Source organism: Atractosteus spatula, chromosome 6 (genome assembly GCF_055471065.1).
Source record: "Atractosteus spatula isolate fAtrSpa1 chromosome 6, fAtrSpa1.hap1, whole genome shotgun sequence".
Classification (NCBI taxonomy): Eukaryota; Metazoa; Chordata; class Actinopteri; order Semionotiformes; family Lepisosteidae; genus Atractosteus; species Atractosteus spatula.
The window spans coordinates 56,505,271-57,081,986 of record NC_142711.1 but is presented as its reverse complement, the minus strand read 5'-3'; the positions used below and the strand labels follow the sequence as shown (position 1 = coordinate 57,081,986).

Genomic DNA, 576,716 nt, shown 5'->3' with positions numbered 1-576,716 from the left:
CAGAAACAGATGCCTTATTGAATGACAAGTTCAGTAATAGGCATCTATGATGCACTTCCTATGAGGTAATGATTGATTTGATTTCTTTATAATGCAGTTTGTATTTATTATTTCAACAATTCCCCAAAATAACTGACCTCTTTGCCATATTTGATATAAGACATGAATGATTTCTCAATATAAGTTTCACAAATTTTGCGTCAAAAATAATGCTCATACTGTAAGTTCTGTATAGTCAAAATGTTCAGTTTTTCAGTTTCATCTGACCACAAGATACTGTATGTTCCAACTCCAAATATCATTCAGATATAGTTTGGGTATACAGTATTTGAGCTGTCTTTTTTGCTAAATTCTTATATGCAATGTTGAATGGATGTTAATGGTTGATACTTTGTATATTCTGCTATAGATCTTCAACTGCTGTCTTTAGATTAATGCATGCCTCCCAATTGACTTATTTCACAGCCTGTGGTAGCAAGATACACTTGTGTCTTCTACCTGGCAGTATCATCACTTTAACAGTAGACTTAACTTTCCTAATAATGGACACTAAGTGGCAGATTCTGCTTTATATGGATTCATGCATAACAATCCACCACCTTAATGGATGGCCACTGTTTCCCTGAAATATTCAGAGAACTTCATAACAATGATGGTGTATGCTATCATTGAATGTCTTTCATAAGTTAACTCCTTTTAAACCCATTTCATACCCCAGAGAAACAGAAGAAATCCTGAAGGCTTTGGTTTCACTTCCAAAGAGCAGAATGTTATTGTAGATTTGTTTTGTTGTATTTTTATGTATCAAATCATTCATTTGGACCTCCATTAGTATTTTTTGTTACAATTCCAAGTAAAATTAAATTACCAGAATATCTGCTAATATGGATATATGGCTGAGTGGCCATGTGAGTATATACATTTTAAATAAATAGTAGAATTGGATCACAGATGCCTTAAGCTAGTACCCTGCTGTGTCTATAGTGAAATATCTAGGAAAAAAACAACATGATATCTCTGGGTCCAGGCCACATAGGAGTGTAAAATAATTCTGATGTGAATCTCCTAAATTATATGAACTAAATTACAAACTTTAACATGGCTTAAATACACCATATTGCTAAAAATTATATGGCAAGAAAATACTGACAAAAAATAATCATGAAAAAGTCTTGAAAGGGACTTGGGAATGCTATGTGATGATAAGTTTGAGCTGTGGAAGTTTTTTTCTCAGAAGAATTCACTTTACAGTATAAAGTACAGTATATCTTGATTTTCATTATAATGGTATTTCTGAGGTTTTCCCCCAGAACTTACTAAATATATTTTATTTCTGTAGCGTTGCTTTTGCTGGTATACACATTTTTCCCCTATACTGAGCATCAAGATAGTATTAAAAACACTACTCCCTTTGTTATATTTGCAACTGTGAATTGGGACATAAAATATGTGTGAAATATTTAAAATAAACTACCAGTACTTAAATTGATTTTCCATCAATTTTTGTTTACTTTTGGTGGCAAGAATGTTTGTTACCATACAAAAGTTAGTTAGTTTACATTATTGTCATTCTGCACTTATATAAATGTACAACAGAAAACAAAATATAGTTTCTCTTGGGCCGAGGTGCACAATACACTAGAACAGCCAGCATCATGTTGCAGTACAACACAAAAGAACACACATGAAGGGGGGACCGAGTATCATTAGCAGCTATTGAGGTAGTATTGGTTTATAAGTAAAAATAAAACAATATATTGAGTAGATAAATAGATAAATGAATAAATTCCATGTAGAAATTCAAGTTAAAAATTAATACTTAAAAAATCAATTTTAAACTTCTTGAAATGTAAGATAAAAAGTAATTTACTGGGATAAATTGAAAACCTGGACTGTGGACCCCCTGATTTACACCCTGTTCCTTTGGTGATTTTAGCTGGCTCACGCCCATATCAGAGGTAAGAAGGAAATCCTGAAAAGCTGGAGCTGTGTGATTCAGAACCAGAGACATCTTAAGAATGTACCTTTAATCGTTCCAACAATGCAGCCTCCATTCATTTTGGACAAATCTTATGTCTTACGTATGAATGATTTAGCCAACCCTTACCTCTGGTAATGGTAGTTGATTTATTTAGAAAAAGGAATGCTGAGGAAAAACATCCCTAAAATGTGATTTTGCTATCACCACACTTGACTTGAAGGGATGGTGTTCATTAGGAAATATGTTGTGTTGGATCTGCACCAAATGTAACTCTTGGCATTTAGAGCAAAACTTGGTCTTATCTGACCACAACACCTTTTGCCACATTTATGCAGCATTACTCAGGTGTTTTGTTGCAAAATTCATTTGGGCTTTGAGATTACTTATTTTTAGTGTTCATCCTTCTGACATTTCTGTCATACAGGCTAGTTTTGTGAAGTACTCTGACTATAGTTGACTGATGCACACTTGATCCCATTACAGGATTTGAACTTTTTTGTTCTTTTACAAAATTGTCATTGGTCTCATACATAATATCTCTAATTGATTTCCTTCTTACCCAGCTTTTCAGTTTGGAGGGACAGCCTTATCTTATTGTTTGAGTGGTAGTATACACATACCACTTCCTAATAATCAACATAACCATACTTTGACACATACTTATACATAATCAATTATAATGTTCTCCTTGTGTGTGTGCCTTTACAACTTTATGCCTGAATTTTATTGAAAAGCTCCTTAGTCTTCATGCTTGAATCCTTGCTTGAAGTTTACCACCTGACATAGGAAACTTCATTTTATTAAATCAGGTGAACCATAATTATTGCAATTATGTGAAGAATCTAGACTAAATGCTTTTAAAAATTTATCTCCTAAAGGTCAAGCTGCATATTCTTTGTCTGCCAGCAGGAAACGCATAGCAACTGCTGTCCATTCATGATTTCACATGACGTCTATGCGGAACTTGTAACATCCTGTTTTGTTCTGGCAAAGTGACATATAAGGAGGTTTTTTCTGTTAGACCAGCATAAGAACGGAAAGGACTGAGTCGACAGTTAGCAAGTCATATGATGTATGTGCTAATACTTTGTTTGTTAAACTGTATAAAAAGACCAACTTTATAACCATTCGGAGAGACTGGCTTTGGTAAGCTACTCTCCCGCTTGCAAGCATAATAAACAGCTCTTCTTTCACCAACACCCGGACTCTGACATTTTAATGTTTCTACATATGTGATTTGTAAAAATAACGATCTGCACCTTAACTGGTTTAGGTTTGCCATATGGAAGCAAGTAAATAATTAAGCAATCAACATATTTTAGTTTTTCATTTTTCTTTACAGTTTTGATGCTACTGTATTTAATGTCTTTCACACATACTGTACAATAATTAAATTACATGATTTAACCTTCTTAACCTTCAGTAAAATTTTAAAATATCCAATATGAACAGTGTCAAAAAATTGTACCACAATGTAGACTCAAGCTGATTAAATTTCAGGCAATACAAACATTAGATATATTTATTTTTGATATTCTATAGTGGAAATGCAGTTTTGCACCATTATAGTTTCTGCTAAGGTAATAATAAAGTAAATGAGATCTTTTTCAATTTACATGTGTCTCTATACATCATAATACACATTACTTAGTGTATATTTCCACCACAAAAATTGTTTTGAGAGGAAAGCCCTTTCACCGATAGCTTCATTACATTGCTGTAAACAGTTAATAACTACAAATGTATTCTGGAAGCTAACATTTATTTTATTGTGTTGCTAACAATGCAATGATATAGCTAATGAGATTTTGGTAATGGACCATATTATCCCACAGGTATTGCTCTAAAATGCATGAGACACATATTTTGTACAGGAAATTGTTTAGCTTTAGGCCCTTGAGAGTAATGAACTTTGATTCCTTACAAAAATACTGAGGACATGAAAAAGTCCCCTGCCATTTACATTGGAGTTAAAATCAAACTTACACATAGCTACAAGGTACAGTACATTGGAGTAAACTTGGTTGTCCTCACTTTTGAGTCTAGTTTAATGTGAACAACTAATTATTTGAAGAGATCACTTTACTGCAGTGCAGATGTCAGCAAAAAGATGCCCAGTAAAAAAGATCTGATTGAGAAGGCCTGGAGCTTGCTGACCTGTTATGCTTTTGGATTGAACACAGGACCTATACCATGGGGTACACCATGAAGAGGTTTAAAAACACTGAGATAAGGAATGAAGTAGGGACTGTGATGTATAATTAATCAATTATGGTAGATTTCAGATGGCATGTGTGTGCTTTGCAGGGTGCAGAGCACACTCAGGAGTCCCAGATCAGTTTGGATTTCCAGCTCGTTAGCCAAGTGTATACTGCAACTAGAATATCCATGCAACGGTCCTCTTTGCCAAAACCAGGAGATTCATGCATCTTTGAACCTATATACAATATAAAAAACTGCTTGCTATGCTAAGAGCTTGATCAATATGGTATTGAGTGTGTCATTAATATAGTGCTGCATAATTCAGATTTGAATGATTAACAAGTCTTACTAGTATTAATGATGCTAGTATTATGATTGATACTGTTAAGTGCATAAAATGTATAATCACTTAAAGCAGAATTAATGAAAAATATTGGGGAATATCAGGGAAAGTGGTCTTTAACACAAAAAGGAAATAACTATAAATTCTGAAATTTTAGAAGTATATTGAACATGTTTTTATTGTAACAGATCCAAAGTAGGTCTCTTAAATCACATTCAGAGCTACATTTGTAGTCATTATTCAAAAGCTTCATATTCCAAAACTAAGACCTTCTTCTATGCATGCCATGTGTTAAAAGTTATATTTTAATTTTATGTCACTTTAAGTCTACCTTTTCGTGAAATTTATATGCAATAAAATCTATAAATCTATAATTGAAAACAATATTACAATGACATACTATTTTATGAAGTAAAATTTATTTTTTACTAATTTAATGATTTAGTCAGTGATGTATGTGTCCACTTGCTCTCTGAATTACACAAAACACTTGTTCATAATTTATACACTAGCTAGGATACACTGTGTGGATTACACAACTTTTGCTTTGAACAGGAGAAAATTGTTGCGATGAAGTACTTTAGTAAGAGTAATTTCCCATTACAAAGCAAAGTGAACATAACTTATTTAAATTAGTGCAATACCAGGACATAGTCTTAGAGACCAAATATCAGAGGATGATGTATGACCTTATTGATCCTGGTCTGTATACTATTTTCTGTATATTTAAGTGATGGTCCATGACATAGTGCTACGAAGAATCCTAAAGAAAGAGCTGCTCTGGTACTGTACATGTGCTTGATAACGCTCTGTAACATTTGCCACTTATAATGACTAAGCTTCCAGACATTAGTACATGTATATTTGTGGGTTGCAAAAGGACTTGGAGAATATGGTAATAATGGAAAACGTCTGTTTGAAACATCAAGTGCACCATCATTCATGCATACTGTATTTTGGCAAAATACAACCTTCGTCCAGGGGCATGGAGACTAAGATGATTGAATGTCTCATTCTTTTATCATTTTTGCCTGCTAGAAAAACCGTTGAAATTTTCCAGGTAGTACTGTACATCTTCTTTTACCTTTTCTGCCAATAAGGACTTGGTTGCCAGAGTCCTGTTTTCTGAGTATGGAGGATACAGGTACTGTATCTTACCAGGTCTTCATGGTAGCTGATGTAACTTTGGGGCTGAAGGAGATATTATTCTATAATTCAGTGCTGAATTATCCATTGCCCAGATTCCACTCTGAGGATGAGAGATTTAGATTAGTAAATGTATTGCAACAAAAATGGAGGTTGTATTAAAATCAACTCTATTATATGGATATTTCAAATTCTGTCAGTTATAAAGCCCTACTTGCTGCACATAAAATGCAACATTATTCCCTAATAATCTAAGTACAAAACACCTTATCAAGCCAAGAGGGATTCTTTATCATATTAAACAAAAGGATCCTGCACAGGATCAAATTTCCATTTCTAAACAAATGCTCAACAAGGAATGGAAGCTAATTTCCCTGTTGTATTCCAAACCATCTATCACTAACCAAGGATAGACATTTTTAGCTTGGGGATTCCACAACACAGGAAATCAAACTTTCAAGACAACAAACACTATTTTGTGTAGTGTGTGGTTCTCGTCCAGTACTCAAATTATCTGGACAGAACCTGGGCTGAAATCTAATGAAATAGGAAAACGTCAATCTTCTCCTCTACCTCTGATGATAATGATGATGATGTCTGTCCTTGCGATCGGTTGTTCCTGTCCTCTCTACCTTGTGCTTACAGTGTTGCTGTATTTATTCTTTGTCCTATGACCTGCTCTCTTGAAGGCTGCCATGAGGTCCTTGTTTGGATTGGTCCAGTCTCTATAATAGTTTTATGTTCTTATACAGCTGACCTGGAGATTTAACACTGTATTGGTTTAATATTAATGACTATTAGTTATCATTTTTTCATCAATATCTTCTGCTATGATTAATTGCCTTCAAGGTACAAACACATCAATGTAAAGATGTCTCAATTAATACCTAGAAAGAAGTATTTGCTTCCTTCCAACAATGTCCCAATTTATTGAATTACAAATGATGTGGAGGAAAATCAAAAACAAAAATATTTTGATTGAATAAGGATTCGCTCCTTTTGTCAATACTTGTTGCAGTTTTTACAGTATGGATTAGAAATTTAAGGATTTTCATATTTTCTGCTGCCTACAATATGTTCATTTATAAAATGTAAATAACACTAAAACAACAAATCGCGATTTTTCACCATTTTTTTAATCAGCACCCAAATTAATATGTTTTGTAGTCGAATAGCATAAAATTATCTTGGTATTTCTGATCACCACTTGAACATGTCTAAGGCCTGGATTAAATTAAAATGAAACTCATCAGTCAAACACATCAAGCATGTGAAGGTCACCCTTTTCAAGCATCTTTTCAGAACCTGTATTACTATAATTTATAATTTTATATTTTATCCTAACTAATATATGTATTAAAGATGAGAGAATACATATAACTATCCAATCAATATTGTACTTCTAATGTATTTTATTGTTGTTATTCTTTACATTAAAAGTTGGTGTAATGCTATCATTTTGGACCTCCAAAGCATATTACTTGTTATATACTGTACATAGTTTCACAAACAGAACATCATAAAAGAAGATAAAAGTAATAGAAATTGAATCATTCTAATCTTTTAATGCACTTTGTTATCACATGCCTTCCATTAAATATGCTGTAGAATACTTAACTAATACCCTGGATTAAGAACTTAACATTGCTCATCGAAAATATTATTTGTGCTTGTGGTGTTATTGTCTATCATTATCTTAAAATAAGAAATATCATGAGAAATCTAATTAGACAACTTTTGTTCAGCTTAATTTAAAACTGTTACTTTGACTTCTATTTAATATGAATTCCATTAAGATTTAAAATGCATCTAAGGAGTCTCATTAACAGAATGAATCAGTATACTGGATTTGTGCATTTAACAAAGGGAATTTATTAATTTGTTGAATTGCTAGTAGCTTTTTACTTAATAACTTAAATGCATTCATCATGCATGACAATTCCTTAAAAATCTTTATTTTCATTCAGATGAAGGGCAATACTTAGGTACTTAGGCATTCTATGTTATTACATCATGTCCTGCCAACATTTTGTTCAACTGATAGGAAATCTATTTTGGTATACAGATGCAGCCATTCAAAGTGCGCGGCACAGACACCGCGGTACAGATACCGCAGGTATGATGACACGGGATACCGCGGTGCGTGATTGGTTGACCGACAGGGGCACTCGTGGTCCGTTGGTCTGTCGTAGAAAGACTTACTGTAAACATCTTTACTGTGCCCGTTGTAGATATTGAATTTTACCACTGAAGGGAAATCTTAGTAGCTGAGCATAAAAAGAATAGGAGCATACTGTAACGCGTGTGAAGGCCATAAACGATATTAATTTTGGAACGTAAACATACAGTATATAGCTGGTCTTGGTACTTTAAAGAAAAAAATACACACCGGTATTCCATTTCTCCCTAAACATTGTAAGCTTCGAAGTCTTTAACTAACGTGATACCGGAGTCAACAAGCATACTTTTAGAATTTGATTAAAAGGGAATATAATATGGAATCGCGTATCTAAAGAATTTAATAGCGGTATGATTATATCCGTGTACTGCGGCAGGGCTGTGTAGGGCTGTTTCGCCTGCCTGATCATGCGAGCTCTCTTGTAGCCTACTGGTCTAGGTGCGTGACTACCAACTGGCAGGTTGTGTGTTCGAATCCAGCTGGTGCTGAACTTTTATTTTAACAAACATTTCTTCGAAAAAATAGGTAAGCGATATTATGGACAATCAGTTGACTTTTATATTTCAAAATATCGCAACATGATCGATATTTGCGATATTTTGAACATATCTTCCCTTCTGACAGCGGTTCCAGATTCTATTGTGTGTGTGTGTGCAACAGTAAATTTTTATAGAGAAATGGAGGCTGGACAGTATGCGTTACAATATAAACATTTATATTGATTTAAATCGTGTTCTGATTTAAATCGCAAACGCGTGTTTAATTATGTTTTTTTAATCATAATCAGGCTAATGCATTTCTACAGTTTCTGTATGAACCAGCTTAGAGGTTCATACAGAAAGACAGCTTGTGTTTAAATTGAGTGTAAGGTAATTTATGCTTCTAAAGTCATGGTCAGTATTATTGTACTGTGCTGTACTGTGTCACATTATTTTATAGCGTTTTTATTGCGTTATTAAATCCGGTGGCGCTGTGTTAGTTTCCTGACTCACATTATTTAAACTACCACATTGATCATTCATCTCTAAATAAACTTTATTTTATATAGCGTTTTAAGCGATTAGGTAATTAGATTGCTCATAAACCTAATCGCTTTTTCTACATAAACACAGCGTGATAGCTCTCTGAAAATGCTTTTCCTTTATTTTTAAAGTAGGCTCAGATTTCAACTATAGATCGTATTATTATAAACTTTCTTGGAAAAATGTATTTTATGTAAACCATGTTTGCTATTAATTCATTTAGGGCTAAAATACGTTCATTGTCTTCCAATCGAGTCGAGTTGACATTGGAAGCCTGCCACACCCGGACTGTTAAACCAACGCATTAGCACGTCAAAGCCCATTGAGCCAGTATTGGCTTTAGTATCCCCCCCTTCTCCCCTCAATTCAATTCAATTCAAGGTGTTTTATTTGCATGACAGATGGGTACAAGCAGTGTTGGGTATGTATATTGTAACGCTTATGGCAGACAGGCACTGTGTAAGAGCCGGCGCACCAGAGCAGCGCACCGAGGGAGCGTCTGCATTTCTAACTTAGTTTTTAAAATTAGTCAAGCAATATGAAGCATCTCCTTTTACTTAGTGCCTGAGCATAAAAAGAATAGGAGCATACTGCAACGCGTGTGAAGGCCATAAACGATATTAATTTTGGAACATAAACATACAGTATATGGCTGGTCTTGGTACTTTAAAGAAAAAAATACACACCAGTATTCCATTTCTCCCTAAACATTTTAAGCATCGAAGTCTTTAACTAACACGATACCGGAGTCAACAAGCATACTTTTAGAATTTGATTAAAAGGGAATATAATATGGAATCGTGTATCTCAAGAAATTAATAACGATATAATTATATTCATGTTGCAAAAGAACTGCAACGGACATAAAAACTCCCTTGCTTTTAACAGAGCGTTCCATAATTTCTAACTACGAAAATGCCAGGTGAAAGGATTTGTAAACATATTTTGTTAAAGCAAGTCAGTTTTTTCCACAACACATAAAAGACATTTTTCCAAGAAAGTTTAGCCTTTGTCACTAATGAAACCACTAAATAAAGACATAAATATAGAAATCTTAAGATTTGTTCTATTTAATGTTGGTAGCAGGATGAACTGTCAGAATGTATATTTTGTCGCAGAGTTGCTGCAAGATGTTAACAGTGAAAAAGGTATTTAGAAATGAGTTATTTCAAGATGAAAATTTTCAGAATAATTGCAAATCTAGCAGGATAGAGAAAGCACAGAAAACTGGCAGTTAGATTGATCAGATTAGTATGAAAAGTCATTTAGCAAAGGGAATTAGAAGAGTGACAAACTAGTATACTTTAGATCTTTTTTTCTGAACCAGGGACAATCTGATCATGTTTCCCTATAACAATAATAAAAAACTTTATTTGATATATCACCATTAAAGGTGGCATCTCAAAGCAATACAGTAGATGTAAAAACAGATAAAAGGACCACAGATTACAAAGTAAATGCATATAAGAAAGACAAGCAGTTAGAGGTGCTACCAAAATTAGAAAATGAAGCAGATACAGACACTAAGTCTTCTGAAAAGAAAGGTTCTGAGGTTAGATTTAAACTGGCCTTGGTGTGTGTGTGTTTGTGTCTGTCTGTCCTGTGATGGACTGGCGCTATGTCCAGGGAGTTACATTTTCTCTGTTCTGACCTGGAGTTACAGAGAAATTTAAATTCTAATAAGAGATTTGTAATGAGGAAAGTCATACCAATCACTCATACAGTACCAGGATTTGCAATTACAATACAAATACTTTCTTTCTGAATGTGTTTATTTTGCAGTTTGAGTCTATGGCATTCCTTTGGGGGTCTATACTCCAAGGCATGACTTTTTTATGTATAAACATCAGTATTTACTGCTATTAATTACTGTACGATTTATAGTTGAAATCTGAGCCTAGATATAAAGTTAGATATAAAGTTAAAATCTCGACAAAGCAATGTAGGAAATACAGAGAAAATAAATCCTTTCTGACATCTAAAATCAGTTTCGATCAAGGTCTCTAAAACGAACAAGAAAAAGAAGATTTTCGGAGGGCAATTACGCTGTGTTTATATAGAATAAGTGATTTATGAGCAATCTAATTTCTTGTTCGTTTAAAACAGTGAAATGTCAGCTGTAAAAGATCGCACCAGAAACAGCATTCTCTCTGCCTGTCATAGACGTTCAGGAAAGGCTGAATGAAGTCATGTCAAGTACAATAATTCGGAGATCAATAATAACAGTTGTAGGACAGTATATAAGGAGGATAAGGATTTTGAAGTTGACTCGAAATCTGATAGGTAACCAGTGCAAGGACTTGAAAACAGGTGTAATGCATCCCTGATAGGATTCTTGCTGTCATATTCTGAACATATTGAAGATTGCTCAGTGTGGATTTAATTTCCTCAGTGAACAGGATGTGCATTTATTAATTCTAGAAAAAAACTAGATTTCTCTAGTTCTTAGTTTCTCTAGTTCCCTTTAAAATAAACTATTATTCCACAATGCAGAGTATTACATGGCCAGTATTTACACATGATATTTGTGATTTAAAGAAATTAACACAAGCAGCTTTTGGAGATTTAAGTGTTGGCTGAGTTATTGCAGGATAAAAGACTAGAGATGTTGGCAAGAAGAAGATAGTTTGGGGAAAGCTGAGGAATACACTTATAACAAGAACACTTCCTAATGGGGTTAGGCATACTTTTGATGAAGATGATGAAGTTAACAGACTATATGTTTACATAGATACTGAAATAAGGATTGTATTTTAGATTATGTGTAGTTGCTGGCATTGAACTGTGTGTTGGATGCACATGAATTGAAGGAATGGGCAAACATAGCTGATGCGGATCCACAGAGCCAGCATATTAAGATGTTTATAATTAGAGGCAAGTTGTTTAAATAACTAGGTATGGATACTGATGTGCAAGAGAGGTGGAAAGGCTGTTTCCTTAAGCCAGCAGTATAAAATATTTTATTCTCAGTGAGATGCTGCCATTTCATAGTGGGTTTCTAACACTGTGTATAGTTCCATCCACACAGTGCCTTTACTTCCATTTCTAATCTCTTTATCCAGTACAGAGGATTTGGAGCCTATCCCCGTAAGCAACGGACACAAGGCAGAATACACCCTGGACATAGCGCCAGTCCATCACAGGACAGACAGACACAAACACACACACACCAGGGCCAGTTTTCCCATAAACCAATTAACTTACCAGTATGTTTTGGAGTGCGAGAGGGAGTCATATCACACATATGGAGAAAAACCATGTAACCCAGAGAGAACATGTAAACCCCACACACACAGGATGGCAGGAATTGAACCTAGGACCCCAGTGCTGCAAGATAGCAATGCTAACCACTTTGCCACCATTATAAATGGATGGATATCTTAGTTATCTTTCTAGTTCACAGGTTTGCATGCATAATTTAATTTTGAAAGCCACTGAGACATCAGGTACTACTGTTGTATTTATGAAAAAGAAACAAAACAAAAAACATACTAACAACTGTGCCATCCTACTCCTTAGCTAATACATTTTATTATTCATAAACAGTTAACATTGTTAGCAAAATATTTTGAATTATATTTAACCCTATTTTTTCTTTAGTTTTGTATTTAACTTATTATATGATAGTCAGACTTAATGTATATTTGAACAATGAAAATATATTTTTACAAGATTTTACATTAAGCACTTAAAATTAATATGGTTAATAATAGTAAACTGTAACATGCTGTAACAAGATCGGTTAAACTGCGAAGAAAATGCTTTCAGAGAAAATGTTTCAGGTGTGAAGAACATAGATCTCCAATGCAATTTCAACCAAACCTGTTCCCACACACCCTGCCCCCACTACCATTAGAATATACACAAAGCACTCAAATCTTTCGAGCTAATGATCAGGTGACCCGAGAGAGAGCGAGAGAAACACCAAGGGGTGCGGAACCAGGGAACTATTTACATGGAAAACGGGCGATCTCCCCAGACTGTCCGCCCGTTTCACTGTTACCTGGATACCTCTTTATTTAGAACTCACAAACACTGATTTTTAGTTTAGAAGGATTCAAGTAGGGTTTTAGATGAAAGGCAGCGACCTTAATCAAGCCCAAATCACAATTGAACCCATTCAGAGCCTACATTACATTTTAGCGTTTCATTCTGAGCAGAAGACCCTCACACCTGAAGAAGGGGGAGGTGTTTTTCGCTGGAAATCTCGCCTGCTTCTACTTTACAACCGGAGTGCTGGCTGTGACGAGTTAAACCGGTTTTACAAGTTTCAATCACAGACCATGTGACATGGGAGTCAGGAAACTCCACCGGATTTGATAACGCTATAAAAACGCTATAAAATAATGTGACTTGGCACAGAACAAGTTTACAGCACAGTACAATAATAAATGCTGACCATGACTTTAGAAGCATAAATTGCCTTACACTCAATTTAAACACAAGCTGTCTTTAGCCCTCTAAGCTGGTTCATACAGAAATGTAGAGATCCAGGCTCAGAACACACAGCTTCATTAGCGAATACATATGCAGGACAACTAGAGAAGATGTTTTACAGAGGATGGATTTTTAGAAACATCCCATCAGTGACATCACTGAAGTCAACTCCTAGGTACTGTAACTGTCGTGTGGATAGTTTCACAAGAATCAGACAAAGGTTTAAGCATCGCTTGTTCTAGATAAAACTGCAAAAAAAAAACAACAACCCATAATGTACTTCTTTGCGGCTCTGTTTGCCCAAATCATATATTCACAACGTGAAATCTAGAAAATAATATTACGTAACCAAAATCCGCAATATGGAAACAGAACCTGTGTAATTGTTGATAGATGATGTACTCGTAACATTTTTTCAAGACGAACTACAACATTTAAAAAATGACTTGTATGTACTTGATATCTCTAATCAATCCACGGGTCCCAGCACAAAACGAAAGTAAAACACATACCGTTTCGCGCTTCTTATTAGTTACTCAAAAGTAATTTGACCGTATGAAATGCATAATATAAACCTAGAAACATATACGTGAGCAGTACTTAAGCACTGTAGTATCGGTGTTAAGACATACCTCTCAAATACTGTAAATCAAGTTAAAAATATCTCAAGACCGATTCTGGTCATAATGAAACCATGTTTCGTGTATGTTTTCTTTAAAGTACCGAGACCAGCCATATACTGTATGTTTATGTTCCAAAATTAATATCGTTTATGGCCTTCACACGCGTTGCAGTATGCTCCTATTCTTTTTATGCTCAGCTACTAAGATTTCCCTTCAGTGGTAAAATTAGATATGAATATTCAATACTTAAACGGGCACAGTTAAGACATTAAATATACATATACATACTGTATACAGTACAGTTTGCATACGGTAATATGTTTATGTTCCTAAATCAATCTCTTTTATGAGCATGTGAAAGGCATGGTGAATCACTGTACTTTGCATGATTGGAAACAAATGTGTGATTGCGAAATGCTGTGGTGTTACTTTTACAAAGACGGTCAATGAAAAAAAGAATGTTGACCAGGGCAATACCTTGAGTTTACACTTACAGCTTGTCCAAGGTCATTCATTATTAATACTATTAGTAATATCTTCGTTAAAGACTTTGATGGCCACAGCTCAAACATGAGAGGTTGAGCTTTATTAGCTCTACCTTGCGGAAATTCCGGATACTATTATTTTGCTTGTCGTATTATAGGAGAATTTACGGTAACTCGCGGTATTTACCGGTAGCTTGCGGTAGACTGCGTACAGCGTACCGCAAAATAATGCGGTATCGCCCGCGCATTTTGAATGTCTGCATCTGTATTTGCTGCATATCCTCAGTATCCTGTGAAGAAGTTAAATCATGCAAATGATGTCATCACTAGGATGTATTCTTTACTGTATATTTTCCTGAAACTGTTTTTTTTCTTTCCAAATGCTCTTTTCATACAATACCTTTATCATCCTCAATTTTGAGCAGTACTGTAAGTCTTTTTAAGATATACCTTTTTAAAGTGCAATTTTATGAAATTTGACTCACATTTATATTGTTCACATTCCTATGTCTTTTGAAATTCCCACAAAGATTGGTGGGTTTGGAATATATTTTAGTCTCATGGAGACATATGTTATATGAAATATTCATGCTGTCACCCTTCATACTAACTTGTACAATAATACTATAATACTCTATAAAGAGTGTGTTCCTGTTAAAGCAAAACATGAAATAATACATGCGTTTTTTCCTTGGCCCAGGAAACATAAATGTCATTGTAAGCAATTAATATATGATGTAAATTGTGCATTTCTGTGCCACACAGGTGCTAGGAAGAGTGGTAATTGGAGTTTGAACATGTCCCTCATGAAAATGCTAGAAGCAATTAGCAGTGCTTTCTCATGTGAGGGTAATAAGTGGTATCCAATAAATAAAACTCTTTGAGTGCTTAGTGGAGTGTCATGACAGAGAACAAGACATAAGAAAGACAGCTGGAGCATCATCCCCTTCCTCTAAATATAAAACTAGATCTTTAATACTCTTCAAAAGCAAGCACTTGCACTGTAGCTTTATTGACATGGCTCTCCGTCCAATACCAGTACTTTCAATTTATGTAATGTTCTATATCATTATGATGTGATGTCCATTGCAATTACACCTAAACAGAAGAAGGTTTCACAATTGTGTTTGCTAGGTGAAAAACAATCCAATAACCTCATTCATTCATTTGACTTTTATTTGTTGAACAGAACTGTATTTTCTGAGATATCTGTCTGCTAGGACATTTGTTCTGCAGTCACTTTAGTGCTGGGTCCCCATGGACCAGTGCCTTCCCAGTTGCTATCACATTCTAACAGTTCTTGGCACTCTCTGAATTCTTTTCTCTCTTCCTCAAGCCACTGCTCTGCTGCTGTTGAAACCCTCTGGGACAGCAGTACATTCAACTGATGCAAGAAATCCAGCCTAGGCTTACTGCTTCTTAGAAATTAAGGTTCAGCCTCAAAGGCATACACTTATCCAATTTTCTTTTTTGTGGTTGGTAATATTTGGTGATAAAAACACTAAACATATTAAACTATTGACTAAAATGTTTCTAACATTTCAAGTATTTTAACCTTAAACAGCATTATGGTCAAGACTAAGTAAACACAAATCTGAATGAATGCATATTAGAAAACTATTTAAGGACCATTAGTTTAAATGATAAAACTGTTATAAATGTTTCTCTGGGGTCACTGAGCTTGGACATACACATTAACCAGGCAGGGTAAATAAATAAGGCAAAAAATGATCCCAACAATAATCTTTTCAACAAATATATAATACAACACCCCACTAGTTTGGAAATGCAAGGTATATTTATGTAGCTTCTTTGTTCCATGCAAAACATAGTGTCATGGTAAAAGGACAGCCTTCATAAGACACAGTCATCTACATGTTTACTAAACTAATAAAAAATACACACTATTACTCAAAAATACAATAACTGTTGCTACCTGGGCCCAGAATTTACAGAACTAAGAGTTAGCCACTTGTTTTTCTTATTTACAGATTCCAGCACTATCTGATTTACTTAATATAGACAAAGGGCAAAGTAGTCCTTATGCTACTGTATAAACTAAAAGGCCGTTTTCCAGTCAAAACAGCTCTATAAAATAATTCTAAAGTTTACTTTTTTATTAAAGTGACAAAGGGAAGAAAACGTTCTCAAAACAAAATATAAGACTGCTTCCTGGGTGCCAAGATACTGATAAGATCCGACAGAATCCTAAAGCCCTTTAATCGAAAATCACAAATGTAGCATTTAAAACTAGATACAGTCAAACAACAGTAATCTTCAGGATGCTGTAAAGTTGTCAACTGAATTTTTGCCCACATGCCTCATCCAAATGAATCTAATTTTAATCACCAATGGTTAATCAAACAACAGATGGGGAAACAATCAGCAGTTAATTAACAGAGTATAGTTTCCAGGAATCACAAAGCACAAGCATTACAGAAACAGATTAAGGTGTTTTTCTTTCTCTATTCAAGTTACTTGAAAATTAGAAAAGAACAGTGCTCACATTCTTTGGCATCACAAAGCTACTGTGATTCAAAATCAACCCATATCACACAGGATGAGGAGTAATTAATAAAGTAATTAAACTATCAATGACAAAAAAGAATATATCACAGCAATTGGTGCAGATCATTTTGTCACTTGTGACAATATTACAGCCTCAGTCTGAACATATAATGCAGGGCTTTTGTATAGTGTATGACTCATTGCACAAAATTAATGACCAATAGCAATAGCTGGTGAAATGCCATTGTGGCCAGTAGATTTACAATTTTAGTCTTACTGTTACATTATATCTTGCTTAAATTAAATAAATTCCTTCAACTTAAAACCTTCATTTGAGGGTAAGACATGGTAAAAAGCTACTATTTATCAAGAATAATTTATGTGATTGAGTAGTGGAACAGATGAGGTCTAGAACACATTTTGAGATACAAAATGCCTTTTTTTTTATTCTGATGGATAATCAAAAAGATGAGAATATTATTGATAGATAATTTTCATTTTTGCTGGGCAGAGCAGAAAGCTGTGCTGTCTAATTTTGAATATACTTTTATGTACTGAATCATAAAGATTTGCAGCATTGTCTTGTGAAAGCTGAATAATAAGAATAAAAAACATATTCCTTCCTGTTGCAGTGTGATAGTCATTTTTTCTGTGCTTGAAGTTTTTTTTGTCTTTGCATCAGTGAGTTTAAAAATGAAAGTGTGGATTTTGTTCTTTTGTGGATTGGGGCCATCTTAAATCCTGTGGGCTTTTCCTTTCTCAATAGGCAGAGCAGAGACAAGAGAAGGCAACCATTTCAGTGGGGATTCCTGGATAAATTTTGTGACATAAACAACTTCAACCCCTTCAGGCAAGCCAATTGGATCAATCAAAGAATGGATCTCTGAATGTGTGTTGTCATTCATATTCATTCATTTTCTTCCTTTTGAAACAGGAGATAGCTAAAAGACATAATCATATCTTGCAGAATTTGAAGACTAAAGTGTAATAACCGTTAAAATAGCACAAACAGTTTTAACCTAGGCAAATAAAAAAATATAAATATATATATAATTAATAAAAAAAATTGAATTTTTTCAATGAGGAGAGCTACAGTATGCCCAAAGCAGAGTCTCTAATGTTTCTGTAATGTCCCGGCTGAATACAGCTGTATGGGTGGTGATTTGTCAGATCTAAGCACAAGAGACTGGAGAGTAATAAGTGAAAGGTGAAAAAAAATAATTGATTACTGGCCGGCAGGGCTTAATCAGCCCAGGCCAGTCAGTAATGGGAGAAACGACAATCCCAGGAGTAGCGAGTCTAACTGCATCCCTGGTGAAAAGAGGCCTGTTGGTCGGAAAAAGGGAGTCTCAGGTACGGAAAGAAACTGAATAGTGAGACCTCTGAAAAGGGAACTGAAGGGCAGTCCTCGGGAGAACAAGTCGTGCAGGTCGGCAAACCTGAGCGTCGACGCGGTGACCAGTGAAAAGAATAGGTGCGGAAAGGAGTGCGGGCTTAAATCTGAGGCTGTTGCATCAGGCAATGTGGAGAGCAGGCTAGGAGCTAAGGCTGGTGCATCAGGGGACACTGAAAGCTGTTTTGGAGTTGAAGCTGCTGCACTCGGCGACACTGAGAGCTGAAGCTGTTACAGAGAGCAAAGCAATGTCTTGAGGCTGACATCGCTGCCAAAAAACAGTCTGTTGGTCAGAAACAGAGAGCATCGTGTTCAGGAGAAGATGAATGGTGGGCCTCTTGGGAAAGGAGTAGGATGGATTTGAGGGGCAGGCGTGAGGCAGAAAAACGCAGCACATTCTGTGGGTCGGGAAAAAAACGGGACCCTCGTGTACAGGAGAAATCGAATAGTGAGTCTGCAGTTTTCACATTTGGCTGCTTAAAGCTAACAGTCATGACATTTTGAAGTAAATTAATATTTGCTATATACACAACATACTCCATACTTTCAAACTAAAAACAGAAATCTAAGTAAATAGGTAATTCATATAAAAGGCAAATGAAAAAATCATGATTACATAACTATTGAAACTCTTTGCTGAGGCAAATGTAAATTAATTAAGGTGCACAAAATAATGTTAATGAGTCACACAAGTAATTGGGTGGCCTTCATCTGTGTGCAATAATAATTGTCCAAATGATTTGAATATAAATGTACCTATCTCACAAAGGTCCCCCAGTCATAAATGAACTTTTAAGAAAAGATTCAATTATGAAGGCCAAGGAGTTTTCTCAAAGAGTCGGAGATAAAAACACAAAAATAAAAGGATAAAAACATTTCAAAGACCCTTAATATCTCTTTGAGCATGGTGAAGTAGATAATTAAGAAGATTAAAACATCCAAACACTGCCCAGATCAAGCTGTTCCTCCAAAATAAGCAGTCAGTAAGTATTAAACTGGTTCACTGTATGAAAGTATGAAACAGGTCCACTGTCCTGGAACCTTTGCCAGGTCTGGATCAATGTTACTATACCAGCTAAATTTCAGTAAGGACCATCACATTAGCTCAGTGTTCAAAACATTCAAAATTCAAAACATTGGGCCACCTGTTTTAATTGTGTGGGCATTTAAGTTTCTTATTTTGAGCCTTAAATCACTTACACAATCTGTTCTGTAATGGATTGGTGACTTAGATTTGATGTTCATCATTATTGTTTGCCAAGGCAATATTGACAGATGATATTAAATAATGGGAGTTGTAGGTCTTCTCAAACTAAAACCTGCGTTCTCTGAATTCCTAAAAGCCTCTGTGCTAGGACAGTTATCATCTTTTGATATTAATCTTTAAGCAAATGAAGTGCTTCACACTGAAGGTTGTTGGTTGGAAAGCAACAGAAAATAACAGAAAATTATTATAAGAATCGTGTCTTTTGTTTTTTGAAGTTACTGTGAAGTTAAGTGTTACATCTGATCACCCAGTCAACTCCATCCTTACTGTCATTCAGGTCATGGCAGCATTAATTATAATGTTGTTTCTCATCAGCAGGGACTGGGAAGCTTGACAGGACTGATGGACACACAAGTGGAGCAAAGTGCTGTCAAATATTCACCTTTGAGGAGGACAGTGAACCAAAGCAAAAAGCTAACTAAAACAACAAAAGAATATGAAAAGTAATGTTCTTGAGATGGCTAGTCTAAAGTTCTGACTTGAATCAAACTTAGAATCTGTGACAACACTTGTAATCACTTGTCCATAAACAATCCCTAAGTTCCATGAGAGAGCTTGAGCACATCCATCAAAATAGAACAGACAAATATTACAAGCTAGTTATGCTAATTATGCAAAGTTAGTAGAGATTTATCCTTAAAGATTAGAGGCAGTTATTGCTGCTAAATGTTTTACACCAAATGTTGAGTTCGCAGATCTGAATACCTATGCGATCAACACATTTCAGTTTTTCCTCCATTTTTTCTGTCACTTATTGTAACATCTTATTCTTAGAAGTCTTCAGTTTGCACATTCATGTTTTGAATAAGAGATTAAATATATGTATAAATGAGATCACAGAAAAGGCTTAAATACTTTTGCAAGGTACTGTAAGTCATAAACACACTGCGACTTGGAAATTGACCTATTTAAATAAATAATAATTGAGACCATTTTCTTCAGTGTAATCCATATTTAGTCCACCGGGGTTCCAAGATTGCAATAGCAGGGTTGAAAGTGTATTGTGAAATGCACGATTGAAAACACGCATCAGTCAAGGATTGACTCCACAAGTGAACCTAATGCAATCTAATGTTTGCAATGTACCCTTAATCAAGTCCTAAAATGAGAATCGGTTAAAACAGATTTTGTTAGTAAAAGTCTCTAACAGGGACCAATAAAAACAAACATGCACTCTATATATTACAGATCTTGCCAACAGTAAAATAGAAATATTTACATTTCCCCAAAGATTCACTATGAGAGAAGGTTCAAGAGAGTCAATGTTTTGCATAATGGACAGAGGTATTTGTTTCAATTTTCATCAGAAACAGAAAATCTGCAATTTTGCAAACAAACATAGATAATACAGAATGAAAAATGAAAAGACCAAAAGTCAGAAGTCCTGGGTTCCATAATCAGTGCTCAACCGACTATTTGATTCATTAACCCATCAGGCCTTAACATATCAAAACAAACAGAAAGAGGGCTCTGAAAAGATGCTGATAAGACATAGAAATGTCATACATCTGTCAAAAAGCAAAGCATAAGCCTGTTAAGAACACATCAAATAATTTTCATGAAAACAGATGACTATATATTCATGCTGTCAAGAGGAGAACACATGAGAATGAACTGTGACAATGTGGCAGAGAAAATCAGTGTTTGGAATTGGTACACTGGCTTCCCCCTTCGCCTGTCCATAAAGTTATTGAATTGTCTAAAGAGAAGTTTAACACGTGGTCAAAATCTAAAATTGCAACATTACCAACATGCTTTGGGAAATTATTGGCATTGAACAGATATGCATAAATGGAATATATATTTCAAAAAGATGTTTACTTTGTAGTAAAATGTCAGTAAAACATATGCTTCATTCACTCCATTTTTTAAAAGTTTCATTTTTAATATAACTTTTCATGTAAATCCTTTTATATTTGCTTTAAAGTAAGATTTCCAAGTGTCTCTTACTATACTGTATATGTTAGTCACAAGTAAGAAACAATAACATTATGCGAAGCACACAAATAACTAAAGATTATCTGACAAAAGAGTGTACAGTATAGTCCGTTCTTTTAAGTTTAATAAACCGTAAAATGCTGATAAATCCCAAATCAACTAATTTTAACCATGAAGAAATCTATAAAACAAAATGTATGAACAGTAACCTAATAATACTTTTGAATTTCATTTCGTTTTGTATTTATTTTTGAAACAGGAATTAACATAGTGTTAGACTATGGGAAATAATTGTATTTATTTGTGCAATCAGCAATGACCAATGACCGGTGATTTTTTTTTGTGCAAGTTTCATGTCACTGTCTAAAATGGTTTTGCAGATGATTAGTTTTTGTTCCATTTCTTTGCTATAAATTTTATAAACATTTCTAGAAAATTTGAAAGAAAAAATAGTCTTAATAATAACAGGATGGCTTGTATCATAATTTCCAGGCCACCCGATAAACAATAGAGAGAATTGTATGCATGAGACTTAATAAGCTTCATCGTAACTCATCCTGTACTTTAAATATAGTAATTCAGCTAAGTTTTGATTTGTCAATACTTGACTACACACTTGTTGGTTAAGAAATAGACTCCTGTCTCCATTTGCAGTTGTTTTGCATTTTTTACGTCTCATATAATGTCCTTGTAGGTGATTGTGAAGCCAAGTGCTGCATTTCAGACTTGGAAACATTCAATTGTGCAAAAATTCTACTGCTCTGGTGTATTCCACTTGCTCTCTAACACAGGGGTTTTCACCTGTGGGGCGCAAGACATTTAGGAGCAAACATGCAAGTAAAATGAAAAAGAATCAAACAACTGCAGCGAACATGCTGTTTCAGTCGTTAATAGCAATTCATTATTCATCCACTAGAGGGGGGTGTTGCAATCTGACTCATGTCCCTGGCTAAGCAGGCTACCTGCCGTCTATTCTCGTCATCGAAGGCTACAGCTGAATTGAGACTTCGCATTATACCACGATTACAAACTTAAAGATGGACCGGTGGCTTACTGCTAAAGTTAACAACAGTGGTGAACACAAAACTGTTAAAGCAAATTAATGAAAGGTGCTGAAATGCATGTATGTATACATAATGTATATTATATTGTGTGAGTGAGTGTGAAGATGGTGTTTGCATTGTTTTCTCAATGGGTTTTGGGCAAAAGTTCTAACTTAGACTAACAGGAAGGGCGCATGTCAAAAAAGTTGAAAACCCCTGTTCTAACATACTGTAAATGCATGTATGACTCTATGCCCACATTGCACGTATTTAACTTGTTTATTTAACAAATAATTTTACAACTAAATTAACAAATAATTATTTATTTTTTCCACTCATTTTTTATATTACTTATGTGCATATTCTGTGTCTATTTTCACTGCATATCTGCTTCAGTTATATCAATGTCATTTTGAAACTGCTTTATAATCAAATTCTCTACATTTTTTAACAGTAGATAAATTTTTTAGGAGGAGGTTGAACTACAGTGTACAAATACTGTACATAACGGAAAAGTAAAAGAGATTTTGTGCTCTATATAAGATCTAAATTATTGAAATACTTTTTCTCAGAATGTTTCAGACAAAAGTTCTTATTTGCTTCTTTTTACATAAATGTAACAACAACACAGAACATTGTCTAGGTTTTACTAGACAAACAATAGATTATATATAAGTAAGCCCAGAAGTGGCAGAATAATGTACAGTATACTAGCAAAATCTATGATTAGGTCTTTGCCATAATTGTCATCTTTAATGTCTGCAAATTGACAATGCTGCGCCATATATTATAAAATACCCAAAAGCAAAAAGATGTCAGCATGGAATAGATTGAACTAGCTGTAAATTATATTGTGTCTTACTCATCTGAAGTTCTCTAGCCCTATAGGTTTGAAAGATTGCCTTCTAATGAGATACCATATCTCTAGGCAAGGTGAAAAGAAAGTATAGTGTGAGAGTGTTTGTATATATATTACACACAATGATTAACTAATATTCCCTTCCAAAGTAATAAAATAGAAAACACCTTTCTATTTTAATTGTTTCTATGTGAAATACAGCTGTATTCACAGTGTAATTATGAAAGTAGCATTGAATAGTGATGCCAGAGAGTTATATCTAAAATTATTTGTATAGAAAAGAAACAGTCTATATAAATAATCTGATATTTTGCCCTGTTGGGATAGGCTAGAGCCTTAAAACAATGCTAATGCCATTTGGCCCATCTTGCCCATTTGGTAGTCTACCAAATTTATATATAATTTTATACCATTATATATATAATTATATACCTGATTTACATGTTAGAAATACAGGGAAAATGTGACAGTGGAAGGAACAAATCAGAGGTGTCATAGTTATAGTATCTGAAATTACTACATGGTAGTAGTGATCATTTACACTGATCTTACAGTTGTACTTTCAATAGATAAGAGTGTTCATTTTATTTAAAAATGTTTATTAAATCTTTTTGCAACATGTAGTCGGTTCTAATCAGTAGTTGCTTCTAAATTTTAAAAACTGAGTAAGGTGTATAACAATCTAACAAACAAAAACTTTATTATATATATTGTAGGAAATATATACATAGTCTTCTATACTATACTACAAAGCTAATATATTATAATGGAAAAATAACCATCTCATTTGATACTGATTAATCATGCCTTGTATACATTCATTAAACATTTCAACATAAATTACTGTGTCAGTTGTGATGTCTTTAAGTAGCTGGAGCTTTTTCCCTGGCCATAAAGTAACATGGACTACAGTGTACCTTTTTGAAGCTGGTGGCACATTTGTAGTGACTGCATCTCACACAGGTTGTTGTAGAAGATAGAATATGTTCTAAAAAGCAAACACAGAAATATTGTATATAAATATTCACAGTCTGCAGTTTTTAAAGGGTGTTTTGGTTCCAGTTCCACCTTTTGGAAAGCTTCAGTTTAGGCTACGAATAATTTTATTTTACATGATTATTCAGTTCACATTTGAAAATAAATACTATGGTTAACTTGATATGAGGTAAAATACCTTACAATCTCCCATTGCTCAGTGAAATTAAATGCTTTAATTTGGTTGTGCATGCAAAATGTAGTATAAGATCAAATTGCCATACACTTTATATCTGTATTGAGTCTCATTCTGAAGATTTGCAGATAGATATTGTGGCAACTAGCAGAAGTAAATTTTCTATAGAAATCATACAGAAATGCAAAATCCCATCCCATTTTAACATTACAGAAAACTCATCCACAAAACGCCATCCCATTATGTAAACTAACAACAGTGAGGAACTTAGAAATATCATATAAGGTTAAAAAATGCAAGAAACAGGTGATTGTTTCTAAACTGAATCCAGATATGAACAAATCACTATGATAATTTTTCTTTTTTATAGAGAAAACCAAACTCTGCCTCTGTAGTCTCAATAGCAAAAGACCACTGCTATTAAACCAATATTTCTTTATCCTTTCAGGACTCATAAGTGGTTAAACTGGTAAAGGTGCTTTCCTGAGTAGATCTTAAACCAGGTGACATAAGTTTGAACCTAGTGAATGTCACAGTTCACAGAGCACCACAGAGAGTAGGCTGGGATTAGTTAGAAAGGGCTCTCCCAGAGACACATTGAGTCCTGGTGATTCTTTAGCTTTTGCTTATACAGTCTTTCGGTGCTGTAAGTGAGGAACTCTCCTTTGCTCCAAAAGCCACTGAACACTTTAACTTTCTCATATATTTCAAGAATTCAATAACCTATATAAGCAAAGAGTTTTAAAGGTGATTCTTATTTACTTTCTCTTTAAAATTCACATCTCACATTTTAGGTATTTCTTTTTTAAAATATGATTTTATTTTATTGTACTGTAGGTTCTTTATTTGTATCTACAGCTTTTTTTAACTGTTAACTTAAAATGATAAAATTGATATCTTCTTTAAATTAAATATTTACAAAAGGTATTTCATTGCTTAGTCTTGGTATCCTCACAAAGAGGAATGGAAAGGAAATGTCATCCGTAAACATCCCATTGAATAAACAGGATTTAGGTAATTAATAAGTATTTGTATTACTTGACATTCCATTAAATGTAATATTAGATATTTTGTCAAAAATACTTTTTGTATATGTGACCGTCGTGGTTCTGCGTGGGCTCGTGCCCTCGCCGCTCCGCCCTGTCGGTTCGTCCCATACTATCTGGGCACGAACCCGGGTCTTCAGCGTCACACAACAGAGAACCAGCCAGCTGAGCTAAAGAAGACCTTCCCCAGTCCGGCCGGCTGAGTTCCCTCTTATGCGCAGGGAGAGGGGCGACGTCACCATGCTGCAACCTGATCCGCTACATATATATTACAAAAAATCCACATAAACAATAGTCACATCAAACCAGAAAACATCTAACATTGAGAACAAAAAGAATAAAACAACTACAACTTGCAAAGTTTACTTTCTTTTCAAGGCAGTCAGTGCTTTGGCAGTGAATCTTACAAATTTCAAATAAATGTGTCTGTTCGTTGTGTGCTGTTTTTGTGGTATTTCCTTCATAGCACTTTTTTATATTTAAGAATTTCTGCAGGTATTTCAACACAAATATGAGCAGATTCTTCATTAGCGTCCTATGTAATGTTGAAGAGCAGCTGTGGGATTGATTTTATATTTTTTATTCTGTTTACCATTATTATTTTTTTAAACCAATTCAGTCTAACATCAACAAACATCTCAGTTGCTATAAGGAATGCTTTTCATTGTTATTTGCTTTTCTGCTGTATTGAAAATGATTTCTCTGGAACCTGTAAAAGACATTGAACAGACAAAATCAAGTGACATTTCTCTTGCTATGAGAATGCTAACAATGTTAATACATTTTCTTATTTCTAAATGTATGCAGAGCATTATAAATAATTATTTCTTATACTGTAGCTGCAACAAATTCACAAAGTTATTAGAAAATGCCTTTTTTGTATCATAACTTTTGTAACAAGGTTATATGAACAGGTTTTGTAACATGGTTATATGAACAAGTGTTTTGTTCACAGACTAGTAGCATGTGTAGCTCTTGCTGAAAATAACACAAGTTATGAAAAGTATCTGCAACACATGCTTTATATCATTCTTTGTCTAGAACCTGGACATGTCATCATAGCCAACCACACCCACATATGTTTAAAGAGGGCCTACGTCTGGAGACTATGGATATGCATACTGTATTATAATTGTCACATTCTAATTCTGTCACATTCAAGAAAGCAACTCTTACACAAGCAGTATGAGAACATGATGACATTCCGGAAGCTGGAATGTTGTCACATCTGCAGGCTTCTGATGCTCAGTTTGCTGTTTTCCTTACCTGAGACCCAGTACTTCTACATAAGACACAGAGATAATGGATGAAAGTGATTAAGTATATTCTTTCTTATTAAAAATATATCTTTAACAATATCTTATTACTATTTCATAACTAGATTTTCTACAGTAAGTTAAATCTTCTTTTTTGTCTTGCATGAAGCTATCATGCATTACATTCAAAACTAAGTGCAATATTTAACAAATTTAAATGGAAAATGTAATTCTTTAAGTTACAAAATACAATTTCATAACCACTTCTTACTAGAGTAGAGGATTCAACTTCAGTTTCTAGATTCTCATTTATATATCTGGTCTAAGTATTTAATGAAATGTTGTAATACAGTACTTCCCAGAGTCTGAAGTGAAATTTCACATTTTGCTACGGGGATTTATGGTACTGCAATCAAAGGCGAATAAATAAATAAACCAATTAGCAAGTTCTTAAAATGTTTTTGATGGTATTGAGCTGCATTTTCTTCACTATGAAAGGGTAAAGTGAAATTTTCTCTATCTAAGGCAGAGGCTATTATTTTTGACAGACAGCTATGCATGGGGATTTCTGCTGCTCAGTGTCAGATGTTTGTGGTATTTGCAAATGAATGAAAGCACGTTTATTTAATACATATTTTACTGTCAAGATCAGGAGTACAAAGTAAAGCAATGGATTGGATTAAACACTTCTGGCACACTATGGTTACCATCCATCACCCATGTGGGTGCTGCATTTCAGTGGTAAATGAAGTGGATTCCGTATTATGTGTAAAGGGATTTGGGACCCTTTGGGATAAATACTGTAGCACTATGGTATATAAATGTAATGAATTATTATTAATATGTACAGAATGGCAATTTGGAATGGATTGCAATGGCTTGGGAGATACGAGCAGGGCTGATGTTGGGGGTAGACAAAATAGGAATTTGATTAGAATGTAAGATAGCAGGGAATATTTTTCTCACTTCATTATATGCAGTGCCCTGACAAAATAAAATGGGTCCCATTGACATACGGTCTATACAGCACCTTGGCAGAATTAAATGATCATCTTTGTTTTATATATTAAATTTGGACTGTACATGCAAGTAGGATATGGCTGGCTAATTAGACACTGTGTCTGATAAAGGGAGAGACATTTAGATATTTAATGATAAAGTCATTCCAAGGGCACAAATTGGATGATAAATATATTGTTCCACCTACTTCACCTATGAGAGAAACCATTTACAACATTCATTTCCCCACCCCCAGAATAATGGCAGAATGTACGACTTCATACATACAGTACGAATAAGCCTTTATCCATAATTATCACTGTGTTGTGTAGGAAAGTGGGAACATGCCTAAGGTCCATGAGCTTCTCTTGTGCAGAATGTTGTTTACAGAACTAGCAGACCCCCTTTAGTCTTTTGGAAAATTCTAGTTTATTTATATTTATTTAAATGTGTCATGAGATAAAAATACAGTATTCTACATTGACATCTTGCTTTAGTTGACACAATTGTATAATACATCTGATGCTTAGAAGTATAGACTGATCTAGCATGCAATTGCCCACTGATCCTAAGAAGTATTTTCCATATGTTTCAAACAGACAAAATATTGGAAATAAGGGCATAACATGTTTGAAATACAAGTAAATTGAAGGAAAATCGGAAACTCACTTATTAGAATAGTTTAAATTAGCATGTTGAAAAATGTTCATTCATACAATAGAATTAAAGGAGAGAATGAGCAGTTTAAAATAGCTCCAAACCTTTATTGTTGTTTTTTAAAATAATTCCACTGATGCTCGACGTTGTCCAGTTCCTTAATTAGATTTGGTATTTTTTGGTTACTCATTTGGTGGTATTCTGATCTCTTTTTTTAATTAAATATGTCTTAGATTTATACATCAGTGGGGACAAATAGGGATCCAAAATAATACTGATCTCTGTGTGTAATTAAAGTGAGGTGTACAGAAGATATGCAACAGTGATTTTAGCATTTAAAGGAAAATATCATTTTATCAGTAAAGATCAGTTCATTTTACAAGAAAGTGATGTCTAAAAAGTGTTTGCCAAGCAAAATTGTAAGATAAAACAAAAAAAACACTGGTGCTCAGAGTTCTTTCAACTGTGTCATCTGCATAGATTTAATTCAATTACTGAGCTTTTAAGAGATTCTTTAAAAATATGTATAATTTGTGAAAAATGTGAAATTTGAAACATCCACGTTTGTACTGTATCTACTACAATGAAACACTTTTTTCTACCTCACTATTTCTAAATGTATCAATTATGAATCACAATTTCCTATTGCTCTGTATTGCTCTACAGCACCAGATGTAGCTATTCAATATCATTATGATTCACTTGTTAATAATGTAATGCACATTTATAATAAAGCAAACACAATTAAAAGTATGAACCAAAATACCCCTGTGGTTGTGAAAATCAGCATTGAGTGAATGTTCAGTTCAGTTTTGTAAATATGGAGCTGAATGGATTCCCATTCCAATATCTTTCATGCTGCGTCTGTCCTACAAAATCTTTAATTAAGTATTATTTTATTATTTTCCATCCAAATTTTACAATACACTTCTCACATTAACACAATGAATTAGAAGCAAATTAACATCCTGGGTTTTTTCACTTTATCTTTTCCTTGTTGCACTGTAACTTTGAAATATTTCAAATTGATTAAGTTTTTTGTATCTGCAGGGCTGTGTGTAAGGTGTAGTAAAATAAAACACAATTCCTAAGGTTCAGTTATTTTTTGTTTGCTTATGTTCCTGTGAAATTGGTTAATTGGGCTTAATGCAAGGGCTAACCTAACATCATTTTTTTAAGCTAAAATGAATCACATGAAATGGATAATACATTAAAACATTGATTGAAGATGCAATTTCCTTTTAAATCTTTTTTCAGTACATTATCTTTTTAACCCTATTGTGTGAATGTGTCCTATTATCTGAGCATCATACCTTTATTGTAAATTTAGTTACATTTTATGGATTGTATAGGATACATGTATTTGAAGAACTCAGATAATGTGATTTGGCCATTCAAGACAAAAAGTAACTCAGATTCTAGATTCAATGATGGAAGGAGTTCTGTGACTATACAGTGGAAGAAAGCAGGCAGCTGAACACTTTGACTGTCCCCTACACTGCCTCTTACATCTGGCATGAAGGTGGCGTATGTCACTTCAGGTGGACAAAGATGGGAAATCGAGATGCAGGATTCTCAAAAGACGGCAGGTGCCCTGTGGTCCAGGGAACTTCTCTCCTGCCCAGTGTGTGGCCAAAGCCTGTTGTATGGACCTTGATACATCATCCTGCTATTATCACCTGGAGGAGCGCACTGCATGTAAATACTTTGCCTTTGCCATCTATCGGACTGTTACAACCCCAGGTGTCTAGGTGTAAAGGGATGTAACATTCAGGATGGGTTTGGATGCAGGTGGGTTTCTGGTGAGGGACTTAAGAAACGTGACAACAAAATTTTGGGGCAAAAGTGATTTATTTACAAAGTAAAAAAGTGAATAAGTGACTGGTACATATTACAGGACACAAAGGACACACAGGAAAAATGAATTTGAGCGGTGCCAAAGAAAAGAAAAATAACAAAACATCCCTAGCTAATACAGTGACGGTGAGATCTGACCTAACTAACCAAAACCAAAACACGAAACAAAGGGTCTTCTGCATCTTCAAGCACCCTAACTTCCCTACACTGACTAACCAGAACCAGAAAAATACAAAGGTGGCACTCGCCCCTAACCTAGTGTGACTAGACAAAAACAAACCTACTTGTGCACAATGTAACTCGACCACCTTACCTATAACTTTTCCCCTGGTGTACAACAAGTTCACAGTTAACAATAACACGACACAAGTGAACCAATTGCACGATTATGGGAAAATGGGTAATACCGAAGAAAATACACGAGCAAGGAATATGGTGACAAATGAGCACAAAAGAAGGTAAAAAGGAAAGTAACAAGTGCGGGCAAGGTAATAACAAAACACAGGTAATCAAAACCAACCAACAAACAAACGAAGCCGAAGCTGACATCGAACAAACACGAACACTAGCGAGCAAATGTAAACACAAGCTGAAGCTAACCGAAGTTGAGCCGAAAGCTCTCAAGGTCGGAACTTCTTAGGTATTTGAACTTGAGGTCTGGTCGCTGATTGGCTGGGAGTTGATTAATGATGATGTCACAACCACAGTGATGGTGTAGTGATGGACCAATGGCAATGGGGGGGTGAGGGGGGGAGTACCACAATACAGGAAGTGGAAAAAACAAAACAAAAACACAGACACGGACGGGGAAGTAATACGGACCTTCACTGTATCCCTTTGAACCTATGGACCTATGGATAGCCTGGTGGTTAAAAAAGTCCTACACCAGTTATCCATGTCTCAGATTCTGCCATTGTCAAGTTTCAATTTCCCCATGACTATCTGTAATACCCATGCTTTTATGATAGGGGAGACCTCAGTCTGCTAAGTGGAGACCCTGGTCAGACACAGCAGCCTCAATTATGGAGTCATCACTAGGGATACTTCATTCGGACAGCTATTTGGATGCTGTTCTTTGAGTGCCGCCCTAATCTTCTGGACCAAGCTACACTTTCACTCTGCACATCCACTCCCAAGTGCCTTAGACCAAGCACCACCATTGTTTCTACATTGTTGCTCCTCCCAGAAACACCTGGACGAGGAGATCTACTGCATGTACATCACGGAGGTATGCCATTGTACGCCGGTCCTCTGAGATGCACTGTGTGGTGTGTTGCTTCTTAGACTGCAAGGTTCTAGTGACTGAGAACCTGAAAGCAACAGGATAATTTGCCTAGGAAAGGTGATCTGTCTTGCCCCATAAAGGGAGGGGACTGTCTCCAGCCATAGGCCCTCAGAATTGAGAGGCTGATGGGAAAGGAAAATTGTCTTCAGGTTGCAGTGGTTCTGTGGGGATTCAGGGTCAGAAACAAACTCCATTTAGTTTTTTTTTTTGAACTGTGGATCCTGTAGGGAGAAGACCGCAAAGCATGTTTTAATGGGATATAGTGTGACTATTTGAGATTTGTTTTAAATGCTCATGTTTGGGAATTGTCTGTGTGAAAGACGGTTGTATGTTGTTTCTATACATACAGTAGCAGTAAAAAAGTTATTCAGGATGTGCAGGCTATACTCTACTGTTGGCTCCATCAGTGAGGGCTGCCGTAAAGCTATTTCTTGTCACTGTCTCAGAAATGTTTAAAAGTACAAGAATATTTTTCTAAACAGAACTGAATTGCCAGGTTGTTGCTGTTCAATATCAAAATTTAATTTGTCAAAGTAAAAAACACAGAGATTTTTGTATCTTGTAGTTTACTTAACCCATCCACAAACCATGTTAAAAAACTGCTGTTATAACCCTGTATTTTACCAGCACAGCAAATGGTTCCAAAATGCCACTTGCTTGATTATGAATTAGACTACAAGAAATTTCCTGAAAATGGAAAAACAACACACACATTCAAGGAACACATCACAACACCCAAAGATACTTTGGATCAAATAGTTTAAGCATAAATGTAAACAAAATAACAGAGCATATGAATAGAAATACATTGTAAAATGTTGTGGCTACCAAATACTGAGCTCCTGTTCTCACATTTTGTTATTCTATGGAACAATACAGCTGAACAATCAAAAGACCTACTGTATCTTCTCATCATTGATAATGTTATTTATGTGTCCAATTAATGTAAAATTTAAACTTTTGCATTTTTAATGTGTACCAGGAAATGGTCTCATATTGTGTTTTTTTATTTTAAATGAAAATATAAGAGCATGTTTTATCCAGAAGAGGAAAACAAGAAAAAAATTGTAAATGCTTGGAACAAACACTGGTCAAAACAGCAGGTGCGAAAAAAGTAATCAGCTGCACTACATCTTTTTTCACTAATTCGGTCCACCCCCCAAGGAGCTAACAGGTATTATCAACTTGCATTTGACCTTAGTACTGCCTGCTAACAAAAGATCAACAAAAGGCACTTATATCTAGAGTTCGTTGTCAGATCTGAATCTGCTGCTAGAATGAAATATCACTCTGACATTGCATCTATAGCTGTATTTTACTTACACAAAAATCTTAGAATAATGTCAGAAATTTTACCCTCTTTGAGAAAATGAATGCAACTTGTTAAAAGGCAGCTGGTTTCAAACACTGTGAAGGCTAAAACAATTTTTTTCAAAATTTTATCATGAAGGAATTGTTAAAGAAAGCATTAAAATGTAAATGAGAGACTGTGTATAATAACAAAAAATGTCAGATATTTTAAAGACTTGTTTCTTAGAAATCCTTGCTAGTTAGAATATCATTACTGTGCCAGTAATCATAAAAGGAGATGAAATACAGTAACTGTCAGATGTGGCAAACTGGTGTCTTACATTGATAGATTGAAAGAATCATCTCTAAATACAATGGAACTGTCCATTATGCAAACTATCATGAATGTAAAGGATATAAATGGAAAACTGTGAGTTTTAAAAAAATATTATTTGTCTAAATAGAAGAAGTTAGAATATGAATGAAAGAAAGAATGATATACACGGAAAAATCTGATCTTTAAAATAGACCATGCACATGGTGTCCTTTACCAGAGGTTATGTACTAGATTACTTTAAATAGGGTAATATTGAGAGAGACATTGCATGAACTCTTGACCTGCCAGATGGATGTATGCACACCATAATTATTCAGTTTTATGGCAATAGCATTCCAGCTGCCAAGCATCCCCCTGGACCCTTGTTGAGTATTATACCAATCAACAAAAGGGCATTGATTAAATAAGTTTAAAAAGATTGTTGTCAGAGGGTGCACTGAAGAATTTAATTCTAATTTATTTTAAAAATTCAAAAGATACCAAGCAGATGTATAGTTAACCTGCTCTTTATCTGAAACTTGATACTTCATGCAACAACACATAACCAATGGTATCTGCAGATTCAATGGTTACAATGAACACCATCATAACTCGCACAGAGATTCAGGTAAGCAGATTTGCTGGTTCATACACAGTATGTAACTGTTCATGGAATCCTAAACAAGCTTGCCTAGGAAAGGCATGTATTAGAAGAACATTTTAACTTACTACCACCAGTAAAATGTAGATTTTCCTGGGCTACCTATTACCATTACTACCTTAAGGTTGAAATATTATGATACACAGGAAATACAAGCAGAGAGTTTTAAATTATTATTGTATTTTTTAGTGTTACCATTGCCTGGAAATTTCAAGCTTCTACTCACATTTTCTTTAAATGCTCCAGTATATACCCAATCTTCTACAAAAAAAACAGGATACATACAGTATTCTGTACAGTGGTTTAGGATCAATTCACATTTATTATTCACTTTATATTTCAATTCCTTACATTCAGAGGACATTTTAAAGATAACATTTTGTTGTTGGCATTTAAAATATTTTAAGAGTTATAACTACATGGCTTTGAAATATATGTATTACCAAGATCAGTCAAGTGTCCTGCTATGAAGCAAAGAAAAGAAATAAAATGATAAATGGAAATACAGTAAAGATGGAAACCTACTGTACACAAAAAGGAGAAAGTAAAATCTATCATTTAGATCCTTATCTCTGATAGTTCTCGGTGGGAGATGCAAGGGAACAGTGAGATAAAACAGCAGGGGAAAATACATGAAAATGACAGAACTCTGGCATTATTCACAGATCCCGACATTAAACCCACAGAAATCTGTAATTTTCCCTAGCATCGGATGCATGTGATTACCAGAAAAGAAAGATATTCCTACCATGCTTGTTATATTTTATGTTTTCAATACTGACTGCATTTTTAAAGTGAAATTAATTAAAGGTTAGCTAACTTTAATTTAAAGCAATGTATTGCTTGGAGAATGTACAGAACTACATTAGTTTCTGCTGATAATGTGAATGTAAGACTCAAAACTCTTACCTGAAAAAACATCAATTCCTTATAATTTGAAAAACCAGCCTCTCCATTTCTTCCCAGTGAGACAAAGCATACTGTACTTCTGCATTAAATTGGAATAATGGGAAAATAATAATAAAAAAAACAACGGTAGTGCCCATGGAATTAAAGATCCCATAAAAATTAACCATCTAAAAACCATTTGATGAACCATATATTCCCATGCAAAGTAATGCAATATGTCAATTGGTTTATTTTGGTTTAATTGGTTTAATTTGGTTTAATTGGTTTATTTTTGTGTTTTTTGTCTAAAACAAAAAGATATTTAGCAAATAGAGGAGGGGATTTCTTTTCTCTTTAAGACCTGCAGGCAGTGACTGTGCTTGTGTTTTTTTTTTGTTTATATCCCTGAAGCTACTTTATATAAGGGTGTGTCTATCAATCTTTAGCATTTTTATCATTGGGTCCAAATTTATCCAAACAGAGAGACATCAGCCAAATAACTAGTGAAACAATCGTAATTTCCCAAATAAAAAAAAATCATCAATAGATGTAGCTAACATGATAAATATGGCGGAATATAGTACAGGTGAGAGATCCATGTTAACATTTTCTCATTCAACAGGATACAATGGGGATTGCAGCTCCCTCTGCACACTTCCTGAGAATGCTGCTCCTCTACCTTCAGCTGAATTGTGTGTGGCTTGATGGAATTACCTACCTATATTTTCAAATATAGGCACAGTTACTGTATGCTTGCAGACCAGATGTTACCAAGACTTCTCAAGCAGCAGGTGGATGGGTGTTTTGGGGTTGGTCAATTCACACTTGGTCTGCCACTCTACTTCACTGCAGCTTGCCAATTGTCTGAGCTTGCTGTTGTAGAAGTTGGATCGGTCAAGTCTCTGATGTCTTAGATATGCCATTGGTGCTGGGAGACTAGCTGTGTGATTAAGAAACAGATGGCTAGAGAGTGTTCATTTTGTTTTATTGAGAACTCTATTTCTAATCTGGATTTGTTTCAGATGATGATCTTTGTTGATAAAATGAATCATGTAATGCATAAAATAGTTCCATCCCCCATCCACCAAAGGAATAAGGATATCTTACTGTCCTCTTTGTAACATGGTACAAAAGGAAAAAAATTAAATACAATGGATAATAATAGGAATCTTTAAAATATTTGAAATATCATGTTTTTTAAATTTATATGAATTTTTATGTGCTTATGTTTTATGTACTGTTCTTATATTAAAGACTAATTAAGATAAAAGGAAAACTTTTCTTTTCTTTGGAAATTATGTTAAAGAAAAATTAATTTGATTTCTTTTTTTAGGAAACATTGTTTTCCATTTTTAAATTTAATTTGTTGGATTAAAATTTAAGAACCCAGTTCTGATTTCTCAGAAGAGCACATTTTTCCACATCTGAAAGGGCAAGATTCTTAAACTTCTAGTTTTATATTGTGGCGCCCTCGCCTGGCGTTGCGATAGAAGAGCGCCCGGGACGGGACGGGAGTAGTACTGACCAGAGTGGGGACTAGTGGAGCCGCTGCCCAGTACAGCTGACCAAATGTGGAATGGGTATACAAAATTGTAAGATCACCCTGGTTCATGTAAATAGTTTCCCCTGTTTTTGCACCCCCTTTTATACCTGTACCCACTTACCACAGTATACCTACATACAGTATGTGTACCCCAAATGACCCTAGTATGTTGTAGCCTGCTTCCTTTGCGTTTTTTCCATTCTTGCTGCTGCTGTGCTGTTATACGTGTGTCACAAAATAAAAGCGCTTGCGCTGTTTATTAAAAGAGCCTGAATTCCTGTTGTTCATCCTCACCGAACCCGCCACACTACAATATTATGTGCAATTAGTCAAAACTGACTACTTTCTGTTGAACAGCAGCTGGCATCATATTTGCAAGGAAAAAAGGGGAAATGTAAATTGATAAATGCTGGAAAGGGAAGGAAGGAAAATAAAATTAAATCTCTATACGAATTGCAGTTACAATATTTTTAATGTATTAGATCGTTGTATAATAATCTCATGGTCTTAATTGTAATCTGAAATCACACTGTCAATATCAAAGACTGTTCTTCTCAGTACAGTCTACTAAACCAGAAAAAGATGTAATCTGCTTGTGCAAGAAGAGATACTTGTATTCTTGTATTCTGACAAATCATTATTCATCCTTGCATCCATGGGCAATTTAAAACTGTGGGAAAACAACCTAGGCAGCAAGTATATATATGTACTGGATACACCTATACAGTACAAATATGTGCTCCAAACATTGCATCAAATGTGGTCCAGGATTGTGCAGGGCTGTGTCCTGGGTCATCTAGCATGGCAGCAATATTAGACTCTTTTGGCTATTTAAAACTTAAAATTGATCACATTAAGCTATTTTAAAATCCTAATTGGACAGGCAAATTGTGCTGAATGAGAAATTCAGTTCAGTCTGTACGGTATGTGGATTAAAAATATATATTTGATTGTATTTACAGTACATTGATCAGTCAAGGTAGCACAAGAATAAGCAGGGTATGTTTAACTAGATATGCCAGATGATAAATGCAATTCTTTTTGCAGGGCTTTCACTGTTATAACATTTTAATTATATTTAGGAAGCACTAATGTTTTAATATGCTCTGATTTACTCTTACATGAGAGAAGACAAAAAGTCCAGAGAAAACATAAAACATACTACTTCTATCACCTGACATATAAATAGGATTCCCTTTATTACTAGTGGATTTTATATAAGGAGCTAAAATCAGATTATGATGTTTTTCATTTTGAAACACCAGTTTCTGGGCATTGATCAGATTTGAAAGAAAAATAAATAGAACAACATCTCTGTAGAAGAAGCATTGCAGGCCTGAGCTATGCAGCTTCCTCTAACAACTTGCCTATCTGGTCTTGTATTGACCCTGTACAGTTGTATGACTGATCACATGTACAAAGACAATAGGAAAGGAATAACTGCAGAGAACCATGAGAAATGATACCTTTCTATGAGTATGTGTTCAATAAAGTGGACACACACTGAAATACATAGGGTGCAAGTTCTTCACCTTTACACATACTTTCCTTAAAAAAGGTGTATGTTCATGTCCTCATTTATTTAAAACTTTCAGTATTTTGACTGGTGTTTCTGTCTCATGTAAACATGTAACCAGTTGAAGTGTGGTTCTGTCCTTATTGTAGAGGTATGTGTAGTGCCTAAATAAAAAAAATACTATTAAATATTAACTCTGTATTTCACAGTTGTAGAACCTCTTATATTGTCTGCATTTAGTTTTTACAAAGAAATAAAAAAAATCTAATTATCTGTCATATCCTAAATTAAAAGAAATCAGTAGGGGGAAATAAAGTGATTTTTAATCAGCATATGTCATTATCTGCAGTGGTAAGAACTCTTCTGCATTTTATCAAAACACTTACTTCACAAGGGAACCCAATTAGAGTTCATAAAGGAGCTATACTGGCTGTGGGAGGTAATCCAAGAATAATTGCAGACATTTAATGAAATCCAAGGGAATACCACAATGGCGCACAATTCCTTGATAATGTCTAAGCTTGGCATATACTTGAAAGCGGTGAGTTGATATAATTTACCCTTATATCTGATAAGGAAGTGTTTCGAGAAAAAAAACAGTACTTATTTTGAATAATTTAAGACTGCAAGTTCAGACAAGGACTCAGTTTTATTAACAATGTATCATATAGTTCCAAACCTGTAGAGCAATATATCAATATTCTTTCCAGATAAGAGCTGCATTACATGTGAGAAATTTATTTTCAGCTCTTGTCAGGAACCCATTGGAGGATGTTCCTTTTTTTTCGTTTCTTCATTGCAAGGGACATGTCAAGCAGCAGAGAAAGAAACTGAATGGCTCAGCAGTTTTCCATATCATCTTGCTTGCACACCAGACTCTCAAAGTATCAGTAAGCATTTCCACTTCAATACTTACAGGACATGAAGAGATAGCAAATCAATAGATAGTGTGACACCTAATGAAAACATCAATGCTTTAATCATTATGTGTGTCATACACAATGCTTAAATAAGAACAGCATCATTTATACTTGACAAACAAGATGTTTGCATTTTGTAATAAATATTGGATGGTGACTATGATCAAACATGAAGGATAAACAAAATCTTTTCACAAAATAAACAATTTATTGTGAAAACAAATTCATTGAAGGATTACAGTGCACAAGTCCAAATGTTTGCATTTCAGTTGAAAAAGAAAGTCCTTTTATGCTCTTTTTCCTTCCTACCCCTAAAGCACTTTGTCCCAAGCTATATGCTTGTGATTGTGAATGTTGAGGAGTTCATATATGGCTTTTAGTTTCCTTACATTTTTAAACCAACTCACGTACAGTACATGGATCATGGTCGGAGTGAGATTGACAGGGTTTCTCTTCCATTTACACAACAAACTTTCCATATGTATAAAAATATTAGAGATTATTTCGCATAATATCGGTCTTGACAAGGCTTTCCAAACCAGAGTTGCAGTATGGTGACAGATGACGCTGTGCTGTAGACAATTCCATCCTTTGGATGATATGTTAAAGCAAGGTCCTAATTACTAGGTCAATAAAAGCCCTATGGTACTGTTTCTAAGAACAAGGTTATTAAAATCAGTGCTTTGACTAAAGTCCAATGTGAAATTGCACAATCTGGTCTACCAAAAAATTAAATTAATCCATTTGATGTAGCCTCTCTACTTGATTTGTTATGCATCCATGCTACTGGCATGTAATGACCACACGTTACACAGGTGGGGGCTGCATCTCCATGGTGGATATGGTAAGACCCCTCCTACATGTAAAAAGCTGTGGCACATTAAAGGGGCAAAGTGCTATATAAATCCAATAAATCCTTAAAAGGTCAATTAAAAAATATATTTCTTAATTACAGGGGCAGTAAACATACATTTGTGTACAGTAACAGAGGAGCTGTTCTACATACTGTATAACAGTTTTGCAGCATTGTCTGGAAAAGGCTAAGTATGTAAAATTGCCTCTAAAACTAAAAAAACAACAACTGCAAAAACAATTATTATTAGCTAGTAACAATCAATAAGCCCCTCACAACATTACTATATACTGTCAATCGCGGTATGAACCAGGATTGAGATTATGATTCCTTCCAATCTGAAGCCACATGTTGGACCATATACAGTATTTTAACATACTGTAACTCTTAAACTCAAAATTTTTGTTTCCTGCTCTATACACTTTTTTACTTATATCAAGGGAACCACTGTACTGTTTTCTTTTGTACTGATTTGACACAATAATGGAATTGCAATGTTTTGAAATGTACTGTTCAAAGAATGAAGTCACTGCTGCACAGATACTGTAGGTCTACAGATGTACAATACAGCATATCATTCCATGGTCTCTCATCATTATAATTTCTAACTCAATTCATTATTTAGTATGCCGTGCTGAGATGTCTGATTGTATTCTCCTTCTAAAGAATTTTCACCACTAGGGCTTGCTCAGACATTCTCACATTCATCATTCATTGTGCTGTGATGAGACATCTTGTTCCTTGGATGTAAGAAGGCTTTTGGTACTGGGATCAGACATTTTCTCAGTAAATCAACAGTCAAAATGTTGTGCTGAGGGCACAATTCAAACATTCTTTCAGTGAATTATTTCTTTGTTGATACAAGCAGAGGTGTCATCATATACAATACTTATATCATTATATAATTCTGAATGATAATGTTCATACTTTGGACTAGAGTCCAATAACAGATTCCCGTTGAAAATAATATAGTGCTCATCCTATCTTTCTGTAAAATTAGCCAGATAATTAACATGATCATTAGAAACTTCATAGATTTCTAAGTTTAGAACTTAATATTTACCACTAGCAGGTTAAACATATTGTATATAATAAAGCAATCTAATAGAGTAACATCAGGCATTAAAATACTCAAATCAATTGGCATGGTTGGACACGATATAAAACTTATTTTGATGAGTAGCAGTGATTCCCAATAAAACATGATTTCTTCAGCTAAAAAACAGTTATACACTTGTTTGTTCCTGGATGTGTTTTTCATACTTTCTAGTTCTTTATCTTTTCCATCTTGGATGATAAAAGCCCAACTGAATATGAAGTTACTCTTTTCGTTTGAACCCTACATTCAGTGGTAACAATGTAGACACCCATTCCTTTCCTGAATTCTGGCGGCGGAGTTGCACACTGTTGTCACTTGACCACTGACTAAATGCAATTTGGTTTGAATTCAATAGACTCAGTATAGATCTCATTCTCTGTAAAACAGACTTCATTTTATCTCTCAATCATCTCTGTCACAAGGTGGTTATCTCTTCCAAATAAGAGGTGAGAAGACATGTATACAGATTATCCTGGGATTATTTAGAAGTCTATTATTTAGGAGACTTTTAACCCAGTATTTTTTTTTAACTTAATTTTCAGTGACCATTCAAATTTCCCTTAAAATTGCTGCTGGCATGGCAGCTGACAATGAATAATTGTAATGCTACATTTGGAACATTTCTGTACCATAACTTTGAATTCTATTGATTCTTCACATTGAATGACCTTTCAGACTGTGCACGTCTTAGATAATGAAGATTTGTTTCCCAAGAAAAAAACAGCATAGAATAAGTGCCACTTTCTGGGCGAGAGGTAGGTCCACTCTGGACCTGTAGCAGGCTCCTTGAGCTGAGTAACCACACACATAGACAGACATGGAGCTGGGACTAGCTATTGAACCAGGGAGCTCAGTCTGCAGTGAGGGCCAATCCGAGAGAAATAGTTGAGTGCTGCAACACAGTTACCTCTCCATGCAGAGCAGCAGCCTGGGCGAGCATGACACATGCAACATATTACTCTATTTACAAAAAAGGGGTTTCGAAGGCCTATATTCTGACCAACCAGAAATACCCTAGATTGCTACCAAGTATTCAAATCATAACAGCTACACAAGCCAACAAGAGAAATAAATCTTCCTTCTCAAATGAACGGAATATGATCCACAATCAAATCACTCTATATACAGTACTGTATATACATATATCTGAATGCTACAAAGTGGAAGGGAAACCTATTTCTCTATTCTGAAAAATCATTCTCGACCAGGAGATACATTTTTAACCTTGGGATATTCTGTACAGGGAATCAGATTTTCCTCAAACAACAGAATGGCAAGTTCTCTTAAAAATGTTCAAATACTTACATTGAATCTAGTTTTAAGGTCTGATTGGAACAGGGACCTCCCATTTGGCATTGTCTCTTCCACTCTCTCTTTGTGTTTTGCTGTCCTTTCTCCCGTGGTCCTTCTCTTTCTGTCTGTTCCTGCCTTTTTTTATATCATGTTCCTCCACCGCTGATAACCCTTAATCATTTACCCAACACCTAATTAACCAAGTTAAACCAAACAATTCATTTGGTAAATGTGTCTCATACTCATTTCAACTCAATAAACACCTCAGTTTGTTCCTTCCTTTGAAGTTCAAGAGCTTTAAATGATAACATTAACCCGGTGTTAACCATTGTCTCTAGATTCTTAAGACTCCTCAACAGCCTCTTCCAATAACCATAACAATAGCTTATGTTTTGCTACCTGCATCCAAAACCATACACTTGTCTACATTAAATGCCATCTACTAAGTCTTCTTCCACTCAAAAATGTTATATAAATATTTACAGATTTCATTTTCTCCTTCAAAGTGTTTGCTAATCCTGCTAATTTAGTATCATTTGCAATCATGACTAGTTTACTAAGTATACTAGAACCTAGATCTTTGATATAAATCAAGAAGAGCAATAGTCCTAGTAGTGACACCTGTGGTACTCCACTAATTACATTACCCCCAATTTAAACACCTCAAGAATATGGATATGTATACATTTTTTTAAAGTTCATTCTATGGTCAAGAATACTATAAGATCCATCTTAAGGTTAAAGGTAAAGTTCTATTTAAGCTTTTATATGCAGCCAGCAGTCCTTGCTGGATTCCGAATATTGGTATGTTAAAAATAGGACTTGAAATAAGGTAAGAAAAAGAGCAAAACAAATCTCTTTACTAGTGAACCTTAAAAAATAACTCATTCGATTGGCATTTATTGTATATGACACCTGTCTGTTGATGTATTCCTTACTCAGCAGGCAATAAAATTACTTCTGGGGCTCTGTGGGAACCTTATCATGAAAGGCACTTCTCAGGCAGCAGAATATTCTTTCAAATGTCTAAAGATTGAAACAGTAAACTTTTTCAGTTAACAGCACAGCATTTAATTGTTCTCAACACACTTCTGTCTCGCATTTGATGTAGTAGCAGCAGGTAGCTGCCGGTTTTAAGAACGAAGTATCAAGCCTAACCAAGCTGTTGATCTCACCAATAACATTATTCACAGCATATCTAATTACTCCTTCTGAGTGCAGGTGTTTTTTTTCAGCTATAAATATTAAAGTTCATATAGAATATCTGCAAAACATAGTACAAGGAGGAGCAACAATATGATTAAAATAAGATCAGGTAAACATTGCAAGGAAAAGACAGAAATATATTAACCCCAGGATGTTGGAAATAATGAGTACTGAACTTGTGTGTGAGTCCTTCAGGGGTTAGGAGATTGTGACAGCAGAGAGCTGTTTGGAAGGTTTTTTCACGTACATCTGCTCACACTTAACAATGAGGTTTGACAGAGATGCAATTTGAAAATGATCTTGTTGATGTTAAAGTTACATTGTATGGAGTAAAATCTGTTGGTCATAGGAAGTTGGAAAGTCAGTGCACCAAACAATAATGTTTTGATTCAGTATCACAAATTAATTAATTCGAGTACATGGTCAATATTTCAATGGAATTAAGATCAGGGAGCTGAAGACTAAATTCTTAAATCAGTGTCATTGCAGGTTGTTTTTCTTTCTGATTGTGTTAATATATTTCTGATATTTTTCTACATGAGCATGTAAAGTGACATTGAAAAATTGAACAATATTTTTCCTTTACAAACATCCTTTATATGTTTATTTTATTCCCTGACTGTGCCCCATCAAAATGATACCAAACCTCTACCTACCACATCCTTGTTTTAAGGTAAGAATTGTCCAACTTTTTTACAGCTTGTCTTATTTTTATTGCTTTCACTTGGAACTGAACATTTCAAACATTTACACAATCCTTTAAGCACTCCCTTTTGCATTTCCTCCTAGGAGGCTCTTTTTTGCCAGTATTTCTAGGTTACTGCCTATACAAGGCATTTTTGACAGTTTTCTTATCTGTGCAATAGATTTTGATCTAAAAATCTACTCATAAACCCAACTTTTCAAAGACATCACTTTACTATTTTTTATGATATAAAGAGATCTGTTGTGTAATTGAAATCAGGAACAAGATGAGGTTAAAAACTGAGGCAACACTTTATTTTAAGCACCGACTATTAAGCAATTACCCATTTACTTGTAAGTAATGAGATCCTAACAAATGATTTATAAGCAATAAATAAGACTCTAAGATAAGTCATACACTTAATTCCATGCATAATAACTTAACTAATTGGATATTAATAATAGATCAGCATCCCCTGTTCTGAAATGAAGATTATTCATGTCCAGTTTAAGAATTATTGTTTTATTGTTAATCATAAATGATTTAGAAATATTCATTTTATTGGAGGTTTTCTAGTGAGATGTTCTTTCTGCATTAAATTTAGCATCAGTTACATTTTTTACAAGACTATGTGAAAGTACAAACCTTTCAAAAAATGAACAGTAATTGGCCATGTCATAAACAGAGATCTGACAAAGCAAATAGCTGGTTGTATTGCCCAATTGAATCAGGAGAAGTCAACTGTAGCCTCAATTACCGTAATATTTAGTATCAGTAAGTCAAGCATAAAACTGGAGTTATACATCCCGCTTACAGAAATTGCTGAAAGAATTAAAGTAGTATTGATGGGAAATTAGAAGGTGTCTAAGTTGAAAAGGTTCAGACACAGAATTGCATTTGTCTAGAGGATACCCAGCACAATACTATTGCAGATAAAGACATGCCTTAAAAGGTTAATTACATCAACACAACCACAAAAGGATTCATTTGGAAAAGGAACCAAGTAAACTAAATATCCTAGAAAAGTGGATTCTGATGCAAGCATTGTCTGTAAAAAGATTCTGTATGCTAATGATGAAGGTTTCAATCTGGCTGAAAATTGGTGCCATGGGTTCTATTTTACAGGACACTGTACGACAGTCAATGTTTAAGGACAGCATAAAAAGAAAGTAATCATCTGTGTTACCACATCATAAAAATGCAGCTGTGGCACAAAGCCTTGTTCTATTTTCCAGATGTGCTGCACAATCAGCCTCCATATAAAATGTTTTATGGTGCATAACATTATACAAACAAATATTAATTATACCTTTTTCTGTATATCTAAAGCAATGTTTAAGTTTGAATAATATTTTGATGATGTCATTCTTTTTTCACAGCCATTAAGAATAATTGCAAAAAAGATGGATGTTACTTGAATGAAACTGCTAAGTCTTGTTTTCAAATATTTGCACTAAGATATACAGATGCAGCCATTCAAAATGCATGGTACAAACCCGCGGTACGGTAAACTACCCACAAGCCACCGCAGGGCACCGCGGTAAGTGATTGGCTGGCCAAAATGACCGACAGGGGCACTCGTGGTGCATTGGTTGGTAGTGAAAAGATTTAATCATTTAATCTCTTTACTGTGCACATTTTAATCCTCTTAGTATTGAATATTTATATGGAATTTTACCACTAAAGAGAAATTTTAGTAGCTGAGCATAAAAAGAAGAGGAGCATAACGCATCTGAAGGTCATAAACAATATTAATTTAGGAACATAAACATTACTGTATGTACGTAAACTGTACTGTGTATGGCTGGTCTTGGTAGTTTAAAGAAAAAATACACACCAGTCTTCCATTTCTCCCTAAACATTTTAAGCATGAAAGTTTTATGAAACAGTACCCAAATATGTGATTGCTGTATAGAATGAATTTTAATTTAAAATTATTTAAAAACTATTTAACATGAAAATTAAGCTGTTTACATCTTCCGCCTGAGAACAGTCATCCGTTGCTACCCAACGCAGAAACACAGGCACTAACTAGCAAAGAGAGGACATTAGCTAGCCAATATGATAAAGAAATAAATGATTATTTTGTTTATTTCTTTTGCTCATTTATTTGAATATTTCCATCGATTGTACAGGCACTTGAAAACTGTCCAATCCCTAGTTCATCAGGCATTTTCTTTTACGCTGCGGGCATTCTCCCGGTCTGGTGCCGGTCTGTGTCTTCTAGGATATAATGCCAGCGATTTTTTGTTAAATTTGGGTTTCCAATAACGCCGCAGCAAACTCTTGTTTTTATGTCCACTATAACAGACAATCTCCTTTGCTTTTAACTGAGCGTTTAATAATTTCCTAAAATGAAAATGATTTACTTTATTTCCCTCACGGGATCAATAAAAGTATCTACAGTATCATCTATCTAAACTATGGGACAGAATTTAGGGGTCTCCCTATACCAGAGATTACGGTAGAGCTTCAGAATGGTGATTGGCTGACACCATCTGACACCCCTCTGATTGGAGAAAAAAGACGTGCTGGTTTGCTATACATACTGTACCAGGAAGAGAATTTCTTTCAATCGAAACGTGTATTTTAAAAGTTTAATTAAGAAGTAAAAACCTTACAGCGTACACAGATTTCTAAACTGATCAGGAGGAAGAAAAATCACCCGTGTTTCGTGCATAAAAAGTGGTTATTAACTATCGAAACCTGTTTTATTTATTTTATTTTTATTTAGATTAAGAGTTCCCGTCACCCCCATTCCCATTTAAATCACAAACCCGTGTTTAATTAAATGTCTTTTAACATAAATCTTTATCTTTGTCTTATGCATAATATGTTCACCACTCTGTCCAGCAAATTAATAATAAACTTTATTTTATATAGCGTTTTAAACGAATAAGTAATTTGATTGCTCATAAACCTAATCACTTATTCTACATAAACACAGCGTAATTGCTCTCTGAAAATGCTTTTTCTTTTTATTTAGGCTCAGATTTCAACTATAGATCGTATTATTAATAACCATAATAACGACCAACCAACAAAAACAACCATATAAACATAATAGCAACCAAAAACATAGATAACAACCACACTACAAAATCAAATATATCAAACCATTAAACTCTCTCAAATTCCTCCAATTATCATAATCCCACCCCTTATGCAAAACCAAACCCTCCTCCCATCCCAGTTTATCCTCTTTATCATAAACAAAATCCACCTCAATTTTCAACATAAAGCATTACACAAAATCAATACCTCAACACTCCATACTCAACAACGATAATTCACAAACAGCCAGAACATGTAACTCCACATTCCCAAACAGACCTCATTTCCATAGCCCCGCCCCTTATGCAAAACCAACATCCCTCCCCTGTTCTCTCTCTCCCCTGGCGTTTGTAATCGTTTTTATTTTCAAATAAATTTTAGCAAAGTCATGTATTTTAAAAATCTTAAGATTTCTATATTTATGTCTTTATTTAGTGGTTTCATTAGTGACAAAGGCTAAACTTTCTTGGAAAAATGTCTTTTATGTAAACCATGTTTGCTATTAATTAATTCAGGGCTAAAATATGTTCATTGTCTTCCAATGAAAGAAGGGTTCCTTTCGCTGTAGTCGGGTTGACATTAGAAGCTTGCCACGCCCGGACTGTTACACCAACGCATTAGCATGTTAAAGCGATTTCATTGAGGAGCTTAGCTTTCTTAACTGTACTTACTGGGTTTTTGAGGGGGGGAGGTGTCTTTCGCTGGAAATCTCGCCCCCTTCTACTTTGAAAATACCTGTGAAACCGGTTTAATTCGTCACAGCCAGCACTCCCGCAGAGAGGGGGGTTGTACTTGCAGTGTATCGGTATACAGTAGATGGGAAAGCCAGAGCCGACCGCTACGCCGCCCACGTGTTATGCTCTTCGTTAATGTCTAAGCCGGAACACATCATTATATCTCATTTTGTATTTCTTAAAAAAAAATCGTTTGCCCAGCCAAACAGTATTGTTGTTATTGTTTTTAACCTGTAAAGCGCTTTGAGGAGCCACCTTTAAAGGCGCTATATACAATAAAGTTCATTATTATTACTATTGTTAATTTGCTGGACAGAGAGGTGAACATTATTACACAGAAGACAAAGATAGCGATTTACGTTGCATTGTGCATTGTGCTGCTGTAATACAGTTTTAAATAATTAAAAGTCTAAACTGTATCAGCTTTATTTATGGGTTTTAAATAAAGGCGATTTAAACGCAATTTAAATCAATATAAATGTTTATATTGTAACGCATAGGTGACTATTCATTGTTATTAAAATGACTTAAATTCGATCATGTTGTGATATTTAGAAATATACATTTGTTTGGTGCGAGTGAAGTTTTATTTAATCTCTGAGCCATACTGATTCTTATGGAAGCCAGTTTCCGCCAGGGAGTAAAAAAAAACACACTATGGTATTCTCTCCGATGCAGTGCAGTTAAAAACATATCTCTGATGCTGTTCCTAAATGAATATCGTTTATGACCATCAGACGCTTTATGCTCCTTTTCTTTTTTCCAGTGGATTGAACAGGGAGAGGCATTTCATGATGTACTTTTCACTGATGAAACAACAGTGGCTCTGGAACAGTTTTCAACCATGTCGTTTTATAAAAAGGGGAGATATGTGAACAAGCAAAACCCAAAACAAACATGTATGCCATACGGCGTACGCGTTACTGAAGCTAAAAGTTTAGCCTTTGTCACTAATGTAACCACTAAATAAAGACATATAGAAATCCCTACATTACAGACTGTATATGGCTGGTATTGGTAGTTTAAAGAAAAAATACACACCAGTATTTCACTTTCTCCCTAAACATTTTAAGCATCAGAGTCTTACATGTGGTTATTTCGGAAACGTTTGTACGTGCTCCTTCTGACCATGTTACTGTTTACTGTTACTGACCATATTAAGTTTAAGTGCCTGTGGGCACTTTTCCTGTCCTTGGGGGGGGGTGGACCGTCTTTCATTAGAAGGTTAGTCTGTTCTACTCTGAGAATGTAGAGGGGGTGGAAAGTGCCCGCGGTCATTTAATTAGTATTAAAATTCGCACTGATTCCCTTGCGAAGATACGGACATAGGAATATTCGTGCGTGGTCAAAAAAATGGCATAAAAACAACAAAGTGAAGGCTGTGAAAACATTCATAATGTACTTTATACACAAAGCAAGTGTTCTCACAACTCTAGGAGGTTTCGTGAAAATACTACAGGCGTGCCAAAATCGTTTTTTTAAATTCAAGGTGACTTTACCGCGGTTTTCTTTTTCAGATTGTGAATCAAAAAAGGCATTTAATTAAACACGCGATTGCGATTTTAATCAATTACTGTATTGATTGAAACACACATTCTGTACAGATACAGTACAGTCACATTCTCCTGTCGTCCAGTGGTGTAAAAGGAATCAGCAGGTGATTGAGATAACAATGCACCGCCCACTGAGTGGAATGTTCTCATTTGTTCTCAAGTGTAAAAAGAGGTGATAATTCTTAATAATTCAGTGTCGCATTAACTAACCTCTTCAGTTTATTCCGCCAGACAGTACATGAATATAATTATATCGTTATTAATTTGTTTAGATACACAATTCCATATTATATTCCCTGTTAATCAAATTCTAAAAGTATGCATTTGTTAGATAACAAGCGAATTCACAGAAAAGGTTAAAAGACTATCACTTTTCACAAAGTATATAATCCTAATATGGTCAGAAGGAGCACTTAAAAACGTTTCCCAAATAACAACATGTAAGACTTTGACGCTTAAAATATTTAGGGAGAAATGGAATACTGGTGTGTATTTTTTCTTTAAACTACCAAGACCAGCAATATACAGTACAGTTTACATACAGTAATATGTTTATGTTCCTAAATTAATATCTTTTATGAGCATGTGAAAGGCATGGTGAATCGGAGATTCTCAAGAATTGCTTTGTATGATTGGAAACGAATGCGTGATCGGATCAACTAAATGCTGTGGTGTTACTTTTTGTCAATTAAAAAATAAACTCTTTTTGTTTACAAAGACGGTTACAAAGAATGTGGACCAGGGTAATACTTTGAGCTTACAGCTTGTCCAAGGTCATTCATTATTAATACTATTAGTAATATCTTCGGTAAAGACTTTGATGCATAAAATATTCCTGCATAATTAAAATATTTATGATAAAGGTGGTAGGTTGTGTACTTTTGTCCAACAGAACAATCTTGCTTTTATAAAATATACCGCCTTTTTAATGTTTAATGATTAACATGCTGTAATACACTGTTTAAATTTAAAAGTCTAAAGAGTATACAACTAAAATTCTTAATTGAATAAAGATTGTCCCTCAGCAGTGATCGGGATTCGAAACCGACGTTTTCTGGTGACAGCTCAAATGCTGTACAGGAGAGGTTAACCTTTATTAGCTCCACCTGGCGGTTTTACAAGGTGATTCCGGATACTATTAACATAATCTAATTTGCATACAGTATGATGCGGTATACTGTGACACGCCCATCGTGTTATACCGCAGCATACCCCACTTGTTTTGAATGGCTGCATCTGTATGTTGATTTAAATTAATAATTAAAATGTAAGTGTTGAACTATTTGATGTTTGGGTGCTATTCTTATTGTTATTATTTAAAGTAAGATTGTGATGTCCTAACACGTGCAGCTGTAGTGGCTATGGACTACGCCTCCTCTCCCTTGCCTGGCCTGCACCTGTTGCTGAGGAGACAATATACTCGTAGCTTGTGACAGCAATGAGAAATCGGTATGCATCATTCTTTGTCCTGCACTCCACTTATGGACCACCAGTCAGCAGAGTCAGCAGATTCGCAGCAGTTTTCCCTGCTTTTCTTCCATTCCCAGTCTGCCTGTGTGCCCTCTGTTTCCTGTTTTCTCCTGTTCTGCACCTGCCTGGTCTTTTTCTGTTGCCTTCTTGTATTCTGACCCACCCAGACTCTGCCTGGGGAGCCTGTCCTTTGCTGTGCTCTTTCCCACTGCTCAAGCCTGCTGTGTACCATGGGCAGCCAGCTCTTTGACTGTTAGCAGCGCTCACATTGCACTGGAATTGTTCCACAGTGGGAATGAAGTGAAGTGCTTCTGTTTCCCTGGTGCCACCATTGCACTGCATTTTCCCTGCAGTAGGTGTGGCACTTCCTACCCTTTGTGTGTGAGCTAGTTAGGTTTGCTGCTGCACCAGACTCACAATCCTTATGGGGGCATTGTGGCCGGCCAGGGGCCTGGCAGTTCAGCCCAGCGTCTGGGAGCTCTGCAAAGCAGCCAGCTCTGGTCGTACTCTCCTTCCTGCACTCCAGCCTGGACTTCAGCTCTCACTCCAGCCCTGTCTCCAGTCCTAACTCCAGACCTACATGTAATAGCCTTCCTGTCTGTCCTGTCCTGCCTCCTGGCACACTGCACCATACGTGGACTTAAGAATGTGCATTGTTCAGCTTGGTCCCTGGTATGCCTCCCCAGTCCGCTCTGACAGCACACACTTGGCCTGGTCTCTGGAAGAGATCCCCCTAAAGAGTGTGCACTCTGATCAGCCTGATACCTGGTGGAATGCCCTGAGGTCTTGCGTCCAGGGCTCCAGGTGCAAACCAACCAGCCCTGCCCTGTCCTTGGTTTTCCTTCCTGCCCTTGCCATAGTGAAGCAGAGTCCCTTGTGGAGCACGTTGGCCACCACCTGTGATACTATTGCTCTTGGGTCTAAAACACCTCCTGACCCACCCCTGCCAACCTGCTTGGCTGTTGTTAAGGCGTGTTTACCAACAAAGTTAAGGCAAAATTGACCTTAGTTCTAGCACAATGTCCAACTGCAAGAATCATTCTCTGTTTTTCTGAAGGATATTTTACCACGAGAGATTCTATTTCTCGATACCTGTCTTTTAGGAAATTTAATTTACTTTGTTTTTAGTCAAAAGCCAATTGAAAAACATCAATCATGAAGTGAACACATCTTTATACTAATTATTACTTCCACTAATAAATATAAAGAAATTGTGAATTACATTCATTCAATAGATAGACAGTAGAAAAAAACAAAAATGTCCACTACTTCATTTGTGGACTTTTAAGTCACTTGTGTGATTCTAAGGTGCAAGCAAACTTAATTATTTTAGTTTTTATTGCACTGATGAGTTTGTAACCTTCAGAAAGAAGGAAAATACAACAAGAAATAGGTATCTCAAGGTTGTATTATTGTTTACAGTTCTTTACTACCTCAGCTATGATAATTGCTTTGGGAAATCAAAGGCTTATCTAGTTGTATTTCGTTAAATTGAAAACACATTAAGTGGGTAAGAAGAATACAAAGTGTGAAGTGGCAGACCCAGCAGGCAAGATGATTTCTAACTTATAAAGCATTCCACTTTCTGAAAAAAATCTTTGCCCACAGTGAGTAATATAGTTTTGAACAAACATTTCAACAAACTAACTAATTCTTGCTGAGATGTTGAGTTCTTTCTTTGATATAAAATCAATTTAAACTCCACAGCTAGCTTGATAAAATTCTATAGTAGCCCACAGATAAAGGAAATTCATTGTGAGGTTGGCTTTCTCAGGTTAGTTGGGGTTGTGACCTCCATCAGGCACAAGAAACAGAAATCTGTGTTTATATTCTTATGTATACTAGGCTAAATTTGAATTAGTATTCTATTTATGAATTTATTACAGTGCCTGAAAAAGATATTCTTCTTTCTTCCCTTCTAATGGCGTTCCATTTAATGAAATTGCAAAATGATTTTTTAAACCTGGTATTTTATTCAAAATATGAACTGTTAAACTGAATACATCTAAGGATAAGATAAGTTACAGTAAATGTCTGCAAAAAACAGAGAGAACAAATTAAAATATGTTGATTGCACAGGTACTAAGACCTGTGAATTCATTTATGGAAGTAGTTACAGCCACAAGTATTTTTGAGAGAGGCTCTCCAATAGTTTTGTTCAAGCTCTCCCCAAGTTGCTTGGGGATAGCTTCAAGTCAGTTTCTCAGTAGGACTCAAGATGGGACTTTGACTGTGCCACTCAAGGACATTCACTTTCTTATTGAGACTCACCAATGTAGCTTTGTCCTTGTGCTATGAAGCTTTGCGCTACCTGGGAAAGGTGACATTTTGTCCCAGTTTTAGATCTGAAGCTGCATTTCCAGAACTTTGATCCATTTATTTTCCTTTTTGTTTTGACAAGCTTCCCAGTCCCTGCTGATGAGAGTGGACTATAAAACAATGTTGCCACCACTATTCTTAACAAAAGGGAAAATAGTGACTGAGCGAGGCACTGAGTGTTGGGTTTTCTTCATATGCTATGCATTAAAGACCAAAAATGTATATTTATTTGTGTCTAACTACAAACACTTTTGTGACATGTTTGCAGTATCGTAAGGAAGCTTGGTTGCAACCCCCTTGTGGGTTTTTACAATTTTTTTTTAGGTATATACAAACCTCTTTTGTAGAGTTACTGGGATATAGCTGACCCCATGGAGATTTTCTCACAACTCAGGCACTGAACTCTGCAGTTTTTTCAAAGTAATTTTAGTCTCTGTTTGGCATCCCTAAGCAGTTTTCTCCATGCTTGACTATTCAGTTTGGAGGGACAGCCTATCTAGGCTAGTCATGGCACTCTAAATAGTGTCTGGGTGCTGTCTGTATCTTCATGATTGACTTTGCCTTCACTGTGCTCATAGAGATATTAAGCATCACTATCAAGGTTCAGCACATTTCTCAATATCTCATAGCTTCATGGGAGGAAAATTAGAACAACTAAGCTTTGTGTTAACTGGAAAACAGAAAATTACTGCATATGATGTAGACGTAGCTTAGGTGACTATCATCCAATCAAGCTTCACTCAGAGAGATTTCTACCAAGTATACTGCATTTAACTTTTACAACATGATGGAGCAACCAAAGACCCAGAGGTACAGAATACAAGTTTCTGTGGCTTATAAAAATAAATTATTTACCGGAATTAATATTGCATTAAAGCTATTTTTCTTTATGTAGGTAAGGGAATGAGACCCATATCTAGTAATCTTTCAGCTTTTCTGACTTTTTAGTCAATGTTTTGACAGCCAGGAGTGCTTTTTTCTGCCATCTGTTAGGGTCTCATGTTACTGTTTCATTCTTTCTGTACAAGTCATACTTTTGTACCTTTCTTCTTTTCTTCTTCTTCTTCGCATTTTCCCACTTATGTGGGGTCTGCTTGTTTGCACCGATTTTTCCACTTCATACGGTCTGCGGCGTCTCAGCAGGTGACTTTTGCGAGGCGCATGTCGGCTTTCAGTCGATCCAGCCAGCGCGTAAATGGTCGTCCTCGGGGCCGGCGGCCTTCCACATTCAATTCAAGGGCGGTCTTTGCCATTGATGTGTCATTGCTGCGGAGCACGTGTCCATACCATCGCAGGCGCGATTCCTTCATTTTCTCAGTGATTGGGGCGACTTTGAGTGTTTTTCGCACCTCTTCATTCATGGCGTGGTCTAGTCTTGTCAAGTCATACGTTTGTACCACACCGTTCTAATTAAACTACTGCCTTCTGCATTATCTCAATTTTTATTTACATAGCTTACAAGACATAGCAAACAATCCAGGAGCAACTTCCGAGATCCTGTGTACCAACTTGTTCTTTCTCCATATCAAGTCCATCTCCAAATCAAAAAAGATTTTCCTTATATGTACATTAATGTTTGCAAAGTGTTTCTTTTGTCTATTTGTGTAAAAGTACCTTCTAAATCATGTCATTGTTATTTGTCCTTGCATTCCTCTACAGTACAGCCAACAAGAAAACTTAAAGCCTGTATGTACAGTATCCCGCACAATAATATTTCAGTAATAATCAATAATATATTGTGATGGACACTCTCATACCACCTGTAAACATGTTCTTTAAGCAGGTCTATGTTTTAAGAAAGAAACAACAAATAACTACCAAATATATTTAACTGTGTCCAGCAGCAGTAAACCGAAGGAAGGAGAAAGAAAACAAGACTTGCACATACCTGCAGTTCAATGTACTACAAAGTCAGGACAAAATGTAAACCTTAAGAAACAATAACTGGAAGTACACTGGCCCCATTAAATTGAATTAGATTGCCATACACTTTCCTGAATACCTTGATTGTATAATTCATTAACTATCACAGAGATTTTATATATATTTCTGCATAATCATATTTTTTCAAAATATATTAGATGTACATAAATTAAGAAACTACAGTATGTAACTGTGTGTTGTGTGGGCAAAATAATTAGGCAGGTACAGTTTTATTGTAATTATTTAACAACTTTTTATGACACCTGTTGTATAGAAGGCAAATTCCTTAATGTGTTGAAGTCTCTCGTAGAGCAGTGAGACAATAAATGTTGTTATAATGTTCTGTATGTAAATTATTGATAGGTTTGCAGTTTTTGTTGTTTTTACCACAGTTTTAAAAATAACTTATTGGGCAATTATTTGACTTAGAAAATAGTTGTTTTTATATTTTTCTGCCAATTACAAACCATGTCTATGGGTATTTGTCTTTGTAAATACCAGGCCCTACAATGAACATTTGAAAAAATGGGGCATGTGACACATTCCCACTCAGAAGTACTTCACTCAAGCTGATTAATAGTTTAATAGCATAGTCACCAAGATTGAACCACAGTGATTAAACTGATTATAACTATCTGTAGTAATTACTGAATATGTTGAATAAACATGAATTTAATCTATTCTGGGACAATGAAATGATTTGTGAAGTTTTGAAGACTGTCATTATTTATGAAAATAAAGATTGATTGAAATATGAAAATATATTATGATCAAGTATGGGTAGTTATTTCCCATTCATCTATGCTCATGCATTCTAACCATAATAAAGTGAATGGACTCCAATTTGATACAATTTTTATTTAAAATTGCTCCACTTTATTCTGCTTAAGTTGCCCTTGACCTTTATAATGTTAAATTAGTATGCTCTTACTCAAAGTCATGAGTTTGGTGGTTTTTAATATGTTCTACCTGTATATATCATTGTTTCAGACTTATATGCACTTTCCATGTAAAATAGATCTCACTATGCAATTTTACTAATCATAGTAGTTTTAAGAATATTCATTCAGGTCTCTATATAACAGTTTCAATCTTGGCTCTCAGGTTTGGAGTTCAATACTTCTATTTTGCTTATCAGGTACATTTCAGCTTAAGTCAGCAAGTCATTCTACCCCCAAAGGGAAAGACTTATTGTAATTATTTTGCAATACTTCAGTAAATCCAGACTAGTATTAACTACATCACCTGTTTCCCTGTTTTCAGTTGTATATTTTACCTTAGCTCAGCATCATTAAAGGTGATTTTAACTACTAAACCTCTCTTGATGGTCTACTGAACCATTATTTTTTCAGTTATACAATGCACTGTATCTGTGCAGTTTTTTTCTGCTGTACATGTTTATCAGGGATCTGTTTGCCAAGTTGGACTGATTCTTTAGTATGATAAAGAACAACCTATGTTTTTTTTCTAAAATCATAGTGGTAAAAGTTGTTTCTGTACTGTTCTGCATTTCTGCAAAGCACTGTGTGGCATATTGAACTTAGCCAATATCTTCTGACCTCCAGCTGAAAGCACCACTCACAGCTTTAATGCAGTGGTCTGTGCAGATGTGTGCAATCGTGATGTTTTTCAATGTATTATGTGAAAGTTTTTCTTTCACAGCCTTTATTGTTATATCAAGGTACTTTCTTTATTGAAAGCTAGTAAAACACTCTGAATCAAAGACCAATTGAAATCTGTTTCAATCACAGAAATGTGCCTTGATGTTAAGGTCTTGTAGTGTAGATTCAGCTGTGATAAAAGATTCATGCTGGAACTGTAGTTGTTTATTAAAAGATTGGCAACAGGGAATGGTGGTAAAGACGATTCTCCCTGAGCTGAAAATGCAAGAGCAAAATAAAAATCCCATTTAGATTGACCAATGGTATCATATAACATTATCCCAGTTGGAGGATTATACACAGATACCAGCACCTGCTTTTTTTAAAAAAAGTGTCTGTGGTCAGAGGTAGAGGACAATGTAAACTCAGGTTGCAGACAGATTCCTAACACTGAGCGATGATTTGGAGTGGAGGGTTTAAATAGTGAAGGAAGGAGTGTGGAATGGAAATTGGATAATGAGGGTTAATTGACGCCAGCTGCATCCGTAACAAAATTGAAGTTAAAGAAACAGTCTGATTTTGGAATGGTAGTCTAAAATTAATCCTTATTATATAGAATTAAATCATGGGACTTTTTTAGTTTAAAAGCCAGACAGAAAAAGAAAAATCCTAATATTTTTATATCGATATCTAATTGGAGAAGTTAATTGGAAGTTATGCCAAGGACAGCATAATACATTTAATAAAATAGTTGAAATTTATGAGAAAGTCAGAATCTAAAATGAACAGGAAGAGCAGAGCTATTTCTTCAACTCAGAAGAAAATGCTCATAGTTCTGTGTTGAAGGAGTCTGACAGACTACTGTATGACAAAGACACAGTAGTGGAAGAGCTCTTTACAGTCATCAAAAGATTTAAATATGTAAAGTCAGCAGGTTCTGAAAGCCTGTCAGTTGAGTTTAATTTTTTCTCATTTAGAACTATCACCATTTCATGAAAACTATGTAATTTAGTTACAAAAATTCTTTATATCCAATCACCAAACAAGGAAAGACTATTTTGTTACTCACTTATGTCCTGGATGACTGGCACTCAATTAGACTTTTAAATTGTGACTCTGACATTGTTTGTTTAGTTTTAGCAAGGAGACTATGGATTAATTGCCATTATTATTAATGGATTAATCTGCTACATAAAGCTCGATTAGTTTCTGGTAGACCTATCAGTGACATAACTTTTTATAAATTAATTTCTAAATTATAAAATAACTTAATTTGATTAAGTAAAATTATTAATATTTCAATTGGCTTTTCTACATTACGGACTGTAGATTCAATTTTGAAAAAGAAATTCAGCAGGAATACTCTTATCTTCTTTAATTTTCTTCTCTGCTGCAGTGACACTGTTATTTCTTTTAGACAAGAGATCCTGCAATGTAACTGAGATTGGAGAAAGTGAATACATTATGCCTCAACTGGCTGATGACACCACACTCTGTCTAGAAGATAAAAGAAAAGTGTTGAAAGCTGTATATATTGTACTGTATATTGAGATTTGTGAATTGGTCTGTTCTTTGGTTTAAATATAAATATGACATTTTATTCAATTTGAATTAAAGCATTGCTTCTGTTGATAATATCACATAACAAAGTGTTTAGTGAAAATGTGAAATATTTAATTTAAGGGTATGTAAAAATGTAAATTGTGGAATTTTTAAGGATTTATTTCAAAAAGAGTAAAAAAATCATAATATCAACATGTGGCTTTAAAGAGACATCACTATAGCAACTAAGATTCTCCTTCATACAACTGAAAGGATATCTAGATACAGATGCAACCATCGAGAATATATATCAAAACTCATGTTAGCAGAAAGCACACTGCATAATGCTACAGTTCTATCCAGCACACTGCTTTCAGCCCTTCACAGCTCAAAACAAATCACTAGGTAGAACTTGTGTTGCTTGTTGCATTAGATGTTACAGAAACAGCAGCTTCATTTAATTTTAAAATGTAATGTGGCTATGCAGTATCTTTTTCTGAAAAGGTGATTACAGGCCATGAATGTAGCCTGGATTGACCATAGACCAGGTTATTTTTAGCCTGTGATCTGTGATCTATTTTAATGTGATCTGTTACTACAGTCATGTCCAGCATACTGCTTTAAGCCCTGATTGGTGTCACCAATCTTGCATTAGATCTTAGGGTTTTATTAAAAATATAACATTTTCATATAAAACCTTGTACCACCCACTGTGAGGAGACAATGCAACCACCAAAGCACAAGACACACCAGAAGAGGTATGCTGAAGTTAGACCAAACTATAATCATATCAACTATCAAGAAGAAAAAGGGAAGCTACAGAAAAAAAATCACATCATGTGAGCTAGATAAATGGAGTACTGACCTATCATTAAATAAACTTGATGATTTTTGGTACAAAATCTGTTTTCTACCAGATCATGTTTTACATTGAGTACACTCAGAGGATCATGTTTCTAATGGGCTATACAGAATCTGAAATATATCTACAATGTGGTTAGCCAGCAACAGATACTTATTTACATGCATTCTAGAACTGCAGACCTGTCTACGAATTCTGGAACAAAGTACCAATACCATTTCTATTGTAATGGGTTACAGCATTCCATCAGATCTGGTACTCTGCCTTGTTTGGGATCTTTCTCAAAGTCTCTAAACAAACTTCTTATTTAATACTTCTTTCGTTGCCAATAGCCAAGAATGTAGTTCTCCTCAATTGGAAGAATAAGGAAGGAAATGTCCACAGTGCAATGACTGCAATTATAATAGTTGCCCATTATAAATTTGAAAAAAATAAAACATTTGAGAGTAAGGATAAAAGAAAAGAGTTGTATTAAATCTGGATCCCCTTTATCAATTATTTTAATCTTGAAGCTATAGAGGAATTTTGACATTCCATGCAGCTTTTGTCCTCTTAAGGGTGCTCTGGCCCTTTTGTATTTTAGTTGATTATGTGGCCTCTGTTTGTCCCTCCTTATTTAAGCCTGGTGCTCTCGCTACACCTGGCTCTGCACTGGAAGATGGACGCCCAGAGGCCCGCATAGCATCAAGTCGCCCTACATTTGGGCACAGGCATAGGCCTCTTATTATCCTGATCCAGCTGAGTCCGGGGCTCAGAGCGCCTGACCTCGTAAGTCTATTTTTAACTTCCTTGTTCCTGGTTCCTTGTCCCCGTTCCTTGTTTTTATTCTTGTCTTCGTCTTGGATGGACCTCCCAGGGTTTGGATATTGGACTGTGCCATCTTTTCCCTATTCGGACAGTTTTGGACTCGTTCACCTGCACCAGGCCCCCTGAGTACCAGATCCCCATCATCACGCCCCTCCTGTCTGACAACCCCTCCTGATCCTTATCGTCTCCTCCCTGTTGTCCTTCTCCACTTACTTCTGGATCATACCGTCTGCATAGGTTCCTAAACAACGCTTCATGGGAGCCTAGACCAGCTCTTGTTACAGCTTTATATTGTAATCAAAATTTAGGAAAGGTTAGGTTACTAATTTTCTTTCCAGTTATTGTGAATTTCATATCTCCAATAAAAGAGGGGATGGTTGGGGAGTGGGGCTAGACAAGGCAAAGGAAAAAAAATCTCTGTACACTTATGATTGACTATTATTAATGTTGTTATTACGTTATACATTATCTCTTCTTATTTTCCCCTTTGACCAGTTATTTTCCCTGTTACTTCTTTATGGTGTAGTTTTTGTTTTTGACAATATCTTGTATTATGTATAAATAAGAAGGGAGAAAATAATACTGCTTTTGTTTTTGTTTTTGGAGATATTAGGACTTCAGAAATTCATAATCAATCAAAACATAAAATGTAAGCTGAGAAGAGGCTTCATGTAGAAGTTCATTCCATATACATTAATCTTTCTTTCAAATTTATATTTGGAGAATCTTAGTTGCTATAGTGAGGTCTCTTTAAAGCCACATGTTGATATTATGAGTATTTTTTTTTTACTCTACTTGAAATGATTCCTTCAAAATTCCACAATTTACATTTTAACATACCCCTTATCAAACTACAACCCAAAGCAAGTTGCATATTTCTTATGGTTGTCTCTCATTTGTCTCAGGAAAAAGGAATCCTACAATGAAACATTATTAGATTAGATAGAACAGGAACTGAAAATAGCTTGATTGAAAGGTCAAGAAATAACAAAAATCATGTTGGGTTTTGACAAGGACAGAACCAGACAGCATAGAAAAGAACCTTGCTCAAATCTTTTCCAAATGTATTATATCTCATTCCATTAGTTGGCTAGTTCTGTTAAATTCATTTTTTCTTTTTATAGGGTAATTGCTTTTTCAGTCAGAAACAACCATTGTCAGGTACAACTATAAATGAAAGTCCTTTTAATATGTTACTTTTAGGCATACTATAACAAACAATAAAACCTAAACCTTTCTTTTGTTCAGTATTTGAAGTATTTATATAAAACATAAAACAACTGAACAAAAATAACAAAATCATTTGGAGAAAATCCTTTATCCATTGACTGTATTGTATTCCCTTAGGTCTATTTTTTCATCATGCTTGGTTGATAGCATTCTTTGACTGAGCAAATGCTTAACTAGAGGTGGACTTCCTTTTACGAAAGTCATGTGCTTTGAACCATGTCTGTTCTCTTATTTAATGAATTAGTTATGTGAGATTTCAAGTGAAACTGAAGGATTGGAACAATAAAATTGTTACATGAAAGTAAAACCTTTAACAAGTAAATATAGACCTATTTTTTTATTATGGGAGTATACCGTGACATACAATATCAGACAAAGTTAAATGTTTGTTATATACAAATTTCTAAGTTCAAATGTAATAGTTCCTAATCTATAAAATATGGCTTGTGGTCATGCAGTAATGTAGGAAATATAAAAAAATAAAAGTTTTGTTTTCTGCCCTTTAAGTAGAAAATGTGCAAAATCTGTTTTCCTAGACATGTATGAATTGTAGTTTCAGTACGCACCATGGCTTCCTACCTAGTCAACACATATCATATACAATATGTAGAACAATTTGTAAAAGGCTGTTGATCAGTAGGAAACCTGATAATTTAATTTGCTTTAATTTCAAATACTGTAACATCCTAGTCCATATTACAGTTACATCTATTATTAATACTTCTATTCTAAATATAATGTGCCTGAATTTAACCATGTAACACATAAAGAATTTGGAAATATAGTATGCATTAGTCAAATTGAACAATGACATGATAATATTTGATAGAATCACTAAATCAGTAGTAAATTTATGAGTACATTAGTATAATATGACATTGCATTTGTATATAGAAACAGGTCCTCAAAATCTTTTAGGTTGGCATACTTAGTTATATGGCTGTTGTTTATATTCTGTAAAGCATCATTAGTGCTTAAGTTGCTATCCAAACGTCTCACAGAAATACGTGTTGACACAATACGTAATAATTTCAATATGGACTCAGATCATATAGACAGAATTTGACAAAATTACTGTCAAATAGAATATACATTTGCATAGTAAATAGTAAATATATATTTAAATAAAAGTAAATTATTTTTTAAAATATTTACAGTAAAATATTTTCAAATGTTAATTTTGCAGTTTGGAACATACATGTAGTTAAATGTTTGAAGGTCCCAAGAAAAGCACCCCAACCTGTTCTAAAAGGAGGTCTATATGTTATACCGTATCATTCTGTCTAAGATGATCAAATCAGCCTTCTTAGAGAAGGGCTTCAAGTCAGAATAAAAAGGACAATGCAGAAGAAAGTAGGGATCATATCAGAGGATACAGAGATCAGAGGAGAGAGAAAAGAAGAAGTCTGTGTTGCCTGTAATTTGTTTACATAGCAAGCAGGTGACAGGGTCTGATTTTTATATTGATATGATGTCCCTTATTGTATATTTTTTCACACAAACCCATATTTGTTACAATATCCCAAAATAGTAAAATAGTAGGGCTCCAACTTTTTCCCCATATTTAATGAATGATGTTTTCAGAACAGTGGGATCTCTTGCTCAGCATGTGGTGTGAGTTTACACTTAAAAACTGTTCTGCATGTTCTGAAGTCTTTTTAACCACACATAAATCATTTAGGGAAATACTTAATTTGAATATTCAAGATTTGACAGAAGATGTAGTTATACCTTATGCTTATTAAAGAGATGTAGGATAGATTTATGACAAGCTGATGCAATTTTCAAATATCTTTTTTTTTTCTATTTTATATACTTTAAGAGGTGAAGATTTTTGTCAAAGTCTGAAAAAATAAGAAATGTCCAAATAAAATAAATGTCATTGGTTTAATGGCAGCACCAAAAGGAAATTTCAAACCTTCAGTGTCTGTAATGGAAAATGACAACTTACTCTGCAACATTTGGAGTCCAAATTATCATATAAAACAATTTTGTCAGTTAATAATGGACATCTGTTATTTCATACAGAAAATATTAATTCAAATGTCTATTATGGTAAACTTTTCAATCAATCAATTAAATTAATTGTGCTTGCTTAAATAATGATATGAAATGTTCTTCTCAAGCAGGAACACCTCATAATTATTGACAAGCGAAAAATGTGATGGATGGAACTAGGTCAATGTCTAATTTGTGGATGCAGTCAGATTAATATAGCAAAACTAAAATTATGTTTACAAAACAGAAGCCTTAAGCAGTTCTAAGAAAATTCTGTTTTGTATTGCACATCATATATGCCAATTATGATAGCAGCTCAGAGAGAAGCTAATCTTTTTAAGTACATTTCCTATACAAAATAAAATAATAATTTCCCTGCCAAAGTCATGTCTCACGTCTCAAGACAGGCAATGGAGAGGGCAAAGGCAATAGACAGAGTTATACAAATGGGACTGAAAGATTATGAATAATTGTCAAATTACGATTTCAAGTCCACTGAAGAGAACTTTCATGAGAATTCATTGTATCCTTTGCAAAAGTTGTTGCATGATTGGCCATTCCAAGGGAAATGGTATCTTGGACACAGTCTGTAACATGTCCTTGCCTAGCTTCAGGGAAGATGGAAGACATACTGTAAAGTAGCCCAGAAAACAAAGGAAAGTACTGTATATTGCTTTTGATCTCCCTGACTCTCTTGGAGGGATATTTTGTTTTGTTTTTTTGTTTCAATACTGCTACTCCATGTGTTTATTTTAATTCTGATCCATCTTCTCAGAGTTTATGTGACTAGGAGTATGGATAATTTCATACAAGCTTTAAGTAATAGTAATTATACAGACTATAAATCTTTATACTTCCAACAAAAAGCCTATGTTAACTTTGTAAATAAACAGTTAATAAAAATTAGCTTCCTATTTGCTTCCAATCACTTTTTTTATTTTCTTGTATGCTATTTAAAATCCAACAATGCACAAAACAATTTCTATTAAAAATGCAGAGTGAAAACAGTTTTATCAGTTTTTCCATATTTGGTTACATTTGACTTCATTTAAATAATACATTTTCTTCAAAAATCACCCTTGGCAGACACAGTTATAGGTTTGTGGAATAAGTGATCAGATTACTCATTTGAGACCACTATTCTGATATGGGTTTTTGAAATTTGAAATGCTTAGTCATGATATAGATCTTTAACTATTATTTGTGAATTTCTTAGATTATTTGTATAGCATGTATGTATATCAGGAACCCGTAAATCAAAAAGGATGGGAAAATGCAATATATTCCTTAGACTTACATTATATTTTACAATCACATTTGACTCCTGCCATAGTAATGTTTAAACTGTGAGAAGGCAAAAGTACAATCTAACATTTCCTGCAGGAAATAATGACATATGAAAAATTAGTTTAAGTGACTCATATCACTGTACAGAGATAAAGATAGTTGCTTTGTAACTTATATATTATAGCATTAACCATAGCAACACTACCACTGTTAAAGTAGTAAAAGGGTTAATTTAATTTTAATCGTGTGTAATGTCTTGAGTTGGATGCTTTTTAACTGAGAAAGAAATGCAGCTGAGAAAAACCTTGCTCAAACTAATACATAAATACCACACTCAATTAACACCCTTAACACCGCACACAGCTTGATTTTCTTTCAATTGACTGGAAACACTTAACACACCACACAATGCGATTTTGTTTCAGTTGACTACACTCTTTTAAATTACTTTTTTCAGTTTTAGTGTGACCTCTGAATGCTGACAGTAATGAACTTTTTGATCATGGCTCTGTTTTCATAAATACTGTATACTGAGATCAGAATATTAAAAAACATCAGCAATCATAAAAGGTGCACAAGTACAAAATGGTGCATAAATATAAAAAGATAGGATGCAGACATTTTGGTCAAATCAACCGGTAGGAAACATTTTTATGATAATAGAACTTATAAATTAATGTACTCAGAATTTTTCAAATATTTGTAATTCCAGTTTCTGCTTTTCTACTACTGATGGGCTTTCATGTGAATAATTGGAACTACAAACAATCCAGACATGGATAAATAGGTTAATGAAGCAGAAAGACACTAAAGTCACTACAGTAAAATGAAAGTGTTGTGGTTAGATTTGTACTGCAATTTTGCCAGCTAATTTCATCATATCTCAGAAGTTAAGCAATACTGGGTCTATTCAATCCTGGATGTCAGAGTTCTGGGGTCAGTCCATTCTTCAGAGTCTAGGGCAAAATCTGGAAAAACAGGTTACTGCTGTAAGTTGTATAGGTAGACCTGTAGGTGTAAATCTTCTCTTTTGATCAGAATTGACAAACAAATACCATAGTAACTGGGGACAGTGTTGTATGAGGTTGAACTTTGTGTTCTACTGTATATGGATGAAAAGTGCTGTATGGGAATTATCGTGTGATGGACGGCTTATTGATCTGTTCCAAATGAACAGAAGTAATTGGAAAACTTGGAATCCAAAAGTATATATAAGAATACAAAATATTTGATTATATAATCAAAATACTCCCCTAATTAACACCGTTCTTAGGAGAATAGTACACTGTGTAATATGTGAAATTGGAGAATATATGATGTCAGATATTGTAAGAAAATATTTGTGTTTTTGTCATATTTGCTTTAGTTTAATAAAATGTTTTATCATATTAAATTTAATTTGCTATTAGAAAATGCGCATTTTAGGGGATTACATATTGAAATTATAATTCACTCACTGATAAATGCTGCTTTTGTATAGGGACACCTGCTAATTTGATTAATTAGCAGGTGTCTTTGTTTTTAAAAGAAATTAAAAACAAATAATGATTTCTATGATTTGATCTGCCTGTCCATCAGTGGTCCCCAACCACACTAAAACTGTAAACTGTACAAAGTTCTTAGAGATCTACATCAGTTTACAGTTTTTAGTGTGTTTCTGTAGTTTTTCTGATGTATGAGTTCGGAAAACCGTCTTTGAGAACACAGACAGAGAGATTAGAGTGGTCATGCCCATCAGAGGTGAAATGAGAAACAATGGACTTGGAGAGATCTTTAATCTTCACAGCCCTAACTGTCACAGACGTCCAAAGGGACTAACCGTGGAGAGCAGGAGAGCGGAAAAAGACCCATATGCGTAGCGGCGGAATGGGAAAAAGGCCCTGCCTCGATAGTGCAAAGAGTTCAGGAGTGCCGTATAGAAACCTATGCCCTCAGGTAGCGGACGTGGGGCGACCTGGTGCTAGGCGGGTCTCAGGACATCCGAATGTCAATGCTGAGCAAGGGCAGAGTGCAAGACCCGGAAATATATAGCCCAAGGGAAAGAGAGGGACCGGAAGGACAGCAGGCAGGAAACTAGGGACAGGACAGAGTAGGAGCGCCCTCTGGCTGCAGAGGGCGTGACACTAACATGTTCTCTGAAGTGGTCTCTGAGTCTCCTTCCTGTTTCTCCAATGTAGATGGCTGGGCATTTACTGCAAGAGATACAGTAAATAAGGTTGCTGGAGGTACAAGATGCCATCTGGGTGATCCAGAATTGTCCTGAGGGGCCTTGAGTGAGTGTGGTGTTAGATGTGTACTTGCAGGTGATACAGCAAGCTCTGTTGCAAGAGAAAATGCTTGGTGTGGATGGTGGATCCTGTAGGATGGAAAAGTTGTCTTTAATAGTCCTGGGGATAGGAAGTGTGTTGGGGTAGTAGGGAAGCACCAAAGGAATGCAGTTGTTACAGCGGGAGTTTCTGATTGAGTTTATGGTCCGAGGGGTGTTTTTGGCTCGGGCAAGGGCACTGTCAGTAACACTGCTGGGGTATCCTCTGTTGATGAAAAAGGAGTACATTTTGAGGGCTTGGTTCTGGAAGTTGATGTCATCGCTGCATAATCGTCGTAGCCGAAGGAACTGTGAAAAAGAGTTAACAGTAAACGTATTACTTGTTCCTTTGCAGCCTTCGCATGCTGACACAGCTACCCACCTGAATAATATATTGATTGAAATTCCTGATACGGTGATGTTTTATTCTTAAAAATACTGTATCTGTCTTAACCAGCTGACCCTGTATATTTTACCAACTAAAAGCAGTTTAGAATTAAGTGTTACCACAATTCATACAACTGTATGTTTTGTTTTATATTTTTTCACTGCAGTACCTGCTTTGCATTCAGTATATATGAAGCTAACTTTGAAGCTAAGAGTAAAACATTGTTTAGCCATTTTGATTGCTGTTTAAGTTAGAAACCTTCAGTTCAAATGTATGTTACCACTTCAGCTACCCAATTTACCGCCCAATTTATGGTGATGGGGGAGCCAAAGCATATCCCAGCATGCAATGGGTGCAAGGCGTGATACAACCTGGATGGCATACCAGTCCATCACAGGGCAGGCACACACTGACACCCGAGCCAGTTTTCCCAGAAGCCAATTAACTTACCAGTATGTGTTTGGACTGTGGGAGAAATAATAGATAGGCCAAGAAAGAGACTGAAAAATATTGCAATTATTGGTAAAATAAACAATAGAAAATTAAGACTGTTTGAGCTAAAAGAGCAGTGTTATGTAGCCAAAAAACTGCTGTGCTGTCTGCAGCAAACTTAGCACAGTTTTAAAAATGCATTGAAGAAATTTTTAGCAAAGAAATTCAATTAACCCAATTTTCAAAATCGTACCAATAAAAAAGATAAGTTATTACACAAAATACATTTTTATTTTGGCTGTATCCTTAGGGGTTTTCTGGTTAAATAACAGCAGATCCCACAAAACATATAAGAGAAGAACATTTTGAGAAACATATTCATAAATAATAAAATTCATGCAATGAAAAATAGAATCAATGAATGTTCACCTTCTGTAAAGAAGGCTCATCACTCAAGTCAAGAAAGAAATTTATGATATTCAGAGTTTCTTGTATAATTTATCCTCCCACACAGTGGGGTGTTTGATAAATTACAATTGAAAATTTGCAAGTTGTGTTCTGGACTTATTTCCCTTGTGTTAGTTGACCCCAGAGGTAAAACATATATGAGAAAATGTTAATACCAAGGCAAAAATATACTTTTCAAAAGATTTAGAAGTGGCTTCAGACTGAGACAAGCTAAAAAGCAGTAAAAAAAAATACCTCTTAACACACAAAACACAAACCTATCATCAATCCCTGACTGAATTGTACTCAAAGAAGAATATGTGGTAACAACAGTATAAAAAATCTACACTGCAAGTCCCCAGCATGCTATTGGATATGCAGTTTAAACAAACAGTACTGTTGCAGAAAACATAGAGCTTCTTCCAACTATCCTGTCAATCTATTTTATTTCAGACAAATTACTCAATATTTTATAATGCCTGACTTTAACCACAAAATACAAGACATGAATTAGCCAAAAGTTAAAATAACTATAGTATTTTCACACATCTACTGTTGTCATACCATTGCTTTGCTTTGGTTTCTGTTAGTTTCACTATCAGATTACTATGACTTAATACACTGAACTATGAACACAGGATGTAATACAAAAATAAATATTCTTTCAAATCATTTATTCTTCCTTAGAACTAATTATTCAAACTTTGAATGAATTGAATGAATCATGCTATCCACCTGACAGGATAAATATTGTGCTTGTGTGAGAGCATCTGAAATGCACTAAGTAGTCTTTTGAACATTTCAAACCTAGGATCAGGCAGTCCTTTTTCGGTATCAAGAAGGATATTAAGTGGCATTAACCTGCCATAGTGCAGATGTGGGGGCATAATCTAAAGGAAAGCATGCTATATGATAAGAATTGCTTCTACCACTGAGGCAAGGGTGAGCAACAAGAAAGGAATCCGTTTTGACCCTTGTTAATAGCAACCAAAGAACAAGCTAGTAGAAGTCCTATGCCTTTGTTAGAATGACAATGAATGAAGATGAATAAAGGGAAGGGATAAAAACCAAGGTATCACAATTGCATGTGCAGACAATCACTTATCTGCCATAAGAAAGTAAAGAGCGTGTGTGTAAGACGTGGACTGCAGTTTTTCAGCAAAATTACCACATGATTTCCCTGAGCTAATTACACAGGAAATCCATTTCTATCTCCCTTTAAAACAAACACCACACATGCCCTACCAACCACTAATCTTTAACAACTCTTGATCCATAACAAATACACGTCTCTAGTCTTAGGGTTATGGTTTTAGGATAAAGAGAATCTTTTTGCATACTAACATATAATAATTACATAGGAATCATTCAGATTTTATTGTCCTGGTAGGAAAAACCTTGGTACCATTTTACAATAAGTATGATGTATTCAATGGAATACCCTGTATTCCTTTTGGAGTGGGTAGAGAGTTAAAGCTTTACACTACTTATTGGCCTGTCATTGGCATTGGTATAAATGCTCAGTCCTCCTCCCCTCAGGTGGTGATATGTCATCGCATGCTAGCTACTCTTAGAAGAGAAAGAGAAATATAAACACAAAAAATCTAAACTTACTGATGCTCATATATTCATTTTCTCTGCTGTGATTAACTTAAAAATTTCCTTCATTTTAAATTTATATAGGACAAGAAATGTATTTTTAATCCTTTAGTATGTGCTCCCCTCCTTATGAACAGCTCAGTGAACAGATATATGTAATTAAAAAAAATCTAAAAAATACAGGTGAAATCTGTTCTTTTTTTCTTTGTTGCAAGTGCCAATTACAGTGGTAAGTCATGTAGTGAACAAAGAAAAGCCCTAGAGCATTCTTTGCTGTTAAGGTAAAGACATTGGATGGGAAAGCTGCAAAGAAAGTGATTAAACATTTGATCAATACATCAATAACAAATTACTGTCAAATTACAGGGTGTCTAGACATTATTGTGCTTTACCGAAGTAATAAATAATGAAACAATACTTATAACATTAGTCTGCATTCACAAAGCATGCTGTTTTGCAATAAAATGAACATTTTGTTCCAAGAGAAAGAGTTAAAACAGCCAACCGCAGAGCAAAGTAATATCAAATACTAGATAAAGCTAAATTATTCTGCCACATACAATTTACAATAGATTAAGACTTTAATTAAAAAATATTTTATACATTTTGTTCGGCAAAATAATTCAACATGAGCACATCATTAACACGTCACCAGTGTCAAAAGCTTGAGGTAAGAATAGATAAAAAAAAACTTGTATCATCTTTTTATTGAGAGAATATGATACAATTAACTATGTTGCTGCAAAAATTTAAGAAAATACGAAATCAGAACCACCATGTAGAAATGTCATCATTGATGACTATACACCTGCAATGCATTGCAAAAGTAAACAGACCCTTGCATAGTTTGTACATTAAATTTTACAGTCTTGACACATTGAATAGCATTTAATATTTGTTAAACTATATATACAATCTGCAATAATAGTGGTTCACATGATTTCTGAATAAATGCACCTATCTTTATAAGGTTTCTCAGTCAGGTGGTAAATTTCAAGTAAAGATTCAATCAATTCAATGAGACTATGGAGAGTCTGAAAGAAGCTGATGTCCTGGCTTCATTTGAGAAACTGCTAATAATATCATTACATCAATTAACTACTAGCTACCAAGTAGGCTAGGCTGAATGATCTCCACTCATTTTTTATGTTATGCTTGTTATGAAGCCCAAAGAGCTTTCAAAACAACTCAGGAATGAAGTTGTATAAAGGCACAGATCAGGAGAAATGTAAAAAAAATTCAAAATCCCTAAATACTCTTTGAGCATAATTGAGTTAATTATTAAGAAGTGGAAGGCACCTAGACACTGCCTAGATCAGGCTATCACTACAAACTGAACTGCCGCACCAGTAGGAAAGTGGTTAGACATGCCATTGTAAGATCAACGGATACTTTGAGTTACAGAGCTGGGAGAAAATGTCCATGAGCCAACAATATCCTGTTCACTCAACAAAGGGGAGTTGCATGGAACTGAAAAAATAACATCTCAAATCTCTCATGGGGCTTGAAACAACACAGCTAAGTGATCCTACAAAGATGTGGCAAAAGGTTTTGTGGTCAAACTAGACACAACTGGAACTTTTTGGTCTAAATGCAAAATATTGCATCTGACACCCATCATGGTGCATCCTTCGGTGAACACTATACATACAGTCAAGTAAGGTGGCAGCAGCATTACATTAATTCCACTTCTTATCAGCAGAGAAACTTGCCAAGTCCGATGGGAAAATAGATGGATAAAAGTAATAGCAAATCTTAGAGGAAAGCCTACTTTAGTCCTAAAACTGGGACAAAAATACACCTTTTAGCAGGAAAATGATCGAAAGCATTGGTTTTAGACCAGGAGACCTAACCTGATCACAGCATAAGGCAAACGTTGCAGTAGAGTGGCTTAAAAATAAGAAAGTGAAAGTCTCTGAGTAGTCCAGTCAATTTCCTGAAAAGCCTGTGGAAAGAAAATTGCAGTCCATATCTGACCTCCATGTTAAAACTAATTGTCTGCATCATTTTGTAATTTCACAAAATGAGACATTACAGGAATGATCTGAATACTTTTGCAAGCCACTGTATAAGGCTTGGTGTGATTACTCTTAAAATAAAGGGTCTAAAAGTAGACACTGGACAGGATACAAGAACACTTTTATGTAAACTGATAGTGGCACATTGTAGGCAATGAATCAGAATTAGACAAAACAGACAGATCACAGCTTTTTAAGCTGTGTTTAATGAAACTGCACTTTAAATTTCACAAGTACATTGCAGATATATTTTGATTACAGACTGATGACTAAAAGCGGCCCTTTATGGCACAGTAATATCTTATAATTACACATTTCAATTAGCATAGTACTGTGGCTGAATAGATTGCTTGACAGACTAGAGGAAAAAGACAATGTCAAATTAATCAAGTTAATAATAACTGGTTTTCTTAGCTTTATGCAGACCATCATAGAAAATAAGCAGAACATACAATGCTAAGGTTGTTTCATTTTGGTACATTTTATATAGAATATAAATACTTTAATTTTATATAGCCTGATCACCTAGTCAGTCAGGTGGGATTTTCTTGTGTTAACCTCAGTCCCAGGTTAACATGTGACATCTTATCTTTGGCTACAGATAAAGAACTCAGCTTGAAGGTAAGAGAAAATAAAGGTTCTAATTTATTATGATTATATTTTTAGTTACATTCACATTTAGGAAGTGATATGATATCAACACCAGAGTATTTTAAAAATGTGATGAAATAAATAAAACTACGGAAGATCAGTCTCCCTGGGAAAGCATATGCCAGGATGCTGAACAGGAGACTCTTTCAGATAGTCGAGTTTCAGATACAGGAGGAATAATCAAATTACTTTCTGATCAACTCTTTGTCTTCACATGTATATTTGAGGAGGCACGGGAGTTTTCCACCCTTGTTTCTACATTTTGTGGACTTGGAGAAAGCTAACCTTGAACCTCAAGGTATTTTGTGAGATGTGCTGCCTGAGTATGGGGGGCAGTGACTGCCAACGCTAGTGTGTGCCATCTGTATTTGCAGAGTGAGAGTTGTGTCCACAGTCTTTGTGTTAAGTCATGCCTGTTCATCATGAGTGTTGGACTCTGCCAAGGGTGCAAGGGTCTTGTCTTCTCTCCTCTACATGATTTTCATGGCTATCACAGGTGTAATAGGTGTATCCAGTTTGGAGACCTGAGGGTCAACACCTCCAAATCTCTCCCAGAAAAGACTGCCTTGCTCTCTCCAGGTGAGAGGAAAAGAGCTGCCACAAGAGAAAGAGTTTATGTATGTTGGGTCTTGTTAATAAGTGAGGGTAGAGAGGATTGTGAGATTGATCAATGAATTGGTGCAATGGCTGCAAGGATGTGAACGCTGTATTGAACTGTAGTGGTGAAGTGAGAGTTGAGATTTCAGTTTTACATCCCTATTCTTACCTATGGTCACAAACTTTAGGTACTGACCAAAAGAATGAGGTTACAAATACAAGCAGCTTGAAATGAGGTATGCTGTATTAGCAGAGGTAACTGTGTGGACTGGAAGCATCAGAGTGGAACAATGTTTAGGGCTATACGCTTCCTGAAAAGATGTGGGTTCAGATGCTGCTGTTGTACCATTCAGCAAGGTTCTATACTCAAATTACTTGCTGTATAAATGTGTGCTCTTTCAGTCATCATTGTATGTGAGGATTTATTCTATACTGATATATGTAATTAAATGAAGACTTATTATTATCAGTATTCTATAATAGAAAATAATGGTTCCTTCCTTAAAACATTCTCTGACCTATATTTCAGAGCATGTTGCCTTAGTTACAGTATGAAAAGCTTAACACAAACTACAGTACTTAAAATGGTGGAATTTTCACAATGCATGATAAACCACTCAGTATTTAATACTGACACTGATATATGTACTGAGTTAGGCAAAATATGTAATGAAAAAATGACGACATTAACTTTTTTAAATGAATTGAAATATTGAAGATTCTCATGGGCAAGTAAGATTCCTGCATTTCTCATCAAAAGAGTTCATGCTTATTACATGCTCAGAAAATCATTCAAGCACACTTTTTCTCAAGGGATAGGGACATTATTGAAATTGACCTTAGAATAAAAGAGGAATGTAGATTGCATTTTCTGCAGCAGTTTTTAACCCAGTCTTATTTCACCTTATGTCAGAAACTAACTAGGGTTTATGTTGACCAGCAATACAACCAAAAGAAAATTAAAATAAAGCAATCAAAAAGAGAAATATAACTTATTGAATGCAAGATGCAAGAATCAAAAAGACAAAAAAATGATGTAGTTCAAACCCACTAAGCTGGTCTGCAACAGAAGAATCAATGAAATTATAGGTTTGTGATAAAAGTAAATAAATTTACTGTGTATAATAAAAAGTAACATTTCCTAATTTGTGCATTTCACATTTATGAATGCATGAATGTGTTCATGCTTTATTTTTTTTTGCTTCTTTAAATTTTGCATATTCAATTTTAATATTGAAAAGCCACGAGTTATTAAGTGTTACAATTGCAACACATGAATACATAACATTTTCCATTGCAAATTATTTGATCAGTTCTAAATAAAAAGCTTTATTCAAAGTGGAGTCTCTATTTATACTTAGTCACTTAGTTTTACATACCATGATAAAATACAAGATGGTCAACATAAATCTTCCAAGGATTTCAACAATTAATTTAACATGTAGGTGATCGAAGTAAAATCACATTCATGTTTTAAACAATGTACAATCCCCATGTAGCAACAATTAATATGATAGTGCAGTTGATGAAATCAATAACCTATTTATGTTCTCTGAAAAGGGATTAACAACTGGATACCATGATCACTTACCATCTACCAACTGAGAATACCTTCAATTAAGTGTCCTGTAAAGCATACCAAGCTATTAAATCCCAACTGAAGTGATCCCAACATGCCGAGATAGTTAATTTCAAACACTGAAATATTAACATCAAACACCACCACATATAATTATTAATTGAAGCCACAGACTGGTATGGAATATTTTGCAATTAGAATTTGGCCATCAACAGGTGCACTCCCATTCTCTACCTTCACCCTCATTAGGCACCATTGATCTGAGCACTAGCTCAACAATTCATCTAGAGTGCTCTATTAAAAAAAAAAGGCATCATTGAATCCTGTTGTATCTTGTGAGGATAGGGGATGAAAAGGTTCCCAAAATGGTGTCAAGATCATTTTAGTTCTGGTGAGGCCAGCCACAATGCTGTTGAATGAGGCCTATATGCCAAATTATTATGCTGTAATATCTCTATATCACAATTTAACCTTCCAAAGGGCCAAGAGCTCTGTATAAAATATAAATTGATTAAAATGTTTGTAAGATAAAGCCAGGATTTCCCAAATATGTTCCCATGAATTTCTTCATCTAACATTCAAATGAAATTACTAACCATGCTCGTGAGAGTACAAGCCATTTTATAATGTGAACAATATATTCATACCTTATGTCAATGTATACAAAATTTCCGAAGAGACCATCGCAAGGCAGACACACAGATACAAACACAGACATGTGCAAACTCACACCTAGGGCCAATTTACTTACCAGCATGTTCTTGGATTGTGGGAGGAAACCTGCAAAAACACAGGGAGAACATACAAACTCTATGTACTGTAGATAGCACCTTAGCTCTGGAACTGAACCCATGGATTTCGGGAAGGCAGCAATGCTAATCACTGTCACATCGTTGTATCCAAGAACACATGTAAAGGAATATATGATTTTTTCTATTGGATAAACCAATTTTCCACACATACACTGAAAAATGAATATTTAACAACAGATGTTAAAATGACAGAAATGTTTAATGCTTAGTTTATAACTCAGTTTGTCAGAACCTTGTTTTAGAACAGTCAAGACAGAGTGAGGAAAACAGAGGTGAGAGAAACCTTAGTGAACTAGGATCAAAATACAGTTTGCTTTAAAATATGCTGACATAAAATATAACAAGTTGGGTTTAGTAACTGTCTGATATCATGTCCACATTCTGTTTCCCACCTGAGAAGTTCCACAAGCTTCTTTACCTTTAGATTGTTTACTGTCTCAAGATCCCAAGAATTGCTTGACTTGGCCAATAAGCATGTGCACGTGTATTTTGTAACCTGCATCTCTTCTTAGATATATCATCTCTATACATTTATTTGTGAAGAGCTATTCAATTCATTTATACAGTATACCATATAATAATTAAGAAATCATTTAATTACAGGAACATGTATGTTGGTCAAGAATGAATCAAATTGTTAAAGATTCCATAAAACAAGTTTCACCATTGAACAATTTGCTGTTTGCCATTGACATGAACAGTCATACTACAAACTTCATACTCAAATGTTTTTGTTCTGTATGTATCCTTTCCTCATTTGGAATTTGATGAGGTATCTGTTTCTCCATGTTTCTGATAGTTTTCTAAAATACTTAAGATGAGAAATGATTGCCTTCAGTTTGTGTGTCAAGAAATGTTGAAAAGGATTGCACCTGTGATGCCTTTTTGTGATCTGTTTTGTGAAATAAATTAATCCACTATTAATTTTAGGGCACACTGTCAGATTAAAGCATCACTTAGAATATCAATTTGAAATCTACAGTTTTGAAAATATGAGTGAATAGAGTACAGTGTATACCAAAGTTTGGTATACAAGTTTGGTTTGCCAATGCAAACAGAAAGGGGTGTATGTTTGAAGATAACTGAGAATATGGGATTAGTTGGAGCAAAGTGAAGACTATCAGCAGATTTTCAAAATGATAAAGGAGCCTGGATGCAGCTTGCAAAACCTTAAAGTCCTTTTTTTACTTCAACAGTTGTCTTTGTCTTCATCATGTCAAATCATTTTTATTATCCAATACTGCCTGTGCTGATAAAATAATTGACAATCACTATAAAACTGTCAGGACTACATATTAGCAATGACACATCTACTGTATGTCAGGAAACGAACTGGAATCCTTTACTTTTCCTGTAAAATATTACCTTCTATTTAGGACAGGGTGTCACCTACATTTTGTTCAGTGGAAAATGGAACTTTCAAAACAACAAAATATATTTCTTCATAAAACTTTAAATTCCCTGTCAGATTATCGCTTTGACTTCTCCAAGTTGTATTTTTTTATATTTTTTTAACATCTAATTATTTTAATGGTTTTTAAAGGAACAAGTGTTTAGGCAAAGGGATGTACAGTACATTAAATCAATTTAAATGCTTAGGAAATGCCATACTCTAAACCAAATTGCAATGCAGACTTTAATCTACACAAGCTGATCAGCCAGAAGCAACCAAAGAATGGTATGAGAGAAAGAGATGGGGGCAGGGGAGGTGGTTCTGGTTGTGTGAATGACTTGCATGAAAGACTGACAAAACCTCAGGCAGTGCAGAGATATATTGCAATGACAGCTAACAGGTTTCACTAGTGAGTCTGAACTGACCTGCACCTTGGGTCACTGGATGTGATTAAAAAAAACGACCAGCTGGTGGCTAGAAGAGCTCTTATCAGGCTTACCAAAAGGAGATAATTCAGGTCATATCTGCTAGGTAGATTTTATTAAAGCAGCAAAGCACAGACTGGGAGCCAGAGTAGTCAGTAGGAATAAATAATACAGCACTCAATGATCCCAAATTTGACATTCAATTCAGCACTTGGCACTGCTGTTCACATCCTTCATATTCACTCTTAAGACTTGTGTCCCCTTGTTTGTAGTAACAAATCGCATAATGTTTGCAATATACAGATTGCTGGAAGCTGAAAAGATTTTAAAAATCTGACAAGTAATTTTCCCATCTAGACAATTACAAAGCACCAAAAAAGTACTAAAGACAAAACAGAAATGTGCAGACTACTGCAGATCTAAGATGACTATACATAATTTGATTCTGATAATTTGGTCTGTCTTGCAGAGCTTTAGATACTTCAACCAACATTTACTATAGCCTTCTCACAATCTTAGAAAACATAACCTTGAGTGGCACAACATATATATTGATGGAAGACATGGTGTGCAGATATCACAGTAATCAAGGAAGGCATAATCTGTTCTGTTTACCAGTATTTATATTAAACCATTTATGTTGTAAACATGCACATTTTCATGTAAAAATTAAGATATACATGCTGTACTCTATTCATCCATTTTTATATTTACAAAAAATATGGCATTAGTATGGTGCAGTGGTTAGCATTGCTGCCTCATAGCACTAGTGCTCTGCGTTCAATTCTGGACATGGGGTTCTAACTGTATGGAGTTTGTGTGCTCTCTCCATGTTTGTGTTGGGTTCCTCTGGGTGCTCTTGTTTCCTACTACAGTCCAAAGGCATACTGACAGATTCATTAGCTAATTGGCTTCTGGGAAAATAGGCCTTGGAGTGAGTGTGTGCCCTATGATGGACTGGTATCCATGGTGTATCCTACCTTGCACCTGTTACTTCCTAGGATAGGCTTCAGCTCCCTGTGAACCTGTATTAGATAAAGTGGTTAGAAAATCGAATGGATGCTAATCAGAATATGTGAGTATTTTGACATGTATTTATATATAATTTAACATGTTGTGTTATAAATAAAAAAATCACAATGTCCTGAATCTAAGACTTTCCATTTTATATATATATATGGCTTACCAGTAAAGTTATCCAATCATTATTAAAGCCTCTGGTATTTCCAGATACATTTAATAGTAATGCAACAGTAATACATTTCTAATATAAAATGTAATGCCTTTCAAATCCTGATGGAATTTTTACTCAATACTTGATAAAGATTGTCATCCTTTTTGTGTTACAGCTGAAGGGTTCTGTGTAAATTTCAACTCTTGTTGAGTTAAGTTTGAGTTGTAAAGTAGGTATGTAATATGTAATCGTTTAACAGTTCCAATTTAATGGTTTAATGCTAGCACTAAATGAGCTAGTGTGAACCATCTTCTTTTAAGGAAACAGTTATATTAAAATTATAAATAACAAAGCTGAAATATTAAGATTACACAATTAAAATGAGATCTGAAACAGATGATTGACTGGCACTGTTCAGTTGTATGTTTTTTATAATTTTTTCAGTTAAGCACATTTTTTATTTCACATTTTTCAAATGGATGTTAAGTTTAGAGTATTATGTTATAACAGCCAAACTAAAATTTTAGTTTTCAGAACTGTTTGAGTGTTTTAAGTAAGAGTGCAACCCCTAGACCTGTCCTCACCAACTAAATTGCAGAAAGCACAGTTAGTTTTGTTTTAACCCAGGCCCGGCATTTCTAAATATAATTCACAAATGTTTTCTTCATTTCTTAAAAAAGTAATTACATTACATTACATTAGTTTAAATAAAATTAAAATGTAGCCTTAATTAAATTACAAGAAATTATAATTGTGATTAACAAAAATTGGTTTTATATCATACATGCATGAAAAACGATTGCTGTATTTAAAAAGTTGCTCTAGAGCAGTGGTTCTCAAACTGTTCCACCCGTAGGGGTTCCATGAATGATTGCTGTATTTAAAAAGTTGCTCTAGAGCAGTGGTTCTCAAACTGTTCCACCCGTAGGGGTTCCATGAATGATTGCTGTATTTAAAAAGTTGCTCTAGAGCAGTGGTTCTCAAACTGTGTTCTACCCGTAGGGGTTCCATGAGCTCTCACATAGGCTACAAGAAGCATAAAATTGCTATAATAAAAAAAATGGGAGTTATGATGGCTTTGCATGGCTCCAGTAAGTCAGGAAAATTAGGCATACAGTATCTTCTGAAACGTCATCTTCAAATTTCTGTACATTCGCTGCTAGAGCCAGAAGGTACCTCAAAGCTGTCGGATGAAATTTCCTCTTCCATGTGCTCTTCTACCTTGTTTGGAGATAAAAAATGTTTGCCATTTCGCCATCCGGCAAATCTTAAAAACTCTCGCAATGAGAAAAAATAGCATGTTACTAGGTAGAAATATCGCTTAGAAATGACTGCAACCACGAAAGAAAAAAAGAAGAAAAAGAAAAAATGTGAAAAACAATTAAAAAACTTCGAGACTTCACGTGATATGGCTGCTAGCCTCATGTGATTAATAAATGACTGAAATAAACTCAATGGGTTCATACAATGCTTACAATTAAAACAAAAGCAATCGATAATCTCTTCCTTAATAATTGGCTAAACTGCCTCTGAATAGCAGTCCTAGAATGCTTTTTTCAGGACACCGCCATAGCTAATCCTGAAAAGTAGGAAAAAAAGGTTGCTGGGGATCCACGACATTAGCTTTGACAGAAAAGGGTTCCGTCATCGAAAAAGTTTGAGAACCACTGCTCTGGAGCTTTGGATCTCAACCCTGATCCTAAAGGACCTCAGTATCTGCTGGATAAATCTTCTGGCTAAAATATATTATTTTCCAACAGGACACAGAACTTTATGTAGTCCCACCACAACATGCTGATTAAGAATGTACTCCTGAGTTTTAAATTTTAATCTTTAATGAGCACATAATAAGGTCCCACTGATTAATGTCTCATCTGAAGGATGTCACCTGCAGTGCAGTGTTACCAGTCATTGTACCAGTGATTGTTGTGTTTTGAAATTCTGGTCCAGAGGGAAGAGTTCACCAACACCACTCACAGCAGCAAACATGCTTTCTTTGGAGGTCTCAATACTGTCTGGGCTCAGCCTTTCTTAGTTTATGAGATCTGACAAGATCAGGTTAGAAGGTGATATCACAGTTGTCTGTATGACTATTTGGACAAAATGCACTGAAACAACAGAGGTGGCAGATTCTTTATAAAAATCTTACTTCAGGATAACAACTGTAAGGTTTATATTAGTGCCTCTAGAGTTGTTTAGACTATCCCTTATAGTTCTTTTGTTGTTATTTCTGGCTAAAATGACACAGTTTCTCTTTAAACTGCAAGGTCTATTGAACACATTTAACTTGCAAGACTATAGTCTTTCTCAGCCCTGTGTTTATATTATATTTTAAAAAAAATTGAATTGCCAAATGTTTTTTATGCCCAACTGATTTGTAATTCTCTCTTTTTGTCTTGGCTTACAGAGGTGAAACCTGCATCCACACAGAGAGAATTAGGAAATGTCGTTAAATGTTACCCACCAACCCATCAATTAGTCACTTACATGTGGTTCAGTGCCAAGCAGAGGGAAGATGCATGCTTCATCGCAAGCCTGCACACACCTAGAAAGGAACAAAGTCACTGAAAGCTCTTGCTGGTCAATTCTCATCCTACCCTGGTGTGACTAAGGCAGTTGTGTACCCCTGGTTAAGGAATTCCTGTCACAGTCAGCTGGTGACATGATGCAAACTCAGACTTGTGAAGTCTGGATCACAGAGCTCAGCTTATGCTTGGAGCAAGGGCCTTTCATTTCAAGTCAAGTGCACAGACGTTCACCTATTTCTGTTTTAAACAAGTTTCAAGTTGACTTTTGTTTTCAGTTTTATTTAAATTATAATTTATTAATTCATTTTACTTAAAACCATAATGTATTTTAGCATAATCAAGCCTCGTTTGACCTAGTTCAAGTAGGTAGCTGCGTCAGCATGTGTAGGCTGCAAAGGAACAAGTAAAAGTTTATTCCATGCTGAAAAGAGAAGAAAAGAGTTTCAGCTGTGGAGCCTTCTTTAGGAGCCTTCTTTTTCACCCAAAGAAGGCTCCACAGCCAAAAGGTTGTGTTTATTTTCTTCTCTTTTCAGCATGGAAAAAATCTTTCTTTTTCCTTGTTTGACCTATTCAGCTAAAGCATCTCCAACCATATAAACCCCTCCAGCCAAAGCAATATACTGTATGTACACTTCTGAGAGAAAACCCTCTACTGTATGTAACAGTAAGCAACATCACTCAATTCAGTACTAACTACCAAATAAGCTAGATGGGTTGAATAACCTCCACTCATTTGCAATCTTTCTTATAACCTATAGCTCTTACACTGAGGTTTTGATTATATTTTCAGAGACTCTCTCCAAAACAGGACAACTGCATAAGAAATACGCTGCCAGCCCTCACTGATTTCATTCCTAACTTATCAGTAAAATGGTTGGGTTCTCCCTCACTTGCCAGTCCACATCTATCATTTGGGGTGCCTTAAAAAAAGCGTGAAAACTGATATTAAAACTGCACAATTCCTAGGCATGTTAGAAATGTGAGACAGGTAAAATCCCCAAATTACCCCAAGAAACTAAAATTACATTTTACTTTTAAGGGACTTTAAGTCTCTAATAAAAAAATTATAAAAAGGCATACCCTCAATCTCTATAAAAAACAACTGTCTGTAACAGTCTAGTCACACTATTTTGCAAAACCAAGCGTATGGAACATGTTTCCAAAAGACAAGGCTCAGGGCATTTAAATGGCCTCTAGAGAGATTTAAATCTAAAAGGCATCACCCTACTGTAGACATCCACTGTCTTAAACTCACATTCTTCCTTTACAGAGAAAGACAGCATTCTCAACTTAATCTAATTAAAATATTCCAAAACAATGCAATGTTCTCTGCATATTTTTCAAAAGTAACATTTAGGCTCCACACACCTAAAACTATGCCATAGGCTTGACGGTGCCACATTATTGATAACTATTCTTATCCTAAATGATATTATGTATGTGACCTAACACATTCTTTGGGAATGAAGTAATATTTTGCCTTGTCCACCTTTCTCCCCCCCCAAAAAATTAAAATATTTTCTAGTTGTTTTGTTTTAAGATGGCAGAATAGTGACTGAGCCATTGCAGAAGGAATAACTATGTCTGCAGATACAATCCTATCATCTGAGAAGCCTGTAGGGTAAATATTTGGATGAAAAAATAGTTCAATTGATGTTTGAAAATGAAAAATGTCATGCCTTACCAGCAAAAAACTCCCTTTAGCCTATGTGTACTGTCTGTCATTCTTATGTACAGATCTTCACACATCCATAGGCATTTAACACTGAAACCGTCTCACTGACTGGCCTGGGGCTGGGCTTTAAGCTGTCACTGTCTATCAAATAATTTTCAGGACAGTTAAAATCTCCCCTTAAAGGATGCCACCAAACTCTCATTGGTCTAAAACATCATATAAATATGTCTCTTTCTCCTCATAATGATCAAATATGTTAATAAAATTAATATTGTTGTTCCAAATAAGTGTAAATAAAGCTATCAGGTTTGACGTTCAGAGCAAATAAAATACCATATTTGCTCTAATATTTGTGTTATAAAATAACCTCCTTCGTTACATTCAGTAAACCAATTTGTACTATCACCTTCTATCTCTTGCAAAAGCTGGAAACTTTCTTCTGCAATAAGTAATCATTTATAAAGAACAGCTGCTCTTTATACCACAATTGTTGTTACCATTTAATGTACAGGGTTTTATCATGGATAGTGTTAGTGAAAAGTATCTTTGGTAATTTATCATGAGTGGCTCTAAGGGATGCCAATAATTTTAGACAGCAGAGTTTTAAGACTAATTTTAATATGTTCATTTTCTTTATTGAATTCTCCATTTGAAACAAAGCATCTATTCACATTAATATTTATGTGAGGACATTTTGTAATAACGCACATATGATTTTATGATTGAAGAATTGCCATCTTATGTCACATACTGGCATACTCCTGTGCTGCATTATATACTCAATTTCTAAATATAACTTAAAATTACTGTATATATGCTTATGTTTTAAGTTAGACAGTCACTTTCATTCTTAATAGATGCAAAATGTATTTTTACCAATTATAGAAAAATCCAAGTTGTATTGGGAAAATCAAGCAAGATGTTCTTGGTTTTGTTTGGTTCAGTGATCTAAATGTTGGGGTGTTTTGAGCCACTCTAATAGCATGTAAAGACCATGCCAGGTGCACAGAGCAAAGCCATGATGAAAACAACATTATTTTTCATTTCTATCCCCCAGAGGGCATCCATTCACCTCATAATCAAAATATTAATTTCTCCTGCCAAATCCTTATTCTATCAGACTTGAGTTAGAGACTAGCATTTTAAATCATGGCTTTCATTATCATTAGCTTTTTAGTTTGGGTTTAGTTTATTGAGGGGAAAACAGGTCTCTGGTCAAGCTTTGACACTGTAGGATGTTACTAATGATCAGGTCTCTCTAAAGGAGAAAATTAATAAATTATGCATACCACATTATCCATAAATCCACAACAACACTGCAACAAACAAAATAACTGTTACTACTATAAATGATTAGTAAATTATGTATATAAAATTATGTATATCTACATTAGTAAATAGGTTTTGGGAGGTACCCAAAATTAGCTCTGCTCTCAAATTAGCATGCCTTTGCTTCACTATTGCTAATGTGGGGGTATTGGTTACTTCTTGTTCATTGTATATTTAGTATGTATCTTTGTCTACAATATCTAATACAATATGCTGTATATGAGATACAAAAGGCAAAATGCTACTGGATTATGTCACATTCCTTGTAAGGGAAAAAGGTTAAATATAAAACATCTACATTGAAACAAAATGCAAACTTTTTTTACGGTTTGCCTTACAATGACAACTTGGAGGACACAAATAATATCTAAAAGAGGCTTAAATTCAAGTGATGTCACCTTCAGCTCCCAATGGTGAAGTTGTACACAGTCATTCCCCAATTTCCAAAGTGGGGAAATCTTTAGATTTCACCAAGCTAATTATGGAGCTCTTTCTAATCTCACGTTTCTTCATAAGATACTGTACATTTTCATTTCCAAAAGCTTCTTTTGTATAATTTTTTCAGATGTATTGTGTTATGTTTTATTACAAAACCAACTGAAGAAAGTTTATCTTGCTTGTAGTTTCATATGAAATGTGTACTATAAATGTGATAATTTCTTATACTATTACCACCATTACAACAGACAACATGACTAAAAAAGCAGGTGATGGGGAAAATACAGAATACAGCAAGAAATAATTGTGCACATTTGTGATTGTTCTTGATTGTTCCTTGTCAGAATGCTTGTCAGAAATCAGCACTTATTTGAAGAACAAGCATTATTTCTAGGTGACATGTTTTATGACTGCTATATAGAGTAACCTTTTGACTATTTACACACAACTGTCCTTGTCCTTCAAATAAGTAGGCAGAAAGGATAAAGCCATATTTTTCTCTAGGGGAAAGGATCAGTTATAAGGTGCTTTAGGGCAAAAGAAAAAAAAAACAAGCTTAACAGATATTAAAAACTAAATATTTTTTTCTCTGCTACTAAAAATACATTTAATTGCTTTGGGTTAATGTAACAGTCATATCTGTGTAATTTCACATTGTTCCGGCAATTAGGAAATACAGAAAGGTTTTACTTTAAACTTTCATTGCAGATAATCCCATCCACTATTTACAAAGCATTGTAATTTCCCTTATTGAAATATTGCATTTTCCCATATTTTCCCATCAAAAAGTCATTATGTCATTTAACAATTATGGTAATATTATTTCTAAAAATGCTGAATTAGCAGAATATTTTCCAAACCAGTTCGAATTGCCATATATGTTCAGATATTAAAGAGAATATAAAAATAGATGGATATAATAATTGATTGTTTCAGTATCAATAAATATTGCATAATAATTGATTATTTGCACACAGTGATTGAGATAGGGAGTGAAATATGTCATTGTAATAAACTTTTTTACTAGTGGATTAATTCAATAATAACCCCATTGACACATTCACAAAGCATTTCCAAATCACTTGCTCCTGAAACAGTGATTGCTTCATTACATTTTGATCATGCTTTCCACAAAGCCCAGAATATGCATCCCAAATCTATATTTTATAAGGCTCTCTTTGTAGGAATGTCTGTAACAAACTGATAGCATTTTCATGAGCCACTCTCCAATGGCAATTGATAAAAAAATGCAGGCTGAATTTTTTACTGGAGCAAAATTTAATAAATTGATGCCTAGACACCATTTCCCATATCCATTAGAATTCTTTATTATAATTAAACTGTTAGTGGCCATGACTTTTCTCTTGATGGGTCGAGCTGTGAGTATGCACTCAGACAGCCACATGTGCTTTCCTATCCTGTTTTAATCAGACCTCAATTTAGCTCTGCAATTCAAAGTAATCAATGTATTGTAGAGCAGAAACACATGAAATAAATGAGATGCTGCCTGGACTGACTGATTAAAAACATGACTTCAAGGTGACTTATCAGTGACTATGCAAGGTGTCAGAATTACTAAATACTTTACTTAATTTAGCAGAACTATTGTACAAAAATTTTACTCTGGGATAAGTATCTGCAAAGCAGAGTAGAGTAGAGAGAGATAGGTATACTTCAATACATAAAATTTTAAAGAATCATTTCATCAGTCATGCAGGCAAAGCAATAGCTTGGCTAAGCCATCTTAGTTGGCATGCAGTAATAAGAAGCCAGCATGCTAATTGCATTTCGATCTGTAAGCTCAGTTTGGTATTAGTCTTGTTTAGTATCACCTGTATGCAAAACTACTGTGTAATGAGAATCGCCTTTACATCAAAAGCAGCAAAAGATATGAATACAGCCCTTATACTCAATATGAGTTTTTTAATGAGCATATTGTTATTCTGAACACTAAAGAATGGAAGGATAGATTATTCCAGTAATGATACTGTTAGAGGAAAAATATGTACTTAGTTGTTAATGAAGTCTAACACTCTCCTCAAAGGTAAATGACTCACTGTATGCTTTACACATAATAAAATGAAATTCTTATTTCTGCACCCTAGCTTTGGTCTGAATTACTGTCTAGAACATTGGTTTGCAAGACCAATACTTAAAACAATGTTTAATCGTAATTCTAAAAATGAACTCAGTAATAACACACACACTCAAAGGAATGTGGTCTTAAATGAGAGCAGCCTGAATCATTTTCTTCGACAGTGAACTTAAACTACGTCTGTTGTTAGTTGTCTGACCTGTCTATTAATAATGCGGGTCATCTTTCATTGCAGTGATACACATAACTTCTTGTTAATTCGACATGAATATTGCAGTGAAAAAAATATTATTATTTTACATCTTATGTTTAACCTTCAAATTGCCAATAAATTCTAGGGAAACTGATATTTTTAGATTAAGGCGATATAAAAAGTGATATGTGTTATATTATGTCTCTAATTACATATTTTTTCATGCAGAAGATATTAATAGTGCATTCATTATAAGAAACCTCTGTAAAAAATGCTTGTTCACAATGGATACTGAGTTATTTGTTGTCAAGTAGACAGTGTGACCGATTTCTATTTGTTAAAAAGGAAAAACACAGAAAATGTTCAAGCAGTCATATACCGTACTCCGAGCCCTAGTACAATTTCCTTTATAGTTCAGACTCAGTCCTAGACATAAAATGATATATGAATATATGATGAGATATACATTTAATATAGCAAGATGCATTGTTTACACTAATTTGTAAAAGTATTTCTTGTCACAAATAACACATTTTATTGTATTAGAGAAAATCATTTCAGATAATATTTTTTTCTGATTCTTTGCAGTTGTCCAGATTGGTATTTGGAGACTTCAAACAGGAGAATGGTTGTTTAATCTCTCTTCCCAGACACTATCATAAAACTTGATTAGCCTCAGGTGGCTCTGAAACCTTGACTTTTGTCAATAGGCTACTATGCTTTTTATCAGTTGAATAGGTAAAGACAGGATAGACACAGGAACCTGGATGAATTTTAGAATCCTTTCATTAAAAAAAAAACATCTAAACTTAAACTTTGCAACCGCTGGATTTGAGCAATACATGGGGGCATGTGCAGTTGAACTGGGGATTCTAAAATGAGTTGCAGTGGCCAGACATAGCATGCACATAGCATGCCGTCTATAAACCTATTATTGTTGATTTACCCCAAAAACAGAACATATATGTAAGGCATAATTATATAACTGGTTCATCCAATTCAGGGTGAGAGGAAGCGGACCCTAACCTGACAAGCAACAGACACAAGGCAGGGCATATCCTGTCACAGGAGCCGGTCCTGACTCCCGTGAGGTGCGTTGTTTAGGACCCTATGCGAAAGGTATAATCCGGATGTGACTGGAGAAGGATATCAAGGAAAACATGGTGAGGAATGGACGGGATGACGAATAGGGGGCGGTGCAGGCTGTGATCCGGTGCATGGGGTAAAACGTAGGCAAACAAGTCCAAGGGGAGTCCACTTGGGAAAAAACAGGGCGCAGTCCAAAATCCAATACCCGGAGATCCAAAGCCAAAGACAAACACAGGGAATAGGGAACCAGGAACACAGAAGATAAAACCATAATGTAGCCAGGCGCTCCGAGCCCCAGACTCAGATGGTCAGGATGCTGTTCTGAAGCCTGAAGCCATAGGGTCTCTCCTGGACCCGCTGGTAGGCGGGCTTCAGGGCGTCCATCTTCCAGATGCTGAGCACTGAGCTTCGGAGCATCTCATTTATTTTTAAATAATAAAAGGGAAACCAGGGACAGGTGTACGTAATAACGAAACTAAAATACAAAAGGGTCAGAGCGCCCTCTAGAGGAGGGTTGACGATCGTGACAATCCTGGACAGGACGTCAAACCATCGCAGGGCACAATGTCACAAACACACTCACACTGGGGCAAGTTGGGCAAAACCAGTTAACCTACCAGCATGCCTTTGGACACCTGAGGGAGACTCATGCGAGCACAGGGAGCACATTCAAGCTCTTCAAACTCCACACAGATAGCACCCCAGGTTCGGAATTGAAGCCAAGGCCCCAGCACTTTGAGGCAGTCGCTGCTGCCCCTGAAAGGATTCTGTGAATATATAAATGTACATATTTTGGAGCAATTAAATTTAAATTAAAAAATTCAGGGGTGCAGGATTTTAATTTTATTGAGGTTAAATGGTTTATAGCACTGTTTTACAGCAAGAAGTCATGACAGGATAGGATAAAACTCAGTGTACCTTTATATTGTTATGAATTAAGCGTGATATTGTATTTTGGTGTGTCCCAAGAAATAAAAAATATAGTTAGGAATAAAAACTAACCATGTGAGTTTTTTTTTCCATACAGGTACAGTGAAATTAAAGATCAACGAAGATGTAAAAACTTAAAAACTATGCAATTAACGTACAAATTAGTATTTGAAAATTAGTTTCAAAGAATCCCTGTGTCCAGGCCTTCTATTGTCCATTGTCCATTATTAGGCTAAGAAGATTATGATTTCCGTACAACTATTTTAATGAGGTTTTTGGAATTATGTTGCCTCTTACATGTCAATCTGTGATAAATAACTCAATCTGTGCCAGCAGCACAGCATTCAGCTTGGGTTTCCCATTTCCTAAGTATGAGAATTCATCTTCTTATGTCTTAGAAACCTTGAAAGAAATTTTGTAAACCTACTGCAGTGTTATTTTTTTCTTCTTGCACAAAGCAGATCATTTATATTTTTTTTACTTATTTAAAGTTATAGATTGACTTGAAAAAAACTCCCATTAATCTGTCGTCCACAGGAAAATGAAATGCCCCTGAAGGAATCAAAATGACTGATAGAACCACACATTGTGTTTTATTAATTAAAAAAAGCAAAACCAAATAATTATTTGAAAGGTTAGATTTACATATATTATCTTATTATTTCTTCTGCAGTTTTGTTTTATGTATGCTTTTTTTATTAATGTTCTTTTAGGCAATGAATATTCCACTTGCTTCCAAAGAATTGAATATAGCATTATACTTAGAAGCAATTGCAAATATCCATGGTCATCAATTGGAGGCATATTAGCAGCCATGAAACATTTTGGCAGGTAATTTAGAGAGGCCTAGAGTCTATACATTTTTCATATGATTTATTTATGCCTGTAGCAGCATGATGTCTTAGAAAAACAAATAGCACTCTACCAAGGAAACTTTTGCATTCTGTACTACTTTAAGAGTGTGAATACATTTTTAGGCATCTAAACTCTCAAGTTTATTATGGACTAAGCATTGCTTTGACTTATGTATAAAACTGCTGAATGAAACACATTTAATAAGCAGATTCCAGGTGTTCTGTACAATATATTCCAATTCATTATCCATAATTCTACAGCTTTTTATAGTGTCATCAGCAACTCTGTTTTCTAAACATATGAGTTTATCAGTTTATTATTATTTTGCATTTCCTGAGGCAAAGATATTTCATACACATTTAAGATATAGGATTTTAATTGCCACAACAAAATCAATTGAAGGTGCTGGATATTTAAATACCTCAAATCCAATATGGATGCATTTCATAATAAATGAATTTACGCAAGTATTCCTTTTGTGAATACATAAAATAAGTGCATTTCGAATTTGTAATTGTCTTGAGAAAATTACAATATTGGGGGCAATAAAAGGGCATACAATAGAGGGTTTATTCAATCAATATTAAAATTAGATTCCGACACCAGCTGGCTACATATGCAATAAAATTAATAATTTCAGAATTATTTTCCAGTAATTTATAAACGCAACAAAACACCTTAACAGTCCCAAGAGAAAAAACATGTATCCTAATATAAATGGATCTTACTGGGGACTTAATCTCCCTTTTGGATACCCAAAAGAAAATGAGAACCAATTTCCCTTTTCAAACAATACATCACTGAATAGGAGAAGTGTTAACCTGAGAAATACACAATACTAGAATTTTGAATTCCAAATAAATAAGTGAAGTCTCACCTATAATAAAGCTCAGTCATCTATAATAAAGCTCAGTTCACCATTCAAATTACCTAGGCAGAATCTGGTTCCAAGTTTGAAAAGAGGAGCTTTCCCATGGCACAGCTTAGGAGCAAAAAATCATAATAATAAATACACCTGTGTACATTTAATACAATTTCTTTTGAACATCAGTATCTCACTCCACTTTTACAGTACTTGTCTCTTAGCCCAGGGGCAGCTAAATAAATACCACCAAAAATATCCATTGTTCCAAAACTTCTGAATAAGGTAAGTTGGAACCCCAGTGAGAACAATAATTTTGAATACATTATTTTCTCTAGCAACATCCAGGTAAAAAGTTGAGCTGGATTGTGTGGATGAGGCATACTGTACCTAAGTACATTCTTATCTACACTAAAAAACATTTTTTTTCCAATACATATAGCTACACTATAAAATTATAATGGATAATTCTTCTATGCACGTACTGTACCTATACTGACATTTTTACGTTTGCCATATACTGTATTTAAATCCATAGAAACGTATGACTTATATGTATGAAAACACAAAAATTATATTTCCATGCATGATGCTAAAATATACACCCTAGTTCATGATGAGTAATGACACCCATGGAGAAAATGTGTCATGAATGTTTATTGAAAAAGTAGGCAAGATTGGCTTCACATGCTTAGCAAAGAGCTAGTCAGGGATGAAGTCAGAAGTATGCAGATTGAAATTAACAGAGGGGTAGCAGTGAAGGTGGAGATGGGGTTGAGGAGGAATGCAAAAGAACTTATTGTGATTTTTAACACCTTTTTCAAAAGTGACATTATGGATAAAAGTAAGTGCAGAAGAAATGGTAATTTGGTCTTCATTGTTCCTCCTGAACTTTTGTTACAAACCCTATTATATATTGTAAGAAAAATATTTTAAAAGTAACGAATTTCTTTTCCTTTTCCTATTATTTTTATGATTAGAAAGTTAAAGTGTGGAGCTCTGTTGGTGTGCAAGCTGCAAATAAATAAATAATTTCTAGAAACATTCATCTCTTGCTGAAAAGTAAAAAGGTAGAATAAAAAAAACACAACACTTCATCTGTGGAGCCTTCGTCAGATGTGTGGGACATCAGGAAAATTAGATTAAGGAGAACAAAAGAAAGACAATGTGTGAGTAGCTGAGTGGAGGTGAGAAAAGGTGTCCAAAACTCTGTAAATCTGAGAGATGAATTCCAGAGGAAGGCAGATATCTGTATATTCATTTATTAATTTATACTAAATTTATTATAATGAACTAAGTTCATTAGAACTGTGAAAAAAAGTGTGAAATACAGTATGTTAAAAATAATTTTTGCCTCTGTTATCTTTCTGAATTAGATACCTTTGAAACTATGTGAAAGGGAGAAGCAGCAAAGTCAATGTAATCATAAACAGGGAAGTGCTGTATTTGCTTGTTTAGAACCCTGATCCCTACTGCTCTGACATTTTTCCTGGAACAGCCAAACAGTCTTCTTCCTGTTTTACCAATGTAAATAGCAGGGTCTTTTCTACAAGAAATGCAGTAAATGGATATAAAGGGATAAATATGATGCCCTCTGGGTGACAGCCACACCATCATGGCACCATCTTTTATTAAATCCTGCAAGGGAAAAGAAGAAATAATACTAAGAGTAAATCTGAAGCACAAATTAAATATTGACTGCAACATTTTTGAAACTGAAAAATGTTTTGAATCTACAGTAGGCTAAGCAAGAATGAGTGAAATACATCAGTAGATTTGAATGTTTTTACTGTATATTTGTATGTCCATAAATTAAAAGAAAATCTACACTTACACACTTTTCATATCACGATAGTAATTCTACAATCGATTGTATCGATCGTATTCTAAAAAACAATTTAGCTTTTTAACATATATAAGAAACTAGAATACATTAATATTCATGAATGTATAGCCACCTAAACGATGAAGAAATTAACAGATTCTTTTTATAAAGCTTTAAAACCAACAATGACTTTTATTTCCTTGGAAAAAACAACTGTTTGCCAGTTAAAATTAGCAAAAATATAGACTTCAGAGACTGGGGTATCTGGGGTATCTAGGATCTAAAGTGAAAGTCTGTTCTTTGATGGCTTTCTCCATTTCTTTCTTTAATTTGTTGACTTGCTGTAAGCTAAAGTACACCCTCCATTGTCCCCTACATTTGTCTCTACTCTTTATTTTTTTATTAGTCTGCTTTTTTACATTTTACTTTATTACTACATTTTGAAATAATAATGCATTTACATTTATATACATTTTCTGTAGATTGTTTATTTTTTCATGTAATTGAAAAATAGAAGCATATCAATGTACTGCTGAAATTCAGAGTAGCTAAGAAATGTACAGTAACTGGGATGAAGATAATCCAGGAATATTGAAATTGTATTTAAATTCTGGAGATGGAATATACTCATAGAGGCTGGAAATAGAATTTGTAATAGTTAATAAAATACATCGAAAAGCATAGTAGTTAGCAGAAAAACTAAAAGCATTTTATTTTTAAAAAACATGTACTCAGGAGATAGTTATTGTTATTTAGAGCCAATCTTTCCTTCTAAATTGATATGTAATTTATATGTATTATATATATATAAAGACATGGTGCATGTCAGAGGTTTGGGAAACATAGCACACACACACATGATCAATACCACAGCCCTGAAAGGATGCTGATGTGACGTGTAGAATTAATATTGCAGGTAGAACTGTTACATTTAATTTGATTAAAATATTACTGGGTAGCTGAAACTGAAGTCTGGCGCACATCAGGAAATGATGTTTAACAACAGGAAACACCATTCGACACCATTTCCAGTAATGCAAACCACAGCAGTACCTGTCCCTGACAGCAGGCAGGTCAAAAAGTGGGAGATGAATTCAATAGCAGACAGAGAGGCAATCCAGCATGGAAAACAGGGGAGCTGGCAGGATTGTGAGGCAGAACAGAAAACGTAAAGGGTTGGGTGACCAATAAGCACACAGACATACATGAAATCAGCAGAGATGCAAAGCACCACAACAAGCCAGCAATACATAGACTGCTGAAACAATCCATTAGACAAGTCAGTGGCAGGCTGCTGGCCATAGTTGAAGGTTTCCAAATTAAAAACACCATAACCAGCCTGTAACACAGCAGAACAGGATTTTACAGCACTAGCCAGGCAGGCAGTCAGGAGGGCAAAGCATAGATCTCAGTGGGAGCTACAGTAGCCATCTGCAGCAGTTTGCACAAAGCAGCTGAAATGTAGCAGTGAACCACTGTCATAAGGCAGAGAGTCAAGCAGGCAGGGCAGGGAGCCCAGAACAGGGACTCACTGTTGCAAACTGGCAACAAATAAATTCTCAATCACTAAGCAGTAAAAAGTAGCAGCCACACTACTATTTTCCCGCAAATGACTATCAGATTGAGATGTTAAAAGATAAAATCATCAGCCCTTCAAAATAATTAAATGTAAAATAGAAAACCCTTGAAAATTAGAGAGAAAATACAGTATATGCCAATATTAATTCACATTAACCATAACCAGAAATACAGAAACTCTGCCCTGTGTGCGCTTGATACTGTTTTGATACTAAAAACTTCATTTTTTTTGTTTTACTTTTGTACAGAACTTGTACTTGTGTAGAAGTGTTGCTCTTTTTGGTCAGAAAGGTATCATTGTGCTTACCTTAACTGAAATGTTATTTAATTTTCTTACATACTACTTGATTGCAATCATATTTTGTATATTGTATAATTATTCAATATTTTTTCATAAACTCTGTTTTGAGTACTTTTCATTGATTTAAAATGTAATTTAACATTTGATATTTTTTCATTATAAAAGTAATGCTACAGTACAAATTAAAATATTCTTGTATCAATTAATATTGATATTGAGAGCCAAATAAATTAAATTTCATGCATATGTTTTATGTTAAAACAAAAAATACCTTGTGCACCTTTACAATCAGTAGTTTCAAGAAAACATAGGTATTGGCACATATTCAATTTTGCAAAGTATTGATGCACTTAGAATTCTTGACTGCTCTTGGAATGTTCTGACTTCAGTTTTTTCTTCAGTATTTAAAATGCATTGTTAATTAGATTTATATCACAATAGTATTCTAAGTTGCATTGGTCGTCAGGTTCTAATCATTGTCATGATGCACAGAGAACCACCACCCAATATGTATAGTAACATTTTCTTCTAGATAACCAGACAAAATATTCTTCAGATTTCATTCTACTGCAGCCATCATTAATCACACCATCAATAAAGAGACGTAAGCCAGTTCCAGAGTTCACCATGCATGCCCAGTAAGCCAGTTCCAGAGTTGGCACGCAGTTCCTCAAATTTGTTCCATAATTTACTAATAAATACAATGGTATACCAGGTGAACACAATTTGTGGACAAATGAGAATGAGACAAATATTTACCAAAGTGATGAAAACATAAAAGTGTGAAGAAAGAAAGGAACTCAGATGCCTGAAGAGCACCACCTCATCTGTGAAGCCTGATGGAGCTTATGTTATGGCCAGGGGTACACATGACTACCTATGGAACTGGATTCAGTTGCAAGTGAGTTGCCTTGTGCGTTGTGTACAGTGACTTCTAACACTTTTTGGATGGGACTGGATAACTAGTTGCAATATATCTCACATTCTGCTGAACTAAACAGTAAACCACTGACTTAGGGAAATGTTAATAGTTAATGAAAGGCAAAACTACAGTATATTAAGAATGTAGGTTTCAGAGCAACTTACATTCTGGAGGAATACTGTATCATGTCATAATAAATTAACAAAATCAGAAAACATACATTTTAGATTTGTATTACAATAAACATAAATGGCAGTAACCTTAACCAAATTTCACATTATTGTTATAATCCTTTCCTGCAAAATAATGGTTTTCTAAAACCCTTAAAAGATTACAAATAGCCCATTCTATTTATTAATGAAATTATCAATAAAACACAGCATCTCTTCTGAGGAAAACTCTACACACACTATCAAACATTGCAGCAGATGGAACTGTAGGATACAAATTAACTTTGAACTAGCAAATGTACATCCAGGGTTTCCACTCACCACTTAATGATCAGGTTACAGCTATCCCTAGGCTAACAATATGTTAAGTTTAGTTTGGTGTCAATTTATAGATATAGAAGATGGTCTTGGGCAAGTAAATGTGGGTCAAGGCTAGGTACCTGTTTAATACTTGATAATTTCTAAAGTAGATTCATTTTATACATACAGTATGTCTAGTTATCACAAACTTCAATTAAAATAGCCATTAATTCCTAAATAAAATGAATTTATTAACACACTTTCTGAGTTTTCAACACAATGATGGAGTGTGTTAATGATGAAGTATATATAAACATATAAAATATGAAAACATAAATGACAAGCGGTGAGACCAATTAACAGAGACAGGGCCAAAACCATCTGCAGTCTAAGCTAGTTTGATCGCTAAAGGTAAAGAGAAACCAAAGGATACAGATCCTTGCAAAAGTATTGAATTGTTGTTGTTTTTTTTAACGAAATGAGACATTGTTGAAAGGGGTTGAACACATTTCCATGGTTCTGTAGAAGTTATACCCCACAGACTAAGCTAATTCACAAGGTTAAACACAGGATATAAACCAAGGATAGGAGCTATGGACAAATGACTGAATGTGGAGAGAAAAGAAATCCTTGAACACACCTATTTATTAGGAAATTTCATCAACTAAACAAGGAAGTCAGAAAAGAGAGTCAGTTTTGGAGCACAGCAGTAAACTGATGACAGCAACAATAGAACCAGAGAATTAAGGATTGTATTTGTTTATTTGTTTGCTCAGTTCTGTAAACTAAATCTTATTCAGTTTTAAAAATCAAAGGTTGATAAGACTCATTAACACTTTGTCTAACTAAACTGATGTAAACTATGAAGACCTCTTATACAACAGCTAGAGGGCAGAGTTTCTGCATACATTCTGCATAAGGTTTTCTGATAATAGAAGTTCACCTCTAATGTATTTCAACAGACTGTGAAACAGTCTGGGCCATGGTAGTGGCTGGCAGAAAATGAATATGTAAATGAGAGTAGACAACTTATATGATCTTGCCACTATGACATCCCATGTGGATGTGGAGTATCACTTCTGAGTGTTCAACCTTTTTTTATAAAAGGTTAATTACTCTGTAATTATATACCAAGATGAAGGCACTTTAAAGAATGCCTACAGATTTCTATTAGTACCTTTTCACATTTGTAGGACACAGTCAGTACCTAAGCTCAAGAAATGGATGCATTAGTTAAGTTAGGCTACAACACAAAAATCTGAAAGTAGTGGAGAACACAATAATGAAGAACGCAAAACAGGCCAGACATTAGGTTTTTTTTCTACATGTGCCCAAATATGACAATTATTCTCCAAGTAGTTCTGAACACAAGTTATATTTGTTTCTCGTGCATTTTGATTTATGATGCAATACTTTTGCAGATTCGTGGTACTTCACCATTCCGAGTGAATTTTGAAATAATATATAAAGTATTTCAAAAAGTAACTGAAAATAAAATATGAATAAAGTGCAATTGTAAATAAAAATTAAGGCAATTTATTAATTATTTTTGAGTTGATAAGTTCAAAGACAACTGTACGAGATCAAAGAAGAGATTCTTTTAATGTATTTAAAGGGGTAAAATTGTATTTTAAAGTCTTTATAGTTATGTGTGACACATTTCTAGGTAATTGAAAGTAGTGCTAACTAATATAAAAGGAAGGGCATCAGAATTATTATGTATCCTGTTCAAGTCAAAATATCAATAATCAATGGTAAGGTAGAGATAGGATAGGACACGTAGGTAAGAAGTCCATTTGTGGATAAAATTAAACTGTGTTCTAGCCCTCCATGTGTCAGACCCAAAATAATCGATTACAATGAAGGGTGATAGAGAGCAATTGCATAACAAACAGAAAAAAAGCTCAGTTGGTACGGCACAGTGGAAAGTAATCAATGTGACCTTTATTACTGTATACTGAAGCCATGGGGAAGAGTATAATAATTAATCTATGATACAAAATTGGGCTAAATCCATGTTTTTCTAAATCTGTAAAAAAGTAGTTTTATTCCACCCAGTAAATCGACTTTTTCCCTTCACAAAGAAAGAAGGATTTTAGGAAGAGAAAAAGAATGGGACAAGCAGAAATGAGAAAATTTAAAAAGTGAATATTTATTTTTAATAAAGCATGTCTGATCAAGCATGGATGTACAGTATGAAGCTTTTATAAGCAGTACTGTTTCTATGTGATATCAAAACTCTACCAACATAACTGCCTTTTGAAATTAAGTGGGGTCTAATAGCTATTTCAGGGTATATTAAGACATATCAAAGAAGAGATCCTTCACCCTCACCAATTGAGCATAGTTATTTAAGATCGATCCACTGTCCTTAAACCAGATTGTGTGGGTATTTCAATGATCTGGTGAGAAGCAGTAGATTGGTGGAATTGGAAAGCCACTTTTTTTATTTGGGTTTCTCCCATATTCATATATGAAATGATAAGATTTCAGTGAAGCTGGTAGACAGCAGGTTAAGTCATTGGGTACCACAAATCACTTTGCAGAATAAGATCAGTCAGCTGAGAAAGCCTTCTCTCCAAGTTGACATTGTTCTCTCTCAGGCTTGGGGATTACTTTCAGATAACTTAGTTTCAGATGCGGATAAGACAACAGTGGCCACACATAGCGTAATTTTTTTTTGCTGTCCTTTTGCTAGACATTTAGAAAATGAATCCCAATTGCTGTACATTATCTTAACTCAAATCAGCATGAGTGGTGATTGGTCATTATGTTATCAGCAGGTTAAAATTAATAATTTCTTACACTTATATAGCGCTTTTCTGGACACTCCACTCAAAGTGCTTTACAGATAATGGGGACTCCCCTCCACCACCACCAATGTGCAGCCCCACCTGATTGATGTGACGGCAACCATAGTGCACCAGAACACTCACCACACATCAGCTATCAGTGGGGAAGAGAACAGAGTGAGGAAGCAAACTCATAGATGGGGATTATTAGGAGGTCATGATTGGTAAAAGTCAGTAGGAAATTTGCACAGGACACTTGGACAGGTTTCTCTTTTTTTGAGAAATGCCCTGGGACTTTTAATGACCACAAAGAGTCAGGACCTCTGTTTTACGTCTCATCCGAAGGATGGTGCCCTTTTACAGTATAGTGTCCCCGTCACTATACTGGGGCATTAGGACCCACACAGAGCAGACGGTGAGTGCCCCCTGTTGGCTCCACTAACACCTCTTCCAGTAGCAACCTTAGTTTTTCCCCAAGAGGTCCCATCCAGGTACTGACCAGGTTCACACCTGCTTAGCTTCAGGTTAGTCATTGGTAGATTATCCCAACCTTTTCAGTAGTTACCTTCATTTAGGGTTTCAGTCCAGATGTGACTACCTACTAAACCCATAGAGAAGCGCTGGACACTGGTGTTGTCGTGGTGGACCCAATTTATGATGTCCTGGTTTGCGTTTGAAATCCTGTCCATTCTTTGTTATCAGGAAGCAGTCTTACCAGCATTCTAAATAAAGCATCTCACAGAAAATAAGCTGTATTAGATTCAATTTCAGATCAACACAAGAGAAAAATATTTATACTCTTTCTGGACAAATTAAATGTACTGCATGGCAACCTTGTGCTACTTTGTGTAAGTTAAATATTTCCTACAAAGTGGTAAAACCTAGTCTTGAGTAGTATTTAATTCAAGAAAGATGTTGATTTATGAAGTATTTGTGTTTTATGATGATTTATGTAGTAGTTGATTATGGTATTCAAAAAACATGTGCATCAGATAACAAAAGTGATTTGAAAAGCCAAGTATGTTGAAGTACTGGCATGCAAATAAGAGCTCCATTACAGGAGTGTGATTGTAAATTACAATGTTGTGATTTAATTTAGTGCTGGAGAGAGAAGTAGTCCTCTGTCTAAGGGAAAATAATCAGTGAATATAAGTTATCCTAGTTAGTTGAATAAAGATTATCCTGAAACATTGATTTCTCCAATAGTTTATCCTTATGGTATAATGGCTATAAGCTTCAGAAGGAGTAAAGGATACATTATTGTACAAATTAATTCCCATGTCTCTTGCATTATAGTAGAAAAAAATGTAATACCTATCCCACCTTGGCACCTTGTCTCTCAACAAAGAAATAAAAAAGAATAGAAAAACATAAACTTACCAGCACAGAACCATAGTCACTCACCTTCCTGTTTATAAGCCATTCCCTCTGAGTAATGGAAGCTGAATAATAGAAGCCATTACTAGCAAGATTAGCAAAAGCTGCGGTCTGCCACAGACAAGAACCACAGTAAACCACTATATCCCCTCAGCTCTTTATCAAGTTAAAGAAATAAATAAAAGTAAATGAAGAACTAGTAAAACAGTAATACAAAATCAGTTATTGCAGAGGTGATTGCAAAAATAAGTTGTATAGATTATTGTACTATTTGTACTATACTGATTCTAACAAAGGCTGAGATTACTTTGCTTTACAATTCTATTGAACTCAATCTCTGCATCATGACACCTAGTAGGTTAATTAAGTTCAGAAATTAATAATATGGATACTTCCACCATACAGAAAACAAAAACAATAAAAGTTAACCTCGTGTAGTTGGCGGTAATACCCATTCAGTCACATATTCAGATGAACCATTAGACTTTTCAAATAAAGGATTGCAATATTCACCCTGCAACTCACAACTGAGAACCCACTGAAGCTAAGCAGGTGTGAGCCTGGTCAGTAACTGGATGGGAGACCTCCTGGGAGAAACTAAGGTTGCTGCTGGAATAGGTGTTAGTGGGGCTAGCAGGGCTCACCCTGCAGTCTATGTGGGTCCTAATGCCCTAGTATAGTGATGAGGACACTATACTGTAAAAACGGTGCCGTCCTTCAGATGAAATATAAAACTGAGGTCCTGACTCTCTGTGGTCATTAAAAATCCCAGGGTGTTTCCTGAAAAGAGTAGGGGGGTAACCCCAGCTTCCTGGCCAAATTTCCCATTGGCCCATACAAAACCTGGCCTCCTAATAATCCCCATCTTAAATTGGCTTCATTACTCCGTTCTCCTCCTCACTAATAGCTAATGTGTGGTGAGCCGTCTGACGCACTATAGCTGCCATCGCATCATCCAGGTGCATGCTGCACATTGGTAGGGGAGTGGAGTCCCTATTACCTGTAAAGTGATTTGAGTGGTAGTATACAGAAAAGCGCTATATAAGTGTAAGCAATTATTATTATTAATATTACTTATTATTCATTATTACTATAACAGCTAAACCATACAAATGTGTTTATTTGCAATAAACTAGAAAAAAAACATAAGTTCAGCCCTGTCATCTTCTCTTCCATCAATTAAACCACTACTTAACATTTTAAAGGTTGTGGCTGTTAGTTTTTCCTGTGGTTAAGTATTTTAAATCTGTTGAACTTCCCTTCTGTCAGGAATTCTGTGGGATATAAAAGGCAGTCAAGTAAGAGATTATTCTAATTAAAAAAGAATCGGGAAAAATTAATACTTTAAGGCCCCCTTATGTTCGACCTCTCTTCATGCAAGCTGTTCATAGAATCTTCTCTTTGACACTGAAATAGTGAACTCTGGCAATAAATGGCAGGGCTTCTGGCCCTCCATCTGTCTGGGCTGCAAACTGTGGTGTGCTTAATCATGAAATGGTGGTTCCTTCAGCTCTAAAATATCCTTAAAAACACTGACAATGAATTCAGACAGTCCCTTGAATCCGTCACAGTTTTCTTAGTTTACTTAGTTTTCTTTTCAAAAGGGATAGTACTGTTGTGCCAAAAAAAGGCCTTCAGCTGAGAGTTTGTGTGTTGAAAGTCATCTTTATTTCATATGCACATGGAAGTCTTGCGTTGTGTGGCACAAGACTTAAAAACCAACATTTACAGTGCTCCTTTATATAGTGAAACAAACAATACAAGATAAACTCCCACATGACTCTGTTTGCCTTATGGTTATTTATGGTCATTCTAAAGAGTTGACCATTACATATATATTCTTTATTGCCAGCTTGCGTGACAAGCAGCCCCTTCTGCTGAATAGACCATTTGTTCCACGAGATGTCATTCAGTCATTTTCCTGAGAACTAAGTCAGCTGTGCATAAAGACATCATGTGGCTATGTTATCTTTTGGGACCAGATATCCTGAGACGGATTTAGTAAAATAGAAGTAAAAAGATACATAGTTAGCAAGATATAATACAAACTTTTAGTAAAAAAACTTGTAGTTAATTCCCTCAGTACGCACATGCTTATGGATATGAATTATTAACCAATTAAAATAAGTGTAAACATGTTGCACCTGCCATTCTGAACTTTTGCAAGCTTGTTTAGAAGCAATTTTTACTCTGACTAACAGATCATGAAACACTGATTTAGATCCACGCAGTGAGAGTAGCTTTTTTTTTAAAGACATTTCTTACTTTTCTCCACATTTGGTCCCTGCTTTGAAAGAAATTTATTTTGGACTCATTTTACCACAGGCTTTTCTTGAACTTTATTTATATGTTTTTGGGACTAAAAGTGACTGTTGGGGAGTGTTGAAAGCTTTTTGCTCCAGTACAGAATGTGCTCATAATTTTCTGAATGGTATTATATAAAAAATTAAATATCAAGAAACAGGCAATATAGGGCTAAGATGTGTTTTCAAAAGAAATAGTTGGATTTAAAGTACTGTCATGGCAGTATTTTTACAAATACAGTACATCACTAAATGAGTTAGAAAGATAAAGAATATACTAGGGAGATTTCCATTACAGATTATGATAAAAATAGGTTTTAATAATATTTTGACAACAGGTGTTTCAGATAAATGGGAATTTATGGAATAAGACTAAGATGTTTTACTTTAGTGGTGGTGCATTACAACCATTTGGTTACAACACTTTGGTTACAAGGGCAACAAATGTGAGTGGACAGCAATACTCAGTTCATCCATCCATTTTTTAAGAACTTTATCCAATATTTGCCAGAGCCTATCATCGTAAGCAACAGGCACAAGTCCGTTAAACCAAATTGTGCATCGTCTACGTCTTTGTTAAATTAAATTTTCGGTGTCACATAGACAAACAACTGAGCATTTGAATTCACTTTAAAGAAATATACTGTACATTCAAATGCAATGCATAAAGACTGAGTGTAGTATTAGTTTTTCTCTCAATGTGAATTTAGGTTGCCAGGACTCATAACTCTTGGCACTGTGTTCAGTGCAAGCCAGATTTTAAAGATTTGCTGTATAAACATCCTGAAGCAATCATGTAAATTATGTTGATATTAAAACAGATGTGAATAATAGTTGGGCTGATTGCAAAGAATAACACAAATAATGTAGGTAGATGCTTTGAAAACAGCTCTCAGAGTTAAGAAATGCAGTTTAAGTCATACTAGATTTTTTAAACAATTTTGTGTGATCAAGAAAATAAATGATGGGTCTATTCAATCACCTTTTCTTGAATTTTATTTCACCTTTTCTTTTTGATACTTGTTGCTCTATGTCTGTAAACTATAGCTGATATTTTTGTTCTTTGAGTGTATGTAAGAACATAGGAATGATAACAAACAAAGTTAGAGAATTTGGCCCATCTTGGCTCATTTGACTGGCAGCAGATTTATTGCATGCACGGTGGTTTGATCTGTGTAATTTATTTGGATATTGTAGGTGTATTATCGACTACTGAGCTGAGTTAAGAAAATTTATATGGAAGATATTGCCACACCGTTCTTCAAAAGTTCTGTTTATACTGATCTTCAAAACTGTGTTCCACAGTTCACGAATGTATATGATGTAATGGTGTGGGAAACCAGACCTAGTAACTTTAGGACTGCTTCTTATACTTTATGGTAATCTCTTACTACATGGGATTACTTAGGCAATATTTTGAGGAATGCTATACGTGTTACCTTAAAACCAAAGTTAATCAATAACTTGCAACATGATAATTCCTGTCTCCACATACTAAAAGTGACTTTGTGCTTCAGGCTGGGAACAATATCATGTGATATCTATCACTAGTTCTTAACCTACTTGAATACTTCTGTTATGTTCAATATCGTCCTCCAAAAAAATACCATCACTGCTCTATCAGTAGCAATACATCTTAAATGGAGGAATACAGATGCAGCCATTCAAAATAGGTGGGGTATTTCGCGGTATACCCCGGTGGGCGTGTCGCATGATAACGCAGTATCACGCGGTGTATTGCGTCATTTGACGTCATGCCGGAAAGTATCCGGAATCACCTTGTAAAACCGCCAGGAGGAGCCAATAAAGCTTAACCTCTCATGTACAGCATTTGAGCTTTTAAATTTAAACTGTGTTAATCATCAGTCATTAAAAAGTTGGTATATTTTATGAAAGCAAGATTGCTCAGTTGGACAAAAGTACACAACCTACCTTTATCAGAAATATTTATGCATCAAAGCCTTTACCGAAGATATTACTAATAGTATTAATAATGAATGACTTTGGACAAGCTGTAAACTCAAAGTATTATGCTGGTCCACATTCTTTCTAACCGTCATTTTAAACGAAAATACTTTTAGTTTTTTCTTTGACAAACACCACAGCATGTCGTTGATCTAACTTACGAGGACAGGACATTAGCTAGCCAATACGATAAAGGAATGACTTTTTTTTGCTAATTTCTTTAGCACATTTGTACAAGCACTTGGAATCTGTCCAAGCCCTACTTTGTCAGGCATTTTCTTTTACTGCAACGGACATAAAAACTCGCTTGCTTTTAACAGAGCGTTTCATAATTTCTAACTATGAAAATTATTTAAACTGCGACACTTATCATTCAACCAGAGCTCAAAATATCACAAGGATCCTCAAGAGCACATCAAAGACTGTATTAAAAGATACTTGTATCATACACATGAGAATCCAGGCTTTTTTATCAACGCTTTCTTTTCCGTATACCAGATATTATGGAACCACTTCAGAACGGTGTCAGCCAGTCAGATTCCAGGAATCGGTACTTTAAAGAAAAAATACACACCAGTATTCCATTTCTTCCTAAACATTTTAAGCATCGACGTCTTTAACTAACATGTGAAATAGCATGTAAAAAAGTGATAGTTTTAAGCTTTTCTGCTAATATAAAATGGAACTGCGTATCTAAAGAAATTAATAACGATATGATTATATTTGTGTACTGCGACAGGGCTGTGTAGGGCTGTTTCGCCCACTGGTCTATGTGCCTGATTACTAACTTACAGATTGTGTGTTCAAATCCAGCCAGCGCTGTGACTTTTCTTTTAACAAACATTTCTTTGAAAAAATAGAATAGCAATATTATGGACAATTAATTGACTTTTATATTTCTAAATATCACAACATGATCGAATTTAAGTCATTTTTGATAACAATGAATAGTCACCTTCTTCCCTTCTGACAACGGTCCCTGCTTCTGCTTCCTGCTTCTATTGTGTGTGTGTGTGGGGGGATCCCTTTAGATCTCCCTTCAGATTTATTAATCATATCTTCGGTGTCGCATCTTACCAGTGCAGCTGATCTTTTGCTGCCTGGGTCAACTATCACAAAGCTTTAAAGAACTTAACATTTCTATAATCAACAAATTGTAAATACGACGTTTACATTGGCATTATTAATTTTTCACATGGGTGTATGGAGGATTGTCAGCTGTCACTGACAATAGACCCCCCCTCTTAGGCTGCGCACATGATCTCTTAAATTTTTATAGAGAAATGGAGGCTGTACATTATGCGTTACAATATAAACATTTATATTGATTTAAATCGCGTTTTGATTTAAATCGCAAACGCGTGTTTAATTATATGTGTTTTTTTTAATAATAATCAGACAAATGCAACATAAATTGATACAGTATCTTTGTCTTCTAAGTATCTTAATAAACTTTCAGCATAGCTTTCTCCCCGTTTAGATTTATTTTTCTTGGGATTTTGGGATCAAACGTGGAAAGATGAGATTGTAATCGTTTTTATTTTTTAAATACGTTTTAGAAAAGTGTAATCTATACTAAAAAGCTGTACACCACCTGCTATATAGATACATATTGTAATACTTTCGGGTTTGGATAGAACAGACACAAGAACTCAGACTTGCGGAGTTAAAGGAACTGAAAGCCTTTATTTTTCTTCTCCGTCACCACCTGCTATCCCGGCTCTCCCGCGCCCCCGCCCGCCAACAGCACGAGCCAACACACCGCCCGCGCGCCCGAGAGAGAGAGAAAAGAGAGAGAGACTATCTCTCTCTCTTTTAGTATCCTAAACAGACAATACACACTAGCTGAATATTTGACCAAGATAAGAAACAAGAAACAGAAACAGACCCTGACGAAGTACAGGCTCATTGACCACAGCCTAGCCATAGAAACTGGGTGACACAGGCAGACCTGGCTGCCCAGAGAGGACAGGCTGTGCTACCACTGCCAGCGGGGAGAAATAGAGACAGAGGTGCACTTCCTACTGCACTGTGACAGATACTCTGGGATTAGAGAAACATTCTTCCCTAAATTCAGAAATCTAGTCCCAGAGTTCCCACACCTGCCAGAATCACAACGAGTCCCAATCCTACTGGGAGAGGGAGGAGGGAACTCAGTTGAACTGGCAGCCCACTATGTGATCTCCTGTCACAGCCTGAGGAACAGTGAGTCTATCTCCCAGTAATGCTCCAGCCGCCTACAGTATATGTCAATATTTTATAATATGTCTTTGTTGTAAATGTCTGTAATATGTCTGTAGATTTTATTTTACTTTTATTTTTTGTTTTGTTTAATGTAAATATCATTACTTTCATTTGCTTTGGCAACACTGATTGTACCCATCGGTCATGCTAATAAAGCACCTTGAATTGAATTGAATTGAGTAAGACCCAGGGGTGCAGAAGCAGGGAACTATTTACAAGGAAAACGGATTCCTCCCCAGACTGTACGCCCACTTCACTGTGGGACAGCCGCACTGGTCAGTGGCCTTCCTAAACCCCGCCCTGACCACTTTCACTCCTGTCCTGCTCTTCCCCGCGCACCCCAGCCGGGCGCTCTTCGGCCTCTGCCCGGGGCAAATGTATATTTTGATATTTAGATGAATGGAAAGGGGCACTTTAATGTTCTGTACGGCTAATATTAAAGCCAATACTTTAATATTCTTTTCTGTATGTTTAACAATAGTGGGTACTGGCCTAATTCGGCCCTGCACCCGTTGTTAGGTGTTAAGATGTTGTTGTTAAGTGTGAATTTGTACCTGTTTCCCTGAGGTCTGGCTTTTTTTCTGGAAAACCATAACTCTGGTCTTGTCCAGATTGACTGTCAGCGCCCAGTGCTGCTCCAGCAGTGCCATGTTCTGCCGCAGCCTCTGTTCTGATGGCAACAGCAGGACCAGGTGGTCTGCAAAGAGAAGGAACTCGATTTCTGTAATTAATGCAGATCAGTAAATCAAGGAACAAAACAATTATTGCGCCCGGCTCCTCGATGGGCTTTGACGTGCTAATGCGTTGGTTTCACAGTCCGGGTGTGGCAAGCCTCTAATGTCTCCCGACTTCGAAGAGAGAGGTGAAACAGCCCTACACAGCCCTGTCGCAGTACACGAATATAATTATATATTATTAATTTCTTTAGATACATGATTCTTTTAATACAGTCTTTGCTGTGCTCTTGAGGATCCTTGTGATATTTTGAACTCTGGTTGAATGATAAGTGTCGCAGTTTAAATAATTTTCGTAGTTAGAAATTATGAAACGCTCTGTTAAAAGCAAGCGAGTTTTTATGTCCGTTACAGTAGAAGAAAATGCCTGACAAAGTAGGGCTTGGACAGATTCTAAGTGCATTTTTGCAATTTACGTTGCATTGTGCATTGTGCTGCTGTAATACAGTTTAAAATAATTAAAAGTCTAAACAGTATCAGCTTTATTTATGGGTTGCAATTTAAAAAAAGTCAAAAACCGCACTCAAAATGCAATTTAGAGCTTTCTGGCAAGAGGAGACACCCAAATTAATAATGTAACATGCCACTGTTTGTGCATGAATAAGGTTATACTGCTATTTCATTTTCATTTTCATTTTATACTGCTATTTATTTAAAAAAAAAAAAAATTTGAATCCCCGGCAGAACCGGGCATCCATAAGAATCAAGTAATAGGTTTATTCCATGCTGAAAAAAAGAAGAAAGAAGGTGGGCGAGCGAGAGAGAGAGTTTTTTGCCCTCTGTCAAAAAAACCCAAATCACACCTTGCTAATACATTTGCGGTCTTTTCAAAGTATGTGCTGTCCCTTGACAAAACAAGGCTCGCCAGATAATGTGAATCGAAACCTGTTTTTCTTGCTTTTAAAGTCGTGCAATGTGTAAGCAGGAACACATCATTATATCTTACATATGAAAAATACATAATATAGCTCCCAAACAAACGCAAACGTGTTTTTAATAAAATGCTTTTATTCACTCATAATCTGACAATTTCAGGAAGACTAAGGAAAGACTAAGGAAATTGTCATCTGTTGTTGAAGCTCTGTGAGCTCGGTGACTTTGAGACCACTTGTTATCCCAAGTTGTTTGAATCGCCACAATACAAATAGAGAAAAAAGAGCTGACTGACAAGATTTAAGATGTGGCTGTCAATGTTGGATTAAAAAAAACACGTTGCCCGACGTTAGTTGCATCGCTTGAAAAATAATTTTATTTCGAGAGACTGGATAAGTAATTCAAGTGTTTTTTTTTTAACTTCCTGAAAAACAAGTAATAATTTAACAATATGTGCAAAAGTTTTATGATATGTCGCTGTTGTGAATGTCTGTGGAGTGTATCTTATTTGCCTGTCCTGGCTGTTCTCTCTCGCTCGCCCTCCCCCCCCCCTCTCTCAATTCAATTCAATTCAATTCAATTCAAGGTGCTTTATTAGCATGACAGATGGGTACAATCAGTGTTGGGTATTTACTTTGTAATCTGTGGTCCTTTTAACTGTTTTTACATCTACTGTATTGCTTTGAGATGCCACTTTTAAAGGTGATATATAAAATCAAGGCTTTAACTTGCTTTAATTCCGCAAGTCTGAGTTCTTGTGTCTGTCCTATCCGAACCCCGAAGTATTACAATATGTATCTTTATAGCAGGTGGTGTACAGCTTTTTAGTATAGATTACACTTTTCTAAATTGTATTTAAAAAATAAAAACGATTACAATCTAATCTTTCCACGTTTGATCCCAAAATCCCAAGAAAAATAAATCTAAACGGGGAGAAAGCTATGCTGAAAGTTTATTAAGATACTTAGAAGACAAAGATATCAATTTATGTTGCATTTGTCTGATTGTGAATCAAAAAACACATATATTTAAACACGTTTAAAAAGTTTTATTTTTTCAAAGAAATGTTTGTTAAAAAAAAAAGTCATGGCTCCGGCTAGATTCAAACACCCAACGTGTGATGTGTGAGTCAGGAAGCTAACCCACAGCGCCACTGGCAAGGTCATATGTGGAGTGTTGAAAAAGCCCTTCAGAAACATTATCAACAGACAATGTACAGCGTGTACTATTCTTACTATTCGTACTATGCGCGAGGCCGTAGCCAATTACCTCCGGTACATGTCTGTGCTGCGCACTTTGAATGGCTGCATCTGTATGTTTCTAATCTCTGCAAGTGGAAATATGAAGATCAGTAGCTTCAGTATTGGTGGTACATGGATTATACTTCATTGTAACTAAAAACTGCTTTAAAAATCTGAATTACTTTGATCACTTCATGCACAGATTGATATTTAATAATATACACAGCAAGCAAAGGAACAGCAATTAAATCCCCTAAGATGTCTTGCTACAATGTTAATACTAATTAAACATTATCCTGACCACCTAAGTAGGCCCCTCACTTTCGCAAAGTGGTGTGATCAGCAGCATTATCCCACAAAGCTGATAACTTTGTTGATAATCTGGTGAAATAATATAGAGCTTTATCATAATGATTGAAACTTCCATGGTATGAAAAACATTATATAAATGTATAAAAAATGCCTGCACAGCTGTGATTTTTATTGAGAGACTTTGTAATGTCATTAAGAGCTTTAAAAGCTGCTGTCTAAATGCATGCCCAGAACAAGAACAAGACTGCATAACAGATAAAATATAGTTGCTATCTAAAATGCTTAAATGCTTGATGATATTTTTTTCCATTATCTTAGAATAGAAATACAAATGGATTTTATTATATAGCAGTTAGGGTCTGACGTATCCATCTAATTTTATAAAAAGAGGAACTGAAATTCAAGTCTGATAGGATTTTAGCAGTTTTAAAAGAGAGGTTGAATAAGTGGTTCAATAGAGTGAATATTAGATGAGTATCAAATTTTAGTAAAAAATGTCTCAGTATGATTATAACCTGCAGATGTATTGAAATCACATGTGCAAAGCTCAGCTAGTATGATTCAATATGTGAAAAGAGTCAGTTCAACACTATTGTGAAGTATTAATCTATCATCTCTCTGGAATATTATTTTATTGAATGATAACCATTTGTTTTTTGTCTGTGACATTAGGAGTCTGAAATGGGGGTTGCATTTTTTAAAATATGCTCACCACATCTCTGAGTAGGAAATAAAAACCTGAAGTCCAAATATTATTTATTTTACTCTTGTAAATTAATACTCTTGTATTATTTTACTGCAAATAATATAAATTTTAAATAAAAAACAAAACTTTCTGTCCCACTATTTTCATTATTCAATTTACAGAGAAACCTACATGTCTTTTAATTAGCTAATATCAATTTCTCTACCAGACAAATAACTAGCAGCCAAAAAAGCTGAGAATAGATACTAATAGACAATCTTAGGCTACTGGGAATTTTCTGTCAATTTTTGTCAATCAATACAATATATATTTACATATAGTTCAAATACAAACCACACCAGTTAATCTGGAAATAGTATCAAGTGTGGTTATTAATTCAGTTTTGTTTGTCTATCCATCTTATACTCTGTATTTAAACTGTACTGAAACAACCACAGTAAGTGCTCAGTGGATTAGCACACATCTTATGTTGTCAGCATTATTGGTGACCCCAACATAAAGCTACTGTACCAACTGTGTGCTTACTTGTATTAAGCAAAAGCAGATAAAACAACATTTTCACATGCTCGTGAAAAAGACCATTGATAAATATGATGAGTTCTCAACCTTCTTTCCTTTACATTCTTGAGCATTGTTTGGTGACCAGCATTCCCCAAGTGATGACACTGAACTTCACTGAGGATGAACTGGCTGAGCTTCAATGAGAATAATGTGGAATTAGCTGGCTGGGACTATTTTGACTCTCAGTGAACCCATAGGCACTTGCAGTCATCCAGTGGGCATGTTGGAGACATCTGCTTATACTTTTTAATTTTTTCATGTGTGTGATCATTCTGGTTCATAGCTGTGAGCTGAAATATAAATAACACACAATTGACTATCGTAAATTGGGTGGGTTAAACAAAAATACATGTAGATGGTAATTGCAACTGCTCAGTGAGACTAGGAGCAGATCTTGAGTCGTAAGCTTTACCCATTTGCTGGACGAAAGGCAGATGAGATCTGGTGAAACTGCCTGCAGTGCACTGACAGGCAAGCAGACAAGAGCTGCAGCAAACTAGGTACTCAGGGAAGCAGCACTGTTCAAGTTTGTGATCAAGGAGGCAGGAGTCAAAGTGAATAAAAAAATACAGGGGAGAAAATACGATGAATGTTGTCAGGACAAAGTGTGGGTCAGATCCAGGGAAGGCGCAGTAGCAAAGCACAAAGGGGAAGTCCGGGATACAAGGTTGAAGCTATCCATTGTCCAAGCTGAGATAAACACTGTAGAGAAACGAACTTGAGGTAAGAACAAAGCAGAAGTCAGGATTCCAACATAGCATGGAAAGGAAGCAAAACTAAAGACTTGGGGAATACCGCGCTCAAGATGCTCAGAGACTAATCTCTGTAACAGAACCCTGAGCAGAATCAGAGCAGCCCTTTAATATCCTTGAACCACCTGACATGAGCGAGATTGTCAGGAGTGACAGGTGGATGGAACAGTGGCAGGCTGCCATGTCATTGCTGATTCACCTCACAGACCAGCAGAGGTTGAGAATGACAGTGATTCTAAATAAAAAAAACAGATGTTTTATCTATGATGCTTCTGCAACACAAATGCATATAATTTTGTTCAGAGGTGCTTTTTAAATTAAACAGGGAAAACAATCAGTTCAGTAAGCTCAATTTCATTTGATGGAATTAAAAAAAATAAAGCAATGATTAAAGAAGTTTTGTTTTACTACTGCTGCATCACAGACATTTTAAATGTATCTTTTTAAGACAGCTGCATATTTTCACCTGCTGTATTGTTTAACATTGAAACTTTGTTTCTGAAACCAACAATTCCTCAGTACTTATTACTGAGAAAAATATTTGCTCAATAGCAGCAGATTTGTTCAGTATTCTTAAAGAAGAAAGTGAATAATTAATGAGGCCATGACCTTGTTGTATATATATCACTACTGCAAGATGGATATTCTGATTATTGAATTAAACATCCCTTGGCAGCCGTATTACATTCTTGAAACATAAACATAGCTTATTGTGCTTCTGGCAGGAAAATTGGCAAATGCAAAAGAAGCAAATAAACTTAATTATCTAGATAACGTGATAGCTAAAAACATTTATAGGGAAGCACAATAGTGATATATAGAAAATACTGAAGAAAAACTAATATTTTCAAGTGTTGCATGTAATTTCTATAACTATTCATTATTAATAATTATTTATTAAATTGTTAGTTCATTTTTAAAAGATTGTGTAATGATTTAGACACTCAGTTTAGATGATTAGCGCTCCATAAAATAAAATAATTTGATTGTAATGCTATATGTTTTATTGCCTAAAGGTAGATTATTATTAGTGTTAAGTTTAATATCTCATGTATATTTAGGCTTCCAAGGAGGGTAGTTTATAGTGAAAGTAAGGATTATTTTCTTGCCTAGTTTTGAAGCTGCATGGGTGCAAAACAAGGCAGCCATGTAACCTCACACTAGACAGTTTCAGTGAAATAAATAATGTGTGAAAAAATGGGTCCTGGATCAATCATGATAGTATCTTCACTCACATCCTTTCATTGCATTGATTGAACTGAAACTTGGTAGGTTTTCATAAAAAAAACAAAGTTTTCTTTTCAAATTTCCACATGACAAGGTACTATGATAAATTTTGCATTTGTAACTATTGCCAACGGCATGAATTTTCAGTATGTGATGATTGGGGATCATGCAGAATCCAAGTTGGCTGCCTTTTACAGTTTAAATACTAATTATCTCCAAACATGGTAAGTATTATTCTAATGGGCTTACCATTCATATTCAACATACTATTGTTCCTGCATGTTCCATGATGGCTGCGTGATGGCATGCACAGCTCTCAAGACCCATTGCTCTAATTACAGCAAAATATTATGGATTTCAAGAACAACAAAAGCTATATCTGATTTGCAACTAACAAGTTCTTGTGATAATTTTCTCACCAACAGTGGATCATTAAATTGGTAATACACCTTCTTCTACACAACCTGCTCCTGTACAAAAACTGATAACTATCTTCATTTATCACTGATGATCAACTGCCCTTTGTTCTGCTGTCAATTTACACCTTGTACTGCAAAATGCAACTATTCAAACCTTGTTGCTGCCACTTTGCTTTACTATTTAATAAATAGTATTTGATGACACTGGATTTATTGTTTGTAAGCCATTAGAACTGTTTTCAATTTGTTATCTTTTATACTGTTTACATACTGTATTATGAAATGGAATTACTATGTAGTGTGCTCTCACGAGGCACCAGTTCTGTAGGATTTGGGCATTTACTGGGACAATTATTAATTGTAGCAGTAAATCACAAAATGATTCTTTTAATGGCCTTAGAATCCAACCATGCGATATAACTCAAACAACGCACACACACAGATACTAATACACAAGGATACATTTATTAATACATAGAATATGCATATAAATCTAACAGATCTTATCGAGAGGGTTATCAGAATACAAAAGGTATATATTCAATCAGTTACAAAGAGTTACATACATCAAGAGGACATACGTTCGGTATATCATTCATTTAGACCGTTTCGTAAATGAACTTGGTTATAACTTCTACATTGGATACTCAAAACAAGTACATAAGTCATAGGAATTAAATTGATATCAACTGGTTGGGATAACAATTGAATTCTCGAGCTGTAATGCATTGAAGTTGAATACTCATCCAATCTCTGGGGATTCAGATCTCCTGCGGGCTCTCTGGCTCCGTGCCAGGCTGTGCTGTGCTGCTTGCGACGGTGCGCTGCAGATGCTCACTGACCGGCTAGTTAGTGTTGGCTTTAACTAGCACAGTTTATGCACAGGAGAAAAGATGACTGTGGGTCCCAGCAGGTCAGGAAGAGGACCGGTTCGTTCCTGATGAAGCGCTAGTTCTGAATAGTGATTCAGCTGTCCACAGTTCCGACCTGCTCACGAGGCTTGCTGCTGGTGCTAACCTCGGGTGGATCCTCTGGTTACTCTCTGGCAACCTCCGCTCTTGACTCTTAGAACAAAGGAAAGTTCTGGCACTCGGACACACTGGCCGTTCCGTGGTTGTCCGGGCTGAGTCTCAGGATGGTCAGGAGGCGCGCTGCGAGAATGTCCTGCCTTTGGGAGCCTTCTGCTCCTGGGCTGTCCTGCCCTGGAATTCTCCTTTGAATTCCCTTTAGAATTGTCCGAAAAAGTTCACAGAATTCACTTGGAGATCTGTGTTGCCTGTTTTTACCTGGAGGAACTTCAGCTCATTCATTGGCTGAAAGTTCCATGGGCATCAGAGTCCCACGTGGGTTACTCGGCCCTACCAGTCCCTGATTGGTTGATCAAGGTGAGATATGAGTCACTTACTCCTGACACCTAGGAATGCAGTCCAGATGTCCATCTGGCACTTCCTAGACAGATAGGTGCAATGGATGACCATTGATCATGATAGCCAGGCTTAGCTAAGTGCATCCCCATTTGGGAGCTGTCCCTTATCAAAAGAAAACATCTTTAAATCAGCCTGCATGAATAGTTTCTCTGTGGCTGCACCACAGAGATGAACAGAGAGATGGGGCCTCATTTGGGAAAGCACCGCAACACTTAATTCTGTCTTATTAACAAGCATTGCCGCTACAACTATATAAACAAAAATGGCTCTCTCACCTCTGTTAGTTTCAAAATCACTTTGTCTTTACCATAGAGTGAAATAGTGTTCTTTCATGCATTAACCAGGATGGGCAATTATTTTCAATTTTGGTACATAACAAAAATAGCATTTTAGTGACAATACAATTAAAATGGCAAAAAGGGGTTCTCCAATGGCAGCCTAACCAGCATTTTGGAGCACAATATTCAAATTATCATTGTCTTTGGGAACTGCTATGCCTGTCTAGAAAGTTGACAGGTTTCACCTCACCTAGACCATCTTCAGAATTGCACTTCTCAGATGGCAGTGGCAGTTTTAACCACCCACAACTACTGTATTTCCATAAATGTGAGCCTCTAACTTAGTTTTAATAGTTTCCATAGTTTTACATGTAGTAGAAGTCAGAGCTCCTAATTACTTGGTTCAGTTTTGTCTCCCCATTGTGATAGTGTCAGTAGTGTTAGGAGGCTGCCTGTGCACTGGCAGAGTGCGTGTTGTCTTCCGTGCGGTGTGCTGGTGTGTAGTCGTCTGCAGGGGTTTTGGTTCTCTGGTACAGGAGAGAAATGTTTCTCCGATCTGAGAAATTAGTTTGTGTTTCTGGTGAGGGGAACACATTCGGTTCTGCCTTGAACGCCATCTGCGGGCGTGTGGGGATCTTAAAGCGCAGCCCTGATTAGCGTCAGGTGTGGAAGCTGCACATTCCCACGCGCCACGGAGTGGGGAGTGCTGTGGGAGGTGTGTTCCACTGTCACACCATGAATTAACATTCTAGTCCAGCCTTCAGTCCATGGGTACTACACTTGTTTTCGGCAGCTGTTGAGAGAGCTGCAACTAAGTTTTATGTTAAAACTAATACAGAACTTTGTCCTTCAGCTGCTTAAGGCATGTTTTTTACTTTTTCCTTTGTGAACGATTGAAAGAAATATTCATTAAGCACATCTTCAATTTCCCTTTCATTGTTTAGATATTACCCATTATTCTCCCAGATATATTTTACTTCACTCTTAACAGTTATTTTGTTGTTGTACTACTAAAAGAACCTTTTTTTATGTTAACCTCCACTGCAACACATTCTTTTCAATTTCAATGGGTAATCAAAAACAATGGAATTTAACTGAATTTAACTTTCTCTAGAGAGACAGCAGAGATAGGAGAAAAGGAGGTGCAGCACGATACATAGTATAAAAGTCAGTACTCATTCTCAGGAACCAAAGCTAGAGGAAGAATGTTGAAATCTATATGAATCAAACTCATTAAAATAATTGAAAATGTATAGTGTTAGGAGTATACTTTAGACCACCAAATGCAGATGTTCATTATAATTCAGAACTGTATTTTGAAATTAAGATTTTATGTGAAAAAGAATAAATAGCTTTTTATCTCGCAGAGAGTCATAGGGGCTATTAAGAGCACTATGACTGAGTCGCTTGGGGTGTCACACTACACAACTGACGGTAACAGGTCCGCACTGTGACACTCTACAACTCGCTGTGATTTTCTAATGATTATTTAAAAGAAGGCTATGACTGAAAATCCTAGGAAAAGTCGTATAGTGTGACACCAGCATTACAGGAGGAATAAAAGAAGCTGTCTCTCCCCTTCCCATGAGCCACTCAACACAATACAGACAGTGAAAGGGAAGTCATGTCCTGCAAGACCACGGAGGAGAGGAACTTTTGGTCCAGGAACCTCAGACCAAGAGAGACACTGGCAGCAGATTGGCAGTACTGTGTGGAGACTTTTACTTCCTGGAGGCAAGAAACAAAGAAACCAGCTTTGTTAACCAGTACTGTACTTTGTGCTGATTTTGGGAGACAAACATCCTGTGGTAAAATACAGGGGTCTAGCACCCCATTTGTATTTGCTTAGTGGCATAGTCATACATGAGGTGGGAATAAGTCTTGTTTGAGGGGTCACCTCAATGTGAAACTTGTATAAATATTGTCTGTTTAAAAAAATCAAAACAGAATGAGGCAAAACTGGTAGGCTTTAAAGTTTATTTTAAAATTGTACAGCTTGAATCCAAGGCAAAAGTATACAATTTTCCAAAAGCAGACTGAAGGAACTAGCCCATGCTGCTGCAAGGCCAATTGCAGATACGAGATTCCAAGGGGGTGTCAATCCATGGATCCAACATCCAACTCTGTCATCTTAAACTTCAAACTTTCACTTAGAAAAAGAAAGGGGAAGAAGAGATCTAGAATGAGAATGAGAATGAGAAAAAACACAAATCTGATTATTTGTAAGTATTAAGCAGGAGATCAAGCTGAGCATAAAAATTTGTCAGGGCAGTTGTGATTCAAGAAAGGCAATGAGGTCTTGGGAATGTGGCAGAATTGTATAGGACATGTATATTATACATATTCAGTGAAGAAGAATTACAATTACAAAAGCACTTCCTCCAATACACAACCTGCCCTCGTTCTCTGGTCAAGAACTAACCGGAGTGAAAAAACAGAGACCCAAAGGGAATCAAAATAGCTGCCATAGTTAGAATGTGAAATATACAGTATATCAAATTACATTAAGCAGGGTTTTAGTGTAGAAAGGAATTATTTCAATTTAGGGATGTTGGCTCATTAGACCATTCTTTTGATCTATGTTTTTGCATTGAAAATGTCCCCAGATAGCACTATATTAAATGTAGTACAAAATTTAAATTCAAGAGCAGTGACGTTATATTCAAGGTAAACTAGCAGCAGGGTTTCATACAACCTAACAGCATCCTTGACAATTTATTGTCTTTTAGAATAATTTAAATATTTAATATATTAATAAATAAGATACAAATGAAAACAATAAAGTTGGTGTGATGTACTGATATACTGAGGTGACAATTGGAAATGATATATCCAACTAAATTTAGTTACTTTAAAATGTTTACTAACATTTTTCAAAATCACTTAGGAGATACAGATGCAGCCATTCAAAATGCGCGGACGATACCGCATTATTTTTCGGTGCGCTGTACGCAGTCTACCGCGAGTTACCGGTAAATACCGCTAGTTACCGTAAATTCTCCTATAATACCGCAAGCAAAATAATAGTATCCGGAATTTCCGCAAGGTGGAGCTAATTAAGCTCAACCTCTCATGTTTGAGCTGTCGCCATCAAAGTCTTTAACGAAGATATTACTAATAGTATTAATAATGAATGACCTTGGACAAGCTGTAAGTGTAAACTCAAAGTATTGCCCTGGTCCACATTCTTTTTTTCATTGACCGTCTTTGTAAAAGTAACACCACAGCATTTCGCAATCACGCATTTGTTTCCAATCATGCAAAGTACAGTAATTTTTGAGAATCGATTCACCATGCCTTTCACATGCTCATAAAAGAGATTGATTTAGGAACATAAACATATTACCGTATGCAAACTGTACTGTATACAGTATGTATATGTATATTTAATGTCTTAACTGTGCCCGTTTAAGTATTGAATATTTATATGGAATTTTACCACTGAAGGGAAATCTTAGTGCCTGAGCATAAAAAGAATAGGAGCATACTGCAACGCGTGTGAAGGCCATAAACGATATTAATTTTGGAACTTAAACATACAGTATATGGCTGGTCTCGGTACTTTAAAGAAAACATACACACCAGTATTCCATTTCTCCCTAAACATTTTAAGCATCGAAGTCTTTAACTAACGTGATACCGGAGTCAACAAGCATACTTTTAGAATTTGATTAAAAGGGAATATAATATGGAATCGCGTATCTAAATAAATTAATAATGATATAATTATATTCATGTTGCAAAAAAACTGCAACGGACATAAAAACTCCCTTGCTTTTAACAGAGTGTTCCATAATTTCTAACTACGAAAATTATTTAAACTGCGACACTTATCATTCAACCAGAGCTCGAAATATCAAAAGGATCCTCTAGAGCACAGCAAAGACTGTATTAAAAGAATCGCGTATCTAAAGAAATTAATAAGATATAATTATATTTGTGTACTGCGACAGGGCTGTGTAGGGCTGTTTCACCTCTCTCTTCATGTGACTCTATTCAAAAGCCATTTAGCAAAGAGGGGATGAGAAGAGTGACAAACTAGTATACAGTACAGTACTTTAGATCTTTTTTTCTGAACCGGGGAAAATTTGATCATGTTTCTCTATAACAATAATAAAAAACATTGCCACACCCGGACTGTTAAACCAACGCATTAGCACGTCAAAGCCCATTGAGAAGCCGGGCGCTCTGCATTAATTACAGAAATCGAGTTCCTGCTCTTTGCAGACGACCTGGTCCTGCTGTCACCCACAGAACAGAGGCTGTGGCAGAACCTGGCGCTGCTGGAGCAGCACTGTCAGACCTGAGCGCTGACAGTCAATCTGGACAAGACCAGAGTTATGGTTTTCCAGAAAAAAAGCCAGACCCCCATTAGTCTTCCTGAGATCGTCGGATTATGAACGAATAAAAGCATCTTAAAGACACGTTTGCGTTTGTTTGGGAGCTATATTATGTATTTTTCATATGTAAGATATAATGATGTGTTCCCGCTTACACATCGCACGACTTTAAAAGCTAGAAAAACAGGTTTCGATTCACATTATCTGGTGAGCCTTGTTTTGTCAAAGGACAGCACAAAAAAAAACAGACATTGTGTGGTACAGAACGGAGCTCAGTCAATTCAAACAAGTTCAGTTTAAAAAAAACTGCAACGGACATAAAAACTCCCTTGCTTTTAACAGAGCGTTTCATAATTGCCAACTACGAAATTTATTTAAACTGCGACACTTATCATTCAACTTTAAATAAACTTTATTTTATATAGCGTTTTAAACGAATAAGTAATTAGATTGCTCATAAACCTAATCGCTTTTTCTACATAAACACAGCGTGAGTGCTCTCTGAAAATGTTTTTTCTTTTTATTTAGGCTCAGATTTCAACTATAGATCGTATTATTATAAACTTTCTTGGAAAAATGTCTTTTATGTAAACCATGTTTGCTATTAATTCATTTAGCGCTAGAATATGTTCATTGTCTTCCAATCGAGTCGAGTTGACATTAGAAGCTTGCCACGCCCGGACTGTTACACCAACGCATTAGCATGTTAAAGCGATTTCATTGAGGAGCCTAGCTTTTTTAACTAGTAAGTACTGTACTTCCTACTTTGAAAATACCTGTGAAACCGGTTTAATTTGTCACAGCCAACACTCCCGCAGAGAGGGGGGTTGTACTCGTTAATGTCTTAGCACAAAGCAGAAACTTCTTGTATTTTCCGATGACATACAAGTGGAAAGATTACAGATTTTAATCGTCTTTTTTCTGAACCAGGGAAAATCTGATCATGTTTCTCTATAACAATAATAAAAAACTTTATTTTACATATCACCTTTAAAAGTGGCATCTCAAAACAATAAAGTAGATGTAAACCACAGATTACAAAGTAAATACCCAGACAAACGCGTTTTTAATAAAATGCTTTTATTCATTCAGCAGAGAGAGAGCGTAAAACCTTGGCGTAACAGCTGTTCCTTTTTCTGATCACTCGCTCTCTGGATAAACGTCTCGCCTGTCCTGTTCTTTGTTTTCCTAATTTGCCGATTATGCCTGCTGCGATCCACTCCTACCCTCACACCTAAAGAAGACTATTTTAAATTTCTTAGCCCGGTCCATTGTGCAATTAACCCTTGTATGTGCTGTCCTTAAGGTGATATCACATAAAGGTGATATGTAAAATAATGTTTTTATTATTGTTATAGAGAAACATGATCAGATTTTCCCCGGTTCAGAACAAAAGATCTAAAGTACTGTACTGTATACTAGTTTGTCACTCTTCTCATCCCCTCTTTGCTAAATGGCTTTTGAATAGAGTCACATGAAGAGAGAGGTGAAACAGCCCTACACAGCCCTGTCGCAGTACACGAATATAATTATATCTTATTAATTTCTTTAGATACGCGATTCTTTTAATACAGTCTTTGCTGTGCTCTAGAGGATCCTTGTGATATTTCGAGCTCTGGTTGAATGATAAGTGTCGCAGTTTAAATAATTTTCGTAGTTAGAAATTATGGAATGCTCTGTTAAAAGCAAGGGAGTTTTTATGTCCGTTGCAGTTTTTTTGCAACATGAATATAATTATATCGTTATTAATTTCTTTAGATACGCGATACCATATTATATTCCCTTTTAATCAAATTCTAAAAGTATGCTTGTTGACTCCGGTATCACGTTAGTTAAAGACTTCGATGCTTAAAATGTTTAGGGAGAAATGGAATACTGGTGTGTATGTTTTCTTTAAAGTACCGAGACCAGCCATATACTGTATGTTTAAGTTCCAAAATTAATATCGTTTATGGCCTTGCAGTTGCAGTATGCTCCTATTTTTTTTATGCTCAGGTACTAAGATTTCCCTTCAGTGGTAAAATTCCATATAAATATTCAATACTACAACGGGCACAGTAAAGACGTTTACTGTAAATCTTTCTACGACAGACCAACGGACCACGAGTGCCCCTGTCGGTCAACCAATCACGTACCGCGGTACCGCGCGTCATCGTGCGTCACAATGCGCGACACCGTAGCCAATTACCTCCGGTACGTGTCTGTACCGCTCACTTTGAATGGCTGCATCTGTAAGACACATGGTTTTAATGTATTATTGTCCATTTGTAAAACTGTATGTCAATGAAAACATTTAGCATTTCTTGAGGAATTTTCATAACAACATATGCTAAATATGTTCATGACTTCTTATGCACATATTATGTCATTGACACATGTTTCTGTGAAGTATTATAATGCTGTATGTGGCAGTTATGAAGGGATTATGAAGCCATTATGAAGCAACATTCAAATAAAGCGTTACCAATGAAACATTGTAAAACATACCCGATTTTTATAAAATGTATCCTATATATAGTATTTATACATATTTGTAAAATCCTAATATGCAGAGCTCACTTCCAAATAACTTATGAAGTCCAACTGGAATTATGTTGCACTATTAAAATTATGTGCCTCTCAGTATTGATTGTATCATGATAAACTGCAAAAAATGTAATTTTATTAAAACAATGTTTAACTTGTCCTAATGGATAAGAGATCTTTTCACATATACAAATTCTGTTTTTATTCTTCATTCCCTCTTTTAATTTGCATGTACATTTATATTCTTCTAATGGGTTGATTTAGCTTTGCTTCCCCCGCTTATCATTTTTGTGATTGAATTATCTATTGTCTTACCCTGATAATAGTAGCTTAAAATCATTTCTAGCTATTTCATTAACATTTCTTATCCTTTATCATTTTTCTTTCTTCAAAACAAATCACAGTAACTTGCTCTCAAACCCATTTTCCCATCCTTATCAGTTAGTGATTTGCAGCTAAGTGTGACTCATTTATCATCATTTACTTGCTTGCAAGGAGTACAAATAACCTCTTGATAATTGCTCCCTTTCTTTTCAATGCACATCAAGAATGTCATTCAAACTGGGACTTGACAAACTGCTGATAGGCTTATTCAACTTTAAGGAGGAAGTAGCAAAATTTTGAAAACTACAGTGTTATATACGATCACAACTGCCAGTGATTGAAATTGTTAATTGTATTGATAAAAGACAGCAGCCTCAAGGACAGTCCCCTTCCCTGAAAGCATGCTGAAATCTTCAATTTGGGTGCATTAGGATTATGACTAAGCAATCAAACAACTGTGGGTATGTTAAACGGTAATAACAACATGAAGTGGTTAACTATATTTTTAACTACATTGCTAACTCTTTAAGAGAACTGATTTCTTAACTAAATTGCACTTGTAATTTACTTTCATAAAGAAGAACTGCTTATTCACTGAAATGTGCTGTACTAGCATAGTAAATATATTTCAGTAATGTAAGTGATTATAAAATATAATGTACACTTGCTTTCAGCACTGATTCTAAAAATATCTACTGACCTGCCAGGTAGGTACTGTATGTTATGTGCATAGCATTCACCTTAAATAAGTATTGCAAACAAACAGTGAAACAGTTTTTTACTAAGTCCGCTCATTATAATGACATTTCAACAACATAATATATAGTTGACCTGGAAGGAGGGACTTTGGGAAAATAATTCTACACACTTTTCAGATTCCATTCCTCAACAGCTCTCTAAATATTTATTCTACAAAAAATTACTAGGTTTAGACTATTTTTCTACATAATTGTTATAGTTTGAAAGTGGCAGATGTTGTCTTCAAAGTCATTTTATATTAATGCATTAAGTAGCTTTAGGCTATCCGTTTTTTTATTTTGCTGGATGGATGGTTTACAATTTTAAAGTTTTTAATTGATCCACATAGTGTAACAAGAAAAAATATTTTGTCTTGAAATAAACAATCATTAAGTATAAAAATATTTAGAACAATTTTGTCTGTTCTGTCCATATTATGTATAAGTTCCATTGTTCTCAGTCTTTATAGTACATGGGAAAATGTAAATGGGTTTATTTGTTCAAATAATGGTTTAAGGACAAATAACTTGGCAGACATTGAAGTATGTATTTACTGTACATACCTGCAGCATATTTAAAAGAAAACATATTAAAAATTACAGTATATTATAAAGAAAAGGAGCAATGTTTCTTTGGGAAGGAGGTTCCACAGCCGAAATTTGTTTTCTAGCTGAAGGATGCCGTCATGACAGAAAGTTGAGATTTTATTCAATTTATGAAAATGAAACCCAACAAGTTTAATATTGTGTATGGCCTTTCTGTGAATTAACACATGCCTGGCAGTCTATAGGCCATATGATGTTCTGCTAAACTTCCTGTCCATTCATGGTTGTCTCCTGTTGTAATACCATAGTTACTCCCACAGATGTTCTATTAGATTCAAGTTAACAGGAAACAGAAGCCACCATTGCTTAATTAAAGATATTCCATTGCACTCTTAGTACTGTGAGGTCTTCAACACTACATAACTTGCAAGGCAGTAGTGACATCAGAAGTGGTTTTAGTAATTGCTGGTGAGCTGGTGTCCTATGCACAGTCAAAACAAAGAGAATATACTTATATGTATGTTAAAATTCTCTCTATATACAGTATGTATATTCACATTACAGCAATGCTGTCTTTAGACATTTACATCCTGGGGTAACATTTTGTTTTCTCTGTTACATTTCATGTTTAATGTGTATTGTTAAAACATATTTGTTAGGTTTAGGACTTTAAAATAGTCAGGTGACACGTAACTGTGTTTCTTTGTTTTTTGGTCACTAACATGATAGATTATTTCCTGAATCTATGTACTTGATTGTTTAGAGAATCTTATAATTTGCGGTTGGACTTTTGTTTCAAAACCACAGCTAATGATTGAACTTCCTGCCTAAGCTCTTCAAGGAAATTGTTGCTAAATATATTAACCTGTTTTTACACTTGACATTGTAGAGCCTTGTTGGTCATTGAAGGAAGGGCACTACCTGGCCAGTCTCGGCAGCCCAGACTGAATACGTCACAGGACAATGTCAACTTCAGTTGGTTAGGTTTAGCTTTATTGACTTGAATTTTCATTATTTTGAAGATTTTGTAGCTGGAGAAAGTTTTGTGAATTTCCCTTTTCCCTAAATCAAAAGAAATTCTTAAATGTATTAATGGATATCTGGATAAATAAAACTATTAGACAATATCTTTAGATTATTTGCGGGAAAGGTCAAATTTGTGGAGATTTGGAAGTAATGGATGAGGTACATTCTGAGATGTGTTATAAATCAATTAAAAAAATGTTGCAAATACTTCATGTGTGTAAAGCATAGCTCTATAAAGCTTGTTAATTGACACCTGCTTTTGATTATCAGTGGAGCTGACAGCGTGTTTTGCCAATAAACACCTGGGCTCTTTAATGCCAAAAATTAAAAATAGAATGCAGCGAAAGAGCTTCTTGGTAATGTGCCATGCCAGATGTCCTTGAACAGCAGAAGAACCAAGTAAATTATGTGTTTGTTGGTTGCTTTTACCATATTTGTTTTTGTTATTTTAGATAAATATGACACAACTATACTCACTTCTAAGGATTATATATATATTATATAATTAGTGTTTGATGGATATTTCTTATGTAAAATACAAGTATGAATTGTGCTCCATCTACATTGCATACACTCCATTTACATTGCATACACTTTGTACAAAGAATTCTTGATAAATATAATTTGCATGCCAATATAACAAAATCTGAAGCATGTCTGGGATTCCTGTATTTCATCTGTGTGTGCAGTACAGTAATTTCATTTTAACATTGAGTTACAGTCTTGAGTTTTGGAGTATATCCCTTTGGGAATGTTCTGCCTGTGTCCATGGCAACGTCCCTCATCTTTCAGTGTTTACTGTACATGAGGGAACCAGTTACTATATAAATTCTGCTTTTACTGTATAAAAACATCTCATGATTTAGTTAATGTAAATTGGCCTTTTCATTGTTGTTATCCATTTTATTCAGAATACAAGTTTTAAGTAGAAATACCACTTTATATTGTTTAACTGGTACACTGCAGATGTATTGTGCATAAGTAATATTTGATTTCATGCATTTGGTATGATCTACACGCTAATTAAAATAAATGCTGATTCTCTTACAAACACCTGACCTCAGTTATCACCAAAACTTAGAGACTGTAAATTTAGAACATTTTCTTTTTCAAATCTTACCTAACTTGGTTGATTTGTCAACTAAATGATCATCAAACTAATGTACAAAATATGTAAATGTTACCAATCAACTGTTAAACTTATACAATTTATGTGCTGATTTCCCTGTGATAATCTGTATCGTAGATACTATGACCACTCCAGTAAGCAAGTGTTTTAAGATACCAACATTAAAGCACATGCCAGCACCCTGTAACTCACAACTGGCAAGACAGTGAAAATAAGCAGATGCGAGGCTCATCAGTATCTGGATGGGAGACCTCCTGCAAAAGCTAATGTTGCTGCTGGAGGAGGTTTAAGTGGGACCAGGAGAGAGTGCTCACTTTGTGGTTTATGTTGGTCCTAATGCCCCAGTATAGCCATGGGAACACTATACTGTAAAAAAGGCACCATCCTTTGGATGCGACATAAAACCAAGGTCCTCATTCTCTGTGGTCATTAAAAATTCCAGGGTGTTTACTGGAAGGGATATTAACTCAGTATCCTGGCCAAACTTCCCCTGGGCCTTTAACTGTCATGTCCACCTGATAATCTCTACAAATGTATAAACTAGTGTTCTTACGCTGTTATACTCCTCACTGATATCTGATCTGTAGTGAGTATACTGGAGCATTTTGACTGATATTGAGTCATCCAGGTGGGGGCTACACATTGGTGGTGGTGGAAGGGTGTCCCCATTTCCTGTAAAACACTTTGAATGGAGTATCCAGAAAAGTGCTATATAAGTGTAAGTGAATTATCATTATAACCAAAATCCAAGCTAATGACCTACTGTGCATTGTTCCCACTATACTGTACAGGGCTGAATAAAAGACAATATACAAAAACACTAAAAAGGACTGGTTTCGTACCACCAAAACTCTTTTTGAATGTTTTTTTTCTATCAAAGAAGATTAATCTCTTATAAATTAATTAATTTTGCTTTGGCCATTCTACTAGAACAGTTCATTAGACATTTCATTCCATCTCTCACTGTACCCCATTTTTGAAAGTTAAGACAGTAACCGTTCTTTGAGTGTTTGCTCAATTGTCCCTTATCATTTCTTGTCATTAGAGGCAGTAACAATGGTCAGAAAATCCAGGAAAGTAATGTTTCTAATTTTTAACAGTGACCTGATCATTGTGAGGTGATCAATCCAGCATTCTTGGAGATACTACAAATGAAAACTGGGCCTCAAGGCAGGATAAATAAAAACATACAGAAATCAGAAATATAGAAAAAAGAGGAACACAGAAAATGGAAGACAGGAAAAGCATCAGAACCATGAGATATATAACTTTATAAATTCAGGTTATATGAACATTCCTGTGATTTTTTCAAAAAAGTAGGACAGTTGTCCCACATACAGTACATAAGATTAACTTTCTACTTCAGTGTTAGAAATATTATTTAAAAATAGAGTATCTTGTTTAGAATACCAGCAGATAAATACATGGGATCTGGCATCATCACCTTTACCAGACAGCATAAAGCTCTTTACAGTGTTACCATCCTCCATTGTATAGTTAAAACATGTTTGGTTATAAATCTAAAATATTAACACTATTGGGTAATACTTAAATGTACACAAAAAAACATTTTCCCATCTTAATCCTTGGAAATCACAATGTAAATTTATACATGATACTGATATGGCCTTGCACATTGCAGGGGTTCATTTTTTTTTCATTTTCATTAGGAAGAGAATAAAACATGAAAGTGAATGTTTTTTGCTACGGTAACATCACAGCAGGAGTGGCTGCATACAGGACTAGCAAAGGTGTCTAACAACATATGTCCTGTGTGTTTGTTTCATAAAATTCCAATCACATTCGACAGCCTTATAGTATATTACTAAGCAAGTACTGTACTTTACTCTTACTTTTTTGATCACTCAGGGTTACTCTGAAATAAAACACCCTTATTTAGTGAAGACAGTATTCCTCATCTCTCTGGAAGAGATTTTCCAAAAAAACACCAGTTTAATGCCAAGCACACAATGTTGTAGGGCTTGATGTCCTTTGAATGAGATAATTAAATTTGGTCCTTAATAATTAGTAATTAACATTATCTTGGCAGTGTTTATACATTTCCTTGCAAAATTATTCTTATTATTCATAAGTCTCCTCTTATGTTTTCCTATTTTGTGAAAATACAAAATGATGCATGGGCATTTTTAAAAATTTGATTTTTCAACCTGATGATTTATAAAGGTAAATGAAATTACAATAAATGTCAGCAAAAACTAAAGAGAAGACAAAAATAAATATTCAGATCCATGAACTTAATATTTAGAGGATGCACTTTTGGTAGCAATGACAGTCTTATATTTTTCTAGGTAAGCCTACCAATGTTTCACACCAGCTTGGTGCAATTTTGGTCACTCTCCTAGACAGATTTTCTTAAGCTCTCTCAGGTTGTTTGGGAATTGCTTATGAAAAGCAGTTTTCAAGTCTTTTTACAGACTCTAAGTAGGATTAAAGTCAGGGTGGTTACTGGGCTACTCAAGGAAATCCCCTTTCTTATTCTTTAGTTCTTCCAGTGTTGCTTTAGCTAATGCTTAGAGTCACTAAAGGTCACTTTTAGGTCTGAAGCAGAGTTTTCTATAAGATTGGTATTTTTATCAAGCTATGTTCCCATCAGACTTCACAGACTTCCCAGTACCAACTGAAAAGAAGCAGAAGTATAACATAATGCTTCTACTGTACAAACATGCTTGGTAGTAGGGATGATGTTCAATGAGTGATGCACTATTTTGGATTCGAGTCACTTGAATACTTTGCATTTAGATAAAAAATGTTGCAGCTTTGGGTTATCTGACCACGAATGCTGTCACGCAAGTTGTACTAAATACCAAATACTGTATCTGCTTTCTTCCTTGCTAAGTTTGGATAGACAGCCTGATCTAGCTGCCCTTGTACAACATTCAATAACACAGCACAAGTCCAATAACTTCGTTCACTGTTTAGAACAACATTCACTCTTTTTTTCACTTTTTTCAGTTTCAAAATAAAATGTAAAACTCAGAGTAAATGCATTATTAGAATTTTGTTTCATTATTCACTCTCATGGAGAGTGCAGTGTTTTCTATTGATAGGCAGATGCCTCCATTGGTCTGTCAAAGGAATTTAGTCTGTTGCATTTTGGTTTTGGAGGCAGCAACTGAAAGTTTTGTATCAGCACAGGATATATTAATGAAATTATTTGCAAAGACTATACCTTTCTGAGTAAACGTTAGGATTTCAAAGCTCTACATTTGTCTCTCAAAATTTTCCCTTCATACATTTTTTTAAATGTTTTTTTTTCCTAAGAATGTATTTGCACTATCTGGAAATTAGAATTGGCTGGTAAATCTTGTGGTCCTTCCTGTTGGCATCAATGTCCAGTATCTTCCAGTATTTTGTGATAAAACTTGTTTTGATTCTGTTTCACATCTGGAAATAGAAGCTGTATTCTTGCAATGTTTAACTTGCATTTTGTACCACAAAACATACAGCAACGTGACAGAGAATGAGAACTCTTTTTTCTTTATTGTTTGATAAGTAAATTAATCCCTGCTGTTTCTTAATAAGGTTTTTTTTAAAATCCAAAATCAAAATGTGTCTTGTCTGTTTTGAGTCCTACAAAAAGAAACAATGCAGTTTGAATTCTAATATTTTTCAATATACATGTTTACTGTACACTAGAACCAACAGAATTGAATTACCAGGCAGGCATACTGTGCAGAGTAAATAAGGGTTCTTCTATAGCACAATTTTTACTTAATAGCCCACTAATACATTAATCGAGAAGCAGAGCCATGTTTCTCTGTAAAGTAGATGGAATTATGTATGTTACATACTAACACACTCCACCTAAGAAAGGTGTATCACATTCTTGAGAAATGGACCTCCAGATTATCACAAAAGACATAAGTAATACCTCTTTATTTGCTTCACTAGCTACACCACCATCTGGTGATCCTGACAGCTTAATCAACTCTTAGAAACAGAATACAAATTATGTTTACCATTTGTTTTGACAATGCAGGTAATGCTGGGATCATTTATTGTAACCCATTCCCACTTTGTAAAACTGGAGCTATTAATTGTGATAATGGTAGTTAGCGGAGATGACAGGTGACAGAGGTAATGAACAGAGGTATGTAGGTGAGTTGCAGAGTATTACCATGGATAACATAAAGTTACATTACCATTGTGATATGACAAAAAGATGATTAGGTGGGTCTTAAATCAATAGGTAACAACTTTTTTTTAACACAACCATTCTAATGTACAGTATTACAGTAACCCGTGATGTGTTTCTAACTTTAAATGCATGCATATCACCTGTATTTCCACTTCAGGAGTAGAATGAATCAAAATGACCTTCAGCTTACAGTATAAAGATTTTGTTTAATTGCTTTAGATACTATACTCTTACATAATGCAGAGCATGTACTGTACAATATGTCCTTTGCTTACATAATTGGACATATACGGACATATAATTATTGAGTGTAGATGACATACGTAAATTAATTTGCTAGTTAACATTTGTCATAAACATGATTGACCAACAGGTGGTCTACTGTGAAAGTCCGAGTCTAGCTCGGACTACAGTATGCACATACAATGTGTGTATTGATCCAAGTTGCAAATGCTGTCTCAGGGAATTCTGCCCATAACTTTCATAGAATCGTGGACAACCTTGTGCATATATAGTGGTCTCTGAGCCTGTTCTCATCATACATCATCCCACCTCATTCCATAAGTGTTTAAACTCTGGTGAGAAGGGCATCTACAGCATAACTGTCATCTTCTCATTTTGCAAAAAAGCTATTGTTACACAAGTAGCATCAGGACATGCATGGTCATTCTGGAAAGCTGTCCTGAAGGAAAGGTAGTAAGTGAGGTACCAGGACTCAATAATTGTAATATGTAAAACATTACAATAGCACAGAAATATTTAGTCAATTTGTATGTGTTTGTGGACAGACCATTCTTGTGTTATGGTATTATATAATATTTATACATGTCATTTTTTGTATTTATGATAATGTAATTTTAGAGAAAGATCTAAAAATCACAACATTTAAGCTTAGAATCTCTAGATATGAAACTTTAAATTACATAGCATTATATATCCTCTCCACATTTGTAGTATTGTGGTCAATGTAATTAGTTCTCCAAGGGGTGATGTGAGAATAGTACAACTCTCAGAAACAGTCTGTCATTGATGTATTAATTGCACCAAAATGAAATGATAAGAATGCTGACACAAATTGATTTGATAACATCTGTCAAGTGTTTGTAAGCATATTTGTTCCATTACAAATCTTCAATAAAAAATATAGGATAATCACATAATGAGTAAGGTGAGGAAAATACATTAAATCCTAGTGATTAATATACAAAGTTGAATACAAATATAACATTGGTACGGTATAAGCATTTTGGATTTAAACAAGCAGATGGTAATGTCCTCTTTATCCATAGCTTATCAGCTTATCAGAATTCTGAAGTAAGGGTAGCTTGTTCCCCAGGTGCATATCAAAAAGTCACTGTAAGTATGAGAAGACAGCAATCAGAACTGATCTAAATATGATTTGAAACCTGATCAGAGTGTATCAAAGCCAACAAGGAGTAAAAATTATTTGTTTCCTGACACAGTTAAAGTTTTAGCTGTTGTGTTTACATACTAGCTGCAAATATTAATGAGAATTGGTGTATGTATGAATAAAATAGGCAATTTAAACTTATTATGAATTAATTAATGTTAATACTTACATAAATACTTATAGTATTTATAGTATACAGTATGTGATATGCCCTACTACATTAAAACAATATCTCATTCTAATAAACATTTTAAGTCTTGCCTGCTGTGACTCAGCAGCACTTTGGGATACAGGTTAGGGGTGTGCTAAATTTTGGGTCCAAATTTTGGGGGCGTGACTACTGCTGTAAACTTGAGAAATTGTACGTCGCTCATATTTTTTATTTAATCCAATTTGTGGTACAAATGTCAGTTAATTGGATAAAGTGTAAAAAGTAAATTCAACAAATATAATCAATTTTTGAACAGTCAGAAGTATCTTTTCCCTAGGGCTACAGTAAAATTGCAGATTACTATGCAACATGTTGGCACTTATGCCTAATGATTTTTTTCCTATTGTGTATGTAAATTAAATGGATTTATATGTATTTATATCATTTTTAATTATACTTAATGAAGTTACAAAGAGATCTATTGATTTATCGCAGTAGAACTGAGTTAGGAGAAACACATCTGCAATACTGTATTCATTTTATTGCTGAGTAGTACCTGTGTTATATTAAACCCTAAAAGGGAATGCACATTATCAGTAATTTAAACAAAAAATAAGATTGGAAAGACTGAAAAATAATATTCAATATGGCTGCATTTTCTATGCTGATTTTCTAAAGTGAACTCAGTCATGGCAGGTTCAATAAAGTGTAAAGACAGAACAGTTCATTTGTAGTTCAAAGCTGAACATTCTTGCATATTGAATTACCCTTCAGGAAAATACATTCGCAATATACAGCTCTTCTCAGGGACATTTCTTTTTGCCTTTATGAACATGAACTCATACAATTTGTGCTGGACTAAAGAGAATAGTTCCAGGTGGCATTGGCTTGCTATGAATTCTTTTGATATTGTCAATGTTTTGCATTTTCTAGATGGAGTAGAAGACTTAGACGTCAATATTACACACATCTGATAGGGTCCATGTAAATGATGAAATGCCATTTTTTAAATACCTCACATTTACTACTTAACCATTTGTCTAGAAAGTGTCTTGATCTCTGGGGCTACATGTAAGTGATTTTTTTTTAAATAGAAAAAAAGTATTATGGTTACTTGAACACTGTTGTTTAAAACACGATAATAAAGATTCAACTCAATATATAAAACTACAGAATTTTTTTTCTGTATCTCTAAACAATTACATGATGATCATATAAAATTCCTCTGCTCTTCTGAGTATGTATAAAACCCTGTCTTTCTGCATTGCGCTGCTTCATGCTTCATATCTGTATTTATTGTGATAGACTACTGTTAATTGTGTACTCTAGATATTTTAAATCTAATTAAACTTATTGTAGAATTAGGCATAACATTTTGTGGCATTTCTCACCAAATAGTCATAAATATGACAATCACATGTGATAAATTACTTAAACTACACGTGTGTGAATAATTATTTGTATTTCTCATACTTGGATTAGTTTATTCTTTTTCTTTTAAAAAACACTAAGTAAACACTTGTAAAAGTATATAGTAGAAGATGTCTGTGTGGTACACTCTTAGCTGACTAATTTGGTTTAAGATAAATAATTAGTCATACAAAAAAGAAGAGACCGGTTCAAACCTTGTCTTATACTGTCAAGTGAAAAGCTGATTTAGTGAAATAACTATAAACAGTGCTGTAATTTCAACAAATTAATCAATGAACAGTTTGGATAAGATGCATTGAGCATAAAAAAACATCCAGTATTAAAGAAATATACATATAAATACCAAAATATTTAGACTATTATATCCAAAATATTTCGACTTAGTATAGTATGATACTATACTGTGACAGTATGCAATTATGTTAAATATGGTATTAGGTTATTTTTTGCATTTAAAAGTGATAGGTATACATAGTTATAAACTAAGTTGATTGTTATTTTTATTTCAAAGTGCAACCATGCGTATCTCTAGGTATAAAAGTGCTTTGGGTTTTAGTTTAGAAATTTAAAATTCTCAGACTATTGTTTTAAAAGACATTCAAATAAATCTGTTTTGAATATCAACACAGCTGACACAGCAGGCAGCAACCAGAAAGTTTTCTCTAAAATTACTTTCTAATGTTTTATATTGCTCGAGGTACAGTATATATTCTTTAATTTCCATGGTACAAGTTCCAATACTGGTGACATCTGTAAAACAGAGCAAGCCTACATTTATCTGAAAAAATAATTCTGCAAATTGATCCTCTTTGAAACTAGATGAGTATACAAGATATTAAAAGAAGAGTTATGAAATCATTGCGGTCTGGCAAACCGTCTTTCATGAAAATTGTTAGCTTATTCTGATGTAAGGTATCAAAATATGTGAAACAAATGTCTCATATAACAGCTTTCCAGGCTTACTTTCACTCTTTCTGGAATTTCTTTGTCAATGAATTTCTGTTGCCACTTCAGAAAATATGGTTTCTATGAAGGTGTGAAAATTTCTACTTGTCAAAAACTGTCCATCCCTACTGAGATCACTTAAGAAGCTAATTTAATGTTTTGCCCCATTGTCCTGACTGTCCGAAATGTCTCCCTAAGAGAAAAAGCAATCAAATACAACACATTGTCATAATAAAATGGTCTCTTTTGATAGAGATTAGATAACACAAAATGGAACAGGCTGGTCAATTTGGTAGCTCAACCAGGTGAATCACACCAGACCTAAGGCAGAGAGTCATTGAGGAAATTGAGTTTTACATGCATGTGAAAGTTAAAGTAACATCTTATTTTTAGTAGCTATAACTGCATCATTAATACCAATGACCCTCGAGGGCCACACTGGTGTCTGCTGTTGTTCCTTAGACTTATACTTTTGTTTTTGAAAGCACTTTCATCAACTCACATAATTCCCTTTGCCCATCTATTTAAATAACATAGAGTCTGGAAAGTGGAGGAGCCAAAGGTAACTTGGTGTTTTGTAGTTCATTCCCTGCTACTTTGATATGCATGCAGATATAGAGTTTAAAAAATAATTCTGCCTTGGTGATTTTTGATTCAGGAAAGGACTGGAGCTAAAACGCTAGTGGATGAGGAAGAGGTGCTGTTAAGTAAGATGGAAATTAGACTTTTATCTTAATAATCTTTTAGAGCTGGTTTATGAGCCAAACAAATTATAGAGAAACAGAATGTGTGTCAAAGGTTCTTGTGGTTAGAATATTTTTTATATTTTATTTACTAAATCCAGGCATCATAATGGTTTCACTTCTGAACAATTACACTTCAGTCAAGTTTTACACCAACATGGCTAAAGAAAGATCTTCAGGTTTTCAAATACTCATAAAAACATGTTGTGAGCAGCTTTAGCAACAGTTCTTCAAGAATTTCACTCATTTAACATATGACAAAGGGTAGGTATTAATTATAGCATATGTAACAAATTATTGTTTTGAAAATTGTAAACATAAATTAATATTATTACAGAGTTTTACAGAGAACAAGAATATGTATGAATTAAATAATGCCCCCCCACCCCGAAACAACAGTGATACATTTCAAAGATGAATTGTTAATTTATATCATCTGCCATATCTGTCCGAAGGCTAATTTCATTCTGAAATATATCAAATTTATCATATGAAGCCCATGGCTATATGAAATATCCATCCTTCCGGAACAAATGCTTTCCACGTCTGAAGATCTGTTTCAATTTCAGGGTATTATTTAACCTAATCTACAGTATCCAGAGTCTACCCCTGTGATGTTGACATTTCTTATCAGTCTACATTTCACATTAAACACCAAACAGTTTAGGAACTCATCATTGGGTTTGTAATACTTCCTATTATTTATGTTCACTGCAAAACCTCTTAAAGATCTGCTGACAACCATTCTGCTGTGGGTCACCAGATCACTGTTATCTAATGCCTCATTCACTGCCTTGCTGGTGAGGGACTTACTAATGCAGGGAGTGAAAACAAGACTCCTCTTTCAAAGTAATTTGGCCCAAATTTCTCTGGTATATGAGCATGAGGTACTAGGAAAATGAAATTGTGATTGAACTGTATTTTGACTAAATATACAGGTACATTGAATAATGTATTAATATAATACTGAAGTATGCTTATGTTGAATTCTTACAGTAATTATTTTTCCTTAAAATTATTCTTTAATGAATCATTTAAATAAATAATTTTAAGAATTCCTTAAAATTCCTTAAATTCCTTAAATCCAGCATATTATTCCTGAAGCAAGACAGAAATATCACAATGATTCAGAAATTAAGTTTTCTGATACCATTTAAAATAGGATTCCCAGTTTAAAACTGCTGCATTGGGTGGCTGTGTTATGGAGTAATTATGACATGACGTTGGATTGTTATTTGTGGGTTGAAATTGTAAACAAGGAAAATGCTACTGTATGCTTAAACATGATAAATTACCCAGATTGCTAACCCCAACACAACATCTTCTTTCAGAGATACTTGTTATCTTTGGATAAAAAGTGACTTTTGGAGATAACAAGTATCTCTGAAAGAAGATACTTGTTGTGTAAAGAAGCCACACTTAAGGATTAAGGTTAGTAAATCAAAAGAAAATTGTAACAGAAAAAAATAGGCCCTCCTGAAAATAGCCCCTCCAACTGTTAGAAACTTGCAATAGAAAAACAAAGTATAGGTACAACAGTGGTTTAAGTACCGAATCATTTGCAGGATACTCAGATTCAATCCTTGAAAATAGAAGGATGCTTTCATGTTAATTCCACAGGTACTGTTATTTAATCCTACTCTACTGTTCATTCATTAACATTGATCGCTGTTTGGAGATATCTGCTATACCATGACTTAAAGTGACATACTGTATAAAATTTGTTAAATTTGAATAATTGAAGGGGTACATATAGTATTTTATAAGCAATATCATGTTTTAGAAATAATACATGACAATTACTGAGGTTAAAAAAAATCAATTTACCTGAATAATAGGAATTAATTACCCTTAATTTAAAACTAGGGGAGTTGCAGATTGTCCAATAAACCAAAATATGGTGTGAATAGTAAAATATATCAATTGTTTTGTAGTTATTTTGTTTCACAACACTGGAGAAGGAGTGGTAGATATTTATTTATGTTAATATATCTTGTGAACAAAATTTCAAGTTATATTTAAAACTTAGAAGACATCATAATTATTTAAAGCTGTGAACACAATGTAAAATGTGCATATACTGTAGACAGGCATTTTTGTGTGAACCATGCGTTTGACTGTATGACACGAAATTGCCAGCATTATGGAGTTTTTTTAAATAGCCAATAGGGTCAAGAAAACAATCCATTAAATAACACATTATTTCTTATGCACAAAACAGTTTTTTGAGTAGAGAGGTGAATTGGGCATTCATTTAGTACATTTCTTTTTAATTTTCATTTAGATAATAGTTTTACAACAGCTTACATGATAGACATTTAAGGTAACAAGTAAAGGTTTATTCCATGCTGAAAAGAGAAGAAAAGAAGCACAACGTTTCTGCTGTGGAGCCTTCTTTGGATGTGCACCCAAAGAAGGCTCCACAGCCAAAACAAAATAATTGTTTTGTTATTTTGCTTTGGAGCCACACCTGAAGAAGGCTCCGTAGCCAAAACACTATGTTTCTTTTTTTCTCTTCTACACATGCTGACACAGCTACCTACCTGGACATTTAAAGTATGTGAATTGTAGGTCAAGAGCAAGAGAGGTAGTGCAGGGTTTTTAAAAGAAACATCACTGCAGTTTTCTGTTAAAAGCAGAGACTGTATTCAATACCATCATCATCATCTCTCTTCCTTAGTTCTGATACATTCATGTGCATTTTTGACTATTTACACGTGCAATAGTGCTCCATTAAGGGAATAGCTCTACACACAGGCTTTTATTTTCCTGAAATCTCTTTTACTTCACTATAATTTAGAGTTAAAATAATATATTTTTACTTTAATAATATATCTTTGACTTTTGCTAGTGTTGGCAGCTCACAGACTATAACATAAACCTTCAATGCTGGGTTTGAGCTGCGATAATTGTAATACACTTCTAATGCGGAATTGTTGATCACAACTTCATGTGAGAATGAAGGACCTTTGTGTAGCATGTACAACATGCTTTCCTGTTACAGACATTCTTCTCTTGATATTGTGGTACCTTTGTAGTGCCTTATGGAAGAATCATTGGAGAAGCTTCTCTGTCATCACCATTACAAAATCCATGCCACCTGAAAACCTTGATGACTCAATTACATACAATCCTGGTGGTGCTGAGCCAATCATGTGATATGTTTAGGAAATACTGTTATCAGTCAAATTAAATCAATCAAAATGTCAAGAACATTTCACAGCATTAGAAATAGACTAAAAAACACAATCCTACTTCTTGTATACAGTATATAATCAAGACAGGCGGATGTATTCAGCTGTTTTGTCCTTAATAGGGCACACCAGTGCAATATGTTTACATTGACCAGTGAACTGGGCAAAAGATTTTTATGAGAAACTTTCTTCCAAGTTAAGGTAGTAAAGAAAGCAAAATGATTGCTGTAAATCTTAGATAATATACAAATTACATTATTTTGAGTGTTGTACACTGTTAGAAACATAACTATGTAGAAAGGACTTTAATTCTGATTCATGTAACCATAGAAAGCAGTTTCGCCTTAATTTTGGCTCCTAAATATGGAAAAGCTGTACCTTGATGGATAACTGTGTGGGTAGGTGGATGTATAAATAGACAAACACAAGCATATCATGCTTTTCTTGTATATTATCTAATATTAAGACTTGTTGGGATGTTTTCCATTTCACATAATATAAATAGCTTAGAATACAAGAGTTTATTAGCAGTTGTCCAGTTGTGACATTTTCGATATTGTTATATTCTATTCTTTATAAAATTTTGTTTTCCCACAACCAGAACAGAGCAGTAAGGCACTGATGTTCGACTTAATAACATTCCTCCAGATGTCTGACATAATTTGGCACACACATGCACCAGATGTGTAATACAAAGATTTTCTGGTAATTCGAAATTGTAGCACCTTGTACAATTTGTGTCAGAACAAATAACTTCAAAATGTTAAAGCCTCACCAGAGATTTCCACGACAATCTTTGGAGACACTACGAAGGTTTACCCAATTGAATAAATAATCGCCTTTTTTTTGTTCAAAAGAACCAACCCCACAAGGAGATGCTGTCAGAAAAAAGTGAAATTATCTGCCTATTCTTAACAACATGCCCATCTTCTGAATTGTATAGTGTCTTAAAATGCATATTGGAATTTGATCTTATTAGTATTGAAATATACTTTAGAAGCTAATTTATTCCCATCACATGCAGCATGAATGTGATTAAAAAGATAGTAAAATTTTAACCAACCGGATAATAAAGTCTAATGCAGTTCACCTGATCACTGAAATCTGGAAATAATTATTAATCTACTGTACAATGGAAGAATGTTTATTTACAAATATACACCTCCATTAGTTACAGATTACCCCTTATTAAACTTTTTTAAAATAATCTTAATATCAGTCAATTTACAATCAAATAACAGATTAGAGGAGCACTTTCCCATGAAAGAAATAATAGAATCAATATATTTACTTAACCCTAGACCTGTTTTCTTACCATTTGAATTTCATTAAAAAATCCTCTCACCTCCTATATTGCTGTATGTTTTACTGAGTCATACAGTACAGGTAACTGACTTTTCCCCTTCTTTACCAGGTCTTCATAGCTTAGGGTATTAAATATGAATGAAGATTCCCTCAGGTCTTGATCTTATCACCCAGTTTCTCTACACAATTCTAATGTAAGGATTCTGACAAAAACTCCTGTTGCAGACTTCAAATTAATATTCCCTCTGTTGACACTTCATACCAGGTTTTATTCAAGATACACATTTGTTTCATATGCAACTACTCAATATAGTCTATACTGTTCACCTTCTTCATTCCCTCTGTTTGAGGTTGTTATTTTGATGGATGTCCAGAAAGTCTTGGATCATTTTTTTTTTACTCCTTTGAAAAATTATGATATGGTTCATTGATTAAACTTTTTAAACTAAGCAGAAACTTTTAATTACACTACAAAACTAGACAGGTCTGCATTCTCTATTCCCTGCTGTTTTGCTTTCACAGGTGATGCACCTAATTTCCCTGTAAAGTGATAAGCAGGTTAGAGGTCTGATAAGTAGTGTGCTGGGAAAGAGGTTGTCTCTTCAGATGACATCCATTTCAATTTAACAGACCCTGGTTCTTATATTACTCTTGTTCTTTCAGTTATAGAGACATACAAAAAATATATATATATTGTTTCTTAATTTTGGCCTTCAGTGGCTATAGTGGGAGCTGCCTAGGAGGAGGATGGATTTAACAAAGGACATATGGGATACCAATTTGCTGAAAGTGCCTAATTCATCCATCTGTGTCTGTCATGCCTGTCATGCCTTGATTCAAACCAAGGTCCTACTTAGCAATTATACTGTATATCCAAAATGTAAGCAGAAGTTAAAAATAAACATAACAACACCTTTTTTCCATAATCAACAGACTGCTAAAGCCAGACTGCCCCACCACATTACCTACCTCATCGCAACTTTGCAACACATTTTTAGATTTCTGTTTCCCTTCTCTTCAACTTTTCTCTTCTTGAATCTGCATCCCACAGTAAACTGGTTTCACACATGAAATCCACCACCTGCCTGTTAGATTCAATTCCCATCACATTTTTTCAATCCTGTTTCACTTCTCTCTACCCCATTGTCCTCAATATAAGAAATGAATCCTTCAGTACTGGTGTTGTACCAACATTTCTCAAAACTCCTGCCATTACGCCCCTGCCAAAAACAATGTTTGCCTAATTTCCAACTTACCCTTTCTTTCACAAATTCTAGAATGTGCTGTTACAATTCAGTTAAATAACCACCCCATTGCAAATAACCTTTTCAAACCCCTCAATTATGGCCTCAACTGTCATTTTTACGTTGACGATACTTAAATCTACATCCATACTAAAGCTGACTCTGTGCATAGGACTAAATATTTTTAATAATAATAATAATAATAATAATGTAATTCTTACAAAAACTTGGGATAAACTACTGTTTTTCCCCAAATGAAGCTAAAAGTTCAGAAACTGTTTAATCAAATACTATATGAGAACTGTGTCTAGGAGGTGTATTCTGTCCCTAATATAATGTATTCTTTGAAGAATGGCTTTGATATATTGACTAACTTCATTAATTGCTTCAATTACGTTTTAAATTTTATTTGCTATTAGAGAACTGAAAATCAATTTTTATTAATCTTATCCTTGGATAAGAATAGGTATAGCAGTAATATTCATTACTCTCGTAGCTTTTCTAATATCTTTCATTTACCTTTAATTTATTGAACTCATTCTTAACAGGATTTTTTTATATTCAGTTCTTTCTTCTTCTGTATATTTTGTACCTCTTTCTACTGATTGCATATCATATTATCCTATTCCCCTTCTTAAAAAAGTCTCATTCTTAGTCTGTGTTCCTGAAATAGTGTCTTTTATTTTACAAAGTAATTCAACTGAGAACAAATTGTCATTTACAATGACTAATTTACATCTTTAACAAGGATAAAATAACAGCTGTCTCATCCATTATTTTAAATATGACTCTACAATCCAGAGCACTAACTTTATCTCCATGCTGCTGCCTTGTAAAATTTAAACCTTTCTTTTGGTCTGCCTCCACAATTTCAAAACATTAAAACACATTGAAAAAATTAAAGAATGCCATATTATGGTCACAGTTCCCTGATATTTCTCTTATTTTACATTTCCCTGGTCTATGTTGATTGTTTGAAAAGACAACATATATAAAGGCATGGTCCTATGTAGGCACATCTTTGTTGCATATACTGTACTGTACATTGCTGATTCAGTTAATAATCTGAATTATAAATAATATGTAATTCTGGTGATACTCCTAATATTATGACCTTAGTAGTGTGTTTAATAGGTTTAAAGTAATATATATATATACACTGAATTTCTGCATTAATCTTAGTTAATTTAAACTTTAGTTATAGAAGGGACAGCCCAAGAAAATCAGACAAAGAAGGGAACTATATATAAATTCATAGTCACAGTCCTGGAGCCAGGAGAGATATGCAATGGCAAATCCTCTCTTGTCCAGAAATCAGTTTTTATAAACATTAATACACTGTAAATGTGACAGCCAAATGAGATAATAGGTTAGAAACCTATTAAATGGTTAAAAAGAACTCCATGTTGTAAATTATTCTAAATTAGAACTAAACAATTTTGTACTAGGTGCAGTGTTTACAACAGGTAATTCTTATGTTTTATAGTGGCTTTGCAGTGCTGAAATAGAATAAATTATCTATGACTATATTATTCTTAACTGAGTTCATTTTATTTTCCAAAACATATTAAAACACTAATGCGAGTCGTTTTTGAAGATATATTGGAAATGACATATGCTTTATAGTTTATAATGTTCCTCAGAAAGATTTGCGCAAATTGTCAGCTGCAGTACATGAAGCTTCAGCTGCTAAATGTACCCTTTTATGTATAAAGCAGTACTCGTTTTAGAAAATGTTCTCCTGAATGTGGGACTGAGACTTTTTCTTGGCTAAAAATGCATTAACCATTTACATTTAAAATGTATTAGCTGAATAAAGACAGTATCATATTTTTTACTTAAAATTGTTATAAAGGTTCAAGTATGTATCTTACAAATTCTGATTCATAGTAATGTGTAGGATAAATCATAAGACGAACAATTCAGTGCTGTGTGATGTATTACTAAATATTGTATTGTCTATCAATATCAGATACTGTATCAGGCTGTACAGAAATGTTCAGTCTTTTGTGAAATGTTCACTTCCTAATGAAATAATTACTTTATTAAAATGAAAGGTACTTTAATTGAAAACCAATGTTATTAGGCCCCATTATGTTATGAGTATTACATAACACTTTGCAATAAAACACATAATCAAACCATACATTTCAAAATAAAATACACAGTATTACACAATATTTTATAGAATACTCTTACAGTAAACATACTGTGGAACTCTAGGGCTGCACCTCCTGTTTGTATAGGGGTCACTAGATCAGAATGGGGTTTTGATCTTGGTCTTGGCAGATGTGATGTGACAAGCTGGACACTAGTATTGATGGGGTTATTATAGTTATTCCCTTTGGCCTGAGCCTCTACATCTTCTCTGATGTCAGGATGGTCAGTGGGATAAAAATGTTCATCCTTTGTCTGACAGCTGGTGCTGTGAATAAAGCCTGCTTTACTATGACTGTGACTGTTTTTTGACACTGAAGAAAGGCTCCACAGCCAAATCTGTGAGGATTTGTTTATCTCACACTTTTCATTGTGGAATTAACCTTGTTTCTTTACTGTGACTAAAGTTATCAATAGAAAGTAAAGTTAGTTGTAGATATAAATTCATCACACCATTTTAAAAATGTAGAGATTATCACAATTTTGGAGAAGGTTAATGTAAAATGCAATGTTTCAAAGTCATGATTAAGCAAAATATCAAAAAGGGATATTTTGCTGAACAATCAGTAAATACATATGAGATATGAATACGCATTCATCTGTTCAAAGATGGATGTGTCAGGGCTTTGCTCCTGATGCAGGTAAGCAACCCATTGTGAAATCATCAATTAGCCACAGATAAAAGGAGTGGAAATTCTGCTAAGTAAATGTATTTCTGGAAGCAGATAAATGAACAGGGAATCTGCTGTTGATGTTCAAGCAAGAAAACACACTGCCAGTTCATTAAATCTGTCATTCTGCTGATTGGTTTCATCAGGGAGAATGAAGGAAGTCTTACTTAATGCTAATTACAAGCTGGTTCTTTTCCTTTAATATTTTTATTTATTCTGGCTAAAGAAAATGTCTTTGGAACAACACCTATCAGGAAACTTGACATCACAAGCTAGCAGTAATCATCACAAGCTAGACAATCATAAGGCAGAAAACCATACTTGATACTGCTCAACAAATTTCATTTGTCACACATCTTTGTTTGTAAGAACAGGTTTTTACACTACAGTTAAATGCTACATCAGCTTTAGTTTGTGGTGTACAACTGGAGATACATTTTGCTTCACTCTCATTTGTATGTAGTTTTAACTATTTTGAACCAAGGAATTTTGTAAATATGCCTGGAATGGGGGCTGGGAGATTGATTTGGCTGTGATTCCAGCAACTCACTTGTTAAACAATTTGTAACTACACTCATTATTATAATAATGTACATACATTCATATTCTGATATTAGCTTATTTTTATTACGCTACAATTCAAAATCTTGGACCCTAGTATATTCAGCACTATTTTGGACACAGGGTTATATACTACACAAACATAGCTTATTACCTAGCTTTTCAAACTTAATTGAAATCAACTCCACTACTGACAGATAGACAGATATTCTTTCAGCATTGTCTTCTTGTATAAGTCTGAAAGTGTACCAGATTTACTAACAAAAACATTGTTCAATCTATCATAAACCTTTTAGTGGTGTCAGCGTAATGAGTTCATTGTTTCCAACAAAACACCTTTTTTAAAATTAACATATTTCCAACAAAAAAGGCATTCTTCAAAAAGTCATACACCTTATCTCTTTGCATTCAATTATGAATATGACCATACTGGAGTGTGCACTGTAATTTGTTATCTGCACCATGAAAATGTTTTTCTTTTCATGAAAATAAAAAAATATGTGAGATTCTGTTTCAAGAAGAAAATTGCAGGTATATAGCACTAGTCACTTCTGAGATGGCCTCAATATTTCAGAGGCAAGAACAATCATACAAAAAAAGATGTGTATGTGCTGAAAAAAATAAGTTCAGCAAGGTTTTTAAGCAGACAATATTGTAGTATTAATAAATGAATAATGAACACTACAGTCAGTATATATTTGGATTTTTAAAAAATAAAATATTAATCATTCTGTAATTGTAAGCTTAATACATACTGAAAAACGTACAAAATTCAAAAATACAATAACAACAAAAAATGTGAGTAGACTGTAGAGCAACATAGGTTAGACACTAATGTACCCTCATTTCTTGTTTATGTTATAGAAAGTAATCTCTTTTCATAGTTTTGTCTGGTTTCTGTGGCACCTACCCCATCATAATTTCCAATTTGCCAGTGCTGCAACAGTAGCTTTGAAACAAACCCTCATAATTTCTGTGAGGTTCACAAGTGGTTTTGATGTCTAGTCCATCAGTGTCCTTCTTCTCCTTTTTAAAATTGTGGTGGTTGAATTTTTAGTTTGCTGCTGGAACATAAAGTTACATCCAATATTTTGTGCAGCAATTGGTATCAAATGAACTAAGAAACCCCGGAATCATTGATTCTAAGATACAAATGTTCTGAAGAATAAAAAAAAACACCCAGAAATCACAATGCAAATACCCCACCTCAAAGTCTGAAATGGAATTTGACAAAATTTGCAGGTGCCAAAGTTTTTTGATTGCTTGTGAATTATAGGTGTTTTGTTTTCTTGTAGTTACAAGATTGTACATTTGGGTTTTCTGACCAAGGGCTTAAACAAGAGCAATCAGATGCAGAATGTTACTGTACATTAACATACAGGTCATTAAAAATCAGTTTAAAAGCTAATGTAACTGACTAACATTAAAATGTTTTTTTTTAATCATTTAATGTTTCAAGAAGAAAGATGGAAATTTTGAGACATGGTGAGTTTTCACCATGTCTTGTTCACAGCTTTTCTGAAAGAGAGAAAAATAATGCTTTCCTAAAAATATAAAAAGTAACAAAATAAGTGCTAAAGGGTAATGTAACTATGACCCACAAAAACCCATAGCCCATAGTTTTTCAGTACTTGCTCACTTGAATTCAGACCTATTTCTAATTGTGATATGTAATTATTTTTAGATTCATTTAGTTTGTAATCTGTGAAAGCTCTGCATGAATTATCATGCTTCAATCACACCTATCTGAAAACAAAATAGTTAGTATAATAGAGTCATGCTATACATACAGATAAAGAATTGATCATGTTTGTACTACTGATTGCATCCATGTTAATTGATGGATATTATGGCTTACATCCATTTGGTCCAAAAAAATCAGAAAATCAAAAACAAGTATGAAATAACTTTTTTTGTATTATTTTATGTCTGTGTTTAATATGAGATTAAGGATTAAATTAAGATTGCCGCTTTTGTGAATGGAAAATAATAAATTAATAAGAATAGATCTTAAAATCCATACCTTCACTTCATCAAACTTTAACCTACATGTATACCAGTTTGATCAGCTCTGTACAGTAGTTCCTGCTTGCTGGAAAGCCAGTCCCTGAAATAAGGAAACAAACAGAAAAAGAAGTTGGAAAGAAACATGAAAAGATTGTTTAAAGATCGAAAGATGTCAGTTAACTATGTACAGCAACTAACATTTTTAGAACATCATCATTTTTTATAAAGCAAAACAAAAATGTTTATATCCTTTATGCCCTCGTGACCTACTCTGCAGCCATTATTGCTTTTAAAAACTGTTCTTCAATAGGGACCCTCTGCATCAGCATTAATCAGCAGGAACATTATATAAAAAACAACATTTAATTAAGATAATTCTATTCAGTGAGCTTTAGAATCCTCAGGGAAGATAAGACAATAGTTTTGAAACAGCTGCCACAGCTAATGCAATGAACGGGATACTAGTGATCAAACAATCTATATGGTCTTTCTTCTTCTTTTTTTCCTGAAACTTCAAATGTACTTATGTTTTGAAAAGGGCTTGTAGAATACCTATATACAAATGCTTTGTTAGAGACAATATTTGTTTAAATATTTTCATAGAGTGGAAAAAAAAAGATAATAAACTCATTATAAAAAGTCAGCAAAAGTGAAAATACAAAACTGACTTTTTTGTATTAGTAAAATGCATATAATAACCCTTTTGAGTATTCAGATGTAAATGCATGTAATAATTTAATATTATGTTAATTAAGATAGACTGTGCATTACTTTAATGTTACCCCACTATCAGTGGTCTATATATAACTAATTCAGTATTTTCCAACCTAAGTGCCAAGCTGTTATTTAAAATAATTTCTTCTTTTTGGTGTCATTAAAAAGAAGCATGGTACAAAATAAAAAACATTCCTTACTTTTTAAATGTATCCTATTTATTCATTATGAGAAAATAGGTTATCCTGGTAAGGGTCATAGCAAGCTGCCATTCTGTCCAAGAAGCATAAGATACAAGGTGGGACTGAGAGCACATACAGTTTATTTCTGTACAATGCTGTAATTGCAGACACCAGTACATTGCAGGGTCTGGGAGAATGTTCATACATTAAAACTGACTAAAATGTATTTAACCTTACTTTGAATGATGAGAGAAAACTGAGCAAACACTGAGACAACTCTACAAAGACACCTGAGGTTGGGCAATAGAATTAATCCTATGCAGCTGTGTGATCCTTTATAAATCCGGCAATTATTTTTACTTTTTTTATTTTCATCTTTATTATACTTGTACTTTTTATCTGAGGTAACAAGCATTCAAGACACCTGCTAAAAATGTATAAACTAACAGTGAAAAAGTAGTTTTAAAATGGAAAATGACATGATAATAAGTGGGTGGCACAGTAGTATGGCCATCAGAGCTTCTGCCTCACATCAGTTTCATCTTGACTTCAGTTCTGACTTGGGGCAACATTTGAGTGCTCTTTCATGTCTGAGTGGACCCCTTTATCTTCCCATGACATGCTGCCTAAGTCAATTGCTGTTTCTAATTTGACACTGTGTGCTAGTGAGTGTCCTGTGATGAGCCGTGTGCTTCGAGTATACACTCTGGATTGCTGCATCTATTACAAGGAACAAGAAGCCTTCTGATGATGGATGGATAACAAGTTTAGAAGTCAACAAAACATAGTGTATTACACAGAAACCAAAGTAATAGAAAATTGCAATTATAGTAAATATTGTGATAAATTGTAGGTGAAGTCTGGGTATTGAGGAGATGCTGAAAGGTGGTAAGAGGATAGAGTACGAACTACATAAATAACTGATTCTACCACAGGGGTACTAGAGTGGAGACGTTAAGGTTGGAAAGTAAAACAGTTTTCCACCATATCTATTTCTATGTCTATTATAACTGGTCATATAAAGCTATAAACTATTTGAGTCAATATCTCTCTCCTTGTTAGATTCTTGCAGCTATACAAACTTTAACTTTAGTTCTAACAGTTCTAACCATCTTTCATAGAATATGTATGCATTTTACACTCTTCTTAATAAGGTAGAAATCAGGGCATTTCTTGTATTTGGAGTGAGAAATCAACACTGTTTTGTGTTAACAAAGTCATGGTTTACTGTAAGTGCTACAGAGTGAATGTAAGGTATGTAAGGTAAGTAGTTACTTTGGTCTGGTTGAACAAAGAGAAACCATGGATCCAAGGAAAGAGAGAAAGAATGATGTTCATGTAGAAAAATGCCTTTCACAAGTAACTGTATTCTGTAAGTCAAATCTCAACATGTGGATTATTTCTCCTAATAGAAACAAAAGAGAAGACAACAGGTGAGAAATTATGAAAATGTTGTTGCACCTAAAATAAAACATTGTGTCATAGACTAATAATTGAATCTTAAATCTTAAATTATGACAAAGAAAATTATGGAATCAACTGACTAGTCTTGCAATGTCATATATTGACCAGAGACATATTGATTGCTGTTTCTTAAACTTTGCAGAACAGTGAAGTAGAAGATTGCAATCAACATAATATGCTCTGGGAAATTATTATGACTAAGCTGACAACAGGCAGTGACAGACTGAAAAAAGCTATGCAGTTGAATGCAGCTGTGACTGCTAACAAGAAGGTCATGTTCATAAGATAGTGTTGTGGTATTTTATAAATTATAAGAAAATGTCCTGTGATGTATTTTCTTTTGAGAAAGTGAAAACATTTTTTATAATGGAAAACTATACTGTTTCTTCGTGACTTAATAATCTTTCAGTAAAATTGTCATATTGCCCCTATGTTTTTAGCTTACTCTAAAGATTTAGGAACAAAATAACTGACAATAAAGGCCAGTTGTCCACAATGTATACAGGGCAATATCACTGATTTATATGGTAAATAGTTAGGTATATATGATAATATGTGGCAAGTAGTACTATTAACCACACTTACACCACCACACTAAACAGTAAACAGTAAAGGCATTATGTTGTAAATCAAGTTCTCTGTGCTTCCAACATACCTAGATGCTAATGGGAGGACAACAGATGGGTGTTGCAACAAGACAATAATACTAAACCTATAAACAGATCTAGAATGGCTGCTGAAGAAGAAATTCTGCATTTTAGAATTGCCTAGTCAGATTCCAGACTTAATCCCCATCAAAATGTTGTGGCAGAAACTGAAGCAAGCCATCCATACAAAGTCAGTCCTCTGTCACTGTGTTGAATCAGTTCTGTAAGGAGGAACAGGCCACAATTCCTCAAACCTGAGGTGAAATATTGATCAGTGGTTACAAGAAACATTTAATTGCACTAATTGCTGCTCAGGGGCGTGCCAACAGTTACTGAATCTAAAGGTTTACATATTTTGTCACATATGAATATCAAATGTTGCATCATTTCAGGATAAATACATTAAAGTAGTACCGTTTTTTGTTTCATCATTAAACTTTAGATATTATTAGGACAGATTAATATATAACATTTGAGGTTTCAAAGATGTGAAATATGAACAATCCTAAGGGGTTCACATGCTGTATGTTTTCAAAGCACTGTAAATAGTGATATAGTACTCACAAGGCCAGATACAGATTTACAGGAGGCAGATGTTATGCAAATGTGGTACCCCTAAAAGTACAGAGAACTCAATTATTTAAAAGTTCAACGCAAACATGCACATTCAAGGATCTGCCCAATTTTAGGTCATCAATGAAAATGTCCGTAAGCCAGGATGTCAAATTACTCAATTGAATCAACAGTCAATAAAAAATGAACAGTCAAGGTCCTAAAGAATGACTTTTAGAATCTGGAGCAATGTGTACATTATAAAGCAAAAGAAAACAGGTAGGGAAATAATGGTCTCATGTCATAAGTCAGTGACAGAAGTGGTACGACAGCAGCCAGGAGGGTATGTTTACATGGGTTATCCATACGCTGGCCAGTGTTTTGTTGGATATGGTATGTTTTTCCTTTCTTTTTTGTATCCGTTTCCATCTCCTTTTAAGGTCTTCACTGAATTCCGTGATACACTGTTTCACACAGTGTCTCGTCCTTCAATAATTTAGAAACACAGATGGGATGCAGCAATAATGATGGCACAGCCACAACTTGCATAGAAGGTGTTTAATGTGAAGAGCTGTGTTCCCAAAGTCCACACACCAAAATAAACATTATGAAAAATTCAAATTAACCAAACAGAAAAATCACAAAACCATAGTTACAAAAATATACACATTCATTGCTTTCAAAAATAAATTACTATAAACAGCTCCTACCCATCGCTACTCCACCAGCCTCCTCCCTGTCTTGCTTTAATTCCTTTCCAGAGGAGCTCCTCTTCTAGGTAAAACTCCTCCCCCTAGGTGGTTCCACTACAAAGAAAAAAGGAATTATACAAAATGATGATCAGCATGATATAAACCTTTCTTCAATAAATACACAATTTAAAAAATAACATATTGTTGACAAAAATAAAATACTTTTAATCCTTCAATGTACATAATTGTTTTATGAAAGTACTACCCCCCATATAATGGTATCTTCACACATATCAAAGCACGCATGCGCAGCCAGCCTAAGTTAGCTTCTGTTGTTATGCCGTGTTTAGGGTGTAGAGTTTGTGGGAGAAAGAAAACAAGGCGATTATACGAAACACGTTAACTTAATGTATACGGCTAAATTGGTGTTTCATTTAACTTATAAAACAAAGGAAACAGGTGTTTGGTTTGAGTTAATATTTAGGTTTGACCATAAGTGAATAGGGTTACTTTACTTTGGAACAAGTAATGTTTATTCCATGCTGAAAAAAAGAAGAAAGAAAACACAACATTTCGGCCGTGGAGCCTTCTTCAGGTGTGCCTTTACTTTACTTTTACTTTACTTTTTTTTTACTTTTACTTTACTTTGTGTGTGCAACTGCAAAGCAAACAAAGCTAGCAAAGCTATTCCTGGGATTCCAGACTGGTTAGTGTTTGAAACCGGTGTTATCGCCTTTGTTTAGACAGTGAATTGTTTGCGTATGTGTGTGTGTACGTGTGGATACCTAAGGAGTGCCAGGTGATCTGGAAACAGAGTCTTCAGTCACTAAGTGGAAACAGGACTTGAAACAAAGGGACAGAAAGGAAAAAAAAAGAGAAAACACAGAACTCCACAACACCTGGAAATCTACATACAGACATGGTACACAGTAGCCTCTAGGTTGTTTATGTTTGCTTTCTTCCTGTGATTCCCTGGACATTCCTGTCTCTCATTCAAGTTGTGTAGTTCAAGTCTGAAAGCCAATATATAATCCCCAGCTATAGGTACAGGTTTACACTCTCTCCTTCCTTGCAAATCAATATTTGATGAAGGATGTACATTTTACAAACTTTTCATATTTCAATGAACTGATAATGTTCTAAAGCTGTTTGTCAAATTGAAATGCAGCTGCTAAATTATGTATGGTTTATGTACAGTACTAAATAGAGTATATGCAGTGCCTTGCCAATAATATTGCATTTTAATGGATTAATAAAGTAAAATATGCTTATACACTTTAATGTTGTAAAAGGTTGAATGTCAGCAAAACCCAATAAGAAGATGTACAAATTAAAATTGACTGCTTACATATGAATTCAGTCCTCTATTATAGTACTTGCTTCACCATCATAATCAACATCCCCAAAAAACATTTGTTTAAATAAAAATACAGATTTGTAGTCCATTCACCTATTTTCTAACTGTTATATCCAAAACAGGGTTGAGGTGGAGCAGGAGCCTATCCCGGCAAGCATCGGACACAAGGCAAAGTACACCCTGCATGGGACACCAGCCCATTGCAGGGATAGACACACAGAAACATGCACAACTCACACTGGGGCAAATTTTCCCACAAGCAAATTAACAGACCAGTATGTCTTTGGACTGTGGGGGGAAAATGGAGCACTCTGAAGACACCCATGCGAACATGGGAAAAACATACGAACTCTATGCACAAAGCACCCAAGGAATAGAACCCACATCCCCAACACTACAAGGCAGTAATGTTAAATATTGTGCCAGAATAATTATTATGATGAAGTATTTGTATTCTGATATTGATTTAACAGTGTGCCTTTTTCCCTGTAACAAAAAATATTCAATTCAATTTATTTTTATATAGCGCCTTTCACAACAAGGTTCCCCCAAGGCGCTTAACAATGCAATTGACGATACATCTTGTCAATACAGAACAGAAGACCAGAAGAGAACAGAGGAGACTAACCAAAAACTCTCCTCAGTAGCAGTAAAATACTACTCAGTATACTGTATTTGCAACATTTCCCAACTAATTCAAATAAAAAAAAAATAAATTTAAAATGTGAAATAATTAAAAATACATTTTGATGATAATTCCTTCAAACAATTTCTAATTTTGAAAAAAGATGATAGGAAGTGATGTGGAAGCTACCAATGCAGGATTTACAACATTTTAACTGTGCTCAAGCTTTGCGACCAGGCTGTACAGAGGGAACTAGGGATTAGCTTCATGTGATAGTATCTATGGGTAGTCAACTTACATTCTTTAAATTGTCTCAAATAATGTTAAACATTTTCTAACAGATTTCTTTTTAACATTCAAATCCCTCAATAGTGACAGCTGCTAAATGTCTGTGTGAAACCCTCACACCAATAGAGGAAGTTGTTCAGGTGGGTAGCTGTGTCAGCATGCGTAGGCTGCAAAAGGAACAAGTAATAGGTTTATTCCATGCTGAAAAGAAAAAGAAGAAAACACAACGTTTCAGCCATGGAGCCTTCTTCAGGTGTGAAAAAGACAGGGCAGTAAGCAAAGGTAATGTAGCAGGAGAACAAAAACTGGAAGAGAGGAGGGGTGGGAGGCGGCAGCAGGGGACAGAGAGAGTGGCCAATCAGGTAGTGTGAAGTCAGGATAGGTGAAGAGAGGTGTAAAATGAAACCAACAATGAATAGAGAGAATTTAGAAGAAAATGAGTCTGTCGTTGAGAGAAGGGGAAAGCTGTGATCCAATCTGCAGGATAATTTTAGTTTCTGTAGTCTTTATGATGTGGGAGTTGGGAAAACCATCTTTGAGACCACAGATGGAGTGATTAGTGTGATCATGGCCATCAGAGGTGGAATGAGAAATAATAGGCTTGGAGAAATCTTAAATTTCTGAAGCGGTCTCCGAGTCTCCTTTTTGTTTCCCTAATGTAGATGGCTGGGCATTTACTGCAAGAGATACAGTAAATAAGGTTAATGGAGGTACAAGATGTCATCTGAGTGATCCGGAACTCAGTCATCTTCTACAGAAGAAAACCATCAACACCCCTAACACCTCCACCTATCCTAACCTTGTTGTCACTATACCTTCTGACCTTTCCCTTTCACAGGATGAGCGATCCCTCCTCAGCAAAGGCCTCAGTTTTGTACCAGTTCCCAGGAAGCTGGACATCTCTGGACATTTAAAGGCTTCAGTTCTGACTTGGACCAATTATTTCTATTCTTTGTTAGAGCAAGCAAGTAGTCAAAAACAGCTAACATGGAATGGGCGATATTGAGTGCCTATAGCAATATGCCATCAAGCACAGATGTCCATGCAATGTTGAGTTTTGTTAACAGAAATAGAAATAGAACTACTAGATTGACTGACAGCTTGAGTTATTGGTTCCGGAGACAAGGCAAACAACAGAGGTGAAAGTGAACATTCTTGATGAGTATGCCTAGAAATATCAAGCAGGGAGATGAATTTGCTAACTGATAATAGCATGGCTGAAACACTGGCTTATAAAACTTTAATCATATTAATGAAAATGCTGTATATCCAGACTCTCTAGAACTGAGTGAATGAATTCCCTTGTCAAAATACTTTGTGGCATTGTATGAAAGAACACCTAGGAGGGGAGGCAATATCATGTATATTGTAAAGGAAGCAGTAAATATTATTGTATCAAAGACACTCCTTAATAAAGAATGTCTGATCATGGTGTTCTTAAAACAGCTTTTCACCAGGTGTGATAGCACCTTAGCAGCTATATACTGTACTACAGCTTCACAAAGTGTAGTATCTTTTTTCAACAATATGGATATAAAATGTCCCTCCGAAAGGAATCTTACTGAATGGGACTTTTATCATTTCAAGATTTCATGGGAGAAAGAGATCTAACTGCAGCCAGGATGTTTTTTTTTTTATTCTTCTGGGACATTACTTTAAAACCAACTGTGCAATATCTTCAAAGTGTTAGTTGTTGCCAAGTCACAAATTTAAATTGTGGACAGGTCAACTGCAATTAAAGAAATTATTTTGATCTGAAAATTTCATTTGATATCTAGGCTATTTTCTATCTATAATCAGGAATCCTACTTATCAAAAAAAGTGTGTGAAGAGTAATTTTAGAAAAGACTTTTCCAAAGAATCTTTGGATTGAGAATGTTGTAAGCTAAAAATAAATATGCTCCAAAAATGAACATACAGCAGAAAGTTGCTGACTTTGCAGAAGGAAACAGAAATACCAAAGAGATAGTTGGGGATAGACTGATCAGAAACATCTTTGCACAGATGTAAATATTTTTCAACTACTCTCTTTTTTAATTCCTTTTTCCTATTCAAGTATAACAGCCAGGGGAAATGATTTCCTTATTTTCATTTTATTTTGTAACACTTGAAGCATTGGCAACATGCTTTTCTGACGTGATGTTAAAAATAAGGAATATATTTAACAATAAAACATTAAATAAGTGAGATCACAAGGAAGCAGACATGAAGAGAAGTGCCTTTGGTACAGGAAAACATGCTTCATACAGTGGAAAAACAGGTATTAAAATACAAGCTTCACTGTAGCAAACGTTTATAAACTGAGAGTGTATACACAGAGGTGTGGGTGTATGTAGTTTTTCATGTATTTTTACCAGACAACAAACATGATATCCCAACAATATTTTCTTCAGTAGAACAGAGTTTACTATAGTGTACTTTAGTCACAACTATTATTTTTTTTAAGTAATAAATGTTAATAATGCTAAAAACATCATATGCTCAGAGGGTAATGAGTACAATTTGCTAAATTGTCCTTTTATGTGATGACTGTTAATTTAATTTAAAAGTAAAATAAGTATCCAAATCTAAAGAAATCCAAATAAATAATACTGTTTAAAACTTTTGTCTAGTTTTTCATAAATTGTGCAGTATGTGTGGCAAGCTTGAAATGCATTAAGTCAAACCTGACTTGCCACGGCAAATGAGTTTGATATCCCTGATGCCTTGTGCCCAATATTTGCAAGGTTAAGTTTTGGCTTTCTACAATTTTATACTGGAATAAGAAATTTTATGAAAATGAGTTGATAGATATCCCCTCCACAATAACTCTACGTAAGCCTGTAGGCTAAGGTATTTGTTAATTGTGAAGCATTTGGGTTGTATCTCCTTAGGGGACATAAGAAATGCTTGAACAGATGTACTATGTAACAGAAAATGTAATATGTATACTGCAGGAGAACATTATTTGAATCCAAACAAAACACTTTTTGAGATCATTCAGGGATGGTACTGTATAAGTAGCAATTTCTTTCATGTGTATCAGTGCCTTTGTTTAAAGGGGAACTGCAGTCCCAATTTCTGAAACCGATTATTACATCTCGAAAACAAATAAATTAATCAACGTTATAGAAATTTATGACAAATTTTGAATCAAATACAAAATTGTTAACTTTGTGGAAGTACTGTAAGTCACCATGTTGACGCAACTCGCATTCGAGTTCCCATGAATTTTCATGTGATGTGGCTCTTTCTGCTCACTAGACTGCATAATGACTAATGGAATGAGATGTACGAGAATACAGGCTATGGAGCAGACATTTAACCCCAGAAATGTTCCAACGTGATCCGCATGCAGAGTTAAGAGGTAAGTAGAATTTGTTGGCAAAACCATCTAGAAATCGAAAGCAATATTTCTAGCAATAGTTCTCAATCCTGCTTGTTTACAACGTCATAGGGCCGTACATGTCACCGGAAGTTTTGTAGACCCATTCTGAATTGCAGAACATGGTGCTGCACATACAGTACCGTGAAATTTCAGCTATTTTGTGATACAAATTGGAGGTTTTACAAGTTACATTTTACTTTTATTGTTTGAAATGCACTCATCAGTGCTGATTCTTTCTAACCCCGACTTATAAAAATTGAGTTGCAGTTCCCCTTTAAATGCAGCTTATGAAGTCCAGCTTCTCTTTATATTCATAATAATGTTTAGATAATTATGATGATAATATTTTTATATAAAAAAAATTTATGTGTGGCTTATTGCTTGTGGTAACATATCATATATTTATAATTGAAAACTAAATATCTAATTGTTGACAACATCCTGCTACTTTCCCATCAATAAAGTTTATGCTAGAAATAATATTACAGCATATTACATATCCTGTCATATTAAATTGCAGTAAAGATTAAAATAGGTGCTGTAACGTAGTGACAGTGTTGCCATTATTGTGGATTTAATTTTAAAACTTGGCAACAATACAAAGTAAACAGCTCACCTGTGATGATGATGACGACAGCAGCGAGCTCAATAAGTCAGTTGATACTAGCCATTAAATTAAAAAGAAAGTAAAGTGTTACTGTCCTTAAAGTAAAGGTTATAACCATTATATCAGTTGTAAACCACATATTACTTCCTAAGCAGATTAACCCCCACGATACTTTGAAGTTTCTGGCATTGATGTTTTAATTACCCTGAGAAATGCACACCTGGTTAAGAGCTTGTGCATATTCATATTCAAATTAAACCATTATTTTTGCTTATTGTTGTAACAAAAAGGCAATGGAAACAAATTAATAAAGCAGTGTTTTGCATTGAAAGCATTGTTTAAAAGGAACATTTTTAAATAATTCAAAATCTGTTTTCACTTAAATTCTATGAAGCAGCAGTGTCATATTAATGTATTTGTGACAAATAAACAACATTGTAAATAATAAAGCAGAATAACTTCAACATATTACAGACATAGTAATATAGTAATAACAATTTCTCATCTCAAGTGGGTTTGGCTGCAAAATGTGTTTCAGTACACATGTCTGTGCAGTGAATCAACAAGTAATGTCTAGGTGACATTTTATACCCTTGTGACAATCACATACCACTACCTTTATGGTAGATGAACAATATAAAGAATAATATAATAATAATCTGAAAAAATATAACATATATTTTGCATGTGTAAAAACATTTTTTTTCTCTAAAACATGCTAAATAAATTACAGGTAAAAATAAAATAGATAAGCAAAAAGCTGAAATTTATCTAACCCTTTACATATGACTATAGTCACTTTCATCTGAGTACTTTGACACTTTGATTCTGTTTAAATGGGTTTGAAAATAAAATCTCAATTTTATGAATGTAATTCTTTAACTATGACAGTTGACATACAAATAAAATTACTAAAATTAGAAATTGAGTGAAAATCAAAGATATAGTGTACTCTATGTCATCTGCCTTTTTCATGCACAGCACTTTTCAGTTTGATAAATGTGTATGCACATGAAACATCTATTGTGAGAAATAAAACTTTCTCAAGTAGAGTTAAGAAATAAAATTTAAAAAATGTGGTTCTTGGCCCTCCTACAATTAATGGCTTAAATAAACAATGCATCTATATGAATTCATATGATTGAATAAGATGATTCAATCTTATGAATCTATATGCAGAAAATAGAGCCTTTAACTGCCTCTAGTGCAGGGGTGGGGAACCTTTTTTCTGCCAAGGGTCATTTGGATATTTATAACATCATTTGTGGGCCATACAAAATTATCAATTTAAAAATTAGCCTGCTATATTTGGTCAAACATTTAATTAACTCACCCCTAATGTGATGGCTGGAGCTGCTTCTCTTTGGTGAGGCGTGTGATGTTAGCTGGTATTGATGATGTTGCTACTCGCAACTCCTTTTCCAGGTTTGCGTCGGTCAGTCTGGAGCGCAGTCGATCAAACAGCCACTTGCTATCATTGAGTTCCCTGACAGGTTTTCCCTTCATCTCCATGAACTGCTTGACTTCATCCCGCAGTTCGTAAAACACAGTGTGTTAACACTTTCGCAACGTGTTCACTCCCAGCCTGCCTGGCACTGACTGTCCTCTGAGTCACCGCAATACAGGCAGACAGGCCCCGGACAGCCGGCAAGAAGCATGCGTGTCTGTCCCGTCATGTACTCGTATTTGTCCTGTTTATCCCTTAATGGACGTTCCTTGCTTGTCGATATGGCCAAAAACATTATCACGATAAAAATTTTCATATCAGTCGATATCGATAATTATCACGATAAATGTCAAATCATTATTTCTTTCAAGTTTAAAGGCAGATTTTTTTCTCCTGAGTGAAAGTTGAAGAAACCAGACAGTTAATTTGTAAATTAAACAACTCTTTATTTTAAGAACACAACACTTCCCAAACAGCAGAAACATTAAACAAATCTGTTAGCTGCCCGGTCTGCAACACTCACGCGCACTTGCGCAGTATTTAGTGCGCATGCACGTATCATGCGCAAAGCATGAACATTTATCGAACTTTTGTTAAAATTATATCGAGGAAAATTATATCGCGATAATTATCGTTATCGAATTATCACCCAGCTCTACACTTGCGGTTGCCTTGGCAGGGCCAGACCAAATGATTTTGCGGGCCTTATACAGCCCGCGGGCCGGACGTTCCCCACCCCTGTGCTAGTGGAAGGTTTATCCTCACTACATATAGCCTCATAAAATAAGGTTTCTTTCTGGGTCATGAGAGTCTGTCCTTCTGAAGAGATTGCAAAGCTTTAATGGCATTTTGGCATTTGAAGGTTTACATAAAGGTAAGAAAAAACTGATACATGTCTCCATTTATATTTCACACTAATTACTAATAAGTCTTTTTATATCCATAAAAAATAAGAATAAACATTTCACATTTTACTTCTAAACATAGATATATATTCTAAAATAACTGTACATGAGAGTGGGTTGCTTGTCTGGATTCACTGAAATACAAATACTGAACACTAAATCACCCATATACTGTAGTCATTGATTTTAGATTAACTATTGAACTGCAATCAGAAGACATCCAATGCAATGCACATGTTAACATTGAAAACTGGTTAATGAATATAAAAAAGAGTATAGATACTGTAAGGGTTAAAAGCTCCAATTGGTATGCTGCAATTAATGGAGTACTACAGGGATCTGAACTAGGACCACTTATTTTTTATCAGCAAGCTAATGTCTGGTGTAATAAGTGTGATTTGTGCACTTGATTTATCTCTTTTTACCAATATCAGAGATGGAAAATATCTTAGGATATTTAATTATATTTTAGTTGTGTAAATTAGTAGTCATATCTCATTAAGAACAGTTATTGTGTTAACAGAAATATTGGTACTCTACTCTGCAATCAGTCCTGAGAAGAGCAAATCATATAAATTCTGTGGCTTAAAGAAAAGCTGAAGATGAAAAGCTTCTAGCAGGCAAATGGGCTAGACAGGCCAAATGGCCAGCTCTCAGCTAGGAGCAGGGAAGTCCTTGAGTGATTGAATTCAAATCCTAGCAGGGGATACTACTTAGATTTCACACACATACTGTATACACATTTCTAAAAAGGCTTTAACCTCCACATTTCAGCTGTGGGTCTCTATATACCCTGTAAAAATAGAATCTGACAATGACAACTGCTTGTCCTTGGATCCACAGAACAATACTTACAAAACTGAATTATATATTTTTGTTGTATTTGAGAAAATGTTTATTTCTTTTGTAAAATTGGAAATATAATCAATGTAACTATGATAGTGCAGCTATGCTGTGCCTAGTTACAGTCTCCCCATCCTCTATCTTCTTCTCCTTTTCAGCAACTGAGAGACATTATTTGGTGATGAGTCATGGTACCATTTATTTGTTCCACCTCTGCTTTGTACCTGCTAGAATTTCATCACAGCTGCTTGCAGGCTCAAATCATACATGGTGCCAATCCCTAGATAGCAGTGATCTCTTCCAAGCCAAAATACCAGGTCCTCCTGAATTCAACTGTCTAGGTTTCAAGGGGATTACCTCATTTATTGTTACAAGCTTGGTGAAACATATGGGTCCTATTGCCCAAGTATATGCCCATCTATCGAAATTATTTTGTGGGGTTTTAGATGTACTGTGGTAAAATTTTTATGGTTGTATGGCGCTTAAGAAAAACTTTATCCCACTATGTTACAGGTGTTGAAATATGTTTATTCAGGACAGGACAACCAACTCTCCGTGGATCCCTGAGTTTCTCTATTTCTTCATTAAGGGTTGGCCATGTCTTGCTTAATTGCCTCAGTGATTATTGTTTTCTTTCTGTCTGCTCTGGAGAACTTCACAAATTAAACCAGAGGATAACGTGTGCTCCTATTTTTCACTGCTCCAAAACTCCTTCTAGTTCCAGAACTGCTGAGTATATGTTTTAACTTATTCTCTCTTTCACTAAGTTGGACTTACACTCACATCCCAGATACAACACCATCTCTTCTTAGCTCATCTGCTGATCAGTCAGAGCCACAACTACTATTCTCTCCAGGGCAGAAGAGTGCTTTCATATGGAATATGGCTTCCCTCTAGAGATCTACAACAGACGGTCCCGTGATATTTTGCTGTGATATTGGTAGTTAGGCTACACCTTTATTCAAACTTCAAACGAGAGTGTAAATAATACCAGCTAAATTTTAATATACCATAGTATAACTAAAGCTCAAATTTGCATTCATTTCAAAGTACTATAACAAGAAATTTGCTATTTTAGGCTGCCAAGTTCAAATTGATCCAAATAACTAATTACACATTAGATTAAAGGCAGTAATCAGAAATTATACTAAGGTCCCAATAGCACACACACAAGAAAATAAATCCAGTGAGCCTGAAAACCAGCCATGTAACCCAGGGTTAGCAAAGTCTGTCAAGCTCCAGAGGGTTATATCACAGAAACAGCTCACAAAGAATAAAACCTATTGCACCTGTAAAATCCATACGTAAAATGGATTAACCTAACTGATATGTATTTCAGTCCAAAACCCCAGGTGTATATCATACCACCTCAATGATATTACATTATACTGTGCCACTAAGCATTAAGGAACAATTAAATTATTGTGCAGATGGTTTGAAAGACCAACTGTAATTTCAATACACTGATATTGTTTCTTTCAAAATGTAGGATTTTTTGTTATATTACATTGAAATTAAATTAATCGCATTCTGTCTTTGAATAAACAAAACTTAAATCTGATTTGCTTATATGTTTCCAACTGCCTGTTATACCAATTATGTAGAGGTGGATTCTTAGAGATTGATTTTGAACGCATCTCTAAGGCTGCAGCTGACCTGGACTACATACAGTACAGTGACTGTACTCAACCTTTCTAATCAGTCCTTACTGATATTTTGTTTGGTTCAGCATTTTCTTACCAACATGTTATATCTTTGAATCAGATAATTTAATAAAAAGCTTGGTTCAACTGCTGGCAAAACTCTTATTGTTTGTATCACTACTGGAAAAGACCCTGGGGAGCCAGCTGAGGAATCCTAGCTATTGATTGGCTGGTTAAATAGAGGCCTATTAGCTTCAGTCAGGCTAGATTGATTATACAGCAGCAGAAGGAGTCTAGGCTCAGAACAGAGAGAGACTGAGAGAAAAAAAACAGGAGAACAGTGAGACGAGGAGACAAAGCTGCTTGGTATATGCTTGTTACTGTCTAATAATACTGATACCTTCTAACTCATTCCATGGACAATTTACTGACTTCATTTGTATGAAAATGGTTCTAGTCCTGGGATCTCCAGCATGACAGGAGCTCATGAATTCCTGTTCCCATGAACATGTAAAATTTACCAGCTGCATCCTTTCCTGAAGATTTCCTGAAACACTTTTTGAGCTTGCAGTTGAAACCTCTATTCCAACGGAACAGGTAGGAAATAATCATTTATGTGTATATATGTGCACTTGTCTTATTGTTGTTTTCAAGAAGCTTATAGTTAATGTTTCAATTATCTACATTCGATACATTATCAAGGGAAAAGGTGATTCATTTGATAAGTTCTCATATGAGAAAATACATGAACAGGATTGCTTCTATGTCTGCATAATGTGTCAAAAAACAGCTTTTAAATGCCTTGTATTAAGTTCAAATCTTCAGCTGTCATTGTGGTGTTAATGCTGCATAGATCTGTGTGTAGGTAAATTATATTTTTTGTTGTAAGACTCTTCATTAACCAGGCACCTAAAATAACTATACAAAGTCTGTTATATATGATAAACATATTGAATTTATACAAAACAATTATAAAAAAATGTAAACACTGTTGTTTAACTGTTGGTGCATTATGTTTATACAAAGAATAAAACACTAAAGAATAATTTTTAAAAAATGTTTAAAATGTTGTGTAGGAAGATGGTACAGTAATATATGCAGCTGCTAAGTGTTGGGATGTGAACACTGCAGTCCTGTCAGATACAGTATATAGCTTCCTTGAATGCGACTTTCCCCCCTTTTGAATGCCCCACTTTCATAGTAAACTTCTAATATGGTTATTCCTCAGTGCAAATCATTTCTATTGATTTTATTGAAGTGGATACAAGAGAAAGCAATACAGCAGCTGCCTTGTCTCTAGAGTTGATGACATTTATAAGTGCCAGGAGTCCAAAAGCCAAAAACAAAATTTTTACTTTTGAGAGAAGATGATTTTATACATTGTTCCTTGCAGCAGGAGTGATGTGCTAAGCTATTCATCATGGGATTTTTGTTGTTCCTGTTGTTATCTGAAAAGGCAGCCTGTTAAATATTAATGTTACTGTTTAAAAATAAAAAACTTTGAGTATGTCTAGTTGGTTAACTATGCCTAAAGCACACCTATTTATGTTACCCAGCTGGTACCTGCAACTGGGACTGCTGGTTTGCAATTTATATTGCAGAATCTTTTAAATCCCGTTACTTGCAAACACTCAGATTTAATTTCCAGTCACATATATAACAAAAAATAGAAAACAAAAATGCACAGAATGTACATAAGCTTTTTTCAGTCACAATTTTCTATTGTGCTTCAGAAAGTATTGCATTTCTTTTCTGTGACACAGCACACAAATATTTACCATACAGTCTTGTTTTATTTTAGATTATAAGACCAAACTTAAATGATGTTGGAAGTGTCACTCCCTTTTCCTCTTGCTTAAAGATCAAAAAATATAATTTACTGAAATACAAACAATTATCTACTCTGTTGATAGCTTGAATCATTGATATGAAACATTGATTTACTTTATTTCAAGCTTATTTAGCAGTATTTGTTTACATTTTAATAAGAAGATAACCCTTAATTAAGTGTTTTCTGACACCACACTTTCAAATTTGGTCTAATGGTATTGCAGTGTTTAGTTGGCTGTCTTCAATACTAATCTCTCATTTAGAAAGCAATTTTGTCTCTGCATGGCACAGAGTATTCTTTAGGAAGTATAGTTCATTTATTTTTATAGAGACTTTAGACCATTAGGGGGCTCGTTCTAATACAGATTTCACAGCAAGGTACATCAGCAAGACACAAAAGATTCAAGCTTAAAGAAGTTCTGCATGAATAGGTTTTCTTTGACTAGAAACCATATTTCTTCTCTTTCTTCCTGCTGTGGTTTATTAGGGTTTATGTATGTGAAGCTTAGAATCTTTTTTTTCCTGGGGTGGCGCTAGAGTTCCATTAGAAAAATGCTTTCAGTCTTACATAGTTATGTTTTTTTTTCTGCTGAAGAAATGATACATATTATTCACAATGGTGACTCGGTGTTAATTCCTAAATATCTGCTTTTTTAAAATATTAGTGTAGTGTTTTTTTGCAAACAAAACATATAGTGGTAAATGTCATGTCATTCTCTAAATCACATACATGAATTTATATGAATGTGCAGTTATATTCTGGTACTACCATTATCTTAAAACAACTTCTTATTAACAAACAACAAATGGTTTAAATCTTCTCTAAAGTTAGTTAACACCTCATATTCTTTAAATGCTGTTTAAACAGTAGATCAACATGTTCAAGAAAACATTCTCAAAAAGTGAGAACATGAGATTCTTAATGAACTCCACTGGGAAAAAAAGCTTTACAAAACCTTATTATAATTTTAACAGGTATATGAATAATGACCCTGTTACAGATGTTAAGATACCTACAAGTTGAAAAGCTAAAAAAATAATATTGTTTATTTACCATACTTTTGTAATTTCACTTATCTTAAAGCAACCAATAGCTTACACAAGGACATCTCAGGGTAAAAGATGTCAGGGCCCAGCTCCTAGCATTTTCCGCCTGTCTTAGTCAGCCCAGAACCACCCCACAAAAGGGCAATTTAAAGCTAGTACATTTCATGTTTTTTCATTGTCTTGTTAAGAACTCTCAACTGGCAACTCACTGAAGCTAAGCAGGTGTGAGCCTGGTCAGTACCTGGATGGGACACCTCCTGGAAAAGCTAAGGTTGCTGCTGGAAGAGGTGTTAATGGGGCCAGCATTAGGTGCTCACCCTGTGGTCTATGTGAATCCTAATGCCCCAGTAAAGTGACGGGGACACTATACTATAAAAAGGTGCCATCCTTTGGATGATACATAAAACCAAGGTCCTGGCTCACTGTGGTCATTAAAAATCCTAGGGGGTTTCTCGAAAAGAGTTGGGGTGTTACCCCAGCGTACTGCCCAAATTTCCCATTGGCCATTACCCATCATGGTCTCCTAATAATCCCGATCTATGAATTTGCTTCCTCACTCTGTTTTCCTCCCCACTGATAGCTAATGTGTGGTTAGCATATGGCTGCTGTCGCATTGCTCAGGTGGATGCTGCACATTGGTGGTGGTGGAGGGAAGTCCTCATTACTTGTAAAGCCCTTTTTAAAGGCCTATTATTATTATGCTTCACAATATCTACAATATCTTTAAATGGAAGAATACGTATGAAATAAAAAGAACTTATCTGAACACCGGATGTCATTGGTAGCATGCCAGAAAATGCCATTAATAATAACTGCAGACCATACTACCTTAAAATACTTCTCTCTTCTTTCATAATGTTGCTGTAGAATCCATTTTTACACATTTATATGATTACTGTATAATTAAAGCACAGAAGTCAGTTTGCATCAATTTAACACTTTTAGTCATGTGTGTACTGTACAGTATGTACTATTTGTTTTTAAATATCAATATTTTATGGAATTATCAAAGGAAACATATAATTAAAAATATGAGAAAATTAAAATGTCATTACAATTGTTGAAACTTTTTTGAATTCTTGTAAATTCATAATCTTTTAAGTTTACCAGTTCTTTATTTGAATGTTTTATAATAGCATATGTCATTTTTTTATTTTACAGAATATGGCACATCTTTATTATTACTTATCTGCTCCTGCCAGTTTATCAACATTACGTTATTAATAAAGGTGTGTTCTCTGTGCTGCAAAAATGCTTCAAACGATTATCACATTACACTTACACTTTACATTACAAATGGGGGAAAAAGATCTGCATGGAAGATACTGCTGCTGTTTAAAACCCTTGATCTTCACAGTGGAGGTCGCATAGAGACTGCTCCACCTCAGTGACATTACTATTCTATGACACTTGGACTTAAAACAATAATCTCTCCATTGCATTCCAGATAGATATTGTAGCTACTCCAGTTCTGAGGAAATAAAACCATTGAGAGATAAAGAATAATACAAAGTAAATGTACACAACAGATCGTGAAGTGAAATCCAACAGGGTAATTGAAAAAAAAACTGTGTACTGTATAAGAGGGGCATTAATAAAATAATACATGTTTTTCAGCATTTACAATCTATATTACTGTGTCCATCCAGGATTATGGATCACAAAAATTGAAAAATAATATAAATCATAGAAAGAGACAAAATCTCACAGATGAAGGAATGCATTTAAAATTTATAGCTAAACGTAAATATTTTGTCCAAGGACTTGTAAAGAAAAGTTGTACTTTTGATCATCTTATAAAATAATTTTAGGTGTACTGTGTATTTCTTGCATACACAGAACAGTCTGAGAACAGATAATAGTCTCCTGGATTCGTTGGAGTCTGAATAATTATAATCTTAAATTAACCCTTCTGTTAAGGGCATTAAAAGTGAAAAAACTTTCAAGTGATTATTAATCAATATATTTTCTATTTCAGATTATTTTTATATTAATTTACACCAGAAACCTGATTATATATTTTTTTTCATTCTTAAAGGATTATTTATTTCTAACAGCAAAAAGAACTGTTTAGTAGTGTCAATGCATTCTTTTCCATTAATAAGATGCAAATATACTAGAATTGATTATTTATGTTGTTTTTATCATGTAACCATGTCATAATATTTTAGAACTATTGTGATTATTGAAGTGTCTTTAAGGATCTAGATACAATGGCTAGCACCTGCCTATGTCAACATTTTGAGTTCTTGGGAAATTCAAAGCAAGGAGATGTTTGCTGAGATACAGGGGTTCAATATTCAGTGATCAAAACAATTGTAAAGTTTTCCTTGTTTTACTTTAGTTAAGAGGTAAATGTTTAAGTGTCAATACAGTACAGGAACTGAGCACAAAACATGCATATGAAGGGAGAGAAAAGGGAAAAATAGTATGACAAGGGACAGAAAGACAGAAGGCAAGAGCTTCTTGCCCTGATCATCCTTAAAGACTAGATTAGAGTTAAGTATTTGAACCTTTTTAAAGAGAATTTGCTGTTGTGTTGTTTTTAGGAGATAATCCATTGGACTGAAAATGGCCTCTCTTAGTTATTGAGTGCATTTTAGAATAGGGAGATGGGTTCCCATTCATTTTGTTGCATCTGGTTTACACAGAAAAAGATTTAACCATAGTTCTATTCTGTTTGGTTTAGAAAGCAGCTTTATGTCTTATTGGCCGTTGTAGGCATTATTTAAGAGTTTAAATACTAGCAGTCTGGGGTTTTTCTGTGTAATCAGGATGTGGGCCTCTTGGGCATCTTGTGTGTAAATGTATAAATAGTGTAACTTCTGTGTTGTATATTTCTGCTGTGTGCAGTTAATTATGTGTAGGGTAATTGTTAATAAATATTTGTTTAATCCAGTGTGTCCGAATCATTACTCTTTTCACCAAACCTGTTCTAAAGAATAAAGAACTCAGGTATCTCCAATTATACCAACCACTGGGGTATATTATTGGCAAAATAATAAATAGTGTATCAGGAATATTCAATTCCTGATATTTTTTGTTTTTTCATAAATCCCTATTCGAATATTTATACACTTTTCTACTATTAAAGGATTATATATTTTCAACAGCAAGAAGTACTGTTTAGTAGTATGTAATCACCACATTTCTGAAGGTCTTGCAAGACCATAGTCAATGAATTCTTTTCCAACATGCACTTATAGTTAACAAACCAGGTTTGATTATATTATTATTTTGCTTTGTCAGGTAACCTGGTTATAATATTTTTTTTATTTTTACAATAAAAGTATATTTATCATTAGAACTGCTGTCATCTATCAGCCTAAAGAAGAAATTAAGATCACCGTTTATGTAACTCAGGTTCCCACTTTTAATACAAGGCAATATTCATTTATGTGTTATTGTCTTCATTTGCAATTTCTATACTAATAGCTTCTGCTATTCAAGGAATGATGACATAGACTATCTGGGACTAGTTTGTACTGGATTGCTGTTTGTTACTTCCAAAAAAAATTATTTGAAACTGAAATAAAGCAGTAAAATGCATTCTTGGCATGATGTGGGCTGCATCCAATATTATAGCAGTTGGGATAGTATAAGAGAAACAATATGTTTTTCAGGTAAATCCCTTTATTTACAAGTCATAAAGAAGATTATATAAAACTATGGAAGTCTGTAAGTGGTATAATATCAAAGGTCATTAAAGTTTGTGTCTTACTAATTTACTTTTCCTCAGCATCTCTAGGTAGTCACCTGTGCACAAGCTGTTTCCTTACTCTCCTTAATTAGCATGACAATAGTCTAAGCAGAAACAACAATGAAGAACTACGGAGAATGGCGGGACAGTGTAAACAGTACTGGATACACAACAAGAGCAAATATCTACCTGTAACTTTTAATTTGACTGCATGGAATAATACAGTATATTTCACGTACAAGCTGCCTGACAGACATTATTTACACAACAGGGAAATGGAAAACAAAATGTGGAGACTTTAACTGCACCCTCTGTAATATAAAAGTAGGGTAATAGCAGACGTGCATATAAACAATAGTTAACATTGACTATAATGTTTTGAAATGTAGTCTTGAGACACTGCACCAAGCAAACATTTAGTATAACATTTTTTATCATTTAAATTACTATATTTTTGTTAAAATATATGGATGTATTTAACTATTCGACACAACTAATATAATGACTGTATCAGCTTTAAATTGTGGTGTTTTATGTGAACTGTATTTTATTATTTCAGCCCTCTAAATAACACTCATAGGTATTGTACTTTTGTGTAATATGAAATTAGTAATCTACCTAAATATGAACTCCAAAAAATAATTTGTTAATTCACACATTAACAACATTAATAAAATGTTAATGCACATGTAATAGTGGTTACAAATGATCATTTCAGTATTGGGAAACTTTATAAAACTAGTACACAAAAAACACCTTTCAGGATCAATGCGTCAGTTTAAAGGGGAACTGCAGTCCCAATTTTTCAGAACAGTTCTTAAATCTCGGTAACAAAATAAATTAATTGACTGTAGAAAAAAATGGCAAATTTCGAATTAAGCACAAAATTGTAAGTTTTGTAAAATTACTGTAAGTCGCCATGTTGATGTAACTTGCATTCATGTTCCCACAAATTACCATGATGTGATGTAGTCCGTGATGTGGTCCTTTGTGCTCACTAGACTCTGTTATAAATAGTTATGTGATGTACGAGTACAAAATATAAAAATACTGTTGCAGTTCCACTTTAAGAACAAGCAGTTGGTAAGAATTATGGGAATGGGAGTATCAATGAACTTTTCAAGATGCTTGGTAACAGGACCTCTGTACAACTTAATTTGATTATTAGAAGTAATTCTCTTTTCTTTTTGGAATCAAAAAGCATTTCATTCACCAGGTAGACATAATTGAAGTTTCCCCATAAATTAGTTTGAATGCACCTTGATATTCTATCATGAAAATTCTTCAATTTCACACTCCATTCAGTTAATAATAGCAGTGTATATTCTGTTTTTCCTCGCAAGTGATACTTTTTAATTAATTTTAATTAAATTGAATTAATTGAAGTTAAAATTGGTATTTCAGGTCAGGGAAATAAATACAAAAGTAAGCAGTATGCCTATGTGCTTAACAATTTCAAGTAATGTGTCATTGAAGTCATATCATCATAGTCATGTCATGTCATTTGCCAAACCTCTTTATACCATACGGTGTCACAGGAAGCTGGAGCCTACCTGGCAAGCAATGAGCGCAAGGCAGGGTACACCCTGGACTGGTCGCCAGTCCATCACAGGTCAAGTGCAGGCCAATCATAAATGGGGACCATTTGGAGGCTACAGTAAAGGCCACGGGGGGAAATTTGGCCTAGACACTGGGATAACTCCCTAATCTTATCGAGAAATGCCCGGGGATCTTTAACATCATAGTGACAGGAGGAAATATCTTCATCTGGGAGCGTTTCAAGTGAAATAATTAGGGGTAGTAAAAATTGATTTACAAAAGTTATTGTGTATTTAATATATAGAAATATAAAAAGGTTAAAAGGTATAGTATCTGTTTTCAGTATGCATCTAATAATGGAGAATACTATTACACAATTTTTAACATGTGTTCAGTGGTTTTTGGAGTATTTCAGTTTTGGAATGAACCAGAGGTAGCAGCCGTGATAGTCGTTTGTGAGACTGTAATGCATATACGTGTATTAATGGGATTATAGCTTGCTCAGGCTCATGCAGGGCCAAGGACCTCCATCATTTATGTGGCAGAAAGCTGCCACAGAGCCCATAACAACAAATCATTTTACCTGTGGCCATAAAGCTAGTTTCTGATTTAATTGTTATTGATCTTAAAACACCTTGATTATGGATTTGCCACAATAGATCTTTCACAATAAAATTGAAAGCAGAAGTTTGAATCTTACATTTTAAGTGTTTTTATTATTTGTGGGAAATTTTCCAAATTTGTTTTCTACATTTATATATATATATAGTTTATTACAGTAATTCAATTAATTGAACTTTAATTTGCCTAATTATATTTACTTAATTTATATTTATTTAATTTTGTTCTTTATACTTAAAGAAATACTTAACACTGTTCCCTATGTTAGAGCATCTGGGTACATCTGTGACTTGATTTGGCCTATGGAACAAAGGAGTGTGCCACTATGATAAATGTTCATGATCATTGGCCCAGCAATTCTACTTTTATTACTTAAACCTAGGGCAAGATGCTTTATCATGCACCCAATGGTTGAGACCGTACTAGAAAATAAAAAAAATAGGACTACTTATTTTTATAATAGAAATAACTCACCTACCACTGAGTTTTATAAAGTAAAACCTTTATTAATTAAATATAATTGTAAGTTTTTAATTTACATGTGCATATTTATATATTATTGAGAACTTTTTATATTCCAAATTATTAAATATTATTCGCGTATATATTTCTAGATTATTAGCAACATTTCTGCTAATAGAGCATGATCATTTCATAATCATTAGATCTTACATACAGTATGAAGTTGTAGTTTTAGAATTAGATAAGAAATGTGCTTTCTTCTTATGCTGCTTATTTAAACCTTTTTCACATACAACTTTAAAACATGGTACATTTAAATATAACATATGTAAGTATCTTATGATATTGAGGTTTCCTTTTTATTGTTTCTTCAGCATCAGAAAAAAATATTGTTGAACATAATGTAAAAAAAGGGAATAGTGCTTAAACTATTAGTTTTAGTGGGTTATTTAGAAGTTTGTTGCACTTAAGACTAGCATTACTTTTTAGATCAAGACACAGTAATTAAGGGAGAAAATAAACAATTGAAATCTCAACAGGCAGTGTACAGAAATGACAAAAGTCAATAGCAACACTACTCCACAATAGCAGGTGGAGCTTCCTTTTACAGGCCCCCTGGGTAAGAGTATGCCTGCTGGATGGAGCAAAAGCTAACAGACATTTCACCAGAAACAAAGGCTTTTTTTCCACAAAGAAACACTGTTTAAAAGATCTTGTACCCATTTAACCCACCTGGCCTCATCATCTGTACAGTATGTCCCACAGGTTCTGGCATCAACACACGGCTCGTGTAATATAAATGAAACTAACAGTGTTATTAAAAGTTTGCTTATAATTTTTATTATCAGGAAAAAAAGAAGGGTAGCATTAAAGTAACTATCCAAAATCCATTTTTCTCTTTTAAAAAAAAACAACTAATTATGGAATCCGGCTTTGGTTAAGTGCTAATTCTCACAGATCCTGATCCTAAAAATACGGTACATGACATCTAGTTTACAAAGTGCAATTTAAATCAAAGCTGCTCTGCAGTTTCAATGGGACTTGCCATTACTTTTGAACATTACTATGAACATGAAAACTATATCAACTTCCTTATACTTCAAAGGTAAACTTTGTACCTGTAACAAGTTACATCTCACACCCCCCAAAAATCTTGCTTTTGAATGATAAAGACAGATAAATAAAAAACCAGAGAGCTACATTTTATTTAATGTCTTATCTAGGCATAAAATATCTTCATAAACTGTGTGATTGAATACAAAATATACAATATAATTAGCTTATATCTTGTTCATTAAAGGATAACTAAGAATTTAACAATGTTAAGCAAATGTTCAGCACTGAAAAGATGACTATTAAAAGATAGGAATGTTAATTGTGAGTGGATCTTGAAAATTAAGTAAGTTATACTTTGCCATAACCATGTGCAACTATTAACTATAAACCTTTCAATTTCTGATACATTATTTGCAATAATTTGTCTTCTGTCAAAAGTCTTTTTAAAACACATATAATTTGCAGTTAGCAAAGAGTGTGATAGCATGATGGATTTACAGTAAATGAATAGGGGATACAGACTTATTATTTTTGGAATAATAGTTCTGAATGAGGATGAATTAGAGTTGATATTATTAATGTTTTTGGAGCTAAGTTCCACAATTTCTGAATTTCCAAAATTGAAAACAAGTATAGACAGTGATATTATATATTTATCCAGAGTAATAAGTAGCACAACTCCGAATGCAAGAACGCAAGGAGAGGTATCTTAAGAAATTCATAAGGTGAGGTAAGAGATAATCCTTTGTGGATTGCGTGAATTACAGGCATGATCTCTGAAAGAGTGAGATTGATATGATGTCAAAAGTTCTGACTCCATGCAGACGCCAAAATAATGCAACAATAGCAGAGTAGTAGACTAAATAATGCATAAAAGGTATCTGAAATAATCCTGGACTATTTCTGTAGGCCATCAGAATGCAAACCAATTTCCCCTGCAGCATGTTCTGAATCCAACGGAAGGTATACGGTTTGAAAGTCATTATATTGTAGGTCTTCAGGTAATAAAAAGCAGTTGTTGGAGAAATAGTAATACCATTGAATTGTTTAAGAAGCAATTGCAATAATCTCATTTCTGTGCTGTTGGCATTTAGAGAGAGGTGGTGGTGTATGGAAGCAAAGGAACAAGTCAAGGTTTATTATGTGCTGAAAAGAGAAGGAAAACACATTTCGGCTGTACAGCCTTCTTCGGGTGTGAGAAAGAGAAGGAAACCCAAAGTGTATGGAGGGCAAGGAGGTGAGACTAAGGAGATGAGACATTAAAGAGAGTCAATATGCAATTATATAACATATAGTAGTTCAGGTGGGTAGCTGCATCAGCATGCGTAGGCTACAAAGGAACAAGTAATAGGTTTATTCCATGCTGAAAAAAAGAAGAAAGAAAACACAATGTTTTGGAAACGTTGTGTTTTCTTTCTTCTTTTTTTCAACTTGGAATAAACCTATTAATTATATAACAGGATTGCTGTTAAATCAGTAGAAACAGGAATTCATGTTTTATACAATAATAGGATGTGAATTTGGGGTAAAGAAGCATTGAAGGAGTGGGAAATGAGAACAATGCAGAGAAACGTAGATTCAGAAGGACCTGAGAATTTCCTAGATCATTTAGTTTTGTGAAGATGACATACTGGAAGGGGGGCAGGGGGAGAACGTATTAGAAGAAACTCACCATGTGAAGAAATGTGTGGAAAAAGTGACAAAACCTTAAGAAATGTCATTTTTGTGCTGCTTCTTTCATGTGCAGTGCTACACAGCTTTCCAAGCAGTACTAAAAAAAACAAAAACATCTGATTTTTATGTAGAATCTGTTTAATTTTGTAATCAATATTTTTTGTTGCTTTTAAATATTTCAAGATTTTGTATCAAACCATTATGCTAATTAGCATCATGATAATAAACTTTGGCGTTGTTGAAAGATTGTGGTTAAATAAAATCACAAAGAATTAGACTTTTAGGAATTTCGTTTATCAGTCATCCAAGCAATGGTAGTGTTTAGGTCTCACCTATATCAATTAAATGGGCCTCTTTTAGAAAGGCAGAAAAGGTGAGGTATTTAAGAAAGACTGAATTAGACACAAAAACACTCCTACAGAGATGATTAATTGAAAATCCTAAAAGCCATCTAATGGAGCTGGCATTTTCCTCTGTACTATCACATAGTTTATTGAGACTTTCTTCAGATCTAGAAAAAAAAAGATGAAAACAGTAATTGGATGTGGGCTTAGGACCTCTGATGGCCTTTTATCAGCAATAATTTCTGGAAGCTTGCTGACAGTATAATAAAGTAGTCTTAGTAATGTTATGATAAGCTATATATATTAGGAATGGACAAGGTTATCATTATACTCCATTATGTGTGACTGTGATAATTTTATAATTACTTTAAGTAAGGTTCACCAACACAAAAAAAAGATAATTTTCCTTTATATACATACATTAATGCTAAACCATTACTTTGGAACTCTGTCTTTCATTTTGTATTTAATATGAAAATTAATACAAAAAAAGAATATCCAAAGATATAATGTAAAAATATAGAAAATACAAAAAAAAACAATGAATGCCTTCTAGCTCAAAGATGTCTAATTAGGCAGAAAATACATGACTCCTTTAATCTATATCTGACTGTTTTGTTATCTGCTGGATAGCTCAACCAAGGTGCTCAGACATGCAGGTTAAGTACAGACATCAATGAGTTGTTCCAGGTCATTAGCTTACTGAGAATCCCCAAAGAATACTTTACAATTAATTGTCCGAGAATAAGCAAAGCAGTGACTTCTGGGATCTGTTGGACACCTCCAAGCAAGTTATAATATCAGAGGTATGCTGTTCCTCCAATGCACATGGACGTTTTGGAGGAGTTTGTGAAAACATTCTTCCTATACAATATAGCCAGCAGCCATATCACCCTGCAACTCGCAACTGAACCTAAGCAGGTGTGAGCCTGGTCAGTACCTGGATGGGAGACCTCCTGGGAAAAACTAAGGTTGCTGCTGGAAGAGGTGTTAGTGGGGTCAGCAGGGGGCACTCACCCTGCGGTCCATGTGCATCCTAATGCCCCAGTATAGTGACGGGGACACTACTGTAAACATGTGTCGTCCTTCGTATGAGAAGTAAAACCGAGGTCCTGGCCTAATTTCCCATTGGCCCTTACCAATCATGGCTTCCTTATAATCCCCATCTATAAATTAGCTTCATTACTCTGCTCTCCTCCCCACTGATAGCTGATGTGTGGTGAGTGTTCTTGTGCACTATGGCTGCCGTCGCATCATCCAGTATGATGCTGCACATTGGTGGTGGAGGAGAGTCCCTGTTATCTGTAAAGCGCTTTGAGTGGAAGGTCCAGAAAAAGCGCTATATAAGTGTAAGCAATTATTATTATTATTATTATTAATATTATTATTATTACTACTACTACTAATCCCAGTCCCTGGTCTCAAAGTAGAGTTCTCCAAGGTCTAACTGCTGTGATCTCTCCTGCAATCCTTTCCTCTCTAAAAATGTCACTGTTCTATTTTCTCTGTTGAAGGATTCTTCAACCCTTCTTGACAAGGGATCTGGATTGATCACCTGGGAAGTGTAAATTTCCTTGAGATGCCCTGGGTGTGGGCAGGCTCATTCAGTAAATGACTATATACAGATGGCCAGGTGTAACAATGCATTGTTCAAAAGTTCTTAGTGTCCACCTCCCCTCTAGATCACAATCACAGTCAAACCTGCTTAGTGACCCCAATGTTGGCCCCAAGTGGTGTGGAGATTGCCTAGCATCTATGCAAAGAGGGCTTGATCTGTGCTGGATCTGGGCAGGAAATGCAGAGGACAAGGTGTGAATCTGCATCAACACCAGGGCGCCACTGACTCATCAATGTGACTTAACATCAATACAGCTCTTGACACATGGTGCCCCAACTCACCTATTCTTTTCACTCTGTGACAAATAAAAGATGTTTCAAAACTAACTTCCCTGACTTATCTGTGTAATACTGAGCACATTCTATATACCTGTAGGCTTTTCTGTGACAAGTCTTTGCCTGTGCTTCTTTCTTCAGTATATTACAAATAGTTAATTTTGTCATGTTCTATTTCTGTACATTGTTTTGTATTGAGGTTTTATTTTGACAGATTCCATTCTCCCTCCTTTTATTGATTAGAAAGTTCTTTGGTTTTCATTTTGACCAAAAGCACTGAAACCAAAGCAAGACAGCATGGAATGAAGGTCACAGCAACAGATAAATAATGAGAGAGTTGAGAGTTCATTGTGAAATTCCAGTTTAGACTTCACTGTCTCAAGAGTTTGTGGAGGGTACTGTAAGTTATCACACTCTTTTGGCACCACACTTGCCAAGGATTTACATACAAACCCCACAGATGGCATCATCAATCGTTAAGTCCTAGACTTCACACTGAAAAATTCAAATATTAAAAGTGAATTTGATATTTTATGGTTTTAATACTGTATGTAAAACAGATATGTGTATTAAGAAATTCAATATGAGAATATGAAATTCTAACCTTTCTTTATTTGTAAATTTATTAAAATGTCTTGTAGCTTATAGAATTGACTATGTTCCTGTTTTTCAATGCCTTATTAAATAGAACTTTGAAATTACAGATTTATACTCTCAAATACATGGTTAATTGGTAGTTTCATTCATAATGACTAAATCTTTTATTTCTAAAAGGTCTAAGAAAATTAATAACAAGATCTTCATGTTACCACAGAGAACACACACTTTTTATGTACATTCATTTAAATTAGAAATCTTCCATTATATTTAATTATGTAATGCTTTTAATTTTGTAATTTTCTACTTTAACTTGCAGTAAATGGATGCCAGTCTCTAATGTACTATTTCTTCAGAGAAATTAATATTAAGTGTACACTAACAGATTACTGCTAATGCAAAACAAGCAATTAGTGATGTGTTTTGAATAGTAGCATTCTGAGTGACTTGTTGATGTAAGTTCATATTTTTATTCTTCTCAGTATGCAAGGGTTTGAATAAATAAAATATTTTACAAGAATGAATGACCAAAAGTCTAGCAACAGTGCCTTCTGGTAAAAGCAAAATAAATTAAGTTAACTTTGGTTGGCTTGTATGTTTTAGCTTCAGTTTATTTTTGGTTATTATTTTTGTTCAGTGTTTTGTTTATTTGATGTTGTCTTACTGGACTTCTGTGTGTTAGGAGTGGTGATGTTGCAGGTGAGTTCAGGTTACCTACAACAATAAAGATGTATAATGGTTAGACTGTTGGCCTGACTTCCTGGGTTGTGAATTTAGGTCTTTAATAAGGCCACCAGTTCTTACACTGTTTTAGTGTAATTTTGGTTTCTGAAAGAAAAACATTTTGAGTTGAATTTCTACTTTTACTGTTATTTCTTCCCTCATGTGTTATAATATTACCATGATATATACAGAACATATTTTAATAAATGCTATATTATGATTGTTTGCTATTTGTCCATTTTATGATTAAACTGTATAGAAATATATCCTCCAATATTGTCTGCAACCTAATTATTAATTAGAGACTGTAAGGCTTGTTTAAATTAATGGTTCCTACAGTAATCACTGGGTTTGTGGAATTTAATTACACGTGATCACTTGGGATGATTTTAAAATAGGACATCCAGTGAATATTTTTGATGCTGCAGTAAAGCAATTTACTTTTTCTATCAATGTTTATGTTATATGAAGCTATGAGAGGCTTTATTTAACTGCAATGTAATCAAATTTAGTTTTTATTCTTCTCCCATGATGTCTTATCATGGACATCTAATAGAGAGATGGGCATATAACTGACTTCAGACACCTTTTCATGAACAATAACTGTTTAAACAAATTGTTGTTCTTAATAATAATAATAATTTCACCTAGGCTTCTTTGAAAACCCAGTTTCTTCCTTAATTCCCATATGTTTAAATATCTACTTTCTGTGATAGTATGTGAGGTTCAGACAAGATGGCAAATCTTGTCTGAACAGCATTCCCAAGACAGCTGTGGGGAATGACTTGTTGCCTTTATTCACCTGACCTATTGGAAGAAGACAACTAGTTGTGTGACATTTACAGGAAGCAGAGCCTTTCAGTGTTGGTCTGTACATGGCAAAGATGTCATATTCCCTTTTGTGCAATGTACAGGAAGGAGAATGGAAGAAGGGAGGAAGAAGGAATGTGCTCATTTGACTATCCAACTTTAGGACCATAGAACCTGTTTGTCTGGAAAGAGCTTTACTTTTGGAATCATAGGGAATTGTACTTCCATTTGAACGCTCATTGGACCCCTCCAACTTTAAGAGCGCTATGACTGAGTTGCTGGGGGTGTCACACTACACAACTGTCGGTAACGGGCGCGTGCTGTGACTCTCTACAACTCACTGTGATTTTCTTCCGATTATGTAAATAAAGGCTATGACTGAAAATCCTAGGAAAAGTCGTGTAGTGTGACGCCAGCATAAAAGCACTATTTTCTATCTGATGGCTGTGTCTGCAAGTCAGATTTTCTGAGAACTGCCTATTTAAAAATGCCTGCTATTGCCCATTTAACTAATTGTGTGAATGTTAGTCAAAGTACTTTGCGCATCTGAACTAATTTAGATTTGCCATATCAAAGGAGGGGAATACTAAACTTTTTCGTTTTTGATTTTTCCTCACAGTTTTGCTAGCATAAATGTTTTTAGCATTTATTTTTGTTTAAATATTTTTAAAAATCATATACTTCTTTTGTAACTCAACAAAATGAACCATTATTGGAAGACAGCAAATAAATCTTTCTATTTGTGACTACGCTCTGATATGTAATATTCAGCTTTTGTCAGTTAAGAACTACTAATAATACAAATAAGAACAAAAAGACCATCATGTTGCTGCAGTGCAGCTGTGGATTTTGCCTGTGATAATTACTTTTTTGTAGACTTGTGAATTCTTTGCTGTGGAATGTTTAAAGTTGTATAAATTTGTTCCCCTGCATTTTGCAACTGGCAAGGCAGAAACCAGAACATTTTATAAAATTAGACAAGCTGCAAATGAAAATGCATACACAGCAGGATGTCTGTTTTTCTCATACCAGATGTTACTGTAGATGGGAAACAACATGGTTTTTTTCTGCTTTTAGAACTGTTGTTAGTACACTGAAGATGAACAAATATATAGTTTATTGCATCAGTTTGTGGATAGTTACATTTTCCAGTTAGAGTAATACAGTCTTACAGTCTAAAGTGTTAATACATGTGCCACCCTTCTGATTTTACACATCAGTAGTTATGCTTTGTCCATACTGCTCAGATCTGAGATGTACTTTATATACAATTTTTACAACATTTTACAGGCTTCACGACTAATTTGTAGACATGCAGAGCTTTGGGATATGTAATCCTGTTGTTGGGACTCTTTTTTTGATCTTCTTGCTTTCCTTTTAAAGCTTCATCCTGGTACATATGACTCATGGTGTCAAATTTAATTCTGAATATCGTTTTTGGCTGAATGGAATATATTTTTTTGTGACTGCTTGTGGACACATCGATTAGTCTTATAGATTGAAGTAGCATAGCTAACTGTTTTGCTGTGTCTGAGGTCTTTGTCTCTTTGCTTGGATAGTACAAATTCCATATTGTTCTGTTGGTCTTTTATGTTCTTTTACTTTATACATCCTGTAAAACCACATCAGTATATATGTTAGTTCATCTCCTGGTTTGTGATGTTAATCACTAGACTGTCTTCATCAGTTGACTTAATTTTTTAATGTACTTTATAGTCAATTTTACTTTATCATGATAATATGCCTCATCCATGGTAGACTTTTAAAAAATCCTTATCTAAATTGTTTTTCCTGTTACTATCCTTTTTCTACAGTTGCTAAGAAAAAACAATCTCTGGATAATCATTTCTTGGTTTTAGACCATCTAACTTTATATCAAACATTTAAATGCTCTTGATAAGCAGACGTAAACTTGTCATGAAGTTATAAAACTACCTGTTTAAGTGAATTTTTTGGCAGGCTTATGCATTTTCTATATCTTAAAAAAACGTATAGAGGGATAAATTTCAAAAATGACATTCTAAGCAGAAAAAGGAAATAACTGCATAAATAGTTTATCTAAATATTTCTAAAAATATATTTTCCACAGTATTTATCCACCTGTGAAACACATTTCATACATCATTTCTTGTGGTTCTCTGGTCCTTAATTGCACCAATAATAAATAATGATTTCACTGGTACAATCTACAATAATAATGATTAAGAATGAGTTAGAGTTGTTATTATTTTTGCTGAGCAGACACCCTTATCCAGGCTGCACATGTGGTCCAATTATAGAAATGCTTCTAAAAAGGCTACAAACAATTGCTGCAACATATTACTAGTGCAAAAACTGTGACAAGGTTGTCAGATGGTCAGATTTTCTCAGTCTTTAACATGTGTTTAGTTCCTCTTTAGAGAATTTTAATAAACTGGTTACAATCGAAGAGCTTCTCATAATTACAAAATCTATTTTGCAAAATGGAGAAAAGTTATGCAAATGTGTTAATATTATTTCTAGAAATAAATAATTCATTATACAATTTCATAATGCATTTCAGAACTATTTTTCCCTAGTTTGAATGTACATTTTGGTACTTGGAAAAATGTTGACAAGTGTCAGTTTTATTCAACAATGAATGCTAATTTAAAGAAAAGTACATATCGAAAGTCACAGACTGCTGTTTGAGTAGATGAATGTATGATGAGTTTTGGGATCATATCTCCTAAACCTGAAAACGTTACTCTTCAATGATATTTTGTAGAAGTCCTTACTTCAACAATTTTTGCAAATTAATCTGTGGTGTCAATTATACGCAGGACAATGAAATATAACTATATTGTATTACATGATATCTAAAATAAAAATCATTGTTATAGTGAGCTACAGTATATCTCAAGATCTAAGTCCATCATACCATATGTGGGACCATATCACCAACACTTTAGCCCACAAAAATAGCCCAGGAATGCTGATAAGATTTACATTAGCTATGATTGTGTTAATGTTTAGAGAGGCCATACCCAATTAATGTTATAATGTTTTTATTTTGACAGTTTGACACATTTCATACTGTGGCAAGGTGGCATAAAATTAGGCCAATCACAGATTCTGAAGCCACATGAGAACCACAATGCCCTCAAAAATTAAATGTCTAATTGCTTCTTAGCTATTCCCATGTGTGAATTTAAAAATATCTTACATGAAGTTCCCAAGAATGCTCACAGGTGTCCCTCGTCTTAAATTAAATTTTTATCCTCAGGGCAGAGGAAGAAAGTCAGCCTGCATCCAGATTCAAGGAAATAATACCTGTATTTAGAAAATATAACTCTCAATTGTAGAATATATATCCTATCATGACAATTTTTTTTTTCGTTGAAATAGGTAAAACAACACCGGCGCCAAAAGAGTAAGAGAATTTATTCTAAGAGGGAAAACAAGAATTAAAGTTTCTTGCCAAGCTTAAATATGTTTACTGTCTTCAATGTCAAAGTGAATTGTATTCAAATGACAGTGTTTCAAATGTCTGTGGTACTGCCAGAATTGTTATAGTCTTTGCAAGTTAAATAATATGATGATGTTTATGCAGCATGGCTAGCTGACTAATCATCTATGGGATTTAGAGATTTAATCAATTACAATGTGAGCTTGACATGCTTTGTGCATCAGACCTCTAATCTGAGGCTATCGGCTGCCATGCAGGTCATTAATGTGTTGTTAATTCTGGCACAGAAATATAAGAATCCAAGTTTAGTTCAGAATATTGAATGATTCCCTGTTACAGCAACTAAATTCCTAAGGTAACATTTCATCTCCTTTGTCCTTGGGCTTCTATTATTTCTTTTGACCTTCGGTTCATGACTTATGTTATTGTTTGAAATTATGGCCTTACTATTATGTATTACATTGAGAAATGCACTGCAATAAAGAGAGTTATTTTTTATTTCATTGTCAGTGGTTTACCTCTGTAATCTTTATTATTTTAGTTCCCCTATAGGATACAATCTTTTTCTTGCCATTTTCTTTATGCTTGTTTTCTTCTTGCTAGATGTGAGATGTGAAATAAGCACACTGTTTCTCACATAATGGTGAGGGTTTTCTTTTATTTGCATGCATATTAAACATCTTACTTGCTTTTCAGGCAATTTCCATTTCAAAGATGTCGATTATGCACACACACTAAGAAAGCAAAAGTGTCAAATAAAAAGTGATGGATACTCTATTACAGAGTTCAGTCATAATAAATGAGTAGGTAAATGGCACCCAGGCTACAAAATAAGAACATTTTATGGTAACGTAGTAGCAGTTCCAGTAAATAAAGATTGTAACACAACACATTAGATACATTTAAAATAAAAGTTGGGTGTAAATGGAAAGGTATCCATTTGTTTCTTAAATAATTATTGTTATTAAAATTAAGGCCTATCAATTTTTTTCTAATGTTTTACCATTTTTAATATACTTATATGAATATATAATTACGTAAATACAGTATATGCGTGCATACATATTCAGTCAGTCATTCACATACTGACTCAATCAGTTCAGTGCCAATGTCCTTACAGGTCCCCAGAGCAAAAGTGCTTGTTATGCAACTTTGAAACATTAAGTCTCAGACCCATTTCAACATCAGTTGTGCCTCATTAGTAAGTCTTTGAATATCAAAGATATGTGCAATAGACTGGAAATGTGGCCTGCTAACACAGCAGGTTTAGGTTTTTGCTGTGGGTATATATGGGATTATTGCAAGCATAACAAATTGCAATTGAGAATACCTTAGCTCATCCCTTAAGGAAAATGACAAGCCCTTTATTTCTTTTTTCTTTCTTCCATCTTTCATTTACCACATTGTTTTTTTAATTAATTAATCAGTCTACATTAAATTGAGTTTCATAATCCTTTGACTCTCTAAATTTTAATTAATCTGATACTGAAACCTTAAGATCTCATGGAAAACATTTTTCTTAAAGTAAAAAAAAAACTCACAGTTATAGTTTAACATAATAATAGAAAACCAAAAAATGCTTTTTATCCAAAATACACACACAAAGCCAACTACATAACACTGCTTAGATTTCTGGACAGTGGTACAGTATGTACAGTAGGTTTAAGAGTCATATACAGTATGTTCAAGGGGTTTGTTTTTGAATTTAGTTTTTGATGGTCTTTTGTAGACGCTTGTTGGGGAATAAGGCTCAAGAGTGGAACCTATATTTACCTTCATTTTATTAGAATATGTATTGTAATAAAATACTTATATTTTATCAGTCATGTTTGTTAATTATTGAAATAATTATTAAAATTAAGAGAAAATCAACAGTTCAGACATCACTGTCCCTAAGTTTTGTACTGTTGAGGGTACTGTTTACATATTATTTTAATGAATTAATTCTAACTGAACGAATTCTATTCAATGAATTCTAACTGAAATAACATGTATTCTGCTTCGGTCACTTTGCATTGGTAGCCTCTGAAATTATGATTGAATTTCACCTGATTTATATTAACCATTCAAGGTCATGAATAGTATAGTCCCTGCTAGCTTTAAATGCTGTTGTTAGTTTCTAGACCCCATCACATTATACTTGGTCTAGTGGATTAAGTGTACTTGAAAGATATTGTTACACTACGGATATAACACTATTTTGCAGCAGTAAACCTGAGCTGTCCCATACAAAGTTCAATTATATTGTCTAGGCCTTTGTGTGTTTTTAAAGACCATCTTCAAACATACATATGTGTCTTAAGCTAGTCTTTCCTGATTTTTAAATTAGAGTGTTAGAGTGTATGTTGTCATTTTTTATGAGCTCAAGGTGCTAGGCACTCAATCATTCTTTTTCAGTTCACCTGTCTTGAAGAAGGCTGGGGTATGAAAAGCACTATATAAAATAAAATTATTTACTGCAGTAGTATGACAGCACTTGAATAATAAAAAGGATTGCTCTTATTTGGAACTTTTGGTGAATTCTTGTAAGGCTTAATATGAACTTCCAGAAAATGTTCACTTAATAGAGATCCATGTTGCCTGAATATTTTTTTAAATGGAAGTGTTAAACTTCTTTTCATCTTCTTACATTACAATAAACATTAAATTTCTTTTGAAAGGTTAAAGAAATATTTTCTTCTTCACAGATACTGTAAGAAGACATAATGGAAAAAGGCCATGAAGCTTTTGTCAGTCTGTCTCCATATTTTTACTGTGTGCATCCATGAAAAAAATGATATCTTTTATCACCAAAGAGCTTTGTATTTTTTGTCTGATTTTGACATCTTCTCTTTTCTAGTTTCTTGAAAAAGCTCTGGCATTTTGTCATAAAATATAAGAATTATTCAAGTTATTCAATTAAAATGTATGGACGGATAACTAGAAAAGAGCTTCACAAAATCATCTGGTGAATTTGATAAGGCACTTTAAAAATCTCTTTGGAGTTTTTTATGTACACATATCCCACTTTCATTTTAGAAAATGCAGCCTGCATATGCACATTCCCACATGACACACACACAGTACATAAAATAATACAACTCTCAGTATCCCTCGTTATCTCTTGGAATTTTAACGCACTCAATCTACCTCTAGTATATTTTATATAAGTACTCCATCTTTCAATAAAATATAAAAAATAGCTGCCATGATATGTTGATCTCAATTGCAGCATTCCCATACTATTAGTACCAAATACAGAAGACACTACTAGTGTAGATGGAGATCATCTGTATTGTTAGACTTGCTTTCATATGAACACAAAAGGCAATGAATTAAGGGAAGGAATTTGGCCCATCTAATTTGTTTAGATGCTAGAAGCTAATTGATACAGGGATCTCATCCAGCCATTTCTTAAATGAAGCTAGGATATCAATTTCAACAACATGGGTAGGTAGTTTTTTCCAGCCTTCCGCTTATTGAAATTAAATTAATTCCAGTGCTAATCAGGGAGTATTAAAAAAAAACGTTACTCATCCTGCACTATTCATTATTACACTTTAACACAATGTCACACATTTTTATGTCACACAATTGTGAAGCTGGTCAGTCAAATTAATACAAAGGCAATGGAGAACAAAACATTTTATTAAGGTGTGACAGGGCATTTTATTAAAGTGGTCATTTCGCCATCATTTCTAAAAAAAAGTGATAGGATTGCTGCTAGCTTGAGTAACGACATGAGAATGCAGGACATAAAACAAGGTTTATTTTGTTGTGGTATTTGTTTTCATATACCACTTTCTTAAGAAGGGACAAAAAAGGACAAAAAAGATTTATCTTAAGAAAGAGGCTTGTTCTTCTTGTTTGACAGGGTTTCATTCAATCCACCACACAGGGTACAGCATATAGTTAAAACAACTGCAACTCAAGCTTGTTTTAAGCTTTATTTTAGAAAAACCACACTTTTGTTTATTCGATTGTTTTTCTGTTCCCTATGTATTAAGACCTAGGGCTATGCTTATTTGTATTTTGCATTGAAACAAATTGTTATGGTCCAACACCCAGAGCTTTCCTGACCATTTTAGTTAAACTGTCTTGAGGTAATTTAAGTAGCACTCTATTAATCTGTGTCCATGATTTTTTTCTGCCCTTACAAAAAACATGAAAAGCTAAATATATCGAGATTATGGAATATATTTAAATATGATCATACCAATATATACCCACAGCACATAGAAATCTGACAAACTATAGAAGGTTTGTCTTAAAAAGAGAATAGGCACAAACAAAGTGAGTTTGACAGACCATTCACCTTCTTTGAGTGTTGAAACATAATTTAGAAGAAATAGTGATGCTTCATTTCAACTAAAGGCCTATCAAGAAAGGAACTCATTTATAAAATGGAATCAGAGCTTACCGAATTTATTTTACTTTGCATATTTTGTATCCCCTGCTTCTTGCACTCTGCATACTACACTGCAAAAGCAAAACAAAATGATGTACATAATTTACCTTTCAATAACCAAGATATACTATTTCATGTAATGTTACAAAACGGAAATGCAATTTTCTAAATTATTCATTTGTTTCATGATAATCTATTAAAATAAATGAAGACAGTAAATTGAGGAGGTTAGGAGACGGTTGTGATATGACACTGTTTGTTTCATTTTCCTGTGGCAAAATGGAAAAAAAAACAACTCTTTGGTAGCAGCATACTATGTAACTTAGTTATCAATATTATATGTAACATATACTGTATATACCGAATGAGACATTCAGAATGTGCTGTAGGACCCATTGACACTTTACAGTGGCTGCGCTTTGCTTTGCTATGCAACAGTTTAGTCCAACTGTGTGATTCACTGGCCAAAGAAGATCAATAGGTGGCACTTCTGGTTAAATGTTAGTGAAAACATTAGCTTCCTACAACACAAATGTAGTACTTTTTTAAATCCACTTCATATGGAATATTGATATGGAATTATGTAACTAAAGAATTTTGGTATCTGAAAATTAAAAATAATTTCTGAACATCATAACAACTTTTAAAAAAATATAAATATATTTATTTAGCCGATTAAGGTAGGGTATTCCACTTTCTTCACAAACATCTGCACCTAACATCTGCACCTAATTCTTAACTTAATCACTTATGGTTATTTTGGAAACGTTTTGACATTTGACATTTTTGTTACATTTACATTGTACATGTTACAGTACATATACTGTATTATATGTGTACAAACTGGGGTGTCCACAAGAAAATAATGGATCCTGATCAGATTCACTACTGTAATATTGTGGTCAATTTGCAAAATGATATATGATCACATATATAATCATATTTATATTAAATGGTCAGGATTTACATATATGATCATATCATATCTTGTTATGAAGAGAAGATACATTTCCAGTATACCAATATATTGTAATAAGTACGTGTGTGTCTATTAACTGTCTTGGTCCAGCATCTTAATAAATATGACAAGAAAAAAAGATTAACCCTAATGTAATAGGTTACCATCAACATTCCATGTGATGTTAAATTTCTGAAATTAAAAGATATTTCCCATGCTATATACAGTAGGTAATGTATTTAAAGAATGTCATTATGATATAGTTTACAGTTTTTTCAAACCAAAAATGTATTGGGCACTGCAGATTTGCTTACAGAGGTTTGTTTTTATAATTAAGTGCCTTGGTGTTTCTGAATAGTAACAGCACATGATTTGATATTCAATGAATACATGTAATTGAAGTATTTGTGTGAGAAATCATTTCCAATTTCTTATAATACTGTCAGAACATGTACTAGTATCAGCCAATCACAGTACAACAAGGCACAGTAATGGCTCTTAAAGCCAAGTAAATCAAATAAAGGACATCAGGGCTGTATAAATGTCACTGGTGACATCTTGCATAACAACTAGATCAATGAAGGGCAGAGGTTATGGTTTTCAGTACCAGCAGATCAATTATGGAACATACTGTGCTACATTGCTATTGCCTATAACATTGAACCTACAAAGGCATAGTTTTATGGTAACTGCTAATATGTCAAGGTTAATAAACAACACAGATGAGAGGTAGTAGTATCATCCTGAAAGATATATGGCTATGGTAAAACCTTCATCGGGTTGCAACTTGAAAAATATTTTAATTCCATGCATGACATAAAATATTGTGGTGAAAATTTCATATTTCTCGTTAAGTCACTTTGATTGGTGTTTCTATTATTTTTAGCTGATCATTAAGCTGAACTCTTATACTTATGCTTTTGTCTTTGGCCTTTATATTTATACATAGATTAATATAATATTTTCCATATTTTATTTACTGTAGTTCTTGTTAAAAAATTGATGGGTACGTCTTAAAAACACCACATACTTGAGCACTTTGGTTATGGAGAACTACTTTCTGAACTACAAGAACCAGTGCATATTGAAAAATAAGGTGTATTATTATTTTTTGTTGTTATTTATCAATAAGTAAATACAATTCTAACCATGTCCACAGATGGTAATTTACTTGACTAATGTTGTGATTACCGATACATATTTCACGTCTTCTCCAAAGACTGTTTGGTTAGTATTAAAAGGCCATATGAGTGTATTGATTTCATGATGAAACCACTGCAGCTTGTGCATAACATTTGAAACCTGCATAGGATCATTCATGCTGTACAAAAGAACAGTTCATTTTCAGCTTTATTTGCAGCAGACACTAGATAAAATCTTTTAACACATTTTTTTTTGTGGGACAAAGTGATAAACCAAAAATACTGCTTACTCAACCATTTTTCCAAATCCAAATAATTTAATAATGTTTTAAGGCTGGTCTGAATAAAGACCACTGGATGAAACTTTTTTTAATCTATGCAGCATTACTATTGTGTTTGTTTTTTATACATTTTTCTTTATATATTATATATAATATTCTTAGATATAAGAATATTTGTTATTTTTTATATCTGTGAGTACATGTCTTATCTTCATTTTGTTTAAGAAAAAAAATCTTTAAAATTAAGCTTAACGTGAAAAATGAGCTCACTGCAAATGCACTGTAATAATCCAGTATTAATTGGAGCTTGGCAAGGCTGATTGCCCGACAGGGAATCTGAAACAAATTTCTGTTCAGAAAGTATTTTGTGTATATAAATATATTTGACTGAATTCTTTCAAGCCTATTTGAAATGCAAATATTGGAAAATGGCCTTGCAAAAACTGTCTTTGCTTTCCTTTTCAATACATGTAAATAAATAAAACACCACCACTGTGTTTACCCCATACAGAAAATGGAACGGGGTGCAAATGTACCCCAAGTAAGATTTTATGCAGTTTGAAAAATTTCAGCAATAGCTTTGTTTGGATAGAGAGTTTATATTGTAGTTAATGACACATGGTGTACAAAATCAATGGGTTCCTTAGAGCAAGACAGGTGGGAAATAACAGGCCAAACACAAGGAGTATCATAGAGAGTGGCATTACAGAAATTGCATCTTATTTGGCAAATGAGATACAAAACTGACCAAAGATGGACCAATTCCCAGGATGCCAGGGTACAGCACAGAAATGCCCATGCACATAAAAGAGCAGAACAAAAGGGCAGCAGGTTTGCCAGCTGAAGAAGCCATGACAGGAGGTCAAGAATGATTAACCAGGCACGCGCAGCAGTATTCCCCAGAAGTGCAATGCTAGGCACAGAGGAGATATGGGCATTCCATTTCTCTCCACTGGGTTAGATGGAAGCCTCTTGTGTACTCTCCTGGATCTGAGAAGCTGCCTAGCCAGATAGGGTTCCTGGCTGAAGTTAGAGATATAGGCTGGCTTAAACAGTTAATACAGTAATAACACAGTAAATCCATTATCAGAAAGCTGCTTGTGAGCATTGCAGCAAACTGGAATCTGTCCTAGATCAAAATGATTAAGGTAAAACATTGAGCACACAACTGCTCTCTTATTGTAAAGGAAGGCAGTATAGTGCAGGACCATGGAGAAAGGGACAATTTAGATGGGATAATGGGATAACAAATTATAATCAGTACAGACCTACCTGTGTAGCAGAAAACCTACTTGTAATGCCACAATGCTGCAATGTTAGGCTTATGCTAGGAATCTTTTTTATCAATAATACTATGAATTTCAGAATTTCAAAAAACTGAATCGAGACAGAATATAAACAATACCTTTGCTGGAACTGTATTTTAATGGTTAAATTTCTATTCAAGCTGGGTGTAATGTAAATTGAGAATTTGGGCAGAAATGATCAAATAAATAAACTGTTCTTTGAGTTGGTTAGTCAATTCTGAGATATGCAAATTGCTAAATATTCATCTTGAGCAATTTCAAGAGCATTCTTATCTATAAGACTGCAAATAAAAGAAAATGAAACACCTTTGCTATTTCTTTTTCAACTCAACTTTTTCAATGCCTAAAGTGATTTCTTTATTGCCATATGTATTTATACTGTATGTAATTCTAAATATATATACAGCAAATTAATGTAATTATTTGTATTACTGCAAAATTGTAACTCCATTATTATTATGGTATATTATGAGGTTGCACATAAAAAACGTAGCTTTTATGCTTTTAAATGCATTTAGTATCTTTTGGTTTGCTTAATGTCAGGCTTGGAAGCAGATAAACTGCTTTAAATGTCAGCACAAATCAATTTTGCAAATGTCAGACTGACATTAATGACATTTCTTTCTTTCCTACACAGAAATGATGCCCATTTCATAATAGCTGGTGTGTTCTGTATTGTTAAAATAGCAAATAACTATATTTTGATTTATTTAAAATGGTCTAAATGTATCTGCCATATCAGCTGGAAAATTGAAGACTGAACAGATAAGTTTGATATTTCAAGTACTTAAACATTAATTATTAAACTGACAATGTGTGTGCATATATAGTACGATCGGGTGTGGTTTGGGCTGCCAGGAAGACAATATGTTTCATTTGCTTTCTATATACTAGTGGTAAGCAATCTTTGCATTTATATTCCATCACTTTGCTGGACTTTGAGCCAACCAGTAATTTATCCACTTGAACCATAATTATAGTACTTAAATGAACCTGTTGTTGTAGGCCACTCAAATAATAATGTAATGCTTGGAACAAAGACTTGAAATAGAACTGAAGTGCCAAGGTTGCATAACCTTGATTACAACATTCAAAATAAATAGAAATAAATGCAGCATTAAAAATGCCAGCAATTTAAATAATGAAATCGACCACACAGTACTGCCTTTTTTTAGGCATTTAATAATTATTTATGCAAGTTCCAAAATATATACACAGAAACTTTACTTTGACAAAGTCTATATGATCTGGGAACCCTACAATGAACAGCACTCTCTGTAAAGGGTTACAGCTTTTCACTGTAAAAGGTTAACTTGGGCACAATAAGTATTTTTGCACATTATAGCTTATCCTTTTTAAACTATTAGTATGTATTTTTCTTGTGGCTGAAACAAAAGAATTACAGAAAAGTTTTTTTAATATCTCACCTTATCAGTAGCAATAGTACATACACACCTGGAGAAGCCTCCTTAGCTGAAATGTTGTTTTTCTTAATTCTTTTATTTTTCATTCTAAAATTGACCTCTTCTTGTCCTTTTGCAGCTTGCACACTGATGCAGTTCCACAGTTCACCATATATGAAATGCAATACTCTAATGTCTTTAGCCTGTTACACGGAATAAATCAAGCGGTTCGGTTTAAAAATTTTCTTTCTTACATGTCTATTATACTGTTGTTCTTGCCTTGAAGATCATAACATAAGACACGCTTTCCTCTGCTGTTTGCCACTTTGATTGCGCTATCACTGCATTTCTTTTGTAGGTTTAAGAAAGAAATTCAATATTCTTTAGAGAGTACTTATATGCATTTCAGTACAATTGTATATGATTATTCCTTAACTGTGAACATAAGGGCTAAATGAGCCATCCCTTTGAGACAAAATCACAGACGTTATGAGAAGCTGTGTCATACCATACAGTATCTGTTAAATATATGAAAATATATATGAAATATATATGGAAAAAATACCATACGTATTTTCAATCACATATTCAATCGTTAATATAATGTAATATTAACATGAAATCTATAGTAGACTCCATAATTTGAAGTCAAATTAGGCACAAAAAAACTCCAATAATAAAATTGGACATATTCACGTCCTTAGGAGCCCATTAACATCTACAGTTTTATTGACCTATATTAAGATTTCTTTATGGAATGTGTCCGGTAACCTGGAAACAGCTGGTTCTTTCCTATGTCATGGCACATACCAACAATGGGTAGAACTTCCCATATACTGTGCAGAACTGATTGAATGATGACAGGTTGGGGTAAATGGACGAACAAATCTTTAGTATTATCATATTATCCTGCACCAGTGACTTCTTGACAGACAGTGATTGGCAGAACTTGCTGTTATCAGTAAAAATAGCATGGAATCATGGATGATGCTTTTATCAACAAAGTGATTTCAGATTGTTTTTTAAAACATTCTTTCAAGGATATGGAACAGCTTCTCGGCATTCATGTACTCTTGAAGTATAAATTAAATTGAGCTTAAATGTAAATAAGCTATCTGACTAACCCAATAGGGTAGAGCAGTAGCTTATCATTGCAAATGTGATGGCATTATGTACATAGAATGGGTTTGAACAAGCTGATAATTAGGGATAAACCAACCATACATTGATATTTATTGTGTAGCAAAATTGTGCCATTGAATTAATATTATTTTTTAAATAATGATGGAGAAATTTCTGTAAATCCAAACTTTTGTCTAATTAATCTATATGTCTTAAAAAAATAAGATACTGCATAGGGAAGCATGGTGAAATGGTAAATAAGACTGTGGCCTACCAACTATTTAGTCCTTAGTCCTGGGTTCAGTTTCAAACTCGGAGCATGGAGTCCTTCTGTGCAGTCTTTGCTTTGTATCTAGGTTTTCTCCAGGTCCTCCAGTTTCCTCCAACCTTCTGAAAATACAATTGCTAGTTTAATAGGTTTCTGAAAATTGTGCTTGTGTGTATGTGCCCTGCGATGGACCAATGAAACTAATCACTGTTAAGTACCTTTATGCGAACGGATGAAAAGTACTGCATATGATGATATATAAATAACCTACAGTATATAGAAACAATACTCCCTAAGAAACAATTGTATAATAAATGACTGAAGGAATCTCTATATATGTCATTTATAAACAATTACCGTGTGATATACAAGAGAAAAAACACTAGTCACTACAGTGAACTTGTGGAATTATGCAAGTCCTGATTTAACTTATCAATAGCTTAAATTTAATGATATGTCTATGTTTCTGAAAAAAGGTAGATTTAAGATATTTTATACTTTACAGTCTTCTCCTTTACAATAGTACTTGGTAGCACATTACAGAAAAATAAAACATACTGCTAATAGAATAAGTAAAGGTTTATTCCATGCTGAAAAGAGAACAAAAGAAACACAACATTTCAGCTGTAGAGCCTTCTTAGGGTGTGCACCCAAAGAAGGCTCCACAGCCAAAATAAAATAATTGTTTTGTTATTTTGCCATGGCAAAATAAATTTGCCTTTTTCCATAAACATATTCATGTAAATGTAGGTTCTTGGAAAGTAATTCACACATTAATTCTGAGCTGCAATACTTACGTCTTGTCTCTTTTATGTAAAGTAAAAAGTAATTATCTGAGATTTTCTCAGATTCACAGATTCTTATGCTTTTAATCATGACCTTAGTGAGATAGCTTGAGAAAAATGCAATCATTTCTATAATTTATTTTAGAAATAGACACTCACTGACTGTTGGAGTAGGATGTCTTTTTATCAAAACAAATTCTCTGGTTACAGTCAGCCAGAAGAATTTCTTATATAACCTTTGCAAATGGATGCATTTATATGACTGAACCTTACAGAGAGCTCAACTATTCTACCTTGCCAGGTACTGAAACTAGAAATGACCTTACTGTCCTCTTTTATTATACTTCATCTCTCTAAGTCAGTTTGCCTCCTGGAAAGATACAGCTTTTATTTAATGTCTTCAAAGAGTTAAATTACACACCATCACATCTATTTGTGTCCTGAGTTCTGCATTCTCTTGAGGATCACTGTAAGGTTCAGAATTGCATTTTCAGCATTTCCCTTGCACACACTCAATTTATATTTATTTTGTTCAAGGAACAGTTCCTGCCAATCAGCCTCAGGGTTTTTTTTACAGTTTTGAACATAGCACTATACTAATTAATTCAAACATTGGATTTCCCATGACTAATAATTATATGTATAATTGTATAACCCAAGTGCACAGGACAATTAATTGAAAATGCTCACATAAAGACCTTAGAAAAGCCCAGCCGTTGAACACAAGGTCACTAAGAAAATCTTCATCATCATTTTAACAAAAAAAAAATAACAACACTGCTGTGTTTTAGCAGAATACAATTATTCTGTGATCTACAGATTTCTTCTGTACATAAAAATCCTTAAGACATGACCATTCCTCTCAGACCTAATGGAATTGCCCCCATCACTATTATACATTATCTAGTGCCACATTTTAGGAAATTACATTATAGTCATTAATGAATGGGCTCCAAATTTCTGCCTAGAATTTTCTCCCCTTACACATTTTGTTATATCTCTGCAGCAGAACATAGCAAAAGTCTGGTTCAAGTCTTTAATTGAAGCTAACCCCCTTGGCATTATGTGTAAACCACATTTTTTTTTATTTCTTAATGATAAAATGTCAACTCAGCAGACATACAGACATACAAGATATACAGAAATATACAGAAAATAAACAAGAAAAGAGCAGATACATTTTTTCTTCTGTCTTCAAAGATCACTTTTTTCAAGTTTTTGGCCTGCCAAATAGATGAAAATGCTTGTAGGCCTTGCCCTAGGTGTCTGGGACAAATTGATCAATTTGAAAAAATCTACATAATGTTTTACATACATAAGACTGGACCTGGAATGAAATTGTGCACATCCCCAAAAAATGTATAAAAAATATTTAAAATCTGAAAAAGGAAATTGTTGAAAAAGGCTGAAAATACAATGAATGACAGCGTTTTTCACCAATCAGACCAGCTTTTTCAAGGTGGTCAGTTTCAAAATTCAGTTCCAATAACCATTGACTCTCAGTTTCCTCCAAGTCTGGGGATGAGTAAGGTTAGCCTTTTGTGAAAATATTTCTGGTCTTACGGATGCCTGAACAAGGTAAAAACATGGGATACAGGTTGAAAATCCTTTATCCGAAATTCCAAAATCCGAAAACCTCCAAAATCCGAAACTTTCCAGCTCACGGTGATATCATCGATGACGTACCCTCTCCCTCAAGTTTCTCGGACCTGATGTAGTTGTAATGTCTGGGGCTGCATTTATCTTCAAGTTTGTAAGCAGTGATCATCATGTTTTGTTTTGTGTTTTTGTACAGTAAGTACAAAACGTTATTTTTACGTGAGATCTGAATTTCACCTCCGTGTATGAGTGTAACTTGACTAGCATCATTACTTGTACATTACTTTAAAAATAAAAAGCTGCAGTTTTCATTTTATTTACCTGTAATCATATTCAGTGCTTTGTTTTTATACTTTACATAAAACTTAATACCTGCACAGTAAAAAAATAAAATACAAATGGCGTACGTTAACTGTAACCTTTTAATCAAAACATGACATCGTAGGTGAAGACTGATATCTTACCTTTCTGATGGTATTATGTTTAAAAAATTATTAAAAATGTATATAAAACTACATTCAGGGTGTATCTATAAGCTATATTATGAAATGTACAGTGGTGTGAAAAAGTGTTTGCCCCCTTCCTGATTTCTTATTTTTTTGCATGTTTGTCACACTGAAATGTTTCAGATCATCAAACAAATTGAAATATTACACAAAGATAACACAAGTAAACACAAAATGCAGTTTTTAAATGAAGGTTTTTATTATTAAGGGGAAAAAAAATCCAAACCTACATGGCCCTGTGTGAAAAAGTGATTGCCCCCCCTGTTAAAACATAAATCAACTGTGGTTTATCACATTTTTGGAAAGCTGAGTTCAATTTCTGTAGCCAATCACTTTTTCACACAGGGCCATGTAGGTTTGGATTTTTTTTCCCTTAATAATAAAAACCTTCATTTAAAAACTGCATTTTGTGTTTACTTGTGTTATCTTTGTCTAATATTTCAATTTGTTTGATGACCTGAAACATTTCAGTGTGACAAAAATGCAAAAAAATAAGAAATCAGGAAGGGGGCAAACACTTTTTCACACCACTGTAAATGGATATCGTGTTTAGACTTGGGTCCCATCCCCAAGCTGTCCTATTTTATACATGCAAATATAAAAATATTCTGAAATCCAAAAAAATCCGAAATCTGCAACACTTTCGGTCCCAGGAATTTCGGATAAGGGATTCTCAACCTGTATATATTTTTTATGTTTTTTTGCTTTATGCGGTAATGTTTTGCTGGGTTATTGATTTCTTATCGAAGTCCCAGTTGTCTATTTTCGATTGATATAAGGTTTTCTGTAAAGATATTTGGGTTTTCTAGTGAAATACTATGAAATGTGATGTTTGTCTTAAGTAAATATTGACTTAGTGCATAAAATGGTCCCTCTGGTTCTGGGAGACAGCTAATAATACATTACTGAACAATCAGAGATGTTTTTCAGCCTCTATATAGGACATTTTGTCCTATGTCCTACCATGAAGGCTGTCTTTACACTCTTACTAGCAATGGTGGTTTTCAATCACTCTTAAATATTTACATGCTAAGATGGTAAACTTAAAGAGAATAAGTTTAGCCTCAGTTAAAAATTAGTACCACTTTAGTATCGCATTAGTATCTTTGATCTTTTGAACTTTAACCATGATTGCTGGCTACATACATTGTTCTAAACCTACAGAATATGATCATTGTGCTGTGAACTACATTCTGCTAATCCTTAAACCATAACAATATGATGTAAAAATAATTGAATAAGTTTCTGATATTATACAGAATGTTTAAGAGATTAAAATGTGTTTGGGATGTTTTGGTAAAATGACCTTCTTCAGCTGTTTGGAAAGAAATGTACATAAGAACATAAGAAAGTTTGCAAATGAGAGGAGGCAATTTTAAGTCAGAGATTAAATATCCTACTTAGTGGTCTATGAATACAATTCCTCATTTTCATAAGTATATCTTGAATCACACCAGCTATTTATATTTTTAACAACCCTAGTCCCTGCAGAACATCACTAACAAATTACTCAATATTGCTGGAACTCATTCTATAAATGCAATGTTATTGCAGGCAAACATACTTGACCATGACATTACCTACACTTACCTAACTAAGATAAGATGGTGCAGTTACTTTCTTTCTGTGCACTTAACATTTTATATTACTTTGGTTGATTTGTATCTTGTTCTCATCTGTCCATGAAGCTTTGTACCAGTATTCTCCTGGCTCATTTTTATACTTTCAGGACTAATTATAATCTTTTCCATTTTTGGTGATGATGAGAGGTTTACTTCATTCAGTCAAATCTTTGTTTTCATTCTGCTGTCAGTCTTCTATGAACTGTGGATTTTGGTACCTACAATCCTGCATTCTAGAAGTGGAATAAAATAGAAAAGAATAATAATTTCACTGACAGTTTTAGGGTTTTCCTTGACAGCTTTGGTAATCTTATTGTCATCGTCTACAGATCTTTTTCCTAGCTGATTTGGTCTCTGCTGTTTCACAATTACGTCAATAGTTTATTTATTCTTTGGTATATTCAAAATGTTTTATTTTGGTACATCCAATGTCTACAAAGTTGGTGTCACTGAGATTGTTTTTAATTTTAGCTTCAAATCACCTGCTTTTGTTTAACAGAATATCTGGTTTGCAATGTGAATTTTAATCTAATTCTGATGATGTTTTGCTAAGCAAGGATGGGCCTAATCAGCACTAGGATGCACAAACTCTAGGGAAACCAGGTTTCATTTGCATGTGGTGTAAATGTTATGTTCTCTGAAAATATTTTGATTAATGGATTTTCTTTTACCCTTGCTTTTTCAAATGTACACTAGTATGGCAAGTGAATTTATTATGTTTTTTTGATAATTACATGCATAAGCTGGTGTGATTTAGTCTAATACATTATTGTTGTACACAATATACGGCTGCTTCTGTTGTATTACACACTTTGTAATGTTGATTAATTGAATCCCTTTGAAATAAAACATATTAATCCAAACCTTTTATTTTGATGTTTTAGCAAGGAATTCACAATGAGCTTAGAATCTGTTTAAAGTGTGATGATCATTTAGGCTGGTTAAAACATGTGGAAATGCCTTGTAGAGCCATTTGGCATCCATTTTAAACACACATATACTGTATAAGAAAGATTATGAATGAATAGAATTCATTCATCTCACTCTTTTGGTTCACTGGCATGTTACCACCTTGAGGACTGAATATGATAGATTTCAGATGCTAAGCAAAGATGGGCCCAATCAACAGTGGAATGCGAGAATCAGGAAGCTGTGCTTTTTACTTTGGATCTGAATTTTTATACAGTGCCCCATGGTGGTGACTGTATCTCTGTGCTGCAGATGAGACATTAGACTGAGGTACTGACTCTGAATATCCCACTACACTTTTTGAAAGTGTAGGATTTAATATTTTGGAAAATACATTACTACTAATAATGATGTAACCTTAACTCTCCTTATCTAGAAATGTCATTATGATATCTACTGTAGGTTTTAGTCAAATTTACTTAAGTCTTGCATAACCCAAGGAAAGGATGTAATACTTTTGTGAACTTTCTAGTTAAGAGAAGGAATCTTGAAGTTTTCACTTTCTTTTATATGACAGGAAAAATACATTTTAATGAACACCTTTTGAAATGTATTGCCTTGTTCAAGCCAGAAATTATGTAAGATTAAGATATCCCTTGCAAAATAATAAAAAAAGAAAAGAATGTACTGGACAGACTTATAAAAAGTCTTATTTAATCCAAAGTTTAGTTGATTTCACAAAATTTCTCTCTTTCATATAAACTCATCTTTTCATTCTGCTATTTTAGAATTTTAAGTGACAATCTCATTTCATTCTGCAACACATCAGATGCAGAGACAGAACCTACAGTAAGTCATTTCTAATATCAATGAGTGAAAATTGATGCTTTGATACTGTTACAGGCAGAGGAAGATGACAATGGAGGTCTCTTTTAGAATCTAGACACAATGGGTAATACCTAACTAGTATCAATATTTCCACTTCCTAGAGTTTCAAACCAGGGGATGTTTACTTAGTTGTGCTGGGTGTGAAAAATACTGATGAAAAGAATCTTCTGATTTACCTTAGTTAATTAGGTTCTGGGTAGATGATAACAACTGTCAAAAGTGTAGGATAAAACACAGAGGACAGAACAAGGAAAAGGAGGGAAAAGAAAAGGCCAGACTACAAGAGAGAGACACTGATTGTAGCCATCGGTCATGTTAATAAAGCACCTTGAATTTAATTGAATTGAATTGAGAAGAGTCAGGAGGAGACAGAACTTGAAATTTCAGGTGAGAGTTGCTTGTTTGTGATCATCTGAAAAGACCCGATTGGAGCTGAATATTTGAACTTTGCTAAAGAGAGCTTGCTATTCTGTGTTTTTAGAGAACTTGGATTTCCTGAGTGAAAAATACCTCATTTAAAAATGGCCTTTTTTGCTTGGTGGGTGTGTTTTTAGAATAGGGAAATAGACTCACATTTATTTTGTAGCATCCAGTTTTGCTGATAGGGAGATTTAACTTAGTTGAGGTTAGTTTAGTTTATCTCTTATTTTGACCTCTGTAGGCATTATTTAAGAGTCAAGTACCTGGTAGCAGTCTGGGGTTTTCTTGGTGAATTAGATGTAGGCTTTGTACATACTGTATACTGTACATGGAGAAACATGTTTGTTGTATATTTATGTTGTGTAGTGAAGTGTGTATCACTTTCATTGACAATACATATTTGTTTAACCAAGAGTACCTGAATTATTACTCTTTTCTTGGAGAAATCCTTACAAATTATCATAATTTTTATTGACTAATTTGCTTGGTCAATTCTTGTCATTCACCATTTTAGCAATCCCCCATTTGTAACATTATTGTCTTGGAATTTATTTTTTCCCATGTATAGCCCTCCTAATGTTATAAATAATATATTGTACCAGCAATTTTTGTTATATGCTGAGTTAAATGAAACAAGTGGTTCTGCTATGCAATGAATAAACACTAATATGAACAACAGGAAAGAAAAATGGAAGAAAACTTGTTTGTTTCTGGCCCAGTAAGTTGTTATCCTTTAATTATAAATATACACTTTTAAAACCTATTTCCAGATACCGTAGATAATAAGATGAAAATGTATTCTTTGTGCAATAAAGTACTAAAATGTTTTACTCTTCATTTTAGAAAAAGTAACTCCATTACTCTTTAAATACATACTTAAAGGTGACAAAAATGACAGGTGACCAATGTCCTTTGGTTTGTAGAACACAAACAGCTTACAGGCAAAATCTAAATCTTTTCAATGAACAGCTGAACCTATGGGAATGTAGGAGAACAATGTGATGTAAAAGCTTGGACAGAGGTCAAAGAGACTGTACAGCACTTAAGCAGCCCCCAAAACAAACCTTTAAACAATGCAGTGGATTTTAATATAGTGAGATCAAAAAGCCTAACAACCAGAAATCTATTCACAAATAATCAGTAAAATAATGTAATACACTTTCCGTCAATTAACCAAATGGCTGGATTCAAACTAATATGACTTTTGGTCACTTGCAAATTTTTAAAACATATACATACTATATAAACATATATAGTATGGTTTACATTGGTATTCTGTTTTCTTTTGTACACATTGAAGTGACAAGTGGTGCCTAAAATTTGATAGCATTTACAATATTTACCATATTAATCAAGTGCCTACAGACAAGGTCTAGTGTGCACTGTTCTTTCTTTAAATGTGAAGAAAGTATTGGGTCACTTTGAGTGAGAACACCTTTGGTCAGTTCTAGAGAATATGGACTTGAAATCAGGTTTTTAATGTCACATAGTGTGGAAGAGCCCCCTTTATGGTAGCATGGCAAGGGGTCTCCACATAAACTGTAATCATAACTTTCCATAACCTTTAACCGCAATAACCTCTCTTGGTGGTAGTAGTTCAGGTGGGTAGCTGCGTCAGCATGCGTAGGCTGCAAAGGAACAAGTAATAGGTTTATTCCATGCTGAAAAAAAGAAGAAAGAGAACACAACGTTTCGGCCGTGGAGCCTTCTTCAGGTGTGAGAGAGACAGGGCAGTAGGCAAAGGTAAAGTAGCGGGAGAACAAAGGTTGGGAGGGAGGAGGAGTGAGAGGCGGGAGCAGGGGACAGAAAGAGAGGCCAATCAAGAGGTGTTAAGTCAGAATGGGTGCAGAGAGGTGTGAAATGAAACTTCCAATGAATGGAGAAAATTTAAAAGAACAGTAGTCTGTCGTTAAGGGAAGGGAGAAGGTGTGATCCTAGCTGCAGAATAATTTTAGTTTCGGTGGTCTTTCTGATGTATGAGTTTGGAAAACCGTCTTTGAGAACACAGACGGAGAGATTAGAGTGGTCGTGGCCGTCAGAGGTGAAATGAGAAACAATGGGCTTGGAGAGATCTTTAATCTTTACAGCCCTGACGTGTTCTCTGAAACGGTCTCCGAGTCTCCTTCCTGTTTCTCCAATGTAGATGGCTGGGCATTTACTGCAAGAGATACAGTAAATAAGGTTGCTGGAGGTACAAGATGCTGTCTGGGTGATCCGGAATTGTCCTGAGGGGCCTTGAATGAGTGTGGTGGTGGCTGTGTATTTGCAGGTGATACAGCGAGCTCTGTTGCAAGGGAAAGTGCCTGGTGTGGATGGTTGTTGAGGGCGGTCAAGGGAGCTGTGAACAAGGAGGTTACGCAGATTAGGTGGTCGGCGATATGAGATGATAGGGCGATCAGAAAAGAGGGCCCCAATGGAGGGATCATCCTGTAGGATGGAAAAGTTGTGGTTAATGGTCCTGGGGATAGGAAGTGTTTTAGGGTGGTAAGGAAGCACCAGAGGAATGCGGTTGTTACGGCGGGAGTTCCTGATCGGGTTGATGGTCCGGGGGGTGTTTTTGGCTCGGGCAAGGGCCCTGTCAATCACACTGCTGGGGTATCCTCTGTTGATGAAAAATGAGTACATTTCGAGGGCTTGGTTCTCGAAGTCGATGTCGTCGCTGCATAACCGTCGTAACCTAAGGAACTGTGAAAAAGGAAGAGAGTTTTTAGTGTGGTTGGGGTGAAATGAGCTGTACAGGAGGTAGCTGTGTGAATCCGTGGGTTTGTAATAAACTGAAGTGGACAGTCGGGGGTAGTTGATAGACAAGTGGATGTCTAGAAACGGAAGAGTAGTGGAGGATATGTTAATCGTATATTTGAGGGACGGGTGGAAGTTGGTGAAATGGTGCAGGAAGAACTCAAGCTGATCGTTGGAGCATGTGGCAGCACCGACACAGTCATCAATATATCGTTTGTAGAGGTCAGGGACATAGCCAGTGTAGGAAGCGAAGAAGCGTTCTTCTACCCAGCCGACAAAAATGTTGGCATAGCTGGGTCCCATTCTGGTGCCCATGGCAACTCCACTGACCTGTTGGTAAAAAAGATTATTGAAGGAGAATGCGTTCAGTGTGAGGACCAATTCTGCAAGGCGTACCAGGGTGTGGGTGGGTGGATCAAGCACTGTGCGTTTGTCCAGCATGTGCTTGAGTGCTGTAAGGCCGTCATTATGGGGAATGACGGTGTACAGAGATGTGATGTCCATGGTAAAAATGTAGCATTCGGTACCCTGAAATTGGAAATCATTAAAAAGTTGGAGCGCGTGGTTGGTGTCTTTGATGTATGAGGGAAGATCTTCAACCAGCGGTCTCATGAGGCTGTCGAGAAAGGCTGAGATGTAAGTAGTTGGACAGTTACATGCTGATACGATGGGGCGTCCAGGGGTGTCCGGTTTGTGGATTTTGGGGAGGAGGTAAAATTGAGATACCTGTGGATGTTCCATGATGAGCCGGTTTGCCTCCTGGGGGAGCTCATTACTGCTGATAAGAAGAGAAATGGTGGATACCACTTCCTTTTGGTAGTCAGTGGTAGGGTCCTGTTGGAGAGGGAGGTAGGCAGAAGTGTCAGTTAGTTGTCTAGAGGCTTCAGAGATGTATAGATCCTTACGCCACACCACAACAGCGCCTCCTTTGTCCGCTGGTTTGATGACGATATCATCCCTGTTGCGGAGAGACTGGAGCGCCTGATTTTCTCCTTGGGTGAGGTTAGACCTATGTTTACTGGGTATAGAGAGTGCCTTGGGAGCTTGATTAGTGCATTGGTTGATGAAATAATCAACTGGTGGAAAACGGCCAGAGGAGGGAGTCCAACAGCTCTGTTTGGGATTAATGTTGTTAATGACATCAATAACCGGGTTGTTATCAGCTGCCTGTGAAGAGGAATTGTCGGCAAAATGTGCTCTGAGACGGATCCTGCGGTAAAAGCGGTTAAGGTCGACATTGGTCTAGGGGATGTCCAGCTTCCTGGGAACTGGTACAAAACTGAGCCCTTTGCTGAGGAGGGATCGCTCATCCTGTGAAAGGGAAAGGTCAGAAGGTATGGTGACAACAAGGTTAGGGTTGGTGAGGGTGTTCGGGGTGTTGATGGTTTTCTTCTGTAGAAGATGACTGAGTTTTTTGTCCTTCTCTGTAGTGAGAAACTGGTAGAGTTTAGAGTTGAGAGATCTAATGAGGTTAGTTATGAAGGGAAGATGATGTGGAGCTGTAAGCCGTAGAAATTCCTTAAATGTACAGCTCATTTCACCCCAACCACACTAAAAACTCTCTTCCTTTTTCACAGTTCCTTAGGTTACGACGGTTATGCAGCGACGACATCGACTTCGAGAACCAAGCCCTCGAAATGTACTCATTTTTCATCAACAGAGGATACCCCAGCAGTGTGATTGACAGGGCCCTTGCCCGAGCCAAAAACACCCCCCGGACCATCAACCCGATCAGGAACTCCCGCCGTAACAACCGCATTCCTCTGGTGCTTCCTTACCACCCTAAAACACTTCCTATCCCCAGGACCATTAACCACAACTTTTCCATCCTACAGGATGATCCCTCCATTGGGGCCCTCTTTTCTGATCGCCCTATCATCTCATATCGCCGACCACCTAATCTGCGTAACCTCCTTGTTCACAGCTCCCTTGACCGCCCTCAACAACCATCCACACCAGGTACTTTCCCTTGCAACAGAGCTCGCTGTATCACCTGCAAATACACAGCCACCACCACACTCATTCAAGGCCCCTCAGGACAATTCCGGATCACCCAGACAGCATCTTGTACCTCCAGCAACCTTATTTACTGTATCTCTTGCAGTAAATGCCCAGCCATCTACATTGGAGAAACAGGAAGGAGACTCGGAGACCGTTTCAGAGAACACGTCAGGGCTGTAAAGATTAAAGATCTCTCCAAGCCCATTGTTTCTCATTTCACCTCTGACGCCCACGACCACTCTAATCTCTCCGTCTGTGTTCTCAAAGACGGTTTTCCAAACTCATACATCAGAAAGACCACCGAAACTAAAATTATTCTGCAGCTAGGATCACACCTTCTCCCTTCCCTTAACGACAGACTACTGTTCTTTTAAATTTTCTCCATTCATTGGAAGTTTCATTTCACACCTCTCTGCACCCATTCTGACTTAACACCTCTTGATTGGCCTCTCTTTCTGTCCCCTGCTCCCGCCTCTCACTCCTCCTCCCTCCCAACCTTTGTTCTCCCGCTACTTTACCTTTGCCTACTGCCCTGTCTCTCTCACACCTGAAGAAGGCTCCACGGCCGAAACGTTGTGTTCTCTTTCTTCTTCATAACCTCTCTTGGTTGACTCCAGCTGGCCAGGTATACTCATTAACCATCTTCTTACTTTCTGGCGTCCTGACCCAAAAAACAACCGAGGCTGCTATCAATGTTATCCTGCTATGATCACTGTTTCATAAAACCTTGAGGGTTTGTGGAAAGGCAACCTTGACTGCCTCAGGAACTGTTTACATATAGGGGGAGTCTCCAGCTGCAGCCAATTCTATGATTTCCCTGTGAGCGTCCAAAGAATGTGGGTTTCCTGAATAAAATTGCACCGCCCCTTGATGACTCACCCGTGCTTCCAGACGCTGCTTTGCTACACATGGTAATCCTTCATAATGTTGTTAAAAGGCAGAAAAACGTTATTCCCACTTTCAAATTTGTTGTCTGAAAATTTCAAACCGTAAACTTTGGACTGTGTCAGAGAACATTGCTGTGCTGTCCTGACGTTATAATATTAAACTGAGGTCCTCACTCATCATTAAAGATATCATGGTTTGTAAGAGTTCTTACTTCCCATGTTCTGGGTAAGTTATACCTTAGGTTTGCATGATCATATCCCTTTTAAATGTCCCATTTTTTCAGGAGCTAATTGAGCTGAGACCTGCAAGCCATTTCTTGAAATAAATCAATGTATTATATTCTACTACATGGTCGGTAAGCTTCTTCAAGATTCCATCAGCCCATTATCTAAAAAACTACCTCCAGTTTTCAGTTTTAAATACACTTTTCCATAATCTATACTTGGGACCTATATCATATATCACTGCTGATTGTGAAGGCAACCATTTGGTTTATATTATCAATGCCTTTCAGAATTTGAAATACTTGAAATACTACAGATTCTGATTACTTTGTAGTTCGCGCTGTTCAATCTAGTTGATCTTCTCTTGACTAACTCAAGAACAGCAATAGTGTTTTTGGCATTTTTGTAATATTGTTTTGTAATTTAAAAATGTACACAGTATACTAAATGAAGATTTTACTAGTGCAATTAAGTTGTTTTGAATTTAACTATATATCCATTGCCTTTATTATTGGATCCCCATTTTTTCTAGAAGATGAATAAGAAGTCTACATGAGCACTTTAATCTTTTTCATACAATACATAGCTTCACTTACCTCTATTGATCATTTCAGAATTATAGTTTATGTTTTTGCCATGTGTATGCCACATTGTGCACTTGTCTGCATTAAAAGTTATCTTCTAAGTCTGTATTTGGTGCAATTTTGTAACAGAACAGCTGTCTCATTAGGCTGTCTCTGTTGAGTTAAACTTCTAGAGGGAAGGAGTGTTGAGAGAGAAGTTACAGGTGATAACCTTGTCAAACTTGGTTTTTATTTGAGTTGCCTTTAACAGTGAATGTAAGAGAAAACATCTTTCTGTGACTATTCATGGGGACACAAGACTATCTATAGTTCAGCCTGATGGATTCAGAGCATGCTTGACAAAAACAGTAGTTATCTTAGGCTAAGGTTAGGGAACAAGGCTATTTACTTCCAATGGTTTTAGATAAAAAAAATTGTGGGAAAGTTACTGCAATAGGGTAAGGGTTAGTCCACCTTTCGACCTAACATTAAAGACCTCTCTCAAACTTAAATTTCCTTCGGAGGGGTAAAAGTTCTAAAAACATTTTTATCTTATTTTACTTATCTTAGTTTGGTATCATTTGTGAATTCCAGTAGTTTGGCAGTTTCACCAGAATTAACATCACTGATGTAAATTAGAGATAGCTTTGGTCCTACAGATTTATTTGGTACTCTACAAACTATGTCACTCCAATGTGAGTATCTATCCCTTATCTGTATCCTCTTTTTAATCAATTCTAAATCCAAATACAAGCACTAGGCTCAATGCCTGCTGCCTACTGTTGATCTGCAATTGATCACAAGCATTCTGAATATAAATAACACCTGCATTTTCAGACATATTGGAGTATAGTTTCTTTGTTCAGTTTTGTCACACTTTTATGGATTGATATTCCATTAGTAATTTTTCAGTCACTCTGTGTTGCCTCTGTTTTGAGAGACTGCTGGAAGAGTTTTGTTAATGGCCTATGGATAACACGAGCTTCCCTAAGTTCAATAAATAGAATACCAATAGGTCCTTGAGATTATTTTAAGTGCTTCTATTATCTGAAACATTTTTACATATTCTATCCTAATAGTATTTAATATTTGATTTTGTCTTTCCTCAGCCTGAGGCGTGTTGTATGTCTGATACTAAGCATCTGTGAACCCCGCTTTCACCCTGCAGTATTGACATGTGTTGCAATAAAGCCAGTCAGTGTGGACGGTGTTCTTTCTTCTACTTATTGAATTCACTGAACCAAGCAATATGTTTCATATGAAGCTTTGTGGTATAATAAAATTATTTTACTTATGATATTGCCTTTAAGTATACTGTATAAATATCAGAATTAATTCTTACTCTTTTTATACCTTAACATGTATCCTAAAAGTAATGACTGAATTAATATTTTCAGATAAATCAAATGTATAAAAACACCATATAACAAAAAATCTTACTCAAAACTGAGGTTTTCAATCATGAAGAATTCACTATATAAGGGATAAAAATGAATATTATTTTTATATGGGGAATTTGTTTATGAAAAATGAAAAATAATAAGAAATTGCATGCATTGTCCTACCACTGCTTTCAAAAGTGACATTTTAAAAATACATGACAAATGAAAAAGAAGGAGAAATGCAAAATTGCCTTACTTTTGAAGGGTTTTGTAAATATTAAAGACCTTGAGTAATATTTACATACTCATATCTGTTCCATTTCAATACAGTTTTATAACTGTAATTATAGTGTTCTTTTTGTAGCCTTGAAACTGTTGTTGAATATTGTGGCTTTTCAGCTCTTGCATCCATACAGAGCACAAAGAGCTTTTTGAACTCAAGCATCCACTGGGATGCATTGAGGTGATGGCAGTAAAATCACTTTGTTTCACACTGAAACTGATACAGCCGAGATTAAGTGTACACAGGAGAACAGATACCGCTCCCATGGCTACCATGAAGTATCACCCAAATGACTGCCCCACCTAATCCATTCAGAGCTGCCACTAAGAATTTAGACCACAGCCAGTGAGGAGCCTGGATTCAATCCTGAGATAATCAAGCAATAAGATTCATCTTGCAGTCTGAGTGCAGGTGTTTATCTGATAAGCAAAGCTGAAAGCTGCTTAGGTTTAGTTTTATTTTCACAGTGAAATGTATATATTGTGCTTTACATTGAACCTTTTTTTTGCAATATTGCCAGGTAATGCAACAGACCAAATAGTGTGTATATATAAAGAGTATAAATGTATAAATATAAATAAGTGCACCAGTTCATTAGTTGATAATTAGACAGATTCCTGGTTATTCCCAGGAACAAGCCACAACTGTAAATTTCCAGATCAAAAGAAATCAATCAGATCCATTAGGGATTAGGGGGAATTCAATTGTGGAAACATTGTCTTACTAAACAAAAGTAACAAAATGGGTTATTGCATTATTGTACAGTAGGAGTTTTAAAACTTTGTGTAGCCTGCATTTGGCAGTAATGCTCTCCTGCTTGAAATTGCACAACTGAAATGAAAAAAAAAAACAGTAACCACAAAGAATGAAAGATGAAAGACTGACTGATTAAATGGTGCTTGTCTCTAGTAGTTTCTCTGCCAGGTAAATTTAGGTTTCAGGTTGAATAATCATATTAACTTGGCGGTAAAAATATGCAATGTATAAGCAATTTTATACTTACTCTTCATGGTTTTACCATTAAACACTTTTTATCAATTCGAAAATACGTAATGGAAACATAGAATGACAGCTAGTCATTCCCTTCTGTGAATAGATCTCAGAATAGCAAATAATGAACCAGGAGAGACATTTCCTTTTACTGCTGTTCTGAGGAGAATGCCCATAGTGCTTTAAAATTGTGTTACATATTTTATTTCCAGGTTCATTCACATTCCTGTTTTGTTCTTCTGTTGAGTATCTTTTTGTTGCCTTTCCATGTCTTTACCCTATCCACTTTAGCATTTCTTAATACTTTAAATTATCTCTTAATATTTAAAACAGTTTTCTGCTTATACTGTAAGCTGTCATGTGATGTTCTGGTTTCACATTTCCAGGTTACAGTATATAGCCTCTCTGAATTACAGGAAAAAGTTTTCCCGTGAGATATTACATACAATCAATTTTATACAAGATTTCAGTTAGTGTACCTAACAAAACGTAATATGTTTTTGAGTTATCTAAATAGTTTTGGGGGTGGGGGATTATATAAAGTTTAATATGATTTTAATTAATATTTAAGCGTATATGAAACCCGTTGTTAAAAGTGAATTAACAATTACAAAAATATAGCCTTGGTTAATAATAATGTAATCCAGGTCACTTACTACCAAGTTAGAGACACTTTTAGGAGTATTAACATTCTCTTCATGTATTACAGGTTATTACAATATGCATGAATTTAAATCTCCTGTGCTCAAGTGTAACTGCAATTTGTTTGAAATAACATATCAAACCACCATAAAATAAAATAGTGTCATTTTCAATACATGCAGCAATTTTGCATTGACATTTGATCTGGTTACACAGAATGGTGTCAGAAATATTTTTTTCTTAAGATTAAACACCTCCACAACTTTATACAATAGTGCCTTTAGATGCTAGACCTGTTGCTAGATAGCAAGAACAAACAAAACTTTTGACTTAATGTCATTCAAAGTAAAAATAAAAACTTTTACTTTGTACCGAGAAGAGAAAGTGGTATGTATTCAACAGTTGTGAGTTTTCAAATCTTTAGCCATTTTAAATGTTCTTGGTACAGTAATACTAAATGTTGATATATAACAAACTTTTTGGGAGGCAGTCAAATTCTAATGTTACACTTCCACTCCCTTATCTGTATGTGTACCCTGGCTGGACACAGTGTACATATGTCTTCTGGCACTCGGGTTTTTGAATTTGTTGGAGGCAGTAGTATTTCACATTCTGTTTTTCACGTTCATGTTCAGGATCTGTTTCGTCTCCCATTTTCCATTACCTTCTCTCTCTTCCTATTCATTCTGCTCTCCCACGTTCCCCCTTTTCTCTCCATTTCTGGTTCACCCACTTCACTTGGCCCTAGCGTATATTTGTTGTTTTGTCTCTCCCCTTTCCCCATTCCTTCTTTGCGCTGTCCCCACAGGAGCCCCCTGGTCGCTGATGCCCTCTCTCTCCTACAGATGTGAGCACGCAGCATCAATTTGCTCTGGATATGTGCCTTCTTGTTTATTCCCCTTGCAGTATCTGGTCAAGGCCCTGGATATTACAGCAATGTGTTTTCTCCCCAGTTTTTTATGCCATCTCTCAGTTGGTGTCCAAGTGGTGAGGTGTTGGCCCCCATTTCTTCCTCCTCCCAAAGCTTCCATCTTTGATTGTAGTTTATATTTTTTCTTCCTTCAAGGGTTCTACTAGGAATAGATCCTCATCCATTCCATCTAGCAAATTTTAGGAAGAGAAAGCTATTTATTTACTTCTGAGTTACGTTATTCTTGCAAGGTGCCAAAACATCTTCCACAGTTCACCACAGTTACAATATCAATCTAACTGCTGCAGAAAGTGTTTCTAGCTGCTAGCACCTGTTTCTTAATTTGTGTTCTATTACCCGCATCATATGTGCTGTTCATTCACTTAATTCTCCAGCAGATTTTCTCTGAAACACTGCATATCCAAATCTACGTGTTCAAATAAGCTCAGGTCTGCATCATATGCAGTTTTCATTTATTCCATGCTTCCATGCTACGCACACCTTCTGCTCAGTTCCTGCAAATTGCAACATATTGACTCTTTTCTCTGTGCTGATCTGCTTGATCAAATATGCTCAAGTCTACATCATGTGCATTTTTTGTTTATGTCATGCTTCCATGCCAAGCACGTCTTCTATTCAGTTCCTGTAAAACTGCAAACAAATTGACTCACTCTTTTCTCTTTGTTCAAAATTTGGTGTTTTGGGAATTCTTCTGGGGGGATGTGACAATGCTAATCTCCAATCATTGCTGTTTTTTCCTCAGCCACGTAAGTTAAAACCAAAGTATTAATTACTCTATCCCTTTTTATTCATTAGCTCATTTTGAATTCTAATAATTCAGTCAATTATTAGAATTTGACTGAACTGCTGAAATAAATAATGAGCGATTTTAAATAAATAAAAGTTAGCCCTAAAGCAGTAAAATCTGAATATTATGAGAAAGCATTTTTGAACATCCTAATATCCTAATATGAGTCAACATAAAAAAACAAATAAAATTGCGTTACAACATTCATTTATATTCTGAGATAACAGCCAGATACAGTTTTAAAGGTATGAGAAACATAGTGTGCATGAGTGGTAGTACCTAATATGGTGCATTGTCAACCTGGTGCCCAGGTTTCATATCTGCATTGTGGTCTACTTTGGAATTCTACTAGTGCCAGGTACACACCCAGACATGCAAAAGGGAATATAGAGATTAAACATGTAAAGTAGCTAAAAGAGAAGAGAGGATTAAGTGTATGGGGCATTGGGAGTATTACTGAGAAAACAATGGGACTTGTATAGGCAGGACAGAATACACTTGAACTTGAAAATCATTAATGTCTTGAACAAACATAAACAAGGTGGTTGAGGAAAGGATGAAGAAAACCCAGTGCAATACTAAGAACAAAGTATTCATCTTTAAGTTCTTATACCTCAATGCTAAGGTATTAAATAATAAAATACAATAACCTCTGGCTACTATATTAACTGTAAGTGAAACATCATAAGGGGAGGATCATTTGAATGAATATAAAATTATAGACTGTCCAGTTAAGTTAGAAAATAAAATCTTTAAAGAGTAACACTCTATTTCACTTGGTTCATATCCCCAGCAGAACATTTATCTACTTTTACAATTTCAGAAATTAATATTACACATGAAGCTTGAAAGAAAATCTGAAAGGTCAATTTGAAACAAAATGCATTGGCTAGGACACACTAATTACAAATAATTTTAAATTGGAGAATATTTTCTAAATATTTGAAATAACATTTTCAATTATAAACTATTTTCAGAAAAAGTAGCAGTTAAGTGATGACATTCAAGGTTGTTCTCATGAATTTCATTATTTGTAGCACATTATGATTCTTATATCATTATGATTATGATATTTTTATCTATGCATTGCATAATCTGTTCTTGTGTCCTCTTCACTAGTAATTTCCAGTACTTCATGTAGGGAGTATTACTATTTGATAATGTAAATTGTCTTTAAGAATTATACAATGGCTAGTGTGAATATTTCCAGCTTCTTCTAATTTAATTCCTTTGTCCACGTAGTGTAATAAAATAATATGATACTACAATAGGTTTGTGGATAAGTTGTGGATATTTAATATTGAGTTTGCCTTCAATTAGTTGAAGACAGTTCAGTATTACTATTCTGAAATAAAATAACTGATACCTTTGAAACACCTTGAAAATAAAAATAAAACTCCTTACTTTCCCTAATAAAATAAGTTGAATTAAGACATAGTACCACAACTATAGTACAGTATGCCCCATGAGTTGTGTTACAATGTTAATTTTAAAGAAGTCCAGTGGATTGAATTTAGTCATTGACTATGAGGACTCTGAATACTTGAATCACCCCCCTCATAATCTTCTTTCTTCAAGCCTAAAAACATTCAGCACATTTAAACTTGGACATTAAAAATCCCATGATACTGTTCAAATGAGCAAGGATGTTATCCTGGTACCTTCACAGTTCAGCTTTCTCTTGCAGAATATGGCTTCCATAAATTTCTTCCTTAATTGTATTGGTTAAATATCTTGCGGGACTGTCTCCTTGCCCCGATGGGTGTCACAATTCAGGAGTGAATGAAGTGGTTGAACAACTATATGAAATACTTTGGGATTCTTTAGAATGAAAGGGGCCATTGAGATTTAACAGATTGCACAAATGACTAGTGGCGTTCACGCAGTTATGTTCATTTAAACTGTAACACTACTGTGTAACATCATCCTGCAGGTTGATACCTACAGGTATGATGTTTAGTTTTCACTGGCTTAGCAGTTTATAACATTATCTGTTGAAGTTTACACTGCTGTATGATTTGTTTTATACCAGTATTTGCTATGTAGGACCACAAGTGATAAAATATTAAAACAATTTTCCATGGATTATGACTTACAAATTCGAATTGTGAAATTTGAATTTTAATTACCCTATTGAAATTATATTGAGCTGTAACTAGAGGTTTAGAGTTAATTGGCAATTGGCAACTTTCTTGAATATAAAGTCTGAGTTTCATGCAAAAAATCATGTACAAAAAAATGTACAGAGTTTAATGTTAAGTAAACAAACACTTTTTGTACAATTTAGTTTATAATCCACATTTCGATAAACTTTGTGGTGGGTGAAACCTTCAAACTTTAAGATACAAGTCTGAAGCAGGTTTGCCAGATGAAATCTTTTGTTTCAATATGCAGACTTTCTCGGGAAACAGGCAGTTTGAATTTTGAAAACAAAATAGCAGTCAGGCAACTGTCTGGCACCTTGTTTTTTCCTTAATTTGATAGTACTATATTGTCATTAGAATGATACCTGCCAAGTCTGGAGTGCATCAGCCAAACAATTTATTCATAGTAGCAGGCAATTGATGGCAGAGTGTGGGAGGAGAATTATCACAGCAACTTATGAGATGAAATTTGCCAGCTTATTTTGTCCATGAAATCTGAGAACTTTCATTTCAATCATTTTTCATGATTTAGAAGATAAGAGTTTAAATTTTGAGAACAAAGTATGGTTATCTTTGTTCCCGCAGGAACACCAATACAATATACTGTATATGGCAATGACATATTTAATATAATCTAGTAACAATTTTGGTGTTAATTATTTCTGCAACTAGAATAGGGATGCAGTGCTTCTCCAATACTTGACATCCATTTACCACATTGACCACTGGAACAAGTAAAGGTTTATTCCATGCTGAAAAAAGAAGAAACTAAACATACATTTCGGCTGTGGAGCCTTCTTCGAGTATGAGTGAGAGAGGAAAATTGGCCATTAATAAAGCATGGGAGAACAAATGCTGGGAGTGGAGAAGAGGTGAGAGCAGAAGAGAAGCAGAGTTGACACTCAGGTGGTGTGAAGTCGAGAGAGGTGAAGGGAAGTGTGAAGTCAAAACCTGCAAATGAATAGAGAGGATGAGAAGGAAAGTAGTCTGTCGTTGAGAGAAGGGGGAAGGTGTGATCCTAGTTTCAGGATAATTTTGGTTTTGTATGTTTTTCTGCAATACGAGTTCAGAAACCCCTCTTTGAGAATGCAGACGAAGAGATCAGTATGATCATGGCCATTACAATTGAAATGGGAAACTATGGGCTTAGAGAGATCTATGATCCTCACAGCCCTGACGTGTTCCTTGAAATAGTCTTCCAGTTTCTTTCCTGTTTCACAGTGTAGATAGGTGGGCATTTTCAGCAAGAGGTGCATAAATAAGGTTGCTGGAGGTACAAGATGTCATCTGAGTGATCTGAAACTGTCCAGAGGGGCCTTGAATTTGCGTGGTGTTGGATATATATTTACAGGTGATGCAGTGAGATCTGTTTCAGGGGAAAATGCCTGGTGTGGATAGTTGCTGAAGGCGGTCGAGGAAGCTGTGAACAAGAAGGTTATGAAGATTAGGTGGTTGGCAATATGAGATGATGGGGCAGTCTGAGAAAAGGGACTTGATTAGTTCAGTAAGAATGTTATATTGGTGGACACAAAACCCTGGATCTTGTCACAAATGAAATTGCTTTTCTGCTCCAGTATATGTGCCAAGTTGAAACTTTCTCAGATGTAAATTTGTAGAAGAGAAAAATAATATAATTTCTCACACATTTTAGAATAAAACATAACCTCTTTCCTGCAGAATGTGGAGAATTTTTTTTTTTAGAATGAGTGCAAAGGAAAAAAATCTAAATATTGAAGCAATACTTTTACAGTCCTTGACATCCATTGACCACAGTGTAACTTACACATACATACCATAATACCTATGAGGGATAGTATACTCTGAGGGACTGATATATCTGGAATGGTTTAATTATCAAGGTCTTGGGTTAACAAGACCCCAGATGATGATCTCTCTCAGTACTAGCAAATAAATATTGCCATAAAGGGAGTCAAGTCACAAAAAAAAGTAAAAAAGAGAAAAAACAATCTTTAACCATTGGACAAATACCTATTTTGCAAAAATAGTAGTATATGCCACTTATAGTAACATGGTTATCAGGGCTCCACCAACCCAAAACAACATCTTCATATTCCTGTGTTATATCCCAAGCTTACCTTTCCCATCAGCTAAATCAATGATGTCATCACTGAGATTTCTCAGAAATGTTTTAAGCTTGTCTTACTGTTGATTGCCATTCGATGGTAATCTTCAATGACCTTGCTGCTTATGGAGCCACACTTACTTTATCTTTACCTGTTGTCATTTTGGTCACAGTTTTACATCTCATTTAAGCCCACATTTCATTCTTTGGTGAAACTTTGTTATTAACAGGAAAAACAACATCATTGAGAGAAATGATTAAAAACAACTGTTTTTTTTTCTTGAAAGAAAATCTAATTAACTGGCATGGAATGCTAAACACTTTCTTATATTTCTTATTGGTTTTCCCAAATAATTATCTATTGATTGACTTCTTTGAGGCTTTAAAGAAGTTTTATACCTTTTAAGGACAGTTTTATTTTATTCTTTTAAACTTGTAAAACAAACCCTCCTGTAAACACTGTCTCTAACAGTGGAGAATATTATGGGTGAAACAGAAGGAAGGAAGTGATTAAAAGGTAAACCATTAATTTGAATGGAGTTGCATGAAAGACTAGAGATTGTTTTTAATGGATGTTTTAACTCTTCCATATCTACAAAAAATGTTTCCAAAAATATGATGTAATAGAGGTCAAAGGATATTGTACTGCACACCCACTTTAAGTGCCATATTTTTAAATTGAGTATTATAATTACTACATCCTGAATAATTTTCCCATGAAAGTATAATCTGTGAATTGAACCTAGTCCTCATTAGGGACTTCACATCATGGGGAAAGACACTGGACCCACTTTAAGACTTCTTGTGGCAAAAAATAGAACATGATGAATGATATGCTAACTGAAGGTGAATTAAATGTCACACTTGAAATTTTAATTATATCAGTGCTAATGAATGTACGGTAATCGTTTTTTTTACTAATAAAATTGTGCAATTTGAAAAAAAAATTGTAAAGTATTTCTTTGATATCTGTTGAAGTATGCACATTAAAATATTTTCCTTTCATTGAATCCCACCCCATTTTACATGCCCTAATGAGTTTTTAAATTTAATAATATACTGCATTTAGGTTTTCTGCATATGATAGCAAGCCATGATATTTTCTTGCCTGTTAGTGATTGCAAAATGACTGTCAGTCAGCAGATTTGTTGCAATGAATTTAGTCCTACTGTCCTAATTTGCTCTGATCTCTTGCTCTGTATAATTTACATTTTTTTGGCATTCTCCTTTACATTTGTGTTCTCATGTCAAGAACAAGTTTAAAAAATCACACAATAATTGACTGCACTAAATTAAAATTCTGATTTCAATTTTTTGGAGTTGTCCACTTACGTAATATCAGATACGCACCAGCATGCTGAATCATTGTTGTAGGCTGATAATCTGCTAAAGTAGTTTGCCATTTATTTTAAAGTTAATGTTGCTGCTTAAAGAATTTGTCACTTTATATAAAAATGCAAATTAGCATATAGAATAACACAAAGAAATAATTGTCTCCTTTATAACAGAAAGGATAATACATTTTAATTTCCGAAGCAATATAAAAAAAAACACTTTTCTTATTTAAGTCAGAACATAATTAATTATTTTAGACTTGAAATGCTTGTTTAAAATGAATTAATAATTAATTTAGGAATTAATGTAAACACATAATTATTAATATTTAGTAAGGAACAAAGGTTATGGTCTCTGGAATCAGAACAGGATCTCTCTGAAAAATTTAGGGAGACAGTGCCATCCAGTGTCAGTTAAAAACCCTCTTTTTGATGTTCAGTTTTTGCAATTTGTGAAAATATTTTCCAGTGCTTTGTATTTTTACAGTTTTTAACAGTTAAAAAAGACACAAGGAAAGCAGGGATTATATGCACTATTATAATGTAGCCTTTAAAAACTGTGTTTTGTAAACTTAAGTTACACATGTATCAATATTTGACCATATTTAACATGGATAGTGATATGTACAGTATATGTACAATAGCTTTACAGTATAGTTTAGCTTTATATAGTTCCAATATGTTTAAACATATTGGACGTCACCGCCCTTCCCTGTGAATAGTGGGAACCGCAGCCCTCGGGCTGATGGGAGATTTCCCTTTAGCTCAACTGGCTGGGTCCCTGTTGAGTGACGCCAGAGGCCCGGGTTCGAGTCCCCAGAGGTGGTGGGTTGACATGAGGCGGCAGCGGCGAGGGCGCATACCCACGTGAACCCGAGAGCGCTACAATATAAAGATATATAGAGTTTATTGTTCTGCCATGTTATAAAATCATACTGTAAATAGTTTATGGGTGAGACAGGGATAGAGAGGCATTGTCGAAACACAGTAATATATCATCAGCATAAATTAATATGTAATGTCAAATATTGTTGACAGAAATAGGGTTAGAAAGAAAAAATGAAAGACAGCTTGATGTAGTGGCTTCAAAGAGAAGGCAAACAACAAGAGTAGAAATTCCCAATGACTGCCTCTATAGATAGAAAATTGTCCTGTTAATACCATTGCAAAAGGGTTGTCATGTTAAGGTTTAACAATATTAGTGATTCTTGATCTAAAATTGGCCATATATATTCAGTGGAAGAGTGCAGGGAAAAACAATGTCTGTCGCTGTGTGTTTAATATGAAGGAGGTGTCAAATATTACAAGGTGTCCTTTAATAAAACTTGTCTGTTTGTGGTGTACTGAGACAGACAGCACAATAGTTCCTTTGCATACAGCTTGGAAGTCAGACATCAGAATAAGTCAATGAGACAGGCAATGATTTGCACCAAGAGTGGGGATTGCATATATTTTCCCACAATTGCTTTGCATGTCTGAACTGCATATTTTAAAATAGAAAAGGTGAATTGTGCAGTTTATCTCCATAGTATCTGACAACAGAATCCCTGTGCTGATCTAACTCCCAAGGATACCTGAAAAGTATTCTGCTGCAAAGTCTTAGGGCTAGTTATTGGCTGTTAAAAGAACAAGTCTGAGTACATTTGTATATACTGTATGAAATTTTGTACAAAACAGATTGAATTATATTCTAACAAGATTGATTTTCAATGCAGTAACATTGTAAAAACTGAGATGTGGAAAACAATCTAAGAAAGATTGTTTTTCAGTAGTTTTACTAAAACATGATTTTCTGAAAGAGTTATAGCCTTCTGTTAAAGTTAGTAAGATAGCTGATCTGTCAAAAGTAGCTTAGTCCATAACTTTATACATACTGTATTTTACTGACCTAAATACTTACACGTTTCCAAACAAACCAACACAGGTCAATGGATCCTATTTACCAAGCTTTTGAACAAATAACTGATTGGTGCATGCATTTTAAAAGATTACATAAACAAAGATAAAAGGTTTTGATTGATGTTCTGATTAATTAATTTGTATTGATTAAAGTTACACAGAATCATGATTAACTTCCACTCTCCATCCTACCAATACTGTTTTATTAAGAGAAACAAAAATAAAGTTTTTTTTAAATTTCATAACATAATCCATTAAAAAATATGACCATGATAAATAATTTACTTTTCACAGCCTCTTGATCTGACTTGCTGTATTTCATTTTCTTCTTTAGGTTTTAAACCTTGTGCTCTATAAAGATGGTCAATTCTGTGTCTGTATGTAAAAGTATGTCTGTGACTGTGTTTGTGTGTGCCCTGGGATGGACTGGTATTCAGTCTGGGATGTATACTGCCCTGTGCCAGCATTGGCTTCGACTCCCTTGCGACCCTGTATTGGATGGAGCATTAAGAAAATGGATGAGTGGATTATAGTTTACTATTAAAAAGTACTCTTTTTAAATACTCTTAGGAAAGTATTCCCTGTGGTTCCATTTGCAGAAGTACCACATTTCTGTATTCGACATCCAGTTTTCACATTGCAGTTGTCAGAATACATCAACTAACTTCAAATTATAATCACCTTCCATATACAAGATAAACTAAAATTTTAATGTACAGTAAGAAGTTTGTTTCATAAAAAGGGAAACAACTGAAAAAAGAAGAGCTCATGATAATGAAGTGTAAACTTTCTCAATCATAACCACTGGCAATTTAATTTAATGTCAAGACCTTGTGACAGATGAATGGTTTGATACAGTACCAATTCTGTGTTTGTTTGATTCTAATATGTTTTAGGTATAGAAATGTTTCCAGTATTACCAAGCTGTCACTGCAAGCCCTGTGGATGAAAAATAGCATTAGCATGGATCTGCAGAGTAAGTCAAGGCTTTTTCTGCTGCATGTTGGGAGCACAAAACAGAAAATCACCTACTGTTCAGCATTATGAAAGCGACTGCTGGGGTGTTGCTCAGTATGTATAATATTGTAATTGAAGGCAGTGAATGGGAATCCAATCGGTATTGTCATGTTTTAAGGCAGATTTATTTTCTCCATAGTTAAAAGTTATGGAAAAAATATCTGGGCCCAGACAATTTCTTGCATTTCCTCTTCCCCTGCTAAAACAAACTTTACCTTAAAGTATGCAAATAATTCTGCAATCACACAATAATGGCTTAGTGATGTAAGATTTGACTATGATATTTACCACTCAGTGGCCCTCAGTGGGTAATGATTGGTGTGAATTTATTACATACAGTAGCACAAAACACATCCCCTACAAGCTGCAGGATATAATACACATAATATAGGTAAATCTGGAAGATTTTATAATAATTTGGGAAGTTGATCTACAATCAATTTTCTATCCCTTCTGTTTAATATATTTTGCATTACAGGTTATGTACTATACTTAATAATAATGTCACTGAGTGAAAGTCAATCCTTCATTTTCAGGTTTGCATGAATGCATTGGAATTAATTATGTGAACAACAGACATGAAGATACAGTACCTTTAAAAAGTATTCACCCCTGTCAACAGTATCACATTTTGACGAATTACAAGTAACATGTCTAATTTGTTTCAAATGAACATTCTTTTATCCATAACTGTAATGATCAAACTGAAAACCTATATGAAGAAGATTCAATATCAGCATAAAAAGTCCAAGAAACTCCAAAAAAATGAAATGTATTGATTGAGAATGCACACAACCCTCTATGTCAGTACTTGGTAGAAGCATCTTTGACAGGAATTACTGTTGTCAGTATTTTTGATTAGGGTTTTCTCAGCTTTACTTAGTGGAATGGTGTAATTTGATTTTCTGGTAAAATTGCAACAGTATTAACATCATTGTAGGCAATAGTTGGTGGATATGTATCTTTGAACCCTGTCATATATTGTCTATTAATTTCAAGTGAGGATTTTTACTGAGAAACTCAGGAATATTCACACTCTTTTTGTCAGACTGCATCAGTGTGTATTTGGCCTTGTGCCTCAGGTCATTTTCCTGCTGAAATGTGAGTTTTTGACACAGCTTTACAATGTTGGGCAATTCAAACAAGTTTTCCTCTAGGATTTGTCTGTATTTTGCACCATTTTACCCTCAATCACAGTCTACTGATGTAAAGCATCCCCATTGCTTCATGCTGCTACCAACATGCGTGACAGTTTGAGATGGTGCTGTAAGGGTAATGTGCTGAGTTGGGCTTTCGCCAGATGTGATGCTTTGCATTTACAAAAAGGTACATTTTCTTCCTATTTGGCCATTAAAATGTCTGCAGTATATCTGCAGAATATCTCATATAATATTTAAAATTAATCTCTTTTAGTAAAAGGTTTTGACTCTCATTCAGTTTTGCATAGGGAATGTTATATTGTCAATGTAAGTACAGTGGCTCCCATTTCAGACACAACTTTCTCATTCAAAGTCACATTTGGCTTCAAAGTTCTCTGTTTTTGTGGTTGTATAGTTTGAAAGGGCAGCCAAATCTAGGTGGCGTCTGCATCTCTCTGGATAGCCATTATGCCTTTAGATAAAAAAATGTGCATACTCTTCCTCTTCTTTGGACAGAAATACTTACAAATAAGAGACTTCAATTTACTTAAAGATGTAAGTGACCATTTCTGATATATACCTATTACTTGACATGTGGCTTTTTAGATGCTAAATTTAATATCTATATGAGGGATGTAAACGCATTTATGCTGAAGTTGGGTTAAATCTTAAAATCAGTCAGAGACTTTCTGATTTTCTTTGTAAATGAACTGATTTAGGCATGCCAGTGGAAAGTGACTGAAAATATATACGATTGACAAACTTTAAAATAAAATTCATGGACATACTCTTTTGATTTGTTGTTTTACAGGTTTGGAACACATTGTGTAGATTCTAAATATAAACATAATGTAAAAATCTAATGTAAAAAAACATTAGGCAGGGAGATGAACAGTTGTTCTCACGTTAGTGTGTGCTTATTTAGAAATGAAATTGACTCTAGTATAAATTAAAGCACTAGTTTAGTGTTTCATATTAGTTATGTTTACTTGCACAAATATTCCAAAGCATATGGAAAAACTGTTTGTCTTTTCCATCCCATTATGTTATTTTTAGTTCTGTAAATGCTACTGTCTACAGTATGTTTTTGAATGCATCCTCTTATCCTCTCTAAAACTCTTGACATATTTTGGTTGAATATTTCCTGGGGCCACAGCATGTCAACAGGCAATGGTATCACTGTACATTGCAGCCTGCCCACAATTTATTTGGTCCTTATTTTGGAAATGAAAATGGGAACATCCATCCATACTTTATCAAATCACTTCCAAAGCAGGGTCATGAGGGAGATGGAGCGTATCCTGGCAAGAACGGGTACATGGCAGTATGTAGAAGTAAAAAACGCTATACCAAATAATATATCAGATTTATCTTTTATTTTTATACCAACATTTTTGTTTTATCACTTTGTGATGATGTTTGTTATGCATGTTCAAAGCTCTCACTGATGACTTAATATCAGTCTCAGCACATCTTCAGTGTAAAGTCAGCATGACTTTTGATTACACTTCGTGAGTACTCTTGTTTCTCTAAGCAGGAATACAAATTGTTAATTTATGCAAGTGTAAGCATACATTCAGGCATATAATGTATCAAATTCGAAATGGAACAATTTCAGAATGTAAATTTAAATGTACCAATTATCTCACATTGTCTCTACTTAATTTTTATCTACTTTAAAGGGCTAGCAATCATAGACAGACAAAATAAACCTACCTAAAATAGGCAATTTTAAAAAATGAAATTAATAAACATTTTCCATTATGTGATTTTTGTTATTTTTTAATTTTGAATTGGTATTAATCTTTTATATGTTCCCTACATACTGTATAAACGAATATATAACTAATGTTAGTTATATAGTATAGTACAGTAATTCTCATAATTCTTTAGGAGGAAGGAAACATTATATTACCTGTCATAGTATTTTAGTTTTCATGAGATTTTTAAAAAAATAAAACATTAATATTGTTATGTTCATTAGTATTATTTGGGACAGCATAGTGTGGCATGCTCTTAAGCACTGCTGCCTCAAAGTTACATGGTCAAGCGTTCAATTCTGACCTTAGGATCCTGTCTGTGTGTAGTTTGCATGTTCTCCCCCTGCTACTTTCACTTTCCTGAAACATGTTATCTAGAACAGATTTGTTTTTTTTTTCCATGACCCTTCTGTGAACTGACATCTTTTCCTTAAGTCCTACATTTCTGCAGCTTGCTACAGCCTTCAAAAAGATAAGCAGTTTTCTCATAATGGATGGATGAACTTTTACAATGTTTGAATTATATTACACACATGGGTTATGAAGTCTCAGATGTTGTTTGTGACAAACCATCTTACAAGGATGTCACATATTTTGGGAGTCTTTTTATTAGCCCACAGAGGAAATATAATCAACATTAGTCAACATTTGGATTATAGCACTGTTAAAAAAAAGTGCTATAATTCAAAAAGCTGTTAATGTACTGTGAAATCATAAGGTATTTTGTTGTTTCTACCCATGTACAATACATAGAATATTGATATGTGCTCTTCATGTATATGCCTTCTGTAACCCATAATATATGAAGAGGACATTAAAACATTGTCAATCGTCTGGTAGTAAATTGACCTTTACCAATGATTAATTATATGGTTATTTACTAAAGTAAGGTGTTTGTCAGTTTATATTAATGGACACCTCTGTGTTAAGAACTGTATTTGCCATGCATTTATATGGTGTGATTTCACTGCCTAAAATAAAAAATAAATGCATTAATGCACCTTTATTTGCTACTTTAGTGACCACAAATCAGTTAAATTTTATTAAACAGGTAATTCATTTTTACTCATATGCAAGAAAAGACATTCTCATTAAAATACTTAAATAGCAATGTAGATACTGTGTATATTTATTGTAGAAATAACATACATTTTTTACATTCTAATATATTTACCACACTTTTTAAAATACAACAATAAATAGACTTACAGTACATGAATCCACTTCAAATATATTCTGGATTCATTATGTCCTGGGGTATTTTTGTAATTTCAATAAAGTTGCATTCACTTCTTTCCAACTATAAATCCTTCATTTTTCAGCAAGAAAAAAGGTGGATACTGTACCTTACCACTTTCCCTTAGGCTGTTTACACATATAGTTGGGTATTGTGTTTGCTTAACTGCATCCATGTATTGAAATATGTGCAGAGCTATGGAATGATAGTGTTTGTTTCAGTCAGTAAGGGTTGGAGACTGGATTGAGGCTGTGGTCTTTTTATAAACTCAGGATAAAGACCATGCACACATTCTTTGAGGGAGTCATTCCAGTAACCTATTTCTAATTAGAATTAAATGAAGATCTGGTATAATGCTCCAAGTAGCACTACAAATACAAATTTTCCTGACAAGTCACGGGGGTCACTGTTGTCAAGCAAAATTAAGATACTCTCGAGGACACATTTCTACTTAACTCCAGCAGTGCACTGCAACTTGGAGAATCCTGTAGGTATTCAGGTCATGATGTAGCCCAGTTTCAAACTCAATTGTAGGTCTTAATATATACGGTACTTCAAAGAAGTGGATTTACTAATACATCTGTCTGTGGAAATGAAATATTATACGTATATGTAATTCTTAGGAACAGGTAAAGGTTTATTCCATACTGAAAAGAAAAGAGACACAATGTTTTGGCTGTAGCCTACTTCAGGTGAATTCAAGATTCTTAGTCAAGTGTGCTGTGTTTTTATATATACAGTACAAAAGGATTTACATGTCATTGTCATTGTTTCTTCATTGTTTTATTTTATTGTCATTTATTTTATTTATTGTGTCTTGATATTTTACATTTTTTAACTCAGAATCAAAATTAACCATAGTATATGATTGTTATTTTTATTTCTGTGACCTAGTTTCACCCCTGCTGTGATAACATAAGTATGTCTGTTCATTTCAAAATATGTTTTGCATGGCCTACATACAAATTTCACTATAATACAGGTCTGTGGTGTTTGTATTAACCTTTTTTCTGAGTTGTGCTTAAATATGCACATTTATGTTCTTGTTTATGTCATTTAAATGGTATATTTCTTACAGCTTTGTGTAGTTTTAATTGCATTTTGACATTTTCACCAGAAACTAAGACATGAATAAGTTGGTTAAATGGAGCGGAGCACAATTTGAATTCAATTTAATTGAATTGTCATTGTCCTGAATTAAGTTGAAACTTTTTTTTTTTTTTCGAATGCATCCAGGTCTTTATTTTTAGTTAATATTATGATGGTTAAACTGGTCTCCTTGAAAGCTGTTCTTCCACAATGAATTCACATTATCTTGAATTAATATATCTAAAATGTCTTATAGGTGGTGTGTAATAGGTCTATTCATCACCATACTGTAAAATATCCTTTGGGTTTTCTGTATTATTATATTTGTAAATCTACCACACAGCCTCTGAAAAAAATTATGTGGACTGAATAGCAGATATTTTAGTTTTTAAATAGTTGTGATTTTTTTCATCATAAAGAGGGACTTTAAAGTTTTAAAACTATTATTACAGCTATAGTTGACTAGCTAAAGTGTGTAACACCTGGCAGTGTAAATACTGCCACCTTCAAAGCAAAGGGGTTTTTTGCTGATATGTATGGTTTAGCTTAGTTAATTAACTTGCAGGTAAATAATTATGTATCAACCAGCAGTCCAGAAAGACTTCTCATAAGATCAAATCAAGACAGAGAAAGAAAAACAGGTCACATGAGAGCGAGTGACAGGATGATAAAACGTGCCAAGCCAGAGGTACAGTACTTGCACTGCTTCAGTAAACTGCGCCTAAGCCTTTTTCCCAGAGCCCTGAATGAGCAGAGATATTTTTACCCTGCCGCATTTTTTGTGCTTGCAGGGAGTTTTCTCCCTCCATTTAGTTCGTACTACAAACAGTCGCCTTATAGGCATCAACTTGTCATTTTATTTGTTTGAATTGCCATCGATGAAACACTCTTTTTTTTGTAGTTTGGAGTCGCAGCCTTATAGGTGGATGGCTCATAGTATTCTCAGCTCTACCACTACTTGCGATGCAGTCTCTTACCTCTCCTCTCTCTGCTGCTTGAAAACTGCCAACCTAATCTTTTTACTTCATGCCAGCCTCGATCAATCTTTCAATAAGCCTGCATCACCTTCTCACATTCCCCTTGTTTATGTCTCGCTCCATCCGAAGATCCCCGCGACTGCTCCAAGACCCTGTGTTTGGAGCTCAGCTTTCCATTCGTCATGGCACTGAACTTCAGGGACCACAGCACACATATTGTATTACACAGTATATAACATATTTTTGTTTAACATCATGTAATATATAGATCATTCATTTGTACATAAAGTAGATTACATCTGTGAAAACACCTTTGTATTTACTGCTTTTGTACTTTGCACAGTGGGCCATTCAGTTGAGTTCTCCAGTCCCTCATAATGAATTTCCCAATTCATTATGAATTCATGTGAAAAGTGAATTCATTTTTGACATGACAAACATACTTGTTACAGTATGTCTGCCTAAATGTTAAAGTTAGATTACAAACCTGAGTGTCAAGCTAAGGGTCATCCAAGGCTTTCAGTGCAAGGTTTTTTTCCAGTTTAGCTTATATACAGTCACAGTGGTTAAGATCCTTTACTGGGAAGCATTGGACACAATACAGAATACTCCCTGGACAGGATGCCAGACCGTTGCAGGGCACACATAGACACAAACACTCACACACTCACAGCAGGACCAATTTTACAGAGGCCCATTAACGTACCAGCATGTCTTTGGATTGTGGGAGGAAACCAGAGCACCTGGGTAAAACCCATGTGAACACAGGGAGATTGTGCAAAACCACACAGACAGCACACCTGATCCATAACTGAACCCTGGTCCCAACACTGTGAGGCAGCAATGCTAACCACTTATTTCGGTCAAATATCCATTAACCATAAATACAGTATGTTGCACATTAAGGTTTCTTTAAGTTAAAATTTAAAGAATATTGACAAACTGGACCTCTCTTTGTGGGGCCAGAGTTAAACAAGTTTTGCCTCAACCCTACTGTAATATACTGTAAATATACTTTTAACCCACTTAAATGTGTGAAGAGCAGTATTTTGTTAGTTTCAGTAGGTAGCTGAATCAGCATGCATAGCCTGCAAAGGAATAGGTTAAGGTTTATGTCATTCTGAAAGGAAAAGAAAAGAGACACCACGTTTTTGCTGTGGAGCCTTCTTCAGGTGTGATGGAGAGAGGGAAACCGGCGGTTAATGAAGAACAAAAGACAGGGTAGTTGAGAGGGGGCAGGGAGCAGGGGAGAAGGTGTTAGTTTCTATAGCTGATTATGCCACCTTCACAAATTAATTATTGGTTTTCAGTTATTATATGCTATTGTTGGAATATTTATGAAGCACGATTAGAGCAACAGCAGTAACATCTTTTACAGTTCACATTTGTCATGGTGTGCACTAATGGTATTGTTAGCAAAATGTAACTTATAAAATGGCGTTGATGAGGAAATAAATCTAAAACATATTAAATTATAAATCACTGTGAAACATGTCTTAGAAACATTAATTACACCCCTTTTTACAGCACTAGACCAGCTTAAGAAGGGAGTGTTATAATGGCAGACTTTCAACTAAAAGCTGTTATGTTTTCTATTATTTGCAAATAGATACAGTGCTTAATAATTAGATTAATTAATTAGATTACAGGTGGTTATTGATTATTATAGGTTAAAGATGCAAATTGTCACATGGGAATGATGAATGTGTTTGGTATATACTGTATATAAAGAGCCTCAATGTGGTAGTTGGGTTGTGGGTTTTGATAACAGTCTAGGGACATTGTTGTCTTTTGATAATGAATGCTTCTCACTGAAACTTATTCATGTTTCTTTATTTTTGCGCTTTGCTGCTCCCTAAAGAGACATTGCTTAGTGGATACCCAAAGTGAGCAAATTTAGCCAATACAGTGTGTGGTTTTCTTTGTAGCTAACAGCAACAACTAATGAGCTGGAACTTGTGCAACCATCTTGGCGTTCTTCACCAGCAGTAGATGGATCAATATGCAAGTCTGCATGTATGCAAAAATAAATTACAGCTTGGTACTAATGATATAGAAAATGAAATACAGTTTCATTTAAAATAAGATGTGTGAAAACATCAAGTTAAATTGAAAATGTTGATTTTTTTAGAAAATTAGAATTGAACAATCTAACAGAACACAAGACGGGGTCCTTCCTAAACATTTTTGTAATAGACAGGTGCCTAGTTTGGATATGACTTAATCTGGCCCTGCAGACAAGTATGAATTATTTATGAATTAAAATTAATTTGTAATTAAAATTTTAGGTATTATAATCGTCAAGTTATATTAGATCAAGTCTAGATGCTTTCAAAATATGTATAATATTTTCTGTCCTGTAAGTAAAAAAAATCTCTAGATAAAATACATCTACTATAGGTCTACATAAGTACTTTATTTGGATAATATATTTTTGATATTGTTTTTGTTGCTTTTGCTCGGTACTTCTGTTAATGGATTTCACAATATTCTATAATACAAATTATGAATAATGTTTCCATGATGTTATGGTTTATTCAATGCATCTACAGAATAGAGGTAAGAGTAACTTTCATAATGTGTATTATAAATGAGAATTACAGGTAAAAATATACCAGCCGACATATATTAATGCTCTAGTGTGTGATGTGTGTGAAGTGTGTGATGTGAAAATAAATGAAACCTCACAGTCCACTATTTTTTTTAATTTGCAACAAAATTAGTATCAAATGTATTTTATTAAATCCTATATAGGTCACTGAATCACTAGTTTTTAAATATGATGTATAAATAACAGAGTATATTAATTTAAATAAAACTTTTAAAATGTCTTAATAAAGTAATTTTAATTGCCTTTTACCAAAGTATTAAAAAGGCATTGTAGTTCTTATGTTACTCATTGTGAAAACTGTGCTGTCTCTAAATTGAGCAAGGCCAGCTACTCCATGAAATAACGTTATGCTCTCATTTGAGAGCACTCACAGTAGACAGGATAATTGCTGAAATAATATAAAAACCCTGTGTACTTATATAGTAAAACATGTAGCATTCCAGCAATCATTATTCAGGAAATATTGAACCACTGTGAAGCAAAATAAAAGAAAATGTCAGAGGAGCTATTTTACAGTAAAGTATATTTGCTTCACTGGGGGATGCACACTTTATTGCCCCCTTAAGAAATGATTATGTCACAAAACATGGTAGAGTTAACAATTGAGGGGTGGTCAGTTTGACCATATTTGTTGTCTGTTTACTTGTTAAGACACATTTGAACCACACAACTTTTCAAGATGGTTCTTGAAGAATGTGAAAAGTAAATGATAAAAATTCCTATATTAATTATAGGGCCTAATTTATTTTTACAACATTATTTGTTATGTGATACTCTTAGCTGAACAGGAATATTAAATAATGTTGTGATGTGAGACCATTATAACACTTTCAATGTTTAGTTTAGTAATATATAGAACTATCATTTTTAATATAAAACTCAAACACATCTTTCAAATATAACAATATATCAAACTTTTACTCAATAGAGAAAAAAGTTACATTAACAAGTGTGTCATACATGAATTAACAAGTAGTTAAAAATTAACATAACAGGAACTTTTAAGGGTTTTTATTTTTACTCTGCTGTTGGACTTCAACTAAACTACAATATATCAAAGAAATGCATGTCCAATCCCTGTGAAATTAATGCACAATGAAGAAACTATATAATCTTTTTTCTTGGACGAGGAAAAATAATGTCAGATTAATTAATTCCTCTGCACATTTAGTTTTTCTCCTAAAATCTTTGAAAATAAAATTTGATCAAAAAGCAATATTTTTTTTCTGAGAGCTTCTGAAATGAATGGCTCTGTTTATCCCTGATAGTTACTGTAGGCAGGAGTGAATTGCGTATGAGATGGTATACTGAGTTTTAAAATAAACTGATTACTCTATATAAAAAATAATACAGATTAAAGATATTGTTTATTCTGAATATTTTGGATAAACAGTTATTGTTTTTTATTTTACCAAAAAAACAACAAATGTTATCAGAATCAAGCCATGCTTTATTAAAGCACATTTGATTATGTTGACCTGCAGGTACATACAGATGCAGCCATTCAAAATGCGTGAGGTATTTCGCGGCATACCCCGGTGGGCGTGTCACAGTATCACGCGGTATGACGCAGTTAACGTGGTGTCACGTGGTTAACTATCCGGCGTCGCCTTGTAAAACCGCCAGGGGGAGCTTAACCTCTCATGTACAGCATTTGAGCCTTTAATTTTGAACTGTGTATTACAGCATGTTAATCATCAGTCATTAAAATGTTGGTATATTTTATGAAAGCAAGATTGCTCAGTTGGACAAAAGTACACAGCCTACCTTTATCATAAATATTTATGCATCAAAGCCTTTACTGAAGATATTACTAATAGTATTAATAATGGATGACTTTAGACAAGCTGTATACTCAAAGTATAATTTCTTTAGCACATTTGTACAAGCACTTGGAATCTGTCCAAGCCATACTTTGTCAGGCATTTTGTTTTACTTCAACGGGCATAAAAACTTCCTTGCTTTTAACAGGGCGTTTCATAATTTCTAACTACGAAAATGATTTAAAATGCGACACTTATCATTCAACTAGAGCTTAAAATATCACAAGGATCCTCAAGAGCACAGCAAAGAGTGTATTAAAAGACACTTGTATTTATCAACGCTTTCTTTTCCGTATACCAGATTTTATGGAACCACTTCAGAGGGGTGTCAGCCAGTCAGATTCCAGGATTCGGCACTTTAAAGGAAAAATACACACCGGTATTCCATTTCTCCCTAACGATTTTAAGCATCGAAGTATTTAACTAGCATGTGAAATAGCGTGTGAAAAAGTGGTAGTTTTAAGCTTTTCTGCTAATATAATATGGAATCGATATTGATTTAAATCGTGTTCTGATTTAAATCGCAAACGCGTGTTTAATTATATGTGTTTTTTAATCATAATCAGGCTAATGCAACATAAATTGATACAGTATCTTTGTCTTCTAAGCATCTTAATAAACTTTCAGCATAGCTTTCTACCCGTCAAGATTTATATTTCTTGGGATTTTGGGATCAAACGTGGAAGGATTAGATTATAATCGTTTTTATTTGTCAAATACGTGATTGTATTTCTGAATGTTATGTGACACCTACAGTAGTTCACTGCTTTAAATACATCGAATTAAGAAAGTTATGTGTAGCACTTTAGATCTTTTTTCTGAACCAGGGAAAATCTGATCATGTTTCTCTATAACAATAATAAAAAAAACTTTATTTTACATATCGCCTTTAAAAGTGGCATCTCAAAGCAATACAGTAGATCGAAAAACAGTTAAAAGGGACCAGATTAAATACCAGACAATCGCAAACGCATTTTCAATAAAATTATTTTATTCATTCAGCAGTTTGTGAGAGGAACATCCAGCAGGGAGAGACACACACACCGGTTTTCATTGACAAAATTGTTTTTTTTCAATTCCTTTTGTCTAACAGGAATGTTTTGTTTGTGGACAAACTGTTAGACAAGAGGAAAAGACCGCCTCCTCCTACGAAGCATTAATCGCGTATCTAAGGAAAATTGCAGTATACCTTTGTTCATGCACATCATTATACAGTACAGTATCTCAATTTGTATTTCGATAAAAAAAATCGTTTGCCCAGCCACTACTGTTGTTATTGTTTTTATCCTGTAAAGCGTTTTCTTTTTCTGCGTTTTCCATTTCCTTTTTCTGATCACTCGCTTTCTGGATACACATCTCACCTGTCCTGTTCTTTGTTTTCCTGGTTTGCTGATTATGCCTGCTGCGGTCCACTCCTACCCTCACACCTAAAGAATACTATTTTAAATTTCTTGGCGCAGTTCATTAACCCTTGTATGTGCTGTCCGCGCCCAAAATGCAATTAAAAAAAAGTAAAAAACCGCGCTCAAAATGCAATTTAGAGCTTAATAAGATACACTCCACAGGCAAAATTAAAGACAAAATTAAAGACGATTAAAATCTGTAATCTTTCCACTTGTACTGTGAGTCATCGGACAGTTTCTGCTTTGTGTAAGGATGGTGAGAAAGCTGTGTTCAATGTATTTAAGGGACTCAGAAGTAAAAGAAGATGCTTCATATTGCGTGACTAATTTTAAAAACCAAGTTATAAATGCAGACGCTCCCTCGGTGCCGCGCCGGGTGTAAATATCAAAGTATACATTCCCAACAAGAATTGTACCCATCTGTCAAACAAATAAAACACCTTGAATTGAATTGAGGGAGAGATGGGGGTAGTGGGACAGAGATACTGTAGACAGACTCAAGGCAAATAAGATACTTATGGGTACGCAGGCATTCACGACAGCAACATACGAAACGTTTGCACGTACTGTATAGTTAAGTTATTACTTGGTTTTCAAAGTGCAACGAAATACAATATTGTTGTTGCTGCTGTTCTGGTTGTTTTTATCCCGTAAAGCGTTTTGAGAAGCCACCTTTAAAGGCGATATATACTGTAAAACCACTGATTCTTATGGAATGTGCTCCGCAGGAGATTCAAATTTTTATTTATTTATTTTTTAATCGCGTATCTTAGGAAATCTCAGTATAACTTTGTTCATGAACAGTGGCATGTTACATTATCATTCGTTTTTTTAACAAGGCTCGCCAGCTAATGTGAATCGAAACCTGTCTTGCTAGCTTTTAAAGTCGTGCATGTGTAAACTGTACTAGAGGGCATGCAAGTTACTCTGCCCCTTTCAGCGGCAGGGAGTCCCTCTGCTGCAACACACAGCAGACAGAACGGGAGACTATTGCCTTTCATATCTGACACCAGTGAAGTAAAAGGGGTGTCTAAAGGGGTGATTTTAGACCACATTTTAGTTACTTTATTTTGGTTACTTTTAACATTTCTGTAATTTACAGTAGATGTCACAATAGAAGCCCGAAGCCTATTATACTCAGTCTAGCCTTGGATCCTCTGAGTCCCTTGACTCAGTTATTGCATATTAATTTCTTGAGATACGCGATTCCATATTATATTCCCTTTTAATCAAATTCTAAAAGTATGCTTGTTGACTCCGGTATCGCGTTACTTAAAGACTTCGATGCTTAAAATGTTTAGGGAGAAATGGAATACTGGTGTGTATGTTTTCTTTAAAGTACCGAGACCAGCCATATACTGAACGTTTAAGTTCCAAAATTAATATCGTTTATGGACTTCACACGCGTTGCAGTATGCTCCTATTCTTTTTATGCTCAGGCACTAAAATCTCCCTTCTGCTTTGTGTAAGGATGGTATCAAGAGCAATCTTAAGTGGTGAGAAAGCTGTGTTCAATGTATTTAAGGGACTCAAAAGTAAATGAAGATGCTTCATATTGCTTGACTAATTTTAAAAACCAAGTTATAAATGCAGACGCTCCCTCGGTGCCGCGCCGGGTGTAAATATCAAAGTATACATTCCCAACAAGAATTGTACCCATCTGTCATGCAAATAAAACACCTTGAATTGAATTGAGGGAGAGATGGGGGTAGTGGGACAGAGATACTGTAGACAGACTCAAGGCAAATAAGATACTTATGGGTACGCAGACATTCACGACAGCAACATACGAAACGTTTGCACGTACTGTATAGTTAAGTTATTACTTGGTTTTCAAAGTGCAACGAAATACAATATTGTTGTTGCTGCTGTTCTGGTTGTTTTTATCCCGTAAAGCGTTTTGAGAAGCCACCTTTAAAGGCGATATATACTGTAAAACCACTGATTCTTATGGAATGTGTTCCGCGGGAGATTCAAATTTTTATTTATTTATTTTTTAATGGCGTATCTTAGGAAATCTCAGTATAACTTTGTTCATGAACAGTGGCATGTTACATTATCATTCGTTTTTTTAACAAGGCTCGCCAGCTAATGTGAATCGAAACCTGTCTTGCTAGCTTTTAAAGTCGTGCATGTGTAAACTGTACTAGAGGGCATGCAAGTTACTCTGCCCCTTTCAGCGGCAGGGAGTCCCTCTGCTGCAACACACAGCAGACAGAACGGGAGACTATTGCCTTTCATATCTGACACCAGTGAAGTAAAAGGGGTGTCTAAAGGGGTGATTTTAGACCACATTTTAGTTACTTTATTTTGGTTACTTTTAACATTTCTGTAATTTACAGTAGATGTCACAATAGAAGCCCGAAGCCTATTATACTCAGTCTAGCCTTGGATCCTCTGAGTCCCTTGACTCAGTTATTGCATATTAATTTCTTGAGATACGCGATTCCATATTATATTCCCTTTTAATCAAATTCTAAAAGTATGCTTGTTGACTCCGGTATCGCGTTACTTAAAGACTTCGATGCTTAAAATGTTTAGGGAGAAATGGAATACTGGTGTGTATGTTTTCTTTAAAGTACCGAGACCAGCCATATACTGAACGTTTAAGTTCCAAAATTAATATCGTTTATGGACTTCACACGCGTTGCAGTATGCTCCTATTCTTTTTATGCTCAGGCACTAAAATCTCCCTTCTGCTTTGTGTAAGGATGGTATCAAGAGCAATCTTAAGTGGTGAGAAAGCTGTGTTCAATGTATTTAAGGGACTCAAAAGTAAAAGAAGATGCTTCATATTGCTTGACTAATTTTAAAAACCAAGTTATAAATGCAGACGCTCCCTCGGTGCGCTGCTCTGGTGCGCCGGCTGTTACACAGTGCCTGTCTGCCGTAAGCGTTACAATATACATACCCAACACTGCTTGTACCCATCTGTCATGCAAATAAAACACCTTGAATTGAATTGAATTGAGGGGAGAGGGGGGGAATACTAAAGCCAATACTGGCTCAATACCCTCAATGGGCTTTGACGTGCTAATGCGTTGGTTTAACAGTCCGGGTGTGGCAGGCTTCCAATGTCAACTCGACTCGATTGGAAGACAATGAACGTATTTTAGCCCTAAATGAATTAATAGCAAACATGGTTTACATAAAATACATTTTTCCAAGAAAGTTTATAATAATACGATCTATAGTTGAAATCTGAGCCTACTTTAAAAATAAAGGAAAAGCATTTTCAGAGAGTAATCATGCTGTGTTTATGTAGAAAAAGCGATTAGGTTTACGAGCAATCTAATTACCTATTCGCTTAAAACGCTATTAAAAATTTACTCTGTTGCACACACACACACAATAGAAGCAGGCACCGCTGTCAGAAGGGAAGATATGTTCAAAATATCGCAAATATCGATCATGTTGCGATATTTTGAAATATAAAAGTCAATTGATTGTCCATAATATCGCTATTCTATTTTTTCGAAGAAATGTTTGTTAAAAGAAAAGACCAGCACCAGCTGGATTCGAAAACACAACCTGTCAGCTGGTAGTCACGTCTACAAGACAGCTCACATGAACAGGCAGGCGAAACAGCCCTACACAGCCCTGTCGCAGCACACGAATACCATTATTAAATTCTTTAGATACGCGATTCCATATTATATTCCCTTTTAATCAAATTCTAAAAGTATGCTTGTTGACTCCGGTATCGCGTTAGTTAAAGACTTCGAAGCTTAAAATGTTTAGGGAGAAATGGAATACTGGTGTGTATTTTTTTCTTTAAAGTACCAAGACCAGCTATACACTGTATGTTTATGTTCCAAAATTAATATCGTTTATGACCTTCACACGCGTTACAGTATGCTCCTATTCTTTTTATGCTCAGCTACTAAGATTTCCCTTCAGTGGTAAAATTCAATACCTACAACGGGCACAGCAAAGACGTTTACTGTCTTTCTACGACAGACCAACGGACCACGAGTGCCCCTGTCGGTCAACCAATCACGTACTGCGGTGCCCCGCGTCATCTTGCGTCATACTGAGCGACGTCACCTGCGGTACGTGTCTGTAACGCGCACTTTGAATGGCTGCATCTGTACCTCCTACTGGGATAGTACCTTATAAATCACTTTGGTGTCCATATAAGTTAGGGAAATGGGCCAATAGCTTGCACAAAGTGTGGGACCTTTAACATTATTATCTAGGGATACAATAGCAGTATTAGAAGACCTGTGAAAATAATATTTTTAATGGTATTATGTATCATGTCAATCAGAAAATAACTTGATCTGAAACAAAATAAAGTAAGAAATAAATTCTGGAGGGATACAATTAATACCAAGAGATATAACAAAGGTACATCCTCAACTTTTCCCATTAGCTCAGTGAGAGATATACATGGACTTGAAAATGTATTTTTAATTTTTTTAATTATAATATGTCCAATATGTTTTTCTTGCTCACTTGTTTATTTAGTTCTACTTGGTTATAATAGTTTCATAAAGATGTAACTTTTATTCTAAATTGTCTGATTTGAATTTAACAGCTTCATAGTATATAGCCATTTTCAGATGCAGTACGGTATTTGACCTACAAAAATTCACTTAATGGAAGTTTGTTAATGACCTCATTGATTTCAGTCGAAAAGCTTCATTAGATTGATTGCATTAAAAAATTCGTATTGAAAACACATTGCTAATAGTTGTGTATTTCATTCTGCCAAGAGCTCAGAGAAATAATTACAGAGAAAAATGCTGAGTTATTGTGAAAAGAATTCCTTCCAACATACAGAGATAAAAAGAGGTCTACTAGTTAATCCATAAATAAGGCATCAAGAAAAAAATACAATTGCAAGAATAAAAAAGGGAAAGTAAAGCATCAGAATATGGTTGAGGCCAATCCAAATGTTCCTCATTTCCTTTGATATTAATTAGTATCTGATCTAGAATTTATTTTAAAGCTCAGTAAACTGACAATTTATTTCAATTTACCATATTGCTCTTCAAAAATCTGTGAAATGCTGTTTTGTAAATATACAGTACCAGTCAAAAGTTTGAGTACACCAGCCTGAAACCAGGTTTTTCATAATTATCTGTGCTTTAAACTGTATAAACTCATCTATAAACACTTAATATTTAATTACATGATTTGTGTACTTAACTAATCTTAAGTGAACTGCATTGAAAATGTTAATTTTTCATTTTCAATAAAATGAACACCCAAAGCAAGCGGAATTTAGTCTAAAGTCCAGGTTAGGTTAAAGTCAGAAATGTGTATAACATGGTGTTAGAACACTGAAAGAAGTTTAAAATTGTCTTTGTTAGAAGTTCTCACAGTTAACTAGCATGATACTGTCACCAAATACTGGTAAACAGGTGTGGGGCCACGATTACTATAAATATAGGGAGCATGGGCAAAAGTCTGTAATTCCTGAATGAATATGGCAAAATACAGTTCACTTAAGATTATAAGTACACATATCATGTAATTAAATATTAAGTGTTTATAGTCACGTTTATACAGTTTAAAGCACAGATAATCATTAAAAACCTGGTTTCAAGCAGGTTTAATACTGGTACTGTACCTGAAAACTATTAGATACAATGCCCTGAAGTTAGTGGTCTGGTGGCACAGTGGTTAGCATTGCTACCTTGCAGCGTTGGGTAGCAATGCTAACCTGGGTTCAATCACTTGTGTCCAAAGACATCCTGGTAGATGAATTGGCTTTTGAGAAAACTGGCCCTAGTGTTTGGTCTGTGTGAGCCCTGCGATGGACTGGCATGCCATCCAGGATGTATCCCCTGCATCCTTGTGCTAGAGCATGTGGGTTAGAAAATAAATACATGGGTTCCTTATTACAATTTGTTACAATTTTTAGTTAAAGTAAAATTAAGATGTGCATTTTCTTGTCTAGAAAGCTATAGGTCCACTTGAAATCGACATTGTCATTGCTGTTTCTACAGCAGTATGATACATCCATTTAGTAATACAATATGGGATATTTTTATAATTATATATATTTTTAATTATATATGGTTATATAGCATGATTAAATGTCTTTCACATCAAAGAAGACCAACAGTCTTCTAAAATTGTATTGCTTTTCTTCTGTCAACATGGATTATAAGGGCATATAAGATATTAAGAATAATGGAAAATGCTTGATTTGGCATCTGGTGAGTGAGATTAAGAAAGTACACTTCTTATATAATGGGGAATCCAGTTTAAATGTGCACAAGCTTCTTTGCATATTTAGTCCTGCATCAAAGAATGAGCAAAAGTTCCCAATATCTCTTTGAATATTTTTGTGTTATTTAAATTTTATTTTAATTACTATAATTGGTAAGTATCCAGAACTTGCACATCTCATTAGTAGTTTTTCTTAAATAAAACTATTACAAAGCAACTTTTAACTTAAATTAACAAAATAACCAATTGTAAATTGCAGGGTTGTTTATTTAACATTCTGAATAAATGGAAGAGCCTTTCATATCTTACCAAACTATGCATCAATGTGCTAAACTAAGTCTTCTTTATTTTAGGTCTTCTTTCAAATGTTGAAAGTTTTTGACTTCATTTGCAATATTATCATTAAAATAACTTAAAAATATTTTGAAAAAAATCTATAAACAGAATAAAAAAACAGTTTAGAGTGTCTTAAAAATGATGATCAAGCCTATAACATACTGTAGGGCTAAAATACAGGTACATATAAGAAAGAGAGTATATCAGAGCTTCAATTAAAATACAACTGACAGGCAATCAGACATCTGTCAGATGATGTGCATGAATATCAGGCATCATTGGGCACATATTTCAAGTGAAGAAATGTACGTGCTCATTTTGACTGTATTTTAAGTGTACATTAGGTAAAAACCTGTTTTCGCTGAACAATTAATCTTTGTATTACTGACTACACATGTAGTTTAATATGAAGTTATTACATTATGCAAAACTAGATTTACAAGATAGAAGGAATGGTGGTGTGGCAGTAGTCCTGGGTTTGATTCTGGACTGGGGTGTCCTACTTTGTTATTTACATGCTATTTCCATGTCTTGTTTTTTCCAGATTAATTTTTTTCTTCTTCTTGTCATGAAGATATGCTGTTAATTTGTTCATTTGTGTCTTTAAATTACCCTATTTATGTGTAAGTACATGCCCTGAGATGGACATCTTAAAGGGTATATGTTGTCTTGTATCCATAGCCTGCCTGGTTAGTCACTATCTCACTGCAATCCTGTATTGGAATAAGTGGATACTGAAAATGAAAATGGCTGGATTAGAAGCTTTATTGTAAGTTATTATATTTATCTGTGTGTGACTGATACAATTAATGAATGCAATATTTTTCTTGCTTTAATACCTGGCTTCAAAGTGCCCTCATAAATTAGTTAGGAATATATTATGTAATGTAAAATTAGGTAGTTCTAGGACTGGCACTGTTTGGGATCACTTTATTATTTACTAATAATAATGTTACAAGTATTTTTTAATTATATTATATATTTCAGAGCATGTTCTTTTTGTTTATGCATAATCATTAGTCAGTTGCTGCTGGTCATAAATAATGGATTACAGAAACCATCTGCACAGATAAATTTACATATTTTTTACTTTAGGAGCTGTCAAAACAATTGTGAATGCATCAAGAAAAATGTCACAAACAACAACATTTGCACATTTCATCATAAACTATTCAAAATGACTATGTATAACAAAAAAGTATAAATCCCGCACTAGTTAAATTTTGTAGACAGCAATATAGCTCTAAAATGACTAATGCACAATGAAAATGAATGTCAAGTTTACATCAGCAACTCCATAGGTACTGTATAGATGTAATGCTATTTACAGTTTAACATAACAAAATTACAAAACTAAAAGCTGAATGCAAGTCATGTGAATAAAAATAACACTAGATACTTATTGTTTGTTATTTGAGTTGAATTAAAAGTGCCAAAAGTATTTGGTTAAGAATCAATATAAACAGGCATCAAAAGTAACTTGATTTTAAATAATACAAAAATTGCAAAGATATTACCATGCCCAGATGAATATAAATTATCTGGTTACTATTAGTAAGGTTGGAAGCAGTCTTTCGATGAGAGATGTTGCCAGAAACTATTCAACAATCAGCAAACATCTGGTGTTTTCCATCCTAGGTTGTGGCATGAGAAAAGATACTCTCTCACTCAGTGTCTGTTTTCTTTAAATATCAATTCACAATGCATCAAAGGGGGAACGGAAGTTAATATGCGAACATCTTAAAAAACTTCACAGACACATACCTTGCCAGCAATTCAGCCAGGTAGTCCTTAAGTGTCTTGGTTACGAAACCAAGAAGCAGTCACTTCCTAAGCCATATTTCAGAGTTTCCCGTTTCTAGTATTGGGAGAGCTTTATTGGCTATCCAATCCATAACTATTTTCCCTGAAAGGTTTTATTGAGGCCTGAATTAGGGATTTTCAGCAAAGTGACCTTATAGTTGATGTTAAGGCCATCTGAGTTTCCTGGGGAGAAATTCAGTGTTTCACTCAGCAGCTTGAGCACAGCATCAGGACCATCTCTTTGTCAGTGACAAAATGTAAAAAGGAAGTTAAAAGATTGCTAAATTTGAGTAGCATAGAAACAGAATCAAGACAGCATCAAAGCGACAGAAAAGGGGGTAATTATACTTAAATCCCATTTGGCAGACCCCGAGGACAGCAATCATCACTCTAATTTGCATAATATGAGTTTACTAAAGGGTTCAAAGAACAACAACCCAAATTGATTTCTTAGGGAATTCTGGTACCAGCAAATGGTTACTCACTAACCTTTACTAGACTTATAGAAGTTATGCTGGTATAGAGGATTTACACTGTCTCTAACATAAAAAGAAAGGCACTGACTGCTGGAGCTTTCTACTTTTGTTATAGCATGTAATCCCCTTACTGCAGTATGTATAATTTTTTCTCATATAAACCCACAACTTGAAACCAAATCTGAGTGGCAGCCCAAGAAATGGCAAGTTAGTTAGAAAGACTGTGATATGCACCTCATTAGAGTCAATTATTATTTTATATACATACATAAGCTATATATATACAAAAAGTGATTCAGATTTTATGAATCAGTAAAGATGTGCACCATCATAAATTTTCTTTAAATCTATGAAGAATATGCAAAATGCAGTACCTCAAATGACATTTAATATGTTTAAATTAACTTTAAATCCTAAATTTTCCCAAAGTGATCATCTATGCTTTCCTTAGGTGTTAAATAGTAGTATCTCAATAATGTGAATACAGTATTTGTGCTGTCAGTTGTTTATTTGTCTTCTAGAAAGTGTATAGTGAGCGCTGCCCAGAACAGCTGGTGTTTTCATACTGTATTTGGCTTCTAAAAGTTGCAAGACAAAGTTTGCCAGGAACAACCGTCAACAGTAGTTTACTGTGACACAGAGCATATGTTATGTCTTCTACTAGTGGAATAGTTCTCACAATTAATTTTAATCAGCTTGCACTGCTGCATTTGGGAATGTTGCAAGCTGTTGCATATTTACTTTTTTCGTCCTGTGTACACACATACATAGTTCTTTTGATAAGACTATGGCCTTACATGTCCCTTGCATTTTTTAATTATTTATTTACTAAATGCAAATTAACATCTGTAACTAACAAGGGGATTGCAGAAAAGTGAGTCTTAATATTTGCTTAACAAGGAATCAAACAATTCTTTATTTCAATGTAATAGAACTCGATGTCTAGATCTTTTATGAAGATCTCACAAATGCAACCATTACCATATAATATAACTTATAATATAATATAATTTTATACCATATAACTTAATAAAATAATTCTAATTAAAATATACAGTGTTCCTTTGTTCTCAATACCTTACAACTTTTTTTAGTGCATAGAAAACCTACATTGTCATGTGTGTTTATTAAAAGACTTAAATACAGACTTAGTAAAGAACAGAACTTTATTTAATTATTTACAGGAAGGGGCTAGGCCCAAATGAGTGAACATATTCAAATACTGAACTATTTAATATCAAGAGAAATTTGAAGTGGCTGTATTTAATGGTACAGTATGTGATTTTCATTGTCTATAATAATAAAACAATCCTCTTGTTTTAAGTCAGTAATCTAACGGTTCAGAAAAAAAATGCCTGTTCTTCTATATGTAATAATTCCAGCCGGCTCTATTACAGATCCTGCTCCATATGTAATGTGTTCTGTTTCAAAATACAGCCAGATGTATCCTCCACCTTGTCTTCAAACTGGCCTGTCAGTTTAACAGAGACAAACTGTGTTTTTTTAAATATAGAAAGATCAAAGAAGAGTTAGAATTATATTTTGGACCCCTTGAAATAATTGCTTAAAAACATAACTCAAAATATAAATGGTTGTGGCTTTCACATCCATAAAATACATAGAGAAAGGATGAAAATAACTGAATATTGAACAAAGTAAATATATGACCGTGGTACCTTTACACTGCAGAGTGACAGTTACCTTCCTTTCTCCTACTTGTACTTTGACATACTGATAAGGCCTATTTTTTCACAATATTTTGTAACTTTTTGAAACCCAATGTTTCATCTGGGATTTTCCAGTTGTGTTTGTACACTTCAGGAAAGCTTTAAGAGCATCTTTGTGTGCTATTTATTCAGATCTGTACTGTGCACCAAGATAACTTTGCTTACTAGACCTCAGTTAATAAAGATTGTGAATTAAAGTAAAAAGAAAATATATTATTAGGCAAGTGGAATATATTATTACCCGGTTCCGACCGGGTTCCCATGTTTTAACCCCCGGATGGATCGTCTGGCTATGGACTCTCGCTTCTGTCTTGGATTACCCGTTTGGACTTTTATATGGATTGTTCGCCCCGGAATCACTACCCCTGGACACCTGCACCCCTTGGACACGCCCCCTGTCTCCATACCCTCTCCTGCATGGCTTTTTCCCCAGTGTTTCCTCACTAATCCGGATCGTGTTGTCAGCATAGGGCCCTGAAAGAACTGTTCGTGACACCACCTCATAAATAACTACAAATAACTTTTTCGAACCAATCCAATCTGGTTTCCAACAACTTCACAGCACAGAAAATGCCCTGGTCAAAGTAATGGTCTTCTAATAGGTTCTGATTCTAGTTCTCTTTCTATCCTCATTCTTCTTGATCTCAGTGCTGCTTTTGACACTGTTAAACATGATATCTTACTGTTTGTTGTTTTGGACACTGCTCTCAAATGGTTCAAGTCTTACCTCATTGATCACTGTCACTCTGTCTCTCGGCGAATTTAGCTCTGAAATTGGACTTGTTTGTCTGGTGTTCCTTGCGGCTCTATACTGGGCCATCTACTTTTCAGCATTTACATGTTTCCACTTGGTTAGCTTTTAAGATCACATGGCTTCAAATATCATTTCTATGCTGACAATAGATACCAACGCTGACACTGATGTGGCTGTCTCTATTCTATCTTATTGCATCTCCAACATAAAAACATGGATGACTGAAAATTTCATTATTCTAAACAAGACTGAAGTCATGCTTATTGGCACTCCCCATCAACTTTGTAAAACTAATGGGGTAACCCTATCTATGGATTGCTTGAACTGTACTTGAACTTCAGTCTAAATAGAAAAACTTGGGGATGATATTTGATTCAGGCTTGACATTCGACCCACATGTGCAACATATTGTGAAAACATCTTTCTTTCACCTCAAAAATATTGCTAGGCTGCATCTTATGTTATCACTAACTATGTCTGAAAAGGTGATCAACACATTTTCTTCTCCAAATTGATTACTGTAATGCTCTACTTGCTGGGGTTTCTAAATCCACATTGAACAAACTCCAATATGCCCAAAATTCAGCAGCCAGAATCCTGACTAGGTCTAGTGCAAGTGTTTACTCCTATCCTGGAGTCCTTGCACTGGCTTCCTGTCAAGTTTCGTGTGGACTTTAAAATCCTCATGCTCCCCTATAAGGCTCTGCATGGCTTGACACCTCAGTACCTGTCAGAACTATTATCGCCCTACTCCCCTCCTCACAACCTTCGCTCTTCTAATTCTAATTTAGTTTAGTCTTCTATTTGTCCCCCAAGTCTATGTGTGTTAGGGCCTTCTTTTGTTATGCCCCAAAGCTCTGGAACTCTCTCCCCAAGGATATCAGAGTCACTTTCTAGACTAAATCTAGATTGAAAACCATCTTCTTTAGACGTGCCTTTACTTAACTGGTTGTGTTCTTTACACCTCTGCTCCTATTGTATTCAGTACCCCCATCTACTGTCTCCTCTCATTGTGTATTTTCATTGTGCATATGTTGTATTTTTTTATTGTTGTTGCCATTTTATAAAGCACTTTGAGAACCCACTTTTAAAGGTGCTATATAAAATAAAGTTTCTTCTTCTGCTTCTTCTTCTTTTAATTAGATTACATTCTAGATTTATTTAATGTTCAGGGTTATATAATAAATCAAATATGCATTTTATGGATTTATATAATAATTTTTCTTTCATAATTTAAGTTACTTTATTAGACTATATACTTTCCAACTAAACATTTTTAAAGTAAACATTAGAGCTGAAGAACTTCGGAGACATAACTTAGCACATGTCATAGAAACGTTTCATATGATTGTGCATCGCCATTTGTATTGGGGACGTATTGAATCAGACATTATACAGAGAATAACTTTTTTTAATCAAAATTCATTAGATATGTAGAATGCATTGTGTGGAGTGAACTGGGTTTAAAAAGTCAGCAGAAAATTATTCAAGTCAGACTCTTCTTGTTTTTATGGGCTTTTCCGTGCTTATTTGCTTTTATATATGATATATGATGACACTATGAATAATATATGTTTAACAAACTATTTTTATTAAAATAAGAATTATGTCATAACCACAAGCAGCTGCAGTACATTAAGGATTCACTGCGCTACCTGACAGTCTTACAGAGTGGTTCAGTACTGCATCAGATAATTTAAAAAAATAAAAGTTGCATTACACAGTCATGTATGTCATACCACGGCACATGTTGTGGTATGATTCTTACACCTCGTGAAGTTTAAATGGTTACATCTGTACAGTATGTGGTACCTTTCAAGAATGTACCTAGACATTAAGCAAAACCACTATACTTCAACAAAAAATAGTAAAATAAAAATAGTCGGTTAAACTGAATAACTAATATCGTAAAATATATTTCAGCATCCAGCTTGTAGTCAAGCATAATTATTTATGACACTTCCCTCTAGTTTGGTTTAGTAATATCAGATACATCCTGTACCTATTATTGTCTTGTATGGATTTTTGGGAATCTAATATCAGGTGTTCTTCACCACAGGAGCAACTGAAATATAAGACTCTATCAATGTTCTGGGATGATATTGTTGCATCTAATATGCAGTGAATTAGACAGGCACATTTTCAGATGATAGATAATAAATGTTGAGATCAAATACACAGTGGCCATTATTTAATTTGCATTTTTTATATGCTTTAGATAAATCATTTTAAGAAACTCAGAATCTATAGAGCAGAGGTCTTAAGCTATTCCAACAGCTGCTTTTTACTGTTTGCCATAATTTCTGATTTTCTACTGAGTTAGTCCTACTTGAGTTTCTATTTTGTGAGATTTCATCCCTGGGAATTAGGTCTACTGGCAGCTGTTGACCCGTGAATTAGGAAAAACTTTCAAAGAATCTGATAAGGTAGAATCAATATATTGAAGCAGAACCTTAATCCATCTGAACAGTAGATTTATAATGTCTCAGAACAACAGCCTGTTGTTATTATAGTTGGTATCACTGGTTTGGGATGAATCTACACAAGTCAGTTCTTTCTCTTCCTATATCCTTTTTTCTCATTCTTTTTCCCTGCCTCTTCCCCTGTTCTGCAAAAATGTCAATTGTTATTTCAAGTCTACTGGAATGCTGGACAATGCTTCACAGGTGCAGACAAGGCTCAACAAAACTTTACAAGGCTGTATTAAAATGTATTAATTGAAAAAAAAGGTTTACAACAAACATTTGTTCATGTTTATTTCAATATGACTATTTTGTATTTAATATTTTATAACTTGACATATTTTTAAATGTACAGAAAAAAAATAACTCAATCCAAATTGTATCAGCAGATTGAATAATAAAATTACATACACAAATGTGTTAAAAAAAAGTAGTAGGCCTAAAACAGTAGACTCTCGTTTTACGCGGTAGTTAGGTTCCTGACAGCGCGTATACCAGAAATTGCTTATAATCAGAACACTCCCCTTAGACCCTCCTATTCCCCTCCCTTAAACAAGTAAAATCAATTGTAAGTGTATTAGTACGTGTATATACGTAGTTTCAAGTATTAGGAACACAATAATACAGCAAATGCAGTACTATACATTATACAAAATAGGTCAAATGAAATTTTATTACAATAAAATGCAGGGAACATAGCAGTTGCATAGCTCTCACTAAGCCTTCTCTCTATCTCTAACTGCACAAATCAAAGATTCATTCTTGTCATGCATATGCATCAAACTGGTCACTTTAATCCAACCCCTTAACCTGTTCAAAATCTCCATTTTAACTCCAAATAAGACACTTTTCCTGACTTGCCTTTTCCCTTCGTACTTGTTTCTTTCCCTGCAATACTTGCTTTGGGTTTACGAGCCATATTGAGTATGAGGCTGCAAGATAAGGAAAGCATGGGTGTGCTGTAGGCTTTGTAACTAGTGTAACTGTAGGGTTGTTCATGAAGGGGTGATTAAATACTCTGCTGGTAAGGATGGAAACTATATAGGGATGGATATTCTTTTTTAACAGTTATTTTTCAACAGTTGCATTTCCAACTGACTCATTTAAATAAGCAGAGATTTTTAGCATCATTTGAGGGTGTGTAGAGTCTGTATGACATAGTTTGTGTTGCAGTCTATGAAGAGATGGATACAAAAATAAAGATGGTATAATATGATGGTATAATAATTGTTTTTGTGGATACTCCCAGATTCTCTGTACCAGCACATTGGCAATGATTTGTTCATATTTACACAATGTGAGTATATAACAGGAGAGTATACAATGAATAGAAAACGAATGTGGTTCTCACTACATCACTAAAAAATCTAATCTACCTAGCAATTCAAAGAATTTGATGATGCATAGCGACCCTAGGGTAAGAATCCTAGCTAATTCATACACATCCAGCTCTGATGCTTGAGGAATATTAATAATGGACTTAGCACATGCATTAACTATTTAATGTCTAGACTATAGACACAACTCAAACTGCACTTTGAATGAATACCTGTACTGGCTAAGCTCCATGTTGTAGCCAATTCTGATTCAGATATATGTTTCATCTTTAACAACTACCCCCTTTTTAGAAATTTCTCATAAGAATTGTCATTTTTAAAGGATCAAAGAGAGAATCTAGATAATTTTACTTTTTTAATTAAAACTTTGAAAAAGATGATGAAAATAGGAATTTGTTAGTGAAGATATCCAGAATTCAATTATCAAGTGTATAGGCATATACTTCCATCTTTTGATACCTTTAAAGGTTGATATCAATGTATAAATCATTCTTGAATATTTTAGAGTGTGTTTAATATGATATAGGAGATGGATGTTATCCATATATATGATATAGGAGATGGATGGATGTTTCCAATATCATAAAACAGCATATAAGCTAACAGAGACAAAAGGTTTTCCAGAGGCTTCTGTGGTATGATATTTGCAAGAGTGGAACATACTGTATATGAGCCATATGTTTCGAGAAATATACTGTAAAATATACTATTATTACTTAACAGAAAGTGCACTACGTTTAAATAAATAAACAAATAAATCAATGTACTCCATAGCTACAAACATACCGTACATTAGCTAAATACGTATTGAAAAGTTATTATGCCATAAACTAAATTATATGAAGATGTAATTGACAAATGATATCTTAAAATACATTAGAAATCGACACATACAGATCCAGCCATTCAGAATGGTGGTTACAGCATCATTTTGCAGTGTGCATGCCCTAACATGCCATAACGTACCCCAATGTCTTTTTTTAAATCTGTTTTTGGACTGCATTATTTTGTAAAATTGCCAGGTGGAGCAGTGAAAGCTTAATGTGGCATGTGCAGCCAGAACATACTCGGTTTTGAATCTGGTCAATGCTACGGACAATCTTTTGCTGTTAAAGAATTTAAGTTGTATACTCTTTAGGCTTTTAAAAAAATAAATCAGTATTGTTTTTATTTACAAAATCAAAATGACACCATTTGATATATATATATAAATAGTTTATTATTATACTGTGGCTTGTTGAGAACACGATATGCTTCCTTCAGGTTTACTTCTGCATTTAGATTATTTATATTTTGCCTTAATGCAAATTTCAGCAATGTGTACATTTTTATTATGAAAATATGTTTCACATATTGTATAGTAGTGGCTTTAAAACCATACAGTATCATACTGTATACACAGTATAGGTATAAGGTATAGATCAGTAATTGACCTTTCTACGCTACTGTTTTGGTGTACTGTATCTGTGGATATGACTTCATCTGATTTGTGTGTGTTGTACGTTGGGAGACGAGAAAGCACTGCTTAAAAATCCTCATTGGGACAAAAAAGTCCTGTGTATGATTCTTTTCCTCATTGCAGTATATAGCCTAACAATGTGAGTTAACAATATATAATAATACTATTGCACGAAAAAATAAAAATGCGTGTTCAATTTATTGTAAACCCAAACACCACAACACTCATGTATAATAATCACAATTCTAAAAAGTACAGTTTTTTTACTGCAATAACAACAGCAAGTATTTATAGAAAAGGTTAATACATTATAGAATTTTATAAAATATATACATTTAATATAGTCAGAACAAACATGTCGAAACTTTTCCAAAATAACCAGAGTAAGTGACCGAGTTAAGGACTTTGATTCATAAAATAAATTAAACTACCACTACCAGCCATATACACTATGTATAATATATTTATATTCTTAATATTGTTTATGATATTCAGGGATGTTATGCTCCTGTTATTTTTATGCTCAGCACCAAAAGTTCCCTTTAGTTGTAAAATTCCATATTAAGCAGATTTAAATATGCACAATAGAGAGATTAAATGAAGCAATCATTTCACTAACATGTAATGCACCACAAGTGCCACCTGTTGATCATCTTTGGCCAGCAAATCCATACCGCGGCAACCTTCATCCCCAGTCCTGCATTACAGGGTTTTACCGCACATTTTAAATGGCTACATCTGTATAGCATTGAGCTACAGGCAACAGACAGATTTTTTTATTAATAAAATATCAGCTAGGTTTTATTTTAGGTTTTCATTAATATAAGAAAATTGTATTTTAACACACTTTTAACTGTTAAGAAATAAATATTCAATAGACAATTAACTGAAAGCATTCTCTGGAATATCCAAGTTAGAATGTTTATTTGTGAGCAAACTCATCAGTTATCAGTATGGTTTTCTTTCTTCTATTTGCTTAATTCATTCTGAGTATTTTCAAAATAGGAAACTCTTGTCTGAATTATGTTCCCCAAAACATAATGATGAAGAATCCGCTGTCCTGGTGAAAGGCAATTGGCCAGGTGACATTTAAATCCAGGAAGCTGAGACTTCCAACGGAATGTTGAGCTCTGCTGGCTCTATCATGCATTATCACCAGAGGGATAAGGGAGTAAAGGAGGAGACTACCAATGAATGCACACTTGGTTGTTATAATGTGAGATGATTTGGTGTCAGAGAGATATTTCTGGTTTAGAGCTGGTAAGCAGCTTAGCTGCTCAGTTGAATTCATAGATTAGAAATCTGATGAAGTTTAGCTAGAGCTCGGCCAGACCTGTGCCCTTTTTAATTTTTTTTTGTGGGCGTGTTACCAGAAGGTGGGATACATCGCACCTATCACTGTGAAGCCCCAGAATGTCTCACTTTCAAATTTCCAATGGGGAAATGGCAACTACTACAATATTATTTAAGAAAACATGTATGTGTTTGTCATTGTGGTAAATATACTAATTCAAGATATGTATTTATTAGAAAACAGAATGAAACGTTGAGGATAGTATGAATAGAGTTTGTCACAAAAAAGAAAGATTTGAGGAGAGTCATGATAACAAAAGATAAGTTTCCCAAGCTTTTTTTCCTTCGTTTTAAGCTAACTTGCTTGATCATATGTTGTCCTTGACAAAACAAAGATAAAGTTACAAGTGAGTTGCCTTCGGCATAAACCAGATGAATTATGCAGGATATTGATTCAGGGATATAGTATTCCATGTTATAATAAAAAACAATATAGGTAAAATACAATTTAAAAGTCATGTCCTTGATTTTGTTGCATTGTATTGTAAGGTTTTAACACAATTAGAAAAAAATGTAATTTAATTAAAATACTGATTAGAGCTACGAAACAAAGCTGTACTAAAGAAAAGCCCAATGAAAATCTTACAAAATTATTGGCAGATGTAAAAAAATGCCATCCAAAAGTCTTAGATTAGCTTAGAGACAATTAGCTATTTTAATAATTTTTAGAATGTTTAAATTTCTGGGGAAATCAAATATGCACAGCACACATTTTAAAACTATGCCAATGGATTCTTTTCTGTTGTTTATTCAATGTTGCATATTTTCTAAGATCATGGTTTATTTTGTATAATACTGATCTAAGAAACATAAAATGAGTTATAGTCAGCTAAACAAAACTCTTTCACTCAAATTTTAAATTTGAATTATAGGGATACCACAAATGCAAATCTCTATAGTGGATATACAATGTGAGATTGCATAATTTATGTTAATTAAAATAACAGCATCAAAACTACATACATCGGCACTACTAGTATGTACGCATTGTGATGTTAATTAAGGATAATAATATTATATAATGTTATCTTCATTTAAGACATTTTAGCAAAAGGGAGATTGGTGATAGTTTATTATTTATAATTATAATAGGCTTCCCCTTCTTCACTCTTCTAGTATATTGCTTTATAATTGTATAATGCCCACTGTCTAGGAAAAACGTTCAGGTTTAAGAGAATGCAGTTGTATTGAATATTAGCTTTGTTATTTTTATTGAATATTAGCTGATGTTCTATAATATCAAAATTTTAAAGAGACATTTAACTGTACTTACATGGAGTCAAAGAAGCAGATCCAGAGAGCACTTTTGTCCTTATTAGGTGGCGTAGATAACTTTGACCATCATAACCCCATTGCTCATTTTTGACCAGATGTATATATGTATCTTACAAGGAATATCTTGTAAAATTACAAGATGAATATTAATTAGCTCCTTCACTTTCACTACACAGACTTGAATTATAATTCAGCTGTCATCTCTCAAACCTAACAAAACAAAAATTCTCTATTATATTACTTATTGGAGGAGCTACACAAACAATACATATCAGTTAATATGTAAAACAATTTAAACTATTGTTAATTTCAGACAATCTACAGAACCTGTATATTGTGTCTTTTGTTGATAAGGTAGTTGGATTAATGAAATGGATGTCTGAAAAAAATTTGTGACTGAATAATTAATTTTATCAAATTATGTCCAAAATAATAAAATATTAGTTTCACATTTTTTTTATTTCATGTGATAGAGAGGTCACTTGTTAACAATCTTAGGTAGATTTTAACTGCTGCTATTAATACAACTAACAACAGTTTTGAAAGTTATGTTCTAGGAAAGTTAAGCAAAAGAGTAACTGGGATGAGAAAAACATCACCAGTTTTACTGCAATAAGTAAGTTTTGTTCAATGAGCCTGTTCTTGAGCCTGAGTGCCAAAAATTAACTTAATAGTATGGGTAGCCAACATTTTACTCTATCATAAGAAGTTTGGTTCTATTAACTAAAAGGAAGTCATTGGGTCTCAAACACCCTTTTACACTAGTAAGGAACAGAAGATGTATTGTAAAGAATGCAATATCACAGTAATGATTTTTTTCTTTTCTGTTATCCTAGACATTTGGCCTTTAACACAGAACTTGAAGGTAATGTATCTGTGAGAGATAAATGTAGCTTATTTTCAATTGTTTACAGAACACTCTTCAAAAGGTGTTACTTCTTAGATATTTACCTTTTAATAGAATGCCTGTGAATAACCTTGGATCCAGTTATTGGTTACTTTCGTGTACCACAGTTTCGAAAGATTACCTGATGTGGATCATCAAATTGTATTAACAATATGACCTTTCCAACCCAGATGGAATTTCATTCCACTATGAGTGTACAAGAGGTCTGAAGTTCAAAGCCTGGAGAGCTATAGATTGTACAGTTTAGCCAAAAAGAAATGTGTCTGTCTGATTATGATAAATTATATCAAGAATAATGCAACACTGGCAGAAATAAGTAGAAAAAGATAAGATCCTTCTGTAAAGTTTTGTTCTCCTATGAACTAAAAGCACAGTCAAACCTAAATGAACTTCAAAAATAAGTCTCTAGGAAATAATCATGGCATTATTAAGTGAATGTTGTGAGTAAATAAAAAACATTAAAGAATCCTCTTAAAATACAGATGAAAGTAAAAAAACGGATGCATGAATAATAAGTACTTCACTTCTTCATTTTCTGCTTAATTCTGTTTTTTTTTTTTTACAATTCCGTGAGCATTATTAGGCTAACCTCTTAATACATACAGGGGCCACATAAGAGATAAGCTGCCTTCTAACTAAATGCAATGCAACCTGCTGTTAAATCTCTCTCTGCACCCTAGATGCCACAAAATAAATGGGAGCCTATCTCCCTAATCTAAAATGTACCCACAAGCAGGAAAGATGTTTTTAACCAAGATATCTTTTACCGTGGAAAGTTACCTACTGTAGTTACCAAGTTACCTAAAAACATATAATAGCAAGCTCTCTCTATCAAGATTAAAATATTTAGCTCCTGTCAGGCTTTGTTTGTATGATCATGAAGTATGGGCTACTCCACCAGACTCCTCCCTTGTCTGACCTTCCATTTCTCCTTATCCTCTTCTCATTGTCTTTTTCTTGTTGTCTCTCTGTGTTCTTAACATGATCTTATATTGTGTGTTCCTGTACTGCTCCTTGACAATCATTAACTCACACACTACCTAGGTATACCAAGGTAAACTTTACAGTGGTTTCTGATCAAGGGACCCCCCACATTGCAACAAGCATCCTTTCTGCTTTGAAGCTAGAAGTGTTTACTCTGCCAAGAATCACAAACTTAATCTAAAATCTTTGAGACACTTCTCAGTCGCCTAAAGCTGTAACAATTCTATATTAACAATATAATCATTGTAAACTCAGGTAATGTAATGATGTGATCAAATAAATAATTAGTGTTTAAGCAGTCTGGGGTTTTCTGGGTGACTAGGATGTTAGGCCTCTGAAATGTCTTGCTTGTACATTGTGTAAATACAATAACTTGTGTGTTGTATGTTTTGTTGTGTGTAGTACAGTTTGTGTCTTGTCATTGTAATAAATATTTGTTTAACCAAGTGTGTCTGGATTATTATTGTTTTCATCTAAACTGTGCCAGAGAACAAAGAATTATACCATCCACTCTGGTATATTCTGAGGAAATTGCTTACAAGTTAGAGGTTGTGAATATTTATTTTATGTATTGACTAAACCAGTCAATTCCTGATTTTCACAATTTTAGTCAAAATCAACAGAAGGTTTATTACAAAATGTACAGGCTAGAAGCATACAGATGCAGCCATTCAAAGTGCGCGGCACAGACACCGCGGTACAGATACCGCAGGTATGATGACACGGGATACCGCGGTGCGTGATTGGTTGACCGACAGGGGCACTCGTGGTCCGTTGGTCTGTCGTAGAAAGACTTACTGTAAACGTCTTTACTGTGCCCGTTGTAGATATTGAATTTTACCACTGAAGGGAAATCTTAGTAGCTGAGCATAAAAAGAATAGGAGCATACTGTAACGCGTGTGAAGGCCATAAACGATATTAATTTTGGAACGTAAACATACAGTATATAGCTGGTCTTGGTACTTTAAAGAAAAAAATACACACCGTTATTCCATTTCTCCCTAAACATTGTAAGCTTCGAAGTCTTTAACTAACGTGATACCGGAGTCAACAAGCATACTTTTAGAATTTGATTAAAAGGGAATATAATATGGAATCGCGTATCTAAAGAATTTAATAACGGTATGATTATATCCGTGTACTGCGGCAGGGCTGTGTAGGGCTGTTTCGCCTGCCTGATCATGCGAGCTCTCTTGTAGCCTACTGGTCTAGGTGCGTGACTACCAACTGGTAGGTTGTGTGTTCGAATCCAGCTGGTGCTGAACTTTTATTTTAACAAACATTTCTTCGAAAAAATAGGTAAGCGATATTATGGACAATCAGTTGACTTTTATATTTCAAAATATCGCAACATGATCGATATTTGCGATATTTTGAACATATCTTCCCTTCTGACAGCGGTTCCCGCTTCTATTGTGTGTGTGTGTGCAACAGTAAATTTTTATAGAGAAATGGAGGCTGGACAGTATGCGTTACAATATAAACATTTATATTGATTTAAATCGTGTTCTGATTTAAATCGCAAACGCGTGTTTAATTATGTGTTTTTAATCATAATCAGGCTAATGCATTTCTACATTTTCTGTATGAACCAGCTTAGAGGTTCATACAGAAAGACAGCTTGTGTTTAAATTGAGTGTAAGGTAATTTATGCTTCTAAAGTCATGGTCAGTATTATTGTACTGTGCTGTACTGTGTCACATTATTTTATAGCGTTTTTATTGCGTTATTAAATCCGGTGGCGCTGTGTTAGTTTCCTGACTCACATTATTTAAACTACCACATTGATCATTCATCTCTAAATAAACTTTATTTTATATAGCGTTTTAAGCGATTAGGTAATTAGATTGCTCATAAACCTAATCGCTTTTTCTACATAAACACAGCGTGATTGCTCTCTGAAAATGCTTTTTCCTTTATTTTTAAAGTAGGCTCAGATTTCAACTATAGATCGTATTATTATAAACTTTCTTGGAAAAATGTATTTTATGTAAACCATGTTTGCTATTAATTAATTTAGGGCTAAAATACGTTCATTGTCTTCCAATCGAGTCGAGTTGACATTGGAAGCCTGCCACACCCGGACTATTAAACCAACGCATTAGCACGTCAAAGCCCATTGAGCCAGTACTGGCTTTAGTATCCCCCCCTTCTCCCCTCAATTCAATTCAATTCAAGGTGTTTTATTTGCATGACAGATGGGTACAAGCAGTGTTGGGTATGTATATTGTAACGCTTACGGCAGACAGGCACTGTGTAAGAGCCGGCGCACCAGAGCAGCGCACCGAGGGAGCGTCTGCATTTCTAACTTAGTTTTTAAAATTAGTCAAGCAATATGAAGCATCTCCTTTTACTTAGTGCCTGAGCATAAAAAGAATAGGAGCATACTGCAACGCGTGTGAAGGCCATAAACGATATTAATTTTGGAACATAAACATACAGTATATGGCTGGTCTTGGTACTTTAAAGAAAAAAATACACACCAGTATTCCATTTCTCCCTAAACATTTAAAGCATCGAAGTCTTTAACTAACACGATACCGGAGTCAACAAGCATACTTTTAGAATTTGATTAAAAGGGAATATAATATGGAATCGCGTATCTCAAGAAATTAATAACGATATAATTATATTCATGTTGCAAAAGAACTGCAACGGACATAAAAACTCCCTTGCTTTTAACAGAGCGTTCCATAATTTCTAACTACGAAAATGCCAGGTGAAAGGATTTGTAAACATATTTTGTTAAAGCAAGTCAGTTTTTTCCACAACACATAAAAGACATTTTTCCAAGAAAGTTTAGCCTTTGTCACTAATGAAACCACTAAATAAAGACATAAATATAGAAATCTTAAGATTTGTTCTATTTAATGTTGGTAGCAGGATGAACTGTCAGAGTGTATATTTTGTCGCAGAGTTGCTGCAAGATGTTAACAGTGAAAAAGGTATTTAGAAATGAGTTATTTCAAGATGAAAATTTTCAGAATAATTGCAAATCTAGCAGGATAGCGAAAGCACAGAAAACTGGCAGTTAGATTGATCAGATTAGTATGAAAAGTCATTTAGCAAAGGGAATTAGAAGAGTGACAAACTAGTATACTTTAGATCTTTTTTTCTGAACCAGGGACAATCTGATCATGTTTCCCTATAACAATAATAAAAAACTTTATTTGATATATCACCATTAAAGGTGGCATCTCAAAGCAATACAGTAGATGTAAAAACAGATAAAAGGACCACAGATTACAAAGTAAATGCATATAAGAAAGACAAGCAGTTAGAGGTGCTACCAAAATTAGAAAATGAAGCAGATACAGACACTAAGTCTTCTGAAAAGAAAGGTTCTGAGGTTAGATTTAAACTGGCCCTGGTGTGTGTGTGTTTGTGTCTGTCTGTCCTGTGATGGACTGGCGCTATGTCCAGGGTGTATTCTGCCTTGTGTCCGTCGCTTACTGGGATAGGCTCCAAATCCTCTGTACTGGATAAAGAGATTAGAAATGGAAGTAAAGGCACTGTGTGGATGGAACTATACACAGTGTTAGAAACCCACTATGAAATGGCAGCATCTCACTGAGAATAAAATATTTTATTATTTTATTAAAATATTTTATATCTTAAGGAAACAGCCTTTCCACCTCTCTTGCACATCAGTATCCATACCTAGTTATTTAAACAAATTGCCTCTAATTATAAACATCTTAATATGCTGGCTCTGTGGATCCGCATCAGCTGTTTGCCCATTCCTTCAATTCATGTGCATCCAACACAGTTCAATGCCAGCAACTACACATAATCTAAAATACAATCCTTATTTCAGTATCTATGTAAACATATAGTCTGTTAACTTCATCATCTTCATCAAAAGTATGCCTAACCCCATTAGGAAGTGTTCTTGTTATAAGTGTATTCCTCAGCTTTCCCCAAACTATCTTCTTCTTGCCAACATCTCTAGTCTTTTATCCTGCCAACACTTAAATCTCCAAAAGCTGCTTGTGTTAATTTCTTTAAATCACAAATATCATGTGTAAATACTGGCCATGTAATACCCTGCATTGTGGAATAATAGTTTATTTTAAAGGGAACTAGAGAAACTAAGAACTAGAGAAATCTAGTTTTTTTCTAGAATTAATAAATGCACATCCTGTTCACTGAGGAAATTAAATCCACACTGAGCAATCTTCAATATGTTCAGAATATGACAGCAAGAATCCTATCAGGGATGCATTACACCTGTTTTCAAGTCCTTGCACTGGTTACCTATCAGATTTCGAGTCAACTTCAAAATCCTTATCCTCCTTATATACTGTCCTACAACTGTTATTATTGATCTCCGAATTATTGTACTTGACATGACTTCATTCAGCCTTTCCTGAACGTCTATGACAGGCAGAGAGAGTGCTGTTTCTGGTGCGATCTTTTACAGCTGACATTTCACTGTTTTAAACGAACAAGAAATTAGATTGCTCATAAATCACTTATTCTATATAAACACAGCGTAATTGCCCTCCGAAAATCTTCTTTTTCTTGTTCGTTTTAGAGACCTTGATCGAAACTGATTTTAGATGTCAGAAAGGATTTATTTTCTCTGTATTTCCTACATTGCTTTGTCGAGATTTTAACTTTATATCTAACTTTATATCTAGGCTCAGATTTCAACTATAAATCGTACAGTAATTAATAGCAGTAAATACTGATGTTTATACATAAAAAAGTCATGCCTTGGAGTATAGACCCCCAAAGGAATGCCATAGACTCAAACTGCAAAATAAACACATACAGAAAGAAAGTATTTGTATTGTAATTGCAAATCCTGGTACTGTATGAGTGATTGGTATGACTTTCCTCATTACAAATCTCTTATTAGAATTTAAATTTCTCTGTAACTCCAGGTCAGAACAGAGAAAATGTAACTGCCTTAAGGAGTTTACGATTATGAAAAATAGAAGGATAAGCATGATACGTATGTCTTCTGTCATTTTCTAAGTCATGTTACTGAGCACCAAATCGTATTGAGAATATGAATCCATTTAAGGTTTATACCATTAAAGTAACGGTTTATTCCATGCTGAAAATGTTTGTACCAGACTTTTTTGAGGCCTGTTTAATTGTGTCTGAAGTCTGATGTTGTAAATTTTATTGTTAAAAAGATCCATGAAAATGTCACTACTAAAGTTAGCTGGTACTGTTGGTACTGTAAGTGGCAAGTAGAGCTCATATTTTAGATTTTAAGGAAGCAACGGACACAAGGCAGAATACACCCTGGACATAGCGCCAGTCCATCACAGGACAGACAGACACAAACACACACACACCAGGGCCAGTTTTCCCATAAACCAATTAACTTACCAGTATGTTTTGGAGTGCGAGAGGGAGTCATATCACACATATGGAGAAAAACCATGTAACCCAGAGAGAACATGTAAACCCCACACACACAGGATGGCAGGAATTGAACCTAGGACCCCAGTGCTGCAAGATAGCAATGCTAACCACTTTGCCACCATTATAAATGGATGGATATCTTAGTTATCTTTCTAGTTCACAGGTTTGCATGCATAATTTAATTTTGAAAGCCACTGAGACATCAGGTACTACTGTTGTATTTATGAAAAAGAAACAAAACAAAAAACATACTAACAACTGTGCCATCCTACTCCTTAGCTAATACATTTTATTATTCATAAACAGTTAACATTGTTAGCAAAATATTTTGAATTATATTTAACCCTATTTTTTCTTTAGTTTTGTATTTAACTTATTATATGATAGTCAGACTTAATGTATATTTGAACAATGAAAATATATTTTTACAAGATTTTACATTAAGCACTTAAAATTAATATGGTTAATAATAGTAAACTGTAACATGCTGTAACAAGATCGGTTAAACTGCGAAGAAAATGCTTTCAGAGAAAATGTTTCAGGTGTGAAGAACATAGATCTCCAATGCAATTTCAACCAAACCTGTTCCCACACACCCTGCCCCCACTACCATTAGAATATACACAAAGCACTCAAATCTTTCGAGCTAATGATCAGGTGACCCGAGAGAGAGCGAGAGAAACACCAAGGGGTGCGGAACCAGGGAACTATTTACATGGAAAACGGGCGATCTCCCCAGACTGTCCGCCCGTTTCACTGTTACCTGGATACCTCTTTATTTAGAACTCACAAACACTGATTTTTAGTTTAGAAGGATTCAAGTAGGGTTTTAGATGAAAGGCAGCGACCTTAATCAAGCCCAAATCACAATTGAACCCATTCAGAGCCTACATTACATTTTAGCGTTTCATTCTGAGCAGAAGACCCTCACACCTGAAGAAGGGGGAGGTGTTTTTCGCTGGAAATCTCGCCTGCTTCTACTTTACAACCGGAGTGCTGGCTGTGACGAATTAAACCGGTTTTACAAGTTTCAATCACAGACCATGTGACATGGGAGTCAGGAAACTCCACCGGATTTGATAACGCTATAAAAACGCTATAAAATAATGTGACTTGGCACAGAACAAGTTTACAGCACAGTTCAATAATAAATGCTGACCATGACTTTAGAAGCATAAATTGCCTTACACTCAATTTAAACACAAGCTGTCTTTAGCCCTCTAAGCTGGTTCATACAGAAATGTAGAGATCCAGGCTCAGAACACACAGCTTCATTAGCGAATACATATGCAGGACAACTAGAGAAGACGTTTTACAGAGGATGGATTTTTAGAAACATCCCATCAGTGACATCACTGAAGTCAACTCCTAGGTACTGTAACTGTCGTGTGGATAGTTTCACAAGAATCAGACAAAGGTTTAAGCATCGCTTGTTCTAGATAAAACTGCATAAAAAAACAACAACCCATAATGTACTTCTTTGCGGCTCTGTTTGCCCAAATCATATATTCACAACGTGAAATCTAGAAAATAATATTACGTAACCAAAATCCGCAATATGGAAACAGAACCTGTGTAATTGTTGATAGATGATGTACTCGTAACATTTTTTCAAGACGAACTACAACATTTAAAAAATGACTTGTATGTACTTGATATCTCTAATCAATCCACGGGTCCCAGCACGAAACGAAACTAAAACGCATACCGTTTCGCGCTTCTTATTAGTTGCTCAAAAGTAATTTGACCTTATGAAATGCATAATATAAACCTAGAAACATATACGTGAGCAGTACTTAAGCACTGTAGTATCGGTGTTAAGACATACCTCTCAAATACTGTAAATCAAGTTAAAAATATCTCAAGACAGATTCTGGTCATAATGAAACCATGTTTCGTGTATGTTTTCTTTAAAGTACCGAGACCAGCCATATACTGTATGTTTATGTTCCAAAATTAATATCGTTTATGGCCTTCACACGCGTTGCAGTATGCTCCTATTCTTTTTATGCTCAGCTACTAAGATTTCCCTTCAGTGGTAAAATTAGATATGAATAGTCAATACTTAAACGGGCACAGTTAAGACATTAAATATACATATACATACTGTATACAGTACAGTTTGCATACGGTAATATGTTTATGTTCCTAAATCAATCTCTTTTATGAGCATGTGAAAGGCATGGTGAATCACTGTACTTTGCATGATTGGAAACAAATGCGTGATTGCGAAATGCTGTGGTGTTACTTTTACAAAGATGGTCAATGAAAAAAAGAATGTTGACCAGGGCAATACTTTGAGTTTACACTTACAGCTTGTCCAAGGTCATTCATTATTAATACTATTAGTAATATCTTCGTTAAAGACTTTGATGGCCACAGCTCAAACATGAGAAGTTGAGCTTTATTAGCTCCACCTTGCGGAAATTCCGGATACTATTATTTTGCTTGTCGTATTATAGGAGAATTTACGGTAACTCGCGGTATTTACCGGTAGCTTGCGGTAGACTGCGTACAGCGTACCGCAAAATAATGCGGTATCGCCCGCGCATTTTGAATGGCTGCATCTGTATGTGGCCCCTGATGGAAGGAAGGATGCAGATGTTGTGATGTAATGTAGTAGTGTGTTCCTGGACAGGCATGTCCCTCTTGTATTTTTAAAGTTAAGACCTTTCATACATTTAGCATCTTAGACTTATAGTACATAAGCAACAGATAAAAAAAACGTTTGCTTTTTATAATATTTTCCTCAATGTAGAATGACAACTTTGTGAGACACTAAAGGATATTTGTGTTTAGACTTCTTTAAAGCATTTTCAGCATCTTTCTTTTGTTACATCTAAATGTTTGGGAAGAAACTCAAGCATGTTGGACATAGTCAGACTGGATGAGTAGGGTTGTCATTTTTAACACCCATAATCCCCAGACACTTTGAAACAGAACAACATTTTAAACTTGTCCTGAAACTGAACTAAATTAACCACAGTTAAGCACTAAATCTTTTCTATATTGACACTGCTGCTATATTCTATTTTCAGTAGTTTGGTAAGATCCTGATGAATGTGATAGAGTGACAAAATATGTAGAGGTGTAACTTACCTAGCTGAGGGAATGTCAGCCTAGCCATCATGATAAGACTACCTAAACTCCCCTCACTACTGCAGTGAGATAGGGCCAGGAAACATTCAAGAGAAGTGTTCAGAGGGAAGTTCAGAGGCTGAGATTATATATTGTATTTATTGTAGGGCAGAATTGGGAGGGATCTAACCTCCCTTTTAAATGTCTCTTAAAAATTATATGTAAAATATGTAAAATATATATATGTATTATATGCATGTATAAAATAGTAATTTTTAATAAAATATTGTTCTGTCTCTTGTCCCAGTGGAGTCGGATAACTTAAAAAGGGGGGACCCACTCCTGCTTGATAAAGATTAGTATATGGGTAAATCCCTTGCATCTCTTGACACTCTATAACTGGTAGCATCCACAACGTTTACTATCAAAGTCTCCAATTTTGTCTCAAATTTGACTTCAAATCTCATTCTATTTTTTTGCACTTCAAGTGTGATTTTAAGATATTTAGATTGTAAGCAAATAAGGATTTATCACAGAAATGTAATCACTCAGTTTACAATGAAACAGTAACTGTCTTTAAAATATTTTTAAGTACTCATGTTAAGCTGTTCAGATAATATGGAGTTGCTGGAAATTTGCTTGTAGGTTCCAGAGAGTGGACAGTCTCAAACTGAGAGGTCGTGAAGGTAATATCCAGAGAACTGCACAAATCACGTACTGAATTTCAGGCCTCTAAACCAAGGTTTGCTGCTTTTCATTAGTAGATGACAAGCATTTCCTATAAATCCAGTTTGGATAACTCTTGATTACAAAACTGTACGATGTGAGGATTTAGGATTATATACCAATCTAGAATTTATTTATTGTGCTTCAGAGGAGTACTGTGTGTAATAAATGTAATCAAGACATTCATTATTGTTGGATTCTAAATTCTAAATTCCATTTTAATATCTTCATTTCAAACTCATTTTTTCATTCTATTACTTGACATAAATGTACATTTTCTTAATTTGGCAAAATCATTGTATTTTAAATTTACAGGTCTTCTTTTAAATCTTTGCAATATATTGCACCAATTGGACATTTTTTTATCTGCCTAAAACAGAGCTGTTATATAGTAATTAGAAAGGTTGGTAGAATAAACCCTTATTTTATTTTCCTAGAAATGATAGAGCCACCTACACAGAAATGTATGGAGTTCATTTTGATATATCCTATACATGATTCAAGAGAAAAAAAGACATTAACAGTATTTTCTAAATGCATGAAATCCTATCAGGTGAAAAAAATCTTCTTACCCATTCCCTTTTCAAAATTAATTCAAGGCAATGAAAATGTTTAGCAAGAAAGATAACATGCTAAGAAAGATAGAAAATATCTTACCAAATTCACCCACAATGCAGTGTTAAGGCTAGATTTAGATTTTTACAGAAAAAAAATAAATCCCATTCCAAAAATGAATACACTGTACAGAAGTAAATTACCATGCCTTGTGATGAAAACTATCATTGAACTATTAGCCTACTGGTTATTTGGATTCCATGATGAATGCTGAGCATTAAAAAAGGATCTTCTTTATTTATTCATATTTGTAAATCTTTAGAAAAATAATGCATATACATACGTATTAAATGTATTTGACATAATTTGTTTAATTGATTATTAATGATTGACTGTTAACCACTTGAGTGACTTTGTTGTAATAGGTATTAATTCAACTCATTAGTGAAACAGTTCATTGGGCACAAGTGATGAATTGAGTTAATCGGTTGAATTTCACACCTGGTAAAAATCAGGAAGAAAAACACAAAAAGGTCCAGTATGTGTCTCTAATCAAATATCAGTGTCTCCATGTCATTATTATGTTGGAAAATGTCAGACACTTCTGGATTATTCACAACCAGCAATTTTTAACCTGTTAATATGTTATGGCCAGGCATAGTCCATAAATGAAAGGTGACAATCTCAGACACAATTTATCATACCTCTCCACAACTAACACATCATTATATTCAATCATTTTCAACCTGCCAGTTCTCCTGTATCAAACATGCCAAGTTGTAACAACTCTTGAACCATCAGTTCTAAACCAAGAACTGATTTAAAATGGCTTTACAGTGAATCCTGTACCTACGTGACTGGAATGCATTTGAAATATTTTAAGTCTGAAATGTCAAACCGGGATAAATATATTGCAGTTAATGATAGTCCAAAATTGTCTCACTCTCTTCTGATGTCTTAAGTCCTATCATATTTTTAATCTGTTTACTCCCATTAAGCAGTCTTATTGGCAAAAAGAGTGTCCATTTTCATTTTTAAGATGACAACATTCAACTTTACATCTCTATCTTGTAGACCATGTAGGGTGTAAATCCCACCAAACTGTTAGTGAAATTCAGGACTGACTGAGCTCAAATTTCCTTCATTTAAATGTGACAAAAAGATCATGAGATCATGTGCATAAATCCCATGGAAGATAGATTTTATTAAATTCCCTGGAAAAAGTAGTCTCAGATTATGTGAAAATTGTTTGGTCCTGAGCTCTGTTTTGATGCAGAAATAAACATAATTTATAAAAGCTCTTACGTTCACCTTAGAAACATTGGCTGCATTCGGTCTTTTCTAGATTCTACAGAAAGCCTGATTCATGCCTTCATCATATCTCAGGTGGATTACTGTAATAGCCTTTACAGTGGTCTCCCTACCCACTCCTTCAAATGGTCCAAAACACAGCTGCTTGACTTCTAATGCCTCCAAGGCCATGTGATAGCATCACCCTAATTCTGAATGTCTTCACTGGCTCCCCATTACCCAGTAATGTTTATAAAAACCTTTATAAGCCTTTATAAAAAACAGGACACATTACGACAGAAAAAAAATCACATTATACTTCTGACTTTGCCTCATATTCTGGATATGAAAGAAACAATGATATCTTACATGTATTAATTCCTCCTATAAGAGAGCTGCAGTATCCTGTTATGTTTCCCATCTTTATGTTTCCTGTTTGATCGAGAGACCATGGTATTTCAAAACAATTCCCACTGCAGCGAGGCTGGTAAAGCTTGGATTTATTGTCTTGAGGAAATGAGTGGGGATTTTGTATTGCCAATTGCTGTCATACCACTGAGAAGGATTTTGTGGAACATCTCCAGAAGTATCTTTGTGCTTCCCTGTGGATTTTTCAGTTATTTTATAAATGAAAAAAAAATGAAAGTCACTTTATGTGGTAAATATTAAGCAGGAATGGTAAAATATAATTATAATGATACTTGTTTAATATTTAATTATGATGTACAAAATTCTATATCAACATTTGGATCGCATAATATCCCTGTCTAATATCATTAGATGTTCTGAAATGAATTTGTTTATAATTTGTATGTCACTCTTGAGAAATCAGTTCTGAAATTTACAGACATATCCCCTTTTATAATTAATGAATAACATGCTGTTTCATAGTATCACCAAGTTGTATATATTTGAAAGCAGGCCAGGATGTTTTGTGGCTAATTTGTACTTTAAACACACAAGAATTGCAAGTGGGAAACAGACAGACATTGTGAATTGAAATTATCAAGGCATAGACAAGTGTCTTACCAATAAGTAGATTAAATGTAAATATCTCATTTGTCTGTTACGTTATGACTGTAAAGTAGATAAAGCATAAAATACCATTTTGGTCCATCATAGAAAAAAAAAACTTGATACCTGTTACAATCAAGGGAGGACATTTGGCCCCACTGGCGCAGTGGGAAGTTAGTAGTCATTTCTTGACGGAAACCAGTTTATTGGCTTGAACGACACAGCTAGCTTGTTCAACATCCCCATTAGCATTTGGATAGAGACATGCCTCCTTTAAAAAAATAAATAAGTGCTCGTGTTGCTCCTCATGCTTTTAGGGCCAGGAAAAAAAAAACTACACTAGAAGGTGACAATAATGTTCTTTGTAAATGTTCTTCAGGTTTCTTTAGGCCTCTGCAGATTCCAGAAAAGCTATTGGTATGTCAATATCAGTTCAACCATTTCCTAACAGACTCATTCATGATTGTTTGATTGTTAAGTGACCTTCTACAGGTGTAATTTTAAAGAATTAAGAAAAACAATCCATTTTAAAATACCTCAGGATGTTAAACAGTAAGATAAACAAAGTATAACAAGACAAATAACCTTACTGGCAAAAGCAAAGAATGTTATTTGTTGTTAATATGGTAATTTCAACACGCATGCTTCACACAGTGTTTATGACACCAGTACTAAATCCTTGGGTGAATGCAACTGTGAATGCTAATGTCTGTCAAATGATATTGCTGTGTGACTAATTGAACATGGTGTGCAAAGAATGCAAGCACCAGCATTGTGTTTTACTCTGATCTTGCGTTAACAACATTCTTCGTATTACTCACATATACATTAATTCTGCTTTCGCTTCAAGAAATCAAGATTGTGAATTAAGAAGTGGTTAAAAATGTTAATTATTAAATAACAAGCACATCAATAAACAATGTAAAGTGTAGTGGCAACAGCATATGTTTTAAAGGTCAGTAGTCATTTTAGGTTATCCTTTGTGAATTTACACAAGGTAAGAATCATAAACGAGATTTTGCTTTATTGTATTTTGAAAAGAAACATTAATAAGTGCAGTATAGCAGGTACTATACATTTGATCCAGAATATGATATGAATTTTAGAACACTATTAAAAAAATTAAGTGTCTGCACTGCTAAACATCTTGGTTATCATTGTAAAAGAGAAAATAAGATTAATCAAGAAACAGAGAAGTTATGGAATTTCCAGCTGGAGACCTATAAAGCATATTCCTTGACAAAATTATATCTGGGACAATATGCTTGAACAGACAAATTGTATTCATAAATTATCATTATTATCACTACAATTCTGCTTTTATACAACTTCACTCTGAATAACTGAAATGACAGTTTAAATAAAAATCCTTACACTTATTTTACACTTATAGTGTGAAATATTATTTTACACTTATATAGTGCTTTACTGGACACTCCACTCACAACGTTTTACATATAATGGGGACTCCCCTTCACCATCATCAATGTCTAGCCCACCTGGATGAGGTGATAGCAGTCAAAGTGTGCCAGTACACTCACCACACCTCAGAGGGGTGAACAGATGGTTTTACTGGTTTTACAAAGATTTAATCTTCAGATTGCCCATATAGTTACAGATGCAGCCATTCAAAATGGGTGGGGTATTTCGCGGCATACCCCGGTGGGCGTGTCGCGGTATCATGCAGTATCACGCGGTTAATCGCGTCATTTGACGTCATGCCGGAAAGTATCCGGCATCACCTTGTAAAACCGCCAGGGGGAGCTTAACCTCTCATGTACAGCATTTGAGCTTTTGAATTTGAACTGTGGATTACAGCATGTTAATCATCAGTCATTAAAATTTTGGTATATTTTATGAAAGCAAGATTGCTCAGTTGGACAAAAGTACACAACCTACCTTTATCAGAAATATTTATGCATCAAAGCCTTTACCGAAGATATTACTAATAGTATTAATAATGAATGACTTTGGACAAGCTGTATACTCAAAGTATAATTTCTTTAGCACATTTGTACGAGCACTTGGAATCTGTCCAAGCCCTACTTTGTCAGGCATTTTCTTTTACTTCAACGGGCATAAAAACTCCCTTGCTTTTAACAGGGCGTTTCATAATTTCTAACTACGAAAATGATTTAAAATGCGACACTTATCATTCAACTAGAGCTCAAAATATCACAAGGATGCTCAAGAGCACAGCAAAGACTGTATTAAAAGATACTTGTATGAGATACATGAGAATCCAGGCTTTTTTATCAACGCTTTCTTTTCCGTATACCAGATATTATGGAACCACTTCAGAAGGGTGTCAGCCAGTCAGATTCCAGGAATCGGTACTTTAAAGGAAAAATACACACCGGTATTCCATTTCTCCCTAAACATTTTAAGCATCGAAGTATTTAACTAATATGTGAAATAGCGTGTGAAAAACTGGTAGTTTTAAGCTTTTCTGCTAATATAATATGGAATCGCGTATCTAAAGAAATTAATAACAATATGATTATATTCGTGTCCTGCGACAGGGCTGTGTAGGGCTGTTTCGCCTCTCTCTTCATGCGACTTCTACGTGCCCGATTACCAACTCACGGGTTGTGTGTTCAAATCCAGCTGGTGCTGGACTTTTCTTTTAACAAACATTTCTTCGAAAAAATAGAATAGCAATATTATGGACAATCAATTGACTTTTATATTTCAAAATATCACAACATGATCGATTCTAAGTCATTTTTGATAACAGTGAATAGTCACCTTCTTCCCTTCTGACAACGGTCCCTGCTTCCTGCTTCTATTGTGTGTGTGTGTGTGTGTGTGTGTGTGTGTGTGTGTGTGTGTGTGTGTGTGTGTGTGGGGGGATCCCTTCAGATCTCCCTTCAGATTTAAAAGGTTATTAATCATATCTGTGTCACATCTTACCAGTGCAGCTGATCTTTTGCTGCCTGGGTGGGTCAGCTATCACAAAGCTTTAGAGAACCTAACATTTCTATTATCAACAAATTGTAAATTTGTAATAGAGTAAATTTTTATAGAGAAATGGAGGCTGGACAGTATGCGTTACAATATAAACATTTATATTGATTTAAATCGTGTTTTGATTTAAATCGCAAACACGTGTTTAATTATATGTGTTTTTTTTAATCATAATCAGACTAATGCAACATAAATTGATACAGTATCTTTGTCTTCTAAGTATCTTAATAAACTTTCAGCATAGCTTTCTACCCGTTTAGATTTATTTTTCTTGGGATTTTGGGATCAAACGTGGAAGGATTAGATTGTAATCATTTTTATTTTTCAAATACGTTTTAGAAAAGTGTAATCTATACCTGCCCAGACTGTACGCCTTCCTAAACCCCGCCCTGACCACTTTCACTCCTGTCCTGTTCTTCCCCGCGCACCCCAGCCGGGCGCTCTTCGGCCTCTGCCTGGGACGAATGTTTTTTTTTAGATATTTACACCCGGCGCGGCACTGAGGGAACGTCTGCATTTATAACTTAGTTTTTAAAATTAGTCAAGCAATATGAAGCATCTCTTTTTACTTTTAAGTCCCTTAAATACATTGAGCACAGCTTTCTCACCACTTAGATTACTTTTTGATACCATCCTTACACAAAGCAGAAACTTCTTGTATTTTCCGATGACATACAGTAGAAGTGGAAAGATTACAGATTTTAATCGTCTTTAATTTTGTTACGTTATACGTTTTAGGAACGTTTCATCTATACAAACACCACAAAACTATTCTCGATTGTATTTCTGAATGTTATGTTACACCTACAGTAGTTCACTGCTTTAAATACATCGAATTAAGAAAGTTAGGTGTAGCACTTTAGATCTTTTTTTCTGAACCATGGAAAATCTGATCATGTTTCTCTATAACAATAATAAAAACATTATTTTACATATCACCTTTATGTGATATCACCTTAAGGACAGCACATACAAGGGTTAATTGCACAATGGACCGCGCAAAGAAATTTAAAATAGTCTTCTTTAGGTGTGAGGGTAGGAGTGGATCGCAGCAGGCATAATCGGCAAATTAGGAAAACAAAGAACAGGACAGGCGAGACGTTTATCCAGAGAGCGAGTGATCAGAAAAAGGAACAGCTGTTACGCCCAGGTTTTATGCTCTCTCTATGCTGAATGAATAAAAGCATTTTATTAAAAACGCGTTTACGTTTGTCTGGGTATTTACTTTGTAATCTGTGGTTTACATCTACTGTATTGTTTTGAGATGCCACTTTTAAAGGTGATATGTAAAATAAAGTTTTTTATTATTGTTATAGAGAAACATGATCAGATTTTCCCCGGTTCAGAAAAAAGACGATTAAAATCTGTAAGCTTTCCACTTGTATGTCATCGGAAAATACAAGAAGTTTCTGCTTTGTGCTAAAACATTAACGAGTACAACCCCCCTCTCTGCGGGAGTGCTGGCTGTGACGAATTAAACCGGTTTCACAGGTATTTTCAAAGTAGGAAGTACAGTACTTACTAGTTATGAAAGCTAGGCTCCTCAATGAAATCACTTTAACATGCTAATGCGGTGGTGTAACAGTCCGGGCGTGGCAAGCTTCTAATGTCAACTCGACTCGATTGGAAGACTATGAACATATTCTAGCCCTAAATGAATTAATAGCAAACATGGTTTACATAAAAGACATTTTTCCAAGAAAGTTTATAATAATACGATCTATAGTTGAAATCTGAGCCTAAATAAAAAGAAAAAGCATTTTCAGAGAGCAATCATGCTGTGTTTATGTAGAAAAAGCGATTAGGTTTATGAGCAATCTAATTACTTATTCGTTTAAAATGCTATATAAAATAAAGTTTATTATTAATTTGCTGGACAGAGCGGTGAACATTATTATGGATAAGACAAAGATAACGATCCTGATCAGTTTAGAAATCTGTGTACGCTGTAAGGTTTTTACTTCTTAAACTTTTAAAATACACGTTTCGAATAGAAAGAAATCATCTTCCTGGTACAGTATGTATAGCAAACCAGCACGTCTTTTTTCTCCAATCAGAGGGGTTAGATGCTCGGTTAAAAGCAAAGGAGATTCGTCTGTTATAGTGGACATAAAAACAAGAGTTCGCTGGCATTATATCCTAGAAGACACAGATTGGCGCCAGACCAGGAGAATGCCCACAGCCTAAAAGAAAATGCCTGATGAACTAGGGATTGGACAGTTTCCAAGTGCTTGTACAATCGATGAAAATATTCAAATAAATGTGCAAAAGAAATAAAATAATCATTTATTTCTTTATCATATTGGCTAGCTAATGTCCTTTTTTTTGCTAGTTAGTGGCTGTGTTTCTGCGTTGGGTAGCAACAGCGCCTGTTCTCAGGCGGAAGATGTAAACAGCTTAATTTTCGTGTTAAATAATTTTTTAAAATTAAAATTCATTCCTTACAGCAATCGCATATTTGGGTACCGTTTCATAAAACTTTCATGCTTAAAATGTTTAGGGAGAAATGGAAGACTGATAATGGAATGGAATGGAATGAATGATAAGTGTCGCAGTTTAAATAATTTTCGTAGTTAGAAATTATGAAACGCTCTGTTAAAAGCAAGGGAGTTTTTATGTCCGTTGCAGTAAAAGAAAATGCCTGACAAGTAGGGCTTGGACAGATTCCAAGTGCATTTTTGCAATTTACGTTGCATTGTCCATTGTGCTGCTGTAATACAGTTTAAAATAAGTCTAAACTGTATCAGCTTTATTTATGGGTTGCAATTTAGAAAAAGTCAAAAACCGCACTCAAAATGCAATTTAGAGCTTTCTGGCAAGAGGAGAGACCCAAATTTATAATGTAACATGCCACTGTTTGTGCATGAACAAAGATATCAATTTATGTTGTATTTGTCTGATTGTGAATCAAAAAACACATATATTTAAACCCGTGTTTGCGATTTAAATCAAAACGCGATTTAAATCAATATAAATGTTGTAACGCCTAGGTGACTATTCATTGTTATTAAAATGACTTAAATTTGATCATGTTGTGATATTTAGAAATATAAATTTGTTTGGTGCGAGTGAGGTTTTATTTAATCTCTGACCAAGGGAAACGTTTCATTTTTTCAAAGAAATGTTTGTTAAAAAAAAAAAGTCATACTTCCACAGTGGGATTTGATCACAGACCATGTGAGGTGGGAGTCAGGAACCTAACCCACAGCGCCACCGGCAAGGTCACATGCAGAGTGCTGAAAAAGCACTACAGAAACATTATCAACAGACAATGTACAGCGTGTACTATTCTTGTGTTGCGGTACATGAATATAATTATATCGCTATTAATTTCTTTAGATACGCGATTCCATATTATATTCCCTTTTAATCAAATTCTTAAAGTATGCGTGTTGACTCCGGTATCTCGTTAGTTAAAGACTTCGATGCTTAAAATGTTTAGGGAGAAATGGAATACTGGTGTGTATTTTTTCTTTAAAGTACCAAGACCAGCCATATACTGTATGTTTATGTTCCAAAATTAATATCGTTTATGGCCTTCACACGCGTTACAGTATGCTCCTATTCTTTTTATGCTCAGCTACTAAGATTTCCCTTCAGTGGTAAAATTCCATATAAATATTCAATACTACAACGGGCACAGTAAAGACGTTTACTGTAAATCTTTCTACGACAGACCAACGGACCACGAGTGCCCCTGTCGGTCAACCAATCACGTACCGCAGTACCGCGCGTCATCGTGCGTCACAATGCGCGACACCGTAGCCAATTACCTCCGGTACGTGTCTGTACCGCTCACTTTGAATGGCTGCATCTGTAGATGGGGTACATTAATGGTCTCCATTTACATAACATCATTGATTTAAATTCTACTTTTAACTATATATCCTAACATTTTGGTTTCCTCTTACTTTCACATTATCTAGAAGATGTGAATTATGTGTCAATATAAAAACATATAGTGTATGAAATTAAGAATTCATAATCAACGTTTTGTGACTAGCTCTACATGTGTACATGTGTTCAGATGTTAATTGACTTGACATGTCAGAGTATGAAAGAGAACAGTAAGGGATGATATCTGGGAAACAGAAATATATGTTAGACCAGTTTTTATAAAGATTTTGTTTTGATACTGGAAATTCATCTAAGCTGTAGCACATTGGAAGAAGGTAGCAAGGTGGATAGTTAATCATTTTGTGTAAATTACCTAATCCTGTGGGCTATACAGAATTAAATCTAAGTTTTGCCCACTATTGTGAGTTACAACTCTTGAGTTTTGAGTAATAAAAATGTACTGACTCTGGATGCTTGCTTTTAGGTGATGCTATTTTGGTAAGCCAGCAATCCTATGCCACATTTTAAACATCACAGAAGGTCAAAAGAATTTTGTATTTAATTTAACAACCGTACAAAACATCAAGAAGCAGCTTAAAAGCATTTTAGATTCATAATATTAATATTAAACAGTACTGTAAAGTGAATTGCTTTACTTTGTAAACTGGGAAAATTTTAATTTATAAAAGTTCGAAGTGAATTGCAATTTAAATATCACTATTAGAAATGATGGAGTACGGTGAAATGGGGCCTGTTTTATATTTCTCACCTCTAATAATCAAATGGGTTGGAGCATAATATTTTTAATTCCATCATCTCTGAACATTTGTAAAATCATTGAATTAAGAGATGCTTGACATCCACTGGTGACATTTACAATATTAACTTTATTGATCAGAATGTTGTAGATAATTTTCAAAACAATTCTTAAAAAATACTAACAAGCACCTGTTTCTCACCTATCCAAAAGTTAAAAGCACTAAAGATCTAAGAATAACCCCAACCCTAACTAACCTATTCATAGGTAGAACTCTACAGAAAGTATTGCCAATAAATTATCATGTACTCTTTCTAAACTACTTTAATGTTTAGACAATTAAGTTGATTTTCCATTTAACTGCATATCAATTGGTTTAGAACGAGGCTTATTTAACTTATTGGTAGAGATTAGTAATGCCCTGTTAGCAGTGCTGACACTCTATTTTGTTTTTTTAATAACTGTTAACAAATAGATTAGAGCATGCATCTACCAAGAAGCTTTAATATCTCCTCTAACAGCTGTAGTTATAGTTAAAAAGATTAAAACTGGTCTTTTAAGTCTCTTATTGCAAGTCAATGGAAGGTTGAAAAAGGTGTTGTAAACAGTATGGCAAATACAAGAAGCACCAAATGCTCACAATATTGTTTTTCTCCTTATTTGTTTGACAACAGGAACAGCGCAAATATAATCCAGCAGCCATATCACACTGCAACTCACAACTGGCAGCCCAATGAAGCTAAGCAGGTGTAAGCCTGGTCAGTACCTGGATGGGATAATCCTGGGGAAAACTAAGGTTGCTGCTGGAAGAGGTGCTAGTGGGGCCAGCAGGGGGCACTCACCCTGTGGTCTGTGTGGATCCTAATGCCCCCATATAGTGATGGGGACACTATACTGTAAACAGGCGCCGTCCTTCGGATGAGATGTAAAACCGAGGTCATTAAAAAATCCCAGAGCGTTTCTGGAAAAGAGTAGGGGTGTAACCCTGGCATCCTGGCCAAATTTCCCATTGGCCTTACCAATCATGGCCTCCTAATAATTTCCATCTACATGCAATCCAGTATGAATTGGCTTCATTACTTTGCTCTCTTCCCCACTAATAGCTGATGTGTGGTGAGTGTTCTGGCGGACTATGGCTGCTGTCGCATCATCCAGGTGGGGCTGCACATTGGTGGTGGTGGAGGGGTCCCCATTACCTGTAAAGCGCTTTGAGTGGAGTGTCCAGAAAAGCGCTATATAAGTGTAAGCAATTATTAACTATTTAATTATTATTACTTCAATAGGAAACTACTGTACATATGCACATTATGCATAAACCATTAATATGGGTTGTATTATGTCTTATATCCATAAAATGTAATTGTACTTTTTACTTAGTTGTGCTGTTTTCTAGGTGCAAAACTACAAACATATTGTTACTTGTGATGGTGGCTTTAAAGTTTTTAACCACACCTAAGAACTTTTTAAAGGTAAGACAATTGACATTATCTGGGTCTTTTGGGCAAATCACACAGAACTCAATTGCTGGCCTTTATCTTACTTTAATATCTTGTTTTGTTAAATGAGGTGGCAACAATGGACAGTCCAGGTGGCCAGATAATTTAAATAATATCTAGCAATGATCAGACCTTCTAAGTGAGATCTGTCACGGATGTCGGAAAGGACGAACCGTGGAATGACAAGAGAGCGAAAAGACCCTATGCGTAGCGGCGAGACGGGGGTTAGCCCGGGCTCAGCTGTTCAGGGAATGCCATATAGAAACCTATGCCCTCAGGTAGCGGACGTGGGGCGACCTGGTGCTAGGCGGGTTTCAGGACATCCGAACGTCAACGCTGAGCGAAGGCAGAATGAAAGACCCGGAAATATATAGCCCCAGAGAGAGAGAAACACCGGAAGGACAGCAGAGAACCGGAAATGAGAGATGGGACAGAGAAGGAGCGCCTTCTGGCTTCTGAGGGCGTGACAAGATCATTAATCCGGTCTTGGTGGTGATACAGATAAAAAAATTACCTAAAGGCAGGAAAAAAAATGTCACAAGAGTGGAAAAGGATCAATCCAAGAAAAGAAAAAAAAAGAAATAGAACTGAGGGAGGGCTTCTCCTTTAGCAGAACAGAAAACAGAACTTCTCCAGGTAATTTGAGCTTAGAAGACACCAATTCCAGAACTGTGCTTATAGATGTGAGAAAATGCATATCCTATTTGTGGTATTCACAAGACTAAATAACTCTTCTACTTAGTATTTCAATGTGTTATTTGGAATAGAGAAATAACTCACATTTGTTTAGTATCTGTTTTATAGCATTTGATTTAATCCTGCGTAGGGTATTTTAAATCTCAAGAAACAAGTTCCCAATTTTTCTCTATGGTATTTGGGCTTCAGTTTCAGGGTTGAGTTCTGTATAAGGTGGAGCTCTGATACCATGAAAATAAAATGTTTTTTTTTATTCTGTTTGTTAATAATTGCATAAATACATATCTTTTGTATTTTTTAAGTTGTTGCCTTATTACTTCACTATCTCACTGTGCTGGTGAACAAGCAGAACTTTGTTAATGATACCATAGTATTGCCTGACAAATAGGGAGTAAGGAATTACCTGCTTTTATAGTTTGTTTGAAAATCAATCTAATGTCAGGGCACAATTTTCTTTGGTTGAATCTTAATCTCCTTTATTTAATTATCTATACCTCTGAGCTTTTTACAGTATATAAATACCTAAATAGGATATATTCCTATGTGGTTGTGCTACATGTCATACAATATGTTTGTTTTGACAATAGGAAAAAAAATATGTTAATATATTTGGAACCAACAGCAAGAACAAGCAGTAAAAAAAACATTCTTTTGTTTATGGCATCAGGAATGTTTAGATATATTACAAAGTCATTTTTTCTTATGACTGGTTACAATGGAACAGGTTAAGTTCATTATGATATAAATTGCTTTGCTAGTCTCTGGTGGTAAGCAATAACACTAGGCATACTTAGTAAGTATTCAGCTATGAAATACTTCAATCGTGCAACATTTCAATCTATGATATTGCCACCATTTTCAAGTTAATCTTCTGAGTCTTAATCTTCTTATATCTCTCAGCATTGTCTTAAAAATGCAATATATCTTTTGAGTTTTGTGTTTGATCTACTTGGGGCTTACTGTAGATAGCCTGTGCTACAAATGCAAAAAGAGAGCTGTCATATTGCATAGGTATCCTACAGCCCAAATAACTGATTCTTCCCCTTTCTTTCCCACAATAGTGCTGTATTTCTTGTAATGTGAGATTCTTTTGTATATATATTCTTGTCAGGTTTAAAATTAGGCCATGTCATCATATGTATTTTTTGTTTTCATTCTTAAACATTTTGCTTTTCTGAGTGGGGAACTGTAGCTGCCGATAAGCTCTTTGCAGTGCCTGTTTACTGGCCTTGAATATGTAAAATGCTGGTCTTTTGCACTACTTTTAAAAAATAAATGAATAAAAATGAAAATATGATAAAAAGAAGAGACATTTTATTTATTTACATTTGTGGACTTGAGGTCTGTATACAATAGGCTGCAACATCAACACAATGAGAGCACAAAGAATGCCCTTCGCTCCATTAATCTTTAGCCATGACATTCTTATCTAGTACTTCACAATATGCTTTCTCTTCCTTACTAGAGATTTGAATCCAGCTGGAAGTACCCATCTGTTTTGGATAAAACAGACTTTCTTTGCATCTGATCCAATGCCGGATGATAATGGATACCTTGAGCATCCTTGTGCATAAATCATCACTATAGTAACAGCATAATTTAATTGTGCTCTAGCTATGGCAGTGATGCTACACATAATTGTTTACAATCACAATGCTTACATTTCTAAGAATTGTTTTTAAATTTTGATATGTAGTTATTAGTAATACATCTGCAATTCCCCACTTATGATAAAATATATAAAGGTAGTTAAAAAATAACTATGTTCAGTACTCAAAATGGCAATTTTGTGGACCTGGTATGAAACCTGGGTGTATTAGAGGGACTAGGGGATGTTTGTGTAAAAGTAAATTCAGATGAGCCATCAGGCAAAAAGTGCAGGGTAATAATCGAGGCATAAAGCAGAACTAGCTGAAATTAAAATTGAACACTAGACTCAATATTCAAAGTTTTTAACACTGAATCATTATAATTCACTTTTTTTCAAAAGAAGAATATCTACAAAAGACAGTAAACATTAAGTCAGTTTATTGGTTGATTTAGTCACATGAGGTGTCATATATATGAAAACATGTTTATTGATTTGACAGTTTATGTGGAAATTAACAGTCTTCAAGAAAAGTTATAACAAAAAAATTAAAACTACAGAGTCAGAAATGAAAAGGACCACTTTCATGACAATATTTCCACAGAGACTTGAGACATAGTTAGATTCTTGAAAATAAACCTTGGCGTGGTCACCAGCTCAGGTGCAGCAGTACATGGGGACAATTTGGCCCGGACACCGGGATAACTCTACACTTATCGAAAAATGCTCGGGGGTCTTTAATGACCACTGAGAGTCAGGACCTCAGTTTAACATCTTATCCAAAAGATGACGCCCACTACAGTATAGTGTCCCTGCCACTATACCAGGGCATTAGGACCTACATAAACCGTAGGGTGAGCATCCCCGACTAGCCCCACTAACACCACTTTCAGCAGCAATCATAGCTTCCCAGGAGGTCTCCCATCCAGGTACTGACCAGGCTCAACCCTGCTTAGCTTTAGTGGATAGCCGGTTGAGAGCTGCAGTCATTTTAATATAAATCCATATTACATGATGGACACTATGCAAACCTATTAGCACCACAGACAAAAAAAAGTGTTTAAATCACATGGTAATATGAATGACATGTGTCATGACATGAGTCAATAATATTAATAATATTGTCCCATGTATTAATATTTTGCAATGTATATGTAATAATATAGCCCCATGCAAAGTTCTATTTTCATTAACAAAATATTGAAAAAAATATTGTCACAGTCCCCTTTGTGCAAATTAACTACTATATAGGATCATGTACAATGTCTTTTGTATACAGTACATCAAATATAACACACTGGGGTTTTTTCACAGCGCACAATTACTCAGCTCAATATATATATATAGTTTATTGTACTGTCTGATGTGAACAATGTGTTGTTTTTTTCAGATTTACATACAGTATGCATTAACATTTACATTTTGTCAATGCTAATTGTACAATCTAAATGATTGAAGGAGACTGAAATAAACTTAAAAAGTTTTTTTTTCTTTTCAGAAACAATTTCTACCTCATGGGAAAATTGGTGATATGGGAACTCTGTTGCCCAAAGTCTCCTATGACTATACTTAGCACTACAAACCCCCGCAGAGATGTAAAAAAAATCTGGATCTTGAGCGAAGTCAGTACAAGAGCAGAGTTAACAATCCTAGTTAAAAATTGCTTAAGTTAAAGCATGTTTATGTTGTCACATTGACAATCAGGGTTCACAATTTTTTTCAAGTTTAAATTGTGTATTAAATTTGCAAATGTTTATTCATGCTTAAGAACAATACATTATAGTCTGGTTACTGTAGTTAGTATACTAGAAAGGTTGAATAACAACATCAGTCTTGTTTTGAAATAAGAAAAGGAGATTAAATAAACAAACAATAAATGATAAACAAGTGACAATATTAAGATAGATGCCTTCCTTCATTTAAAATTAGTTTGAACAAAGTGTCTAAGGGATTGTGTTTCCTTGTATGCATTGGTTGTATCAGCTTGGATGAGAACAGTAGCTATATATTTGAAGTACCTGTCCTGGTTTCAGTGAAATCCAATTACTGGATTCTTGGACCACAACAATGGGAACCATTGGATGTAACAGTCCTGTGTTGAGAGATTGGATTTACCCTGCAGACTTGTTTGTAGCAGGATCAGGCAGGCTATGTAGAATAATTTGCATACTGGGCTACAGAATCATTGTTTTAGTATCTTGAGGTGGAAACTGACTGGCCAATAGCACAACAAGAGAATTCCTCAAGCAATCTTTAGTTATATACAGCATTCCTCATTGTTATTTGATACTTCTTGAATGCTTATAAAACCCATTGCAGTATCTGAGTGCCTTAGATGTTCTTTATAGGTCACAAAATGTAATTTTATTCATATAACAACATTCACCTTTGTTTCATTTACCTTCATGCCATGATTCAGCAGATTGGCAAGGAATAAGTAGCATTATTTATTGTATAGTCTCTGACCACTATACACAAGATTTTATTTAGTATGCAAAATCAATCACTGATTCAAAATTCAAAGTTAAAAATTCACTACAACACAACATACATTTGTTACAGATGCAGCCATTCAAAACAAGCCGGATATTCTGCAGTATAACACGGTGGGCGTGTTACCGTATGCAAATTAGATTATGTTGATAGTATCCGGAATCATCTTGTAAAACCGCCAGGTGGAGCTAATAAAGGTTAACCTCTCCTGTACAGCATTTGAGCTGTCACCAGAAAACATCGGTTTCGAATCCTGATCACTGCTGAGGGACAATCTTTATTCAATTAAGAATTTAAGTTGTATACTCTTTAGACTTTTAAATTTAAACAGTGTATTACAGTATGTTAATCATTAAACATTAAAAAGGCGGTATATTTTATAAAAGCAAGATTGTTCTGTTGGACAAAAGTACACAACCTACCACCTTTATCATAAATATTTTAATTATGCAGGAATATTTTATGCATCAAAGTCTTTACCGAAGATATTACTAATAGTATTAATAATGAATGACCTTGGACAAGCTGTAAGCTCAAAGTATTACCCTGGTCCACATTCTTTGTAACCGTCTTTGTAAATGAAAAGAGTTTATTTTTTCATTGACAAAAAGTAACACCACAGCATTTAGTTGATCCGATCACGCATTCGTTTCCAATCATACAAAATAATTCTTGAGAATATCCGATTCACCATGCCTTTCACATGCTCATAAACGATATTAATTTAGGAACATAAACATATTACTGTATGTAAACTGTACTGTATATTGCTGGTCTTGGTAGTTTAAAGAAAAAATACACACCAGTATTCCATTTCTCCCTAAACATTTTAAGCATCAAAGTCTTACATGTTGTTATTTGGGAAACGTTTTTACGTGCTCCTTCTGACCATATTAGGATTATATACTTTGTGAAAAGTGATAGTCTTTTAACCTTTTCTGTGAATTCGCTTGTTATCTAACAAATGCATACTTTTAGAATTTGATTAACAGGGAATATAATATGGAATTGCGTATCTAAACAAATTAATAACGATATAATTATATTCATGTACTGTCTGGCGGAATAAACTGAAGAGGTTAGTTAATGCGACACGGAATTATTAAGAATTATCACCTCTTTTTACACTTGAGAACAAATGAGAACATTCCACTCAGTGGGCGGTGCATTGTTATCTCAATCACCTGCTAATTCGTTTTACACCACTGGACGACAGGAGAATGTGACTGTACTGTATCTGTACAGAATGTGTGTTTCAATCAATACAGTAATTGATTAAAATCGCAATCCCGTGTTTAATTAAATGCCTTTTTTGATTCACAATCTGAAAATGAAAACCGCGGTAAAGTCACCTTGAATTAAAAAAAAACAATTTTGGCACGCCTGTAGCATTTTCACGAAACCTCCTAGAGTTGTGAGAACACTTGCTTTGTGTATAAAGTACATTATGAATGTTTTCACAGCCTTCACTTTGTCGTTTTTATGCCATTTTTTTGACCACGCACGAATATTCCTATGTCCGTATCTTCGCAAGGGAATCAGTGCGAATTTTAAAACTAATTAAATGACCACGGGCACTTTCCACCCCCTCTACATTCTCAGAGTAGAACAGACTAACCTTCTAATGAAAGACGGTCCACCCCCCCCACGGACAGGAAAATTGCCCACAGGCACTTAAACTTAATATGGTCAGTAACAGTAAACAGTAACATGGTCAGAAGGAGCACGTACAAACGTTTCCGAAATAACCACATGTAAGACTCTGATGCTTAAAATGTTTAGGGAGAAAGTGGAATACTGGTGTGTATTTTTTCTTTAAACTACCAATACCAGCCATATACAGTCTGTAACGTAGGGATTTCTATATGTCTTTATTTAGTGGTTACATTAGTGACAAAGGCTAAACTTTTAGCTTCAGTAACGCGTACGCCGTATGGCATACATGTTTGTTTTGGGTTTTGCTTGTTCACATATCTCCCCTTTTTATAAAACGACATGATTGAAAACTGTTCCAGAGCCACTGTTGTTTCATCAGTGAAAAGTACATCATGAAATGCCTCTCCCTGTTCAATCCACTGGAAAAAAGAAAAGGAGCATAAAGCGTCTGATGGTCATAAACGAAATTCATTTAGGAACAGCTTCAGAGATATGTTTTTAACTGCACTGCATCAGAGAGAATAGCATAGTGTGTTTTTTTTTTACTCCCTGGCGGAAACTGGCTTCCATAAGAATCAGTATGGCTCAGATATTAAATAAAACTTCACTCGCACCAAACAAATTTATATTTCTAAATATCACAACATGATCAAATTTAAGTCATTTTAATAACAATGAATAGTCACCTATGCGTTACAATATAAACATTTATATTGATTTAAATCGCGTTTAAATCACCTTTATTTAAAACCCATAAATAAAGCTGATATTGTTTAGACTTTTAATTATTTAAAACTGTATTACAGCAGCACAATGCACAATGCAACGTAATTCGCTATCTTTGTCTTCTGTGTAATAATGTTCACCTCTCTGTCCAGCAAATTAACAATAGTAATAATAATGAATTTTATTGTATATGGCGCCTTTAAAGGTGGTTCCTCAAAGCGCTTTACAGGTTAAAAACAATAACAACAATACTGTTAGGCTGGGCAAACAATTTTTTTTTTAAGAAATACAAAATGAGATATAATGATGTGTTCCGGCTTAGACATTAACGAAGACACGTGGGCAGCGTAGCGGTCGGCTCTGGTTTTCCCATCTACTGTATACCGATGCACTGCAAATACAACCCCCCTCTCTGCGGGAGTGCTGGCTGTGACGAATTAAACCGTCACAGGTATTTTCAAAGTAGAAGGCGGCGAGATTTCCAGCGAAAGACACCTCCCCCCCTCAAAAACCCAGTAAGTACAGTACTAATTAAGAAAGCTAGGCTCCTCAATGAAATTGCTTTAACATGCTAATGCGTTGGTGTAACAGTCCGGGCGTGGCAAGCTTCTAATGTCAACTCGACTACGGCGAAAGGAACCCTTCTTTCATTGGAAGACAATGAACGTATTCTAGCCCTAAATGAATTAATAGCAAACATGGTTTACATAAAAGACATTTTTCCAAGAAAGTTTAGCCTTTGTCACTAATGAAACCACTAAATAAAGACATAAATATAGAAATCTTAAGATTTTTAAAATACATGACTTTGCTAAAATTTATTTAAAAATAAAAATGATTACAAACGCCAGCGGAGAGAGAGAACAGGGGAGGGATGTTGGTTTTGCATAAGGGGCGGGGCTAATAATTGGAGGAATTTGAGAGAGTTTAATGGTTTGATTTTGTATCTGAGCCTAAATAAAAAGAAAAAGCATTTTCAGAGAGCAATTACGCTGTGTTTATGTAGAATAAGTGATTAGGTTTATGAGCAATCTAATTACTTATTCGTTTAAAAAGCTATATAAAATAAAGTTTATTATTAATTTGCTGGACAGAGTGGTGAACATTATTATGCATAAGACAAAGATAACGATCCTGATCAGTTTAGAAATCTATGTACGCTGTAAGGTTTTTACTTCTTAATTAAAATTTTAAAATACACGTTTCGAATAGAAAGAAATCCTTTTCCTGGTACAGTATGTATAGCAAACCAGCACGTCTTTTTTCTCCAATCGGAGGGGTGTCAGATGGTGTCAGCCAATCACCATTCTGAAGCCCTACCGTAATCTCTGGTATGGGGAGACCCCAGAATTCTGTCCGATAGTTTATGTAGATAGATGATAGATACTTTTATTGATCCCGTGAGGGAAATAAAGTAAATCATTTTCATTTTAGGAAATTATTAAACGCTCGGTTAAAAGCAAAGGAGATTGTCTGTTATAGTGGACATAAAAACAAGAGTACGCTGGCATTATATCCTAGAAGACACAGACCGGCGCCAGACCGGGAGAATGCCCGCAGCGTAAAAGAAAATGCCTGATGAACTAGGGATTGGACAGTTTCCAAGTGCTTGTACAATCGATGGAAATGTTCAAATAAATGTGCAAAAGAAATAAACAAAATAATCATTTATTTCTTTATCATATTGGCTAGCTAATGTCCTCTCTTTGCTAGTTAGTGGCTGTGTTTCTGTGTTGGGTAGCAACGGGTGACTGTTCTTAGGCGGAAGATGTAAACAGCTTAATTTTTGTGTTAAATAATTTTTTTAAATTAAAATTCATTCTATACAGCAATCGCATATTTGGGTACCGTTTCATAAACCTTTCATGCTTAAAATGTTTAGGGAGAAATGGAAGACTGGTGTGTATTTTTTCTTTAAACTACCAAGACCAGCCATACACAGTACAGTTTACGTACATACAGTAATGTTTATGTTCCTAAATTAATATCGTTTATGACCTTCAGATGCGTTATGCTCCTCTTCTTTTTATGCTCAGCTACTAAAATTTCCCTTTAGTGGTAAAATTCCATATAAATATTCAAAACTAAGCGGATTAAAATGTGCACAGTAAAGAGATTAAATGATTAAATCTTTTCACTACCAACCAATGCACCACGGGTGCCCCTGTCGGTCATTTTGGCCAGCCAATCACTTACCGCGGTGCCCTGCGGTGTCTTGTGGGTAGTTTACCATACCGCGGGTTTGTACCGTGCATTTTGAATGGCTGCATCTGTAGATACTGATACGTATATATATACAAAAGTTTTTATAGATGTATATTTTAAAAAGTGTGTAGGTGTAGGTTATGCAAGATTTACCTTTTCTAAATCCACGTTGACTATTAAACAAAATTTTATTTCCGGACAACAACCTTGTAAAAGACGTATTGCTATATAATTACCTTCTTTGGTTTTGAGATCTTTTTAATGGATGGATGCTACTTTTTCAGTCAATAGTATTACTTCTGTCTTGAGTGACTGTAGCAAGAGTGTAACTTAAGAGTCTATAAATGATTTCTCCTGTTTTCTAAAACACAATTTATTGTATACTATGATGCCCTGGAGTTTTATCATAAGTACTTCTAGTATATGTAACACTTCTGACTCTTTTAATCCAATTCAATTTAATATACTGTAGCAATTTTTCCTTCCTCAACCTGAGGCATGTTGTTGATGTCCTCCCTGATAAACACCTGACTGAAATATTCATACATGATCCATTTCACTTTGAACATCTTTTACCCATGTTCATCTCTGAGACATTCTAATGCATCATTTACTGTTGTTTTGCTGTCATTATACGTTTCTATTGTTCTCTAAGCATTATAATATGATTTTGTACATGTGCTTGAAGTTCATTAAACGCCTATTCTTTTTTTAATCATTTTAGAACGAGTCTTCTGTCTCCAAATATATCCTTCATGATTTATTAAACCATTTGGACCACTACTTTCCAATATTTGATTTACCTACTCTTGGGATGAATCCATTGTGTGCCTAAGGCAGCATATTTTTAAACGAATACAATCCATTCTTTACTGATTGCATATCAGTCCTTTTGCCTTCTACTTTTCTTTAACCTGTATTATTTCATCATCTGTTTTACTGAAAGAATAAAACTCTGTTTGGATTTCACTTCTACAATTTCAAAGCATACCTTTAAGCATACCATTTTATGAGCACAGTAGTCTTAATGTTCTCTCAACTCTGTTTTCTTTATCTTGATTATTTGAAATGATGAAATCAATATAAAGAGAGCAGTACTGCCTTCTGTGATCTAACAAATTTAGTAGTAAATAAATTATTAGTTGTTGGCATTTGTATTTTTCCCCATTCTATTACAGGCACATCAAGATCTTCCATTATTATCAACTCTTCCATACTCTTACATATAGTATATTTACCTATATTAAGCTTCTGCTTTTGTTATATATTATAATAATATATACTGCATTCACATCTTCCAGCTATCCAGTCTCTCTGCATTACTGTGTATAAACTAATGTTTTTTGTTTCTATAATCACATTTTTTTAGTGTCTGTGATTCCACATATATCATAATATACATGCTAACACAGTGACTTGTATCTCTTTTTTTTTGGTTGGGACATAATTCTAGGATTTAGTATTGCCCGGTCATTTGACATTTAAGCTTTACCTATATTTCCCGTGTAATCCTTTGCAGATTTAATTTAAACTTTATGCTTTTCCATTCTACTCTAAATTTCTCAGTCAATCCTTGAATCGACCTGACGTGTGCTCATCTCATTCAAATGTAATCCATCCTGCCTGTACGGATAATGTTTGTCATAGAAAAGTTTCAATAGACTGTCTGTAATATGTTGTAGAAGTTAAAATGTCTTTTGAGAAAGCCTATGTTGGTACAAAAATGTCCCAGAATTTTCTGCTTATTTTATTTTGTGATATCACAGAAATATTTAGTATTAGAAGAAAGTATTTTAGATACAGTGTCAAATGTTTTTTGAATGCTAAAGACATAAAGCGTACAGTAATAAGATAGTTATGAATTTTGACCAGTTCTGTACTATAGAACTGCTTTAGGTTGGTAACATTTGAGGATTTCATTTTATCAACCACTTGCTTACGAGCCTGCCATAACATTTCAATAGGGTTTAGTCCAGACTTTGATTTTCAATCCAAAATGCAAACTGTGCTCTTCTTTAGCCAATTTGTTGTAGATATGGTTGTATCTTTGGTACTGTTATCCATATTACTGCAAGGCCAGCTAAAGGATTTGTCCTCCCGAATTTGGTGATACAATGCCAAATCATGGTTCTGTTAATGATGTCAAGTCTTCTGGGTCCTGAGGCAGCAAAACAACCCTACACTATAATAGCTTTATTCTAGCACTGTTCAATGTGAAATGTATATTTTAGGAATTTGGCCATGCCAAAATTAGGTTAATTTTACATGGAAAAGACCTCATGTACCTCTTAAAATTATTACTTTCCGTTCAGCGTCATAAATAAATCCTGTGCTCGATCATGTTTACTTTGGCAATGTAGCTTATAGCAGAAGTGATATTAATGACTACTGAATTTGTTTGATAAAGACACTTGATCATTTTTCCTCATTGGATATCTTCCCAACTAGGAATCGGCAATTGTTTCTCTACATCTCATGGAAGAGAAGCTTCTATAATATACCCCTCTATCAAGCCATTCCTAATTTGACAGGACAGATCCAAACTGATTGGAGGACTACCACATCAGTCACTGACAATACTGCAAGCCTGGCAGGACTAATCCTATTCCTATTGGTAATAGTTTGTTGTTGCTTTAGAAATCGTGGTCACAGTTGACTAAAGACATGAGTCAAGCTTGAACCTGAACCAAGACTGGGTGACCTTATTATTTTAACAACATAAGCCTGAATTGTGTGTTTCAGAGCATATGTATTTGCACATTTCTGAATCATTCAAAATCAAACTAGAACAGTATTTTTTATGACAAAATCTGTGCTTAAAAACCTAGCATTTTATTATTTGAGTATTCTTCGTTTCTTATTCTTATTCTTCTTTTGTTATTATGATTACAAACATTATTTTGCAGGGGTAATGATGGGATCTTTAACCCATATGAATATATGCAAATGTGTATTATTTACTACTAGTATGCTTTTTGTGTCGTTTCATTGATTATGAATTAGACTTTTTGTTACTTATATCCGCAGTCAGCCACTGTTAATTCTGCACGGTTAATACTTGGAGGATGTAGTGCTAAGGCACCATTCCATTAAGACTACATACAGTATAAGACCCATCTAATGTCATCTGCCATCATCATTGTGGCATTTATGAACATTTTAATAAACCCCACTACTGAATGATATTCCCAACACTTTGATTTTGGCACCCTATTGTTGTTGACACTGAGTGTAAAGAATAAAATCAAGATTATCTTTCTAATAATGTTCAGGTCATGTCTTTGTCTCCTTTGCAAACTACTATTGGGTGCATAGGACACACTGTAAATACTCATTGAGTAAAATAAAGCCTATAGCTTTACTGAGGAATTCTTCAAAAGAAAATAACTTTACTTAAAATACATTGCTTCTGTGTACAATAATATTCAGAAAGTACTGGAAAACAGTGAGCTTTCAACAAGTCTGTCTTTTACAGGCAGACAATTTCAGTCTCTATATTAACTTATATAACTGAAATTTTCTCCACTTCAGAATGAAATGCCATGTCAGGTTTTCTCTTATATCTGAAATATAACCATGTAGGTGTCTGCTATTGCACAACCCCATTTCAAGTTCATAGTCTCCTGGCATCTACCGCATCACTATGATCAAAAGCATTAGCCTTGAAAAGGAGCAAAAATAGTATGAAAATAAAGTCGTTTAGACCCGCATGTCACACAGCATGACAGTTGTATCCATCACTGTCAATAAAGGATACATCAAAACAAGCCCCAAGGTTTCAAAGAATAATATACTTTATATTTTTTGTTTCATTCATGAGGCTTAAAATATTTTACAGGTAACATATATGGAATTACAAGTCAATGTGTATTGTGTTCCCATTTTCTCTTGTTTTGACACACACCAAACTTTTTAAGATTAGTCTTTTCACAAGTAAAACATTTATATTTTAAACTGGAAACAAATATACATGTACATATTGTATCATTATTAGCAGACAACTGAATTATAATATCCTGTATCTACTAAATCACTTGAAAGACATGCAGCTCTTCGTTGTATTTCATGGTGTACTGTATAATAAATAATTTAAAAATTAAAGACAAAGATATTCAAACCACATAAAATAATAATAGTATCTGGCTCATATTCTAATAAAAGTGGTACTTTAAAATGATCACAGTATTCAAGGTAGAAATCTCAGAATTAAATGGAATTGTATTCAATCCCTATACACTACAAACTGTCTATAGAAAAAAATAGGGACAGGAAACCTAAATAACAGTGTGGGTTGTATACATATGGAATTATTTAAGTGTTTCAGATATACAAGTTCTTAAATTACTTATGTATCTAACCTTTCTATACATAACATTGATTTACAAGGTTCATTAATACTTTTGAAAATATAAAAATATTTCTTTATTTACAGAAAAGTAAGTGCATGCTTAATATATTAATTTTCACAAAGATTACATGTAAAGTTGAACAAAATTCTTATATCAGCCTTTCAACAATACTGGATTTTAAGCCACATGTGTTTTTGAAAAGCCTAAACATGATTCAGTTGTGTAACCATGTGTTTGTCACTTTCTGAAAGGTCTTCTATCAGCTTTATTTTTTATTATTATTCTGATCTCTTACTGAGCATTTGTCATACCTGGCTTAGTCACACCTTAGACACTGACAGAGTAATCCCTGTGGAGGTAAAGCTTTATGCGCGTTTGTTCAGATACATTCCTCTAGAAGTATCAGTCATTATAGCAACTATTCCATAATGCTTGTAACCTCCTGATCATCTGAAGTGACATCATTTTCATCATTAATGACTATATCAATTATAGGAAAGCAGCTGCACTATTGTTACTAGTGTGTAGTTACGATTCTTGTGTGAAAATACTTTCTCTATGAAACAACAATGCAGAAAGTATGCCTAATTTTCCATAAAATATTATTCAACATCACATTGAAATACATAAACAGAAATTCATAACACACAGGCAGCACAACATGGAAGTATATCCAAATTCATTAGATGACCTTTCATAAAATGCATTAAATACATTTTGACTCTAGGATGCAAATATCACTGTACCTGTTGTGCAATACGATAAACTGCACTGTTAAGTTTTTTTTTTTGCTGAATTTCAGATTAAGACACATGTTCAAACATCAATATCATGGCTGTGCCCAGGGGTTCCCAGGGGCCAGATCAGAATTGTGATAGTGTCCTGTTCTTTGCATTTTCTATTGTCCATTCATCCCAAAGGATCTCTAAGCACTTTACTTACAAGAGATGACCCATTTCATGTTCTACTCAAGGGCAGCACCCACCTGGGTGAAGCACAACATCCATTATGACCCAGCAGCTCAACTACAGAGCAGATCAGGTAAAGAAGTAAGAAACTGCTTTATCAAACCATTAAGCCATTAAGGTAAAACTTCAGAGAAGCAAGATCATGTAAATTCAGAAGATTATACTCTTTTTAAAATTGCAATTTAACATCTCATCCAGGTGACCTCACTGTTTACAGCACATGGAACAGTAGTGGTGCACTCCATTCATCCTATCATTGCCAGAAAACAGCTTACTTGTGATAACAGTGTCAACAGAGTTGAGCCAGAAGTGGAACATATACGTATACATCTCACTGATCCAGCATCGATAATATCACCACTTAAGCACATTGTGAGAGCTGTACCTGCTTCTCTGATGAAGAATTTTTCCACAAAAAGCCTATCCAGGAAGCATTGTGGGTGTACAAGGCAAATCTGCCATGGATAACATTCCAGCCCATTACAGGGCACTCATGTACACTGCAAAGGAACAGGTAGAAAAGAAAATAAGATACACAACTTTTCAACTATGGAGCATTTTTCAGGTGTAGGAGAGGGCAGACAGTTCTGCTCAGAGCTTTTTCACCTGAAGAAGGCCCCCCAGTGAAAATGTTTTGTCTCTTTTGTTTTCAGCAAGAAGTAAACCTTCACCTTCACCTATTAAAGTGCAACACTCACCTGGGTGACATGTAACACTCATTATATGTTCACCCCTCCACTATACATCAGATCAGGTGGAGAAAGGAGAAGCTGCTTCACCAGCTGAATTAAATGAGAACTTTAAATAGGGAAGATGGCAGGAGTACAGAGAGGAATTTAACCAGAATACCATCATTTTAATTTAATCTTTTGAAAACTGCCATGGGAATCTACAAACAAGTAGCCAGGGCCTTAGTTTAGTATTGAGTGAAAGGATGGAACCTCTTGCAGCACAGAGTCACCACTTAACTAAATGTGTGGCTTGTTGAAGTAATTGTATGTTTTTAAATTAATTTAGATTAGCTACAGCAAATGGTTTGGATACTTATGCAATCAGGACAATCCTGTTTTTTTTTTCATTTTAATTTTCTACAGTATTTATTTATTTCTTTTTTGTTTTTGTTTTTTGCTTTGGATATGTGGAGAAGATTATGTATATCACAGATATAAATTGCTTTATTAATTTTCATGACTTCAGGTTTTATTGTAAGCATCAATGTCTGAAAACTATGCAAAGATCTAAATTTTGTTTTGCAAGGCCCTGTATATTGATTTCACTTGGTCTTCCCTCTTCTATTCACTCCAATTTCTTTCTGCAGAAAGGTACTTTCCATTGACCAGCTTTGTCATATAGTCCTGTAATCACCTTGAAGCAGTTTTCTCCCCACAAAGTGGCAGAGGCCAGATTAATGCCACTTCTTTGTAATCTTAGTCACATTGCTCCACTGCTTGAACCATGAAAATAAATTAGAAGTTGTTTCACACAGCTGTCAGGATTGACTAATGCTTCACCTAGAAATTTCAATGTGACATTTGCTGAAATTCAAAAGATATGAGAGTGCTTTCCATGGGCATTCACCTTCCAATTATTTATTCACCAGTAAAGAAAGCTGAATCTTTAGATGTGTGTGATAGAATGCTTTCATCATTCCAATGAATAAATTGTAGACTCTCTATTTAACCAATATATATTCTACTCTGTTTCCACTTCTTCAAAGGGCAATAATAAAAATAACACTATTCCTTATTTTTATTGAACCTCCCATCATCTGCCATCTACTTTTTCACAATTGTGAATTCACTTTGGGAAGTTTACAGTATGTGATTTGCAAGAAAAAGAAGATTTTCTGAAAATGTGATAAATTTGGCCTATATAAAGAAGAAAATGATACAGGCCATATTCAAATTAAGACTCCAACTTTTGCTAAAAAATGCTGCTTTAAAGGCATGTGTCATTGTATACTTATACTCTAACAATACTCTGTATCAGGTTTCTACAGCTTTGATTGGTGCTGGAGTACTAGGAGGTATTCTGATTTTCACTCTAATGACCCTCTGAATAATTTATTTGAATCCATCATGTGCTTAATAAGTAGTAGTTAGCATGCCTCACTGCTCTATCACTATTTGAACTTACCTATCAGTGGTACAGAACCAGAGTTGCAGACACCTGTTCTATGATATACTATAGATGTTCCCCCTGTACATTCTAACCATAAAGATTTCCAAAACATACAAATAACACTCTGAAAAAATGCCTGCTCAGAATGTGAGATGTGTATTGTAAGTGTATAGTGTGTAACACTAACCAACCGTGATCAGTATCTCTGAGGCACTCAAATAGTTGAGTGCTATAAGATTTGTTTGAGTTGATATTGTCTTTGAAATCCTTAGGCTGTTGTGTACCAGTGTTTGTTGGATAACATTGAGATTATGGGTCACAGACTTTTCTAATTAGCTTTTTGTTGATTTCACAATATAAAACAGAATTTGGCAAACCACGTCCCTTTTCAGGGAAAATATATCGTGTCTTCATCTGTTCTGGACTGATGTAGGAATTTGTTGAAAAGTACTGGATTAAATTAAAATTGTGTATTGCAATCTTAGGTACAAAATGGGAAAAGCATTTCTTAATTATACTGTAAATAAAAAACAAATTACATTTTGATTACAATTGGCTCTCTTTGTATAATTATGCTTCTAACATATATCAGAAATACTTTTATTTGACAATCAAATATGCTTGGTACATTTCAAGTTTTGTTTAACTGTTTTACAAGGTTTGGAGAACCTTGGAAACACACATACATTTTTTTTCATTACCATATTAGTATGATGTAAATAAAAAAATACCAGTATAATCTTAATAAGTATATGAAGAAGGGAAACCAAAACGATTGTATTTATTTTTTTCCTGTTTCTTTCATTCAGCATTGAAACAAGTGTCTACTCTTGAAAAAAGGTTACTGCACATAGTAGTTTGTTTAACCCCTAATTAAGACATACAGTAGTAGAGTTGTAACTATGAATTGTTTTATTGTTGTAACTCTCTTGCCTGTTACATTCTCTGGCTCAAAGGAATTTTGTATACTGACCAGCTAGAAGAATTGAGCTTGAACAGAGACTATGATTGGTACTTGTTTCAGTTATTTAAAATCTTCAAAGCCACTGACAAGATAAACCCAAATGGACTTCTTCAGAATCAATTATCTAACTTGAACTAGTGGATGAACATAAACCCATCTATACTCTCCCCATGTCCCTGATATTTATATGTAGCTAGAAGGAAAGTGAGTAAGATTAGATATTGACCTTCTCCTGAATGTTTGTCTTAAATTGCATTTAATAAAAACTTGGCTTCATGCCTTGTCTTCAACTGTTAAATTCATACAGAATCGAAAACAACTGACAGATTATATGTATAATATCTTTACCATAAATCCCTTTACTTTTAAGTAATGTTATATTTTTCCCTTTTTTCTAGAGAACAATAAAGTAAGACTAGTCATTAGGAAAACAAAGGATCCAAGTGAGAGGAAAAGGTGAAAGGTAAGTATTAGTTGAAAATATCTATATTTTCTTTTTGTGAATTGCTTCTAGATAGGCAGCAAGATAAAAACAATTGGCAGAATGAAATCAGAAATCTATTGATGTGGAAAAAAAACTGTTTTAATCTAGACAGAGTTTTGATGTTAAATAGTGTTATTCCAGTAATTTAAATGAATTTAGAATTACATTATCCTGTATAATGATATATCTTAATATTAATTTTGTTTGAGACATTGAGCTGACTGTGGCTTTTAACTTGAACCTCCACTGTAAAACAATCAGTTTATACATGCTAAAATACACTAGATTGTTCATCAAGCTAAGAGTTTAACTAAGCTTTTAAGCTTGTTTAAGCAACAATTCAAATTTTGCTAGAAAAGAGTGAAACGGCATTTTCCACAAAGGTTTCAGCAAAGAAAAGTCATATCACATACATGGATACAATAAATTAAGTTGAAATATTTTACTTACTCACTTTTTTTCTGGGGAACAAATAGATAACCTGATGGATAACATTATGAAATATCCTGAAATACAGCACTTAAAATAGTAGCAGTTTTAACTGCTTTTTTAAGTTCAAAAATGTTTTTTACAGTTAAACAATTTATATTAAAGACAATTACATTATTATGAATGATAAGTAAAGATGATACACATTTTATTTTTGGGTAATAACATTCATATATTAAATCATGTCAGAAAGAAAACCAAACAGCACCTTACACTGCTCAGTACCTTGAATAATTCTATTCAGACACTTCATGTTTTTATACTGTGTTGCTTTAAAGCTTGCAGGCATGACACTATTCCAATTACAATATATTATTTATTACACAATCAACTTAATGGATTCAAAGTAAAAAAAAAACAAATTATCTATTTTAAGACAAAGATAAATAAAATAAATATTCCAAGCCTTTGCTGTGACAAACATAAATTAGTTTAGGTGCATACAGTTGTGTGGTTTCCTTTGTTGCAATAAAAATGGTTAATAAGTGGGTAAGTAAACTTTTCTCTGTAAGGTTCCTCAGTCACTTAGTAAATTTCAAGTAAAGATTCAGCCTTTAAAAACAATAAAGTTGTATTAAGGCATTGATGAGAAGATGACTAGAAAAGAGAAAAAACATTTCAAAGACAATTAATATATTTTTAATCATGGTGAAGTGTAAAGCACCCACATGCTGCTAGAATAGATCGTCCCTCCAAAATGAACAGCTGTGCAAGGAAGTAACTGGTTGAGGATGTTACTGCGATGCCATTGGTTACTTTAAAGGAATTACTGAGCTGTAAGTGCTGCGTGGGGTTTGCCAAACAGCACCCAAATTCTGCTGCTTAACACAAGACAATATTTAAAACGCTTTGATTTAAATGCAAAGAGTTACATCTGAGGCAAACCCAATATAATGGATCACTTAGTCATTACTTAGTCATTATGGCCAGCAGCCATATCACCCAGCAACTCACAACTGGCTACCCGCTGAACTGGCTACCCGCCTGGACAGTACCTGGATGGGAGACCTGGGAAAAACTACAGTTGCTGCTGGAAGAGGGGGCTCTCACCCTGTGGTCTATGTGGGTCCTAATGCCCAATATAGCAACGGGGACATTATACTGTAAAAAGGCACCATCCTTGGGATGAGACGTAAAACCGAGGTCCTAACTCTCTGTGGTCATGAAAAAAACCCAGGGCGTTTCTCGATGTCCTGGCCAAATTTCACATTGGCCCTTACCAATCATGGCCTCCTAATAAACCACATTTATGAATTGGCTTCATCACTCTGTTCTCCTTCCCACTAATACAGTGCCGTGAAAAAGTATTTACTAATTTCCTCTATTACTACAAATTTTGGACACTGAATGTTTTCAGGTCTTCAACCAAAATCTAATACTAGATAAAGGGAACCTGAGTGAACAACTAACACTTTTTTTTGCTTATTTCATTTATTTAATGAACAAAGTTATCTAACACCAACTGGCGCTGTGTGAAAAAGTAAATCGACCTAATTAAAGGGAGAATTTAGAGTCAGCTGATTGAACACAGCCAGAATTGATTACAGCGAGCCCTGCTCAATATAAACCTCACTTATTTTGACCTTTACCATCAGAGTCAAGTTGCCAGCACAAAGATTCAACAAGCACATTATGCCATGATCAAAGGGAATTCCTGAAGTGATCAGAAAAAATGTTGTTGATATCTATCAGTCTGGAAAGGGTTACAAAGCAATTTCTAAGGCGCTGGGACTCCACCGAACCACAGTGAGAGATAATCTCCTAATGGAGAACACTTGGAATAGTAATGAATCTTCCCAGGGGGGGTCAGCCTGCCAAAATGTCTCCAAGGGCGCAGCGTAAAATCATCCAGTAAGTCACAAAGGATTCAAAAGAAAACATCCAAAGAACTGCAGGCTTCTCTTGCCTCAGCTAAGGTCTGTGTTCATGACTCCACAATCAGAAAAACACTTGGCAAAAATGGGCTTCATGGGAAAGTAGCAAGGCGGAAACTACTGCTAGCCATGAAGAACATAAACACTAGTCTCTCATTTGCCAAGTAGCACCTGGATGATCCCCAAGAATTTTGGGAGAATGTTTTATGGACAGATGAGTCAAAAGTGGAACTTTTTGGACGACAATGGTACCATTATGTCTGGCGTAAAGCAAACACAGCATTCCTCAGTATGAACATCATACCAACAGTCAAACATGGTGGTGGTAGTGTGATGGTGTGGGGATGCTTAGGACCTGGAAGACTTGCCATAATTAAAGGAATCATGAATTCTGCTCTGTATCAGAAAAATTTCCAAGGAGAATGTCCAGTCATCCATCCATGAGCTGAACCTGAAGCGTAGTTGGGTCATGCAGCAGGACAATGATCCAAAACATAAAAGCAAATCCACATCAGAATGGCTGAAAAGAAGCAAAATTAAAGTTTTGGAGTGGCCTAGTCAAAGTCCAGACAGAAAGCCAATAGGGATGCTGTGGCAGGACCTGACACGGGCAGTAAATGCTCGAAAACCTACCAATGTTTCTGAATTAAAGCAGTTCTGGGAGGAAGAGAGGGCTAAAATTCCTCCACAGCAATGTGAAAGAATTATAGGAAGCATTTGGTTGCAGTCATTGCAGCTAAAGGTGGCACAACCAATTATTAAGTTACTTTTTCACACAGAGGTTATGGTTGTTGGATAACTTTGTTTATTAAATAAATTAAATAACGATAATAATAAAGTGTAATTTGTTCACTCAGGTTCCCTTTATCTAATACAGATTTTGTCTAAAGTTTTATTATTACCATCCCTACTGTCAAGCATGGTGGCTACAGCATTATGTTTTTCTTATCAGCAGTGACTAGCAAGGTTGTCATCTATGGGAGCATACTGTAGATGAGAACATAGATGACATAAGGTACTGGCAAATCTTAAACAAAACCCTGCTTAAAATCTAGAACTGTGACTAAAATTCATCATTCAGCAGAATAATGATCCATATTACAAGGCCAAAGTGACACTGCCTTTGGATATCTACAATTTACTAAACTAACAATAATCTTTATGTAATCATTTGAGATGCTTTGCCAATCCTTTGCTGCAGACACTGAGTTCTAGATTATTTTAGGGATATCTGAATCTTTAATTTTTATTTAATTTATATTTTTAATTTTATTGATGTAAAATACATACTCAGTTGCATTTAAACCTGGAGACGTGGAAATCAGATTTTCCAAGTTTTTTTCTAGAGAGTAACTACTTGGTTACTACAGCTGTTGGTTTTGGGTCAATATTATATTTCAGGGTGAAGTGGTGTCTATAAACTTCAGAATTCATACCGCCACCACCATCAGTCTCATCCTAACCAACCCATGACATTGCTTCAAATATGTTGTTGTGATCACTTGGTTCAAGTATTTCTCCACAGTTTAACCTTTCTATCAGATGGTCCCATCTGTCTATTACACATTTTTGAAGAACTCTCCTGGCTTACTTCAGTATTTCCAAGTATTTCCATTCTAATGTGTCCTTTACATTCTTCATGCCTCTGGGAGGTTTACATCTTGTGGTTCATTATTCTCCCATCTCAGTCTTCGGGCAACTGTTAACTTTAATACTTTCACCCTTGCAGTCTGGGAGTTGTCAATTTTAGTGACAATGGTTTGAAATTTTTCTTTAGTGTTTTCCCAATCATTGGGTCTGGTATGTCCTATTTCTTTCTTTGATTTTGATTGAGTTTTTTTTTTCTTTCAGCTTCAAAATTGTAAAACAAATCTTTAGCTGAAATTGCTTTGGTCTTCCATTTCACTTTTAAGTATGGACTCAAAATATTAAAGTCAAACTGAAACAGGATGATAGGAAGTTCACTGCTCTTTTTAAATGTACCTAATTAGCCAACTGCAACAATAGACAGACTGATGAGAATCTATCCCAATACTTTTGCTCATTCATAATATAAAGTTTCAACTTTATCTGTTAATTTGTTTATTTGACTCAAGAGTGCAGAAAGAGTTGACTTTTTTTACTTATCAATGAGGTTTTTTTCTTCCTTGAGAAATAATAAGTATAATAATCATAGTAATTATCCAAGTAAAAGTGTTCACATTGAATATTCAAGTTGACACCCTACTGTCCAAATATCTTTAGAGGGCACTTTATTTTATAGTGCTTATTTCCTCCCAATAAACTATTTTGGGTTCAGGAATCACTGTGTCTGCACTAAATCATTTACCTATTGTTTAAAATCACATTTTTTTCTCAATATTCATTCTGTTAAATTTATTTAGTAATAATATAAGATTGAACCAGCATTGGTATATACAACAGCACTATAGCTTTCATTAGTGTTTTATATAATACTATGGAATTAGCTGCTAAAATAACTATTTTAACAAGAATAAGATTCATAGTTTAAAAGGAATAAAACAGATATGGAACTGCATTGTAGGACTAAATGAAAAAAGAGTAGGAAACCCATTTAAATTAAACATACAGCACTATGGTTAAATTACTTTCAAACAATCTGACAGACTTTTGTCTGAAACATTCTGAACCAAATGGTTTTCAATCATAAAAACCTATTTTAAACTAAGAAATATTCTTTTCTTTCATAGATATGGATAAAGACTGTGACAGAGGGATCTCTATCACTGTCCGCGGACAGTACATTACACCACACACGTTATCCTACCTAGATTATACATGCGTCCATACATCTATTTGCGTGTCAGCTAGCTAGTGAGGGTGCACACTTGGTGCTCGGCTAGCAGTTTCCCATTTCATACATGCAAAAGTATAACCATATTTTACTTCGAAATCAGTTCCTGTTATTCATAGAGAAACTACAAACATTCAAGGATAACGTTATGTTATGTTTATTTGTACCTATGTGTTTGAGAAAAAGCGCTCTGTCTGTTTGTCTGTCTTCCTTGTTTCCGTGTTATTGTTTATTGCTGTACGTCCTGAGCAGTCCAACTTCTGGGTATGGTGGTCTCAGAGGTCCAACCTGATCCTTGTTTTCAGCTTGGCTTTGTGGTGTCAACGTTGAGTGGTGTATTCGCACATCTTCCAGTATAGGAAGAAAATGTTTTGCTCATGTTTCTCTGTTGTCGTTTATTTTGTATATTCTATTGTTAAAAGATTATAAATTAATTGCTTCTGGGGGAAAATAATATGTTTATTGTGGGAGGTGGAGCTTGATAACTTCAATGGGACAATGGTAGGTTCAGAGGGGACAGGGCTGTATCTACTGTATTTAGGAAGTTCGTTAGCTAAACCACAATTAGAGTTAGCTGAGAGGACATGTGTGTTGAGACTACTGGCTTTTAACTCTCATATAAAGTTGTGTATTTTTTGTTTAATTTTCTTGTTTTATGAACTAATTGTTTTGTTGGTTTGTGAGGAGCACTGTCCAAATAAACCACCACTTTTGCACCCGAGTGATATTGCGGCTGAGCCATTTTATTGTAAAAGAACTCACTTGGGCACCCCTCCAGCCCGCCCCGTGATCTAGATATAGGTATACTTGACAGCTTCAAGGTATTTTGACAATTAAAAATGCTTCAATTAAATTCAATTCAATTCAATTGCTACACTGAAAAACAAAATATGTGTTAACTAAAATGCAACGTAAACACTCTTCTCAAAGGTATTGGTGAAATTAATACATTCATTTGCAGTTGTCAAAAGTCTCACAGTATGAGAAAGCTTCGAAGACATATACTGTACTTCTTGTGTTATTAATTAGTGCTACTGTACTTTCCTGTAAAGAGTCTCTTGAATATTTGTATGTACTGTAAACATAAACAGACTCAACAGTGTTCAACAGTTGAAAAAGAGGGATCAAATAAAAATGCATATGACTCATATTTTGTGACAGAATTGGGGTGGCACTACTCACTGCCTTACAGTATGATCATATTACTTTTCCATAAATATGTTTGATATGCATAAACACAATTAAGTTTACAGGGTGTTGTCATTATGCCAGTAGCTTATTGTGTCAATCACAAAGTCATTTTTGGGAGATGGTAAGGCAATCTTTAATCTAACCTAATAGGACATTAAAGAAAAATCTTAATAATGCAAATAATTATTAATTTGTAATGCCTTCAGATCCAATAGCCTTTCATTGAAGTTCTAAATAAATTACATTATAGCAAACAGTTACTGTATCATTGGAGAATAGGATTGCTGGGTTATGATTGGTCACAATCATGATTGGTCAGTCATTATGATATTACAATTTTTATTTTGCTCTTACTTTTTTATTGATGTGCACCTTCTGAGGAACTCCAAGCACTGTACCTTAGCAAACATTTGAAAAACAACAGAACCAAAAAGAAAATAGAAAAGAGTTCAACAGATTGATTAAGGGCAACAATAAATTAGACATTAAAATTCTTTAAGCATGTTATCAAAGTGTCAGCATTTGCAAATTTAGAGTCTCTAATGGATTTGGGCAATGTGATCCACAGATTTGGTGGTACTAGTGAGAAGCCTCTATCTCCCATTGTGATGTCTGCTCTACAGCTTAGTAAGTAAAGATAAAGTCTATTACCCTCTGGGATAATGCAAAGCTGGTTGCCATTTATACAGCTGGGTGAACTGGAACAGCCATATTTAAGTACCTCACTTTAGCGGGGTTGTCCAAACCACCATATCACAGATTACAAGCAAGACTACATTTATAGAATAAATTCGAATGATAATCTGGGCTAGACCATTCAGCACTTTTCAGCTTTTCAGCACTCCATTCAGCATAGTGTTAAATTTTAGCTTTGTACAAAACATTACTGAATTATACAATGGGTGTTGGTAATACAGGAAAGACTTTTATGCTTTATGTAAAGTGCTTTTATAACTTTTATGTAAAGTTGTGATAACTGAATCCATGCATTTGTTCACTGATATTCTAACAAAAAAATGTATTTTAATAAATATATTCCTTAGTGTAGAAAGTCAATTTACTAATGTGTAAAATCAAAAGTATGGAAAGAGCATGGATTTGTAGGGGGGAATGAGTAAAAGCTGAGTTGTAAGTTATGTTGAATGACACTGAAATTACAATGTAATATATGGTATTGTAATAAAATATATTGTATTGGATGTGATGTATAAAATTGTAACTTCTCTTGTAAGTGTTTTGAGGGTCACTCACAAAGATTTGGTAATGACATAAAGAGTCAGTCTAGTTGCAAGTAATAAGACATGGATTCACAACTGAGACCCCAAAACAAAACAAGTCTACAAGTACTGTATGCATTAGAGGTAACCACCACTCAAAATATTTTGCAGGCATCAACCATCAGCAGGCATTATGATTAACTTTAGGGAGCACTGATGATTAATTTTAAGAGACAAAAATCTATTATTGCAGAGGATTATTATATCAGTTGGATTAAAATATTGGGACATGGCATACATTGAGAGGAGTATTATCCAGCTTCACAACAATGTACCTGTGGACAAATCATTTGTTACTTTTGATACTATTTCTGAATGTGACATTGGATAACTTAATCACTCATATTTCTGTTTCAAATTATTAAGGCTATACTTGCTGTTGAGAGGGTTGCAGGTGATGAGGGCCAAAGGCAATTATATTGACATGGTGAAAGTTCTGTCTAACTTGTATAGTTGAAAAGTAATATTGCCTTTAAATGAAATTAGAAACATGTTGTGTAATTTGTTCTAAGAATCAAAGCATTAAGATTTAAATTGCTGAAAACATTTTTCTGAAACAGAACATACAGTGGGGATAATGAAAGTGTCTAACAAAGTGAGAAAGTAAAACATACAATTCTGGTGAACCTCTATATACAGTAGTGCTAAACCACAATAGCACCATCATTTAGCAATTAATTATACTGAACAGCATTTCTAAAGCTGAAGAATAAAATTCTGACATTAAGTTAAACATTTTAAAGTGGTGAGGACTTCAGTGTTGATTTCACCACTGTGACTTGCAATCGGTGGTAATAAATTGATGGTTGCAGGACAGTTTCTGCCAGCATCACCAATTAATGCAGCTGCACTGTAATGTGTGTCATCCTTTATCTGGACCAATGTCTGCCCTCCATTTCTATCAGTCTTGACACAAATTGTGTGTTCCATATTGGTTGTCACAACTGGGTCCACATTCCAGCATGCAGTGCAGTTACTTGAATATCTTATTTTTACTGCTGTTCAGTAATGTTTTTTAAATTTAAATTAATCAAATTAAGTGATTTTGACATTTTATTTTGAAGAAATGGGGGTCAATTACTAAGCTGATTTCATTGTTTATTATATGAAAAATATACATTTTCCAATGTGCACACAGTCAACTGGAACTTGGTTTGCTTCATCTTTAAATTACACAAATACCTAAGGAATTGCTCAAAATACAGTAATTTATATGTCATACATACATATAAATTGGGATCCTTATTTATTATTGCTCTCAGGACATGCACAGTACAACAGCCAACGCAGTACACAAACAACGCCACACAATGCATAAAATAATAAATAGTGGTGTACAAACAATAAACAGAACAATAAAGGGCAGAGTGTAGAGGTGTGCTGTATGTATCATGTTATTTAATCACCCATATGCATTATCATAATTAATAACATCTTGAATTTCTCACTATGTAGTTCATACGGTATAAATTATTTTATATTGAACAACAAGCACATGGTTTTGACTGAAATAATTTAGAATTGTCTTCACATGGATTGCTTAGTAATTGCAGTGTACATTTTTTATTTAGAAATTGAAATATAATGTGAATGAACAGCACAAACATAATGAGTGGTATTATTACAGACAGTATTCTGTTAGTGAAATATCCTTACTGTCTAAGAGGCTGCACAAGCTAATTCATTAAAGAAGGAAAGCAACATAAATGATTCACTGTTATACTAGATTAGAGTTGAGCTGTAGCTGACATTATTAGTCTTGTTCTTGGAAAATCATTTCCAAAATATTACAAAACAATAATATTAGTTGTGATAGTTGTCCATAAATAACATGTCTGTGTATAAGCTGACATACACATGCAATACTGTTTGAATTATAAGGTCCTGGTTAAAAGGTGACCTCTGGAGCTGTATACCCAAGATATTCTGTTGTTCAACACCTCCGAGTTGAAGAGAGGAGTAGTTTAATAGTGAATAAGTACTGAAAATAAAGAGAAGAAAAAACAGCTATTTCAGAAAAAAGTATTGTCTGTCAAATAACAGGTTTACTTCTAACAGGGGTATTGTGGAAATAGGTGAATAAATACATTTACTAATAAATGCACCAAAGAGCCAAAGAGTTGAAACAGACTAAGTATGTTTTTGCTCAGTGTTCTACAGTATGGAAGATTTAAAAATGAAATTCTTTTAAATTATATAAAATGAATAGGCTCTTTATTGTTTTGTTTCCTATTCTGTTTATGGAAAATGAAAAATTGATAAAATCTGGTTCACACACAAGTGGATTATTAAGTAGTTTGTTCTTAATCTAAGATTTAACAGTAAATTGTTGCTCTTATTAAAATAAGTAGTTGATTATTAATACATTTCTAAACACATTAAAATATATCAGGTTCTTAAAATATATAAAAAAACATTATGGTGGCTGTGCACTTCCTATAACTGTAACAATCTGTTAAAAATGTAATGAAACCTCAAATGGTTTTGTTCCTTTACTTTTAATATGTAATTTAATTGTAGAACACCTGTTTAATGATAAAAATGCTCAAGCGTATCCAATAAATACCTGTCTTGTACCCTGCAATTTTCAGTTTCACACATTCTATTTATGTTCAACTGAAAATCAACAGAAAATGTGATTGAAAATGATGACAGCTGTGGTGCATTGATTTCTTTCTTTCATTTTGATTGCACTTTGCAAATTATACCTTTAGCTATTTCAAATATGGTGCTGCACCGTAAATGTGTATAACCCTTTTCACCCTGACATCTCATAATACTGTTGTGCATATCACATGGGCGCTCTTTTTGTGTTATTTCTCAGGCAGTGCTGCTGTACATACAGAATGGTGATGCAGACCTGAATGACGAGACACAGATGTTAGATAAATAAAAGAAGAGGGAGAAAGGTGAACAAGAGAAAGAAATAATAATTCTGACATTTGATTAAGCACTATAGAGTAAATATTAAAGAAATACCCGTATGAGAAATAATAAGGGCACTACTGTTTTGGAGAGAGGGACAAAGTCTTTTCAGTTTAAATTTAAACTGTGTGCATGGTGGCATGGAGGTTATTCTTTTATTCTTACAGCATTTTGGTTCATTTCAGGAATGGGGTACATTCAGTGTGTTATCTGTATGTATTAGTGGTGTTTTTGCCAGGTGTTTTGAGTTGTTCTCATTTTCCAAACAATTGCAGGGTAGTATAATTTATGCATTTTAAGTTGTCCCTTTGTGTGTGCACATGGCCTGTGGTGGACTGGCAGCCCGTCCAGGGTATAGTCCTACCTTGTACCTTGTACCTCCAGGTTGTGTTTTCTAATAGATTGGAATGCATCTATAAACTATTGGTTCTCAATAGAAAAGGTTAAGTAGTGACAGAAAACAATATTTAAAAGGCAAAAAATAAAAAAGCTTATAAAAAGCTTATAGCATGCAAAATGGTTGAACATCATAGTTTTTTTTTTTAATCTAGAGGATTTAAGAGTACTAAAGTACTAAAATACCAGAATCACCAGATGGTGATTTTTTCTGAGCTCTTGTTTTCCAATGGAAAAAGAAGGTTGAGCTGTTGCAATAGACTACTCACTGGATTTGTATTTTTGCAGTTTTTCAATACTTTCATAATGATTTGAGCTGTGGGTTAACTTGCCTCCTGTCGCCTTTGTAAATATATACAGAGGCATTTTCAATTATCAATTAATTATCCATAGATGTTCACAAATATTAAATCAATTATATTTTATTTGTACAACACTTTGCACCAATATTCACTCCTTTACATTAATGTCTAATTGTTGAAATACACATATATACACATTTTTAATGAATGATTCTAAAAACGTGAATGCTAAAAAAATGCTAAAAACACTTTTATGGTTAAACACATTACTGTATATGTCAGAAAAAAACTCCAAAGAACAATTGCAAACTAAAATGTTGATTGCATAAGTATTCACCACCCTGTGTCAATACTTGGTGAAAGTACCACTGACAGCAATTTTGAGTTGTGAGTCTATTTAGATAAGTCGCCAAGTCAATAACAAGTCTGCAGACCATGATGGTGTTAATTAACGGAAATGTTTCATCATTCTTCTGTGGAAATTTTCTCACTATGCTTAAAGGAATATTAAGTGTCTTTTTATTCCTTTCTCTTGATGAGTGCCTTTTTATAACTTTATTCATGAATTGTTTTGAGAGCTCCTTGGTCTTCATGGTTAATTCTTCCCATGAAATTCCCTGCCTGACTGAGGGGTTTTATAGAGACAAATGTATTTATTCTGAAACCACATGAACTACTATTATTGCACACAGTGGCAATTAATCTAATTGTACAGCTTTTCAAAGTAATTTTGTACACCTGAACTAATTTAGGTTTGCCAGAACTAAAAAGAGAATAGAGCTTTTGCAATCAACATTTTATTTTTTTAATTATTCTTTGCCATTGCTGCTGAGACTTTTTCAGTTTGAGCATTCTAGTTTTGACAATAGTGACTTTAAATACTGTCCATATTGTACATCACTCGAAATTCAACAAAATAGGATATTATCAGAAGGGAGTCAATACAGTGCAAGGCATTGTACACGTTATGCTATTTCCAGTTTTTTTTTTCCAAATAAATGGGCAGTTGGTGGTTGCTGACTCTCTATGTACCTTTATTTGATTGCTTTAACACTGTAGAACAGAAAATTTAATGTAAGACAAAAGTACCAGATTAATCATCCTGCAGTTAGAGTGCATTTTTTACTGCAGAAAGCAATTACGTGCCGTGTCACAGTCTTTTCATGCTGTGCAATTTATCTTGAAGGGGTATGAAGGTTAAACTCTGCCCAGCAATACCATTGTGAACATTTAATTACTGTACACCTTGCACATTTAAAACAATTAAGAAATACAATCATTATTTACCACAGTTTTCATTAATTTGATCACACAAAGGAAGGAAATGAAGAGCAACAGCTTCAGGATGGATACATTGTACACATGTAATGAGGTCAATGATCCATTTATTCTTTGACTGAAAAATAAGATTTTCAAAAGGGACAATTTTCATATGAATGCACATATTTGCATATATCCAAGTGTAAAATACAATATACTGTTTTTAATATTCTTGTTTAAACATGCTAGGTAAACTAGATGTCCATTAAAGAACATATGGAATTTTTAATTAGCTAGAATGAAGTTATCCTGTGGCAGTGAAATAAATCCAGGCAACAGAGGCTTTTGTACCTGGCATCTAATCCACCATCCAATTTTACATACAGTATGTAACTACTGTATAACAAAAAAGTGAGAGGATTTTCTTCTGCACTGAGTCTGTAATTCTTGTAAGATCATGCTCTGTCAGTTTTATAACAGGGAAATATGTTTACCTTGATTGGATTTGACATGTGACATGCATGTTTCTTGCAGTTCATTCACGGACAATAATTCTATACGATCCCATTGCTTATTTTCTTGTGTGGTTTCTATTTAAGGACTCCTAAAAAACAACTGCAATGAAACCTTCATGCAACAAGGCTTTGACTGCATCAGTAGCAGCATTCCAAGCCTCCACTATCCTACCTGTGATATCATGGATTATAGTGGTTGAAAGGTCTATTAAAATAATTTCATGATAGGGCATAGATCCATTAATGCCTGCCAGCAGAGATAAAGCAGTTTCCTAAAGCAGTACCTTGAGAGAACTGTTTCTGCTGTTGTGAGAGGTCAAGTTTATGGTCTTAATTCTACAAGATTCCTGTGAACAAAGAAGATTCCTATTAAAAGAATGTGTCAATTCCATGACACTACCAAATTGTGTAAAATATGACTACAGTGGCAGAGGGAATGTTTTATACAAGTCTCTAGAAATCACCTTCATAAGGTACTTCATAAGTTGTACATACCAATCTACAGCTGATCAAATACACTCTATTAAGGACATTTAAATTGACTGTTTGGTTAGGATTTTTGGAGGCAGAATTTATATTATTCCAAATATTGTACCATGTGCAACATTCAAGTTCCTATTCAAAACAAGATTCAGCTGCAAAGAGCATTTATGAATTATGTAATGAACCTAGGGAGATATGTGAGATATGTTGACCAAGCCATGGTTAAAATGAAAAGATGCCTCTTTTGTACAGTGTAGTATATTGTAGTATTGAATATCAGGGGGTACAGTAAGATTTATCAGTAAAGACAAAGCTGTGGAAATTGATGTGGTAATATATTAGTGGTATAGGTAGTAACTCCACATACTTTGCCACAGAAAAAAAGAGCTTGGATCCACAAATATAGTCAATTCGGGAGTATGATTTATCCCTGGCTAAAAAAAACGAAATTGTTTGTCTGAAGGGTTAAACACACACTATATATCCACCACGCCACAGATCAGACATACAATTTCTTAATATTGCAGATTCCTGAGACTTAACACTCATCTCATTCGATTTTGGGTTGCCAAGTTTGTGATTCAGTTCTGCATCAGTGTCTGCACCTACAATAATATCAAAGTCAGTTACCACAGGAATTTTGTCAGGTTATGAGTGTTGCTCAAACATCATATGAACATCAACTGAAAAAAATGTTTTTATAAAGTCTGTAGAGTCTTTCTTCCTTCATTTTTTCTAATATCTAAATTAAATCAATTAGGTTATACTGGAATATGTTGTTTCTATAATTAATTTATTTTTAGCAATATGTTTCCAATTTTGTTTTTCATTCATCTGTAAAATCCTGGGTTCAGTATAGGGTTTTAGGCATCCATGTGAAGGAAAACAGAGCTTTCACTGGCCGATTATCAAACTTTATTGATAAAAACAAAACAAAACTAGCAGACCAAGCAAGTAGAAGAAAAAGAATAACAGACACAGTGCGAGCCTGCATTCTCTCCTCAACTGTCTACACCACACTTTTCCCTGGGTCAGAGATTAAATAAAACTTCACTCGCACCAATCAAATTACCACACACAAAACACAGAACATGTTAACCCAAAGATGTCTTACACATCTATTACAGTTCTCATTAATGTGTTCCTCCTTCTTTTATAGTCTCCTTTTAAAAAAATATAGACCTTAATATCTTGTACTTAAAATAATACTTAAATGGATACAATATTATGGTCACAATTTCTTGGTGTGTCTGTCACTGTGTATCTTAGTTATAATCTAAACATTATGTGATAAAAGGCATATTTCATAGTTGAATCTTGTCAGATGTTTTGGTAATGTGGTGAGGTAAAACTACATTCACAAGTAAAAATGTGAACATTCACTTCCCAAACAAAAAATAATACTCCATCTTCTTTCAAACTACTTTCTTCCTTTTTATTACTCCATCTATCTGTTCATCCGGATATACACAATCCTGATCCAGTACACATATTTGAATGCTAGGCTCTGCCCATTCAAATATTCACTATAATACTTAAACCTTGATTGGTGGAGGCTCTATGACATTAAAGGAAGCAGCACAGAACATTGACAGACAACAAGACACTGGTCTGCAATACATGACAAACAAATCCAAGTAAGATTCTCAATTTACAAAAGTAAGTAGTCTTAAATTATGTCTATTTATGTTATGCAATGGGATGTCCTTTTTTTTACACCACATATCTGGTTAGCCAGTGGCCTAGACAATGAATTTCAAAATCAGGTGAGTGAGTGTTTCTTTATGTTTCCATGTGTAGGGGTTTGTGTGAATTTACTGGCACAATGTTTAGTTATAACTGTAAATTGCATGAGTTTAAATTGGTTATGAGGAATCAATCAACAGAACAACAAGGAATCTACACAAAGTTTCACAACACACAGAATACATTTATTGATACATAAATCAATGTGTACACTGAAGCATTCAGGGTAAATACATGAGTATGTGGATACAGATGGCAGCTCTTGTCAAGAATTGTCAAGCTATAGGGGGTATAAAGAAGAGATACACTGCTGAATAATGCTAAATTCAGAAGTGCAGACGTAAATCCAACTGTATTTCTCTGGTGATCAAGTGGGTAGCACAGAGGTAGCTAGCTGGTCGCAAGGTCCTGCTGCAGGCTAGAACTTGGGCAGAATTCTATCTTTACATTTTGGGTATAAAATTAATCACTAACCAGATTCCATGTTTCCCATCACAATATCCTAATTTATGGGTGGAAGTTTGAAATCTCCCAGTTAGATAACATCACTTATGCAATATACCTTCCTTATTTCATTGCACCTTAAGATACTTATGCTTATGTATGTATTTAGTGGTCTATTGGTGAAACCTGCATAAATATTAAACTGTCTGTACCCTGAAAAACGTGGTTCAGTTCTATAGTTTGCAGGTTATTTTTTTATGAATCCCACACTCTTTTGTCCTGTCTGTCTTTCCATATAGGTGTACCCATTATCTTTCAGTTAGTCCTCTAATGTCAAATGTTCCTTTAGTTAAGCAGCCTATTATTCCTTATGCTTCTACCATTGAGCTATTTAAGGATGAATAAATTGTGTTTTGTTTTTTATTAGTGTTGCCCAGGGCTCTTCTGATCCCACAAGAGTTGGCCTGCTATGAGATCCCTGTGCCTTGTTCCTTAGTTTAAATACTCTTTAACTACTCTATGCATACTCCTCTCCAATACAGCAGTGCCCCTCCTGTTCCAGATACATCATGCCCTGCGTGTACAGATCACATTTATATCAGAAAGACACCCAATGACCCATGAATCTCAAACTCTCTTTTCTGCAGAAATCTTGGAGTGCAAGTATTTGCTTATAAGTACATTTTGGAGAATTTGAATTATATTGTGTGTTGGACCTGCCAAATTTGGAGTTAAATGCATCAGCTGTTTTGTAACACAGGCAGTTTGAAGTTTGAAAGTAATATGGCTGTCAGCCATCTTGGCTTATGAATGAAGTTTTTGGTTTTCTCCACAGTGTGATTATATCATTTATAGAATATCTACTGAGGCTGAGTTTAATTGACCAAACAGTTTCTGAACACGAGCAGTTAACATTACAGGGTGTATTTTGCTACATATTGCTGCCAATTTTCAATTGAGTCAGTGCAGTAGTTGCCAAGACAGAGAAAAATATAAACCCTTGCAATCCCAAGAGGTATCTGCCCTTTGAAATCTCATTTAAATTAAAAAATAGAATCCTTTCAATCACTACAGGTTTCTGAAGCATAATACTATCAAGCATCTGCAGACTTTAAGGAAATATGATAATCGTTATTAAAATTGTATTCTACACACTAACTTGTACATAATTCCATAAAGCAACAAGGCATGAAGATGATATAAACAACATAGGGACCATTAATCTTTATATAAGAACATAAGAAGAGTTACATAGAAGATTAGATGTGTAGAAAACCAAGAAATTCGAGCCTGAAGTGTTCGTTCGTCCAGCCAAGCTTTATTGCATGCATACAAGGAACTACAATAATTACCACAATAGTTATAGTACGGATCACAGTTCAAAGTGAATATGGTCCTACAGAACTTATATATACACACGTTTCCCCCCCTCCTCCTCCCCCCTCCTGTCTTTGATGTAACCGAAGGAAATAGAAACCTTCCTTTGTCATCAGGAGTTTAGTGTAAACATTTACCATTTGGGTAAACATTCACCATTTGGGGGTAAGTACAGGGGGGGGAAGGGCTCTGTGATCAAGCAGGTGTGATGGTTACAGTTCAGCATGTAAAAGCCATTAGCAGGCTCCATCAGATGGATGGCATCTACTCATTTGTCATTGTTATTATGTTCTTATAAACCACACAAAGAAGTTATCATGATTATTCTATGATCTCTTAATTTCATTACCTTAGCCAAAGGTTTGCTCCGTCTTGGCTCCTTTTTAACTGACAAATGAAAGTAGTTTTTTATGAACACCAAAAGAAACTGCAGAAGTGTATCTGAAGAAACAAGATTTGTATTAGCTCAATCTTTCTTTTTTCCACACATTGGTAAATGAACTACCAATTATTACTTGGTATAGGGCACTTTGTATTTCTGAGAGTTTATTATAAAAGACATAAATACATCTTCTAGTGTCAGTGCTTTAAATGGTTTGATAAAAAATAAGCACATGAAAAATGGTAACAGCTCACTCCATCATAAATGGTCAATTTAAACTTTATTGAAACCTCTGTAGATCATAAGGAAACTTATTTTTCAATCACTTGACTACATTTTGTGAAGATCAGCGTAACATAGATATTTCTTTGTACTTTTGTGCTTTTTTATTTCCTGCTTCATTTCTAGGAATAGAGATGTGATATTTACATAACTCATTTTCATACATTTGGTCCCTGTCAAGTCTTGCTATTTTAAATGTTTTAAGAGAATATGACATCTTAGGAGGGTCTCCAGGTCAATTCCATCATTTACATGCAATTCTATTTCAATTTACAACTCTCTTAATTGTACCCATTTACTTGGTTCCTTGAATTGAACAGTTATAAATTCTATGGATCATGTTACGATGAACAAAAGGAGAGTGTGGAGATGAAAATGCACATTTTATTGGAACTGAGCCCTCCCAGGGGAATCCAAGTCTTGCAAGTGATAGAACTGTCCTTGAAAATCCTGTTTTCAGCTACTTTTTTCTTCCTGACATTCTTTCACCTGCTTGTTAAAAAGAATGAGGCAGCCACATAACTGGTAAAGAAAAATGTCTTATGCTTCCATTATATTATTACATTTTTTCCACTTTTGCATTGAGAACATTTCTGCAAAAAATCAAAAAGAGACCATGTGATGTAGATTCCCCATGAGATTATTAAACATTGCAGTATATTTCTCAAATAGCACAAGCTCAGCAGTACATCATAAGATGAACAGCTAAGGCACAGCCACTGTGTGCAATACATGTCAATAAGCAAATAGCATCCATGAACTTTGCTATGATTGAAAGTCAATCACCTTCTGTGATAAATGCTTCATTGATGTCAGCTGTGTCACCTTTTTCCTTTACTTTCAAATGTATGTGCTTTTTATTGCATGCTTGGATATTCAGCCCTAATGCTTCACAGGATGGAATCTCCATGGATATTTTTTTGATATTATTGCAATTACTTGGAGCATTTTAATACTCTTAAACTATTCAACTTTCTATTCAAAGCAGCATTTACAGATTTTTTGAGCTGTTTGGCAATGTTGCCTGTAAACAGTTGTCACTATACCAACTTTTAATAACTTTGCACTTTAAACTGTTCATAAGTTTCTCTGAGTCAAATATAATTTGGAAAATGTGGTAAATTTGTGATGGTGTTCATACTGGAGAAATGAATGTGTAAATACATAGACACAGAGATACCCTTTTTTTTTCGAGAAGAGGTGTGTCCTCAAGACTATCTCCTGCATTGGAAACTTGGCAGTGGGTTTTTCATTGCAGAAATGGCAAAATAAAATTAAAATTTTAAAATTTAAAAGTCTGCAAATAGATGACTATTCAGCATTATTGCAGAAAATGATTAAGAAATTTGAATTATTTTGATGACAGTATTCTTTACCGCTTCAATTATCTTGGAATTCAGTTCACAATTTGGGGGACATACAGTAACTGCTCTAAATAGGAAAGGAGAAATCTTTGGTAAATGACATACAAAGATGTGAAATAAAATAACCAGAAACAAGCTTGCAGCATTTCAGTTTTATTCCTTTTTCTTCTATTTATGTACTGTAGATTCATTTTAAATAGCGGAATAAACCCCAGCAGACTTGACCTTAGGTGTCCTACTCTCAATCAATATGTAGAGCTATGAAATTTCAGTGCAGTGAGGTTTGCTTAAATTCCAGTGGTCAATTGGAAGTAAGCAATTTATGCATTTATTTTGGGAGAAAAAAACACTTTGAAGTACAGAATTAAGAAACCCCATTGTAAACGAAAAACATTTCCTAATTTATCTTGTCATCACAATTGACAATAACTGAAAATTAATAAAATAATTGTATGCAAATTTTGCAGTATTGCAGAAACCTGATCCAGGACGCAAAGGTATTCCAAATCAGGCTGATCAAATGTCTTCTACACATCTAATGAACGAACCCCACGGCAGAAGACAATGTCTGTAGTCACCCATACAATGTGGACTAGTGAACACGATAATGGCATATGAAGCAGAGATGCATTCTTGTATTTTATAAAAGAGAAAAAAATGTTTTTAAAGTGGGTTCAAATCATGTTTCTAATTATTAATATCTCTGCAAATTGGATTTAGCCATTATATTAGTCTATACATTGCTTCAGTGCAGGTTCGAGTTGTACGGTATATTTTAATTGGGAACCTGAATGTTGGTGTTACAAGACATTCATGCTACATTAATGAGTATGAATGAGTAAGAATTCCAATACACTTGTTGTATATGGCAAATAAAGAAATCTTGAGTCTTTAATCTTGAAACAGTTTGATGGCAAACGTTCACTAAAATTGTCATACAGTACATGCATTAGAACTCTTACTTGTATCTATGATTTCTTTTGCATAATTAGCTTAGTTTTTGACTTGATCAAGAACCTTTGAAATTTTGAACAATTAGTATTATAATCAGCTAGGGGTGTGAATAATTCAATAAGGGAGGTTAAATTCTAATAATAAAAATTTAGGTCTTGACACTAGCTTCCCTAGCAAGCAAATTATAAATATTAACAATTCCTCTCCCTTTTATTGTCAGGGAATACTAAACAAAACACTTATACATTGGCATGTGTCTCTATTGTCCACTGATTCAGTACAGTAACACAGTAACACGTCAGAAAACATAAGACATGTACTTACAAAAACAAATAACATCTACTATTATGCACAGATATTTACAAGACTATGAGTACCTGGGCTCTGACGTGGTTAAAGAAGTAGGAAAACAGAACTAAACCCTGCAAATCAGACACAGATACTATCTTCTTCTTTGCATTTTCCCACTTATGTGGGGTATGCTTTTTTGCACCGATTTTTCCACTTTGTACTTTGTGTGGCATCTCGGCAGGTGACTTTTGCAAGGCGCATGTTGTCTTTCAGCAGATCCAGCCAGCGCGTAAATGGTCGTCCACGGGGCCGGCGGCCTTCCACATTCAATTCGAGGGCAGTCTTTGCCATTGATGTGTCATTGCTGCGGAGCACGTGTCCATACCATCGCAGGCGCGATTCCCTCATTTTCTCAGTGATTGGGGCGACTTTGAGTGTTTTTTGCACCTTGTTACGACCCCAAGTGTCTAGGGGAAAAGGGGTGTAACATTTAGGATAATTCTTTTGGAAGCAGGGGGGTTTTGGTGAGGGACTAGGAAGCGTGATAACAAGGGTAAGGAACTAGAGTGGTGTCAAAGGAAAGAAAATAACAAACAAAAATGGAGCTGGCTAGGACAGTGAGGGAAAGCTAATCTGACTACAAAAGAAAACCCGAAACACACGGTCTTCGGCGTCTTCAACACCCTAGCTAACCTGCACTGACTACCCAAAACCATACAAGACAAATGGCACTCACCCGTACAAAACTAGTGTACTAATACAAAATGAACTAAGTGTGTAAGTGTACCCAACAACCTAAACTAACCTTATATACAAAAGTTCACACAAAAACACAAGTGAACCAGGAATACAAATAAGGGAAAACAAGAGTAATCATCAGGAGCAGGGTACAAAAGAACACAAAAGTTGAATGTGTAACACTGGGGCAAGGTAATGGCAAAACAAGGATGAACACACAAACCAACAAAAATACAAAGAAACTAACAAAAAAACCAACAAAACAACAAAGCCGAAGCTATACGAAAATACACACACACAAAGCAAAACAAACCAACAAACGAAGCTGAAGCAATAACCAGAAGCGAAGCAAAGCGAAGCGATAACCAAAACCAAACGGGACCAAAGTCAAACGAAAGGCCTTTTCTTCTTGAAAGCCTCCATGTTATATAGTGAATAAAATGAGTTCTGATTGGCTGAGGGCTGATTGATGATGACATCATATTGAAACAGTGGTGTGATGGTTGGCCAATGGGGAAGGGAGAACAATCAAGGGTCAACAGTGTGGACATAACAGAAAAAACACACACAGAACACACACTGGGACGTAACACACCTCTTCATTCATGACATGGTCTAGTCTTGTCAAGCTGAGGGTCCATCGCAGCATCTTCATTTGATACTATATTAATAATTAATTCCTTACACTTAATAAATAATTTGACAGCCACCTCATTGTTAGCTATAAAATAAATAATATGATAAATAATATGATTTATCATGATAAAATATGATAAAAGAAGAAAAGTAAATAAACTGTTCCCACTTCAGAATGCAGAAATTTCCATGACTGACCACTCAACAGGTTTAATACAGAACTTGTGGGGCTAGAAAAATAAGGATTTTTATGCATTTTTGTTTATCATTGCTTAAATGACTACAGATGCAGCCATTCAAAGTGCGCGTTACAGACACGTACCGCAGGTGACGTCGCTCAGTATGACGCAAGATGACGCGCGGCACCGCAGTACGTGATTGGTTGACCGACAGGGGCACTCGTGGTCCGTTGGTCTGTCGTAGAAAGACTTACGGTAAACGTCTTTGCTGTGCCCGTTGTAGATATTGAATTTTACCACTGAAGGGAAATCTTAGTAGCTGAGCATAAAAAGAATAGGAGCATACTGTAACGCGTGTGAAGGCCAAAAACGATATTAATTCTGGAACATAAACATACAGTATATAGCTGGTCTTGGTACTTTAAAGAAAAAAATACACACCAGTATTCCATTTCTCCCTAAACATTTTAAGCATCGAAGTCTTTAACTAACGCGATATCGGAGTCAACAAGCATACTTTTAGAATTTGATTAAAAGGGAATATAATATGGAATCGCGTATCTAAAGAATTTAATAACGGTATTCGTGTAGTGCGGCAGGGCTGTGTAGGGCTGTTTCGCCTGCCTGTTCATGCGAGCTGTCTTGTAGCCTACTGGTCTACGTGCCTGGCTAACAACTCGCAGGACAACTTGTAGGTTGTGTGTTCAAATCCCACTGGTGCTGGACTTCTCTTTTAACAAACATTTCTTCGAAAAAATAGAATAGCGATATTATAGACAATCAATTGACTTTTATATTTCAAAATATCGCAACATGATCGATTCTAAGTCATTTTTGATAACAATCAACAAACAAACATTTCTTTGAAAAAATGAGACATTTCCCTTGGTCAGAGCTATAAATATATAATATATAAATAAATTAAATTTAACTAGCATGTAAAATAGCGTGTGAAAAAGTGGTAGTTTTAAGCTTTTCTGCTAATATAATATGGAATCGCGTATCCACAGTAAAGAATTTAATAACGATATGATTATATTCGTGTACTGCGACAGGGCTGTGTTGGGCTGTTTCGCCTCCCTGTTCATGCGAGTTGTCCTGTAGCCTACTGGTCTACGTGCCTGGCTAACAACTCGCGGGTTGTGTGTTCAAATCCCGCTGGTGCTGGACTTTTCTTTTAACAAACATTTCTTCGAAAAAATAGAATAGCGATATCATGGACAATCAATTGACTTTTATATTTCAAAATATCGCAACATGATCGATTCTAAGTCATTTTTTATAACAATGAATAGTCACCTTCTTCCCTTCTGACAACGGTCCCTGCTTCTGCTTCCTTCTTCTATTGTGTGTGTGTGTGCGTAACAGAGTAAATTTTTATAGAAGAAATGGAGGCTGGACAGGATGCGTTACAATATAAACAGTTATATTGATTTAAATCGTGTTCTGATTTAAATCGCAAACGCGTGTTTAATTATATGTGTTTTTTTAGTCATAATCAGGCTAATGCAACATAAGTTGATACAGTATCTTTGTCTTCTAAGTATCTTAATAAACATTCAGCATAGCTTTCTACTAGTTTAGATTTATATTTCTTGGGATTTAGGGATCAAACGTGGAAGGATTAGATTGTAATACGTTTTAGAAAAGTGTAATCTACAGTATACCTGCCCAGACTGTACGCCTTCCTAAACTAGTGTCCTGCCCTTCCCCGCGCACCCCAGCCGGGCGCTCTTCGACCTGTGCCCGGGACGAATGTATATTTTGATATTTACACCCGGCGCGGCACCGAGGGAGCGTCTGCATTTATAACCTAGTTTTTAAAATTAGTCAAGCAATATGAAGCATCTCCTTTAACTTTTAAGTCCCTTAAATACATTGAGCACAGCTTTCTCACCACTTAAGATTACTTTTTTGGTATCATCCTTACACAAAGCAGAAACTTTCCGATGACATACGGTACAAGTGGAAAGATTACAGATTTTAATCGTCTTTAATTTTGTTACGTTATACGTTTTAGGAACGTTTCATCTAAACAAACACCACAAAACTATTCTCGATTGTATTTCTGAATGTTATGTTACACCTACAGTAGTTCACTGCTTTAAATATATCGAATTAAGAATGTTAGGTGTAGCACTTTAGATCTTTTTTTCTGAACCAGTGAAAATCTGATCATGTTCCTCTATAACAATAATAAAAAACTTTATTTTACATATCACCTTTAAAAGTGGCATCTCAAAGCAATACAGTAGATCGAAAAACAGTTAAAAGGGACCAAAGTAAATACCAGACAAACGCAAACGCGTTTTTAATAAAATGCTTTTATTCATTCAGCAGGGAGTGAGAGGGACATCCAGCAGAGAGAGACACACACACCGGTTTCCATTGACAAAAAGTAATTGTTTTTTTTACATGTTTTGTTTGTGGACAGACTGTCTTTCCCAGACTTACATTCCCGAATGTCCCCCGCCCCGGTCAACAATCCTAGGAAGAACACGAAACAGCCTGTTAATAAAATTGTTACAATTTTGTTCGGTCAGTTCTTCCTCCCAGAATTTATAGATCGCATCGATCAGTTCCTGCTTTGTGGCGGGCTTAGCGGTTTTCCGAACGTAGTCTTTCAACGAATGCCAAACCATCTCTATCGGATTTAGATCTGGGGATTCGGCTGGAGTTTTCACCCAGTTCACTCCTTCTGCTATAAGCCTCGCCCTTGCTGCTGTGTGTTTCGGATCGTTGTCTTGAAAGAGACGGTGCCTTGATCCAAACTGCTCCCTGATATATGGGGCAGCATGCTGTGTGACCACGACGTCCTCAAAAAATACACGGTCCATAATTCCTTCAAAAATAAGAAGTGGTCCCGGGCCTCTTCTAGAAATACCCCCCCAGACGTGAACCTTCAGTGGATGTTTGGGCTTTGGCTTGTCCACATATCTCCCCTTTTTGCAAAATGCCATTGTGGAAAACTGTTCCAGAGCCACTGTTGTTTCGTCGGTAAAAAGTACATCCTGAAATGCCTCCCCCTGTTCAATCCATTGGAGCGCTTGCTTGAGTCTTTCCTCTTTGTTTTTTAGCCTTATCATCGGGCATGTGTTGGTTTTTCTGTATCTCCATCCAAGCCTCCTGCGTACTCTTCTTATCGATGTCGGGCTAATATTCGCACCGAGGTCAGCCCATAGCCGTCTTTGGACTTGCATCGCCGGTAGCTCATCATTTTCATCGGTCAGGTTGTCGATAGCTCGCACAATAGGACTTGAAAAAAAAGAGATCAGCAGTTAGTTTTAAAAACAATGTGCGTAGTTGTATTTACATGCAAGAAAGGTATTTTTAGAAATTTATTTACCTTTGAATCGTCCTTGGTTTAGATTCTCTTTGCCTCCTCTCCCCTTTATAATGCCGTCTCACTGTGCTTTCAGAAACGAAGATGTCCATCGAAGCCAACTGCTGTACAATGTCCCGTGTTGACTTCCCGTTTCTTTTCATCTTCATTATTTGGTGTGAGAGAGTCTTCGTGATTTTGGCCATTGTCCGTCCCCCTACCAAAGCGATACAGTGGTGCAGCTTGAATTCTGTACCTATATACTGTATGGTATGGTACAGATAAACCTTACACCATACCGATGAGCTAATGCCAGGGAAAGACACTCCTATTTTATTTAAAACACAATACGCCAGGAAATGTGTCTGATGCATTAGCAAGTTAAAACAATTGGGTCGAAAACCTGGGCGTAACACCATTTCCTTTTTCTGATCACTCGCTTTCTGGATACACATCTCACCTGTCCTGTTCTTTGTTTTCCTGGTGTTCTGATTATGCCTGCTGCGGTCCACTCCTACCCTCACACCTAAAGAAGACTATTTTAAATTTCTTGGCGCAGTTCATTAACCCTTGGATGTGCTGTCCGCGCCCAAAATGCAATTTAAAAAAAGTCAAAAACCGCGCTCAAAATGCAATGTAGAGCTTAATAGGAGACACTCCACAGGCATTCACAACAGCTACATATGAAACGTTTATTTTTTAATCGCGTATCTAAGGAAATCTCAGTATAACTTTGTTCATGAACAAACAGTGGCATGTTACATTGTTATTAGTTTTTTTGTTAACAAGGCTCGCCAGCTAATGTGAATCGAAACCTGTCTTGCTAGCTTTTAAAGTCGTGCGAGGTGTAAACGACAATTCAAATAGAGAAAAAAGACCTGACAGACAAGCCGATACATACTCTTAGAGTTTGATTAATAGGGAATATAATACAAAAATATAGTACTAAAAAAGGTACTACCACTTTTAAAGGTGATATGTAAAATAAAGTTTTTTATTATTGTTATAGAGAAACATGATCAGATTTTCCCTGGTTCAGAAAAAAAGATCTAAAGTGCTACACCTAACTTTCTTAATTCGATATATTTAAGCGCTGATTCTTATGGAATGTGTTCCGCCGGGGATTCAAAGTTTTATTTATTTTTTAATCGCGTATCTAAGGAAATCTCAGTATACTGTAACTTTGTTCATGAACAAACAGTGGCATGTTACATTATTATTAGTTTTTTTTATTTCGAGAGACTGGATAAGTTGTTCAAGTGTTTTTTTTGACTTCCTGAAAAACAACTAATAATTTAACTATATGTGCAAACGTTTTATGATATGTCGCTGTTGTGTATGTCTGTGGACATGTGCTGGCTGGACAGGAGGCTCTACTGTACACAGAGAGCTTAGAAGACAAAGATATCAATTTATTTTAGTCAAAAATTTATATATCACCTTTAAAGGTGGAATCTCAAAGCGAAGTAAATACCCGACACTGATCGAACCCATCTGTCATGCTAATAAAACACCTTGAATTGAATTGAATTGAGGGGGGGCGCGCGAGATAACCAGGACGCAAGGCAAATAAGATACGGTTCACTCCACAGCCATTCACAACAGCAACATACTGTATGAAACGTTTGCACATATAGTTAAGTTATTACTTGGTTTTCAAAGTGCAATGAAATACAATATTGTTGTTGTTGCTGTTCTTGTTGTCTTTATCCTGTAAAGCGTTTTGAGAAGCCACCTTTAAAGGCGATATATACTGTAAAAGCGCTGATTCTTATGGAATGTTCTTGAATGTTCTTGAAGCATTCTTATGAATGCTTCCTCCACAGCCATTCACAACAGCAACATATGAAACGTTTGCACATATAGTTAAGTTATTACTTGAGAGGGGAGGAGGAGGGGACAAGCCGATACATACTCTTAGAGTTTGATTAATAGGGAATATAATACAAAAATATAGTACTAAAAATAAGATACACTCTACAGACATTCACAACGGCGACTGTCAGAAGATAGGACACAGCGGCTCAGGCACCCGCTGAATGGAAAAGGGGCACTTTAATGTTCTGTATGGCCAATACTAAAGCCAATACTAATATTCAATACTTTAATATCCTTTTCTGTATGTTTAACAATAGTGGGTACTGGCCTAATTCGTCCCTGCTCCCGTTGTTAGGTGTTAATGTGTTGTTAAGTGTAAATTTGTACCTGTTTCCCTGAGGTCTGGCTTTTTTTCTGGAAAACCATAACTCTGGTTTTGTTGTTTGACTGTCGGCGCCCAGGTCTGACAGTGCTGCTCCAGCAGTGCCAGGTTCTGGCGCAGCCTCTGTTCTGTGGGCGACAGCAGGACCAGGTCGTCTGCAAAGAGCAGGAACTCGATTTCCATAATTAATGCAGATCAGTAAATCAAGGGACAAAACAATTATTGCGCCCGGGTCCTCGATGGGCTTTGACGTGCTAATGCGTTGGTTTAACAGTCCGGGTGTGGCAAGCCTCTAATGTCTCCCGACTTCGGCAAAAGGCACCCGCCTTTCATTGGAAGACAATGAACATTCTAGCCGTACACGTGAATATAGCATAAATACACCAAGGGATTGGGTGAGCTCCCATCACAAAAAAAACTGCAATCCTGCACTACAGCGACCACAGTACAGTATGGAGACCAAGACCTTTTACGGGAAGAGACGGGGTGCTTCTACCGCCCCAGCTTCCAAAGAGCGAAGGGTAAGCAAATACAGCAGACTTCATCTGAAATACGCGATTACAGCGCATATTACAAGGTATTATTGCCGTTTTGAATTTTAAATTCAATTATAATTATTTCTTGGTAGCCTGTTCTTCAAGAAAACACCGCACGGGCGAAACGATCTTCGAAATCTACCACCAGGACAGTAAAAAAGAAAGCGGTAAGACGGAAAAAAAGAAAAGTTTGTTTTGACGTCTGTTCCGCGACTGATGAATACTACTGTGTGACTATTTCTTACATTAATTTTATTTTGCCACAGGCCGTGGGTCTCTGCTCTCGGCCACTGGCCAGGGTGCCAACATGTAGAAGCAGCATCTGTGTGGAGACATTTCGGCAGCAGCGGGAGCAGTACGATGCATTACTGGGGAGGATTGGGAGGCTAGAGGCACTCCTGAAAATGCAGAGGAAGGAGACAGTATGTTCCGGCAGTCAAACAGTTGAGCAGCTGTCTCCTGATAAGTGCCTCTCCCCGCCGCGCAGGTTGCAATGCCTGGCAGAAGCTCTGCCCCCCACAGAGCACACACCGCCTCAGGACACTCCATCCCGGCCTCTCCACTCACCACCGCGCAGGAATTTGTTGATGCTGTCCCCGCTGTCTATCTCCCCCCAGGAAGCACCGTTCACAGAGCGGAATTCACAGACGCCAGTGGGACGAATAATTCTCCCAGATATCCAACTGCTACCCATCACTCAGGAGATGGAGGGGGGGTTGTACTTGCAGTGCATTGGCATAGACGGGAAAGCAAGAGCCGACCGCTACGCCGCCCTCGTGTTTCGAAATCTTGTGACTTTTGAAATTTACTGGGGGTGGACAACGTCTGTAAATTTCGATGGGTCCAGAGGCAAAAGTGCCTTGCCTTGCAATCTCCGGGAAACCATTAGTCGCATGGTGAATCGGAGATTCTCAACTCTTACTTCGTGCGACTGGAAAAGAATTCGTGATCGGATCAACGAAATGCTTCGTACAAGGAGGCGCTCTTTTCCTCTAGTCTAACAGTCTGTCCACAAACAAAACATTCCTGTTAGACAAGAGGAATTGAAAAAAAAACAATTTTGTCAATGGAAACCGGTGTGTGTGTCTCTCTCTGCTGGATGTCCCTCTCACTCCCTGCTGAATGAATAAAAGCATTTTATTAAAAACGCGTTTGCGTTTGTCTGGTATTTACTTTGGTCCCTTTTAACTGTTTTTCGATCTACTGTATTGCTTTGAGATGCCACTTTTAAAGGTGATATGTAAAATAAAGTTTTTTATTATTGTTATAGAGGAACATGATCAGATTTTCACTGGTTCAGAAAAAAAGATCTAAAGTGCTACACCTAACATTCTTAATTCGATATATTTAAAGCAGTGAACTACTGTAGGTGTAACATAACATTCAGAAATACAATCGAGAATAGTTTTGTGGTGTTTGTTTAGATGAAACGTTCCTAAAACGTATAACGTAACAAAATTAAAGACGATTAAAATCTGTAATCTTTCCACTTGTACCGTATGTCATCGGAAAGTTTCTGCTTTGTGTAAGGATGATACCAAAAAAGTAATCTTAAGTGGTGAGAAAGCTGTGCTCAATGTATTTAAGGGACTTAAAAGTTAAAGGAGATGCTTCATATTGCTTGACTAATTTTAAAAACTAGGTTATAAATGCAGACGCTCCCTCGGTGCCGCGCCGGGTGTAAATATCAAAATATACATTCGTCCCGGGCACAGGTCGAAGAGCGCCCGGCTGGGGTGCGCGGGGAAGGGCAGGACACTAGTTTAGGAAGGCGTACAGTCTGGGCAGGTATACTGTAGATTACACTTTTCTAAAACGTATTACAATCTAATCCTTCCACGTTTGATCCCTAAATCCCAAGAAATATAAATCTAAACTAGTAGAAAGCTATGCTGAATGTTTATTAAGATACTTAGAAGACAAAGATACTGTATCAACTTATGTTGCATTAGCCTGATTATGACTAAAAAAACACATATAATTAAACACGCGTTTGCGATTTAAATCAGAACACGATTTAAATCAATATAACTGTTTATATTGTAACGCATCCTGTCCAGCCTCCATTTCTTCTATAAAAATTTACTCTGTTACGCACACACACACACAATAGAAGAAGGAAGCAGAAGCAGGGACCGTTGTCAGAAGGGAAGAAGGTGACTATTCATTGTTATAAAAAATGACTTAGAATCGATCATGTTGCGATATTTTGAAATATAAAAGTCAATTGATTGTCCATGATATCGCTATTCTATTTTTTCGAAGAAATGTTTGTTAAAAGAAAAGTCCAGCACCAGCGGGATTTGAACACACAACCCGCGAGTTGTTAGCCAGGGACGTAGACCAGTAGGCTACAGGACAACTCGCATGAACAGGGAGGCGAAACAGCCCTACAGCCCTGACACCCTTCTGAAGTGGTAACATGAAATCTGGTACTGTATACGGAAAAGAAAGCATTGATAAAAAAAAGCCTGGATTCTCATGTATCTCATACAAGTATCTTTTAATATAGTCTTTGCTGTGCTCTTGAGGATCCTTGTGGTATTTTGAGCTCTAGTTGAATGATAAGTGTCGGATTTTAAATCATTTTCGTAGTTAGAAATTATGAAACGCCCTGTTAAAAGCAAGGGAGTTTTTATGCCCGTTGAAGTAAAACAAAATGCCTGACAAAGTATGGCTTGGACAGATTCCAAGTGCTTGTACAAATGTGCTAAAGAAATTATACTTTGAGTATACAGCTTGTCCAAAGCCATGCATTATTAATACTATTAGTAATATCTTCGGTAAAGGCTTTGATGCATAAATATTTCTGATAAAGGTAGGTTGTGTACTTTTGTCCAACTGAGCAATCTTGCTTTCATTAAATATACCAACATTTTAATGACTGAAGATTAACATGCTGTAATACACTGTTCAAAATTAAAGGCTCAAATGCTGTACATGAGAGGTTAAGCTCCCCCTGGCGGTTTTACAAGGTGACGCCGGATAGTTTCTGGCAGAGCGTCAAATGACGCGCGATTAACCACGTGACACTGCGTGACACCGTGTGACACTGCGTGATACCGCGACACGCCCACCGGGGTATGCCGCAAAATAACGCACGCATTTTGAATGGCTGCATCTGTAAGTACGGTATGTGTGCTTCTACTGATTTCATAATTAGTAAATTCCACAACTGGGGAAATCTAGATTAATCCCCAAATCCTGAAGTTAAAACTTTAATAATAAAAAAGATTGTCATCTGGACTATATATATATTTTGTGGTAGACCAAAAAATGTCTTCAGAAAAATTATCTTACATAACATAGATGTTGGGATCAGTAAAAAATTGTCTACATGAGAATGTATATGTGAAGTGTGCAACTGCAACCTGGAGTTGTGCTTCTCAGCAGTGTTTTTCATACTAAGGAATCATAACTGTGTTCTTTAGAAATCCCTTACTACATTAATGGAGAGTTAAAAGTGAACAACATGTGATTTCTGGATTCCAAACTTTAAGAATAAACGTTTAAAAAACCAGTATGGTTTCCACAAGGGAACTGCAAGTAGGAATTTTTACAACTGTCAATTTGTGTTTACAATGTTTTGAAACTTGCTATTAACAATAGACATTAAATGAGTGTTGTTAAATTAGAAATATGTTAAAATCATTGTCTGGAAGATCTTTTTAAGGCATTGCAAAACATAGCATGTAACTTTTGATCTGAATTAGACTGCTCATGTTTCTGTATAATCTTGTGTTTCTAAAAAGAAAACTTTTTAGAAACATGGGATGTATGGTTTATATCCTGAAAAAAACATCTATCCTTTTTAAAAGATAAAATGCTGTAATGTTTATTTCTCTGTAGTCTCTGATCCATAATATGAAGAAATGATGAAGCATTAGTCAGAATGGATTAATAATAATAATATTAATAAAACTCATGAAAGTCAGTACTTAAAAGTAGAGACTAAATCCTGATGCTTGTTAATCCACCGCATTTAACAATTGTGCCAATGCATGATCCTTGACTGAATATTCTGTGACCTCCAAGAAATTTGTGAAAATTTGTATGAGCTGAATTCAAATGAAGGACACAATTTGCAGTTAGAATAATAATGTCCATCAGAGCAAACCACGAACTGCAGGAGCTCAGTGGGTACAAATAACTAGGTTCAGTGTTGCAGTAAGAAGTTATTATTATGAAGCACTTTCATACTTCTCATTTCAGTTACTGTTTCAGCAGTAAGTAAAGAGATATTTGACTTTTTTTGCTATTGATGAGAATGGAAATAAAATGGGGAAATGAACAGTGTCATTTCTTCTGAAAATTCTTATTTTGCTGGGAGGGGTTTCAATGAGCTGAATTGAAATTTTTTGTAAACAGAATCCACATTATATTTTGTAAAATAGTTTGTAAAACTATCTTTTGTCTATGCCTTTAATCAACTTTTTTGTGGTTTTATTCAGAAAATCTTTTATTTTATAAATTGTACATATTACCTCAATTTTGTCCTGAATTATATTTATTTATATTTATTTTGTATGTATATACTGGATAAATTGATAATTTGTAGTTGTGTGTAATGTTTTCTGTTTGAGGAAAACATTTTTGCATCTGAAATATAGTATTCATATAGAAAATAATTGCAATTTACTGCATAATGCACGGTGTTGTACACTCAAGAATAAAATAATCAAACACTCAAAATGCTATTAATGTCAATAACATATGCCATTTTCCTCAAAAGGACACCTTTTCCAACCAAGATTGTGGCTTTCATGTTTTATTCATAATTTTTATGTGGAATTAGTATTCATCAGTCTGTAAATTTACAGTGTTTCCTATGGACTTTATTGCTGTTTGACATGTCATCTTACTGATACAAATGATCTTTTACCAAGTTTACTCATTTTGTTTTCCATTAAGTTGCATATATTATGATATAGCTCTTATAAGAACATAGGATCAGTCATTTGTCCATTGTTTATTATTTTTCCAGTTTCTGATTAATCCAAGGATTTCATCCAGCCGTTTCTTGAAGCAAGGAAAACCATAAATTACAAATGAAAGGAGGCTATTTGACCCATGCAGTCTCTTTGGTACTTAGTAGGTAATTGAGATAATTATATATATAATTATATATAGCCAAGATATAATTTGGCCTTTTCATGAAAGAAGCTATTGTTTTGCCTCCAACTATGTGGATGGGTAGTTTTTTTTCCGTTAGTATCCTTTTCAAGCACAGAGTTTCTGTTTTTGTGTTTATAGTTTGTTTTAGCTTACTGCATGTTGAGTAGGTGTTTTCCCAGTCTTGGACAGGTGGTCATCTTATTCCATACCCCCCAAAATGTTGTACAAAGAAATTACTCCTGTTTCAAGTTTTAAATGTGCTTACATGTAGTTTGTCTTCTTTAGTTCACATTTCACTTTGATTTGGAAGTCCATAGGATTGACTTTGTCGTATTTTGAAGGTTGTCTCGTGGTCTTCTTTGTTCAATATTTTAATAAGTTGACAATTAATTTTAATTTAAATTAAGAACACTTTTTTTAATCCAAGTACATTTGTTACCTTAATGCTGTGGAGCGCCCCCACGTGGTACGCCAGATGACCCTGGAAATTTGGGATGGGTTTTCATATTTTCATTTTCTATTTTAATAAAATGAGTTTATGTGTCAAATATGCAGACTACGTACTACGTACTATGCTACAGCACGCGCTAATACTTGAGTGGACACAAGAGCTACTATGTAATTCTATACCATTGTATAGGAATGTGTTCTATGAACATAAGTGACCAATTGTATTTAAAAAAAGTTATCTTCAGCAAATCGGGAGGTAGGAAATGTGCGTGATTTTGGAACAATGCCCATCTTGTGAGCACAGGAAAGCATGATAGATAACAATACTAACAAGTACTGTTCTAGGTTAATTTGAGAAAAATACACTGAGCATCTCTGTGTTTCGCTCCTATGCACGTGAAATAAAAACTTCTTTTAACTTCTGAGACAGACTCCTAAAACAGAAACGAGGGAAAATGCAAGCCTGCCAATTGCTAAAGTAGGTAAGCCCCACACTATCTGTGAAGAACTTAATTTACCATTGGCAAGAGCTGACACGTAGTATGTTTGAAAAAAATCTGCAGAACAGCTTGACCTGCTGCCCCTTTCGAATGACATAGTCTCTCATAAAATTATTGATATGGCAGATGATGTCAAAAGTACTCTGATAGAACACGTTAAGTTGAGCAGATGCTTTTCACTGCAATCGGATGAGTCTGTAGATGCCGTTGATTTGGCCAGTTTGCTCGTTTACGTTAGATATGAGTTTGAGGGCACGTCCCATGAGGACTTTCTGTTCCGAAAGCCGCTACCAACAAAACATAAAGGAGAGCACATATTTCAGCTTCTGAATGGATTTATCAAAGAGAATGGCACTGACTGGAAAAAATGCGTCGGAGTTTGTACAGAAGGTGCTAGAGTGATGACAGGGAGACACAGTGGTGTAGATGTATGAATTAGAGAGGTTGCTCCAGATATGAAGTGGACTCACTGCAGATCCGCGAGGCCTTCGCAATCAAGAAAATGCCTGAGGATTTAAAATCTGTTAGACTCTGCTGTCAAAGTTGTGAATTGTATCAAGGCTCAAACAATTGAATTCACATCTGCTTTGCTCAACTAAACAGGCTCACCCCTCTCACTGAAATGGTAAGTGCTCAGTGCTATTTTTATGTGAGTGTGTGTGCGCGCGTGCTCAAGTTGGTCATTGAGATTTTCTGTGGTTCCTATGAGAAGATGATTTGGAAGTGGTACTTGGATGCTTTGGTTTGATCAGGGGTGATACTTGGTCCAAAAAGTTTGAGAACCACTGCCTTAATGCATAGTCACTATAATTTGACATTATGATATTTGAAGAATAACTTTTTCATTCTTTTAGCCTACTGTAAATCTAATCATACCACTTGATATAGTGTTTTTCTCTCTTTATATAAATATGTCTATATATATATAAACATTGCAGATTCTTTTTCAAGCTTGAAGAAGCCTCTAGCAAGTTAGATCTTAGATTAAGAAGTCTATCAAGTTAGACAAACCTTTTCTAAACCTATGTTTACTAATCGTTAGAAACTTATCATAGAGAAGATTATTGTTTCTATAATCTTGCATGTAATATAATTAAAACACATCTCTGTTTTACTCATTTTATCTTAATTATATGGAAATAATAAATCAAACATTCCATCAAGGAAATGTTCTAATAAAATAAAGAAAAAAGTAATTAACTTTCTATTGTTTTTTCACAGTCTAAGAGAAGAAAGTTAAAATCTCCACATTTTCCACGAGAACCACATTTTCCACATATATCACTGATTTCATAATTTCACATCAGATTGAATTATAATTCATATCTGAATTTGGAGGTCTGTTGGATACTCTTAACTCTATACCTTTGGAATGCTTATCATAAGTTTGACTTGTATATTCTGAGACCATTGATTTATCAATGTTAGGCTCTTGGGTCTGAATACTATTGTTGAAGTATTGATACAGATGCAGCCATTCAAAATGCGCGGTAAAAACCCGCGGTACAGTAACTTACCCACAAGCCACCGCAGGGCACCGGAGGGCACCGCGGTAAGTGATTGGCTGGCCAAAATGACCGACAGGGGCACTCGTGGTGCATTGGTTGGTAGTGCAAAGATTTAATCATTTAATGTCTTTACTGTGCACATTTTAATCCGCTTAGTTTTGAATATTTATATGGATTTTACCACTAAAGGGAAATTTTAGTAGCTGAGCATAAAAAGAAGAGGAGCATAACGCATCTGAAGGTCATAAATGATATTAATTTAGGAACATAAACATTACTGTATGTATGTAAACTGTACTGTGTATGGCTGGTCTTGGTAGTTTAAAGAAAAAATACACACCAGTCTTCCATTTCTCCCTAAACATTTTAAGCATGAAAGTTTTATGAAACGGTACCCAAATATGCGATTGCTGTATAGAATGAATTTTAATTTAAAAAAATTATTTAACACGAACATTAAGCTGTTTACATCTTCCGCCTGAGAACAGTCACCCGTTGCTACCCAATGCAGAAACACAGCCACTAACTAGCAAAGAGAGGACATTAGCTACCCAATATGATAAAGAAATAAATGATTATTTTGTTTATTTCTTTTGCACATTTATTTGAACATTTCCATCGATTGTACAAGCACTTGGAAACTGTCCAATCCCTAGTTCATCAGGCATTTTACCGGTCTGGCGCCGGTCTGTGTCTTCCAGGATATAATGCCAGCGAACTCTTGTTTTTATGTCCACTATAACAGACAATCTCCTTTGCTTTTAACCGAGCGTTTAATAATTTCCTAAAATGAAAATGATTTACTTTATTTCCCTCACGGGATCAATAAAAGTATCTATCATCTGTCTAAACTATGGGACAGACTTCTGGGGTTTCCCCATACCAGAGATTATGGTAGGGCTTCAGAATGGTGATTGGCTGTCACCATCTGACACCCCTCTGATTGGAGAAAAAAGACGTGCTGGTTTGCTATACATACTGTACCAGGAAGAGGATTTCTTTGCATTCAAAACGTGTATTTTAAAAGTTTAAGAAGTAAAAACCTTACAGCGTTCACAGATTTCTAAACTGATCAGGATCGTTATCTTTGTCTTATGCATAATAATGTTCACCGCTCTGTCCAGCAAATTAATAATAAACTTTATTTTATATAGCGTTTTAAACGAATAAGTAATTAGATTGCACATAAACCTAATCACTTGTTTTTTCTTTTTATTTAGGCTCAGATTTCAACTATAGATCGTATTATTAATAACCATAATAACAACCAACCAACAAAAACAACCATATAAACATAATACCAACCAAAAACATAGATAACAACCACAATACAAAATCAAATATATCAAACCATTTTACTCTCGCAAAGTCCTCCAATTATCATAATCCCACCCTTATGCAAAACCAAACCTTCCTCCCATCCCAGTTTATCCTGTTTATCATAAACAAAATCCACCTCAATTTTCAACATAAAGCATTACACAAAATCAATACCTCAACACTCCAGACTCAACAACGATAATTCACAAACAGCCAGAACATGTAACTGCACATTCCCAAACAGAGCTAATTTCCATAGCCCCGCCCCTTATGCAAAACCAACATCCCTCCCCTGTTCTCTCTCTCCCCTGGCGGTTGTAATTGTTTTTATTTTCAAATAAATTTTAGCAAAGTCATGTATTTTAAAAATCTTAAGATTTTTATATTTATGTCTTTATTTAGTGGTTTCATTAGTGACAAAGGCTAAACTTTCTTGGAAAAATGTCTTTTATGTAAACCATGTTTGCTATTAATTCATTCAGGGCTAAAATATGTTCATTGTCTTCTAATGAAAGAAGGGTTCCTTTCGCCGTAGTCGGGTTGAAATTAGAAGCTTGCCACGCCCGGACTGTTACACCAACGCATTAGCATGTTAAAGCGATTTTATTGAGGAGCCTAGCCTTTAACTAGTAAGTACTGTACTTACTGGGTTTTTGAGGGGGGGGGAGGCGTCTTTCGCTGGAAATCTCGCCTCCTACTTTGAAAATACCCGTGAAACCAGTTCAATTTGTCACAGCCAGCACTCCTGCAGAGAGGGGGGTTGTACTTGGAGTGTATACAGTACACGCGTTATGCTCTTCGTTAATGTCTAAGCCGGAACATATCATTATATCTCATTTTGTATTTCTTAAAAAAAAATCGTTTTCCCAGCCTAACAGTATTGTTTTTAACCTGTAAAGCGCTTTGAGGAGCCACCTTTAAAGGCGCCATATACAATAAAGTTCATTATTATTACTATTGTAAATTTGCTGGACAGAGAGGTGAACATTATTACACAGAAGACAAAGATAGCAATTTACGTTGCATTGTGTATCCTGCTGCTTTAATACAGTTTTAAATAATTAAAAGTCTAAACAGTATCAGCTTTATTTATGGGTTTTAAATAAAGGTGATTTAAACGCGATTTAAATCAATATAAATGTTTATATTGTAACGCATAGGTGACTATTCATTGTTATTAAAATGACTTAAATTCGATCATGTTGTGATATTTAGAAATATACATTTGTTTGGTGCGAGTGAAGTTTTATTTAATCTCTGAGCCATACTGATTCTTATGGAAGCCAGTTTCCGCCAGGGAGTAAAAAAAAAAACACACTATGGTATTCTCTCCAATGCAGTGCAGTTAAAAACATACCTCTGATGCTGCTCCTAAATGAATATCGTTTATGACCATCAGAAGCTTTATGCTCCTTTTCTTTTTTCCAGTGGATTGAACAGGGAGAGGCATTTCATGATGTACTTTTCACTGATGAAACAACAGTGGCTCTGGAACAGTTTTCAACCATGTCATTTTATAAAAAGGGGAGATATGTACACGTTACTGAAGCTAAAAGTTTAGCCTTTGTCACTAATGTAACCACTAAATAAAGACATATAGAAATCCCTACGTTACAGACTGTATATGGCTGGTATTGGTAGTTTAAAGAAAAAATACACACCAGTATTCCACTTTCTCCCTAAACATTTTAAGCATCAGAGTCTTACATGTGGTTATTTCGGAAACGTTTGTACGTGCTCCTTCTGACCATGTTACTGTTTACTGTTACTGACCATATTAAGTTTAAGTGCCTGTGGGCACTTTTCCTGTCCGTGGGGGGTGGACCGTCTTTCATTAGAAGGTTAGTCTGTTCTACTCTGAGAATGTAGAGGGGGTGGAAAGTGCCCGCGGTCATTTAATTAGTATTAAAATTCGCACTGATTCCCTTGCGAAGATACGGACATAGGAATATTCGTGCGTGGTCAAAAAATGGCATAAAAACGACAAAGTGAAGGCTGTGAAAACATTCACAATGTACTTTATACACAAAGCAAATATACCCCCCTCCCCCCCCCCTCTCAATTCAATTCAAGCTGCTTTATTAGCATGACAGATGGGTACAATCAGTGTTGAGTATTTACTTTGCTTTGAGATGCCACTTTTAAAGGTGATATATAAAATCAAGGCTTTAACTTGCTTTAACTCCGCAAGTCTGAGTTCTTGTGTCTGTCCTATCCGAACCCGAAAGTATTACAATATGTATCTTTATAGCAGGTGGTGTACAGCTTTTTAGTGTAGATTACACTTTTCTAAAATGTATTTAAAAAATAAAAACGATTACAATCTAATCTTTCCACGTTTGATCCCAAAATAAATCTAAACGGGGAGAAAGCTATGCTGAAAGTTTATTAAGATACTTAGAAGACAAAGATATCAATTTATGTTGCATTTGTCTGATTGTGAATCAAAAAACACATATATTTAAACCCGCATTTGCGATTTAAATCAAAACGTTATTTAAATCAATATAAATGTTTATATTGTAACGCCTAGGTGACTATTCATTGTTATTAAAATGACTTAAATTCGATCATGTTGTGATATTTAGAAATATAAATTTGTTTGGTGCGAGTGAGGTTTTATTTAATCTCTGACTCAGTGATGGCCTGGCATGGTGAGGTGCGCTGGCAGCTATGTGGTGTTACGCAGTGGTGGCCTGACACGGTGAGGTGCCCTGGCAGCTGTATGATGCAGTGGTGGTCGGGTATGTAGAGGTGCACTGGCAGCTGTGTGTTGTGACGCAGTGGTGGCCTGGCACGGTGAGGTGCGCTGTCAGCTGTGTGATGCAGTGGTGGCCTGGCACGGTGAGGTGCGCTGGCAGCTGTGTGATGCAGTGGTGGCCTGGCACGGTGAGGTGCGCTGACAGCTGTGTGGTGTGGCGCAGTTGTGGCCTGGCACGGTGAAGTGCGCTGGCAGCTGTGTGATGCAGTGGTGGCCTGGCACGGTGAGGTCCGCTGGCAGGTGGGTGATGCAGTGGTGGCCTGGCACCGTGAGGTGCGCTGGCAGCTGTGTGGTGTGACGCAGTGGTGGCCTGGCACCGTGAGGTGCGCTGGCAGCTGTGTGGTGTGACGCAGTGGTGGCCTGGCACGGTGAAGTGCGCTGGCAGCTGTGTGGTGTGACGCAGTGGTGGCCTGGTACGGTGAGGTGCGCTGGCAGCTGTGTGGTGTGACGCAGTGGTGGCCTGGCACGGTGAAGTGCGCTGGCAGCTGTGTGGTGTGACGCAGTGGTGGCCTGGTACGGTGAGGTGCCCTGGCAGCTGTATGATGCAGTGGTGGCCTGGCACGGTGAGGTGCGCTTGCAGCTATGTGACGCAGTGGTGGCCTGGCACGGTGAGGTGCGCTGGCAGCTGTGTGATGCAGTGGTGGTCGGGTATGTAGAGGTGCACTGGCAGCTGTGTGTTGTGACGCAGTGGTGGCCTGGCACGGTGAAGTGCGCTGGCATATAATGAATATATTCATGTGCATCCAACACACAGTTCAACGCTAGCAACTACACAAAATCTAAAATATGAGCTCTACTTGCCACTTACAATACCAACAGTACCAGCTAACTTTAGTAGTGACATTTTCATGGATCTTTTTAACAATAAAATTTACAACATCAGACTTCAGACACAATTAAACAGGCCCCAAAAAAGTCTGGTACAAACATTTTCAGCATGGTGAAACATGGTGAACATTTCCACCACTGCGTCACACCACACAGCTGCCAGCGCACCTCACCGTGCCAGGCCACCACTGCATCACCCAGCTGCCAGCGCACCTCACCGTGCCAGGCCACCACTGCATCACACAGCTGCCAGCGCACCTCACCGTGCCAGGCCACCACTGCATCACACAGCTGCCAGCGCACCTCACCGTGCCAGGCCACCACTGCGTCACACCACACAGCTGCCAGCGCACTTCACCGTGCCAGGCCACCACTGCGTCACACCACACAGCTGCCAGCGCACTTCACCGTGCCAGGCCACCACTGCGTCACACCACACAGCTGCTAGCGCACCTCACGGTGCCAGGCCACCACTGCATCACCCACCTGCCAGCGCACCTCACCGTGCCCGGCCACCACTGCATCACACAGCTGTCAGCGCACCTCACCGTGCCAGGCCACCACTGCATCACACAGCTGCCAGCGCACCTCACCGTGCCAGGCCACCACTGCGTCACAACACACAGCTGCCAGTGCACCTCTACATACCCGACCGCCACTGCATCACACAGCTGCCAGCGCACCTCACCGTGCCAGGCCACCACTGCGTCACAACACACAGCTGCCAGTGCACCTCTACATACCCGACCGCCACTGCATCACACAGCTGCCAGCGCACCTCACTGTGCCAGGCCACCACTGCGTCACATAGCTGCAAGCGCACCTCACCGTGCCAGGCCACCACTGCATCATACAGCTGCCAGGGCACCTCACCGTGTCAGGCCACCACTGCGTCACACATATTTCAGCGCCATATATTTCATGGATATTATGGAATATAATGGATGGATATCTTAGTTATCTTTCTAGTTCACAGGTTTGCATGCATAATTTAATTTTGAAAGCCACTGAGACATCAGGTACTACTGTTGTATTTATGAAAAAGAAACAAAACAAAAAACATACTAACAACTGTGCCATCCTACTCCTTAGTTAATACATTTTATTATTCATAAACAGTTAACATTGTTAGCAAAATATTTTGAATTATATTTAACCCTATTTTTTCTTTAGTTTTGTATTTAACTTATTATATGATAGTCAGACTTAATGTATATTTGAACAATGAAAATATATTTTTACAAGATTTTACATCAAGCACTTAAAATTAATATGGTTAATAATAGTAAACTGTAACATGCTGTAACAAGATCGGTTAAACTGCGAAGAAAATGCTTTCAGAGAAAATGTTTCAGGTGTGAAGAACATAGATCTCCAATGCAATTTCAACCAAACCTGTTCCCACACACCCTGCCCCCACTACCATTAGAATATACACAAAGCACTCAAATCTTTCGAGCTAATGATCAGGTGACCCGAGAGAGAGCAAGAGAAACACCAAGGGGTGCGGAACCACGGAACTATTTACATGGAAAATGGGCGATCTCCCCAGACTGTCCGCCCGTTTCACTGTTACCTGGATACCTCTTTATTTAGAACTCACTAACACTGATTTTTAGTTTAGAAGGATTCAAGTAGGGTTTTAGATGAAAGGCAGCGACCTTAATCAAGCCCAAATCATAATTGAACCCATTCAGAGCCTACATTACATTTTAGCGTTTCATTCTGAGCAGAAGACCCTCACACCTGAAGAAGGGGGAGGTGTTTTTCGCTGGAAATCTCGCCTGCTTCTACTTTACAACCGGAGTGCTGGCTGTGACGAATTAAACCGATTTTACAAGTTTCAATCACAGACCATGTGACATGGGAGTCAGGAAACTCCACCGGATTTGATAACGCTATAAAAACGCTATAAAATAATGTGACTTGGCACAGAACAAGTTTACAGCACAGTACAATAATAAATGCTGACCATGACTTTAGAAGCATAAATTGCCTTACACTCAATTTAAACACAAGCTGTCTTTAGCCCTCTAAGCTGGTTCATACAGAAATGTAGAGATCCAGGCTCAGAACACACAGCTTCATTAGCGAATACATATGCAGGACAACTAGAGAAGACGTTTTACAGAGGATGGATTTTTAGAAACATCCCATCAGTGACATCACTGAAGTCAACTCCTAGGTACTGTAACTGTCGTGTGGATAGTTTCACAAGAATCAGACAAAGGTTTAAGCATCGCTTGTTCTAGATAAAACTGCATAAAAAAAACAACAACCCATAATGTACTTCTTTGCGGCTCTGTTTGCCCAAATCATATATTCACAACGTGAAATCTAGAAAATAATATTACGTAACCAAAATCCGCAATATGGAAACAGAACCTGTGTAATTGTTGATAGATGATGTACTCGTAACATTTTTTCAAGACGAACTACAACATTTAAAAAATGACTTGTATGTACTTGATATCTCTAATCAATCCACGGGTCCCAGCACGAAACGAAACTAAAACGCATACCGTTTCGCGCTTCTTATTAGTTGCTCAAAAGTAATTTGACCTTATGAAATGCATAATATAAACCTAGAAACATATACGTGAGCAGTACTTAAGCACTGTAGTATCGGTGTTAAGACATACCTCTCAAATACTGTAAATCAAGTTAAAAATATCTCAAGACCGATTCTGGTCATAATGAAACCATGTTTCGTGTATGTTTTCTTTAAAGTACCGAGACCAGCCATATACTGTATGTTTATGTTCCAAAATTAATATCGTTTATGGCCTTCACACGCGTTGCAGTATGCTCCTATTCTTTTTATGCTCAGCTACTAAGATTTCCCTTCAGTGGTAAAATTAGATATGAATAGTCAATACTTAAACGGGCACAGTTAAGACATTAAATATACATATACATACTGTATACAGTACAGTTTGCATACGGTAATATGTTTATGTTCCTAAATCAATCTCTTTTATGAGCATGTGAAAGGCATGGTGAATCACTGTACTTTGCATGATTGGAAACAAATGCGTGATTGCGAAATGCTGTGGTGTTACTTTTACAAAGATGGTCAATGAAAAAAAGAATGTTGACCAGGGCAATACTTTGAGTTTACACTTACAGCTTGTCCAAGGTCATTCATTATTAATACTATTAGTAATATCTTCGTTAAAGACTTTGATGGCCACAGCTCAAACATGAGAGGTTGAGCTTTATTAGCTCCACCTTGCGGAAGTTCCGGATACTATTATTTTGCTTGTCGTATTATAGGAGAATTTACGGTAACTCGCGGTATTTACCGGTAGCTTGCGGTAGACTGCGTACAGCGTACCGCAAAATAATGCGGTATCGCCCGCGCATTTTGAATGGCTGCATCTGTATATTCCTAACGTTCATCTCTCCCATCAATTAGGGAATACTGTTTGTCCACTACAGTTGTATTCATTGCCAAAACTCCCTGTTAGCCATCTTTAAATTACATAATTGCATTGAAACACCACTGCTTCTTATCTTGCATTTTGCATCTTACACACCTACCATTAAGGAATATTTAAGCACCACTCACTTTGAGGTTTTCCCATTGTTCTCTTTAGCTATAACCCTATGTATCTTCCTTTCAGAATCTTACCCTTATGTGGATATTTCTTCTGATTCTCCCGCTTATGTGGATATTTACTCCTAGCTGACTTGTACTCTTCTCATTTAGATATAGGGCACACTGTGTACTATACTGTAGTTAGGATTAAAGTTTATTACACAATCAGAAATCAAAGGAATGTGTAGCATTATTCTTGAATAAATCCATTTGAAAACAGTATTAAATGGTTTGTTTTTTAATATAACCCTCAAGGCTGGTTTAGTCTTGCAATAAAACTTGGCTTTGAAAATTGCATGGGTCAAATTTATTATTGTATATCATGCTGCAGCTTCAAATAATTCTGAAGGCTAGCAAACTGTCTTCACTCAACAGATGAGTATATGTTTATGTTTACTATTTTCAGTATTTGTAGTGATATTATAAAACATTTGTTGATTTATTGCAGAGTTTTCAATGTTCTGTTTTATTCCATGTTATAGAAAGTTTACCAGCAAATGTTTTATTTCAATTAAAAACAAAATGTTATACACATGTTGAAGTAAAACTTCAGATTGCTTCAATTACAGTATATGTATACTGTAAGTTAAATTCAGTCTATACTTTAATGTTTAGTTTGTGTAATGCATTTTTAAAAGCTTTTATTACCATACCAGTCAAACTTTTATTTTTGGAGTGATCAATTAAAACTCTCAAAGTGGTATTTTTAATATTTTTGAATGCTTTATAGACTCCAACATTTGTGCAATTTACATTTTCTTTCAGGCATGTTAAAAAATTAATTGTACAAAGCTTATGATAAAGATATGTAGATGATTTACAAATGAAAATTATGTGAATGACCAAGGCAGTTTCAAGTTTCTGACTTGATAGAATTATTGATCAACATTTGTTTGTAGACTTTTCTGATGCTTTTTTATTTTTTTGTTTTCATCCCAGCTGATTTTTTTGACAAGCTGAGTTTTTTTCTTATTAGGTTTAGTATCTATTTCATAATACTCACTAGAGCTTTCAGTGGCAAGTGGCTTTGTACTGGTAATCCCTCTTTTTAAGGTTCCATCACATGTGTACTGAGTAAGCAGGTGTAAGCCTGGTCAGTACCTGGATGGGAGACCTCCTGGGAAAAACTAAGGTTAGTTAGTGGGCCCAGAAGGGGGCACTCACCCTGCGGTCTATGTGGGTCCTAATGTCCCAGTATTGTGGTCTCAGAGGTCCTCACTCTCTGTGGTCTTTAAAAATCCCAGGGGATTTCTAGAAAAGAGTAGGGGTGTAACCCCGGTATCCTGGCCAAATATCCCATTGGTTCTTGGCAATCATGATCTCCTAATAATCCCTATCTGTGAATTGGCTTTATTATTCTGCTCTCCTCCCCACTAATAGCTGATGTGTGGTGAGCTTTCTGGCGCAGTATGGCTACCATCGCATCATCCAGGTGGATGCTGCACATTGGTGGTGGTGGAGGGGTGTCCCCATTACCTTTAAAGGGCTTTAAGTGGAGTGTCCAGAAATGCCCTATATAAGTGTAAGCAATTATTAATATTACATATGATTGCAAGGTATTAACATTTAATTAGAGAAAAGGAAAAAAATACTTATCTACATTTACTTGATTAACATCATAACTTGATTTTTCTAATTTATTTCCTTGGCTGATAGGCTCTGTTTATAAAATGAGTGTAAAATATCACCTTCATGACAAGAAAAAACTAATATTGAAGGTATAGTGCCAAGGGCTTAATTCATTAATCCTGTTAATGATTATTTCAATATGTGTTCTACAATTTTTTGTCATTATCACAAATCATGAAATCTCAATAAGCCCATTAGTACATACATTATTTCTCCATTGGTGTCTTCAAACAGAAAACAATTGTTCCAGTTCTATAGCAGCTCCTCTTGAATTGTTTCTTTGTGACTCAGCTGTTTATGAAAAATGCCTTTATGATAGCAAAGTTAAAACTGTAGGAATGTTAAATAATTGTTCTTAGTAAAACTATGAAATACAATTTTATGTTGCCTTTTTTATTTTTTCTGTGAAAAAGGTATTAGGTATCATATAATAATGTGATTTTAAATCTATAGATGTATGACATGTACAGAAATGCAAAAATAGGAAGAAATGTTGGTTTTATTTGTATTTGACATTTATCTGCTCTGGTCAAATGTTGCAGTGTGTAGAAAATTGAGCCTGTGATGACTTTTGCACACTGGGCGTGATGCGACAGAGAGGCAATTTACTACACTGGAAAAAAATGGCTTTCATTAAATTATATCAAAGTCATCACACTAGCAGCAATAAGGCATGAGGCAGTCTGAGCCTGTTTGAGGCAGCAATTTAGAAATGAACAGGGAGTGATGTTTACAGCTCTAGATGGGTCTGTATAATTCTTTTTTTCCATCTGGACAAAATTAAGCTTCAGTGGCAATTGATAATAAAGAAAAGTAAAGACGCCATTACAGTAAAAGAAAAATTGAAAAAAATACAGCCTTAAAGCCTAGGGGAAAAAAAATCACCATTTCAGAAAAGCACAGGTTTCAAAGTTTTGCATTTATGAATGAATGATATTATGTCATTTATTAAGTTTCTATTATAACTTGGAAGAATTCCCATTAAAAAGTGGACATGAATAATGTTTCTGTTGAACTCCTATAAAACACAACATGAATTGTAGTTTTTTGGGGTAAAAGATTCTTATTGAATTTCCCATGTGTTTGACATTTCTATATCCAATATAACTTATGAACTAAGGAAAGTTTTTTTTAAAGTTTCCTAAAAATTCAAAATACAAATTCAAACAGATTATGTAAACACTCTTGCAGTCCCATTTCTCTGGGAAATTTACAAAGATAAATCTGATGTGACTGGTGTCATTCATATGATATGTATATCATATATACATATTCCTTATACTCAATAAAGATCTTCTATTCTCTGCAAGCCATTCTAGTGGATAAAGCATTTTTGCATTTTGCCTGCAAAATTGAGAACCGTGACCTGGCATGGCCCCGAAACATTCACTTTTTTGCCTTTTGTGTACATTCACACATTAATTACCTCTTAAGGGTATTCCTAAACAGTGGAGTTTGGGATTAAAATATCTGGATTGCTCAACATAGTGAAGGAAATGTTGTAAACAATGTCAGTGTAAAGAACCACATAATGGTTTTGAAAGTTCCATGCACAAACCAGACAATGCTCTTTAGAAAAAGTCAATTGTTTTAGTCAGTAGAACACTTTTTTTTCATTGTGTATTTAACTTTTATTTGATAGTGAATGCCTATGCTTTTTATATTATTTCTGTATTAATAGAAGCATATGGAGCATAAATGATAACATAATGTGAATTTCAATCAATTATTTTTTTGAGTTAATAGGATTGGAGTTTGTATTTAAATGTTTTAAAAGACCTCAAACCAGGTTGTTTGAACCTGTTCTGTAATACATGTTCCATATACTTGGCCATTTGATATTTATCTAAAACTGTCAAACTATTTAATTAAAAATACAATGAGTCATAAGTCAAATGGAAACTAGGTGAAAGTGTATTTAAAACTGAGAACAGGGGATGCTTCTTTACCCAAAGGTTTGTGGGAATGTGGAATAAGCTACTCAACCATGCTGTTGAAGCCAATACTCTGGTCTCTTTCACGAAATGGCTGGGTGATCAATTAGCCACTAAATAACAAATGAGCTAGATGGGCAAAATGACCCTGTAACCTTTTTTCTGTTCTTATGATGAACTAATCATGTAGGTAATTTAGACAATCATGCATTGACTTAAACATTTTTGAATTGCTTGCAATATTAGCTAAGTGCGACATGCAAAAAGACCCATCAAATAGCTATTATAATGAGAATAACATCACTATTATTACTGTAAGCTATTAATGTCATATTTGTAATCTGTTTCATTGAGGGGTGGTGTGGGGGCCTTGAAGATTTCTGCCACTATTGTTCTAGTGTTAGGTTATGCAAAATGTGTTTGAAATTCTGATTCTACAAATGTATTGCTACAATACTGTCAAAAGCACAATATTATGAAGATTATTGTGATTGATTCCCATTTTGAACAGTGGTCTGATAAAAAAACTGATATCCGAGGTTTGAATATGTTTGAAAAACATATTCTCCATAAATAAGTCTTGATAAAATGAAATCAAGAGAGTCAAGGGAAACAAAACATGTGGTTTAACATTCATCTCTATTTTATATTTAGATTTTTTTTTTGTCTATTTTAGTATTTTAGGGATTTCAGTTCAATGCACTAAGTGAAATCTAATGTGTTCTCTGAACTTCTATAAAAAAAAAAATATCTGGATAAGCCAGTAGAACCCCCTGAAGGTTGAGTGGGAGTTCCCAGAGTATTTTTTTCCATTTCCACGTCTGGTGATAAGACATATCCAGATAAACAGTTCTCTGTGTAGATCTAACTAAAACAAAAATCATGTTGGAACTGTTGAATTAATGTTAAGATTTTTTTATACCTGATTATGGAGGAGATGGCCTACACACTTGACAAACCCATTAGTGTCAATATTGATAGAGTTGGTTAAATTTTGTTTAATGGAAAGAAATGTGAGATTAGAGTAACACTGTTGTCCAATGGAAGACCTGAAATATTTTTTCAGCAGTTTTAATTTACTAAGCCTCTGTTCATACTGTGGCATGGAGACCATCTCAATACTGGAATATGTGATACTAGAGCTGCACTGCTGAATGATATCTAAAGAAGTCAGTGGTATAGGCAATCTATGAGAATGGAAACTCCATGGAACTTGAAACTTTCTATTTTAGTCACAATTTTGGTTGCCTACAGGCCATTTATTGCAAAGTCCATTCATTCTTTACCACATCAATCACTTACTTTTTCATTCATTTTCCATTTCAGTATTGCTTGAGAACACAGAGGTAATCAAAATTAAAACATCTATCAGCGGTGTCTGGCATCACCAATAATATTGTACAATGTAATCTGTATTTTGAAAGTCCAGTTAGCAGCAATATTGAAAATTCTAGTCTTACCTTCCTATTCCTGTATGTATTCCAAAGAAAGATCCATTGAACATGGATTTCCCCTTCATCTTGAAGAAGTGCAGTCCATTTCAAAGTCCATTTATCCATTTTGTAGCCTGGCCAATTGATAATCTTTAAGATTGCAAAGCTTTGTTGATAGTCAATAAATAATAGTTAAAATTCAATCCCACATATGCAGAGTGAAAATGAATTGAATCAGGAGGATCTTGAAAATATCTGCACATGAAATTTGTTGGAATATTTTGTGCAATGTCTAGAAAACTCCTTGCAGTTTTTTTTCTAAAAGGGTTTGGAAGCATTAGTTTTTGATGGCCATTTCTTGTGAAACAATTTAAAAATCAATTTCTGAACAGTCAATGTACTGCAAACTGAACACATCTAGCCAACTCATTCACTTTTTAGTCTTGCCTGTAAGCCATTATATTTTCCATCCACATTTCCACTGTTGTCATATCCCTGTCCATGAACATTATCTTAAACTAATACGTCATTGTACAGTTTCTCTTCTATTTCTGCAGTGAGACTGCTAACCATCTTCTCAGTTGGACAAATGAAATCTATAAAACCCTCTTCAACATTCAATCGCCATAGGGAATTTTAACATACCTGATTATTTTGCAGTGTATTATCTGTACTATGTTCATATTTATGTTCATAAATAATACAACAGTACTTAACCTTTTTGATTCTGCTAATTATTTTGCCATACAGTACTGCAGTGAAGTTGATAAACTTACTTTGAATTCTTGGTGTAAAATGTGAAACCTCAGAAATTCAATTAATGGAACTGGCGTTCTGTCTATGTAGTCTAATTTTTCATCACTTCACACCTCTCCCTTACGGTGATCAGAATGCTTAATGGCTCTACAATAATTCATTTAGGTATCCCAACATGTAACAATATTTCAATTTATTTTAATTTCTTCCAAAAAAAGGTTGTGATTCTGAAACACCCTTTCCTGCTTCCTACTATGCAAAAATGGTTTGTACACCCACCCCATCTCTAATGTGATTCATTTCCTTATAAACACACCATTTTATACTGATAAGTGCACACAAGATATTAAGATTAAAGAAGTCATCATGGATGGTTGATTAATGACATTTAAATGCACAAAATTCATTTAGTTGCTATGTTGGCAATATATTTGGAAACATTAATGAAAATGTAAAAAAAAATATATTTTTTGTATCCTGGGTGGCTATACTAACTGCCGTACCTTACTTATGGCCCTGACATTATACAATACATGAACAGCCTATAAGCAAGTACTGTAGATCATTTTCATGTTTGTGGCAAACTGCAGTCTTTCTGCTGATGTGCAGTGCATTTCCTTTTGGAAATTCCCCTGCTGTAGCCACTGCAGTCTAAAAATGATTATGCAAGTAGATCATATGGATGTCATTGTCCTGAACCAATGTGGTGACTTTCTGTATTCTATTATGTAAGCTGTCCTTCACAGAATTATTTTCTAGTTTCTCTGGACTAGCATGCTCATTACTGAAGAATCTTACTCTCTTGGGAACTTACCAACATATTCCCTTCAATCATGCCTTTAGCAATCAAATCTTCATTACTCTAGCAGTGAAGTGGTCTTTTCTTTCTCTTTTCTTGTATTATTCAAACTTGTATTTTCAATGATTGTTTATCAAGATTCATAATCATTTTTTTGGGTCAATTTTAACTTGAATGGAAACTATTCAACACTTAGCTCTATTATGAAGTCGCTGACTTGAGCTCAGTAATTTATCCATAGAAACAATTCTACTAAATGAAGAAAACTACTAGCTTGTTATTTAAATTATTAATAGAATTTTGTACCAAAGTTAGATATTGATGTAAACGTAGACTGTTGTGTTTTCATTAAGGATTAGTATATATTAAGAGTCATGAACACACAGTTATCTTGGATAATTTATATTTATTACAATTGAAACCTGAAATTTCTCCCCAAAAATTAAAAACCATAACAGGCCATTTTTAGTAATTCTTTATAATATATTTTTTTTAATGATTCAAGAGAAAATACAGATGCTGCCATTCAAAATGTGCAGTAAAATCCCATACCTCACTAAATTATCTGCAGAATAGCGTGGAACACCGCTGTACTTGATTGGCTGGCCAAAATGACTGACATGCCAAAACACATTGCAGTACACCTCAATTTGTTAACCGCTAATGGAGGTTTGATGTGCACTCTAGATGGCTGCATCTGTATATAATGCCTTTAATGTATCTGTGCTACAAAGAGGTTTTCACATTTTCCCGATAATAAGTTTGTGAATTTGTTGCAGTGACAAGTTAAAAGAGGAAAATGATGTGCCAACATGAACACCTAAACATTTCATTGGATACTCCTTCAAATTAATTTTTCTAATATTTGTAGTTATTGCTTTTGCTTCCTGAATGTAATGTTAACCGTACTGGTCTTATCTAAATGTAATGATACGTGATAAATGTACATGATTGGCTGGCCTAAATGACCGACAGGCGGCATGTGGTGCATTAGTTGTTAGTGAAACATTCGCTTTATTTAAACTCTTTACTGTGCATGTTGAAATCCACTTAATATTGAATATTAATATGGAATTTTACAACTAAAGGAAAATTTTGGTAGCTGAGCATAAAAATAAGAGGAGCATAATGTCTCTGAGGGTCTTAATGATTTTAATTTAGGAATATAAACATATTATGTAAGCTGTATATGGCTGGTATTTGAAGTTTAAATAAAAAATACACAACAGTATTCCACTTTCTTCATAAACATTTTAAGCATCGAAGTCTTTCATTCGGTTACTTACTGTGGTTATTTTGGAAATGTTTTTACATGCTCTTTCTGACTATATTAAGTTTATATACTGTATAAAAAGTTATAATGTTTTAACCTTTTCTATGAATACTTGTATTCATTATCACAGTAAAAAAATGCATACTTTTTAGAATTTGATTAATAAGGAATATAATATGGAATTGCCTATCTAAAGAAATTAGTAACAATATTAAAGAATTAAATTATATGCATATAGCTCAAATTATTACCATAGTCCACTTTCTTTGTAAACATCTGCATCAATCTGACTCATTCACCCGTGAGGTAGTACACTAAATACACATAAAAGAAATTTAAAATCAGTAGAAATGTATGTGTACCCTCACATATCCTATATAAATCCTATATATCTTATATCTTTATTTGTTGATTCATATTTTTGTGTTTTAACTGTTACTATGAAGTGGGTTCCACACAAAGTTTTCCATTAATTTTAATTCCATTAATAAACTTCTTAGTTAATTTTACTGTTTCACAATATGAAGAAGCAAAGAAAGTAAAAAGTAAGAGAAATGAAATGGACTGACTTTAGGTGAACTAATGGCTCTCGGTGTACAGAGCTTCTTGGCAAGAGTGCAACAGCTGACCCCATTCAGAACCTTATACACATTATACAAAGTTTGACCTTTCCTCTATGTATTGTGTTTCTTGCATTCTGTGCACACTAGTGTTCTGTCTTGCATGTGTTATTTTTATAAAAGGAATTTCAAATGCATTCTGGAAAGAGTATTTCAGATCTGCATCTTTCTGGTATTTGATTTCTTCATTAATGCAGCATGATGTGTCTTCTATATGGCTTTGTTCTTGTTGCTCCTTAAGTTATTATTTACCACAGTGTCATACCATTACATCAAAAACATTTTAAGATGATTAAAGATGAAGAAATAAGGAGGGTGTGTTCTTCTATTCTTTTAAATATCAGAGGAATCCCATGATGATGATGATTATTATTATTATTATTATTATTATTATTATTATTATTATTGTGGATTTAAACAGTAGATGCTATTTGCAGACATTTTCCACATCCTTATAGTATGCACAAAATTATGCTAAATAATTGGAAAATATAAGGCATAGTTTTCAACAATTGTATGAATATGAGCTCATGTTGGACTCTTAAGTACTCACCGCTGCTAGTTAATTTAGTACAGATTTATGTGTGGTTCAGTGTAGGCCCTCTTAATTATACAATTATGATCTCAAGTGTTAGTAATTTCTGATTTATGTTGAATAGCAAACAGGTAATGTTAATTTATACATCTAGTAAGTAGTGTACATCAGTCTCCAGGAAAATATCAAATGAGAAAGAAGCTGTTACAAATCCTATTTCTCTAAACATGAATAATAAATAGCAGCTTACAAAAATATGGTGGAATTAAAAAGAATAAGACACATTAATTGTAATTCAAAAATGTCAGGCTCATTAATGGTACAGAGATAGACACTAAGCATTGTTAATCCTTGTCCTGCTTAACATTAAAATGTAACTTTTCCATTAAAATAGCTGCATTTTTGTATACCCGTACAGCAATTATTGTATCAAATTTTTTTATACATGCAACAAAGACAAATTATAAGGAAAGCACATGCATTTATCAATTGCATGTGCAAAGGTTTTATAACACATTTTGAATGGAATGCCTTGTCTCTCTTAAAAGACAGAATATCAGTAGAAAATACTTAATCAGAAATATAGAGGCTTACCAAATACCTACTTAATGCACAGCCTACTGCATGTTTAATGTTATTAAGAATATATAGTTTATCCTCTCTAGGGCAAAACAGTGACACAGATTCCATGGGTTCAATTCCAGGGCTGCTGTCTGCATGCAGTTTGTATGGGTTTTTGTTGGGTGCTCCAGTTTCCACCCGCAGGCCAAAGACATGTCACTAAGTTTAATGGCTTCTGGGTAAATTGGCCCTGGTGTGAAAGTGTGCGTGTTTTCCCCACTTCCCTGTATTGGATAAAGCAGTTAGAAAATGAATGGATGGTTTGTCCTTGCTAATCTTCATGTCCCTTATCATGTTAAATACACATACAAATACACATGTGTGATGTATTTGTCTAAATTGTTTTGGCATAAAGATAAAACTACACAAATATGTTACCTTAAAATAACGTCTATACTTTTCACCTGGGTAAAAAAAGTTTTCACATGCATATAAGAATCAGTTTAATAGAGGAAAAATAATAACTATACAAATCATTTGTTGTATTAAATGTACATCTGAAATTTTTAATTAACTCAAGACCATAGCAGCAATTACAGAAAACAAATTTGTCAAGCTTTCCTTACCTGATACATACCTATTGCTAAGACAGTTACTTAAACACAATCCTTGACATATTATTTGTTTATAATATAAACCAATTATTATCCCTTAGTGTACTTGAAATCCTTAGTCCTTTCCATGCATGCCTTTTTCAGTTTTAAATGTTGAAAAATAATAATGAGTTAAACCAACAGATATGACCCAATTATTTACATGAACTTGTAAATGACAGTTGGGAGGCTTACTACACTGCTTGTAATGGGTGTAATAGCTGGAAAGAACAATTTTCTAGAAAGCAGCTGCTGTTAAGGGCTCCACAGCTGCAGACAGTTCAGTAATTAAGTACAGAATTACATGCTTCTTATAACTGATTGGTGAGGTAATTGGAAAGAGGTGGATATATTCTAGCTAATTATAGCTTTCAGATTTCTTTAACTGGAGGGAAGTCTCAGGAGAATAGTTCAAAACAGTTTATGTAACTTAAAAAGAAAGTTATATGCTCCCAAATGTTGGTAGTGTAGTATTTAGTGATGGGAAAAGAATAGCTTTATGAACCACTGAACTTTGTGAAGCAACAGGTTTATTGAGTCATTAACTGTATTAATGTTTCAAAAATATTTTAAGATATCATCATTGAAACTGAGATATTATTTTGTATATATAACACAGTACATCTAAATATTTAAAGATAACTTGACTTGCCATTCTTATGTGCATTTGAATGACTTAACCTGTGTTCTAATAACTTGCATCTCCAGTAAGGGATAGGCAATATGATCCAAACCATTCTGTTTTTTTTAAACAAATCTCCAGAGTGCCAATTATCCATGCCTTAATAAATCTACTGTAGGTGAGGCAAAAAGACAACAAAAAAAATCTGAATACTGGCTTTTTGTCTGACTTGTTTAGTGTCCCACAACGCTCATGGTATTTTAGGAAAGAACTTTAATCAAATTTGAATTGAAGTTTCATAAGAAAATATTTCCTCTTGTTATCAGATAAATCTAATGTAATTGATCCCAGGAGAGATCTGCATCTGCTTAAAAATAGAGGAAATTCAAAAACAAGTGTTTCGTTATTGCTTTAACCAATTTATGTAAGAAAGGAAATGTTCACTTTTCTTTGCTATTAGTAGAAACTCCTGACTTTGGTTTACATGCAAAACATACAGTATATCAGCCTGAATATAAACATGTGATGCTCACATTAAAATCTTTGTCTACTTCCTTCTAGGCATGGTTCTCTTAAAGTTTGATTTCATTACTTAAGCTAAATAAATCTTATGAATGTAAATACTGTATACTGTTTAACATATGCTATTTCGTAGAAGCCTTATCCTAAACCTTTGTAATATGCAAAGAAAAACCTACCCAGCTGAAAATTGTATTGTTACAAACAATGGAAGTATTAATATTAGGGTCAGATAAGTATCAGTTACTGACATTTACTGACAGCTTCTTGCTCTACAAGAAAAATAATAATTTCACCCTCCTTGTCAGAGAATACTGAGTGTATCATAGCTCATATTTATGAACAAGTAAAGGGTTATTCCATGCTGAAAAGAGAAGAAAAGAAACAACGTTTCTGCTGTGGAACCTTCTTCGGTTGTCATAGCACATATTTATCTTGGTAACAGAGTAAAGACCAGATGGCAAGTTTAATAAGACAAATATGTATTACAGTAAGTTACAGAACTACAAATGGTAGGTTTCACAAATATTATTTTCACTTTTATAATTGTGTGAGTTCTAGAGTCCTGTGTTCTACAGACATTATACAATACAGGATATTAATATTATAATATAGACACAAAGCATCTTAAAAGTCAAAGAGGGAACCTACAGATTCAGCCATTCAAAATGTGCGAGGTACGCAAAACAGTTGGCGTGGCGCAATATACCGCATCATAATGCATGGAGCTTATAAAGCTTAATGTCTCATGTACAGCTCATGCCTCATGTACAGTCTCATGTACAGCATTTGAGCTGTCGCCAGGAAACGCCCGGTTTCGAATCCTGGTCACTGCTGAGGGACAATCTTTTTCCAATTAAGAATTTAAGTTGTATACTCTTTAGACTTTAGACTTAAACTGTGTATTACATCATATTAATCATTAAACATTAAAAAGTCAGTATATTTTATAAAAACAAGATTGCTCAGCTGGAAAAAAAAGTACACAGCCTTCCACCTTCATTATAAAATATTTAAATTATGCATAAATATTTTATATATCAAAGTCTTTAACTTGGTAACTTACATATGTTCTGGTTTAAACGTACTTGTTGTAACATTATTAAGCTTATATTCTGTACTTCAGTTATAACGTTTTATCCTTTTTTAAGAAAACGTAGTAAGAACACCACTTTCTGTTATTGTAAAAAGATAAATGTTCTAGTGATTTAACATCCCTTGATAATTAATATTAATATGGAATCGTGTAACTAAGCAGATAAAGTATCACAAGTGGACATTTTGGAAACATTTTAACATTTGTTTCTTTTTAAAAAAAATCTTCTATTGTCCTTATAGTTGTAATGAGCACTGTAATGTAGCAAGCTGCACCCAGGTGGTTCAAAGCACAATCAGAGCATTACTTTCAGTCTGTTTCTAATAGAGCTGAATGCATAACATAGTCCACTATTATAGCTTATTGTGAACATGATGTGTCTCTTTCTGGTTTACACCTGAATTGAGAAAATCTATATTTTGTTTTAATCCAAATGTCAGCAGCCAGTAATCAGCCAACAATTTAACTTGGAATTAAAAAAAAAAGTTTAACCCACAAGTTTAACCCACAAGGACCTGAAAACGTTACATTATTATACATGATAGTTTTATGTTTAAGGATTTCTTCACGGAAATCTTTAAATTAAACAAGGGAGAAGGGAAGGATTATTTTTTACAATTACTAGTAATCAGGAAACAGCTTATCAACATGATGGGCAAATTATTATTTTTTATTTTTAAAAATTAAATAAAAAATGGATGCAGATGTTAACAAAGAAAGTGTACTACAGTAATAATTTGAGCTATATGAATACAATTATATTGTTATTAATTTATTTAGATATGCGATTCCATATTATATTCCCTATTAATCAAATTCTAAAAAGTATGTGTTTTTTTACGAGCACAAATATTCATAGAAAAGGTTAAAACATTATAATTTTTTATGAGGTATATAAACTTAATATAGTCAGAAGGAGCACGTAAAAACTTTTCCATAATAACTACAGTATGTAACTGAATGAAAGACTTTGAGGCTTAAAATGTTTATGAAGAAAGTGGAATACCGGTGCATATTTTTTATTTAAACCAGCCATTTCCAGTCTACATAATATGTTTATATTTCTAAATTAACATAGTTTATTACCTTAAGACACGTTATGCTCCTCTTCTTTTTATGCTCAGCTAATACAATTTCCCTTTAGTTGTAAAACTCCATATAAATATTCAATATTAAGCAGATTAAAACATGCACAGTAAAGAGATTAAATGATTAAATAATTTCACTAACAACCAATGCACCACAAGTGCCCCTGTCGGTCATTTTGGCCAGCCAATCACGTACTGCGGTATAAGGCGCTGAACTGTAGATAATTTTGCGCGGTATGGGGTTGTACCGTGCATTTTGAATGGCTGCATCTGTATATCTATTAATGAAAAAGTATTTTTCCCCTGAATAAAATCTCTCTCTTAAATTGGAACAAATGCAAACATATTAATTGGAACCAAGTTTTCAGTTCTAAAAAATGCATGAGTAACCAATAGGAGACTCTAGCCTGTGGTTTCTGCAAAATAGGAAACCAGAATTTCTACAAATAAGTAGCACACCCTTTATGAAGAGTACGGTTCTCTTCTAATATTCAGAGTACCTGGAAAGAATCTAATTTCCAGTCTGATGAAAAAGACAGCTCTTTCACGGTCCAGTCTTCTCTTCTGCCTCCAATGATGATAATAATAATAAACTTTATGTTATATAGCGCCTTTAAAGGTGGCTTCTCAAAGCGCTTTACAGAATGACAACAACAATAAATAAAAAGAATACACAAGATAAAACACAATTACAATATACAGAGGACACCGTGGATGGTGGTACTAAGAAAAGCAGAGGGGTGAAGAATGGAAACAGTTAAGCAAAGGCTTTTCTAAAGAAGAAGGTTTTGAGTCTGGATTTGAAGGAGTTTAGAGAAGGTGACTCTCTGATGTTGATTCCTCTCTCTACATTCCTTTATTTGTATTTGATGTCTTGCTGTATTTAACTTGTCTTGAAGCCTTTTTTGTCCTACAACCCATCACCATAAAGACTAGATTAATGACCTAATTAAGAAAGGACAGGTCACTGTTAAATATGCATGTTCTAAGAGTGCTTACATAACAATTTAACAGAATTAGTTTAGCCTGAGTTAACAGTTTATACAAAACTTTTGATCATTTGGACCTTCGGATATGTTTACTAACTCAAGTATACAGGACAGCTGTGTAAACACCAAGACAAAGACCATTGTTCCATGACAGAATAAGTCAATTTACTAGGTTCTTTAAACATTTAGATAAACCCCAGCATGAATAAGTATAAAGAAAAGTGCAGAATTTCATGTTTTTACTATTTGAGTTTGAGAAAAAAAAAGGAAAACTGGAAATAAAATAAGTATGTAAATATCATCATTTCAGTTGCAATTAATATTTCGGCTATTTGAAGTGATAATATAACCTAATTAGTTAATCCTAAAATGTATGCATACTTTGAGATTTTTGCATTTCTAATTTTATTATTTTAAATGATTGTTTCACTGACTCTTCTTTTCAAAATGTGTACTTCTATAATCTGCTAAATTGTGACTTTTACATATTTTGAAAGGGAAGTAGATTAGTGTTAGCTGATTAATGAAAACCATAGGTCGCATCGACTTGTCTCGTTCCGATACTGAGTAGGAGTATTGCAATTTAAGCTATCAAGCAAGAAGATTGTTCTTTGTTGAAATATAATTTATAATCAATTAAGTCAAATGGACTCTGTTATACTAATGTAGTTCTTAACTACACTGGGTTTATGGGGTTTTTGTGCTCTCCAGCCCTGCTGCCTTTGAATTGCAGTGGTTTTGAATTGTTATCTGCTGTCTAATTATTTAATCACCAAAGTATATATATAGGAACAAGTAATAGGTTTATTCCATGCTGAAAAAAAAGAAGAAAGAGAACACAACGTTTCGGCACGTTGTGTTCTCTTTCTTCTTTTTTTTCAGCATGGAATAAACCTATTACTTGTTCCTTTGCAGCCTACGCATGCTGACGCAGCTACCCACCTAAAGTATATATATATGACAGGGAACAAAATCTATGGTTTCAGTTGAATATTGCCCAGTCTTGATGTCAACTAATACCAGTTAGAGCATTCTGTTACAAAAGCCTATGTTCATAATGCAGAGAAAAGGAAAACTTGCTAGTGTATTGTGTGAGATGATTTTTGCTTTTTCAGCTTTTCATAGATTTAATGCAGGTTAACACTGCCTAAAATTTACAATTTGGAAAAGCATTATCTTGCAGTATGATAATTAACATCTGATTGTGCCAGTTACATTGAGAGGCACTGTACTTTCCAGACAACACTCTTGACACCTCATGCTGTTTTATGAAAGGTAGTTTACAAGCAGTGTCTTTGAGGAATCTGGAGATGAGAGGAAAACATAGGTGCTCAAGCATCATAATAGGGATAATTAGACTTCCAGGTTCCTGCACTGCTGGATTATCATTCTTAAATAATGGAATCTATTTTACATTTTTTTCTAGTTACACATTTAATGTCATGAAGATATAAGACAAAATGACAAGCAGAAAACAAGAGAGACTACCATGACTAGAATGACTTTCTCATTTAGTCTAATTATTGAAATCATTAAAGGGGAACTGCAATACTATTTTTATATTTGGTGTTTAGAAAGAATCAGCATTATTGAGAGTATTTCAAGCCACAATAAAAGTAAAACGTACACAGTAACTTGTAAAACCTCCAATTTATATAGCAGAATAGACTAAACGTCCAGGTACAGATGCAGCCATTCAAAGTGCGCAGCACAGACACGTACCGGAGGTAATTGGCTACGGCCTCGCGCATCGTGATGCACGATGACGCAAAATACTGCGGTACGTGATTGGTTGACCGACAGGGGCACTCGTGGTGTGTTGGTCGGTCGTAGAAAGATTTAAATGTCTTTACTGTGCCCGTTTTACACTTTTCCCTGGGTCAGAGATTAAATAAAACTTCACTCGCACCAAACAAATTACCACACACTGAACATGTTAACCCAAATATGTCTCACAATACTTTTATGGTACATTACTTTGCTAAAATGTATTTAAAAATAAAAACGATTACAAACGCCAGCAGAGAGAGAGACATACACACAGTTCTTCATTGTCAAAAAGTAATTGTTTTTTACTTTGTCAGTTTATGTTCCAAAATTAATATCATTTATGGCCTTCACACGCGTTACAGTATGCTCCTATTCTTTTTATGCTCAGCTACTAAGATTTCTCTTCAGTGGTAAAATTCCATATAAATATTCAATACTAAAACGGGCACAGTAAAGACATTAAATATACATATACATACTGTATACAGTACAGTTTGCATACAGTAATATGTTTATGTTCCTAAATCAATCTCTTTTATGAGCATGTGAAAGGCATGGTGAATTGGAGATTCACAAAAATTACTGTACTTTGCATGATTGGAAACAAATGCGTGATTGCGAAATGCTGTGGTGTTACTTTTACAAAGACGGTCAATGAAAAAAAGAATGTGGACCAGGGCAATACTTTGAGTTTACAGCTTGTCCAAGGTCATTCATTATTAATACTATTAGTAATATCTTCGTTAAAGACTTTGATGGCGACAGCTCAAACATGAGAGGTTGAGCTTTATTAGCTCCACCTTGCGGAAATTCCGGATACTATTATTTTACTTGCGGTACCACGTGGTATTATGAGGTACTATACGAGAATTTACGGTAACTTGCAGTAGGCTGCATCTAGCGCACCGCAAAATAATGCGGTATCGCCTACTTGTTTTAAATGGCTGCATCTGTATGTGCAGTGTCATGTTCTGCAATTTAGAACAAGGCAACGAATCTTCCATTGAAGTGAAGCAGCCTTATTGTAAACAAGCAGATTTCAAATACACCTCTTTTAATCCAGTGGAAATATTGATCTTGATTTTGAGATGGTTTTGCTGACAAATACTATTTAGTTAACTCTGGATGCAGATCATGTTGAACAATTCTGTGGTAAAATGTCTGCTGCACAACTATTTATTCGCTCGTAAATTGCATTACATTAGTCATTATGGTGACAAGTAAGCAGGAAGGGCCACATCACATTGCATTGCAATTCATGGGAACTCAAATGCGATTTTGCAACAACATGGCAACTTATAGTACTTTTGCAAAGTTCACAATTTTGTGCTTAATTCAAAACTTTTTCTATTAATTTCTATAAATAATTAATTTATTTTGTTACTGAGATTTAATAACCAATCTGAGAAATTGGGACTGCAGTTTCCCTTTAAATATGACAAATTACATTATCAACATTTCTATTTATTGAAAAACATAAACCTTTTAAAACTGGCAAAATTAGTGACAATAAATGTTAAAGTTGAATAAAATACTTTAAATGTATAAGTTAAGATATTTTGCTTTGGAGTTTCTTTTAATCTAAAAAGCCTTGCGAAAAAGAAGTGGCAGAGAAACCATTAAAGAAGGGGGAGTCCTTTCACATGACAATTTAACATTTTGAGGCATGGCTTTATTGTTGTTTTAAAAGGAGACCACAGTGCCTAAACAATATTATATAGCAAGTATGAAAACTGACCACTCTTCTGTTTCAAGTCAATGATTTGTGTGAAAATGTACTGATACATACCTTTTAATTTTCTATACTTTTACATTGAAGCAAACAAAAACTGCTTTTTGACATATGGACACACACATACCATAATATTCCAGATTTCCCAGCAATATGTACAACATACAGCACTATATAGAGTGTCTTTCCTGAAGAATTGTGCGTGAAACTGATACAAGCACTTATATGTAAAATCTGACTCAATGTCTGTGAGGTCTGCTGTTATTGAGATGAACAGGGTTTCATCTAGTTTTGCCCTCATGTTTTGAAATTTATTTATATCATAGACAATAAATATTATAGGAAACAAGATTGATAAATTGCATTTAAGTGAATTGTGTAAACCATGGAATACATGGGGTGCTTTCTGTAATGTCTACATTGCAAACATAAGGAATTTTTGCTGGTATTTTCCAGTCTGCAACTCTGACTTGGAGCCTAAAATTGAGGACCCTACATGTCATTGATTCATAAAATTTATACAGAATTTTCTACAGAAAATGAAAATGTATGGTTTCTGAAGGTGGTACATGTAAGGAGAAAGAGTTTGAAACAAATCTAAATAGCATAAATGTGGTTATCTGCAATAATTAATGTGATAATTACTAATGTGATTATCAGCAGTCAGCCATTTTCAAGAAAATAAGGCCAAATATGTTTTTAGCTAGGATAGAAAACTAAAAAATACCAATCCTGCAAGATTTGCCCCAAACTAATGTTGTATTATGTTGAAAATCTTGATCCAGCAGTGGCTATCATTAACTACTAAAAAAAGAAATTCTGAAGTAAATAATTTTATAATTTTACATAAAGTAATAATATACTGTATACATAACATAATACCCTGATAATGAGCCAGTATAAATTTAGTAGATTTAAATATTGATCGATCGTCAGCATTCAACAAGAAATACAAAGGATTTTTTTCCCTTGGACACTTGCTATTATTAATATTTTGTTAAACAAGTCAAATATTTTCTTTTTTCTTGGGTTGTTCACAGTTTATGTCTCACAACAGTCACTATTGTTCCTTTGCAGCCTACGCATGCTGATGCAACTACCCACTGAACTACCAAATTAAATGTATAGTACTTACCCATAAACCAATTCAAAGCATGTTTAATAAAGTATTACTCTTAGTAGAGTAGAGTGTGTTAATTAGATAAAAAATGTAACACAAAATCAACATGACAGTCTCTTCCAAGAACCTATCTAAGAACCTTAGTTGAGGTTGTACTTATGATGGCAGTTTAATGGCATTGACCCAGAATATCCTCAGTGACCAAAGAGATGTTTTTTTTTCAATTTTGCATCTTTTGTAGCTTTTGACTATACAATTGTTTTAGATAAAAAAAATCAAATTTTATATGTAATATTAATAAAATAAAGGGTTAGAGAAATTAGTGTTTTATATGGTCTACTGGATTTTAAACATTTTTTTCAATCCTATTTTATATGCTGACTGCTTAAGCTGATGGCATATTTTATCATAAATTTCAATTAATTATTGAAGAAATTATTGTTTTAATGATTCCAAAGATACTATTATAATGGGCAGAAAATTTGATTAATGTTTCTTTCTTTAAAACATCATAAATAATAAATTATTTCATAAATGATTTTACACCAGGATGAAAAGGGAAAGCATATAATAAATATATTGTATATAGTTTTTGAGTTCTATAATATCCAACATGCAACTCAAAAGTAATCCAACATATTATGACCTGTATTAAATGTGTTTATTGTTTCCTACAGTATGTAATCTAATCGAATTACTGCCTCACAATACTGGGGCCCTGGGTTCTAATCCACATCTGTGTGGAGTTTGTATGTTTTTCCCGTGTTCGAGTGGGTTTCCTGCAGGTGTTCCAGTCTCATTTTACAGTTCAAAGACATACTGGTAGGTTAATTGGCTTCTGGGAAAATTGTCTCTGGTGTGTGTGTGTCTGTTTTCAGGGTTTCAGTGTGCTCATCCAGGATGTATTCCACCTTGCACTCTGCCTACAGTGCCTTTCACCAAGTTACAACTCTCGTTTTATTGGACAAAATGGTTAAAAATGGGTGGATGTAATGTCTCAGTATGATATAGAATAAGTGTTAGAATTATTTTAACTGCTTGCATTTAGCCCTCCTGGTGCATATTTAGTTTATAGCTCTTTTTGAGGCACTGTTTTACTTGAGGTGGTCTTCAATGACTTGTAAAGACACATATAACAACAGAGAAAAGGTTTTGGATTGTAATTGCTTTATTCTTCCAATTTGCATTCTGATTGAAAACACATGGCTCATTACTTGCATTACTGGTTTTCATTGTTTTAAAAAAATATACCTACTAATAAAGAATAAAAAGAGCTAAATTATAGTTTTTGACAAAATAACATGGATGATTTAAAATAAATTGTATTTCAGTTTTTTTTTTACATTTTTTTATTTAAATCATTTGGAGTTTGTCTATATACAGTTTATTCATAGGTTCTGAACTGTTATTAATTAAAATATCTAAAGAATAATCTTTCATTTGTAACTAAGGCTTTATGAAATTCAGAGGTGAATTTGTAGGAATTTGCTAAGTGACAGTCAGAAACATCACACTTCCAAAAAATTACCACAGGGTAAATATGAAATTATTTAAATTCAACACGGTCCATACATACAGAAATTTAAATAGTTCAAGTAGTTTCTTTCTCACACCCGAAGAAGGCTCCACAGCCTAAATGTGTTTCTTTTCTTCTCTTTTCAACATGGAATAAATCTTTACATGTTCCTATAGAAATTAAAGCTTGTTTTTACTACAGTTCTAAAATTAAGAGAATCCCATCTGAATTTATGTCTTGTTTTTCTTAATTCAATAAAGAATATAACAATGAATACCCAAAGATAATGAGGTGCTGGTCAATGAAAATCAATTAAAAGAACAGTATACATGCCCTACATTACATGTTATTCATTTTTTTTATTAAAGACTGTATTATGGCCTAATAAAGGCCTTTTTGGGCCAAAATAATGATGACGTTTAATACTCTGTAATATTTAGAGCATGCATCTAAATATTTTAGTTGTTGTTTTGAAGCAATACGAATGAGTTTCAAATACTGCAATTCCAAGTAAATAAAAAGTATTTTTTGTTTTGTTTTATGTGGAATGTCAGTGTTTTATATCAGTTCATATAACAGAATATACACTAAACCCTGGCCTCAGTCGGTGCTGCAGCTTTTTTTCTCATCTTTTGATAGAAGGTTGATGGAATACTACTATGTAATTTCTCATACAGAGAGTGCACTTGAATCTTTCAGAGTTTGTTTTAGTTTTTTTACAAGCTTATGACATGTACTATTTTGTTGGCAGATGCAGAGCCCCTCATTGTAAAATTGTGTCAATGTTAGCAGTACAATATTGTGCAAAATATCATAATTAGTACAGACAATCATAGTGTTCTTCATAAAAATCAAAAGTCTTCATATAAAACAATGGAAATGTGGCACAAACATTTCAATGGCACCCTAGTACTATAAACCAATGCACATTTAAATCCAGAAACATTTAAATTGAAATAGAAACCAAAGAATATTGAAAAATAAATTATATGGGGGACATAAACCAAGGGAGAACCAAAGGGAAAAAATAAAAAAAATAATCGGGTAATTAAGTTTATATACCTAAATGCAATGAGTATCAAAACAAATTAAATAAGACAGAAGCTACATTAGCAGAATGATGTTGTTAGAATCACAGAAACCTGGATAACCAAAATTTAAAGGAACGAAAGATTAGAGGATACACATGTTTAAGAAAAATAGCCTCTGAATTTATGTGGAGACTCTTAAAATATCTTTACTGTTAGATGGGGGATGGTCAGCATCTAGGGTCAACATTTGCAGCTCTCAGGATCTTCAAAGCAAGAAAGGAACTGAAGTGCTTACTGAAGTTGGGTCTGGGACACATTGATCAAAGAAATCTCTGGTTTACCTTGGTTAATTAAGCTCTTGGTAAATCATTAAGAGTCACCAACAGTTCAGGAACACAATTCAAAAAAGGGAGGAAAACCGGAGAGAAGACAAGAGAAATAAGGGAGGAGTGAAAAAACATGAAAGAAAGACCCAATGACAGTGCAAGTTGGCAGGCCTTATTCCGATCAGCCTTTTAAACGAGATTCAAGTTAAATATCTGAACCTTTTTAAGAGAGCTTGCCAATCTGGTGTTTAATGAAACACTGATTTCCTTTATGAAGAATCCATAGGTTAAAAATTGTCCTAGTTGGTGGATGCATTTTAGAAGAGAGAGAGATAGGTTTCCATTGCACTTTGTAGCATTCAGAGTTATATACAGAGAGATTTAACTGAAGGTCATATTCTGTTTAGTTTAGAAGACAGGTTTATCTATCTTGTTGGACTGTTGGATTTTTTCTGGTTGTTCAGGAGATAGGCCTCCCAGATGTTTTGTTAGTAAATAGAGTAACTTATATGTAGAATTTTGTGGTGTGTATTCTTAGTGTGTTATTGTCATTGTTAATACTGTAAATATTTGTTTAACTCAGTGTGCCTGAATTATGACTCTTTTTATTAAAGTTGTGCCAGAGAACAAAGATCTCAACTGCCTCTAATTATACAAACTGCTCGGGTATATTCTTGGCCACTTTTTCAAAAATTTTGGTCATGATTATTTTAGTTAATGATTATGTTGCTCTGTATTTTCTGTAATTTTCTATATTCATAACATCCTATTTGCAACAATGTAGCAATGTTAGGATGTAGCAATATAGCAACAATTGTTAGCAATGTTAGGAGTATGCTATAGACGAACTAATGCACTAATTCAAAACTATCATTAAATTAAGATATTATATTCTATTAATCTTGAGGGGTGCCTTGGCCATACTGTGCATTAACTGAGCATTACTAGTTGTCTTGTACAGATATTTATTTGTACCGTCTCCTAAAGGAAGGCTTTCAAAACCTTTAAAACTTCTTCAAGAAAGTAGTACTTCTATTATAATGTATTAATGTATTCATTTTTCTACATTAAAATATTTTTACATTTAGATCATACCACAATATTAGCAAGAACAAATATATATAGTACTTAAACCATTGGGTTACACTGGGTGTATTTACTGGCATTTCACCACATTTTCCCTTGTTTCTTCTGGTAATACAATACACATTTCCATGCTAGTCAGGAGGCTGCAGACAGTTTTCAAACCTGAATTAATTGAGAGAAGAGAGCCATGTGTAAACATGGGACACACAAGCAGGTAGCAGCCTTTTTTTAATGGAAAGTGTGAAAGAAGAAGAGAATTTGTGTGATATTTCAGTTACCATGACTCCAAAGGTAGAGATAAGACATGATGTATTGTGTATCCATAATTACTGTTCACAAAGGAATCGTATTTTGTGAGTGAAATTTGTTAGAAATGTCCAAAGCATGCATAATTTAAAGCAGCCCACAATCAAAAGAGAAAAGATTGCATTTTTGTTAGTAAATTTGGCCAAGGTGAAAAGACAATAGATACTAGAATTAATTTTTAAAGGTAAACCATATCCTAATCAAATCTCTGTTAAATGTTAAAGAGTCATCTTTGAGAAACTGGTAGAATTGGGTGATTCACATATAAAAGTTTTGTGATCGGAGAAGTTAAACATCTCTGCTGCAATCACTAGAGCCAAAAAAACATGTAAATTACATTCAAAATATACTTTATACTTTTTGTAAATTCAGTCTTTAATTGCTGCATTCAGTGAATGCTACATTTTAAAAATGAAAAACGATAATGTTTCACTCAACATGGCTTCCTCAATCCAAAGTGAGTTTCAATGAGTGGGATCTAAAAGAATAATTATAATTATAATCTATACACTATTTCCACTAGTAACAAGAGAAATCTGAGACCATTGTACAGCTACTATGTTTAAAGTTAATGTTTATCACAAGCACATTCACGTACAATACATATACAGAAGAACAGGAAGGCAGAAATAATCCATATATAGTCCATATATATATACAGTATATTCCATATTGAATATTTAAAAATTGGGGATTACAGAAATAAACAACTTGTAATAGTTATTCATATTTAATAGATAGATGAAATATTATAAAATGCAAATAAATTATGCATATGCCAAAGAGAGACAAGTTCATAAATAGCTTTGTTCAGCACCTGTGCTATACAGCTCCTCTTTGTGTAGGGTGTATATTTGTTGAGCTATTGTATACATTTTACACTCCTTCACATTATATTCATATTATGCAGTTGAACTTTCAACTAAATATTTTTAATTGCAAAGGTTAATATACATACATTGCAAGTCAGACTAACCTACATAAAATGTATGTTGCACAAAGGAAACATTATGTAAGACACCACAAAAGCATATACATATTAAATTACATTTAAGAAACAAAATTTGTTTTAATTTTGCAGTCATATGTAATTTGTTGTCTTGGGAGTTCAAGTGTTAAATAAATTCAGTATGTGCTTCAGAAGGAAAAAAATAACTTCATTCTCCCTGTTATATCAAGGTCTGCTCTAAAGAAATTGTGACAGGCTAACTATGGGAGATTATATTTTTTTGTTGAAGGATTAGCAGTCTCTCCTTCTCTCATCTGGAAGGTCCAGATATGCTAATATTTTTGATGTGCTTGAAGAAGTTAAACAGCTGTCTCCAAAATATCAAAAATGTATTTTTCTGGGTTTTATATATACAGCCATCCTTACATAATTTCATTTTTACAGTTTCCAAGCAGCAATAATTGCAAGGAATTCATTTAGGCATTCAGTGTGAGAAAACTGAGACAAAGCAAGCCTGGCTTGAGGGCCTTTTTCATATTTATCCATAGCAAATGTCTTGTGGATCAGATGATGCTTTCCCTTGTGTCATCGATTCTTGGGCAGTCACCATTTTCTCTTGTAATTTGTTACCTCCTGCTAATAACATCCCAGCGATTTATATACAGCAGGCTAATTGCTCATTTATTTCCTAAATGAGCTACTATGTACAGACCCCCCACTCTTCATAATTAGCGTTTTGTTGTGCTTAAGAAATAATTGTATTGAAAGAGGAAGAACCTCCATCCCTTGGTCCCTTATCAACCCTGCACAATTTCACAAGCAGCAGTAAAACAAAATAAGAGCTCACAGGCTAACCTTGTATTTAGTTAGAAACAAATCAGGACACACACTTCAAACTGTGAAAGGAGAATCAATATTCTGCCTAGAACATTAGTTAGCGATATATCATCTTTCAATTGTTTCCATTTACATTTAAAGCTGCTGCACTTGTCCTTGCCATATGTGCTTGGCTGTAAATCCAGCTTACCTCATCTTAGTTTTCTCAGAGGGCCGTATGGTCAGCTTTAGTAATAGCTAAGAGGACAGAGGCTAAGAAACACTATGTAGCCGAATGAGAGACAAACAGGCTGCATTTTTTTCGTTATTGTTTTTTAACACTGCATTTAAGAAACACTTTAAACTCAGGGACAAAGTATCATATCATAATATAATATCATATCATAATATCAGTATAATTATATAAAAAGTATAAATCACATTATACCATATGCAATACACTTCATATAAAGTGACCACATTGTTTATGTATATTTGTTGTCATTTATTTAAATGATAAGCTTTTCATAGAATTCTGTGTCATGGTGGTTACAAATCCTATGATGTTTTAATATATAGTGCCCTAAAAAAGCATCAAAACAGCAATGTTAAAACTTATTTGTGCCATACAGTCAAGCAAATTATGTGGATATTAATAGAATAATCAGAAAGGTACATCATGATATAAATTTGATGTTTTAGGTACTTTCATCCATATCTTTGAACAAATTATGATAAAACAGAATTTATGTTCAACCCAGTTCTTCAAATGATCATAATTATTGAAATAAATTAACTGTAAGTACATTTCAGAGTGTAAAACTGAGTATGCCTTTATCATTATAACATAACTATTAAATGATGGGTATTTTCTGTAACGTATTGGGGATAGGGACAGATGCTAAGTGTTCAATAAGATGAAACTATAAAAGGAAGGGTCTACACATAGTGTTAAAGCAAGGGTGTTACACATAGTGTTAAAACAAGATTTCTTTCTCTTCTTTGTGTAGATAACAATACAGCCTGATAGTGCCCTCTTTTTTCTTTGAGATGGCATTTGATGGATTTAAGAGAAAAAGTCAGAATCTGCACATGAAAGCGAAAGGGCATCATGGCAGCACAGTATTAGTCACAGCTTTTTACATGTTTCCATTAGTTAAAGAAAAACTCAATATTGGGACAAAAGACTATAAAGCAATTTTCAGTAGCTTAATCTTTGAATCTCTGTCATCATAGTTTAAAACACATGGATTACTACTGTAGATGTGAGAAGAATCTTACAATAAAGTGAAATTTTCATTTACTGAATTACAAATAATATGGTATTTTCCAAAATAGTGACACATCCCCCCAGACATACAGTATCTTATCATTCCTAAGGACATCAAAGTTGAAGCAGACCAGGTGTTTTCCCATCGTATGCTGTACAATTGGTAAGAAAGCTGATGTAAAATGTCTTACTGGAGGAATGATTGTTGGTACATGTACCTCTCGTGCATCGCTGAAGGCAATAGCAGACTGTCTAATATTTCACTTGAGCCTAAGTGTATAGGTTCAAACATGCATTGTCTTGGCGTCTTAGTTAGACAGAGATAACGCTGGAATCACCCTCCACTTCTGAGCATACTCCTCACTAATGTTCAATCACTTGACAACAAGCTGGATGAACTGAGAGCAAAGCTTATTTTCCAATGGGACATTAAGAACTGCAACGTGCTACCATTTACTGAAACCTGGCTTGACCCATCCACTCCGGACACCGCTATTCTACCTGTCCATGCACCGTCAGGACAGGACAGCAGATGCAGGGAAGATCAAGGGCAGAGGGGTATGTTTCATGGTAAATAACTCCTGGTGCCACCCCTGTGTCACTCCTTCTACCTATCAAGGGAGTTTACACTGGTAGTCCTCACGGTAGTGTATATTCCGCTGCAGGCTAACACCACAAAAGCACTGCTGAAACTACATGAACACCTAAGCAGACATGAGAACTCATACCCCAAGGGCGCATTCATCACAGTGGGGAACTTCAATGGCGCAAACCTGATGAAAATCATGCCAAACCTGCATCAGCATATAAACTGCCCATCGCGCAGAACAAACACTTTGAACAATGTTTACAATCCCTTCCAGGATGGCTATAAAGCCCTCCCCCGACCTTCTTTCAGCAAATCCGATCACACCTCCATCCTGCTACTCCCTCCCTATAGGCAGAAACTCAAGCAGGAGAAGTCTGCAATAAGGACCATTCAGCACTGGTCAGAGGAATCGGACATTATTCTAAATCACTGCTTTGCCACCACTGACTGGTGGATTTTTTGCAAAGCTGCCGGGAACAACATTAACCAATATGCGGACTATGCTACTGGCTACATCAGCAAATGCATAGAAGATGTTACTGTTCGCACATACCCAAATCAAAAAGCATGGGTAAATGGTGAAGTACACGCTAAACTCAGAGCTAGAACATCCACCTTCAACTCTGGAGATGAGGACAAGAACAGAAAATCTATAATCGATCTCAGAAAAGCCATCAAAAAAGCCAAATATAACAACAGAGTGAAACTGGAATCACAATATCATAACAACCGGGACACTCTGAATATGTGGCATGGAATCCGGACCACAGACTACGAAGCGAAACACAGCAATACGACACACACTGCTTTTCCCCCTGATGAACTAAATTTATTTTATGCACGGTTTGAAGTCCATAACACAGAACCAGCTAAGGAAATCCCAGTAAACCAGACCCACTGTCTGTCTCCAGAGCTGACGAGTACAAAGTCTTTTAAAAAACGAATCCATGCAAAGCTCCTGGCCCCAATGCTATCCCTGGTCATGTCCTGAAGGCCTGCGCAGATCAACTGGCATACATCTTCACAGAAATATTTAATCTCTCCCTTACTCAATGCACAGTCCCCTCTTGCTTTAAGAAAACCACCATTGTTTCGATCCCCAAGAAAACCTGTTAACTGTTTGAATGATTACCACCCTGTTGCACTCACATCTATCATCATGAAATGCTTTGAGAGGCTGATCAAAGCACATATCACCTCTTTACTGCCAGACACCTTGGACCCACTGCAATTTGCATATAGACACAACAGATTAACTGAGGATGCCATTGCCACTGCTCTACACACTACCCTTTCACACCTAGATAAGAAAGGAATGTATGTGAGAATGCTGTTTGTTGATTACAGCTCAGCATTCAGCACCATTCTACCCTCAAGACTTATCACCAAGCTCCGGGACCTAGGACTAAGCTCCCCTCTCTGCAATTGGATCCTGGACTTTCTGACGGGTCAACCACAGGTGGTGAGAGTAGACACAAATACATCCTCCACCCTGACTCTGAACATCGGCGCCCCCCAGGGCTGCATACTGAGCCCTCTCCTCTACTCCCTATTCACTCACGACTGCATAGCCAGGAACAAAACAAAGTCCATCACTAAGTCTGCGGACGATACAATGATCATCGGTTTGATCACGAATGGTGATGAGTCCGCGTACAGGGAGGAGGTAGAAACACTGACAGCATGGTGCCAAGACAACAACCTTTCTCTGAACACCAGCAAAACTAAGGAGTTGATCGTGGACTACAGGAAGCATCAAGGAACAGACCATGCACCCATTTACATCAGCAGGTCCGCAGTGGAGAGAGTCAACAGTTTCAAATTCCTAGGTGTCAAGATCACAGATGATCTAACCTGGACCCACCATACCAACTTCGTAGCCAAGACAGCATGGCAGCACCTATTCTTTCTCCACAGACTAAAGAAGTTCGGCATGCCATCACACATCCTTCTTCTACAGGTGCACCACTGAAAGCATCCTAACCAGCTGCATCAATGCCTGGTATGGTAACTGCTCTGCCCAAGAGTGCAAGGTACTCCAGAGGGTGGTGAAACGGGCTCAAAACACTACCGGCTGCGTGCTACCGAACATAGAGGATTCTGTCCTTCTACTCTTCTGTCCCAGCTCGCGGATAAAGCATTTCATTGCCGACAACACCGCTGTATGCTGTTCTGTTTGTGCACTGATAAATAAACCTTGATTATTGATTGAATAATAATCTGTTTTCAGTTGGTTATGTTTCTTTTGAATATAACCATGTGATTTCTTCATTTAATATCTGTAGAATGGCAAACATGTTGTTCACAGTACATAGGATATATATATGGATGATTTTTAAGGTATGTTTGCTTAGTTTCTTGAATCTGCAGCTTATGAAATTCCTGCTTGCATTCCTTGCTATGTAGTGGCCTCAAATTTATTGTCTTGTCTTTGGTGTTGGTGAATCTCTTCTCTTGACTTGAGAATCACCAGACCTACTTTGTTATGGCCAAATGGTTTTAAGGCCATGTCTGTGCAACTCTAATCTCTCCTTGAGAGACAGGTTCACAGTTCTTGCAGCCTTTGTAGAGGCACAAGGAGTAACAAATCTGCTGATGCAGGCATGTGATGCAGGACTAGGTACAAACATATCCTAATACAAATAGTATGATCAAATAGTATAATCAACACAACTAACAGAACAACCAAATCATCGGTTAAGGAATGTACACAACTGGCTAGACTCACATTGACATTGATATTCATGACAGTAAAAAATGTTTATTTTTGTATTTGGAATAACAAGACATAATTATATTATTACTGCAGGTACAGTTTTGAGATGATATGCTGAAAAATGAACTTCTTAATCATGATATATTATAAGCATCTTGTAAAACAGAAACTTAACAACACACACCTCACTTCCACTTACCATAATTTGAAAAATTTCAATATCCATGTTGAGAAAAAAAGTGAATGAATTGTTAATCTATTGGACAAATTTGTTTCTTCTTAGGAAACTGGGTTTCCTTTAATCTATAAATCGACAGTAAGACGATTAAAGGAAAGTATTTTTATGTTTTGACTTTTATTTTAAATCCACTTCAATTTGAACAGAAAGTCAGAAAACCCAAAGCAAAATGGACAACACAATGTAAAAGCAAAAAGTACTTAATTAAATAGTAAATACTTAATATAATTGAGTACATAATTTATATCTAAATGTACATTAGGAGTGAAAGACCAAAATGCATGAAGCAACCATTAGCAGGCACTTATGATTAAATCGAAATCACAGCAACATGGCTGATCAGAAAGCAGTGGAAATGAATGTGGATACACACTGTTTTGGAGAGATGAGATAGATAGGAGGGGTAAGTGTAGCACATCAAAATAGTACATACTGTATATCAAAATGTAGGATTTAAATGATGGGAGGATATGTTAAAAATATGCAGTGCCCTAACAAGACCTCACTTACAAAACTGTTCAATCTTGATCATGTACAATCTTGATCATGAACACAATTTACTTCCTTCATGTAATCTCTGGATGAGATCTTTGGATCACTTAACTACTGAAAAACAAACAAACTAGATGGGCCTTGACTCATTTACAAAATTTCTTATGTCTAAATCTCCTTAATACTTGAGGTACTGTGGTGAGTTCCCATATATGTGTTAATTTTACACATGATGTTGTGATTGAGTCAAATAATCTCCATTTATCTGCCCTTGAGAAGATCCTTTGTTCAACTGGAGACTGACTTTTAAATTAGGCAGTTGCATAAATCTAATGCCGTTTTAGCAAAAACATCTTGGAAATGTGGTATGCAGAGTCTTAGATATTCACAATGGAATGGGAAGCAGGAGATGTCACTTCACACACCTGCATCCAGCTTTATGTGAAGTGAATTACACACTTCATGGAGCAAAACGTCATTAAACCCTTGCTATTTTCATGAAGTACACAATGGTGTTGTTAGCCAGTAAACAGCAATTCAAGAAGAGGTCAATTTACTAATCTTACCCACTTCTTCCACTCTCTTACATATAAATACCTTGCTGTTAAGCAACCCTCTTGGGATAATTTCTTGAACTCCCATCTCACCTTTCCAGCAGTTCATTCTGCATGAAAAGTGAGGGGTTCTGGCAGCCTCCTCCTTACAGGCAGGTTGCTGACTGTACCCACAAGCATGTGGGTTATGCCAAATAAACTGTGATACATTTTTTCTCAAACTGCTGTGACATTATTCTATTTCTAATATATTATTTTTCCAATAAAATTAAAATAAGATAAAATACATATGCTTGTATGTGATCTTATTTATGGGGGATTTGTGTTATGTTAGGTTAACATATACATTTATTTGAAACACATAAATTTCACTGAAACTCACTATATGGGTGGCATGGTAGTGCTGTGATTAGCATTGCTGCCTCACAGCACAGGGGCCCAGGTTTCAAATCCAGACAATAGCAGATGTTGTGCTATCTGCATGGAGTTTTCTGTGTTCTCCCTGTGTTCATTTCCACTGGGTGCTCCAGTTTCCTTTCCCGGTTCAAAGACATACTGGTGGGTTAGTTGGCTTATGGTAAAAATTGCCCCTGTGTTGTCTCTTCAAGTGTGCCTTCTTCAGGTGTCATACTGCTGAAATGTTGTGTCTCTTTTTTTTCTGCATGGAATAATCCTTTACCTGTTCCTTTCCAACCTTCACATGCTGATACAGCTACATCTACCTGAACGTCTTCAATCCATTTCTGCTGAATGTAACCCACCAAGCCTTCAACCAAATCTTTTTCTATATCTCTTCACCATTCTTTCTTCTCCTTTCTGGGCTACTTAACCCCTTCTCCCACTAAACTGGCATTCCATCTCTTCACAGAAATCTGTTCCAAGACCAGGCTTTCTAAACAACTTATTTTCCTCTACAGATGTCATTATTTAAATATTATTCCTAAAGGATTTCCATCTTTTCATTTGACTCAGACACCACACTTGAAGAAGGCTCCACAGCCGAAACTTTGCGTCACTTTTTTGTCTGTAAAACAATCACTCAAGAGTCTGATCTACAGTGACCTTAACAAGGACTAGGAAACAATATGCATTGATAAATAACTCTTGGTGGTTAATTAAGAAAATAGAGCTCTTTTTATGACCTGTGTTATGATGTTGATAAGGCACTACATGCAAGTGATAATATGGAAACAAAGTAAGTTTCCTAAGGATTCAGTCAGTTTTGTTATTTTAATGGTTCAAAGACATATCATAAGATAAAAATCAAGTTAAAGAACTGGATAAGCTCAACTACAGTTATTTATGGATTTGAGTCATAGGCATTGTCAGTTTAGCATGGAATATGCTTCATTCCAATTGTTCCTTCATGCATGTAATAAAAATTCTCAGAGATCAAGCTAATCAAGTTAAAGCCAAACTTTCACTGTACTAACACCTCAGATTCTTGAAACTCTCTTTATTGGTTTGTTGACTTTTTCTTGACCATTTCATTCTCTTTGAGGCCTCAATTTATTTCTGTATTTTCTCAAGTTGACTTCTAGAACCTTAAAATTTTAAACGATGGGAAACCCAAAGCTAAAATGACTTTATGCACAAAATATATAAAAGTGTCTCAGTCTTACAACTCAAAATAATATTTTTTCTCCATTGACATATCTATTTATTGATTATGCTTGGTTTAGTTTTTTTTTTCTCCCAAAATATTGTTTTTATTGTGTCATAATCCTTTTATATTGGAAAAATAAAACTAATTAACTAATGTGTTCCGTTCTTCATTTTAGAACAGTTTATCCACACAATAGTTTCAATTTGTCTATCAAATTACTCAGCAATTAATTTGACATTGATTATTATTAATCTACAATAAATTTTACAAATATTAAATATTTAATATTTATTGAATAAGATGTGGAAAATTAAAGGTTTTAAAGAGGAATTTAAAGGTTAGATGAATATTTTATTTAAAGTGTGTGTTCAAGTGTCAAATCAGTAAAAACACTGTATTATTCATATTAAAACCATTGAATTTAAGTTTATAAATGTCATCTTCATAGGTCTGAAAGGTCCTCTTTTGTTCAATCATAAAAATTATAATCTAAAATATTATTTACCCAGAACCATTGAAAATAATGCCAGCATACTGTATATGATCTGCATGTTTTTTTCCCAGAGTTATTTAAATATTCTGATTTCCTTAGCGAGAATACATTAGCACCAGAAAGGTACAAAATCTGAAATAGCTCAGGTCATTTACATCAATCAAAACTGAGTCCTCTCTCTTGGGTATGCAATCTATAGTATATTTTTATAGAAAAGAGTTAAATGCAGATGTGTCACATCCATTTCTCTTCAAATGTGTTCTCTGATTCTTTATCAAAAAGACAAATGTTATTTCTTTGTAAATTAAATAAAGTAATTAGGATGGAGCACTTCTGTATTTAACGGTGACTTATAAAAAGTGACAATTCAATATATTCAGTTGTTCTTCTCTAGATCTTAGAGCCTAGACAAAGTAATTAACATTTCAACAGAGTGAATAAGTACTACTTTATCCTTGCATATATTTTTAAGTCTGAGTCTGTGATCTCAGAACTATGGACTATAAAATGCACAGATTGTGTTATGCTTCATTGAACAGTATATTCATATTAAAAATGTCTACACAATTTTTAGATTTCCATTAAAAAATTTTCATGATATAATAGTTGATAATCTTATTGTGTTATTTACACTTGATAAAGAAAATTAAACTATTCAAAATCCAATTATTCATGAATGCAATAGTGCTATGTTTCAGAAAAAAAGACATAATGACGACTCAAGCAATAATTACATTTTAATATATAAACTAAAACATAAAGTAAACACTAAGCTGTGGAATTTAGTACAGGGATGATTAAAAAAAGTATAAAACTAGTTAAGAAACATATCATTGCCGCACAGAAAACAAAGTAGTGAAAAATGAAAGAAAAGACACGTAACTGTAGAAAGCCTAAGAGGATGTGCTAATGTTAACAAGGGATGGTGACACAAAAGTTTTAATTGTAAGACTGGAAACATCCTCAGATACAAGGATGGCACAATTCAGCTTATTCTGCAGACTGATGCAACATTTGCAGTTTGAAAAGTTACAACATTTTGCATTCAAAATTTACTTAGCCTTTTGTTTGATAAAACTGTTACATCTTAAATTAGTATGTTAGTACAAAGAATATTATTAATATTATTAAGATAGGAAGATACTGTATATTACTTTCCCAAGTAAGAAACTCATCATCTGTGTCATTTTGCAACGTGGAAACAAATGTCTACACAAGCAGGGGCTATAGCACAGTATTTGAGGTCCTTGAGTAAAATATTATTCTTTCTTTGTTTTCTGTAGTATTGTTGTATTTAAGTAATTTTGATCTAAAGCAGAAATTTAGCCAACTTAAAACATATACACAGATTATCATAAATTATCCAGCAAGTTTCACAGGAAATTTCAAAATATCAATTAACCTAGGTTTTCAGTTGAAGACATCAAGATACCAATATATCAAGCACAAACTCATATAGCTTTGGAGCAGTTTGCAGCCATTTTTATTTTTTTGTGATGTCATTTTGAAGTGTAATGGAGAATAAAACTATTTCTAAATAAAATGACCGCTAGGTCAGCTATATAGATTTTTTTTAAAAAATTGATCTTTTCAATTTGAAATGTCTAATATATTTTATAATTAAAATATTAAGTAAACATATCCAATAATAAAATCTAATTAATATGTATACTACTGTATATTTAAGTTTGTATTAAATGTATATATCACAGTATGTTAAATATTAACTTTACATTCATGATCTCTTAATGTATGTACAGTGTCCTCCAAATCTACTGGGAACACTAAGTTAAAATGTATTTGTGCTTTTCATTCAGGCAATTTGAATTTGTGACAATGAGATTATGTGAATGATCAGTATAAATTAAAGTACAAATAAATCTGTTTTATTTTTGGATCATCCCTTGCATTTATTTTATCAAATGTTATAACAAATTAGAACAATAATTCTAACAAATAAAATTTATGACATATTAGTGCAATCACCTCATTTATGTCCCATAAGAATTGGAACGATGCACTACATAAATCACAGTGTAATAGTAAAGAGGTGGTAGTATATCTGTTTGAAGCAATAACTGTTTGTGGTTTGCGACCTATTGAGCACACTAAACTCTTTGTGTTATTAGTCAAGATGATTTGCTGCAGACACTTTGAGATCTTGTCTCCTTTGTTTACTATAGCTGAATATTTAGCTGAGTATTCATACCATTGTTATGCTGAATGGTGAAGCACCATACAACAAACATGAAAGAATGTTCTTTAACATAACCAATCAAAATGTTTCTGTAAACTCTGTCTCTTGTGCATACACTGTCTGTTTGGTACTCTCAGCCTTCTGTGAACTATATTTTATACCTTTACCACTATACTTTGGAGGTAGTTGCTGATTTCACTGACAATAATATACCTGATAAATGATCATTTTTAAAATTTACCTCTATTTTTTTCTCCTTTTACTAGCAATTAAATTACCTATCTATCTCATTTAGTTACTCATAGAATGGATTGAACATATTAGAGTTTGTTTCAAACTCTTACAACCTTTTGTCTAAGAAAATGTCCCTTGCTATAATTGCACTTGCTTGTAAATGTGCAGCAAACGTTATAGGTTTGAATTATTCCGTTTTAATTCCTCTCAGTTCATATTCTAACATTATAATTGTCTTGTTGTTTTTCTGCATTGTCTAGAGATGTAAATGATTTGTCACCATAAGATGAAATGATAATTAGCATTTGTCTAGCAGATGAAAATGATTAGTCTCTATAAACACCTAGGACTTTTGCATAAGTTGCTTATTCAGGTTCAATATTCTCTAAGATATCTTTAAGTTTTTTTTCTAGCTATATTAAGTCTGTATATTAAGTCTCCCACCACAATTATAATTAGATATAGTGACCTCCAGGTTTATTCATGAACTATGAAAATAAAATACAGTATATAACAAAATGAGATGTAAATTGGATAATGAATTTTGTTTAACACACTTCTAAAATTTGAAAGAAAATATAAATTCAGGAGACCCACTACATGTAATTAGCACCAAAACAACTTATTTCTGACCAACACACTTCAGTTAAGAAATTGTTCTGTGACTCATATCTCAGACAGCAATAACAAAAAGTGACAGCAAAACCAGAATCTCATGAAAGTTAAATTTAAAAAATAACAATGAGAGCATATACATTTTACTTGTAATTAGTATCAACACTATCTGATAAAGTTAAAATTGTTTATAATTTCTGATATAACCAGAGAAATATAAATAATACGAATTCAGCTATGCCAAAAATGTGTTGCTGTTGTGTTGCAAAGTTCAATTTGAAGTAATATTCATAGCATATACGCCGTACATGTGATTAATATTTTCTTACTCTGTAAACATTCCTGCTGATAATAACGGTAATCTTAATACTGATTATGATGTACAGATCCAGCCATTCAAAAATGCGCAAGGTACGCTGTGGTAAAATGTGGTGGGCATAGCGCAATATACCAGATCAAACTGCATGTTAACTGAAATATGATAATAGTATCTGGAAGCACCTTGTAAAAGCGCCAGGTGGAGGTAATAAAGCTTAATGTCTCATGTACAGCATTTGAGCTGTCACCAGGAAACACCCGGTTTCAAATCCCGGTCACTGCAGAGGGACAATCTTTTTCCAATTAAGAATTTAAGTTGTATACTCTTTAGACTTTTAATAATTTTGAACCGTGTATTACAGCAAGTTAATCATTAAACATTAAAAAGTCAGTATATTTTATAAAAGCAAGATTGCTCAGTTGGACAAAAGTACACAACCTACCACCTTTATCATAAATATTTTAATTATGCAGAAATATTTTAGGCATCAAAGTCTTTACCAAAGATATTACTAATAGTATTCATTATGAAAATATAACATTTTATCCTTTTCTAAGAATACATAGTAAGGACACCACTTGCTGTTATTGTAAAAAGATAAATGTTGTAGTGATTTAACATCACTTGATAGTTATATTAATATGGAATCATGTAACTAAGCAGCTAAGGCATCACAAGTGGACATTTTGGAAACATTTTGACATTCGTTTCTTTTTAAAAAAAACTTCTATTGTCCTTGTAGTGGTAATGAGCACTGTAATGTAGCGAGCTGCACCCAGGCGGTTCAAAGCTGGATCGAAGCGTTACTTTCGGTTTTTCATATAGCCGAATGCATAAATATAGTCCACTATTATAGCTTGTTGACTCTGGCGTGAATTTGTGTATCTGGATAATTTAAGTGATGGTATTGTGATTAAGGATTTCTTTGCAAAATTCTTTAAGTTTAAGAAAGGAGGGAAGAAGGGTTATTTTTACAATTGGCACTCCAAAGTTCTGACTGATTTAATTCCCTCATTTAGCTGAAACGGATTAGAAATCATGCAGTAGTTATATGTATTGAAAGGCACTCTGTTTTATTAACACTCTGACTCAAACCCTGTTCATATAATGTTATAGATGTGGGTAATGTCATCCTTATTAAACAATGTGCTCACACTCATCCTGCTAAATTAGAAGCATTGCAGAAGGTGATAAACCGTACATTATTTACTGGAGCGCAGTTGAGTTCAAAGAAGGAAGTCTGTGAAGCCCCCAAACATTGATGAGACATCACGATTCTGTACAGATTACAGAAAAGTGAACGCTGAAACTCCACCACTTGAAACGTTTTTTACAAGTGTAAATCCATCTATTTTCTTACCGCTTTATCCAGGACAGGTAACTGTCTCACTTCTCCCCCTTCCCTCTGCCTGCCTGACCTGTTCCCATTTTTAACCATTTTGTGTCACAGCTGGTGAGAGAGAGTAGGGAGTTTTTTGATAGTCAGATTTAACATATGTTTGAACACAGTCTTGCAAATTAATGTTTTTATAAGATGTGAAAGTGCAACAATTTATCACAGTGCTAATTTTAATACTAATTGATTAAAATTAAAAATTAAAACTAAAATGTTTACAAAGAATGTTTCCTTAAATTAATATCATTATGAATTTCTTTAGATAAGCAATTCCATATCATATTCCCTATTTAACGGATTCTAAAAAGTATGAGGTTTTTTACTGCGATAACAAGCGCAAGTACTCATAGAAAAAGTTAAAACATGGAACACAGTTAATAAATTGAAGTTTGTGAAAACAGTGACAAATCATCCCAAACAAAATACAGTTTTAAAATACAAGCAGTTTGAAATTATTAGTCATTATGTATAAGTCATTTAACTTTGAACGTGTTGTGATATTTAGAAATACCAACAAAGTAAATATTATAGACATTATATTGAATATTTTAGTTTTTCAAAGAACTGTTTATTTGTTAAAAGAAAACTCATGGCAAGAGCTGGTTTCGAATCCCCAACCTCCAGCTGCAAAGCACACACCTAAGCCATTACACCAACATGCCACTTAGCAACTTAAGCTGTAGCTGAAAAGGGCAGGCAAAAAGTTTCCAAGTAATCACGGGTAAATGAGTCAAATTGATGCAGATGTTTACAAAGAAAGTATACTACTGTGATAATTTGAGCTATATGAATATAATTATATTGTTATTAATTTCTTTAGATATGCGATTCCATATTCCATATTCCATATTCCATATCTATTCACAAATTCCTTTTTCTACCTTTTCTTTTGTGTTATTTTTTCAACACATTGAATAGAAATTTTAGTTAATTGCTTTCACATACACAATAAAATAATTTAATTTAAAGACATACTACAAAACAAGACTGTCTTCTTCTTGGCTCAGAAGTTCATAACTTTAATGTTTTTCCCCAGTTCCCACAAAAGGGTCAGGTGAGGATATGATATTAAGAAAGTGCTTATTACTAACCACAAACTTCTCTCTATAGAGAATGAGAAGAAATGAGAATAATCCTTTAAAAATATAGAAAAACACTACATGCTTCTACTATAAAATAACAGCCACAGTTTCTTTCCCTTGAGTCTGTCATTCATCTAGTCAAGACACTAATAAAACTGAAATATGATTTTAGTTGTTGTGTGAGATTGAAATAGAGACTTTTAAATTATTTGGCTGCATATAAGTAACGGCTTGACTAAAATAAATGCTGGTTTGAATGGGAGACATCTGACTCAAAGGGAACAGAATTCTTCAGAGCTTTACAGTGAGTAATGCAGTAATGACTGGTCTGAAGGAGAAAATTCTAAGTTTTATTTTTGTCTCCTTTACAATGTACAAAGATTGTACACTAAGATAATCAATTAGTGTGCAACATCAAAAAATGAATGTTCAAAGGCAAGTTCAATATTTAGATTGTGATTGATAATATATTTTAACACAATTATTATTAATATCTATAATAACTTCCCCCATACACCGTTTACACCATGTTCCAATACATTTTATCAGGGTTGGCTTCTTTATGTATACTTCTATCTTCGATAGATCAATATTCTTTCACCCCAAGGCCTCTTTGATGCACAGAAAGTACAGAACACTGTTACCTAAAATGGTTGCATGCTATGATATGCTGCTGACTCAACAAGCTAAAAGAAGTTCTATAAGCATGGCGTAAATTAAGGAAAAACTCAAAGATGTAAATGTGAATGCACTACCATTTTTTAGATTAGGGCTATCAGATGATCAAGTTGGTAAGCAAAATAATTTAACTGAGATTTAATAGAGAATACAAAATGGATCTTAAACAACTGTTATTTGACTCTTCCAAAATAATTTTGAAAGTAATATTTCTATTAAAATAAATCCAACCATGTGCATGTAATTTATTAATAAAAATCAAATGAATACTTTCCATTGACAAATGTGATGCTGGTGTACAGACTAATTTAAGTTATACAACACACAAATACAATATCACAAATTTGCAAAAACTACATTTTCCCATGAATCCTTACTCAAAAAACTACAAAACAGCCTTTAATCATAATATTTATATTTAATCAAATTATTTTTTTCATTCTATGCATTTGTGTTTTTACAAAAATAAAGTATATAGATTTTGTATATGATGGAAATGGCTATCAGTCCATCACAGGAAACATACGGACACAAACAGAGTCACAGTAGGGTCAGTTTTCCCAGAAGACAGTTAACCAACCAGTGTGTCTTTGGACTGTTAGAGAAAACTTCGAGCACCCAGAAGAAACCCACAAGAACACAGAGAGAACATGGCTCTCTGTGATCAGCAGCTCCACCCAATTGCACCTTTTACTTCCACTTGATTTCTTGACTGAGGTTATAATAGAACTAAAATAGAGATTTTCTTTCCCAGAAACTGTGAATAGAATGCATTAGGTATAAGAATCAAAGGGCTTCTATTCCTGTTTATTTCATTTTGTATTGTAGCTTAACAGAAGAGACACTTTTGAAGACAGACTCAAGCTGTGCTGTCCTTTCACACACGATAATTAACTGCCAGCTACTGTAACTGCCATTTTATATGAGAGAACAGTTTTGATTACTTTCATTATTTTAATGAACATCAAGACACACACTACCCATGAAAGAGCAGCTTAAAAGCAAGAAAAGTCAAATTTCTTGTGTGTCATCGTACCTGATGATTATATAAGCCTATAATTAATTTTTCACAGTAAAATTTCCTTTTCCTTTTTCCAAGTGTCTCCAGAAGCAATAGGCTGTGATGGTTATGGAGGTTTTATCCAAAATTATCCAGATTGATTATATGTTCATCAAAGATATTTTTTTTATGTTTAGCGCTACATATTAATAAAATTATGCTTGAATTAGTTATTGTTTAGTGATTCATAGATAAAACCTTTTGTTGTGCTGATATGTGGTGATTTATGAGAGGGACAAACTGCCTATATGTGCATATTTGGCTGCTTTGATATTACAGTATAATGAATGTTAGCTTTTACTAATGATTATGATCAACTATTTTTCTAACTTTTATTTGACCTCCAGATGTGTAAATTTTGTGGGAAAAGCTATGAAAAATGAATATTCAAAAATAACTCTAAATATATCAACCTCTAAAAATGTAATTAAGAAAAGCAGTTTGTTTTTTTTCTTTTGAACTCTGGCTTGTAAAGAGATTTTCTTCTTGCCTTGTGGCGACAAGCATCATCTTGTTGAAAGATTATGGGTGAAGGATTAGATTGACACTGGTTCTGCAGCAACAAAAAGTGGAATATAGAATTCAAAAAGCAATCGGCAAAACAGAATAGTAAACTTGCTATCCATATTGACAAGAACACTTCTAATATTGTCATTAACAAGCAATTATGCAATTTGATTTAACAAACCTAGTGAGCTTTTTGTAGTTTCTCCTGCTTCCATATGCTATATCATTGCCAAAAAAAAGCACAATAATGGTATTTAGAACATTTTACTAATTTCCAAAGCAATGTCATCTACAGATCCAACCATTCAAAATGTATGCTGCGCTAAAACGCGGTGAACGATCCGTAACAGACTGCAAAGAACCGCATGTGTTTTTTAAATAGGGTGAAATACCTTGTAATACCACCAGGTGGAGATGGGCTTAGCTGAGCTGAGCTTAACATCTCATGTGCAGCATTTGGGCTGTAGGCAGAAAATGCCCAGTTTCGAATCCCGGTCATTGCAGGGGGAAAATGTTTTGTCAATTACAGAATTTAAATCGTATACTATAAATAATTTTAACTGTGTATTACAGCATGTTAAACATTAAAATATTTTAAAAGTAGGTATATTTTATAAAAGCAAGATTGCTTAGATGGACAAAAGTACACAACCTTCCACCTTCTTCATACTGTAAATATTGTAATTAAGCATAAATATTTTATGCATCAAAGTCTTTAACTTGGTAAATTGCATTGGGTTGTAGTTTTAACATGCTTGTTCTAACATTATTAAGCTTATATGCTGTACTTCATAAAAAGTTATAATGTTCTATCCTTTCCACATGGACTTGAACCTGAGTCTCCTGTGTTGCACAACAGTTTTGCCGGCTGAGCTACAGAAGACCTCCTTTAGCACCATCAATTTCTTTAGATATGCGATTCCATATTATATTCCCTATTAATCAAGTTCTAAAAAGTATGCGTTTTTTTACTGTGATAACTTTTTATGAAGTATATAAACTTAATACAGTCAGAAGGAGCATGTAAAAACTTTTTCAAAATAACCATAGTATGCAACCGAATGAAAGACTTTGATGCTTAAAATGTTTATGAAGAAAGTGGAATACTGTTGTCTATTTTTTATTTAAACCAGCCATTTCCAGTCTACATAATATGTTTATATTTCTAAATTAACATAGTTTATTACCTTAAGACACGTTATGCTCCTCTTCTTTTTATGCTCAGCTACTAAAATTTCCCTTTAATTGTAAAATTCCATATTAATATTCAATATTAAGTGGATTTAAACATGCACAGTAAAGAGATTAAATGAAGCACCACAAGTGCCGCCTGTCTGTCATTTTGGCTAGCCAATCACATTGTGCGGTATTCCGCGCTAATCTGCAGGTAATTTAGCAAAGTATGGGCTTTTACCGTGTATTTTGAATGGCTGCATCTATATGTTTTTTAGCATTTTTACTACAAGCCAATGATAGTCATATCTTCATTTTTATAGAATGGAATAATAGAATATGGAGATAATGGAAACCTTTATCTCTGATTCACTGGGTGAACATATGACGGATTACATTTAGATAAAACCAGTACTGTTAACATTACATTCAGGAAGCAAAAGCATTAACTACAAATATAAGATAGAAAAATTAATTTGAAGGAGTTACCAATGAAAGGTTTAGGTGTTCATGTTGACCCATCATTTTCCTCTTTTATCAACAAATTCACTAACTTATTATCGTGTAAATGTGAAAATCTCTTTGTAGCACAGATACATTGAAGACATGATATCCAGATGCAGCTAGAGTGCACATCAAACCCTCCATTAGCGGTAAACAAATTGAGTTCTACTGCAATGCGTTTTGGCATGCCAAATTCAGCACTTCACTTCCCAAAGAAGATCAATAGGGGTGCATTAGATGTTAGTGAAACTGTAGCTTAATTTAATCTGTTTTACCACTTCTTCAAATCCACTTCAATATGAAATATTAATATGGAACCTAAAGAGAACACGAACTAAAGGGACATTTTGGTGGCTGATAATAATAATAACATAATTTAAGAATGGCTCCAAATTTTATTAACAATATTAATTTATCTATATAAATATGTTTACATAGCTGGTAGTGGTAGATGAAAATAAAAAATAAGGTAGACAACAGTATTCTTTTTTCATAAAACTTTTCTACATCAAATACTTTAACTCAATCACTTGCTGTTTTGGCGAACCATGGAGTACATTAGTTCATATCGCGAGAATTACTGTTCCACAGTTACTGTATTTATGTGAAATATGTGCATATGATCATATAAAGGAGAATACCAGAAACTCAATATAGGTTGAAATTATGCGTCTTGTTATGAGTATTTAAATTATCCTTTCTTTGAATCCATGTATATAGTGAAGACATGTATCAGCTAAATACAACTTATCATTCAAATCACTATTCAAAACTTATTTTCATCTGGACCCTATTAGTTTTTTAAATTTTTATTGCTTTTTAATTAAATCTGTTTTTAAAGCTACTATGTATAATATACTTTTAATCATTTTTTTGTTTTATAATTACTATTTATACATAATTACAAATTATTTTCTATACTGTATATACTTAAAAATGATAATTCTGTTAGTGTTATCGAGATAGCAGCCTGGTAAGAACATCAAGTCCGGCAAGTAGAGCCACATAATTATATTCTGGAACAGATTACTTCTGATGGGATGTCACTTGGAATTCAAGTTTGAAAAACTGTAGTTGTAAAAAAATAGTTGCATAATTATTGACTACAAAGATCTTTTCATGATTATGAAATTGTTTTATAGTTACAAATAATTCTTTAGTATTTTATTTTGGGGGTATAGCAAAAGGTATTATGAACCAATTTTAAATTGGCTTTTAACTGCCATTTAACTTTAACTATAACTGCCATTTACTTCAAGATATTACCAGATTACCTCCAAGCTTTTTACAAAATAATAGCTGTTTTTTTTGGCAATTTAATATTAGAGTTGACTAGGTTATAAAACAACAATGAAATATTTCTATTATTTTCAGTTCATAGTTATTTTTCATACAGAGTATATGTAGATGAAAATCATTCTAAAAACCTAAGTTCTCAGATCAAGTAACTTTATTGCTCTGTTGATCTCATTTAAAACGGCAGTACACAAATGCTTCACTGAACAGATGTGTCAGAAACCATTTATAACAAGGCAATCCTTTTATGCGATTTATGTGCCTAAGATGATAAGGAAGGATTACTTGAGAATTAACAACAATCCAAGTAGAACTGGTTGTTTTCCTTTTTTTCAGAGTCTTCTATTTACTTGTAATCACCAATACCACTCTGTACTAAAATTCAGCTCAAAGGAAAAATTGCTTCTCTGGCACTACAAACCTGAAGACTCAGGCTAATACAGTTTAATGAGGTAAGTGATTAAAAAGTTTAACCTGTCTGTAGAAAACGGCATTTTATTGTTATTTCTTTGACTGTAGCACATTCTTCCAAACTACTTTTGAAAACACCACATTTGTACCAGAAATATTTGGACTGATGAAGTATTGTAGTATTACTGACACCAAGACCTTCATAACCTTTATCTTTGTAAAAATAGAACTGCGTAAGGCACTGGAATGAAGAAAATAGATATTTCCAGTTAATAAGGTTCAAAGAATAGGACTTGCTCTTATGTTACATTTTTTGTTAGCATCTGATTCAGGTATTTGTGGTTGACTAAAACATTTTCTAATAATTTCAGATCATTACATGAAAAGGCTGTTTAGCTTCCATTTCTATATCTTTTTATATTGCATTTTCCATAACAAATGAGAAGAAAGTGTACAATTTATTGTTGTGTTTAATAATAATGATAATTAAAGTGAAAGTAACACATATTGTTCACTGAATAAACATAGAATGAATGTATGTGAATTTGCATATTAAATTTGTTTTAGATGATGGCTTATAACTTTCAACCAATTTGTAAAAATAATACTATATTAGTATTTAGTATTTTATTCTTTTTCATGAAGGAAATAGCTTAAAAGGCTTTATAAATGTATTTGTGGTTAAATGCCTCCTTGGAGTAAGCTTAGAGCCAAATTTTCACAGGATCCACATAATCTAACACAAATATATAGAAATGATATTCAGGTTTTTTTTTCATTTTGGTTATCCTTTAAATCTTGTCATTTTAAAACAATTTCAGTTGAAAGTATTATGGTGTCATTAAATCTTAATGCAGTAGTGCACTATTGTGGGATTGTGAAAGGTGACTCATGATGTTTACAGCAGAGACATATGATTTAGAAAACAGAAAAAAGAACAAAATGTGGTTTGAATGACAGCCATCTATACCCGGGAACTAAAGATAGGAAAAAATGTTTGCATGTTTTGTTTCAAAAAAGCAACACCAGTGTCACCCACAGAAATAAAAAAAATTATTGAAGCTTTTCTGGTGGAATAAAATGAAAGCTTTATTGGATTTTTGTGCTTAATGACTGTTAAACATTCAGCCAAAGCCTGGGGCTGTTCCTGTGATAGTAGATGAGTAAAAAGCAAGGCCAATCTAATAAGAGGTCACTGTCTAGAATTCATTTCCACTTACTAGGAGTGCCAAGTATTTTGATAGTCTGTGAAGAGCAATAAACATTTTCAGTTCTAATATATATACAATGAATTCTTGCTGGCTTTCCATATCTGTTATGTAACTTAAATTCAAACTACTTTCATTAGAATGTAAAATAACTGTTAAGTATAACAACATTACAGTAAGCTGTGTTCACCCAGTGAGGTTTCCCCAATACAGTTATGCCATAATGTGTCACAAAAATGTGACTATAAGTTCCCTGAGCAAAGGATTTTCATTAAAATGTACTGATCCCTGAAATGGCTTCTGCCTCATTGTAGTTCCATGCACAAAATTTTTCTCTGAATTCCATACCAGAGTAGCATTGTGATGCTCCCAACATCAGCTAAACATAAAGGGTCAACCAATCATGATGCTAAAAGTAAAAAAAGAATTAAAGTGATGACTTTAATGGAGAAAAAGTCAGTTTTACATAGACTGCTAGCTGAGGCATCTGCAGCTTCACTTGCCCAGGAATGTGGCGTCAATGAATCTTCTACCTGGAAAAATGGGAAAAATGAAGAGAAAATATGTGTCTTTGTTAAAGCTTTTCCTTCAGTTATGACAGTTCATTTGCCTCAGAGACATCTTTGCTTGGAAAAAAATATGCTTTTTTTTTGTTTTCATATGTATATGTATATTCAACATATTTTGTGACGCCAGCAGGTAAATAAAATGAAATGCCAGGAATTTCGGTTTATTTCGGGATCTAAGTGTCAGATATACATACTATTGCATATATTATTATTATTATTATTATTATTATTATTAAATACATTGTATACTGTATGTTGCATAAAATGTCTGGTTCATAGTGTTAAGAAGGAATTTTGCAAAAATCTTTTACATAAGGTATTTGTTTTTTCCGATGTCTCCTTCAACACATTGGAGGGGGACTTACTATATATTCTTTTAATTGGAAGTCAAGAAAATGTAAATACCAATAATATTAAGTTAATCTAATAAAAGATCAACTGAGGCTTAACCTGGTATTGAAAATTCAGTTCTATTCAGATCTGCCATTGATAAAAGGACAGATGTATAAAATATCTGGTAAAGAATAAACTGTATAGTCAAAAACAATCCAATCAAGTAGCAATCTTGGCCGCAAAAAAAATATTTTAAAGACATTTATAGAGCTAAATTTGAAACATTCTTTGCATTAGTTACCCATAAATATTTTTTCAACATGTTGTCTATATTAAATGTCATCATCCAGGTGTCTTGAATTTCTTAAATCTTTTTCAATTTCCTTTGCAGTTTCTACTGAGTTTGCTCATCCTCTTATTTCAGTATCATGTATGAACGTCACGGGTTTGTTCACTATACCAAAATCCTAACCTCAAATCCTATTGCACTAAAAAAAAACTATATTTTAGTTCAAATTATCGTTTCTATAATGTTGCACATAAGCATATAATACAAGTAAGGTGTATTAGTCTATAATTATATAAATTAATGCAGACAGCAGTTATATAACCCTGCAACTCACAACTGACAACCCACTGAAGTTAAGCTGGTGTGAGCCTGGCAAGTACCTAGATGGAAGACCTCCTTGGAAAAGCTAAGGCTGCTGCTAGAAGAACTGTTAGTGGACCAGAAGGGAGCTCTCACCCTGCAGTCTTTGTTGGTCCTGGTGCAGTAGTTTAGCAATGTATTCCCCATCATGGGGACTGATGGAGACTTTAATCCTGTAAAAAAAGCACTGTCCTTCGGATGAGATGCAAAATCTAGGTCCTAATTCTCTGTGGTCATTAAAAATTTTAGGGCATTTCTCTAAAAAAGTAGGGACATAACCCCAGCATCCTGGACACATTTTCCCCTGACCTTTACCAATCATGTCCTCCTAACAATCCCCATGCACGAACTGGCTTCATCACTTTGTTCTCCTCCCCTCTGCTAGCTGATGTGTGATAAACGTACTGTGAGCACTTTGGCTGCATCATCCAGGTGGGTTGTGCATATTGCCGGTTGTAGAGGGGAGTCCCCATTACCTGTAAAGAGCTTTCAGTGGGGGATTTTATTATTATTAGATTCAGGTTTCTTACTTTTTTTAGGGATGGGTGTTGCGTTTCAAAGGACTGTTGGAAGAGTTTAACACTTATTGGTTCCTGAAGTAAAATTAGTAGAATCTGTTTAACTTAAGTGTCTTTAGTACCCAATGGCACTTCCACTTATTCTTTACAAATATTGCTTAACACAGAACTTTTTAAACCCTCAGTAAAAACCATATGTTCGATTTCTTCCCTGGTGAATTCCAAAGTGAAATTGTCATTTAATATAACAAGTCATTTCCCTGTCATCTTCTTAATGTTTCTCATTATTATCTCACAGTCACTTTATTTCATCATTTACTATTCCTTTCTGTGTATAAAGGTGAAAAGAAATGTTTTTCTTATTTACATTTAATCTTCTTTGCAAAATCATTGTTTAACTCTCTCTTGGCCTTTACAATGCCAATGTTTACCTTTATTTAATTGAATATACTCTTTTTCCCAAAATAAATCATAATGTTAAATAATTTTATGAAGTGTTTTGCTTCTCCTTATAGTTAGGTTAGGAGATTACCAAAGAAAATTAGTTTCTTGTTGCTGTACTTGGTGTTAGTGGACAGTTGGTGGGACTGGGACCTCCAGAACAATACCAAAATATAGTGACTGGGGGATATTGTAATTTAGGAGGAACCATCTTTTGGATGGATGAAACTGAAGTCTTGACTACTTTGTCATTAAAGAACACATTACACTGTACTACTACATTTTATCCAGGTGGATGCAGCATGGTGGTAGGTGTACAGAGACCTTTATATATGCAAGTCAGTTTAGAATCCTTTATTATGAAATGTGCTATATTATTATTATGCAAGTTATTATTATCAAGAACATCAAACAATAAAAGTACAAAAACAGTGGAACGTTTACTGAAACAGTGGAACGTTTAGTGTCAGTAGCTTATAATAACTTTAAAGTCTTTGCCAAAGTGGTATGATTGAATGAAACAGCACTGCATTGATTGTTGAAGGGTACAACATACTGAGACTTTTCCATACTGCAGAAAATTACTCATTTTATAGAAGAAACATTTCTTTGTTTTTTTTAACTTTTTTTCTTGATGTCAAATTTTAAACTGAATACCCATTGTGAAGTGCACAGCCTTGGTAGGGACCACATTCCACAGACTCCACTGGCAAACCTGACCAGCTGCAGGAAGCCAATTGGTCAGGTGACTCTTTAAAAACAGGAAGTGGAATCTTCTGGTGTTGATCTAGGGGAGTTGATATCTACTGTTGGAGGGATCAGAAGGCAAAACTCTTGTGTGCACCATTCACCAGAGAAGGACTGAGCAAGGAACTTGTGAGTTTTTAAGGTTGTATGAAGAGTCTTGGCGAGAGACACTTTAATGTTGAAAATAGAGAAGAATTTGAGAGAATGTTGTTGGAAAAAGGCTTTGTGGTTTGTTTGGGGGCTTGTAAGTAGTGTAGCTGCCTGGCCATGATAGTGAGCACCTATAAAAAGTTTAGGCAGGAGTTCAAAGAAAAGCTTAGGTTTTTGTTTTATGGGTATTTGGTTTTAGTTATTTGTGTTCCCTGCATCCCAAATAAACTGCACTTGGGTGTTTTCAAACAGCTGTGTTTTGGTGTGTTTATTGGTCCAGACCTACGAATTTTTTAAAATCCTGGTATGACATGCCCCTGAGTATGTCACACCATGCTATACAGAAGGTCAGTTTTCACTGCATCTTTTGTACCTTTGATTCAAATTTTATTCTGTTGCATATAACTTTTCTTTTTTATATCTACAAATTATATATGCATTTATCTGGGCATTTTCAGAAAGCCACATATTCCTGGGGATCATAGGGTCCTGGCAATCTGGAACTTAACCTGGAAACATAGAGCATTAGGCAAAGCAGGACTGGACCTTGGACAAGTCCATACAGGGAACACATGTGTACAGGCACATTTTAAATACACATGTGAATTGTACAAAATATATACAAAAAATACTCAAACACAGCTGTTATGACTGATACTTTAAAACCCACTGTGTAAATGCTGCAAATACCCAGATCATTCTAATCTCACTGAAATGTTCATATATTCAAATTAAATTAACAGAAGTCTAATTCAAGTACAGCCACCCACCTGACCTCCTACAGGATGGCCATTCTTCTGCAAGAAAGTCCCAGGTCATTTAAACTCAAGTATGTTAGTATCACTAAATAAGCTTCAAATTGCAGAGGCTAAAACAAGTTAATTAATGATAATTGGGAACCTGCAGCTGTTAGGTAAATTAAACACTATTAAGTTTTAGAATAGTAATAAAGCACACCGCAAGAAAATCAAATAGTGCTGTCAGTGAAAGTTGCACTTACACATTCATTTATATATTGTAAAAAGGAAATAGATGTTTAATGAAAATGAAAATTAGATTGATAATTATTCTTTAATATATGTAGCTTTTCTTCTTTTAAATTAATTTTACATATGTTTAAAATATTTGTTCTCAGAAGTCTGTCCATTGTGTAGTTTTTAATGTTATTTACATTTGTGTATAGTTATGTAATGGTTATGTATACTTATCCTAGAGCCCAGATCAGCAACAAGTCAACCTTAAAAATGTTGGCTTTTCCCATCTGAATTATTGAATCTATTACAATCCTCTGATCAGATCAGAATCAGAATCAGGTTAGATCAGAATACTGAATACTGAGCCTGTCTTTTAATTACCTAGAAACTATTATAACAAAATTAATAAAACTACTTGGATTAGATAAGATCACTTTATTAGCCATATACAGTTTCTTGCATTTGGAATTTGTCTTTTAGCATACCTCAGCTTGCTCTCCATAAGACACACAGACAGGGAGAGAAGCTTGGGGTCAGTGCACAGGGTCAGCCATTGTACAGCGCACCTGGAGCAGTTGGGGTTAAGGGCCTTGCTCAGGAGCCCAACGAAGTAGGATTCCTCCACCAGCCGCAGGATTTGAACCGGCAGCCTACCACTGCTCCTATAGCCTGCTGTACTGTAATTCTCCACTGGACTATTTCCAGAGTAGCACTTTTTTATTGTCATGACAGCTTAGTTATGCAAGACCAGCATTTTCAATAGCCAGTCTGACTATGTCACCTAGAATCATATTTCTATTCTTTAGTACTATTCATCTTTTCTATAACTTTACATGAAATACATATCAGTTCCATTGGTCTGTAATTACTTAATTATGTTTTTTTCCCTCCTTATATGAATGAGTGATGCATTAGAAATTTTCTAGGCAATGTATATTACCCCTGTTTGAGTGACTATTAAAAGGGTTTTGATATTGGTCTATGAGTAACATCTGTTTCCTTAAGTATAGTTGGCAGATTAAGATAAAACCCGGGAGATATGTTTATTTGAAGTGTTTCTGGTACCTGTAACACTTCCGTTCTTACCATACTAATATTTATTTCTGCCTGAATTTGTCAACTACAGTTTATCTATCAAAAATAGCCAAAAATTGTCCTAGGAAAAAAAGAGAAAAGACAGTGTGCCATGACTCTTGTCAATCAACATAAATTACAGAGTTGATGTTAGTTACCAATGCAATTTGCATCCTGTGCTTGTTCTTCTTACAAATATGCAGTTTTCACTTTTTGTTGAACTTATGACAGTTGGAAGTAGCAATTGATATTATTATATATTATATAAACAGTCTGTTTCATAATTAATATAATAGGAAAATGGAAAAGTAATGATTGCATAAGTATTCAAACCCTTTGCTGTGGCAAACTTAAATTAATTTACAATAGGTGTACAAAATGACATTAACAAGCCACACAATTGATAAGACCACATTAGACCAAATTTGGATTTTTATTCATATTGATAACAGTTACAGACATTGCTGACACTAAGTGAATTCACAACTGTGTCAACAAGGAAGGGGCAGAGTGGAAAGTGGAAAAATAATAATTCTTATCATGTGGCATTTTCCTATGACTAACTACATGAAGAGGTATTTCACATTCTGTGTATATAAATCAAGTAGCTTTGCCATGCAATTTCTCTCTCCTTCCTTCCAGGTTATAAACTCATCAGCTGATGTTCACACTGTAGTTACTGAAAATGTTTTTTTTTCTCATTGATGTTTTGCAAAGGTTTTAATGAAAGACTCCCAAATCATTTTATTTAATTGCTTTTCTGTGGTGACAATTAAATAAAACAAGTAATTAAAGGTTTTAGTATTGTATGTATTTTTAATCCCTTTACTTTATATAATCTAGGAGTATGTTTTTATTTAAAGAAAAATGTGTCTAATCATATAATAAGCATTAGTTGTAGCACAAAGTATTTGTAGCACTATTAACCATTTTGTAACTACTTGAACTAAAGATAGTAATTAGGTCTTTAAAAGTATGTCTGTTGTCACAAAATATTTAAAAATGTTTTTTGAAAATAGTCTTGGAAAAAATGTTAAATATTGACATAATGACTTAAAGACTTTTTAACAGAAAAAAACAATCTTTAATAAACTTCTAAACAATTCATGAGCACTTCAAATGTTTACATTGGAAAAACAAGTGATGTTTACTGATTAAGACTTTTGACTTTGTACAAGGAAAATAAACATATAGCCCAGTTCTTAGTTTTACCCCAGAGACTGTTACTCTGTTGAAAGTAAATAAGTTATAAACTAGAATCATTATTTTCAAAGTGATTTATTCATAAACAGTCTCTGAAGTTACTCAAGTGGTGTAGATTAAAAAAGTCAAAAATAAAATTAATAATACTGAATTAACTGTCAAATTTGAATGTTTATTAGCATTGCATCATATAGCAGCTTTTATTTCTTCATGTAAATTCAGATTGGAAACTAAAAGCATGTAACAAAATGTTGCCTATTTGAAAGAATTTTCTTTTTTAATTTAGAAGAAAATTATATTTTTATTTTCTAGATATTTGGTAACAGTGTAAGTGACACTCTCAGATTCATAGCATTCATAAGAGGTAAAAAGTCCCTTTTTATAAGACATCGGTAATTGCTTGGTACAGCATAACATTTTTTAAATTCAGTATGACCACTGAACACCTGAAGAAGGCTTCACAGCTGAAACGTTGTTTTCTCTCTTCTCTGTTCAGCATACATAATAGAATATATCTGTGAAACGGTATGTTGTGATACCAAAGGATGATTGTTCACTCAGGGATAACAAGGAGAAGAGTTAATAACTTCAGTTAAAATACATCAACTGTAAGTTATGATCTTCCTCATAAGTTTTATCAGTCTCAAATAATTACACCACATTAATATTCTCAGATACAAGTAAATATGCATCTACTATTGTGAACCATACATCATATGTGTTTGGAATAAAAGTTCAATGTTTGAGAATTGTATTGTGAATAAAGAAGTTTTATACTCAAAAACCCATTAGCCAAAAGTCCTTGATGAGTTCAAATTTCCCTGTGAGAAGAGAAGAGCTGGTTTCATGGTCCAACTTGTCAGTTGCTTGTTCTGTGCTGGCAGTGTCCCGGTGCAAAAAGGAGAGAGAGAGCTTAGGACTCGGCAGCTAGCATCAACTCTCGGGCAGCTCTGCAAGGAAGTAGTCAGTGCACAGCAGTTAGGTGCAGCTGTAAGGTAGACAGTTGGTAGAACTTGATTTTTCCAGGTTATGGGTTGGTGCTGAATATGCTAGCATATTATGCAGGGATCTTGTTTGATTTTGATGATCAGGTGAAAATAATAGTGGGTTTGTGAACACAAGATGCTGTCTGTTGCAGAAAGAATATCTATACTTCACTGAGTCACTGTCTTGGCCTGGCATCCTGGAGAAAAGTTTAAGTCCTGACTAGGACTGCTTGCAACCTTTATGTGGTTGGAAAGGTCAGAGAGCCAGTTTAGTTGGAAAGAGATAAATAGCCAGTGAGGTAACCAATAAAAATTAGTTGGCTACCTGCTAGGTGTAAGGTGCAACATCATAGTCGGTGACTGGTCAAGAATCTTATCAGGTATTGTCTTGAAGGTTACTCTGTGGGTCCCTCATCTTCCTTTGGGTGATGAACAGTTATCTTGTAGTTTTGTGAAGAAAAAGACTATAGACTTGATGGAGCCCGCCTTTGGGATATACCATTACACGGTTCAGCTTGGATAAAGCTTTACAATGTCTCTTATCAGAGGTCCTCTTACAACATTCCACTTATAGAGAAGCACCAAGCTGCTTGGGCAAGGCAACAAAAAGGTTATTAGAAATCTTTAATAACATTTAGTGCTAAGTGAAATAATATGCCTTGATTCTACAAAGTATATTCACTCCTTTCTGTCTTTAAATTATATTCAAAATAAACATGTATTTACAGAAAGGTTACTTCTTTATTTTCATGTTTTTACTTCATTAATGTGATTGAGAATAAGTCAGCTTTATTCTGAATTTTACTACAGAGGTGACAGATTTTGTTGTTTGTGCATTCCTGACAGTATTTTAAGATCTGTTGCCTAAATTAATCTCCATTTAAAGGCATTTATTTTGATTGTGATAGCTTCCCCACAGAGAAATATACTACAAAAACTTTTGTGTACAAAATATGTGGTGCATAAACTAAGCCTAATGATTTATTATCTTAATGAAAAACAACTCTAAAAAAATTAAAACTATATGGTGAAAAATCATTGCCTCTTAATTGGGATGCAGAAGAACTTTAGCAATTGAAGAAGGTTTAAATGAAAACAAAGATGTCAAATTAAAGTAAAAAATATAATAATACAGAAACTATCATTTTTTAGTTAGATTTTTCTGACAGTCAACTGAACAACAATTTTCACAATAGTTTTTTCTCAGTGACTGGAAGATGTTTTCCCTACTTGATTACCTGCAATGTCTATTTCACAAACTCCTCTAGAATTGTTCATTGTTTTATAGAAAAATGACAACAAAACAAGCTGAAAGATGGCCACTAGCTGTCTTTTCTAATAGATAATTGTTTTTATTAGTGTATGATGTCCATTTCTTGTTGATGATAAGCCTGATGGTTTTTGCTTCTGCACATCACAAGGAATACTCATCATACTGAACAGAAATTAAATGAATGATTAAACACAGAGTTTTGTAAAATTACAACAAGTAAAGACATTTAATATAGTGTCAGATTGCACTGCTTCATTATCCACATTAAACTATGAAACTGAGAACACCTTTAGAAAATCCTATAATAGATCTGTAGAACCAGAATCACAGTATACTGAATTTATTAATTTGCACAATTCTTTATGACAAAAGAAATGCACAAAGCCCATTAAGCCAACAGTAGGCCATTTATGTATGCTCAACTTGAAATCACTTAAGTGTGTAATTTTTTACCAATGCTTATTTTTAAGTGTAATTTTTCTATATGTGTAATTTAGAACATTTATGGAATGATGCTATCTAGTCTGTATGCAAAAACATCAAAGCCTGCATCTTACAATTAGTTCCTGTGGGAGATCATAGCCTAAGGTGCTGCAAAATGAAACTGCATTTTTCCAGAAAGTGGAAATGCATGTATCTATTGGAGGGAAGTAGAATTAATGTTGCAATTAGACCAAGCCATATGGGTAAGATAATCTGTTGTCATAGAAGCTTCTTCAGTTAACTGCAGGAACCAAGCTCACAAGATTGGTCTTTTGCTTTCTAGAGAAAAGCAAATAATGTTACTGTGAAGGGAAATGATTTGTGAAAGCTGCATTCAAAAGAGGAGATAATGAAATACCTGCGAATAATCCTGTAGTCAATGCCAAATAAAGATTTTTCTTGCTGTCTCATGATAAACCTGAATCTTAGTTCACTAGTAAAATAAACTACTTGTCACTGGTCATACAATATCATTCATGATCTGATGTTCAAAACTTCTTCATTCTTGCTATCCCTAAAATCCTGATAATTATAGCATTTCCATATTATTCAAAATATTCAGAATATGAACAAATATTTTAATTCTGCAATGATTATAAATGCTTTTATTTTATATGAAATATTTAGTGATTTCATTCCAATATATCAACATTTCCATACAAAAATGTATTCTAAAACAAAATGGGATTAACCTCTTCAGTGCCAAGATTAGGCTTTTTAAGATGCAATGAATTTAGTCTGTGGAACACATTGTTCGCTTATTACCATAAATTGTTCACATATTACCATCCAAAACAAACCTGAGCTTAATCTGTCTTAACCAATAATATGTTGTACCACTGACTTGGTGGCTATACACGTGTCTTTGTTTGGTAGAATGTCAAGTACAATACATTTAGGCATTAATTACTTTACTAATAGAATGCTTATTTTCCTCAACACACCTACTGTAAGAGTTCTCAGAGTGGTGGTACAACTGCCGATATCAAATACACATTTTAATTATGTATTATTACACCAATATTTATGTATACTGTATGTAATTAAACAAAACAATAATTCTGTTAGTGTTATACAGTATTGTGACAAACAATATTTTATTTGGAGATTCCTATATTAATTTTATTTAATTAAATTGTTGCTAGTACAATTTCCATATAGTATGATTAGTTTAGGAAAGTGCTATTGAGTTAATAAACATTTAATACTGTACTGATTTGTCTGACTATCACACGCACCTCTGATACTTTAAGGATTCACTAAACTATCTGGCAGTTTTACAGAGTAGTACAGTCCTACATTAGATTATTAGAAAAAATAAAAAGTGCTTTCCGGGATATTGCTAGAATCAATCTAGAGATTTATTCGGGAATATAATAACTGACACCTTGCACATTCTAGATAGCACTTTTCAAAGACATGCAGACTAGGTCTGGTGTTTTTAATTTGCCCTTGTGTGCTTTGCCCTTCAATAAACAGTCACCCATTCAGGGTGTAGTCCCACCTTGGTCTCTATGCTTCCAGAACAGACTCCTTGACTCTTACCAGAAATAAGTAGCTTTCTGGAAATACAGTAAATAGAAAATATGAATAGATAGATTTATGTTTTCCTATTCTTGAAAACCTAAACAATATGCCATAAAGCAACAGTTTTCCATGCTTGCTTATAGGTGCAACAGTAGATTTTTCTTAATTTACAAAGAAATAAACACCTATGTAAAGTATGTGAAGTGGTCCAATGTAGAATTTAAGAGACAGGAGAGTTGCCATCTTGCCGGAACCTGCTGTCCTCATTAAATGTTGAAGAACTCAGTGAAGCTGCTGATCTTGCCATCGTCAACACTTTTAAAATTATGTTGTCCAGTTTTATCCTGGTTTTGAAAGAAGGTTATATTTTTTAGGTTAATGTACTTTCTAGTCAAAATATCATATTTAAGTGAAAAAAGTTAGCAGTGGGTAGCTTAGCTGGCCTATTAATAAGTTCCAAAGTCAAGTCATATGAAGTTAAGGTTAGTATGTTGGTTGTGTTTAACTGCCACGTTGGTTGGTTATACTGTCAGGGTTATTTACCACTGTAAAACTGGCAAACACACACACACATTTACAATTATGGTTATTTAATCACGCACTCCCAAAACGTCTGCTTCTCTCAAAACAAAAACCACAACTCTGTCTAAAATCACACTCTTGCATGAAACATTAACCCTACTGGTTTCCTATCAATCCAAAAGGACCAAAGAGCATGGAGTCAATTGCTGTGAAAACAAAATGAAACCCAGGACTAATATACAGTAGCATGCATAGCCATTGGGTCATATGAAAAACCCATCAGCTTGTCCAAATTTCTAAGCGATATTACTTCAGACTATTGGTAATAAATATTAGTATATTCACTGGTAATATTAGGTTGCAGTGGAGTTTAAAAATTAAGCCTAGGTACTATCATATAACTATATTAGTCAAGATCATACATCAGGAAGACGGCTGTGGAATGGTTGCTTCTTGACTGCCACAGGCTTGTGCCATTGATCCATCTTTTATTCCACTGGGTTGTGATTCACTTTGCCCAATGGAAATAATCATTTTGGTGATTCCTATTTTCTAGAGTGCCAATTTGTTTCATCTAATTTTGAAACAGTTTAGGATTTTGTGCTTCTCAAACACGTTTTATTGTTATATGTCTTGTATTATATGCAAAGGATGGAAATGACAACCTTTAATAGACAATAAAACAACATTCAACAGTCTATACCTGCTCAGGCAATATAGATATATTTTAGACATATCAGTTGATTCACATATTTACTTTTTCTTTGATCAGATGTGGTCAAGTTATCCTGGAAAATCGTTGACCCATCAACCTAGTGAACAGCAATCACAGGTTGTTGAGGCAAACCTCATTAACTCACCACAGTCCAAATACTCTCTAGAGATTTATGCTGGCATGTTTCTGCTTGAAACAGTAACACTCACCCAGTAACAGCATTTTTCTATCTACAGAGTTTACTATCCTCAGCCTCTTTTCAAAATTTTACGCTACATATTATTTCTTAAACCTGGAAGTTAAAAAACACTTTTATTTAAACATGTTGTATTACTGTATGAGAAATAATTCAGCAGACACATATTCAGTTTAATGATTTGTTAAGAACTGTTAGAAACTACTAGAATAAAAGAAAAACATGCTGGTGATAAGTGGTAAAGCTGAAAAGTAATGAAAGTTTTGTCTTACAACTAATTTTCCTTCAAAGGAATTAGTACTCATAATGTTATGTTATGTAATCTTGTATATGTCAGTAGACAAGCTGCATTGTGCATTGCTATAAACCAGAAATTGCAGGGTCATACAGAGGTGCAGTAGATTTCAAAGGTCCTTTAAACAGTTAACTAGTATAGAATGAAGATTTATGTGTAATAGACATTACTCACCCTGAGGATTCTTTTTGTTCTATGATGTGTTTTATCAAGGGCTGAGGGCCAGTGCAGATTTTGAAACGGGACACCAAAAAGAATGGGTGTCATTAAATGGACCATGCTCCTGGTTTTATAAAAAAAAATATACATTTAACATTGTATCCTGCCTTGCATCCATTGTCCGAGTTTGGCTCAGGTTCTTTCAGACCCTGTATTAAACTAAGTGTTTATTGAAAATGGATGGTTGTTTAATATATGGAGCATAAAATCTTTTTAATTGGATTTATTATAATGATGCACTCTGTTTTGAAGAAGTGTTGCTTAGTTATCAGCAGGATATATACAACTTAATATTAAAGGAAATTCTAAAAAGGAGAAGTTTATGTAAAGCTAAAATAAAAAGTTCAGGTGGGTAGCTGCGTCAGCATGCGTAGGCTGCAAAGGAACAAGTAATAGGTTTATTCCATGCTGAAAAAAAGAAGAAAGAGAACACAACGTTTCGGCCGTGGAGCCTTCTTCAGGTGTCCACACCTGAAGAAGGCTCCACGGCCGAAACGTTGTGTTCTCTTTCTTCTTTTTTTCAGCATGGAATAAACCTATTACTTGCTAAAATAAAAAGCTGCTTTTGTTTAACCTGGAGTTTAATTAATTTGATGCTCTTAGGATCTAAATCCCCTTAATGCATCTCATTCCAGCTATGCCATCTCATGCCAGCAGCCATATCACTCTGCAACTCACAACTGGCAACCCACTGAAGCTAAGCAGGTGTGAGCCTGGTCAGTACCTGGATGGGAGACCTCCTGGGAAAAACTAAGGTTGCTGCTGGAAGAGGTGTTAGTGGGGCCAGCAGGGGACGCTCACCCTGTGGGTCCATGTGAGTCCTAGTGCCCCAGTAAAGTGATGGGGACACTATACTGTAAAACAGGCGCGGTCCTTCGGATGAGATGTAAAACCGAGGTCCTGACTCTCTGTGGTCATTAAAAATCCCAGGGCATTTCTCGAAAAGGGCCAAATTTCCCATTGGCCCTTACCAATCATGGCCTCCTAATAATCCCCATCTATGAATTGGCTTCATTAGTCTGCTCTCTGCCCCACTGATTGCTGATGTGCGGTGAGTGTTCTGGCGCACTATAGCTGCCATCGCATCATCCAGGTGGATGCTGCACATTGGTAGCGGTGGAGGGGTCCCCATTACCTGTAAAGCTCTTTGAGTGGAGTGTCCAGAAAAGCGCTATATAAGTGTAAGCAATTATTAATTAAATTATAATTACTGGATTTAATTAATTTTATAAAGGTGTTATATAGATGTAAGTAGTGACTTTTCAAAACTACAGGCGTCCACTGTCAAGTAGAATGCCAAAGATGTCTGAATCACGATTCATGCTCTATATCATGATTTACATATGCTATGGAGATTAAATTTAAAATTGTGATCTTAAACTCCAATTATGTTAAAATTGTCAGCTTGCTCTCAATAAATCATACAGTGGTCGTGTAATTGGTGCCTAGTGTTGATCACAACAAAGTTTATTAACCATTATTTTGCTCTAAACAATTAAAGAATTAAAAAATACAGTGTAGCCCATTCAACTAATTCAAAACGTATTTGAATTGATTAAATATATATATTTTTTCAATAGTAGAATGGAGTTTTTTTTAACATTGTAATTTTCACTTTATAAATCAAAAATCAGCAGGGAATTGTAGCTTATTGCTTTTTTCTTTATTTTACCATCCAGAAAACATCTCAAATAATGTTACACATGTTGTATTTACGCTTAGATAGATCCCTCCTATAAAACTGGACCTATTTTTTTTTCGTGCTGTTCAGTTCACAGCAAGAGGAGGTTTTCTGAACATTTCTGAAAGTGGATGTGCTACTCATCAACTGTACCTGTTAGTTTAATGTGTACATTAGCAAATGTGATTTGTTCCCATATGAACTTCATTTTTACCAATAATTAAATACAATATGATTACATTGGCTTGTCAGTTTTCAAAATAAAAAAAAAACTTCTGCTCACATTAGGCAAAACCAAATGGCATTTATTTAATATGGATGCTTACTTTTGAGTTTTTTACTGCATTTTTTTATATACTAGAGATTACTGAAAATCATAGTGCATTGTATAAAAATGGTCCCCAATTTGTATCTGTTTTTCCAAAAGGGAATTTTCTAATGTCGTTGTTGTATAAATTGCAATGCAATAATCAAAAGGGCTACTTTTAATCATCCTCATTCAGGAAACAAATTAAAGTTAGTTAAGAGGAACAATTGCTTGTACAATTCTGTTCATTGTCTATGTGTTGAAATATCTAAGTGGTCTGTGTTATACTGGAAAAAGATCAGGAGACCTTAAAACAAGAAAAACACAAAAGCGTTGTAAGAAATTAGAATAAGAAATATCTGGTAGCTTGACATTTTATTCACATGGTCACAACATCTGTTCCTTATGATATACTGTATGGGCACTGAGGCAGTAAAAGCCTGTAGGGGTGGAGATTGGGACAAATCTCCACTAAGCCTGGTGGATAGATTTTTTGAGGTACAATGGCCCAACAGGCCTGAATGACTTTTTTTCTAGCCTTTTTTTTCTTGTTTTCTCTAGGATCATAATATATTATTGTAGTTAATTAGTGTTGATTCAGTCATTCAATAATTTGTATGGTTATGCTGTTTTAACTGTGATTTGCATGATTTTGTTAGGAAGGTCATGTGATTTGCAAGTTTATATGGGGAGGTGAATATCTTTGCTACATACGCACGCTGAAGAAGGCTGAACACCGAAACCCATTTGCTCTTACAATAAAAAGAAAGAAATGATTGTAAGTGCTACCCTTTTCATCATTTTCAGTAATTTTGGTCATCCAGCACCCATTGTAAATAACAATGAAGTTGAGCACATTCTTAATCAAACTTCATAGAAATGTATCTTAAAATTCTAAAGAACTTTTTTAATATTAAGTAAATTTTATATTAGATACTTAATAAAAGCAACTGATCCTGCAGATTTTTGAAGAAGCTGCTAAGCCATGTCCCTCTAACAACATTATTATTGTTACTGTTATTGGAAGTGGCTATTCAGGTGTCTTAAGAATCTGGAGACAATGGTTAACACTTGGCTCAAGTCACCATTTGCAGTTTTCTGTAACTTCAAATCAAAAAAGGAACTGAGGTATTTGCTGAGTTGAATTATTTCTGTGACACACTGATCAAAGGGATCATTTAGTTTTCCTTGATTAAGTTCTGGGTAAATGATTAAGGTTCATCAACAGCCAAGGAACAGAGGATAAAGCAGGCAGGTAGGCAGAGAGAAAGAGAAGAAAGAGATAAGGACACAGTACAAATAAGTATTTGAACCTTTTTAAGAGAGCTTGTCACTCTAGTATTTTAAGGAAACTGCTTGTATAGAGAATCACTAGGTTTAAAATGTCCTCTCCTGGTTAGATAATGCATTTCTAGGATACAGAGACAAGTTTCCCATTCACTTTTGTAGCACCCAGGTTTATATAAAGAGAGATTTTTTAATATAGGTCATATTCTATAAACAGTCTAGGGTTTTTTTGGTTGGTCAGGGCATAGGCCTCCAAAATGCCTTGTTTGTAAATCGTAAGCTTGTATGTTTATGTTTGTTGTTTAGTGTATTGTTGTCAATTTTAATAAATATTTGTTTAATCCAGTCTGTCTGATTTATTACTCTTTTAATCAAAGCTGCGCTAGACAAAAATACACTCAGGTGCCTCTAATTATACCAACTGCTCACGTGTATTTTGGCAAATCTTTAAAATAGGAGGGTGTTACGACCCCAAGTGTCTAGGGGTAAAGGGGTGTAACATTTAGGATAATTCTTTTGGAAACAGGTGGGATTTGGTGAGGGACTAGGAAGCGTGATAACAAGGGTAAGGAACTAGAGTGGTGCCAAAGGAAAGAAAATAACAAAAAAAAATGGAGCTGGCTAGGACAGTGAGGGAAAGCTAATCTGACTACAAAAGAAAACCCGAAACACACGGTCTTCGGCGTCTTCAACACCCTAGCTAACCTGCACTGACTACCCAAAACCATACAAGACAAACGGCACTCACCCATACTAAACTAGTGTACTAATACAAAATCAACTAAGTGTGTAAGTGTACCCAACAACCTAAACTAACCTTATATACAAAAGTTCACACAAAAACACAAGTGAACAGGAATACAAATAAGGGAAAACAAGAGTAATCAACAGGAGCAGGGTACAAAAGAACACAAAAGTTGAATGTGTAACACTGGGGCAAGGTAATGGCAAAACAAGGATGAACACATAAACAAACGAAAATACAAAGAAACTAACAAAAAAAAACAACAAAACAACAAAGCCGAAGCTATACGAAAATACACACACACAAAGCAAAACAAACCAACAAACGAAGCCGAAGCAATATCCAGAAGCGAAGCGAAGCGATAACCAAAACCAAACGGGACCAAAGTCAAACGAAAGGCCTTTTCTTCCTGAAAGCCTCCATGTTATATAGTGAATAAAATGAGTTCTGATTGGCTGAGGGCTGATTGATGATGACATCATATTGAAACAGTGGTGTGATGGTTGGCCAATGGGGAAGGGAGAACAATCAAGGGTCAGCAGTGTGGACATAACAGAAAAAACACACACAGAACACACACTGGGACGTAACACAGGGTTATGATGATTTATTTTGCTTATTAATAATAATCCTTCTCAGTTTATTTCAGCATTCTATATTTTCGTAATCCCTATTTGTAACAATGAAAAGAACTTTAAAATTCACAATTAATTTTCAAGCTGAATTTTAGATAAGAAATGTCTCTTCCTTGGCATTTCATTTCCAGTTCCAGGTTTATAACACTAAGCAATTCTTTATAGATTTTCATCAATAACTTCTGACACTCAATCATGAATTTCCAGAACAATAAACATGATATACAGTACAATCATGATTCTGACTTTCCATCTTTTCAGTATTGTAAGCAATTGTTCTATTTTTGATTAGACCTTGTGTGGTCATTAAATCTATAACTCTCAAAACTAAATTAAAAAAGTGGAGAGAAATAAAAATAACCGATAACCAGTGTTTTGATTTCTGGATTCTTAAGTCTATCAGAAAATGCAGTAAGATTGGTTGTTGTTACCTGTTTTTTTTCCTATAACATGGAATCTAAGAATGTATTTTTTACTGAAAACATCATAATAAAATTAGATTATAGAGTAATATTTTAGTTAATGTTTTTATTGTGAAAGAGAAAATTATTACATTAGCTTAAACTGGAAACTTTTCACTAAATATATACATTTTTTTCTTTTTGTACTTTCACAATTTTACAATGAACAATTTTCAACTCTATTTACCACTATGGTGAATTTGGTCAATATACCGTTGGCTGCTGTACAACCAGCAAAATGACGACTGTAAATGCAGTCACATACAGTATCTAGTGTTGAGAATTTCACTTTATGAGTTACAAAGTATCTTACAGGAGAATTAGAAGGAACCATAAGACCAGTGAATCTATAATTAACAGCACTTTGAAATAGTTGTTAGATTGTAAAACACAGATTACTTGGTTGACTCAAGCATACCCTACCCACTCATAGGCTGCTATTGGAGAATCCCAGTACCATTCTTTTAACAATCTAGGCTGATGCTCAGGCCAGTGACAGGAACATTATTGTCATATTAAAATATTAAAGATTTTCACCATTTGATTGCAATAAATACAGGCTTATCTGTGGATATATAAAATGTAATTTCTTAGATGTCATCTTTTGATAACCTGCTTGTTCACGTATGCCTTTTTTCACTTAAAAAAAAAAATTATTTAGTTGAAAAAATTATTTAGTTACAAATGCTTAGCCTTTTTGGCAGTTAGCCGCAGTGGCTTGTGGGTAGTTGCGTGAGGTACGGGTTTGTACCGTGCATATTGAATGGCTGTATCTGTAAATTCATTTTGTTATGTAATCTCTTCTAGTCCAGCATTCCACATTTTATATTGTAGAGGAGATTTCTCCTACCTGTTTGTAGAAACTTACACTCATCGACATTTAACTTAATTTGCCAGAGATTTAAAAAATCTAAATCCTTTGGATTTTCATTTGGTACTTCTACTGTGCTAACTAATACTCCTAATTGGTATGATCCACAAACTAGGACTAGTTTAATAACTATATTAAACGTGGCACTGCGGTGGCACTCTGGCTAAGGATCTGCGCCTCTGGCTGGAATGTTGCTGATTCAAATCCTGTGGTCGGCAGAGGAATCTTACTCCTTTGGGCCCTTAACCCCAACTGCTCCAGGGGCACTGTACAATGGCTGATCCTGCGCTCTGACCCCAAGCTTCTCTCCCTGTCTGTGTCTCATGGAGAGCAAGCTGGGCTATGTGAAAAGAGGAATTCCTAATGCAAGAAATTGTATATGACTAATAAAGTGATCTTATCTTATATTAAAATCTAGATCATTGATATACACTGAGAAGATCAGTGGTTCTAGAAGAGCTCCCTGAGGTATGCCATTAATTACATCACCTCAACTTGAGTAGATAGATAGATACTTTATTGATCCCGTGAGGGAAATTGCAGAAAATTTCACCTATTATGTGTACCATCTGTTTTTTAATTATAGTAATAACCAACTCTCAATCTAAACATTTGTTTCCCTGAAGGATTATTATGTGTAACTTGACTATTAACCAATAACTTTATCAAAAGCCTTTTGCAAATCTAAATACACTATCATATGCCTTACGTGCATTAATTCAGGGAATTTAGTTCATTGACATGGAGAGTCAAAGCCTATCCCTACAAGCAATGTTCACAAGGTAGGATACACACTGGATGGGACCCCAGTCCATCGCAGGGCAAACACAGACACGCACACAATCATACTAGGGCCAATTTTCCCAGAAGACATTAAATGAACCAGCATGACTTTGGAATGTGGGAGGGAACCAGAGCACCCGGAGGAAATCCACATTAACTTGAAGAGAACATACAAACTCCATGATGAAACTGATGCTGCACTGGATCATTCCTAGTGAAACTTTAAAGCAGTCTCCATAGGAACAGACCATAGCACAAATACACTCATCCAGACAATAGGATAGAGAAGAAAAGGAGGCCACAACACGAAGAATAGATCATCATTATTATCCATACTCTTCTACTCTTCTTCTGAAACTCTGGTATGAGAGGATGCCTCCTTGAAATTAGTTTTGCTCATCTCTGAGTACCAGAGTCTAAGCTTTATTAAAGAAGAGAGATTTGTAAATGTCTTTTAGTGTGGAATCTACAGGCTAAAACTGTCTCTCCTAGGTCTGTGATGTCTTTGTGTAGAATATTTAAACCAGTTCCAATTCATTCATGGGCATACATTTATTCAGGAAACAGATTTATTCTTCATGCAAATCCATTTTGTTTATTAGGACACATGTTCTCTTTTTATGGCATTTTAAGGTTTCTTATATATTTAGATTATAAGGTAGAATATAGGACTTATATCTAAAGAAATCAGGGCTGTGAAACTTACTGAAATGTAAATATTCGTGTATAGAGCAGCTGAAGTATGTTGTGTAGTGTTATATGTTTATATACTTGTGTAATTTATTGCAAATTTTAATATTTACATGTCTATGTTTGTACCTGACTCTTATTACTCTACTATAAAGATGTGATGTCGAATAAAATACAATGTGATGCATAGCACTTGGTATTTCCTGATTTGGTGGTAAGATTATTAATCTTTATAATTTTCTGGAACAGCATGTTGGTGTCAGAAAAATATTTTTATAGTGATTGAATTACCCTCCACTTTTAGTAATTTTGTAACAGCCACCTATTATTACAGTATTTTATGGCTTCTAGCTGAATTTAAGACGAAATAGCACAACCCAAAAAAAAGGATTTATCATGTACCTTGCTTCTACAATGCAAAAACACATAAATTAATAACTATATACACATAAATATAATATTTACTTATGTTATGGAGTGCTTATTTGATATATTTCTGCATTTTCAGAAGAATTATTTTACTAATAAGCATAAAAACGTATGGGGAAATCCACCAAGCTATTCATTTACAATTTTCAAAAACTACATGAAAAATGTAAATAAACCCCTCAAGTGTACTTAAAACCCCCTGTGAGGAAACATTCCATTTGCATTTAGCTCAAGACATGTTCTTTTCCTTTTATAAAATTGCATTTATCATGCTGCTGTAAATTGTTATATGCATTTACACCATCTTTCAATCAGATGTCAACGGCATACTATTTTATTTCTTTTAGTCAAAAGGATTTTTTCTTATTTTGAAGGAATGTCAAAATTAACATCAGTGGCCCAGTTAATCTAGCTACATTTCAATGAATAATTATTCAAAGTATATTACTTTGAATATAATGTTGAAGTTGCTGTCAGGTTTAGCATGCAGTATATATTTACATGCTGGATATGTGGCAACATTTGGTTAAACTGTTGTATTGAAATTATAATAATATTGTTATGCTTAGTTTTCATTTCTGCATTTAATAGGTTGCTCAGCAACTTGGTTCCTAATTTTATTTCCTCAGTCATTACATTGTCAGCACGTCATGTTATGGGTCTTCATAGAATACAAAATTTAAGATTTAGACAGCTTTGTTTAAAAACAGATGAGGCACATCTAATTTAAAACAATGGTTTAAATCTTTATACGTTTAGTAAATGGAGCAATTAAGAAGTGTTGAACAGCACAAAGATTCCAAGATGAAATTAGAACAGTTAAATACAAATGGAAATTGGATAAATATCCACACCAGTTAACTAAACAACAAGAATGTCTTCCATCCCCCCTAAATTCTCAATGCTTATAATAACTACAATAGCATGGTTTCCTAGTTTTTCTACTGTATGTCACAGGGATTAGATAGATCACTGGCTCAACACAGCACAAGCATCAAAAACGTAAATATGCAACATTCTCATGAAATCTAAGAATGAGATGTCTCCCTTTTTGACTGACAAATGCATATTTCTGATTCTATGAAACATTTACAATGAAAAATATTGTTGAAGATAAGGATTCACTCATTAGATTAGAACAGCACATAACAAATGTATTTTGGAAAAAAAATATTTTGCAAGAGAACAGTATCAAAATAAGGAAAAACAAGGTGAATCAAAGGGCAAATCTTGGAGGATGAACCCACGAAATGAATAATTTATTTCATAAAATATCTTTTAGTTTTTAGATGATATGCAAAGGTACACAATTAAAGATGATACAGAAATCATAACTGCAATAAACAGTTGTCTACCTTAACTTCACTTATCAAAAATAGATTAAAGATAAAACATAACAAATCCACTACTCCTACTGGCACAAGCATGTTCAATCAAAAATGTTTGTCCGACATACACCACAACTGACAGGTTCAATCCAGCAATTTCACTTGATTATAAAGGCCAGTTGTCCTCAATAGCTCTAGTGAATAGGTCACGTCAATTTGCTAGCAGTGATGTGTGTTAACTGTTATTGGAAAATTACTGTTCAATTAAATTTATAAATTGACCAGTGCAAGACAGAAATAATCTATTTAAAGCAATTACGATAATAAGATATGAAGACACAAAAGAAGTTGCAAATATCTTAACTGTACTGTTACTCAGACATGTGGGTATATCCATGGCCCCTGCTAAGAAATTAATTGAAATACAGTACCTTGTTAACAAGAGGATGTTTCTGAAAGGGATTTACTACACATCCTTACAAATAAGCTGATGTGCATAATTATACCAATTGAAAATGAAAACAGAATTTCATTGGAATAAAGGGAAAATTACAATTGCTCAATGTTATGTAAATACTGTATAATGAAATTTAAAGTATTCTTATTGCCTTGTTCCTCTGAAAAGGATAGCTGAAAGAAAGGCAGCAAATCAGTGTGACATAGTTAATTATTTCCAGTGAAAAGGATGTGTACAGTATATACAGTATACTGTATATCTTACAAGGAATTAGAAGTTGTAAGATGGTTCTGTTTTCTAAGCATTATGATATAGCTAGGTCTAATTAATATGCCTAGCCATAATTCACTGCAACTTCATGCTTTTAAAATCCACCAAAGAGATAGGATATTTCTGTAAAAAATGCAGGTCTACATATTAAACATACAAATGTATAAATACAAGGCCATACCAAATACCTCTAATAAAGCTAGTAAATTACAACTACTTTAGACAGAATTGGTCATGCTTGTGTAAACCCTTTGTAGTTTAAAAATTAGTAGATTATTGGGAAGTAGCTAGAAGTATAAATATGGCAAAGACTGTTGTAGTGAACCTAATTCAGTTTCATTAGGTTCTTCCCTTGTTTGTGGGCAGTTCTTCCCACTGTGGTCAAAACTGTAAATGTAGATTCTTGTAGTAATTCTGTAATAACTGTAAATTATTGTAGTGTAAATGGTCAAGTATCACACTTAGTGAACATTAATAATTAGATTTATTATTATGGAGCAAAGAGAGTGTTTCCCTTACAATAGTGGACAAATCTGCTGTATATCCAACTTAACAGGAATATCACCTATTATTAGGGATAGGTACCACCCCTGAAAAACATACCGCGGTATACCGTGGTACACATGCATGTACCACAATACGTACTGTGGTATACCACAAGCTATTTTGCATGTTTAAATATGAGGACTCTCTTAGTTTGATTTCATGTTTTGTAAAACATATTGATTTGTATACAAAATAAAGTAATGAAAATTATGTTGTTTTGTTGTTTTATTGGAACCAAATAATTAGAAATAACACTGAACGGTGTAACAGAACAATTTAACAACATACAGATTTTTGTCAGTCATTAAATGCTTAAATCTTTTTTCACAAGGTATTGGAGGTAAAATTTTGCTTAGCAAGATAACAATGTAAAATTCAATATATGACGGGTGCTTGTAAGTTAAAACATTTTTTTTTTACAATAAAGTTGACATTCACAACCTTATGAAACATGTTTAACATGTTCGATTGTCCTGGGCTATTTCATCTAAAACTTCAAAGAGTTCTCAATACTTGCTTAAAACATTGCTGAGACGTGCTGCCACCGGTACATTTGACTTTCATGTCACAGTGTCGACAAACTGCCTTCCTAAATTCTTGAATCCGATTTATGTTTTTTAAGCCCCAAATCCTTCCAAACATCAGATTTGGTCCTTGTGTTTTTGACGATCTCATACTCCGCCATTTTGTTTGATTGGGAATGCCCGTATCGATGAAAGTCAAGGTTGTTCTGAACCAATCAGATGAGATTATTTCCGCATGATTTCCAAAATCACGTCATATTTCTAAACTTACTAGCCAATGATCTGCGGGAAATACCTTTAGTATGACTTTTTTTTACTCATACTTTAAAAGTTGACTACATTTTTATTGCAGTCATTTTGTTCTTTGAATCAAATTTCATTTTATGAATGTAAACAGTAGAAAATCTTTGTTAAAATTGAAAAAATAAAACCGCTGACAGAAATTGCCGGAAATTACCGTGTACCGGTACAGTTTAAAACATCCCGCGGTACGTACCGCGTGACTAAAGAACCCCAGTTTACCTGTATTTTGGTTTTACCATGCACCTCTACTTATTATGGTGATGGGCTATATTCTGTGATGGATCAGCAGTTCTAAAAGGCTATGGGTTAGAACTGTTTCACTGAAAAGAACATCATTCAGTGCAATACCATCAAATTGAAAAGTTTGATTAAATGATCAGTTCTCTGTGGATGATACTGTACACAACAAAGATTGGTAGTTAATGGTACTCTTCGCATTTCTTCAGCGCTGAGAGGTGAAGCTTATTCTGCGTTGCCATTCTTGAATGTCTTTTTTACAAAAATCTCATAATGACTCTTTGTCCCTGGTTTCTTTTCCAGATTACAATATACAGTAACAAGGTACCATGGAGAGCTTACTCTTTGTTGTTTGGGAATCAATGTCTTATATGTGAAATGGAAGTGATGGTACTCAAAAATGTAATTAATCTTTGAAGCATTATTTTCCATTTTTAGGATTTATCCCCATTTGAAAGTGATATTGTTTTGTGTCATTATTTTGAACACCACATGCCCATGATCATTTCTTATGGCGATATTCACTTGTACTGACCTGATCCTGCTTAGTCAGGGGATTTATTTGCATACCAATTTTTTTAACAAGCTAATTCAGAATGTACAGGAATGTGTAAGTCATTCCTGAGTATAGACCTTTGACCTTTATAGTTTTCATGGTGGTGGTCATCTTTATAGAATGTGTCATTACAGTCGAGCCTAGTGGGCAGGTGATGTGAAGGGTTTATTTATGATCATGATGTAGTGTGTGCACAGATTGTGAAACTAATGCACTAGAGCACTTGACTAGGAGGCCTACTCTGGATCTCCTGCTGTCTTTTTCTATAGCTGTTTCAAAGATCCCGGACTTAGCCTCAGCTGCTGCTGTTTCCTTTTCCTGGCACAGGAAATTTAAGCTGGCTCCCAACTAGGCATTCTTGTGTGCAGTAGTAGCAGCAGCAGCATTCTTTTCTTATTCTTTAATATGGAATCTTTCTAACTGGCTACAATTTTTGTTATGTCTTGGTAGCTACTGTGGTACTCAAGGGTGTTTTTTATCTCACTGATTTTGTGGATGTGTAAGTATTATTGACTGAACTGGAGCAGTGAGATTCACTTTCAAGCAAGCACTCAATTAGAAGATTTCAGTTTCTTTAACCAGGTTTCTTCCTGTAGATTTCCTTCTACACTGGTTAAGTGTTAAGGGAAATATTTTCTCTGTAAATGTGACTCTCTACAACAACTCTAACATTAAAATTATCTTTGTTCATAACCTATGTTCTTTTTTATTTTTACTGTACTTAGCTCTTTCACTTTCATATTTTAACAATGCCTTTGTGTTACATTTAATATCTGTTCAGGCCTGGGACATTTTTGAGTCTGCTAACACTAATCTGGAACCTTAGTGTCAGTTGTCTGAGTAATTTTTTGAAGGCTACATTCCATCATAATACAATGCTTGTAGCACTATAAAAATAAATTCATAGTTCGTTACCTGTGGCAGATATAAAGAATGACAGGCTGTGGAGCATATTGGCTGATGTCCTACTTTCCCTTTTGTCAGGACTGCACCAGTGTGCTGATAGCTGAGTCCTGTTATGGTTTCAAGATGCTGGTATAGGTGTAACAGCCAGGATAGGGTCCATGTCCTGATCTTAGCTGCTTTGTCTAGAGCCATGATTCATATACTTTTTTGGCAAGTTGTCCTCATTTTGATTATCACAAAACTCCCATGCCTCTTTCTACATTTATTTAAATAAATGTAACCCTTTGCACAATACTTACATTACTGTTCATTTACGATTTATTTTGTAGTATATTTAATTTGATATTTAATAACAGATTTTGTGACATTTTGCTGTATAGCTTGTAATACATTTTGTATATATATCATAACTTTGGATTATTGTTCATGATCAACTAACTGAGATGTATTCTGCTCACCTAATTGTTGAATAAATATCATGTATTAGAAAATACACATAAACGTCAAAATGAAGTAAATAAAAATGAATATAAAATAGTGGATACGAATATTTTAATTATAAAATGTAGTGTACTTGTGATAATGTTATAGTGAAAATTCTTCAAATTTGGAAAACAATCAAATCTAATAAAAACTTGACTTTACTGCAGTATACAGAATGACTTTGTTCCATTTTTTAAGATAAAACATAAGTTTAAGCAAATACAAGTGATTTGAATTGAACTAATTTAATGAGAGATGATACTGCTTTTCTTTCACAAGCTCAGAAAATTTAGGTTTGAAGGAGGAGAGAGTCACACAAGTCACTTTCTATATTCAGACAATTGTGCTAATTCGTTTTTTATACAGTTATGTTTTAAAAAATATTCACAATGATTAGTAGAAGAAATAGGAATGATAAAGCCCAATACTTCTTTGCCAGCTTTTTAACAGGGATGTTTTTTTTTACCAAAAACTCTTTCAGACTTACTGTAGTTCAGACTTTAGTTCAAAGGTCTGTTCTTGTAAAGGGATTGGCAACAAACCAGCATCAGTATGTATAGGCTGCAAAGGAACAAGTTATAGGTTTATTCCATGCTGAAAAGAGAAGAAAGAAAACACAATGTTTCAGCTGTGGAGCCTTCTTCGGGTGTGTGTATTTTGGAAAAATAGTGCATGAAGTTTTTAGCCAGACAGTACAAATGTGACATCATTTTGTTCTAGTAGTTCAGGTGGGTAGCTGCGTCAGCATGCATAGGCTGCAAAGGAATAAGTAATAGGTTTATTCCATGCTGAAAAGAGAAGAAAGAAAACACAATGTTTCAGCTGTGGAGCCTTCTTCGGGTGTGTGTATTTTGGAAAAATAGTGCATGAAGTTTTTAGCCAGACAGTACAAATGTGACATCATTTTGTTCTAGTAGTTCAGGTGGGTAGCTGCGTCAGCATGCATAAGCTGCAAAGGAATAAGTAATAGGTTTATTCCATGCTGAAAAGAGAAGAAAGAAAACACAATGTTTCATTATCATTTATATACATTTTAATGTATGTATTGGTATGTATTTAATGGCAGTTAATTTTTTTCTCCTGGTTAACTGTGCTTAGCTAGACTATGTACTGTACTGTATATGAATCATATCTAGAAAAAGAACATGACTGACAAATACTGATAGAGTTGTCACTTTATAGAATTGTTTAAAAATTACACTTACAGGTGTGATTGGTATAGATCATATATAGGTAGGGCTGGTAAACATCTGGAAATAAAATTTCTTTCATTTTACATGGGAGTTTTTGTTACTGGAAACCCCTGTGGTTGAGGAAACCATATTAAATTACTTATTAAGGGGTTAGACTCGTAAATCTCAAAATAGCCCCCATTTTGTTGTCAATACAAACACAGTAATATACAATATACAATAATTACATTACCAAGCCGATCCAACACATCTAGGATTGTGAACACCTAGCAAACTACAGACTTTCTCACTCATAACAGACTTAGGACATTTAACTGTACAAAAGAGTTTTCTCCTACTGTATGTAACTGGAGACTTCGTTTCCAGGTCAACTGGTATTTGTGAGATATGCACACGTACACACAAATACGCAAACATTTCACTATCTAAACAAAGGCAATAAATCTGATTTCAAACGTAAACAAACTTTACCTAGTCTGGAGTTCCGGGGATAGCTTTGCTTGTAAAGTAAGGTTGTTCATGTATTTTCAAAATTAAACATTATTTCAGAATAAAAATAACATTTTTTGTTTTATAAGTAAAATTAAGTACAATAATGCAGCTGAATTGATGTTTAACTCAAGTCTTTCAAATAAATGCCTTGTTTTGATTTCTCACTAACAAAATGTAGGAACCTGTAGGATAACCTTGGCATAACAGCAGGGGCTGGCTTAGCAGTGCCCGCTCCAGGGTTGCGCATGCGTGGATCGATTGGTAAGAAGATACCATTAAGAGGGGGTAGACTTTTTCTTTAAAATATTTTTGTACATAGAAGGAGTTATGACAATTTATTTTTGTTAATAATATGTTAATTATTTGACTGTGTATCTACTGGATAAAGGTGTATATCAGAATTCCATTTATTATGTTGTAGCATTCCTTTTGGCTTTATAGTGGAATATTCTAAGGGAAGGAGTTTTACCTAGAAAAGGTGCTCCTCAAGATAGGAGAGAGAGAAGGAAGCTGGTAGAAGTGTAGAGTAGGAGCTGTCTACAGCAATTGATTTTTTCAAATCAATTAATGTATATACTCTTGTACTATAGTTTCGTGTGTTTTTTTTCCTTTCGTTAGTTTTTTTTTCAGGGGGGTTGTTGGACTTTGGGAACACAGTTCCTCACAATAAACACCTTTGCACTTCTTTCCAGTTGTGGTTGTGCTGTCATTATTTCTGCATCCCATCTACACCTCTAAATCTTTGAAGGACGAGACTGTGACACCCTGCTTGTTGAAATTTTAATATGAAAAATTCAATGATGATGCACTAATGTTTTTTTAAGCAGGTCGTATAGTATGTTGCACCCAACAGTTATCCAACATTCCCTACAGTGCAGGTCAGTAGAAAACTGCCAAAGCTAACATTGAACTTTCAAAGTTGTTATTGGCCTAACAGTGATAGATAGATCCCTCATCTGGCGCAGGATTTGCATACTTAAGTAACTGTAATCAGGTGATAAGGTAGTGGCACATTTGTCAAGAGTAATGTCCTCACGCAGGTTGGTAGTTAGATCCCTGCTACTAGCTGCAGTACTGTCCTGTGAATACTCTGGAATACCTCTGTAAACCCTCCCATGTTTTTTTCTACATAAGAGCAGTAAACCTGAAGTAATAGAGTTTTTAAATGCCTATAGTTTTGTTTAGTGATGTCACTGTTTCGTTTAGTGTTTATATTTGTTTTGTCAGAGACGAATGCTGAACTCCGTTAGTAAAATGTCTTTAGTTGCTGTCTGGTGTGAGTTTAGCATAGTTCAATTGTAATGTTATACATTATGTTGTCATGTCATGTTTTAATGTGTTATCTATAGTTTATGAAAAAAATTTAACTGGATGAATGTAATATGAGGCAGCTGAAGTACTTCTGTCCTGTGGATGCCTCTGGAAATCTTCCCATGGATTTTTCTAAGTTTTTGGAAAATAAACTTTTAAATGGGGAATCCTATGTGAATTCTTTCTGTAAGCACAGGTTTACACAATGATGACCTTTCCGTTTTTCCTGAATATTAATCTACAAACTGCATTCTAATTGTTTTTTTTTGGTCTGAATGCGAAGAGTAGATGGTGCATATGACAAATATTAATTGCTCATTTTAAATGTCATGAAACTGTGCAAGGGTCTGAATACTTATGCCCATAAAAAAGAATTATTAAAAAAACTAATGTGCAAGACACAGAACAATACTTAAAAAGTACTATGGAATGGCATCCAACCTGCATCCAACCACAGCATCCAACCTGAACACTCTCTGAACACTCAATGACCACAATGACCACACCTAATACATTTCAAAGAACACAGAAATATTTGAAAATCTAAGACTGTTTAATAGATAATCATCCACATTCTACACTCTAAACTGATGCTGAAGAAGGCAATATTTGATCCCTATGTAAGCATGGAAATATAAATACAAAGAAAAGGTGAGTTTGATTTCCAAATCAAGGCTGTAGAATGTCTGCTAGCAGAAAGGATCTGAACAGCAGAAGGTTACACCCTACTCCATTTAGATAAAGGTCTGTAAAAGTCTGCCCTATTATTTACAGCCTCAGTCAATAGATACTATCACTTAGTATGAAGACCCCAAGACAAATTATGTTTTAAAAGCAACTCCCCTCAGAGTGGGAAAGTTGGAGCAAGGTGTCTTATATACAGTATCACAATACTTTTGTGAAATTTAACCCAAGATGGTAAATCAATGCCAGTTAATGCTTATCTATTTTGTTCTAAACTGTATTCATGTACATTATATAACACAAAATATTCTTTCATATTCCATATTAATATACAATTATTTTCTGTTTTCTGTTTTTGTAAATAAAACATACATGGTTTTAGTTGTATATAAAAAACCCTTAGTCCTACTACTATTTCAAACAACAGTGTTTTCAAGTTACAGCTCCATTGTTTTATCTCCTACACAGACTTCAGTATGCCATTAATCAAGGCTCAGCACACTCTGCTGCAGCCAACCTCTTTATTCAGCATACAATGTGATCTGACTCCAAGAAACCACAAAGTGAACTCTAGGCATCAATAAAAAAATGGATTAACAAAAGCATACGCTCAGGCTCCCTCAGCCGGTCAAGGTTTCAGGTGTAACATATGGATGTTTTCTTTTCTTAGTAATTATTATTAAATGACTAAAATTATTACTAATGATTACTAAAAATCACAATTGGAATCAAATTGACATGGTAATTGTTTTCCTATAGTTACCTAAAAATAAACCAATACTAAAGACCATAAGAACAACTCATGGTAACGATGTCACAAAAGTAAGAAGAAATGCAAACATCAAATACATGACTGAACAAGAGTTATTTTGGTATCTAAGTATATCACTGAGTGTTAACTTCAGCTTTCTGGCTAAATGCCAATGTGAGCTTGTGAAACCAAGCATTCATATATTTCCCTCTTAATTCAATTGGTGAAAGAATTTCTCACTTCTCCGCTTGATCTGCTTTATGGAGGGGCCACTGGTGCAAAACAGATGCCACTTCACAAACAAGTGGGTGCTTCTGAATATCTTTTGTGATGAAAACTGCTATATACTGCAAATGCAAGGAATAAATAAAACTAATAAATGCAAATTATTTATATATAGTTCATAGATATCAGAACATTCACCAAAAGAATAGTTTCCTAATTTATAATGAAAAATTGTATCTGTGCAAGCATATTTTGCTAAATTATCAGTTTTTATATACTGTATTACCAATATAGTAATAATATATTATAGAGGTATGTGCTATTATTGTACAAATGTGACCTAATCTTGGCTTTAATCCAAAGGAAACAATTTAAACTAGTTAAAACACAGGGAAAAAACATTTCTTTGTACAACCCATAAGATGTCTCTCACAGCCCTATGTACAGTACACAGAGCCTGGGTCATTTATCTGCTTTCATGCCACACACCCACCAAACCACCAGCTTGAAATGAGGTTCATTGAACTGCATAATCTTTTTTTCATGATTTGTTATCCAATATTTTCTGTGTTTTCCTCTGCTGTAAGAGAACCCCACTACAACCATTCGTTCTCATTGATTTTAACAGGCCCCAGCACAGTAACTGTTTTGAGGTTCTAATTTGAATGTGTAAACTAACAGCAGCTGCTGAAAGCAACTACAAATATCTGTAGTGTTATATTCAACAACACTTCCCTATTTTTTATTCTTACTGCTTCCTTCATTTTGATTTTCCTGGAGGTTTTACAGTAGCTTTGAAAGAAGTTATAGGATTTTCCATGCATCAATTTAACACCCTCGATAATGCATCTCCAAAATTTCTTACTCTTGGAAAGATAGCCAGTATCTAGTGAAAAGCCTTACTAAAGGTAAACACAACATCTGACCAAAATACCATCAATAAATTGTGTGGCCACAAATAATCTATTTACTTTTATGTGGAACCTCAGGAAATTACATTTTATGGCCAATTTGTATCCAGTGTCATGTTCTCCTGGTATTGTGGTATATTTATTCTACTAATTAGTTTCAATATTGTATTCTCAATGCCCACACCACAATGCCCACATGATTAAGTATTCAATCATAATCCTGAGAAAAACGTATTCTGACCTGACTCAAGCAAAAAAAATGCCCAAAGCTTCTACCATTTTAGTAAACAAAAAAAGAATGTTGCATGATACAGTATTTAAGAGAAAAAAAGCAAACAAGATAAGGACAGTAGACGGCAGACAGTCTGAGAGACTAGGTGCGATTTCATTATGAATTTCACATGAATCAGCACTACGGCGCATCTGACACCATATATAAATTATACTCTGTGTTATCATTTATAACTTGTCGAATGCTACCACAGGTGTGGCATAGTTTTGCAATCCCATATCCCTGGCAAGTATATTGGTAAACAAATAAAATAATCCTTGCTTCCTTTTACTACAAAGGTAAACTCATGAGTTAAATCTCTTTTATAGGATTCAATGAATTGGAGCTATGTCATGAATATATTAGAAGTAAATGGTTAACAGGTCAGGGATGACTTCAGTCTTCACTATGAAAATGTTTTTTTTTCATTCTTTTATCTCACAAGAGGCTAATTTTCCCTTTCCTGCTCAAGTAAGTAGACCCCTCCCCCCTTTGCTGTCATCCTTTTTTTATTCTTAATTGATGGGCTAACACCTCCAACCAGCCCTGTTCATCTCTCAAACATTCTTTGGTCTTGAGGGGCACAGCGCTGGCACTACACGACTTCCTTTTTTATTAATTAAGTTTCCTTCAATGCGACTTTGCCACAGAGAGACTGCAGGCTGCTTTCAGAGCCTGTGTGTCTTGCCCAAGAGTACCTGTGAGAAGAGAATGTAAGAGACAAGCAGGGCAGACACACAGTGAATAGTGTGGGCCAATCAGAGAAGCTCTCCTGAGCTGCAGAAGCCAAGCAGTGAGAGCTGAGAGGCTTGGAAAGACTCTGAGCCTCCAGTCGAGTGGTTCTCTGAGGAGTGGGAGCAGCTGTGCCTCTAGCTCTGAGAGACATACAGAGTGGGAGAAAATGAGAGACAGAGATAAAGCCCTGATTGTTCCACACAAATTAAGTGCCTTGTTACCTATTAGGGCAAGTCAGACAAGGTAAGAGCAAATTGAATGGCACTTTGTTATCTTTTAGCATTTGCATTTGATAATGATGGTACTACCGAATTTTGAGCCTGCTTGCGAGAGCTTTGCTCTCTGTAAAAGTGAGTTAGGATATCTGATACTTGTGCCTTAAATTAAACAAATGTGTAAATTGAGCAGGTATCTCCTGATCAATCTTATCCATTAATTTATATATTTCAATAATTACAATTTGCATATCAAGTGTTTTATTTTCTCTAAATCACCTGTAATATACACATTTATTGCATTTAATTCTTGTGGCATGGTAATTAGGAAAGAAAAATGTTTGTTAAAATGCTTATGGCTTGATGTTCAATTCCTTCTTTGCTAGTAGGCATTCTGTAGCCTTAGCCTTGATATTATAATATGTCTCTGCCAAACAAGGTACAGTATGCAAAGTGCTTGCTGAGCCAAGCAGTGTGTTAAAAATATTATTGCTTTAAATGTTGTGATGATAATTTATGTGTTTGCTTAATCTTTAAACCAATTGGGATTTAAGCATTATGGATTTTAAGCCACAGAGCTGTATGTATAATAAACTATGGTGTTGCTTTTCACTTGTATGTAGTATAAGCTTGTGTGGCAGCATTCAGTTTGTCTGTATCATTGTTGCACAGCTCTGATGAACCATAACAAATAAGGTTGCGAGATTATGCTATATTGGTAATCTGGATTACAAGAAACAAATGTATGGAGATATTTATTTTTTTCATAGTATATTTTCTCAGTGAGTGAAATGATTACAGAGTAAACTCCCTCTCGATAGTACCATATATACAGAGGCTGGACTTCTAGTCTCTGTTGTGGACCTGGCACAACATAGCACTAGTACAAAAACATACAGCTCAGTTGAAAACCCTGCAAGAATGCTGTTTGAAAAAGAAACTAATTTGAATGGATATGAGCTTCAGTAGGAGAGGGTAGAGTTTATATATACACAGCCAGACATTGATATATGTGTGTGTGTATGTGTCTGTGGAAGGCCCTCATTATATTGCACACGTATAAGTGTATATTGGAGCTGAGGATTGATGTGTGGTGTGTGGAGCAAGTATCATTATACTGAAAACTTAACAAAAATAAGCAAAAGAAAACATTTTAAATATATTAAACAAAAAATAAATATATTTATATTAAAATATATGAAGCATATTAAAACAAAATATCTAATACATTACTGCATTAGATCAACGTTTTTATGGATTCACCAGAAAGTGACCAAAAATATCTCAAACAAAAACTGATACCTACCATCCATTTTTTCCTCTTTTTGTCACCGCCTTGTCATTTTTAAATTTTATTTCTGTTTGAGATCCAATGGAGATGGAGGGGGCATGGAAAAAGGCTGATTTTTCATCCCTTGTTTTCCCAATTAAGAAGAAACTGAACAAATATAACTCTTCTGATCTAGCCAAGATGACCACTCTATGTTAGCTGCCAATGAAATTGCAAGTGCAGGTTTTAAAACTGAGATTTTGGTGGTGAATTTGTGGACAGCTGGCATAAAGACAGAGGTACGGATGTCAACCACACAGTAATTTACCTCAAAACTCGGACTTGGTTTCAGATTAATAAAATTGGTGATTAATACTCATTGAAGCTGAATGAGAGTCCATGAATGCAAGTTTTCAGTGCTAGAGGCCCATTCACATTGTAATAATTTCAACATCAATGGTCTGCCAGTGGGAAGTGAACATGACAATGCAACATGATTATTGTAAAAAAAAACAATCCCAATGCAGTTTTCAAATTTTGCATTGTGAGACTGGCACCCGGAAAAAGCACACAGAAAATATGGGGACACTTCTTTGGAGGTAACAACAAACCTACATATTTATTTTCAAACTTCGTCAGTGATTGATGGTTCAGTCCCTGTTCATTGAGATGAGTGTTCTGTGATTCTATCTGGATTACAGCCCAAAAACTGTGGATTAGAGAGTGGCCTTTGCAGGAGTGATGAAGCCACTAAGGGATGTGGGAAAATGAATGTCCAGTCTTTCCTGTTGTATCCCAGTGTACTCTTAGGGTCTCCATGCTGGCAGACAGCATCTGTTTATTTCAGCACAGAAGGCAGAAGAGTCCATCAGCTATAAGGCGTCTTGTCTAAAATCATCTGTCTTGTCTAAATGAATGAAGTCTCATTTGTTTTCTTGTTTCATAATGACATCAATACTCTGTTGTATTCCCTCAAATGTAGACAAGATCAGACAGCTTTTTCTGTGTGCCTTATTTTGTTTTTAGTAGTATACAGTGATGGCAGGGGGGTTGGTGTTGCATAGAATGGAGTTAAGAAATATCCTTTATTCTACAGTAAATTCCTATTTGGGAATTAGAGCTGAGTAATTTTTCTCTTGTAATGTTATCCAATTTGTCACTAGATAAATCCCATTGTATTTGCTAGGATACTTATTGTATTTTTTTATTTTATTTCATTTAATTTCTAAAGTCATATTCTTATTAATATTTCATGCTTTCTGAATTTTTCTAGCAGCCAGAAATTTGTATTGTAATTTTTATTGTTGTAGTAATTACATTTGTAAATCAATTTCAAACAGGTAGATGCAGCTTTAAATAGATGGAACATTTTTGGGGAGTCTATATCTCCTGAATGTTTGTTTCATGTTATATAAACTCCTTTGTTTTGTTATTATTCTCTGCTTGGTCCAATCTGGTATCAACTTGTAATATCTCTGCTTCATCCATAGAGACTTCAAAGTTTAATATGTTCTAGTGATCCATTTAGATGTGTTTTGGCCCCATTAGTAGGTAATTAATTTTGACATAGCATTTGTTGTAAAGACTCATAAAGTCCATGAACAAATGGCATTTCCACTCTCTTCTATTTTCCATAATAATAGAATCTAAATAGGTAGTTCCACTTTCTTTACTGCTGCATTGCACATTATCTGCTTAAGTAAACTATTTCTAAATTTGGGTATGCCTTCATAATTTTGCAGTTCATAAAACTTAATTCCAGAGATACTGTTTGTACTACCATCTGGATCATAAAATAATGCTGCTCCCCATTTTTAATGATATCTGTATCTTTTGGTTTTATTTATTGCCAAGGTCTCCAGAAGACTAATTGGTAAAGTGGGTCTGTTACAGTGGTTCATTTGAATAGCACCTACTGTATGTATGAGAAGCTCCACCAAATTTATGCTCATTCAGCAAACAGATAAACAACAAATTCTTATTAGCTATGAAACTTTAATTACCAGATAGCCAGGATTTTGGTTTAATGTCTCATCTGAAATCACAGTGTCCTCAGTCACTATACTTTATTTGATGGGGGTTATTACTCTGAAGGAAGAGTGCCAACTTCTAGTCTACCAACACCACTTGCAGCAGCAAACTGACTTTCCTTTGCTGTCCCACATTGTAGTACCAACCATGTTCAACCTTGACCAGGCCCAACCATGCTTATCTTCTAAGATCTGCTCCTTTACTATTTTATTTCTTAAAAACCTTGTTTAGCATTAAAGAGCTAGCTTCTAAAATAAAAAGTTGCTACAAGTACAGTATGTCACATGATTTCTGTTTATTAATTTATATATTGCTGAATGTTAAATTATGTGCTTGAGTGATATATATATATACATCCTGCTGCAATATACACTTTTTTAATAAATGTTTATGGCACTGTGCAGCATCAGTGCTGCAGGCATTTCTCATTTTATTTTGAGTTGCCAACTATCATGAAAATGGTGTAAAATGAATGGTTAGGAATATAAAGACCAACCTCAGCTTAAACTAAATGTTGCTTGAACTCAGCTATGCATCAAAAATGCACTTTGACATCAATGATTGTTTAATAATTAATGTTGTTTTCCTGAGTTGGCCTAAGGAATTTATTTAGAAATAAATGTGGGTAGCGATGTTGACTGTGATTTTATACATGCTATTTGCATAAGTTGTTGCATAAGTAATTAGATTACACGTAATTCTATAAAATCCATGGACTGAGAACATTTTCTTCATAACATTACTATGCACTCTATTAAGGTAATTTCAAAAAGGACATAATTTTTGGTATTTTAATTATATTGGCCAAGAATAGATGATGTCCTAGTAAATTAAACATTTACTTAAAACTAGGATTCTGGAAAATCCTGGAGTTTTTCCAGACTAACAGTGTTCTTGTATATGTGCCCTATGATGTACTAGTGTCTCTTTCAAAGCGCAGACTCAGTTTGAGCCCTGTGCTTCTGGAGTTGGCTCTGAGGCTGAGACTCTTACCAGGAATTAGTGGCTCACTTAAAATAGGTGGATTAAAAAAGGTCAGTCACAGTGTGAACTTATTGCAAACAGCAAACAGTGATGCAGTTGTTAGTATTTTCTGCCCCTAAACACTGGGGTGCTGGGTTTAATTCTGGACCTGGGGTGCTATCTGATGGAGATGTTATATTTTTCCCATGTTCATGTGGGTTTTCGTCAGGTGCTCTGGTTTCCTCCGACAGCTCAAAGATAAAATAGTAGATTAATTGGATTCTTGGAAAAATTGGCCCTTGTTAGAGGGTGCGTGTTTCTGTCTGTGTGCAGCCTTGTGATGGACTGCCTAACCCTCCAGGGCATATCCTATCTTGCGCCCATTGCTTGCTGGGTTAGGCTCCAGCTCCCCCGCAACCCTGTGTTGGAAAATGTGGTTAAAATACGGATTGATGGATTGTGTAAATGTACTAAGTAATGTACTAAGATTAAAAGTAAGAAGAGGCATAGTATATTAATTTAGTTCAGGTGGGTAGCTGCATGCATAGGAGGCAAAGGAACAAGTAATAGGTTTATTCCATGCTAAATGGAGAAGAAAGAAAACACAATGTTTCATCTGTGGAGCCTTCTTCGGGTGTGAGAAAGACAGGGCAGACAGCAAAGATTAAATACCACAGAAGAACAAAAGCTGGGAGAGTGGAGGAGGTGGGAGCAGGGGAGAGGCAGAGAGGCCACTCAGGTGGTGCGAAGTGGGGAGAGGTGAAGAGAGGGGTGAAGTCGAAACCTGCATTTGAATAGAGAAGATTACACAAAAACAAGGGAATCATGTCATCACTGCAGAGTCGTTGTAGCTGAAGGAACTGTGAAAAGGGGAGAGAGTCTTTAGTGTGTTTGGGGTGAAATGAGCTGTACAGTAGATAGCTGTGTGAATCCATGGGTTTGTAATAGACTGAAGTAGAGAGTCGGGAATGGTTAATGGATAGGTTTATGTCTAGAAACGGAAGAGTAGTGGAAGATATGTTAACTGTATATTTGAGGGCCAGGGGGAAGTTGGTGAAGTGATGCAGGAAGTGCTCTAACTGGTCATTAGAGCATGTGGCAGCACCGACTCAGTCATCGATGTATCGCTTGTAGAAGTCAGGGACAAAGCCAGTGTAGGAAGTGAAGAAGTGTTCAGCTCATTTCACCCCAAACACACTAGCGCTATTAGGGCTGTGAAGATGAAAGATTTCTCCAAGCTCATAGTTTCTCATTTCACCTCAGACAGCCATGATCTTACTGATCTTTCTGTTTGCATTATCAAAGAAAGGCTTTCTTAACTCCCATAGCAGAAAGACTTCAGAAACAATAATTATCCTGAAACTTGGTTCACATCTTACCCCTTCTCTCAATGACAGACTTATTTTCGTGTAATCTTCTCTATTCAGATGTAGGTTTCAACTTCACACCTCTCTTCACCTCTCCCCACTTCGCACCACCTGAGTGGCCTCTCTGCCTTTCCCCTGCTCCTGCGTCCTCCAATCTTCCAGAAGGCTCCACAGCCAAAATGTTGTGTTTTCTTTTTTCTCTTTTCAGCATGGAATAAACCTATTACTTGTTCCTTTGTACACTAATTTAAATATGTTGTGATACCTACAGTAAGTGAGAACAGCATAGTGGCAGATTTCTGAATCTGCATGCAAATCAGATTTCTAAATCAACCTGGATATCTCTGAGCATCAAGTGTTCTGAAAGTTAAATGTAGAATTTTTGTCCTTGTGTAGGGTATGGTTTAGGCCAGTGGTTCTCAAACGTTTTGGACCAAGTACCACCCCTAATCCAACCAAAGCATCCAAGTACCACCTACAAGTCATCAGCTCATAGGAACCCCAGTAATTCTCAATGACCAACATGAGCGCGTGTGCACACACACTCACACATACATATAATAAATATTATAATAATAAACTTTGTTTGATATAAAAAAATGTGGCTTCTCAAAGTGTTTTACAGAAAAAAAACAACAAATAAAAATAAAAAAGCACCATTTCAGTGAGGGGGTGAGCCTGTTTAGTCGAGCAAAGCAGATGTGAATTAATTTTTCGAGCCTTGATACAATTCACAACAGAGTCTAATAGATTTTAAATCGTCAGGCATTTTCTTGACGGCAAAGGTCTCGCGGTGGATGTTGCAATGCATCCATTAATTTCTGGAGCAACCTCTCTAATTCGTGCAACTACACCGCTGTGTCGGCTTGTCATTGCTCTAGCACCGTCTGTACAAACTCCAACACATTTTATCCAGTCGATGCCATTCTCTTCGATAAATTCATTCAGAAGCTGAAATACGTGTTCTCCTGTAGTTCCTGTGGGTAGCGGCTTACAGAACAGAAAGTTCTCATGGGACGTACCCTCAAACTCGTATCTAACGTAAACGAGCAAATTGGCCAAATCGACTACAGACTCATTTAATTGCAGTGAAAAACATCTGCTCATCTTAACGCGCTCTGTCAGCGTACTTTTGATGTAATCCTTCATTTCAATAATTCTATGAATGACTGTGTCTTTCAGGGGGGGCAGCAGGTCGAGCTGTTCAGCAGCTTTTTCTCCACACATAATAGTGTGGGGCTTACCTGCTTTAGCAATCCGTAAGCTTGCATTTTTCCACGTTTCCGTTTTTATTTCAGTGTTTATTTTAAGTTTTTATTTCATGCACATGGGAGAGAAACACAGAGACGCTCGGTGTATTTTTCTCAAATTAACTTAGAACAGTTCTTAAATATTTTTCTGTTATTTTTCACGCTTTCCTGTGCTCACAAGATTACCAGCGTTCGTAGCACCCATTTCTATGCATTCCTGTGTTTAGAACGTTGGCATTGTTCCAAAATCACGCACATTCTCTTACCTCCCTATTTGCTGGAGATACAGCAGCTTTTTTAAATACAATTGGTCACTTGCAACCGTAGCACGCATTCCTATAGAGTGGTATAGAATTACAGAGTATCTCTTGTGTCCACTGAAGTATTAGCGCGCACTGTATCGTAGTACGTAGGCTGCGTATTCGACACGTATAAAAATACAAAATATGAAAACCCGTCCCGATTTTTAAGCGCACACAACAGAGTTCCAGGGTCTTTTGGCGTACCACCTGGCGGCACGCCACGTACCACTGCAGGTACGCGTACCACAGTTTGAGAACCACTGGTTTAGGCAACTAGATACTGAAAGTAATATTGTGCAAAGAACGATTTAATACCATCATATGCATCACTATTCTGCAGGAGGGTCTCCTGCTAATTTCTGCCAGTACAAACTGTACAGTACAAACTGTTACCAAAGAACTGTAGTTTTTCTAAAAGATGGAACTCCAGCATACACTGTGTTGGAAATGCAGCGGATCCTAGACAGCCAAGGATTCATCCACCTTCTATTGCTGGGTCAATTGCTTGACATCCACACTACTCAGCATGTGTGGTCAGTTCTGGAAGATGAATGGGACATACCTCCACAAGATAACACAACTCATCCCATCAGTGATCTGTAATGGTCTTGCATCAGGAACATGGTCATTAAAAGAGGTTGTCTATTTTTTTTTACCAGACACTCTTATGCTTTGAAATGAAGAATTTTCACCTTAACCCAATGTCAGCTTGGTGTTCTCCTAATGTCTTATTTATACTGTACATATAACCACTTAATTTAGTGTTTTTTTCAATGCAAAATGCTTTTGATTCACACTCATTTTCACCACACATAGGAAATATATTGTTTTTACTGTAGATATGAAATGATTCAGTAAGATTGTAAAGATGGAAGTATGCAAGAGGTGTGTTTGATTTATCTCGTCATTAAACCATGAATGTCAATCTCATCTTGACAGATTTTCATGATTAGAGATCCCTTTCAGCTGTGAGATGAAGGGACTAATAACAGGCCTTAATAAATCCTCAAGGGCCGTGTTAACCTTTAGTTGTGAGTTATACAGTTATTCAGATAGTAGAAAGGTTATTAAACGTGTGAATGTTCTAGTTTTAAGCAAAATATTTTAGCTTCATTTAGTATTAGCTACTTGGAATGTTTTGCCTATATGGGTGATTTACATTTATATAACTAGCATATCAAGGATTTCTAGCCATATATTTTACAAAAATAAAACAAATGATTTAAACTGAAACATATTATATTAAGTGGGATGTACAAAAAATCATTCAGATCTTTCAACATGATTCCCCTTCAATTTTATAAGATTCTTAAATGTTAAGAATCTTATAAAAGATTATAAGTACATTTCCAAATCTCAGTTTTGATAAGAGATTTCTTGCATTAGGAATTCATCTTTTTCACATACCCCAGCTTGCTCTCCATGAGACATACAGACAGGGAGAGAAGTTTGGGGTCAGAGCGCAGGGTCAGCCATTGTACAGCATCCCTGGAGCAGCCAGGGTTAAGGTCCTTGCTCAGGGGCCCAACGGAGCAGGATTTCTCTGCTTAGTGCAGGATTTGAACCGGCAACCTTCCAGTCACAGGTACAGATCCTTAACCACAGAGCCACCGCTACGTTTTGGCTATTAGATTCTTCCTATCCACCTTTGGACATTGTAAGCTAGGGTTTTCAGACTCTGAAAGTGCCAATTGTCTTTTTTTGTTGTTCTGCCCAATGTCTATATTGGTGATATAATTGGCCTGATTACTTCATTAACTACATAAATGTAATACTTGGATTTGTGGTGGTGTGTGGCTAGTGTTTTGAGTTTTCAATTTTAGGTGACCTTAATAAAACATGTATGTCTAAGAAAACTCTCTGGTTAATTGTTTGACTACTCAGCTAAAACAAAAAATACTAGACCCTCCAGAATATCTGGTATAAGCACTGAACAAATGACACTTAAAAATATTTGCACTTTGTAATGACACAAACCTCCATCAGTATTTCTTTAAAGTCAGTACAAAGTTAGACTCACTCACATAAAAAGCAAATGAAAATAGTTGAAATAAGCAGTAAAAAATGCTAAAAGTTAAAAAATATCTTTATTTGACTCCATTATTGAAACTTTATTGAAAATTTGAATCCTATTTCAAGAAACCTGTCACAGTCTCTTCTTTTTATTCTATATTTGCTCATGTCTATTTCATTTTCAGAATGGCCATTTTAATGAAATAATTGAAACATGAGTGGGAGTGAAGTTTCAGCATAATAATATGCTAAATGTTGCAATCAAATTAATTTATAAAATGCATGTACTGTGCATCTGAAAGGACAACAGGTACATAAAATATATATAAGATAATACATGTATCAATGCATCACTTTTAATATTAAAGATTATCTTCATAAAAGCATTGTTGACTGTGGTCCTATTGCATTATGCTATATAAGGTGTTAGTCATCTCATACACAGTATACTGTATATATTTTTCCAGTTCAGTAGTACCTTAGGTCTCAGGCAGACATATCAAAATGTCCTCAAAGGTTGTGTGATAGCTGATTCAAAGCACTGTGCTTCTGATCTAGATCTGAAATTTGGCTGCATGATCAGCTTGCTTGAATGATGAAATAAAAGAAAAGAAAAGATGCCAATTATAAACATTTCATTACTGATTCTAAATAATATGATCCTTGCTACCAGCTGGCACTGAAGTACTATATCCAGACACCATATAACACACCAGAATTGTCAGCAAAATCCTAATCCTTTCATAAGAAAATAAGTTGGAAAACATGCAATTTCTATAAATGAGCATGTTAAAAAGCACATCTTTACAAAATGCAACCCATGTGATGTTTAAACTAGCTGTTCAGTCTTAGTATTAATAAAGTTATTTCTTCAGTTTTGGATTATACCAAATCCAAATCCAAAAATACCAATAGTTTTTGCAATCTAGTTGCTAAGATACTAATTTGTAAGCACTGCTATTGATTCCTTTTTTCTGATGTTCAGTGATTTTACACAGTAGCCTTTTTGGTCTTTGATTTTGCTTTCACACATAAAATATTTTAATGATCGGGATCCATTCTGAAAGGCTTTTGTCATATTTAAATAAAAAAAGCGAATTAACATTTAGGAGTTTTTTTAAATGTTTAAACTAATTATAAAAGGTGACCACTTAAAAAAATGTATATTTGAATGACTAGATAACAAATGATACTACTTCATTGATTCTACATGATTAATTTCTGTAACCACACTGACTTAGTTCATGATGTTCAGCTTCATTTATGACCAGTTTGACCAGGTTTGATATGATATTTTAAGAAAAGTTACCAGTGAGAGGAGGCCATTTGGTCCATCTTGTTTGTTCAGTAGTAAGAAGCTAATAGATCTTGTGCAACTTTTTCTTGAAAGAAGCCAGGGTATCAGACAGGTAGCTTGCTCTGTACTCACATGACCTTTTGCTTAAAGAAACTGTTTTTTGTTTTTAATGCACTACCACAGTTTATCTATAACATATAGTTTAGTGTATCTCTTCCACAAGGCTTTAGTTTATTTAGCCTAATTCAAGATATAGGCAAACTGATGTCTATGAAAACATGACATTCAGGCTACCATCATGTTTCACACAGGAATGCCAATGGGACCATATGTGAATTGAATGTTCATAAGAATTATATCATATTTGGAGTAAATTGGCCAAAGTTTTGGACAGAAGTTTGTTTTACTGGCTATGTGCTGACAACAGACAAAAGTACATACCAATTCGATTATTTGTTTCATCCAGGAGTCACTTTTTAAAATATATATATTCATTCTGTTGGTACTACATTTATACATCACATTGGAATTGTTTGTGTAGTAGTTTTTCTAACAATACATCTTATATAAAGCAGTTGATGATCTATTAGAAACCTAATTTAAAAGGTCTCTGGACATTTGATGTTTTCACAAAGTCATATGATCTTACATCAGTCACAATGTCTACCATGTCTTCATATTCATAACGGAAATGCAAACTTTTCAACTGTTACATAAATCAGGGTTTTCTAATTATGGTAATGGACAAGATAGTTTGTTCCAGTTGAGGTATCATTTACAAAGTTGAACCCTTATTTGTCTTAATAATGGATTCATCTTACTTGTTTTATTGTTTTCAGTTATTAAACGTCAGACATCACCTTTAGCTATTGCATTTCATCCTGTAAGTAACATATAATTCTGTACTTTTGAATAAAAAATATCTAGGAAACAATACTATTAATTAAGTTGTTAGTTCAATTAAGACTTCAAAAAAGTATTTAAGCTCTGCTGGGATAGAAGGATCTCAAAGATCAGGACCAGGACCCCCTGACATAGATTATATCATATTGTCTGTACCATGTGTGTTATTATTTCCTTTCAGCAGCAATGATATGGGATCAAATAATTCATCACTGAGTAAACTCTATTATCTGTCACTTCTGTCACTTCTTTTTTAATATATCATTAAGTCATCAGGAGAATTGCAGTTATCCTTAGTGAAATTATGAAGACTCTAATTTTAATTGTAGTTTATATTCCTCATGAATGATGTTCAGAAGGTTGGTCAAGCAATTATTCACACTCATGCAAAGATTAGTATGTCCTAAAGGGAGAAATTCAAAATCAGACATTTAACATACATAACATATGGAATAAAATTCAAATATGAATTAATGTTGGTATATGTACACAGGTAATCCCCAGATTTACATATGTGTTGCACCTTCTGGATTTTTCTCTAACTTGAAGATGGGATTTAATTTGATGAAATTATATTAAATTATAGCTGTATTGGCTTTGCAATAGATGTTCTGGCTAATTGCTAAATGATACTAACTAAGCAATAAAGAAACATATCACTTGATGCATGCATGGTTGTAGAAAAATGAAGGATACACATTTTGGATATTGATTAAATGTCTTATGGCTTTATTTTGATTACCTGATAATTCATGAGTGATGGTGAAACATTTGGGTGACTTAATTGCATATTTACAAACAAAACATCTCAGAGGCCTTTGTCCTAATTAACTGTGGGAGGAAAGCAGAGCACCAGAGGAAAGTTCAGAATTGAACCCAGGGCCCCAGCACTGTGAGGCAGTAATACTAACCACTGCACCACCAACCATACCCCCCAAGACCATTTTTAACCTAGGGATTCTTTATAAAGGAAATCAGAGTTCCTAATCAGAGAGCAACAGAATGGCAAACTCTCTTAACAAAGGTCAAATATTTAACTAGAATCTGGTCTTTAAGGTTGATCCAACCAAGGTTGGTATGAACAATGACCTCTCACCTGACAGGCTCATTCTGGATGTCCTTGTGTCTTTCTATCGATCCTCTCTTTACTCCCTTTTTCCCCTTTCTCTCTACCTGTTTTTTTCCTGTTTTCCTGGACTGTTGAGAACTCTTAATCATTTACCAAGAACTTATTAAACTAAAGTAAACCAGACAATTTATCTGATCAATATGTCTCACAGGCCAACTACTGTACATCTCTGCAAAAAGCTCACCTTCCATACATTGTTTCTGCTTGCCTTGAAAAGAGGACGTCAAATGTTGATTCTAGTTAAATGTTGACCACTACCCATCTAATTAACTCTAATAAGGAGAGGGTGTGTTGCTGTTATTTGAAGATGTGCATGGAGAGATTGTTTTGTTTAAAAAATTGGAGCATAATGCTCTATATGGCATTTAGATTGCCAAGGGTTTCCAAGTGTAGGAGACAAAGAGGAAGGTATAATCATAAGTAACAGAGATAGATCAGAATATCGAAATAAAAGTGTAGAAAATGTTAGATATACCGTATGGTGTCATTTTTGTTCCCAACTGTAGTGTTATCTGTGTACATAGTGGATACTCCAATTTACTACTGTATACATATGCACTGAAAGATGATTCCTGTGGTTAATATTGGTCTGCCTTCTTACACATAACATTCATTATCATGTTGAAAAAGACTGGAAAAACGCATACCACTTGCTGAAACTGACTAGCTTTCCTTTTAGAATTACAGATATGAAAAGGGCCTTAGGCCATGTCCAGAGATAATTTAACAGTGGCTGCAGAAGTGATTATTTGACATTCTGTCTGTATGTTTTTCTCTTGCGCCTTTAGTCCAAGTTGTGCAGCAGAATTTCTGCATTTATCTTAGTGCAGTGAAGATTGCATGTTTGTTTTTTTTGTTCCCAAGTTTATGTGAGCTATAGTGATCCTCATTGCATGATAATAGAGTAATGACTCAAACTATTGTTTCTTTTCATAAAAGACTACCCTGTTAATATTAATATCTATGAAGAAATGTAAAATGTATATACAGTACAAATGACATTTGGAAAGCATCTTTTACATATTATAAATAATTATATCAATTAGAAAATAATATTGCACTCATCAGAATGTTTTGGTTACCCAAAGTAGTGTTGATCCTGGAAATTGTTTCATTTAAAGAAAGAAAACAAAGTTTTTTTTTTCAAAAAGAATAAGAAGAAAGTTGGACAAATAAAACCCAATCACGACACCAGCTTGATATGAAAGAATATTATAATTATACAGTATTGGCAAACTATATTAAGAATAATTTCACCCCTAAATCCAGGAATTATTTAGTTTTACATAGCATTTATGTTCTCTTATTATCTAGAACAGCTTGATAATAGAGAAATGGTCAACAGCAAATTGGGACAAGACAAATATTTATTAATAATAATGATCACAAATACAATATATTACACTAAAAGCTTATAGTTATCTGAATAACACTGTCCTGCCTTCTGCGGACATAGAGAAGAGTAGTATTCTTTTATAGAACACTGTCCAGTTTATCTGGACAGAATCTGGTTTGTAATCTGCTTTGAAGAAGGTAAACTCTCTCCTAGCAGAATCTTCTTGTGATGATGGTGACTGTCCTTCCTGTCTGTTCTTCCCTGTCCATCTATTTTTCCTGTCCTGAAACCTATTTTATCCCATAATCCATCCCCATAGTAGATGGTATAAGACTGGTATGGTCTTCATATAGGTCCTAGTTTAAAGTATATTTAAACTGGCCCATACTTTAGGTTATTGTTTATTGTACATTAATAGTATTTCTAGGGATATCCTTGTAATTCAATACTATTGTTATTCACTAATATTCACTAAATACATGTAAAACAAACTTTGTAGATTAAAACATTTTTATATCTATATTTTATTATTGGAACAAGTAATAGGTTTATTCTATGCTGAAAAGAGAAGAAAGAAAACACAACGTTTCGACCATGGAGCCTTCTTCAGGTGTGAGAAAGACAGGGCAGTAGGCAAAGGTTATGTAGCAGGAGAACAAAGGCTGGGAGAGAGGAGGAGCGAGAGGCGGGAGCAGGGGACAGAAAGAGAGGCCAATCAAGAGGTGTGAAGTTAGAATAGGTGTAGAGAGGTGTGAAATGAAACTTCCAATGAATGGAGAAAATTTAAAAGAAGAGTAGTCTATCATTAAGAGAAGAGGTTTCAGGATAATTTTGGTTTCTGTAGTTTTTCTGATGTATGAGTTCGGAAACCCGTCTTTGAGAACACAGACAGAGAGATTAGAGTGATCATGGCCATCAGAGGTGAAATGAAAAACAATGGGCTTGGAGAGATCTTTAATCTTCACAGCCCTAACATGTTCTCTGAAGCGGTCTCCGAGTCTCCTTCCTGTTTCTCCAATGTATATGGATGGGCATTTACTGCAAGAGATACAGTAAATAAGGTTGCTGGAGGTACAAGATGCCATCTGGGTGATCCGGAATTGTCCTGAGGGGCCTTGAATGAGTGTGGTGTTAGATGTGTACTTGCAGGTGATACAGCGAGCTCTGTTGCAAGGGAAAGTGCCTGGTGTGGATGGTTGCTGAGGGTGGTCGAACAAGGAGGTCACACAGATTAGGTGGTCGGCGATATGAGATGATGGGGCGGTGAGAAAAGAGGGCCCCAATGGAGGGATCATCCTGTAGGATGGAAACGTTGTTGTTAATAATCCTGGGGATAGGAAGTGTGTTGGGGTTGTATGGAAGCAACAAAAGGAATGAGGTTGTTATGGCGGGAGTTCCTGATTGAGTTCATGGTCCAAGGGGTGTTTTTGGCTCGGGCATGGGCCCTGTCAATAACACTGCTAGGGTATCCTCTGTTGATGAAAAAGGAGTACATTTTGAGGGCTTGGTTCTGGAAATCGATGTCACTGCATAATCATCGTAGCCGAAGGAACTGTGAAAAAGGGAAAGAGTTTTTAGTGTGTTTGGGGTGAAATGAGCTATACAGGAGATAGCTGTGTGAATTCGTGGGTTTGCAATAGACCAAAGTAGAGAGTCGGGGGTAGTTTTTTATTATTGCTGTGGACTTTTCCCAGATAATATCAGTCAGTGGTGCTACAGGAAAGAGTGTAATATCATACACAGCCATCCCATCTCATCTATTGATGTGAAGCTTAAGAAACATAGATAACAGTGTGAAGTCAGATTCAGATCAATGTGTTTCAATTTAACATGTACCAGGCATGTTCAACAGGGCTTAGGTCTAAAGATTATAAAGGCCAGTCCTTAAATTTTATAGTATGCTCTTGCAGTTAACAGACTGTTTCAGTTCATTTGCAGCATAGTTAAAACTTAAGCATGACTGTTTAGTTCTTTAATACATTTCCACTTGATTCTAAAGCAGTAACATCTGGGAGGAGGTTAATTCTATTCTAAGCATGTTGGAAGGTTATGTTTTATGTTAAAATTTCCGTTGCTTCTAAGTACCTTTATTTCAAAGTGTGATTGAAATTAAATAGGGATCATATTTTAAAAAAACAGTATCGTTTTAGATTAATGATTATGTCAGTAGTCATAACAATAATACCTTTGGTGTTTAAATCTTGTACATTTTTTTCATGGAATGGGAATCAGATAGCTGGCTTTGTGTAAAATTCTGGTACTGGTGACTTTGCAGACTTATGAAGCAAGAAGAGAATTCAAATTGCACACCTATAAGAGCTTTATCATATAAACACAATGTATGTAACCTTTAACAATCTTAAGATGTGTTCAAAACCTATTCCTTAACTTGTTTTGTAAAGGCAACAGTTGAATAAAGTGGAAGAATGTTAAAGGTGCTGTATATAGTTAAAGGTTTCAGAGTTAAAGTCTGTTTAACTTTACAAAATTTTAAAAGTCTCAAATTGTAAAAGTACAGTAGTTCCATGTTGTTTCCATTTCCTCTGTTTCACTGTTGAAGCTAAAGACATCTACTAGTTGTTTGTCCAGTCTTGAAATGTATCTGGTCTTTTATCTAATCACCTAATTGCTCTTATGTGAATGGATCCAAGGTCAGCAATGCATATTTTATATTTCTGTAACCACAGCTTTAAAATATGCTAAATGATGTCTCTTATGTGCATCATGTAATTCTAACATAACTTCTATTGATTGCCTCTAAATAGAAAATTAATCTTTAACGAACAACTCCATCCAAAGTTGTCTAAAAATCCCATAAGAATACAAGATTTTATGTTTTTTTTTGTTTGCTTTACTGCTATTACTTGTTCAAAAAACACTACCATGTTATGTCATTCATATTGACTGTCCACTTATTGGTATACAGATGATCCTTTCCTTTTATTTAGTAATAATTTTAATTTCCAATATAATTAAAATAACAACTAAACAAAAAAACAACTAAAATAACCTTTAGTCAATAGGTACTACCCCTGTCTCAAGTGACTGTTGAAAGTTTTGTTAATGGTTTATGTATAGCATTTTTTGTTTCCTTAAGTACAATCTGTAGTGTTGTGTCAAAGTTTTATGATTAACTTTTCATTTCCTTCAAGTACAAGTATAAGTTCAAGTACAATTTGTAGAATACCATCTTAAAACATGTTCTTAATTTCTTCTTTGAAGACCTAACTGACTCTCATTTAGGCTTTATTGTTTTAAAGTTTCCCATTATTTTCAGGGGTGCATTTTTCTAAATTAATCAGTGTTCTTTTTTATTATAATCTTGAAAGAACCTCTATTTATTTTAGCCTCCATTGTAATATTTCTTCCTATCTCTCTCTTGAACTTTCTAATATCATTATTTACCTATTTTTGTAATTCATTTTACTCTTTTTCTTTAACAAGCCCCTATTGTTTTTTAATCATTTAATAAATAGCTTTTTCCCTTATATTTTTTTTTCTGAATTATATTGTTAAACCATTTGGGATACAATGTTATTAGCTTTTAATTTACTCACTCTTGAAATAAATGTATTCTGTGCTTCAAGGACAATCTGCTTATACTTTTTTCCATTAATTCTCTACTGATTCCATATCTATCCTATCCCATTTTACTTCTATTTTAACACTGTGTCAATCCTTCAAAGCCACCTTTCTTGAAATTGTAAACTTTTGGATTCAACCTATACAATTTTAATATATTCTTCAAAGCACAACATTTTATATTTTGCATAGTTCCCTACTTATTGTTTCACCTTTGCTTTCCTCTCTCTGTTTTGATGTGTTAAAAGACAAGATTAATACAAACATTTCCATTCGTAATCTTTTGTTCTTTCGTACTTATTTTGGTTAATGAAAGTCATTAACCATGTCTATCATTTCAGTCTGTAATGTTCACATTCCTATAGTTTTTGTTTCTCATTGGGAAAAGTCTCTTTTTTACAAGAATTCATTTAAATACAGTGTAGAATTATGCTTAACATTTGCATTTGTTTTTCTATAGAATAAACCTGACAATATAAATATATAATATTTTATGATTCATCTGAACCATATACTGTACATCTTGAGACCATTGATTCCTCTAGGTTAAGCTCCTGAGCTGAAATACTCCTACTCTATCTTTCCTCGCTCTGGTACAGTGTATTCAAATATATTGTGTTAATTTATATGGATATTGGTTAGTCATGTTTCTGTGATTTCAGTTGCATCATAATTGTCTGGTAATGTGGCAGCTTCTATCTTATGCATTTCTTTCTAATCCTCCTAGCATTTAAATCTAATCACTTAACCAGGTTTTCTTTTCCCCCTGGGTTCTCCCTTTTAATTCATTCCCTATTTATCTTTCTTTTGATTTTTGGGCTACTGCCCATGTACATTTTAGTTGTAATTTCTTTGTGTTCCTTCTGTAAAGATGACTATTGCTCCTTTCATTTAGATCTAATCCATCACATCTGTACAGATGGTCTTTTCCATGGAATTGTTTCCAGTGGCTAAGAAATTTAAAGCCTTCTTCAGGACACCTTGTCTTCTTCCATGTGTTGTGTTGGCAGATTAACATTTGAAGTTGTTTGTCTTTGTGCCATACAGGCAGGATCATTGGGAAGATTAATGATTTAGTCCTGTTACTTGGTTCGCTTCCAAGGTGTTTTAACCTTATGGATAGATAGTGTGCTGTTTATACCAACACCATTTGTGCTGACATGGATGGTATAAACCGGATTGTCACCTGCTTTAACTCTGGAAAATATCAGTCACTTTTGCTCCTGGAAGACATCACAGACCCATTTCTCAATTAGGGTATTCCAGAAAATAGAGTCTAGAGCAATTACCACTCTTTGTACAGTTAGGTTAATGCTAGCAATAGTTGTAATCAAGACCAGTGTCTGATTTTCTGGATCATCAACGGTGATATCATGAGATTTGCTGCCTTGATTTGCTACCTTCTTTACCTCCTTGTTGTCTGATTTTAGGTTCTTGAGTCGAGCATATTTTTTTGGTGATATTGAGTAGTATCGTTGGAATGGTTTGTAGAATTTTATTTCCTTTCAGTACCTAGGACTAAATTCCTTTTCTTGATATTGTTTATCTGATAATTCTGCATGCATCCTCCATTGAAAGTTGTTATAATCAATTCCACACTCATTCACTGTCCTCTGTAATCTATAGCTCCAGTATTAACATTTTCAATTAGGAACTTGAATTTTGTGGCAGTTACCACAGATGTAATCTGGCTGTACATATACATGGACAATGTTCAAATCAACAAAGAAACACAGAAATACATTCTGTGTATCTTTCATTCTGTCTTGTGCATAATTAAACATGTGGACCATGCTCCTTAAAATTGAATAAAATAAAAATATTAAAACTAAACAATTAAAAAGGGCAGAAGAAAAGAAAACTGCTATGCATGTTTCTGCATAACATTTTAAACTAAACAAGAAAAAAAGCTAAGATAGAAGGAAAGAATATCTCTCTTCGCTATGGATTTGAAGATCTGCTCAAAGAACTTCCTCTAGGTTCTCATAATCAGCCTGGTATTTCATCTTCCTCTGCTCCAGCACTGTTCCTGCTGCATTTTCTATTATTACAATTCCCAATATCAAACACTGGACTCCATCCAGTGTACTTCTGCCTTCTGCGGTTACATCACCCAGTACACAGCTAGCTTTCAACCTAAAGTCAACTAAAGTCAACCAGCTTTCAAAAGGACCCCTGGGTTGACACTGCTGCCAACAACAGGATGTTCCATCCAACCTTGTCCCTCTGGTTCCGTTTCTCTTAAACTTCATTTTTCACAGTCTCTCTTTGATTATTTTTGTCTGCTATCCTTACTGCTTTTCCTGTTTCTACTCTTATTTTTCCTTCCTCTAGCTAATTCATTTAATCTCTGTCCAAGCCCAATCAAAATATCTTTCGTACCTTAGGCACTGGGTTCCTTCCTTTCAGCCTCTGACATCATCTCCACAGCCCTGGCTCAGTCAGCAGGTTTCTTACAGCTCTTAATGTCTGCCCTTGCTCTTGATTCTTTCTTTGGCGTCCAACATGGCCCAACACCTTTGGAGCCTTTGACCCCAGCTTCCTCCCACTCAGGCCCTGCTGCTCCTGATACCATCTCCTTGGCCCAAATTCTAACCCAAATAGAAAATGGTCTTCACCTGTCCATCCCCCTCTATGATTTGCATTTTTATATGTCTGATAAGTTATTAGATGAATGAAGACAAAACCAAGCAAAAATTTATAACTATTAGAAAATAAGTACCCCACTTTTGAACTTATACTAAATGCAAGACATTGTTCAATCCAAAGATAAATTCAATCCAAGTATCTTAAATGTTATTTTTATAAACTGGACTTAGAATTATATAAGAATTAGAAAAAGATCATGTTATAATCCCTTAATTGAACAAAGAGTTATTTTTCTTATCATGAAAAATTGGCCTGGTTAAAACATTTCCTGATTTAAGAGTTGCGAAGAAAGGAGCAAAAGTCTTTTTTCCCATCAGGTATAAATGATTCTGAGAGTCACAGACTGGTAGCTTCGTATATAATCTCTGCAGTTTCTCTCCTCTTGACAATGTAACCAGTATGCAGGGCTGTGATATGCGTTTGACCTGATTGTACTTCTCTTATCTATTGTTTGACATTGACAGAAGGTTCATGCTGTGAAACCAAATGCAGAGGAATCCCAGTGTGAATGGAAAGTTCAGCTAGAGGCATTGGTTTGCTGAACTTCACGTGGTATTCACTGACCAGAAACAGGAGTGAATCAGAATGCCTTTAAGGTCAACAGAAGTGAAACTGCAGTTTTGAGGATGTGATAATTAGACACTTCACAGATTGCATTATGTCTGATTGAGCTGATGTTTTATTTTATTAATTGTTGTTGCTGAAGTGCACTGAAGTATAGGTGAAAAAAGCCTGTAGTGTGAAACATATGACCAGGTTTCTCCACATTTCCTCTTGTAATTTGCAGTTGTTTTAAATCAGTGGTTCCCTATCCTGGTCCTAGTGACCAACCTCACACACCTGTTGGTTTTTGTTCCAGGCAGACCCTCAGTTACACAGTCAAACCTTTTATTTACTTACTAATAAAATTCATTTGAATGGATTGTTCCCAGCTCTTAAACATGTTGGAGCTTTATTTTTTTATTATCTGTATTATTTAGCTTTATTTAACTCCTTTAAACCCTTTTAAAATCAATTTTAACCCTTTGTTAAATTAAATAGCATCCCAAACTTGTGATAAGAAGCAAAATGCAAATATTAAATTGAAGCAACTTCTAAGATCAAGTAAGTCTTCTTACTTCTTACTATTTAATTAAGATGAGATGGATTGCAAACCAGCAGGTTTGGATCACCAAGACCAGGACTGGGAAACACTGTTTTAAATCCAGGATACTTATGTAATTTTTTAAAAAATCATTGTTTTCTTATGCAGTATGTCTTCTCATTTGCAAAATAAATACTACCTGTAGTTTTACAGCCTCATTAACAAAAAATTTGCAAATGTTTACAACGATTCTGCAAAAGATACAGGTAGTATCCTCTTAGATGTATTAAGAGTGACCTCCTAATAACCCTTATTTTTGTTTTGAGAAAGATGGGTGCCCCTTAATAGAATTATTCAATAGAAATCATTTGCATAACTACACACATCTAAGTAAAATATGCACATTATTTAAGTACAGATCATATAACAAGGGATTTATCAAAAGGTGAACCACCAGATAATGGAAGATAAGTGCATTATATAGTTATCACTGACTGCAAAGGATGGGGCAGAGTTTAAGATTGTCTTGAATTTTGAAGACAATTAAATATTGTAGTGGGTATGCACCCTAATCAGGACCCATGGAACAATTTTGATTATACATTGCCTTGCAAAAGAATTCACCCCCTTGGACTTTTTCACATTTTGTGTTACAGCATGGAACCATGATGTGTTTAACTGAGAATTTTTGCCACTCATCAACACAAAGTACTCTATAATGTCAAAGTGGAAAAAAATCCAGACATTTTACTAAATTAATTAAAAATAAAAAACAGAAAATAATTGTGAATTGTGAATACTTTTGCAAGGCACTGTAGGTGAATATGAACAGCAGAAGATTTTGTTTAGCTCCCTCCAGACAGCAGCCTTCACTGGAAAGTCTGTAAATATGGGTGGCTTTGCACATGTGGTGCAATTGGAGCAGAAATCTTGATGTTTTGCATGTCTGCTAATCTTTAGGTTTCTCTATATTTCTACATTGTGCCTAAGTAGAACTGCTTTCTGTGACTTATTCTGCCTTTACATCTTTAGAACACACTGAATGAAGCTGTCACAGCATTCTACAGTTTATAAAAGTAATATTGATTATCATTTTCATTTCTGCTTAGATAGCAGCACCTCTCTCTTTGTACATGTTCAGATGAACTGCTTATGCTGCATGGAAGCTTTTAATAAAGTACTATGCTCATTTTATCTGTTTTTCATCAGTGGAAATGTGCACATAATTTACATGTCTTATAGTTAGAGATTATGTGAATACTGTGTGCATATTGTTAGCCCCATTACTTCTTTCAGCATCATTTGTATACATTAGCATGCAATTACTATACCCAGCATGTGTAAATTTACACATAATCTAATGTTTTTACACATCTGTGTGCAGGTGCAAATAAGGTCTTCAGATGTTTCTTTTCATGCTCTGTGAATACCAAGTTTCATTATGGACCCCTTATCTGTGGTTCACATACTCCTAATTGTATCATAATGTTTTGTAAATGAGGTCTTGAATTGCTAAAGTGCCACTGCATCTTATAATGTTACATTTTAGAAACAGATAAAACTCAAATAATGGACATCAAATATAATAAAAAATCACATACTTTTATATTACAATCAACATAAAAAGGCAAGTTATTGGTGGGTTCATATATTACAGTATCCACAAAATGTACTTTATATGTTACAGTAACAAGTGCATTCTATTAATGTAAATAGCATGTTTACACAAATAGCACCAATGTTTGTGGGTTGGGCACAAGGGTAACTATGTCTTGGATGGGATTCCAGTCCAGAGCAAGGTACAAATATATAATCACCAAGGAATAGTTTGTAGACATCAATTAACTGTTTCAGCTTGTGTTTGGAAGGTATAAGGAAGACAAGAACATCTGTAGCACCCGAACCCAAGGTTGTGATGTAGCAGAACTTACTGCCAACTCATCATATGACCTGTTATATTTATATATATATATATTTAATATATATAGTATATATAAAATGTTATATTAATTATGCATGTATGCATCTAGAAAGGGTGACTTGTCAGCAGGTAATCTAGGAACAAGTAAAGGTTTATTCCATGCAAGTTTTTTTTAAAATAATTTTTAGGGTCTATTTAAAATGGAACTGGAAGTGTATCCCTCACCAAGCACAGCATGTATTTTTTTAGTTTGGTGTGTGAGCCAAATACATTGACAAAAAACTACATTTACCAACATCCCACATACTCTAGAGTTTCAGTTAGATTGAGCAAATGTCAAAATGAGAAAGAAAAAAGTCACAGAGTTAAACAATTCTGTGAAGTAATATCCACATACAGTATATCTATACATAATCTGTCACCATTTTCCTTCCAGACTGCCTTCATCTAGATACAATTATTTATAACAATGTTTTTCATATGATCATTAAAATTATATTACAATGTTTTGAGCTGTGCATACCTTAACAATATAATAGCAGACATCAATCCTAACCATTTCAGTTGTTTTGATTAGTTTATAGTCACTCCAGGAATTCCTTCGTTTTCAAGAATTTCTGTGAAACATTAAAAATTGCACATTAAAAAATCAATGTGGTGGACTTGCGGGCGTCCATCTTCCAATGCAGAGCGGGGAATAGCGGAAGTACCAGGCTTTAAATAATAACAAGGAAAACAAGGGACTGGTGCACATAATGAACTAAAACAGGGAAGGGTCGGAGCGGCCTTAAGAGGAAGGATGACGATCGTGACAGCAGATTAACTTTTGTCATCAACTTTGAAAGTCACATGTTGGTAGTGTGTGTGCTGCTGAACTGATGGATATAATCAATGTAATATAAGATCTGTATCTGCGACACATGCTATACACCAGGTTACATATTCTGTCTTGTAGGATTATCATTCCTTCCCATCGTTGAACATGGACAAGCAAGTTCACCATGCATCATCCAATTTCATCCCCCAAATTTTCAATGTGGCATAGAGACATTTTTTCATGCAAAAATGCCACTGTTTCTCAAGTAGCATGAGGATGTTTATGATCTTGCTTGAATCACACCCACAAGAAGGGCAGCAAATGAAGTCCCAAGACTTGATCACTTATCTCTATGCAGTCACTTGCCTTCAATCATTAAGAGTGGCAGTGACTTGACATTCCTGCCACACTATCCATTTATTATTCTGTTGCACACAATAATAGGGATATTGTTCTCCATGTTTTTGCCACATTAACTGATGTTCATCATGGTGATGTATACAAAATATTGATTCATTGCTTTACTAGCTTTACTGGCAAGTTCTGATGTGTATTTCTCACATCACCTTATTCTGCTAAATCAGTGAACATGCAGACTATTATAAATTATATTATATAGTCAAGTGAATGTGTCCCAACACTTATGATCACTTGGAATCACTGGGTTGAACACAATGTGTTTTTGTGCTAATATAATCAAATGTATGTTTGAAAATACCCAAATATAAATGATATATTATGCTGTACATGTCATTCATATTAATGTTGTGTTCCCAAATACAAATTGCTTGAATGTAAAGCAAAAATAATGATGTTTCTGCCCCAACACTTTTGGAGATTACTGTATAGTGCCTTCTATGATGCCCCATTTTGTTGAATTACAAATTATGTATGCACATTTTTAAAACTGAAAAATTTTAAGCAAAACTTGAATGTTCAAACTGAACACTTCTGCTGGCAAAAGAAGTGAAATGCCAGCAGAAACTGCAAAGAATATTTGAAAACTAAAATATGTTGATTGCATAAGTATCAACCCCCATGAGTCTTTGTGGAAGTACATTTGGCAGCAATTATGGCTCCCTGTATTTTTGGATACGTCTTTGCCAGTTTTGCACACCAGGATGGAATAATTTTTGTCCATTCGTCTTTAGAAACATGCACAAGCTCTGTGAACTTAGTTGGAGATCATTAGCTGATAGCAATTTTCAACTGTTGCCATAAATCTGACTGGGCCTCTCAATGATATTCACTTTCTTGTTAATCTACAGCGGTGTAGCTTTGACCTTAAATTTTGGATTACTGTCTTACTGAAAGGAGAATTTCCATCCCATTTTTATGTCTTTAGTAGACTGAAGCAGGTTTTTCTCTTGCTTGTACTTGCTTTCATCCATTTCCCCCTTGGTCTTCACAAGCTTCCCAGTCCCTGTTGAAGAGAACTGCCACTATACCCAAATGCTGCTATCACCTGCTTAACAATATGGATGGTGTTTTAAATGGGTGCTGAGTTTGGTTTATACCAAATATAATGTTTTGCCTTCAGTCTGAACTGTTCCAATTTTCCTCATTTTAACTCAAAACATTTTGTCACATGTTTGCAGTATCCCTCAATTGCTTTTTAGCATAATCCAGGACATGACATTTTTTTGGTTTCATTATTACACTAGCTTCTCTCCACTTACAGTATTTTGTGATATGGAATATAGTTGACTTGTGGACATTTTCTAGTGCCACAAATGCACCACAAATCAACTGATGCTTTATTATCCATGCCTGAAAACATTTTTTTCTCTTTTATTCAATTTCATCAAGTTTGTCAAGTAATAATGCAAAGGAAAAACAGAAGAGAGACATTTTTAACAGTCAAAGATGTTTTGAACCATACTGAATCTCGGACTAAGAAATTGTGCATTCAGTGTTTACTGCCGCAATTAAGTGAATTCAGAAAAAAATTAAGAGCAGCATATCTTTGTCATAATTCATTTGAGGAAATGCACCAAAGGTTTCACATTCCTTTCAGGCATTTTATAAATTATTAAGTCTTTGAATTGCTAGTTGAGCACAAACCAAAAATGTTTAACCCTAAACCTCTCAGAATTTTCTTTATTTTTTTTAAATCAACACACTAAAAACGATCTGTGCATTTAATTTAAAATATGAATTCCAAAAATATGTACCTATAGAAATACATTAGCAAAGTCAACCTATCTTGGTTATATTTCTTTATGAAACTCACTGGAAAATAATTTTGATTTCTTTAAAAGATAAGGCACAGGATGTCTTAGCCACAAATACACATGGAGTGAACGTGTGGAACTTAAAAATATAGATCCTTAAGTCTGTGATATAACATTTTTATTGCAAAAGTCAGGAAAATGTTCTATTATATAGTGTAAAATATTGTATACACATGAATACTGTATATCAAGACCCTACTACTTTTCTTTTTATAAAACAAGAAAATCAGATATGAATAAGGTAAATGTTTGATATATCCATGTGTATGTAGAAAACTTAATAACATTTATCCTTTAGTTTGAAAAAAAATGTTTCAAAAATAACAAAACTGATGTTTGCAACTGGTGTGTAGATTCCTGCTGTGTAAAAAAAACAGCATGCTTGAGTCATTGCATGTCATTAGGAATCAATAGTCAATCTAATTCAATTTTTAAGAGGATGCTCTGGTTCCTAGAGTTTGCTCTGTAGGTGACAACTTTACTGGACATTACAAAGAGCAATCAGTTAAATTTTAATGTGAAATCACACTATTATGCAAAATAAAAACTTTTCATGTTATTGATGATTTCCTGGTTTGTTATTTTGTACCCAGAAAGTCAGCAAGATTTCTGGTCTATTGCAAGATTCTGCAAAGCATTCTAATTAAAATAAGGATAGGTTTATAATCCATGACTGTGATCAGTATCCGTGTCGAGTTTCAACATGTTAGCACTCAGTCTACAATTATAAATATAATTTGTTAATTGATGATATTGCTGTGCCTTGGTGTTAGTGAGGCCAGCAGAGGGCGATCACCCTGCAGTCCATGTGGGTCCTAATACCCCAGTATAGTGATGGGGACTCTAGACTGTAAAACAAGCACCGTCTTTCGAATGAGACGTAAAACCGAGGTCCTGACTCTCTGTGGTCGTTAAAAATCCCAGGGTGTTTCTCAAAAAGAGTAGGGGTGTAACCCCAGCATCCTGGCCAAATTTCCCATGCCTCCTAATAATCCCCCTCTATGAATTGGCTACATTACTTTGTTCTCCTCCCCCACTCCGACGGCAGGCGGAGCGACTCGCCGATTGGAGTATTCTCGGTTGCAATTAATGGCAACGTCAGCTCAAAGATTTGGTTCAAACCACCAAATGGAGACAGGCATGCCGACAAGCGGACCCTGCTGATGCGGGATTAACGCTAAGAAAGAGAGAGATGATATTGCTGTGCCTTAATGCAAGTACATAAAGATCTAATCACATTATTACCATATTTAAAAGAAAAGAAAAGTTTTCTTTGGAATTAGCACATTTTATCACATCAATATACAGTATACTGTCATTAGTATTGAATGTGTCACTCATATTTTTGTTGTAGTTGTCTGTGCATTTGTCGTGGAAAGGGGACATAAATGAGGCCTATATATGCTGAACAAATCATTTTCCAGTACGATGAGCTTAAACAAGCTATGTGTAGGTAAAGAGCTTCTAAAATTACAAAGAACAAAAATCTGATTTACTCAAGTCTGCAAAAATAGAAATATTGTACACCAGATGTGTGTACCATCTACAAACTTTTGCACACTTTTAAAGGAAGAAGAAGCCACTATGAGATTTGGTAACCACTTTCTTAATTCAGAAAGTAATGTGGGAAAAGGTTTCAACAATTCCTTTGTGAATGGAAACTGAACCTTTATAGTCTTGAACAGAGAAGACTATAATTCATCTATTCAAAATGAAGACACACCACTGTCCCACAACTATAACCATCATAGGAATTAAGGGTGTTCCCATGTCAATCCATTTAGAAATTTGGTTCACTGGCCAAAGATTTTGTGTAAGAATCATGCTAGCTGCTGATCACTACATGTAAAAACAAAAACATGCCTAGAAGCTAGAATAAAAAAAACAACTCTAGTTAGCTAAGACTCAAAAGAAAGGACCTTCTGATGTCTTCAGCTTTCACTAGAAACCAGTTCGCAATAGGCAGCAGTTATAATTTTAGACTGCATATCCTTATCAATTTGAAATGTGTCTAGTACTACTTGTTGTATTGATTATTATGCAGAGCATTCAGCAAAAAAACATTAATGTGGCAGAACAATCCAATGAATGATTATGTCTTTCAGATGTTATTGTGTATAAAAACAGCTGCTGAATCACCATAATCTTCCAATTATGTGTCTTACATACTATACATAGCGATCTTTATTGAAATACATGTAAAATATTTATCTGACTTTGCATAAACATTTTATCCCTCAAGCAGAGAATTATATGCCATTTCCAAAACAATATGCCTCTCCTTCAACACGTTGATGTGGATTGCTGAGAGGATGTGAACAATTTTACGTGCATACCATATATGTATATTATTTATAACACTGAAATATAGAATAATAAATAAAAGCATAGAAGAACTGTAAGATATTTTTACATTGAAGTGAGATGATGTAGTATAGTGGTTAGAGTGGTTGCCTTATGGCAGGGGTTAACATCCCCGCTATGGTCATGGTTATTGTACTTATTACTCAATTTGTTCCAGTCCACCAGGCTGCACAAATATCTACTAGTGTGAATTGGGAATTGCCCTGAAATTGAGTGGGATCCCCTCCAGAAGGGAGATGCATACTCTCTGTCTGCATCACACTACAAAACCAGGATAAGCTCAACTATAATGTGCCTTTAGGATGTGTATGGATTGTTTGTCTTTAGACTGAAGAACAGATATCGAAATAATCAATTACATTGCCAAGAAATTACATGGTAAAAACATGAAAGCCATTTCTTATAGCTCTTAATGTTTATTATTTCACAAAAAAACTTTTTATTGCTGTTTTGTATGACATTTAGTTAATATGGTATGAAACAAGCTTTGCAAGTTTAATGCAAGCCGTTCATTGTAATTAAGTTGTACTCTTTCTTTTTGTTTTTCAGGGCAGGCAAAATGTACGGCTGCTGCAACCTCTGGTAAAGCTTCCAGAAAACATACTTCAAGTTTATTACTGTCCTTCCATGATGTAAATACAGCTTGCAATTTCCCCTAATGGGCAGTTAAACCATGAACTTTAAAAGAACTCTTTGGACTGGCCTCCTAATTTGGAATTAGTACTGCCTGCATTGAGCCGTGAGGGGATTTGCTATACCAAGGTACAGGGAACTTTGTAAGCACATTCCCTACCATGAGAATTGCGACCACATCCTGCCTCTGTCCTTTTCTGGTCTGCCTCTGCTTTGTTCAGAGGTGCTACGGGACATCTCATCACAGTTCAATAAAAGTGACAAAAAATCAAACCAAACACATAGAAGGAGAGACAGAGGTGCACCATCGGCCAAAACGTGGCTGGGTCTGGAACCAGTTCTTTGTTTTAGAAGAGCACATAGGACCGGACCCTCAATATGTTGGAAAGGTAATATTTGCACATGTTTCTAATACATTGAAATGTTGCTTATTGCTTCATATAAATTAATATGTCAGGAGCACTGAAATGGCAGTCTTGTTTAATTTATTTCAATGTCGGTTTTCAACACTTACTAATTGGATACTGAGTACAGATGTACTGTATGTGACATGGATAAAGCTTACTATTGGTGAAACAGAAAAACTGGTATCTTACATTTAGTAATTATAGCAGGAATAAAAGGTGTAGAGTTTACTTTAGTTTAAGAATGCATTTTAGATTTATATAATGTTTTCATAATTATGCATATAGAAGCAAAATGTTACATTTGTGTAGATATTCAACAAAATGCCATACCAATGAGGTATATATTAAAATCAAGTATTTTAATGTGTCAATGCAATAGCTCTTTAACATGGCCATGTGATTTTACCAGAATAGTTATTTTCAGTAGATCAGTGGACAGATCATAATATGTGAGAGCAGCAGAACAAAGAGAATGCATTTTTATATATATAGAACATACTGTATATCCTATATCCTATAATCATTTTAACAACTTACAGTGATTGACTTATCAAAATAAATTGTGGAATTAGCTTTTATGATGAAGTAAAGATACATATAATTATACATAATTCCATTATTATCTTCTGACACACAGTATGATACAAGAATGTGTGCAGGCAAATAGATAAAAAAGGTAAGGAGGATTTTCTGTAATAAAGCTTAATAGGTCATAACAGAAAAATAAGTCTCCCTATCCAGTCAATGTGCATTTGAAGTCAGTACAATTTGTTTCTGAAGTGAAACAACCTATATTTGCTCTGAAAATGGTTATTTGATCCAAGAGTCTTATTATTGTTAATTATTTCTCATTATTTTGGTTTCTGAATCATTATTTTCAAGTCAATCTCATTTTAACATGTACGTCTTTTCTTAGGAGGACTAATTCAGCATGGAGAAATATGAATAATTTCTCATTTGTTTCACCAGCTACTGTGTTACAGAAGTTCTTGATTCTGTATATAAAAAACTCTTCAGTAATATTTTTAATTTCAAATCAAGTAGAATGTACACTTCTACAGCCTGTAGGTGTAGCACTGTAAATAATTTTAAAAACATTTAAAAGAAAAGCTACAATTGAAACAGCAGCAAAACAAGAAGTGCTCCCACTACTGCAAATAGCATGACTAGACCATAGAAAGTAGCCTAGAGAAGTGCTGAGTTAAAATATTATAACCCAATCTAAAAGGTAAAACTTATAACAAGATTTTGATTATGCCACAATGCCAAAGTAAGCATAATCTGTAAATTAGTATGCAATGTCATGACCTGGACAGTAGTGTAATGAATGTGTTATTCAAAAGGTGAAACCAGTTACAGAAGATAATTACATTAATGGGGAATAAATCTGGATTTCATCATCTGGAATACAAAGTGGTCTTCAACCAACCTAGTGGTCTACCAAAACCAGTAGTGCTTATATATCAGATATAAGATATATATCAGAGGTCTGAAATGCAATTATATCTATAGAATTCAGATATGTTATGTTTAGCTTCTAAAACCTACAGAGATGTGGTGTAGAGGCTAGTGACATTGACAATTATGAAAATAAGATAGAGAAGAAGTCAAAGATTTACAACAGAAAATATACTTTTTGAAACTGATAATGTACCATATCACCATATTACCATATCAGTATGGAGGTTTCTCCATTATATTTTACTATAAAATCATACTTGAGAGTGTGCTTCCTCACATGAAAACAGAATGCACTAGACTTAACAGAAAGCTTTTAGAGGTTTAACCTAAGCTAATGATGTACCTAATGACAACATATGAAAGTAGACCTCTTAAGCAGAGAAACAAAGGTAGTTTAGAGCAAATAAAAAGGAATAATATTCTCAGGCCCATTCTTTCTATTCTTCATATGTTATTTTAATTATTTTAGACCAGAGGAGTATACAACAAAATCTGCAAGTCATTTTCTTTTGAGGTTTATACAGCCAGTTACTTCTACAGTAATTATTGTATTTTGAAGAGTTTTAGAATAAAACCTCATGTTATTTTATGGGACATACATATGGGTTACATTCTAGACTGAGCTCCTTCTGTACACAGTTTATATACTTCCTCTGTATTTACATTGCTTTTTCTTGTTTCTACCTTCCAAAGATATAATGGCTAGCCTAATTGTGTCTCTAAATTGTGTGTGTCCTGTGATGGAGTGATGTATAGTTCCGGGTGTTGTCCCACCTTGTGCTCTATGCTTATGGGATAGTCACTAGATTTGCATGTCTCTTATAAGGATAAGTAGCTTACTGATAATGGATGTATGGATAATCCTTGGTAGTACTGAAATGAAAAAATTATTAGGTGAGTAGTTTAAATCATCAGAATTTCACAGATTTGATTCTTTCCTTGCTTATATAAATATTTTCTTTGAAATTTCATTTTAATTTTGCATCATTTGTTTTATAAAACAAAACTAAATGAGCAAGGGGAAACGCTAGTGAGAAGTGTATTACACTTTTGACAAGAAACTGCAAAACACTGAAAATCACATACCACTGAAGGAGAGGGGGTGGGGAAGAAAGGGTTTTATAAATTTCCTTACTGAACTCAAATCAAATATTGAAAATATAATTATGTCATTAATAATGATATTTACTGAATTTAAAAGAGGTTAGGCTTATAAATAATCTTATGTTAAAATGCTTTTAAATTTTACTCAATTTACTGTTGCAAAAAATGTGCTATATTTAGCACTTTACTTATTTCAAAGCCTTCAAGAAAATCATCATGTTAGCCAGGCAAAGTATAGCAAATGATGATGTTTTAGAGAACAAGAAAAAATCACAGTTGTTTCTTGCAGTAAAAGCAGTGAAGTGACAAATTAAACTATGTAAGCTGCTGGAAAAAATGTCTCTTGGAGTCATTAATACGTTTACAGTAAATATAATATTTAAGGCAAAAGTATAAATTGTGATGAAGCCAGAGACATAGAAATGGATGTCCAAGTGGGGATTCAGAATATGTAGGGCAAGAGACCTTTGCAAAACATGCAAATCTGAACAAATTGTCTGTTTTCCTTGTACTGTGAAAATGTACAAAGCATGCAAATTTAATGAGGAATAAGATGCAGCAGTACAAACTGAATTAATCAGAAACACAAGTATAACATGCAGATTTTATATAAGATCCAAAGTAGCAAATAATTATTTATGTGCCTAATCAGTTATTACATAACATTAAGAAACATAGAAACCAACAATTTGTGCAAGAATTTCCTGATCATTAGTACAAATACAAATAAAAAACACAAAAAGGCTATTAGAATTATTTTATCACTTAGTAGTACAGTAATAATTTGCACTACTTTCCGCCTATCCCACTCCCTATATAAGTTTATTTTTATGTTTGGAACATATTACGTTGCGTCAATTAGGACATATATTAGTCTATTTTTTGCAATACTGTAACATTGCAGTGTACTGCGAAGATCATGGATAGCTGGAGCTCCTTGTCTAAAATCTTCTTTTTGCTTACCTTCTTGGCTTTTTTTCATTTCCTAACAACTTTGCTAAGCCCCCATGGTTTCATACCAATGTGTGAAGAAGACTTGGTTCATGAAAGGAAACCCTGTCAGGGAAATATTTTAAATAATCTTCTGAAGCTTCTTCTGAGCCTTACATTGCTTCCGAATACCATTTCCCAAGCACTGGCTCAACAAAGTGGATCGATGATCTCAGCATTTAGACAGTGCTATAGAAAAGTTTAATATTGTATTTGAGAGAACTGAGGCATGGTGTAGTACTTTAGAGCTGACATAGATTTGCAGATGTCATTAGTTTTCAGGTAGACTGCCAATGTGGATAATTTACAAGGGGATGCAAGAAAATTGGATTGTGACATGATGCATTTATGAAATCAACAAACTACAACTTAATTTAACAAAACTTGAAGACAGAACCAGATGTAACCATATCAGGATCTGTGGCCTAGTTGGAGATAAACTGGTCATCTTTATTGGAAAAAATGTTTCCTAACCTGATTCCTTCACTTTCTGGTGACTCAGTACTAATTGAACATGCACATAAAACATACAGCAATAACCCTAAGCAGTCATGTAATACAGTCTTTAAGGTGCTTTGCTACGATGGCTGGTGATTCTACAGAGGGTCAGGAAAGTTGGTTCCATCCAGGACAATGGTAAAACGCTTTGATTTTTGCTGACTTCAGTGCTGCTACTGCATGGAAGAAAACTACATCTGTTAGAGTTCAGAATGAACTACTAGGCTTGGGTGCTACATATTTTTTTGGTTTATTTAGTTACCCTCTGGGTTTCTTATAACAGAGAAATCTATTTTTCAATACCTAATGAGGCAGAGAACTATCAGAAATCAAAACCAAACATGACTCTATAACTGGAATGCAACTCATCGTTCCACCAAATAAAGGAAGACATTTTGGAGAAGATGTGATCACAGAGATGGAGGCCTTGGCTGAACATAACTGATTATTCTGCTGCTCAGACAGGTTCTGCTAACCTGTCCTTGAATTTGCATTGTTTTGCTTGAAGATGTAGTTTCTACCTCTTTTCATTTGTTTGTGTTTTTCTTCACATCCTCAAGTTATGGGAATTACAGGGTAGAAAATGTTAGAGGACAGTACTACATTTCCTTATGTATTTGTTCTCTTCATTGGTACGTTATTCATAAATTTAAATTTGTCCTCAAACTAGCAAGAGTTCAGTAAATGACCCTGCTATGTTATGACTAACCAGGAACGATACCTCATTGTTAGCTTCTCACATTAATAAAAACAATTAAAACTAAAGATTTAGAAAATAAATATGAATTACTTTAAAATACACCAAAAGTATAAATGCTTTTGAAGGATGTATTTTTGTGTATCCATCATGAAAGACCTCTGAAAGGGCACAGCTAAGTGATCTTTTTAAAAGGAGGGCAGAATATAATAAGCATAGAATTAAAGAAAAACATTACTTTTGAGGCAGAAAACCCAACAGATTACTTGCACTTAAAATAAAACTGAATGCAGCTATTGAAATTCTCACCTTTGATGGGATTGATTTATGACCCCAAAGAGATATCTGCACCTTTTCACTATTTTTTGGATCTGTGTAATTCTATTGTACTTTGGATAAGGAAGTTTATGCTATTTTTTTCTCAAAATTGAAATCAGAAAACTTAGGACATAATTGAACCAATCTGGCTGGACACAGTAAATGCAGCAGTCTAGGAAAGTGCATTTCACCAGGAACTAAACAGAGCCTTGTTGCCTTCAAAAGGAAAGATCCCTCTGGGTATGTAAATTATAACCCAATCTCAGTAATTAACTTAGATACAAAATTGTAGTCTACATTTTTGGCTTTATGTTTGGAAGTTTATGTGGGGAATTTTATTCATCTGGAACAGCTGAGTTTCATTAAAGGAGATTTTGCTATAGATATCTGGCACCTGCTTATCATAAATACATTTCTGAAATTAAATACTCCTTGTGCAGTCCTGTCAAACATTATTTTTATGATTCATACAATGTATGCAAATACATCCTACATATATAGTCTCAACTGGTTTCTTACACTACAAACCATTTGATATTTGGAGGGAAGCCATCAGAGTTACTGTTCATCATTAATACTATTTAATCTTTCACTTGGACAAACATTAGACAAAACACAATAATGTCTCCCATTTAATTTTAATTATTCATACTATATCTTTATATGGAAGTTATATTCCACTGTATATTATAGATGTCCAGTATGCAATGCCAATCTGCTTTCATTGATTTTGTGGTATACAATTAAATAGTACCAACACTCCTCTGTGGCATAATGGTGCTCTCCATTTGGATAGTTGATAGTTTATTTATAGTTTATGGTCTAACAAAGGTATTAACATTCTTAAAGGTATAAACAACAAAGAGGGACAATTTCTGTGATTAATGTCATATTGTAGTAATCCAGGAACATCTTTCTTTTTCTGCTATAGATTATGTTGTGCTTTTGAGCTTATGGACAGAGTCTCAGGTGTTTTCTCTAAGGGGCAGATCTCAAATATGTATTAACACCTGCTTAAATCATTGAAATTGTTAAAAGTTGTGTGTAAAAAAAACTACAGATTTGAATGTGGTTTTGGAAAATTTATTTAAAGCACATATAAATTCTAACCATTAACAAATTAATTTTAAATTATGCCGTACAGCCTATAGGACACCTTGCAGTAGACATCATGTAGAAATTGCCCTAGACCCTGCAAGCACTGTACTCTCATCACAAACTTATGCACGTTTTAGGAAAGCACAGAGATCAATACCATACTACCAGGAATGACTGAAAGAAACATACCAATGGATCCAGTTGTGTTCCTAATTAATAAGGATTCAACTAAAGGAAAAAGTTGATAGCACAGTGTTGGCATCCTCCTCATAGCCTGCCAATACAGCAATGGTTGTTATTTTTCAGGGGTATAGTGATGCTAGCACTTTCTATCACCACAATAAGTTAAGCTAGAGATACAACTTTGGAGATCTGGGGGCATACTATGACTAGAAAAAATGAAAGACTGACATGGGTCTGATTATTGTGGGGTCTATGGTTATAATTATTTGGTTACTGTTACTACCATTTGCTCAGCTAGCTGAGTTACGCCATACTGTATACGCTCTGCATACTTTCATCCTTCTATCGTGTTTGTTAGGATCTAACAGAACTACTGAAATTGGGAATTTGGGAAGATTAATATTAGGGTAATAATGCCTCAAAACCTACTGATGTAATCTTTTTGTCTTTAAAACTTCGTCTGAAAATCTTGTGTGACTTATTCTTAGAAGAACTGTTTCACATTGTAATGATATTTACGATGTGGTGCTGCTTTCCACTTATGACTAGATGTCATAAAACTGTTAATTCAGAATATTTTTTCTGTGCTACCATTATGAATTGCTGTCTGCTTTTTTTGGCTTTCTGAATACATATTGTGATGTACTCGCAAATAGTACTAATTAACACATAACTGTCTAACTTTCTATTTTAGAAATATTTTCTATTTTCAAAAAACAGAAATAATAAAACCATTCCTGACACTACCTAAAAATCTGTTTGTAGAACATTCAAATATATCTCTGATGATTAAGATATTTTATGTTTTCTGTGGTTTTTATATTAGTATTCATGATGCTAAGGAAATGCATACAAGCAATGTGCAAACTTTGAATATTAATAGTGTGTAAATTATGGATGCATCTTCTACAACTTTTATTGTATTCTAAATAAATTCATATGTTCTCATTTGACCAACTATTTCTCTGTGTTTTCAATGCACCAAAATTGAAAAGTTAACTATCAGCTGTATATTCAAATACTGTATGTTAGGTCTGTGAATGTCAAGGTGAGTTAAATAATGGTTTAAAACCCTCGAGAAACTCTTAAGAGACTAGACTCTCTGCCAAGGGAAGGCTAAAACATATTTGTCATTCTCTTGTTAGACAATGGACATTTTAGCATTAAACAAACCTTACCCTTATCAGACCCTTCCCAGTGGAGCACACTGGTTAGGGCTACCAGTGTGAAGCCATCAGTGACTCTAAAAGATCTGCAGAGCTCCATGTTTGAGATAAGGACAATATGCTGGTCCCTACACAAACTGGCCTGTATGGATGCATAGCAAGAAAAAAAACTTAACTGAAAAGATTAATCTTAAATCTAATATGAGATAAACTGCAAACATATGGCAAAAGATTTTATGATTAGACAAGAAAAAAAAATGTTTTTTTTTCTAAATGCAAAGTGTTAAACCCAGTACAAGCACAAAACTGCACACCACCCAGTCAGCACCGTCCCATCTGGTATCATGTTATGAGGGATCCTTCTCATCGGGGGGGGGGGGGAGGAGGGGCCTGGGAAGACTGGTCAAGTCTGTCAGTAGTAAGGGAAAATGGATGGTGCAAATACAAGGAAAGCCTGCTTGAGTCACTAAATTATCTAAAGATTGAAGATACCAAGGCATGTGACCTTGCTCAGTTTTAACTGACTGGAGGAAGACATTATTTAAAAAAAATACAATGTACCCTAGCTGGTGTTACGACTGTTTCAATTATCCTGTAATTATAATTTTAACAAGACCATCAGTTACTCTTTTGTCAATATAGCAGCCTGTTACAGTATTTGGAACAAGTAAAGGTTTATTCCATGCTGAAACGTTTCGGCTGTGGAGCCTTCTTCGGGTGTCAATGTTACAGTATTTTTAATAATAATTGAAAAGCTAAATAATTCTACGTTTTGAATAGCTAAAAAGAAATTTTGGAGATTTGATCCCTTTCAGCTGTAGGAGGAATTTTAATTGTAGCAGTATAGATGGTAAGCAAAGGTTGCCTTTTTAATTTATTTAATTTGCGGTCATCCCTAGTAACTACATCTACTGGAAACTTGCCTCTACAGTAAGGATTACATGGCACACACAAACTGTACATTTATCATGCGAAAGAAGTACAACAGCATTACAGAGTATAACTTAAAATTAAACTTATAATAAACCACAGGCAAACCTCACTAGTTTTCATCACTCAAGGTGTCATTTGTCTTATATAACCTTGTATTAATTCACTTTGTAATAGCTGTACAAGAATAAATCTTTGCAAGAAAAATCAAGAAATACTGATAAAAAGTCTTATTGTTTGTTATTAATGCCGAATTAAATATCTACAAACAGACTAACAATTTATTTTGCAGATTTATTACAAAGAAAGGCGGTAAGAAATAATGGCATAGTGGGTACTCCATTTGGACTCCTGACTGACAATTTGGGGTTCAAGTCTCCACTCCAAACATTTTTGTTGTAGTAAATCTAGATTTCATTGCTTGATCAAGTTACTTTATCCAATTGCTGTAATCCATCTAGCTATAGAAGTAGAGACCAGGTTTGCTGGAGAGTAATCACTATAATAGACCACTGACCCATCCAAGGGGAGTTATGTGCTGTTTAGTCTGCTTAAATCTACAGAAGCCAGTATAACCTCTGACTGTGTGAGTTCTGTGGCTTTTGTATGCAGTTTACCTTTTTCATCACAAGGTAGCCCAAGGCCTTCATATACAGTAGCTTTTGACACACCTCCTCCACATAGGTAATGTGCTGCAGCCATTCTAAGCAAGCGGATCCAACAATAGCAAAATCAAGCAGAGAATGGAAAATGTTCAATTGAAGTGGGGAATTTAATAAGGCTGTGTGCTATAGAAGTAAAGAGTGGGATTGAGCCAGGACCCTGTCATCAGTCCTACTATTTAAAACAGGCCAAAAACATATTTTTATTAATATAGCACAACACACCATACACACCGTATAATTAAAAATGTCTAAGATGGACAACAGTAGGGAATAAGTAAGGTGGACAAGTGGGGAATCACACTTATTCAATAATATAAAAGTATCACTTTCATATTTGAGTGTTAAATGGATGGTGGTTGTGTAATTGAAAACACATTTTTGTTGATTAGGAGTGTATGCAGATAGCTACCCAATTACCATCAGAGCAACTCATGTAGTGTTCCTCAAGCATTTTTTCCCTTATGCTATTGAAATAAAAATACAACACAAACAATGATGGTGAAACATGACAAACACTACTGAAATTACAAAATGAAAAATAATTGTAACTGTGCTTAGATGATTCTGAAACATATTAAAACGGAATTCTGTGCAGCAGCAGTACACAAACTAAATTTAGATACACAAAACTTTAAACAGACATGGTACATCTGAGTGAGTGAGGTTTTAATGATAAAATCAAACTAAATAGATTTCCTTACTCTGAAATATTTGCTCACTGTAATTATGACTGATTCCATGTTCACTGTTGTCAGCAGCCTGTGCTATGTGGTATTTTAAATGATATTGAAATTATATTAAGTTGATTTAAATGTCTGTATTATTAGTCATTTAAACATGTAATTTAAAAGTTATACTCCTAGCACTTATTATTTTTTCATATTAAGAATGTAAGAAATCATGTTTTTTTCAAATGAGAATAGGTCACTTTGTTAACTTTGCTCATGTTGTTGCTGGTTAATCTAAGGATCTCCTCAGGACTCCCACAAGCTTTTCTCCTGCTCTTCGTTTAAATGCATTTGAATACTTTCTGCACAATATTCTTAATGTCATCTTATTATGGAATTGAAGAATTAGCAAAATGTGTTTTATAACTAATAATTTAAAGTACAACTAAAAATGTAAATTAAACATTGTTAGATGTCTAACCATACTGTATCACATGTTCTGATGGTACCCATTACCTTACCACTACTGATTATTCAAATAATTCTAACTTGTTAAATTAGTTATTATGACACATAATGGAAGTAAGATTTACTATATTAACCTTTACTTGGTTCCCTTTTGTTACACCTTATACTTCCAAGCAAAGGAATACCTATGATACAGTGGTATACGTTTAGACATTAATATTGTTTATATATATATATTATTTTTCTTAATCCACCAAAGTTTCAAGTTGTATATTAAGAATATTTTTTTAGTTGTGACATTAAATTTCTGAGTAAACATATAATGAAAAATTTATGAATTTATAAATTAACAATTTAATAATGTGCTTGGGCTTGTGAAGTGTACATGTGAGTAAGGGGCAGTGTGCAGCGTACATTATTTATATTGATGGAAACACTGGTCCAGAGTAATCAGTTGAAAAGCTTTGTTCCAGGAATAACACCTTGTTTTTTTACACTACAATCCGTATTACCATGAAGCTTTGGGGATTTATCCTTAGAGCTTCTATTATTCTCTTGAATTAAGAACCAGAAAATATGTTGAAAAGTTTTGGGAAGAGCTTGAGAGTATTTAAAATGTGAATATTTCACTTTTTAATTAACCTAATAATGGTAAAACAGGCCTACCATTGATTATGACACTGATTGATTATTATAGATTCCCAAGAATCTATTTGCTAAGTACATGCTATCGCAGCAAACAATTGTATTTGTATTTTAAAATACGTAGATGTGAATCTTCATAATGAAACTGAACATTCGACATACGCTTGAGTTTTTTTTTAGATTCCACTTTCATCTCCTTCAGGGGATAGAGAATAGGAATTGAGTATTGGAATAGGTTGAATTTTAGAATGTTTATATTCTGCAGCATGAATGTTCTGTGGGGGACTCTGTTCTGCCAGATTTATTTTGTTTCCTACTCTGTTTTGTAAGTACTATTTGTTTTAATCTTGACAAACTTGTATTTTGAAGTCCATTTGAGGAAAGTCAGATATCTTCATGTGGTCTTGAAGATTTAATAATACGAGTCTTTTCCTCAAACAATGTATATTGTAAATGGATATATGAATGCGTGCCTGATTACCTCTTGGTGCTTAGTGGATAAATTCACACGATACCACCATGCATGGTAGTCCAATTCTCCTAATTTACATAATCATTAATTCCTTAGAATAATAAGGAAAAATCTGCATTTTAGAGAAATAAAGAAATTCATATTCTAACAATCATTTGACGAGGATCTTCACTTATTACAGGACTTGTGATGTATTTATTCGTATCCATTTTGCAATGCATGTATTTGACTTCACTGGGGGAGTGAGGCTGCCTACAGATCATACAGTATGCATAATCTGTTTGGACTCAGGGTCAAAACAGGGGATTGTCTTTTTTATGTTTATGTATTTTATTCTGTTAGAGGCTTCAGAAAAACCTCTTACAGCTGTTAATTACCAATATTTGTAATAAGAATGTGAATGCTACAGATGAAGTACAGAAAGCCTAGCCATCAAATGATTCATCTGAATTAAATTATACAGTACCTTAATTTTTTATAGAGTTCCTTCTCTTCCCAAAGGATACCTATGTGATTTACATATAACAAGGGTCCTGTCTTATTTCCTACTGCATTACAGCACCCAGCTGAGTGATGCAAAACACCTATTATGTGCCAACAGCCCAAAGTGGAGTTTAGTCTAGAACTTTTCTTCAGAGTTTGCATTTTTACACATTTTGTCATTTGTAATTATTTACAGTTAACTTTATTCACAGTAAGACTGAGTAAAATGTCACTATTCTTCAGTTCATAACTGCTAACAATTATTTGTGTATTTTAAATATTTAACAATTTATTTTGTTTATCTTTTTTTGTGGGATTTTACCACTTCAATAATATTCTTTTTTTAGTACTCAGACATTTTTCATTTTAGGAATTATACCTTCTGGTTACCTTGCTAAATCACCAGTATTGCACATTGGGATATAGGCCTATGTACTTGCTGTAATAAAGTACAACAGATTTAATTTGCAATGATGCAAGTCAGTGTAGCACAACTAATCTGGATTTAGCTGGATTAACCTGTTTACATTAAAATGTGACCCTCCCACAGGGTGTTAAATTACTGTTTCTGCTTTACATCTTAGCTGCATAGCTTTGTTCCAGTTGAGTACCAAGGCAATTTAAATTAGCCTCAAAGCTTCATTGCAACAGCACAACAACTGTCATTCCTTTTCTTTATCTTAAAGGAACTCAGGATCTTTCTTCTCTTTCACTTTCACTGTGATTCCTAAAAACAATACTAAATATTCCAAGTACAAAGCCAATACTATGGAACACATTTTTTCTGAGCAAGAAATACAGCAGTCTGCTGGGAAACAAAATAAATCAGATCATAAAATATGAATATTACATTTGTAAGAAAGACAGCCCTAATTTAAGTTTAAGAAAATGCTATTAGTTTTTTTCTAATTAAAATTCTCTAGATGTTCTTAATATTATCTGTATTTAAAAATAACAAGTTACTATAATTTATTAATTGGTTCCATGCTCCTCTGTATCCATTAGTTACAAGGTGCCTTGGTAAAAATTAGTTTTAGCTGTTGGACTTTAACTTTTTTAAACAGAATTTCTTATAATTCCCAAGTTATAAGAGGGTAGCGGTCATATTTACCTGCAGATAGCATCACTGATCTGCTGATGATTAAAATTTAAAAACAAAGATCATTCTACAACCCATAATAATGAAAATCTGTTGCTCCTCATAATACTGTTCGGTGTCCATGACAGCAATGTTGTCCTCATACTTTCATTTACGTACCATGACATTATTAAAGACATGTACTATTTTATTACTGTATAAAGATGTAGAGAATATTATAAAGCTATACTTTTTGGTTCAATATATAAATAGAATACAATTTCTACAAAAAAGCTTCTAACGACACTGTTTTATACTAGGTCCAAAGGGTGAGCATTTTTAGTTGTCATCTAATTAATTAAAAGAAACTGATATCTTAGTAGAGATTGAAAAAAATAAAGTAATTGACCTCTGTAAGAAGCTTTAAAATCCTCAATGAAGTTGATATTCTAAAATACATAAAAAACACTAATTAATATATAAATATATAAATAATGTAAAACTTGAGTTAGAAAGTGATTTGTGAAAGTGGGTCCTGACACAGCTTGAAAACAAGTAATTAACAGAGGTTCGAGAACCACAAACCACCATTGTCTGAAGATATAAAAAAAGTTACTTTTTTTATCTTTTACGAACAATTTGGTGGCAGAGAAATAAATTATCAGACACTGGTTAAGGACATAAATACAGTATATCTTAGACAATTACAGAAACACAAGGTACAAAAACTCCTCTGCAAATCCAAATGCTCTAAATTTTCACCGACACCACATGTATTTCTCACCAGTGTTGAGGAAATTATTTTTTTAAATGATAATCTATTACAGTTACAGGTTACTTGTATAAGCTATTACATCTTTATGTTAATTAGACATTTGTGGAAATTTTAGGTTGTGACATATTCCTTACAAAAATATAAACATTGTATAAATTGATGTAAACAATGACTTATAAATTATTCCCTTCAACTTTGAATATAATAATATAGTTTATATTATTTACAAGACACTCTCCTAATGTACTGATTAACGTTAAACAGCTAATTCCACATTTTCTACCACTTAAATATAATTTTTAAATGGTATAATATAATATTCAGATTAAAACATGGTGCATTCAGTTCATAAGTCATATACATTAGTTCAGGTGGGTAGCTGTGTCAGCATGTGTAGGCTGCAAAGGAACAAGTAATAGGTTTATTCCATGCTGAAAAGGGAAGAAAGAAAACACAACATTTCGGCTGTGGAGTCTTCTTCAGGTGTGGTGAAATCCTTTCCTTTATGTCGACGACATCTGTAAAGGAAGAGAAGGTGGTTAGAAAGCCTGCTCTTGGAACAGATCACTGTGAAGAGACAGAATGCTGGTTTAGTAAGAGAGGGGGGCAAGTGACCCAGGAAGGAAGAGAAGGAATGACGAAGAGATCTAGAAAAAGATTTGGAGGAAGGCATAGAGGGTCACAGCAGATGTAGGCTGAAGTAGCTCAGGTGGGTAGCTGCGTCAGCATGCGTAGGCTGCAAACGAACAAGTAATAGGTTTATTCCATGCTGAAAATAGAAGAAAGAAGGCTCCACAGCCGAAACATTGTGTTTTCTTTCTTCTCTTTCAGCATGGAATAAACCTATTACTTGTTTCATATACATTATACAGATGCAGCCATTCAACTGCACGCAACTACCCACAAGCCACTGCAGTACATGACTGGCTGGCCAAAATGACCAACAGAGGCACTCATTGTGCATTGGTCATTAGTGAAAAGATTTAATCATTTAATTTCTTTACTGTGCACGTTTTAATCCACTTAGTATTGAATATTTATATGGATTTTTACAACTAAAGGGAAATTTTAGTAGCTGAGCATAAAAAAGAGGAGCATAATGCATCTGATCGTCATAAACTATATTAATTTAGGAACATAAACATATCATGTAAACTGTATATGGCTGGTATTGGTATTTTAAAGAAAAAATACACACCAGTATTCCACTTTCTCCCTAAACATTAAAGCATCAAAGTCTTTCATGTGGTTATTTTGGAAACGTTTTAACGTGCTCCTTCTGACCATTAAGTTTATATAGTTTGTGAAAAGTGATAGTGTTTTAACCTTTTCTGTGAATTCGCTCGTTATCAGCATAAACAAAAGCATACTTTTAGAAACGTGTCCAAAATAACTACATGTAAGACTCTGATGCTTAAAATGTTTAGGGACAAAGTGGAATACTGGTGTGTATTTTTTCTTTAAAATACCAATACCAGCCATATACAGTTTACATAATATGTTTATGTTCCTAAATTAATATCATTTATGAGCATGTGAAAGGCATGGTGAATCGGAGATTATCAAAACTTACTTTGTATGATTGGAAACAAATACATGATCAGATCAACGAAATGCTGTGATGTTACCTTTTGTCAATGAAAAAATAAAGTCTTTTCATTTACAAAGACGGTTACAAAGAAAGTGGACCAGGGTAATACTTTAAGTTTACAGCTTGTCCACGTTCATTGATAATGAATACTATTAGTAATATCTTTGGTAAAGACTTTGATGCATAAAATATTTCTGCATAATTAAAATATTTATGATAAAGATGGTAGGTTGTGTACTTTTGTCCAACTGAGCAATCTTGCTTTTATAAAATATGCCAACTTTTTCATGTTTAATGATTAACATGCTGTAATACACAGTTTAAAATTAAAAGTCTAAAGAGTATACAACTTAAATTCTTAATTGAATAAAGATTGTTCCTCAGCAGTGATCAGGATTCGAAATTGGGTGTTTTCTGGTGACAGCTCAAATGCTGTACATGAGAGGTTAAGCTTTATTAGCTCCACCTGGCGGTTTTACGAGGAGATTCTGCATACTATTAACATAATCTAATTTACATGCAGTATAATGCGGTATGACGTGATATGACGTGTTATGATGTGACATGCCAACCGCAGAGTACCGCAGCGTACCTTGCTCGTTTTGAATGGCTGCATCTGTATGTCTTATACTGTATATAGAATTCAGAATATAACATTAAAGAAAAGCAGGATGATAAAACTCTTTGACCTCTAGACACTACAGAGAACAAGATATGCAAAAGATTCATTACAAGATTTATGCACAAGATTAATCCTTTGTAAATTAATTTGTTTCAGCAAAACATTGTGTACATTGCTGTCAGTAACTTTTTGCAATACAAATCATCTATTGTTAAAACAACCAATGATACTAACAGCTGGTTCTACACCCTAAACTGAGTTTTAGAGATTTAGTTTTATTTCATTGGTTCTGTTCCTTTTTGTTTTATACACTTTGGTTCAACACTATACTATCACATGAACAATTCAAGAGTTTAACACCAGTATGTCAGCTGCTTATTGTTTTCTAAAATGCTATTAAGACAAATGGTTCACTTTAAAGATTATTTATGTCTGCTGTGTGTCAATTACAAACATAATCCTTATCCCTGTCTGATATAACAATGTATTCTGCAACTTAGTGATTTTTAAAAGTTACCAATATTTATTTTACAGGTATCATTTCCATTTCAGAAGCTAACAAGCATTTCAAGTAGGCATGACATCTACTTGTGCTACAATAAATTAATTAAATAAACAGAGTTGTTGACATATAAAATGAACTTAAAAAGAACTTTCTTCAAAATACAATAACATTGTATGCCTTGGTTTAAAACAGCATGTAGCTATTTACACTATCACTAATGCCACACAATATTGGGTAATAAATTACCTCTTGTATGATTCCTTGCTTAGCTCATTTGGCTTTTTTAATATGCAGTTTCGTGTAACCAAAAGTAAGATGTTAATTAAATCAAGGCTATTAGTTATATTGAGTGTATCAGTAAAACCCAATAAATTTGCAATAAAACTGGTTATTTGAATAATAGCAACACAATTAAAAATCAGGTAAACTATATTATATATGTAGTGTTATGTTTTCACTGTAGCTAAAAACACGAAAAAATGAATGCTGAACAATAGTATTTTTCCTTTCATAAACTGAGACTAAACATAACAGACAAGACAACTTTGCTGATTATGCTTGTTTACTTATTTAAAATTGTAATATTGCTTTCCTTTTTTTACTTTTCATAGCTGCACTCCAACTCAGATAAAGGAGATGGATCAGTCAGCTACATTCTCACTGGTGAAGGGGCTGGCACTATATTTATTATTAATGAGATCACAGGGGACATCCATGCAACGAAAAGTCTGGATCGGGAAAAGAAGACACACTATGTATTGCATGCGCAAGCCATTGATCGACGGACAAACAAGCCTCTGGAGCCTGAATCTGAGTTTATTATTAAAGTTCAAGACATCAATGACAACGCACCAAAATTTCCCGATGGTCCATTTATTGCATCTGTACCAGAAATGTCCGAAGTTGGTAAGGTATTTTTAAATCATGTGAATTAATTGCTGTTCATTCTGTATTATGCCTGCTTATACAGCAGGAATGGCTAGATTTGCTTAGGTCATCAGATCTGAAAGAGACATGAAGATTCCCTGTTGGATCAGCAAGGTCATGGATCATCCATAGATTGCCTAGCAAATGGAATTTGTTGATCCTGAGCTCTGTAGATAACTGGATTTTATCTTGAGAAGGATGACCTATATTATGCTGCTTGTGCAATCTAGGCACACACCATGTTAACATACTGGTTTATATGTTTTACATGTAGGTGTACATTTCAAAAGAGATCCTGTTTTTTGCATTGATGACTAGTTTCTGTATTTTGCTTTTCTTCTTCTGCCTGCAAACATTTTATAGTGTCTTTAAGGCAAAGAAACACAAGGATTTTTTTTTAATTTTATGAGTATACTAATTTGCTAAAGGTTCAAATTACTATAATTTACCATTGAGATCATAATATAAGCATAACTCAGCCACACTGCCAAATAAGTTAAACTTCAATATTATATTTCACATAAAAGAATAATAATAGCACTGCAAAGCAGTCAAAAAATACCCAAGTATCTCAAGTAGTCCCAGATCTGTAGTTTTCCAGGCCAGTGGATACTGCAAACCCTTTGTAATCCTTTTCTTCGTTCAAAAAAGCCATTAATCCAGACTAAAGAACAAGTTCTCCTGAACAAGAGAAGCTCTGCTTATATCCACGGGGAATTCGATATTCCTTTCACTCTGAGAAGGCAGTATTATTCCAAAGCAGCTCTTACCCTTGGTAAAAAAAATCCTCTTTCAGCAAGTCTCTAGACTCCATTCAGCCAGTCTAATAAAGGCCAGCTCAACAGGTGTCTCTTCTCCTTCTACTCCCTACATTAAAACAAAACAAATTTAGTTTGCTTAGTTGATAGTAGATTAGTGGTTTGGAAATATAATTATTTATTTCCTAAATGAAGCATGGGTGTTAGCTTCAGCAACATGGCTTTGTAGCTTGTTCCAGACTCCCATATTCCTTTGCATAAAAATGTATCCTATTCTTATTTCTAAATGCTTTTCTATAGTTTTCATGTGTGCAACCTGGTTCATGGTACACTGTTGATTCTGAAGAGGTCTATTGTGTTGACTTTATCAATGTCATTTAGGATTTTAAGTCAGACCCCCCTTGTAATCCTCTCTGTTTGGTGCTAAAACAAATCCGTTCTTTTAGTCAGTCACAGTAGGATGTTCTTTATTCCCAGTAATGTAAAATGTTTCTAGTTGTACTTCCTTGGACTGATTTCAAGGTGGTAATTACATATAGTGTAGATAATTTACTGACCTGAACCGTACACAGTATTCTAAATGAGATCTTTCTAGTACATTGCTTACATTTAACATAACATTTTTTAAATTTAAATTCTACAATTTTAACTATATATCCAATCCTATCCTGCACCAATGGTCTTTTAATAGCTTCTTGAAGTTCAGTGAATACCATCTTAATTATAAAGTGAACATTTTTCTACATTAAATGTCATCTGTCCGGGGTTTGCCCAGTCATTAATTTTGTCTAAGGTATTTTGGATTTCATTTGTAATCCAGATTGCAAATTGTGGGTTCTAAAGTGTTTTCTATTTCTCCTATTTTTATCACCTGTAACTTTACTAATTTATTGATGATGTAAATGAATGTAAACCATTTACATGAATTAGAAAGAGCAGTGGTTATAATATACTGTACAGTAGATACCTATGGTACTCCATTAATGGTTTCCCCCCAAACTGAGAATTGAGTATTTACAGTATATGTAGGAGAGTGGAGTAACTACATATCATCTTCAATTGAGTAAAGTGTGTTCTGGTCCAACAATTTTTAAGAGGTCAAGGAAAATTAAAGCACAGCACATTGTCTTTGTTTTAATTGGGTCTCAAAGTACAACAACGTTTTCTGTCATCTTTCATTAATTTATCAGATTATGATATTTGATACATCAATTTAATTAAATTTATCTTTACTTGCAATTAATTTTTTGTATGACAATATTATATCATGCTGAAAAGGATTGTGAATAATTTCCCCTTTTCTGCTTACACACATCTAATTTACAGTGTATCCATATATGTTTCAAAAGTATCGGATATTGCATTGTCTAAAAAAATAAATATCCATCCAATTAATTATAGAACTAGAAAAGTCAGCTATGAAGACAGATGAGAAACATTGGAGTTTTTACTCACCTGTTATAAAGCATTGGTTAGGACTTGGAAAGGGAATGGATTCTTTCACTGCACAGTCACCGATCATGGGAAAAATTGGATCTACCAATTGTTGAAACTTGAACCCTCTCCTGAGTTTACACCGCTTACCCTTCCTGCAGCAAATGTGCGATGATGTTTGACTGAACACCATAAACACTAGGGTGCATAGTGCTTTCTCACAAGAAACATTGTTTATTATCATGTGGTACAAAAAACCCAAAACCTAGAATATGTCACTAGTGTGGACACAAACACGACCGTGATTCCCCAAGTGGCAGCATACTATTGGCTGAACACTGCCAGTGGTTTTGCTGTGATTAATCTACCAGGGATGTTTTGGCAGAGAAAGAATGCCTGCAGTGATATCAGTAAAAGGTGTGCAACTTCTCAAAGCAGTTCAACCCTCAAGCACTGTAGAATTGGAAGTATGTCAAAAGGTGGAAGATGGCTGGGTTAGAAGCACATGTCCGCACTTTCTTGAAGCAAAAAGAATCAATTGAAGATTCCAAAATGTTTGAGTACAAAAATTAAAATTAAAAAGTCCTAAAAAATATCTTAAGTGATTTGTGTACAAACTAGAGGGCACGGATGTACAAAATGAGTACAAAAGAAGACTATTGATTATGGTCACTCCCTAAGTCTTTAAAATGACCAAACTAAAGTTTTTAATCTTTTCAGGTTTGGCATTTATTTCGTGCAGATCAGCTTGACATTGGCGACAAATCACACATCTGTGAGATTGAAGCATGTTAATCATTTAGATTTCTGGGAAGGATAGATGAGAAGATTTTAACAGAGCTCATTTTTTTTTATTTGTAAAAGATCTAATAATGTTATATTATACTATTACAGTGATGTTGCCTACTGGTCCTGTGAAAAATGTTAAAGATCTACAGTGCAAAGGACATGCTGAAGTATTACAAAACACTATACTCTGATTAAAACGAGTGTGTTTAGGGCAGGTTATGTTAAGATTTGGTGTACAAATATAAAAACTTGAAAACGCAGAAAAGCTCCATTTATACAGCCCGTACACATCCTTCATCTTCATGACAATATCTGATTTATATTGCACAATCTAGTTTGTTGTACAAACAAAACCTTAGATGACTTAAATGGAAATGCTTATTTAATTGCTTCACGGACTGGGTCTGGGATTGTGACTGGAACATACGCAAGCAAATTCACTATTTAAACAAATATGATAAATGTGGTTTCAAAGGCAAACAAACTTTAACTAGTCTGGAATCCCGGAGATAGCTTTTCTTGCTTTGTGGGTGCACACACAGAGAAAAGTAAGGTCGTTCATTTTTGATCAAAATTAAATATTAACTCAAATCAAACACCTGTTTCCTTTGTTTTATAAGTGAAATTAACTAAATGTACAGTATATGGATAAACTGGTGTTTAACTCACGGGTTTCTAATAAACGTCTCGTTTTCTTTTCTTACCTTCAGAATTGGTTCTCCCACAACCTGTAGGACCCAAACCATGACAACAGGGCCTGGCTTAGTAGTGCCTGTTCCAAGGTTGCGCATGCGTGGATCGATATGTAAGAAGATACAATTATGAGGGGATAGTCTATTCTTAAAAATATTTATGTACATAAAAGAATTAATGGTAGGAGGAGTTTTACCTAGAAAAGGAGCTCATCAGGATGGGAGAAGAGAGACAGGAGACAGGAGGAAGCTTGTAGTAGTGTAGAGTAGGAGGTACCTACAGCAATCTATTTTTTAAAGCAATTAATGTATATATTATTGTACTATAGTTTTATGTTTTTTCCCTTTGGTTACTGTAGTTTGTTTTTGTAAATGTTTTTTTTGGGTGTGGAGTTTTGGAACACAGTTCCTCACAATAAATAACTTTGTACTTCTTTGTAGTTGTTGCTGTGCCATTATTATTGCTGCATCCCTTCTGAACTTCTAAACTTTTGAAGGACCAGACTGTGACAATATAATAGAAGATCATATTACTTCTCTGGCTCCATCATACATCTCTGAACTCCTCCATGTTTACACTCTCTCCCATAGGCTCTGTTCAGTTGTGGCTGGTCTTTTGCTCATTGTAGGACTAAATGTAGGTCGTTTGGTGAATGAGGTTGACAAATGCTTTGTCTTCTTTGAATCTAAACTCAAAACTCACTTTCTCACCAGGGCCTGTTTGCCCAGCATTCTCTCCTGTATGTTTTTGTTTATTTTTTTCTCTTGCTTTCTGGGATATTTTCTGGGGTATCCTATTAACTAAATATCAATAGAAGTAGTATTACTATTGCTACTACTAATAATAACAACAATATTATTATTAAAGTAATTTAATTAGCTTGTGATAGCTGAAGATATCAGGCTACAATATGCAAATGCCCCTTCACTGTTTTTATTGAATTACTTTGTCAGTTTGTATGCCCTTATATTTAAATCAAATAAATTATTTTGCAAAACATGCATTTTGTTTCCTCACAATCTGTCAACATGAAACAATATTTGAGACAACTGCACACTTTTTTATGTGAAACACAATTTCTCTCTGTATGTGGGCTGTGAAAAAGCTTGTCCTTTTCTTTCTGTTGGCTTAATCACACATTACATTTTCTGCAAAATTTTGGAGCACATCATGTTTTGATCACACTGTCTCACAGCTAGTTTATCTTTGCACAATGTAATTATCATTCCTTTACACAGAATTTATTATAGCAATCATGAATTTTATTTTGTAGAATTATATTGGGTTTCATTTATTAAGCTCCACATACTTTAAAGAGAATGCATCAAAAGCTATGAAAGGAAGAAAAAATGAAGAAAGAAAAAGGGCCATCAGAGAATAGAATTCGCAAATGAAATTGGTTTTTATTATAGAGGATTTTATTATATTTTCATAGCTGACGATCCATTATTAGAGGCAAGAGGAGGAGGAAATCTGCAATCTTTAGATCATATAGCAAATATAAAGTTGTTAGATGGAGAGAAATCCATGTTTTATTGTTATTATTGAATTTATTTGATTTTCTATTTTAAAATTTATTAATTCTTTATTCTAATTTTGGAATTAAGGTCTCATATGAGTAATTGATTGTACTGGCATTATTCTTCACTTTGTTTATACAATCTTTTGGACATCTTAAACTATCTAGTAGGAAGAAGAAAATGAAGGACAATATAAAGTATTGAGGGTTCTTATCTTTCAAAGTTGTTAATAATCTAGAAAAAAATATTTCTTATCTCTGAGTCAGACACTTGATAAATTCATACCATTTCCAGAATTTTACTGCTGAAATACATTTCAGCTGCCAACAGTAATGCAAGTAAAACAAATATATTTTACTCCGGTTTACTTACAACTGTAATTCAGCAAATTACAGTATGTGTACAAATATTGTCAATGACACTGAAATGAGAAAACACATAGGTTTTTAAACAGGGATATCTTCGACAAAGATAATATGAAAATAGTGACTATACAAATCTCTTGCAAGTTTCAAACTTTATTGTTAGGAAGGAGTAAGGGAAATAACAACTAAACTATTTCCAATTAATCTTGATTCTCATAATCATAAGTGCTGATTCGTAGTATTTAAATGTTAAAGTTTAAACTTACGGGAGTGTTTAATGAGCAATTCAATGTCTACAAAATTGCTAAAAAGTTTTGAAAATTGTTTAATTTCTAAGGAAAACTAAATAAAATGTAGTTACATTCAACTTCAAGGCCATCTACAAAATGGTGTCTTTCTGAAGATAGAGTTCATAATTCATATGTCTTTTTTGACTTGAGGGAGGCTGTAAATGCACTGCAGTTTCTTTTTCTCTGTGATTTGACTTTGTAATATATGTATGCCTCTATTGTTGGGCTGGATTGTTACAGTTTGATTAGAAGGCATTGGTTTGTCTTTAAATTTATCTCTTTAAGGTAGGTAATGATACCTAATAACACCTACATAAGGCACCCTTCAAACAAGACAGCAAAGGCTTTCTCAAAACAAAGCACCAGCAATGTAAAAAAAAAAGTTAGTTATGTTCCCTTATCCCTTCCTAGCAAAATGTTTGAAACTTTCAAGAGGTTTGTGTAGTCACTAGGTTCTCATATTTTCATGCATGCATTTAATCATATTAGAAAAAATCATACTTTATGTTCATTCCAGAAATCTGTGTTTCAAGTGACTGGACGTATTGAGACGCATTCACTATATTGTTATTGAGTGTAAAAGTCAGTATTTTTGTAGAAGCAATTGAATGAAGTCTTTGACCAATCAGGCGTATCAGACTCTTTGCATAAACTGGGATGCTTTGCTAGGCCTTTGCTACAGCCACTTCGAGGTCTTGCCTATTTTGGGTTGTTCTGATTTAATTTTTTTCTTTTATGCAAGAAAAGAAAATGTGTCTATAAACTTCAGAATTTATTTTGGAGTGCCCATCTTTAGATGCATTATCAAAAAAGACAAGTGATCCTATTCCAGAGGTGGCCATGTATACCAAGGCTACAACATTACATCCATCCTGCTTAGTGATGAGGTGGTAGTTTTTTAAAGCATCTGCATTTTCTTTCCTTCTCCATACTTTAAATTTTCCATTACTGTGATAAAGGTTTTTCTTAATCTCATCTGTCCAAAAGAATATTCCAGTTCTCTCCTGGTTCATTATTGTACATCAGTCCAAATTCCAATCTGTTTTTTTTTCCTGTTCTTAGTACTGATGGGAGGTTTACATCTTGTGGTGCAGGCTTTATAATTCTGCTGTCTCAGTCTTCTGTTAACTGTATAATTCCCTTACCTATGAACATAGAAGTTGCTGGTGCTTTTACTGACAGTTGTATTAGGATTTCCCTTGATAGTTTGATATTCCAGGAAGATTGGCTTAGTATAGCAGTAGCTGGATCAGAAATAACTCTCCTATCCTCTCGAGTAGATATTGTGAGCATATTCTATATTCCTACAATTCCAAAGCACAAATAATTTGACCTTTGAGGACTGACTCATAACAATTATTTTGGACAAAAGAAGAAACCAAAACTAAATTTAAGGGCAAAGGCTGTGTTTTTTTAAATATCATAAGATTTATTTCTTTTTAAGCACCCTCCAGTTAGAAATTGTATCTCTACAAATGCACCATTTAGAGAATCACTTTTCATAATTGTGAATCAGTTTAAGAGATCAGACTTTCCTATGAAGAAGGGGGTTTATTGAATAGAAACCAACATTAATTACCTCCTTAAACTGCTTTCCCTCTGTAAGATTGCACTAAGATGCAATCTTTGACGAGGTAATTGAGAATAGCTCTGAAAGATAAAAGACCTTAACTCACAGACTTACTGTCATTGTATATAATTTAAGTGTTTATGTGTTAAGAGTTATAAATATTAACCCAAATGCCATGTGTTTTTGCCTGTTCACTGGGCAGGGAAACAGAGATACCTGTGATGCTTTTGGTGGCTTATGTAATTTCCTGGTGATTGTGTATTGGTGGTCTTTGCAGTCACAATAATTTTTACTTTAACATCAATACAACAACCCCCATTTTATTACTGTAAATATAATCAAATAAATTGACTTACAATTTCCTTGCAGTTTCAAGGACGTTTCTTTCAGTTATATAAATTTATAGATAGTGACAAGTTTTCCTCATTATTTTACAGTAAAACCATAAATAAAACCAACATATCCTTAAGTTCTGTTTTCTTTCTGACAAGTTAAATATTGAGTTAAATATTGTCTCAACTACTTTTCTTTTTTTTTAAATCTGCATGTTCAATTGTTGGACTAGAGATATATACATATATGTTCTATTTATATGTTATGCCTACTGTTCTCTGCCTCATCTTTGCCTACTTTCTCTGATGTCTGAATACTGAAAAACATTGTCTATGTGAACCTTTTGTGATTTCTGCTGTGTATACCTGCTCTAACTTTGCTAGATGAGAAACACACTGAAGGGGTTATACATGCATGATTCATGACATTACTGTATTAAAGGTATCTGATGAATGATTTTATTGGCTTTTGGTGGTTCCAAATCGCATGAGCAGATCTGGCTGTTACTATGCAGATGTGATCAGGTGACCTATCAAAATCTTGCAATTTTGTCATTGGCTTATTGCACATGGTTCATTGGCCTGGAATGATCTTGTGTGCTTATTTTCAGTTGGCAGAACTAAATATCTAGTAATGGAAGGCCTAAAATTATATGGTCATTTTACATTGAGTTATCCTGCCAAGAAATATTACATATACACACTACTGATACAACAAACATCCCTTTTGTATGAGCATACTGCATATTTGTTGGAAAAAAATATACAATTTACATTACTTAAACTTATTTTACTTCATTTTGCAGGTACATCTGTTCTCCAGGTGACTGCAACTGATGCAGATGATCCCACATATGGAAATAGTGCTAGAGTAGTGTACAGTATTCTCCAAGGACAGCCTTATTTCTCTGTTGATCCCAAAACTGGTAAGAAATTTTAGTTTCCTTTATGATTCCTTAATGTGTTGCTGATGCTCAAAAACAATGCATGTAATAATGAAAATGAGGGAATGGATGAATTAAATATTCTGTGGTAACTGTGTATTTTTATCACAGAACTGTATATTTCTGAGATGCGAGCGCTGTATTTCTTACAGCAAAAAAAAATTCCTTATACATAAAAGGTGTTTATCATCCCAATGTATCTCAGATTGCTTTTACATATAAGAAGGGGATCCACTTCGATTACCTCTGAATTGCAGCACCCACCAAGGAGACCCCAAGCAATCATTATAGACCAGCAGCTCTGCTATACAACAGATCAGTTCAACCAGCTGAACAAGAAAAATTGTAACATACTTAATGAGAGTAACTAGAATTTTGATAAAACATATACAATATATGTAAATCAGTACATTTAATTGTCCTTTATAGACAGTATAATACATACTGCATAATGCGTATGCAATATAAATGCAACAGAATATTCTATTTAAACAACTGAAATAAGTTTTATATTTCCAGGAAACTTAATTCTGTCTCCCCTGAGTGGGAACAAAAAACCTATTGTGGACCAGTCAATAGAACTGTCTGTAATTTGTTTTAAAAAGCATTAAAACAGTTATGTTTTAAAATTGCATACTTTCATAGCACAAAGAAAATTCTGGAGACATGGTAAAAATTGATATTTCAATGTGGAAAATACTTGTAGAACCTAATAATTATAAAGAAAACACTGTAAACTAAAATATAATGGATAATAAATAGGTACACCTTGATTTTGTTGAGTATTTCAGGAGCAATGAGGGAAATGGTGGGAATGGGGCACACAACAGGCCAGTTCTGGTAGGATAATTCTAAAAAGCAAAACACACTAAAAACAAATTTTAAACCATATGCACATTCTTAAATGCATAAACCCCACCATCATAAGTATAAGGAATAATTTGAAAGAGCTCAAACACTACTGCATTAATAGGTAACTATAATTAGACTGAAACATGACTAGGCCAGGATGAAAAGGACAGTTATAGTAATTAATGGGTGCATATTATTTCAAGACAGTTAAGCAAAATAGATGGGGTGGTAGTGGGAGAAAATATATCCAAAATAGACTGCAAGTTAAACAATATAAGCAAAAGAGTATAGGCAATTTAGAATCTTTATGTGGTAAAAGTTAAAATAGATCAAATCAATAACAATTGGCCACCTAGGGCTGCAATGGATTCATACTGAACAATGACATCAGTACGTTATGTACTGCAACAACGGTGAGTATGGTGGGTTGATCTACTGTAAGAAGGGACTGCAATAACAACTGACCAACCACTAGAGGCTTCCAAATGCCACCAATTTCTGTAGTCTGACTGGGTTACGAGTTTGTTAATTTGATTTCTGGCGATGGTTTAAAATGCACATTCTTATGATGGTTTAATTAGTAGCCTGTCTCTATAAAATGGTGTGCTCAGTGATTCTAATGAAGAAGCAGACTGAAGTTTTTTACAGGTCTCTTTTTGTTGAAATACATGGAAGAACACTGAAATAAAGTCTTCTGCTCTTTGATTTGTTGCCATTGTGAGTTTTTGTGCATGCAGATCTCTGGGACTGTGCTAGCCTTTGGGGGTTGTTACTGTAATATTTTATGTTTTGAGGATTTCAATTTTCCTTATACAAATTGAGATATTGTAATGTACAGTACAGAAGCTGACACTGACATGATTGTAATGGTTAGAGTTTGCTTAATTGCTTAATAAGTTTACAGGAAAAAATAAACTGTATAAGTGGCCTAGTCTTTTCATAGAAATGGAATACAATTAAAGTTGTATATACTGCATAGTCATTTGTATCTATTTTTTAGATGTCTAACAAATTATTCTAAAATTGGGGTATTTAATTTTGTAAAAGCAGCCTATGAAGGAATGAGGCAGATCTTGAAAGTTATGAACATGTGAACAGGTGAATTGAAGGTTTTTAGTCATTGACCATTGGGTAGGGGATTTCAACTCCAACGTTGGTTGGAATCTGTAGCCAGGGGCAGTCTTACCTATGGAGCAACCTGGTCATTTGCCCAGAGCTGCAAGATGTGAGGGGGCCCCAGTGATTAGTGGGGGTGATACACTGAATGAAGGATCCATCAATACAAGTGTTTTCATCTTTTTTTTGCCTGATATAAAAATTCCAACACCTATTTTCATATGTATACCTTTTTTTTGCAAATGAACTATTCCAGTCTCAAACGATGTCTGATGACTCCCAGACATGGTCGATCTAGCTACTGCTATTTGTCTGTTATATTCTTTTTCCAAAGATTATGCACACCCATCATCAATCTAGCTAATGTTAATATATAGTTTACTTACATAACGTTATCCAGAAGCAATTAAAGAAAGCTATTCAAGTTAAGCAGTTAAGCAGAGAAGAAATTACATAAAAGTTTTATTAAAAGTTTTTCACAAAACTAAAACTGAGAAGCATCAGTACAGGAGTCGGTTGAAACCACTGGCAACAGAAGCAGTACTACAAAATTAGGACTCCTGCAGTCACAATGGGAAACAAAGATTCATCAACAACAGACCCAATCTTCATCATTCCTAGAAAATATGTCACTACAGAGAAAAAGAATCAAGCTTCTCAGCTCATCTTGCTCCTACAGATGAGGGTGACAGTGCTGCAGAAACAGGCATGTCTGTGACTCCACAACCACATGCTTTAGGCTGCTCTTGGATATTCTCAGAAAACCTGACACTGTGGCCTCAAAACAAAAGCAACGCAGAAAGCTGTGACATTGTTAGACAAGGCCCAGTCCAGATAACAGGAATGGATTTCCCTCACAACAATGAACTGTTTCCACTGAAATTTACCAGAGACTAATTCAAAATGAAAATAAAAAATAGTGAGAAAATCACACGGACATGGCTAGTTTATTCTCAGTCTACTGCATCACTGTTGTGTTTTTGCTGTAGACATTTTGGGAAAAGAGAGAACAGTTCTTCCAGGGAGGGGTTTTCGTATGTGGAAACGCCTCCATCACCTGTTAAATGACCACGAACGTTCCAGAGTGCACATAACAAACATGGAGAGCTGGCGCCAGCTACAGGTAAGATTAAACATAGGCACAACAATTGACAATACTAGCCAAAAAATGTTATCACTTGAACAGAGATACTGGAAGTCTTGACACAAGTTGTTGCTGTTGTGTGTCATTTGGCTGAATGCAAACAAGCCTTAAGTGGACCTTGAGAAAAGCTCCATGACCCACATAACAGAAACTTCCTTGGGCAGCTTCAACTAATATGCAAGTTTGACCTGGTCATGTGCGAGCATATGAGAAGAGACAAAAAGGGGACCATTAAAGATCACTTTTTGGGAAACATTTCCATAAGGGATTCATTGCAATTCTTGTGAAAGAAAATAAAAATTACATATATTGAGAAGACATGCTGGAACTAAAATATTTCTCTACAAGTTCTTCTGACCATCCCTTTCATCGTTGCCTCAGGGGAAATAATTTTTTCCTGCTTGAAGCTCAAAAAACCTTTCTGAGATCAACAATGTCACAGGAGCAGGTAATAGGACTGATACAGTTTACAACACATCCGGTCTGGTGATCTTTAAACATACTGAAGGTGATATTGTATCAAGATTTTCTGAAGCTAAGGAGAGTTGGACTTGTTTTATACTTCTGCTGCAACAGGTAACAGGTAAAAACATTTACAATATTATTGTAAGCTATAATATAACTAATATATAACCTTTACTAAATTTTAAACTTTATTGTATATATTACCTGCAAACTACCTTTCAGTCTGAAGATTCCCATGTTGTTTGGCACACAGGATTACCTCCTTGAACACAGAAGTGTAGTGTAATCTCTTGCTTATTTTGTATAAATAAATATGATTATAGACTTCATTCACAACAACACGCCACAACTAAGAAAAATGGCGGTCTGTTACAGTAGGCACAGTTTAACACCATTTAGCACTCTGGTTCAGCAGTCTATTCAGCAATATACAGTACCTATATTCAAATATAAGCCACTGGCCAATTGTATCATCCTGAAATTTGGGAAAAATGTGGCTTACATTCAGGTAAATACAGTACCTTTAATAATGCACCAAATAATTTAAGAATATAAGAAATAACATAATATAAGAAACAATAGAAAGTAACAGTATGCCACAAAAATACATATAAGAAGAACCTAGCACCCCCTAGCACATTCATTATTAATTAATTATTATGGGAATTTTCATTTGTAATATATTAATTTTCTGTATGTAGCACTTTACAAGAACACATCTCCAACATACAGGATATCATAGTTTGACTTTATTATTATTTCAGAAGTGTATCTTTAGCAATACCAAAACAACTTCAGAAAGAAACAAGATTGAAAAATAACTACTTCACATCATCGTTTTTTTTAGTTATTATTTAAAATAATGGAGTGTTGTTGTTGCAAGAACACACTAAGAAATGGGCATTTAGTTTTGTTTCAATTGACTTGAAAATCTAAATTTTGGAAATATTTATCAATTGTAAGAACACAGCCGCTCCAGACAAGATAGTGCCTTGTCTGGACCACATTCCCCAGAAGCTGCAGGGGAAATGAGGTGCTGCTCTCTGTCCTCTGATCAGTTACTGGAAGATAATTGGTCAGTTGACTTTTTAAAAAGCAGAAAGCAGGGGCTTTCTGTCTCATCCAGTTGGTGAATCTGTTATCTGGTGGCCAGAAGGCAGATACTATGTGCATGTTAATTGCCAAATAAACTGTGTTTAAATTTTGAGAAGAGTATCAGGAGAGAGTGATTTTGAATTGTATTAGTGAAAGATTTAATTTTTTAAAAACAATTTACTTGCACATTTACACATTAAGCACATTTACTGCCTGGTATTATTGAGACTCTATGAAAACATTTAGTCAGGAGCTCAGAAAAGAAGCTAGGATTTTGTTTGGTTTTGTATTTTTTTTATTGCTCCTCACTGCACTTTAAATATAGAGCTTTGTTTTTTTTTAACCTTATGGTTCCATATATGCGTGTTCTTCTGAATGCACCTACTATATGTTAAAATATCTTGTTCCAGCATGCCCAAGAAGGAGTCACACAACATTAACTGTTTTAAGTCTTCATACAGTTTGTTTTGCAAAGGTCAATAACATTAGTTCAGTAATGCAGGAAACTTATATAATCAGGATTTACTGTATCTGTTTACAGTTCCATGATATAGTTTTTAATATATTGAAGAAAACTGAAAACAACTTAATGATCATGTTACAGGGATAGGTCACTTCTTGCATTAATCAATACATATAAAACAATGCATATACTGTAATTACTTATCTAGTTCTCTAGACAAATTTTCAAAGGTCTTCAAAATTATTTTTCGTACATTTTAGTTAATCAGTGTAATTGTAGCAAATAACCTTGTGCAACAAATTCACAGCAGAAATGTTCTCAAAATGTAATAAATGACTTATTTTGTAATAATATTTATCAGAACTATGAATATCTAGCAGGTGCATTTTACCTTTCAGGATAGATTAATCTCTGACAACAGTAAGTATTGCCATTGTGTTTGATATTTTATACAATTTATTTTGTTGATATATCCTTTTCAGTTACTAACATAAGCTTTTTTTTCTGTTTTAATTCTACCTGACAACAGTACATTTTAAGACCAGACAATAATTCTTCGGTTTTTATTATTTGGTGAAAATAAACATATTCCTCTTCTAGCAGTCTTATTCTTTTTTATAATGTGCCATAAACTGTAATGCACACATTAGCACTCAGCTCCCATTTAAGAAATGTGGCTTTGTTTGCCCAAATTGTCACATGAAATGCAAAAGTGTATGAAAAGAGCTGGATATGAATAATGCATTTATAGTCTATATGTATGTGTAGCATACACAGCTCTTCCTCAGCTAGGTTTTGTTTGTTGTCTCTCAAGCATAGTCGAGACACTTGGTACCTCCTCAAATCAGGTTGAATTGTGCTATGCTAAAACACCAGTCTCATGTCAATGGAGATTCATTAATTTCCTTAAAGACAAAAAAATAATATTTATGCAAAATAACAAAAATGAAACTATAAACAATGCGGTTTTCAAAAGAAGATTTTGGAATTTAAAGCAGAGAATGGTTTTCATTTGAGGAGTAATTGTGACAATAGACGTCCTTGCTGAGAAAGAGAAAAAAATAAAATAAGATGCCATAGTATGATTCTGTCATGTTCCACAGATTCATTTATTTTGCTAATAAATGTAGCCTTTCAATGTTTAATCTGTAAAAATGTGTACATTGAATGAAGGTTATATTTATAGGTTATAGGACCAAAACAAACACCCAAGACTGCTGGTGATAAAACTACAGTATGTAACAGTAGGTGATATGACTGCTTTACCATTTGAAGGCAGACCTTAATAAATGTGAATTTTAAAAAATTGGAAATCTGCAGTAATTATGCTTTATTCTAGAGAATTCTAGAGAAATGGAATATATTTGTCTTTAGAACACATTTTTATTAGTTTAAGTCCTATTGTTTTTTTACAACAATAGAAAAACTTGGTAAAGTGTAATTTTATAGGGGCTCAAATATTTTATCCTCTTTTATTAATTTAATTACATTTATCATCCATCATAATCTGCCTAAAAACAGTGCATAACAGGACATTTAGCAATCCAGAATTTTGTGACTCAGCTGCTACTGTATTTTGCTGGTGGAATATCAGTAACTACACAAGCAATGGCTATTAGTATTTCCTTCTATGATAGGCTCAGATATGTTCAATCTCTCTTGTCCATCAGACAAAATTTCATTTATGCAGTGCTTGCTTATTCAGTAAATTGTAATTCAGTTAGGGAAAGAAGTGATCTGAACTACTGCATCACCAGCTGCTGTTGTTTCTGCTAAGCAATGTCACTGGCATATTAATGCTTGATCAGCAGTTGGGTTTGCAGAAGTTGCTTCAGCAAAACTGGTAATCTGCTACACTTCCTTTGGGGATTTAACACAATCCACGTCTTGTAAGAGAAAGGTCAGAATGAGACTCTGTGCCAGAGACGATTACCACATTCAGGTGTCTTACATTGTCTCCTTGGTGACACAAACACAGGCCCCCTTTTCATCTCATTGTAAAACATTACCCTGCCAGGCTTTCCCCCTTTGTAAATTTATCATCCTCCCACACTGGACTGTAGCACTACCATTGTCTTACTGAGCTAAACAGATTAAAGACCTATGGGTATTTTTGTTTAGCTTTGTAATAATGTTAAGGATGTATTATGTTAAATATTGAGAAAAACTGATTGACTGTGTGCCAAATTGAACCCAGCAGCAAATTTGTGTATTTTATTCTCTGTACATAACTGTTACAGTCTAGCTTTTATTCTGAACCTGAAAGCATAAAACAATTTTCAAACAAAAAACAGAAGCTACCATGCAATGCATTTATTGATTAATATTGTTGTAAAAAAATAATTAATTTCGTGGGAATTTATTCCTCGTAGGCACTACTTTTTATAGACATTGATAATTTTGATTAAAATCCCAAAATATATTTTCCACTTTTCCATTTGACGGTAGGAGGATGGGGATGGAGCCTACAGATGCAGCCATTCAAAATGGGTGGGGTGTTTCGCGGTATACCCCGGTGGGCGTGTCGCAGTATCACGCAGTATCACGGGGTAAATCGCGTCATTTAACGTCATGCCGGAAAGTATCCGGCATCACCTTGTAAAACTGCCAGGAGGAGTCAATAAAGCTTAACCTCTCATGTACAGCATTTGAGCTTTTAAATTTAATCTGTGTATTACAGCATGTAAATCATCAGTCAATAAAAAGTTGGTATATTTTATGAAAGCAAGATTGCTCAGTTGGACAAAAGTACACAACCTACCTTTATCAGAAATATTTATGCATCAAAGCCTTTACCGAAGATATTACTAATAGTATTAATAATGAATGACTTTGGACAAGCTGTAAACTCAAAGTATAATTTCTTTAGCACATTTGTACAAGCACTTGGAACCTGTCCAAGCCCTACTTTGTCAGGCATTTTCTTTTACTGCAACGGACATAAAAACTCCCTTGCTTTTAACAGAGCGTTTCATAATTTCTAACTACGAAAATTATTTAAACTGCGACACTTATCATTCAACCAGAGCTCAAAATATCACAAGGATCCTCAAGAGCACAGCAAAGACTGTATTAAAAGATACTTGTATCAGATACATGAGAATCCAGGCTTTTTTATCAACGCTTTCTTTTCCGTATACCAGATATTATGGAACTACTTCAGAAGGGTGTCAGCCAGTCAGATTCCAGGAATCGGTACTTTAAAGAAAAAATACACACCAGTATTCCATTTCTCCCTAAACATTTTAAGCATCGAAGTCTTTAACTAACATGTGAAACAGCAAGTGGTAGTTTTAAGCTTTTCTGCTAATATAATATGGAATCGGTATCTAGAGAAATTAATAACGATATGATTATATACGTGTACTGCGACATTTTTTTGAAAAAATAGAATAGCATTATTTTGGACAATTAATTGACTTATATTTCTAAATATCACAACATGATCGAATTTAAGTCATTTTAATAACAATGAATAGTCACCTAGGCGTTACAATATAAACATTTATATTGATTTAAATCACATTTTGATTTAAATCGCAAACGTGTGTTTAAATATATGTGTTTTTTTATTCACAATCAGACAAATGCAACATAAATTGATATCTTTATCTTCTAAGTATCTTAATAAACTTTCAGCATAGCTTTCTCCCCGTTTAGATTTATTTTTCTTGGGATCTTGGGATCAAACATGGAAAGATTAGATTGTAATCGTTTTTATTTTTTAAATACATTTTAGAAAAGTGTAATCTATACTAAAAAGCTGTACACCACCTTCTATAAAGATACACATTGTAATACTTTCAGGTTCGGATAGGACAGACCTAAGAACTCAGGCTTGCGGAGTTAAAGCAAGTTAAAGCCTTGATTTTATATATCACCTTTAAAAGTGGCATCTCAAAGCAAAGTAAATACCCAACACTGATTGTACCCATCTGTCATGCTAATAAAGCACCTTGAATTGAATTGAGAGAGAGAGAGAGAGAGAGCACAGCCAGGACAGACAGGCATCGCGTATCTAAGGAAATAACAGTATAACCTTGTTCATGCACAAACAGTGGCATGTTATATTATTAATTTGGGTGTCTCCTCTTGCCAGAAAGCTCTAAATTGCATTGCGGTTTTTGACTTTTTTTAAATTGCAACCCGTAAATAAAGCTGATACTGTTTAGACTTATATTAGGATTTAGACTTATATTAGGATTATATACTTTGTGAAAAGTGATAGTCTTCTAACCTTTTCTGTGAATTCGCTTGTTATCTAACAAATGCATACTTTTAGAATTTGATTAACAGGGAATATAATATGGAATTGCGTATCTAAACAAATTAATAACGATATAATTATATTCATGTACTGTCTGGCGGAATAAACTGAAGAGGTTAGTTAATGCAACACGGAATTATTAAGAATTATCACCTCTTTTTACAATTTAGAACAAATGAGAACATTCCACTCAGTGGTCGGTGCATTGTTATCTCAATCACCTGCTAATTCGTTTTACACCACTGGACGATAGGAGAATGTGACTGTACTGTATCTGTACAGAATGTGTGTTTCAATCAATACAGTAATTGATTAAAATCGCAATCGCGTGTTTAATTAAATGCCTTTGTGATTCACAATCTGAAAATGAAAACCGCAGTAAAGCCACCTTGAATTTAAAAAAAAAGATTTTGGCATGCCTGTAGCATTTTCACGAAACCTCCTAGAGTTGTGAGAACACTTGCTTTGTGTATAAAGTACATTGTGAATGTTTTCACAGCCTTCACTTTGTCGTTTTTATGCCATTTTTTTGACCACGCACGAATATTCCTATGTCCGTATCTTCGCAAGGGAATCAGTGGGACTTTTAATACTAATTAAATGACCGCGGGCACTTTCCACCCCCTCTACATTCTCAGAGTAGAACAGACTAACCTTCTAATGAAAGACGGTCCACCCCCCACGGACAGGAAAAGTGCCCACAGGCACTTAAACTTAATATGGTCAGTAACAGTAAACAGTAACATGGTCAGAAGGAGCACGTACAAACGTTTCCGAAATAACCACATGTAAGACTCTGATGCTTAAAATGTTTAGGGAGAAAGTGGAATACTGGTGTGTATTTTTTCTTTGAACTACCAATACCAGCCATATACAGTCTGTAACGTAGGGATTTCTATATGTCTTTATTTAGTGGTTACATTAGTGACAAAGGCTAAACTTTTAGCTTCAGTAACGCGTACATATCTCCCCTTTTATAAAACGACATGGTTGAAAACTGTTCCAGAGCCACTGTTGTTTCATCAGTGAAAAGTACATCATGAAATGCCTCTCCCTGTTCAATCCACTGGAAAAAAGAAAAGGAGCATAAAGCGTCTGATGGTCATAAACGATATTCATTTAGGAACAGCATCAGAGATTTGTTTTTAACTGCACTGCATCGGAGAGAATACCATAGTGTGTTTTTTTTTTACTCCCTGGCGGAAACTGGCTTCCATAAGAATCAGTATGGCTCAGAGATTAAATAAAACTTCACTCGCACCAAACAAATGTATATTTCTAAATATCACAACATGATCGAATTTAAGTTATTTTAATAACAATGAATAGTCACCTAGGCGTTACAATATAAACATTTATATTGATTTAAATCGCGTTTTGATTTAAATCGCAAACGCGGGTTTAAATATATGTGTTTTTTGATTCACAATCAGACAAATGCAACATAAATTGATATCTTTGTCTTCTAAGTATCTTAATAAACTTTCAGTATAGCTTTCTCCCCATTTAGATTTATTTTTCTTGGGATCTTGGGATCAAACGTGGAAAGATTAGATTGTAATTGTTTTTATTTTTTAAATACATTTTAGAAAAGTGTAATCTATACTAAAAAGTTGTACACCACCTGCTATAAAGATACATATTGTAATACTTTCGGGTTCGGATAGGACAGACACAAGAACTCAGACTTGCGGAGTTAAAGCAAGTTAAAGCCTTGATTTTATATATCACCTTTAAAAGTGGCATCTCAAAGCAAAGTAAATACCCAACACTGATTGTACCCATCTGTCATGCTAATAAAGCACCTTGAATTGAATTGAGAGAGAGAGAGAGATTTAAACTGCGACACTTATCATTCAACCAGAGCTCGAAATATCACAAGGATCCTCAAGAGCACAGCAAAGACTGTATTAAAAGTATACTAGTGACAAACTAGTATACTTTAGATCTTTTTTTCTGAACCGGGGAAAATCTGATCATGTTTCTCTATAACAATAATAAAAAACATTATTTTACATATCACCTTTATGTGATATCACCTTAAGGATAGCACATACAAGGGTTAATTGCACAATGGACCGTGCAAAGAAATTTAAAATAGTCTTCTTTAGGTGTGAGGGCAGGAGTGGATCGCAGAAGGCATAATCAGCAAATTAGGAAAACAAAGAACAGGACAGGTGAGACGTTTATCCAGAGAGCGAGTGATCAGAAAAAGGAACAGCTGTTATGCCCAGGTTTTACGCTCTCTCTCTGCTGAATGAATAAAAGCATTTTATTAAAAACACGTTTGCGTTTGTCTGGGTATTTACTTTGTAATCTGTGGTTTACATCTACTGTATTGCTTTGAGATGCCACTTTTAAAGGTGATATGTAAAATAAAGTTTTTTATTATTGTTATAGAGAAACATTATCAGATTTTCCCTGGTTCAGAAAAAAGACGATTAAAATCTGTAATCTTTCCACTTGTACAGATGCAGCCATTCAAAATGCGCGGGCGATACCGCATTATTTTCCGGTACGCTGTACGCAGTCTACCGCGAGTTACCGGTAAATACCGCTAGCAAAATAATAGTATCCGGAATTTCCGCAAGGTGGAGCTAATAAAGCTCAACCTCTCATGTTTGAGCTGTAGCCATCAAAGTCTTTAACGAAGATATTACTAATAGTATTAATAATAAATGACCTTGGACAAGCTGTAAACTCAAAGTATTGCCCTGGTCCACATTATTTTTTTCATTGACCGTCTTTGTAAAAGTAACACCACAGCATTTCGCAATCAAGCATTTTTTTCCAATCATGCAAAGTACAGTAATTTTTGAGAATCGATTCACCATGCCTTTCACATGCTCATAAAAGAGATTGATTTAGGAACATAAACATATTACTGTATGCAAACTGTACTGTATACAGTATGTATATGTATATTTAATGTCTTAACTGTGCCCGTTTAAGTATTGAATATTTATATGGAATTTTACCACTGAAGGGAAATCTTAGCGCCTGAGCATAAAAAGAATAGGAGCATACTGCAACGCGTGTGAAGGCCATAAACGATATTAATTTTGGAACATAAACATACAGTATATGGCTGATCTCGGTACTTTAAAGAAAACATACACGAAACATGGTTTCATTATGACCAGAATCGGTCTTTCATACGGTCAAATTACTTTTGAGCAACTGATAAGAAGCGCGAAACGGTATGCCCAGGGCGTTCTAGTTTTCGTTTTGTTTTAATGCAGTGCAGTGGATTGATTACAGATTTCAAGTACATACAAGTCATTTTTTAAATGTTGTAGTTCGTCTTGTAAAAATGTTACGAGTACATCATCTGTCAACAATTACACAGGTTCTGTTTCCATATTGCGGATTTTGGTTACGTAATATTATTTTCTAATTTCACGTTGTGAATATATGATTTGGGCAAACAGAGCCGCAAAGAAGTACATTATGGGTTGTTGTTTTTTTTTGCAGTTTTATCTAGAACAAGCGATGCTTAAACCTTTGTCTGATTCTTGTGAAACTATCCACACGACAGTTTCAGTACCTAGGAGTTGACTTCAGTGATGTCACTGATTGGATGTTTCTAAAAATCCATCCTCTGTAAAACGTCTTCTCTAGTTGTCCTGCATATGTATTCGCTAATGAAGCTGTGTGTTCTGAGCCTGGTTCTCTACATTTCTGTATGCACCAGCTTAGAGGGCTAAAGACAGCTTGTGTTTAAATTGAGTGTAAGGTAATTTATGCTTCTAAAGTCATGGTCAGCATTTATTATTGTACTGTGCTGTAAACTTGTTCTGTGCCTAATTACATTATTTTATAGCTTTATCAAATCTGTACATTGTCTGTCGATAATGTTTCTGTAGTGCTTTTTCAGCCCTCAGCATGTGACCAGCGCGGTGGCGCTGTGGGTTAGTTTCCTGACTCCCATGTCACACGGTCTGTGATTGAATCCCATGGAACTATGACTTTATTTTTTAACAAACATTTCTTTGAAAAAATGAAACGTTTCCCTTGGTCAGAGATTAAATAAAACCTCACTCGCACCAAACAAATTTATATTTCTAAATATCACAACATGATCGAATTTAAGTCTTTTTAATAACAATGAATAGTCACCTATGCGTTACAAAATAAACATTTATATTGATTTGAATCGCGTTTTGATTTAAATCGTAAACGCATGTTTAAATATGTGTTTAAAGGCGATATACTGTATAAAAGCGCTGATTCTTATGGAATGTGTTCCGCCGGGGATTCAAAAAATTTATTTTTTTTAATCGCGTATCTAAGGAAAATTGCAGTATAACTTTGTTTATGCACAAACAGTGGCATGTTACATTATAATTTGGGTGTCTCCTCTTGCCAGAAAGCTCTAAATTGCATTTTGAGTGCGGTTTTTGACTTTTTCTAAATTGCAACCCATAAATAAAGCTGATACAGTTTAGACTTACTGTATTCTAAACTGTATTACAACAGCACATTGGACAATGCAACGTAAATTGCAATAATGCACTTGGAATCTGTCCAAGCCCTACTACGAAAATTATTTAAACTGCGACACTTATCATTCATCTTTAATAAACTTTATTTTATATAGCGTTTTAAGCGAATAGTTAATTAGATTGCTCATAAACCTAATCGCTTTTTCTACATAAACACAGCGTGATTGCTCTCTGAAAATGCTTTTCCTTTATATTTATGCTCAGATTTCAACTATAGATCGTATTATTATAAACTTTCTTGGAAAAATGTCTTTTATGTAAACCATGTTTGCTATTAATTCATTAAGGGCTAAAATACATTCATTGTCTTCCAATCGAGTCAAGTTGACATTGGAAGCTTGCCACGCCCGGACTGTTACACCAACGCATTAGCATGTTAAAGCGATTTCATTGAGGAGCCTAGCTACTAGTTAACACTGTACTTCCTACTTTGAAAATACCTGTGAAACCGGTTTAATTCGTCACAGCCAGCACTCCGGCAGAGAGGGGGGTTGTACTCGTTAATGTCCGATGACATACAAGTGGAAAGATTACAGATTTTAATCGTCTTTTTTCTGAACCAGGGAAAATCTGATCATGTTTCTCTATAACAATAATAAAAAACTTTATTTTACATATCACCTTTAAAAGTGGCATCTCAAAACAATACAGTAGATGTAAACCACAGATTACAAGGTAAACACCCAGACAAACGCAAACGCGTTTTTAATAAAATGCTTTCATTCATTCAACAGAGAGAGAGCGTAAAACCTGGGTGTAACAGCTGTTCCTTTTTCTGATCACTCGCTCTCTGAGATACATGGGAATCCAGGCTTTTTTATCAACGCTTTCTTTTCCGTATACCAGATCTTATGGAACCACTTCAGAAGGGTGTCAGCCAGTCAGATTCCAGGAATCGGTACTTTAAAGGAAAAATACACACCGGTATTCCATTTCTCCCTAAACATTTTAAGCATCGAAGTATTTAACTAACATGTGAAATAGCGTGTGAAAAAGTGGTAGTTTTAAGCTTTTCTGCTAATATAATATGGAATCGCGTATCTAAAGAATTTAATAACGATATGATTATATTCGTGTACTGCGACAGGGCTGTGTAGGGCTGTTTCGCCTCTCTCTTCATGCGACTGTACCAGGAAGAGGATTTTTTTCTATTCGAAACGTGTATTTTAAAAGTTTAAGAAGTAAAAACCTTACAGCGTACACAGATTTCTAAACTGATCAGGATCATTATCTTTGTCTTATGCATAATAATGTTCACCGCTCTGTCCAGCAAATTAATAATAAACTTTATTTTATATAGCGTTTTAAACAAATAAGTAATTAGATTGCTCATAAACCTAATTACTTGCTTTTTCTTTTTATTTAGGCTCAGATTTGAACTATAGATCGTATTATTAATAACCATAATAACAACCAACCAACAAAAACAACCATATAAACATAATACCAACCAAAAACATAGATAACAACCACAATACAAAATCAAATACATCAAACCATTATACTCTCGCAAATTCCTCAAATTATCATAATCCCGCCCCTTATGCAAAACCAAACCCTCCTCCCATCCCAGTTTATCCTCTTTATTATAAACAAAATCCACCTCAATTTTCAACATAAAGCATTACACTAAATCAATACCTCAACACTCCATACTCAACAACGATAATTCACAAACAGCCAGAACATGTAACTCCACATTCCCAAACAGACCTCATTTCCATAGCCCCGCCCCTTATGCAAAACCAACATCCCTCCCCTGTTCTCTCTCTCCCCTGGCGTTTGTAATCGTTTTTATTTTCAAATAAATTTTAGCAAAGTCATGTATTTTAAAAATCTTAAGATTTTTATATTTATGTCTTTATTTAGTGGTTTCATTAGTGACAAAGGCTAAACTTTCTTGGAAAAATGTCTTTTATGTAAACCATGTTTGCTATTAATTCATTCAGGGCTAAAATAAGTTCATTGTCTTCAAATGAAAGAAGGGTTCCTTTCGCCGTGGTCGGGTTGAAATTAGAAGCTTGCCACGCCCGGACTGTTACACCAACGTATTAGCATGTTAAAGCGATTTCATTGAGGAGCCTAGCCTTTCTTAACTAGCACTGTACTTACTGGGTTTTTGAGGGGGGGGAGGTGTCTTTCGCTGTGAAACCAGTTCAGAAAAAAGACGATTAAATTTAATAAACGATTAAGGGTATTTACCTTGTAATCTGTGGTTTACATCTACTGTATTGTTTTGAGATGCCACTTTTAAAGGTGATATGTAAAATAAAGTTTTTTATTATTGTTATAGAGAAACATGATCAGATTTTCCCTGGTTCAGAAAAAAGACGATTAAAATCTGTAATCTTTGCACATGTACAGTATGTCATCGGAAAATACAATCAGTTTCTGCTTTGTGTAAGGATGGTGTCGAAAAGTAATCTAAGTGGTGAGAAAGCTGTGCTCCTCAAAGCACTTTACAGGATAAAAACCATAACAACAATAGTGGCTGGGCAAACGATTTTTTTTATAGAAATACAAAATGAGATACTGTATAATGATGTGCATGAACAAAGTTATACTGCTATTTTCCTTAGATACGCGATTAAAAAAAATAATTTTTTTGAATCCCCAGCAGAACACATTCCATAAGAATCAGTGCTTTTATATATCGCCTTTAAACACATATATTTAAACACGCGTTTACGATTTAAATCAAAACGCGATTCAAATCAATATAAATGTTTATTTTGTAACGCATAGGTGACTATTCATTGTTATTAAAAAGACTTAAATCCGATCATGTTGTGATATTTAGAAATATAAATTTGTTTGGTGCGAGTGAGGTTTTATTTAATCTCTGACCAAGGGAAACGTTTCATTTTTTTAAAGAAATGTTTGTTAAAAAAAACTCATAGTTCCAGTGGGATTCGATCACAGACCATGTGACATGGGAGTCAGGAACCTAACCCACAGCACCACCAGCGCAGTCACATGCAGAGTGCTGAAAAAGCACTACAGAAACATTATCGACAGACAATGTACAACGTGTACTATTCTTGTGTTGCGGTACATAAATATAATTATATCGTTATTAATTTCGTTAGATACGCGATTCCATATTATATTCCCTTTTAATCAAATTCTAAAAGTATGCTTGTTGACTCCGATATCTCTTTAGTTAAAGACTTCGATGCTTAAAATGTTTAGGGAGAAAAGGAATACTGGTGTGTATTTTTTCTTTAAAGTAGCAAGACCAGCCATATATTGTATGTTTATGTTCCAAAATTAATATCGTTTATGGCCTTCACACGCGTTACAGTATGCTCCTATTCTTTTTATGCTCAGCTACTAAGATTTCCCTTCAGTGGTAAAATTCAATATCTACAACGGGCACAGCAAAGACGTTTACTGTAAGTCTTTCTACGACAGACCAACGGACCACGAGTGCCCCTGTCGGTCAACCAATCACGTACCGCGGTACCGCGCGTCATCTTGCGTCACAATGCGCGACGCCGTAGCCAATTACCTCCGGTACGTGTCTGTAACGTGCACTTTGAATGGCTGCATCTGTATGTCATTGGAAAATACAAGAAGTTTCTGCTTTGTGTAAGGTTGGTATCAAAAAGTAATCTAAGTGGTGAGAAAGCTGTGCTCCTCAAAGCGCTTTACAGGATAAAAACAATAACAACAATAGTGTTAGGCTGGGCAAACGAATTTTTTTAGAGAAATACAAAATGAGATATAATGATGTGTTCCGGCTAAGACATTAACGAGTACAACCCCCCTCTCTGCGGGAGTGCTGGCTGTGACGAATTAAACCGGTTTCACAGGTATTTTCAAAGTAGAAGGGGGCGAGATTTCCAGCGAAAGACACCTCCCCCCTCCAAAACCAAGGAAGTACAGTACTTACTAGTTAAGAAAGCTAGGCTCCTCAATGAAATCGCTTTAACATGCTAATGCGTTGGTGTAACAGTCCGGGCGTGGCAAGCTTCTAATGTCAGCTCGACTCGATTGGAAGACAATGAACATATTCTAGCCCTAAATGAATTAATAGCAAACATGGTTTACATAAAAGACATTTTTCCAAGAAAGTTTATAATAATACGATCTATAGTTGAAATCTGAGCCTAAATAAAAAGAAAAGGCATTTTCAGAGAGCAATTACGCTGTGTTTAATTGCTTCTTTTAATTGTGGCAAGCTTCTAATGTCAGCTCGACTCGATTGGAAGACAATGAACATATTCTAGCCCTAAATGAATTAATAGCAAACATGGTTTACATAAAAGACATTTTTCCAAGAAAGTTTATAATAATACGATCTATAGTTGAAATCTGAGCCTAAATAAAAAGAAAAGGCATTTTCAGAGAGCAATTACGCTGTGTTTAATTGCTTCTTTTAATTGTGGCAAGCTTCTAATGTCAACTCGACTCGATTGGAAGACAATGAACATATTCTAGCCCTAAATGAATTAATAGCAAACATGGTTTACATAAAAGACATTTTTCCATGAAAGTTTATAATAATACGATCTATAGTTGAAATCTGAGCCTAAATAAAAAGAAAAAGCATTTTCAGAGAGCAATTACACTGTGTTTATGTAGAATAAGTGATTAGGTTTATGAGCAATCTAATTACTTATTCGTTTAAAACGCTATATAAAATAAAGTTTATTATTAATTTGCTGGACAGAGCGGTGAAATTATTATGCATAAGACAAAGATAACGATCTTGATCAGTTTAGAAATCTGTGTACAATGTAAGGTTTTTACTTCTTAAACTTTTAAAATACACGTTTCGAAGAGAAAGAAATCCTCTTCCTGGTACAGTATGTATAGCAAACCAGCATGTCTTTTTTCTCCAATCAGAGGGGTGTTAGATGGTGTCAGCCAATCACCATTCTGAAGCCCTACCATAATCTCTGGTATGGGGAGACCCCAGAATTCTGTCCCATAGTTTAGATAGATGATAGATACTTTTATTGATCCCGTGAGGGAAATAAAGTAAATCATTTTCATTTTAGGAAATTATTAAATGCTCGGTTAAAAGCAAAGGAGATTGTCTGTTATAGTGGACATAAAAACAAGAGTTCGCTGGCATTATATCCTAGAAGACACAGACCGGCGCCAGACCGGGAGAATGCCCGCAGCGTAAAAGAAAATGCCTGATGAACTAGGGATTGGACAGCTTCCAAGTGCTTGTACAATCGATGGAAATGTTCAAATAAATGTGCAAAAGAAATAAACAAAATAATCATTTATTTCTTTATCATATTGGCTAGCTAATGTCCTCTCTTTGCTAGTTAGTGGCTGTGTTTCTGCGTTGGGTAGCAACGGATGACTGTTCTCAGGCAGAAGATGTAAACAGCTTAATTTTCATGTTAAATAATTTTTTTTAATTAAAATTCATTCTATACAGCAATCGCATATTTGGGTACCATTTCATAAAACTTTCATGCTTAAAATGTTTAGGGAGAAATGGAAGACTGGTGTGTATTTTTTTTAAACTACCAAGACCAGCCATACACAGTACAGTTTACGTACATACAGTAATGTTTATGTTCCTAAATTAATATCGTTTATGACCTTCAGATGCGTTATGCTCCTCTTCTTTTTATGCTCAGCTACTAAAATTTCCCTTTAGTGGTAAAATTCCATATAAATATTCAAAACTAAGCGGATTAAAATGTGGACAGTAAAGACATTAAATGATTAAATCTTTTCACTACCAACCAATGCACCACGAGTGCCCCTGTCGGTCATTTTGGCCAGCCAATCACTTAAAGGCTTTTGGGTAGTTTACCGTACCGCGGGTTTGTACCGCGCATTTTGAATGGCTGCATCTGTATCTTGGCCAATGGGTACAAGGCTCCTGTGCTGTGAGGCAGCAATGCCATTGTCCCAGCAAAAACAATAATAATGTACATATCAACAACATAATAACTGCAATTTATAAAGATCTTTAAAATACATGTATATGTAGTTTAAAACTTAAAATTCATTTTAAAATTTCAATATGTAGCTAAACTGTAGTTGTTAGTTATGAAATAGTGATACTTTGTTGCACAAATTGTCTTTATGTAATATACGTCAGCTTTAGGAAAGGAAAGAAAATATATTCATGTTTCATGACAATAAAATTATTTGGAATTAGAAATTTTCTGCAAGTCTTGTGGGTATCCAAATCTTTAAAGTTAATACAAAGCACTTGATTCTAATAAGGTAAATTAATGTGCTTTCTTTATCATTTTTGTTTAACTGCTGTGACTGTATCACATCCCTTACGCAGGAAATGTAACCAAATGGTTGTACTTATTTGAACTAATATTGCTTTGTATTTGTTAGAAATACCAATCAGACTAAAATAAATCTCTCATTGTTATGTGTTATTTTGAATAGGGAAAAAAATCCTATTTGTTTAAAATTTTACAGAGAAATTTTGTTTCTCTGAGTTGAATAAATTTAATTTAGTCCTGAATTGAAATCTAAACTGATAAGACATGGGTTCCTTCACTTTTTTCTCTTCCCTTGTATATACAGTGTTTGTAACTTGCTCAGTGGAACTCAAAAGTATTGTCTTTGTCTGTTTAAGGCAGGACTCTGGCACTCTCAGATAAACAAATAGTTGCATATTACCAAGTAACCATATAGCTAAGACACATGTGTTATGTAATTGTAACCTAATGATAATATACTAGATATATATATGTTCATTTTACCTTTTTAAGTTCACCAAGTAGTTAAGAAAACCATGCCATGTGATGCTCTATATTGCCCTATTGCTCTATATCATTAACATTTATTTAAGTTGCTTACACGTACCTGACAAAGTTTTAACAATTTTAACCCCAATTTAAAATGTTGTAATGACAGCATAATGTCATTACAATGGAAACATAACTATTGTAACTTATACTCAATCCAGGCATGACATTTTAACTTGATCAGGATTCTTTAATTTTCACATGGTGCTTTTTTGTAAAAGAATATAATACCCTTATTTTGATAACCAGGGATAATTGTTATTACACAGCATATAAGGTACTACCTGCCAGGACCATTTCTTATATTTTGTAAATGTAGAAAACATAATGCTGCTCTGGAAACAGTCCAGAGCAGAGCAACCAGATACAGGAACTGAAGCTCCATGAAGTTGGCCCCCCTACAGACAGCACAAACGATTAAACTAACCTTATTCATTAGTGCTACGTTTTGTGCCGTTGAAAGTATCGTTTGTGCTGCTTTCATTACAGAGATATAGCACCTTGTTTTTTTCAGGTAATCACGTGACTGTCTACAAGAAAGGTTAAAGGTATGAAGCTAGGAACTGAACCATTTTAGTCTTGAACAAAGAAGATTATAGGAGGAGCAGATACATGTGTTCAACAACTACAGCTTTCACTATTCTGTCTCCTTCAGAATGAACAGTAAAGCGTAAAACCAGTACTCTGGCTTCCTTCAGAAAATGGGCAGATGAAATCCTTAATAAATTAGCTACTAAATACCACACTTCCAAGATGACGTTGTCTTGTTTGTAAAAGTTGTAAAAATTGTAAAATGTACTCTTGAGAAAGGATAAACTACTTGAGATGTTTTATAATTATTTTTTTCTATGTAACAAAAACTAAATTACTTATATTTTAAAATAAAGACAGATTGCTTTAAAAAAAGTTCAAATTTAATTTTCAATAATGGATCCCTGTAGCTTCTAAACACGACTTTGAAATTATGCAAAATAATTTGGACTTTAAGAGGAAGTCATGGAGTTCAGTAAATTGCAGAAAATGTACATCACCAAGTGTTCTTCACAAACTCTCAGCAGGCTTTGGAGTAAATGGAACAAACTATTTTGTTGTATCTAAAAAGAATATCAAGGAAAATAAAAAAAAGAAAGCTTTCATTATTGAGTCTTTAACATATGATCTACACTGATACATTCTAAAAATCAAATTAAAATAATTATCCTGGCTATCACTGAATACTCTGAAGCAATCATTTGAAAAATAATACTGGAACAGTGGGACGTAACAAATGTTTTTTAAATTCATGCACAGGTGAAGTAAATTACTTATGCCAGAAATAGCACAGTTTCATGAACATTTGTGACAACAATAAAGAGAAGTTAAAAAGACAATTAATGTTCTGAGCAGAACACAGTGAATGATATGGAGCACATAAAATAAGATTCAACAAGTAAGAAATAAAATGACAGGAAAGTGCAGACCTTATAAACTGTACTACTGTAACAGAGCAATTCTGTGACTTACTTGAAGGACAAATTTGATGATTGAAGCTATTAAGTCTAAGGTGTAATTTTAGATGCGACAGCTTTGGAACACTAACTCTCAGCTTGTGAAATCTGGATCGTTGAACAATTTCTGCTTTGTGTTTTAGATGCACTATTCGGAATAGGCATTCACTGCCATTTGTGTTGTTGTTTTTTGTTTCTTTCAAAGAACACCATAAAAGAAAGTATACAATTAAATGGAAATAAGATAGCTAAACGAAATTAAAAAAAAAACCATGTAGGTTTAAGACATCTTTCATACCCATGTACACAATTTCAGGCAATAATGCTGCAGAAAAACTTAAATTTTTGTAGTGAAATATTTTTGAAGTTCCTCAATTTAGGTATTTATTTTCTGCCTTGCAATTGTCTTTTTACTCACCAACTATTTACCTTTAAATGTACTGCCTTATATAATTTGGTCTATTAAACATGAAAGGATGTGATTTTTTTTGCCATATACAGTGGGTTGAGCTAGACTGAATTAGTATGTGAATAGCTGGTATTTGGAATAAAATACAAATATCAGCACGAATTTGTTAGACTACTTAATACATTAGAGATGAAGATCTTTCTGTATAACAGCCAGTGTTACCTAGATACTGTAGACCCTAAATCAATCATTTTTTATGTATAATCAATGTAACATGAATGTTTTTTTTAAAGTATGGATTGAATCCATTAAATCCTTTTCACTTCAGCACTAACTTTCTCTTTCTCTTAAGTTAATTAACCACATGATTGAAAGTCTAATAAAAGGCTAAGCTACAAAACATGAAAATAAAGAACAAGAGTCAATTTAATTTGAAGATAAGTGCAGCAAGAGACCATAAAATAGCATATACTGGTGATTATATAACAACTTCTTATCCTGTCAGAGAGATTTAAGTATTAGTAATCTTCTTCTTGCAATACGGATGTTGTATAGAGTTATAGATAATAATTTCTGCAGCTTGGTTTCTAAAGAGTTCATAAATATGACAGACATAAAACCAGAGAATGAAGGATTTCAGATTGAATTTAAACATAAATGTTGTAATTCTAAATTAATTTCAGACATAGGGATAAAGGGTTAAAACACATATTTGGTGCTGTATATTGGATGTTGTATATTGTATACAAAGACCATTCCTGTTTTAGAGATACTGTCATAATGGAAGCATTCATTGAATTATCTGACCAAATACTATTGGCAGTTTTAAGTCTGACTATGCAGTATGTTGTAAGAAATATCATAGGAAATAAGCTTTGATTTTAAATACTAAAAAAATATTTATTCAATCTATCATTCCAAAAAATATACCTCTACTAGCATGCTTAAGATCTACTGTTTAACAATGAAGTGCCTCAAGAGTTGCTTGAGAATACAACGGACTGCAAGAAACAAAATGCATAAAGTATTGTACTAAGTACTAAGCAGTACTAAAATCAATAGCCTACATTATGTACTGTATTTTGCCTGAATGATCCCTAAATACTAGTCCTTGCTTTTCAAAGTCTATGAAATACTTTCCATTTTATTCTTCTTACACTTCTTACAAAACCAAAAGCATTTATTTCTGTGTATAAAACAAAAAAACACATATTGAACATTGTGATATTTTATCCTCTGCACAGTCTTTTCTAAAGAAAAGGTACAATATCTGTACACACATAAAGGCAAAACAAAATCAGCCTACTTCATGGTTCCAAGTATGAAATATAGTCTTTCATCCTATTTTATGTGTTTTTTTGCTTTTTCAGTTAGTACTGTATGTGAAAGACTTTTAGGAGGTTTGACAGGTCCATCTTGTCTTGGTGAGAATGTTTCCAAGACATTCACTGTATGACACATCAGATTCATGACCACTTTGTGATCCACTGAGCACTGTTATGCTTGGCTAGTTCTATACTGTAAATTCAAAATGACATTAAAGCTGTGAAAAGTAAAATAAAAATAAACATAATATGACTTTCAGTTGTCTGAAGCTTCATGATGAACCATGAAGCAAAATGTTTTGCTACTGAGCACCTTTGAACATAACTTGGTTGTTTATTATTTTAGTTTATATTAACTAAACTAGGAAACTTTTATTTAAAACTATACCTTTAATATAACTTAACCTGTTAGTATACGCAAATAATTTAATATAATCTAAAGCCTTCCAAAAGTTTGCATTGAATACTCTTACTGATGTGGAATAAAATCTTCCAGGCATTACTGTCAGCTTTGTTAAACTGAAGAGACCTCAGAATTAACTCTCATAGCGATAATTGTGTATTTATCTTTCTTTCTTTGCACCTGCAACTTTAATTTCTTTTTCAGAATTATATATTATTAGTTGTTTGAATAAAGGTTTGATGAGACATGTTTGTTCATCAGAGCAGCAAAATCTAAATATAAGAGTCTAAATATAATGTTAGTGTGATGGTAACATGAAGATTCTGAAGAAATAATATGATAACACTATCCTTACCTTAAAAATTGCTCTCAGCAATTTGTTTATGTTTATCTGTATTCGGAGTCAATAGGTGTTAACATTTACTGAAGACAGGGTCATTGATAACATAAGGTTTTAGATGTTATCACATTATACACTACTGCCTGTTACAAGACCTAACTGAATATAATTGCTCTAAAACACTATCGTGTAAATTGTCAAAGACATAAATAGACTCTTCAGTTGAATTAAAGATTAGATCTGAAGTTCACGACGTTACTAAACACAATGCTCTTCAGTGAATTAAAACTAAAAAAGTATATCAAACAGAAAAGAAAGAAATAAATGAATGTTTTCTGATTCTTTTACTATTTTTTATAAAAATGATTCCTGCAAGTGTATATTTAAAGAAACCTAGAGCTCAAAAGAGGCAGGGGTGTCAACTGTATTAACTAAATTATATTAAACCAACTACAGTAATAAATTGATACCTACCCTAAAACACCATTTACCCTTTTGGGAAAAATAATTGTAGGGACAGAAATGTAAATGTAGACTTACAGACATTCTATGTTTCTTATCATATACATTTGAATTAGCACTGTAGTCTTATATGAGAATAACAATTTTCAAAATATTTTGTTCCATATGAGAATAAATATCTACTTTCTTTAAAGTGATCATGAAAGTACAAAGATGCCAATGAAGTCAGAGACATAGGCATAAATATGTAAGGATGGTCAAATAAATATATACACTGTATATATTTTCAATTTAGCAATGTTTCAGAAATGCAAATGTACTGTAAATATACAGTATGTGACTGTTTTTCTGTTAAGTCCTCTTAATATTTAACACAAAAACTGATTTACTATTTTTATATAATTTTCTTCATACATATTATGTAGACATTCTTCATTTCTTCCCATGATTTGTACTTAAATTGGTAAAAAAATTGCCGCTACGAACCTTTTCCTGTCTGCTAATATACAAATGATCTGGAGCAATGTAGAAAAGACTGAGGTAAATGTTTGGCATGTAAAGAGGGAATTAAATCATCTTGACTAAAATCTGATCCTATTATAAAAAAATAATTTCAGGGATAGATAATTCAGTTGATTGAAGTGAGTACATTTTTTAGGTCTTTTAGTAGAATATTGGCTGCCTTAATTGGTTGTGAAACTCAAATGACACTAGGAAAAGTGATTCTTTCAATCAGAGTATGTTTTCAGGTGATGTTTTCATTTTATCTCCTCACACAGATATTTGAATATAAAAAGCCTTATAGATGTAATAAGATTTTTTTCCCCTCTGCTTCCATTTATATTGTATAATTTCACTGATCGAGTATTACGTTTGGCACTGCAATTTCTATTTAAGAAAGAGATTGTACAATCAGTGACCTCCCCCCGTAGAAAATTAGCAAGTAAGAAACAAAGAGGCAAAAATATAATACAACAATAATAACATTTATTGAATAGTTATGTGTTGTTTATGTTGGATATCAAGTCTATAAACTATCAGATATTTAACTGGAAGATTGTAAACAGCCCTGAAGCAGAGCAGATACAGTATGTCTGCAAGCTTCACTATTTACTTCAAAGACAGCGGATGACTCCATGGCCATCCTCCTTTAATACCAATTAGTAATAGAGATAATGGTTTCCAGGTGGCGAAAAAAACTGCCATGTGACCAAAAATGTTTGGACCGTACAATTACAGCACATATTCTTTACTTATAATGCCTTGTAAAAGTATTCAGACACTTCCTTTGGTGAAATCACAAAATGATGCATGAACATTTTTTTACATTTTATTAGAAACCTAAATATGCAAACTGAAGATATCTAATTCTACAATAACTAAACTAAAATGTTGATTACATACGTTACGCCTAAGCTGTTTTGAAAGCACCTACTGGTTGCCATTGGTTGAATCTTTTCTTGAAATTAATGACCTGACTGAGGGATGTTACAGAAAATGTTGTATTTATTCAAAATGAAATTCTAATTAAGCTGCTCATTAACATAGCTTTACCATAGCAAAGGTTTTGAATACTTATGTAGTTGTAACTATTCCATTTCTCTTGCACATTAATTATCTACTTCTTCTTTGTTTTGAGTGTGTGGAGAAGGTTGTATGTACTGTATAGGAAATCTTGATTGCTACTTTAAAGTGTCATGTTTCAAGTTTTAAAGAAACAAATTGTGATAACTGCGCAAGGGTCAGAACACTTTTTCAAAGCACAGTATTCATGAGCTATGAAAAATATTTTGGTTACATAAGAAATTACTGGAAATTAATGAATACTTTTCCAAGGTAAAGTGTTTTTAAAGGTAGACGCAAAACAGCGATTGCTTCATAAAATATTTAAATAGTTTGTACAGATCATAATTAAGGGAGAGTAGATGCATGTTTGGAAACAGTTTTATTTTATTGGTTTAAATCACCTGTGCTAAGAGAATAACTTTTCTTCTGTGACGACAAGGCTGCCCGCTCCAAGAAGAAAGGATCTCATCTTCTATCACTGATGTGGAATTCTTAATTTACAAATTATTGAGGCCCAACACAGAACCCAATGCCGTCTTTGCCCCAGCCGTGACTTGGATGCTTTAAGGTGCAAAGACTGCTGTGCAGGCAGCAGGGACTGTGAAGGACTAGGAGGATAGGAGAAGGCAGAGATGAAACTCAGAAGATATTTTTTAGGGTCGAAGCTGAAGTGACCAATTATGAAGGAGGGAATAAAAAGAGAAGAAAAGAGGAAGGAAGCACAGATCAGGCATGGACCATGGAAGGGGTGGGAGAGAAAAGATGGACAGGCAGTGGGCAGCCTCAGTGGTGAGACTGCACTGGAGCTCCATATAGTTGTGACATCATCACAAGGAAGCCAAGGGAGAAGAGAAGGCAGGAAAGTCTGTGGCCACCCCCAGTCTACAGAACACATTTTTTAAATGAATAACAATATTTCAAGAGCACTATTTCTAAAAAAAAGTACTGTATGTCTAATGTGTTTGTATTCCTGGATATTAGTTCATATCTTAGGTAAATCAATGAAGAACATGCAGCTCCTTAAAGAAATTCTATGTAGAAAAGTAACTTACGTATATATTAAAAATAAAGAAAGCTCGATCTTACCATAATGTTTTTTTTAAGAAATAACTATCATTTAGTACTTGTGGTGGAAGATTCCATATAAAATGTAATATATATATATACAGTATATAGACAAAATTGGGTTCACATTTTCCTGTCAGAAATGGCTTGCTCATTTCTGACTTATTAGCAAAAAAATAGAAGTGTCTAAATCTAACACCTGAATATCACAATAAAGTGTGCAGGGAAATTGTTTTTTTTTGACAGTTTAGTGCAGAGACTACATTGTATTAGTTGTAGAGAAAGTAAAGTTAGAATCAGTATTCTAATTTCAAGCAAATAAAAAAATAGATTGCTATCTCCTCCATTTAATTCCTTGCATTTACAGAATATAGCATATTTTATCCTATAGGATTTCAAAGTGCTTTACATACAGACAGATACATATAGGATACAGAACACCCCACAATAAAGTACAGCACCCCCAAAGTGATATGTAATGGCCATAATGTACCAGCAGCTCTGTCTGTTGAATTAAGGTGGGTTATAAGGGTTGGGCAAGATTGTACAGTCACAGAGTGGGATTTAGCTTGAACACATGGGTTAGCATCACTAGTCTTTTGAAAAAAGTATTTGTGAAAAACAATTATTCAAGTTCTCTCATTATTCTTTTATGAGACATACCATTCAGTGAATTCAGTCACTGTACTTGGGACAATGGCTTGCAAATTATTTTCCAGGGACAAAAATGCCATCTACAGGCTTATTAACACCACTTGCACCACTTGCAAGGCCTTGTTTTCCTTAGATATCTCCCATCCCAGTATTGGCCTTGCTTAGCTTTGAAGATCAGCTGAGATCAGGCTAGAGTTGAGAACACCATATAACCTTTTGTTAACTGTAGACAAAAAAGTATCAAAGTCCAGATTAATTAATTAATTTTTACCGTTTTTTTCAGTCTGACATACATCTGAGCAATGAATCAACATCAAAGTAAAAGGGAGTGGTAGTTACAACTGGGAGTCTTAGTCCGCAGCTTTCTCCAGTCATTTGAGACCCTGAAGCATCCCTCAAATGTTGGAGGTTAATCACATGACTGTAATATTTAAATTTTTAGTCATCTTCTGATGCAACATACTGTAGTTAATCATCATATCAATGTCACTTTCAAAAACTGCTTATACAATTCAGGGTCTCAGTGGCCCAGAGTCTGTCCCTGCAAGCAACAGGTGCAAGTAAGATACAACCTGGATGCGATGATGGTCCTTCTCAGTGAACACACAGACTCAAACATGCACATACTCACAACTTTAGAGAATCCATTTAACCTACCATCATGTCTTTGGACTGTGGGAGGAAACTAGAGCACCCAAAGGAAACTCACGCAAGCACACAGAAATATGCAAGAACCATGCAGACATAACCCAAGGACCCCAGAGCTGCGAGAAAGCAATGCTAATTACTGTGCCAAAGTGCAGCCTTGCTATGTAATTTATGTGCTGTAAACTTTGTTGCTCTTTGGTTACTTTTTTCTTAATTGTACTACATAGTATAATTGTAATATCAGATTTATTTCACATTTACCACTCTACATTGTTTCAACACTTTCAGTATTTAGCTGTTTATTGATTGTAAATGACCTTGGATAAATGTGTCAAATAAGTAAAAAACTTATTATTAATATTACAAGTACAAAACATTTTATCTGTAGTTGATAAATACTAAATTCATCTACCTAAAATGAATTTGTATCCCAAAGCCATATGGCACTTACATGCCTTCTAAACAGTAACTGTTACTTAGCAGCACTCATTGTATAATAATGAGTAATTTACTATCTAATAAGCCTAGAAGTTTTGCAATTATGTAAATATTGGCACTGAATCAATGTATGAAAAGTCCTCAGTCCAATGCTTAGCTTATGCACTTTAATACATTTAATACTTTAATGTACTGTACATATACATTTATGTACAATGCATATGTTTTTGTGAGATATCTTAAAGACACTTTGTATTTCTTAATTTCTAGGGGTTAAATTATTAGAAATAATTATATGTTACTGAACCAGACCACTCTGACACCAAATCATTTTATCATTGCATCAGTAATAGGATTTGATTGATTTATCCACCACATCTTGCAAGTTGGGTTCCCATCTGTAGTTTAGCAGTGAATAAGGCAAGTTCTGTATTTCACCAACCAAATTTAAATATCAAAGGCAAATGACACGTGTTAACAAGTTGTGTGATACCAACATCTTTTGAGATGCCTTTTTTTCTTTTGATCTAGTCTGTTTTAAATCGCTGAAGTTGCACTACATGGCTGGACATAAACCATCATAATATACATAGATTATATGGAGCCTATTTGCAATCTGATAAAGCTATATTTGTGATGTGTTTTCATTTCAAAATTAAAAAAAAATAAATAAATTAGACCTCCTCTGTGATTTTGTCATTGTTTCAGTCCCATGACAGAATGTTTGGTAAGATGTTCCTGATTTTTTATTTTATACAATTTCAATTGTATACAAAATACTTAAAATGTAAACAAAAGAAGCAGAACATAAATCACTGTATAATGCTACATAAAAATATTTAACATAACATCTATAAATAAGGGACAGTTTAAAGTTTTTAAGGGAAGATTTATTTATTAAATATAAGGGAAAAGATACCCTGATTTACCTTCAAAGTCAAGTCCTTGCAAAATGTATCAGGAAGTCAGTGTGGGGATTTCAAGACACGTCATATATTGACTTGAACAAGAACTAGTTGAAATACTTGATGCCAGGTTTCAAAGATAATGGATTTTGTATAAGATGCTCTTTGACAGACCAAAATCTAGGGCATTACAGAAGTGAAATCTGGATAAAATAAGCATATACAGTACTAGGTTCTGTACAGCAAACAGTGACAGACCAATATAAAACAGAGTCAATTCTCTATAGTCAAATACATCTTGGTGGCATGTTGACCCAAAAATATTCAATTAAGGTAAAAAATGAGTCAAAATATTTCATTGTCTCATTATTTATATTAGTAAATAAACAACAACAACAATAATAATAATAATTATAAAATTGTTCATATAATACAGGTACAAAAAAACTGTTTTCAGTTCATTTCAAGATATGCCTTGAAACAGAATTGCCCATATTGTATGATTAATCATAGATCCAAAGAAATTATTATAATGGAACTTTTGATATTCTGCCTCCTAAATTGTTCATCCCAAGTTGTTAATTATCTAAAATGTGAGTGCTTAATAATTTGTTGTTTTCCACCAGCAAAGCTAGCAATCCGTATGAGATGGATTAAGAATCCAACAGATTAAAAATATTCAATATATGTCGGTTTTATTAATAATAACATCCTTATATACATTCTATCACTATGGCAACCAGGCATTTCTTTCGGCTCCAGCATTCCCATCATCTCCTGTAGACAGATGGGTGCTGAAAAGCAGAGAGTATGAGAAAATCTGAAGCTATGTCTTTTTCTCAGTTTCTATAGATACAAAGTTCTGCATTAAACAGCATCCCCTTTGTCCCATGGCAATAGGATATTAGTGGACAGTAAATATGAACTGAGTAAATATATTTCTTGCTATCACGTAGCAAACTATAACATAGTGATACCAACTTCATGCTTGACAATAGTGATGGAGTTGAGAGAGTGATGCACTGATGGGTTTGTTTCAGATGAAACCCTTTGCATTTTGACCAAAAATTTCCAATTTTGTCACCCAACTTAGCCAATGAAATCTGAAACTCTTTCACAGCCTCTCTACTCAGAACCCTCAGCTTTTCAGCTGTTCAGTTTGGATAGGCAGCCTGACCCTGTTTGGTTGCTTTCCACTTCTTAAAGATAAAGAATATGGCAATCTCAGATGTTTTAGTGGTTTAGTTAATGAAAGTTAATAACATAATAACAAATTTAAAAAATATACATTTTTAATACATAAGAACATAATCACACACCTAATGAATTATGCTTCAATGTGATTAATAATATTTAATTATTCAAAGGAAATTTAAAATTGGTTGGATGTAGCTGAATAACTTACTTCTGCTTGCTTCTTATTGTTTGTTCTTTGATCAACAATTCTAATTTCCTATGTTATCAACAAATACTTTCCACTTTTAGCTTAAATATAGCATGGTAAAAATACTCCATAGAAATAAAAATAGTACTGTAAATTCCCTTCAAACATGTTGAAGGGAGAAGTACCAGTAGTATTCATATATGAAAGTTGGAGCTCTAGATCCATTATGAACGGTTCATTTAACTGATTCCTGGTGTGATTTAAGAAGAAAATGATAGATGCATTTTCCAATTTTGTGCAAAAGTAAATTTTACAAAGATTTAGTTTCAGGTCCCCATGATACAATTACAGAACACTTTTATTTAAAAAACATCTTTTAGAAAATATAATTTAAAAATGTCAACCTATTTTAATATTTTTTGATTGTATCTTTATTTCTATAATTCAATCATTCTAGTATATTGAATAATTTTATAAAATGATATTAACAGAAACAAATGTTATGCAAAATTGGGTGCAGCCTATATAGCAAGTACTATTACTTTTTATTTTTAACTGTTAGTTCTAACCTTAACTTACTTTCAAACCTTAAAAGCAGTTCTGTGTTATGGTATATTTCCAGTGACAATCTTTGATGTGATTTTATAGGTCAAAGGTGTGGAAAGACTTTCTGAATGGGAAGACGTTTTAGTACATTAATATTTTATCTCTACATGAACTATAAATTATCTTGTACGTTACATGTGACACCGAAGGTGCATGACTCAAATATCTAAATAATTATAAAAAACAATACAAAGTCACCCTACAACTTAATCTTTTGAGTCTTGATTTATGTTCAAACATTTCAATTTGATCTCATTACCAGTATCAAACTGTGCAACTAATACAATTCATAATTGACCTTTATGTAAAAGTGATTGTTAAAGACTACCTACAATAAAGCAGATCACAACATTTATAAAATTCAACTGAACATTTTTATGGCAAGATAAAACACCTATATAAAAGACTATGATAAATGTAGGATTATGGTTAATGGCCTTTTCTTGGTTTCATGAAGAAACTGCATCAGCTCTAAATTTGATTTAAAAAATCCCCAAACTGGGAAACCTAATCATAATCACAGTGTTACTCATCACTGTGAACAGGCTCCAAAAAGGCTGCATGGAAGTGATTACAGACTGAAATGGAAACTTAAATCTCCAGAGGGACCTATGTAACTATTATTATAATCTAATTTAATTTCTTGTGTTTTTGCCTATTTTTATACAGTATATAGACTACATCATTTTGGTTTCTCTTTCCTGGTACCAGAGTACATTTTTAAAGACTATGTATTTAATGAGTTTGCAAGTTGTATCTGAACTGGTCCAATAATGACGCTGGTGAAAGTGAGGTTGAATCCTTTACTGTTGTTTTGTGTAATTTCCAGTTTTCAGATTCCACATAAATTACAGGTTGCCAAACCGACCACTTAAAAATTCTGAAATCTCCAAAGTTCTTCCCCTTCTCTGCAAGAGATAAAGGTAATGCCATAACAAAAAAAGCTATATTTACTCTTCCCATATATTGTGATTTTATGCATTATAATGCTGCCTTGATTGTTTCCCCTTCAAATAACTGAGGCAACCACATATTCAAAAGAAATTCATCTAAATAATTCTGTTTAAACTAATTTGCTCAATATTGTTTATATCTATTTGTATAGTGACATTACAAGATAATTAGTCCACAGTCTGATGTAAACAACTATAGCATTTTTTGGAATGGCTTGATTAATAATTTATTTACTGACCAATTGGGTTCCAAAGTCTACAACCTTATTCTAGTCATGTAACCTGGGCAATTAATAATATAGGGTTAGCATTGACAGGTTGAAGGAAAGGGACCTCTGCTAGTTCTTGAGCTAATTTATTTGCTCTGGAAGATCAGTTAGGATTCCTGCATTTGCCATGCTCAGTAAACAGGTCTCTGACAATTACATCCTCAATGTCAGAACAGGAGGTATATAATGTATCACTTGGGATATCTAATCATTTTTTTTCTGGCAAATTAAGGTCACAGCACAACGAGACGTCAAAAATCTTTTGCTCTTCACTCTTGACTTGATTTTTTGAGCCGGGAAGGTTACCATTGTGAGGTCAAAAAACACAACAGAAAGTATGACATCACCTGGAACATCACTTTCATCAGCTCACTGTCCAGAAAATGACAGTACAACATGCCTCGCTGTAGTTTGGGCCAGAGATCTCTGGAGATATATCATCAACATCACTGCCCTGAGTGAATATTGATAAGATGGAGAAAGGCAACAGAAAGAATGGGAATACTTTCATCTGGAAGGAAAAATCAGATAAATAAGAATAAAATAATACATTACTTTGAATTTGCTATTACCATATGTGCATCTTACTTATGAAATGGAAACTATAATGGATCAGAATTGAATTATGGTAAATTGTTAAATCCCCAACAGCCTTGAATCAAAACTCAAACCACACTGATCTTCAGTTATCAAAACTCATCATCCACTATGGTAATGTTACTTCAGGATGCTCTTTGACAGAAATACATCTCCAGACACGCCATTTCACATTTGTCAACATTTTGACTGAAGATAAAATTTAATGTTAAGAATTAACATGCAAATGAGCAGACTTTTTCATCAGCATGTGTTTTTTGAAAATGCTCCAGAAACATCTATATGGATGGGAAGAGCCTTCAGCTGATATTGATGAAGAAATCCAGTAATGCATGTGATCTGGTTTTTGGTTAAGAAGGTTCTTAAGGACTGTGATATCAAAACTCAAACCAAACTAAACTTATTGTATGCGGCTAAAATAAAAATAGGAGATACTTAAATGGATTGGAGTAATACAACCAATGCAGGTTGTGGAAGATTTGGCATGTCAAGTGAGAGAAGCTTTAAAATGGTTATCATCAGCCATCAGCCCTATGGGATTGGTCAATTGTCTGGATGTCAGACACCAGGGTCATAATTCTTTTCTTCTTAACCAAGGGAATTGCACCAGAGGAGGCCAGAAGAAGAGTTTCAAAAGTATGATTAAATTATATGTGAACAAATGCCTTTATAACATTCTAAAACTACAATTCTGTGTGTGATTTATAATTTGTATTTTGTATAGTATTTGGCCTGGCCTATTAGTGCAATTTAAAATCAATGATCAATCACAGGCAACCCACTGTGCACGTTTCCTCCATAAAGAACAATATTGTGATCACACATTTGGTAGTATCACTCAGTTATCTAAAATATGTTTCTTATGCATTTTCTTAATAAAGAAAGAAGCAAAATACAAAAGGCCTGAGAATCTGCTTTAACAAATAGGCATAATTATCTATGTGCATCATTTTAACTTATATGTAAGTGTTCAAGGGCATTGATTGATAGTGTTTTGGGAAATGCTCACTTAGATTTCAAGTGATCTACTGTGTACATATACATTGCTGTGCAATTGTTTCCTTACTAGTATATAAGCCTTGAACTTCTACTGTTGATGTTTATAACATTCTGTACATACAGAATATTTATAACCACTATTGGTGTCTAGGATGTCCTAAACACTTGCACTGCAGTGTATTTTTTTCCAAAAACATTAAATACAATTGAAATCACTAAGTATTTTTACAAAGAATCCACATAACTCACAGTTGGTCCTTCAAAAAATGTTACTTAGCTGATGGTATTTTGTTCTTCATACTCTGGAGTTCTTGAGTTCACAGGCAGATTGATGAAGCTTAAAGGAAAACTGCTGATTTGAAATCTTTTAGTTTAGCATTTAGTTTGAAATTTGCTAAAGTCTAATATGTAAACTACATATAGATTTAGGTTTATTCCATCCTGTCTAATCATGTCTAATATAATCTAATTAGGTCCTAAAAATTAATTACCTTTTTAAAATCAAACATATTATTAGTAGCAGTAGTAAAATAATGTATTTTTCAAAAAAAGTTGTATTTGTATTGGTTGACACCAAGACGCAAAATGGCAGTCACTATCTGTATGGAAGACATACATTTGCAATTTGAGTGCTTTGTCATGGCTAAACTCTATTGCCCCTAAGCACTATTTCACTTTAAAAGCTTAGTTTCAAACAAATATAAGTCTCCAAAAAGTTTTTTGGATTTCTCTTCTTTCCTTTTCTCTGGGCACACATTTTAAATACTATATACAGTATATATATATTTGTCTAATATAGCATCCAATATTCAGGTTATTTCTCATTTGATAACAACAATCCATACCAATATAAAAGTGTGCATTGTCTTTAGTGTAATGTATGTTAAAATAACCTTCACCTTTTTTTTGCTTTTTATTTTTAAAACGGTGTGTTTAACAATATGTGCTCCATCACTTGTAGCATACAGTATATTTCAACAACAAAGATAACCAGAAAGTGAGAGTAATTGAGATTTTCATTTATTAAACAAATTATGTATGTTTCTAAATGTACTGACTTCAAAAATAAATACAATAATATTAAAATATCCTATCATTCTGTTAAACTACTGATGTATTAATCAGTAATTAATACATGTATTAATACATTTATACATGTATTAATAGAATTATATGAATATAATTGTCACATTTAATTTGTTGCTGATTCTGCGTTTCAAATGCAAATATGTCAGAAACTAAGCAGGGATCGGTTTGGACTGGAAATGAACACCACATATAAATATAACATATAAAAGATTTTGATCATTTTCTATAAAGTTTGCACTGATTATTATGAACTGCCTTATAATTATTTTTATATACACTACTAGGATGTAATAGTATAACTATTGTATTTTTTGTTAATATCTATAGGACACATATTACCTAGACAGCTGCAACACAGAGTCTTTTCTGAGAGCCTTAGTGTGTAAGGTCAAGGAAGAACACCATGAAGTTAACACCAGTCCATTGTAGGACTAAATATAAATTATTCACTATTTTCAATTATTTATCTTAAAAAATAAATAAAATATGCTATCAGTTAATACAATGTGATATAACAAAAAAACTATCCTGGCATGTGTCACTGATTGACGTGGGATATGTATATATCTCAATTATCCAGCATCACAGTATCACCACTTAAGCACATTGTGAGAGGTGTTGATGGGGTCTGTTAATTTAGCCTCAAACAAAAGTTACACTAAGATGCCATAAAGCTGACTTGCTTTAGCAGCCCCAGTGGCTTAACGCTACATAATAAAAGACAGGAACAACAACCACAAACAAGATAAACCAGACCAATGTCTGCTGCATATCAAAGGACAGAACCTAGAGCAAGACAGAGTAGGACGGTAAGTAATTACATTTCAAAGAACAGGACAATCACTCAGATTGTGAAACAAACTTTCTCCTGACTGTATATAAGAGCTGGGAAACCCTTTCAGTTTGTCTGTTCTGAGGGGCAGACCCAGCGCGCATTGTTGGACTTATTGAACTCAATAAAACTGAATCTACACAAGACTGTGTCCTGCTCCTCTGATGAAGAATTTCCTACAACACTGATATTTGCAGATATTTGCAAATATACCAGATTACCATTCTCCCCAATGTTTGTTTATATAGGTTAAAGACTACTGCTTATATAGTATTCAAGAATAGTATGTTCGGTATATACTATATAATGTTTCCAAGTAATATAATAAAATAATTATAATATTTTTGTATGGAATAGGCCTTTTCTACATATTCTAATTTACTGCAGGTTTGTTATGCTGCATTGTATTTGCAGTATATGGGTTGTTCAAGTTGTGCATTCTCTTTGCAATCCTTGCACTGTTGTTTTTTTCCTTTGATTTATTAAGAAAGAGAGAGAAGGAGATAGTCTTATATTACTGTCTTTATTGGATATTCTCTGTCAACAAATTATTCTCATTTGTCAAGTTATTCCTCCATTTTATACTGCTTACTCACCGCAACTAAGAAATTCCTTTTGAACTAGCAATAAAAAGCAATGCTTTTCTTGACAAAAGAACAGCTAGATGGATCAGGTCATCATTCCTGGCTTTGCATTTAATGGAGCTGTGGGAAATCTGCCAAGGTCTTATTTTCCTCAGAACCTCAGGTTCAGTGTTTTAAGTACTGCTTTTGCTTCAGATCATATCTCACAGCTTCCAGTAAACTACTCAGAGCTAGCCACAGCAGTGGTTACAATAAATGCCTACATTCCTGCCCCAATAAAATTGAACCCTATTTGCAGTATATGGTGAAACATTATTAGGATTATTGGTGAATCAAAGTATTTTAAGACTGATTTTTAAACATGGAAATGAACAGTTATTTATGCTTTTCTGGATCCATAACTAGATTTCCTGAAATATCTGCATAGCTCCCTGCCTGGTTTTCCCAAGACGTACTGAAATAGTTCACTTAACCAATAAAGTTCCTTTTTTTAGACCAGAAGCCTTCACTTATTGATCTTCATTTGTTATTTGCTTCAAGTATCATGATCTACAGTATGGAGAGAGCACTTCTTTGTGTTGTGCTTTGGTAATACTGAGTCATTTTGAGATGTGCTTTGGAAATTTCTGTACATTACTGTAGGTAATGCTTTCTATTTGCAGGTAGAATTTAAATCCAGATTTCTCTTATTGACATATAGTTGGCTGACCTCTTTTTACTATTATTTAGCCCAAGGCAAGGACATCACCCTAGAAGACTAGTTTCACAGTGAAATGTGAACACAATATTTCTTGCTGCATTTTATGAACTTCATACTAGGCAAACCCTATAATATGTGATTTAATATAAAAGTAATTGACTGCATCACCCCTTACTCATATTCAGGACTGCAGTTTCTTTTGAGGTTTATTCTGCTATTAAAGGACTCGATCAATAAAATTAATAAACCTGCACTATGTTGTGTAGAAAGCATATCTGCCATAAATTGTGACTGTATGTGATGAATTTTACTTCTTCATGTCATTTTAAAACACTTAATTTTAACTTTGAGCACTTAACTTAAATTTAACTATCTGAAAATCGCTAATTGAAAATCAGTAAGGTTAATTTTAAAATTTACTCTCAAAATATTTTTTTTCATAGTAACCCAAAATTTCTTTTGTTAGATAGCTCCCTATTTAAACGCTGCCCAAACAGTATTGAACCTGAATCATTATTTAGCATTGGAAGTATTGGTGAAAACATCAAACTGAAGCACTCACAATATTTTTTTATTTTATAACACAAAATAAGACTGATTTTAAGGATTAGTAGGAATAATAAGGATTAATAGTACATTCCTGGCATAAATAAAAGAGCTATTGTCTTTTTCAAAGAAAATTTCTCCTTGGTTGAAACAAAAAAAAATTGACTTGTCAAGAAACTTTCATAAAGACATTTACAAAAGTTCTTTACTTTGCTGTTTTATTAGAAATTATGCATGACACTTTGTATTTAAGGTGGCATGGTGGCACAGTTGTTTGCAGTTCCAACTCACAGAGCTTGGGGCCTTGTTTCTATTCTGGAACTAACTTATCTGGAGTTTGTGTGTTCCCAATTACCTGCACCTACTGTATACCTGAGGTTCAAAGAAAATTAATAAAGCTACCATCCTTGAAACACAAATCATACAAAAAATATTAAAAAGAACATGGTAATTCCTCAACCATATTTTACAAATCACTTTTTCTCAGGTCTTATGTTTAATTTTAATTGTAAGTACTCAGAGTTTAATATCTGTGCTATAATTCATTTAAAAGTTAAATGTATAGTGGGGGTCATATTCACTTTTCTTGTCTTGTAAAAATTTTCTTTGTTGTTATACATGATACTGGGACTTTTGTTTTGATCTTCAGCTCATCCAAAAAAAAGAATGTGCTCTTTTCATATCTGTGTATTTTTAACTTTGTTGTCATTGATCGCTGTACCTAGTAGGTTTTCTCTGACTACGATGTGTTTAGCACAATCACTGTGGCAACCTTATAAGCTTATTTGTTTTGTAAACTGCGTTCATACTGACTTTTTAGGGTACCTGCTTTCACTTTTTACTTCCTACAAATCTTCTGAACAATCTAGCTTAAACTACAAATATTTAGAAGAATATGTCTCATTTCTTTAGTCATCTTTGGAATTGTTTTTAAGCATTCTAGTCTTATAAAAGACACAAAGAAAAAAATAAGAGTGAAAGAATTCTAAATATCCCACAATGCTATTTTAGTGATTAATTTCATCAAACCTTCATAATGTGTAGAGATCGAAAAGGGAGACCATGCTTTAAAAGAAGTGTGATGATGATGAAAAATATATAGTGTGACTGTTAGCTTATTTACAGCCTGTACAGAAATGATAAGAAATCCACAGAAATTCTGACATGTTAGTAAAACATAATATAATATAAACTGTAAGACATTTAAATTATTCTTTGCTTTTCAAAAGAGAATTACATTTATTACATTTATATTAATGCTGGCAATGAAGTGATCACCTAAATTAGTAGTAGAGTGTTTTCATGGCTGTATGTCAGTTTAATCACAAAACCTTTTCAAATCAAAGAGAATGGTGGTATTGGCACAAATCAATTTGATTTTCTTGAATGCTTACATATGCGATGGTAGCTGATGATACATTTTGCACCTGGGGCTTTATTACTGTGTTATGCACATTAGATGAGAAAAGACTTTACTATTGGTATTTTAGTCTGGGATACTCACTGCCATGATTGTCTATATACATCCAATACACCTTGATTCGTTACATCATTATTTGGTTGGAGGCACGAGCTTGGGTTCTCAGGTACCAAGGACCATGCATGTAATCAGTGTGAAAAGGGAATATAGAATTCATGAACTGGAGTAAACATCAATGGAAAAAAAAAGTGTAGGTCCATAAGTGTATGCCACATGAAACAGAGAGAGTGGGCATTATTATTGTTTTTACAGCAGCAGTTGTTGAACAGCTGAAAAAAAAAACACTACAACAACAACAAAATGCATACATATTGAATAGAAAATCAAGTGTTAAGTAAGGATGAGGCTACAGGTATGAATGAGAACTTAAATCTTTTGGTTTTGGACCTGTGATATCTGCATTCTGTTGGGAGTAATTCGAATTCACTAAACAAGGGGTGTGAAGGATCGTCACAGATGAATTTTGCTTTACGCAAAACACGTGAATGATAGATGGTGGAGAGGGCTGGAAGATCAGCACCAATGATCTTCTGACATATTTTCACAAGACAGCCCAGTTTGTTTTTGCCTTTCAGATTCAGGTTGCCCAACCAGCAGATCCGGGTAAAAGTTCAAACAGGTTCAAGGAAGGACCGATAGAACAAGATCAACAACAAATCATCAACCTTAAAATGCTTAAGTTTCCTTAAGAAAAAAGACGCTGCTGTCCTTTTTTGAGGATCGAGTCAACATTGGTTTCGAAATTTAGCTTGGAGTCCAGAACAGTTCCTAAGTGCTTGTATTGTTCTACTAGCTCCGCTAAATCTCCCCCAATGTAGGTTAGGGTTGGGGTATGGGAGTTTTTCCTGAAATCAAGTACAGTATCATGTCTTTGGTTTGGGACACATTTAGCTTGAGAAAGTTTTGTTCACGCCACGTGGCAAACTCATTAACCATGGGTCCATTGCTCCACCCATTTGCTTGTAGCGAGCTAACAATCACAAAGTCATCTGCACATTTTATTATGTGTCTAGAGTGGTGATAGCTCTTGCAGTCGTTTGTATATACAGATGCAGCCATTCAAAGTGCGCGGCACAGACACCGCGGTACAGATACCGCAGGTATGATGACACGGCATACCGCGGTGCGTGATTGGTTGACCGACAGGGGCACTCGTGGTCCGTTGGTCTGTCGTAGAAAGACTTACTGTAAACGTCTTTACTGTGCCCGTTGTAGATATTGAATTTTACCACTGAAGGGAAATCTTAGTAGCTGAGCATAAAAAGAATAGGAGCATACTGTAACGCGTGTGAAGGCCATAAACGATATTAATTTTGGAACGTAAACATACAGTATATAGCTGGTCTTGGTACTTTAAAGAAAAAAATACACACCGTTATTCCATTTCTCCCTAAACATTGTAAGCTTCGAAGTCTTTAACTAACGTGATACCGGAGTCAACAAGCATACTTTTAGAATTTGATTAAAAGGGAATATAATATGGAATCGCGTATCTAAAGAATTTAATAACGGTATGATTATATCCGTGTACTGCGGCAGGGCTGTGTAGGGCTGTTTCGCCTGCCTGATCATGCGAGCTCTCTTGTAGCCTACTGGTCTAGGTGCGTGACTACCAATGGGTAAGTTGTGTGTTCGAATCCAGCTGGTGCTGAACTTTTATTTTAACAAACATTTCTTCGAAAAAATAGGTAAGCGATATTATGGACAATCAGTTGACTTTTATATTTCAAAATATCGCAACATGATCGATATTTGCGATATTTTGAACATATCTTCCCTTCTGACAGCGGTTCCCGCTTCTATTGTGTGTGTGTGTGCAACAGTAAATTTTTATAGAGAAATGGAGGCTGGACAGTATGCGTTACAATATAAACATTTATATTGATTTAAATCGTGTTCTGATTTAAATCGCAAACGCGTGTTTAATTATGTGTTTTTAATCATAATCAGGCTAATGCATTTCTACAGTTTCTGTATGAACCAGCTTAGAGGTTCATACAGAAAGACAGCTTGTGTTTAAATTGAGTGTAAGGTAATTTATGCTTCTAAAGTCATGGTCAGTATTATTGTACTGTGCTGTACTGTGTCACATTATTTTATAGCGTTTTTATTGCGTTATTAAATCCGGTGGCGCTGTGTTAGTTTCCTGACTCACATTATTTAAACTACCACATTGATCATTCATCTCTAAATAAACTTTATTTTATATAGCGTTTTAAGCGATTAGGTAATTAGATTGCTCATAAACCTAATCGCTTTTTCTACATAAACACAGCGTGATTGCTCTCTGAAAATGCTTTTCCTTTATTTTTAAAGTAGGCTCAGATTTCAACTATAGATCGTATTATTATAAACTTTCTTGGAAAAATGTATTTTATGTAAACCATGTTTGCTATTAATTCATTTAGGGCTAAAATACGTTCATTGTCTTCCAATCGAGTCGAGTTGACATTGGAAGCCTGCCACACCCGGACTGTTAAACCAACGCATTAGCACGTCAAAGCCCATTGAGCCAGTATTGGCTTTAGTATCCCCCCCTTCTCCCCTCAATTCAATTCAATTCAAGGTGTTTTATTTGCATGACAGATGGGTACAAGCACGCTTACGGCAGACAGGCACTGTGTAAGAGCCGGCGCACCAGAGCAGCGCACCGAGGGAGCGTCTGCATTTCTAACTTAGTTTTTAAAATTAGTCAAGCAATATGAAGCATCTCCTTTTACTTAGTGCCTGAGCATAAAAAGAATAGGAGCATACTGCAACGCGTGTGAAGGCCATAAACGATATTAATTTTGGAACATAAACATACAGTATATGGCTGGTCTTGGTACTTTAAAGAAAAAAATACACACCAGTATTCCATTTCTCCCTAAGCATTTTAAGCATCGAAGTCTTTAACTAACACGATACCGGAGTCAACAAGCATACTTTTAGAATTTGATTAAAAGGGAATATAATATGGAATCGCGTATCTCAAGAAATTAATAACGATATAATTATATTCATGTTGCAAAAGAACTGCAACGGACATAAAAACTCCCTTGCTTTTAACAGAGCGTTCCATAATTTCTAACTACGAAAATGCCAGGTGAAAGGATTTGTAAACATATTTTGTTAAAGCAAGTCAGTTTTTTCCACAACACATAAAAGACATTTTTCCAAGAAAGTTTAGCCTTTGTCACTAATGAAACCACTAAATAAAGACATAAATATAGAAATCTTAAGATTTGTTCTATTTAATGTTGGTAGCAGGATGAACTGTCAGAGTGTATATTTTGTCGCAGAGTTGCTGCAAGATGTTAACAGTGAAAAAGGTATTTAGAAATGAGTTATTTCAAGATGAAAATTTTCAGAATAATTGGAAATCTAGCAGGATAGAGAAAGCACAGAAAACTGGCAGTTAGATTGATCAGATTAGTATGAAAAGTCATTTAGCAAAGGGAATTAGAAGAGTGACAAACTAGTATACTTTAGATCTTTTTTTCTGAACCAGGGACAATCTGATCATGTTTCCCTATAACAATAATAAAAAACTTTATTTGATATATCACCATTAAAGGTGGCATCTCAAAGCAATACAGTAGATGTAAAAACAGATAAAAGGACCACAGATTACAAAGTAAATGCATATAAGAAAGACAAGCAGTTAGAGGTGCTACCAAAATTAGAAAATGAAGCAGATACAGACACTAAGTCTTCTGAAAAGAAAGGTTCTGAGGTTAGATTTAAACTGGCCTTGGTGTGTGTGTGTTTGTGTCTGTCTGTCCTGTGATGGACTGGCGCTATGTCCAGGGTGTATTCTGCCTTGTGTCCGTCGCTTACTGGGATAGGCTCCAAATCCTCTGTACTGGATAAAGAGATTAGAAATGGAAGTAAAGGCACTGTGTGGATGGAACTATACACAGTGTTAGAAACCCACTATGAAATGGCAGCATCTCACTGAGAATAAAATATTTTATTATTTTATTAAAATATTTTATATCTTAAGGAAACAGCCTTTCCACCTCTCTTGCACATCAGTATCCATACCTAGTTATTTAAACAAATTGCCTCTAATTATAAACATCTTAATATGCTGGCTCTGTGGATCCGCATCAGCTATGTTTGCCCATTCCTTCAATTCATGTGCATCCAACACAGTTCAATGCCAGCAACTACACATAATCTAAAATACAATCCTTATTTCAGTATCTATGTAAACATATAGTCTGTTAACTTCATCATCTTCATCAAAAGTATGCCTAACCCCATTAGGAAGTGTTCTTGTTATAAGTGTATTCCTCAGCTTTCCCCAAACTATCTTCTTCTTGCCAACATCTCTAGTCTTTTATCCTGCAATAACTCAGCCAACACTTAAATCTCCAAAAGCTGCTTGTGTTAATTTCTTTAAATCACAAATATCATGTGTAAATACTGGCCATGTAATACTCTGCATTGTGGAATAATAGTTTATTTTAAAGGGAACTAGAGAAACTAAGAACTAGAGAAATCTAGTTTTTTTCTAGAATTAATAAATGCACATCCTGTTCACTGAGGAAATTAAATCCACACTGAGCAATCTTCAATATGTTCAGAATATGACAGCAAGAATCCTATCAGGGATGCATTACACCTGTTTTCAAGTCCTTGCACTGGTTACCTATCAGATTTCGAGTCAACTTCAAAATCCTTATCCTCCTTATATACTGTCCTACAACTGTTATTATTGATCTCCGAATTATTGTACTTGACATGACTTCATTCAGCCTTTCCTGAACGTCTATGACAGGCAGAGAGAGTGCTGTTTCTGGTGCGATCTTTTACAGCTGACATTTCACTGTTTTAAACGAACAAGAAATTAGATTGCTCATAAATCACTTATTCTATATAAACACAGCGTAATTGCCCTCCGAAAATCTTCTTTTTCTTGTTCGTTTTAGAGACCTTGATCGAAACTGATTTTAGATGTCAGAAAGGATTTATTTTCTCTGTATTTCCTACATTGCTTTGTCGAGATTTTAACTTTATATCTAACTTTATATCTAGGCTCAGATTTCAACTATAAATCGTACAGTAATTAATAGCAGTAAATACTGATGTTTATACATAAAAAAGTCATGCCTTGGAGTATAGACCCCCAAAGGAATGCCATAGACTCAAACTGCAAAATAAACACATACAGAAAGAAAGTATTTGTATTGTAATTGCAAATCCTGGTACTGTATGAGTGATTGGTATGACTTTCCTCATTACAAATCTCTTATTAGAATTTAAATTTCTCTGTAACTCCAGGTCAGAACAGAGAAAATGTAACTGCCTTAAGGAGTTTACGATTGTGAAAAATAGAAGGATAAGCATGATACGTATGTCTTCTGTCATTTTCTAAGTCATGTTACTGAGCACCAAATCGTATTGAGAATATGAATCCATTTAAGGTTTATACCATTAAAGTAACGGTTTATTCCATGCTGAAAATGTTTGTACCAGACTTTTTTGAGGCCTGTTTAATTGTGTCTGAAGTCTGATGTTGTAAATTTTATTGTTAAAAAGATCCATGAAAATGTCACTACTAAAGTTAGCTGGTACTGTTGGTACTGTAAGTGGCAAGTAGAGCTCATATTTTAGATTTTAAGGAAGCAACGGACACAAGGCAGAATACACCCTGGACATAGCGCCAGTCCATCACAGGACAGACAGACACAAACACACACACACCAGGGCCAGTTTTCCCATAAACCAATTAACTTACCAGTATGTTTTGGAGTGCGAGAGGGAGTCATATCACACATATGGAGAAAAACCATGTAACCCAGAGAGAACATGTAAACCCCACACACACAGGATGGCAGGAATTGAACCTAGGACCCCAGTGCTGCAAGATAGCAATGCTAACCACTTTGCCACCATTATAAATGGATGGATATCTTAGTTATCTTTCTAGTTCACAGGTCTGCATGCATAATTTAATTTTGAAAGCCACTGAGACATCAGGTACTACTCTTGTATTTATGAAAAAGAAACAAAACAAAAAACATACTAACAACTGTGCCATCCTACTCCTTAGCTAATACATTTTATTATTCATAAACAGTTAACATTGTTAGCAAAATATTTTGAATTCTATTTAACCCTATTTTTTCTTTAGTTTTGTATTTAACTTATTATATGATAGTCAGACTTAATGTATATTTGAACAATGAAAATATATTTTTACAAGATTTTACATTAAGCACTTAAAATTAATATGGTTAATAATAGTGAACTGTAACATGCTGTAACAAGATCGGTTAAACTGCGAAGAAAATGCTTTCAGAGAAAATGTTTCAGGTGTGAAGAACATAGATCTCCAATGCAATTTCAACCAAACCTGTTCCCACACACCCTGCCCCCACTACCATTAGAATATACACAAAGCACTCAAATCTTTCGAGCTAATGATCAGGTGACCCGAGAGAGAGCGAGAGAAACACCAAGGGGTGCGGAACCAGGGAACTATTTACATGGAAAATGGGCGATCTCCCCAGACTGTCCGCCCGTTTCACTGTTACCTGGACACCTCTTTATTTAGAACTCACAAACACTGATTTTTAGTTTAGAAGGATTCAAGTAGGGTTTTAGATGAAAGGCAGCGACCTTAATCAAGCCCAAATCACAATTGAACCCATTCAGAGCCTACATTACATTTTAGCGTTTCATTCTGAGCAGAAGACCCTCACACCTGAAGAAGGGGGAGGTGTTTTTCGCTGGAAATCTCGCCTGCTTCTACTTTACAACCGGAGTGCTGGCTGTGACGAATTAAACCGGTTTTACAAGTTTCAATCACAGACCATGTGACATGGGAGTCAGGAAACTCCACCGGATTTGATAACGCTATAAAAACGCTATAAAATAATGTGACTTGGCACAGAACAAGTTTACAGCACAGTTCAATAATAAATGCTGACCATGACTTTAGAAGCATAAATTGCCTTACACTCAATTTAAACACAAGCTGTCTTTAGCCCTCTAAGCTGGTTCATACAGAAATGTAGAGATCCAGGCTCAGAACACACAGCTTCATTAGCGAATACATATGCAGGACAACTAGAGAAGACGTTTTACAGAGGATGGATTTTTAGAAACATCCCATCAGTGACATCACTGAAGTCAACTCCTAGGTACTGTAACTGTCGTGTGGATAGTTTCACAAGAATCAGACAAAGGTTTAAGCATCGCTTGTTCTAGATAAAACTGCATAAAAAAAACAACAACCCATAATGTACTTCTTTGCGGCTCTGTTTGCCCAAATCATATATTCACAACGTGAAATCTAGAAAATAATATTACGTAACCAAAATCCGCAATATGGAAACAGAACCTGTGTAATTGTTGATAGATGATGTACTCGTAACATTTTTTCAAGACGAACTACAACATTTAAAAAATGACTTGTATGTACTTGATATCTCTAATCAATCCACGGGTCCCAGCACGAAACGAAACTAAAACGCATACCGTTTCGCGCTTCTTATTAGTTGCTCAAAAGTAATTTGACCTTATGAAATGCATAATATAAACCTAGAAACATATACGTGAGCAGTACTTAAGCACTGTAGTATCGGTGTTAAGACATACCTCTCAAATACTGTAAATCAAGTTAAAAATATCTCAAGACAGATTCTGGTCATAATGAAACCATGTTTCGTGTATGTTTTCTTTAAAGTACCGAGACCAGCCATATACTGTATGTTTATGTTCCAAAATTAATATCGTTTATGGCCTTCACACGCGTTGCAGTATGCTCATATTCTTTTTATGCTCAGCTACTAAGATTTCCCTTCAGTGGTAAAATTAGATATGAATAGTCAATACTTAAACGGGCACAGTTAAGACATTAAATATACATATACATACTGTATACAGTACAGTTTGCATACGGTAATATGTTTATGTTCCTAAATCAATCTCTTTTATGAGCATGTGAAAGGCATGGTGAATCACTGTACTTTGCATGATTGGAAACAAATGCGTGATTGCGAAATGCTGTGGTGTTACTTTTACAAAGATGGTCAATGAAAAAAAGAATGTTGACCAGGGCAATACTTTGAGTTTACACTTACAGCTTGTCCAAGGTCATTCATTATTAATACTATTAGTAATATCTTCGTTAAAGACTTTGATGGCCACAGCTCAAACATGAGAGGTTGAGCTTTATTAGCTCCACCTTGCGGAAATTCCGGATACTATTATTTTGCTTGTCGTATTATAGGAGAATTTACGGTAACTCGCGGTATTTACCGGTAGCTTGCGGTAGACTGCGTACAGCGTACCGCAAAATAATGCGGTATCGCCCGCGCATTTTGAATGGCTGCATCTGTAAGACAAAGAGTAAGGGAGACAATAAAAACCCTGCTAACGAGATTGAGATCAAGACCAAAGTTTAGATCATAGTTTTGTGTTTACTAAAATAGAAGGAGGAATAGTGCCTAATAAAATAATATTTCCCCAATCACTCTTTTTTTACAATCTTTTGTTTTCACACATCTCTCGTTCTACTTAATGGAAATATTTTGTTACATTTCCAATTTATATATTGCATTGTACAAGGAAGAGATGTCACCATACCATGTTTCTTTATACATTTTCAAAGAATTTACTTACATGCATTTGTGAAGGTTGTTAATGGTATTTTTGGATTACACACTCATAACTACATGTAACATTTCTCTATATATGAGTTAAAAATAACAAACAAATGAAGAGGTCATTCCCCAGAATCTCCTCAAGAATTTCCAGAAATACATCTCTTCTGTACCTGCCTCTGTCACTTTCTATATATGTAGTATACTATATATCTTAGCTCAAATACAACAAAACCCTCCTCCCACCTTAAAATGTAAACTACTTTGTATGCAGCTACTTTTTATGTATCAGGATTTATATATTCAATATTTTTATTTAATTATATGTTAATACTTTAGAATGGATGATTTCATGGGTGATATCTTGTGCATTCAACTTCTTTTAAAATATGTATTATTTGAAACTTTGAATTCTTCTTTAAGTCACAAACTTTTCATTTGATGAAATGAGACATAAACTTGACAGGTTTAGTACACTCTTTGACTGGGCAATATAATGCTATTTTTAACAGGAAGCCTGAAAGAGACTGAATGTGGTATTAAGTATGTAAGTTATGAAGAGAAAGAAGAAAAAGGACTGGTGCTCTTTTTTTGTAAATTAAAATCATCTATTCAGGTTGACTCTCTATAAGTACAGTTGCAAATGGGTGGGGAGCTTATGAAGAGTTAGTTGAGATGCCAGTTGTAATACACAGGGGGTATAAGTAAATGTGTGTGTCACCACTGGTGGGAGCTGTATATCTATGATACATTATTTGCATTAGGTTACAAATGCTGCCTTAAAGGATTCTTTCAGATTTCTCTCATATAGCCTGGGCAAGCATGTGACTGTTAACTGGTCTCTGAGCCCTAGGTGCCATGACACCATAGGTTACTCTACAAATTTTAAACAAGGCTCAAGTCTGAAAAGTAGTGCATTCACTGCCACATTCCCTTCTTGCTAAAAACACCTGTTATATGGGCAAGACAACATGCTCTGCCAAGTTATACTTGTCTAAAGAAAACCATCTGATCAAATTTGTTTTGACTTTGATTTGCTCTAGAAGAATTGTAACGGCTAAATAAATAAAACTTAAAGAATATGACTGAATAAAGATGTTAGGAGGAGAAGATTTATTAACTGCAGACTTCAAAGGCATAATACATTATTTTGACAATTCAAAGGTAGCTCCATTCTAAAAGATCAAATAACTGTTCTATATCTAAGACAATATTGCAAATGAAACTATTTGGTCTTGGTCTGTCATGTGGAAGAGGTGCTGCTGCCATAAGATGCAAATAAACCATTCTGAAAGTCAGTATTACCATAATGCATTGTGTGCATAGGTAAAAAGAACGTCTAGCCTATTGCTTTAGCATTTTATAGAACCTTTATCTTTTTTGAAGAAGAATAGAAACTCAAGATTTTTTTGATCAAACATTCTATTTTCTACTATGAAAAGTGCTAGTAGGCAGTGAAACATTTATAGTATTTAATATTAATGGAACAACTCAATCCCACAGTGCCAGCAGTAACTCAGATGAAGTGCCATCAGGTCCAGGAGATTTCTGTTTTTGCATAGATTTAACAGCTGTCTTCAACTCCTGCCAAGGTAAAGAAGTATCTAAAAGCCCCACCTGTACAGCAGTCATCTGGGTAATTGGAGTGATTTCAAGAATTCTTTGATCTTATCCTGGTCTGTTCACATTTCAAAGCTTTAGAGGTGTCCTTAGGAATTTGATGACCTGTATAGGATTAATCTTTATTATATTATTAATCATTATTATTGTCTTTAATTGTCTCAATAGAACAAAGATAATGTTGTTTTAATCTTACTGTGCGTAGTGAATTAGGATATTCAGCATTCTTGTAGAAAAGCTACCTTGTCTTGCTACTAGAAATTCAGTCTATATTCATACTATATTCAAGTATTCAATACATGTTGAAGTATTCACATCAAACATATTGAAAAAGTCAATGGGCAATCATTAGAATCAACAGTGAAACACAAAGCAGTGGACCTACAGTGAATGAAAACTATGTGGAAGGATATTAAAAGCTCAGAACAGGTGGCTCTTTAGGCAAAGTACTGTGGGAGTATGGAACAAGCTATCCAGTCATGTAGGCATAGCTGATTAAACGGGCTAGACAGGCCAAACGGTTTCCTCTCAATTGGAACCTTTGTTATGTTATGATTTTATGTTTGAAGCTATGCCTATTACACTAGTAATTCAGCATTTGTAGATTTTTGAGATTTTAAATGTACTTTTTATAGCTGTTATAAACATAGAAACATTTATTCCCTGAATGTTCAATGAATTTGGAGTTTTTTGCAAAATGTGCCAAGACAATGACAGTGTATTGAAGTATATGGGCAGGGGGCTGAATAAAATGTGTCCCCAAGCCAGAGGGTCTTGTGTTTGATACCACTGCCGACTTGTTACAATTCTACCAGTAATATGTTACAAATGTGTTAGGATTTTCACTAAGCAGTAGTTTTACCGTAGTGTTATAAAACATGTTATAAATATCATGCTTTTTAGTGTGTACTTTCCACCACTTTACATGTAAACTCATAAGCATACTTTTTAACTGAAGAGATAAGCTCGAACTGAAAAAGTGGACCTAATTACTTAGCATGTTCTATATTATAACTTCCCACAATATCATACTAAAAGATGTTAATCAGCTCACACTGCACAATTTAAAATTAGGGGTGGTAATATGGAATGTTTTTGCTGAATTTTCTCCTTGTAGTTTCTTTAAAATTTCTCTATATCATCCTTACATTTTATTTGAACATCAGCTTTTCATATTTTAGTACCTTTTCATATCTTTTCTCTTGTGAACGCTGACATTTTCAATTATCTTCTGTTAAGGCTTGCCACTCTACTGCTTTACAAAACTACTTTCACTGTTGAAAAGTCCTTTAAGAAAGTAACTGTGAAAAGTTTGTGAAAACTGTCTTTGAATAAGAGAAAATCCCATGAAATCACTTGTAAAACAGTAAAATCCTGTTCATATACTTTATTGCATATTTTCCTTTTTTGTTAATTTTAAAGTGACGGGAGAACTTATTAAATTATTGACATAATAAATAGAAATATAATGACAATCCAAGAAAAAGATAAAAAACACATCTCTGAAAAAACAGTTTAATGGATACTCCATAAATCCCAGCTTCCTACTATCTGTATTCCACAAGGACTTTCTTGTACTGTTTTCATGTTGTATTTAGAACACGTCTTCTAACTCCAAGACCTTGATTTGTTTCCCCTGTCCTTGTGTTAAAAGTCATTCCTCTAGAAATAAACTGCCCTACCCTCTGTGGAACATGAGAGGTTATATCTATAATGTTCTTCCTACCCAACAAACATGAAGTAATCCTGTATGGCAATTCTTTTTTCCAAATGTAGCTATGTTAATTTTTTAAAATTGCATAAATAGTTGTTATGCATTTGCTTGAGGTACAAAACAGCTTATACTATATACTATATGTAGTTGTGTACTTGGGGCAGGGGGGTCTTTAAATTACATTAAGGTTATTGCAAAGGCAATGCCCTCATTCCATACCCAGAAATGCAGAATGTTTGGTGTCACTAAATAAAATTACAGTTACACAGCTCCAATGTTTAGTTAAACAATGTTTAGTTAAACATTGAAGCACAATAAAACACAACTGGTCAGATCACTAATATGACTAGATATTTTCAAAAAGTTCCACAGGTGGCCATGAACTATTGTGATCATTTTGTGCACCTTGAGTGGAGTATTTGAAGAAGAAAGCCTATTTGCTCTTATAAAGATTTCTGTCCACTTCTGCGTATATAAAGTTAGGCACTTTGTAGGTTTGAACTGGGAAGATTGGAGTTGTCTTCTGAGAATTCACTACTATTGCAAGTTGTTTTGTTTTTTGTGTATATTTGTAGTTTTGTTTAATAAATATTTATCTGTTATGATTTCCTTTACCAAATTGTTCACTGAAGAGTAAAGAAACCACATGACCTACTTTAATGTTTTCTGACTATTGAGACGGAGTCTGTACTTATGATTTATCTATACTCAAGCTGGTGTCTGTACTAATGATTTATCTTTATATTATTTTCACTTAAATATTTAACTACATCTGTTTTCTCTTCCACCCCCATATTGTGTAACTACATATATCAAAAGTATTTTTATATTTTATTATTTCCCAGTATTATTAAGTGTTTTATTAGATTGTTACTATTATAATTTCAAAAACCAAGATATTGTTTTTTTCTTGATTTTTTTTAAATAATGTCTTTACTTGAGTAAAAATAGATTATTAAAATTTGGGTACACCCATCCCCCAAGTTATCCAAGGCTTCCATTCCACAAGTCTTTATGCAGCCTAAATTTTACATAAGTCAAAAAAGACTCTGTAGTTGTTACGTGAACACAGAGACTTAGCATCCAAGATACTGCAATGATCCTCCATTATTTTCCCTAGCTTTGCTGGTGAGTGAGGATGGAGGAACAGAAGAATAGAGCTGCAGGGTCATTGGGGTTTATTGTCTGTTAATGATTAACAGGTGTGTTAGCTAATCATGGAGGGGGTAGAGAGAAAGAAAGAACATGCTGTAGTAGCAGCAATCAGTCCATGAGGCAGAGTGACAGAAAGGAAATTGACCTCATTTATGTAGGGTAGTGTTAATGAAATAAGGAAAATCAGTGAAAAAAAATGTTTTAAAACTGTTACCACCCCAAGTGTCTAGGGGTAAAGGGGTGTAACATTTAGGATAATTCTTTTGGAAGCAGGGGGGTTTTGGTGAGGGACTAGGAAGCGTGATAACAAGGGTAAGGAACTAGAGTGGTGCCAAAGGAAAGAAAATAACAAACAAAAATGGAGCTGGCTAGGACAGTGAGGGAAAGCTAATCTGACTACAAAAGAAAACCCGAAACACACGGTCTTCGGCGTCTTCAACACCCTAGCTAACTACCCAAGCACTGGGTAGCACTGACTACCCAAAACCATACAAGACAAACGGCACTCACCCGTACTAAACTAGTGTACTAATACAAAATCAACTAAGTGTGTAAGTGTACCCAACAACCTAAACTAACCTTATATACAAAAGTTCACACAAAAACACAAGTGAACCAGGAATACAAATAAGGGAAAACAAGAGTAATCAACAGGAACAGGGTACAAAAGAACACAAAAGTTGAACATGTAACACTGGGGCAAGGTAATGACAAAACAAGGATGAACACACAAACAAACGAAAATATAAAGAAACTAACAAAAAAACCAACAAAACAACAAAGCCGAAGCTATACGAAAATACACACACACAAAGCAAAACAAACCAACAAACGAAGCCGAAGCAATAACCAGAAGCGAAGCAAAGCGAAGCGATAACCAAAACCAAACGGGACCGAAGTCAAACGAAAGGCCTTTTCTTCCTGAAAGCCTCCATGTTATATAGTGAATAAAATGAGTTCTGATTGGCTGAGGCTGATTGATGATGACATCATATTGAAACAGTGGTGTGATGGTTGGCCAATGGGGAAGGGAGAACAATCAAGGGTCAGCAGTGTGGACATAACAGAAAAAACACACACAGAACACACACTGGGACATAACAAAACCTTATAATTAGGATAACTGTCACAGCTCTCCAGAGGCAATTTCCAAATCTTTATCTGTCCACTCACCAAAAAGAGATATCCAGAAGAAAAAAAAAACAGGAAATGTTTTTCATTTTTTTTGTCTTCAAATTATTGTAATTATGATAACATAGAGTATAGGATTGGACATCTTAAGATAAACCGTAAGTTACTCTAGATTTTTCATGCAGTATGCTTAAATATATTTGAAACAAATCAGGTTTAACAATGTTTTGTTCTGCCTGTTTTAATATTTCAGGACATTTGCTATAAATATCACAAATATTACAAAATCAGCAAATAGATTGGGCATAGGAACGTAAGGTTACCAGCAATATTAAACCATTTGGCTAATCTACCTTTTTTGGTTCTGATTTTAGGATATCATCCAGCATTTTCTGATAAACTCATCAGGCTCAACAATATGGTGTGGTTAACCCATGCAAAGATTATTTTAGATTCGTATGGTTTTTAATTTGAGAATCAATATTTAATGATGAACCTTATCAAAAGCTTTCTTGAAAACTAAATATACAGTATAATGTAATTTGCTATAGTGTTATCACCCATCCTTGTTGCTTGTTCAAAGAATTATTGTTGTTTAAACAAGTAATTCTCCTTCTAAATTCATATTGACAGTCTCAATGCTATTGTTTTGCAAGTATTCTTCCAATGTAAATATGTAATTTCCATAATGTATCAGAAAGAGAAGTAACATTGGTCTATAGTAACCTATTTAAATGTTGCCTGATATTTGCAATTCTCCAATTTACCGATTCCGAAGAAGCTTTTTTGTAGTGATGGCCAAATTGCACACTATTTAAGTAATCTTATGAGTAGTCTCATGAGTACATTTGCAACTGCAACATAACACCCTTTTATTTATGTTTGTTTGAATACTGTTAGACAACAATATTTATAAATAGAATATAATTTACAAATTTTAAAATTACATAAAAATATTTAAAATAGAAGTAAAATGAAAGTATTGATGTGAGGAATCACACTGATGAGAAAACATGAAACAAGACATGGAAATCAAAAAGCCTTTCAATGTCAGTACACATGGGGCAAATATGCTAAGAAGTACTACAAATGCAACAAATGGTATTGGGCTGAATACACAAAAATATTTTTTCTATGGAAGTGCATTGCTGCCACAAGGAAATAACAATTTCCACCCTTACTTAATAGTAATTCTAGCGTACTTTATCTGATCACACGATGGCACAATTGTCATATAATACCTATATTTCTACATGGATTTACAGTTCTAAGTAGTGGTTAACTGATTTAACTGATTGCACATTTAAATGTTCATAACGGAACCATCATTGCTTTAATCTCTAAATCCCACAAAACTGGTCCTCATGCTTATAAGAATTCTGTTCATATTTGTTAAAAATTGGCAAGATTTCATTAAGACTAAACCCCAGTCGAAAGTAAATCCGTACAAATTCTATCAGCTCTGGACATGATCATTAAACCGAAAGTGCAAGCCAAGTTCATGGAAGCTTCTAGATGTGGTCACTGCACAATGTTGTACATATTGTATACTGAAGTAATTATTGCTATCTCGTAATTACGAGATAAGGGGCGATTTTTTTCCCTTGGTGGCAGCAATGCATTTCCGTATTTTTCCAAACAAATTTTTGAGAAGCTTGAATGTTGCGTGTGCTATGGGAACATGATTAATTGACTGAAATTTCTTTTTCTAATTAATTGTTTCCTGCTGTGTCCACCATTAGTTCAGAAACAAGCATGAAAAGATGATGGCAGAGATCATCAGCACAATAAACAAGGATGTTCTTGGGATCCAAGTGGGAATCAACTGCCAGATAATGACATTTAGTGGTGGTTGACACAGATGTATGTTTTATCCCATATATCCTTAATGGGTTTAATGCAATTCAAGATATTTATGCCAGTTTGATGCAGAATGTGCTGGGTCACCATTGTTGCTTCGGGATGATGAGTATTATCACGCTGAATAATTTAACAAGTTCATTGATGTTGGTATTGAGTAACAATGGATGGAGCACAGATTTCAGAATAATGAACACTTTTAAAGGTCACAGAGGGTGTGAAAATTTAAAGCATTTCAAAATCACCAATCAGTTAAGTATAAAGTGATTCATAGTCTTGTTAATCACCTTTAATTATTCTTTAATTTGTTATTCTATTTCCAGATATTGATACAACATAAAAGAACAATAAGGAATATTTTGAAAATATTGCAGTTTTTCATTGCCATTTTGTTTTTTGCCCAGTTGGACTCAGAGAAACAATATTTGCCATTGTACTTGTAAATATGATTAACTGAGTGGGTGTTAAGAAAACCTATATTTTCTGTCCTTTCAAGGTTGTGCTTTAACTTGAAGGTATGAAATGTGATGAAAGGATAACCTTAATTTTGAAAACAATAAGACGAAAGAGAAAGTTTTAAATACAGTCATTTACAATGAAGGTTATTTTATACAATTCATTACATTATATATTTGTCATTTCATTTCACATAAATTTTATTACAGTTTTCTAACAAACCAAAAACACCTTCAATCACAAATTTCTCTGTGTTACTGCACAGTAGCACTCTAACTTAATTTTAAAGATGTGAATTGGGAGGCAAGTCTCTCTGGTAATCTTTACAAGAGCAATTTTTTAAAAATCAATTGTTTGGCTTCCTTGTTTTGTTTATTTCACATCATAGGTCTTTATTTTTTCCAATGCAGATCAAATGTTATACAGCATGTATCTGTGGCATACATTATATGTATGTTCTGAAATAGAAATAACATGAGCTATCTTTCGTATCTGTACTTCATTTTTATTAATTATCCAAAGGTATGATTGTTATTTTGATTTTAGAAGGAAAACTGCATATTTCTTTCAGCTGTGAGAACATGTGGTAAAAGATTTTTTTCAAAAAACTGGTTGATCTGTTTTTAAGATCCTGTGGAAAAAAAATCATAATCCCTTTAACACAATGCTATGGTGGTTATGCTGTCTGACCAGAATATGAATCTTGAAGTGTAAAGTAGTTTTTTTTAAAAAAAAACAACAAAAATTACATATTAAACATATGAAGGAAAACATACTTATTGCAAACTTACGGGTGTATTCAGAAGTTCATTCTGAGAGTGTCAGAGTGATCCCTGGCTGGAAACTTTTCATGTAATTCAGAAACTTTATATTTACTTATTTTTAATCTTTTATCTTGGCTAGAGTCAGAAGTGCTGTTGTTCATTTCTTTGTTTGAATTGTATTGCCACAACTTATTTTCTTCACCGATGAAACAGAGAACAGCTGGGGTGATGTTGACTACAGAAATGAATGAACATAGACACTGTGTTACTAGAATATAGTGTGACATCTAAAGGAAGGAAATGATAAAGGTCTACAAATATAGACTGCTCTCTCTGAAAATAAGAAATCTGGAACTGTCGATGGCATATTATAATGCATTCTATAATGCTCGAAATGCCTTTATTTATTATCATGTATTATGAATATACCCAAACAGAATACAACTTCATGCAGATTTTTATTTAAATTGATATTGTAAACATTGCCATAATTATTACTTTAAGCATTTCTCTGAGTCTTGTGCTGTTGTACTTATGAACCCACATTTTTCCTGATTTTACTGTTCCTGAAAATTTAAGGAGGTCAATCTGATTTTGTTTTGCTGATTCAGCTAACACCGCTCTTTCTCCTTGATTGTTACCCAGTGGTCCAAGGTTAGCAGGAATTTGCTCATTCTCAGTGATACATTTTAGGTATTTTACACTGCAGGGACAGATGTTATGTAAAACAAAACAGGCAAAAATGCTCAGAACAGTGTAATTCATATCCACATATTTTGAATGCCTGAACATGTCCCATTTTCTTTAAAGAGCACTATCAACCATGGCGAATGGAAATGTGCAGAGCTAAATTTATTAAATACATATCATTTTACAATTCCTTGTAGGGAATTCTTACACTTACTTTACAGGACAATTCTTGCATTTTATAAATCTGAATTTCCGTCCCTAGCATCATGCACCAAACCTGGGTAACCATTGTATACAGTATGTTGGTAATCATCGTTGTGATCACATAGGGTTTGAAGATGCACAGAACAGAACTTTTTTTAACATATTATTACGTGCAAAAAGTGTATAAACATGTTTACTTTCATCTCACAGAACTCCATTAAATAGGGTAAGACATTCCTTCAAATGTGGTCCATTGGACCTTATTTTATACTGTGACTTAAGGCAGTCACAATTGGGAAAAAAAAATCAGATTCAAGTTGACAGTTTTGTTCTGACTTTATATCTTTCTTTATGAGATCATGAAGTCGGTCTACTTGAGGACTGTATAATGCAAACATGTTTCTCACGGCAGGATAAATAGAATCAATGTGCATTTTCTCATGGAAATGTGTATTAATTTGTCTTGATTGAAAAGACGGCTCTCTTTAACATTGCATGTTTAATTTTGCCAATATATGATAAAATACAATGAAGAAAACTATTAACAATTGAAATAATCAATTTAAACAGGGTGGTATTTAACAGAGAACAAAGGTAAAGTCCACATAAGGGCATGGGATTAAAGTGAAGATAATTTAATACAACATTACCTAAATTATTCCAAATTCCCTTACAACCATAGAACTATCATTAACTGTTTTAATGTGAAAACTGAAAATGATTAAGTGAAACTGTGGAAGGCTATTCAACTATCTGTTTTATTTATGCAATGACGTAATGCATTAATAATGGATCTTGACATTCTGAAATGCATTCTGAAGGCATTGTTAGAAGTGAGAGAATGGCAGTTTCAGGCAGCATGACAGTTCAGGCCTGAGATACATACCCCAGGAAGCTATGGTGTTTATCCTGCCACGTTCAGTCACCAAAAAAGTGTTCTAAAGGCAAAGCAGATAATTGTCTAATTATTATTATTATTACAATTCAACATCACAATAGAATTCAACATTTTTAGCACAAACAGAGCAAACTGTAAACACACATTACAATGGTCTTACATAAATCTTAATGCAAACAACATTTTTCATATTTAGCCAAGGAAACTGTTAATCTTCATTAATTAGTTTGTACATATTCATACAATGAGTCTAATATACATCATATTGGGTCCCACTTGCCCTTTTTGTGGCAACTTTTATATAGACTTCTAATATTTAATCTTTTTTTTATTCCAGGTGTAATCAGGACTGCCTTATCCAACATGGACCGAGAAGCCAGAGAGCAGTATTCCGTTGTCATTCAAGCCAAAGATATGGCAGGACAGGTTGGAGGACTTTCAGGATCAACCACTATAAATATCACACTAACAGATGTCAATGACAACCCACCTAAATTTCCCCAGAGTATGTATTGACAAAAGATATTTTGTGTCTTTTTATGTATTTAAAGTAGTATAAAAGAAAAAGTAAGACGTTTTCTTTGGAGGATCAATGAAATACCTTGATTTCCTTTAGCATGAACCATTTCCCAAAGAGGAAGGAAATATTTTTAAAAAACAGTATTTATTCCAAGAAGTGTTCTTTGCTGGATATTAGTGTTCTCCATCAGTCTGTATATTCCTTCATTGGTTGTTGTGAAATGTATCAAACAGTTTCTGATAATATGTAATGGCTCACTGAAAACAGGAATTCATTAGTATGGATTAGTATTGTGATTAGCCTTCTGTGCATTGTTGGAAAAAAAAACATTTCCGACAAAAACATAATTTGCTTTATTTTTTAGTGACAGTCACTTTACTTTCATCCTAATATGTGCTGGAGGGACTGAAGTGCCTCCCCTGATAATTACGTCTGTAAATTATAAAGCATTAAGCAGTTCCCTGCTGGCCTTTGACCAAATTCATTCTTAAAATTTTATTGAATTGCCCCTGTAAAATATTCTAATGACATTTTGATCATATAAAATTTGTGACTATTGAGGGCTTCTAGGAATTAGGTTTCTAGGAATTATATTATCAAATAAACTCTTTTGGAAAGGAATTTCAATTAACTCCCTCTCAAAAAATATAATATGAACATACATTTTTGCACAGTTAAAAACATACAAAGCTTTAAATGTAGCATTCACTGTTCATGTTTTTAAGTAAAGTAAGATGTCTATCCATCTTTGTGTATGAACCGTCCAGGGTTTACCTTCATAAAAATGGCCCCATTCCCAAATGGTACCAGTGTTGTGAGTTTGAACGTAGGTCATATGATGTGTAAACACTGCCAAGGGCAGGGTGGGATGAGTCAGGACCTACTAGTGAAACACCAACCTCTGCAGCTTACAACAGCAACTGAAGCATTCTCATTTTTTTAGATGAAACAGGGCACACCTGTTAGTAGCTGAGCATTTCCAGTAGAAATGTCACAAGTAGAAAGGACTTTGTCTTTTTCACTGGAAAGCCAATCTGGAGATTTAAGTGTTCTTTGTTACTGTGTATTCTGTGGATTCCAGCATGCAAATATGTACTACAGTAAGGGGAGTAAGAAGGAAAACAGGGACATGAGCCATAGACCCATTAATGAAAACAAAAATATACCATTTATAAACGTACATAAATTAAGCCAAACAAAGCTCCAAATTTTGACAGGAAATGTGGATTTATTTTTCAAGTATTTGATGATAATGAAGTACAATTTACTCTATCCCATTTGGTTTAATGTCAATGGGACCAAAGGGACACTATACACTCATCACAATTTCATAACACATTGTTTTAAGGCTGTAATTAACCTGACAGTTTAATAAACCCTGAATCAGGAAGCATGCTTAGTGTTAGCCTTTTTATTTATCATTTTAATTACTATTATTTGCACTTTAAAAACAAATTAAAATATGTCAATTATATCTACATTAAGAATATATCATTGTTGATTGCCAATGTATGACTGAAAAATAAGCATAACTGGTCTAGCTTTGTAACTCTGATTTGGTTTGCTTTTGATCAGATTTTCTCAAATGAATTTTACTTTTATTGAGGGGTCATATATAGTAGTATATTTATTAGGTTATGTTTTGTGCTAAGAAATAGAATCTTTATATTTGGTTCATAAATTACATTTAACACTGAGGTATGTTATTGATCTTTTTAAGTTATGGGTAAAATGCTTTTTCACACAGAAAATTACCAGCTGTATGTTCCAGAATCTGCTCAAGTTGGAAAAGCAGTTGGTAAAATCAAGGCAAATGATGATGATATTGGAATTAATGCAGAAATAAAGTACAGCATCACAAATGGAGATGGGGTTTCAGTGTTTGCCATTTCCACTGACAAAGATACAAGAGAAGGCATCATTTCACTGAAAAGGGTAAGTACCACCAATTTTGTAAAATATTAACACAGCTAATTTAAATGAATTCAGAGTTATAAAATGCATTTAACTGCTGATGATAATGCTAACTGTTCAGCTGGATAAATTAAAAAGCAAACCTATGATGAACAGTGAAATATTTTAAAAACTTCACTCAGGTAAATTAATAAACAATTTTCTCCACAGCAACTGAATTATGAAAAAAAGAAAAGCTATACTCTTCACATAGAAGGAGCAAATACTCACCTTGATCCTCGATTCTTACATCTTGGGCCATTCAAAGACACAACAACCCTGAAGATCATAATTGGAGATGTGGATGAACCACCTGCATTCTCAATTGATTCTTACGTGATGAATGTTTCTGAAAATGCAAAGATCGGTACTGAGGTGGGAACAGTGACAGCACAGGACCCTGACAGTGCCAACAGTGCAATCAGGTAAATCCAGTGTGTATTAAATATTATTTTGTGTGTTGGTATGGGTATCACAATTCAACCTACAAGGCGTACACTGTGTATGGACTTTAAAGTTTTATTGATGGGTTCTATATTTACAGTGAAAATGTATTTACATACTGTAGATCAATTGGATGCACAGCCTCACAGATTCACAGACAGGGGCAGTAATCATTGGAGCTTACTTTTCAAAGTTATTGTGGCACTTCTTTTAAAACTTATTCACACATTAACAAAACATTTCTCTGCTCCTCACCCACCATTATCTATATTAACAGCAAAAAAGAGTAAATCATTAATAAAGGCTTCATATCATTGTTAGTCAGAATGTTTTCACATTTCACATTCTGAATCTCCACAAATATGCAACACCTGTGCATTTTAGTTTACTTGGAATATGTTTTGTGTGTTCTAGATTTTCCTTGGAGCTTTGTGGTGACAGTCAGATTGTTCATTCTTTCAAAACCAGAAGTCAAAATAAGTACAAAAAAGACAAACTGGGCCAAACTGAAAAACACAACCTCCTCTGTGAAGAAACTTTATATTATAAAGACACTAATTATCAATAGTTTTCACTTGCTGGGTTTACTTTAAATAAATGTATCAGTATGTATCAATACAGTAATATCTATTGTAAATGGCATTTAAATAAATAAAGAATCTAAAAAATAATTAGAACCTAAAGTATGAATTCTGTTATTGAGAAGATTCGTTTTTTTTAGGGCTATAAAAGATAAGCTGATGTACACTATGTATAGAGCACCACAATAGAAATATACTATATATCATAATATAACTAATAACATATCTGGAGTTATGACATCTTAAAACAGCAAAAAAAAAATTATTTTACCTCCTAGTATGGCTTTCATATCCAGAGAAACTGTGCAGTTTTTAATACTATAAAATTTAAATTTTCGTCCACAGTTGAATCTATATGTTACATCGTTTTAAGCAAGTAATTTAAACGTGTGATGTCTGTAAATCTGTGTGCAAAAAATAAAATGATATCTGATGAAAATCAGAAATGAAAATGTATCAAAATAAAAACAAAAATGTATCTCCAAGAAAAGAAACGTGTGAATAGGTATCAATATTTGAAAATATCTGTGATAATCATAAATTAACTAAATACGTACTGCACAAAGACATCATATTGACTGCACTGGGACACCGTTTCCATTTTTTTTCAACTTTGTGCATGTTCAAAGACATGATATTGACTTAATTAACAATACAGAAATACAACTCCTACAATGTTATCAAAGACTGTGGAGATACAGTCAAAATTAAACAGACTGTTTCACCTTACCATGTTAATGTAATCATGTGGTGTATAAAATAATATCAAATCAACTATAAAAAGTTTATGATCTGTGTCCTGACCAACCCCCCACCCCTGCCAAAAAGAGTGCTACGAAATACTTAAAATCCTATATATAACACCTAACAGGCCAAAAAGAGAGATAAACCTAACTTCTACACCAAAGACAGTTAAACCTATCTCTTTATACTGTACATCTGGATGCTACAAAAAGAATGGACACCTATCTCAGTATTCTAAAAAAGCATCCAATACCCAGATGAGACACTTTTTTAGCTCAGTGTTTCTCTATACAGGAAATTAGTTTCCTAAAAACAACAGAATGGCAAGCTCTCTTAACAACGTTCAAATACTGAACTCTAATCTGGTCTTAAAGGCTGAGTCTCCCCTAGCACTGTCTTTTCTCTCTCCTTTTGTCTTTCTCCCTTTTTCTTTCTCTCTCCTCTCTACCAGCCTTTTTTATCCTCTGTTCCTGGACTGTTGATGTTGATGACCCTTACTCATTTACCAAGAACTTAATTTACCAAGGTAAATCAAAGGTCCAGAGAACTGCAAATGTTGACACTATGTAGATGTTTGACTATCGTCCCTCGATTCTTGAGACACCTCAATAGCCACATTCACTAACCATAATATTAGTATGTAAACAAAATGAAGAAGAACAACCCATAAATTTCTATAATTACATGTGTATAGTGGAATAAAAGCTGTGTACACAAAATAGTCAAGAACATGTACAGTACTTTAGAACTACCAGACTGGAAAGTAACTGGACACATAATACAACTAACGATGGAGAATGTCATGTAGTTGAAGGTGCACACAACAAACCTAAACCCCAATCACGTATTATTTCTCAAAAACCCTACTGATACTATTGTGCACCACTCATTCCAAGTACAGCAGTTTACGGCCCGAGAACATTCTACTCTGAAATTATGAAGGATTAGGAGGAAAAAAAACTGAATGAGAAGAACTACACTGCTGAGAAATCGCAGAAACCTATTTTTATGATGATGAATCAGAAAACGGGTATCACACCACATGTGGACATATCTCCAAACTCTTTTTTTCAGTTTTTTAATAACTTTTAACAGTGGAAAGATGAACTAATTAGACATTGACAACAGTGATGGCTGAAATGGTTGAGATATGAAAAAATTGGTGAGATTCCAATTGACAATGGACTTTAAGAGAAATTCTGAGATAAATCTGTAATGGTTAGTTATGTATCTACTTTTAATACTAGGTGTAGCATAGTGGCTTATTGTGTAATAGCATTATGGGACTTACAGATGGCCATTCAAAATGTGCGGTAAAACCCCGTACCATGGGTTTTGAGCTACAGGAGGCTGTGGTACATGATTCCTGGCCAAAGATGATTGACAGGTGGAACTTGTGGTGAATTAGTTGTTAGTGAAACAATTGTTTCAATCTCTCTACTGTGCATGTTTAAATCCACTTAATATGGAATATAAATATGGAATTTTACAACTAAAGGGAAATTTTGGTAGCTGAGCATAAAAATAACAGGAGCAATTATGTCTTTGAAGTTCATATCATCATAAACGATATTAATTTAGGAATATAAATACATTATACATACTGTATATGGCTGGTAGTGGTAGCTTAAATAAAAGGTACACAACACTATTCCACTTTCTTCATCAACATTTTATGCATCAAAATCTTTAACTCAGTCACTAACCGTGGTTATTTTGGAAAGGTTTTGATGTGCTTGTTCTGACTATATTTTAGTTTATACTATATACTTTGTAAAAAACTATAATGTTTTAACCTTTTCTATTAATACCTGCTGTCGTTATTTCAGTAAAAACTTGTACTTTTTAGAATCTTCTTAATAGGGAATATAATATGGAATTGCGTAACTACATAAATTAATAACAGTATTAATTTAAGAATCCAAAAATTAATATATTTATATAACTGGTAGTATTATCGTAATCTACTTTCTTTGTAAACATGTTTTATTTTTTCTTTGACTCATTCACATGAACATTTTAGCTGTTTGTTTCAGCTATGTTTCTGAGTGGCCCGTTGGTGCATCAGGTTCTCTATCTAGAAGATCTTAGGCCACAAGTTTTTCTTCTAACAAACAAAGACCCGTTTTAAAAAAATAAAATAGTAAATATTATGTACACTATATTAACAATTATTTATTGTTTTTATATATCACAACATATTCAATGTTAAATTATATTAATAATGAAATAAAAACATGAATGAGCAAACGTGGATACTATCAACAGTGGGAGTAAAAACCAGTTCAACCGGTTTAATTCAATTCAATTCAAAATACTTTATTCAGTGGGGCAATTTACCGTAACACAAGCCTTTACAACAAGCCTTAAAATGAAACCGTATATACTATAATTATAATTGAGAATAACAAAGTGGTATTAAAAAGACCACTGAAACTATAATAATGTATCTGATCATTATTAACAGTATTAATTTATTAATAATAAATAAATTTCAAACTTCTTGTGTCTTTTTCAGAGTCATTTGTTTTCTCCAGTTTTCACAACCTTCACTTTCTTACTAAAATGCCTATTTATGAGACACAATGTTTCAGATGTCAATAACTTTGTGAAGAATGACAGAGTCTTCAAACCACAGGCATTTTAAAGACCGTAATTTGTGAACATTTTCACAGATTTTATTTAAATTAAAGTACCTGGTTACAGTTTTAGAAACCTCAGTTTGAATAAAGAAGGATCCCAAGTGTAAGTGAGTTCATAACGTGAGAATGCATTATGCATCAGTCAAAGCGTTCTGAAGTCTCTCAAAAACCTAAAAAATGGAACATAATATTGTATGGCACGATGGGCAACTGATTCTTTAAATTTTAAAGAAAATCAAAAATAAGAAACAATAATGTTTTCCTGCCTAATTTAGGCATTGCATGACTTTAAAAGCCATAAAAATGGTTTTAGATAACACTTTTAAGCACGAAAAACAGGTGATTTTCTTCCTCATGATCAACTTAGAATCTTTGTGTATGCTGAACATTTTTTTGTTTACTTTGTAATTAATCATTTAAAACACTTTATTTTTGTTAACGCAACATGTGTTTCGTACACAAAAAATCACATTCTCCCCACTCCCTGTGGTCTTTTAATAACATGAATGAGTGAACCTCAAGACCATCTCCATGATACTTGGAAAAAAGGGTTTTTTTCTTGCCAGCCAGCTAGCACATTATCACCTTGCAGTAGGGGGAAGGGAAGAGGGCTGTAATTTCACTCTCCCTCAATACACATTCACAATAGTCACTGATGCAGCTTTAGCCAAGTAATTCCTGGTTTTAAGAGAAAAATGTGATTTTTTGTGACAACAATGTTGTGACAACATTGAACACAGAGCCACACAACATTGTCACAACATAATAAACAATAGTCACTGGCTCACTTAAAGGTGTAACATATCTTCACTGTCATGGTACAGTTTCAACATATTGATAAGCTGAACTCCGGTTACTGGCAATTGTAAAAAAAAAATCCCCTCCTTTGTTTAACTGAAAAAATTCTGTGAAGAAATCCTTAATCACGTCACCATCATATTCATCCAGATACACACACTCACGCAGGAGCCAATTTTGCCAGAGAAGTCTTTGGACTGCGCAGTACTGTACAGTACAATATATGGTTTAAAGTTTTACATTTAAACTTAAGTTGTTGGCTGATTACTGGCTGCTGAAATTTGGATTAAGACAGGTTGTGCAGTGGGGCATTGCAACTTGCCAATCACATGAAAGCTTGTTTGGGGCACTTTTACCCAAAGAGTTCCAGGTAGAACAATGCCTGATCAGATCACCTTTAAAAAGGCTTTAATTCAAAGCTTAGGTCACAGCAAGAAAAGGGCCACACTTTGTTTTCTGTGCATTCCATAATTCCTGGAATGTCACCAGAATCAAGGGAGAGGGCCATTGGCATGCTGCAGGCATGCATGTCCTGTGCCAGCGTTGCCAGAAACTATGGAGTAAGCCGCCCTTCTGTGCCCCGACTGCAGAAAAGGTTTCAGCAGACCGGCAGGACAGATGACCGTCCAAGATCCGGTCGCCCTCAAGTGACCACACTAGAGCAGGACCGACACATCAGACTGGTCCATCTGGGAGATTGTTTCAGATCTGCCACCCATACTGCTGCAGAAACTGCCGTCAGATATAATACCATCATCGGTGACAGGACAGTAAGGCTCCATGCTGCTGGTCTTAGAGCAAGGTGACCTGTCAGAGGCCCTATTCTCACACCTCCTAGACATCAACCGATTGGCTTGGGCCAGACAGAGGGTGCCATGGACTCTTCACTCTTCAGCCTGTTCCACACAGACGGGAGGGCCAGAGTGTGTATGAGGAGGTGTTGCGTTTCTTTTTTCCATCAGTACATATTTGGCTATGTAAGAAACAAACCCAAAGTTATTCTCTGATTGGGCTTTGAACCGCCTGGGTGCAGTGCATTGCATTACAGTCCATGGGCATTCCATTGTCCATTACCACTATAAATGACAATTAATGTTTTGCTTTATAAAATGTTTCCAAAACATCCACTTATGATATTTTACCTGTTTAGTAACACAATTTCATATTAATATTACTATCAAGTATTACTAGTATAAATTTTATAATGATAGAACAAGCATGCTAAAACCATAACCCCCTGTAAGTCATCAAGTTAAAGACTTTGATGCATAAAATCTTGATGAAGAAAGTGGAATACACTACCATCAACTGTGTACATTAGGTATGTATTTTGTTATACTACTGTTTTTATTTTCAGCTACTAAAATTTACCATTGGATTTTCTCTATGTGGATGTAAGCCTGAAAGAGCCACATCAGGTTCACAAGCTACAGTATAATAAATTGTTATTTATATATCCAATTGAGCAATCTTGCTTTTATAAAATATACCTATTTTTAATTAAATATTTAACGTGCTGTAATACACAGTTTAAAATTAACAAAAGTCTAAACAGTATACAACTTAAATTCTATAATTGGAAAAAGATTGTCCCTCAGCATTGACCAGGATTTGAAATCAGGCGTTTTCTGGTGACAGCCCAAATGCTCCACATGCCAAATTAAGCTTTCACTGCTCCACCTGGCACTTTTACAAAGTAGTGCAGTCACACAACTGAGTTCTTCTAAAAAGCTGAGGTAACCCGCAGACACTAAACTGCAAATTACTGAGGTATCCCTCGTGCATTCTGATTGGCTGGATCTGGAGATTCATATGGAATTCACTGCATATTTTCTTTTACTGACACTTTCCTAAAAGAGAATAACACTGGAATGAAACTCAACTACATTAGGTTTATCCAGGTTTACTCATTACCAGAAAATCTCAATCCTCTCTATAGATGGAGGTTCTTTAATCAACTTTTTTTGTGATTGCTTTTTTACCAGCACCTAGAAGAATTATTAACATATACTGTATCTGTTATGCTTCAGTGCATTCAAAGGGAACATTTCCCAATGTAGATTCTGAAAAAGCTGACAGAATTGCCTTTCACAATGTCTTTGTGGATTTTGAATACTTCAGCTTGGAGGTCTTTTAGTTTTCTCAATTTAGTTTTTTTTTAGATTTTAAAAAATTTATAGCTAGTGAACAATACTCAAATGAAATTACATTCAATTTAAATATAATACAAAAAAGTTGTAAAATACAATTGTGTTGAAAAACAGTTGCAAGAACAGACTGGAGTTACATAAAAGTGTGCTAAAGTTAAGACCATAGCTCAAACACACAGTAGTACCGTAATTCTGTTTCCAGAGAAAGGCACGCAATAAAGTCTATCAAGCTCAGCATCAAGTAAAGATACCACCTGAAACGAATCATGAACAGAGAAGAGCAGCATTACAGTTAAACAGAAATGCTAAATTTATTTAAAATATATTTGGCTAAAATTTGTTTAAAAAATCAAATTGTTAAAAGTTTGAAAATGCACAAGCGCTGTTATGTAAATAACATAATCGTATATTCCAATCATTAATAAAAAAAGTTTTCATTTTCATTAAGTGCCATTTTCAAATTACTTAATGTTGTTCAAAAAGAAAAGAAAAAAATCTGTACTCTGGAGAATATTCCCATATGAGATAATTTATTAAATAATTAAAATCTTATATGCCAACCATTCAGCAATAATTTTGACTGGCATTATTCTTGTTTTCTATTTCTCCTGGCATTCATTAGGGATGCCAATATTAACTTTGGTTGTTGATCTTGTCTCTGGACCTCAGAGAGCTCATTCAGTTCTCCATTTTTTACCCTTCTCATTAATAGAACCAAGTATCGCATATTGTTCTATGGAGATGAAATAATGCTACATGAAGACAGTGTCCGCAATTTCTGCTTCATCTATTATGTATTCTAGGATATATCATTCAGTTTATTTCATATAGTATATAAAATTATTTGCCTCTACTTGACCTCATGGGCTAAACAAAAGGATTGGTTAATTCGAATTATGTTGCAGGCATCTTATCAATCTTATATTTAGTAAGGGTTACTATCTGAAACAAGTTTTTGAATGTCACAGATGAACATCCATCCATCCATTTTCTAACCTCTTCACCCAATACAATGTTGTGGTGGAGTTGGAACCAGTCTCGGCAAGCAGTGGTCACAAAGCCATACACCATGGATAGGATGCCAATCCATTGCAGGGCACACACAGACACATTCCTACCAGAGCCGGTTTATTTTTCCCAGAAGCCAATTAACCTACCAGTATGCCTTTGGACCATAGGAGGAAACCAGAGCACCCAGAGAAAAAACAAGAGAACACAGAGAAAACAAAATCCATGCACATATCTAATTCAGGGCCATAGCACTGCAAGGCAGCAATGTTAACAACTGCACCACTGTGCTGCAGACAGATAAATATTGCAAGAACAATATATAGGCTAAAAAAATTAGGTCTACAAAAATCCTAATTTTTGAACAATTAAAGTTTCTTCATAGAGTGTACTGTATGTGGCCCCTCATATGGGATTATCATTATGATGATATATCATTATGATGATTTCACACAGAGCATGCTTTAGTACTGTACATGAAAGGGCACTTTTTACAGTATTTTGAGAGTGTCCAGTTTGTTCTTGTTTGTCCATTATTTTAAATGTTATTTTTTGTTAGGTAATGTTTCTAATCTGTGTCTTTTTCCGTAGCAGGAATTGATCGTTTGAATACAGCTAAAAGGTAGCTGGCTCTGTTACACCCTGGCCTGCCTTAATAATATTTATATGGAGAACTCTTTTGCTATAATCCAGTGGTAGGGGGAGGGGTTGAAATGTTGAGTGCTACTACAGTGAAAGCCCTGTTACACAGGTCTTCCATTGTAGCTGATTAACTGGATTTTAGGGGTTCTTATGTAGAGGAGGGGAACCAATGAGGATGAATGGGGTTGGGTTAAGGTATTTTGGGGTCATAGGTGAATTGTTATTTCAATTTTTGTGTTGTGTTTGGTTCTGCTTTGGGAAATGAAAAAAAAAACTTCACAAAAATGGTTTGTGATAAGACTCTGCAAGCCATAACTGTTAAATTCATGTTATTGTTTTGTTGGTATTATGAATACTTAATAATAATACTATATTTTAAAATTGTCTCAATAGCCACAATATTCCATTAAACATGGATGCTTTTTGTTACTGTTGTTTTGGGCTACATTATGATTGCACTAGCAAATGTTTTTTTTTCTGCAGGCTACTGCCTAGTGGGGGATGGGGGAGTAAATTCACTCAACCAGTATTATTAATTCATTCCCTTCTTGTGCTGTTCAGGCTTTCTTTTCAAAGCTCAACAGTTCACATGAGCTTCTTGAAATTTTAAAGGAAAAGGTTTTAGAACTCATCTTGCACTTTTTGATAAAATGTTAGTATTATAAACAAAACACTGAACACTTTGGATCACCTTTATGTCGGTTGACATCAGAAGCACTCCATTTGAGTGAAGTAAATAGTATAGGTTACAGATAGATATTTTCCAGCAACATTCAATGTAAAGTTTTGACAAAGATCGAACAGTATACTTCCAGCGTTCACCCCTTTACTTGAAATGGTGTAAAACCAGTTTCTTCTTTCATCTTGTTCATTGCATCTTATGTATTTATCTCTCTATATTTTATATATCCTATACAAAAAAACAATCTGACAAATTGTAAAAGCAATGCCTTTACTTTGCAACCAATATACCCAGTGCATCTTGGTTGTTATGCACTTAATGGGGAGTTCCTAAAAATAAGCACTTAAAGGGAAAGTTTTGTCGGACTTTGTTTACATTTCTTGTTTTTGTCTGGGCAAAGGCGTTAAAAAATACACTGTATATTTGATTAGAAAGCATACTGTATTGTATAATTGATTTTCTTACCAGTGAATTTATAATGGATTAGATTTCCCTTTTGTCCCCTTTCTTTCTTTACCATAAAGTTTGTGGTGTTTGTAGTGAAGTTTAACATGTTTTTGTTATTTTGTTTCTATAACTTAATTCAATTTACAACACTTGCTTATTAAGTCAAAGTAATTCATTTACTGTACATTTTGTCTGGGAAGATTTTTTTTCATATTTTCATGCAGATGTGTTTTTCATGGTGTAAAAAAATATGTTTTTTACGAAATGGTCTACTTCATTATATTTTAATGGTTGTGGTTGTTGTTGGGTAATATATATTTTTCTTAGATGGCACAGAGACTATATTCATGCAATTTTAATTGTGTCTGTTTAAAAATAGGTATTTCATTGACCGCAGCTTACATGGAGATAAGTATTTCAATATTGATGCCAATACTGGAGCCATTAAGACGGCAAAAAAACTTGACAGGGAAGATATGCCTTGGCATAATATCTCAGTGATTGCCTCAGAGGTTGGTAAGTACAGTGCACGTCTCATGTTACTGATTTAGTGTGTTTATGGAGGTAGGGAGTGCCTTTATAAATATCATCTTAGATTTACATTGTTTTATTTTACAAATTTTTATTTGATATTTATATTAAGAAATACGTTTGTCGATAATATTAAGACCACAGATGAGTCTTTTTTGTGATTCTTAACAAGGATGTTATTAAGTCCCAACCTGCCTGAACAAAATAGTCAATAATTCAATATGTTAAATAGACCTTTATTTAAAGTAATGTAAGTAAATCTTCCTTCTTTTATGTTGGTAATATGCATATATTAAGGAACTTTCAAATATAATATGGACAACTGGTGAAATCAGTGTTCTGAATAAACACTATGCGTCAGTAATCTTATATAGAATAATGAGCTGTGTGCATTTACAAAGTGAAGTGCACATTTCACATGAATACAAGCTTTCTACATCTACTGTATGCTTGCATAATGCCATACAATAGAAGAAGCACTGGACTGTTTAGATCTACTTAAGTCTTTTTCCTGGTGTTGAGATAAAAATAAACTGTACTATTTTTTCTGGGTTTATGACATTGCAGGTTGTAGGTGGAAGAATGGAAAGACATCTAGATTATTGTTAACAGACAAATTAAAAATCCACAGACACTGTGGATACAGGATTAAAGTATTTACAGTTTATTCTGTAAACAAAAGCAGCTTCACACTTTCAAAATGAACCAAAATGAAACCAAATTATTTTCTTTTGAGCTCTAACAACTTTTTTTGAGTTGTGTATATACATAAGCCAGGTAGCCAATTTGCTTCCAACTTTCAAAATATTCAGTTAGATAACTAATATTTTTACTGGTGTCTTTATTTCTGAGTGCTTTTCTTTACTTTTTGGAGCAGTCTTTGGAGCAGTTTCCTTGTGCTTTCTCACCCTGAGGACAAATAAACTCTCTTTTCATCATCTTATTGGTAGCCTCAGACTTTCCACAGCCACAACTTCCTAAAAACCTTTCCAGATTTCAAGTTCAAGTTCATGCTTATTTGTCATTCTAGCCATATACAAGTATACAGTGGAACGAAATGTTCCTCCTGGTCCACAGCGCAAATACAGACAGGACACTGACACAGACATTGTAGACAGGATACACATAGTGCAAAGTGCAGATAGCGCAAATTACAAGGCAAATACATAATACAATATACACAACACACTGGGGGGATTTAAACCCTGTTTCTGGAATTGAAATAGGTGCAAGTAGATACCAGGGTGTTAAGGAGCCTGACAGCCTGCGGGAAGAAACTGTTACAGAGTCTGGTGGAGCTAGCCCATGCACTGCGATATCTTTTCCCAGATAGTAGGAGGGCAAAGAGTTTATGGGAGGGGTGGGAGGCGTCATCTACTATACTGGAGGCCCCGTGCATGCAGCATTTGTGATAGATGACAGAAATGGGAGGGAGGAAGGCTCCAATGATCTTTACAGCTGTTTCCACAATTCGTTGTAGGGTCTTGCAGTCTGAAACATTGTGATTCCCAAACCAAACAGTGATACAGCTGGTCAAAGTGCTCTCAATGCTGCTTCTGTAGAAAGTGGTAAGAATGGGCAGGGGAAGGTTTGCCCTCATCAGTCACTGCAGGAAATAGAGATGCTGTTGTGCTTTCTTGGCTAGGGAGGTGATATTGAGGGACTAAGTGAGGTCTTCTGTAATGTGTACACCAAGAAACATGGTGCTTCTTACTGTCTCCACAGGGGAGCCATTGATGTACAGTGGGGAGTGATCAGCGTGGGCCCTCCTGAAGTTAATGATTATCTCTTTTTGTTTTCATTCAGAGATAGGTTGTTGTTTGTGCACCAGTCCACTAGTTGCTCCACTCCTCTATGTATGGTGACTCATCGTTGTTGTTAATGAGGCCCACCACTGTCGTGTCATCGGCAAACTTGATGATGCAGTTTGAACTGTGCTTGGCAGTACAGTCACGAGTCATTGATGTGAACACCTGTGGGCTAAGCACACAGCCCTGGGGGGTTCCGGTGCTCATTCTGATAGTGCTGGAGATGTTATTACCAATCTGGACTGTCTGAGGTCTCTTGGTCAAAAATTCCAGAATCCAGTTACAGAGGGAGGTGTTAAGGTTCAGCAAGCTCAATTTCTCTGTCAGCTTCTGGGGGATGATTGTATTAAATGCTGAACTGAAGTCAATGAAAAGCATTCTTACATAAGAGTGTTTCGTATCCAGGTGGGACAGGGGCAGGTGAAGGGAAAGAGATACAGCATCATCAGTAGACCGGTTGGGGTGCTATGCAAACTGAAGGGGGTCCAGAGGGGTAGGGAGTCTGGACTTTATGTGGCTCATGACTAGCTTCTCAAAGCACTTCATGCTAATTGGTGTGAGTTCCATGGGGTTTTTCAGATTCCCATTTCAGCCTAGCTACTTGTTTTCAGTCAGACACTCTTGGTTTTCTCCATTCAGGACATTCTTCTTTCTGTTTTCTGTTTTCTATTTTGCGTTTGATCTTACCCTTGCATGGTGCAGCAAGTAAATTAAAAAGTAAATAAAAAGTAAATCAACTTTTGATTCTAATCAAATTTTTACCACGTGATCACAATTTTCTATCACTGATGGTTTTTTTTCCAGGATTTAAATCTTAATCTACAGTAGATTATTTGTAATGTCAGAATATTTGGCAATGTGCTACTTATGCAAAATGTTTCAAGAGTATTGCAAATGACTTACATTTTTTAAAACCAAATCGATTATTAGTGATGTTATTTAGTGGTACAGTATCATGCTACAATCATACATTGAAATATTTGCTTCATTTAACTTATTTTTGCTTATTTTATCAATTCACTTTTAAATATTAGTTAAAAATTGTTATATTTTTGTTACGATGTGGTGATGACCTGCTAAATGCCACATTGGTAAGTAAGGCTAAGGAGTCCACTTGCTTGTTTCCAGCAAAGGCAAGCAGGGAGGCAAGAGTTGGGAATGTGATGAACAGGCAGACAAAAGGAGGACAAACAAGCAGATGTGCAGGCAGACAGAGGACTGACGAAAAGGGAAGGCACTGTGCAGCCAGGCTGAATAGCACAGGGTAGTTCACATTGCAGTTTAGTAAATCAGATAAGGGAATCTGCATGGCTGAGCAGGTCTACACAGTTGAGACGATGTCCAGTACAGTGGGCCTAGCTGGTTGCTGTGAAGATATAGAAAGTATGGAGCAAATGGGGATCCAGCTGTCCATATGGGCTGATTCAGACAGAATTTAAATCGTTCTGATGAGTTTGGCATTGCTAGGAGCACTTCCCTAATTCAGTAGGAAGCTCAATGACAGAGCAATTGACCATGAGCAGGGTTAAAGTGAGCTGAAGCTAATGAGAGCCACCCTGATCAAGTTCCCAGAGCACTGGGAGGTGTTTGACTCTACGTGCAAGCACAAGCCAGTTGCCATGGAGACCAAGGACTGTGAGCTCTGGCTTGCCCGAGGATAACACTTTTCATAAGTGGTTGGGATATGCAGTATGACGTCTGAAAGGAGAAAAATAAGAACTAGATCACAAAGTGTTTTCTAAAGTATGATTTGGGTTGCAAAATTGCTTTTAATTAATTTATTTTCTAAGATCCTTTTAAAACATCCTTTAAAATACGAGTAAATCAATTTCAGTTACACAAAAAGTTTAAAAGACTAATTTTGTAACATGGATTTTATTTTGCCATTTTTGAAAATTGAGTTGATTATGCCATTTCTGTTCTTGTCACAATTATTTTATAGGAATCTGCAATATAAAAACTAAGACCCTGACCAGCTTGCAGCTCATTAGAACAATTTCTTATTATGCTGTCTTTGCTGTGGCTGAAAAATCTTGGCTACAGCCATGCGTGCATAGAACACTATCCATCCTTTTGAATCTCAATTAAGCAAGCTTGAGACTGGCTGGGTTGCTTGCTTGCCTTAGGGCAATTATGCATAATTTGTCTAGTCCATTGTTCATTATTCTCATTTCTCTTTTTTCAAATGAGTATGATTAGGTTATGTTTTTCAGTTTATAAATGGTAGCTGAAATCTTCTCATTTTTGATCCTTCTTCAGTGAACTTGCACTTTGTAACCCTGAGGCATTTTCCTTTGCCTGGGCTTCTCTTTGTTGTTGTTGTCCCGGATATAATTTTCTATTTTAATATACTGCTAAATTACGATAAACGTGTAAAAATCAATTTAAAAAATGTAACATCAGTACAAAATTCTGAATGACAATTAACCTTGAAATTTGTATGAGTCATACCTTTTGCTTTATCCAATAAATGTGTTACACCAGTTCTTCAAACATTTCCCATTTAACTTTTTTTTCTACAGTAGGACAGTAGGTACAAAGCATAACTATATCATCAATTAAAATACAATGATATACTGTGATGTACTGTACTGTAAATATAAAGGATGGCACCGTGGCTCAGTGCTTAGCTTTACTGGCTAGCGGCCTTGGGGCCCTGGGATCAGTTCCTGGGGTTCTGCCACCTCCCCCTCCCCACTGTGTTTGTGTTGGTTTATCAATATTATATTATCAAAACATATAAAATAATATAAATATTTTGATTGATCATTCGGTGCTTCATCTGTGAGTGTGAAAAAATTAAAGTCCATTAAAACTTTCAAAGCAAGTCGTATAAACATTGTTAAAGATTTCATATGGCTTCTGACGGTAGATCATTTAATATTCTTCACCTTTAGAACTTGCAGCCAAAGTGCATTTTTTGATAATGTCAATCATGGCATCCTGTTGGAGTTTGTTTCTATCAATACAGAACTAAAGGTTATTTTGTTAAGATCACTCTAGAAAGAAACTCAGTCCTACCAATACTGCAAGTGTAGGTTTTAAGATAATCCTGTAATGAAAAACTAAGGGTTTATACTTTTACTTTTACTCTTTTGACTGTTTTACAATTATATTAGTATTACATTATCTCTGTATGTTTGTTCAGAATTAGAGTTTTACCACAGATGAGCAAAAAACACAAAAACTATATTTATAAGTGTTAAATAAACATTAAAGAATTATTAAACAGATAAATTTAGTATTTGTCTACCCACAGAAACTATTATACTTTGGTTAAAATCAGCCATAGAGTCCATGGCTTTTGGATGTGTCCCTCAGGCATATTGCTATAGCATATTTTTTGTTTAATCTGGAAGTTCCCCTATCTGGCCTTGGGCAAATGGCATTATATATGCATACTGAGGAAGTAGCAAAATCCAAATTCATCCATCACAAATAAAGAGCACCATTCATAGCTATACTGGCAAGCCGATGGATTCAGCAGATTATTAAGAAGCATAGCCATGTTGCATGAAGTTAACTATGTAGCTGTGTTATTTTGAAAGAGAAAAGTGAGCCTAACGCAGAATATAAGATTCCATACTAAATGAGGTGATGTATGCTGGTGTGGTAAAACATCTCTGCATTTGTAAATCTGCAGATGAACAAATGAACATCAACCAGTAAAGAACTGGGGTCTTTTAAACTGGGTTCTGATAAGACCTTGGGTATTAACTCTGAAATTGTCATTGAAAAAAGGGTATTTGTTACCAACAAATTAAAGTGACTGGGACTTGAAATGTCAATATAAAAGTTCTTGCAGTTTGTTGGTTTTTCTTCACATTTGACTTGTCTGCAAGGGAAAGAAGAAAACATTTAAAAATGTTTTTTTCTTTATGTATCAGAATAGCACAATAAAAACAAAACATCGTATGAGGTGATATAAGCATCATTTTCACTTCGAGGTAATAGAATAATTGTGAGTATACATACCTAAAATATATTTATTGGGATATATTTTGGATTCATTTTGAATATCTTCTTGAAATTATACTTTATTACAGCAATAACCTACACGAGCTTGCAAAGTTTTTAAATTTAACATACTGTATGTGGTGTGCGATGATGATTGTTTATTACATGAGTTCTTGTTGTGTCAGTGGTTTTGTGATTTCATTGCTCCTGGAAAATGAAAATGCAGCAAGAGCAAGTAACTTTGTGTTAGCATCAGCAGACAGCTACCTCTTATGTTATACATCAGGAAGTGTGAAATGAAATATACATTTTAAGGTGAAAAAAACAGATATACACAAGATATGCTTTTGGTAATATCCACATTAATGTGAATGCAAAGCATGCAATTTACCAATTTATATATACAGTATATGTGTGCACTGTATATTAACCACCAAAAGTATTGGGAAAGCAAAATCATAGCTCTTATTTTTGTTTTATGGTCAAGTAGCTTGTATTTTTCATGAGATTGTAGTTACAGTTCATTGTACTGGGGTTCCGTATTATTGAGGTTAGGATTCTAAACAAACCGTAAAACATATTCAGTACTACTCTCCTTGACTCATACAGTATTCAGCTTCAAAGTATGTAATTTTATGAACAACTGATTTACAGAAGGCAGACTCTTAAACTAGTAACTTTGATCATTCAGTAGTGTATGCGCTATATACTGACAATATATGGGCGATCTGAGTATTTAATGGTTCTATCTAAATCAAATACAAGGTAAAAATGCTCTTACATATTGCAAGTGAGATCAGAAGTCCTGGGTTGCACATATTGTCCATTTTTGATACAGATTAGAAAGTGAATTTATGGATGCCTTGGGAATTGGTACAGAATATTATTCATACATTTGAATTGAATTGGGTTCTTGTCTGGTGCTTTACCTAATATTTGAAAAAAAAACAATTTAGTGGATCTCATTGGCTCAACTTGCAGAAACACTGGTTCAAAGTGAAAGTGGACTTCTTTCAAGTTGCAAATTCCTGTTTGTCTAGGTCTTGCTTTTAGCCAACTGTTAACAGGATTTTTCAAGTGACAGTGCATAATTGGTAGGACACCCCTGAGGGCAGTGTTACAGTTATTTAGTCAGGGTTGTCCTGGGATTCTATGAATCATCACCCAGTGCAATTTTCCAGGCAACTTCCTACTTCAATGATATCTTTGAGAGGCAAGTTGTTCCTTGGATTGGGATGGACCTACCTATAAGGTTGGGAAGTTTACGTTGTATCAAAAGATGAATGGCTTGATGAGTATGTGGGTCAGAGTAGCTTGTCTTTGTGTTCTCATTATCCCTGTGCAGTACATGAGATGTTTCTGTGACTCCAAACAAAAAGAAGCAAATATCAAATCCCAATTTGATGTATATGAAATGAAAATGAGAAAAAAATGCCAGAAATTAAAACAGAATATTCACTTAATGTACTGTATATTTATATAATGCTTTGTTTTTCTTAAAGTGTTGCTATTGGAGTCAAGGTACAACATTTTGATTTGTATTTTTTTTTAATCTCTTAACAGACAACCCCAGTCTCCTCAGTCATGTTTCTGTAATGGTTCAGGTTTTAGATGTCAATGACAACCCACCTGAGCTTGCCAGTGATGGGGATGTAGTTGTTTGTGAGAATTCAAGACCTGGGCAGGTAAGCTGTTTGTCCCATGTTTGTCATTTGTTCCACGGTATGACAAGAGGGACAGATTTATTTCCAGTACAACAGCATTTCAAGCATCTTGACCTTATAAATTATTCAGTGAACACTGATGTTTCCAGCAGTAGATAGGCTGCTTTAAGTGCATGAAGCAGGAAAAATATTTTCTGTGTATTACACAGCTGTGATAACCATCAGTCATTCATAGTAGGCATGTGCTCTGCAAACCATATCTGTTTTGATTCAGATCACAGTTTTTTCTGTTAATATTATTTTCCATTTATATTAAAGTTTCTGTATGCTGTCTATAATCAGGGTAAAAACAGAATAACAGCAGTACAGTGAATGCATGTTTCAAAGATTCAATAATACATATGAATACTGAATAAAAAGAGAACTTAAGTTATTTTGCACATCTCTGTATAACATAGAGTATAGTACTTTTATATAAGATGGAAGTAATATTTTACTAATATTTTCATTACTTGTAAATTTAAATAACTAGCAATTTAAATAAATAATAATTAAAGAACTTTCTTGTGTTCCAGTTTGAAACTTATAGGGACTTTTTTTACTTGTGAATCAATCTACTGTCATTAATATTATATTTACATAAAACATACATTAAAACACTTAACTTTCTTCACTAGACTATGTACTATCAGTGTAATATACAACCGATAAACTGTTAAGTGAAATAGAGTGGGAATTGTCTCAACTCAAGCATTGAGAAAGAATTAATCAGGTTTAGAGTGTATTAAGTATATGTGTATATATACTGTATATAGGTCCCACATTGTAAGATTACTATCTCTCAAAAACATCCGGCCTCCCTGCAGAAAGATACTGTAGTATATGGTGGTTTTGGTATTTGCCAGCTTTGTGTAGGTGGAGCAGCGGCTTTAATATTGGGTCTGACTGCCCACTTTACATTTAGTTATATTTAATTTTGAGCTAAGCATGCTTATTTGTTTAATTTAAACATGTAAGATGACCAAATAATCAATTGGCATGTCATCTATTTGCGTGTTTTTGTAAAACAAGAAAATAATCTAGAATACTCCACCTGGTGCTTACCCTTCTGTAAGGCCCTCTGGAGCATGCAGTGTGTCACCAGATACAGATCCTCATTCTCCCTGTACAGTACAGGAGTTGTTGCTAGGATTATAACACAATGCATATTACTTAGGTTTTATCCTTTTTCTGCTCTTTGCATCTGTATTTTAGGATCTCCTTTTCTGCTTCAGATACAATTTGTTAAATTATATAAAAAAGGAAAGACCTAAAATCAACAAAGCTGCAAGTATAAAGATAAAATGGTTTAGCACTAATTGTGTATTATCCATTAAATTCACTCTAGTTCTCTAAGTGCAATATTTCCTTGAGTAAAATCTGGTTGTTTACTAATAATGTAAACATTTAAATCACAGGTTCCGTCCTTAAAATAGCATCATAGTGTACCTTCCTCTGGGTGCAAAATGAAAAAAAGAGCAAAAATCATGATATAAAATTAAAAGTGTTCAAGATATAATTAATATGAAAAGGAGCCTGGAATACAAGAAAATAAGGGAAAGCCTTACAGTATAAAACTGTATTTTGAGTACACTGTAATGTGATTGGGACATATAAACTGAAAGGCAAGTTTCCTTGCCACCAAGCAGCTTTTCTAAACTGATGACCCATGAGAAGCTGTAATTGGTCATAAAATTATAGGTATTTTTCAGTCACTGAGCCAAATAAATGGATTGGGGTAAAAAGACAAACAAGGTACTGGCAGGACTGTAACAATGTGAAGATCCCCTTTGATACTGAATCCTATTGAATTGCAAATTGTGATTGGATTTTGAAAAGGCACCTTTTTGATCCTTAAAATTGGGATTGAAAAACATTCATTAGAAGATCCTAATAAAATATTTATTGGCAGGTTTCACTGTTGTACTGTATTTTTAAAATGCAAAACAAAATTGGGAGCATAAAATATGTCATAGAGGCATCTTCCAAAAACTAACAGACCATAAACATAGTTCAATCAAGATGACACCTGTAATTTTTTTTGATAGGTGATTCAGACAATACGTGCTGTAGACAAAGATGATTTTGCCAATGGACCCCGATTCCACTTCTCTCTAACAAGTGATCTTCCAAGTAACCCAAACTTCACACTGAAGGACAACGAAGGTAATTTTACGTATAAAGATGATCTGACATATACAGTACAGATATTATTGTAGTCATTTTTGTGTTGTAATTATGCTTAGATTACTGCTGTATTATACGTTTTGTTATTTCAGACAATTTGAAAGGAAGGAGGCATTTTAAAACTTCAAGCAAAATATAATGAGCATGACAGTATTGTAACGCATACGGCCGCCATTGCAGGTTGGGCGAGCCGGCTTACCATTGCAGTGACGTCACCGCCTTTCCCTGTGAATAGCAGGGACTGCAGCCGCCAGGCTGGGTCCCTGTTGAGTGACACCGGAGGCCCGGGTTCGAGTCCCCAATGGTAGGGGGCTGACCTTAGGCGGCAGCGGTGAGGGCGTATACCCACATGAACCCGAGAGCGCTACATTGGTGTCAGAAGTGGGTTGGGATAGCCCTTCGCCGAAGACGGTGAAATAAGCGGGGGAGAGTGTAACACATACGGCGGACATTGCAGGTTGTTTGAGCTGGCTTACCAGTGTGGTGATGTCACCGCCCTTCCCTGTGAATTGCAGGGACCGCAGCCGTTGGGCTGAGGGGAGATTTCCCTTTAGCTCAACTGACTGGGTCCCTGTTGAGTGATGCTGGATGCCCGGGTGCAAGTCCCCAGCGGTGGGGGGCCGACCTGAGGCGGCAGCGGCGAGGGCGCATTCCCACATGAACCCGAGAGCGCTACAGTATTATTCTGATAAATATGTGTAGATGTGCATGTTACAAAGGAAAGGCCCACTTTCATCAACCCTGTTAAATATGTTGGATGGATATGTCGTCATCAAGCAATATTTAATGTTGCTGGATGGTGAATTTAACAAAATAATTACTCATAATTATTTTTTCATTTTGAAATTTCACCCATTATCCAAAATTAGACTGAGCAGTGATTCTTTTTTGGTCTATGCTTTATCACATCATATTAGCTCATGTGTGTTTTAGAGTTTACATTACATTTTCAACATTGCTGTTACTTTACTCTTCAATGATATTCTTGTTGTCTATGAGGCAGATATTGCTATATGTTTATTAGTATTTCACTAACTTAAAAAACTTCTTCCACACTTGATAGGGTATACAGTTTGAAAAAAAAGATAAATGATGTTACTATATAGCGGAACCATAAAACATATCATATGTTTGTACAGTAAGCCCTAAATTAAAATAATTTCCATTATTATACAGTAATATAAACTAATTTTACTTTCTTGAGAATTTCAGGACATACAATAATGCTATGTATGTAATTCACATGATTAATCACTGTGTTTACAATGACATAGCTCAATCTCAGACCATTTACACCGTAAATTATATGTTTTGAAACTTGTCAGGGAGTAATATACTATAAATGTACATTTACTAGAGCTTAACAACATTGTGTTTGTAAAAGTATAACCACACAGACCATGGTTTAGCCTCAATTGAGTTTATATTTGGGGTTTTAACTAAATATGTAATCCACCTTGTTACAATATAAAAATAAATCATTAAAACACAGAAAATAAAATTTTCAGAAGTAAAACCATGATTTGTAAACTGGCAAAAATGCAGTGTATGTTGTGCCAAACTTAAAATCGCAGGGGAAAAAGATTTAAACAGGTGTCTTGATGCCCAATCATTATGGAGAAACCATCAGTCAGTATAAATGTTTTAATAGTACAGTATTTTAGAAAAAAATATACTGTCATATATTAATTTAATCTAGATATGTATAAAGGCAGTCACTTAAAAAAAACATAACTGCACTGCTAAAATTTGAAGTGCTGTAGATGCGAGTTTAATATGAAACTAGAGGAGGGAACACAATGAGGAACAGGTGCTGTTAATTTAAGCTCCCATTAGAAAAAAAAAGCTCAATGCTTAAGTACACATAACAAAATAAGCACTGAATTCTGAAGTCATAATTACAGTAAAAAAGGCATACAAGTAAATAATTAAGTGGAATATAAAATCGACTAATATGTAACCCATTAAAAAGGAAAAAATAATATTAGGAATAATTAAGTAATAAAATACCTTTATGAAAGCTTTAACCCTGTTAGTTCACCAGATTTATAAAATGACTTTACTTTTGGCTGTGGCCTTCTCATGGATTACATTAAACAGATTTTGACATATGTACCTTCGTAATGAATGGTAGTGGTAATGGGCTAAAACAGTGCTCAGAGAGTACATGATACAGGGGTCAGCAAGGTTGCCTTCCTTTCTACTTCCCTTCCCCTCTACTGCCTGAGATTGTGATCAGCATAATGGGCTGAAGAAGAATCTGAAAGGTAAAGACATTGTAAAATTAAACATATGTATACAGTATACATAGCTGAAGCATAAGAATAACTTAAAATAAAGGTTGTTTATTAATGAATGTTGAATATGTATTGAATATTAAATATGAATATGTCTGTATGTGTGTAGACTCTATCTTGATATTCTTCTACATACAGTACTGTGTCAATTCCTTTAGGATCACATTGTCCAAAGATATACATCAATTATTTTTCCTTTTACTATGACCTCTGGGAAAGGAAGAAAAAAACAGAACTTGCAAAAGATTAACTCTAAAGTCCCCTAAAGATACTGTTTGGGAGTTGACCCTGAATGTGAATTAGAGCCTGTTAATTTGAAAGACAAATCAAAACGCCTTGCTTATTTCCAGGTCAAAAGAAGGAACATAAACATACAGTAGGTTATATGAACTGGTTATTTTAGATGTGAGCAGTTGATATCCAAGTATGTAACAGAAGTAAGTTTTCTTTTTTGTGATTTTTTTTTGTGAACAAAGAGGTTTTTATTTTGCCTCATGTAATGTTTCAATTAGTAGGCTCTGAACCCAAAGTTCCAGTGCTGTCTTGTGGGATCTGAAGTGCAGTTCTTATTATTTCTTCACCTTTTTGCTCTTTTAGATGGGGTTGAGAGTGGACTGTGTTTTTGGTCTGTGTAGTGTGTTTGTGTTGAACGTTAGCTTGGTTAGTTGAACAGTTAGAATATTCTCCTTTATGTCAAGGTTCTTTTGTATGCTTTGTATGCTTCAAAAAGCTGCATTACTAACTTATATTCCTTATAGTCCTAACAATATTCATTGAGATTTCAAAGTTCAAATTGACAAGAAGCATGATTCTTTGAATTCTCAAAAATTCTCTGATATATTGCTCTTCCTGTTACTTGTTACTTTAAAGATTGAGATGATGTTTTATTTGTTCATCATGACTGAATGTTGAGTTCTGACTGGTTTGCCTTATACTATATGATTCTACAGTGTGTGGTAACTGTGTACTATTCAATGTTCTGTTCTTGTGTTTTCTGTCTGGTTTCTACCAAGGACTTGGCTAATGTTAAACTGGTCTATTATTTCATAATTTCCTCCTGTGTTTGTAAGTGAAGATAATGGTTTATGTGGGAACGTGGTGCTACAGTCTAGTTTTGTCTGTATGTACTTTTTTTCTGGATTCGCAACATTTGGTGGTTGTTGTCTTAAATTTAAAAGGACAGAGACTGGATAAATGCATACTGTGTGTACAATGTATAGTGTCAGAACTCAAAACTGTCTGTAGATAAAAGGTGAAAACTAAGTAAGGCTAATGTAAACTTTGCTCATGTTATCAAAGTTGGTTAATAAACTGTGAAAGGATGAAAATTAAGAGAATTCAAAAAGCTTTTAAAAACGCTTTTACTAAACACACAATCTATAACTAATGTAAGACAATGTTTTTAATTTTTAACTTTTGTTTAGTACTGATGTTCACGTAGCTGATGTTGATACTGGTGCAGTATTACATTATTTTTTCTAACTTTAATCCTACAGAATAGTTTACAGTTATTGCACATTTGGATTTATAAGGCAGTGAATTTATCTATTATGAAGCAGCTCTCTCTCTCTAAGGTATCTGTATTTGATGTATTTTAAATGATATATGAATCATATATATTTTATATATTGAGTTATATCTTTTAAAATTGAGTTAGTATTGTTTTTAATACTTAAAAAGAAAGGTAAATAGCCACTGCAGTAAAGACTTGTGGTAAAAGATACATCTATGTTATATCTTGAATTACTCAAAATAAATATCAAAATCTTGCATATGACAGAATTTAATGAGGCCTTCTGTGAAATACAATAAAAACTTAGGTATGTGTTATAAATGTTACAAGTTTGAATTGTATCCTCTACTAATGTTTTGAATAGCATATGATTTAGCGTTTTAATAAAACGTTTGTTTTTTTACTTAACTCCATCATTAAATTCAACTCTGATAAAAAGACAAAAACTTTCCAGTAAGTAGTTTAGTTATAAATTTAATTGATGCCGTATTTTGAACAGAACAGAACATAAATAATTTTAGTTATTATTTTATTTAATTGCCCCACAGTCAAAGAGGAATCATACTAATGTTCAAATTCATTTCTAAGCATCCCTTTGGCATAAAATTCTTCCTGCTGTACTTTTCAATCATTTGCATGTACAAACCATAAATATTTCAAGGCTGTTTAATTAGTTCACATTAGTTTTCTTGAATTAAACAAGATTGTCTTGCACATGAAACTGTAAAACAGTCAACAAGTGCACCATGAAATGTTAAATTTAATATTTCAGGAATTGTGAGTTAGATGGTTAGATTAATGTCAATCCTACTGCTTTGCTTGCAAGAAAGTATTATAGCTAATAATAGTGAAATTAACTTTTTGCCCTTAAAAATAATTCCTTAGGAGTGGAAACTGATAATCTAGGACCCCTAGGGCTGATCTACACTAGCCTACATGCTTCTGATATGTATTTTTGTATGCCTGATGTCTGTCTGTCACTCCTGTTATGTGTAATCAATGCTCCAATCTACATTAATATGTGGCAGCAATGCAGCAGAACATGACACCATGTCTACTGATTTGTCTTTTTTTCTTCAGTTTTATTTTTACACGTTAGGTAGCATGTAAAATGTATAAATTAGCTATGTAATGCAAAATAGACATTTATTTTTTCATCAAACCATCCCAATATTATGTCCCAATGGACCATGACCCCCAGGAATTACAGGGTGCCTGCAAGGGTGCAGACAAGTCCAGTTGTTGTGAGTTCTCATAAAATGTCAGTAGAAAGCATATGACTTAAGTACTGTGATAAGGTGTCAAACCATTCAGATATTGTTTGCTTTCATTGAAAGGTTTTAATTCAAATAAAAGTTCAAAGATGGACAATGTCAAACTTATTGTTAAAGTGGAGAAGTACAAGACCTTTACACCCCCAGCAGTGCTTCATACAGCACCATTAGAGAAAAGGTATGGTGTAGAAGGCCATTTTATCTATCATTGGTGAACAACATAAAGAGCAAATGTAATAGTATGTGGCAGCCATATAAGAGAATTGAAATATATTTTTTAACGATAGTATATGTTGTAAATATATTGCATATGTTGCTTGGTTGCACAATTTCGTTGACATCCATGCTATATTGTTGACAACAAAGAAAGAAATAGAGATAAAAGTTGAGGGATTTATGTTATTTCCACAATAGGCAATAGAACGATTTATGCATTAGAAACGAGACCAGTGTAAAATACAAGTTGCAAAAAAAAACATTATGCTAGCAGAACACAGATGTTGGAATACTTCACTACCTAGCATTACCTGAATGGCTGAATTTTTGGTGTTCCCCCAAAGCAGGCAACAGTGTTCAAATGCATGAGACTTGCTTATCATTTTAACAAAATGATTTAAATGTATATAATTTTAAAAAGCTTCTGAAATTAAAAAGCCCCTTCTATGACACTGCTCTGTAACAAAGCTGTGAAGCAACAACACTACTTTGTTTCCTATTTGAAAAATGTAAGATGAAAATATGCTACAGTATAGTTAACATAATTACGTGTTAAAATTTGCAAAGGGGTATTTTGAGTAAGGTGTGGAGGGCATTGAGGGAACTTTCAAGTTCAGAAGCTCAATTTGTATGGACTGGGCATGTTTTCAATGAATCTGCATGGGTTGCCTGACACATACCAGATATATCCCAATTACAACTGTTGGAGACACTAATTAGACAACAGGGTTTTACAGCTTTTGTGAAAAATTACAAAGTCAGTTCCTTTAATGCAAACTAAAGTACTAATTTCATTCTGTGGAAAAATAAATGTCATAAAACTATAATAAATGCCATAATGCTATTGCCATACATGAAAACAGGGTTAATAAATGACTTTGCCACTCAGTTTTGAATGTACAGTTGCACCTGCATATTGTCTTTATACTTTTGACAATGTCTTCATTCACAACCATAATCTGCCATTTAGTCCTCTTGCACACATTCAAATTCCACAGTGCACAGGGCATGGGGCTGTTCTGCATTTTGGGGCAGTTGTGCTCTTATTAAATAAGGTGCTAATCAGTCATAGTTTTGGGACAAAACCATAGTTCATGACATTACCCTGGAAGTAAGAAAAGACCATGTAAAGTTTGGTTGCTCTGGCTCCCAAGGGATCTGAATGAAAGAAATAAGCTATGTACCATCTATATATTAGATAAATCTCAATAGCATGCTGTGTATTGTACCTTTAACACATGGATTTCTCAGTTTTACCCATGATATTTCCTCAATATAATATGAAATGGACAGTTTCAAAGTAACTATGGCAACCTGTGACTCCTGAGAGTTTGGGAATAAAGTTCAACACAATCAGTTTGCTCTTAACATTTTGACAAGCTAACCCCCACTTTACTGAACTGCAGGAGTATAAAGGTGTAGAACTTTGGATAGATCAGGGTGATAAGATATCAACTCATTGAGCTTTTGGCCTCATGGGTCCCCTGTGCACTCAGTATGTTTTATCTTGTTTACGCAGTTTTATCTTGAAATTTCTAAGGTATTTCTTTAGGATTTATTTTTCCTTCTCATACTAGAGATCCATTTTTATTTGTTCTAGACTGGGAATATTGAAGTGGCTGCAATGCTGTGATCTGTTAAAATGCTGAGGTTGTAGCATAGTTTTCAAAATAGAACTATAATACTGTATATAAATATTATATTATTGTTAACAATTATTGTTAATTGTTATACAATATTACATAATTATATATATATACTACTGTATATTAAATTAGTTTATTATAAAAATAAGCATCTCCAAATGTATACATGCTTTAAAGCGCCCCCCAAAAAACTCCCAAACTTGCCTAAGAGCACCTAGATGATACACAAGACTACTGGAAAAATGTTCTCTGACAAGACAAGACAAAAGTTATTCTTTTTAGCCAAAATAAAAAGCATTTTGTGTGGTGAAAATCAAACACAGCCTTCCAACAAAAGGACTCATCTTGAACATCAACCATGGTGGTGGGAGTATAATGTTTTAGGGCTGATTTGCCTTAGGACACAGACAACTTACGATGATTGACTGAAGCTGAGCCAAAAGTGAGCCATACAGTAAGACAATAACCTTTAACAGATCCCCAACAGAATGCCTGAAGAAGAATTTAGCCAAGTCAAATTCCAGAATAAAACCCAATTGAAATGCTTGAAGCAAACTGTTCATGCAAGGAAACCCTCAAATTTCACTGACATGAAGCAGTCCTGTAAGGAAGAATGGACCACTATTCCTTAGTTACAGTCATTGCTGCTGAAGGAGGTGTCATCAGTTATTGAATTTAAGAGGTCACATACTTTTTCACATGAGGATATCTACTGTAGGATATTTTTTTAAATAATCCAAATATATCTTATTGTGTTATATAGTTAATCAAGTTATCTTCATCTTATAATATTATAAATCATTAATGAAGATAGAATTAGGTCTACAATATGAGAATATGGATCATCTTGGGGGAATTCACAAATTTCCTAAATTTAGTTGGCATAGTAAATCAACTGTATCAGGATAAATATATCCACTTGGATCCTGGATAGCACCAACTATTCTCATGACATAAGACCTGACTTGTTGGCATAGTGGAAGTTGGTAGCTATGGGAAAAAATGATTTGAATCACAGCTGTGAGAGGCCTTGATTTGAATCAATTGCATGCATAACATCCAAGAGGATAATAATACCACTGGTAGTCTATAAGGACGTATAGTGCGTTCTTAGGGTATACAATTGCAAGTACACCTATCTGCTGGTGAGTACTTTCATTGTTTGTGATCTACATGTACAAAATATTGTTTGTAATCTATATTTGCTCCATGCTGAACAATTAAAATTACACAATAATGGTCAGTAAAAATAGAAACCCCAAACAACAACTTCAACAAATGAAACAAAAATCTGCAATGCATTTTCATAACTAAATTTCTAAGCTTTAAAAACAAAATAAAGAAGTTCTCCCTTGTTGTTAATGTACTTGTCTTGAGATCAATTTGTACTGTACATGCTACCCATATTAAAATGTCTTTTTTAATATAGCATAGGGGCCATGGCTTTTTTGCTTAAACTATCAGCATATCCAGCCTGGAACAACACTTTGACTCTTTCACTTCAGTAGGAAGTGTAGCAAGCTATAGATAATGATTTACCTTTCTACCAGCTTGTACAGTGTATTCCAGCAAGTGTAATGGAGAACTAGTAGTGCAAGGCTGCATTGTAATTTCAGCAGAGGCTTATAAGAAGTTTTGCAAAATACTGTATGGGTACTGGTGTAATCAAGGATATAAAATTTGAGGAGTCTGGAGTATTGAAGCATGTAGAGCTTAGAAAAATTAGCATAATTTGTGTTTCTCTGCTCAGACGAATTTTAGCTTAAGGGATACAGTTTGTCATGCATTTACTTGCTTTTTGATACCGGCTTTTTGATATTTTACTTAAAATATACCGGCATTTTTGCATTGATGAAAGCACTTGGCTCTTTTGGCTACACAGGTAATACATCATCTCTGTAAAAAAAAAACACAGTAGTCGATCAAATTCCAGAAACATATTTCAATCAACAGCTCAGGAAAGTAAAATAGTGTGCTACTCTTATATCTATACTTATTCATAGTCTGACCTAGCTTGTAAGATAGAATTCCCATTGAAGAAATGGAACTGGCTTTATCTTTCTTTTCTCAGAATACAAATTTTATAGCAATTTCATGTGCAGAAATTACTTTCAAATTGATTTTTTAATAAAAAGATGGTCTGTACCCATACAATAGCAAATAAAGTATTGACACCCTTCATATGAAATAGTCTTTCCAGTAATTCTTATATTTTTGTAAATATTACCTTTTAAACTATAGTTATCAAATATATATTTCTGAAGTTGATTGAACATTCTGAGAACATAGTAGTAAAGATTCTGGTCAATTAATTGAATTCAGACAGAAGGTGTCTATGCTTATGTCTGCAACTCCATAACTACCTGATAATACATAGCATAGGATACATAGGAGCTACATACTGTAGCATGCTATGTAGTAGTTCAGTGCATTGAGTATATGAATATGAAATTAAAAGCAGTGTGATTTACATAAAATAACACTTCAGCACAATATGCATTTTGGTCAGCTAAAGTTCCTCCGCTGCAGGAAGTGAATTCTACTGTATTCCTCCAGCAAATAAGATTCAAATTCTTATTTTAAATAAATAATAAACAATTATAACTTGTGACACCAAGATTATTTTATATGTGTGCCATGACAAACAATATCCTTAATCAGATATAGTACGTGTTTTATGAGACTGTATTAGTCAGCAAAGACAGGTAAAATGTCATATATTGGAGCAGCAATGAGATGGTTAAGCTTTCTAACTTTTCTAATGGCAAGAAAATGTTGGCAACTTACTTTAGACTAAAAGACTTGAATAATATATGTGCTCAGCTGCATAGCTCTTTGACGCTTTATTGGAAAAAACACTCTCAGAGGACTTTCCCAATTAAAAAGAGCTTAAAAAGGATGTTGTGAAGCTGGTTTACATTATTTCATTCTCTTTGCAGATTAAAGTCATTTATTCACATGCTTATTATTAGACACAAGGGGATATCACTTTCTTGACTGCAGGAGTGTTTTAAGTATGCTATCAGTTTCCCCAATTTTACTTTTTTATTTTTAATGATTAAACATTAAAGAAATAAAAGATAAAAAAGGCTGCACCTTTAATTAATTGCAGTACATGTAGTTAGTAATATGAAAAGTCTCAAATGCACATGGGTAACATCATTACAATAGAGCTCAAACTCTATATTCATTAGTTCTATTTCACTGTACTATATAATCATTCTCTTGAAGGTCATCTGTTTCATTTATTCCTACTTATCTATTTTAATTATTCATTAAATGCACATTTACACCTACACAGCAGGTTAGGTAATGTTGTTAGCATTGTTTTCAGCTTCACCAACTTATTTATGCTTCTGATACTGTCTTCCTGTGAAACACCAGGCTTGCAATACTAAACAATTGACAGAATTGTAAGCTATTTTTTTTATTTAAGACTCAGAAGCCTTTTGATTTATAATGGGCATTAAGACTTGTTGTATTTCTAGCATATCTTTTATTATAGATAAGATTTTGCTTTGCATCAGTTTGTGTACTCAAAAATTCTAGTTAGACCATGGAGCACATCAGCTATTGTAATATCTTTCCAGTTTTTTTTCCCTAAGCATGTCTTAAGAAGATAATTTTCTCCCCTTCAGAATTAAGAATATAAATTATCCACTGTAATTTCATTTTTAGTTTTACAAGCATTCATATTTTCCAAGTTATTACCAATATTTTATACTCCACAGTTTTTAGATAGGTTATCCAAGGAACTTGACACCTCTTAAGGGCACTCAACTCAAGTGCACTTGTAGGTTATATAAAGTATCAAGATACATATATTTACTTGAATTGCAACATTTTCTTTTGTTTAAAGCAGATCATTGATTAATTTGTATGCACATATAGTAACAATCTTATTTCTGCACAGATTTAGTTAAATTCCATGTAACCATGAAAATGAAAAGGAAAACAGCATTCAGTCTTTATGACAATACAGAAGTGTATTACTGTATATACTTGTTGCAAATTATTTTACACCTAAAAGAATAGATGTAATATAATCATTGCCTTACTTGCCTTAGTTATCAATGGTATCTTGCATTCTACAGCAGAAACCAGACTGTTGACATGAAGAGAAAAAATGGTGTGCACAGCTTTTTGTAAACGTATACTGTACTGAATAGAATCTTATACCCTTGATTTGTAGATTTTAAAATACAAATGTTGGTTAAATATTTTGAATACAAACTGCGTTTTTGACTTGCAAATTGAAGGCTACTGGCTTACTAACATATTAATAGCTTATTAATGTAAACATATTTTCCATGTATTTTTGAAGAGTTTTTGTTTATCTGCATCTTAAAAAACAGTGATCAGCCTGATATTATTATATTATGTTGTAGATTTCTCAGTGACGTAGAAACCACATAGTCTTGTTCCAAAGCTACAGTAAATAGATTATGATTAATTTAATTAGGTATATGCAGAATTATTTTACAGCTTTTATTATGCATAAATAGCATATCATATCCTACAAAGACTGTTTTCTGTTTCTGTTTGGATTTTTTGTTTTGGATTTTGTACACTTGAACAATGCCTTTGTGGTTCATTAAGTCATAGAACCCATTAAAGAATGATGCTCTAGAAAGAATAATTGCTCTTAATTTTAGTGTGGCATTGGTTTTCCACACTTTCTTTTGAACATGTTCTACATTAATACAAAAACTCAAGATAGAAACGTATATCAGCCTTCTAAAAAGCTCTAAACGATAGTTGCAGAATGAAATGATAGTGCCTTTTAGATGTTTGGGCACTCTAAAACTACAGGCCATTAGAAATATTCAGAATCATATGTAAGAAAGCTCTGAGCAAAGGAAGACAATTTAACACTCTGCTCTTCAGTGCAAAAATGATAAGAATCTTTCACACAGAATTTAATCAAAACTGCTTGCATGAATTTGCCTATTTAAATGCTTCCTACATGTTTTTGGGGAAAAAATGTTTTTTTATTATTGTCAGGTACTACCTCATTTTAAAATAGAAGAATGTTTAAGAGAAACATACCAGACATACAAGTTACAGTACTTGCCAGGCATTAGAGCTACTGAAGAAAAGCCAAAGTTCACCCAAGCAGATAGTATACATACAGTATAAATATAGATCTTAATCAATCCTGAACTCCAAAACACTTGTTTAATTGAAATCACATGGGCCTTTTTACTACCCCATTTTTCATTGTCTTGTGTTTTGTTGTTAACAGGCAAGAAAAAATAATGTTCACTTCTTAAAATTATTAAAACTTAGTCTATAATGAGGGATCTTTACAGCACAAGGACATGTAGACCACATTTCAGAAAACTGGGAATTGCTATCGTAACAGAAGACATCCAAGGAAATTAAACATAACACCTCTAATGTTAGAGGTGCTGCTGCAGTCAATTTTGTATAAAACTCTGTTTTGTAGCATTCTTCAATTTTATTTTGTCTGTTGCTTCTTTGATTTACTTACATCTAATCTTCCAGTCACTTTTTAGACTGGATGCAGACATTAGCTTTGTTATCCCTGATTTCCTAGACACTGATTAGCACTCAGATATATTGATTTGCACTCAGTAAACACAAAGCTTATTTGGTTGAAGATTAGTGTTGACTGGGACTTCTGAAACTAACACAGTGTGTTTAGTAATTGTGTGATGTGCTATGTATGAGGTTTTCGCTTAATAAATCTGATTTCAGGTGTGGGTTTAGATCCTGTGTGGAATACTGTTGTTCTACCATTGAGCAAGGTATTTAAATGAAATGATTCCAGTAAATGCCATGCTGTATAACTGGGTCTCCAAGTTATCCTTGTGAATGTAAACTTGTTCTTAATTGACTTATCAGCACACAGTACTATGAACCTGGCTCAGAAAAACAGTAAATGTATACAGTATTCCCTCCCTTGCACATATTTAAATTAAATATTTTGAATAAAAAGTGAATGCATAAACCGACCACTTTTATGGGTGTAATATGTTATGGTAAATATCAGCAAAATTAGCAAAAACATAAAATATATAGATTACATAAGTATTCACTCCCTCTTCTTTGCCAAAACTGAATTAGTTCAGCTGCACAAGATTAATTTTACAAATTTAGTTGAAGTCACACCACTAATTGATTTGCCTCTGTGCAGTAACACATGATCACATGTTTTCAGAATAAATACACCTGACACTGTAAGCTCTCTGTCATAGTGCGTAGTTTAGGGCCCTATGCAGAGGGTATAATCCGGAAGTGATTGGAATAAGACTTCAAGGGAAACAGCAGAAGCAGGATGGGATGGCAGACAGGGGAGTGTGACGGCTGTGATCTGGTGCTCAGGGGGTGTGGTGCAAGTGAACAGGTTAAAAACAGTCCGAATAGGGAAACCAGCACACAGTCCTATATCCAAAACAGGGAGGTCCATCCAAGACAAAGACAAGAGTAAAAACAAGAAACAAGGACATGGAACCAGGAAGTTAAAAATAGACTGACGAGGCCAGGCGCTCCAAGCCCCGGACTCAGCTTAGTCAGGACGCCGTTAGGAAGCCTATGCCTTCAAACCGAGAATATAGGGTGGCTTGATGGTAGACAGGCCTCTGGGCGTCCGTCTTCCAATGCAGAGCCAGGAGTAGCGAGAGTGCCAGGCTTAAATAAGGAAGGGCAGGTGCACATAATCAACTAAAATACGAAAGTGCTGGAGGGCCCTTAAGAGGAGGGATTACGATCATGGCAGTCTCTCAGTTAAGTAGTGCAGTCAAGTAAATATCCATTTATGAAGACCATGTACATTTAAAAATAACTCAGATATAAAATTACAAAGACACTGAATATCACTTTGAGCATGGTGAATTTGATTATTAAAAAGTGGAAGGTGTATGGTATACACGAACAACGCTAGATTATGCTGTCCCTTGAAGCTGAGCAGATGGGCAAAGAGGAAATTTGTTAGGGGTTCTTGACCATGAATCAATTTGGATAGAGTAAAACTTAGAAGACTGTATAATTTCTGCACAATATGGAGATAGTATCAGAAGATGTAATCTGAAGGTTAGGGACCTTTATATACACTATTTAATAATCTTAAATGATCATGACCTAAAAATACTCAAATTAGAAAAAGATCTCAGCAATTAAATATCAGATATAATATGATACAAAATGATTTTTTGTATGTTAAGACACAATTACTTGCTTTGCTGATACTTCTTATACATAATATTTTATATATTTTTATTACATATTTTGTAATTAATCAACATGGGAAAATATTTGAATGGTTTGAATAATTTTTGCAAAGATCTGTATCAGGAATTGTATCAATTTATTATAAAGCATTCTGGAAATTAATTATTTAAGCTTATTTTGAATATCTCTGGTACTGTATAATATACTGTAATATGTTTTAATATAGAAAATGGAGGGTCCGTCTACAGATTTTTCTTAGCTGGTCCAATGTGTAATATGACTGCTTGTAATGGAATGTTGACTGCTTGTAGATCATCTCTTTCATGTGTCTTCCATACTTCCATACTTCCTTAAGGAAGGAAGGAAACTAGACTGTTTTGGGGTTTACTGCTATAATTAATTCCCATTGTAGAGAACTTCATAGCTGAGAATAGAGTTGTTTGCATCAAGCCCATTCAAATGGTATTTAATTCATTGAATGTGATTTGACTCCAACAAGTTTAATTTGTGGTATCACTTCACTGAACTTCACTAAACTTCAACACATTCCTGATTAACGGTGCATTTTTAGAACAATATAAGCCTTTAATATTATATAATCTTAACACAATTTAAAAGTGGGTGTGAAGTACAAACAAAATAGTTTCTGCACCATGAAGGTGAAACAATGTAACTTATCAACAATGTAATTTATCAATAAAATGAAAATCTCAAGCTTTGGCTGCCTATGAACATTCCAATGCATCCCAATACCCCAGCCTAATGAACTGATCAGATAGATCTCATTAGACTAATGACTAGTATTATCCATGTGCATATGGGGTACAATTTAGTATTTTCCCTAATGCAGCTAAAAATATGTACTTATATGTAAGGTTTATTGTAGTTTAATTTCTTTTGATATGGAAATAAAAGAATCACTGAAAAATAAGACAGACAGGAGTCTGCCTCAGAAGTTAAAAGAAGTTTTTATTTCATGTGCATGGGAGCGAAACACACAGAGATGCTCAGTGTATTTTTCTCAAAGTAATTATACTAGAACAGTCCTTAAATATTTTTCACTTATCTATCACACTTCCCTATGCTTACAAGACTGGCAGTGTTCCAAAATCATGCACATCTTTCTACTTCTCTATTTGGTAAAGATAACTTATTTTAATAAAATTGGTTACTTAGGTTCATAGCATGCATTCCTATATGACATTATAGAATTACATAGTAGTCCAGCATTCTTCCAATCCAGTTTGAACCAGTTCTAAATGTCAACCTTATAAAATATTGCATCATCTGCAGGAAAAGTGTGTACAAAGGTCACAGAGACCCTCTCAACAACATTAAGAAAGGATATTGTGCTGTACTAGTTATTTTAATGAGGATACTAAAAATCAGAGATGTGGCAACTGTTCTATATTTCAGGAACAAGAAGTATATGTTTAGATGTTACTTGAAGTACTATGAAAAAAATACTTATTTAGTTGTCACTTTTATCCAGAACAATATAATGACCTATTGTTGTATCATACAAATCCCAGGACCAGATTGTAAAGCTGGGTTTGGTGAAGTGCTGAGAGCAACAGCAGCATCATCTTCTAGTATTTGATCGCATGACCATCTGCATGGGACTCCAGATCCCCTACCACTACTCCTGATTTTAACCAATGGTCAATAGAAGCAAAGTGTTATTCTGCATAGCAAGGTGCTACAAACACATATTTCACTATAAGGTCCAACTTTACTCTTGGAGAGCCCCAATCCAGTTAGTCTTTTACATCACCTGTTTTTTAAAGACCATCAAGACCTACAAGTTATTTGTAAATCATGCAAGTCATCTATTTAATGTAGAAAATTCTCATACTTGAGAGCTAAAGAGTTCTTAGGTTTTTATTCTTTAATGACCTCAAAATTGTTTAATTTAACAAATAACCTGTTTAATTTTTATTTATCATAATGGGATTGTTCCTGATTTTTAATTAATAATGATCTAATGATGATTAGAAACGTGATTAAAAATGTGATCCAATAAAATCAGCTGGATAGGGGATCTCCGGCACAGCAGTTGGAGATACCTCTTTTAGTATATTATTAAATCTCAATCTGTACTTTGAAAATGTGCCAGGTGATCCTTGTCTATTGCCAACTTCCTTCTAAAAATCGCAGTACCCCAGCATCTTATATAAGCTTTTTCCCTATGAATGTAGTTAGACACAAAATTATGAATTCCAGCTTGTGGTCAGAGCATCACATTGCAATTTAAATCTAATGAGAATTAGTCTTTTTCTCCTTGTGTCCTGTCCTGAGGCTTTCATTTGCATAAGGTGCTTAATATTCCATAGAATGTTGCTTCTGACCTATAGAAACTGTATGGAATACCCAAGAGGAAATACATTTACATGATTCTTTATTTCAAGGCAAAAATGAATTTGTGCTTTGAAGATGGAAACTGTGATCTTGCATACCGATTTGTATTTCAGCCATAAATCAAAATCCCTTACTATATTACTGGTCTTTCTCAAGAATGAGGATTCTGGTAGGTTCAGGAACAGTGGGGTCTATAAGTTAATAAGGCTTAAAGTGCCTGTCACTATTTCTGCAAGATGGTAGCAGAGAATGTTATTTATAGATAGAATTGAAATAAGCCTGTGTTGATAAAATTCCTCATTGGTACCAGTACCATTTGGGGAGTATATGCTAGAATAGAAAGCCCATTTTGCAGTGTGGATTTATGAGCACTGTACATATGCACAATTATGTATACACAAAACTCTGCCATATAAAAATGAACATTTCAATTGCAATTAGGTTTGTACAAGCTCTTAGAAACAGATTTCATGCTGTGCACAGCATGCAATTGCATAAAACAGTGGATTGGGCTAAAAGTCACTGTAGTTTTTATCTGCAGTATATGTACAGCTTTATCTTTGTGTTTATTTATATACAATAATACAAACAATGTTACCCATATTATTGGCAACTGTTTTGAAGAAACTATTTTTATTTCAGATGAATGTGTATTGTAAACACAAAAAAGACATACTGTATTGTTACAGCACTTAATGTACTGTAATGTACTTGCCATTATCATAATGTTTAAACAGAGTCTGATACAGACTGAAGCATCTACCTGATAAGTAGATGTCAGCTTAAAAAAGGTTTACTATCTTTCCACACATTAAATGTGTCAAAGAGTATGGTTATAATTTAATGAGGAACCCTTTAAAATATTGTTAATTAGTCGACTTCTTTAAGCTGCATGCTGATAGCAATATAATCAATAATAAAGGGAAAAGGTTTGTGTGATAATCTAAAATATGGAGAGTTTTCCGTAGAAATTAAGCTTGCTAGGAGATCATGATTCCAGACAAATTCAGGGCAAACTCAGGCTCCGACTGTTTTGCCGACAAAAGATCTCATGCTACTGTTTGTAAAAGTAGGACCAGTAACCTCACTATCCTGGCTAAATTTTAGGTTGTCATGGATTTGAACAATCTGGCTTACTTATTTTTTGTCTTTAATTCAAATGGTAAACATATATCTCAACTTTATTCCTTTATTCTGCCGTAGTTGGACTGCTGGTGTCTCATACAGTCCTTAAAGAATGATTGTAGGGGGTGTCAGGTGTAAGGGACTGTATTGAGGTTAAGTTGCATTGATGGCCCACTGACATCCTTGTGTTGATGCAGTTTCATGCCTTATCCCATGCATTTCCAGCCCTGATAAAAGGCTCTCTTAGCATAGATGCCAGGCAATCAAAATATCATGCAGAGGTGACGTTGGGGTTGCTAAGAATGACTGTGTTTGACTGTGTCAGTGATCGAGGGGGAAGAATAAATAAAATAAAAAATAAATGGACATGTAAATGATATGCAAGCATATTAGTCAATTAACAGAATTTTTCTAAATTTTTAATTTATGCTTTTCATACATCTTTACATTCACAAACATATAGTTTACAGTATTACTATTCTATGTTAGTGCACTATATGAGTAATCATATACATTTTGCTTCTATGTGAGATTTAGTATGAGATTCAGTGTAAATTGGATATATTATTATTTAGTTTTAATTATGTTCCTATTCCATTTGCAGGTTAATCTCACAGATTATTGTTCTCAGTTGATCTTTCATGTTCTCTTATATATACATGTGTGTTATAGTGGTACTTATCATGGTAATAAACTGTATAATACTATTGTGTATATTTGGCAGCACTAAAGATCTTGATGAATAGGACTGACGTTTCTATGCATCCATGGGCATTTAGCATACAATTTGTAATTATGTAAATACAAAAATGAAATAGTTTTCATATATTGATGCCATATATCCTGAATTTTGATAATACAATCATATGTTTCAGAGTAACATGTTTTATTTTTCATTTCAATTAAAAGTGTGAGGGGAAGATATATTAGCAGAGGTGTATTAAGAAAGTCAACAGCAGGAAAACCAAAATAGTTGTGGTAGGAAATAGGTTTGGTTAGTATGAAAACGGGTGTATTATAACACTGTCCCTTCTGTTCTAGGAATTTTCCAGGGTAATTTATCATTCTTTTCCTCTCCATTCATGCATTTAACAACATGTCCACCTTATGTAACCTATACACACAGGGTGGTGCTAAGTTAAATTAAGTGGGCCAGGTCTGATAAAGAAAGTAATCAGCCAGTCAAACAATTGCATGAGCACTCAATGGCCAGTACAAAACTGCAGATGTCACCTGTCTAATTTTGTGCACAAGAAATGGCTTGCCCAAATGCTAGTGAACAGCATCCATGGATCATCCAGGCTGGAACAGAAGAGATGTGGACATGCTGTCTCACAATAGCCTACTATTTGAAAAAACTAATTTCATGTATGTAGACATACATTTCCTATCCCATGGTCTCTGATTTTCTGTGCATACATGTACTTTATACAAAAACATGTTATAAATAAATTTTCATCACTTACTGTATATACATGTGAAATATACTGTACTTATGAGTTTGCAAGTACAAAGTTTATGTGCAAACACAAACTGCATATTGATTAGCTGTTTTTCCCCCAAATGCAGTAGGAAAGGGACTCTTTGAAATTAAAAACAAAAGCTCTCTAACAAGGTTGTACTGTGAATTTACTAGGGCACTATCACAAGACTCAAGTATTGAGAACTACCCATGCATGTAACAACAAAATGTATGTAACAGCCTGAAGAACAAAGTTATCTATCTTGAAGTAATCACCCTAGAAATTACTACCTCACTATAACAACTATGGTTGGTATCACAATTTAATTCAAAGGGACAAACATTAACCTTATTCCAGGTATCTTACAATAATAAAACATTAACATACTGTAATAATAATAAAACCTTGGACTTGGATTGGTTTAATTTGCACACATAAGTGTCATTCAGTCTGATCTAGCTGATCTGGATCTTACCTTAAAGATCATATGGTACATTCATGAGGTTCATGTGCAGTGTAGTGTATCAGTAGTGCCACACTGTCCACATATTTGAGTTTGAGACAATGGAGGAAACACCACATGCCAAGTATCAAACATCTCCAAAAAGTGCCTAACTTGGACTCACCCTATGACTCAAACTTTATCTTCAAAACATGAATTAATGTTACAACCAGAACATCTAGAGAAAAATAAACCCATTCGTATTATTTAATCTTAAAACTATATTCATATAAATATAGTTATATGTATAGGAACAGGTAACAAGTTTATTCCATGCTGAAATGAAAAGAAAGGAAACACAACTCTTCGGCTGTGAAGCCTTCTTCAGGTGTAAGTTCACATGGAATGCTTTCAGCATGGAATAAACCTGTTACCTGTTCCTTTGCAGCCTACGCATGCTGACACAGCGACCTACTTGAACTAGTTATATGTATATATACAAATATTACTTGGAGTTATATTTTTAAGAGTTTTGGTATTTATACATTTGAGTCCACATACTGTATAGAAATATGTCTAAATGTTTATGATATTATGCATATTAATGCATATGCACTTATAAGTTTCATTCTTTGTTTCATTTGTTTTAATTTTATTGCAGATAACACAGCTAGCATTTTTGCCAGAAGACGGAAATTTAGCCGAACAACACAAGATTTGTATCATCTGCCAATTGTGATCTCCGATGGGGGTGATCCTAATCTCAGTAGCACGAGTACCCTCACTCTGCGGGTGTGTGCATGTGAACACAATGGGAAAGTAAGAACATGCCATGCAGAAGCATTCCTTTCATCAGCAGGTCTTAGCACTGGAGCCCTTATTGCCATACTGCTTTGCGTCATTATTCTACTTGGTAAGTTTTCCTCAAAACCTTTCAGATGCTTTCCTATGCTTTGTTTAAAAAAATATCCAAATGGAAAAAAAATGTAAGTTATGTTTCCAACAAATGATAATTATAGATGCACTAACAAACCTGGTTTCTTGTGTGAGTATGCGAAAGAAAATAAACATGAACAGAAGAAAACACTAACCGCGATGAATTCAGTATGGAGAACCTTCTAATCACAAGACTGTTCTGATTGTGTGTGGATTGTCTCTGCTTGAAGGTGATGCATATTAATATGAGGATTTTCATTTTAGCTAGCACTAAAATACAAAGGGTCATTTTATGTTTGAAGTAATGCTACTGGAATTCAAATATTCAAGTCAGGGACTTTATGTGGTCATAAATATCCTTGTTTACATTCTTCATTTACAGTAATTCATTAAAGGTGGTAATTGTAGGAGGTGTTACAGTTTCTCCCATGCAGTTTGTTAAAATCTGTTTCTTTTACATAATATTGTATACATTTCAATGTATAGAAAAAGTTTACATTAACAGAACCAGATATAAAACCATTGTATCAGATTGTTTTTAAAATAAATAATTTTTAAAAACTGGATTTTTTTAAATGCGATATTACTCACTTAAGAAAATCTAAAACCATAAAGTTATTTAGATGCAGAAAGTAACTTAGAATTAAAAATGTGTGCCTTTCATGTTTCTTATGTTAAGAAAAAAGCTTATGAAAGATTAAATGCTATTCATATAGTATGCTAAATAATAGATGTTATATAATGAATACTTCTACATGATTTACAAAATAGACTTGCATGCATATTCAAACATAAAGTGTTTTATTGTTGTGGCTGTCACATGCTTTTCCCTGAGTGTGGAGAATGTGTACAAATGTCATTTTTATAAACCAAATCATATTTTCTTTTTAACGCTAAATATGCCACAATACCCATTTCAGGTCTATTTTTACCTACAGTAGTATGGAGTTTCATGTTGATGGATTATAGCTGACTAAAATCAAGCAAAAAATATATTTGAAAAATTCTGTGCTTTCTTCTGTATTTGAAGTGAAATAAGTGTGCCACCACAAATAAAGAAATATATATTTTGAACCTAAATAAAAACTGTTAAAATGTCCACATTCAAATTAAATCTTGCACTTTATGTACCTTTGGTGTGGTATTACATGGAAAAGTTTTTCTCATTTGGCTGTACAGAGAAAAAACATTTAATAATCACATCACTTTATTAACCCTATACAATTTCTTGCATTAGGAATTTGTCTTTTCGCATACCCCAGCTTGCTCTCCATGAGACACACAGATAGGGAGAGAGCCTAGGGTCAGAGTGCAGGGTCAGCCATTGTACAGCACCCCTGGAGCAGTTGGGGTTAAGGGCCTTGCTCAGGAGCCCGACAGAGTAGTATTCCTCTGCCGGCTGGAGGATTTGAACCGGCAACCTTCCAGCCACAGGCACAGATCCTTAGCCACAGATCCACCACACCGCCCCCTCAGATTTTGCATTTAGTGCAAATCTCAAAGGTTTTTCTGTTGCATTCTTTCCTTTGCCATGTTTGGTAGCCCTACTCCCTTTCTTGTAGAAACTCAGCGTGCTGTCATACTTTTCTGCTAATTTCTTGCTGCTGTTTCATTAGTGAATGACAGCTGGCTATGCTACCTGGAAGCCTTCTCTCTATTGGATCCCTTTGTACAGTAGTCTTTGAGTTTTATTCCTTGAGCACAGGTTTGCTGTCACACTATGTTGTGACAACAGATTCATGGGTCTTTTGGTTATCACCTCTGTTGCTCATCTTCTTTGTTGGTGCAGAGATTTGTCATTAACTAGTTGCTCTTAAAAAACGCAAAAAAAATGTGATATTGCTGGAAAGTCCAGGATGGCCACAAGAGAGCAAAGATGGAATTGAGAGTGTATAATTAACCACATTTTACCAACACTCAAAAAATTATTGTACACTACAGAGGGTGATGACTGTGTCTCAGGAGGACAGAGTAGTAAATAAAAACAGAATTAGTAATCCAAACATGTACGAATGAGTAATAAAATTAAAATATTATTGTTCAAAGGGGATTATATAAAGTGGATTGTGAACATCTAAACCTAATATAGAATACAAATATTTAGATAGGAAACCATGGACTGACTCATTTGTTTTGTTACTTGTTGATGATTTTCGCTTGTAGATTGATTATGGCAAAGCCTGTGAATTATGATTTTTTAATAATTTTTTAAAATCTCTTAAGCTTGTGGATAAAATTGCACAAGTATGAAATGTCAAATGTCAAGATGTTATTTCAGTTACATACAATATTTCACTAGTTCCAAGATTTCAATATGAAATCAAGGACCATATAGGGGGATTTAAATAAAATCCTATTTTCATTTTGCTTTCCTTATCACATCTTAAAAATGTTGCAACCTAAGATCTATTGTCTCTGCTCTTCAGAAATTACTTTTAAAATAATCAAAACATCATGAAATTGTAATAATAATCGTACATGTCATCACAGGAGATAACCCATAAAGCTCTATGTCTTGGCACTGTAGGAGTCCGATTGCTGAGTGCTGAGTATCTTTATAATGCTCAGCATGTGGGAAGCTGATTTTTGACTGCTGTATGCTTTACTACATTAGCTGGAGGTTTTATGAGCCTGGTGCAATCTGCAAAATATGGATGGATCTCAAAAGGTTTCCTCAATCAAACTGAGCAAAAAATCAGTGCTTTTCAATTTTTATTCATATTCATTTTCATTATTATTATTTCATTATTCATGTTCACTTTAATGACTTATAATTTAAGTTTTTTTAGTTGCATGATGTGTGCATGGGTTGCATTGGTATTAGTGATACCTGGTGAATTCATTTAATACAGAAGTTTAGAGTCTGAATAGTTGATCTCAAGGAAAACTGTATATAAAAGACCTAGTTGGGATCTGATAAAGAAAAAAAACTTGAAGATTTATAAATAGATAAAACATTTATATATATATATAACTTTTATATATACTGCATATGCAATGATAGCATGGATAGTACTACTGCCTCATGCCTGTTAAGTGTTGGGTCAAGAGCTCCAGGTTGTTGTGGCATGTTTGTTTCACATTCACTTGAAAATGTATGCACGTATTTGCCCCATTCTCTAAATAACCTTGTTACACGACCTTTTAACTCTTATATAGTCCTATTGATGCCTGAAGCCAACCATACTCCCACCAAAATGACTGCCCTGTTGCTGTCACCTAAACATTTTTGTCAACACTCAAAGTTCTAAAAAATTATAAAGCACATTGTGATAGGCAGATAAATAAGATTGAAAATCTTGCAAGAAACTTGAAAACTCAGTCTTTGTTAATTACTGCATAAAACTGTCACAAAGCATCTTTAAGGACCCTATGCAGACAGCACAATCCAGAAGGGAGTGAGAAAACATGGGGAAAAAAGACTCGGATAGGGGCTGGAAGAATAACAGGGGGTGTGTCCAAGGTGCACTGGTGCTCGGGGGGGTGTGCCCAGGGCAAACAAATCCAAAGCAGTCCGTAAGATAAACCAGGTTGTGAAGCCTATGCCGTCGAGTCGTTCCTGGACTCGTGGTTAGGCAGGCTTCCAGGCGTCCATCTTCCAAACCTGAGCCCAGATTGGCAAGAACATCTTGCTTTTATAGGACGGGGACAGGAACTGGAGGCAGGTGCAGGAGATAGAGAATAAATGAGGAAAGGCTGGAGTGTCCTTAAGAGGAGGGCTTTATGATCATGACACATACATTTACTACCTTTTTCTTGGACATGATTGACATCTTATTTTCCTACATTTAAATTAATTGATCTGAAGGTGTTCTCTTTATGATTTCAAAAGGTATACTTTAGTTTTTTTTAACATTTCTAAAAACAATTTCTGTTTAGTGTATTGTGACACTAGAAATGGGATGCTGTAGCGCTACAATGACTATGTCCAGCAATATGAATCACTTCATTTCCATTTGACATTTCCATTTGATTTGTATTTTTATCACAGTCTTCAAGATCAGTCTTAATTTAATACTGATAATAATTAAAACAAAAAAATATAAATACCTGGAGAAATACCTGGAAAATATAAATACCTGTGCTGTTTCATTTAATTTAAGTTCAATTTAATTAATCTCAAAACAATTTTCCCACTATAAGAATAATTATAAATTGCAGGTTAACAATGAAACATTGAAGCAAACTGATGTTTTTTTTTCCATTAACTTTTTTACTCTGCATAATCAAGAAGAAACATTAGCATTCAATAAAATCAAATCATAGAGCACTATTATTGCAATAGAGCTTTGTGCTTTAAATATTGGGGTTTACAATTAAAAAGATTGTAAACCTTTCTGATTACAATGTATTGGTTCTTGAGATTATTGCTTGAATGAAAGCAATAAATATATGCAACTTAGCTGTTATGTTGGAATGTTTCATTGCTATTTTATGTCACACCTGGGAGTAAATAGTTTTAACTTTTGAAACCTTTGCTTTTTTCCCTTCTGTAGCAATTGTTGTACTTTTTATCACTCTCAGAAGAAGCAAGAAAGAGCCACTTATTATATCTGAGGAGGATGTTAGAGAGAATGTCGTTACATATGATGACGAGGGAGGGGGAGAGGAAGACACTGAAGCTTTTGACATCATAGCATTAAGGAACCCAGCAGCTGCAGAAGAACTGAAATTCCGCAGAGATGTCAGGCCAGAGGTACAAAGGGTTCCAAGGCAGAGCCCACCTTCAGTCCTGGATAATGTGGATGTACAGGAATTTATTAAACAAAGACTGATCGAAGCTGACCTTGACACTAGTGTTCCTCCTTATGATTCTCTCCAGACCTATGCATACGAAGGGCATGGATCACCCGCTGGATCAATCAGCTCTCTTGATTCAGCAACCACACACTCAGAGCAAGATTATACTTATCTTTGTGAATGGGGACCAGAATTCCAGAAACTGGCAGAACTCTATGGAGAGTCAGATCAAACCACCTAGCTTGTGCTATTGTAAACAAAACCCGTCAGCTAAACAATAAAAAAGCTTTTGAACTGTACTATTTGTTCACGTTTACTAGAGAATCCAGTGCCCTTTTTATTTTCAAACTTGGGTTTGACGTGTGCAAGAAAAATGCCTGATTTTGAACAATACAGAATAACAGGACTTTTTTCCCTGGTGTATATTTTTTATTGCTAAATAAAGTCCATAGTTACAGATATGTCATTATGTGATGAAATGTAAGTAACACATTTTTGAGTTAACATCAATTTAATTGTTCTGGATAACTGAGGTTTGG

The 576,716-nt window shown here is 34.5% G+C and overlaps 1 protein-coding gene and 1 long non-coding RNA gene across 2 annotated transcripts; both read left to right on the top strand.

Annotated features, from left to right (window-relative positions):
- The first annotated feature begins 160,684 nt into the window (after positions 1-160,684).
- LOC148833084 (uncharacterized) lies at positions 160,685-378,778 on the top strand. The gene is made up of 3 exons (XR_016091244.1): positions 160,685-161,005; positions 289,998-290,062; positions 378,659-378,778. It is a non-coding gene; the product is annotated as an uncharacterized LOC148833084 (long non-coding RNA).
- Positions 378,779-412,982: 34,204 nt separating this feature from the next.
- On the top strand, positions 412,983-576,474 carry LOC148833083 (cadherin-18). Its single transcript, XM_088918762.1, has 12 exons — positions 412,983-413,130; positions 442,164-442,636; positions 459,683-459,977; positions 468,556-468,675; positions 528,514-528,681; positions 530,444-530,631; positions 530,821-531,074; positions 541,167-541,303; positions 548,647-548,768; positions 550,835-550,952; positions 571,163-571,414; positions 575,934-576,474. Exons 2-12 carry the CDS (start codon positions 442,409-442,411, stop codon positions 576,416-576,418), a joined length of 2,367 nt encoding a protein of 788 aa, XP_088774888.1. The 5' UTR covers positions 412,983-413,130; positions 442,164-442,408; the 3' UTR covers positions 576,419-576,474.
- Positions 576,475-576,716: the final 242 nt, after the last annotated feature.

Coding starts and splice junctions, on each gene's coding strand:
- LOC148833083 (XM_088918762.1), top strand. CDS start 442,409: ATGAGAATTGCGACCACATCCTGCCTCTGTCCTTTTCTGGTCTGCCTC. Junction 531,075..541,166: donor AGTGCCAACAGTGCAATCAG/GTAAATCCAGTG, acceptor GTTTAAAAATAG/GTATTTCATTGACCGCAGCT. Junction 550,953..571,162: donor CACACTGAAGGACAACGAAG/GTAATTTTACGT, acceptor ATTTTATTGCAG/ATAACACAGCTAGCATTTTT.